The sequence below is a fragment of the Lonchura striata genome, chromosome 14, assembly GCF_046129695.1.
Source record: "Lonchura striata isolate bLonStr1 chromosome 14, bLonStr1.mat, whole genome shotgun sequence".
NCBI lineage: Eukaryota > Metazoa > Chordata > Aves > Passeriformes > Estrildidae > Lonchura > Lonchura striata.
In genome coordinates, this window is record NC_134616.1 from 11834200 (window position 1) to 12410915 (window position 576716).

General features: G+C 43.8%; 8 protein-coding genes and 1 long non-coding RNA gene across 19 annotated transcripts; 3 read left to right on the top strand and 6 right to left on the bottom strand.

The window, feature by feature from the left end:
- Positions 1 to 27610: 27610 nt before the first annotated feature.
- Positions 27611 to 66981, bottom strand: CHRDL1 (chordin like 1). Its single transcript, XM_021547854.2, has 13 exons — positions 66896 to 66981; positions 64018 to 64163; positions 62255 to 62367; positions 58239 to 58332; positions 43439 to 43584; positions 42606 to 42699; positions 40551 to 40618; positions 39734 to 39908; positions 36264 to 36458; positions 34394 to 34561; positions 33196 to 33285; positions 31852 to 31937; positions 27611 to 28754 (listed from the first exon to the last, which is right to left on the bottom strand). Exons 2-13 carry the CDS (start codon positions 64121 to 64123, stop codon positions 28686 to 28688), a joined length of 1404 nt encoding a protein of 467 aa, XP_021403529.1. The 5' UTR covers positions 64124 to 64163; positions 66896 to 66981; the 3' UTR covers positions 27611 to 28685.
- An 18203-nt stretch (positions 66982 to 85184) lies between these two features.
- PAK3 (p21 (RAC1) activated kinase 3) lies at positions 85185 to 211257 on the top strand. Of its 9 annotated transcripts, none has more exons than XM_021547853.3 (16): positions 85185 to 85418; positions 115176 to 115279; positions 174329 to 174525; positions 179679 to 179779; positions 184350 to 184503; positions 185524 to 185561; positions 186826 to 186957; positions 187542 to 187704; positions 192097 to 192160; positions 195826 to 195874; positions 196813 to 196925; positions 197624 to 197741; positions 198104 to 198203; positions 198635 to 198831; positions 201063 to 201200; positions 202739 to 211257. In XM_021547853.3, the coding sequence occupies exons 3-16, from the start codon at positions 174351 to 174353 to the stop codon at positions 202826 to 202828; spliced, it is 1632 nt and encodes a 543-aa protein (XP_021403528.1). In that variant the 5' UTR covers positions 85185 to 85418; positions 115176 to 115279; positions 174329 to 174350; the 3' UTR covers positions 202829 to 211257. The 9 variants fall into 9 exon arrangements, 8 of the variants coding, with proteins under 8 accessions (XP_021403528.1, XP_021403525.1, XP_021403524.1 ...); XM_021547850.3 differs by lacking the exon at positions 115176 to 115279 and adding an exon at positions 122927 to 123037; XR_013340794.1 differs by lacking the exons at positions 85185 to 85418; positions 115176 to 115279 and adding an exon at positions 140690 to 140820 and having other exon boundaries at positions 202739 to 203483; positions 203920 to 211257.
- Positions 211258 to 220286: 9029 nt separating this feature from the next.
- On the top strand, positions 220287 to 247935 carry RNF128 (ring finger protein 128). Of its 2 annotated transcripts, none has more exons than XM_031504801.2 (7): positions 220287 to 220888; positions 236538 to 236785; positions 240769 to 240840; positions 241427 to 241509; positions 244057 to 244153; positions 244970 to 245147; positions 246523 to 247935. In XM_031504801.2, the coding sequence occupies exons 1-7, from the start codon at positions 220483 to 220485 to the stop codon at positions 246657 to 246659; spliced, it is 1221 nt and encodes a 406-aa protein (XP_031360661.1). In that variant the 5' UTR covers positions 220287 to 220482; the 3' UTR covers positions 246660 to 247935. The 2 variants fall into 2 exon arrangements, with proteins under 2 accessions (XP_031360661.1, XP_031360660.1); XM_031504800.2 differs by lacking the exon at positions 220287 to 220888 and adding an exon at positions 224629 to 225061.
- Positions 247936 to 253226: 5291 nt separating this feature from the next.
- TBC1D8B (TBC1 domain family member 8B) lies at positions 253227 to 281606 on the top strand. 2 transcript variants are annotated; one of them, XM_021547743.3, is made up of 21 exons: positions 253227 to 253432; positions 258824 to 258934; positions 261031 to 261149; positions 261751 to 261976; positions 262889 to 263129; positions 264118 to 264325; positions 265945 to 266112; positions 266652 to 266801; positions 267928 to 268078; positions 268308 to 268522; positions 268975 to 269092; positions 269788 to 270073; positions 271331 to 271460; positions 272741 to 272839; positions 273952 to 274020; positions 274225 to 274465; positions 275140 to 275205; positions 275321 to 275404; positions 276211 to 276267; positions 276584 to 276681; positions 276983 to 281606. In XM_021547743.3, the coding sequence occupies exons 1-21, from the start codon at positions 253303 to 253305 to the stop codon at positions 277391 to 277393; spliced, it is 3378 nt and encodes a 1125-aa protein (XP_021403418.2). In that variant the 5' UTR covers positions 253227 to 253302; the 3' UTR covers positions 277394 to 281606. The 2 variants fall into 2 exon arrangements, with proteins under 2 accessions (XP_021403418.2, XP_077642680.1); XM_077786554.1 differs by having other exon boundaries at positions 253427 to 253432; positions 258824 to 258986.
- Positions 281607 to 285263: 3657 nt separating this feature from the next.
- Positions 285264 to 392207, bottom strand: PASD1 (PAS domain containing repressor 1). Its single transcript, XM_021547874.3, has 21 exons — positions 382672 to 392207; positions 310459 to 310550; positions 309051 to 309107; positions 307562 to 307716; positions 306748 to 306839; positions 304859 to 304948; positions 303664 to 303784; positions 302466 to 302579; positions 301706 to 301824; positions 300889 to 300971; positions 297288 to 297394; positions 295759 to 295906; positions 293723 to 293804; positions 292222 to 292342; positions 291380 to 291489; positions 289751 to 289909; positions 289051 to 289254; positions 288038 to 288243; positions 287361 to 287453; positions 286696 to 286903; positions 285264 to 285494 (listed from the first exon to the last, which is right to left on the bottom strand). The coding sequence occupies exons 3-21, from the start codon at positions 309080 to 309082 to the stop codon at positions 285324 to 285326; spliced, it is 2415 nt and encodes an 804-aa protein (XP_021403549.2). The 5' UTR covers positions 309083 to 309107; positions 310459 to 310550; positions 382672 to 392207; the 3' UTR covers positions 285264 to 285323.
- Positions 392208 to 392322: 115 nt separating this feature from the next.
- On the bottom strand, positions 392323 to 397502 carry VMA21 (vacuolar ATPase assembly factor VMA21). Its single transcript, XM_021547799.3, has 3 exons — positions 397418 to 397502; positions 395837 to 395946; positions 392323 to 394358 (listed from the first exon to the last, which is right to left on the bottom strand). Exons 1-3 carry the CDS (start codon positions 397471 to 397473, stop codon positions 394216 to 394218), a joined length of 309 nt encoding a protein of 102 aa, XP_021403474.1. The 5' UTR covers positions 397474 to 397502; the 3' UTR covers positions 392323 to 394215.
- Positions 397503 to 403928: 6426 nt separating this feature from the next.
- On the bottom strand, positions 403929 to 438813 carry LOC110480072 (uncharacterized). Its single transcript, XR_002467043.2, has 3 exons — positions 438776 to 438813; positions 409749 to 409910; positions 403929 to 403977 (listed from the first exon to the last, which is right to left on the bottom strand). It is a non-coding gene; the product is annotated as an uncharacterized LOC110480072 (long non-coding RNA).
- Positions 438814 to 499860: 61047 nt separating this feature from the next.
- Positions 499861 to 544897, bottom strand: GPR50 (G protein-coupled receptor 50). Its single transcript, XM_021547759.3, has 2 exons — positions 544708 to 544897; positions 499861 to 504210 (listed from the first exon to the last, which is right to left on the bottom strand). Exons 1-2 carry the CDS (start codon positions 544880 to 544882, stop codon positions 503342 to 503344), a joined length of 1044 nt encoding a protein of 347 aa, XP_021403434.1. The 5' UTR covers positions 544883 to 544897; the 3' UTR covers positions 499861 to 503341.
- Positions 544898 to 569706: 24809 nt separating this feature from the next.
- HMGB3 (high mobility group box 3) lies at positions 569707 to 574785 on the bottom strand. The gene is given in 6 exon segments (XM_021547802.3): positions 569707 to 569977; positions 570472 to 570646; positions 571137 to 571276; positions 571776 to 571932; positions 574638 to 574668; positions 574671 to 574785. Coding segments are annotated over 6 exon segments (762 nt in total). The 3' UTR covers positions 569707 to 569833.
- Positions 574786 to 576716: the final 1931 nt, after the last annotated feature.

The following is a 576716-nucleotide window of genomic DNA, read 5'->3' on the forward strand; positions in this document are numbered from 1 at the left end:
TTTTATCAGCTCATGCTCCTTTTCCCATGAGTGTCAAACATCTGTGGATACAGGTCTTCTTGAAGTTTTGTATGTCTCAATTTATAAAGTACTGTTAATAGAAAATTTTGTGTTCTTTAATATCTTGAATGAGGAAAGCACTGAAGCATGTGCCTGGAGATAAGTATACATTGCAGTAGGACTTCATTCAGGACTACTAGGACTATATTTAATCATTCTTTTGAATCAATGTAATTTTCATAAGATTTGCAGTACTAGAACTTTCTCATGTCCCCATATATATGCAAAATTTTGATTTCCAGAGATGAGATTTTGCAGCAGCTGCATAAGATCTAATTGTGTACGTTTTTCCATTCCTCTCCAAATAGCCTGCCACTTCCAACACCAGTTTATCTAATGTGTAAACTGCCCAGCAGGGCTTCATAAAATTATTCTTTCCTTCAACAGTTTTAGCCCTTGGTCTTTTGTCTGGAAAGATTTCTCATAACTTCAGTAGGAATTTTGCTTGAGGCCTGTAGAATCCTATTTAAGATTTAACTGTGCTATTTGACAATTATTGGTTATAACACACTGAAAATTTATCCAGTGCGAATCCCTAGTGGATGTAATTCTCAGCAAATTGGGCATGGGCAAGAAGCCGAGCATTTCAATAAGTGTAGTTATTTATATTAATCAAGAGAAATAATTTGATGATATTTCAAGAATACCATTTTAAGAATATCCCACTGGTTAGTTAAAAAAATACATTCAAAAGTAGCATTTAGATCAGTTCCACATAATCAGCCTCAAAGACTGTGGTAGAGGATTCCAGTCATATGGTAAATGGAAAAGACTATTTGTTTGGAAAAATAGAGTGGAGGCTTTAACCTTCTGATTTGTTCCATTTAACATATTTTCCACTACTGCAACATGCTTTTCAATAGTGTCATGTATAAACCCCTCCCAAGGTTTAAATTTATGGGGAAAAGGTTAATGGAAATACTTTGAATTTACTATGAAGTTCACAGCAGATGCAAATCAGCAGTTTACTCTAAAATAAAGTGTCAGTACAGAGCTGTCCTTGATACAGATACATTACCATGCCTCCACCCCTTATATGTTTATTTAATGTTGGATGTGTAATGATTAACCTTGCTGTCCTATTTGGGCAACACAAAAGCCTCCTCAAACACGCAGCTGAGATATTGTAGTACAAAGTGCTATCCTGCTAGTCATAACGCCTCCACTTCAGCTGTCCACGAAAGATGCTGAAAGAAAGAGAGGAAGAAGGACATGTAGGTCAGTTTGGCCATCTCAAGTCCCCCAGCCTGTGGGTGCTATAGCTGTGGCAGCTAATTCAGCTTGGGATAATGGCAGGGAGAGAAGCAGGGAGTCAAATACATCTTACTGATGTCTTCCTCTCAGTGTTTGCTCAGCTCAATATGACAGAAGTGATCTTTTGCTAAGTCCTTGGGGAGTATACTCTGTAAAATACAAATTTCTTTGCCTTTTGAATTATCTTTCTATTGACATCTGACATTTACTTTGGAATAACTTTCCAACTGTGCATCATTTCAAAGAACAGTTTGGTCTTGCAGGTAGCTGGAGAGCCTCCCTTAGCCCAGTGGCTGCCAGCTTACCTTTGTTGTTTTGTCAGCATTTCTGGTGCTTTCTCTCAGATACTCTTTTTTTTTTTTTTTTTTCTTTCAACAGAAAACTTGGGGTTATTTATTGTTGTAATCGTAGAAGCCATTTAATCAGAATGTTTAACTATGTTTCCAGTTCAGGACTGGTGCGAGTTTGGATTACTTTTAATTTGAACAAGATTTTATAAATGAAGCCCTTTTGCAGTGGCTTTCAACTCAATTAGAGACCTGAATCTTAACTTCAGTTTTGGTCAGGCACTTGAAAAGGTCTGTAAGCCTGTCTTTAGCTGTTACTGACTTCTGTTCAAGGTGGCTTAGAGGTGAGTGTGCTCTGCAATGCTTCCTAGCCTAGGGCCTGAATATCAACACAGGGCTTGGGAATTTTCATGTGTTTTATCAAGCCAAAGAAGAAATGTAACAATAACTATTTGTTTTATAACTTCCATTAAAAATAATAATTTGTTTTATTTCAATGACTATGTATTTTATTGGCATATTAATTTCCAGGTAGATTGAGTTAGCAGCAGACAGTGATAATAAATTTTGCAGGAAAAGGTGTAGGAGAGGCAAAATGGGTTGGGATGTGTCAGACCCTGTGAGTGTGGTCTAGTGTGCTGGGGGTTTATAGCTCCAGTCTTGAAGTGGAATATACCCTGTACAAGTTGTGCTAGAAAAAATGACAAGATACTGCCAGGTTTATGGAGTCCATCATCACTAGGCTGCTTTTCATGTAGTGTAGTTTGCACTGAGTAAGAAAAGGCTGGAGCCAGATTCCCTGATAATACATCAGGGATTAAGATGGTCTAATGGGGCAAAGATCAGCCAAATATATATATATATATATATATAAAGCAGTTGCTGTCTCCAAATATGTTTATCTTTAACCATTGCAATTAAGTAGCCAATTTTGCTGTTTCTATTAAACTGATGAGAAAAATTACCAAATAAGAGCTTTAAAATGCAGATTAAAGCACAGATGGGACAAATAGCAAACATTTTTTGAAAGGGAAAAATAACTTTTGTTCTGAGAAAACCCTTCATGAATGCTGTGCACTAGTTTTCATTGCTAGAGGGCAGCCTGGTATAAATAAAAAGTCTATGAGACCTTAAGGTCTGTGAGTGTGTAACCTCTCTGAGTGTAAATGGGGTACTTTTCAAGGATATAATTGGCTTCTTAGTTTTATGATCAGTATTTAATTTTAAAAATCCCCTATTTTTACTTTGATTTCTATCTCAGGGATGTTAGCATTCATGTGTCCACATTTCTCCAGTTTCTTTCTGGCTCTTCATAAATGTCATTCTTCCTGTTGCAACAGCTAACATAACTAAAGAAATTATGAGATTTCCTAATTTATTTTATTTACTACAAGATTTTCCACTCTCCCTGTAGATGGCATCTGCAAAATATTTATGTATTACCCCTTGAAACAGAAAACTGTATGGTATAAGATTTGTGACCAATCATTTATTTATTACTCATAGTGTTGCTTTGCATTCTGTCTCAGAAGGGTGTGCCTCTGCTTTATGTTGCTCCTCTTTGACTATTCCTTATTTTGCTAATGTAATGCTTGCTGTACATGCATTTTAAAATTGAATATAGAATCAGTTTTTTGCACAGTGCTTATAAACAACCAATCATTAGAACAATACGTGGAAGAAATTTTAATTTCAAATACTTTTACAACCAAATTTTCATTTATAAACTATTATGAAATGTAAATATTTGTAACTCCAGCAATTTCAGTAAGATTGTTCAGCTTCTTATGGCTAGATAGAGCTCTTTAAGGTAGAAGTCAGCATAAGAAAATCAGTGTTTTAGAATGTGGCAAATGGGGCTTCTATATGGTACATCTTTCTCAGGCATCTCAAACTAAGAACATCTCCAAATTGGGAGCTACTTCTGATTATTTGATTATAATTGCTCTGGATGCTGCTACTTTCAGTGTCCTGTGGAGATTTATTTTGGTTTGGTTGTTACTCATTTAACGTAATTCACAGAAATAGGCAAAAGCATCTACAGGGCTGCCCTAAATTTCCCTCAGCTAGGCTGGCTCTCAGGGACACTCCCTGTGTCTGGGAAGGGCTGAGCTTCACATTCCAGCCCTGACCCTGACTGTGCACTTTGCATTGAAAAACTGTCAGCTCTCCAGCCTGATGTGGACCTGGATGTGAGTGATTGCTTAAGCTCAGTTTACCTTGCCAGAAAAAACACATTTCATAGGAAAATTCTTAATGTCTTTTTAGGGAAAGTTTATGTACTTGTAAAATAATATAGATCTAAGCGAAGATACCAAAAGTCACGAAGTTTCTTCCATATTGTCCCAGATGCTGTCCCTGCATATTTAAGCTCTACTGATGCCTTTGAGATCTGTGATGATCTGAGAAAGGAGGTTGTAAACAGGTAGGGCTTGACCTCTTCTCCCTGGCAAAAAGTGACAGGAGAAGAGGACATGGCTTCTAGCTGCACCAGGATAGTTCAGGTTGGCCATCAGGAGGAATTTCTTCATACAAAGAGTTGGAAACATTGGAATGGCTGCCCATGGAGGTGTTAGAATCACTGTCCCTGGAACTGTTCAAGAAACAACTGGACATGGCACTTAGTGACAAAGCAATAATCAGTCTAAAGTTGAACTTCATTATCTTGGAGGTCTTTTTGAACCTGACTCTGTGACTCAGTGACTAGGATTGTCAGTCACTGCCGTGACTGAGAAACCTCCTGTGACCTGTGGCAGCTCCTTCTACAGCCAGCAGGTCCATTTCCTCCCATTTCCTACAGTGGGAGCTGGAACAGCTTCTTGGTACTTCCCAGATCTCTTGTGTTAGAATAAGCTTTCCCAGGGAAAATTCCCCCATAACTGTTATGTATCTTTGTCTTATTCTCCCCTGTACCTGCCATAAACTAATTTATGCTGGCATGAGCATTTTGGAATAGGTACTGCACTGTTCTAACCTACAACATCTTTCTGCAGGGAGGAGCAACAGTCTCTGCAGGCTGGCAATCTGCTTCCTTTCCTCAATACTACAAACAGTTCATTTTTTAAGTCTATGTCTTTATTTGCACGCTCTCGGTATGAAATTTCTTTTGGTTGTTTGTCTAGTTTTTAGTTTCACAACTAAAGAACAAAAAACACTTTTAGACCTTCTTTAAAACCTGGGGTTTTTTTTACTGTGAAGCAAAAAGCAGCCAAAAACACACAGTTCTGAGTAAGTCAAATTATACTGCATTCTTGTGTTTGAGTAAGACACAGAGCAACTAAAACAAACTAACATAAACGGGGAAGCCAAATTAAATACTTACATTTGTATAGTGCAAGAGGATCCTCAGCTCAGGAATGAAATTCAATCTTTATTTATTTTTTGAGTAGGCAGTGCATAAAATAGTTGAGGATCTTTGCAATGCAACTGTACAGTAGTGGAGTATTTTTGACTAAAGAATCAGCTCATACAGTATTGAAAAAATGAACTATTTGCTCAGCGTGCAAGAGAGCTTTCACAAATCTAGAGGATCACTGAATCAGTCATAACTCTTCATAATGCAAAAGCAAATTGTCAAATGGACACCTGACACCAAATGGGGAAGAGAGCATTTGGGTGTCTAATGGGCACATACACAATCTGCTTAACACTGGAAGTGTGAAGTTCTGCTTGAAGCAAAAATGACTGTGGTATGTAAGGAATGCAGATGTTTATCTACATATCATTGCCACTGGGCCTTCTCACAGCTCTCCTAATAACAGCAGAAAGAGCTTTTGGGCTTTTCCAAAACAAATCTGACCTTCACATCACTCCCCATTTCAATGTGCTTTGTACAAAAGAAGATACATTAAAAAGTAGCTGCAGCATAATATGGATGTTAGGAAATTACTGCAGCACTTTCTTTTATAGCTGAAGATTGGGATAGAATGATTTCATTTGGAGGCACTGCAATTCACTTGCAGATTATTGACTCTGTGCTGGTAACTCCTGTGCTGCTTCTGAGCTCTCCCAGCATTTCATCAGGTGCTGGCAATTGGTCCTGAAAGCACTGACAGAGAAGATGGCTATTTTCTGCAGCTAGGTTGAATTGAAGAAGCTGAAATATAATAAATACTTTACTAGTTACTTTTCTATGCACAGAAATGCTAGCAGCCACCACTGGGATGTTGGGGGAATTAAGGAAATGTGGTACATATCCGCAAATGAAATGGGAGCAAATCATAACCTTCATTAAGCAGTGGTGCAGTTAAGCACTGTGTGAGTGACCAGTACTTTCAGATTCATCTGCCCTTCTGAAGAGTTGTTAATCTCAGTAACAATATCATCAGGAATTCCAAATCCATGAAATCCACACTCACACTCCAGATTGCAGATGACAGCAAGCTGAGTGATATGGTTGACATGCCTATAGGATGGGATGGCATCCAGAGGGACCTGGACAAGCTTGAGAAGTGGCTTATGGAAATCTCATGACATTTAATAAGACCAAGTCCTGGTGCTGCCCCTGGGTCATGATAACTCCTGGTATCAATCCAGGCTGGGGATGAAGAGATGGAGAGCAGCCCTGCCCAGGAGGATGTGGGTGCTGCTGGTGAGAGGCTGGGCATGAGCCAGCCATGGGCACCCACAGTGCAGAGAGCCAGAGGTGTCCTGGGCTGCACCCAGAGCCCTGTGGGCAGCAGGGGATGGAAGGGATTCTGGAAGGATCCAGAGCCCTGTGGGCAGCAGGGGATGGAAGGGATTCTGCCCCTCTGCCCAGCTCTGGTGAGACCCCACCTGTTGGGCTGCATCAGCTCTGGGGACCCCGGCACACGAAGGACATGGACCTGTTGAATTGAATCCAGCAGAGTAGTCCACCAAAGATGATCAGAGGAATGGAACACCTGTCCTGTGAGGAAAGGCTGGGAGAACTGGGACTGTTCAGCCTGAAGAGACCTTGGAGTGACCAAATTGTGGCCTTCCAGTGCCCGAAGGGAGTCTGCAGGAGAGATGGAGAGGGACTATTTACAAGGGCCTGGAGTGACAAGACAAGGGGGAGTGGCTTCAAACTGAAAGGAATTAAGTTTAGATTAGATATTAGGTGAAAAATCCCTGTGAGGGTGGTGAGGCACGGGGACAGGTTGCCCTGAGAAGCTGTGGATGCCCCATCCCTGGAAATATTAAAGGACAGGTTGAACAGGGCCTGAATAACCCGGTCTAGTGAAAGATGTCCCTGCCCGTGGCAGGGGGGTTGAAATGAGATGGTCTTTAGGATCCTTCCCAATCCAAACCATTGTATGATTCCAAGGTTTCCTGTGTTAGAGTTGTGTATGGAAATGTTTGTGGAATTTAAAAATGTTGTAATCCTGAATCATTTCAGCCTATCAGTCAATCAAAGGAATAGCTGTCTTCTCCTGTTTCTCACTCCCAAGTGGCTGCAGCAAAGAATATCTGTCAGGTTTCTCTGGAACTTTTCCCCTTTATTATTGTATTCACAGTCTCCACGTAAAAGGTTACCAACCTTGGCTTTTGTTTATACAATTAATACTGGGTTTATGTTGTAATCCCATTTAATTTTGCTGATCAGCCTTACACTGTCCTCAGCTATTATGGTATGGAAACCAAAATATCAAGATGTTCTTGTTAAGAACAGTGGCCTGACTTCAGCTGTGCAAATGCATTTTTAGTCCCTCATCAGAGACTAGATTCTATATAGCAGTTTCCACAGAAACTGCAGGAGACTCACTGGTCCTGGAAATCAGGCCCCTCATTAGTGTGCTTACATATTGATACATGGGCACTTTATTACAGCTGAAAAATGAAAACAGTTAATATTGGAGTTATTACTAAGTATTTTCCCTCTTGCACCCCTGTGTCATATCATGGGTTGCCTTGGCACCTGTGTTACTCAGCCAGCTTCAGGGCCTGAGTGGCTTCCCCACTGAAGCAGGCCAGAAGTGAGCTGTCTTTTGGCAGTGAATCACTGATGAATTTTAAACAGAGTCCAAGACTCTGGACTGCTCTCATCTGTCAGCTGAAGGTCATGCTGTCAGTGTATGTGTACCAGGGCTACTCAAGGTCATGCTGTCAGTGTATGTGTACCAGGGTTACTCAAGTGATGGATTCCAATGTGGATTTAGAAATAAGGCAGTTTTGCCTAGACACTGTATAGCTCCCACACAAGATTTCCCTCCAGGATTTGTTTTTGTTTTTTTTAACGGATTGTGAGGACTTCTCCCAACATGGATCCTTCCCACAAGCTGCAGTTTTTCACAAACTGCACCTATGTGATCCTTCCCAAGGGATAAATTCCTTCAGGAGCAGACTACTCCTACATTGGTTTTCCATAGGGTCACAAGTCTTGCCAGCAAACCTGCTCCAGTGTGCATTCCTCTCTCCACACATCCACAGGTCCTGCCAGGAGCCTAATACAGAAGCTTCTGTTGCAATTCTTGACAGGATTGAGGATTGTCCCCTTCTCTGTCTATTTCTTGAGGGCCAGGGACTTCTCATCCACACAATCTACACTGGTGGAGTGGGAAAGTCAAAGGATGGTAAGCATCCATGGAGTGTAAGACTGTATATGGACCATCACTTAAGACAGAAAGAAAATGTTTTACTGTAGTATATGTTGAGATATAAAACTTCCTAGCTTAACCACCCTCTACCTTCAGATCCATTTAGAGCTGAGTGGAACTGACAGCATGAAGTGCATTGCACCCCTTAACACTGGATGTGCAGTGCATATGATGGGGCAAGCCATGAACACTCCTCTGTGGATATGGAGAAGTGCCAGACCTTGTCCTGTCTGGAGTTCTTGGGCATATCCTTATACACAGGCTGAACAAGCCTGTAGCCTTCAGACTTAATGGACTTCCTGGGCCTCAGTAGGTAACACAGTTTTTGTACTGGGTTTTGCTGTGAACAGTTTTGCTGCTGCCTGCAGGGAGAGGAGTGTGCAGCACCTGATGTGTCCAGCAGCACTGCTTCTTCTGCACTGACCCGCTTCCCAATAAGGAAACATCCACATTCAACCCAGTGGACCATGGTAAAAATTAACAGAGTGAATTTGATGTTCATGATTTCCTCCTCCTTCTTCTCCTCCTTGGCAGTATTCCTAGAAAATTTGGTACCTGAATTCCTAACAGGCTCAATTCTAGATAATTGCCAGTTTAGTTTGTGGGGGCTCACAGGATGTCCAGCATAACCAATGCTCGAGGGAAAGCCATGGGAACAGCTGGAGCCGTGCTCAGAGCAGAAGAGATCTATTCTGTGAAAGGTAATGGAAAACTTAATATTCTCTTTTGGTGCTGAGATACTCGATCTATTTCTATTCTTTTCTGTTTACATTTAAGTGCCCTTTTCTGATTTTTAGACATATGTGTACTTTTTCCTTCTCTCTCCTATGAGCTCCTCTCCTATGAGGATAGAATTCTGCAGAAACCCTTCCCCCTAAAACCACAGACAAATGCAGATTAAAGGTATGTGCTTTTGCAAGAGGTCTGTATTCACGCTGTCACTCTCTGGATTAAGATTGCTGTGGTTTATGTATGTGCAGCTGCTTTCTAATTAAAGCCCACATCTGCCCCAGCTTTAACACCAGTCAACTGTAGTGAAGCCATTAACCCTCCCTGTTACTCTTCCCCTTTGTCCTATGAGCACATGGAAGGATAAGTAGATTGAGAAATGAAAACTCAAAAGCACAGTTTTCTTTCTTGCTGGGGTTATGCTCAGTACATCAGAAGAAGGAAGGACGTGGAAGCTAGGTCTCTCTCTGTTCCCTCAGGCTTAATAAAATTCTGTCTTTTAGTCTGATTTAGCACACATTCAAGGCTGGGCTGCAGTCCTTTATTCTGCTGCCCAAAAACTTTTTACATTATTATGTCTGCTCCTAATCCATTTAGTTGCTTAAAACTCCTGACAAGCCCCTTCTGGGAAGCATGTGCATTTGTTGAGTAAAGTGAGGTACCCTGTCATCCATCCACCCAAAGGATCCCCTGTGTCAAGGGAAGGAATCCTTGGTAATTTCGTACTTGCTCTGTGTTTCTTCAGCTGTACAAAAGGAGAGCCCTGTGGTCTGGCCCTGGAGACTGTGGCCTTTTCTCACAGCCAGCTTGTAGAATCCAGGAGGCCATGTCATCCAGAAGGGATGTTTGTATGATTCTCCTAAATGACAAAAAAGATAAATGAGTACAGATGAAAGTTTTCTCTCATTTCCTTGGGTCTGAGCAATAACTTAGGGAACCTATAATATGAGTTAAAAAAAACCCCAAAAACAAACAATACCACCAAAACACTAGAAGAGCTATGGAAAATTTGGCCTCTCTGGCTCCTTGAGCACTGTTTAGACTTTCAAAAGTGAATCAGCCCAAGTTCATGGCTGCCCTTGATAACTTCTGACACTTCATCCAAATGAACTATTCAGATCCTGGGTGGAGTAACACTAATGGTGATGTAACAGACCTGAGGTCAATGCATCTCCTCCCAGTGTGTGGTCTGTGAATAATATGTGGGCCTGTGGGTCCCAGAAGCAGTGATCTCTTTGTGAAAGAATTTGACAAAAAGGGTAGCTGTATCACAGTTAATACTCCCATTTCCTCAAAGAATCCATTCATTGTAAAGGAGGAAGGAACATGATTTTTCAACATGTCTTTTCAAAAGCACTCAAAAGAGAAGGCACTCTGGCTGATTGGAGTTGTGTATACCTCAAGAAAGTCTTTATTTGAAATGAATGCCTGCAAAATATACTGAAGCCAATGTAAGATGCAGGTGACTCATGGTTTCTGAAGTCAGGTTTTTGTTTTGATGCCTTCAAATGGATTTCATTCTAGCATGTGAGCTGTGATTATCACAGACTATAAGAGGGTGTATTGAACAATCATCTCTAAACATACTGATGGATATTTGAATTACAGAGTCAAAAAAAGTTTTAATGAAGAATGCAAAAACACACCTGCTACCTCAGTGAGGGAACCCAGACTGGAAAGGGCTTACTTGTGTATAAATCCACAGATCTTAGGAGAATGGCCACTTGTGTCCCATGAACAGGGTATCCTGCTTGACCAGGTTTTATGAAATTTTGATTATAGGACCCTTTGAGAATTTTCTAATACCAGACTGCAAACATGGGGATGTCTTTGTCCCAGGTACAAACACTTAGAGGAATGTGAGTCAGTGATGAATAAGATGAATAAAGAGCATAGAAGCAAGTGGTTTTCTTTTCCTATTTTAGCTAACAACCAGATCAGCCCCCATTTGGGCCGGTGTTTACTTCAAGAAAGAGAAGTTCCTAGAATTATGTGGTGCTTTAACTAGATAAATTCATTGCAAGTGTTGCTAGTATTGGGGTTTTTTTTTTGTCTATTGAAAGTATTTTTGAATATGTTTTCCAAGTCATGTTTTCAACTTTCCAAGGCTTGTTGCTGTTCTTGATTCAAGTCTTGCCTCTTTATTCCTGATTTTCAAATTATATATCAAATATTCCATCCAGCATTTATTCAGAGACTGGCTTTGGACCAAAAATGACCCCTTTATTTGCTCACGACACACCTTACTTATGCAAGAATAGTGTATCGTTTTCCTAATGAACAGCTGCATTTTAATTGCATGTCCTGGGAATAACCATCAACTGGTGAAATACAGTCTGCTCAGCCTTCAGTGCATGTCTGCAATCACCACTCTGGTCACAAAAATCCAAATTTTCTTGCATCCCTTTTGTCTGGAATGGTTGCAGCAACATTCCTCAAAAGAACATTTGTGGAGGAACTAGGTCACTAAACTACCTAATCCAACAGAAATAGCTAATTGCTTTTTGATGATTCTCAGTATTTTTTTTTCCTAAAGCCTCAGCTCCTAGAATAATTTGATTCTGCAAGCATCTTGGTTTTAAAAAAAAAGTTCTCAAGCCCCTTGTGAGAAAAACAGAAACACAAACCTCAAATACTTCAAATCTGTTTTAAAAAGTCCAAGGTCAATGAAAAAGTGTATTTGGATTTTACTTGTTTTTTAAATGCTTGAGACTGAAAGTCCTTAGTATCTCTCACACTTTATTGCTGCTTAATTATGTCCTTTCTAAAATTCTAAAATTGTAAGAGACACTGAAACTAGCAGAACATAACCAGTTCCTACTAAAACCTGTTGGCTCCACAAAATATCTGTTCATATATTTCCATGAGTTGCTTAACTGAAGCAGGGCTGACTCACAGAGCTGAGACACTTTCTTGCAGCTGCTGAATGCAAAGGCAAATATCCCCGTAACACTGCTTGTGTTTTATGGGACTCTTCCAGTGCACTTACTGCCAAGAGCAAAGTAAAAACTCTTTCCTTTAGCCTTTAATTGAAATAAGTTCGCTTTGATTCAAGGGTTAGCAATGAGTGCAGAACTGGGCCAGACAAGTAGTCCCAGTGTAGATCAAAAGATTATTGTAGGTAGATATTAACAGCTAACATTATTGATATTAAAGAAGAGACAGACTGTGCTTACCATATGCAGATGTTGAAGTGGGTGGGTAAGATCTGGGTTTTAGGGAATTGGAAACATTCTGGGTTGGTGCTTTTTTTCCCACTTGGTTAATTATGAAAATATTTTAAAAACAGATAACAGTGACTAATTTGGCCAATTAATTGAATGGGATGAAAGACAAGTGCAGAAACAAAGCAAACAAAGACAAGAGAAAAAAATTGTAGAAGCTTTAGCTTATATTTAATGATGTGTAATTGCTGTATGTAGTAGAATTAAACATTTTCCCCTACCTATTAAGGTCATGTTACAATTTTAAATGCTCAAATTTCAATCAGCATTTGAACACATGATAAATATCATTGGAAAAGATTGTTGCTTCTGAATTGTACAAGGCGTAGAATACACATGTAACCTGCAGTAACCAATAAATCTGTGGTCCAAAGAAGAAAATATATGTATGGGTGTTGTTACCTGTCTAATGTATGACTAATTTTTAAATTTTTTTCTCTTCATAGGCTGTTGTATTTAAAGGTTTTTAATACACAAGCAAATCTTTATGTTGTCTTTTTTGGGGGGAGTTGCACAAAAATTGATAGTGTTTCTTTCTGCCTGCTGCTGTGAGAAAAACCTTCAGGGTATTTTTTTTATGTGCTAACTGTGGCAGAATAGCTTTCCTGACATTTTGTCTGCTTCAAAGAATGGAAGAGTCCCTAACCCAAGGAGAACGCCTGTGAACCTAGGCTGCTGCTAGAGCAACAGTCTGCTTCTAAAGGGAAGGCTGACTGCATTTTCATGGTGTTACAGATCATGTACCATCAAAAGTAGATTACAGCAGATTTGTTTAAACACATATAAAGAAGAATTGTGGCTAATTTGTGGCAGTTTCTGGCACACAGAGCCAATTTATTGTTGTAATTGTTTGTGAGAGATTTTTGTGAACTAAATCCACTTTGTCTTCTTTTGCTACAATTTCTTTTATATCATTAATCACTCATCTTTTCTGGACAGCTTCTTTTAATCTCCTTTGTCTTTTCTTAGGTATCTGCTCTTTTCCTCCTTCCTAGATCTCACTGTGACTGTGCCCCAGACCAGCAGCAGTGGGCTAGAACCCTTCCCTTCTTGATCTGCACAGCATAAAGATGTCACAAAAATGAAGTGACTTGCTTGAGACTGCAGAAAATCAGTGACAGCATTGAGCACTGACTCTGCTGAGTCAAATGAGTCCTTATGCTGCAAACCATGGTGCTGCTTCATAGGCCTTCCATCAGCTCATTACATAATGGTAGTTAGTAGCAATGACTGTTTTTATCTAGTCAGAGCCAATGAACCTTAGACTACTTTGAAGGAGGGATACATTACATGGGAGTTACAGGATGACAGAGCTGTCCAAGAACATTTTAAGTTGAATGTATTTGATATTATGCAGAAATAAAAAGACTGCAGGTGGCTGCTCTCTCTGCTTCACCTCTTGACTTTTGGACTGTGCTGCTGCAGATGATTTTCAAACACTCCTATGCTGGGATATCAGACAATGGAAAGCTTCCCAGATACAACTTGTGTCCTACTGGGAGGAGAAGAAATGTCCATCTTCATGTTCAGCTTCTCTGTGCATGACTATTTCATTCTGGCCAACAGAAATGGAAAAGAAATAAACAAAAGAACTACACTTTCAGTAAAAGCCCCTACTTAACTTGTTAGAACAAAGGGCTGTGAGCAATATTAGTAATAAGCAGTAAGCAACTGACTGTCAGAAAAAAAAAATACAATTGTGGAAATACATTACTGTGAATTAGGTGGGTTTTTAGCTGATCTTCCTAAAAACACATGGTTTATGCATTACGTTTTATTTTCTTTTAGTACTACTAGAGGAGAGGGACTGAGAAAAACTGGTATGCATTGTCTTATTAAGATGATTCTCATCAATTTAGTGTGCTTTTATCATGCTTAATTGTAGGGACAATTCTAAGTTTTTATGAAAACTTCTCATATTAGACTAATCCAGTCTAGACATTGATTTCAGTGGGCATTAGAACTTTCTTAAATAGTTTCCAGAAAGATTTCTTTCATCACTGGTAAACTTGGACAGCAGACAAATGAAATGGATGAAAAATATGTATTAAGAGCACGATATGTAAGAAAGGGATCTCAATGCAACAGCCTGTCACCAAGATATTTGCTTTTGAAGTAGTTATTTTTTTAGAAAATACTCATCTTGCTGTAAAATGTATTACTAGTGAAAAGCTTCAAAGCAAAACATTCTTCCCAGTTTTGGTTATTTGATAAAGACAGGATTCTTCACATAATGATATGGTTGAACTGATTTTGTGAAATTGTTTTTTAGCAATTAATATTTGAGTGAATGCCTTCTCTAGAATGAAATCATACTGGGTCTTTGTTGCACTATCAGATTTCCTAAAAAGACTGCTTAACTAAGCTTCTTCTGTGCAAACAAAACAATAGAAAACAAGTGTGAAATGCTTATCATTTTAGAACTTTGCTGCTGTGGAATATCAGTCTCTTTGCTAGTATTGGGGCAGATTTCTCTGTAATTCCAAATCTTTTATTTTGAAATAGTTTAACCAGTGCATTTTCACTGTGATCATAAGGTTTCATTATTATTTTTAGGAGTTAAAAGAGAGAGTGGTATTTTCACATGGATTTGCAACAAACTTTGATGAGTTCCAGAAAAGTGACTGTTATACAAATATATGAGGAATGAAAAGAACTTGTTATCTTTAACAAGAACTTGATTTGATATAATAAAAGTTCCTTGTTAATTTACTGAAGTTAGCAGTTATGCTGGTAATGAATTTATAATCAACAACATTTGATCTTCTGCAGAAGCTTTTGCCCCTTTCTCCCCCTCAAAATGTTTCTGGAGAGAGTCCAGATAATTTCCTTTAATAAGGATTAAAACTTTAAAGGAGTGTTGCTTTATAGTGACCCTTTTTGGCAGTTTATCAGAACACTTATGCAGCTGGTAAATGTAACTACAGAATTCTGAGCAGGGATGATTACTTTTCCTTAAAGAAATCCCTCCTCTCCCCTCCCTGCCATGGGCAGCACATTGTTTACAGCAACACTGACAAAAAAAAGAATCGCAAAATTGAGTTACGTGAACAGGAAGGCTTTGATTCTATGGGAATAGCTCCAAAAATGTCTTCTGTAATGCATATTAAATGAAGTCATTATCCTAGAACTTTGAAATAAGTCTATCCAAATAGATATGACCTGTTTTTTTAAAATAATTGTGTTCTATTTAGAGTTCTGAGAAATTGTCTGTGTTTTTAACATGAATTAGGACTGACATTCACGAGTCGTGCACAAAGGCTATTGAAGTGTTGTGCTGCATTTGTAGAGAAGTTTTCCTGTTGACTCATTTTGATTTTACAGTCCTTGTTACAAACTGGTATTGTTAGAATTGGTGTTTTACTGGGGAAGTGGCTGTATGTCTGTTGTTGTTTTGTTTTTTTTTTTTAAGTCTCTCAATCACCTCTGTATTTCTTTAAGTTCCAGCCCCTGCCAGGTACTATCCTTGTCAATGGGAGTGAACACCAATAGAGCCACAGATGGGCAAGGTAGACAGACAGCCCATATAATCCATCCTCTGCTGCTTTTATAAGTCTATAAAAATGCAATAAAGAAAAGAGTCTCATTAGGTAGAGGCAGGGGGCTGATCGATTTGCAGGCCACACTCAGTTTATAGCTGCCTTCTGTGTGAAAGTCCACCTTAGAGTGTGAGTTTACTCTGTTTGACATGGCTTGTTTAGTTAGACTTAATTTACTTCTGGTAATGTTGAGCATTATTGATGTTTTTGTGGTGATTTTCACTCCAATTTGGCACCTAAGAATGGACCCACTCTCATTTCACTCAGTAGAAATAAAACCCCTTAAGCCAGAGGTCAGGAGAAAATCTGAGTGAAAAACTCCTAACCAAGTGTGAGTTGTCTGGAAGGCAGGAGCTGTTTTGTTGAAAGGGAAACTTAATGTCAAAGTTCTCATTTCAACTTCTGTGTGTTTTTCTGCATTGCAACAAACACCACCTCCAAATACTGAAATAGGCTAAAAGAAAAAGATTTTGTTTTTGTACATAATCTCAAAGCAAGCCATTTTTTTTTTTGTTGTGGGAGTGTTCCCAGAAGAGAGTTTTTTACCATAAAAACCAAAAAAAGCATGTGATTTTTAAATTAGAGTTAATTTTAAATCTCTCTATGAGGCTGGGAGAGCTGGCTGAAGCAATACTGAAGTTTTTTTCAAACCAGGCCTGTTTTTCTCAGCATTGCCAAAGGCTGCTGCAGGTGGATTCAGAAAGAGAGGGAAATGTGATGCCCATTACCAGTGGGCTTTTTCTTGGGAATCCCAATAAATTATGACAAATTCATAAATGTGAACTGTTGATTCAGTCTTATGGAACTGTTGAGATTTTTTTATTTGTTGATAGTTTTATTCACTTATTTAACATTTCAGTAAATCAAATTAACCTTTTTTCAAGTATGCCCTGTTCCTTTAAGTTCTGGTGATTGTTGTTCTGCATTAAATGTTTTCCTTTTATAATTTTATAAATTGCTACCTCTAAGTTTTGCTATTGAGTCAAAGAATGGGTTGGATTGGAAGGGACCTTAATGTGTCTGTCATTTGGATAGCTGGAAGTTCTCACCATTTACATTCAGATTTTAATGTTTTTCTTTCTAATGACTATCTAATAGCTTGTCTTTAACCTTAAGAGATTCAAATAAGAAAATTAGCAGACATAAAAATAGGTAACTGTTCTTCCAATAATGATGTGCTAAATTGTATCATCATACCAAAACAGATCTGAGTCTTGAGTTGAGTCAGACAATTCCAGTTACCTTTATAAAACTTTCTACAATGTTTGAAGTTATTAAAATCCATTGGGAACTTCTATCTGGCTTTCTAGTTCGATCTCTATAATTATTATTGCTGTTGTTGTTATTACTGTTGCTATTGCTGTTGGTTTGGTTCCTTCCCCCCCCACTTCCTTTTCATTCAAACAAACATACAGGTGACTCCCATGTGAACCATACAACTCATCCCTGCTCTTTGATATTATGTATTACCCCCACAGAGCTCATTCTTCAAAGTCATTGCCTGGGTTTGAGGAGCCGGTTTCTGTTAATTTTAATGGGGATTAGACATCCTTTCCCTAAGGCAGCTTTGAAAAATATCCACCAGATTCTTTATGGCTCTTCTTAGAGGCAACAAAATGTTTACCTAGTTATACAGCCACATTTCTATTTCATTTCTACAGGGTCCTCTAAATGACACAGTTTCAAAGGGATTAGTGGATTATCATTTTTGCATGCAAGGAAAAATGATACCTTATTTTTTGAATTATGCCTTGTAACAATCAGTTTATACCCTGTTCTCTTCTGGAGAACACTGACAGCCTTCTTCAGAAAGCTGATTTCTTTCCATCCTTCTCTGGATGATGTATTTAGAACATGTGTCACCTTAAATATGCAGGCTTTCAAAATAAAATTGCTGAGTGAGTGGGAGGGAAGAGGAGAATTACCTTATCTAACAGAACCAAAAAGCAGCAAACCCAAACCCATTTTCCATTCATTGACACACATTCCCCAGCAGCAGTCTGGATTCCCTTTCTCAAGAAAAGACTCTGAGAAATAATAAGAGCAAACCTCAACTCTTATGTTAGGCAGATACTTAGAAGAGTCTGCTCTGCAAACATTTCCTTTGAAAAACATAAGAAGTTTGCCATGGATATAAATAGAAGTATTCTTTGTTATAGCAACATGAATGGCTGCTAACTTGCAATTAAATTGTCCTTGTTTAATTTATGTTATGTGCTGTCTGTCTTGTATATATCCCTTAGTTATGTTTTTCTCAGTTGTGTTTGTTTAAATGCATTATAAATTTGTATTTCCCTCATAAACTAGTCTCAAACAGGGCATCTGTACTGGAAACTGGTTTTAGTGACTTGACACTTTGGTTCTTTTATGTTGTGAAACAAGTTTTAATTTTCTTAACATAGGCCAGGCATGGTACATAAACCTCTACCCCCCTCAGGGAGGCTTTTATGTTTGACTCCTTTAGTGGCAAAGCTTTTGAATTTCTCCCCTTGATTGACTTGATTATGATCTTCCAAGTATATATCCTTCATGCTGATGAATTCCTGGTAGGGATCCTCAAAGGAGTTTACAAGCTGCAATACTAGATGAAACAGAAGAATTAAATTATCCTTGCAAAAGCTGCTACTAGTGAAATTAGGAAGTTGAATATTAGTGCTGCAGATTTATTTATTCTTTGGGTGTCTAATTTTAGATACCAGAGAAAGCTTAATTTTTAAAGAACAAGTGCTCTGAGATTTCTGCCAGGTGACTGAATCTGCACAACCAGAACCCAGTTTGAAAGTGTAAGACCAAACCCCTGCAGACATTGTTCTGGCTCACTCTGCTCTGGAGCTTTGTTAATGCTGGGATGGAGTGGATCTAAACATGCTTGATGGAGGTATTCTCCTCACTTAGGAGGAAATTGTTGGTAGAATCTCACAGCTAGATTGAGCAGCTACTCCAACAGTCTATAAGTGAATTGTGTAGCCACCTTACAACTCTGAAAAAAAAACATTTGGCCAGAAAGGCTCCTGCTTATATGCATGGCAGGCAATGGTTCTGTCTTGTGCTACTCAACATGCTCCATCAGAACAGGCTGGATTTTGCCCTGGGAGATATGTTCAAAACTTTGGTATATAGTTGGCTTCCAAATAATTGGTTCTTGCAGGTCATTGGTGCCTGGAGTCCATTTGTCTGTAAGCATTACACACGAGAAGGCAGCTCAGGTGTGGGTGTGTTTTGCCCCCCTTACTTCTTGCCTGGAGTTTTTATGGTGCCATTTGGTCTGGGATATTCCTTGGATCAGATGGGGTCAGCTGCCCCAGCCCTGTCTCCTCCCTGCTCCTTGTGTGCCCCCAGCCTCTTGCTGGTGTGGAACAGAAAAGGACTTGACTGTGTGTCAGCACTGCTCAGCAATAAGGAAAACATCCCTGAATTATCAACATTGTTTCCAGCAGAAATGCAAACCACAGCTTCATACCAGCTACCATGAAGAAAATTAACTCTACCCCAGCCAAAACCAGTGCAGTAAGAAAAGAGAACTAAGTGGAGAAAGACAGGATGAATATAATATTTGTCAAAAACTTTTTTTTCTTTTTTCTTGTCAGAAAACTCCAGCTGTGGCTTTTTCAGAAATTCTCATGGATGGATGAGGCATTAAGAGAGAACTGGAAGGGCAGGCAGGAAAGACAGAGGTATAACTTTCCTTAAAACAGGAATAAATTAAGGAATGGAGATCTACATGTATAAATTCTTTTATAAACTTGTAAAATAGAAATAACACAGAAATGTACATACAGGAAAGCATGAATCCCTCAGTGCAGAGCTCTCCCTTCCTCCTACACTTTAAGAGCTTTAAGGCTCTCAGCTGTCATTTGTCATTGGAGCTGGCTGAAAATCTTCCAAATTTTATGAAAACTATCATGACCTTTTTTCCTGACTTGACAAATAAAAGGATGTTATTTTCAGGGTGGGGAGAAGTGTTATTATCTGTAGTGAAAGCAAGTTTATTTTTTTTAAACTGTTTTAATGGTAGTTGTTTCTATTTTGGTAGATCTGTGTATGGAAACTGATGCCAGAATGCTAACACTGCATACTGCCAGAAATCAGTTCAGATTTTCTTCTTTCTTGCTGTCACATTATAAAAATGATTAGGGGTTTAAATACTGATTTTCTTATTCCCATAACTTTCTAACCTATTTTTAACACTCTGGATTCTTGTGTGTGGTCTCCTGCCACAGTGGTTTTGAAGACTGCTGGCAGATTTTCTTTTTTACCCTTTTTCACCAGTTTTGAATTTTCTGCTATTCTCTAGATCAAAGAAGGAGAAGCATGGTTTTGTTAAGATCTCACAGTGTATGTGTTCCTGGTGGTAACTCTTTGACTTGAACATAGTGAGATGCTTACATCACATCCATACCTGTTGTCCTGGGGATTCTCTTGCTGACTTTTGCTGTGTACTGAGGCAAATGCACACTGCAGAGAACTGGGATCATTCTTCCTCCCAAATAAAAGGTGATTAATTCTATAATTGATTCCAAATGAAAATCTAATAACATATCTAATACACAGCTGTATGTATCTAATATCTAAGAACATATCAAATGCATATCTGTATTTTCAGATGCCAGGATTAATAAATGATTGTGAATTACCTAAAAATAACTTCAGTGGGAAAACTCTTCTATTAGCCAATTTTTTTTTTGAAATTTGCAAGCCAGAGAAATGGACAACATGAGAAAATATTTCTTTGTGCACTTTCTGGTGAGGTTCTGATGTTTATAGATCTCCACAGATAATTTTGGATCCCCCAAATTAAATCCAGTGATCCAGATAGATTCTGGGATTTGCATTTTTGGAGTGAGACCACAATGAGTTTTGAGATGTCTTGTTTGTTTTTTTCAGCATGTGCTGGGTATCATCTGCTTGAGAACAGTGAAATGTGAGCTGTGAAAGCTGGGCCATGGCCCAATATAACTCTTATGGAAGGACTGGCAGATATCTGCCCTTCTCCCAAGGCATTATGCCATTGCTATGCCATATATATTGGAATTTATGAACACTTTAGGGAGTAGTTTTTTCTGTTGGGACGAGCTGTGTGTCTGTGAATATTTCATAGTCCACTCTAATGGCTGTGGTGAGGGAAGCATGTTTGGAAATCAGGTTCATGCTACAGAGGAACTGTGCCAGACATGGGAGTTAAGACCACAGCTTGCACAAAAGCAAGCAATGCAGTGCTGCACAGGAAACTGCTCAAGAATTTGCAAAGTAAATCAACCATACCTGTGCAGCAAGACACAAGACTGGTATGGTAGTCTCTTTACCTTTTCTTTTCCATTACAGAGCCTCCCCTCATGTTTGCCATCTGCACAGCTGTTAAAATTTTGCTTCCTTCCTTCTCACCATCTCCTATCAGGAGTGACTGTCTCAAAAGGGCAGATTTGAGGAAGATAGACTAACTGCTTACAAACAGCCAGCTCTCTAAAACCACAGGTGCATTGTAGGAGTTTCAGTCATTGTTTTGCCTCATTTTATTTCTCCTTTAATTTTGCAGGCTTTTTAACAGCAGCCCTTGCCAATCAGATGAGACAAAAAAAACCCCACACTGCTCTCCTATAGCCTTTGGCATTTCTGAGTTGGTGGCCAAAACTAATTGAATTTGTGGAAGGAGAAAATAATGAGGAAAAATGCAGATTAGGTAAGGGAAAACCTTCAGGGACTGGACTAGAATATAGATGAAGCGAGTAGGATCCTGGGAATGACAGCTCTGGAATGGCTTTGACTTTTTTAATGAGTGGGAATTGAAAAATACATATTTATTATTACCTTGTTTAATGACGTAACTTGTTAACAATATTGCTGTCACCTCGAGCCACTTTCCTGAACAGCAGGACAGGCCTATGGGACTGGTGCCTCCACACTGTACAATGTGACACCACACTTTCTCCCTTCAGCTATGCTCATTCTTTTTGGCACAAGTTTATTCAAAAAGACCATCCATCACCACTGCCTTTTCACTGAAATGATCAACTGCATAATTAAGATGTTTGAGAAGGAATGTTCCTTGCAGTCTCAGAGGCAGAGGAACTGAAAAGCAAGGAGAAATTATAAACCCAGGGAAAGTGAAAAGGCCTGTTAACAGGAGTGATGGGGCAGGGAATGAGAGTGAATGGTATGGGGCTGAGGCCAGTGGGCAGCACAACAGGCTGAGTGCAAAACAAGAACACAGATTCAAGAGTAATCTGTACTGAATAGGAGAAATATCAAATTGATCCACAGTGAATGTGATATTGAATTAGCTGTAGTGCTGACGTGGTATCCTGCCCTGGTTTACGGCAAATTTGGGAGGAAACTTCCAAAGTGGTCTCTCTAAAAAGCAGATTCAAGCAGCCCCTCCCCCAGCTGGTTCAGGAAAATATTTCCTTGGAGAAAAGTGGAAAAAAACCTCTTTATTTATCAAGCAAAGTATTCACAAGCATTTAAAAAATGAATAATATTAAACAATAAAACCTCTCACTGTTCTGAAGAGAAGGCAAATTCAGAAAGTCCTTGTCATGGGGTCTAGCTCAGCTCAGTCCCTATCAGTCCCTCCTGTGCTGGCAAATGCCACATCCCAGGCCCTGGTGGGCCACGGCTGTGAGCTCCCGGTGCTTTTCTGGGCTTTTGGTCCAGAACAGAGCTGATCAGTTCCAAGAACAAGAAAAGCCACAGTTCGGGGAACTTCTCTGCCTCAGCTAGCTAAAAAAAACTAACTATAGGGCAAAGGAGAGCTCTGTCCTGCTGTCTGTCCATGCTGCAGACAGCACAGCCCAGGAGCAGGAATGTGTGGGAGCAAGTGCAGTTTCTGCAGACAAACTGAGCTTCTTCTGCCCCCTTTGCTCTCAGAACTGGTCTGAGTGGTGCAGAACTTAATATCCAGCATGAACAGAACAGACACCTGGGGACACCAGCATCATAAAGTCACCCTAGGACACATGGGGATTCTATTGTGCTACAGCCTCTGCTAAGTTACATGGATGAAACATATACTCCACAGAGCTGCCTTCAAGTACAGTAGTCCCCCTATTCCCCCCGGTACATCTGCCTGTCATATAAGTTAACAGGTTTTTAGAATTTCTTGAAATCATTCTTGTTGGATTTATCACAAATGTTTTGGTATATTTTGATAAGAAGGTTCCTGTTTTATTGAGTAAATGAATGTTTGAATAAAAACTCAACATAGAAATTACATAAATGTCCACCATGGTACTGGATTACTTTTGTAGTTCTCTTCCCCCCATCCCTGATCTCGGTGAGCTGAATCTGTCAGGTGTGGCATGGACAGGTGCTCCTGTAGTGTGTCACCACTGTGAGAGCAGGTTCCATATGATGGGCAATGTGATGTAATGGTGAAGACTTACAGAGGAAAGCAGGATCAGAAAGTCCTTGGACTTCAGCTCTCACAGGGTACCACAGAGATCTTCTCCTGATGTAATTCATTGACTGTTGGTTTTCTTCCTGATTGTACATGGAAACCTTTTATGGTGGCAGAATGTTTAGCTTTTAAACCAAGACGTGTCATTACTATTATTGTGTCTTATTCTGTACAACTTTCTAGGATTCTTGGACTCTCTTTTTCTATATATGTGGGTAGGCTCAGAGTGTTTACTTGGCTACCATTTATCTGATTCCTGGGACCCACTAAAAGAGGATATATTTCAAAACAGTCACCTTTTGTTGGGCAAAGGAATAATTAATGGTAAATCCTTCAAAAAGAGAAAGCTTTAACCCTTTGGTCCTTTAAAACCCAGGTCCCGTTGGTGCTAACTTCCCTTTCATTGAAAGACAATGAACCTTCGCTTCTGTTCTGCATCCTCACCTTCAGCGTGGGTTCCTGCATAGCTCAGGTCAGGGTCAATTATCTGGGGGCTCAATTATCTAGCAGGAGAGGCCCCTGAGAGCAGAGTCTACTGCTTAATTGTTACTGTGGGATCCTTGGGCAATGTGCACTTCTGGGGCTCATTTACAATTCTAACACATCCAGCACGCCCTGCACCGGGAGCCCTGTGAACTGGACAAAAGTTAGAAAGTGGCAGTGCTGTTCCTGGCCAAAAGCTCATTAAGATAGACATCTCCTGCTAGTGAACATCACACAGATGACACAGACAGCTCACTCCAAATGAGAAACATTCTTTTGTTCTGTCTCACTAGGGCTTTCAGATAAAAAGAATTTGAGGCCAGCTGTGATATGAAGGGAACAGGTTTAAAATAGCTCTCAGGGGCAGTAAATGCTTAATGATCAGATCTTTCATTGCTCTTGGAACATTTGAGGAAACTCAGCCAGCTAAAATTCTTGTTGATTACTTTAACAGAGGCCCTTTGTTCATATTATCATGCAGAATAATTAGGCCAATGCAAGCAAATCCTTAGCTATATACATAATTAAAATGTTAGGCTGTGATTAAACAGACAGTATTGGCACAGACAGCACCTATTCACTTCATAAAAGAGTTCCATCACTACCTTAAGCTTGGTTTTACCCTATTTTATTAATTATTTTGAAAAAATAAGTTGTATTGGGATAGTGGAAGATGACATGTTTCCAGTGAGGAGTTAATGAGATTTTATAATGGAGAAAAAAGATCTAAGTATAGCCAAAGTATTTAGCTTATAGGGCAGAATTAAAGGTGAAAAAAAGAGCACTAAATCTGTTTTAACTTACTTAAAAGTTCATTTTGAAGGGGTTATGTCAAATTTTCTCATTTCCTCCCCAATTTTGCTATCTCTTATGCAGCAGTAAAATCTTCAAATTGAAGAGTTTATGAGGCACCTGAAAGTTTGTCAGAAAGAAAAACTCTTTGATCTATAAAATATTTTATTTGAATGTACTTTCAACTTATTGGACTACCTGTTTTAAGTCAAAAGCTTATTGTCAAACATTACATCATTCTGAGCTCTCCTAAGACTAACTGCCGACTTTATTTTGGGATTCTCTCTCAGATGGCAATTACTGACAATAACAGTTATGGTGTTGGCAGGGGCAGACTGACTTTTCACAAGCTTTTTTAGAAATGGGCCAGGATCCTTTGTGAGTTCCCGGGCAGCAGAGATGGAATTTTACAGAGTTTCTCCAAGGAAGGTCATCAAAAGTTCTTAGGAAGCAGATTTTGGCTCTTCTGCTTTTTTGGGTCACAAAACCTTGTTTTACCAGGACTTTTTCACAGTGGGAATAGGTTTCCCTAGTTCTGAGACTGGAGGGAAGCTGATAGAGAGGCGACACCTGATAGAAATCAGGTAATTTTGATGCTAGGGAGCATTCTATAGTTTTTGACTTTTTTTTTGTTAATATATATTAGGCAACATATTATAGAACAGTAGCAGTGGCTTTAAGGCTGATGGAGAGAGCCCCAGAAGAGATCCTGGGTTCACCTTGACTCCCTTTCAGGTACTAGACCAGAGCAATCTTTTCTTACAAGCAAGGTCTTTGGATGTGATTTCTGAGATGGAAATAAAAGTTAGTCTGCTGGGTTCAGCTCACTGCCCTGAAGCAAAACTCAAAGTGACAACTGCTCTACTCTCTTTACTAATCCTCTGGGCTAAGCAGTCCCCTGAGAACCTCTGCTTGGAAATCTATTAAGATTTCACAAGTTGTTCAGCAGGAGTAGCAATTAATGATTTGCACTATCTCTGAAAACTGCAATTTAAAATGAGAACAAGAAGATGAGAAAAGTCTTTCTCCTTTACACTTACAATAGCCAATGTCATATTTTCCCTAATTTTTTTGTGCCTTTCGTCCAGATTGAAGTGCTCCTTCCTTTGTTGGGTCAGATGTCCCTCTAATGTACAAATAGACATATTTGCACGGAATTTGATCGAATAATTTCCTTTGAAATACTACTTGATGTATCTTTTTCTACTTGAATTTCACAAAAGCCTTCAGAGACTATTATGCAGATTTATGGAGAAATATATTTTAAGGGAACAGTGGCAGGCTGTGAGTTTCTGCTATATTTGAGCTGTGTAATCTAAGAATTGGAAACCCCATTAGCCTGTTAGTGAATTCTTGGCTTTGAAAATCTTCCAGCAGCTAAATTTTGCTGGAGTTTTATTCTAGAGGCACTGCTCTAGCAGAAATTCCTTTTAATATTTTAATAACACCAAAAAAAAAAAAAAAAAGTATCTTAAGAAATGCAGCAAAAAAAAAAAGTCTTTTAAGAAATGCTCTACTTGGTGAAGAGGCCATGAAAAAGACCTGCAGTTTGCAATGTTCAGTATTTCAAACGCAGTTTTGCAGCTGTCAAGAGTTTCTCTGCTCCTCAGTTTTTCTAGGGTGCTTAACTTCTTGCTTGAAAAGTATATTTTCCTAGATACTCAATGCATTATCGTGAGTTGCAATCATCATGAGCACAGTGGTTATGATAGTTTTGTCTTAATAAGAGTGATCTCATCATGGATATCATTTAGATGGGGTAAATAATTCCCAACACAAGCAGACTATAAAGACATTGGGAGCTTGTTATAGGCTGATGTCATGGGAAGAGCCTAGTCTCTTCAGCAGGGACTCATCAGTTTATAAAGTTCTCTGAAAGACATCTGACTTTGAAGTAAGAAGAAAAATCAGGGTGGGAAAAGCTGGTGTAAGTTCTTAAGTCTCTGTGGGCTTTGACCATTATTATCAATAGAATCTTTCAGTTGCTTATGATTGCAAAATAAAAGAGACTGTAGGCCAAATAAAGAAGATAATCTGCTTTTTATTTTTAAGTTTTGTTTGTGAAAAACAGTCCATAATTTATAAACTTACTCTTTCAAGCAAAACAGCAGCTGGAGTTTTATTTCCAGAATCCTGGCACATTTGCTGAAGCTCAAAATCACTATTTTTTTTTTTCTTAATTTTTACTTTGTTATCATAATTTACATAGTGTAAAATGAGTGAAAAGGGCTACTGGGAGGATTTGGTTGCATAATTTTACACCTGGTTTGCATTAATATACATGAAGTTAAACTTAGTGAATAATCAGTTCTGATTGTAAACATCCTCTAATGCTTTTTGATGTTGTCATTGGACTATTTTTGAAAAGACGCCACTGCCTGGCTGGATCTAAACCCAAAGATTTTGTGAGACTTAGCTTATGTGGATTTATAACATGGCACTCAAAGCAAGGAAATATTTTCTAATAGCAGAGAATTGAAAACATGATCTCAGATATGAAAACTCAGCTTTCTGGAACATATCACTTGGAGTTGTATGCGTGCATACGTGTCTCTAATAGTTTTTTTTTTTTTTGTTAACTAAATAACCACATTTAGAATCTAATCTTCCTTTTTCTAGAAAGACCTTTGTGAAGATTGATTAGTTGGTGACTATTGTCTATTAGGTTATGGATAGCTATGCAGCCATAACTATAAATACTTCTACATAGTGTCTTTTTATTTCACTAAGGGAAAAGCTGGCCCAAGAGCTCACTTTTCTTGTTTGATGTTTCTATAACACTTCCCATTCCACCCTAAGTACACTAAGAAAAGTTTGTGTAGAACCTATTTCAGACTCTATTGAGCTGCAGCTACCACAAACTGCATTTAGCAGCATAAAAGCTGGCCACACTGCCCAACACTTAGTACAGGAAATGAAAATAAATGCCATGTTAATGTCAAGCTCGATGTGGTAACTGGGAAGTCTGGCTCTTCCCTTTTAGAGATGTGGAACAGAAATGTCCCAGTACATAAACCTTAAGCATCACTAGATTTCTATTTATACCTCTGTAATTAGAACTCAAATTCATTGTCCCATGTTAGCTGTTGGCAGAGGAGAAAACTGCCGAGAACCAGGCTAGAGCAGCAGCTTTGTCTAGGGAACATGAAGTGACTGGGAATCTGTGAAAAGTATAAAATGTACCTTTGGTACAGATGAATCTCTAGAGTATACTACAGTGGGTTTAATGCCAGCACAGAATGTATCAGTATGACCCCTTTTTAAAGACATTGGGATTATTGCTGTTTCCATCAGTGGGAATAGAATAGTTTTAATTTACTGTGGCCTTCACACACCTGATTTTTTGATGGTGTGATCCTGGAACAAACAAAGGTTGTTTGAGAGAAAGAGGAATGTAAATCTATAGGAGATAGATTTGATTATGGTGGAGAGATAACTAGCTGTGGGTGCTGTTTGTAGTAGTTAGCTACATGTTATGCTTCGTGTGATGTACTGTCTCTGTCTCTTGATCTGAGGTCACTTGAGGACAGACTGGGAGTTTTTACTTTAAGTGGTAGTGCAATCAGGCTCACTGCATTTACTGAATGAACTATCATCCAGTGTGCCTACATTAAAAACTGTTTTGCAGGGTTAAGATCAATTACTTGTTTTTGCTTTGGATGCTTTGCATTCTTGCTCACGGTTGGGCTGGTGTTATGTGAGAAGGGAGGGTTGTGGGTTCATACTCATATACTCATGTAGTTGCAGACATACTTTACCCAAAAAGTAAAACAGTCCAAAACCTCAGATCAAAAGATGAAGACATTTTTTAAACTTCTAACAAAAGCAATAAATGAAAATAAGGATTAACTTTGTCAATTTTCACCCCTCCCTCAATAAATCACTAAAATCTTGGCTTTTATCTTAGATGGATAACACAATAGGCACTAGAGCACACCAACATTACGCAAATACTTCATGTGCTATCAATTATTTTGGAAGGAGTCATCATCTGAATTGTGAAATGCTTTGACCTTTTTTTAAATGAATAGTGTAGGAAGAGGAGAGTGTTAGTTAGGCTGACACATTGTTTCTCTTGTACTTGTCTGGGTATATTTCAAAGTATTCAGAAAAACACAGCAGTGAACAGGGCTCCTGCCTCCATACCCAGCCCCTCCTGACCTATGAGTCATGTGGAGTCAGAGGTGATCCTGTTACGTGAGAAGGGGAGAGGAGTGAAGTGAGAAGTAAAATTTAGTGTGCTGCTAAAAAGCATTTGGATGTTATGAAATCAAGAGAATACATTCAATGGGGATGCAGCTGTGCAACCCTGACAGTTGATGACTTTCAGTCTTCAGCTGGTAGGAAGGTGAATGCCTCTGATGGAGTTAGGAGCAGAGCAGGCCCATGTGCCTGGAGTGTGTTCTCATGGAAAGGATTCTCCTAACAGACTTCTTCTAAAATGAAAAGATAGCCAAAGTGAATATGCAGGGTGTGATGAAATAACAGCAGTCAGTTTCATTAGAAATTTCCAGTGATATTCCGGATTTCAGATTTGATGTACCTACTGATTCAAAGTGATTTACTTCTCATTTTTGCCAAGGCTGATATTCTCCATATTAGTTAACACTGCCAGCCATGTGTGAGTTACAGTTTTTCCCCTTATGTTTCTGAAAAACATCTCATTTTTAGGCATTAGCACAGATTGATTCCATCAACATTCCCCCAATTATTTTGAGCTTCAGAATATGTTTTGCCCAGAATGCAGTAAATCCTATACTGTTCTCTTAGTTGGCAATGCTTGATTTCTTCTTAGGTTGGTTTCTATATATGGATGTCAATGCTTTCTTTGATTTTCAAAATTAATCTTGCTGGGTAGGTGAAAGCTGAATTAAATTGGGTATTTTCTAGTCTGACTCTTCCATATCTCAGTATCAATTTCACAGCAGGCAGTCATGCACTGCACCCAGCTGGGCACATGGCTTTCTCTGAGGTGCAAACAGGGAGCTGAAACCAAACATCTTGAACAAACAGCACCCTATACAAACCATCTTATTTTATTATCAATTTCAGAGTTTATTAATTTATCAAACCAGGTCAAAGTGATACAAGTATATAAATAAGTACTGCAACAGACATACATCTCATGAAGAGAATGCAAAACATGACACTGTGTATTTTGTTGTCTTTAGTGACCAAAACCGCAACACTGCATTTTACTAAATGATGTTTATGACTGCTTTTTGCTTTTCTTAAGAAGTGTTTATTATAAAATAAATACACAATCTGGATTCCACCAGTCCTGTCACAAATCCAAAAAAGCAGGTTGCCTTCCTCATAAAAAAAAAAATTACAAACCCTGTACACTTTCCACTTAGTCTTTTGCCACTATCTACTGCTACAAACAATGCCTGTTAGGTGAGAAATCAACTGCTGGTCTTCTCACCAGACAACACTACAATTCCTCAGAACCTCTTCCTAAAGATTTATAATAAAATTTTGCAGTTCTGCAGCACATTTTAACCCAGTAGTTTCCATGTGCAATCAGTGCTTCTCAAGCCAAACTGCTTCTTCTACAGTTACACCGCAGCTCTGGTGCAATGAGGTTTTAGGGCCTTTGTTTAGATATGCTACACCCCTTTCCAACACCACGACAGGACTTATGGAAGCTGCAGTCCCCTGGAAAGGTGGCAGGACAGTTCACTTTGTTCTTCTTTTCATGAAGAGTGATAGAGGATTTCTCTTAGCCAGGTGTTCCTGCATTTCAATGGCCTGTACAACCAAATCTTATCTGCTCTCTGGCCAGGCATAGGGACAGCAGGGTGGTCCTGACATCACCTGTATGTTTTCTTCTAATTCCCTTCAGTCTTTTCTTCACCTTCATGTCTGTTCTCCTCACTTGCTCCTCTTTGTTGAGAAGCCCTGCATCCCACTTCTCCTGAGGCTCAGGCAGCACGGCCAGGCCCTGGGTGCCATGGAGAAGCCTGCTCCTGACACCTGCACTGCTGATGGAGACTGCCAGGGTCTGCTGCCCAAGCCAAGGATCCCCTCGCGATGGTGAAGCTCTGCCTGAATGGGCTTTTGGCATTCAGTACCAGCCTCTCCCACAACTTCATCCCTTTAGGAATGTGGACACCCTTGAGTGCTGTCACTGGCAGAATGACAAATCTCAAAATCCTTGCTGTCACTGTTGATTTCACTCCCTGTGAAGCCCCAGCCCCAGCTCAGGCCATTTCCATAAAGCTTTGTTTACTAGCATGTGTTTAAACAGCATTATTCCTGTCTGCTTTTGGAGTAGAAAATGGGAGCAAAAGCAGGTAGAGTCACTTGCATCTTGGGATTTAATCCAATATTTAAGCCACGGGGCAGTGCAGGATTTTGGTGAAAACAGTTTTCAAATTGTTACAATTACTCTACAGATGAAAGTCACCTCTCTTAAACACACTGTAGACGTGCTATACTAAATTTAACAGAATGTCTCAGATTTGAGTTTTTTTCCTGAAGATAACAGTTGTCACAACAAGCAGCTGTTTGTTGTGCTCTACAAGCCTATAGGTGTTTGTTGTTTGTCACAGGAGAGAGCTGTTCTTGAAACATAAGAATTGAGAGGTCACCCTCAGAAAAATGAAGATTATGTTTTTAACAAATCAGAACAAATAAATTAAATTCTTCACAGCTTCTAAGGCATTATTAATCATGAGCTTTAATGCTTTAGGTGTTTTGAAAATACTGCAAGAACTTCACCACATCCTGCCACATCACTTTAGAAGGTGGTTTACCAGCCAAGAGCATGTGTAAATAGGACCCAGAAGAATGAAGTTATTAGGGTTATGATGGGGAGCTAACACTTTTAGAGAAGTGGGTGGAAGAAACAGTGAAAACGACTTGAAAGCCAACATTTGCTCCAATTGCTACAAAAATATATTGATTGTCACTAACACCTGCTGTTCAGTTTACGGACTTTGTTTGCTCAGCTACAAGAAATCATCCCAAAAGCAGGCTGCTAAGGAGTCTGTCAGCTTAGATCTGTTTTTTACGTCTCCAACTCATATTTTTCCTCCACTACTACAAGAAATCCATGAGTCATTTCAACAGCAGAAATGGTATAAACTCAGGACAGAATATAATGATCTCCATAGCTCCTGCACATTTATTAGGTGTCCTTCTTTTCATTAGTTTGAATAACTTGCCAAATAATAATAGTAGAAATGTTCTGATTTCTCTTTTTAACTTGTAAAGAAATGCAACTCTAGGAAAGCACAGTCTTTCTTTCTCCTTCCCCCACCAGTAACACAGAGCCTTTTAGTCTTTTGGAGGAGATATTTGAACAGTTGACACAGACCACTACACATAAAGCAGCAAATTTGCTGTGCATGATGTGAATAATTACTGCATTATACTTTTGGGGTTTAGGGCAACTGCTGACTTAAGCAAAATAAGCCTGCAGTCCAGCTGCAGATCCAAGTTTTCAGAAGTTTTCTTGTGTTTTTCCCTCCAGTGCTGTCTCCCTTAACAGTGACCCTTTTCAGACTTTTCAAGGTACAAAACCTTTACCAAATCCTCGAGCTCAGTCCTGCACACTCTGCTTTCACACATTTGGCTGATCTGAGCTTCTCCCTCGCTAAATATTTTCCATTGGCCTGAAAACAAAAACACAAAGGAGACAGATATTGACTTAGGAAAGGGCACAGGGACTTTGAAGACATTTACTAGCACTTTACAAAGCAACTGATTCACAATGGTCAAAGAGGGAATGTCCAATCCTCCCATGGAAAATATTCGAAGCATCTTACAACCATGTAACATATTCCATGCAAAATAACTCTATTAAAAAAATAAATATGGATCTGACTATTACTATTTTCTTTAATTAAGTAGTCCTGTAAGTTGGCTCTATTTATTCAACCATTTTATGACACTGGATACCCTGGTAAACCATAGTATTTAAAAGCTGGGAAGCAACACAGCTAAATGTTTCACATGCTGTGAACTCCTCCTATCTGTGCCTAATACGAAGTGTGATGGAAAATAATATTTCTACATATTTATTATAGTGGTAATAGAAATGCATACTGTCCTGGTAACTAGAATACTACTGGCTACTAGAATACATTGCAGATAACAATGACAAGCTTATGGAAGGCTGACAGCAAAAAACTAGGGAAGTTGTTACATGAAAACATATCTGTATCTCAATAGGTCTGTAACAATTAAGAATATGTTATTTCTGGGAAAAAGACTTTTTAACTAGGAAAAAGTTATAGAAAAAATTTTCAAGTTATGAAAAAACTAGGAAATTAAAATATCTATATCCTATTTCAGTTAGCAAATTAGCTGAATTAGTAATTATTAACTACTGTCACAAGCCCAAACTGGATGAAATACAAAAACCAAATTGAATCAAGAGTGATAAAAGTAGTACATGCCCTTTCATAAAGGACATTCATTTTAATAATGAAGATGTTGTTAAGAACATAGGAAAGTAATTTTTCAAACACAACATAAGTGTATGTAGAACCCCTTTAAAAAGATCTGAATTTTCTCCCTTCTAAATGACTTTCTAAAACATTGGGGTAACTTGACATGTTACATAAATAAATCCAAATTCTGCAGCTGTGCTGACATTAGTCATATTTCTGACTTATGCTAGCATGGGCAGAAAAGATCCTGTATTGTACTTTATCAAAACACAAGAGACTAAGCATGTACACAAACTACTGTTATATGTATCTATATTTTAAATTGCTGTATTTTGATTACTTAAATCATCAACTATTGTGATCATATGCTAGAGGAAAATTCAGTATATCCACTTGACAGGGATGAGTAACAGAGAGTGTTTTTCATGGCTATAATTATATGGAGAGTAAAAACCTCAATATGTCAGAATTTACTTACTAAGGGTTGTCCTTGTTATCAGCTTGAAGTAAGGAAGTCCTTCAAATTCTCTCTTGGACAATTTTTCAACATAGAAGTGATGCAGAATCCCTTCAGCAAAGAAATGAGAAGTGCATGTTACTGGAAATGTGCCTATTGTTCTAAACCTGGAGTGCTGTCCTGCCTTTTTGTAAAATTTTCAGTCTATGCGTTTTTTAATGCTGTTTCTCCATCCCTCTGTTTTTTGCTATTCCCCTGTAAAACTATTCTCCTATGAAACTGGAATTGCAGGGGTTTCTGAGGGGTGTGAGAATTAGCCAATTCTTTTCCAAAACACTGAATCCTTCCTAATTATTAGTAAATGTAAGATTATAACAGAAGCCAAAAGTCCCAGTGACTTGGAGAAAAACAGCATAATTATGCAGTCAGATACCATCTTGAGCCAGCAGGCAACATGACTGTCAAATCATTATTAGGCTTTGTGGCTTTTTAACACACAGGGTAGTTGTGAACCACCTAATGCTCTGTGATTTCTTTTCTGCTCCCACTTTGGCCTTGGCTTTTTTCTTCAAAGCATCTAGAGATGTATAATTTCCATGCAAAAGGGTGCAGTATATGAGGGTTTCCTATGAGGATCACATGCTTTTTGCTTAAAGTAGATAGAGATGATTTTTATGAGGCTGGAGATAATTTTTATTACACTGAAAGTTCATGATTTGCAGTAGTGCTTGGGCTTCTGAATGCTTCTCTATTTTGTTCTAATTTTACCAGTTAATCTAGTAAAATATATTGTTTCCATCCTTAACACATTTTTTGCCCATATCCTGTATGTTCTCTCATGGATGTATCATCACTATCGCAGAGAGGGCAGACTGATTTCAATGGAAAGCTTTTTGGTCCATCCTGAGTAAGAGCCTCCAGGCACTTGTTTCAAACACTACTACCCATTTAGCTGCAATAAATTACACAGAGTAATACTGAAAACCTGTTTGTCATTGTGCTTTTGTTCCCAATGAAGGGTAGGAGTGAGCAGAACTACAGCTTTGTGTGTTTCCAACGAGTTTTGTACAGAAAAATTTGAGTACGTTGGAAGTGACTGCAATAGTACTATCCTAAAGAGTCAAAAGAACAGCAGTCTAAAATGCTTGGATCTGTAAATTGTCCTGGGATTTTAATGGAAGATGATACATTGTTTAAAGAAAGAATTTGCTCAACTCACCTTTTCTAATTGTCCACACATGTATTTCTATTTGAGGTGGCTTTTCAATTTCTATTGCAATTTTCCTGATGGTTTCTCCTTCCTCTGTGAAAATGGATTCATAGACAGGAAATGTCTCTTTCCCACAGAAGTAATCTTTGTTGTCAAAGGTTTGACTTGGCACATCTTCTGTTTAAAAAACAAAAAGGACAGAACACATACTACAGCTATAATCAAGTCCTCCAGAATTTACTTGGCATTGATAGCCAAGAATGTTTAGTTTGAAAGTAGAATTTTCATTTGTATGGCCACACAAATCCATCTCCAGCTGTTAACACAGACACTTAACAGTGTTCTGCCATGTTCTGGTAGCCTGTCCTTGGTGGTAAGACACTATTTTTACTTGTAATCCAGTTTCCTAAGGGAATGAGCTGTGTACAGCAATGTGGTCTGGGACACTCCTCACAAGTTTGGAATCTGTTGTCTACTTTTCAAGCATATTTGAAATTATGTTAGAAATCTCGGGGTAGTAAAAGAACTAAATGAAAATTGGTGGTTGGTTAGAGTGAAGAGACCCAAATTAATGTTTTGCTGAGGAAAAGAATCTATGAGGTTTGCATTTTGCTTGGCAGCAGCCATGTGGCCAGTGCAAGCCTGAGCCAGCCACAGCACACATAATCTCTTGCTCACCTGATAAAGTTGTAGAGCATAAGTAGAAATTGTAATTATTCTGTTTGCAATTGAAAGTTTGACAGGAATATAAGAGAGATGATGCAACTTAGAGACTCAAACCCCTGTTTGTAGAAACACCTAACAATTAATAAATCTCCACATGTACAAGACAGACTGCAGGAAAAGGTTCATCTTTCTTAAAAATGGGCACATAGGATCTCCAAAAAACAAGGCAGTAACCTCCTTTTTGCCATTAATTTTTCTATTGAAGCCTGTTAGCCAGGCTTTGTTGGCTGTTGTTCCAATGAAATCTGTGGATCTCTGCTTCACAAGTGTCCAGAAGACCTACATACACACCTCCTGCCTGCCTACTGCCACGGCATCGTGGTTTTCCCCCAGTAAGCAAGACTAGCAGAAGATGGGAAGTGTGCATTCTACCAATGTTTCTACATGTGGCTGAGCAACTCATTTCCTCAGAGCATCCTTACCCAGTGCATCACCAAACAAACACATAAAGGGGTACTTAAAGGAACAGTTTAAAGGCACATAAGGGAACTGGATAGTCCTTTACCTTTTGTATTACATGAAACGTGGCTTTTCATTGGGCAAACCATCAGCAGAATCCTTTTAGGAGATTTTTCACCAGCGGCAAGCATTTGTTTCAGTAATGTCTACGTAAGTTTTATCATTAGTGCAGCATAGACACAATGCTAAATTTGTGATAATTTAGTATTTATTTTAAGGATTAAGTTATGTAACTGACACCAATCGGAGTTTTGAATCCTGGTACATTTTAAAAATCAGAAATGATGTTATCTCCACATGGATTTTACAAGCTAGAAAATTATTTGAAGGTTCTGTGGGCCCTGTGCTAGGGGAAGGATGTGGCCTTTTGGCAGTAATGAACTTTCTGTATACATTTCTGTATACATTTCTGTAATACTCTCTTTGGAAATGAGCATCAGGAAGTTGTGCTAACAGCAGAGAGAAAGGCAGTGACTGCTAAGGACATGTGCCAGCAGCATGTCCCCTGTGTGAGGAGCAGCAGCAAGAGGAGAGGTGGCCAGGCAGCTCTGCCTGTCTCACACTGAGTCTCTGCACACACACTGGAACATGGCACAGCTGCTGCTGTTCACATCAGAGCTTGTGATCAGGAGGCTTGAGCCAAGCCCTTTAACATGCACAGCAAAAAGGTGGTCTGTGATCAACTTTGTTTTACCTGGACAGACTTTACAGCATTTTCCTTCTACTTTCTGAGGGTATTTGCAGGGATATTGTTCTGGACAGTGAATTTTCTTACATTCTTGTTTGGTGATGTTGCAGGTGCACAACACACACTCTACGATTCCAAAGGCCCGGAGATTGGGATGCCAAGATTCACCATGTGAGTATGTTTTGCCATTTGAAACACAAACTACAGAAGAAAAGAAAAAGAAGAAAAGGTTCAAGTGGAGAAGGTATGTTCACTTGCTACCTGTCTATAATTATTCATTTGATTCATGCACATTGTTTAAAGTAGTGTCTCCATACATCATCTGTTACCATTTCGGGCCCATTTCTCTGTTTTTTAATTTTAACTTGTAGTTCCTTTACTTAAAATGAATCTGAGCCTGTGGTCACCCTTTTCTGAGAAGTTTTTCCTTGATGCCAACTCTGCTGACACTGGTGCCCATTAGGTTTTTGAGGACAACAGTGAAGGTCAAGTGTCTGACTAGCTTCCTACCCAGTTCATGCATTTCAGTTATACATTAACTAGCTTAGAAAACTCACTCCTTCCCCTGACATTCTCAGTCCACACACAGGACACAGCCTGCTACAGTGGTTTTGGCTGCATTTGAATCGAATTTGAAGATGAGGGGTTCATGTCATTTGCTACTGAGCCATTTGCTGAATGCAGCCTTTGCAGTGAGAGCAATGCTATCAGCTGGCTGGATTAGTGATACCTGGGCCTTTTATTTACTTTTTATTGCTTGTACATGAGAGTTCTGCTATGTAGCACACAGAACAAACCACAGAATACTTGCAAAATGGAGTTTAATTCCTTTGTGGAAATATATATGTCGATAGGTATATAAATTCATTTGGCTTTTGGAATCACAAGAAAACTTGAAAAGATTCATTAGGGACTGAAATTTCATTCCAAAAGCTTTTAAGAACTTCAGAATATTTATTCATCAGAGCCCCTGGGAGTCAGAGAAATACAGCTGACACAAAGAGAGTGGAAAAATCCATGCCTGGTAGAAGCCACTTTGGGTCACCCAGCAGTTGATGGGAATTAAATCACTTTACACCATGTTTCCATTTGTACTATAAATCCTACTTCTTTCTTTTTAAATATTTTATAAACACAAAGAAAAATGCAAACTAATCCTAACAAGGTGAAAGAAAGGGCACTGCTTGATTTCTAAAAGCAACAAAAGTGAAGCTGGGATATGTTGTAAATATTTCCAATTCTTCTAATATGTCATCATTTTTATACATGTTTTTATTTGTAAAATATGTTCCTATTTTGCCTGTATCTTTCAAAAGCAATTTAAATTTTATCTGTAACCTGAAATTTATATCTAACTGGTAACAGATGTAACCAACTGGTTTATATATTTTAGTGAGTTCCTGAGATTTATGGGGAGTGTTTTTTGCAATGTTTTTCATGAGCTTAGGCTATAATTTGGTTAATAATTTGCTACTTTTTAACTCTTTTTTTAAGACATGGGGCTTTTTTAGAGATAGGAAGCAGTTTTGTTTCTCAAATAAAAGTAAAGTTTTATCTGTATACTAAAAACATGGGAGAAAAACTGTAAATTAAAAAACTGCCAAGTACTCAGCTGCTTAGCAGGCTTCTTACATGCTTAAAGAACATAATATTGCCAATTTGTATGCTTCCATGGACTTCTTTGCCTCCAGCCAGGGTTCTCCAGATCCTTTATGGCCGTAAATATTTCCTGAGTTCTCCCTGACAGGTGAAGGGATAATACATAACACTGTATGGATACATACTCTCTGTCTTTAAAGGGTTTTTTGACACAGAACAATTAAATAAATACTCTGAGGCAGGAGACAAAGACTCTAGTACAAGCCAAATACTGGCAAATAACTTCTAGTTATCCTTTTTTTTAGTGCTCTTCATGCTCAGAATGATAAAACTGTATCCACACAACCACATAGTATTTGCATGTCAGAAGAGTTTTGAGTTTGTTCTTTAACTTGTTGAAATGTGTCTCAAGGGACATGTGCATTAATTACTAAAACACTTGTTAATTGCACAGGAACAAAAGAAAACACAGGGTCAGCATTCCTGTTTCCATCATGGGGATCTCTCAGACACTCTCCAGGCAGTGAATGTCTGAAGTTATACTGCATCCAGAAATATGCTGCTCGTCTGTATGTCCTTTATTTGCTGAAACAAGTCAGTTAGAAACTGCTTTGATGATGTCTTCATGTGCAAATTACATGTCAAAGACATTGCACTGTGTGGAGATTCCTGCTCCTAGATTCACCATAAAACACTGGCATGATCTGAATGCTTTTTCATGCTTGTTCAGGTGGATAATAAAGATCCTATAGCCAACATTCCTTCTGTTAGTTAATACCTTAAAAGATTAGTTGGCCCTAATACAAGGGATTTTAACTCTTTGTGGTAGTTTCTAAGTATGCTGACTGGTATTTATGGATAGATGCTCTTCTGAGCATGTGTTTTTACAGCTATTTCTTTTATAGCTTCCTAGGCCTGTTCGTGCAGACCTCTGTTCAAAGAGGTAGACCCACTATGGGAACTGAGCATTCCATCCTTTTTACTGTACAAAATCTGCTGTCCCACTAACTGGTGAACTGGTATTTTCCCATTATTTTTGTTCTTCCTGTATGCATGAGGAATATGACTTTGAATATTGTTTGCCACATGGGCTTAAAATTCTACTGTCCTCAAAACACAGCATGTTCTATACTCTATTAGCATAAAGCACCAAAAGATTCTTTACAGTGAGAATCATTACATTGTTTAAATTTGCCTCTCTACAGCCCAGGCATCCAGTACAGGCTAATTGCCTACTCTGGCTCTTGTGTTGGTGACAGGGGAGGGAGATCATCCCTTGTGTCCCACTGTCTCAGGAAACTTGTTTAAGGTGGGGAACACATGAGACTGTCTTTCATGAGAATCGTTTGCTAAGTCTCAGAGGCAGAAAACCTCCTGATACTGTGGCAAAGCTTTCTGGTCTGAGATTTTCAGGGCAGTTGAAATATAAGCTGTTTGCAGCTATAGAAGTTACAAAATAGGAGAGTGTAAAGAAAATAGCCACAAAGAATTTCCTCCAGGACAAGTCACAGTGTGAACAAGTTAGTGAATCTAAAGACATTGTGGTGCCCTTTGTGGCACAAAGCACTCACTCCCCTGGTAGGGCTGCCACATGAGCTCTCAGAATTACGGGGCACAACCCCACAAAGTAACTCAGAGAGCAACACTGCTTTTGCAGAGTGAAATGCAATATTGTATGTGCAGGCAGGGTTGATCTCAGTCAAAAAGGAATTTCATATCCTCAATAGCTTATTGCTTTTGCCTCCCTGATTTACATCAGAGTTCTCAATACCAGTGCGAATTTTCAAGATTCTGCTGTATATTTTGAGAGGTCTTTTTGAGCTTTAGGTGACTGATTCCTGACCCAGAGCAATACTGGAAGAAGTGCTTGTCTTTACCTCGTCCGTGCCTGTGCTTGTTGTTGATGACGATTTGTACGATTGTTCCTGAGGCCTGCTGGGGATCCGGGAGTGCTCCACGGTTACTCCTGGCACTGGGAAATCGTGGCACGCTGACTGCCTGCCTGGCAGAGCTGGGTGACAGCTCGTGATGGGAACGATGGTAGGAGTGTCTCTGTTTGCAGGCAGAAAGAGAGCAGCAGAGTAAACGTCTCATTCCAGTGAACAAGGGGTACGAGTAGGGAACGAGTGTAGTAGTTTTCTAAAAACACTGCTTCTTTTCAGAGAATCATTTTCCAAAATGCCCATGAACCTGAAGGTTTCATATTACAGCCCTTATTTTATAGATGTGATTCTTCCCACTCACCCAAAGCTCTGTTGGTTCATGTATTTAAGTGGTGCACCTACTGCCTAAAAGTGCTTCAGATTCTCTCCAAATGCTGCTACAAAAATAATCTCTTGTGCAGTAAGTTGCTAGTGGATACTTTTACCACCAAAGATAGTGAATCTCTATAGTAAATATATATGTGTGTATGTGAACTGGGAAGCAAGTACTTGCAATTATTATTTAAGAGCAATTTACTGTAAATTTTATTCTTATAGCGCATATACAGAAAAAAAAAACAAATCCAGATACTTCAGTAGCTCTTGCTCTAATTCAGCATTATTCATGAATTCAGGTTGAGTGAAAGAAACCTGTTTTGGGCTAGATTCACAGAACCCAGAATGAGGGAGTAAGTATTCAGACCCATTTCTCTTTTTTCCCAATGTGCTGCACAGCAAGAAAGTCTATCTTTAAACTGTAGGTCCCACTTACAGCTTCCCTGTTGGCTGGCTGCCGGAATATGTCTCCATCAGAATGTTCCCATGATAGTTCTCCATCTCCTGTACATGAAGCAGAACAGTATCCATTAGAGGAGTAACTCTGCAACCCTTTGGGGAAAAGTCCCACCTGGCTTTACAGCTGTATTAGTGTCTAGTCAGTAGCAGAGGAATGAATATGAAAATTAGCACATTTTGATACTAATATACTTGGCCATGCAGGGAGCAGAAGCTGACTCGCTCTTTCCTCCCCATGAGCTGTGCTAGATATTTGCAAATATTTTGTTTAGGTTTGCATTTCAAAGAAAACAGAGGTGAGATAAAACACCTTCCATATTGAAAAGGACAAGGTAGATTATGAGATAAATTTTTAAATAAGAGGAGAATGCATTAAAAAGCCCTGGATCACTGGACAGTGGGTTGCCTCTAGTGCATAATGGGATGTAATCTCACCTCTCATATGGATAATGAACCAGTTTCTCATTAGTGGCTGTGCCTGATGTGACTGATTCCTCCAGTGTAAGGCTAGTTTACTGCATAGCTATGTTTGATACGTTGTACTTTGAAAGTCTGATTTTTGTAATTGGGTTCCGATACAACTCAATTACCTGGTAACTGACATCAGACAATTAACAAGGATTTACTTTCATTAACTGTCAATGTATTACGTTTAAAACAGTATATCACTGTATTTCTTCCTGGGAACAGAACTATCACTTTGCTTGTTAGAGAGCAACTTTTTTGCCTAGCAAAAAGTTTTAAGATTTGTAAAGATACTGTGGAGTAACATGGAAAAGCAGCAAAGAATGAGGAACAATCTCCATGCAAAGAAGCACTGCAGAATGATCCTCACCCTTCTTCTGTCTGAGGTGATGCGTTCAAGCACAGAGCACTGCCCTCCCAGGAGATCAGCTCAGGTGCCACACATAAATGAATTACCACTGCATGGTCCCCAGAGTAAGCAGCTTTGTCACCCTGCTGCACTGACAGGACTACACAGCTCCTGTGCAGGACCTCATTCCTTCAAATTGCACAGGGCTCTCTCTGCATCCTGCTGCTTTATTAGCACTGATGCACTCTCAAGTACCTTCTGTGGCTCAGCCCTCCACTGCTCAGAGCTTCTGGTTCAGTTGGTGCACTCAACCAACTCCTCAGGTCAGGGGCTGTGGGACTATGCTGGTTTGTGTTTCACATCTCTTGCACCATAGGGAAAATTAATACAACCAACTAGATAATACTCCTTATTTTTACCGTGCAATAGTACTGAGTTCAAATAAGCAGAATATCAAAAGAATGCAGCAGCACAGATGTGCAAGCAGGGGAGATTTTCAAAGCATCCTGGCATCACCGATATTATGAGTGGCACTTCTGAAAAGTACAGGTACCTTTAGGTGCTTATCTGCATCTTTGAGAATAGGCCACAGATGCTTAGATACCCTGGAAGTGGTGGTTCAAGTGCCATAATACTAATGGTGAGATAAAATACATTTAGAAATTCTCGGACACTTTGGGCTTTTAGACAGGCAGTTAGGTTTAGACATTCAGAAAGGCTTGGAAGAACCCTAGAATCAAGTGTCCTGTGGGTGCAAGATCTAAAATGCAATTTCTAGTAAAATACTGAAGTCACCTGAATATTGTCTGACAACTAATTTAAATTGGAGTAATTGCCCTTGCCTCTGAATTGAAATTCTTGTGTCTTGCACAACTTGAGTAGGTCTGCTGACTTGTCAGGTAGAAGCTCATCTTTTATGACAAAGCTTCTCTACCCAGAGTAATGGCAGCTACTTCAATACATCATTTGAAGCCTTGATGCATTAGGGGAATGCAACTTTATCATCAGAGCTTCTCACCTTGCTTCAATTTCAGAAAACAAAGGTAGCAATGTTACCTTTCTGGCACTCACAGAGTAATTTCCCAACATGCAATGAATTGTAATTACATGGGGAACTTGCAGACAGTGTCCTCAGTGACAGTGTTGGTGCACAGACAAGGCTCTGAAAAGGGAAAGAAAATTCAGAGCCTGTCCTTCTGTGACTGGGCTTCAACATACCTCTGCAAACTGGACAGCAGGACTCCGGAACGGAAACTGGGAAAGAGCAAGTTAACTTGGGACAAGTCTTCAATCCACAGTACACATTTCCTTCCTGCCAGTAAAACACAAAAGGGAATTTAGGAGCTGTCAATTGTCTGGTACTGTATATTCTGTTTTTTTAATGGACATGCTTAAATCCATGTTTACATAAATGCCACTCTATGCAGAAGCAGAATATTAGATTAGAACAGTCTGTTCAGTACTTGGCTTATGAAATTATTAGTTAATGAAGAATATGACGATGATTTTATGAGAGGATGTAGAGAGCTGCCAGTAGTTGATACTGAAGAGCTGCTTGGATTGAGATGTTTTGGTTCAGACACTGGCTCTGGGCACTGGGTGACTGCTCAAATATACTGGATTTGAATTGTGACATCTCAGGAATGGCTCTGTGGCCCAGTGCCAGCTCAGAGCTGTCCACTCCCAGACTTGGGGCTCTTTACTTATCATCTCAGTCTAAATGAAATCAGTCAGTGCTATATTTTACAGTTAGGTTGAAGGGAAATATTCTATATATGCTAAGCAGCAATATTTTACCTGCTGCCTCTGCACTGTAAACCCAGTCACAGCATATGCAGGGTATGCATTATGCACTGTGTTTAAGAGGTCATCTGGCATTTATTTACCAGGTACTGCACACTCTCACCAGCTCTGAGCACTCTCATGAGTTTCAGCATTAATTCTCAATTCCCAGCCTTTGCTATACATTGCTTATATTTCAGTGTCACATCTTCTAGAAAGGAGAACTGGAGCATAGACAGAGCAGGGATCTGTCAAATCATGTTACTTACTGAGCAGCTGCACTGGGCACACTGGTTTGCTTGCCTGTTTTGGAAAAGCCCCTCAGCCACGAACATTTCTCCATGGTGGTAAGTAGTGCCATTGTATTCACAGGACTTCCCAGTGATTTTGCTGCTTACTGAGAAAAGGGAGTCTTCTGGAAGAAAGGGGAAAGGAACATTTCATACAAATATTCTTGAAAATTCATAATGTCATAAATACATAAATACAGGGGAGCAAAAACTTCCCTCCTCCCTCATTTCTCTATTATGGAAGGACAAGTTTTGTATTGCTGCAAAGTACAAGTGATATGTTACTATCTTGCTGAACTTTGGTAAATCACACTTTGAGGTGATTGTCCCAGATATTTCTAGTATGCCTATGACCAACTGCAATGCCAGCACTAATGGCCCTGTCTCAGGCTACAGTGTTTTCCCTTGTTTTGCAGCATTTGGTTTTAGAACAGAGGGGTGTGGTTATGTGCCTACCTGTTACATGTACATGGCTCTTTCAGTAGGTGCTGCATACACACAGAATCCCACCACTGTTCTAGCAGGGCTTCCCCCTTCGTAGCACTGGGTAGCCCAGAGAGAACTTAATTGCAGGTTAGCAAGTTGTGCTGCAGGGCATGGATGATTCCCTGCCAACCACAGGCACAAACCTTTTGGTAGAGGAGCAACAGTAAAGATGATGGGACTGCTAAGAGAGAGCTATGTACAAAGTGTTTGTTCCTAGTGGCTTTCACAATTCATTGCTGCTGCTGTTTTCAAAACAGGCAAAACTTGTCAAAGGCAGATGCTAAAAGCTAACCGAAAGTTGATTTTTCTCTGACAGGCATTTTAATGTCAGATGTGCAGATGAGGGAACTTTGCAGAATTTGGTGTGTATGACAAAGTGCACAATATGGCAGCCTCAATTCAACTCTGAAACCTCCTGCTTCAACTCAGGATCATATTGAGTTCTGCACCACATGTGTTAAATGTTTTTCTAAGAAGTAAAGCTGTCCATACCTTATGCTAAAACATCCCCTGGATTGTTTAGCTATTAGCAGTTGATAAACTGTGCAAAGAGAGTACACTTTACCCATGAAATGTAAGTTACTTGATACTGCTTGGGCAGTGAACCTGGCACTACATATTTATATTCACATGAATTTAGCATCTCAGCATGGGAAAAGATATTTCAAACAAGGGCTCTGTGGAAGTAACAATGGAGTGTTTGTTCTGTGGAGCCCAAATCACAGCAAATTTCAAGGAATGCAGCTGAAATTTCAATCAGCGTGTTTGGGCTTTCACGTAAAAGAAACCTGACCTGAATATTCAGGTTTTCCTATAGTCCCTTTCATTACCTATCAGCTAAACCTGGAGATATTTTTTTGTGGAACCATGACACCACAGAATGTACATTTTTCAGCTGTGAGCTCAAGTGAAAAGCAGTTTTCTGCTGGTACTTACTGCCATTAAACACGGTCACTTAATTTTCCATACAAGCATATACTAATTACATTGGTCCATCAAATATAATACTTTAAATGGTAAATGTCAAATCTGTCTGTGGAACATACATGTACTACAGTATTTGAAAGTATATGGGGTCAGCAAAGTCCATTTTGTAGGAGACTGGCAGAAGTCAGCTAGTCAGGGTTCCTTGCCTCATATTTCATTGCCTGACACACTTGGTATTTGCACTTTCACAGTTGAAGCATTGGATACATAAGTATTTCAATGTAATCAAAAGTGTCAAATGACACTTTTCTAAAATCTTATAAAGAGTACTGAGCCCTGACAACATCTGTGTTTGGCACAGAAATGCATTGCTTTTGGCACTTGCTGTATGGTTTGCTAGTAATGCAGAGTCTGGAATGGCAAGATGTATGCTCTAATTAAGACATCCTTTGAAAGTCATCAGCAAAAGATTCAATTGACAAATTCAGCTACTATTTAGGCACAAATATTGGAAAACACGGATAAAGAGGCACTTTTCAGGACTGTGATGCCTCCCAAAACTTAAAATCTCTTTATTGGGTTTTCTGAATCATCTCATGGAAAGCAGGAGGAAAGACTGACAAACCTTTAGTTTAGTTGCCCCTTGGGCAACTGGAAGAGCAGAAGACTGAAAAGAAATTAAAATGGAAGGAGAAATGAAAGGATAACACAGATGGTCCTTGACTGGAAACAAGGCCCTGTTCACACAGCCTCTGCTGGACATTGCTGTGCCCATGAGGGATGCCTGTCCAAAGCAGTGTGTGGCTTGTGGGCTGACATTTGCTAAAACCAACACCTGAATGACTCACCATGACTCTTCAGAGTGTTGGATGAAGAGAGTCAATTTTACTGCAGATTTATCTTGGTATATGCCATATCACTCAGTTCTGTAGGAAATCACCAAATGCCCTTAAACTGTGGCTTCTAAATAAGGAAGGGGAACGGTGCAATTTTTATTGCTTGGAAAATGTGGCAGAGAATGTTGCACTAGGTTGTTGTTTTCATCTATGTTTCTTTTAATCAATCACAGAGCTTGACCCGTGACAGCTAAATCGTAACATGCAGCCAAAACACATGTAATTCTGCCTGTCTGAATTTGGGATTAAATTCTATGGCTGTTCTAAACCAGAGAATCACAGGATCTTTAAGGCTGGAAGGACCATTAAATCATCAAGTCCAACTTTCAACTTAGTACCATCACCACCATGTTCACCACTAAACCATGTCCTCAAGTGCCATATCCACATGTTTTTTGAACACTTCCAGGGATGAGGATGCCACCACTTCCCTGGGTAGTCTGTTCCAATGCTTCATAATCCTGTCTGTCAAAACATTCTAAACATACCTAACATAAACCTGCCCTGGTGCAACTTGAGGCCATTTCCTCTCATCCTGTCACTTGTTACCTGGGTGATGAGACTGACACCCACCTCACTACAACCTCCTTTCAAGGAGTTGAAGTCTTATTTGATAAAATAATTGTAAGAAAAGTCAGTTTCAATTACAGGACATAAGGCCATGATTTAAATCCTATGCTGCACAGACCTGTCTATATCATCTTTCAGCACATTAAGTTACTGGACATATTTAATTATTGCACAGAGTAGGTCTGAAAGAAGATTTTAGATCAAGACCACATTACTTGTTATTGCAAAAAAACATATACAGTCATTTATTGGAGATGGCATATTGAAGAGCATGACTGATACTCTCAAAACACAGCATTTGCCTCGAGCTGCAAGGAAGATTTGTTTATTTTCTGTGTCCAAATATAATTTCTGTCTGGTGCAGTGTCTGTCTAACTTTGCTGGTGTGTGACTGATTTTCTTCAACTTGGACTTGGTTTCTTTTCTAATGCTTTTTAAATCAAGGCTAATTAGAGGAGTTCAGACTCCCCCATGATATCATATTCTCCTGTTGAATGTGAAATTAGAATCATTGTGGATTGTTTTAATAAGCGCCACATTTGAGCTTTGAAAAATTTTGTCATTAATACTGATATCAGCATACCTTATTCTGTGCCTTAGAAAAGACAGGTTAGAATCAGATTAATTAACTGCAAATATACTGCATTGCTCAAAGCTCTATTTGTAAACCTTGCTTCCTAATCAGGACTGTTCCCAAAGCTTTATCTGGCATTTTAATGGTGCTGACTAACATTGCTTTAATTAGCTGCCTCTGTGAAGTACCAGGCAAACCATCTGTGTGAATCCTTTTAATTAACTGAGTTCAATCTAAGGGTTTTCCCTGGCATTCTTAGCATGTCAGTGGAAGCAACATACAATGTATAGGGTAAAGATGTTATAGCATCCATTGTAAAGGAAATGTCTCTCTTTCTGTGGTTGGCATTTATTCTGTAAGGGCTTAGACTCCTGTACAGAAGTTGAGAGGCCATACTTATATTTGCCTACAATTTTAGCGTGATCAAGATAAGCCCATGAGTCTGCAATATGGATAGCAGTGATTTATCACCACCATTAGCATGAGGTAATGGCAGGAGCCAAGATCTACAACCTGGGCTTCACATGACCTGATATGAATTTCAATTTATCCTGTAAGTAACTTCAGAGGTTAAATCTGCTGAAGAAATCCTTCAGATTTTACAAACAGACAACAGAATACAACTGTATCAAAAACTGATTGGTTTCAAAACAATTATTTTTTAAGAAGTAACTAGAGACTACAGTGGCTATGCCTAAATCCTTAAACCCAAACATTCCTCTCATCCAAACATGGGATTCTGTCCAGCTTCTTTTGTCTACCTGGGCTGTTTTTCACTGATGTCCCATACTCACAAGGTAAATTCCACGCCTGATGAAGCCAATAGAAAGTATTTCCTTCAGGATTCAGCCAACATATGTGTTTGAATGCTGCTTTTTTGATATTGTAGTGTGAGGACTGTTGATCTGTACAAAGAATTTGTATCAACTAAGACCTGTAGTACAACTTGGTGTGAAAATCAACTATGAACTAGAAGTGCATACAGGTATAGTTCACAGATTTCATCAACTGTGGCACATTTGACAGAGCATGCAAAGCAACAGTATGGCAAAAGTTTTGCCATGAAGGGATGCTACCTCAGTGGGAACTGCAGCACCAGTGCTTTCCTGATAGCCTGACAAAACAGTGTTAGATATGAATTTCATAAACCACAGAAATCTTGCGGAACTTTTCTGATTCAGTGGAATCTGTTCCAATCACTTATTTTTTCATGGAAGCCTGTCTGGGTTCCCGATGGTCTACCCATACTTGAGGTGTGAAAAGGCCAAGGTTTGAGGGGAGAGTCAAAAATATACACATACCCAACTTTCCAGTTTTCTGGGAGAAACAGATTCTGTATCACATGGATCACAGTCAGTTTTGGAAACATCATCTTTCAGCTTTTTATGTTTACAATTCTATTCCTTCCTGGATTGTTATAAAAACTTGATCCTGAGATGCTTTACCCTTACTTGGATATAAAGCAGAAGAGCATCAGTTATTTGTTACTAATCCCTTGAATAGTTTAGACAAATTCCATGAGCAGTTCCTGATGTTTTAAACATCGGTAATTTCTGCAAAAGTATTTATGTGCAGAGTGAAAAGCAGCAACCAGCTATGAGCAATCTAACCTTTTGGGAAATAGGATATGACTTATTTGAGGAATGGCTTTAGGATCCAGGCCTTACTGCAATCAATTAAGTGCTGAACTTGGATCCTTCTGGATAAAGACAAGAGGTAGAGGTATAATTACTAATGAACAATTTAGGACACTACCTAACAAATTGGGAAAACCACCTTAGAATCAGTACAGTCATGGCATGATAATCAGTAAAGTGTTTATGATGTGACATCTGAAAGACCAAAGAATCAGCTGCTCTTGGGCACTCCTTGCCACTGGGGCAAGGAGACACCTTGGCTTTCTGACAGTCCCTGTGCTCAGCTGTCCTGGCCTGCAGTGACAGGTTGGGGTGAGTGTCCTCCTCGAGTGGACACTCATCGGCCCATGAAGGCACAAGCAAAGCTCAAAACCCTCAGCAGGGTCTGCTGGGACCTGCACAGCACCTCAGCAAGGGTCTGGGGGGGGTTATTGCATCTCTAGGAGGTGCTTTCTCCTACAACATTCTGTTCATTTGTGTTAGTACTTAACACTCTCGCTTTTGCTTATTTTAGTATCAGAACATCTGGCAAAGAACATTTTTTAAAATCCTACACACTCTTGGCTTGCTGATTTAGAAACTATTTTTAAACTGCAACATTCAGTATCACCTAGTGTCATTTAATTAAAAAGATATGCTTTTAGTGTCCAGCAGAAAGGCTGGGTGCCCAGCCTGCCTTGGCTTTTACAGTTTGTCTATTTTATTAACCACCCTTATGAAAACAGTCTAGTGCTAAACAATATGAAATTAATCACAAGGTCTAGTGCCTTAAGAAACTTACCATACTGGGAACTGTTTTGCAGATAGTCTGTTGTTTGGGTTTTTTTAAAGCAGACAGATGATAGATTATGAATCTGAATACAGAGAGGATTTTATGAAACATATTTTCTGAATCAACACAGAGTATAAGCATGTACAGACCAAGAGACTGAGGATTGTTTTGGAACCATAGTCAGTAGGGAAGCAATTGAATTCTGCTGTAATTCCAGGACAACTGTTTGCACTGACATCTCTTCTGCACATTTCCTAGTATTCCCAGTGAGTTCTGCTACTTAATGTACACAACTGGAAGTGTCAATTTAGTTTCACCAGGGACTCTAGAGCTCTGGGCTGTGTCCTGGTGCAGGAAACTGTCCTTGGATACCAGCTTGCTATTGATCTCACATGCTGCTTTCTGAACTCCTCAAGTTTTAACAGCATCATGCAAGGCTGCATCACTGTCCTTGTAACTTAAAATTTACTTAAGAATTATAGGCTACCCATTCAGAAGCCACACATAGAGAGCAATCATGAAAGAAAACACAATTCTTGGAAATGTGCAGATCACAAGCATTTCTAATGCCAGAGGGGAACAGGACTCGAGTATCAAAGTACCTCTTCCTATTTTGCATATTGAAAATTCTGTGAAACCTGAATCAGCTCAGGTACACACACTGCCCAACACAAGTGGGCAGTCTTTTCATTATCTGACAACTGCTCTTGGAAGACTCTTGGCTCAAGTAGGAGTTGCACATACCCCTAGGGTCTCTTTGTTAAAAAAATACAGTTAATTCTCCTCTTGCATATAGTCTGGATCTTTTCGCTAGAAACAAACTATTCTGTAGGGTAATGTACACACAGAAAGATATAGGGATGATTTTTGTGTACTAAGTCTCTTAGTGGTTTTCACAGCACTGTTAGAGGCTCACAGAATGGGCTTCATGCTCCACTGCAAAAGATTAATTCCAGGAGGCCCCAAAATACTGAAGTAGTCTGGAATAACAGTAATGAGGTAACTTATTCATGTGCAGAATGGCAAATGGATTCAAACTGAAATAAAGTTGGTTTAGATTAGATATTAGAAAGAAATTAATTACTGTGGGGGTGATAAAGACCTGGCACAGGTTGCCCAGAGAAGCTGTGGCTGCCCCATCCCTGGGACTGTTCCAGGTCAGGCTGGACAGATCTTTGTGCAATCTGGTCAAGTGGAAGGTGTCCCAGCCCATGGCAGGGGGTTGGAAGATCTTTAAGATTCCTTCTAACCCAAAGCATTCTATGATTCTATGAATTTACGTTTCTAGTTACTTTTGATTGCAGACAGTTAAAACATGTTTGGATCCTCTGTCACCCTGATGCACAAGAGGAAAACACAGAGTAAACCAAAGCACTTCATGAGGGAACCAGGGCTAAACTCCTCTCTCCAGCTTTTAAAATGCTGTGTGCCTCTTCTGGTTGCTGGAACAGCCACTTTGACAGCAAGATAAGCATGTAAAGATGTGAACAGTTATTGAGCTGCTCAGATTAACAATGTCTGAACTAGCCTTCTTTCACCTAAGGAATCAGAGCTCTGAAAAAATGGTAATGAGTCCTTTGAATTCTTCAGCCAAAGCTCTTCCCAGTCCTGGAGAAATCTAAGTGTTAGTAACATTCCAAGTAAAAGATAAAGAAGACTGCCTCCAGGCAAAAATACTCTATGTTATGCTGTTCCCTCTCCTATATAAAAGACAATAGAATATGGTTATTGTATATAAGGAACAGCTATTCAGTACTTGGAATGGAGGAATAAATATGTGTTTATAATCTGATCCTTACAAATTCAAAACAGAGCAGCCTAAGACTTAAAAGAGGTGAGGGAAGCATCCTGCAGAAATTATGCAGCTTGCCAGGATAGTGACAGTGAGATTTTCATCATAGTTATGTTGAATAAATCCCGAAGAACTCTGTTGATTGAACTAACCTTGATGCTATGTGTGCAAACCAAACTGTATTTTTGAAATAATCTTTAAAAAAAGATCCTTATGTGTATATGGAAAAAAGATCACATAAATCATATTCTTCTGTGTTTATGCAGTGCATTTCATGCAGAAATAGTAGTACTTTATATAACACAGAGCACTTGCCTATTTTCCTGCAGTTCCAGTGAAACTAAGCTACAGTAAAAACAGCAGGTTTGCTCTGTACTCAGAGATCAAATTAAAGCTTGCTGACCCATTTGTACCAGAAAGGGCAGTGCAAAGAAGCAGATAGCTGGGAGCACGGATTGCACAAAAATTCTGCCACTGTGGTTCACATCCCCAAAAAGACCTTCAGTGCAGGAAATATTCCATGACCATATTTTGGCCATTTAGGTATGAGGTGCTGCGCTGGGGCTACTTGGTGACAGGGGGCAAATGCAGAGGTGCTGAAGAAAAGACAGTAGATGGGGAATCTCTGTCTTACAGGCAATGAGGGACACTGTGGAGCATAAGTTTCATGGTGACCTGGGATAAAACATGCTCCATTTTTTCCAGAAATTTTCTTATCTACCAAACTTTCCTCAGGATCTGTAAAAGCTTCTTGCATACTTTGCCTCAGAAAGGCAGGAAACCTGTCAGCACCTTTAAGTCAGTTCTATGTATTCCAGACTTGCTCCTAGGGCAGCTTCAGGGCTTGGATATCTAAACTGAGCCCAGAGAGCCAGCAGCACATGGGGGAATAAACTGCTATTGCAAATTGACTGTTTCAAGGTCAAAACCACCAACTGCTGAAAGGAGACTTTTTTACAGTGGTAAAAACATTTTTATCGCTGTCAGATCAAGTAGGGCAAAACACAAATATTCTAGAGCTACTTCATCACCAGAACTACATCCTGATTGATCACCTCATGAAAATACAAGAATCTCAGACAGAGAAAACCTGTTTCAGTGCAGGGTTAGCTTCTAGGGGTCAGCTAGGATTATTTTAAACAATTTTTGTGGCTGGAGGTCCTTGGGGAATTGTAGCATAGGAGACCAAATGGATTTCTTTCCTATTAAAAATTCTTTTGCCTAATTTCTTCCCTCTGCTTTTGTTTCCACTCTACACGAATGTGTCACCTCAAGGTCTGATCTGAAGTCCATTGAACTAAATAGGTTTGGAACCTGGCCCAAACACCTACTTTGTGTGGCACAGGAAAAAGGCAGTTTCCTCTTTCATCTTCTGTCTCATATTTCTACCATATTCCTAAGAATTTCTAGAGAGAAGGGCTATATCATAGTCAGTAACTGCATCTGTTCTCATAGAGGACTGAGTCCAAAAATGATCAAAGTTAACAGAAATCTGTTGACTACAGTAGAAAGTGGATCAAGCTTCAGTCCATGTGCATTTGGCCTTTTCCCTCAGTCATGCATCACAATCCAAATGATTACAAATCTGTTTTGTAAATTTGTAATATTACAAATTAAAATGACATGTTAAGGTTCCTTTAAAGAACAACCAAAGCTGTGCAATGATGTTGTCTTTAAAGTAGTGGTGCAGGCTGATAATAAATGTGGATGGAAAAGTTGTTCACTATCCAAAAACTGCAAACACCAGCTCTAAATAAAATCCATATGTGCCTCTTGGAGGTGCAGGTGTCAACGATATTAAGCCACAAAATGCTTTACATTAAAATAACTTTAAGGACCAGGTTAAGCTCCAAAAACTCCAGGGTAATTTGGAGTTAATCACGACAGCTAGTCTTTAATATGGTCAGACTCTTATAGAAAGTGTATGAAATTCATTGCTTGAAGGAACTAGTAGCACCTTATCTAGACACTATGACCTTCCATCCAGATTCAAGGCAAAGACATAGTTTCAGTTTAAACATTCAAAAGGCTGTTGCTTGTGTTTTAGCTTTCTAGGGCTGAAGTCAAACTCTTCACATCATTTTAATATATTTTCTGCAGCTTAATTTCCTGTGTTTTCTTTTATAGTTGCATAAAAAATTGCCTATCAATTGCCCAGCAACTCTGAAGGGCTCATAAAACACTTTCTAGGTTGCTCTAGTTTAACTCCTGCTCTCAAGTTAAAATATTATATGAATCCACCAATCATTCTACCACCAGAAAAACAAATTAAATGAAGCTTTTGTGCATTCTGAATCCTCTCTGAGGTCTCTTTGAAGGTCTTGGACGTTACCTTGGAAAAATTCTGAGCAGCTTATCTGACCTTATCATGTCAGTCCAAAGAATTGAAGTTCTGTCATCCATGTGGGAAGATATGTATTTTTTCACATACATTTTGGATGCTGATATACAGATAAATTTTAAAAATTTTTTTATGATCAAAAAATCCGAATGGAAACAAGCAATAACCTCAATCTGGCTGTGATAGCAAACATTTCTTGTGAAGATAGTGACAAAGGCAAATCACAAACCAAATCAAATTATCTAAGCACATATCAATACAAAAAAATTAGACATCTCCCTGGAATGCCTATACCATTATATTTCTAAACCAAATTTACTTCTTAATAAATAATTAGTTTTAACTATATGACAGCTACCCATTGTTAGGACTCTCACTTGCTGACATGAGAAGGATAGGTGGTAGCAAGAAGGTTGCATAGAGAATGGAAGAGCTGGGCACAGTATCTCTTCCTCCATCCCAAAAATATTAATGAATGAAAGGGTGAGAAGACTAGAACTGAGAGCCTGGGAGTTCTGGTGTGTGAGCTGGGTAGAACCCAAAGCCTCTTCACCAAGTGGTTTAATGTATGTGCATTCTGCAAAGGAAAAATAACTCCACCAGAACATTCCAACAGGCAGGGTTGGAGATCTTGGTTGCAATATTCAATGCAAAATGTGCTGCATTACACACATGTTTGTTTTTACTTATAAAGTGTCTGTCACATGCTGTACATGCCCTGCACCTTGCAATGCTGAGTCTTTACCTACACTGCAAAGTGCAGGCTGTCACCTGGACTAGCTCAGTTACTGGCTGAAGGTAGCATTGAGCTCATGGCAGGCACATTTTTCCTGCTCCTTCAGCAAGTTTTGCAGTGCAATGAGTTCTGCACTGTCCCAGGATCTAAAATAGCCAGTTCAAAGATTCAGGTATTACTGGGCCATGCTGCAGTCTACCATGCAGACAGAGCCTCACTTGTTTTTAGGTGATGTTCTCAGCCCACTGTTGTGAGATGCCTCATCTGGTACATCTATAGACCAGCTATGTATATAGGTGACACCTGGCATTTCTGTATCTAAAGAGGAACAAAAATACATCAGAAAAGTGGTTTGAATTTGATAAAGAAAAACCATAGCACTAAAGGAGCTTAAACTTGAGCATGTTACTAATACTGAATGTTCTTGGAAGGCAGTGTGTTTAGTCAGGGCAGCAAGCTTAGAAAATACTGGAGCCAGATGGGCTGATTCATACATCAGCATGCAGCCTTATCTGCTGAGAAATCAAACCAGCAAGTGGAATGTGGAAACCCTTTCTAAATCCTCCAATTGTGAATTTTTTCTTCTGATGTAAGCTATTCTTAGGTTTACATATTTGATCTTTAACTAGACTCTAAATACTTTGATTTATAATCGTTGAATGTAGAAATTATACAATCTACAATAAATGTTCCAGCTTTAAAGGCACTGTCCATAGAAGTGCCGTAAAAGACAGCCACAGCTAAAAGCTCAAAGAACTTCTACATGAAGTTTATTTTCATGACAGGAGGCAGAAGCTCTGAAGTCCACTCTAAGTCAAGAGCTGATCCAGAGCTGAGAGTGATGTTGAATTCTCTCCCTTAACTACAAATCACCTCTCCTCTGATGATGTCTGGAGCATCCTGAGGTGGAAGGAAGGAGATCAAGCTCAGAAGCATGTGATGCCCTTTGAGTCTCACTAGTGTGTAAAAAGAGTCTCAATTCATGTGACCCTAGGCTTTTGGTTACATATGTGTGATGATAAGAAGAATACAGTCCAAATGGTAAAATACTTTTCAGAGCTGCAAAAGGAAGGCATATCTAGATCTGTGTAAGAAACAAGGTCTGGATTTTGCTAATGCTAGAAAGAATAGATTTTAAAAAAAGAAAGGTTAGCAGGGAAACTGGGGTAGAATCTGATGAACCACTGATGGAAGTAGAAGATGCTTCATAACATATGTCTGAAAACTACTTAAGACTCATGATGTCTGGTGCCAGGGAGACAGGATACAAACACTGCATCTCTTTGTGTCAGTGAGTCCAGTGTCACTATGGATGCAGAAGACATTAATTCCAGGGCGAAAGCAGTGCCAACTTTTCTCAAAGGAATCCTTTCAACAGCTCCTTCTCTTAGGTAGCTAAGAAGTTCAATGTCCAATGAAAGATGCTGCCTCCTGGCATTACCTCTGCTTCATTGAACAAGGAGACAGTGACTTGTGCAGTTACACTCTACAAGGCCTGCAGAGAGGCAAGAGAAGAGCCCCAGGTCGCTCTGACTAGCATTACTCATTTCTGTAAAGCAGCTTGAGAAATGGAGGGGAAACATATGTGACAGAATATAACGAGCATTTATGAGAGAAATTCACATGGATGGCCAATGGCCAGAGCTCTCACACGTTCCATTAAAAAATAACCAGGAAAACCAGAGAAGTGAATTTCCTGCATATCATGGGATGTTGCACAAAAGTCATTGTATGCTGGACACATAGGAATGGAAAGTTGGCACAAGATCTGCGAGAATGCTGGAGATACCTATTCAAATCAGGCATGAACAATTACCACTGAAGACAGAGCACCAAATATTATACACATAATTGCTGCAAAAAGCAGAATGTAAATAACCCCTGAAATCACAGGAGACTCTGAGTTCTCTTTTACCTAACATTGTTACAGATCCAATCAGGGGAAAACCAGACCTTCATGGGACACATTTTTAGTGAGATAGTGCACAGCTAGCAATGTAATGACCCATCATTTTTGGTAGATTGATTACAAATACACCTTAGGAGCAGCTAAGAGAAGATAAAAGATGACAATTCAAGAAAGACTCATTCTAATAATTTTCCATATTTATCAGTTTAAATATGGAGTACAAAATTCCAGCTGAAGACTGTGAATAGGAAGAGCTTAACTTGATAAAATGGATATGAGAGTTTATATTGGGTCTTACTCTTCCTTACTAGATCACTGTAGAATGTTTAAAAATATTCATAGGTATCATAACATTTACAAGCTCATGAACAGAAAAAAGCCAAAAGAGTTCATTGCCAAGGAACACTTGAAGCAAAACCAGTCAATCTAAAAAGCATTTATGTTTCTATATGATACAAAGATACTAAAAAAATAATAGAAAATGTTCCTAACTGCAAATGCCAATTATTGAGTAGGACTTCTGTGATTTAACTTAAACTGTCAAAAAGTAAGCATCCAGTTCTCCTGTGTTCCCTCAATAATCAGTGAAGAGTGATGGTGTATCCAGGGAAAAAAAGTCTTCTCATTCTGGGTGACAGGATGAATCACTCTCATGTTTCCAACAGCTGTAAAGGATATCTAGATTATTGTCTTCCGAACTGAAGCTTAGATTAGCTAGAAAAACAGAAAAGATTTTGGGCACACCAGCACACCAGTCCTTCTTTTGATCTGAAGACAAAAGAGGGGTTTGTATTCCCAGCACCTTACTATTTTACAAAGTTCTAGTTTGTCAAAGAAAGCATTTTGCCTTAGGAATTTTCTTTCTTACACAGTAGACCATTATAGAGAAAACTCCAATGGATGTTTCAAGAAAACAACTGGATGTTCCAACTCCATTCAACTTTAAATTTGGATTTAAAGTTGAATGGGCTCAGTGTCATCCTAAGAAACAAAAGCAGCATCACAGCATCAGATGAGTTATAAGCTCAAAATGGTTCTTCCTTGTCACTGGTTAAAAAAAGATTCTAGACACCTATATCAGATATTGATACACATATCTAATAGAGAGAGGATACAATTGTCAGAGAAGATGAATCCAACCCAAAACTGCTATGTGGATACCATTTATTATCCAGTGCAGTGAACACATCCATCCCACCTGAACAGCAACCTTCTTGTGCACTCATGTTCCTCTGCCATTGTGCACTTACTGCCTCCTGCTGACAAGCTGTGCTCAGGGAATAGCTGTTTTCCTCAGACAATTAAAGTCTCTGGAGAAAGCCAAATAAAACCCCTTTCTGTGATGCTGCATGAATACTCTTTTATAAATGGAAATGTGGGGTGCCACTAAGACAAGCATTTAGGGAAAAGCTCCAGTCAAATCTCCCAGCCATTAGGCCATGTCGGGAATGCTGGAACAGGCTCGTGAAAGATCCTGCTTAGTCTCTTTCATACAGTGGCTCTTAATAATGAGCATATAATAAATGTACAGTCTGGAGAATTTACTATACAGTATCCAATTGGATTTATATAGTCATAAACTTCTGCAGCACTGCTTCTATGATTTACAACAGTCTCTACTAATTATGAAGCTATGCCTGGAACTGAGATGTGAAAGGTAAATGTTACCAGACTGGTTGTACAGTGACACTATACAAATGCACATTTGCCAAAGCAATTTTGAATTGCTTTTTAACAGACAGCCATAGCAAATAACCACATATTTTGGTCTGCTCTGTTGAAAAACACCAAAACCAGAAGCCTAGGAAGTTTTTGGGATGGTTTATTGTGATAGGCTTTAGAGATAAGGAGTCTGGAATGGACAGTCGATGAAAGGACGCTACTTTCTGCCTGGATTGTAGGGGATTGGACTTGGTAGCTTACCTGATCCCTTGACAAATCTATACTTCTGATTTCCTAAACAGGAAACACCACGGGAAATACTGTAACTTAATGTAGGACAAGGCTCTCATGACCTAAATGGATACAGGAGGATGTTTGCTTCACAGAAGTTTTCCAGCACAAATATTCAATTTTGTTGCTACTCAGCATTTTAAACAACTATTCCAGAAAGGACTATTTGTCACTAATAGGAATTACCTGGGCATCGTGGGCAGCACAGCTGTGGTACATGCACAGGGGAAGCACAGTGTAGACTTGGGCATCTTATTCTGCTGCACAAAACATTTCCATTCTGCAGATGGAACATAGTACATAGTATTTTAATGAAATGTGCTGTCTTACAAATTTCTGTCTTCTCTATTCTACATCCAAACTCTTTTTTTTTAAAAAAAAAAGCCTTTTTACAATGTTCTGGTTTCACTCACACTGAGATATGCTCAGATACTACCACTGCCCTTGAATTTATGCTGGAGGTCAGAAATCCTTAAAAATCTTAAAATTGGAAGAAGTGTCTAACAATGGATAGCAACAATCTCCATTTCTCTTTTTCTTTCCATTTGTCTTTTTCTTTTGAGCAGATTATGCTTAGGAATTGCATTTCCAAAACTAAGACATGGATAAATGGTAGATCTCTGAGATATCCCCTACTGAGGGTTAGTTCAAGACCACAAGAGACAATAGCATCTGTAATTGTTCCTGAAAACTGTGGAGAGCCTTTTGTTTTCCTTTTATTGCTTTCCCAGTAGACAAAAAAACCCAGATGGTAAGTAGCCATTTTTCTAAGAAATATGAGTTAAGTCTTGGGAATAGGGTTCATTATTCATGTCATTAACATAATATTCTATTTGACCACAACTAAGTTTGATTTATAATTAAAACACAGGGAAATTTCATTCTCTGGTGTCTGTAACCAGAAAAGACTATCCATTTCAAATTCCCATTTCCCATCTATAATTCATCCTCTTAATTTACCTCTGAGTTGCTCATATTTATAACAAGAAAGATCTTTCAGCATCAACATTGATACTAAGTTATGACTGTAGTTTTAGGTGGTGTCAGGACTAAACCCACTTTATTTTCATATGCCTTCTGGAGCACTGAAATGTTTTCAGTGAACGTGCAGACTTCCCTAGACAGCAGATGTATAGGCTTTTCTATTCATCCCTTTCAAAATAATTCATTGACAAGTATCTGCAGACCACAGGCTGGAATCCTACTGTTAGATCATTGCTAGCCACAAACTACAGTTGTGCATCTGCTTTGGAAAGAGACACTAAAAATTATTATCACCATCTGTTTCCAATAAGAATTGAAAGGAAATACACTGATTTTGTAGAAAAGGAGCGAATTTTAGACTGAAGGATCTTCAGAGAATATGGACTATCCCTGGTCTGCACAGCTGCTTGCCCAGCAGACGTGGGAGCATGGGAAGTGCTGCTGTAGAAGAAAGGCTGGCACTCCCTGTTGACCTGTCTCCATGTTGCTGACTTGTCCTGTTCTGTGACCTCACTCTTTTTCATTTTAAGTCCTGTGGAATCTCCTGAGGTGAATGTTTACTTTCTGTGCATGGTCAGCTGTAAAAATAAAATTAATGATAAAAATAAATTATATAAATTATAAAATTCTGCAGGCAAACTTTGCTGCCAGCCAGACTCCACTGTCTGCTGCAGGACAGAGCTCTTGTAACTGATCTTGTGCTTAGTGAGACTGATCTTCCACCTGCATTCACAGTGAGAGCTGGGAGAACAGCCCCACTGACCAGAGCAGGACTCAAGTGCTGGTCAGACTCTCTAAGCCAGGACCAAGGTCACATTTCTGCATCAGGTACCAGAGTGTTGATGCATCTCTCTCCTGAAGCTGGGCTATCAGTGCTGAATGTGAAGAGCAGTCATTTAGCCTGAAGTCTGCAGATATGACTATGAACACAAGCAAAAGCAAAAAACTGCTGTATTTTAGGGAGTAAAATTATGATCTGACAAATTGTGAGTGCTCTATTTTACTTGACAGTAACAGTCAACAGGCTCCACTATGAACCTGGGGGGAGGAGGAGTTGTAAAAGGAAGGGGGAATAAGATGAGAACACTGAATTATGTTTAGTTTTATTCTGGTTTACGTATGAGATTATAACTTGTAAAAATACAATACTATATACACACACAAAACCAGGAAAGTTGTTTTTTTTTTTTTAATGCCAGGCTGTATAACTTGGCCTCTGTGTAGTTAATTTGCCTTACCTTTCTCTTAAACATCAGAAGTGTGTGTGCTGGGGGGATGGACAGACAGACTGTTTAAAGACAGAGCAGAGATCTGTCTGCTGCCTGGCTGATGTGACTTGTTTTGCACAGACATCATGTGGATCTCAATGTCTGTGGCCAGCAAAGACATTTTGATGCACTGGACATAAAGACCCCTGGGGATTTTTTTGCTTTTCTCTGCAGTATGAGGGAATCAGTTGCTGCATCAGACTCTCTAAAAATCCTCTGCCTACCTACCAGGGAATCATATGTGCTTTACACTTAGATCTCTCTGACTTGCTATCTGTGGCACACTTTACTTTCATCTTTTATGCTGTTGTATTTGGTTTATGGTCTGTGCTTGTGCTATGTCATGATGTGTTTTCTAATGCCTTTATTTTGTTAAAAAAATTATAAATTGTTGAGGGTTTCCTGAAGGAAACTTCATGAAAATTATGAAACTTCAGGAGCTTTCATGGTAGGTCAGTACTCTTAGGGCATGATTTTGGCCAGGAGAAAGGTCAAAGGAGTGTGTGGATGCTATAATTGTTATTTGCAGTCTTCCTTCTAGACAACAAGAGTCACATCCAAGAGATCAGCATCCTCACTATTGAAATTATCCCAGGTTACATTTGGTGTACCCTCATGGTATACCAAAGGTAAAACAGCAAACAAGAGAGTAAAGTGCAATCCAATTCTGAGCCTGCATATACTGGAAACTACCATAAGCAGTTTCCTTCTTTACTAAACCTGCTGCCCTGAACTATCACTTTGTCTTCTGCACCCAAGTTAAAAAATAAAACAGACTCTTTTTCGGAGACTCATAGTGTGTGGGTGTGTCTGGGTCCCAGCAATGCTGTCTAGAGGAGCTGACCAGGCACTTTTCCATCCCTCCAAACTGTCCAACATCTCTCTAAAAATCATTGAGCATTTATTCTCTAAGATTGCCAGTTATTTTTTTCCCCACCCAAGACACATTCTTCCAGTGATTTAATGAGTGTTTTACTCCACACAAACTCTGAGGGAGTTTTCAACTTGGCATATACATCAGCAAAAGTTGAGTGGAAACTCCTTTTTGCTCTAAACAAAGACTTTTCCTTCCTACTACATTGTTTTTTCTCTCACAGCTGCATTCTGCAGCTAAACTTGTGGGACTACTGTTTGTGCATCTCTGCACTGAATTGTAGTAGCAGATTCCCTTAGCGCAAATGCTGCACAGGGGCTCAATATTTTACACTTGCAGGGAGGGAAAATAGCGAGGAATACTTTATTCTGCATTAAATATAGCAGACAGAACTCAGCATCTGGAGTGTCTCATGTGTTAGTGATTAAGATCCCTCACTGTTTATTTTAAAGTACTCTAACGGACATAAACTGCCCTCATTTTTGTGCCTCCTCCCAGCTGTATATGACATACTATGGGGATCTCTGAGTGCTGTGTTTTTGCATCAGCCATCAACTGATGGGAGGCCTTTCATGTTCTATCCAATTCTCTCTGCTCCCCATAACCTTTTCTCATGTTTCATCATCTCATTCTTCTTTGACTGACTTTTACTAACAGTGATATCTAAGCCTGCTCCTTCAGCACTTTAGGGCAGCAGATTCTTTGGCTGGAAGATGCTGGCAGTGTACATAGATGAAAGTACCAAACTCAGCATAATCCTCCATATTGGTGGAACTGCAAGGATTATACTTAGGTAGTGGGGCCTTATCAGTCAAGATGTAATGCCCAGCATCCACAAAGCTTCTGGCTAATTAAGGAGCTGGTTTGTCTGTGCTATGCAAGTATTTTTTGCCAGTATTAGCCTTCTCTGTTAATATTTTCCTTTCACTAGTATCACCTGCCTCTATTTCCTGCAGCATGACCAGGACCCACTAGTGAAAATAGGTTTGGGCTTTGTCAAACTGTAGCTACATGAGAAAGGATTCTAGTCAGTGAAGCAAGCAGGAGTTGTAGGATCAATAACTCAGCAGTCCTACCTCTGAACAAAGACAATTAACGCAGTAAACAAGGCCATACGGTTCTAGATAAGGATGCCATCTTTCTCCTACATGGTATTTCTTATCTTGAAACACACAGTATGTATCTGAATCTGTAAAACAGTAAAGAATTGAAAGAGCTATGAATGAAAATTTCCATTCCACGTGTATGAAGTCTATTTAGATGTGCAGTTTTCTGTAAACTACTTTTTCTTTTCCTGGAGAAAAAGACACAGCAGAAAGACCCTTAATTCCACATGTTGTTTTTTCTAATATTCCAAACCAAAATAAATGACATGGCCTCCCATTTTTCAAAAATTGCAACTCCTGAAATGATGGTTAAATGGTTTTCATACAGGTGAGTTTATCCTTTCACCTGTTTAGGTAAGAAAATTTAAGTGCCTGATCACTCAGAGAGGCTTATGGAAAACAAAACCTCTCCACTGCAAAACCAAAGCAATTGGTCCAACTCAGGAAAATCCCAGGCTGTACCACAGAGAGATGTTGAAATAATTTATGCATCAGCTTTCAAAATATTTTAAGATATTTTGTTCACTAAGCACTTCTGATCTTGCAGTTACAGGCTTGCAGAAATCCACATACAGGTCAGACCTCAAATCTCTACAATAAAAGGGTGTTCCTCATGTGTTTCCATGTGGGAATTCCTTTCTGTTATCTTAATGATATCCAAGATCAGTTTAAGTCATTACCTACAGTATAGATGATACTTCAGGATATCTTAGCAAAATACCCATCTTACATGTGCTAATCCAAGCCAGGGACAGTCTCCACATTTACTGGGCTAGAAGAAAGTAGCCAGAGCTAGGGACTGTTAGTAGAAGCTGTGATCTGCTTTTCCTTCACACAGGAGCATGACAAATGAAACACAGGATGCAAAAAAGCAGACAGCTGGAGCTTGGCAATTTCTCACTGCTCTTTCTTTGAACAAGGCTCCTGCACATGCTTTTCCTGTGAGTGAGTTCAATGGGGCAGAGGGCTTTTCTGGAACTCACTCTCTTTTGTCTTCCCTCCATCTTCCTTGGAAGCACAACCTGCTGATACTGAGGCTAAAATTTTTTAAGGGCAAATTATCTATTTTGTAAGAAGGAGGCCAAAACCCAACCTGTGCAGGTAGGGGGAGCATTCCAGAGACCCAGTAACAAGGCTGAAGCAGTCAATAACTCCTAGACTTATTTGGGTAGCTATTCCTCCTTGCCATGATTTCTGAAATATGCTAACATCTCCCACGGATGACAGACTTTGCAGAAATGCTTCCTTTATTTTGTTTGTATTCTTTTCAATTCTTCTCATCAAGTTTTTGACAGATTTTTTAAGAGACTCTGAATTTTCTCAAAGGATGTTGAGAATCTAATCCAGTTCATGTGAGGTTGTTTTTACAACACAACAGAACAGTCTTGGACAAGCTTTATACTAGCTGAAAACTTCAGCACAATAGTCTTGCACATGGGACAGATCCAGATAATCTGTCAGATGTTTACAGAAGTTACCAAATAGAATTAAGCACACTCTTGACTCAGGATATTTGAAATAAAACAGATTCTCCAACTGATGTGTTACGTTCTTTACGATGCATTATAACCTGTACAGCTTTAGGAAAATGTACCCCAAATATGGGTGTGGCCTTATTCAACTAAATACAAGATTAGAAGGAGGAGAATGTTAGAAGGTTTTGGACATTTTTTTTCTGAACCACATCTGAAAATATTAAGTGACGGTGACAGCTATGTTTGAAGTCTACTTACGTTTTACTTGTTCTAGTTTACCTCCATCTATGAAAAGGAGACAGAGCACACCAAAAAAGATAAAATTAAAATCCTCCAATATCCACTTTCTTTCCATCTTTATCATCAACAGAAAAAGAAAGAGCCTCCAAGAAGAGAATGTTGAGCTGTTGGGAAAAAATATTAAATTAATTAAATTAAAATTTTGTAAGATACTTAATTATTTCATCCAGCACACAGAAATCCTAAACTGCCAGAACAACAACAACAACAACAACAAAAAATCTGTATCATGCATCTTCCTTTCATGGAAACAGCCTTGCCTTCAGATCATTTAATTTTTGGAAAAGGGGGCACATTCCTATTCCTGAAAGCTGAAAACTGGATATTTATTCTAAAAACGTCCTTGTTTTATTTCAAAGCAATCTGGCAAGTAAGCAATCTAAATTCTTAAAAGTTAGTTCTCTTTCCCAAGAAACTAGTTTGGGATATGTTCTTGTAGAGCATCACTTTTAGATGTATCTGTGGTGTCAGTTGCTACATGTTTGCTTCATCCTAAAGTTAACCCTGGGTGTCCCTGGAGTTCAGGTCCTGCACTGTGCAAATCCCTGCTCAGGGTGAGCCACAGGCCCTGCTGCAGCCAGTGGGAGTTTTCCTTACCACATCTAATAAGCTTCCAGCACTATTCAGCTCGCCCCTCTCCCCACCACTATTGTTCTGCTACTGTGTATAATTAATTTTTCTAGAGTTAACCCTTCTGCTGCCTTGATAGCTGAGAGCAGAGTAGGGGAATGACTTGTCATCTTCATTCCTTTAGATCTTTAATGTCAAAATCCTGCATGGTGGGGCAAAGTTTAATTTATTCTTTTCTGTTCTGTGTGGTTCAGAGCTGGTATTGTTCTTGTTTCATGTGTGATTCTGTTTTTCTTTTTCTGGGTTTTAATAAGTGAACTATTTTTATGGAAATAATTAACCAATTAACTAAGGTAGATTGTTTTTTAATACAGTCAACTTAAGATTCTACTATTTTGCTGCTCCAATGTTTATAAGCATTCATTGCTAAAGTGTTATCTTCCCAGAGTGCACTTGTCCATAACATACAATGTTGGAAAGATTTGGGTGTGATTTTAAAAGCCTTGATATGGATTCACTATTAGTTTTACATAAGCTTAAAAAACCCAAGAAGAGTCACTATTGGAAAAATGAGCGGTCTGTTTTGTAAACTAATTTGGCCGCGTCAGATTTCATGTAAATAATGGAACTGTATATAAATATGTCCAAACTTACGGATCATCAAGGCAAAAATAATAATTTCTATATGAATAAGTAAAGTGATGGATAACTTAAAGAAACTAAACAGTAAGTTAAGAAGCCCTTAAAATGTAGATCTTCCTATTAAGACTATTGAGACCTAGGATACTGTAACAAAGGGCGTGTGATCTGATGTTATCAGCAGCTTCATTGCCTTCACTGTTCAAGAATTCTCTGTATTTCCAAACCACAACCACAATGGACATCTTCCTTAACTAACTAAACCTGTGCCACTGCTCTGTACTCAGTAAGCTCATTCAAAACAATGCAAATTGCTTCTGAAAATGTTTAAAGAAATCCCTTCTTTAAAGCACTGTGCCTGTTCAGTAACTAAGCATAACTTTCCATTTATTTTGCAAGTTGAGAATAATGTTTCAATTTGAGAAGAAGGGTTTAAGTAATTTTTCCCTTTCCACATATTCAAATCACATAGGACATTTTTGAAGCCAAATATACTTTAAAAAACCTGTTAAACATTAAAAGCTCATAATTTAGTCCCAGGACATCATGCATGCATTCAGAACAACAGTAGCACATCACTGGGACTAGCAGAAATGTGAATGTTTAAATATTTCAGCCTTCTTAGGAATTGCTTAAGCAAACAATAATTATAAATGGCGTACAGTTATCCTTTGCGCAGCACCGTATCTGTTAGCTAGGTTGGTTAGTTGGAATAGAAAGGCTGGGAAATCCACCTATTTTAAATGTCAGGTCTTCAAAAGGAAGAACATTACAAAACTTTGACTGCTTGTTTTTAGAAATGCTGCACAGTAATGTTAGATGGAGGAGTTAATAACAGAAATGGGATGGAGACTTTTGATGTCTTTCTTAATTCTCTTTAATTTCTGTATTGTTGTTACTCCAAATATAAACACATACTTTTCACTATTAGGACACTCCCTTTATTTCCCCAAAGGGCAATGTCCTAAAAAAAATTCCTGGATTTAAATAATCACAGTTAGTATTAACCTGTTAATTATTGGTGTATTTTCTGCATTGTAGAAACAATTAAAGTCATCCACATCTTACATTAATTACTTCGTGAAATAAAGCAGAAGGGGCTCTGTTTAACGCCTCGCCCTCCAAAGAGCCCGGTTTGGTAACTACAAGAGGCAGTGTCCGGCCTCGCCACGTTTTACGATTAGAGAAAAAAACCCGCAAAATCCAAAAATGGCAGCGCCGCGGGCAGCTGGCAGAGGCTGCGGGGCTGCGGTGATGCAGCGGCGGGACAGCTCAGCCCCGACGGCCGCGCTGCCCCGCAGCAGCCGCACTGCGAACCCTCTCCCTCCGCTCCTCCCGAGCCTTCATCCCAGCGGCGCGTCCGCCGCTGCCGTCGGGAGTACCCGGAGGCGGGCGGCTCCGCTCTCGCTGCTCCGACAGAACGGCCCTGGAGCGCCCGGGAGGGGAGCTCGGCTCGGCTCGGGCCAGGTGCCGGCGCTGCCCCGAGGGGGCGGCGGGACGCGGACGGACGGAACGCCGGGAGGCGTCGAGTCCCGCGCTGGGCTGTCTGTGCCGCGGCCCCGGAGTAAGTCCGGCAGCGGGACCGCGCCTTCCCGGGGCCTCGTCCCGGACAGCAAAGCTCACAAACCTGGGGCACGGCTGGAGGCCGCTCCGCTCCGCTCGGACACCGCCGCGAGCTGCGCTCGGGTTGGGACAACCGCGCGGCTCCGCGCTCCGCTCCGCCGGCTACGGGGGGTCCGGCCAGGCGGCGCCGCTGCTCACTCACGTTGCCATAATCTTCTCCCGCGGCTTTTAAGTGTCCCCTTCGGTTGGATAGTAGAGGGGCGAGCAGGGGACGGACGGGGTCCTGCCACCGCCGCCGCCAGCCCTCGACCCCCGTGTGCTGGACGGGAGCGGAGAGAGAAGGATCCGCTACGGCCGAGCTGCGGGGTGTGCGCTCCGGAAGGTCCCGGGCTGGGGCACCTGCCACCGCCTCCCGCCCCGGCGAGGAGCGCAGCGAGGCCCGCAGGATGCTCGGCGGCGGGTCCTGCCCCGCAGCCCCGGCGGCGGGAGGCGGGGTGAGCGGGGCCGCCTCCGCCCCGGCCCCCTGCTCGCCCGCGCCCCGCGCCCGCCGCCCGGCTCCGCGGCGTGACTGACACGGCTGGGGTGGAGCCCTCCGCCGCGGGGGGCCGCGGAGAGGGGCGAGGAGCCCGCCCGCCCCTCGGGCTGCCCGCCCGCCCGCGGAGCCAGCCGCGCCCGCGGCACCCGCGCCCGGGCGGCGCGGCCAAGCTCCAGTGCCCTCAAACGAGCTGCTGGTTGGGTGACCGTGGCCACTTTTCCTCCGCGGGAACAGAGCCCCACGGGTGGCTTTCTTGGAGAGCGGACTCCACACCGAGACGGCTCCTTAATGGGCTTCTCCTAGGCGGGGAGCCCCCCGAAGCAGACCCGACGGAGTTAGCATCCACTGGGATCTGCCAGACACCTTCTGCTGATACCCCCTGGTCTGATTTATTGTGTTAGAAGGTTTCAAGGTCACATTGAGATTCTGGTGGAACTAAATTAAACCCATGACTCATTATATGCTTGGTCAAACATTCTTTTTCTATCTTCTTGTAGCCCCTGTAACTAATAAGAAGAGATCAGTGAACTCTTGACAAATGATCTGAGAAAAAGGGTGAGGTATGAAAAGACATCATGTGGAGAAACAAATTACAACCTATTTCCCCTAGTTTGGGACCAGGGTGTTTGGGAAGCACTGCTGGGAGGTCGTACACCTCTCAGGCTTAGTAGATATTTTCAGAAGGCTGAAAATTGAGCAGAACTTTCATTTCTTCCATTGTACTTTAGCTGTACAAAACACTGAAGGTGCAGTGTATGGTGAAACCTTATACTAGCATGAGGAAAGGATAGATGACTTACTAAGGCTTTTGTAGTGTGACTTTATAAGTTACCAAGGCTGTGTGTCAGACAAATGCAACTATAGAACTTCTAATATTAAAAAATGAAAAGAGAAAGAGCTAAGCATTTTGAAAACACTGCTCCATGTCTAATTGTGTGTCACTCTGCCACTCTGTCTTGCTGTGCACAGGCAGTAACTCATGTTCCTAAGAAAAAAACATTGTTTAAAGCTCTTAGCTCCCAATGTGATGCCTATGGCTGCAGACTGATAGTTTTGGAAGAGCCACTGTATGAAACAGGGATGGGCAAACAGGGGGGAAAATGGTAATTCTGAATCAGAAGTATGATTGTAACTTGCACATGAAAACAGAAAACCTGCTCTGTGCAAACTCCAGTCCCACACAAGTTTTTCCATGTTCATGGAGCAGAGTTAAGCACATGCATGTGCTTCTAAATTGTTGGGCTGTAGGAATGGTTTTCCTTTAGGTGTTGTGCTGGGTTAGACCATACAGGCTCAGCCTGTGAGATGAATTGCCTCTGAGTAACACAGACACTCAGTTGTGTGACTGAACTGATCCTATTGCAAATCTTAGTGAGTAGGAATCCACAGGTCTTTGCAGGTATTAAACTTTGTAGGTTCAATAGTTTGGGTTGATAGCAGCTGCGTGACTTTAGTAAATGCAGCTTTGGGCCTGGGCAGAGCTCAGTTTTACTGCAGAGACATCCTCCAGAAGAATCCACCCAACTGTGTCAGTGTTCTCTATGTACTTTTTTTCTCCATGTATTTTCTTCTCTCTGCTGATACAAATCTAGTGTGTGTAAAGACAACAGTAATTGTTGCAGTGCTCTTTATGCCTAGTCAGTGTAGTAGTAATGAGAAGTGAATTATTTTCTATAGACTGTGTGACCTGAATTCTTTCGCAGAGGGATTCTTTGAAAATAAATTCCTTATTTGGCCTGAAGAGTGCTTTGGGAAAGTTGCTATAGATGCCAGCACTTTCCACTGCATTCTGTAAGACTGTTTCAGAAGATGCTGCTGTCTGATGGTCTCTGGAGATACTAATTCAGGTGCAAGACCTTTGTTGAACATAGAGATATTTGAACTGGTGTTCTTTATCCACTCTGGCAGATTTAGATTGTAGAGAATTGGCTGAAAGAGCCTTTCTCTTAAGTGAGGTTTGGGGACTCACTGAACTGGCAACTTGGTGGAAACCCAGACTTCCAAGGGCAGGTGTTCTAGCCTGACTCCCAGTCCTGTTCCTGCTGTTTAGGCTGTTCATCAGTTGCTGGGACGTCCCTGAGGGCTTCTGACTGAAGATGCAGTCTGGTGTCTCTCTTGGTCACACACAGTGGCTGCACGGGTTCCTTGTCCTGCATCTTCCCATGGCATGGTGCTGCAGCAAGGGCTGTGCTTGCTAGGCCACAGGACAATGTGGCACATGCTGGACATTGTGCGTGAGCAGAATGTTCACAGGTGGCCTTTTGGTGAGTGACCCTCTGAGCTGGCAAAGGTGCCAGTGCACCTGGATCCTGGGAGTGCTACACCTATGCCTGAGCGCTTCCTTTTCTCCCAGCTCTGGCCAAGTCTCACCAAGAAGGACAAGGACAAGCCACTACTCTTTGTGTGTCACCACAGCCTGTTATGCTTTGCCTTGTCTCACACCTAACACAGCCCCATGGTAGGGGTGTCTATTCCCCCTTAGACCACAGCACTGACAGCTTAGCAAAGCCCTTGCTCTGTGCTCTGGCTCAGCAGTGGGCTGTTACTGCAGCTTGTGAAGCTCAGGGCTGCTGCACGCGTGTGACACAGAGAGCCCTGGAGAAGCATCAGACCCACAGTTACCTTTCATGCTGCCAAGCAAAGCTGACTGCTTGAATATGCTCTGCATTCTGGTGTCCAGACAGGAAGGAATTGCTCCCAATAGTGAGCATTAAAGATTGAAGAATGCCCTCAGTTTTTAAAAGCACAGAGATTTATCCATGCGATTCTCATTAAAGATAATGGAAATTAAGCAGATAAATAATGTGACACTGCCAGTAGAAGTCCACGTCCCTGTGCTGTGCCTCACAGTGACTGAGCAGCATGAAGGTATCCTGCTATTATTTCTCAGTTCTTGTGAGGGGAAAAAAAAACAGGCTAAAAGATTCATGCCAATGCTAACATGTTTACACACCATGTGGAGTTTTCTTAATTGGAACAGACATTGAGCTCTGAGAGATATTAGACACACGACACAATACCCCTGGTTATTTCTTTTTCTTCTGTTTATCTATGGTCAAATTTTCACTCTAAAAATGTACGAAAGGAAATTCTTAGCGTAATAATGAGCATCCTTTGATTTTTGCATTCCCATGAATTCAGTGAAGCCCTTTGGAAAATGTATCTTAAGATGCTAAAAATTATTCCCAGGGTTTTATAAAAATCTCTAAATTACTTTTTGTGGTTTGGATCAGCCCCCCCAGTTATCATACTGGGAATACAATCTGGATGTTCACCAAGCAGGCTTCACATATACTGCTCAACAAAAAGGGCTTCAGATGTGCATGATTTTGTGATTATGGCATAGGGTGGTCATGAGCATTCTCCACCCTCCTGTTTTTTTCTGTAGCATGGATTTCATTCACAGTGTGTTGTCAGTCCTCTAGCACTATAAATTAATTTATTTATTTGCCAGTGAGACAGATGGACATAGTGAGCCTGAGATTTCAAGTCAGTTTGCTAAATAACAGCAGCATTACATAAAATGTCAAATTGCAGCCCAATTCCTCACTACCTTGCTGTGGATATATTCAGATGGGACTGAAGAATAGCTGAAAGTCTTTTCATTGTTCTGTCAAAAAATGCAAATAAAATATATCTCTTTAAATTTAACTTCCAAATAAACAAGTGAGAAGAGACCCACAAAACCTGCCAACAGCAATGAAAATGCAGGAGAAGGCAACCACACAATGTTTCATTCCATCCTAGAGTAAATGACACTTTGCTAGATGGGGTATTGAGAATCCCAATGTGTAGAATAAATATATGCACTCAGAGGCGAGGCCCTCCTGAATTTTGCATGTGCTCATCATTTCCTCAAAGTGTTAATCTACAGATGTTTCTATCTAATCTAATCCAATCTAATCTAATCTAATATAATTTATCCTAGATATTTATAAGATACCTATTACCACCACAATGTGTGTGCAGCTGTAATTATGATCCTATAATTCTCTGAAATACCTGCCATGTCAAAAACTTGAAGACAATTTGTAGGAATGTAGATTTCTTTGGTATATTGATGAGATGCATGAATGGCAAATCCAAATCTTCAGTCCAAACTTTTATCTATAATTCCTGTATTATGGACACATAATTTGAAAAATGCAAATCCATATAATGTGCAATAGCATCTCAGTGACTATTTTCAGCAGTTGAAAAGCAACATCAGAGAATCTATATAAGTGATGATTTCTGAGTTTTGGGATCAGCTTCACCTTCATTGTTTTTTCACTACCACACATTATTGAAAACAGCAGAAGGTGGCACAGTTCACATAAAAACAACATACATTCTTTCTTGCCATTGCAATTGTTGACTAGAGTCACACATGAACAACAAAAATTTTCAGGAGTTTAAAGGAATCTCTGTTATTTGCTTTTAGTCCTGCTATGCAGAAGAATTGCTGGAACAAATCTTATGGATTAATCATACCATGATAAAGATCCACTTGCTGAGGCATTTCTTTGTAGCTGGCATCCACCAGATAAACGCAGTCAGTCCTGTCTCCCAATGCATGACAGAAGGCGTCAAGGCAGGCTTAATGAGGCTCAAATTGCAATTCAAATATACTTTTTTAAGCCTTACTTAGTGCTGCTAACCTCACCTTGGTAAACCAAAGACAATAACAACGTTACTGAACACCTCGGGTATTATGTCATTCTTTTGCTTAGAAATTTGCTGGTGTGAGAGTGCTTTTGAAACCCATCAGTAAAACTGAACATACCAAATAATTGATCTCTTCTCTAGGCAGAACAAAGGCAAATATGTGCCAGCATGGAGCCAGAGCCTGCCAGGGGCTGAGGACTTGTAAATCCCACTGCTACCAGTGAGAGCTGAGGACACAAAGTCCTTGGTGTAACTGAGCTCAGTTGTAAAACAAACTAATGGCTGTGGAGCTCTTTCCCTCTGATACCATTAGTGTGTACTTACTCATAACAGACCCTAACGTGTTGGCTTGCACTAAGCTGTGGTTCCAGCCTGCCTGATCCTGGCTGCAGGCTTGGGCAAATCCCAGCCGGGCTCTGCCTCAGTGTCTGACTGGCTGTGAGGACACTCACCAGCACTGAGTTATGCCAGAGAGGGACACCACTGCTTTCTCTTGTCTAGTTCATAAAGCCAGTCTTGAATTTTCCTGCACCAGAAGATGGTGATCCTTTCACATGAACAAAATTGCAGAGAGACAGAAAAAAAAGCTGAGCTGTGTCAAAAAGTCACAAGGACTGTTCAGCAGAGGATAGGAACAGTGGAAATGTCCAGGAGGATAATAGTGAAATTAGAAATGGCTCTTTGAGAATAACCAGCTACAAAATAAAGTTTAAAATGAGGAAGGGGGACTTCATTTCATCATTAAAAATATCAGCATAAAATACATGGAGAAAAACAGTGAAGACACTGTTGCTAGTAGGCTGGCTTTTAAAGTATTAATGGAACGTCACAGAACAAGAGTTTCTTTTATTCTTTTCTATCCCAGCTCCCTGCTTTCAAGGTTCTTGTGTGAACATGCTGCAGTTTGCAAGGCTGTGAAATTATCAGACCTGGACCAGTGCCAGTACAAACCAATTTATTGGAGTCCAGCAATTAACTAAAACCTAGAAAGCTTGATTAATTGTGGCACTGCTCAGCAGGGAGCATTGAGAAAAAAAATCATGACACTCCATGAGTTCTCTGTTCCATATAGCAATTTACATTATATGTAAAGAAAAGTTTTTTCTCTGTAAATACCCTTACTTTATTATTTTACATCATGTAGAAGGAATAATTACAATGCCATATGAAGAAATGCTTGTTGATGGCTCTCTAGATAATAATTTCATAGTAGTAGCTGTTATCCTGTTACATATTTTTGTGCTACTGAATTAATATCTCATTGTAACCCCAACAATAGGATATATTATTTTAAAATATTGTTTCATTAAGCTTCTCTCTGGATGGACATATTGAGAATCCAACACTGCTCTGTTCCCTTCTATTTCTTCAAATATGCCTGTGTGCAAGAAAGATGAGGGTTTGATGGTTGTTCAGAATTATTTAAGATAGAAAAGCAGCAAACAAATAGTTGGGCTGAGAAGCAATTTAGCAGGGCAGAGTATGTTGACTGAAATGAAATTCTGGAGTATGAGGAGGCAGACATTATGAGAAGCAACTACAAAATGTAATTTAGGTGTTAGCCGATTTTATTATGATAGTATTAGCAAATAGTGTCCACATTGTTTTATTGTAAGGCTTATCATAAAAGTCTATGCATAAGGCAGAATTAAAAAATCTCATTCCTAGATGCCTTAGTGACACATGAAACACCTTTAGTATAGATAGCTGAGAAGAAAAGAAATATTCCAGCTCAGTGTAATGTAGCATATTGTAATGGGTAGTACAAAACACTGGATCTGATTCTTCTTAGTTCTCCTTACATCAAAATAATTCAATGGTTAGTACTGGAGAAAACAACCTGTTTAAAGATAAAAACTAGTGGTAATAGAATTGTCACCCCTGCCCAGTGACAAGGAAAAGAAAGATACAATGAAAATATTTTTACCTTTTCAACATCATTTTGTATCCTAATCTGCATCCAACCGCGACACTGTCACATTCTCAGATTTAAAGAGTGCAATCCACAGACAGGGCTAAATCACATTAGGCAGCAGTGATAATAGAGCCTGGGCATGCAGAACATCCCAGCAAGCCTCTAGCTGGGGCTCTGGGGTGATTTGGGACATTCAATGAGGTAGGAAGGGCTGTCTCCTCCAATTTCACTGTATTTACTGGGGATTTAATGTATTTTTTTCAAGATATTTGCAGTGGAAATCAGTTTGTTGGAGGTCATCTAATTGAATCTACAGCCCTGGCAACCCTTCACAAAGGCTGCCAGGAATGACCGAGTTGCTAGTGCTTAACTGTGAATACCCAGCAGGGGTCCTCCACAGGCCTGAATACAGTCAATTATGTTATTTTTCTAAATATTAGTGACTCAGCTGTCTCTGCTTGTGGAGAGTTGCCAGGGTCAGAGATACAATCAGACAGATCCTCCCCCCCTTCACTTCTAAGAGATGGGGAGAATCTTTTAAATATCTCTCCGAATAATCCTGAAGTGGAGGGAGGGGTTCTCACAGGCTGTGCTGCTTCTCCAGGGGGGGTGCATAGGGTCTCCCTGGTTTGGGGGTGCCAGGGGCCAGGCAGGGCACTGTGCAAGTGCTTGGGGGAGCACTGCTGTGTGTGAGCAGCTTCCCAGCTCTGTGATGTAAATACAGATTTCACAGTTTAGCTCAACAGGCACTAGGCTGAGACATTTCAAAAGACAGAGGTACTAGCAGCTTGTCTAACCCCTTTAACACTTTTTTGTTCTTTCTGTCTTCTCCTCTCCCACCCACCTCTCATTGTGCTACAAATATCTCTATGAAAGGAAAGTTTCTATGCACTGTAACAATTCAGGTTTCCATCTTCCTTTGTAGACTAATCGGGGAGAGACACAAGAATGATGACTGAGGAGTGCATTCATGGTCTGGAGGGCTCTTCCCTGACACTTACAGATGCCTCAGCAGCCACAATCCTTTGCCCTCTATGCAGAGCTCTACAAATATTTTACGGTTTTGATTGTAACTTCCTTAGTTTTTGCCAAAAAGTCTCTTTTCCAAAGCCCAGCTTTCTTGAGAAACAGTATCCCTATCCCCATGGTCCATAGCCCAGCTCTTATCTGATCAACAGTTTTTGGCAGAAGGGAAAAATCCCTCTAGAGCATTTGGGTGTCTGTGCATTGTTTTGGCCCAAGTTTGAGGTAGTGCTTTGGAGTTGGCAAAGTTTCCTAATTTACTGCTGTTAAATTTTATCCAACTTTAGGAATATTATGGGGATGTGGCCAATTTCCAGCTATTCTGAATCCATTGCAAATACTTTGCCAGCATGTGTCCAAGTATAATCCAATTTTGATAGTTTTAATGACAATACAATTTACCTGTAAGTGCCTTCAGGCCTGGCATCTGAACTGCAGTGAGCAGGGGTTCAGCTGCTTGGAGCCCAAGTCCCAGGGGTGACACCTTTATTCCTTTGGGTCCCTTCTGTCCTAGAAGTGGAAAGCCCACACTGGGTCTCTAGTCACACTGACGTTGCATCTCTGACTTGTTGAACATACATTCTTTGCTGTGAGAGTGAGGATCTAGGCATTTCCTTGGAATGAGCAGAGAGTCTGGAGTGATAAGGTATCTTTTGCTATTTGACATCTGTACACTTCAAATTGGGGTACTGGTGTTCTAGCTGTGTTAACAATACAGTAGCTAGATAAAACTGCAGTGAAAGCAGAACTGAAGTTTCATATGTTTCAGTACTGCAGGGAACTTGACTTTGAAGAACTGGACATTATCAAAAGGGTGCCTTTGTAGCTTGTTCTTGCTATAAAAACAGGGAGGAAACCAAGCCACCTCTGTTATAGAGTTTCCCCTGGCTGGAGCTCCCCTGGGGAGAAAGAAAATAACCCAGCAAGGGAGAGGAGGTTCGCTGTGTTTAGACAGCCTGTCCTGATCTGCATGTGCCTCTCAGGAGGAGGAGTGCCCTAGGAAGGTTTTGATGTCTGGATAACTACCAAGGCCACTGTCCCCCTCCTGTAGGAGGATATGGTTTGGGCAGCAGCTGTGGCATTCTGACTGAAGAAGAGATGATTTCCTCAATGTTTTCACTTTTAATTCATCACCTTCTCCAGCAATTGTCATGATGGCAAATACATAGTGTTAAATTCTGTCCTCAGGCAGTAATGAGGACTCCATTGTGGAAATCTGGAATCTGGATGTCCTTAATGTTGCAAAGTTACGTGTGACATACTTTGGTTACCAAAATGATTGGGACAACAGCATCCTGTCTTGTGCTCCAGCTCATCCAAGTATTCATCATTGATGTAAATTGTGATGCCCATTGTTACAAGCTGCTGACAAGCATGCATCAAAAAGAGAAATGAAGATATTTCTAACTTCTGTTTCAGCAATGCACGTTTTCTTTCCTTCTACTGACACTGTCATCCATAATTGTTAACATGACGTCCTGGTATTCTGTTTAATAACATTCATTAACCTGAACTCATGGCAGAATTATATCAATAACAAAAGTGACATATCAGTCAGTGTGTTCAGGCTTTGTGAGGGCAAAATTCTTTCCTGATTCTATCCTCAAAGAGTTCCACCCTATTCCGTGCATTCAGAGAATTCATTATACCACTGATTGGTCATGGGACACCTGACACAGTTTGCCCAGAGCAACTGTGGATGTCCCATCCCTGGAAATGTTCAAGGCCAGGTTGGATGAGGCTCTGAGCAACCTGGTTTACTAAAAGGTGTCCCTGCTCATGGCAGAGGGGTGGAACAAAATGATCTTTAGGGTCCTTTCCAACTAAAACCATTCTATGATTCTACAAACATGACCATCTGACAGTACAGTGATGCAGTACAGAGCAGAACTGTTATTGTTGTAGCATCCTTAACAATCCTTTCACCTGAATCGAGGCACGAAGACAGAGAAGGGAACAGGACTTCCAGCAGCTCTTAGTTCTGTATTGCTCTGCCCAGATGTAGGTGCTTCATGGGAGGCTCTGCTGACAAGAGGGGCAACAGACCCTAGCTCATGCAGTGATTTCATGGCTGGCACTGGCTCTTATACTGCACTGCCTTATCTGAAGAAACTTTAAAAGTTGTGGACTTTTCAGGTTATCCTTTTTAGAAACAGAGAAACTGAGACACAGTGAGAGGAAATGCTTTGTGTGGAGGTACCTGTCAGCTCTGAGCAGAATTACAACAGACCTTGTCTCAAGTTTTGGCCTAGTGTGCTACCAACTGAGTGATATTTCTACTAAAAACCATGCTCTTTAATGAATTTACGTATTGCTTTGGGTATTTCAGATCTCAGGAGGACTCAAATCTCCTTCTTCCTTACTTAAGAAATGGGAGAACCACATATGAGGTGACAACCTTATTTATTCTTCTACCATGACTCTTTAAAAGATAAAGGAGAAGCAGCTAATAACTAAAAAAAAGTAACACTCCAACAGGCTTGGTTTGCAAAGCCCCCAAAAGCCGAGTAAAAGTTTTTTTAAAAGCCAATCTTCTGCTTACTTTTATTTTAACAGGCCATCTTCCAAACTTACACAAGGCTAACTACATTACAAGGCATGGATTAAAACAGAAAAGTTCTCTAAAGCAGACCTGTTGGAGTTGTCTTTAAAATTGAAAGCAGAGTGTTTGTTTTCTTTAATATGGGGGGCAGCACCAATAAAAACACCAGGGAAAGGCCAGTATTACTAGATCACAGCAGAGTTATAGTAGAATGATTTTTGCTTAGAGACTTAAAAGCTGGACTGCATCCTTTCATGCTGAAATCATATCTCCTGCAAGGATTATTGCAGGATATAATGTTTCCTTCAGCTTCTTATTTTCTCCACTCCTGAACTTGGACTCCTGACCTCAGCTTTTCTCTGGTTATGACCAAGCATTTGCCTTCAATTGAATAGCTGAGCTTTTTTACAATCAGATCAGCTTCTGCTCCTGTAATTTCAGACTCATTTTGTGACATTGATATTGTAGATCTTAACTAAAAGCCAAACATTTTATATCTTGGGTAATGACCATACAGGAACTGCCAGGTTTAGCTCCCATGTGTGTAACCATCCAAAACACTCAATATGTGTGACTGGAGTCGGAGGAGCTGTGCACACTTTGCATGGGGCCCCTGTTCCTCTTTGTGTCCCTTTTGCAGCACAGCTCTGCACCTGTGCCTTGCTCTGGGGGTCACAAAGAGTTGTCCATGAATGGCAGGTAATTCGAGGTTCATGGTAGCTGAGTCTGGACCCTCTCATTAGTTGAACAGCTAATCAGGCAGAAATCTGTGGGGCTCTCCAGTTAATTACAGGGCAGGGTTAGAGGGTAGGTACTAAAAATATCCATTTCTTGGCTGTGCCACTGTTGCCTGCTAGAGCCAGTGGAGGCTAATTGCACTGGATTATCTGCACAGATAAAGTTAGATGTACTATTCAGAAGAATACATAATCTGGGAAGCCTTCTGTTCATGGGACTCATGATTTCTTTTTAAAAACTTATTCTTTATCATATCACAGGATATGATGTGCCTTGTGTTTTCTCTCACTAAAGAGAGAATGAAGATTGAAGTTTAGTTGTACAGCTACAACTATCAGCTTCAATGTACAGCTCTTGATCTTGTAGCCAACAAATTTGAATGCCTTCAAATGTTTGAGACACCAAAAAACGTATTGGAATGTGGTCTTGAAATCATACAGCACTGGGCTTGTACAGTCATTTGTTATCACTGCAACAACTACTTCATGGACATTTCTTATTTGTGTGAGTGTGAAAATAAGGATAACCAAGTACCTCTGCTATACTGTCCTGTAAAAACTTGGCTTTGTGTAAATAAGTCACAGCCTTACTATATGTAAATTACTTTCTGGTGAGAGTGGGACTCTTTGAGTATTCTTCAGGAACACAGATTGAGAGAAGATAATTTAGAAGAGTCTTTCAAGCTGATTAAAGTGTTTTCCAGAACACAAAATATGCCTGGAGAAATGGGACTGCTAGTGAAGTGTTGCCCCTGAATATAGAAGATATTATCTTCACTCTGAGTGAAGTCAGTGGCAGAAATGTCTCTGGTGTAAAAGGAATAGGAAGCAGTACCTATCAAAGAGCATAATGTTGCAGATTTTCCAATATTTGCATTGGCAACACAGATAAGGACAGTTTAGGAGATTTTCACAGACACAAATTATGTATTTGGGGGGGAAAATGTGCAAAAGTGGATGTGTTTTGCAAAGTTGCTTATGCCTTTTGATTGACACCTTACTGTTAACCATTTATTTTAGACTAGCCATCCTGTTAGGCTTAGGAGCTCATAGGAGGAATTACCTTCACTAAATACATTTTGTTTTATTTTTCAATGTATCAGTTGTAGTGAAAGTACATTAAATGGGCCTGTAATTCACTGCATTGTGAAGAACTAACTTATTAAACAAACATAATAGAGAATGTAAAACACTTCAAGCACTAAACAGAGGCATTAACCATTGCTAATTAAAACTGAACTTGCAGATATGGCATTCTTTCTAGTAGAAATGTAGGGAATACTGTCCCTTAGTGGTGGTGAGGAAGTATTGCTTAGGAAATAGCTGCACAACTGCTTGTTCATCTTACTGTGTACATTGTAGTGAATGTCTGTTGCTGGCAATCCGTAGCAGCACAGGTCATGCAAAGCCTTGAGTTATCTCCAATGATTGTACATTAACTAATGGAGTCTGGAAAAAGAAGGACAGCACTACTCAGATGTTGTTTAGTTCCAGAACAGGCTGAAAAGTACAAAACTTGATCCCAACATAATTTGTACCGCAGTGAGTGCCTCACTTGTACACCAGTCGTCCTGAACTCACTGTATGACGTCCTTATGCTTTTAGAAAATAACACTTTCACTTCCTAGTGTAGATAAAACAAAGCTGGTGTGCATTTGGGCAGGTGTGTCACAGGCAGACAAAATTTTTCTTTTTGGCACCCAGGCTTCCTTACTGCCTTTGGGATAAAGCATCACTGGGCTTCAGGCACTGCTCTGGAGAAACTTGCTCCTTTTTCTCTGTGTAGCCATGGTCTGTGGGTAGTCTGAGGATTCAGTCTCCAGAGCTGTGTAGTTTGCCTGCAAGAAACTCATTATCACTTAAAAATAAGGACTGGTAATTTTCTATATTTATCTGTTCAGCTTAACAGCTATAATTGCCTTGTAAGGATAGTAAGACTATTTATAGTTATTTGCATGGTTTCTTTCAGATCTTTTAAAAATCATTCTGTGAAAACACTATTTTTACCAGCAGTATTTTTTGGTCTCAATCCTGGTACATGATAACTGATTGTCAACAATATGAATAAAAGGGCATTTGGTGGGAGTGCTGCTGCTAAAGTCTAGCAATGTAATGTGCCTTTTTAGTACCTTCTCCTGAGAGCCCCAAGGCCTGACACTGCTCCATTACTCCAGCACAGCATGCAGAGACAATGTAAGCCAGGGATCTGGGAGGCTTGCTGACGATTGCCTAGGCTATATCTGCTTAGACAGTGGGCTTTTGGGGGATTTGTCTCTTAAATCCTAGATATACAGGATTCTGTCTGTTGAGGATATATTTGGTGAGGCTGGGCTGGCTCCTAAGAATTTTTCTGGTATAGAGATAGGTCAACATGTGAGCAGGAAGAGGCTCAGAATGTGTAACTGTAGTAATCATGATTAATTTTTCTCTATGACTGTCTAAAGACAGGAAGGAATGAATCCTGTGAGCAGTGAACTATCTGCTACCTCACTATTGCTTTTAGCCTCATTTCCTGCACTCCCAGCTTTCTTCAGTCACACTGTCATATTCAGAATGAAACTTGCACGCAGCTTTTGATTGCCTTCAGCTGAAAACCTGCCCCAAATCCTCCACTGAGGCTCTTTAGGAGAAGAGCCCAACTTATCCAAACAATCACATGGATACTTTGTCTAGGTATTTCTGTTTTTTCCTCCTAAGTGCATTCTTAAAAAGCTTTAGAGAGAATTTTACTTAGGAAATATCTGTGGGGATCTTCTCTGGAAACTCCTGGATTACTAACCATTAACTTACTCTGCTGAATTAACAAGCAGATGTTTGGCTGCAACACTGGCCAAAGTAAAAAAAGGGGTAGTGAATATAAAAGCACCATTTTTCAATAAGAATATAGTAGCATAATATAAAATTGCCAAGTTTTGAGAAGAAACAGTCTTCAGCATTTTTCTCTTGTAATTACTCGAAATGCAGCAGAACGAATTTTTATCTCAAATTTGTGGGGTTTGAGACCATTAATTTCCTTTTATAATTCATCTGCATTTTATTAACGGCATATTGTTTCTTCATATTGTAGCATTTATCAGTTGGTATATGTACTTTTTTATAGACACTGGCAGTTCCCAAATTCTAGAAGAAAAACTCAAACAAAACCAGGAACATAGAAAAGGATGTTACAGAGGCAACCCAGATACAATCTCAAGAAGTGACCAGGTATGGCCAACTCTCTCTTTTGTTCTAACATTCATGGTGCCCATAGCCACAGGTATTCCATATGTAATGCTCTACACATACACCCTCACACCGAGGCAGAGCTGGCTCATGGGCTGTGGGACTGAATGTTGGGGTATTTTCACTTCTCTCCCAGGAAGACAGTAACCAAACACAGTGAGTAGCACAGCTGGTGACTTTTTAATGGCCAGTGTTGTTGGATGTGTGTTTTGGTAACCTCTTGATGTCTGTGGGTTATCTCTGTAATTTAATTGAGGACATTTTTCAGGGCTGAACTGTCATATCAAATCCCCAGTGCTGCCTGTTCCTCAGATTCCTGCTCTCAGACTGTACTCTAGGCATGGAGGCTACCCAGAGAAATATGACAACATAAATCACACTGAGATTGGGCGTGTGCATGTATTGAAGAGGAAAGGGAAGAGAGGAAGCTCAATCTGCCTGCACATTTATTGGAAAACACTTCTAAGGGTACTTCACTGGCCTTCTACAGCTCTCTGGTCAGTGCATTTCTTTTTCCACTTCCCAGTAAGCCTGCTTGGTTGGGAGGTCTCAGAGCACACACAACATGCTTGTGAGATGGTGGCTGATACACTGGGTGCTTATGTTCTCTTCCTGTATGTTTTGTAGGATTCTCTGATGTATGAAAACCTTTGACTGTATCCTGTATCTGTCACCTGGCTGTACCAGAAGTGTGCATTCTAAACCAACAAAAGCCTGTGTGAATTCACAGTATATTGAGTGCTGCTCTATAGCTGCTGTGTGGCTCTTCAGACACAGAACTGAATGGCATCATTCATTGGGATGTAGCAAAGCATTGCTGCTGTGCCCTGATTTGCCTGTAAAGCTGTCAGTGGATGGCTCAGGGCAGTCTTCAAGGGAACAACTTTCTCTAATTGCAAGCAGATGTGCTGTAAGTGCTATCTAGTTGGAAGAGCAAGGCATATGTGCAGATAGGACACTTTCATCTTTCCAGTCATTTTAATACTTCCTCTTGGATGATGAACACATCTCTGTGCTTACAGTGGAAAAAGAGTGAAGGTGGTTTAGGCCTTCATTTAAGCACCATCTGTGAGGTGCTTTGAGATCCCTGGGATGGAAGAAGAATAGTGATGGATGTGTGTGCAGACATATCATGGAAATCAGCAATGTGTCTTGGGGTGTGAGGAGCAATTTGCAATAGTCTGTGTTAGATTGTTAGTGGCAATTTGCTTTAATAGCACCACGGATTTGTTTGCATCAGTTTTATGCACAGCCTTGTTCCTTTCCATGTGGTTCAGGAATCTGACAGGAGATGGTTGATTTCCTACATTCATACACTTTGGAGAAGAATTTTAAAAACTTGAAAACATCAATAGTGCTTTAGTGGCTTCATGAAATTTTAAATCTTTTTAATTGGTATTATTTAACTACTAGATTACAACAGATGGGTTAATTTATCTCACTGTGTCTTTACATATATTTAGATGGTTCCCATCTCTGTAGGACTTGTGTGCCTCCCAAGTATTTTAAAACAGAAAAAAGCCTTTCCTTCACCTTTCTATCTAGCCACTAACAGGAATAGCTTGATTAGACTATAGGGATTGGATTTGTTGGGCTGCCTACCAGCCTCCTTTACATGATTGTGTGTGAAGAAATGAAGCTCAAGAGATAAATTTTACATTTGCCTCTTTTACTGCATTCAGATCTGGGTTATTTCTATCTCTGTGAGGCAAACAAAGTTCCACAGTGCATAAATACTGCATGGGAAATGTGAAACTCCCACAGTTTTTTTCTCACCCCTTGGTCAATGGTGGCAGTGCTCCAGTAGGAGCTGGCTATGGAAGATTATGAAAGGCATTGAATATCAGAAGAGAAGGCCTTAGTAAGAATCTAGGGTGAGCAAAGCACCACACTGCTCTCCTTTGCTATGCAGACGTGTGCTTTATTTTACACCTGCTGTGGTTTATTTTAAAGTACAGAGAATTGCAGTAATCAAGCTGCAAGACACAATTTATGCACCAGTGTGTCCAGGCGTGCACTCCTTAGGATGAGGTGCAGTTGTCTGGCCAGTCCCACCTGGAAGAGGGCATTTCTGCTGACATGGTTGGTCAGCCATCCACTGGCAATGTGGAGGACACAGACACCCTGAGGCTGTGAGACAGATGCAGCAGCTGACTAAGAAACTCTGCCACTGTTGGGATGTGAAGGAAATGTTTAACACAAAACTGAGCACACAGGTGAATCTGCACAGTCCAGAGTGGCAGGTGTTAAACAAGACACTGGACCAAAGAGATACCAACCAGCTTCATCGACCATTTCACTTTTACAGAGTTTAAGTTCCACCATGATGTTGAGAGCAGTTGACTTCTGGGGACAACAGAGATCTGAGTAAAGTGTCCCAGTCATTTCTTGTGAGCATGTGCATCATTTGATGTGAGTTACTGCTGTAGCAGAGTTTAGAAGAGCCTTTTACAACCCATCTACACCCACACAACCCTGTACCCCTATGCCACAGAACAATTATCAGGAGTTTCAGTTGCTGTGTGTTCAGGCCTGCCTAGACTAGCCTTAATCTTTCTGGTCTGGGCAATCTAAGCTTTGTAAATATGGTGGCCTGGATCTTACCAAGCTTGCCAGGGGCTGTGGAGACATTTGTAGGTTGATGCCACCACGTCCCCATTACAAGTAGCATCCTGTAAGCTGGAATGCATTCAGCTCTGCTGTGCCTAAGTGCCAGTTTCACGCTTTCCTTCTGCCTATGGACAGGTTGTGGCGTTTTGGTCCCTGAGTTCAGGTCTTTTTCACTATCTTTTCTCGCCTTTTCTGGCACAGACCATCAGAGCATCTTTTTCACTGTCTTTTCTCTTCTTGCCTTTTCTGGCACAGACCATCAGAGCATCCCATTGTGCTGTGTGACAGGGAAGGAGGACAGGAGAGTTCTCTAGAGTAGCGAAGGCTTAGGGAGGAGAGTTTTACCACCTCATCTTCATTGTGCCTCTTGGCTAAGGGAGATGTTCTGCAAGTCTGATTCAACATGATGGCACATGCTGAATTAAGAAATTAACATTTGCCTTAGTTAGATGGATGTTCATTCGGTGTCTCTCACTCTGCCCCTCAGCCTAGGCACGAGGCCAGCGGCAGAGCTCAGCTCGGAGCCCTCGTGGCTCTCCCGAGGTCTGTAGATGTGACACGTTTGGAAGGCACAGACCCCACAGTGCCGGGTTTGTGCAGCGGAGCAGTGCAGCAGCAGCAGAGCGCTGCTTTAACAGCAAGCCACCGATGGCTCCGGACGGAGCCCCGCAAAGCTGCGGGGGCCTGGGTAAGCCCCGGGCTCAGCCGGCCATCTGCAGTAGTGTCCCCACACCACGGGATGTCACTACGGAGCCAGCGGACACCTTTGTATTCCGGTGCTTTTTGTAGCCTCTCCTCTGGTGCTGTGCCCGCGCGTCACTGAGGGCACCGCTGCCCTCAGCGGGCTCTGGGGCCGCCGAGCGCGCCCCGGGCAGCCTGCCCATCACTGGGGTGGAGAAAATTACTGGCTCCTTTCTGCCTCTCGAGTAACCTCTGCCTCTCGGGGACGGCCCCGCGTCCCCATTCCGCCCGGGGAGCAAGGGGCCGGGACGCCGCTGCCGCCCGGGGGCTGCGGGAGCCGGGCCCCGGGAGCGGACCCCGGGCTGCTGGGGCCGCCCGCATCCCGCCCCGGAGCATCGCGGAAGGAGGAGGGGGGCGAAAGCGGGTTCACTTCCGCCTGGCTGCAGGAACCACAAGCCCCCAGAATATATTAGAATAATAATAATAGAAAGGTCTCCCCCCAGCCCCGTTTTTGTCCCCCTGGAAGGAGGGGTGGAGAGCAGAGCAGCGCGGCTGCCGGCGGGCGGATCGATGCGGAGCCGCTGAGGCACCGCGGCCGGCCCCAGCTCCCCGCCGGCACCGCGGCCGCGGCCGGCAGGACGAGCGCAGCCTCCCCGCGGAGAGGCCAGGGAGAAGGTCTGTGCTTTGCCTTTGTACCTAGCGTGCCCGGCAACAGGCTGTGCCCTGGGCGGGCTCCTGGCAGCCCGCGGCCCCCGCAGCCGGCCGGCATCGGAGCCCAGCCGCGGGTCCGTGCGGGGCTGCAGCGTGCGGGGCGCTGGGGAGAGCCCCGAGCTCTTTGTCAGCGCCCGGCTCTCTTCGGTGGTTCCCAAATCTGTGCCTTCGAACCGCCCCGAACCCTGTCCTCGGGCTGGGGGTCTGGTTATTTGAGGCTTCAGGGAGAACTGGCTCCATGGAAAAGGCTCTGACATGTGCCGGTTGGGCCTGGATGCGGCGGGACCGGGATGCGGCGGGACCGGGATGCGGCGGGACCGGGATGACTCGGGACCGGGATGCCTCGGGACAGGGATGCCTCGGGACAGGGATGCCTCGGGACAGGGATGCCTCGGGACCGGGATGCCTCGGGACCGGGATGCCTCGGGACAGGGATGCCTCGGGACAGGGATGCCTCGGGACCGGGATGCCTCGGGACCGGGATGCCTCGGGACAGGGATGCTTCGGGACCGGGATGCCTCGGGACAGGGATGCCTCGGGACAGGGATGCTTCGGGACCGGGATGCCTCGGGACCGGGATGCCGCGCTGCCGGCTGGCGCTGCGGGCAGGCACTGGAAGCCTCGGAGGGGGGCAGGAGGGGAGGGGAGGGGAGGCCAAGGGCTCTGCAGGCTCCTCGTGTGAGCCATCGGCGAGCCGGGCTGCTTGCCCGCTGGGCCAAACTGTGCCACAGGTGCACCTTCCCATGCCAGATGTACCTTCAGTGACTTGCCATTCAAATATCTTAAGATCGTTGCTTTTCACATATTAAACATTTCCCAACTTTTAACTTGTTATTTTTAATCTGGAGGCTCAGCGGCATGGTCTTGAGTGTCTGTACACGAGTCACTTCCAGAGTCACAGGAAGACAGTAATTGGAAGCCAGTCACAGCCTAAAACTTCTCATTTTGCCAATGATATAATCCATCTCCTGTCTAGCCATTCTTGGTTTGCATCTGATGCCGTAGTTGAAGGGATCACCATCAACTGGCTGAGCAGTTTAAGAGATTGGTAATGGTAAATACAATATTAGAAATAGAGATGGACACTGGGCACTTCTACTGGAACAAGACAGAAGGTTAAATTAGCCATCCTCCCCTTGGGTCAGGTGCTAATGTTACTGTTACTGTCCTGTTGCTGGCCACTTCAGTGCTGCATTCAGATTTTCTGTCTTGGCACACTCTGGGCATAGTCCATCTAACAGAGATAGTGAGATCCTGTAAAAAGTTTGCTACAGCAAAGTCTCTAACACTGGCAGAAGTCCCAGAAGGGATGGAACACTCACAGCTCTCAGCTGGAACACTCTTTTCCCATTATTTTTTACAAAGTAACCGCTCTAGTAAACTGTTGCACCCTTACATGTAAATAGTTTTCTTCACAAAGGTGAAACCCATGGTCTGTATGTCTTCAAGTCATTCTCACTGGAGTGAGAATTCTCAGGATCATGCAAAGATTTGGGATAGGATAAGTATATGTTTAATGAAAGAATAAATGCATTGGCTGCTGTGATCTCTGGTATACTTTTAAAAGGTGGAGAGGCTGACCATCTGAATGGGTAGGGCTGTTCCAATAGCTCTGATGCTGAAAGTAACCTCTTAACTAGGACTCATGCACTGATTATCTTAATTATTTTAAAATTTGTGCTTGATGTCTAAGAGAGCTGAACACCTTGAATTTCAGAATGGTTTGATGCCTCAAACCTGTACACTGGTAGCTGATCATTGTACTTTGGAAATCCTGCCAGAACCCTGCTCAATTTAATATTAATTTAATGTACAGCAATGTGTAAGGGAAGTGATTTGCTTAAGACTAGTGAAAGCCTGGGGAAGAAAAACCCTGCTCCCTCATTGCCCTGTGCCTGCATTTCCCCTTTTAATTACATTCCTCTTGCCCCTTTTTGTCCAGCTAGAAGTGTGACAGCTAGAATTGTTTAGGAGCTACTTGCCCTCCTTTCTGGACCTTTTACAGGAACTACGGTCACAAGAGAGAAGAGGGAAGAGAAAGTGTGAGTGTTCACTCTAAAGAGACATCCAGAAACGAAGGTACAGAACAAAAGGAATAAGATGCAGTAAGCTAAAGCAGTCTGAGAGCTGTTTCATGAAAAAAATAAAACACAGCTGGTCCATCTGTCATCTTGCTCATTTCCTTTCATGAAGTCTGAAGGTGCATTGAAAACAATTTAAAGATCATGTTCTGAAGTGGTCCTGCAGTCACAGCCTCCTGTAGCATCCAGCTGGGGTACAAGTGTCTTGTGGTGTGGTTAGTTGTGGAAGTTTTAATAATGGGCTGTAGAACAAAGTTATTCTTTTGCTTGTGAATCTGCAGAGGAAAGGAAATTATCTTCTTTGATTCTGCTTCCCTTTGAATAATTTATTCTACGTATTCTTCTGCATGTGATGTAACTTGAATTTGTGGTGGGGACAGGATGCAACTCTGGTTTCTTGGTCATCTGGAGAGGAAAGTGCTACCTGGTTAGGAGGTTCTGTAGCTCTGATGCTGTAGCATGATTGACAGCTGCAATAGCATGGTTAACTCTAGTTCAGCTGTGTATCTTCCCTGTAAACTGAGTCTTGTGAAGGTAGTCATCACTTCAGAGTTGGTTACACTCAACTGTGAACTTGGGATTCATACCACAGAAACATTTGCCTTAGCACAGAGACAAATTGGTAGGAGTAAAGGTAGTAGAATATTAGCTTTGGATGATACTATTCAATGCAAAGATGTCAAAATAAGTGAGAGGTGCTTTACCTGTGAATGAAGTACAGTTCTGAAAGGCACAAGTACAGTGTGGTGGTGCACAGTATGGTAGAGCCACCCCTCTGCCACAGGCAGCAGTGATACAGAGCATGAATATTTCTGCATCTGTTGTCTGATGTAGATGTTTAAATTGCTGAAATTTCATTTGGTCTGTAAAAACTAGGGTAACACATCAGCCAAAACCCTTACCAGCAGTTGTAATGTTGTTTGGATGCTGTTGTGTGGATTTCTCTTTAAAATCAGGTTTACTCTCCAGAAGCCAGGGAAATCTGAATATTTATCTGCATTAGCAGAATGGTATTAAATGCAAAAATCCTTAGCTGCCATGAATATTTATTCTTATCTTAGCTGGCTTCAAACTGCTTCTCTGGCTGATTGCCATTCCTGAAGGTTATTTTCTCAGAGGTTTTGGAGTGGACGCTCACACACTGATACACCTCCAGATTTCATGTTACTTGGTATTTCTAAACAGATTGTCAGTAGTTGGCAAACAACTACATAAAAACAAGAAAGTATGGGCCCAAAAATACCTTTGGGCATCAATAGATATCACTTTAAATCATCAGATCATAAATGTTTCTTTCAGTATGTGTAAATACTCCCAGTCTCTCACAGTGCTCTCTTAAGATTGCATGCCTTGAAATTATCCTCCTAGTTGAAACTTTAGCCCTTCAGATAGAATAAGATACATTTTGAGATCCTATACCATTTTTTTTAAAAACTCTCCAGTAATCTTTCTTTCAGTGCATCATATTCTGGAAGGTTTCACTATGGAACCAGGGGCCTGTAGTCACAGTTCTGTTGAACACAGCAGAGTATGAATAGAATCTCCCTGGACACATTGAGTCCATGATGGATGAAGTGTTCATTGAGTGCACTGGAGGAGGTTTCTGAGTGCAGAGCCCTCCAGTGTGGGTGCTGACTCTTGTGGGTATTGTGTGGGTAGTGCCATTATTCCTTTTAGCTGAGTACTGGCAGCTTGTCTCCATTCTTGATCAGTGCAGAGGGTCAGTTAAGTATTATACAAATATATTCATATTTACTAAGGACCTGCGGTCTGGTTCCAAATTTACCTAAGAAAAATCACACAATAATTTAGGATGAATGTGACTTGTGGGGTTGATATAGTCCAACCTGCTGCTGAAAGCAGGACCAATTTTTAGCAGGTTCCTCAGGGCTTGGTTCAGTTAAACTAGCAATCTCTCCAAATCCAGAGATCCTACAACCTCTCTGATGCAATTTCAGTGTTTGACCATCCTCATGAAAAAAAAATCTAATCAGAATTCCCAATGTTTCAGTTGGTATCTGTTACCTTTCACTGCACATCTCTTGGAAGAGTCAGGTTATGTCTTCTATACCTTCTTGGTAGGTAAAATTATATACATAAATAGGTTGATATAGAGAGAGAGTAAGGATAGAAGAGATGTGAAAAGGGCTTTTCATGGCTGCTTTTCATTACAGGCAGCTTTCCTAAGGCTAAGATCTTTCATGTGGTTTACTCTGATGTGAAGTTAAGATTGTCACAGCTGTAGCCTTGCAATGAACCTGTCTCCTAAATCCTGCCTTTGAATGCAGCATTAATGTGACAGACTGTGGACCGTGTGGACTGGATGAAGTGCTGAATTAATGTGTCCCCTTTTCTACCTGTGGGGTTTTCCAGGAGCTTCTTGCAGTTTCAGTAATGAAACCCATTTGTTGGCATGTTTTTTCCCCTAAGGGATTAATTTGATTTTGGAATGGATCCATCCTGTCATATTTGTATGGTGTAAGACATTTCCTTCCCTGACACAATGTGCCCCAAGCAAAGTCACTGACCAGTGTCAGCGGTTACCCAAATTTTAAACCTTGGGTACCATCAAGGGACAGCATTATCTGCAAGGCAGCTTGTGCCCATGAGCATCAAACACTGTGAAAGTTATAAATTTCTGTGGGAAAGGGAAAGAAAAAGGGAAAGGGAAGGTATGGATCATCTGCGCTGGCCTCACATGTCATTAGGTCTCATAAACAAGGGCTTTGGAACAGCATGAAGCTGTGTCAGGAGAGGTTTAGGGTGGATATTAGGAAGAGGTTCTTCACCAGGGGGTTGGGCACTGAAAGAGGCTCCTCAGGGAAGTGGTCACAGCACCAGCATGACGGAGCTCAGGAAGCATTTAGACAACATTCTCAGACACGTGGTGGGATTACTGGAGTTTTCCTGGGCAGAGCTAGTTGGACTTGATGATCCTTGTGGGTTCCTTTCAACTCAGGATATTCTGTGGTTCTGTGATTCTGTGATGTGAGTCAGCCAAAACAAAACAGAAATTAAATTGTGTTGGAGATAAAAACACCTTTGTAGATGAAATAAAGGATAATGCCCTCTTCTAAATATATCATTTATGAGTTCTGAAGTTGAGAAATTTGTATTTAAGTTTTGCCATCCCTCCCAAGTCCTGGACCACTGCTCCTTTCTGTTATCTTGTTGTTAGGTAGTATGGAGTTCAAGAATAAAATATTTTCCAATAGGCTCAAGCAGGTTAATGCATTTTGATGTACACATAGTGGTATATTAAAAAGTCAGTGAAACACTGAACTTTCAGTAACAATTTCTGTTCTAGTCCTTAATGGCTGATTTATGCAGAGGTTAGCAGAGAGCAATAATCAAACAATGTCTCTTACATAATAAGACAGAGGATCAGCTGGAAAAACTGACCTGCTGTCTGGCAGTGTGAAAGTTTCATTTTAGTGGTAGTATAAGGACTGCAATATTAGAGTAGGTCTGAAGGTCACCTGCTCTAGCTTGATGTGACTTGTCCTATGTGGCTCAGATGACAGTATGAAGACCATACAACAGGAACTTGCTGGTCAGTTCATTTCTCCACATTGTAGCTCATTTTCTTGCCTTCATAGATCCGCACATAGATTACTATGTTTTTCAGAAGTTTATCCTTATCAATTTAAGAATGCTTTCCAGCAGTAGTTTTAGCAAATTCTACAACAGGCTGCCGAGGGAGGATGCAGCATCTTCACTGCTGAAGATTCTGGAGAGTAAGAAAGCATTGCTAAGGACATATGCATTAAAGTGAGGGGTTCAAGTCTGCACCATCAGTTAAACATTGCTGAGAGCTTCTATTTCACACACAGGTGATCACTCCTGAATGTCTGCAGGACAAGCTCTCTTCCTTGCCCACGTCCCAGCCCTTGCCATCAAAAGCATCCCTTTCATCCCACCCATGGGTGAACGTACAGCACAGGGCTGATGGGCAGGGCAGAGCCTGTGACACTGCAGCTTTTCTGCCACGTTAACTAGTTCACAATTGTAGGGTGTGGAGCTAAGCAAAGTGTGGGAGAGGTTACCCTTTCCCCCTTTCAAGATGCTGGGGTAGTTACACAAATACATAAAAATATGGGATAGAGCAGGGGGAAAAGATATGTGTAGAAATACCAGTTCATAATTCTATTGAACTCAGGAGGAGTTTATGCCCTGGTCTTCAGTTTTGCTCTACAGATAACCTTTTAATGTATATAATCAATCTTCTCATTGCTCAAGGGCCTCATCAAAGTTTGATTAGCCACTTTAAGGAAAACAGTTTATTGCTGAGTAACAATGAATCACAGCCTTCAGATGAAATTAAAAGTCAGGGAGAGCCCAAAACCCAACAAGACAGTAAGATCACTGACCTCTGGGAGAAGCCCTGGGAAGGCTGTAACTGAAGGAGCCTTCTCCACTCATGCACACAAGGTCCTGCAGCAGGACTCCGAGACCAGTGGTACTCTTTGGAGGACACCGTGGCAGAACAAACTTTTCTGAGAAAGAGCCTGTAGGTACAGGAAGATCCCCATTTAGTGCTGAGGTCTCAGGACTGTTATCAGCTGATTTGGATTCTGTCCCAAATTTTCTTTCCCTGCTGTGAGAGACTGGATTTTTCACTTAACCTACCTGCACTTTGCGTCTTCCAGATAGAAAACTATTTTTATCTCTTTGAGATCTCTATAAAAAGGATGCTATGTATCATCCTCACTCTTTACAGTCAGCTAGAGGCAAATCATATAAAAGCTCTGTAAATGCAGCACATTTTGGCCTGACAGGTCTATAATGACCATTTCTCTGGGACTCCTTAATAGCTGCAAGAACTGAAATGGAATATCCTCCTCTTGCATATTCAGAAAGACACTTCAGACAGGTGCCTGCCCAGGCCATTGTCCATAACAGAATGCACTGGGAGAGCACCTAACCACATGAGGTTTCATCAGAGTGTGGGATTTCATTTCTGCCAAACCACCTGCAAATTGTGGCAGCCATGTGACAAATGGGGCAGGAGCCTTTTGGTTATTTTGTGGGGCTTTCCCATAGGATCAAAGAAACTGCCCATTTTCATTTTCAGGGCTTATATTATTAATTAATGAAGAGGGGAGATAAAGAGGTCTGTTGGCTTTGCCCCTCTTTAATATTTATCAGAGGGAACACTATACCTTGAAGACCTGTTTATTTTAAGATTTTTCCTCTGCTAACAGCTAACAATGTTTACCACTGATCTCCCCAGCGGTGGCTGGAGTGTCTTTGGCTCTGAGCCTGCACAGGAAGAATAAGGGAGTAATAAACTAAAGGGTTGTTTTAGGGGATTTTTGATAGTTGTTTGTTTTCTTCATTATGTGTTAGAGGCTTTTCTCCATGAGAAAACTCTAGGTAACCACAGAACTGAGGAAATTCTAGTATCTTGGGAACTGAGAAGTGGAAGATGAGAAATATGATGAAGAGCAGATTTACAGGCAAAAAACTGTTAATGTTTTTACAGAACATCCTGTACTTGCCCACAGTGCTTTGGCTACAGTGTGGGGTTTTTTTCTGTAGACCACCCCAATGGAATTTGAGAAGAATAAATTAGATATTAGAGAACATTCTAAAATAATACTTTTACAGTCACATCCCTACTCTGGCTATAAATATACATCATGAAAGCAGTGTAAAATACTCTGTAGTGTTTTACTGTAATTTTTATGTTTATCTTCCTTCTTTCACTCATTCTCACTCTGTGACAAGTGTAAGAAATCTTAGCACTGACAGGAGAAGATGACACTTCCCCTCCAGCATGAGTTACTATCACTCTTCTTCCACCTCTCTCCTTCTAGAACCACTCAGGAGACACCTGCAGCAGTGGAAAGTTCTTCCCCCAAAGCTAGAGTCAAGAAAGGCTGTTAGATTTACATCTTCTCTCTGTTAAACAACACTGAGTGTTAAGCAGAGGGTCTTTTCAAGGGGCCAAGTTCCAGTGACAAGATTGTAAATTCTCATTTGGTATGATTTTAAAAATTACATGCCCAGAAGTATCTGAAAGAAAGTTCAATGAAAATTGAAATTCTTGAAGCCAAAAAGCTCAGAAAATTAAGACCTAAGCAGCTCTGCTCAAGATTACATAAGGAACCAGCGTTTAGTCCTTCCCCTTGGTGTTTTTTCGTAGTTCATCTATCAACTGCAAAATCCTCAGGCACCTTCTGAACACCCCATCCAGGAAGGGACCCTCATAATTCAGTGGAGTCCGGTGATCATGTGACCCAAAATAGCCTCCAGTTTACTCAAAAGTTTTCCTTAATTCCATGCAGTTTCTAGATAATTCATCATTTTCAAGTACTTCATAGAGAAGGAAATGTGCTGATCAAGATATAGGAATAAGTATTTGCTGTTCAGATATGGCTTCTTGAATTTTCCAGTCAAGCTCCAGAATTACTGGTATTTATTCAAGTAAGATGATGAGATGACTTATTTTCAGTTGGCAATTAATACACTGGCTTTAGGGAATGAAAACTGTGTTACATGAGAAACAAGAACAGCAACATCAACAAAAGATTTTTGTCTGTTCCTTGTGCCAGTCTGTGTTGTGTGTAAATCTGTAATTCTCAGCTGCCTTACCATCAACCATGTCTGGAATCTGGGGTGTGCCTGTGGTGTGGAGTGACTTGCCTTTGCTAGCTCCTTGTTGGGCTCACTTCGGAGAACAGCTTGGGAAGCTGGAGGCTTGCTGAGCCTGCCAAGACCATTCTAGGGAATCCATGGCACTGTCAGCACTGGAGCTTTGCCCTTTTGACTTGGAATGAGGTTGACCATCTATTGAACATCCTGCAGATTTTTAATACCAACCTTTGCTTCAAAAGTTTCTGTCATGGGGATTTCAAGGGGGATCTAGGCAGGTGAAGCCATGATTGCAATTTTCTAGAATAAGGGCAGTGCTAAGGAGGAGGTCTGTGGGCACACAATATTTGTGTGGATTGTTTTAACTCATCTTTAACCCTTTAGGTTTGGAAGTAGAAGTAACACCCCCTTTTTTTCCTTCCCGTTTCTTGGATGGAAGGAAAAAAAAGAAATTATCTCTGTCCTTCTGTATTTTTTTTTGCAGAGAGCTTGTTCAGTGGTAGGGAATCTCTCAATTGATGTGCTTTCTGTTATTTCAAAAATAGGGCTCTTCCTCAAGGTTTTCCAGATCTGATTTGAGTGATGCATATGATGAGTATTCTTGAAGCATCCTCTTGATGGCTAATAAACTGCCAGGAAACAAACTGAGCTGAGGATCCCTGTCCAAGGAGCCCAAAATATGAGGAATACAAAGTCATATTTTCAGAAATCAGAAGTTAATTATTAATTTATTATTTCATAAATTTGAGTTAACTCAGCCAAGAAGACAGACCTGTAAACACAAAGGCTTTGTTCATTACTGGTGTTACGATATCAAACACACATTCTGTGAGACTGACTTTATTTAAAGTGGAACTTACCTGTGTTGTCTAGAAAGGACGAAATATATCATAAAAGTTTGCATGTGATATCCTGAGTCCCACTCTGAGCTTCTATCTGGAGAGTTTAGTCCTCAGCTGCTTTTTACTTAACTCCGAGGCTTAAATTAGGAATGGGGTGAAGTTTTGTCTCTTTTGAAATCAGGACAGTCTTAATTTTGAATCTAGGTAAGCATATGGATTTCATACTCTTTTTAAAGAATTTGAGGTACAGTTTCCAATTTTCTGTTTGGGATTTGCTCTGATTCTCAATGAGACCATCAAGTTGGAAATCAATGCATATGCCATTTTTGCTTACAAGAAATTACAGTTGTAATTGCACACAAAATTAGAAGGAATTTTAGGAAAAAAAACCTCTAATTTTAGGAGCTCTTAGGTAATTTGTGCAAAGTGTTTTATCACATATGAACAAGGATTGTTATTTCCTTTTGTTGCATGCACAAGGCTTGAATAAAGTGCTTATGGAGTGCAAGTAGTTACAAAGGAGATAGATTTATTTATTGCTTGCCTTGTTCATGAAATACATTTTATGTCATGAAGCACCGATTACCTAAATTAAAAATCCCAAACAATGGTGTTGTCTCATTCGGTAGGAAGCAGAGAGTGTGTGGACAACTGAAAGCTTGCTTAAAGGCAATCTGTGACCCACTCCATACTGTTCTTATGCTAATGTGAGAATGGGTATCCTGGTCACCATCTGCTGTCCCTGAGGTTCCGGCCTTGGGCACTCAAAATTGGTTTGCTTTATTAATGCTAGGCCATTCAGAACAGCAGCAGTGCATTTGTTCTAGTCTGTGAAATCAGAAGTTCCAATTGTAAGCATACAGAGATAACTGTCACTTTTAATAATTCACTCAAACATGATAGCCACCACTTTTTCCAACCTCTCAGGCAGAGATGCCATCTTTCAAGCTGGAGTTACCTTCAGCAAATCCAACAAAGGCCTCTCTGGCTTTTCAGGGTGATGGGGTTTTACTTCCTTGGAAGGCACTGGGTGGATTTATTGTTTGTCTCTGCATTTTAACTTTTTTAACTTTTGCAAATGCCCCCTAGAGAAACAAAAGAGTATCTTGATATAAATCAAAATTAATAAATAGGACATACAATTGATTATTTTTAGAGGGGCTAAAGGGCTGGGTTATCAAATATCCTCAACTAGTCTAATTAAACCAGTTGAGATTTAAAGGACACCATGCATCTGTTTTGCCTGAGCTTATTTTAGGACAAATGGCTACAATCTCAGTTGTGAGTACCTAATAAAGTCTCATCGAATGATGTTTCTGTTTGTGCTTATTAGCTGTATGGTTCTTCCTGTGGTGTGCATGGCTAATTAGAAGACAATTCTTTACACTGCTCCTGGTGAAGTTACCCAGGTACAAATCAGGATAGTTGAACTGGTGGCCAGCAAGCCACATGCTCCTGCCCTGCTGCATGGGCCCTCAGTCTGGAAAGAGGCAGAGCACACAAAGCTCAGAGCCTGCACATCTGCTTCACCCCTGTCAGGGTGCAGGGCAGTTCCTGAGTTGACACCAGTCCACAGCCTTCTCTAGGAAATAGAATCTTGACTTCTTTCCATTTTCCAGGTGAAGGAAGTGGGACATGGCTGATGCTGTGCTCTGTGTCCCCACGCCTGCACTAGCACTGGGAGCATTGGGGCTGTGCCAGATTCAGCCCCAAACTGCCCACACTGGGGGTGCAGGGGAAACTGAGGTGTTCAGGGTGTGGGGAGGCAGTGAGGCTGTGGTGAACAATGTGACAGGTTGTGGTCTCAGCTGATGTCAGGCTTTTGTGTGGTATCCCAGTAGAAGAGCATTTTATGGCAGAATGGGCATGGAACAGGTCTCCCAAGGCTGTCTGGTGATCCAGTGAGAGTGTAATTTTGGGGGCTGACTCTCCTGACTCCCAGTTGTTCTGTTTCAACTTGATCTGTATGCAGAATTTATTTATGATGACCTCTATGATGAAAAAAATAGCCAGTTACCTAATAAGCAATACAGCCAACAGGGAGAACAACTTTCAGCAGCTACTTTTGTCTCCTCCCTTGCCTCCAGAGCTTTCTGTTGTTTCTTTCAGTTATGGCTGAAGGAGACAAGCACTCCAGGGCCAGGGAAAATGAGAGTTAATTACACTGTGGAACAGGATTGTTGCACAGTGCTGGTTCTTTCCCATCCTTGTCTCAGGTGCTTGAGAGTACAGCAGAGCCAGCAGAGTTCCTCAGCACTATCCTGTGCTTATTTTGAAAGCACTGGAAATACAAAGCTGAACCTCTTTCCCTTAAAGTAAGAGAATGAGGAGCAGGCTTGTTTTTGGGGTCAGCAATTGTGTAAGTTGTGCCAAGATCAAGTGGAATTCACCTCAGCAGAGGTGAAGCTCATATTATGTGTATATTTTAGAAAGGAGAGTAACAGTGTGTGTTTGCACTCCATACAGTTTCTGTGTGAATCTGTGTTTCAATAGTTTTTGCTGTAAAATCTAGAAGGAAGTCCCTGAGACACACATAGAGGAAAAAATATTTGTATCTTGAGGATGAAGTACATTGTGATATGGAAGGTTGTTCTAGAAATCACTCTGGGTAATAGAATCACAGAATCCATCTTCCTTACTTTCTGAGTTCTTGTTTAGGACACTGTCTTAGTGACATGCTGGTGTAAAACAGAGGTGAAGAAAGGGGAGATGTGGCATTCTACAGAATAATGAGGGGAAAGCCAACAACAATGTCCCCTTTGGTTCTTATTTGAAGTGCTGGACTTGAGCAGAGATCTGGGCACATAAGACGTGCTTACAGGTAGCTGGCTACTCTTCAGTGTCTCAGTGATGGAGGATAATCAAATTCTTGTGAAGTAGAGCCCTTCCTGACCAGAGAAGCATTGCCTGGCTGTTACAGGGGCTGCTGCTCTGCCAGCTGCACACATGGAAGTTGTTCAGCACTAGGTGCATCTGCTTATGAATTTGGTCCTGTCGAGTCATACAGAGCTCGTGCAAGCATTGAACCAGGTATGACAGGTTCAGAGTCCCTCATCTATCAGGACAATTTCATCTTGCATCAGGGACAAGTGTTTGATTCTGTTGCATTTCAGCTTAGTACAATAATCTCTGGGTTTGCCTTCCTGATTGGAAATATTCCTATTTAAATGTGGATGATGATTCAGAATGATTTTGCTGCATTAAAATATCAAAATAGGTTTGTTTTCACTATAAAAGGCACTGCATTACTGAATCTTCATGAAGTGCCATGAAGCAAAATAGTTGTTTTCTTATCAAGTCTTGTATGTAATACCTTCAGGTTACACAAGCTGAGACTGAAGAGTATCTGCAGGGCATGTGGAAATGCACAGCAGAGAGGACTTAAAGAAATGTTTATCATCTGGGATGCCAATCTCTTTTAGTGGTTGGCAGAAAAATTCTGCTCTGCTTGTACCTTGCCTGTACACTCTGGTAATTACAGCAGTACATGGTGTGAAACAGTAAAACTTCCAAGTTCTGGTGTTCTTACTTGGTTTTTCTCTTGACAGATATTGATTGAACACCTTTGAAATATGTTTTTAGTTTCTTTAGAAATAACATGTGCCACTCCATTGGAAGATAAGTGACAACAACAACTCAGTTCTCATGAGTGAGGGAAATCAGAAATGACCAGAAGAACTATTGTTAGAAATTAAGAGCTGTTGTCTGCACATGTCAGTGCAGTGTTCCTTATGTTTTCATTGTTGACTGGGTGGGAAAAACAGTCCATTAGCAAGCTGGTGCTTACATGAGGTGTAGGGGTATCTGTCAAAATTTATTGAGGTGCTTTGAAAAGTTGTGAAGTAACATCTCTGCAAAGGACATATAAGCTCTTGAACAGACTGCAGCAGTGCTAGACAACCTTCCAAGACCATCACAGCCTAGAAGTCTCCATCTTCTAAAAGGCCCTGTTTATACTTGGACACAAACAGCAGCAAGTGAAAGTTTGTGTCCAGAGAAGTTAAAAATAAATTGTGAAGAGAGATATATTCAGAGGTGACAGGACTACACTGAACAAGCCTTCATTATTCTATGCAAGACTCTTTAGAGTGACAACTTTAGTTAGAGAGAGTGTAATTATTTGCTTTTGAATGCTTAATATTGTTTCCTTCAAGCTGAGTTAACTTACTGCCACAGTATATTCCATTTGTTCCCTGGTCAGCAGATACAGGTTGTCTCCTGTTCCCCTTGTTACAGGAAGGAGAGTTGGGGAGGCCAGAGGACAGGGATGGCTCTCAGAGACACCAAATGCTGACAGTGGCTCAGTTTTGCTTACAGTTGTTTTTGTATCTCTGACTCGATCTAAGCTGAAAAAGAAACTTGGTTCCTAGGTAGGTATTTTGATATATTGAGATATCAGTGTTATGCAAATACTTTGAAAAATGGTCCTTCTCTCCTATCAGAATGACATTTGTTGGTGCTTGGTGGAGTGTCCCAGCTGGGACTCAAAGCCTCATGGTTAACCGGGAACTGGCACTAGGAAGTTGTATCTTGTTCTTGCACCCTTTTTCAGACATCACATAGAGCTAGATACAGTGGGTGGGCTTTGGGAGCTGTTAATTATAACGGTAGTGGCAGTGCCTTCCTCCTACCTTGCAAAACCAGTGCATCCAATAAAGCACCTGAGCTGAGAGTGCCTGGCCATGTTGGGATGAGTTGATTGGAAAATGAGAGCTACACTGTGTGCTCCCAAATCACCAGCTTCTCTTTTCCCAGAATTCTTGTGAGTACTCACCTTATACCTGCAGATTAAAATGTATTTAAACCTTAAGAAACATCTTGTAACATGATTTGTATTCTTGCACTTGTGTACCATTGTGGTTCCTTTCTAACAAGAAAAGATCACAGCAGAATGCAGGCAAGGAGGAAGCTGAATAAAACAGTAACAGCAGAGGGGCTGGGAAGGGCAGGAGTGCTGTTCACCTCCTGCTGGTTCTGTTCATCTCCTGGTGCTGCTGGGACACCTTCTGCTGGCAGGTCTGTACTGCACCAGCTCAGCAAGAGCCCTTCCTCCTCTGGGTGTGTGTGAGGCTCTTGCTTTGCGAGGCCTCATTTAAACTGCTAGATCAAAACACTTGCTTCCTCAGGAGAAAGGAATGTTTTCTCATTCCTGTCCTACTTCATATTTCACAGCTACAGTTTGTCTTGTTTTCTCCCTGCCTAAGGCCCAGCAAGTGCTGCAATGCACAGGGGTTTAAAGGATTATTTATTTTAGGGCATTGATGCTTTGAAAAGCTGTGTTTAGTTTGTTAGGGAGCTCTTATTAGAGCAGCATGGAAATTTTGCAGGGAGGAAAGTGAGGTACTAAGTGTGCATATCTCTTCCCAAACCAGGTTATATAAAGGTAGGCCTCTCAAATTATCTCAAGCAGGATGGATTGTGATGATCTTTGCTCCTGAGTTTTTCTTTCAGAGTGGCTGTACATCCCATTTTCTCCACCTTTGTATAACTGCATCACTGATTGCACTGATAGCTGAATGTCCTTAAGTTATTCAACACAGGTGAAAATGATGGGGAAATTAACTTCCATTAACTCCAGTAGGAACATGATTAGTCCTTAGCTATACCACCTCCAGCCAAAACTGACTCTGGTTATAGTTTTGGAAGTGAAGCATCAAAAAAGAGCTGCCAAGTGCTGATGCCTGGCCTGTGGGCCTCTGCATCATCATGGTAATGGTATGTTGGCTGATCTACTTCTTGGAAAACTTCTTGGAAAAAAGGCTTGGAAACAGCCATGTTGGCTCTTGAAATTTTCAGGTTAGTTACCTGTAGAGTGCTCATTCCAGCACCAAATCTTGCCATTTGGCCACGCTGCTGCTAAGCAGTGTGGAGGTGTCACTTCTGAAGGATAATGGAGGAGATGGAAGTGTGACCTTCATTCCAGGTTGAGATCCTGAGAGTGAGGATGGATTCTTGCCTCATGCCAAGCCTATATTTGATTATTTATACCAATAGGTCACCTTGTCATCCCCCTTCTCCTAGAAAAGAATTCAGCAACGGAACTTAAAGAATGTGGCAAGTCTGAAATATATTAATGTATGTTAAAATCTCCCTCTCCCTCTACAATAGTTTGCAATTTTTAATTCCAGAGGGAGCTTGCAAGTCCATTCACGGTGTGCTCCTCATCAGCCTCTCTGAGGTCTGGAAAGCTTTTATCAGTTTAGGGCTGGTTTGTCCTGCTTTGTATGAGAGTATTGGAGGACAAAGTTGGTTCAGACTTGCTTATGGGTTGGGATACATACAGTTAATGTTCTACTCCCTCATCTCCCACCCTGAAAATGTGTAAGACACAAAGCTAAATCTTGCCTTAGACTTTCTCCAGAGCTTTGGAAATTTTTGGATCAAGGCCTTATGAACTGAGCCAGGCTTCAGAATCCTTGGTGGTCATTGCATCCCGAACTTGGGCAATGTGCATTTAGGAGAGCCTTGATATCTCTCTCATACAGCCAAAGGGCACAGATATCCTCTAATATCTCAGGCTGCATGAAGTGAGCGTGACAATTCTGATGATATAAGTTTTCTCTGAAATATATTTTGTGTAGGTCTGTAAGTCCAAATGCAAGTGCCAGTTTATTAAATGTAGGTGTCCCCTTTGTGATAACTGGGAGAGACTGGGTAACAGAATCCACAGGGAGAAGAAGACAATTCTGATACCTTTTTTACCTGGAAGGAACCTGTTCAAGAAAATGTGCTTCTAATGGGGATGTGCACTGCTAATCACTTCTGTGAACCATCAATCTGATGAGGTTGTGTATTTTTCCTGAGATCCTAGCTCCAGAAGTCAGGAGCTATGATTTATAGGAAGAATCTCTGTTGTCATTCATCATTTAAAAGACAATTTCTAATTCTCCTTGCTGAGAAAGAAAAAAGGGAAAAAAAAAAAAAAGCTAGAATATGCAAAAGGCAGAAACACCATAAGGCAAATAAAACCTTTAATATCTAAACCCATTTTTATTGTTAAGCCAATCTCATTATTTTTTAGGATATGAGTAATGATTTTTGAATGCTCAGGTTGGCTTTGGAGCCAAGAGACCTGCTTTTCTCAAGTGCTAAGTACTTTACTCCAGCTGTCACACCTATAAAAATCACCCATTAAAATCATGCCTGGGGTCCAGTAGTCAGACATCCACAGCTGGGGGTGGGGAGAAGAAATGCAGATACAGGGCACATGCAGAGCTGTACCATACCTGCCCTATAGTATGGTAAATGCACACTGTGCTAAGCAACCTTGTTGTCTCTTAGGCAGAAACAAGAAATAACAGTAGAGGCTTCTTCACAGTCTTTTTTAATGTAAAACATTAATGTAAAAATATTATGAACTGCTTATGAAATCAGCAGAGCTGAGATTTACATCTAAAGAACAAATTAGGTGAAAAGGAGGGGGAAGCAGAGGAAAACAACATGATAGCAAAGGGAAGTCAGGATCTTTGGGGAATATTCTAAAGTAAAGCTGAGGAAATAGGGAATTTTGTCTTTGTTTGGAAAAGGGGGTATGTGGATACTTATGCAAAGTCTTAATTTTGCATCTTGACATGTTATTTTATTACAAATGTTGCTGGTTTGGGTTTTTCCTTAAGGTCTCAACTCCTGGATTCAGGGGTATCTCTCAGCATCCATAAGGAAGTAATTTCCTGTGCTCCCCATCCATGGAAGAGTAAGTGGAAATTTGAACCAAAGAGGAGACACCTTTCTCTGTCCCCAGCTCCAAGATTGCTTTTTGTGTGTATTTATTTTTAGTCCTGATTCTTGATTTTTCAAGTGGCTGTGGTTAGAGATATTCTAGTTTTTATCCCAAGGTCACTGACTGAACTTTGCACTCTTCCCAGTATAAGGAGAGTAAAACAGAAATAAAAGAGGAAAAACTTCCCAACATAAATTTTTGGGAATCTGTATATTTTGTTTCTTTGTGTTTTTTTTTTTTTTTTACAGGTAAGCCTGTTGTGAAATGTGGATCCATGTTTGAGTTTTTGGCAACAAATTAGTAAGTTACATGCTTAGTCTTTGATCTGAGTTACTTTTTATGTTTAGAAGATGATGTAATAGAAACATTTTTCCAGCATTTTCACTGGGCTTTTTGGTTCTTTTGATGGGTAAAAAAGATGACTTGTTTTTTGAGTGAAGACAATAGAAATATGTGTGTGTAAATAGCAGTGAAGAGAGTCCTTGCTGTGGGTGCATGCTCTATGTTCTACCTGCTCATTTTTTTAATTAATATATTTACACCAAACCCAAAAGGCCCTTGAACAGTGCCAAGACAAAAGCTTACTAGTAGAGTGCTCTGAATAAGTGCCTTTCCTTCCACAATTGTACTCATGTTTTCCAGTGAAACAAGCTGATAGTTCCACCTATGTGTTCTCTTGGTGTAGGAGTCCTTTCTGTGTTTGCTGGGGATCTTCCCGAATGTGGAGGGCACACAAACCCCCTCTCCCTGCGAGTGAAAGAAGAGAGCTGTTCTCTACAATGTAGTGGTAGCTGGCAGATGAAACTGTGTGTCCACAGAAAGTGAAAAGTATTCATTTTTCTGCATAAAGGGGTTTAAAGTGGGTTAATTAACGCTGACCCCATTTAAAGGCTTATGTGCCCGCTTGAGGGAGAAGTTCATGTCTTGCATGTGCTGGTGGAAGTCTCTTTGAGTGTGCTGGGCTGGACAGGCAATGAAGCCTGAGAAATCAAGCAGCTGTTTGCCCCACAACAAGCCAGCTGGTTGGAAATCCAGGCTGTGTCCCTGAGCCACCTGCACATTCAAAACCAGGGCATATTTGCTCCTTTAATTAGTGTTACCCCTGGTCCTTGGAATATGGGTTTGTGACAGAGAGCTTGTTGACAGAAGATGAAGGAAGATTTCCTGCTTTCCCAACCCCTCCAAGGGGTGGGGAGGAAGCTGGGGACTGCTCCCTGCAAGGAAGGGTTTCCATGGGGCTCAGGTGAGGTTCAGCCGTGGTGGAGGGAAGGAGGGAAGCTGCTCCTGCTCACTGCAGGCAGGGTTTGTGTCTAGCCAGTGCTGTACATTTTGCTGAACTACAGCATTGTTTAAACTCGAGGGAGGATTCTGGGAGAGATGGAGCCTTAAGGACTTTAAACCTTTCTCTGGATTCATCTCATCAGGTGTGTGGAAGTGTCTGTTAAATACCTCTGCCTTGCTGGTCTGTAGTGTGGGGGTCCAGCTGTGTGATCCCAGCTGAGGTCCTACACAGGTGTGCTCTCCACCAGCTCCAGGAGTGAGAGGAAAACCTCCTGTGTGACTACTGTACTGCCACAAGCTGGGCTTCTGTTAAATTACTCACTCAGTTCTGATGATTCACTTGTCTTTTGCCCTAGCTGGTCCAGACTCTTTCCTGACGAGGTAGCACAGTCCTCATAGCCTGCTGATAAGCCCATGGCACTTAAGAGCACAATGAAGGAATTACCTGATGCTCCCAATCTCCACAGGGGATATTGCCTCTTGGTGTTCTTTATCAGTGACTTCTTTGGGTGATACAATCAGGGAGCTGCTTGTATTGAAGTATTATTAGTAACATTGAGAGATGTCAGATCACTTTGGGTGGATTTACTTTCTCTCCTCTCTCACTCTGTGTAGGAAAGGAAGGGCAAACCCTGCATTTCCAGGGAAACAAAAGGTATTGCACTTCCAATAAAGCTTCTTTTTAAATGAACAATGATAAATGAGCAAACTGCTGAGTGGAGTTGTTTGTGCTGTGGAAGCAAAGCATTGATCCCCCCAAGACTGACCTTTTTTTTGCTTTTTTGCTCATTTCAGCAATATAATTGCTAATGGATTAAGCTGTGACTTAGTTTAACCCTTTGTTTTTAGTAATGATATGAGAAATCCAAATGAGGATAAAATGGAAATTGGTATTTAGAGACTCAGAAAATTGTAGCAAATTAACTACAGTCTGTTAATTTTTCATATTTTCATTGCCTGCTTTTAAAGCTTGCAGAGAAATAGAAGGGGTCTGAAGAATCTCATTAGAAAACCTGATCAGTTCTTTCCTTCTCTATTTTATCTCAGGAAAGAAAGAGGGAATTCAAACTGAAAATTGTGCCATGAGTAACAATGGAAAGACCTTATTGCATACAAGGGGTTTGAACTACAAGAATTATCTGCCAAGAGGCATTTTCAAGGAAAACCACATAATGGAATTTGAGGACACAGTAAAATTTTACCAGTGCTAACAGCTTTGGCAGCTCTGAAGCAAAGACAATGTGGAGGGCAGTCAGTTGTGAGGCTTGTTGGCTGCTGCATCTGCTATTTGAGAAATCTCCTTTTGCACAGAATTGTTCTGCATGGTGATAAGGATTTAGTAGTGGGGGGCAGGACAGGGCTGTATCTCTGCCCAGAGACTTCAGAGTTTCTTAGAAGTGGCACTGAAGTAACCAAGAGTGTGGCAGATCATCTTCCTCTGTGCTGCATTAGCTGTTGAAAGAAATTGTACATGTTTAATTAATTAAGTTTCCAAGCTGTATAATAACATGTTTGCTGGAGAGAAACTTTAATGGCACCACAAGTGTCCTTGAGCAAATTAAAAATATACTCCTTTGAAAGGTAACTGCTCTGAGCCATACAGGGACTTTTGGAAATGCCTAGGATGTCTCAAGCAGAAAGACATGGCTTTGTTACCAGGAGGATTGTCCATGCTCCTGGGCATTCATAGGGAAAGACTGCCATTCCCAGGAGAATCTTATGAGGAGGCTTCTGGTGGGGAGGTCTGTCCCCAGCCCTGCAGCAGGGAACAGGGTAAAGTTCTGAGATCTGGCAGCAATACTGCCCACACCCTCAGGGAAACCCATCTATGAACCTGAACCCTGCAAAGGCAGTGAGAGGATTCCCACTGCTCTTGGTGGCTTTGGAGTGGGCCATAAATGCTTTGTTGCCATATTGAAGGGTTTTGGGGACAATAAACATTAGTCATGCATCCCAAGTCTCCCTTCTTCCCATTTTCTGTGTTTCATTGTCATTTGATTTTCATTTTCCTTTGTCCAGGTCCTTGTTTTCTGGCCACTTAACCTCCTGCAAACCCCCTCTGGTCAGTGGGGTGAAGGGAAGTTCTCAGACCAACTCCTCAGGGTTGTGGACTTATCACTCATGGCATCAGAAGAGCTGCCAAGACAGCCTGGGCCCAAACAGCTCCTGTCACACCTGGATGCCACACCAGCACGGGGTGTGGGGCCTGACTTTGGGTGTTCATTTGCATCTGAATTTGCCTATGTAGAAAGGCACTTGGATCAGCCCTTCAGCTCAAAACTCCCTGAGGATGAAGCTGCAGGCTGCTCCCAGAGCCCAGGGGGCTTTGGCTGAGGCAGTGAGTACTTTGGATCAGCCCAGGGGTGGAGTGTGAAGCTGCAGGAGATGCTGGCAGTGACTACTGGGGCAAACTAAAGGTCCTTTCTTTCTGCTTGGTCCTCTGCTGCCTTTCTGGAGGCTGTTGTGCTGTAGTAGAGGCAGGAAAAGCAGGAGTGTCTTCACTTTTTAATCCATCCTCTTCCAGGAAAGAGGGACCTTGTGAGAGGTGAGGTATATGACCAGGGGGAGCAGCGAGGGGGTGAGGGTTGCCTTGGTCTTGCCACACTGCAAGCAAATGCTTTTTGGAAACCTGGCTTTTGGTTTCCTTTTCCAGCTCTCCCTGTTGGTCGCTTCACTCGGCAAGGCTTTGGATTTTGCACCTTGCCCTCTGTGAGTGCTGGAGGGAGGTTTCCCACACCAGATTGTTTTGCTTGGAAGGTCTGGGATGTGACCCAAGTGTGGGGCCAGCCCTGCCCTGCCCCTCGCTGCTGGGGGCTGAGTGTGTGCCCAGGTTATGACATGAATCCCAGGATGTCTCCACACTGAGTTTTGTTCTGCTGCTGTGTTTTGTGCACTATGCCAGGTGAATTCCCATTCCTGGTTGTCCTTCAGCAGGCCTGGTTTTGCCTCCTTGCTGATGGAGAGGCCATTGCAGGACCTCCACCTCCTGGGGATACACATTTATTGCTGAAGTGTTGAGGGCTTTAGAAATTATTCTCTGATTCTGCAGCTGACAAACTCCCCTAAAACCGATACCTTTCCCCCTCCTTTTCTGGCTGCTGAGTTTTCTTTTGATGAAAGCAAGCAGCACGTGTGCTCAGAGTGCTGGTGAAAGGGAATTTCCTAAATCAAGGTGAATTGTTAGGGCATGTGTGGGCTCCTTTAGGAAAGTGAGTATGTTTGTAATAAAATTTTTCCTGTGTAGAACAGGATTTTTTGATCTAAAATTCAATCAGCTTTTTGGCTTCCATAATGGCTCCCTAGATTGTTTCAAAATAAAATCTTGACTTGGTTACAAAGTCTGATATAACCTGTGTGCACAGCAGCCCAGTGCAGAACTTGCAATATTTTTACTGTGTGTGGTGATCTCACTGATCAGTTCTGTATGGCTGAGAAGGACAGGGATATTTACAGTTTGTTAGTCTCATGATTTGCACAAGATACAGGAAAACCGGAGGCATTCTAAAGCCAGGAGTGCACTGGACAGACATTCAACATGTGACACAGTCGACAGCCTTGGCAATGGCACACTGGGCACCTTTCATGAGGCATGTCAAGCAGCTGTGCTTTGAAAAACCAGAATGAAAATTACTTTTTATTACACCCCAAAAGGTTTTGGCAGAAAATTATGCGTAATTGAAATAAAATGCTTACCTATTCTTTGATAGACAGGTGGAAAGCAATTAAAACTCCAGTCTTATTTGTAAAGAAAGCATTTCTTTTGTGTTTGACTTTTTTCCCCCTTACTTTAGGTTTTCTTGAATGCTCCTATCCACCACTCTCAGCAATTTTAACTCTTAGTACAATTGCATAAAGCTTAAATAATAAAGCTTAGAATAATTTTAGGCATATTTTCTTTTGCATTTTCCTTTCCCCACTCTTTGGGGGAAAAAATCCAAAATAAAAGAAACCCATTCTGTGTAAAATTTCCAAAGTGAAACTGAGAAGAAGGCGGCAGCTGTATAATTTTGTTACTCTGTAACTTTGCCAAAAATAGAGAGGCTTGGAAAGGTAGAAAATAAAAAGAGGGGGGACGGACAATAAAAACCAAGAAAATCATTCTCCTTACTCATATTTTTTTGCATCTAGGAACAGAAAAAAAAGGAGCTTTGCAACATTTTCATTATAGCAATGTTAACTTCCACTCCCCTCCCTCCTTCTGTCTCCCCATGTGCTTTTCATATGTTTTGTATTCCGGCTGCTTTCAGGGAGCAAGGCTGCAAGACAAGAGAAGGGTGTGAGTTTCAGAAAGCTCTAATGAGAAGCACCTTGGGTGTTTTTGTCTCCTGGGAAAGAAGTTTGCTGTGTGCTCCTGCCTTGGCTCCTCCAGCAGCTCCGAGGGGAAGCAGAGCATCCAGGCTGATGGTGCCACTGGGGAGGAGGCTGCTGGGATTTCATCTGGTGCTGGGCCCGACTGACAAATCGTGGTTAACTGGAGCTAAAGAGAGCATTGCAGGCGTAGTTGAGCTGAAGGAGAAACAATGTGAATCTAATTTGACTGGGCTGCTAATTACAAGGCTTATTTTTCAGAGTCTCTGTATCGTTACAGGGTGGAGGGTTGAAGAGTTTCTCGAGGAACAGAAGTCCCTGCTGCTTAGGGCTGTTTGTTCACTGTTGCAAGATGTGGAAAGGGTTCAAGATGCAACCGGATTGCTTGGTGCCAAAGAGATACTCATCTAAATGTTCAAACTTTGCAAGAGCTCAGTGCAAATGAATTTCTCTTTCTTAATGCTGGGCTGAGGCAACCACCATGGGGAGTCACAGCACTCCTCTTGCAAGTTCTTGCTGTATTTTATGATACAATCTCCACCACCTACACCCCAGACTGTTAAGCATTTCTTTATAATGCATAGGTTAGTGAGAAGATATTTGTCATCTCTTTTGGGACTCTCCTAGGCCTTTACAAATTGAAGCAGGAAAAGCACTAGCAAAAATGGGGGCTCCCTGCTGAGATTCCTGACCAGTGTTTTTAAATTTAGTATACTTATGATGTGGAAAGTTAATTTACTTTAAATAGGGAGAACAAGAGTGGTTGATACAGGTTATGTCCATTGCTTATCAACAAGATTTGCCTGTCACATACTAAGCTGTTACTGGAGCAAGTGAGTAAGCTGAACATGTCTTGGGGAACTTTTATTATTTATGAAATGAGTTCTCCATTCTCTTTTTTGTTTGTTTTTCCTGTTTCTGTAGAGTGATTTTCCTCTTTTTTTTTAAAGTGTGATGGAGCTAAACGTTGTGACAAATTCTTAAGGATTTGTAATGTGAACAGGATTGCATCCAACAAAACCCATTTTTTAAAACCAGGTTAAGTTTCATTATATGCTTGACTGTATTTATCCAGTTCTGTGTAATTTGGATAATAACAGTTACCATCATGTGTGGTTTTGATCCATGAGAGGCTATTTCTTGTCTGATCCTACTGATTTCGGGGAAAAGAACTCATGTTGCCAGCTTCTTATACTGAAAGCTGCAGAAACAAGTTCCAAATAGATTGGCTAGGCAGATTCCTCTGGCCTAACAACAGTTTGTTTCACCCTGTTAATTGGATGAAGATGGCTTCTGGAATTAGTTCTGCAGGGAAATGCTCATCTTTGCAGATGCATCACTTACTCTCTGATTGTCTTACAGTCTGGTTTCAGCAAACATTCCAGTTTTCTGGTTTCAGCAGGCTGGATTTTTTGGTGAGGAATATAATATGCCAGGAAACATGAGCAAGGGGAAGGTGAAAGAACCTGAGCACAGCCCAGGCAAGGTAGTGGTGTGGACATATGTGAGCCATGTTTGCTCTGGTGTGGGTACTGAAACCAGGCTCTGGATTCAGCATTGCTCTTGTGATACCAGTTCTGCATCTGCTTTGGTTGGGGTGATATGCTGTGTGGTGCATTTGTAAGCAGGATATGCCAAAATTAGAACCATTTATCTGCCTGTCTTTCTGTCTTTTCCTTCCCTCAAATGTACTACTTTTAGCCACAGGGCCTTGATCAAAACCAGTTCTAATTTTTGTCCTTTTCTGATAAGAAGGGCAGAAGAACAGGGTGAATATTTGTTGTTTTCAGTCCTTTATCTCTCTTTTTTTTTTTTTTCTCCCTGGGATGGCTTTGTACTGCAGATTGGAATTTGAAAGGCAGGGTTGACTTTTCTGTCCCAGGAACTGGCAGAAGAATCCCAGTGCAAGCTGACCTTGCAATGGCCATGGCTGCAGAAAGCTGTTCTATTGTGACAGAGCCGAGTTGTGTGCATGGCCAGTCCATGCAGGCTCAGGGGGTGTGGGTGATGAAGAAAAGAGGTGGACTTACTTTGTCCTTTTGAGCAAAATGCCAAAAGCAGAAGACAAAGCAGGGGCACTTTTGCCACAGAAAGGTGAAGTGTTGGGATGACTTGTCATCCTCTTTGGTTGAGCTGCACATGACCATGGAAATCAGCCTTGTCAAGGACTAAATGTGTGCCTCACTAGCTTACAGTATATTCAGGCTGACAGGGTTTTCCCTGTTTATTAGGCTCATTTGAAGAGGAAGCTGAATGCATTTTGCTGGCACAGCGTTTTGGACATCTCTGTGATCTTCAGCCACACTCATAAATCTGAAAGGAAATTCTCATTTAATATATGGCTTACTTTTCCTTTCCCTGAGCAAGTACAGTACAGTACCCAGCTATCTTGGACTCTGAGGCTGCCTTGTCATTTCCCACAGATATAAGAGGTGCACAGAGTGCCCTTCCCTCAAGCCCAAACAGCAGCTGCTCACTTCTCTTCATGTCCTGTGTCATAAGCAGCTTCCTGAGTGGACCTACGAGCCACCCACCCAGTTCCCCTGCAGACCTGTGAGCCACCAACCCAGCCAGTTCATCAGGAGAGAAGGTGCTGGAAACTGGGGATGAGATCTAACAGAGCCATGTGTTCAGATGAGTCCCACTGGAAGGCAGCTCTGTCCCAGCAGCTCCCAACAAGGGGCAGAGGTGATCACCTCCTCAGAAAAGGCTTTTTATGGCATGTAGAAGAACAGTATAGTGGGTCAGACTTGTGCTCTTGAGCACTCCTGGACAGATGGTGCAACGTTCTGGTTTGCTTCCTGCATGCAGGGGACAGTGAGGTAAATAGCTGCTGCTTTGGAAGGGTGTCATGGGCAGCAATGAAGTGGAGGAGAAGGCTCCTTTACCCATCTAAAGACTGCATGACAGCAGCAATAATTTGACCCTAAATTCTGGAGTAAAATTCCAAAAGACTCAAGGTGGGTTATTTTGGGCTGCCTACTTGTTCTGTTTGCAGAGGAGGTTATCTGAATAGATCTGTCCAGACATTTCTAGAGTTTCTCTTCCCCTGGCTATGCCATGCACAGTGCTCAGCTTGGCTGTTCACAGCTGACTAAATCCTTTTAAGAATGAGTCACTCCTAAATGAGAGGTGACAATGGATATGCAGACAGCGAGAAGTCGAGATTGAGATAATGAATATTAGAGAAAGGCTAAACTAAATGGGGAATGAGCAGTATAAACTTGCAGCTCTTATAAATAGCGCTGCACTGAAAGGATGGGTTTTATTTAGAAATGTAGTTCCCAGGGAGAATTTAGATTTCCTGACCCATAAGTTCATAAGTTTGCATCTGTGAACTTGTTCTTCCTTCCCAGCTGTTAAAAGATAGACAGGTTGGCACAGGTTAATATTCACCAGGGAGATTCCAGAGACAGCATCCCCCTTCCTTGAAGTCATCGTTTTAGTGTCTGATGAAATGATGCTCCTCCCTGTCAGCCAGCCTTGCTGGCCAGTGGAGCAGAGGAAAATAGATGGGATACAACTTCTTGTCCCAGGCTCCCAGTGCTCCAGCTCGTGTGGCCAAATCCCCATGGGCTCATGGCCCAGGGGAGCACACTGCTGTGTGTGCTGGCCACAGTGGCTGCTTTCATTCTGGACGTGACTGTACCTCAGCACAGACATGAGTTACAAGGACTTTGTTTTACACATTGATTTGGGGTGGACATTGGCACGGGGTCATTGCCTAAGGCAGAGATTTGTAAAGAGCTGAAGGGAGTTAATTGTCCAAATGCCATTAAAATGCAATATAATTATAAAAGCTCATTAAAATGCCATATAATTAAATAGCTTTATTTTATTTTAGTTATTTATATTTTTTGCAATGCACAGTGATTTTTTGTGCATGCATCTCTGTTAGAAACACTCAGCAAGATGAATGTCCCTCCTGGTGCTGAAAATTAACCGTTTACTTTTTCTAATTTAACAGTATAAAAAGGAATTGTTTGACTATTTAAGAAAGATAGTGTCTCAAGACTTCATTTATCTCTACTTATATTTAAAATCTCTACATTACTAAAAAGACACATTATTGCTTTTGTCTTAAAACAAACAAATCAGACTTTGAGGCAGCCAGGAATCCTGAAATAAAATGAGAAAAGGACCTTATAGATGAAATTGTGGCAGAGACGTGGAAGACTGTCTAGTGGAGTTGTCATATTGGCTTCCTGTGGCTTTCACTTATAATTGAATTAAATGTAATTTAGCTGTATATAGACGAGCAGAAGGGTGTCTGAGCATTGTCTAGTAGCTATGGGAAAAGCAGTGAAGAAATGGAGAGAATTTTGTCCGTTAATAAATAAAATGGCTTGTGGGGACTGGGTTTTTTAATTTCTTCTCTGTGGAAATCTGAAGCAAGAAGCAGAAGGATGTTGGCAGGGAAAGAGGTTACTGTGTGTGTGAAAGCCATTTGGACCTCAAATGATAATTTGGGCTAAGGTTATCATGGGACATTTCTTGGATCTTTGGTGAAAAGTTATTCTCAAATTGGTCCCAGACAGAACTTCATAACACTGTTCAGCTTTGCAGAACATCTTCCCTTTTGGAGTGATTCATTGTGGCAGCTGGGATTTTCTGTTTAAGGTCGGTTGGGTTTTTTTTTGGTAGTGGTATTTTTACCTCTATTTTTAAAAGTTTAGAAAAAATGTGCTGCTGGTAAGAAAGATGCAGGGAGGAAGTACTGAACTGATGAAGAGAGGGTGTTTGCCCCCTTTGGAGAAAACAGTGGTTTGCAGCATGAAGATTTATTAGTGTAGGAAAATACGTGGTATTAAAAGGAGATAGCAGAGCTCAGTCTCCTCACATGCTCTGATCTCACTGATCTCAAAGTAAATGGCTTTAATTTTCTGTGCTAATAATGGTGTTTTATCTCAGTGAAGATAGAGCTTTGGAGTTACCTGAATAATTGATATTGGCTTAGACTAAATTATGATCTGTGCTTGAATTATCTTCAGATTTTTTTTTTTTTTTTAGTTTGATGTTTGTTTCAAATGCATCTACAGTATATGAAGAGGCTGCTGCTGGTTTGGTTTGCTTCGGTTTGGTTTGTTGGGATTTTTTGTTAAGGGGAAGAACAAGTAAAGTTCTTCCAGCCAGGTCCCCACTACCTTCTCTCTCAGCTCCCTGTATCATCCTTCCCAGAAAGCAATGAAAGCTGTCAAATTTCATTTTACCTCACTTCCCTTTGTAGGGCAGATGCCACCTCTCCAGTCTGATGCCTGCATTTCCTCCTCTCTGAAGATCTCTCCACCTTCTCCCTTCTGTCAGACACCAACTGCTCATCTTCCTTCCCCTGATTCCTACCTGTGCACTCTCCTGAAGCTGCTTCCAGCCACCCTGCCCAACACCAGGCAGTAGCTCATCCACTCTGGAAGGCAGTGGCAGCTGGGAAGGAGTGAGGAGCCACTTCACTCCTTCACTCCCATTATCTCACCTGAACTAACCTTAAAGGCTGTTTAGTTTGTTGGGGGGTCTTTAACCACTGACCACTGGACTTCGGCTCTCATGGGGGAAGTTGTTCTTCCAAGATCCCTAGCAAGAATTTAATTTTCTTCCTTCTTATCCTTCCTCAAAACTCTGTCTTCCACAACAGCATTTATTAAAGAGTATTATTTAGCTTCTTTTGACAGTGGGCAGCACTGTTTCCATGTCTGACCCAAATCCTCCTGTTATTTCTAATGCATCCTTAGCTGTACACACAGGTCCCTTCATGCTCTCTGGGGAAGGCTGCTTGTCCTCCTTTGGCCCTCAGTCCTGGCCTTGAAGGTGGGTCTTGCAGGCCCTGCTGCAATACTCTTGATAAGGTTTATTTTAGAGTTGGCTGACAAAGGCAGAGAACTCTTCAGTTATTGAGTACATTTGACTAAATGCTGGCTCCTTTTGTGCAGCAGCATCTCATCTCTTTTGGAATAGGCACTTGCTGCTGTTGGATCACACTTAAATGTTCTGCACTGTTGATTTCACCCTGTTACAATCAATCTCTTTAATATCAAGAGACATTGGGTATAGAACCACATTCCAGATCGCCTCAGTAAAATTACTGAGTAAATGTGACCCACAAGGTAGGTCTTTAAATGATACAAATGGACAGAAGTGTCCTGCTTCCCTTTATAACTGTTTGACATTGGCACTGGAGGACAGCTCATGGGACATCTCACTAAGGCAAAAGTGACCTGAAAAATGGAGGCAGAGGGAAGGAACTTCTTACTGTGTGGAACATGCACCAGTAGTGCTGTTGTCCCTCACAGGTCTTGCTGAATCACGAAACAAGGAAATGTGGGGCAGGGGAGAAGAGATGGATCTCCACTAAGACAAAGCAGAGTTTTAATGAATTTTTGTATATATTAGTGCCAACTGCTTCTGCTGTGTATTTCAGTTCCTCCAGGAGAGGGGCAGCAGCACTGTGGAGAGGACAGAGAGACTTATGGAGGACCACACTAACTTTTTGACACTCGTTTTTCCCCGATTTTGTGCCTAAGGAGTCGGACAGCTAACACATGTGGTGGAGTTATGTGGGTCTGTGGTATCACTGTGCATAGAAGAGGAGTCTTTGTTTATTTTTACCTGATTGAAGCAGTCCCTCAAGCAAACAAAAAAGCCACCCAGTTTTCATTTGTTGTTGTAGAATACTCTTAACACAGCCACCAGTACCCGTTGTATGCAAGGTTGCAGTTCATGTGCTGCACAAGAGAAACACACTCCCAGTGTTGGCAGCATTCAATCCATCAACTCCGTGTGTCTTGAGCCAACTGCTGACTTAAGGTGCTTTCCACCCCTTTCATTGACCTTTGTAAAATGTTTTTGAACTTGTGCAAAAACTTGATAAAATAAATACCCTCTGCTCTGTTTCTGGAAGGTCCTTGGAGCTGGGCTGTTTTGACCAGGAGTGAGCCATGAGCATGTGGGTTGATGACCTGGAATGTGTTCACATCATATCTGAACTGGGCAGATACACAACAGGTAATCTGCATGTATGCTACAGACACTGGGCTATATGTAAAATTAGGGTAGTTCAGAGCCCGGACTCATACAAGAGACCTGGACACTAGAATGGAAAGCAGGAATATTCTCAGTCTGCCCAGCCTACAGACCTTTTCTTCATAATAACATTAAGCCAGCATGAAGAGTTAGTTGGCCACAGTGGCACTGACAATGCAGGGACATAAATGTCCACCATGTGAACCCTTACATTTTCTTATTATTTCTTTGTTGCTCATCTTCAAAACTTTATTTTTAGTATTAGGCAGCAACCTAGGATAGGTTGTTTAAATTATTTACTTATTTAGATTATTTAAATTATTTACATCTCTTGATCTAGATTTGCACATTTGTCTTCATGCCTACATGACTGGAAAATCAAATTTTCAGATATTTCTGCTTAGCAGCCAGTATTTTATCTAAGTCCTGTTTAATATCCCCTACATGCTGAAGAGCAAAAGGCCAGGGCTGTGCTGCCCAGTGGCATAGGAAAGGTCCTGTCCTGCTTGGAAGTGATTAGAGAGTCCTGCTGTTGTCAGCTTTTGAAGTGACGTTGTTGCCAGGTTACTTGACCAGTCAATAATGAATGCTCATTAATCTGTTTTCTGCTTCTTGATGACAGCTGTTTGATAGCTTGATCGATTCACGATTGTCATTTGTGTGATGGCCTCCTGCTGCTTTACCCTGTCCTTTTGTTTTAAGAAAGAGGAGAGCAAAAATCTGAGAGACTCTGTTTTCCTGAGCTTTGGGGATGAGATTTAAATGCCAGATTTTTTCTTTATAATTTGCATCAGTATTCAAGATCAAAATCTCTTGCAATGTTTTCTGTGACAACACTGAAGGTATAAATATAGAAATCACAGACAGTTCCCTGGAGACTGAAGACCTAATATGTGAATAATCTCACCTCCTACTTCATAACAATATCACAGGGAAAAAAAGGTGTATTATACATATCTGCAGCTCTGCTTCCACAGTGTCTAGTCTGGTGTGTGAAGTGTGTGTGTGTAAATATTTGAAGGGTAGATCTCAAGTCCCCAGTGTGGGAGCGAGACTACACAAATAAGGTGCTATAACAGTGCTAGCACTTGCTGAGGTTTTGAATCTGCCCTGTAGCCAGGAGCCAAAGCACGCTGGTTCTGGGCTTGCAGCTCATGCAGTTAATGCAAGGCATAAGTCTCACCAGAGTTCATCAATACTGAGGTGTTTTGTGTGCAGACAGTCATGCAGTATGCTTAAAAGGCACAAGTTACCTAATCAACTGTATTTGAAATGGTTCTGCTTTGTTCTCAGCAGCTTCTCTGGATTGTAAAATCATTCTGAAAGTGGCAAAATCCAGCTAGACTGCCAAATGGCTAATTAATTAGAGAATTGAAGTGACCTGTTCCAGACTACAGAGGCTGAAGCTTTGGGAGTAAGGGGAGGAACAACCAAACACTCTGGGTTTAGAAAAGTCTCTGACTAAAGCACTTGACCGTGAGCTCTTTCAGTTCCTACTGTTATGTCCAGAATCTCTCTATGTCTGTGTGTGTATATATACATGGATGTATGAACACAATGTACACATATTTGTATATATAAATGTGTATTTGTGTGTGTGCTTATATAAACTTTCCAACAGTCTGAGCACTGTTGAGTGGCAGTTGTATTTCTCCCAGTCTGGGCAGGGTGAGGAAGGGAACAGGGATGCTTTTGTGAGGGCAGCAGAGGGGGTGGTTGTGCCCTTGTCACGGCACAGGGTGTGCCATGAGCTCTGTGTCTATCTGGCATGGAGGGATGCATCCTGCTTGGCTGCAGGAGGCAGCTGTGCCCAGCCCTGGGAATAGCCCTGGGAATGCCCCAGCCTGCTCTCTGCTGGCTGGGGCATTCCCCTCTCTGGAGCATTCCCTCTGACATCTCTTGTCAGCCTTGCAGTGTAGACATGAGTAGTGTTGAACATCCTGTGCTCTTCTGAAGGTATTTTCTCCCATGATCCAGCTCTCAGGGGGACATGCTCTCATCTCATTTTTGTGCATGGAAGCATGGGAGAAATTGTGAAACAAGACAGGAGAGCGAACTCATGCAAAATTTGGGTTCCAGTTTGTGCAGGGAATCCCAACCAAACCAGCCCAGCCTAACCAAACAATTACCCCACGCTGTAAGCCTGCTTAGTTCTGCCTCCAAGACTTGATTCATGGCCCTGGCCCCTCTAGTATGGGATTTAGTGATGTAACTCCCGAAAGTTTTGCTTGATGGAAAGCCAGAAAGTGATTAGAAGATCTTGCAATGTGTTAACAAATCACTCACAGATGAATGTTGATTTATCTGCAATATAAATCACCCTAAATGAAATGGTCTGATTTATCCAGCTTACTTGTAGCAGGAGGGGCTGATTTAATGATGCTGAGCCCAGCCATTAATGTACCATGTTCATAAATCGCAGTGGGCATGTACTAAACTGGGATTTATAAACCCAGTCAGAGTTTCTGACTTCACCCTGTAGCTTTGATGTTGGGCACCTTGAAAGTTGTGTCAGCTGTGAGAAGTATTGCCAGGCAGAGGACACTATTGACATGACCTTCCCAGGGATTTCTTCTCTTGGAGCCTGAGCATGCTCTGCACTTTTGAATTTGGAGATCAGATAAATAATCTTTTGCTTTCTCTTTCTCACTCCCAAGTCAGCAGAAAGAAGAGACATGGGAGAGTCCTTTCTGATGGGCACATGGGGGGAGAAGGGAGAGCAGGGCTTTATGCATCTGTCTGTGGTAATTGCTGGTTCGTTTATTGCCTGCTGCTTTATGTTTCATGGAGTCCCAGGAGATCAGTGTGGGGAAGAGGGGGACAGGATTTAAAGCAAGAAGGAATTGCTGCTGTCCTTCAAGCTGACTTCCTGAATTATTCAAGATGTGGTGTTTCGCCTTGTAATTCTCACAGAGGGTTATAGCTTCGTAACTGAACCTGCCAACTGTGCAGAGAACCAAGTATCCCCCTCTAGCCTTAAGGCAAAAAAATTCTTTCAGGTCTGAGCTGCACACAGTAGGTTTTGTGAGATATGAAATACAGCTCTGGTTTTACTCTGCAAAACTGTGAGCTTTCCGTCTTTATAAATTTTTATTTTACAGTAGTACTGGGCTATAGGGAGCCATAACTGGCCAGCTCTGTGACAAAGATGTCTAATTCATGTTTTTTCCACCAGGACATCCAAGGTGCAGGAGTTTCTTGTATGTAGCTGTTGCTTTTAAATGAAATTACTTATTTCATAATTGCAGGTAGGCATTGCTATGCTTTTAAAAAGGAAGATGGCTTTGGCTGCTGGAACAAAAGGGAATTTTAATTACATTGGAAATTAAAGCAAACTATCCCCCACCACACTCTTCCCCAATGCTTGGTAATGCTAGATGAGGCTTGATTATAATTATAGTGTCATGAGTGTTAAAGCTTTCTAATGCACATAATGATTCTTTAAAAATGACCTGCACATGACAATTTATCAAGTTATTATCATTGCTGTATGTCTAGATTAATCAATCATAAACAGAGCTTCATGGGGGATGAGGAAACTCTGAATTGAATGTTCTCCTGAGACTCAGAACTGGACAGGTTGACTGAGTTTCTGTGACTTAGTGATCCAGTATCTGCGGTTTGATCCTGGGTGAGTGATGCTCAGCATGGGGGTGGCTGTACAGCCCCTCATTGGGAGTGTAGATGAACTTTCCATTCTCCCCAATAGGAGTGTTCTTCCCAAAAGGATCACAAACTGTCTGCCTGTTTCTTGGACTTGCTGCTTGCTCCTGCACCAGCCAGGCACAGCAGCTCTGCGTGGAGGAGGTTTGCTGGGCTCTCTGAAGCAACACATTTTGACAGACTGAGGCCCTTTCCCAGTCTTGGTTAGTGTTCACTGCTGCAGTGTGACCACCTGAACAGCTTCCAGATTGCAGAGGGCCAGTGCAGAAATTTTGGTAATTAAATGTTGTAGAGGTAAAAAATTGTGATCATGAGAAAGACTTCTGTGAACAATAAACTATGTCTGTCACTGAACACTATTGCAATTTCTAGCATTTACTGGGAACATCCAGTGCCACAGAAAAATATGAATTCTCCTTTTTTTCCCTCCAACTATCATCATCACTGCAAGGAGCACTGTTTACAGTTCTGCTTTCATCTTTAGAACTGATAGCTCTCTTGTTTAACAACTGTAGGGAAATCTGGGGCAGTCCCGTTTTTGCCTAGTGACACTCAGCACTAAATGATGCAATGAAATCCCAGTTCTCCTGAAATCAATAGCAACATTTTTGCTGACATCAGAAGAGGCAATGTGCGTCTGTGGATGCTTTCAGGTTTTTCCTGGAAAAGCCAAAATAAGGCTAATCTGATATCAACAGATGTAATTTAAACTGAAAAATTATTATACAGTGGTTCTGAGATCCCCGAGCAGATAAGATCATTTTGGAAAGAAAGGGATGCACAAGGCAGTGTCAGACTGCTCCACAGACATTATGATCCTGACCACAAGTCAGGAGATGCTTAATTGTGTTTAACTTCCGAGCTCACTAACAGCTTCTGTGAGTTCAGGAAGAGAATTTGCATACCTAATCTTCAGAAAGTGCTGAAATTCCCAAACCATGCCTAAATTAAGATCTAATACACAGACAGCCACTCTTGAATTTTATTTTTCTCTGCCTGGCAGCCCTGACCTTCTGCAAGCCTGTGGAGGGCTGATAATTTGTTTTTGTAGATAGTCCCAGCGAGTTCAGTTAATCTAGCAATGATGATGGCTTCAAAATTCAATATACAGAAGATCCTTAAACTGTATGGACTGTGCTTCCCTACTTCTGGGAATTTAAAGAGGAAGAATGCTGTTAAGAGGAGCACTATGTGTGACTGTAAAATGTAACTACAGCACAGTAAACCTTTATTACTTATTAACATATCAAGAAAACCAGAGCAGAATGGAGGATCTGGTAGACCCTTTCAAAAGTGTCTGGGGCACACTGGGGTGTGTGAGGCTGTTCTCTGCATTGCACCTTTCCAGCCCTCAGGAGTCACCTGTTCCTGCCTGGAGAGGCAGAGGCAAAGTGTGTGAAGATGGATGCTCTCTTCCAGAGAGAGCTTTTTTAATTATTTCTTTGGTTTTTCTTGGTTTTTTTGCTTCAATCAGTGTTGAGATCAAAGGCATTCTGATGGGACTGACAAACAAGGTTTTTTTCTGTGGGAAAGAAGAAAGAGAAATCCAGTAAGTTATTTTGCGCAACTTTCTACTGTACCAGCCACGTTAATTGAGTTTGCTCCTGTGATTAAACTAAAATGGATGTTGATCATATTTTTGAACACACCTTTGGCTTCTGCCCTGTGAAAGCTGCTTCCTTCAAGTGAGAGTTCAGTCTTTAGAGCTCTTCACCAGGCAGCATCTTCTAAGCAGTCTCGCCTATGACTGGATCAAGCTGTTTGCCATTATTTTTGCTCTGTCACTCCCTCAAACCCACTTGCTGATTCTCTGGTCATGTCACTGTGCCTCTGAAAAACTCACCAAATATGAGTTGGTGAGAAAACCACCAGTGAGTGCCTGGAAAGGAATATATTGATTAATTCCTTCTTGGAATGATAGTAGTAGGAATGAGCCACAGATGCCTTTAGAGGATCTGTTCCATTGCTGACCAGTGTGCTTTGAACAGTGGGGTCCTTTCAGCTGTGTCTCTCCCCACATATGTTTTATCCATTTTCTTGATTTCCTTCTCTCCTTTCATTTTCCTTTTATATGTCTACCTTACGAGGCAAGTAAGGAGATCATCACAAGCTCCATGCCTGCAAGGAGACAAGGATGAGTTCTAGTGTTTTGATCATGATAAACAGTCATTCAGTGGCACTGCCAGGCTTTCAGAGGAGGAGAGATCTACAGGCAGAGATTACCATTTCCTTAATGAGAATGTCTGCATAAACCATCATACAGTCCAGCATATAATCCTTCTCCTTTTCCTCTCTAACACTTTGTTTCACTGCAGGTAAGTGCTTTTGAGTAGTTACTCCAGCATTTACAGAGTTTCCTGATACCTCCCTGTAGACATGCTGCAGGAAAATTCCAACTGGCAATTCATGCTGGAGAGCAAGCATGGGGCAAGTGTCTATGATGGAGAGGCAAAAATTATCAGAGAGCCTGGATTCAGCAAGATGCCATTTTTCTCCTCTGGGCATTCCTCCATGCACAGCTTGCTGTTTTTGTGGCCTAGTTTTAATGAGAGATTTTTGACAATAGTTGTGAATGTTGACATTTTGCTCTATTTTTTTTTTTTCTTCTTTGGGTTTGAGCTGAGCACACACTGGAGTGAGGAAGCTCAAGGGTGTCAGATTCAGTTCTACTGACGACAGGTATCATGTCTGCTTTATAAATGCCCAAAGATGGTTAAGTGTTTCTTTCCCCTATTTTTTCTATTGAAAAGTAATTTCTGCCTCATCCTTCTGGTCATAGAAACATAATTCCCAGTACAAATTTGCTCATGCTCATGGCCTTTTTATTCTTCTTTGCTTATTTCTAGTCATTGATCTTAACTAGCTATTTTTCTTCCTTGGTGTTTGCTTTTTAGCTATTTCTGGATTGCAGTGATGACCCTTCTTACCCTTTGCTTGGTTAAGCTAAAAAAAGCTGGCTGCTCTGGTCTCTGAGAGGAATGTGCCTTATTCTGATTATCCTACCAGTCTTCGTCAGACTCTGCTTTTTTTTTACAATATACACATACAGAAGATCAGTATGTGTGTGCTGAAAGAGGCACCCACAACACCCTCTGTGTCCTGGCTGGTTCCCCCAGGTTCTGACTGTTTTAAATGGCTTTGCTCATCACAAGAGTCACATGTGATTTTCAGTAAATACATGTTTTTGTTTCTTAAACCGAAGCCCCCAACCACCATTCACTGAATGCAAAAGCAAATTCTTGCCTGTGCAGACTAAGGAATGGTGTGTAATTCTTTAGTGAGTTTGAGGATGGAATTTTTGCTGGGACAGTCCAGGTGCTGAATGTATTTAAACAGTTAGATTGCTTTGCTCTGTGGGAGCAGGACAGTTATTTCCATCAGTCCTTTACACTTGTCTGCTCTACTTGAAGTTTCAGTCTCTGCTTCTCTAGGCAGGATCCTGTTTTGTAGTAATGAATAGAGCATTTAAATACAGTAGTTATGTGGTTGTGTCTGAACTCTCTGCTTATTTGCAAATCACTGCAAAAGTTCCCAAACCCAATGCAATAAAGTCCATATCAGAGTAAGTTTTGCCAGGCAGCCCAGGTGCTGCACAGGGTGACCACTGTGAGCCTGATGCACTGAGGTCTCAGAAAATCAGTCCCTAGTCTGCAAAAATCAGTGGGTAGAGTTATTGTGCCATATGAAAGTATGGGATGTGGAGGTAGGAACTAAGAGCTTCAATGTAGTTGTAACCATAGGTCAAAATTTCAGTCAGGGTAACAGAGGAATTGATGGTACTGTGTGGCTTTCTGTCAGCTGTACATTGGGCCTAATATTTGTTTTCTCAAGTAAAAGGGTCCAGGCAATCAGGCAGCCTGCCTGGAGAACAAAGGAGCAAAACAGATTTTAATTGCCCAATGGGCATTCTTTCAGCACAGATCTGTGTTTATATGCCAGAATAATTTGGGTTTGTGTCTGACACAGGAGATCTGACTTGTGGAAGGACTTCAGTCTGGGCTGTTATTCTTGGAGGACTGGGGAAATGTGGGCATATCCTCCCTGCCTTTAGAGCATGCACCTGAAGACACCTTTCAGGTAGGAGTTGTTTTCTCTTGGTGGCCAGAATGGTAAATTATGTGCAAGCTCTCTTTAAAGTAATGTGAGAAAGGAGAGGGGAGAGAGAGAGAGAAGGGACATAAAGGTCCTGAAGGGCTTTCTTCAGCCTGGCTTAATTTGGAGGTGACACTTCATATGTCAATTTAAATTAAGCCATTTAAAAGAGCACCCACCCCAGAGCCTCTGATGCACTCTTAAGACAGCAACTGTGGGGCACATTGGGTGACTGATACAGTTGAGGACAGAAAGGGAGGAAGCAGCAGGAGGAGCTGAGATGAAGCATTTCATGGCACGGCTGCTTTGTCCCCTGCATGTGTGATTACAGGCTGTAGTTCACCCCTGTTTTCTTTATCACATGTTTGGGCCTTGTATTGTGCTGTGTTAAGTCCAGATATCTCATACCTATGTCATGGTTTTCTGTGGCCCTTCTGATCTGAGTAAGGTTTAAATAGGAGTCTTGTCTGGGTGTTGAACAGTTAATGTTCCAGAAAGCTAACACCTGCATCTGCAGCCTTGTCCCCTCCTATGCAGCTGAATAGCATTTCATGATGGCAGGGAAATAATTTTGTACAGCCAGGCCCTGCTCTGTGGGCAGTGAATAAGCTCAAGTGAAGTAGAGGTCATTCATGTTAATCTGAAGCAAATAGGATTGTGGGACTGAGGGAAGAGGGTGAACCCCCTTTTATGTACAAATTCTATAGCTCAGAGGCTTAGGAAACACATAATAGTAAACATTTGCAAAGAATCCATAACCTTTTCTGAGAGGAAAGACAAATGGTTTTCCTGCTTCATTTTGAGCAGGTCTTGCATTTTGGTATGTATGCAAATCATGCTGGTGGCAGTGTCTCATACAAATCAGCTTGAAATGCAGAGGCAGCCATGCAAGCAAAATGGCTTGTCTTTCCCTGCAGCTGCAGTGAGACTTCTAGCACAGGAGAACTAGGCAGGGAGAGCCTGATTTGTAAGGAAGCATCAGGAAGAGAGAAGAAAACCAGAAATCCTCCTAAAATGCTGTCCCACTAACAGAAAGCTTTGTGTCCGTGCTACAGTGCTGCCCTGTGTTTTTGATGATTTGAGGAGCATGCAACAGTGTTTTATTTTTCTTTAGATTTTGGGGTGTCCTTATCCTGACTTCTCAAGACAAGGAAATATATCATCAATTCATGGCTGTGCAGAACTGGGTAGGTAATACTTGGGAAGAAGAGATGAACTGCACTTTTTTGATCTCAGGACTGAAATGGGCATGGAAGATAACACAGATGTGAAATATAAGCAGGCACCTTTGCAGGAATTTTGACTTCTCATTGTAAAGACAGTGGGTGAGGGCTGGGCATTACATTGTGCTGCTGCTGTTTCCTGTCCCAGATCCTTTGTGGATCTGTGAATCATGGCTTTTTCACACTGTTGAACAGTAGCTACTGATACACCTGCAAAGAATCATCCTAATTCTAAATCTAATGTGTCTTCAACCCCTTTGCAATATTTCTTTTGTGAGTTGGGTAGACATCAGGCATTTACATGTCCAGGAATGAATCCCCTGTTTACTCCCTCTTATTCCCAGTGCTTTTCCATCAAGTGTACCAGGAGCAAGTATCCAGCAGGGTGGACTGAGGTTGACTTTCTGAGTCTGCAGTGTCTCTTGGCTAACATGGCAACAAGACCAAATGTTATTTGACTTTAATGATAGGTGACAGCAAAACAGAAGAGAAAAGGGAATGGAAGCTGATCAAAGTTCATAAAGACATGAACTTCCTTGGCTCTTTTTTTTTTTTTTTTTTCCCCAGCCAGACCTTTCTGGAGTTCTGTCTCTTTGACCCTGCTGTGCTGGAGTTGCCCAGCAGTGCTGCTGGGCTGGATTGTGGGGGCTCTGAGCAAGTGTGTGCAGAGCACTGCAGCAAGCAGGAAAAGGGTTGCTTGGCATTACTGGCTTCTTCTCTGTGTAAGTGCAGGCACTCTCTGTGTTCAGGGAGGTGAGCTGTGAGAGAGCAGTGATGTGCCTGCAGCTTCTCACTGTGCCTTGTTGGATCCTTTCCTGTTTGCTCTTTGATCTTATTTCACACTGAGTACCAGGCAGCATGACTGCAGTGTGATGCTCTGGCTGCAGACCGCATTATCTTGTTGAAAAATGAATTGCCTCAGAGCCTTCAGTCGATCTCCTGAGCTATTTCCTGTTACAATTAGGAAAGCTGAGATTTCCATGTGATTTTGAAGCTCAGAGTTCTGATGTACAGTGAAATCCTGTCTCTGTGTTCATTCATTATTGCTTCTGATCTCTTCTTTTCTCTTCCATTATCTCAAATGCTTTTGGAAACTTCATTTTCAATGTACTGTATCGTCTCACTTGAGTTCCCTTCCGTGGGCATCACAGTTCACTAGGAAATGCAATGCTGGTTTGAAATGTTTGCAGACAAGATAGGGAAAAATACATCTGTAAGTTATTAGGGGCAAGAGTAATGTCTTTTACCTTAGGAGCTTACAGATGTTTTTTGCCTTTTCATCTGCCAAATACTTACACTTTCCAGCACTGTCTGCATCTGGAGGTTGTGTCTGGGCAGGGAATTATGTTGGACATGTAGTCTGGGTGAAGCTGCCTTGGGCATTTCCTGAGTGCTCTGGCTCTGTGGCTCAGCCCTTCTGCAGATTTGTATTTGTTTTAGCATTTCACCTCTGGTCACTCTGAACTGATTCTGTAGTGGGAGATGTTGGTATTTTATTTTGTAACAGTTCATCCTGACATGAATTGCAGGTTTCCATAAGAACCTGGGCTGTCATCTTCCCTTGGTACCTGAACACCTCCTTCCCCTAGCATGACAGCCTGTGCTTGTGACACATCTGTCTTTGCACAATGGTGGCAACAATTGGGTTTTTCCAGTGAGTTTCTGATCAGACCTTGCTGGAGATTAAGCAAGTTAAATCCAATTTTTTCGTTGACCAGACCATTGCCCTCTATAAAGGATCTTTAAACAAAACACCCTTTTTTCATTGTGGTAGAGTTGTCCCATTTGTGAGGTGTTGTGTGTGGAGGTCAAATCTTTGGTTAACGCTTCATTTCTGTGGCCTTTTGTAAATTGTGCCCATTCCATTCCTACCACGTTCCTGGCAGAAAGGGAGGAGAGATGCCATAACACAAGTAATGCCCTCATTTTTCCAGCTTCCCTGTGATACATGATTGCCACTTGCTTTTGCAGTTTTTGGCAGAACTAGTCTTTCATTCCAACCCCTAAAAGCATTGCATTTGTGTTGGTTTTAATTGTAAGGTGAAGGAGCTGCTTTCTAGAGTTGCCAAACACCTGGGAATTTCATTTGAAATGGCAAGTGTTTGGTGCTTCTAAAACCAAGTTTACTGTGGAAGGAAGCACTAGGAGGAGGAGCCTTTTGTATTTTCATTTCTCTCCCTCTGCCTTGCAGGCACCTATGTCCAGTGGTGCTTTCCATGAGCACAGTTGGTGCCATACTGCAGTCACTGGGTTTCCAGCCCCATCATTGGGCTGTTCCACTCTCTCCATGGTTAGAAGGTGTTTCCTTCTTGCAGCTTAAACCTATGGACAACCTATACCTGCTGCCAACGTCATCAAGGAAGAAAGTCAAAATGCAAAGGCTGTATTTTAATTAGGCTACAATCAACTTACTAAGTCACTCATGGCAGAGCCACTCTTTCTGGCCCTCAGCACACTCTGTAAGATACCTGGCTTTCTGCATCTTGAGGTTCTCTTTGCAGCTGCAATCCTTAGACACTGGGGTTCCAGAGGGCCAGGCAGTCTTTTGAGGAAGAAGCCAGTACACTTATACATTGAGTGGATATTTTTTGTGTTGGTGTCTTGTTATCCAGATAGTGGAAGCATCACTAAGAATCTCTTGAGGTCTCAAGTGTTTCCTTAACTCTTGTGCTTAACCTTAACAGGGAAACATGTTCATTTTACTTAAATAATTAGTGTAAAAATGGATCTGTCTGATATATTTCCAGCAGCTGATGAGACCAGAAAGTTTGGGATATTGGGATATTCCTGCTGGGAAGGGGACAAGAGCCAACAGTACCTGTGTGCTCTGGATGTGGAGAGCTCCACAGTCCTCTAAGTGGCTTTAGAAAGGTTAACGGAGAAGGTGCCAGCAGATGGCACTCATGAATACACAACGTTGTCTCGGGGTTTGAAGGGCTCCAATCACTTCTGGCATGTGTAGCAGGACTGCATAATAGGGCAGCATTCACCTGCTGTAGGGCAGGTGGCCAGTGCTACAGTAAGCAGAGTCTGGGGCTGGTAGGACCCTGTTTCCATTCAGAGCAGCTCATCTTTCTAGGCCTGGTGGGTACAAGGGCACTGAAGAGATGTAGTGATGCAGCCCTGCTAGTTCAATGATGACACCAAAATTGGGTGTATTTTGACAACAGGATGGCCTACACATGGCACCAGGCATGTTGGCACCCAGGCATGTTCCTGCCCAGTGCCCCTCTCCTGAGACAGACAGTTCAGCTGCTGTCTGGTGCAAGAAGTGGCCAGAATTGGGGCTTCATGCTGCTGGCATTTGTTCCTGATGGGGTAAGCAGTGACATTGAGCTTTCATTAGAAGACAAAAAGGGCACACCAGGACATTTGAGTGCACATTTTCAGTCAGTGAAAGCAATGTATGGGCTCTGTTTCTGAGCCAGAAGAGCAGACTGTTCCTGGTCCATGGGACTTGTCAGTCCAGCAAAGATTAGTGAGGCAAAAGTAAAGGCTGTAAAGCTCCTCCTGCCCAGCACTGGTGAGAGAAGGTGATAAGGGATTCATTGTACAACCAGGAGATAATTGGCAGCAGTAGTATGAAGCAATGCCAGTCTTTTTGCCATAGCAATTGTCCAGACATTTTGTTCACAGCTGTGATTCACCTTGCTGTGCAATCTGTTCTGGACCATGCAGTATTTCAAAAAGAGCATGGCTGCCACACAAAATCATGTGGGATCGCCCAAGACTGTGTGCAGGACTGAGTGTGAAAATCCATTTTGCTGGTGCAGAGCTTGGGGAGGGCAGGTGGTAAAGGGACTGGACCTCCAAAGGGCGAGTCAGCCTCCTCCTCCCTCACTACAGACACTAAGGCTGTACAGTCACATCTCCGTGGAGCAGAAGGAGCTGGGTTTCATGTGCCTCAGCCTGACCTGACAGATCAGATCTCTTAGGGGACGTGGAGCCCATGTCTCATGTGATGACAAGCTTGAAGGAGCAAGGGTGGGTCTCTGTGGTGACCTCTGTGTGGAGAAGTGAACAGAGAGATTTTGGCTTTGCTGAAATGCATAATGTATGTCTTACGTTCTTCTGTGCCTCATACTGCAAGCCAGGCTTGGAGTGTCTGCCCTGTGCACAGGGAGGATGGGATGAGGCTGTCTGCTGGCAGCCCTGACTGTAGCTTGACCTGTAGGTGTCAGCTCCAAGGGGACACTGTGGTCAGTGTGACTGGGCTTGGCTAAGATGGACCCTTGGGAGCTTTAGTCCAAATCAACAGAAGCTGAAATATTGGTGATGGGTAAGCCCATCCTGTCCAGCAATATGTCTCTACTGGCCAGCTTTGAGTCTGTGGCCATGTGTCATTTTGCCCTGTAAATAGTGAGTGTGCCCTGGAGTTGCCCAACCCCACGTTACTCCTGGAGCTCTGTCCCAGGGAGCTGCTCTGTTCAGAAATCACTCCTTACCTGCACAGCCCTCTGAGATGTAAAAAAGCATGTGCCAGAAGGATGGTGTTTCTCTTCCTCTGGTGATGAGGAATTTATCTGGCATTTTCCTCCTTTGCCTTGTTGAGACTTTCTGAACTTCTGGGATTTCCTCCCCTCAGCACGGGACAGCAGCTGCTCCCACTGGGGCAAGCACCACTCTCCTCCTGGAGCAGTGGCTCTCCCCTGAGTTATGCAAGATAATTGGGCTGTTCCCCTAGTGTGGAACCAATGGCTGTGCAAGGCCACTAACAAAAAGGAGTCAGGGTAGCAACAGGATTAAAAATATGTATGAGCAAACATCTTGTTTAAACTGGAAGGATGCACTGAAGTGTGAGAGTCTGGGTCCTGCAGAAAGCCAGAGGCAGAGTGGATTGGCATTCAGACTGGCAGCTGCACAGTAAAACCACACTGGTAGCACAGGAAAGGGAGGGCAGGAGCCCAGTCTTACTTACACTGGGGTAAGCTGGAGTAATGTCATGGAATCACCTATTACATTTGGCTACATCTGGAGTTCAGTGTGGATACAGGGATCAGGAGAGCAGGTGGGTTACACCAAATCCAGCACTGGCCTCTGGCTCTGTTCCTCTCTGACATTGGCCTCCATATGGGATGGGACCTGTCATTGAAAAGATTGTATGGAATCATTACCTGCTCCATACAACACTGGGAGGTGAGTGCTCAGTGTGATGCCCCATCCTGGTGTGCTCCATGGGGCACTGGCAGAAGCTAAATGTCCCTGTCAGTGGAAGTGTCACAGTGACACAGAGGTAGAGTGGGTGCTCCAGTGGAACATGCTGCTTTTTCCTTCATTAAAAAAAATTAAGATATTTAATTTTAATTTCTGTTTTAAGGGTGATTGTTCTTGGCTGGATTGGGTCCCTATAAAACTTCACAAAGTCATTTCAGGTAGTTGAAAGTTGTCAATGCACCCCAGTCATTTTCCTCTCATTCAGTGAAGGATTTTTTTGGGAGGAAGGTTTATGACATATCTTTGCTTTGAAGAGCTTGGACTGGCAGGGAGACTTACCAGCTGACTGCAAAGGCACTTCCATGACAAAGAAGGTTGTCTTAGTACTTTGGCTGAAGAGATGAAGGCTTGATGTGAGATCTCTTACAAGAGGAAATTAACTTGCTCATGGAAAGAAGATGGTTTCTCTGTTTATATGCTGAGTTTACCAGGGATCATAGATCTCTGAGCTTTGAATTTTATGGATATCAAAAGAAGGAAATATCTCATGGAACATGGAGGTTAGCAGAATAGTTGGGCAACCATGCAGGGTTTGTAGCCTTTGTGATGCATGAGAGCAGCCAGACACTATCACTGGGACAGGGATTCTCTGAGCCCATGGGAGCTTATTGGATTCCCAGATATCAGCAGGTCTGGAGTGGGAGGGGAATCTGACCTGGCACTGCAGAGCAGAACAAGTCCAAAGCTTCAATCAGTCTCTGTCTCCAGTGGCATTGATGGTACCTGTGTATCTTAGTAATCAGACCTTCCAGCCCCATCTCATATATTAGCAATTGCAATAGAAATAATAATTGGAGTCAGTCCCTTGCATTTAACATTTTAATGTCAGCTGAGGATTTCTTCCTGATCCCAGCTCTTGATTAGGTGGCATCTTTGAGCACCAGATTAATGAGACTGACTGTATTCTCCACACACCTGGCTTTCACAGTCAGAGGTAAGGGTTGAAATATACTTTATACACTTTACTCAAGCTGGCCAAAATCTCATACTTACAATTCTTGAAATATTTTTTCTTACTATGTTTGATTTTGATCCATACTGGATGGAGAATAAAACTTTCACAGATTTTCCATGATTTGTGTTTTTCTACCCTGTGGATGTGTGCTGAAATTGGGACTTCCTTGAGCTTCTTAAAGAAGCTGAAAGTGTTTTGAAAAGATGTCCAACAGGTCTTGCCTTCTCCTATAGACTTTTATGCGGCCAGGGTCTCAGAAACATATCCTTCCTTAATCTTTGGGTTCAAAACTCTTCTACTGTTCAGGTAAGATTTGTCAAACCTGTGTTCTTTTGTACACTGAAATGCATAATTCAAGAATCATGAGAAGAAAAAACCACTTTTTGTCAGAAAACTCGTGCTGCACTGCTTTCTGGACTCTGAAATTATGATAAAGGGATTATTTCTGGGATAGTGGCCTTCTGTCTTCAAACTAATATTTGGTTCCATCTATGCTATATCAAAGCAGACTGTAGCTGGCCCAATGACATGGAATATAAATCTGTGGAATTAACTTCTCCTTGGTGTTTGTACCTGCACACATGCTTAGCCTTTACTATTGCTTTTGGAGTTCCCTTTGTGGCCAAACAAAACCAAGGCTTTGGAGACAAACAGAAATACTGCTTGAACAAATCTTGCACATTTTACTGGCCGTGTCCTGATGTAAAGTGAACTGCAAGTATGTGCAGGGGAGAAAGGGAAGAAAGGTGCTGGAGGGTTCACAGTGAGGAGAAGAAGGAACTATTCTTCTCTAAAGAAGTGCACTGAGGTGATGTGTACTTGTAAGTTTGCTTTTTGGCAAATTCTTCATTTATTGCCATGATGTGATCAGTATTGCTAAGTCAATAGTCCTTCCTCTGGGCCAGCTTTCTGAAATGCTGTTTGAAGTGTCTCAGTCATGTTTCAGAGGAATCTTTCTCTTCAGCTGTTGCAAATTGTTCATATCACAAAGACAGTCTCAGTTCTGCTGCTGTAGCTGGTATTGGGCACACTGAAGGAGAGAGGGGCACTTCAGCCACTGCAGTTGGTGCCTGTGTGCTGCAGCAGAGAGCCTAGAATCTTTAATCCAATATCAACCACTTTGCCTGGTCAGCAGCTGGAGAGTTTCTTGCATTTTAATTTTCCAGGTCACAACCCCAATAAGCTTGGGAAGGGTATTCTCTAAGTCAAGACAGGCATTCTGTATCATGCTTTTTCTAATTGTAAGGCTTCAATCTTTCAGGCTGGTGTGGAAGTGCACAGACAGCCCTTGTCTCTGGTCTTCTAGTGCTGGGAGAGCACTGCCCTGAGCCAGCCTGGTAGTAAACTCTAACTTGTCATGGGATGTTATCCAGGCAATGAAGCCTTCCTTTGTTGAAAGGGAACCACATAAAGACCTTTTTCTTCTTCAGGCCCTGTGGGCTGATGTTATCCTGATGCCTATGGTACCTTTGCATTGCAGCATGCTGGGAACCCACATTCTCCAGCCCTCACAAGCCACAGTGCAGAGCTCTGTGTTTGCACCTTTGTCATTATTCACCCATGACACCATGGAGCTGTGAAATCAGAGTTCATACTGATCTAGTGAGGTTAATGCTCAGATTCACAACATTTGTTGTGGGAACAGTGCATTTTCAAGGGAGAGCTGAATGAGCAGGAGGAGGCACATGGACATAAGGATCCACTTTCATGTGTGGAAGGAGAAGGAACCACTAGAGATGAAAGCAGCCTCAGGTGTCTCATCTTCTTTGAATGATTAACCCAGACCCTCCCCTGTGATACCATAGCTGAAAGTCTAGGGTCTGTGAAGTGTGCAGATCTTTATGAGTTTGTCTGTGCTACATGCCAGCCAGAGGTAACTCAGCCTAGGCTTGGAGTCTTTCTGACTGGATCATTATGGGATGATGAATTGAAAATAGAGTCTTTCCTCTTCAGCTTTTTGGTTTCTGGGTATGAGTCTATATCTCCACCCTGTTTTGTAGTGCCTTGCTGCTTCCTTCACAGGTTGGCTCCCTTCCTGTTCCCATGGAGCCTGTCTCAGGGCTCATAGGGAAATCATGGACTTCAGTGGCATCAGACTTTTCTGCTTTCACCAGAATACCCTGAAGGCAGCAGGAGATGAGGTATGCCAAAGTTTTCCTAGCAGCTGCTCAGCAGTGCTTCCCTTCCACAGCAAACAGCACTCCTAGTGTCTTCAGGCCAGAATCATCCCCATGTGAAATCTTCTGGTGATGGAGTGCAAAAAAGAGGTCTGAATCCCTTCCTAAGTCCTTTCTGCTCCTGAAGCATAACTGCATTCAGTTGAAAAGAGCTAGAGAGCAAGATTTTTTTTATTGCAAACATGTCTGGCCAAGAAACAGGCATTTAAAAAAGATTCAATAGTGGTCCAGTGTAAAAACTGTTAATTCCATTTCATTTTCTAACAGCCTTATTTGCTTGAATCAGTTAATTTTCATACCTTTCTTTTGGATGTTAACCTCATGTGGTTTTGGTCTGGGATGTTGAGATGCTCTGGACAGTCACAGGTTAAATACTGGCTTTCATATTCAGCATTTCTAAAACTCTAGAATGCCAGGTACCATCAATGGTTTACCCTTTTCAAGTCTGTACATCAAGGTGGGAGCTCAGCAGGTCTCCCACTGACAAAGGTGAGCTCAGCTATCAAGAGCTGAGGCCTGTGCAGGCAGGGCAGCTTCACACTTGCTCCACCTCAGTGCTTCATTAATTATCTTAATGATTACATTGAGGTGAATGTAAATTAAAACCCCGGATACAGACACTACCACAGTATGCTTAAGCCTGAACTGCCACTGTGTGGCAGCCTGTAAAATGGGGACATTTTACCTCTTGAGCCTCTCTATTTTGATATCTCTTGGCAGACACAAAAATTGGTATAATTCCTGCTCACAATTAGCTGGGGAGAAAATGGAGAATGACTTGTGTAAAAATCTAGTATGTTGGCAAGTGCTTTTCATATTAAAACAAAGATAAACAGCCTGGAGAATGGTTTTTCTATGTCTCATCCACCTCTAGACATTTTGCAAGCTGAAAAGAGAGGCACGGTGATGTGTGGCTGTTCCAATGAAGAATCATTGTTGAATGACTCTTTTTGGAGAAGATAAATTTGCTGCACTTGCCCATCTTGGTGTGGTGGTTTTACTTGCAGATTGTGTCTTTAAAGTGTACTGCACCATAGTCATGTGTAGATGTTCCTACAGGCGAAAGGATCTGTCACCTCTGCTGAGATTTTCTAGTGTAGGGGATTGAGCATGGTCATGTACTGGGAAACCTGGTGTTTATGCTGGGCTGTGATAGCTTGCCCACACTCCTCTGGGTGAAGAATCTCATTATCTGGTGCCAGGAAGGACTGGAAACCATTCTGTGCTGTTTGGATGGATAGGGTGGATCTTGGCTTTCTCAGTGCTGAGAGCAGACTGAATTCAGCATCTTGAGCAGATAAAATTCAGCAGGCAGGTGGGTCATCTTTGCTTGTGTTCAGTCAAACAGGATGTTCCCCATGAAGGAGCATGGTTGATGTTTAAGTGCAAGCCAGACAGGATTGGACTTGACAGGGATTCTCCTGAAAAATTCTGGATCCCACTGGTGTTCTGCAGGAAGCTGTGATGTGTTCTGTTTATAAGCTGTGTTAAGGTAGGGCTTGATGCATTCAAGCTGTTAGTCCTGCTACTCCTGTTGGAAGCTGATTTAAATTGCAATTCACAAAACAAAAAGGGGGCTGGGAGTGACACTGGGGATCCATGGGAGGCAAAGCTATTGTAAGCTGCCACTGAGCTGCTGCCCAGCCTGAGCTGCTCTTTGCCTCAGTTTCCCCTCTGCCAAAACTGGAGGAGCAATGCTGTGGGAAGAATCACTAAAGACAGCTCAGGTAGGACTGCAGAGCACAGATATGAGCAGTATCAGCTGCTATTGGTTCCCTCTGTCAAAACCCTCTTCCAGGTTGGGGATCTCCTTGCAGACATTCTTGTCCTTTCTGAGAGAGGCAGGATTTGTGAACCTGATGCTTACTTGTACTTATGTGTAATCAACTGTGTCTTTGTCTTAGCTTTGAATTTTATATCACACACCTCCCCAGAGTAGGAGAGCACTACATTCAGTTTTACTAGCTCCTGGAGGTGGATTATATCCCACTTGATTGTTTACAACAGTTGAAGATTCAACACAATTTTAATGAGGTATAGCAGTAGTATATTAAGAAATGTATCTATAAAATGCAGTCTTTAGTAGTTGATTGGTATTTAATTGACATATGTTAATAGTCCTATTAGATCTCAGTTAAATCTACAGTTGAAGCACCAATTTTTAATAGGGAAATCATAGTTTGAAATAAAAATACATACTATAAGTACAGCAGCTTTTAGTATAAAAACTTTATTACTAAATAAAGTGTTAAGTGTATTAATAAAGTCTTATACTGACTTTAGCAAGTGTTTACACTTAGCGGATATTTTTAAAACAGATTAAAATTGCATAAAAGACACATTCTGTCAATTACTGCTGGAAGATTCATAATGACTTATCTATGGAGGTAATTTCTGTCTCCTCTTAGGAAATATTCAGACTTCATCATTTTACAGGAAAGTTATTTTAAAAAGTATGTTATTCAACATGAAGGTGGGCATTCTCCAGGAACTTGGTCCCAGGGATCAGTAGTTTGCAACTGAGCTTCTCCAAGCTATGGTGTTATTGCCATCCACAAAGGTTTCAGACTGCAGCACCTCAATCCACTGTTACTGCAGCCACAGGAGGTACCTCGGAGGTCTGAGAACAGGGTGAATGGAATCCATGTTTCACAAGGACATGGTGAAGGACAAAGAGTTTCCTAGGTTGAGAAGATCCCAGGGGAAAACAGGGTGTTTGGTGCCTTGCATGATCCCACAGGTTCAGTTTTTAGGGGACATCTTGCACCTGAGCCAAGAAGGGATCCTCAGGACAGCAGAGTCATGCATGAAATCTCTTTGAATGAGCTGCATTTCTGTAAGTCTGTGCCCTGCCCTGAGCAAGATTGCAGGACAGGAGTGGGAAGTATTCTAACCATTCACAGAAGCTACCTGCAAATGGGGTTAGCTAAGGCACAGAGTCTCTCGGTGCCTTACCTCCAACAGGCAGCACGTGCGTGAGAGCGGCAGCGCTGTGGGAAGGCCTGTATGTGCCAGCCTCACTGTGACACTTGTCCTGTTCCCACGTGAGCCCTGGGCACTTCCACTGCTCAGCAACTTGAATCGTTCCCAGGCAGCACCTGTGTGTCCTCCTTGCTCCGTCCTTGCCTGGATCTCAGCGTTCCCCAGCGGAGCAGTTGGGACCCCTGGCTGCTGGCAGGCTGCCTGCCTGTTCCCATCGCTACGTGTCGGTAGGTGGTTCCTGTCTAATGAAGCTCCCTTCCAAGGGAGGCTGTTGACGTGCTCCAGCACTGCCAGATGGTCCCCTTACCTCTTCTTCTCTCACACTCCCTTGGAAACATTAATGATCCCTAAACCTCTCTGATGGAGGGGCTCCTTTTTGTGACAACCTCATTACGTGGTTATCAGAAGCTGCCACTATCCAGGTTGTCAGGACAACCAGCTTCATTCAGAGCCGCTGGGAAAGGTCTGAACCTCAGGCAAATAACCATCCCCAGCTCCCAGCAGATGCTCACCCACAGCCAATCACTGGGTGCTGGGGAGCCATGACATCATGGGCCAAGCAGGCCTCCAAATTTAATTGTTAGCTTTCAGTGTCCCTCCGTGTCCCCTCCCCCCAGTGCTCTCCACATCAGCCCCCAGCACAGTTAATCAAGTGCTGCTGTTGTGCCATTTCAGACGCCCCTGGAGCTGCCAGGTCTCAGCAGGGCTGGCAGAGGGGCTCCCACAGTCCCCCATGTAATGCAGCCTCGGGGACCCTGGGGCCAAGTGCTGATGCCTCAGCAACCTGACATGGGGGAAAACTGCAGGGACTGTAATACCCACAGCTCTTAGGGGACAGAATAGCTTGCTTCTTACTGGGGTTTTGTTGATAGGAATGGATTGATGATCAGTGTTAATTTTATCTGTCAGATGAGCTCTCTGGCAGCTACCACTGAGTGTGGGAGGTTATTGGATCCTTAACGGGATAACCTCTTCCCATGAAAACCTACTGACATCCCATCAGCAGTCACACTTACTGCTCAGGCTGCGTTGTGTTTGCCAGCAAGGTGTGATAGATGTGGCAGGACCAGTTCCGCTCTAGATGAAGGCTGTGTCCACCTTCCTGCCCTGCTGAAGCAGAGGGGTTTACTCTGTGCCCTTGTGCCTTCACCTAGGGCATGTCTGAGCTGCCTCTGGAACCATGTATCCCATTAAGGTTACATCCTACATAGCATTGAATAAGGCTTCCTGCAGATGTGTATCTGCAGAGCTTTCTCGAATTCCTGCCCTGCTTGAGTGCATTCCCTGTTGAAAGCAGGATCAGGCAGCTCTTTGAAAGGATTCCTCTTTTTGCTCAAGGACTTTTTTGACTCACTGGCCATCCCAGCTAAGTGTACCTTTCATTTCTGAAAATCTGGTGCTTGGTGTCCTTTGCTGAGACATTCAGCCTTGCACACCCCTCTGGCACAGGTAGGGCTGCTGGTCAGGCAGTGCAAGTCTGCAGCTCTGCAGTCAGTTTGGGAGGTTCTATCTGATTATATTTAAGAGGTGAGGTTACCTGGCACTGAGCTTTTGAAGCCCTCAGGCATGTTTTGTAGGCTACAAGAAGGCTATTTGTTGCTCAGAGCTAAAATTTGTTTCTCTTGCTTTGCTAGGTGTTGGCTACCTGGCCCTGAATTTCCATGGGGTTGCATCTCCAGGAAGGAGTTGCCCTTGGGCCACTCCTGTCTGGGAACAGTCCAAGGAAGGGCTGGAAAGCTTGTGCACAGCCCATCACAGAGACACTCCAGCACAGATGGTTGTGATACAAGCAATCCTGCCTATTTTAGTACACAAGAAAGGAGCTGTTGGGGTTGGTGATGCACATGGTCCAGCCAGATCCTTCCTCCTGTTTCTCAGATACCTAAAGCATTGGGCATTGGGGCTCAAATTAGGGCAGCTTCCAAAGTTATTTTTGTAGGATGAGATTCTTGCTCAGATACCAGATGGCTCCTGAAAAAACAGGGTTTGGGCAGGCCCTGTGGGTCTTGGAGGCTGGGCCTCATGGGTGGGCGTGTGGACTTAAAGCATTTCTGACTCCCTGGGACATGCATGTGACAGTCACACGGAACTGACATCTAGCAGGGAGTGGCCTGCTTTCCTATGCCCTGTGAGGACAAAGCCATCACCATGGCCATGTCTGGGCCAGATCAGGCCCTGCCACACTATGCAGGTTTGGTCCAGCCCAGCCCATCCCAGGTGGACCCATGGAGCAAGTCCAGCTTGCACTGCTGAGCCCACCACTCTGGACTGTGTAGGTGCCTTGACCATGCAGTCACTCATTTTTTCTTTTTTTCCCTTCTCCCAGCAATGTGCTTGAGCAGTGTGCCCATTGTCAGCACATGCAGCTGCTTATAGCGTGCAGCAGATCCCTCCAGTTCCAGCAGGGTCAGCCTCATTACAGCTGGCATGAGGAGCAAGGGAGCTCTGTGGTTTGGGCAGTTTCCCCTTTGTGGCCTTTGCTTTTGCTGCCACTCTTTTCTCCATTGCCAGGAAGGCATGGGAAATGCATGCAAAGTCAGTTTTCTATCAGGTGTGGGACAGCCGGTTTCCATTTAACAGCTTAAAGATAGCTGGAGAACCCTAGAAGGCTGAAATGCACAGGTTCAGAGGCTTTGTGGTCTCCCAAGGCCAACCTGAAAGACATGGACATTTAAAAACTGTAATTTTCAGGCAAAACTCCACTGTGCACAGTTAAGGCTGGCAAAGTTTCTTTGGCTCCCAGGAGAGTTGTAGCTTTGGACAGGGCTGAGCGTAAGAGATCTGATCTGCTTTTTTACTGCATGCAGTCACAGAGTCAAGTTTCTGTTCTTTCACAGGGAAAGGAAACTGAAACTCTTCCTTCATCTGCTGTTGCCCAGCCTTTGGCAAAGTCAGATGAGAGCCTGACCCGGGCTTGGTGCTTCAGAGAGGTTGCAGTTTCCTTATGGTGCTCCTTGAGCAGTTCTGCTAAAAGTTTATGCTTAAACTAGATTTTAGTTGGACTTTTTAAAAGGAATGGAAGTGATTCACTCACAGATTCAGTCCTAACAAGTGTAGTTGCCTGATTTCATGGTCTATCTGCAGCTTTTTCTTGAGCTGCCTCCCTCTTTTGGAAGCCTTTTGCACTTCCCATGGCTCGTGGTACTCCAGGGTGTGGGGCTGGTAAATGACCCACCAGTCTTTCCAAAGCCATCGGGACTGATTTTTACTCTGATGGTGGTTGGGCACTGCTGGTCCCCCATCTGCTCAGTCCTTCCCAGCTCTGGGCTCTTGTAAACAGCAGTTTGCAGCAGGCAGTGTGGTTTGCAGGGCTGGGTGAGCCTGCAGGGGCCCTGACAGCTCCTTCAGCTGCGTTCCCTTCCTCGCTGCAGTCACGGGACATTCCTCCAAAAGCTTTACATGGACTTTGACGGGAGAAGAGCCGAAGGCCAAAACCTGCACTCTCTGCTAACTAACCCGCTTTGGCTCAACAAGAAAGAGTGTGTCCTCTGCAGGAGGTACCCCATGGCTTGTCCCAGCCCTCTTGGATGCACACAGTGCTGCCACTGGACACTGACACTGTCACATAGACACTACCTGCAGCAGAAAATGGAAATCCTGTTCGTCCGTTGTTGAGAGACAGCAGATTTTTACAATTCCTGCTTACCTTAGAGGATCCTGAAAGTCATCTATCCACAGGAATAATTTTCTGTGGGAGTGCAAAGAACACTGACAATTTGCTCTGTGGCTTGACTGTAATCACTGCAGAACCAGCCAGCTAAGTGACAGATTTGACTCACACTGGGGAAGAAAACTTTGGTGAGAATTCGTCTTACAGCAGGAGGGGATGGTAATGATTCAGTCAGGGCTGTTTGTCACGTCAGCTTGGACTGGGTGACTCAGTGAATTTTTGCTTCTGGAGAACCGGTCCTTTGAGCAAGCTGTAAGGCAGCAGCCTGATCACTCGTGGTCAGAGAAGATCACATGTCGTGTGGTGGGGCTGCGATGATTTGTTATCTCCTCTTGGATACATGTGGCCTGCCTTACCTTTGGCAATAGCAGCCAGCAGAAGGTAACTCTTCATTGCTTACCCTTGGCTGCTCCATAATGTGTTATTACACATACTCTGCATCTCCATCAGGAAAAAATCCCCAAGAAATCAAACAAAAAAATGGTCAAAGGTACACTGCTTTGGTATGTAACAGCACAGCCCTTTCCCTTGGTGGCATTTGGAGCTGGTAGAGGTTCCTGCCAGCCCTGGGACCGGGCACAGCCCCAAGCTCAGAGCGTGGCTGGTGCTCCCAGCCCCAGCACTGCTCCGTGCCCAGGGACCTGTGGGCTCTGCTGCAGAGATTGTAAAATTGGTCATGTTTATCTGCACGTTTTTTTTCCTGGAAATACTGTAAACATGAGATCATCCTCATCAAAGCTGGGTCTGTTTCTACTTTTGATACCTTTCATGGAGGAGCTGAATTCGTGGTTCAGAAGGAGCAGAAACACCACACGTTGCCTAGGGAAGCATAATTCTAAAAGAATGAAGGAGAATGGAAAGCACAGACCGTGAATAAGATTTTTCTTCTGGTGCGTTGGGGGATGTTTTTAAGGAAGTGCCCTTTCTGCCGCAGGAGTGGCCGGAGCTGGTTGCTCCAGCCTCACTCGCGCGGGGCTTCTCCCTCATTTGGATGCGGACGGGAGAAGCGCACGGGCTGTCACACGCAGACGTCATCCGGGGGAGCCCCGAATTTCACGGTGCATTTCCAGTTCCAGGCGGACGAAGACCAGGGAGCGCGATGACGCCTTCCAGGACCCCTTTCACCCCGGGCCGGCGCCGGTCCCGCCTCCCAGGTTTCCGCACACCTCCGGGGGGGCACCCGGGGAAGCGGCTCGGAGGGCGCGCACCCCCCCGCGCCGCGCTCTCCGTGCGCGCTGCCTTGAAACACGAGATTTGCCCCCAGCCCCAGCCCCGGCCCGTGTGTCGTCACCGGCCGCCCGCCGCGCCCATTGGCTGCGCCAGCGCCGCTGCGGCGGCCCCGCGACGCGCGGGGCGGGCGGGCGCGCGCGCGGCGATTGGCGGCGCGGGGGGACGGGCCGCGCCCGGGGGGCGCGCGGCGGCGGCGGCGGGGGACGGGCGGGGCGGCGATGAGCGGCGGCGGCTCCAGGTAACCCCGCTCGGGCGGCGGCGAGCACCGCGGCTCCAGGTAACCCCGGCCGCGCAGCAATGAGCGACCGCAGATCCAGGTAACCGCGGCCGGGGCGGTTCCAGATAACCCCGGCCGGGCCCTGCGGCCGCCGGCGAAGCGCGGTGCCCGTGGCCGCGTCTGCGGCGCCCCGTCTCCTCCCGACGGTGGGAGGATGACGCCGCGGGCAGGGTCGGGGTGCGCCGGTGCCGGGGTTGTTTCTGCGTCTCCGGGGTGCCGCTGCCGTCAGTGACACGTGTGTTGCCGGGCAGGCGGCGGTGGCCGGAGCCCGGTGTCCAGCGGGAAGGGCTCCCGGAGCCGCAGCGCCGCAGCTGAAGTTGTGTCAGCGCCGGCACCGGCCATTAGCGCGGCCGCGGTGCGTGTGTTCCCTATCTCCCAACAATGCCGCCTCTGGGCTGCGCTTCTGCAGAGGAGTGAGAAATTCTGGGCTATAAATAACCCCGCCTTTTTTTTTCTTTTTTTTTTTTTCATTTTTTTTATAAACTCGTTATTGGTAGCGCACATCCGATTGACCTTGGCACCTGCCAAGTTTTCCCCGCGATCCGTTCAGGGAAGGGTGGTCTCTCTGTGCGTGCATGGTGGTGCCTGATGCCACACTGGAGCTGGTCCCTGTGCTGGGCTGTCCCTTTGTCCCAGACTTGCACACCAGCCAGCCGAGGAAGTGCTCCAGCGTGATGTCTGGCCGCTCCAAGCTTCCCTCCTCCGGCGGGGGGTGCGCTCGGCACGAGTGGCCCCTTTTGCTGGTCATTGAGGCAGTTTTCAGATCCACTTTTCACCGATGCCAGAAAACGAGCCATGTTTAAACACGGCGAGGTATTTAACGTGGAAGGCCGAGGGAATTCAGGCAAGAGAAGCCATGGCTTCAAAGGGAGCAGCATCTGAAAGAGATGGTGGGCCCAGGCTGCGAAGAGCGGGGATGTTCGGGGCCCTGCAGCCCGAGGGGTGTTGAGGGGCTGGATTTTGCCTCTCCGTGTGCGGGGTGGGCACAGCGTGTGCCGGGAGCGAGCAGCCGGGGTGCCTGTGCAGAGGCTTTGGCAAACCCCTTCAGAGCTCCGTGCCGCCGGTGCCCCACCTGCCCGGCTCCGACCCGGCGCCGGGGCTGCCCGAGAGGGGACGCTGCTTTCCCTCGTCTCGCTGGGCACGGCCGGGGATGCCTGCAGGCGAACCGGAGGCCGGAGATCAGCGTGGGCTTTGCCGAGCGACCCTCGGGCTGACACGCACCTCCTCGGGGAGGAGGACGGGCTGTCGGGAGGGCCGGAGCCGGGTGCTGCTGCCTGCCCGAGAGAGGGGTGATGAGTTCGGCTTCCCTGGCTCCTCTGCTGTGAATCCACCTTCTCTGTGGCTGTCAGGCGAGGAGGAGGGGCTCGGGCACAGCAGGAGGACGCTGTGCCGGGGAAGTGGAAGTGTGGCCGGCACATGGCTGCAGAGGAGCCTTGGCCTTCCAGTCACAGGTTACCCAACGATGTGAGCAGAATGCTGAGTAACTGCTGAGTGAATTAGGGGTCAGGGGTAATGGGTTGTAGGTCTGGGACGCGGACTGGTGGGTTGCTCGGGGCAGGTTATGTGCACAGAGGGGAAGGATTGCCCTGAGCCGGCTGTTCTCTGGTGCGCATAGGCTGGTGAGGGAGGGTGATGCTTGTGGCTGTATGGAGCAGCATGGGTGGGAGCTGGATTCCTTGAGTGTGGAACTAGTCAGAGGTGCAGGGGCTGGGGCTGGGGCTGGGGGCTGGCTGGCTTCAAAGGTGGAGGGCTGCAAGCAGCTGCCTCTGTGCTACAGAGGAGGTTGTACTCTGAACCAAGATGTGCATGGATGGCATTTCTTCACTGAGTGACTCTGGATAACTAAAAGTAAGTCTCAGGAGCTCCTGTTACAGGATTAAGTTTCAGACCTCATGGGCCACCATTTGCAGCAGCAACAGTTTGGGAGACAGCTGTGGCAGAATGCTGCAGGAGGCAATACCCAGGGTGAGCTGCTTTGGTTGTCACAGGCCCTGGGCTTGAACCTTATTCACCTCAGGGCTCTAACACAAGTGTCTGGCTTTTTGTAGGGACTGATGGGGGCTTTGTGCCCTCTACACTAACGGGCCAGTGAGCCTGTGTAGGAGGGTTTCCCAGAAGTTCAAGAGCATTTTATTGCTGATTACAGGGAAGAGAACTTTACTTTTCCACATAGACTGTCGACAGGACAACTCCTCTGTAAGGATTTGACCAAAACTCAGAAAACATGTGGAAGTTGGAGTCCAGATTGTCCTGTGTGTCTTGAGCTGACTCACAAAGTCTGGAAAAACAAAATTGGGCACAAGAGGTTATCTTCCTCCAATTCTCTTTATTTCTTTGCAGGTTTTGTACATACAATTACAGGGGTAGATCAGACACATTCAACTCTGCAACACATTGTTGGCCATAGCAAATCCAGCTCTTATGTTAGCCATCTCCTGGCCTGCCAGCATTTGCTCCTAGAGGAGATCTAGTTTGTGGGAATAGTCCCATTTTCAGTTCCTGTTCCCTTTGCCTGAAGCTTTCTTCTCTTTTTCTTTTAATACTTTAATTGTGACTGTGGATCCAAGTGTCCCTGGAGCTGCCTGTGATCTGGGATCAAAACCAGCTGGGAATCTGAAGGTCTTTCAGATCTGCCTACAGCTTCTCCTTCATTTTAGCCATGCCTGCACAGAACCAGTTGCAGGGGTGATGTTGCCAGATTTGGCTTCTGCTGCCTCTCTGGTTGGACTCCCTGTGACTTTGGGACATTAACAGTGCTGTCACTTTGTGCTTCTCTAGTTTGAGTACTGATTTCTGTTCTTGCTGTGCTACACAGTAGGCAGGCGGAAGCCTACTGTGATCTTCCTCTTTCATTACATTCCTTAGTTCATGTCAAAGGTGCTTGAAGCTTTTCTCCAAGAACTTAATGGGGAGGGCAGCAATAGAAAGGAGAGAGAAGAACATGAATTAACTTTCACCTGCAGAAATAATCTTTTTTATTCACTAATGCTGTTTTGTGTTTAGCAAGCAATTTCTCCCTGTAGCTCTATTTTGCCTTTCACCTTTCAGACACAAATAATTGAGCTTGTAGATCTTCCTTTTTTTGGCTTTGATTTTCCTGTTACTTGAAGAATAGCATTAGGCTGAGTGGTAATTAGAAGGTTTCACTGGGCTGGGGTCAGCACAGCTAGAGACACTGATGTGAATGTCTTATCTCAGACCTGCTGTCGCTGGTTGTCTTCTGCTCCTAGCAGTAATTTTATAATGGAAAAATATGACAAAAGTGTGTGGTTTGCTAGTGGATAGTGTCAGTGCTTGGAGTTCTAGAGATTGTTTCCAGGTGAACATAAGCAACTGTGGCTTGTATGCAGTGAACAGCAAGTGTGTAACTGTGCTTTGTTGGAGATAGCCAAAGGACTTCTGATTTTGGGTGTTCAATTGCACTGCTCCAATTTAGCTCTGACAGCACATTGTATAAGTTGGCTTCCTAGGTTTTCTGAGACAGGGAACTGGGCTGCAAGGTGGCACTCACTGCCTCAGGTGGTATGGGATGTGGCAGGTTGGGTGCACCTTGCTCTGGGCAACCACCATGGCATCTGCCCCGCTGATAGGCATCCAGGAAGCCTGTGATGTTGTTGCTGCAGTCTCATGTCCCCCTTTTCTGGAGCTCTTGATCCCAGGAAGCCCTGGGCAGGGGACAGACAGGCCTACAAGCGTCCAGGTTGTTGGCTTCTGGGTTAGGAGGATCTTTGTGTCAGCATATGGCACCAGCCCTACCTGCAAGTCTGGCTCCTGGAGCACTGGGCTAGGTGCACCTCCAGGTACTCTGATGTCCTGTCTTGTATCATTCCTTCCAGAGGCAGACTTGGAAATCATGTCCCTCTTAAAGAGGGGGGCATGTCCTGCTTGGTTAGGAACCTCTGCTACGAGTGTTGCTTTGTTTTGTTCTAAAGGCTTACTGTTATGGCTGTGTGCATCAAGTGTTCTAGGGTAAAATAGTGTTATATATTGTGTGCTCATTTCCCAACATTAGTTTTATTGTCAGTTGCTTATCTAGGAGTGTACCAACACATGTGACTGAGTCTTGAGTGATGCAGAGCAAAGCACATGTCTGCCCTGGAGTCTTTGCTGCCAGTTCCACAGTCAGAATAGTATTTAGTGCCTCCATGTGCTGGGTTTGGGGCTCAGTGTGGTGCTCTGATACAGCACAGTAAGGGTCAAAGTTGGGGAATGACAAAGGTAGGGTTGGATAGATAGATAAGGTTTGCTCTGTTCTGGTCATATGTACTGTCATTGCCATCAGAAGCAAAAGGCAGTTTGGATCCAAAACATACTCAAAGAATCTTTGGGCAATTTCATATTTGTTTATTGTCCCGGTAGCAAAAGTCTGCTTTCTCAGGGAATGGAAGCAAAGATTTGGATGTGGTCCTTTGACTTCTGAAAGTGACACCTGGCTTGTGGACCACTGAGCTTTGTGCTGTGGTCCAGCTTGCTCCTAATGCATGTGCTTCACTTTGCCACAACTCAGGGTACTGCAGTGTCATTTTTGTCCAGCCATAGATCCCCATAAGCCTGAAACAAACTGCCATTTCGATGTTGCAGTATGGTACAGACTCCAGAGCCAAACCATTCTCATTTCCTTTCTAATCCTCAAGTGTTGAAAATACTCTGGCACCTTAGCAGGCTCAGTGTTGCTCTGCAGGGTGTATGCACAGTTTGATGCATGTGACGAGGGCAGTACTAAAACATTTTCTTGCCATGTCACCTGGGTGGACTTAATTTTTCGGATAATATTGTTGAAGGGGCAGCAGCTGTGTTTCCCCCCCCCCAGCCTCTGTTCATTTGCTGGCATCAAAAAATCAGTTTCCCTGTTTAGAAAGGGCACTGGAAAGTACTTCTCTGTGTCTCTTGAGGGGGAGTGAAAGGCCTAATGTTTTCCATTTTCTGTCTGCTACTTCTCTATTCCCTATTGTGAAGGAGAAAATCCTCCAGATCAGAAATTTTCTAGGCGCTTCCCTGCAGAGAGTCTTGATTCAACCTGCAGTGCCCAGATGCCAGCTCATATTTATCAGGTGCATCCAGCCACTCCCCAGATGAACCACAGGGCTGCTGGTACATGGTAAACCTGAGAGGGAAAAACTGAAGGCACACAATTAAAATCCTGGGCATTTGCTAAAGCTGTTTTTAATGTCTCCTGCCCTCACAGGCAGAAGATTGTAGACTTGGATTTGGGTTGCTCTTGATGTGTCACTAGAAAAGCTGTCATATGTGTGTTTGCAGAAATGGAGACTTGGGAATTGCTTTTAATTGTGCCTTTGCTCTGCATAACACAGATTGTCGTGCTTTAACCTCAGGTTTGTTTGTATCAGGGACAGACATTGATACCACAGCTCCTATTGGCGCATGAATATTTTAACAACTGAAATGATGCCTTCTTCAGAAGAGAGCTGCTTACATCCACGTTTGATCTTTCTAGCAAGCCTCTGCAGCTCAGGGTGGCATTTCCTACAGATGTGGTGTATATCAGCTGTTCTGTGCTATGACTCTCCTCTCTTCATTCCAGAGAATGGGGAAAAGTGAGATTTCTAGCAAAAGACTAAAATAGACATAATTTGCTCCCTGATTTGTTTATTTTTGAGAAAGGTGCCTTGTACTTTGTAGGATGCATGGACCAGAAAGAGGTGGGGCAATTTTTGGAAGTATCTAGAGTGGCAGTCTGTGGGAATAGTCTTCACCTTTAATTTCTGCCCCATGGCCTGTGCCACACCTTCTCTCCATACTCTTGTCTCCGCTTATTCTTGCACTAGAGGAATGCAGATCCCCCTCTTTAGGGGCACTAATAAATAACAGTATTTCAGAAGGAATAAGCTGAGAGTGGAGTCTTACTATTTTCTGCAGTATATTAACAGTTCACACACAGAAGTTGGGTCCTGGACCATTTTTGAAATTAATTGTGATACTGAAGTGCTGGAACTTCTGCTATTTTTGTCCACAAAGCATCTCTAATTAAGGTGCACTTCTACAGCATAACTTGTAATGCGAACAGAGCTTTTGAACAACCTGATCTTTAGGGCATGCCCTGTCTTCTCCCATGGTCTGTGGAGCACTCTGGACACTCAAGGTGAATGCCAGTCTTCTTCATGTAGTAAGGAGAAGCAGTAAGAATCTGGTTACAAGGTAGTTTTCCAGTTCTAAGTCCTTGGTTTGGTAAGCTCTCTTTCCTCTTACTTAATGAACACAGCAGCACATGGATAAAGTTCCCAGGCCCACACATGACACAGGAGGTCTGTTACCTGATTCTTGAGTACTTTTTGAGCTGCATTTCATGTTGTGTGCATTGCTGATCTCAGCAGAATGGTAGAGTCTTCCTTCATGGGTATACCTGAACACATGTGACTCTCTGAGGATTGCATCTGTCCTGACTGTAATTGCTTGTGTACTGAAACAGGAATTACATATAGCTGTGTATGTACCCACAAGCAGTCTGGTAAACATAATCCCAAAATCAACCCATAATAGGACTGGCTTTCAGGCAAGGAGAAGAAGTTGTGCTCTTGCATAATCCAGCAGTATCTAAAGCACAAGTTTTCATCAGACTGATGGCTTTTGTTGGTGGGGCCATTAGGCAGAAGACACCTTGCACTGGTGTGCCCTGCAGTGCTGGTGAGGCGTTGCATTGTGAACCATGGAGCTGGCTGTGTCTGACTCCTGATCCCCCTTGCCATGGAAGAGGCAGCTCAGGCTCCCTTCTGTGCTCGCTGGAATTTTGAATGTTGGTGCCAGAAGGCAGTGAGCAGTGGGTGCATGCATCTAGCATAACTCTGTACTCTGAGGATCTCAAAGCATATTTTCTGTGAAAACTTGTTTTAAAGATCTACAATAAATGCCTAAAAGTCAGGCCTGGAAAAAAAGCAGAGATGTGTTAAGGCAGGGTCTGACTGCTCCAGGGAGGCTGGGTGCCAGGTTGACTCATGTCAAACACACTGGAAACAAAAGGATGAAGTCAGATGCCCAAGGTCATCAGTAGGGTGCTGTCAGAGCAGTGAAAGATAGCAGTTAGCAGTAAACATGATTAAGTTTTGTGTCCTGAACTCACTGTGGGGAAGAGTGGTGTTGGTGTGGCTGAGGACCTTGAAGACCTAGGCTAGTAGGTACCTAAATGGGTCCATGGCAACTAGTAAGAACAATTTCCATGCAGCAGTGCCTAGGAGAGAAGAGCCCTGGCACCCCTGAGGCCACAAGGCTCATTTGAGACACACAAAGTGGAGGAGGGACATGTTGGATGGATAATTGCTACTTGTGATATGTTAGATGTTAAATACATATGACACAGGAAACTTGTGAAAAGGTCTGGGTTCAGGATGTGCTTGTGCTTAGCAGAAATGTTCTGTTCTGTGACTGCTGTGAGGAGAAAGACAAGGCCCCTCAGCCCCTGCTCAGCTGTTGCAGGCTGGTGCCAAGCCAAGTGTTGTCAGGTAGCCATTGAACTCTACACAGGTGGCCTCAGAATGCTCTGAGATTTGGAGTGGAAGATGTAGGGATCCCTGGATACTGGAGATTTAAAGGTCCTTTAGACCCCTTGCATTGCCTTTTGCTCGTAAGTGTTTGGGAGAGGTGTTGTTGTATGCATATATATCGCATGCAAATGAATTTTGAGTTGTGTGTTTTGTCTGAATTTAGAAAAGGAGTGATTTGAAGAAAGAATCCTCCAGGAAATGCTGCTTTTGCAAGCGCAGGCTGCTTGACTGTGATTTGTGGGGGAGGAAGGAGTGGGAATGAGGGGGTGGTTCACTGAGGTTTTCTTCTTTTCTTGTTGCGTTTTGGGAAAACTCCAGCCAAGGCCCACATACAGTCGGATGAATCAGCCTCCCTTTTGCCATAAGTAATTGGCAGCTCTAGCTGCAATGCAGTTTTGATATATGCCTAATACACTTTTCCTTATTTAATTGAGAAGAAACTGCAGTAGATGCATGATGTTGAGTTGGCCTTTGTATGGAGTCTTTGAGCTAGTAGGGAGATACTGTAGGCTGCTCCTTGAGAGGTTGGAATTTGATGCAAATGATATTCCATACTCTAGTCTGAAGGCTGTCATTGCTGTTCATCTGCTATAGAAAATACATTTCCTGTCTCATACACGTGTAGAGAGCCCTGTAAGTTGGCACATGGCACTGTTACTCAGTGCAGGGTTTCCTTGGAAGAGTCTGATTTTTATAACAACTTCAACAGAATATTCATGCTCTTAGATGAGTGGCTGTTCCTGTGCTGACAAATAAAGCATTTTGGCCTTCTCATATTGCTGTAACAAAATGAAAAACACTTGTTTTCTAAAGCATCTGGTGCCAATTCAGACTCAGAGCTTTCTGTGTCTGCTCTAGGATTTCCACTGGGCTCAGAAAACTTACCAGACAAGCTCAGCATTCACCACTGGAAGAATCTGGAGTAACTGGAGGGCTTTCTTGTCCTGGAAACAGGACATGGAGCAGTTGCCCTTGGCAGGCTAAGACTTGCCAAATGCCTTGTATATCCTGTTGGAGGCCTATTTTTACATGGAAGGGCTATATTACTTTCACAACTGTTGTATCTGTTGGTAAATATCGGCTTTAAGAACATGCACTTCACTTTAGCAGAATATCAACAGTGCAGTGAAATAAGTGTGCTATACTGGGGCAGTAGCATCAGTGTTCTTTTACTGTTTTCTGTGGTAAATACTGTGCTTATTATTTTCAAAGCATTTGAAAATTCATTAGAAATAAGTCCCTTTGAGGAACCTGTAGTCACAAATGTGATTATCTCAGCCTTGGCATTTTAGTCGTGGCCAAAGCTTCACTAAATGTTGTCTAAAAAGAGAGAATAATGGCCTTGAATTATTGTCATGGCATTGCTTCATATGCAGGCAGCATATGGCCTTCCTCCTCCAGTTGTTCTGAGGTGGAAGAAAACAACTACAAATGTAAAGTCTTCACAAGGGGCAACTGAAATAGTTGACTCTGTAGTATTTTGCACATGAAGTGAAACATAAATGGCTCTTTTTGCCATGTGCCTTTGTAGGGTACAGAAAGGACTCTTGGATGCTTGGAGATACAAACAGATAAAAAGCAGTGTACTCCTTTCCATGCATACATAGCAGAGGAACACTCCTGCTTGTTTGATTCTCTGTGTTATGTGTGTCTGCAGAGGGGTTATCCCGAAACCACTTGGGCTGTGCTCTTTCTCTCTCCAGTTCACTGGACAAGTGTTTTATGTTTTCTTAAGCATAACTTTAAATGGACATTATTTTACCCCGTTTTGAAAAGGAACTGGTATTTTTACAGCTCAGGCTGATATATAACTAACCTTTTTCTTTCATGAACAAGGTCATTACATCATGATGCAGTAATCCTGTCTGTGGGATAAACCATCCTCTCTCTGTGTCTCTGTCTGCTGCTTTTATCTATGTTTGTGTGCACGGTGGGGAGGAAGCATGAGGGGAGAGAAAAAGTTTTGATTCTGTGTTTAGGGAGAATAATATGTGGGTTGTGAGATGCAAAGGGCTGTTGTCTCAAAGCTATTGCTTTGATACTTTATCCACAAAGAGAAACTCCACAGTCTCAAGTCAGAAGAGCCTGGGGATGAAATTACACCTTTGTCAGGCTATGACAGGTTAAACTTTATGGAGATGCAGGTAGCAAATTATCTACAGACTGAATTGCAAAGGAGGGCTTTAAAATGGGCTTTAAAAACCTGCTGGGGAGATTAAGTGGATAAAAATATTTAGTTCTTGTGTCCTTCTTTTTGTCATGGTGCTGAAAGCAATCTGTGAAGGAAGGAGGGACAGTGTTGTTATCTTGGTCTCAGCCCAGAGGAACCTGAGGGATGGAGTAATGGCACTATGGGCGGAACAGGGAAGAACAGGAGCCAGCAGCAGGACCCAGGCATCTTGCTGCCTGTCTCATTCCCTGGCCATTAGACTAAGCTCCCTCCCTGCTTATTGCACTTTCTAATTTGTCTTGGATGTGTCTGTGTACTTTTCCCAATTCATTTTACACCACAATATGTCATTTATGGCTAGCCTGGGGTGTGCCCAGTGAGGTATGGTTCATAACTATTTTTGATTCACTTACAAAAGGATTAGGTGACGTGGTTGCCTGGACAGCAGGGGCTGTACTTTGTGACCCAGTGGGTCTCTCCCAGTCCTGTGTAACCTGAGTTGATGCCATCTAAGCTGCAGCAAGATGCCAGTGATGTAATTTCAGACTGTCTGGCCTGAGCACCAGTGAAGGCAGGGAGGCTGCACATGTGTAAGACAGGCTAAAGCAGAAGATAGACAGGGTTTGATTCAAAATGAAACCAGGTAACTGAGCAAAGTAGTGCAGGTGTATTAGTAGTTGACTCCATCTTTCACCTGCTCTGAGAGGAAATAGCCCATGCTTATTTTACTGAACAGCTCTGAGACTGTTGCAGATTAAGACAAATAACTAAGTTGAGTCATCAAGTTGTAGTGTCTCAACAAACTACTTAAAAAGATGTCAGGTCCTCTCTGTGGGTGGATGCTAAAGTGGCAGAACTATTAGAGAAACATAAATCACATGAAGACTTCACTGCTAGCATCTTGCCAGGTTTATGGCAGTGATAGAGCACATGTCTTCCAGGCTGGAAGTGACAGACACCCGTAGCTGTCAGCAGGACAGAACCATGATGGACCCCTTGCAGGTCATGCAGGCGTGGGCACAGTGCTGCACTCGCATGCAACGTGCATCATCTTGCTTAGAGTGCAGGCAGAGAGCTCAGATCAGGCTGTGCCCATCCGTGGAGACTTACTATGGCTGACCAGTTCCTGCTCCAGTCAAAAGGGACCAGTAATAACCACTATATCCTCAAGATAATATTTCCATGCTTTCTACTTGTCCTTAATTTATTAAATCCCCAAATGCAAGAGTCTCCTTATAGAGATTGTATGGCTGACAGTATTTGCATTCATGTTTCATCTGTACTGACAGATAAAGGTAGGCTCTGTGTAATTTGGTCCAATGTCAATGTTTTAATAGAGAAGGGAAGATTTCTAAATTAGATTAATTTATTATCTTCTTTTTTCATTTTCTTTTATTAGAAAAATTCTAGAAAATAAGTGTATACTAATTTATTTGGATTATTGTTTGCATCTGTTGTATTCAGTGCAGGGTCTCAGTGTAATGCAGATGAGAATGTCTGGACTCAAATTCCAAGGGAATGACCATGTTTGAGAAAAACCATGGACAAAGCAGCACTTCCCATTTGACTGACTTTTCAGCAGCCATTCGTTATTGTAGTTGGACATTTTTCCCTTCCAGGCTAAATTTCAGAGCAGCATATTTTTATTTCTTCATATAACGTGTGATTTGCTGAGTTACAGGTGACAGCAGCTTTCCCCCATCCTTAAGGGGTCATTCTGTATATGTGTGTGTTTAAAAGCTGCAGAATCATATCTTAAAGCAAAGTCCTCTAAACATGCTTAGCTGAGTGTAACACCTTTTCTTTTTCACTTAGTTTCAAAGCAAAATATTATAAAAACAACTCTCAGTGCTCTGATGTGGGATCCTAATTTTCTCATTGATGCTATTAATATTGCATGCCCAGTTGCTCCATGGTGGGTGTCAGTGCTCTGTAACAGCAGCTCTCTGTGAGAAAGGAGATGCTTCCTGGCATGGAGTAAAATTTAGGCCAGTTGTGAATGCTGGAACCACATCTTAGAGACTCCTCCTCTGGGCTCTCCCTTCCCTGTGCTTTGCCTGAGCAGAATTTCTGGTACCCAGAATCCCACAGCCTATGGAGCTGTGTTTCTGTGTTAATATCTGAGCCTCACACTCTGAGGAGAGAAGGCAGGGCCTGAATTACTGCCACACTGTGCTGGTGCTGGTGGCATTCCAGAAGGCTGGTTCCACTCAACTCAAGGGCTCGCCCATGCTCTTGTTAAGTTTGAGCAGTACATGAGATGTCTCCCCCTGCACCCATTCAGCACAAGTGGTGTTTTATGGATCTAGTAAAACAAGTGAAAATGCAATTGCAACTCTGGCCTGATACTTCAGAGGAAGCCAGGTTTTCTGTGGTTTTTTTCTGTCATGTTGGGAAAAACATTATCTTTCTGCCCTTTAGCTTTAATTTCTAAGCATATAACCAGGTTAGAATTGAGAAAGCAGGGGAAAATAAACTCTAAGCAGCATCCCAGCTAATTCTTAAATATAAAAGATGTGTGTCTTGCCCTGTGCTGAATTGTTTTGCAGTTAAACTTCTGGGATCGGAATGGATTTCCAAGCCTGTGTCAGAGCTCTCACAGAGAGGACCTGACAGAGATTACCGTCAGCAAAAAAATAGTCTGTCAGTACTGTTTTCTTAGTCTGTGTTAACTATCTTGGGACATCATGACACACCTTCTAGCCTAGAGGACAGTTTTTAAGAAAAATAATGATCATTGGCCAAATTCTGCCTTCAATTATGTGGTCTGACCTCAATTTTTCATTTAATTTGCAGATTGGGGTTTATAAAATAGCTGTGTTTAGTTACGCATAAATTCTTATGTTGATGTAACATCCTAGGTGACATTTGCAGTCAGAACATGGTCTCAGGATTTCTACTATTTTCCAGCACACATTCTTCCTTTCTGTAGCTACCTTCTAAGTCCTTTCCCTCTCACAAGATTTCCTTTCTTAAGAGTTCTTGGGACAAGCATTTTTCAGATCACCACAGGTATGGGCCAGTTACTCAGAAAGGGGCTTCAGTCCTGGAGGTGGTTCCTTATAGACAGAGGAAAGAATACATGGTTCTGTTCTCTATGCAGCCTTTGGAAGAATGGAAACTTGATTTCTGAGGGCAAACAAACCTTCTGCAAAGACTTGGGAAGTGATCCATATTCATCTCCATTTACACAGTCTTCAGTATCAGCTTTGTTAGACTGGGATCATGGATTGCACTTTATGGTATAACATCCCTGAATGTAAATTAGATCAAGACATTCTTAAAGTTTGCAGCAGCCAAAGTTATATTAGTGCTGATGATAATTGCTGAAAGAGTATAATGATTACCCAGATAATCATGGCCGAGTTCCATCAGAAGCGCTGAACACTCACCTTCTGATAAAGGGTCCAGCTTTCAGCTGTTGTGAGACTTTGCTGAGCTGGGAATGTTAAAGCCCAGAAAACTGGCACAGATTCTGTCTTGGTGGCTTGTCAGATACTGGCCACATGGAAATGTTTTGTGGGATCAGGAGATAAATTAGAACAGCGTTTATGTATTTTTTGCCTCAGACTTCTATGCCACAGATGTCAGTGGAACTAGTCAGAGCGAAAGGGGCCCAGCAGCTTTCCTCTTCAGCTCACAAGTCATCAGAGATTTGTATTATCTGATGTGAATCATGTTTCAGACTAAAAGGAATGCAGTCCCAAATCCTTCAGCAGCTCCCAGTTTTTTCTTTGCAGATACCAGAACCACTGTTTAACCAACCATTGCTGTGGTGATTTTGGAGTCCAGGACCTGAATGGTCTGTGGAAGCACCAGGAGCTGTCTCAGTCATGTAGTGTCACAGAATCAGAGAATGGCTTGGGTTGGAAGGGACCTTAGTGATCATCTGGTTCCAACCCCTTGCCATGGGCGAGGACACCTTTCAGGAGAGCAGCTTGCTCAGAGTCCCAACCACGCAGGTCTTGAATACTTCCAGGATTGGGACATCCACTTTTCTGGGCAACTTGTTAAAAATATGGAATACTTCATGAATTTAGGTGGGTTCTTGGTAGTGAAGATGTTAATCTTGGCCAAGTCCTGAAGGTAATGTGCCAGGTATATGTCCTTAGTAAGTGTAAGTGACTTCTGCTTTGAAGATGAGTTGAAGTATTTGCTTCCCACATGGATGATGAGGCACATACAACCAGAGACAGATTCCCATGGGAGTGAGCACTGCCTTCCATGTGTACCTGAAATGGGCAGTAATTTCTCTGGTGCATTACTGAATCCCATCATATCCTTTAGAAATTTATGGGTAAGTTATTTAGCACAGGAATTTTGTCCCAGGGAGGTCCAGATATGGATTCATATGGAGGCCTTGCATGAAGAGCAAATGAGCTGTGCAGTGAGGTCTGGAAGTGTTTTCTGATCAGGCTGGTATGTCTTTCTGAAGGAAGAGTGAGAAGAGCTTTGTTTATACAAAGAGGACATGTAGGCTCTCTGTTTTGTTGGTAGATGCTATTTCTTGACTCCTTCGTAAAATCCTTGATGGAAGAAAGAACTTTTTATGGTGGAAAGTGCTCATGCCAAGTTAGACAAGAGGTGGTGCCTTGAAATAGAATTAAGTATTTCTTATTTTACCAAAGCTTTTGGGAAAGGTGCATTCTCAGAAACTGTAGACAACTGCACACCTAGAAGTAAAGGTGTTGCATACTGAACATCTTGCTGAGTCCTTTTAATGTCATGTTGTCCTACATCCACAGAGTTTGGTTAAAAGGAGATTAGTGAGAAAGATGAACGATAAACACTGATTTTTTTATTTGTGCACATACATACACATAAATTGAATTTTTGACAGATGTTACCAGCAAACCATCAAAGCAACGGGTCAACAGGTAAAGAGTAGAGGTGTGTAATTCCTGGAGCATCAGAACAGCTGCAGTGTTCTCTGCTGGGGCAGATGTTGATGCTGCAGCTGGACAGGAGTGCATCTCTCCTCCAGCTACTCCAAGGAAGTCAGTGTGGGCTGGCTGCTCAGTAGGGCACTTGTTGCTGGAGGTGTCTGTGTCTTGTGCTGATGTGCCAGCTGGAAAGGCAAACTCTGGAGCACCTTTCAGAACTGCAAGCACAGCTTTGGCAGCAGGGTAGATGTTTCTTTGGGCTTCTTACAAAAAATTGAAAGTGATCTGTGCTGTCAGTATGGGAGGATGAATAATTCGTTATAAAATCATAGAATGGTTTGGGTTAGAAGGGACCTTAAAGACCATCTAGTTCCAACCCCCCTGCTATGGGGCGCCTTCCCATGGACCGGGTTGCTCAGGGCCCCATTTAGCCTGATCTTGAACAGTCCCAGGGATGAGCCAGCCACAACTTCTCTGGGCAGCTAGTGCCAGGGCTTCACTGCCCTCACAGTAAAAAATGTCTTCCTAACATGTAAACCCACTTTCTATCAGTTTGAGGCCATTCTTTCTCCTCCTATGACTACATGTCCTTATAAAACATCTCTCTCCAGCTCTCTTGTAGCCCATTTAGGTGCTGGAAGGAAGTTCTGGGCTTGTCAGAAAAATGGGAGCAGCCTAACTGTTTCACTTATAAGTCTCCTGCTGTGAGTGGTGTAGACAGCCAGTGTAAACATGCTTGTGCAAATTCCAGCCTTTGCCTTGATCCATTTTGTGCTATTGGATTGTCAAATGAAGTAGTACTGGCTGCTGAAAGAGTTAGGATAGAGTTTAGATGTGTTTGCATTGCAGTTTAGATTATAGTAAGTAATTTTCTAGGGAGTGTCTGGCCCGTGTGTTCCATGTTGTCAGCTGAGTGAAAGAGCTGAAGGAAAGGCTGATGAGTTCCAGTAGATCAAAATCCTGGTGGTCCTCTTCTCCCCTCTGGTGGGAGTTGTTATCCTTAGAGCCAAGTTGCAAGAAAGTCTGCCTCAGCATTTGTTGCTGTGGAGTAGGAAAGTTATCCCAAATCCCTTTGGGTGGTGCCTTAAGTCAGCAGATGCTACACAGAAAGAGTTTAGTACAGAGACAATCTTCCTATCTCTGGGTGTCTGTGGATGAGCAGGAGCTTTTGGCAGAACAGCTGCTTCAAAGAGTCTCATGGGACACAGCGATGTCACACGGCTGCTTTTGTGTGTTAAGAGTGTGTGGCCCTATGCCCATCTCCAGAGCTCTTTTAAAAGCTAGGCCAAGATAATCATTCATTTATTGTAACTCACGTGCTTGGAGAAACTGATTTGTGTTGAGTTCAGCATCACAGGTTGCTACAAAGAATAGATCCAAGTTGCCTGTGGTATGTATGTCAGATAGCGATGATAATAATGGGAAATAGCAGCAGTTCCTCACCTTCTACCTTTCCTAAGTACTCACCAGTCATTAATGAATTAATAATCTGCATAGAATCCCTAGGAGGTGGCCAGCAGATTGGTTTTGTGTTGGAGGGAGTTGAGTGGAGATCTGACATCCTTGGACTCTTGACAACTCGTCTTGTGATACACGTCTGTGTATACACAGCATCACTTACAGCTAAGTGGAATCTGAGCTCTCCCTGTTGTGGGACCATGTAGGAAATAGCTTTGTCTTTGGTATCTCCCTGGAACCAGGATCTTTTAAAGCTTTTGAGAAAAGAAGAAATACTATTAAGATTTCACGGAGGGCTGGAAAAATTGTTCTGGGGAATTTGGATCTCCTGCCCTGCACGTACAGTGGTGGTGCCTGCACTGATCTCAGGTTTCCCAGCCCCAATTCTTGTGCTTTCTTCAGGTGCTCTCTAAGAGAACAAAAATGCTCTTCCTTCTCTGCTTTCTCCAGAGATACATCATTCTGATGAAGCCTTCCCAAACAGTGGCATATTTCCATGAAAAGATTCTCTTTCAAGCCACTGACATAACTTGCTGAAAAATAAATGACCAGTTCATGTCAGAGACCTTGCCTTTCCCATGAGCATGGCCTGTGCCTATCACATACCTTCAGAGAGGCAGAATCTGAAGCACAGGATCAGTCCTGGGTGACCAGGGATTTGTTAGACCATAATTGTAGCCACTGAGAAACGAGGGAATGGAGGCACATTGTAATTATGCAATTGGCCAGAGTCCCCATGGTAAGTCAGTTACAGAGCAGAAGAGAACATCTGATTCTTGGTATTTCCTCTTGTGCTCCCGCACAGGGAGGCAGGATGGGAAAAGTCCTGATTTTTGGATTTGAGTTGGGTACTGAAGGCTCTTTGAAAGGCCTTAGCTCCCATTAAGAAATTATGAGGATGTCAATGGGAGCAGTAATTTTTTGAAAGAAATCAAGAGATGTAGCTGAAGACTGGGGGACTGGGTGTCAGGGGCTGCAGACATGCAGAGGGGATGTGATCAATGTACATAGCAGAAGAGTGTTCAGTAAGGAATGTGACCAGGTGCACTTGCTCCTAGACCTGTAGGCAAGTATTTGAATGTCAGAATATGCAGGTGAACATGTGCAGCAATACACTGGGGCAAAAGATGAGTTTGCTGTCACTGGTTTCAACTGACAGTGATTGCTATTCCCTGGAGTACAGGGGGTGCTCTGTACAATTTAATTCAGAATATAAATTGGATGTTTTAGGTGCTGTGTGTACAGGGGGCATAAGCAGGGCACGTCAGTTGGATTTATAAGCTGGGGACCTTACAACTGCTGGTGGTAAATGCTGGGTTGCAAGAGGAGGAGTTTGGGCTCTGGAGGTGTATATCAGGGAGAGGTGATGACTTGTTTGTTAATTTGTATCATTTTTGCATCCATAGATTTATTAGGGCAATTTGTAATGGTAATTTGATCTTTGTGTATTGATTTCCTGATTTGTAAGCTCTTTGCAGAGTGGTGCCTGTGCTCTGGCTGGCTCAGGTCAGCTTCATTCAGCTTCTGATGCTGAGGGTGAGCTCTGTGTAGCACAGGCGGTGTGTAAAGTCTGCAGGGTCTGCCCATAGTACCTTTTCTCATTTAGGCTAAAAGGCTGAGACTTCCAGCAGTGGAAAGCCTGGGATTCTAGCCCTTGCTCTACAGACAAGTGTGTGATTTGTCTAATAAGACTTAGCTGATTACTCCAGAAGTCCTTTGAGATTAGTGGAATTACTTAATTGTAGCTGGTGAAGGACTTCATAAACCTGAAATAAATCACTCTTCAGATGCCCAAAATGTTAGCGTTCTGTAAGAATATTTTCTAGACAATGGAATTAAAATATTTTGAAACACGGAAAGTAATATCAGCACAAGATCTGTAAAATGTTGAATTTATGTAGGAGCTGTTGCAGGCTGAACAGGATCTGAAGATAGTGAAATAGTCATAAACCATGATGTGATGGCCCACATTTTCTAGCAGAGGCTCGTTCTGTGTGCACCATCCTGCATCAGCCCAGATTAGACTTGCATGTCCCAGGATGAGATGGAGAAGTGTACCCACTGGTACAGCAGGACTGCCATGTGCCTGGCATGCCCAGAAAATGATACAGGGCTGCCTTTTCTGAGCCACGGGCTTTGCCTTCACACTTTCTGTCCTCCCAGGGTTTGTGCATTTATGAGCTGGCAGCTTGGCTTTGGCTCCTGTGGCAGGCAGCCTGTTTTTTGGCGTGCAGAGCCTGAGAGATGCCCTTGACTTCGGTGGGAGCAGAGGGAATGCAGCCCTTCTCATGGCTGGGCCAAGTGTGTCTGAGTCACAGAAAGGGCAAGCAGCCAGGGCTTTTCCTCACAAAGGCAAGGAAGCTGAATTCATTTAGTTCTTAAAGGAGTGTTTAGCTCGCAGATTGGAAGAGTCTGTAGAAATCTGATACAACATTACTGGAGTCTATTCAGATACTTTGGTGGAAATTGAATAAGACTTGAAATGTCCTAAAGTCTTTGCACTTTTAGCTGTAATGACAGGGCTGATAAGCAGAATTGAATTAAAGATAATAAAGGAGAGAGCTGTCTTCCCTGTACTGTTACCTGGTTTCTCTTGAATCTCTAGAAATGTCTACATCTAGATTACTTCAGGTTTTGTTTTGTTTCCCTGTGGTATCATACTCTCTTTAGTAAATAATTTGTGGTTCTTTGTGACAATTTTTCTTTACTCTGAAGGAAGGAGATCCAGTTCCTTATCCCTTTTGGCTTTGAAGTGTGTAGTTGCAAACAGCTTCTACCATATCTCTTAATATTTCCTCCTGTTTACAGTTGTGCCTGTACCATGGGAAAAGTTTACTCAATGCAAAGTAAATATTTTCTCTCTTCTAGTACATTAAGATTATTTTGGTTTATTTTGTTTCTGATGACAAATAAAAACTGTTTGAGCTGCAAGAAGCTATTAATTTTGCAAAAAAACTTTTCATCTCTTAAAATTAAGTGGATACTTTCATTCAGGTATAAAGACTAAACAAATAGGATGGGTGGTCATTGCCTTCTTCTAGAGTCCGCTCTTAAGTTTCTTTCTGAAATGTATCACAAGTGATAAATAAAACTCAGAACATTTACAGTAGTAGATCCTTGGCAGGTTTTCCACTGTAGCTTTCTCCTGTCCTAGGTCTGTGTATCTCTGTGGTGGGGCGGATCTCTAATCTGTCAAGCAGTCCTAGCAAAGACTGCGGAGTAAGAGTAACTACTTCTTGCTGTAACTTGTTTCACTGGGGACAGGGACACTCTAATGGTGCATATTGTTGACAGAAGTTCCGAGGATGATGCTGGCTGGTATATCGTGACATGTACAAGATGGTATTGTATTACTGACTGTGACACTCTGAAATCACTTGGAGTCTCCCATTATAATTAGGTGATGATTTGGTGTGTGAATGCACTCTCCTCCACTGGGACATGCACATGTCATTCTGTAAAGTTGCCCTTCCTGCATGTCTTTGCTGCCATTAGTGACCACCAGGAAGTGCTGAAGGCTGATGCTCTTTGAAGAACAGGGCAATTATCCCTTGGAAGTACTTCATGGGGTTGTTTTCATGGTCCTTTCTCGTGGCTTGTGACCCAGACAGGGCTGGTGACTAGGTAAGGTGTGCATGAACATGTCACATTCCAGGGAGTGTAGCTCCTGGCTCCTTTTCTGTCTGAGGAAATGCTCTTTGTGAGCTGTAAGGCATCACCTGGTAAATGGAATGGGACGCTGGCTTTCCATACTTGCTGTTCTTAGGTTTGCTGCTGAGGCATCTGGGTGTTGCTGTGAGCTGCTGTGTAGGACTTTGGTACCTCAGGGCTGGGCAGGGAAAAGCAGGCATCTGCCCAAGGCTGTAAATTAGGGAGGAGCTGACACAATCAAGCCAGCAGCAGAGCAGCTTCTTGTATACCAGCCTCTTTGAGTGGCTGAGGGGACAATGGCTGATGTAGGTCCCCAGCCCAGGGAGAGGCCGTGGGGTTGTGCTGTGTCCCCAGCTCCTGGCTGTGGCTGCCTCCAGCCTTGCCCTGCTTAGGAGAGGCAGAGGGATGATGAGCAGCCCTTGGCTGGGGTGAGACCCATGTCTGGCAGGGTCCCTGCAGTGACCTTGACCCCACCCACTGCTGCAGAGAAACCCATGGGATGGAGGTGCTTGCCTCTGAGCACTGCAGTGTGTGCTGATGGCCTCAGATGTTCCCAGACTTCAGAGTCTGCAGAGCTGCTGCAGCTCAAGATGTTCATCACATCTTTGGCTCCAAGAATTTCTTTAAAGGCCTCAGAGGTAAATGCAGGCCAGGAAATTAACCTCACTGAGAATAAGTTCACTCAGTGATGATTCTTAGATAATGGTTGGTTTTTGTGGCCTGTAATTTAGTGTGGCTTTTAATTGTTTAGTGTATTCTGTGGTCTTTCTTTTCTGTTACTTTTTTTTTAATCAAAACCTCTTTTTTTAAGGCCTTTCAGGGACATAAGTTTCTACAAAAGTGATAATACTTCTTTATCAAATGTGTTTATCATTTCATGTTTGCATAGTCCTGCTACCAAGCAGTGGATGGTTCTGTCTGTCAGCTTCTGTCAAGCTAAAGTGATAATACTTCTGATTTTGTGAGGGGCTTTTTTATCAACAGCTTGTATTTGCCCACTGATCTCAGAACTTTTTTTTATTCTACATTTTCAGCATTCAGTGGCATTTCTCCCATCTAAGATTGCCTCTTATCACTGCAGCTGGCTCTACAATCCAGCTGGAATCAGATTAATCTTTGATTTAATGGTAGAGCAGCAAACATAGCTGTAGAATAGCTGGCAGCTTCTTCTGCAGAGCCTGGCTATTGAGAGTCTGCTGAGGTTTTATTGCACAGATCTTCTTTCTACAGGATCATCCTCAGGCACTGCCTTCACTCTTGTTATTCACGTTCTGCATTGTGAAGGCATTCTGTTTTCTGTGTGTGTTTACCCCATTTTTTGAGCTGAGCCTTGCTCTTGTTGCATATCTCTCTGTACTCTGCTCTTTCCAGACCACAGGCAGCCTCTTCATGTGCTCTGTGTTCCTTTAGTCACATTCTTACAGTGCATATCTGGGGCTGTCACCCATTTCACTGGGGGACCTCTGCTATCCCTTCAGTCACACACAGATATGGTGATGCACAGCTTTGTAACCAGAGCATTTAATCTTTGCTTCATGATTTTACCTAAACAATAGTGCCTTTAGACAGGTTCATTTTGTCTGAGATCAGACATGATATCAGTTGTTCTGGGTTGGGGTTTTTTTTTTAGATACTGACCCTGGCAACAACATCTTGCTCATTTTTCATCATTTTCTGCCACTTAGTAAAATTATTTTACCTCCAGTTTTCTTGTCTTTTCCTCCTCAAGGACAGATAAGTGTAAAGGCTCTGTTCTCATGTCTGTTAGCCTTTTATTCCTAGCAATCTAGCATTTCCAGAGGTTTGGTATCCCCCCAGTACTTCCTGTTTTCTTCCTGTTAGTTTTTTTGAAACTAACCTGGTTCTTTATTAGATTCTTTAAAGTCTTATAGGTGTAGCAAAATAGAAGCAACCTCTTATCTACATTAACAGCAAGGGAAAGAGCCAAGTTCCTCACAGAACCATAAAGAACACACAAAGACAGTGAGCAACTTGTCCGAGGTTGTGAAGTCTATGGCAGGTGTCCCATGCTTGTACCCTCAGCACATGGCTCTGCCTATCAGTATGTTCTTCAAGGAAACCAAACCAGAGGCAGATCCCTGCTCCTCTCCCCTGGTGAGGACCAGCTCCAGGCAATGGTCTGTCATGAGGCAGAGCTGAGGGTGCTGTGAGCCTGGAGGCTGGCAGTGTGTCCTATCTTCCCATTGCTTCTACTGTTACTTCTGGAGTGGGGTCTGGACAGGAATATGCCTGTGCTGGTCACTGTGGATGTGGGCATCTTGTAGCCAGACATCCATTTGAGGTGGCAGTTTTTGCTGAGGAGCAGCAGATTTGCTTCTGTTTGTGTGCTCATGGAAATGCTCTTTCCAGTTCCAAAAGTCAGCTGGAGTTTGTCCATACTGGGACACATTGGGACACAGGCCTGTTGAAGGTTCTAGCTGTGCTTCTGTATGAAGCAAGCCTGGAGACCTCTCATCCCGTGTGTGCTGGCCAAGCTGGAGGGTCACGAGCCATCTGTGTCACTGCAGCTGCATTGCTCCTTGCTGGCTCTGTCAGTGCCCTCACACAGGCTCAGCAGGCTGTGTGGCCCTCCTGGGATCTGTGCCTGGGACAGCAGTGCACCTCCAGACCCTTTGCCCTTGTTTGCATTGACTGAGGAATAAAGACAGGCAGAAGAGCTGTTAAGGTTTTCTTGGGCAACTTCTCTCCTTGGGTGCTGCTTCTCTGATATCCTCCCCATTTCTCAGCCTGTTTTTCCTCTTCTACAAATGTAACAATGCAGCTATCATTTTGTGCCTCATAAAAGCCTCAATTAATGTATTTCAGCTTTCTTTAAAGCCTGAAGTTGTAAACGGTAAGTAGAGGTGTCAGACAGTAGTAGACTTCAGCCAGCAGCAGAGTAAATGCTGATGGACTGTTTTAAGAACAAGTTTCTTTGCAAAGCTTTTATGCCATAAGTCTGATGTGTGTGTGGCACAGGAACTCTATTTTAGGTCCTATTGTTCTCTTTCCTCTATGCTCTATGCATTTTGATGGTTTCTTATTTTTGATGCTGCCTTTGACCTGCTACAAGATGGCATTAGTGTCAGCTGCTGCTCTGGGAGTTGGTACTTTTGTACAGATTTGCAGTATGATCTAAGGCTGCTTTAGAAGCATTTACTGGGCAGTGGAGGCAGTTCCCTTTTATAGGAACTGTTGCAGATGGCTCTACACATTTTGGACAGAGATCTTGAGATGAGAGTACCCTGATGTGTTGGGAATGGAAATGTCTTGGCTCTTGTCTGCTTATTTAAAAAACTTTGTATCCTTTTACACCAGTGACTTGGAAAAGTGCTTCCACATTCTGTAGGCAAGACATCTGTGGTTGTACAGAGGAGGTCAGTTGTTTGACCTAGCAAAAATTTGCAGGAAACCGGAATGAATTCCAGAAGTGTGAATACCCACCAGTTGCTCTAACTAGGATTTGTAGCATGTGTGATTTCCAAAACCAGAATAGTCCCTGCTGGCTCAAGTATTCTCCCATCCAGGGACTGAGGCTGAGGTGTCCTGGATGCCACCACCTTTGGGAACTTTTTGTCCCATTCCAAGTCCTTACCTTGTTGGTTGCAGACTCTCTGCAGGAGGCTAAGTGCAGAGGAATTGTGACTAGATCCCCAAACATCTTTATTTTTTAATTTAGGTCATAAGAGGACAGTGAACTGTTTTCCTGTTGCAATGTGAAGTCAGGCAGGAAGGAATCTCCACTGCTTCACTACTCTGAAGCAGAAGATGATTTTTTGAGCAATGAAGCGTTAAATGCTGATTCCCTGTTTAAGCAGTTTAAAAATACCATACCATTGTGGTAGCTGAGAAAACAACAGATTTTGTGTGTGGATCTTGTTTTGCTTCCTGCATATAGGTGTAATTTCTTCCCTGACCTATTTAAGAATAGCATTTTTATATTTGTTCTCCTAATCTTCCTATCCTGCTGCTCTGAAGCAAGGTCTTGCTGGCAACTAGAAATGAGTAAGTGCATGCAGCAACTGCTCCATTTCCCCCCTCTGCCTGCTCCAGATCCATAATACCCCCAAGGTAGATAGGCCATTATGCACAATAAGATCACTAACGTAGCAGGTGAATATTAGATATATGAAGTTAGTCAGCTGTAAATAAAAGGCCTGGCAAAGAATAAAAGGCAAAACATTGTCCCCGAGGAAGTAAATTGGGATACGATGCCTTCCTGCCCTAGTGCCCTAAAGAGTTGATGCAAGATCTGGACCATACTCACCTCCCACATGAAAGGCATGTCGCAGCCTGGGCTTTGCCTTTTCCTTCCTTGGAGGCAGAAGCTGTGTCCTTCCAAACATACCATAATGCCTTGAGAAGATTGGTACAGCAAATCTTCTTGTGTAGTGTTGGTCTCAGTCTCTGTCTCTGCTTGTGGGATTTGGAGGTTTCAGGTCGATCCTGTGCTTTCCGTATTAGTGGTCATTATCCAGCCCCAGTAGCTATATCCAGAGGAATCCCTGTTCCTTATTTTTGCTTCTTGCAGTGAGATTTTTCTCCCACCTCTGCCTAGCAGCCTTGAGTTCAGTCTTTCGCATCAGATTGATCTTCTGGGTTTAGTGTTGTTTACTACAGCAAGTTTCTCAGCTAATGATTGCAAAGGCAAAATGAGCTAAAAGGCGAGTAGAAGGTGCTAGGAATGGAAACTGTAAGTTTCACTTATTGCATTATATTGCTGCTTCCTTGTCTCTTCCAGAGTTCTGTGGTAATTGTTGGCTTGGCCTGCATGTGTCTGCTGAGCCAAGGGCCAGGGGTTTATCAGCATGTATTTGTAGTCAGGACAGGCTACCTTCTCTCTTGTTGCCTTCCTGGAGAGCTGCACACCTCTTGAGGTAAAACCAGCTCCTGCCCTGCCTGTGGGGACCACTGCAGGGAAAAGGGCCGTGGCTCTTTCTCTGGTGAGCACTGTAAGTGTGGGCTGGAGTGGTGCTAGGCTGGGGGTTCAGTAGGTTGTGTTTATCATGGCACACCTTCTGGAGGTGTGTCAAGCAGAGAATAAACTGTGGAAAAGCAGAGAAAGCAACAACACCTGCAGAGAAACCAGGGAAACTGGTCCTTTATTATTTTTTACCCTTCCTTCTTCTTCCAAACTTTGGATTTTTTTTAATGTAAACAAAATGAAGAACGTAATAGGCAAGATGACAAGTGGCTTATTAAAAACAGCCTTAGTGCACCAGCTGGAGTTCAGTAGGAGTTTAGGCTGCCCAAAAATATGAACTAAAGGACTTGTTTATATATCTATTTTTTATTATGGAAGTCCAAGCAAGAAGAGGCTTCCTTTGATACCATTTACAAGATAAGAGAGAGACTAGTGATAGGAGCAAGCTTACATCTGCCAAGCCCTCTGATTGCTTTGCCCTGATTGCTGTTTTTTAGCCTGGGTATAGCTGTGGATCAAAACTCTGCTTGAGAGTGGCCAAATTCAAGCTCCTGTGCTGGTGGTTTGTAGTGCTGTGAGCTTTTCCTGTGCTGCAGCAGGACAGGCTGTGTGAATAAAACATGAGGTGTCTGTCTTGGGATGCTCCGGGTCCATTTTAAGATGATTCTGTGAGGTTGGTGGGTGAATGTCACTCTGCTGAGAGCATAAACAGAGCCCAGTGTATGGTCTTGTGCATGGAACTTGGAGACAAACCAGCAGGGAGGCACAGGAAGTGGGGAAGAGCAGGTAGCAGGCAGGAGAACGTGGTGGAGAGACTTGTGAGCTGTCAAAGGCCAGCAGAAGAACCAGCAGTTCAACCTGCACATCCTGAAGCTGTGTTGACAGAAGAAAGCAGAGTATTCCTGACAGCATAAAGTGATGACATGGCCTTTATGTGGTTCCAGGTACATCAGTGTAACGGAGCTTTGTGTCTTCTGCAGAAAGGGACACCCAGGATGTGTAAAAGAAAATGTTTGCAATCTCACAGCATGATTTTCCCTGGGCGTTTTTCACATATAGGTGGAGCATGTGGGGTAGCCTGCTACCTTGCTAGGCTAATGTAGATTCACCTTAAACATGCCTTTACCAGAGAAGATGAGAGAAGGGATGAAATTTTTGTGCTGAGTGGCAACAATTGGGATCTTTGAATGTAATGAGAGTCTGCTTCCCACCATATTAATATGAATATTGTTCTAACCCTGGCAGATTAATAATTCAAGGTGCTATTGCACTCTTAAGTGTTTTCAGGAGCAAGTGCAAATTTGGGTTTCCTGGGCCACTCTTGGGCTTTGACTGATCAGCTAAGTGAGCCACAAGTGTTCAGCTTGAACCTGCCAAAGATCCAGCAATTTGTTACTGAGCCTTCCTGTGGTGAGGGATTGCTGCCCGTCAGGTGGGTTGGAATCAGACTGGTCCATTTTAATTGTCTGTGGCTTACAGTAAGGGCTGGCATCTCATACGTGATCTTGGACAGTGCTTCAAGGTTAGCTCCAAGTTGCTGATTCAAATTAGAACTCAAACCGTTTGTCTTGGTTGTTTTTAATCTGAATTCAGTTAATAAAATTTTTATTGAGGCACTTGTGATGTTGGTGTCTCTGTTAAGTGCTTTTATTTGTTTACGTTTGAGTCCTCCTGGAGAACAAAAGTGAACCTTAGGCCTAAGCTCTGAACTAGGAATAATATGGTCCATATGGAGAATTATTTCAGTCTATCTGCAATGGTTTAAATCCACATTTCATTTCACACAGTCTCTTTCATGTGTAGACAAGGGCAAGGGATGCATTCCTGTTGAATATGGGATATTTGAGAGGTACAGTTGATTTTAAGACATCTTTTCCGGCTTTGTGGAGCCCTTCAGCTGTGTAAATAAAAAGCAAAACAGGGAGTGTTTTTTTTTTCTCTTGCATATAAACGCCTTTTCTAGGTACTTTTTCATAGTTTCTTATCTATCCCAGAGAAATATTTCCTACTACATTAGGAAATTAAAAAAAAATAAAAATCTGTGGTGTCCTTCACTGTTTTTCCTTCAGCTGCTTCTGGAATGCCCATTGCTCTGTCAGTCTTGGCATGTCTCCAGATTCAGTAACACAGAGCACAACTTTTTTGTTTCAAATAATGATTCAAAAACACATGACAAAAATACCCATGTAGCTGTCTGGGTTTGGGTATGAGTGGATGGAGGTGCTGGTGGCTCTTCCCAAGGCATTCAGGAGAGTGGAAGTTTTCCCCTTGCTCTCTCTGGATGGCAGGAGCATCCATGTGATCCAGCTGGTTTTTCTGCATATGACAAAGAATATGGACATACCCATATTCTTTGTCATAAGAAGTCACTTTTTGTATCAAAATAGTCACTAGTTTACAGTGCTGCGAGGTGCTCACTTCATGTAACCTGTAGGAATGTCCTTCCTTTCCTTGCTGTGCTGTGATGATGTGTCATTACTGAATGCCTGGACAAGCTTTAATGGGGAAAGCTGTTTCCCTGCTGCTCACCCTCTGTACACACACTTCTTCCCCTCCCAGGTCATGTAACCATCCCAAAGCTCAGTTGGTTTAGTAAGTGGCCAGGTTTCCAGCAGGAGCACAATTTGAATGGATTGCTTTTGTTTTGATGTGATCAAAAAACACCCACAAAGAAAATATTTTGGGCTAGGGGTTTTCTCCAGCAGGTGGAGAGGAGCTCTCTCCAGTTTTTTATTCATAGTGTCCTGCAGCCATGCTGAAGCCTCAGCACCCTTGTTCATGCTATCTCACATTAGGCACTGGTTAAGCACAGCTCTTAAATATACAGCTAACTTTAAATATTGCTGGCTTTACTTTGCAAAAGTAATTCTGTTTTGCTTTTTTGAGGCCATGGCCTGAACAGCCACAGCTTTGTACAGAAGGGGAAAGTGAGAAAACCTGCGCAAGTCACAATACTAGTTGCACTTGGAAGAGTGAACCTGTGTAAGGAGCCTTTGTAGTGGGAGCAGGTCTGGGGTGCTGGGGGTCTGCAGAGCAGCAGCTTCACCATGTGGGGAGAGGTGCCTAAAGTGGGTGTGCTGAGGGCTGTTCAGACATGAAAGCCAGATGTATTTTGTAAAGTGTTGCCTGTGGATGCATTAGTAGTATGCAGAGAAAGAGTTGAAGAGTTGTGGAGAGAAACATTGGTAGATGATGTGTTTGAACAGGGGAGATGGATGCTTGAAGGTCATGAACTGAGAATGCTGTTGAATGCTAATTAAGCAAGAGGGAAAGTATATTTTCAGGTTATTTCCATCAGTTGTGACAAGCTCCACTGTTTCATTCCCAGCTCTAAACAATTAAGCTGGGTATTCAAGGTCCAGACAAAGAACAAAATAATTTAAATTCAAAGAAATGTTTAGTTAAAACCATTAAATTCACATCTACTGCATGAATATATTTTCTGTATTCATTGACATTCTGTATTCATTATTGCTACAAGTACACTGTCAAGAGGGAATTTTAAACCAATATTAATAAGTCACTATGTAAAACACTTAATGCTACAATTCCTAACAGAAGTTTGTTTATCCCATCTCAGAATGGATGTTTCCATTTCAAGTACTTTGGGACCAAGGTAGTTTTACTGGGATACAACCTGAATTCAAAATATGCCCTCCACACAGAGAGCTTCTTATGAACAGCTAGTTCAGAGGCCAAAAGTTGCTTGTAGCAAGTACAGAGGATAACTTCTGAATAAATGAATATATTGGAGGAAATCATAAGCTGCTTACAGGGTGTTTGCAAACAGGAACAGAGAGTATATTCATCAAAGAAATTACTCAGTTTGAATAATTTGTTCAGCTCAGAGCATGTTTACCTGGCTGTGAGGGGAATGGGGAAGTTTAATTGGCAAATGTTTGTATTGTGCTTTGAAACAGTTGTATGAAAGGGAAGCGTTCTTGTTGTTTCTAGGGTTATAATTCCTTCTGTAGTTTGTGTGAATGCTGCCTTTTCTTCAGGGCTGTGTAAAGAAGGGATGCAGTGGCTGTTTTGCACCATGTGCATGTGGAGGAGGTGATAGAAAGGATGTCTTCACTCCAGAGGGCACCATGGCTGTGTCTGCCCTGCCTGCAGAGCCTGCCCCTGCACAGTCTGCAGGCACCCGAGGGTGGAAGCAGCTGAGCACAGACTGCCTGGGAGTGTTACGGACCCTGAGTACCCAAACAGGGTTGTCTCTGCTTCAGCTGATGCTGAATATGGCCATTTTTTATCAAAAAAACCTCAATATTGCATTTTAACTTATCCAAGTTTTACAGAGAAGACAGCAAACATCTTCCACCAAAGCAGTGAAATTATGACTGTATCTGTTCTGTCCAACTCACTGTCGGCTCTTCAAAGGAGCTGTAAGAAAACTGCAAGTAAACTTGCAGATGTAGGAGAGCAGATACAGGTCTGAATTGGGCTGGGAAGTACTCTGTAAATATCTGAACAATATCTCAGTACTCAATATCTAGAGAGAATCCTTCTCAGTTACATCACCATTGATTTTTGGAAATGAATAAGTGTCACTGGGAGCAAAATTTGGCCCATACAACTAAGTAATAAATATATTTTTGCAGGAAGTGTATTTATAAACAAAGAGTGAGCCTTGGATCTTCAAGTTACATTTGCAAAGCTACTGCCTGAAAATTGGCATGGTTCCTTCCAGTCAAGTGATCTTGGAGACAGTTTTGCTGCATCACAAACTGCAGTAGTATCTCTGAGGCTTTGGAAATGAAACACCAGTTGTCTCTGCAAACAGGATACTATTTGAGAGTTTTAATTGGAACCAGTTGTGTTTGAAGATTCAGGGCTAACCCAAGAAAGCTATTCAAGATCTACCCACAGTGTTCCCCAGATACACAGGGGTGAAGAGCTTACTGAGATCAAGGCCCAGCATGAGATTCTGCTCTGAACTTGAACTAAATTGAAGAGATCTTTTTGTGTATATTATGTTTTGAAGACATTTGAGTGCTTCAGATATGTTCCTTCCTCTCCTCCCTGTCATATCAAGGACTAGATGCAGAAATATTACAAGACAAAAGGGGAATTGAGTCACAGAGAAGCTGAATGCCATGTATTTAAAGTCAGTGTTTGTCTTCTCACTTAACAAAAATGGTGATTGGAAGAGATAAGAAGGAAGGAAATGGATGTTGGGTCATCTTCTATAACCCTATAATGTTTCTGTAGAAGGAACGGACTTGGCTGAGAATTTAATTTTAGCTTTTGCCATTTGGCTGGGAAGCTCTAGCTAACACACTCAAATACACTCTTGCATTTTAGTACAACAGTCTGTCTCTTTAAATGCTTCCTTAAAGCCCATGGGCAGTGACAAGATTTTTCTCTGGAACTGGGTAGTTGTTGGTCACCTGTCTTCTATATTGCACAAGTGTGATTATCTTACAAATTTCTTTTTAAAGAGTTACCAGCACTGCCTTGGTTGCACTAATGGAGTCCTTGAGGACTGAGATGAGGAAAATCCTGTTGGTTGTGCACTCCTTTCTCTTGGTGAGCACCAGCTGGCCTCTCTACAAGCTGTGCCTGCTGACAGCCTGGGTGGCTCTCATGGCCCTGGTGGGTATGGGCAAGTGCTCCGGTAGCTGTGTTTTTTCAGCCTACAAACCAACCAAAACAAACCAGCACAAACCTACCAAAAAAATTCTACACCTCAAAACTCCCAAGCAAGGAAAAAAATTGAAATAGAAAAAAGAAAAGAGAGAAGTTAAGAAAGAGAAAGAGAAATAAAACCAGAATTTGATTGACTGAATATATGGATATGCCATAGTAATTTCCAATAGACGGAAAGTGTGTTTGATGGAGTTAGTCAGAAGTAGATTAGCAGGACCAGGGAATTGTTATGACAGGAAAACCTGGCCCCAGAATGGAGTATAACTTGAACTGACATTTCTCTGCAATGTAAACCTGAGAGTTTTCCCAGCTGAATATATCTTATTGCCCTGCATTAATTATAAGTTTTCTCCAAGTTTGGGATGGAGTAAATCAGTACAAAACTCTTAAAATATGACAGTCTTATGTGATAGTGAATGTTCTTTTGTCATGATGCAGTGGTACATGAAAAATCTGTAAATTAGAATGAATAGAAGAGCAGATAGATTCCTCTGATCAGGAAAACCATAAATTTTAAGTCTCTTGGTGTGTATTGCTTTGTGATTTGCTTTAGTCTTGATTTAGACCAGTTTTAGAAAGTTAATATCAACCGTTAAACCTTCCAGGCTATCTTCCCCCACATTTTTTTTTTCTGGTTTAGAAGTGAATAAAAGAGCTTTGTACAGTTCTTGAAACTGAGCCTGAAACAGCTCTGAACAAAATATAGTGTTCCTTTCAAAATCTTGGAAATAATTACATCATAGGCAAATTGGGCCAGGAACCGTTAATAGTATTCTTTGTGGGATGAAATCCCACGGGAGGACCTATTTCAGCAGACTGGCATTGTTTACAAATAGATGCAGTGACAGGTACAGTTGTCCCATTCTGAGGCACAACTGAAACTCTGGCCTATAATGGGCTCCTCAGCATAACTGCCTTGCTTTTGATAACAAGCTGAAAACATTGGTGCTCTGTAGTCATCTTCACACTGATCATCCTGGGAGGGAAGGCTGTATTTGGCACTGGAAAACTATTTGTAGGTGGCTTAAAGAGAAACTAAAAGCCTTGCTTGCCTAAGCTCCTGGTCTTTGAGAATTGCTGGAGGAACAGAGAGCTGTGTCCAGATGTCTCTGCTGGGCTTCATAAGCTAGGAAGTCTGCACAGAAACCTGGGCATCACAGACCTTCTCTTCACCAGGATAACAAACAGAGCATGCCTGGATCTCCCTGGTACTGTACAGTAGTTTTCATTATTTGCTCCTGCCCTCCCTGCTTCCTTATTAGAAAACCTTCTGCATTTCAGGATGGAAATCACAAAGATTAGTAATATTAACTGTTTGACCTCAATCTACAAAAGCATTTAGTTCTCTAGGTAAGTAGGCTAGTCTGTACTTGAAAATTACACTGGCACAAACTCTGGTGTGGGCACAATTACTGCTGTTTCTGGGTGATACAAAGCACTTTACTGCCTGTGTACATGCTTCTACAGGAGGGTGAGCTGTGTTCCTTCATCACCAGAGCATGTTTTTACCTGGACAGTGGGACTGTGGGAGCAGAGCCTTCTCTTGGGAGTCAGACACATGCTGGGGACCATGGTTTTTCTGAAGGATCACTTGTGCTTTCCCAGATGGTGGTGTCCAAATGACAGACACATCTTTCTCTCTGACAGCTGCCTCCAAGACATGACTCCATTAGTTACATGTGTGTGATCTTTTCCATGCTTTTAGGCCTGAAGGCAAAGCTCTAGAGAACACCACCTGGTCAGTGGCTGCCTGGGGTTCAGTGTTACCTGCAGTTTCAGGTGGAAGTGAGCAACCCCATGGTGTAGGGGAGGTCTGGCAATTGAACAGCCTATGATACACATCCTCTTAGGATGGTGAACACTACCAGGTCACTAATTTAACACAAACCAGTTGGAGGCAGCTGTGAAGGTGCTCATTCAAACTGCTCCCCTGATGGAGGTGAGCAGCTGGAGTTAGTAGCAGCTTCAGGTGTGTGTTTGTGAATTGGGATCTCCAGGATCACTGCTCCATGCTGTCTGTACTAGGGACAGGACTGGGACCCAGCTGTTGCTAGACTTTCAGCTGTGTGACCTTGGGATGGGTCTGTGGGATCCCATGGAGATCTACATATCCAGGGACAGATGCAAACTAGAGGTTTGATGGTATATTTCATTTGTTGTTATTTTCACTGGACTGGTGTTTTTAATCTCAAATCTGGCTTTTTGGGATTTAATTTAGATGAAATTAAAAAGGTAAGTCAAGTAATTTGAAAATGTGATTATTTTATGTGTGGTAATTTTAAAATAGTAACAAAGGCTAAAATAACCATGTCATGAAAAATAGTCTAAAGTGAACATATCTAAATGTTTCAGTTGGTTGTTTAGCTTTTACTTGTAAGGTAGCAGCAGTTAATGCAATGTGGATTTCATTATTTCCTATTAATGTACCACTCATAAATCTGAAAAAATTGCAGTTATATCAAAATAAATTTAGTTGCTGAAAATGTTACTCTCCATTCTAATAAAAAACCAAAAGCAACCCAAGACCAGCCATGCAACCCCAAAACCTCTCAACTGTGGCAGCTTTACTTGACCAAAGGAAGAGCAGCTGCTGTTTGAAACTTCAGGACCTCTCTCTGTGTGACAGTCACCATGTTTGGTTCATACTTCTGAAAAAAACCCTACATCTTCTATAGCTGAAAAGCAAGTTGCTTCCCTTTAAATTTAAGAGAGTAGCTAATGAGGGCAATAGCTTGTGTTACCTGTGAATCAGCATGAGGAGAGATCCAGGACTCATTCACAGTGATGTGCATGTGCCTTCTTCTAAAAGGAGCCACATTGACAAGATGCCTATAGTATCATAACGTTTAAAAAGTACAGCCCATATAATTTCTGATCTGTCTGAAATTATACTCTATTTTTGGGTCTTAAACCAGTTAATTTTATGAAGTGTTGCTTGCTACCTATATCCCCTCAACGAGGACCTTGTTTCTTACATAATAAAAAATAATTGACTACAATGCCAGGTAGTTTCAGTACATCATTTAACTTTTACTTTGGAAGTCTGTTTGAGAGGAAAATTTGGATTGCAAACAATTACAGGGAAATAATTATAAATAAAAACTGCAAAAATGTGTAACAGGGATACAGAAAAAACTGTATTTTAATGGTAATACCTTGCTTTATTTACAGTAAACAGCAGCAACCTTATTCAGATCAGACTTCTAACAGAGAGATTTTCTCATGCCACCAGAAAGCTTTTTGTGCCCTCTTTCCTGCCCAAGCCACCAGCCTTGGCATCCTCCCCTGACAGGCGTGTTTTGTGTTGTGCTTTGCAGGAGGCTGTGAGGGCTGCTGAAGATGTCCGATAGTCTGGATATTGAAGAGAAACCTCCAGCTCCACCGTTGAGAATGAACAGCAACAATCGCGATTCTTCAGCATTAAACCACAGCTCAAAACCGCTTCCCATGGCCCCCGAGGAGAAGAACAAGAAAGCCAGGCTGCGCTCCATCTTTCCAGGAGGAGGGGATAAAAGTAAAGTATCAGCAGTGCAGATGGGGGGCTCCTTCTCTGGGCTTTCTGGTGGTCATTGGTTTTCGTGTTTATTTTCTGCCACTTTTCTCTCTGTTTCGGTTGCAGGCCATGGTCCCAAATCCTTCTGTTCCAATTACTCTAGAAACACATTTCAAAAGAGAAGGAGGTGTTCAGTCAGTTACTTTCTTGTCTATGAAAAGACGCTAAAATGTGCACACATTGTGAAACTTGCCTTTTAAAAATAACTTTATGGTTATACTGGGGAATCCTTTCCTTTGGATTTTGCTTCGCATTAGCAGTAAATACAGAGATGAGGATGTGTCCTTGTGAAAATACATTCCCAGAAGTGACATGGCAATATGCCTGACACTTTGGGATTTTTTTAAATGCACTTACATTCCAAGAACAGGAACAAAGCTCTTCTTTCTTGTTCCTTTTGCAGCGAAAGTGGATTCAGAATGGTTTGGTTTATAACCAGCTAGGTGTGGAATGCAGCAAGAGAGTCTTAAACATGCAGCAAACAGCATTTCCTTTGCATTCTTTGAAATGCATTTGTGGAAAGGAGTGTGTTTTGAGTTAGCATATTTACAGGTTTAAGGGAAGGGATCTTCTTTATTTCTAGTGCCATGGGAACCGATGGGCTGCACTTGCAAGGCTGATGTCACTGCAAGGCCACTCTTGATTATCTTTGGAGGGTTGGGGTCACTGGAGGACATTCCTGATGATGGAAACAAAGCAAATGTCGATCTGGGGAAGTGCAGGCCAGATCGGGAAGGTCCTTGGGAAGGTGGTAGAGAAAATCCTCCTGGAAACCATTTCCATGCAAATGAAGGATAAGAACTTGGTCAGGAATAGTCAGCATGGATTTGTGGAGGGGAATTCATGCTGAACTGTACTGACAGCCTTTTACCTTGAAGTGACAGGCTTGGTGGTGAAGGGAGGGCAGTAGTTATTACTTCTGCTTTAGTGAGGTGTTCAGCAGAGCTTCTCACAGTATCCTCACAGTCAGACTGGTGAGGTACAGTATAGGTAAGTGTACAGTGAGGTAGACTGAAAACTGGCTGAAATGCTGGACTCAGAGGTTGTGGTCAGCAGCATGAAATCCAGCTGGATCTCAGGCGTGATTCTGTCTTCAGTGTCCCTCCAAGGAGAGCTCAGAATTATGCAACTGTGTCATTCCCTTGGAGCTCCAGCTTACCTGTGCTGCCTGATTCATGAGGCTTCATGAGGTTGTGTGGAGCAGCTGGAGATGGTCTGGCATTCAAAACTCCTCCCAGGCAGTAGAAGGCACAGTGTCAATCCCGTTCCTTCCCTCAGCCACGAGCAATCTTGATGACTTTTCTGATGTGAGGGCTGTAACTGGATGGGCCCATTTCTTAAGCAGACCTGGCCAGTTCACTCTGCAGATTGTTCCCCCAAATGTCCCCTTCTGGGAACAAAATTAATTTTCAAATGATTCTTCATAAAGGACAAAATGAAGGTTTCTCCCAGCTTGATTAATTCCTGGAAAAACTTGGATCACTTCTTACCCTAAGTGCTAGCAGGATGGTATTATCCTGTTCTGAGGAAACATTTCCTGATGAGGAGATGCTGTGTAAAATGCATGCAGAGAAGGGGAGACCCAGAAACAACCCCTCCTGGAAATGATCAGTGACATTAAAAATGAAATTAACTACCAGTCAGAGCAATCTTAGGGAACATGCAAGTGTCATGATTTTAAATGTGACCATGAGGAAAAGTCAGGTAAGATTTATAGCTTAATTTTGTGAGGTGAAATAATAAATGGAGGAAGTTTAACTTGACTGGCCAAGTCCCTTGAGGTAGTTTCACTGCAGGGTTGGTTTGTGGGTCAGGGTATCAGCTGGCCTGTGTGTGCTTCATAGACTCTGTGACACATTTTTGAGACTCCTGCTTATAAAACAGGTGATGGATATGTCTGCTCTCATCTAGTACAGTGCTTTGCAGCATCACAGTGTTAAATCCATAGTTCATTACTGCTGCAAGTCACTAGAATGTGAAGAAAACACCATGGCAGGGTATTTCTGCCTGAGCCTGCAGGAACTTTGTTGTCTTTCATTTGCTCACCAGACAGGAGGGATGTGAGGATGGATATGGTACAGTGTGTTCTCTCCAAGGCTGTGGTGTGTGTCAGGACTGCGGTGCCTGGGCACCAGGAATCTTTTGCAGTCCCTCCACTGCTGGAGTGCAGCATTTTCAGTTAGAATTTGAGCACTTGTGTTTAAAACCTTGTTTTGGCAAGCCACTGATGGCTCTGTGGAGCCCTTCTGTGGATCTACATTTATATCTGTGAAATAAACCATTTAAGCAGTAGTGTGCTGCCCCTTCCCATAACATCTGACCCCCTTATGTTCCTTGTATAGCTCCCCTCACTCCTGTCTCTGGGCTGTGGTACTGCCATTCCTGAGGACAGGAAACCAGGGCAGACAACTGAAATAAGTTTCCAGTGTCATGCAGGCAATCTGTGTGGAACAAGGAGCTGAACCTATTCTGCTGGAGCTGTAAAATTTGTCTTCCTGCCTCAGAGATCATTGTGATGATGGGAGCCACAGTGGAGTCACAGCAGTAGTGCTTCATTCAGCAGAGGTGTTACCTCAGCAGAAATGACTTGGTTCTTCCAGTTGTTTGATACAGGGTTGTTCTTTCATTAAACCCCCTGTGATTGCTGTGGAATAAATTCACTCTGTGTGCCCACTGGGGACTCCATGAAGCCACTGTACAGCATTCAGCCTCAAGAAGTCAGGAGGAGGTCACAGCTTAGATGCTCCTTTCAGATGTCTGTCTGTGTTGAGTTCCTGGGTGAATTATGCCACTTCTTTTGAAGCTCTAGACTTGGCAGAGGGGAGCAGAGTCTGGCCTTTAGGCATCTGGTCACCTCTTGTACAGAAAAACAAGAAAAGGGGGAGCGAGAAAAATCCAGCAGAGTAAAGAAAAATGGAGGAAGGAAAAAGGACAAGGCTACAGGAGGAGCAGATTAGGAAGGAGGATGGGAGGACAAATGGGAGAGGCAGTGGAAGGAAGAGGGATTGAGGAGGTGAGCAAACAGGAAGGTGTAAGCATGAGGTCAAACCTTCCTCTTTCTCTGAGAAATGCTGCTACTTAACTGAGTCACATTTTTCTCTGAAACAAATGCCCTTTTGACAGATTGGTGATGATGGTGGTGCAGACTGTGGAAAGCAGAAGCAATCTTTACTTGCTCTGTTTTAACCTGTCATAGGTGCTGAGGTGGTGTGGAGGCCCTCGTGGCTAACTCTGCAGCAGGAGTGTATTGTGAGGGGCATTGACAAGAAAATCAAATAGGAATGTTCAGTACAAATCCCTTGCATCCATTCAGTTAGGTGCTTCAAAGAAGTCATGTCTTTTCATATTATTTTGCCAGCTTGTGTGAAATAGAAATTATATGATTTGCAGAGCCCAGATAGAAGCATTAAAGTTTTTACCCTGGGAAGAGGTGAGATTATAGTAAAGAGATGTTTAATTCTGTAATTCATTTATAGTGTATCAGCATTTGGACCAAAGGTGTTGTATCACAGGTCCATGAAGCAAATGAGCCAGATTTTGAGAATGAGCTGGATCACTTGTTCTCCAGCAGGAGAATCCTAGAATGAATAAATGCTGGTTTTGGTGGAACATTTTTATATACTCCCTTATTTCACTTCTAGATTTGAACTGCTGCTTTGAACTGGATTTGATAGTCCTTACATGTAATTTTTGCTGTATTAGCTTGCAAATGAGGAGGTAGAAGATAGTTTTGTTATCTACACACAGATGACATCTTCTAACTGGCAGTGTCTGTCCTGAAAATTAAACAATATCATCTTAGTGATAAAAGAAGGAGAAAGCCTTTGCATTTGTATTTTATATATTGCTACCATCTTACTGAATGCTAAATAAAAATTTTATTTCATCAGTGAACAATGTATAATGTTGTGCAGCACTGACAAAAGGTGACAATTATTTAATGGGGAAAAATGCAACAACGCAGAAGCATTTCAAATATAAGTACAAAGAGCAGAGCATCTTTATCTTAAAGGAGACTGTAAGGTAGAGTAAGAACTATGCAAATAGAGGCCTTGTGGAGCTGCTGCCTGAGCAAAGACAAACTTGGACTGGAAGGGCTTCTGGTACACAAAGTCTAGCCTTGGATCAGACCCCTAGATGAACCTATGGAGCTGGCAAACATAATATTAAAACACTACAGGAAAGTGAAGGCAGTTTCCCTCAGCCTTTATTCCACTCATTCTTTGTCAGGATCAATAAAACTGGATTGAAGTGATATTTGTCAGTAGTCAGAAGTGCAGGAGATAGATGACCACAGGTGATGTTACTTTCAATATGTTGTAAAGAGGGAGGGAGATGAGAAGCAAATGCAGGTTGACTGACTTTCAAGTCTGCGTGCTTAACTAAGATACTCCATGCTCTGGGAATACTGGTGGAGTGATTTAAAAGGAAAAAAAATTCTGGAGACTAATAAAGCCTCCATTTTATTATCATATGTCTTAGTTAATTGAGAGCTTAGAGCTTTTCCAAAGACATTTATGGGATTCTGTTGCTGGGCAGATTATATCTTTCCTGAAAGAGAGTTGCTGTTTCAGCCTTTTAGTTGGAAGAGGAGTCACTGCATGAGTTGCTGGTCTTCACAGAACCTGTAGGAAAAAAAAAATGGTTACCTAAAAAAGCCTTTCCTCTGATTTGGCTGGTTTTGAAATGGACTCAAACCATGTTGGAGAACAGACACCCATACACATGGTGTGTCCTGTATGATTTATTTCTGCAGGAAGCCGCAAAGTCAAATAGGAGTTAGTTTCTAGATATGAAAACCCAGTGAAAAGAAGAACTGCAAATAGAAATTGTACTGGTTTAGAGATAGCCTAAGAAGACTACTTCATGAACAGCTTGCTTTGGCAGCAGTCACATTGGCTGAAAGAAAAACAAAATAAAATAGTACCTTGTAGACCTTCCTTAAGAGGGGTTGACAGGCTGGTATTGTGTTAACCCAGGTCTGTTTCTCGAGTTGGATGGATGGTAATTGATTTGTTTTCCACTTTTAATACACTGTTTTGAGCACACCTGATTGTTAAAAGTTTTAAATGAAAAGCTGTTCAGAAAATAAGTGCTTAACATTTTGCCTCCAGCCAACAAGAAGAAAGAGAAAGAACGTCCTGAGATCTCTCTTCCTTCAGACTTTGAACACACCATTCATGTGGGATTTGATGCCGTCACTGGAGAATTCACAGTAAGTAACTGCTGTATTTTGTGCTTACCAGAACTTCTAGTTTCTTGATGGTAAAATAACCTCCTATTGCCAGAAACATCAGATCACAACAGCCAGGCTGTGAAGAAAGAGACTTTTATTTGTTTGGCTTAGGATTTGGAGTGTTTAACTTGTGATTCAGGCTGCCTTTTTTTTTTTTTTCTCCAAGGATTGTCAGCAGACTGTCTGTGGGAAATGAAAACTAGGAAGAATGTAGGTGTATGCTTTTACCAGTCCCCCAAGCTGCTACAAGGGTTGGTTATTCAGTGTCATTGGGAAAATAAAAAAAGCCCCCCGCCACATAACTTAAGTAGACAACCAACCTCAAGTGCATTGTCCAGCTGCTCTGCAGGAGACACTCAGAAAGTTGCAGCACTGTGCAAGTCCATTCATTTTAGTTTAGTATCCTACAAAATATATTTATACACTAGGTGATCAGTGTTTCTAGCCTTTATGTATTTATAAAATAGCTGTCAGCTTTTGCTTTTCGAATCTCAACAAAGTGTTGGGGAAAATGAATCTGATGGAAGCTCTGAAGTGTACAGGGGGCTCCAGAGCATTTTTCTCTCTGATTACTAGTAGGGTGCTGAAACCATTGTTCCTTAAAGCCGAGATGGCAGTGAGCTTACCTTTCTTTAAGCTGGGGAGGTGAGAGGGAGCATTAACAACTCTGCTGTCACCCGTTGTGCCCATGAACTGAGTGATCAGACTGAGTAATCACTGTTGTGGGCTGTGCTAGTGCTGACTGGCTGCATACACCAATAGGATGGGACAACTCATTTGCCTGGACAAAGGATGGCTAATTTTCAGAATTTGAGCCCTAAATGTGATTTCTTCATAATTTTATACTTTGATTGCTACTTTTGTTTCACAAAAACGTTTCAGAAAGCTGGAAACTTTCTGTGTCCTACAGTAGAAATTGTAACAATAGGAATAACAGTAGGAGAAAAAAGACACATTTAATTACAGCATGTCTTCAAAGGAGTAGTGAAATTGAATTATCCTTAGTAATTAGGAAATACAGCTACATTTAAAATAAGTGGTCTAGTTAATTAGAATTTTTAAAATAGATGTCATAAAATCTTTCTTCGAAATTTATTCTGTGCCAAACCCTAGGGCTTGACTAAATGCATGTTTAAAAAGTCCAGATGTGGTCATTTTTGATCAAAAGCTTTGCATAAAGCTTTTAAAATTGTGTTTTCTCTGGTGTCTATCCTGGTTTTTCCTTTTTTTCCTCTCTTTCTTTCCCTGTTTCCAATTTATTGTTCAGGTTAATCTTCAGTGCCATTCTCCTTATCTTTATATCATAGTATGTTACTTTATGCTTTTGTTTCTCTCCTTTTTATGTTTGCATCACTTCTTCTTGTCTGTCTTCACTTCCCACTTTCCTTTCTTTTCCCACTGGACGTTCAGCTGTTCTTATTTTTTATATGTTCTTCTTTTCAGCCTTCTACCTTTATTTCTGTCCTGTGTTTGAGAATTTTTCCTTCTGACTCCAGGCAAACACAATGGGTCACACTCATGTTCTCTCATAATCTGACTGGTGGTCAAGGTCTTGGTTAGTTCATGTCCCTTCCAGCTGGAACAGAAAGGAGGAGCATCAGGCTTAACACACTTCAGTTCTAAGCACAAGCACTCAATATCTGTATTTTAGGGATCAAGGTTTGGATAATTTTGAATGTTGTTATTATCTACCAGTATTTCAAAACAGTCTCTAGCATCAGAGACCTTTTGGGCTTTTTGCTGTCAGATGTCACCAACACAAAGCAAATCAATTCTACATGGCTAAATAGGTCCAGCTTTGTTGCTGTAGCAGTTTCTTTTTAAATACCTTTTTCCCTTTCGAAACAGTTGGACGTGAGGTGTCTGCTGGTTTGCAATTATCCTTGTTCCTGAAGTGTGGAAGTGCAGTGCTGCAGTCTGAGAAAGCTGTAACCAATTCAAAACTAACCAAAAGGACAGGTGACTTCCCATGTGCAGCTTTCCAGCACAGGGCTTAATGCTGTAGTCCTCAGTGGAGCCCATCATCAATCAAAGGAAGGGATTTTTTTCACCATTAAGAACTAGATATTAGTCCCAACTAATCCCAGATGCAGGCACTACATTACACAGTACATTAGGCATGTTTGGTTTGTCCCAACCTGGATAGAACCTGTGTATCAGCTGGGTAGTCATGTGGTAAGTACGTCCTGCAAAGGGACTGCCACTTGCCCATACCATGTTCTGATATTCCCACTGTCCAGTGGTCACACTGTCTGCCTCTTTCAAAAGTTTGGAAGTGCCATGGGAGTGTCCAATCAATGTGCAAACATATGGGTTTTTTGTTCTGAATTACTGCAGCTGTCATGCCAGTAGTGCCTGCTCTCCTGATTATATGCAATGCATTGGGCCATTTTCTGACACCAAACCATCGCCCCCAGCTGCATCCCTGGATTGCTGTTAGATGCATCCTAATGCACAGTTGCATGGGCTCCTGAGTTCTGGCTTTCAGGCTTGAGCACCAACCTGTGTTGTCCATTGTGAAAAAATATTACATCTCCATTTCATTGTGCTTGGAGCAACCACATTTGCTAAGAAATAGGGCTTTTAAAGTGGAGAATAAAATTGGTTGGAACTGTTGGGTGGGAGCATGTTGCTAGAGCTTTATGTTCCTTTATTTGAAAAAGGAGTTGCACTTTCTGAATGAAGGACAGTGTGGTTAGCAGGCCTCTGGGGCGTGTTTTTTGTAAGGCATGCATGTTTGAAACCATTTCCTCATCCCCAACCTAGAAGAAAATGTGGTCACCCACCAAACTTTTAAAGCTTCTAGATTATGACATTAGTAAGTTAGAAAAGTTGTGGCTGTAGATCCCAAGAAGTTGCACGTTCCTAATCTAATCAAGCATTTCTTTACAATTGTCCTGATTTTCAGTCTGACACACGCAGATTGTTTGTGTTGTGGCAGTGCACAACCTCCCAGATTTCACAATCTGACTTTGACCATCTGCTGTCTTCACTGGTCAAATGGTGATCTCAGGGCTGGAGAGCACCCAAGCTTAGAAAAAACTTTATAGAGACATTCAGAAATGGTAATCTGGCTTCAAAACTAGTCAAACAGGAAAAGCCCAGATCCTCCCTTTTTTTTTTTTTTTTTTTTTTTTTTTTTTTTTAGTTTTAAATTGACAAGGGAAATCACATGTAATTTTTCTAGTCAATTACCATTAATTATCAGGAATGTATTTTATGAGGAGAAAAAAACTGTTTAAAAGAGAGAGGAAGGGGAATGATGCTTCCAAACTTTGGAACAGTTGTGATTTTTCTGTTCTCCTAAATCTGTCTTCCTGTAGCCTGTCTACCACCTGATCTATTTGGTATCCACCTCGTAACTCCCATTTTAGATGGGACTTGCCCATTCTGGCCCATTGGTTTCCTCCTCCTACCACCTTCTGAGTTTTCCCACATTCTGTTTTAACTTTCTTTTCTTTCTTTATTTACGTCCATTACAGCCAGATCTCTATGGCTCACAGATGTGCCCAGGGAAGCTCCCAGAGGTGCGTCACAGGCCCCAAATGCTTCTTTGAGATGTCATAGCACTGCAGCAGCAGGTGGATGTGTGTGCAGTAGATTTGTTGCTTGGCTTTTCCCACTTTTTTTCATCAATCCTAAACTTTGGAGGCCCATGTCACACATTGTTTTGTGGACAATTTCTGAGAAGAAGCTATGTGGAAGTAGATTGGGGTGGCCCATTTTTCCTTCAGTGAGCCCTATAATTCACTGCTCAATGTCAGCTGTGCAGTAAAGGGGGAAATGACATGCTGTTAAATCTAGGGAACTATCCTGGATAACTGAAGCAAGTTCTCATCAATAGAATTTCAGTGTAGAGCTGGAGCTTTTAGTGATTGGATCGATTTTCAAATTCCGCCTCACCCATACAATGTTCAAGAATTCATCCAAGGCTTTGGATGAACTCTCAGCCTGTTTTATGAATCCCTGGTTTCTGTATGTTAGCAGTAGAGAATCTAGAGACATCCTTTGCAGCTGTGGTATATCTCAGTGTTGAGAGCTGAAAGGCAGATTTTTTACCCCACAATGTTCCCTGGTATATTGAGAATTAGTTATATCAGGGTGGGGTTTACCTTTAAATCAGACAGCAGTGATCATTTCAGCAAAATGTGTTTGCATTCCTAAGCATGAAAAGTCCAGTGTAAATCTCCTAAAAAACACTGTGTTGTGCACCAGTAGAGAATAGTCTTGTTGTGTCTGCCCTGAAACACCAGGCAAACAAGCTTAAGCCTTAAGTCATTATTCCATGGAAGAGCAGAGTTGGTTTCAGGGAAGTTTCATGCCCTTTTTTTTTCCTCTCACAGTCATTACTTTATTTTTATAAAGTTGGGTCCTGGTTTTAGCTAGATTTTTGATAGAGAAGAAATGATTGCATCTAATTTTAATTGTAAGGTGTCAATCAAAATTTCTGCAAGTAATCTTACAGCGAGCATGGAATCTTGGTAAAGATCTGTGAAGCTGCAGGTTTTAAATACTCTAAACCCACTTTGTTTCCACTCGATGTCTACAGGGCATTCCAGAACAGTGGGCCAGGCTACTACAGACCTCCAACATAACAAAACTGGAGCAGAAGAAGAACCCACAGGCTGTTCTAGATGTTCTCAAATTTTATGATTCGAAAGAAACAGTTAACAACCAGAAATACATGAGCTTTACGTCAGGAGGTAAGTTGATGTCTCCCAACAGGGGAGGTCAGGCTCCAAAACAAGTCAGAGCAAAGTTCAACATTCAAGTTGTCAGGAGGCAACCTGAACCAATTCTACATTGTGTAATACTCCTGAAGTTAATTACATTTCTCCTTTTTTCCTCCCCAAACATCATTAAAATGGTGACTTTGGTTTGTTGCAGGTTTTTAGAACTTACCAAGATTTTGAAACAAAAATGCCATTAAGATAGCATTCGTTTGGCAGAATGCCTGTTGACAGCTTTAGCTAAAAAGAGGGTGTCAGTAGCCAACAGGGTGCAGACAGCATTTGGAGTGAACCTGCTGGGGTTCCATTTCCTCCAGAGGATGGTCTGTGGCAGTAGTCTGTCATTTCCCCAGTTTGAAGGTTCAACTGAGACAGCTTCCAAAATGCAGCTTGTCAGAAGTCTTTCTAAAAATTCTGAACTTATCTCCAGGATTGAGAGAAGGCATCTTTTTTTCCCCAAATTCCATAATTAAAGGATTTGATGTTTACTGTGTCCTAAAATAGCAATTCCCTTTGTGATGAAATGCAGACTTCATAACAGGACATGTGTGCTCCTGAAGCCAGGAGCTGCTCCTGTGCTTGTCAGAATAGAGCTGCCATGGCTAAGGGGGGGAAATGTTGTCAGCAAGCTAATGAGAAGAATGTATGCAATTTGTTGGGAAAACAAACAAACCAAAAAAAGCCTAAAAAAACCCCAAAAAAAAATCACAGGAAGAAAAGGATTGAAAGCTGCTTTAGCTCTTGGGTGGAACAAAAGCATTGACAGTTAAAGAACAATTTGCATTTTTGTGACTAAATTTCTATTTACTTTATTTATTGGCAAACAGGCCAAAAAAAAGACAGTCTGGAATTTTGTCCTGTTCTCTTCCTTGCTGTTGCTCCTGAAGGGATGGTGCAGATCTCTATTTGGGTTGACTTGTTCTGTGGGATTCCCCAAAACAAGCAGGGATTTTTTCTAACGGTATCTGGTTCATTCTCCTTTGCTCATTGCAGATAAAAGCGCCCATGGATACATAGAAGCCCATCCGTCGGTGAGTGGGAAAGTAGCCTTTGATGTTCCTGGTGTTTAAGAATTGTGGAGCAAGCCATGAGCTTTCCCTGGCTGATTTATGATTTTCCATTTGAGATCTTTTTAAAAAGATGAAAGTCTGGTTTAGCAGACAGAAGATTGTGGGCTCTTTTTAGCCATGGTGTATATCATTCACAACAATATGCAGCACCACCTAATGAGCCCATTTTAATTTAGTTTTCAAAATTTAGAATGCCATTTCTATCAATTTGTATGATTTCTCCTTAGTACAGCTAGATATATAACTGAATATAAATGAGGCTATAATTGATATGTAACTCAGTGGAACCATTGAAGGAAAGTTTTAAATAACCATCCATTCTAATTAATGCTGGATTGCAATAGCAGTCCCAGAGATGTAGGAGTGACATACACATTAATACTGACCAAATTTATTAGGGTTATTGTTAGTGAATTGAATAGCAAGTGACTGAATGGGGATTTGGCTTTTACTTTAAAGTGTTAAGCAGCTTCATGTGAGGTTTGTGGTTCCACAGCCAACTGTGTATAATGAAATAAAAATCATTTTTGAATATTCACACTTCAGATTTTCAACCAATGCCACTTCCCTTATCTTTAATAAAACACCCTTCTCAGAGGAAGTGTGGTGTTCACCAGAGCAGAGTAAGCCTTCCCAGTAGCTTTTCCAGTGGATATGGACACCTTGGCAGATGCTGTAGTATTTTTGTCTAGCAGACAGAGGCAGTAGTGAGACAAGTCAGCATGACAGCTTTCCAAAATTACTGACTCGGGTCTCCCTGTTTGCTATGGGCTTCCCGTACTGGTAGTTCTGCTGGATCAAAGGGATGGCATTTTAAAGAGAGTGACAGTCAGATGTGAATATGTTGAATGCCTTTGATTTGCATCAGTTCTCCAAGTGCCTGTTGTAGCCAGGCCATGTGGAGAAAGTGCAGTTTAAAGCAGTTGGTAAAAACTTCAGAAGGTGCATTTTCATTTTTTTGTTTCATTGTTCATAGTTTTATTTGTTTTTATTGGGATGACATTATCTAACCCCCTGCCTCTGAGTAGCAGCTGGCACTGGTGAAGTTCAATGCAGCTAAACCTTTTAAGTGTTGTGCTGAGTTTAATTTAGAACTTAGGCCCATAGGAGCGTGTGCATGTCTAGATTGGTTTCTGATGTCTAAGAAGACTAAGGGAGTAGGTAGCTGTCAAAGCTTCAAAGTGCCAGGATAGCAGCTGTCACTCACAGTACTGTCTGTCCACAGAGCACAAAAACAGCATCAGAACCTCCTCTGGCTCCCTCCGTGTCTGAAGAAGAGGATGAAGATGATGAAGAGGAGGAAGATGACAATGAACCTCCGCCTGTTATCGCCCCGCGGCCTGAACACACAAAATCAGTAAGTGCCAGCTTTGGTTAGGTCTGTGTTTGGTGCAGTGCAGGGCTGCAAGTTTGTTACCAGACAGCACTGAAGGGGCTTTGGTGGAAGTCCTGAGCTTCACTCCAGACACTGCCACTGGGAAAATCGGGTTTGAACTTTCACATTCACGTGTCACTTTCCTGGGATTCTGGTGAGGGCCATGGCTTTCTTCTTATATCAGGGAAGAGGTACCATCATGTCCTTTAATGCTGCAGGTGTGAAAATGAGCCACTTTGTCCAGCTGTGCAGGCTCCCTGTCAGCAGCGATAGCTGTCCAAAGATGCAGTTCATATCCTGGCAAGATACATAGGACACACTGTCCTCTGGAGGTACCTGCCCCTCTCCATGGACTATATCAGCAAATCCATGAAAATTGATGTGAAACTGGCCATGAACTTGTAACCTTTCATTTTTGCTTGTTCAGTTTGAGAAGTGGGCAGTAAAACCACTTCTAGAGTCCCGGATGTGGCTGATATGATCTTCCTAAGGGTTTATACTTGAAATATGATCTCAGGGGATCTCTGCCAGCCACCTTTCTGACACAAAATAATTTCTTGTCACAGATCTACACACGCTCTGTTATTGAACCTGCCGCTGCACCAGCACCAGCTAAAGAAGCCACCACTCCCCAGCCTGAAAACTCAAACACAAACACCCTGTACAGAAACACAGACCGGCAGCGAAAAAAGTCCAAGATGACAGATGAGGAGATCCTAGAGAAACTGAGTATGTATTGGGTATTTTGAGTCTGCTAGAGCAGTCTATTTCCTGCATGTGTCAGCATTAGCTGTACCAAATGTTTCTCACAGTTTAGTGTCTTAGAGTCATTTACAACTCCTTACAGAAACTGTTGTGCTTCACGGCAGTAAGGGAACACTTGGGGTGTTCCTGCTGCCTCTGAGGGCAGCTGGGACTGGGTTGGGTTTGCCTGAGCTTCCTTCTGTGCTTAAGGCAAAAGCAGAAATCATTCTGGTTGAGCAAAAAGCTGTGACCTAGTGAATGATGTAGGGAACTCCTGAGTACTAATGGCCAAATGAAACAGAAAGTTTAGGTTCCTAAATTCTCTCTAGATCCCTAACTTCTCATGATTCATTGGAGTCAAATACTTTGCAAAAATCTGTTGGGTTTTTGAATTTTTGTTTATGGGAGGTTTTTTTATTGGTGTGGGTTTTTTTACCAGTAGACAACTGCAGCACTAAACTGGTTCCTTCAACTTCAGTGAGCTCTCCTTGAGATAGTTACACGTTTTCCAGGTATTCTCTTGCTGTTCTTTTTGTAACTGTTACTGTTCCTCCTACTTCTACAGTTTGATTTTATAAGAATTTTGCAGTTTTGTTAGTGAGCTCTCCTTTGGAAGAGCTATATCTGCTATATATTCCTCAGAAAGTACAGCATTTTCTCATGGCTAATTCTCAGCCAGGTAATAATATTAGAATCCTAACCACTGGCACCAACCCCCGTGCACATCATACTCTACTGAAGCACATTGGGCCCTTCCTGATTCTCCAGTGCAACCAATTTAATTTGCTTCTTGCATGTGATAGCTGCCAGTGTAGTGTTCTCAGATTGAATGGTTTGGTTCAGAACAGGGCCCAGATTATTCTGTGTATACCATTAATTGTTAGTAAAAAAGGCAGATTGATCTACACCTCCTTCTGTCAGATCACACAGCTTAAAATGTGTCTTTAATGGAGGCAACTGCTTGTAATAGAGTGCTGTGTGGCTGTGGTGGTTGCCATTGCTCAACCTTCTTGTCATATTTGCCCTGCCACTGATGGCTGCTGTGAATGCACAGGCTGAAGCCTTCCTTAGCTGTCAGATTTTGGCTGCTTGCATAGAGCTTCCTGCATCCTTACCAGGTTGACATGAATCTCAGTGACATTAGGGAGTATCCAAGGGATAAATTCAATAGCTTTAGCTGAGGGTGCAGTGAAATAAGTTCCAGAGAAGGTGTTTACCTGCAGGTATGTCAGCTTATAGAGAGAGAAATTCTGCTACTTCAACTGATGTTAAATGTTTGAGGCACGATTCCCCCACTGAGATCTACAGGTACCCTGCATCCATGAGCTCAAGTATGAGCTGAAGTGTGATAAATGAGTATCAAGAATGATAAATGAGTATCATTTATTCAAGCTGCTGTATATGCCAGGTTGGGACTGAGCCTTGGAGTTTTTGGGGGTTGTATCTTTGAAATGTTACATGCTTTCATGCTTTTTCTTTCTTAACAATCTGTTACCAAGTGAGCAAGGTCTGAATGTCTGCCTTAGGCAAATTGTGATGTCGGCAGCAAAAATACTTTTGTGCTTTCATGAAGCTATCTGAAAACAGGCGTGATACTTTTTTATTACAGTCTTGAACTAATTATATTTAAGCAGTGTGGTGTTTGTTCTGTTTTAACTCACATGACTGCTCCACCTTGCCTACTTCCCTCACAACTCTTTCTATGCTACTTTTAGGAAGATGTCCCCTGCCCTCTTTTATCTAAAATTGCTTTCATAATTCTTTTCTGCTTGAAATACCTTGAGTTCTTTTAGAGCTTTTAGAGTTTCATTAGTGAGTAAAGACTGTAATATTGAGATAAGATCAAATAAAATTTTGTCTGTAATGAAATCATGACTATGTTCCACTGATAACTATAAAACAGAACTGGCCCAATTCAGCTTTCTTAGTCACTTAATTTAGGACTTGATAATGCAAAGTGCTTAAAGACATAAAAATAGCTGATAGGTTTATCCTTTGTCCAGAGCAGGGAGTGCTTGTCTGATTAGGAGCTGTGTACCTGTCACTTTGTTGATTTTAATGCTGTAATGTTTGATATATATTGGCTTAAGTACAGGGAACCAGCCACAAAAAACTGCCTTGGAAAAGCAGCTACTCAGCTCTTGAGGAAAAACTCTGCAAATCTGAACTTCAAAATTAGTTGGAAAAATTGGAAAATAATTTTCAAAAATCTCTTCTTCGATTCTTCTGTGTATTCTTTTCTGAAGTGAAGGAACTTCCATGAACTTCTGATATCTGTTCTAATAGATTCACTGTTCCATTAACTTGCTGAAAATAGCACCTAAGCAGGCACTGGCAGCACAGTGTTTTTCCTGTTGTCCAGCCCAGCACAGAATTAGAGCAGTGCTTGATTTACTGCTGCAGAGCCCATGGGGTTGTGAGCCACAGGGTGTGAGACAGTCCCATGTGGGACAGTCTGGCCCCATCACCCATTGTGGACTTCATGTCACTGAAAGCTGAAGTTAAACCTTGCCCTGCTTGACACCTTCTTGCCCATTTGGAGATACCGGGAATCTGATGGGAAGGAAAAAAGCAGTAATTAGGATAATTTGTCTGTTTCTAATGAAAGAGCCAAAATCTGGCAGACTCAAATAAATTGAAAGGTTTAATTAAATAAACAGTACTGGTTTTTCTGGTCTGGTAGTTTCCTTGATAAAATGCAAACAATGAAGCCTAAGGTGGCTTCAATGCAAATGTCTTCTAAGGACTTATCTTGGAATGTACATCACAGAAATAGTTTAAGAAGATGAGTTCAGAAGTAAGACTTCAGTGATCTGAGTATATTTCCTTTGTCTGATCTGGCTGTATCCCTGTATTCCAAATACAAACATATATTTGTTTACCTGTGCATCTGAAACAAAACTAGATGATGCACCATTCCCTCTTAGTAGTCACAAACGCCCCTTCCCCTGTCCAGGCCATTTGTATGGAGCAGAGAGGTCTTTAGCATCCAAATGGGCATCTGACTAAATGCCTAGCCAGGAATCCTGCCTGCCAGCACAGCAAGAAGACAGGGCATCAGCACCATCTGGTACACTCCCTGCTAAAGCAATTTTGCAGCCCTTGGCAGGAGTGTTAATGGGAGCTGCAGGAGAAGAGGTTTCCTTTGCCCCACACGCTCACTCCCCTCACCCGGTGCTCCAGGAACGCCAGCCAGGGCTGGTGGCAGGGTGAGCCTGCTGCTGCCTGGGATGCCCACACAGTCTCAAGTGCCCTGAAGTGGTCCTGTCCTGCTGTGCCAGCCTGCAAGAGTTGGATGGACTGGAGGGTTTGGAGCTCAAGCTGAGGATGTAGCACCTTCAGAACCTGGTTAACTTTTCATAGTTTCATCTCGCTGAAATGCATGGAATAAAATAAATCTCATTCTGCTTCTCTAGAGCAGGTCTACTACAAAATAACTCTTCAGTAGAGAAGAATATGACTAGAGGACTCTGGGACTCCCTTCTAGCTGACTAGAAGGAGGGATAGGAGATGAGAAGGTGTAAACCTCCTGCTCACACTGTGGAGCTTGACCATCCCACTGCTGCTGCATGGAGCTTCCGGGAGGCAGCAGTCCCTTGTTTGGTCTGTTTTATGCATCATGGTCAGCTGGGTTTCAGGATCAGTATCCCTTTGGGCAGCTGTGTGTGTCACACCAGTGCCCCAGGAGCACTGCTGGATTCAGGAGAACATCAACAGTGTGTGTGGGGTGGCAAGAGGGCGAGTCCAGTGTGAGTGACAGGTCTATGTCACACTGAAAACCACCAGTGTGGTTCTTGAAATAATGCAGGGCAGGAGTGTCTTCAGAACTTAACCTGGAAACCAGTGATGGGGGCCCAGGTTCTGAAACCCCATCATTCTTGATGGTAAAATGACACACTGTTCATTGCAAACATTAAGGCATTCTTTTGGCCTGAAAGGTTGAGATGATCTCCTCCTCTTCTGGAAGCACTTGCAATACTCTTCCGGTTCCAAAAATGGTCCCTGTTCATAAAAAAGTGAACACAAGGCATATTTAATTTTCAGAAGTAGTAAACTTTTTGTTGAATCACAGTGTGTTTATTCCTGAGGAAATACAGGCACTGTTGTTCCAGCTCTCCTTAATGTTTATAGAAAACAAACACTTGCATTGGTACCTCTTGTTTTGTGTTTAATTTCTTGTCAGGGTAACCCTAAAGGACTGTAGCAAATCAGTGTTTATGGAGGCCACCTGTGCCATGGAGCTGCCTCTGTTGTTGCTGTTGGTACCCAGCTGACCACAAATGGCTCAAAGCCCCAGACAGTGGGGCTGAATTTCAGATCTGCTGGAAGGTGGAATCTCTGTTTTGAAATGAGAATCTTGCATTTTGTTTCTTTCAGGGAGCATTGTGAGTGTGGGAGATCCTAAGAAGAAATACACTCGATTTGAAAAAATTGGCCAAGGGTAAGTCCAGTTACTTGTGCAAAACCATGGGCCAGGTGTTTTGCTGGTGGAGCATCAAGCATGAAGATAGGCAAGCTCCAAACATGTTCAGATATTATCGGGTTTAGATCCTCCTGTCTCTCAGCACTGATCAGAATTTACAACTGTGGTTGAAAGTAATCATGAAAGGCAACTTGATGCTGACAGTATCTCATCTGCAGCAAGGAGAAAGGCCTGAAGGTCTCTTGTCCCCCAGGTGTGTGGTTCTTGTTTGCTTATTTTCTTAGGAGAAATCATTTTTGTATGTCTCAAAATAATAACGACCATGCTGAAGAAAGGAAAAAAAACATTATTACCTAAAAGAGTAACTTACCACCTGATAGCCGTCATCTGACAGCTCTCAATAATGTTTATTTCAAATACTTGCTTTAAACAATATTCAGTGGTCAGGCTTATAACCACATAGTTTAGAAATTGAAATCAGAGATGAAATAATAAGCTCTTTTTTCTAGCAGGGATAAAACCAAAAACTTCAGTAACAGACACAGTGCTAATGCACTTCAGAGGAAAATACATCATCTGCCTCTTGGTAGATCCCTTGTGGATCTTGCAGGTTCTAGGCATTTATTGAAAATAATTACCTGAGCCATTCCCTTTTGAAACCCAGCTTTGCTAACTGTAAATTGGATCAATTTGAAATATTTCCTACGTGAGGAGGGAAGATTACTTCAAAATTAGGTATGTAACTTGCATTTTAAATATGTACTGCTTGCACCATTGGCATTTCCGTGGCAGTGTTGTTCCAGGAGGACTGGCACCATCTGTGTAACACCAGGACACTGCTGTCAGTGTAGGACAGAAGCTGTTTACTGGCATCAGGAGGTATTTTTCTGCCTTAACTGTTTGTGAGGTCTGAGCTCAGAGTAGCCTGTTGCTAATCTGGAATAGTTAATGTACTGCAGAAAGGCCAACACACAGGCTCTTTCTCTGGCAGGCTTTATATTAAATCTCTCTGGTTTGGTAGGGCCCTTGTGGGAAGGTGTTTATGCTCCATTCATTGTATAAAAACCCTTTCTCAAAATCCAACTTGCTTCCTATCCAAAGCTTTGGTTCTAACTGTCATTTGTAAAATGTCAGTGGAAACTTCAAGCTGTACCTGTCTCTTAGAAAAGAGGTGTCAGCTGAACAAGTGGGAACAGAATAAATATGGGTGTGAAGCAGATTATTGCTGTACTGTGAGAATGTGACCATCACCCTCACAGCCTTTTATTTTGATAGTCCTAGGAGTGAGCTTGTACAAAGGTGCCTTGACAACTGCTGGAAAGATAAGTGGGTGATATGTGGCCTAAGAGGGTATCTAAATGGATTTCTTCCAACTTTTAGTACAGCCTAAAGATTGCATAGCCTCCTTAGAGAGGAGTGTGCTGCTATAACTGACTCATGCCTCTAACACTGCAGGCCAACTTACTGTGATAGGAAGAGATCCTAAAGAGAAAGATCATCAGAAAGGTAATCAAACAGGATGATCAGGAGGACCCAAAGTGCTGCATGGCTAGGGTTTGGGTGTCTGCAGCAGTGCTGGGCTGTGGCACTGCCTCGGCAGGTGCTGATGTGCTCAGTTAATGCAGGTGCCAGTTCCTGAGCTGCCACCACTGCAATGAGTTGGGTACAGCTGTGCCAAAGGCACGTGTAGTGTTGGAAGTGAACAGGTTTTTAGTAGCTGCTAATGAGAGCACTGCAAGGCAGGGAGAGGTGTGGCTGCTCAGAGAACTGCAGGTAGAGAGCAGCTGCTTATGTAAGGAAAAGCAACTGGCCAGCACATTGCACTTCATGGCTTCATCCAGCTGGGAAGTTAATACATACTGTGATGGTTTTACAGCCACTTTGCAGTGAACAGTAGGCAGCAGGCCTGTGCTGCAGTACAGGTCAGTGCTGAGTCCCTGTTTTGTTGCTTGTCTCCAGCTGAGCACTGAAAATGTTGCTGACATCAGAGGAAACTTAGTTTTAACTAGCACTTGATGAAGAGGTTGTGTTTGCTCAGGCATTGTTAGCTCTTGTAGCAAGACAAATTAGTATGGAGCCATGAGCAGCCTGTTTAGTTAGTACTGCACTGCATCACAGTGACACAGGTCTAATGGTGAGTCCTGCACTCGCCTAACTGCAGTAAAGACAAGGTGCTGCAGAACTGATTAAAAGTTACTGCTCAGAAATTAGTTACTTAGAAGTTACAAAAGTTTGTAATGCAGAATCGCAAAGCCTTTGCAATTAATTCACAGCTTTACTTAAGTTCCCTTTATCTAAACTCTTCACAAGTAGGTGGCCTGGAGCATTCCAAAGGCATTTTAATTTCAGGAGCTGTTTTGAAATAAAGCCTAATATGACTTTGCTCAGGAGAATCATCACAGTGTTAGCAATTCTGAACAAATGTTGTTGACTTCTTATGAAAACAAATTGGATTAATCTTGTCAATTAGTCATAGGAAAATGCATTTGCCTTTATATTAAAAGAATGCATAGCATACCCAATGAGAATATTGCTCTCAATGCAGACATAAGGTCTCTGTTGAATTAAACTGCTTCTGAAATATTTCAGCCTGCAGGTAAGCAAACAAGCCAGGGGATCATGTGGAAAGGAGCAAACTCATTTTGGCACTTTCAGTCACTGGGACACTTGCAGGATGCACATTCCTGCTTGTGAGAATTCCCTCCCTGGCTCTCCATTGCTTCACTGCCCCTGCAGACATGGGCTTCTTAAATGATTGCAGTGTAAAGCTGTGATTTAGCTCAGAAGGAAGGGTTTTCAATCCCCTAGTTGCTTTGAAACCCACAGGAATTGCCTCTGACTGGGGCCTTTTCAGCCCTTCATGTCATTATTGGGAAGAGCATCTTTGAAGGAGAGGCAGATGGCAAACCAAACTCCACCGTGTCTAGTCTGCAGGTGAGCACACCAGTTGTTTCTGGTGGCTCTACAACACAACCTGTGTGTGCCACAGAAGCACATGGACACCATGAAAAGTCCTTCACATGCTCGGTGCACTCAACAGAAGCAGCTGCCTACAGTTCTTGACAAATGAAGAAGTTCTATAAGTATCCTCTGTTCTGATTCCTTCTCAATTTGTGTGTGAAATAATAGATGCCTTAACCTGCTCTAGCTGTGACCTTGCAGGATGGCTGGAAAATTGTTTGCTTGCATGCTGGAGAAAGCTGTATTTAGATCTTTTCCTCAAATGGCTGTCATATGTTCAGGATTCTCAGAGTGACTCTGTGACATTGCCTGAGTTTGGCAGATGGATTCAATTTAAAGGTGTGAGAAGGCCCAACTGGATTGTGTGTTACATTTCATGGAAAAAAACACACTCACAGACACACAAAGAAAAGGGGGAGAAAAAGTAAATTCAACACAGCAAAATGGAAAATAATTAAACATACTATTTTCCAGTTTTTGTAGACATCCCCCCGCTGAGAGTTTGAATTAAAATAACGTGGCATGTGAACTGGGGATTTGCACCAGCCCTTCTTCTTCAGGTTGGACCTCAGTTTTCTCTGCATGGCAGAGGGCTGCCATGTGTTGGCTGAGGAGTGGGTGAACCCTTATAAACACTCCAGGCAGCAGAGCTCTCCTGTCTGGGCTGGCTTTCACTTCCAGGGAAAAGTGTTTCTCAGTTTCTCCTGCTATTTTGTTTCTAGGGCTTCAGGAACTGTTTATACAGCGATTGACATCGCCACAGGACAAGAGGTAAGTGTCGAAAATCCCAGCAGATTCTGCAGATGTTGAGTGCTTTCCCCTCTGCTGTGAGCTGTGGCTGGAGCTTTGGGTGGCCAGTAGGGCTTTCCTGCAAAGGCTGTATCTCTGAAGCATAGACAAATGTCAGCTGGCAAAATCCATCATCTGCTGTCTTCAGCTTTTCAGTGACAGGACTTTAAGAGCAGTGTGGTTCTGTGTGCCTCAGTAACTGAACACTTACTGTGGCCATGTGCTTTTCAGCAGCACTGGATCTGAGGCTTTCATAAATGCCTGAAAAGGTGCCTGTGAATTCCTAGAATCAAGAGCTTTGGTCCTCTGTGCTTGGCTGGGTGCTTCACCCATAGCTTTTAAGGCCAACTTTAAGAGATGAATTTTTTTGCTTACTCTGTTTTCAGAACAGGTTGGTGCTCTCCACAGTATTGTTGATCCCACCCTGGTACCATGTTTCATTATCCCTGAATGTTTTTATTAATGGAGAGAAATCTGCTAAGAAATCCCAGCAAGCTTTTGTGCCAATCAAAAGTAGATAATTTTTATTGCCAATATAAATGTATTGGTGTAGAAATTTTTCTGTCTCTGTTCCCCACTGTGCATCAAGTTGTGCTTTTCAGAGAATGTTGGTTTAGATACACAATTTAACTCTATGCATTTATACCATAAAACCTATCTGTGGATGTGCCCACAGACTGGTTAGCAATGCAACTGGAAAATCGAAAGATCTGTTGTGATTAGAGGCCTTGGGAGGACACTGGAGGTGGCCACAGACTCTCCTGTTGCTGTGAGGGATAAATAACTTTGTTACATTGCTTGATTTCAGAAAGACTTTGTCCACAGAACTGCCAGAAAAAAGGAGGGCAGCAGTATCTGCATGTTCATTCTGATCTTGTGCAACAGACTACTCATGTTAATGGTTTTTAATGTTATTTTAGGTGGCTATAAAGCAAATGAATCTCCAACAGCAGCCCAAAAAGGAACTAATTATCAATGAAATTCTGGTCATGAGGGAAAATAAGAATCCCAATATTGTTAACTATTTAGACAGGTAAGTTGTTCTGGTATTATCACATGAATGTTCATTTACACACTGCAGGCCAAAGGTTAAAAAAAACCCCTTTGATTACTACAGAACGTGGAGCTCTTTATTATTTCTCTATTCACCTCCAGTGGATGGGAGGAGATTGCATTGGCTCTGCATTAGTCTTTTCGGGCACACATAGTTTGAAGTTGCTTTTCAAAAACCTGGACCAGCCATATCTTACTAGAACAGCAGTCTGTCAGCTCCATGTTCCAAGTATTTCCTTGTTGTTCTGTTGTTCTGGTGTTTGTTTTTTTCAAAGTTGATCAGATTTTCTGTGTCTTGTGCAAAGTACTGACAAGCCATCCTGGAAATTCTTTCCTTTGGGTGGTTTCCCCTATTTTCCATTCCTGGGGATGCCAGGAAGACTAAGTTCTTGTTTCCAGAAGGGCCTGATTTGACAGTTTTTTAATGGCCTTTGCTATTTCTGAATGTATATTTTGCAAGATTTTCCGAACATTTGACCAACTTCTGTCCCAGAGGTACACACTCGCCTCCCATGTAACTTGTGAAAGTTGTGTTACCTCATTCCTGGGCTTAATGGTGGAATTCATGAGTTAAGATGATGAGCTGGCTGGTGGCATGTGTCCTGGTTCCAGATTTATCTTTGCTTACTTACCTTACTAAAGTACATTCATCTCCACAGCATTATTTTCTCCTTTCAGCTACCTTGTTGGTGATGAACTGTGGGTGGTGATGGAGTACTTGGCTGGAGGCTCTTTAACCGATGTTGTCACTGAGACATGTATGGATGAAGGACAGATTGCTGCTGTCTGTCGGGAGGTGAGGGATCCCACTTGTGATCCTGCTTGTGTGGACATGGTGATGCTTCTGTTTCTGTGGTGCTGTCATTATATGGAGAAGAAAGAGCAGATCCACTGCAGCAGCTGTCATTCTGTCTGTGTTTGCAGGGGACATTCTGTAGCAACAATTGATGTTTCCCTTTCAAAAGCTAGTATGTGCCTTCCCCTAGAAAGACATGACTCTAACAGTGTAGGAGCAGCAAGCTCTTCTCTTGGCTGCACTGTGTTCTGCCATTCCTCACCGTTCCCCTAGAAAGGAAATCTCATAAAACCATTTCCTTTCTTGTGTGATGAAATTACACAATGAATTTCTATCCTTAAATTTCTTTTTTCTCTTATCAGTGCCTGCAAGCCCTGGATTTCCTTCATTCCAACCAGGTTATCCACAGAGACATCAAAAGTGACAATATTCTTCTTGGGATGGACGGATCTGTCAAATTGAGTAGGTATTCTTGGTCAAGTGCAGCATTCCTGGATGTGGGGTGTGGGATTCCTTTTGAGTGAAGTCCAGTTCTGCAAAAGTGGTGCTGGTGGGAGTGCCTGGACCCCTGCTGTGAGGGCAGAGCTGCAATGTGCAGAGGGGTCTAGAGAGAAAGAGGGTGTCAAGAGTGGCTTTGCTTTGTGTATGACTCTTCCAGAGTGGAGGGAGTTACAGTCTAAAGCTTCAAGTGATTAAGTAAAAGCTAGTTGATGAAACATGAGGGTTTCTTTAAGTAGCCAGTTCCATATTACCTTGGCTACAGCCCTGAGGAAACATAGCATGGCTGCTCTTCCAGCTGGTTTCCACAGTGCATTCTCAGATTTAAAGTGGGGGTTCTTTTGCTTGATTTTGTAATTCAAGCTGGCTTTAACAGTATTTGTTTTTCTCCTCAGCTGATTTTGGCTTCTGTGCTCAGATCACCCCTGAGCAGAGTAAACGGAGCACAATGGTGGGGACTCCTTACTGGATGGCACCAGAAGTTGTAACAAGAAAAGCATATGGCCCCAAGGTGGACATCTGGTCACTTGGGATCATGGCAATAGAAATGGTGGAAGGAGAACCTCCTTACCTTAATGAAAATCCTCTCAGGGTAGGGTGAAATATCAGATACTGCTGTCTTCATAATTTGTACCATATTTTGTCTTCCATGAAATAAAATCCCATTCACATCAGCTTGTACGAGTTCTACAAAGGCCCACTTCTAAAAATGTTCCTGCAGCACATCTGCATCTGCTGTAGCTTTGATTACATCACTGTGATAACCTCAAAGTGACATGTACCTGTGCAGAAACGTGCCACTATGACCTTCAGCGATGTTTGAAATTTCTCATTTTTGAGTTCCCTTTTTGAACTCTCTTCAAGCTGTATCTCTGAGTGACAAAAATTTTCAAGTGCCATGCTTCTCCAGTTGGGGAATTTTTATGATAACCATTGGAGCTGTACCTGCAGGCACAAAACTGTCTTCAGTCTCAGACCAGTGCTGATTGATTACCTGAACCTTCCAGGAAAGATCACTGTTCTAGTAATGCCATAATTATTTATTATCAAACACATTTCTAAAAGTATCTTTTAGCACAGATACTTGTAGTAAACTAGTATATTTTGAAGTTTTCAGTTTTATCCTAATGTCTTAAAATGAAATGGCCAGTTCTTACACCAAATGAGTATGTAGTAGTGGAGGAATGTATACCAGGATAAAACCTCATGACTAACAGCTGAAACAAAATGCTGCACAGTTAATTCCTGTGGGAATTTATGGGAAAATTAATTTTTACCTATATGTATACATACATATGTTTTGTTAAGGCTAGAATTAAAATGGAGCATGATCTTTAGCTTTTCCATGCTGTAAGGTTGTGCTTTCTCTGGTTTGTGGCATCCAGACTGTATATTGCAGACTGACTGTACAGAAGGGTCAGGACGTACCTCCCAGCTGCTTGAGAAAAGAATACACCAATTATACAAATTTCATTCTTTCAATTATACAAGTCTTTCACACTTTTTGGAAAAGGTTCCTGAGTTTTCTTGGAAGACTTCCTTTGGTTTGATAGGTTGCCTGGGGTTTTTGGTTCCAGGCACACATGTGGAGTGTTGCACACTGTGTCACCTTGTTAGGGTGGATAAGAAATAAACAGATTTGGGTTCAGAGGGGTGCTGAATAAGCAGAGTGCACTGTAGCTGGCAGGGTGGCATTAGGCCTCTGTCACTGTAGCCCTGTTGTACCAGCAGAGACCTTTGCTCATCACAGTTTTGCTTCTGTTGCCTGTGAACCGATATTTCACTTGCAAAAGAGGCAGTTGCCTTGTCTAAGGCAGTAAAAGCAGGTGAAAAGAATTAGCATTATTGATCTGGATGCTGAAAATTCCCTGCTTCCTTAATCTGAAATGTTGATTAGGACTCCTCAAGAAGCCTCAGGTCAGCTGTTAGAAAGATAGCTGGGTTTCCTGTTTCTGACCAAATTCACAGGCAGATGCACTTGAGATCTGTGTAAGAGGTCTCAGCTGCCTACAAACAGAAGAGCTTATAAAGCAAGACTGCTTTTTACAGCAGATTTTTTTTTAGCTGATAATGCACACTAGTTGTTGGATTTCTGATTTCTGGGATGGGGATGTTATTAATGCATTTACTTGAGTATTAAAATTAGTGGAGGGTTACCATAGGGATGGAATTAGTCCTTTTTCTGATGAGACTATTAAAAGTTTACCACATAAGTGAGGCTGATTTGGAATTTGAAGACTGCTGAAAGATAGTTGAAGGTGGGTCCTGTCTGCCCAATTATGCCTTTTCATCATATTTGTGCATGCAGCTTGACATGTCTGTTGAACATGAGACTCCAAATGTTTCTGGACTATAAGCTGGATTTATTTTTTTTTTTTATCCAGTAACCAATTTTATCAAGAACAGAGCAAAAAGACTTGATTAATTTTGTTTTATGGAAGCCATACTTTAGAGACCAGTGAGCACTGCACAGATGCATTTTGTGTAATAATCCTTTGATATAATATTTTTAGACCACACTGACTCTTTAAAATGGCCTGTAAAGCTGTGTCAATACTTGGAGAAGTAAAATATGCTGATATAGTTCCTACTAACCAAGTCAGCCAATTAAATCAGCTGTCAAGGCAAGATCACTTTGACGTTGGAATAGCTGTGACTGCATCAGGGTCTTCTGGGGGTTTTTTGTTGTTGTTCTTGATATATGAAAATCATCTCTAGCCCTCTGCCAGGGAAGAAACTGCCAGTGGAGATTGGAGCTTAAAAATAGGGTCTGTGTGAGTATTTCTGGGTATGAATGAAACATACCTGTTTCCTTGTCTCCAGGCACTGTATCTGATAGCTACAAACGGGACACCGGAGCTGCAGAACCCAGAGCGACTCTCGGCCGTGTTCCGAGACTTTCTTAACTGCTGCCTGGAGATGGACGTGGACAGGCGAGGGTCTGCCAAGGAACTTCTGCAGGTAAGATAGGAAGCAAGTGCAGGTGAAACAGATGTCCAAGGGATCAGTTTTCTCGTCAAATAAAGGCAGCAGGTGGTTCTCCCACATATTCATCTCCAGTCTTGGTGCTTTCAAATGAAAACTAAGTAGAATCCTATAATGGTTTGGGTTCAAAGAGACCTTAAAAATCATCTAGTTTGACTGAGCTCGGATCTTTTAAACTAGGTCATGTCACTCCATCTAGCCTGACCTTGAATGTTTCCAGAGATGGACTTCCACCTACAACATCCTGGGCAACCTGTACCAGTGTTCTGCCATTCTCCTTGTAAACAATTTCTTAATTAGATCAAATCTAAATTGATTGTCTTTGGGTCAAAAAACAGTCCCTCTTGATCTGTTGCAGCAGGCCCTGCTAAAAAACGCATCCCCAACTTTATTACAACTTTATTTCCCCTTGAAGTATTGAAGAGTTGCAAGTTGACATCTCCCCAGGGCCTGCCCTTCTCCAGACTGAACAAGCCCAGCCCTCTCAGTCTTTCCTCAGAGGAGATGCGTTCCATCTCCTGGTCATTTCTGTGGCCCTGTTTTGTACTTTTGGGAGTAAATTCAGGTTTAATTCTTGATAAAAAGAACTGAAGTAGAATGATACCAGGTATAGAGGCCTGAAATGGTGTTGTTGGGGGAGGAGCCCAGTAAAAGCAGTCCCAGCCAAGCTGTCAGAGATTTGGCTGTGGGAAGGAGGAGGCTGTGGGGAGATCACTGTGAGCCTCAGAGGGGGCCCCAGATTGTCTCTTCTGCTCCTCTCTTACAGGTTTCTGCCACTTAGCCCCATTTTTAGAGGTTTGTGCCACCCAAAACAGGGACAACTGAAGAGGACTTGTCCCAGCCCTGTTTGCTTCCTGGCAGAGTCAAGCTGCTTGAGGTTTGCTGGCAGGTTTTGTGGCAGAGAGGGAGCTACAGAATATGCCATTTGACTGTCCCTGCTGGGAAGGAAAGTGCCAGCCAGCACAGGAGAGGCAGGGGATGGAAAGGTAGACAGTGCTCTCCCTGCAAGCCAGAGCTGAGGCCATCAGCACTCTGCCACTTGTCTCCCTGCTCTTGACTTGCTGCTGAAAACCTGTACCTCAGTACAGGTCTTGAGAAAACACATGAGCCTTAATCCTACTGGGTTAAACATTTCTTAGAGGTATTGGAGTTTCCTATGGAATGACTTTCACATGTCTTTTTTGACAATTAGCACAGTTTCTATCTTTAGAAAGGGGGACTCTAAGTGAGTCTTTGGAGTTTCCTGAAAGGTACAAAGCTCTGGAGCAGCAAGCAGCATTCCCAGAGGAATGGCAGGGCAAAAATCCCAGCAAGCTGAAGGCACCTGGAAAAATGGATTGATAGGTGTGGGGGCCATGTAATAGCAGTGTCCTGGACATGAAGGTGGAAGTGCAGATGATCCCCTCAGTCCTATTTCTGAGTATTTCTGGTAACAAGTGTAATCCTAGTTGAGCCTATGAGGAACTGAGTTTGGAAAGTAATGGTACCTTTGTTGTTTCTTTTCCTTTGGGCAGCATCCATTTTTAAAATTAGCCAAGCCGCTCTCGAGCCTGACTCCTCTGATCATTGCAGCGAAGGAAGCAATTAAGAACAGCAGCCGCTAGCACTGCAGGTCGGCTTTCTGCCCTGCCAGCTCAGAGCAGGACTGAGAACACAAACTCTGTAAAACCTCAACTCTCATGCTGCGGGACAGATGGATGGATGAGCAAACCAACGGTCACAGTCATGGGGGTAGGACCACCCCAGTTCCTCAAGGAGTAAAAAAATTATCATTTGTCTTCTTCCTGCTTTCTGGCTCCTTAATTTATTTTTAAGATGAATCGGGGCTAAGGACAGAGAGGTAATGACAGAAAATGCTTTGCTGCCTCAATCATTTCCAAGGTAAAGCAAATTCAGTTGGAAGATTCCCTTCCTTCTCACCCTGTGAATAAGCTGTACATTCACTTTTAGATTGTCAGTTCTTTCTTAACGATGTAAAGTCGTGTTTATGGGGTTTTTGGTATGGTTTGGAATTTGAGAAGGGCAATTCTTCATTCACCAACTCCAGACTGCCTTTTGAATACAGCCCACTTGCCAGTTTCTGCCCAGTTGTGGTACTTCTACATGAGGAAGAAAGTGCAATGGCATTTCCAACAAAAAAGGAATGAAGAGTGTGACAGACAGAACATCTTGTGGAGACAAGGCATTCAGCTGGGACTGTGTAGTGGTTTGTTTCTTGCCAGCTGGATTTGTACCCCTAACTGCAATCTCTTTGCCCGGGTGAGAGTCTTACTCAGCTGAAACAGCAGAACAATTAGTTGGTTCAAACCTGAACCTCAGAACAGGTTTGTCTGATGCAAAGCTGTCAAAGCAATGTGAGGGGAGAGTGGGCCCAACCATTCCTGGGGCTGAGCCCCAGCAGAGCCCTGGCAGAGCCCAGAGCAACCTGAGCATTGGCAGGCTGGAAGGAGGTGCTGGTAGCAGCAAGTGGCAGCAGCCTGACCATGGGTGCCTCTTCCTGGACAGGACTAATCCTCCTGTCTCAGAGCCAAACTGGCTGGGGGCTGTTTTCCAGGGAAATCGTGGCCACGCTGAGAAATGCACAGCCTGGTGGGATTGGCCATCCTGAGTCTCTGCAGGAGTAGAGAAGAGCAAACACAGCAGAGTGGTGGTGTTGCTTCTGAGGGTGCCTGTTCTTCTCCCATCTATCTTGTAGCTCCTGGGAAAGATTCCTAGTGTCTGCAGAATTCTCAGCAGAGGGGGAGGGGACCAGACTGCTCTGCAGGCTTCTGCACAGGTGAGCATCCTTTAAACACAGGAGTTCTGCCTTGGGAACCAAGACTAATGCAGGGAACAACCTGCACAGTTCAGATCTGCAGGAGCCAGTGCAGCAGCCAGCTCTGGAAGAAAGCACCTTAAAACCTGGAGCTCTGCACTGAGCAAGAACAAAGGTGTGAAATGCAAAGTGGAATTAATTGCAGAATTACTTGGAGGCACCAGACCAGCCTGCTTTCTGCTGTCCTATGTATGACAAGCACTGTGCAGTGAAGCTCTTGAGTTCCTGCAAGAGATGGAATTGGGGATGTGCCTGTTTGACTAGTCAGCAGATTTGGAAGGGAGCAGAATACTTTCAGTATGCAATTTGTGTTTTATTTATTTGTTTCTGAAAGACACAGTGTGGCTTCACTCAGTAAAAGCATTTGCATGGCGCATTTGTTGCTGTATCTTAGGAGTACAACTCATGCAAGACCTTCAAAACAGCAACTGAAGCAGCATGCACCCAGTGAGCAAAAAAGACCCTCACAGTAAAACAGCTTTCTGCTATAGATCTTCACGTTGGCCTGATCCTGCAAAGGGTTAAATAGCCTTTAAGGCTCTCACCACCTTCATGTCTGGCCAGCAGGAATGAAGGATGCTTGGGCTGTTCTTGAATCAGGCCAGGAGCATATCTAGCTTTGGCATTCTCTTGAGTTGCAGTCTTTGTGTGGCAAGTGTCCTTACTGCTGCTGCTCTCGCTCATGCTGGCCACTAGTGTCCTTGGCAGAGGGAACCCTCCTTGAGTTACCACAGCTAAGTAGAAATTAACTTTTCTTCATTTCCTGGAGAACACAACAGGTCCAGTTTTTCAGATGGCCAAATAACACACCGAGGCGAGCAGCTCTGGTTTCCTGGGCTGGGGGAACGTCGGGAGGAGCTGAGGGAGCTGCCAGGAGCCCACAGCTGGAGCGGCAGTGGTTAACAGGAGCTGGAGCAATGGCTGCCAAGCTTTACCCTCATAAAAGAAGCTCCTGGGCAGTGAGAGTGGCCAGGACAGGCTAACAGGCCGTAGCACAGCAGATGGTACAGAAGGGTGTGCAGGAAGGTGCACACATTGCCAGCTTGACCAGGGAGCAACGGTGTCCACCCAGCAGAAGGCCATGGCTTCTCCAAGTTCTGCACCCACCACAACCCATGCAGCAGCAGACAGAGCTCTGGTGGGATCGGGCTGCCAGCCAGGTGTCAGCTGCAGGCTGTGCCCTGCTCTTAGGCCAGTCCTGGTGGCAGCAGCAGCATGAGTACAGTTGTGGGACATGCCTGGGGAGAGGAACTCCTCCACTTTGGGCCAGAGCTATACCAGAAAGCAAATGGGGCAGGAATTTCCAAGCTTGCTGAGCCCCTTTCTATCATTTACCAGCAGTCCTGGCTAAGTGGGAGATCCCATGGTGATTGAACTATGGCAGATGTGACATTGATCTACATGAAGACCTGGAAGGAGAATCTTGGAAACTACAGGTCTGTCACCCTGACCTCAGTGCTGGGAAAAGTCATGGGGCAGATCATCTGGAGTGCCATCACATAAAGAACAACCACAGGATCAGGTCCAGCTTGTGTGGGTTTGTGCTAACTGGTGCTGCCTGACCAGCCTGATCTTTCACAAGAGGTGACCTGCCTAGGGCATGAGGGGAAAGGCTATGGATGTGTCTCCCTGGAATTTAGTAAAGCCTGTGTCAGTGTTTCCCACACCTTTTTCCTGGAGAAACTGGCTGCTCATGGCTTGGGAAAAAATACTGTTCTCTGGGAAAAAAAAAAACCTGGATGGATGGCTGGGCCCAGAGAGTTTTGGGGAATGGAGTTATATCCAGCTGGGGCTGTCAGTAGTGGTGCACCAGGGCTGGGTAATGGAACCAGTTGTGTTCAATATCTGTATCAGTGATCTGGATGAGGGGATCAAGGGCACCCTCAGGTAACACCAAGCTGGCAGTGTTGATGTGCTGGAGGACAGGAGGGATCTGGACAGTCTGGATTGCTGGTCCAAGGCCAGCTGGATGAGGTTCAACAAGGCAAAGTGTCAGATCCTACACTTGGGTCACAACATCCCCCTGCAGCTCCAGGCTTGGGAAAGATTGGCTGGAAAATGCCTGGTGGGAAAAGACCTGGGAGTGCTCGTTGAAAGCAGCTGAGCACGAGCCAGCAGCTTTACAACTACCTGAGAAGAGGTTGGAGCAATGGGGAAATCAGTCTCTTTGCCCAAATAGCAAGCAATGGGACAAGAGGAAGTGGCTGCAAGGATGGTCAAGCACTGGAACAGGCTGTGCAGGGTTGAGTCACCATCTCTGGAGGGATTTAAAAGATTTGTAGGTAGGGCACTTGGAGACAGGTTTATTGGTGGGCTTGGCAGTACTGGGTTGATGGCTGGACTCCATGAGCTCAGAAGTCATTTCCAACATGAATGATTCTGTTCTGCTTAGAAGACTTTGTTTCTCTTGTGAGGTCCCATTTTTGTCTGTCAGCTCAAGATCTGTGTCTGTAGGAGAAGCTTCCTTGCAAAAGAGTAATTTGGGCTGTAGATGGGCTGCCCTCAATGTGTGAAGCATTCAGCAGAATGAAATATGTTTGTATTCCTGTAAGAAGTGAAGAAATGAGTGACAGTTTCTGTTTCCAGTATGTATTTTATTTTTCCTATCCACAAAAGAACAGACAGCCATCCTTTAAAAGGAAAGCACTTTGTTATGGCACATGTTTGCTGGACATACAGTCTAAATACTTCTGTTGACAAACTACTCTATTTGATTGGGGAAGGGGGGAATTTCCTATTTATTTCCTTTACCTAGAAGTATTTCAGCATCTCTACTTCAAAAAAAAAAAACCCACCACCATAACTTTCCAGAAGTTAGCAGGTATGAAAAATAAGGAAATCAAATGGTAGCTTTTTATTCTAATCAGTGTATGCCTCAGCATACAGAATATTGTTGACACTGACTTTTTAAAGACAGCTGCTGTCCTAAGAGGCCTTACTTTTAATTTTATTAAATATATTCCTTTTTCTTTGCATCAGAAAATTTAGAGATTTTAATTTTAAAACCAATTCCTGGGAGGCAGACAACATTCAGCAGAAATAATCTCTGCCTGTGGCTGTTTTCAGCACAGACTGTACCTGCCCAGCTGAGACTGTATGACATGCAGGGAACGTACCTCCAGTATCCCTGTGGCTCTGTGCTTGGACAGCCTGGTGTTGATTCACACTCACTGATACTGAAAGATGGCAGCAATGTTTGTATCCTCCCAGCCTGGATATTAAATGTAGAAAAGACACAAGTATTTTTAAAAAACCCAACAACACAAACCCACACAAATCCAGTCCTGTGGAGGTCAAGTCTTGTGCATTATTTAAAGGCTCACAGAGTATATTAGGACTGACAATAGCATTGGCCTTGCAGAAAAGAAAGAAACAAATCCTGTAAAAGCTCTGGAGCCACCTCGGGTTTTCTGGCTGCTATCCTCAGATCAGGCAATTAGTTATATATATATTAGAAGTATTAGAAATAGTCTGTTTCTGTTACAAAATGAAAACTAAAGGTTTCAGACACTTTTATTCCAAGATTTTAAAAGATTGGTTAATTGTCTTCATTTTTAAATTAAACAGTGAAATACCCTAACCAAGAACTTGACTATGATTCCCATCCCTGCAATGAAGACATGTGAAAATGAGCTCATAGCTCACTGTGGTTTACATGTGTTTTGGGACAAAAGCATGGTAGCAGTAAAGTCAGGGAAGTTTGAGAAGCACAGAAAAGTTTATTTATTTAAGAAAAAAGAAAAAAAAAAAGGATAACCATACCTATGTAAAATTCCATACAGCTCCTGCATGCACTCCTGGGAACCTGCACGGGGGTGGATCTTACAGTGCTCTCAGGGTTGGATCCCAAACTTGGGCCAGGGTTACATTCTCACTTCTTGTGTCCAGTGCTTTTGTAAATATATTTATTCTTCATCTTTGGCTAATGGTTGGCCACTCCACTACACACAAAAGAACTCAAGGGTTTGTGCTGAGTTTCTTTGAGGCCTGTGGCTGCACTTTGGCAGGTCTTTGAGTCAGTTCTTCCCTGTGTTCTGCCACCAAAAATTAAGCACATTCCAGTCACCATTAGAAGGGAAGTACCTGTCTCCTGTCCTCTAGTTGTAGGAAATGTCACTGTCCTCTATTGTCCATGCAGCAGTTATTTCCAGTATATAATCCGTGGTGTGGCTACTGACTATTCCTCACACTGAGCATGTAAATATTTGTATTTCTTAGTCCAGTCCTGAGCAAATCCAGTGAGAAAAGAGCCAGAGAGAGAGAAGAGAGCCTTGTGACATCTACCATTAAAGGAAGGAGTCAGTGTTTGACACCCAGGACATGCATTCAGGTGCCAGCTTTGCCTTGCTAAGTGCTGCCAAGTCAGTGGTCCATCCACCTTCCCGGTGTTCCTGCTTCCTCTTGGACCATTCATTCATGCCCAGATGTGCAGCAACTTAATGATGGGTTGATGAAGACCTATAAATGTTCATCTCCTTTTTTTTTTCCTCTCTACTCCCCATGCCAGGTAAGTATCTCCAGATTTATCCCGATTTTTCAGGAAGCAGACGGAGGATAAACTTTGTTGTTCAAGAGAAATCATCCAAGCTTGTTTTGAGTGTGATTTGCAATTCAGGGATCTTTAAAACTTCTCTTTACTTGTGTCTGTCCTTGAGCTGACAGGGTAATTTTATTTTTCTCACTGAAACTTGCAGAATCTCATTTACCTGTCTCTCTTTGGATGCAGTTTAGAGGTGATTGCCATAATACTGGATATGCATCATGCCTGCAAACCATCACTGGCCTGAGCCTACCAACAGTTGTGTGTACCTTTGCTTACAAGAATTATCTCAAAAGGAGAAATGGTCTTACAGCAAAGAGGAGGAGGGATGCCCATGTGCTCTGTATGGGTGCCCTTGAGGCTGCCACGTGGGCACAAGCCTGCAAACCTTATTCTTGCTGTGTTGCAATTCCCCCCGGCAAGCACTTGAGTTCTGTGAGAATCTGACCCTGACTGAGGAATCTAGGGCAATATCATTAGTTACAGTTGATAATACTGAAAACTGATTTAATTATTGATTGGGCAATTAATTGATTTAATTGCCTGTGATCACAGTGACTTTGCCCTGCACAGTTTTCAGACAGACTACACATCAGCTTCAGCACCTGTGTGTTTTCTGCTGTGTTTGGTGGCACCATGTTTGCAGCTGCACCTGCCTCACCCAACTTGGGGACAGAGCCAAAAGGAGCAGGGTTGGGCACCATGGCCTGGGTTGGCAGCCATGAATGCAGGTCAAGAGAGCTGTCAGACACATGTGCACACACCTTTGAATCACAGCTCCCTGGTGTTACAGGTTCATGGATACCAGCCACTAGAACAGGTTCTGACCCGGGTATCCAGAGGTCTTTTCCAACATGAAGTATTCTACAGTTCTGTGATTCTATCTGCTGGATTCAGCTAGGTCCATGTTAGCAACTTCAGTTTGATCAAAAAGTATCTTCTTGGTCAGCTCTTGTGGCCTAAAGGCTTCAGCTCCTTTAGCTGCTCCTAGTGCTGAGCTGCTCATGCTAAACGAGACAACTCTGAGAGAAGACTACATTTCATCCAATTACTTCTAGAACACTGATTGGGTGAGTGTGTGAAAACATGAGTGTAACCTCTTCTCTGCCCTTCATGCCTCTCAGGGGTTTGAAGCAGGAAAGAACTTTCCAAAAGGGTGGATTGATGCAGCATGCTACTTCTCCCAGACCTTGCTATTTCCAGTCTCTGCACTTGACTAGTTTTGTCCCTCTTTCTGTGCCCTTTGCTCCCCCTGTGCTCAGTGGCTGCTAATCCAGACTATAATTGGCATGGATAAAATGGCTGAGACCCTCATTTCTCTGTCCTTTGAGCTGCCTGGTCACATCTGGACACTCTATATGGAAAGGGAGGCCCCACCTCCGTTCCTTGCAAACCTCCAGGAGCCCAGGGCTGCCATCTGAAGTCAGTGCACTGAGGGCTCCCAGATGCCTCAGGCTGGTGTGACACCCCTGCAAATGGGAGGGAATAGTGGCAGGAGGTTGTTTTGAAAGGTTCATTTGCTGCTGCATGCTGTGTGTGTCCAGCCCTGCCCCAGGCTTAGGGATCAAATTCAAGCACTGCTGCCTCTCCCTCTGGAGTCGGTGAGAATTCGGTTGTTGCTTTCAATGACGGCTGAAGTGGCTGCTGAAGCAGGAGGTGCTGACAGTGCCCTGGGCTGCCTGGGTGGGCAGGAGCTGCCTCTTTTTCTCACTCTGCCTCACACAAAGCTGTGCCAGTCACAAATGGACCAGCACAGCAAACAGGCAGCCTGTGAGTCTCCTCCACCTTGTCTCTTGAGAGTTTTGACCTTTGAGCTTAAGCTGTACAAAGGCAGCTGCTTTTGGTCCCTCTGTGTATCCCCACATTAATCGATGCTGCTAAATCTGTCTGTGGCACAGCAAGGGGAAAGGCCTGAGCCCTGCAGGAGCTGCCTGAGCCACCCAGCCAGCAGGAAGGGAGCTGCTCCTCACGGGAGCCAGGAGCAAAGGGCCACAGCACCTGGTGCTGGGGCAGAGCCCAGATCCTGGGGGAACGTTAGCAGAGCTGTCCTTGTGCACTGCAGCTGCTGTGCCTGCAAACACATGGTCCGAGATCTGCAAAAGAATTCTGCAACTCTTGACTGGATCAGGATGTCACCAGTGCTAAACTCTAGTTTAGTCCAAAGCAACCAGTTTACACCTATGCTGGTGTGTGCTAGATTTTTTTCTTCAGGGTATCCAGACAAAAGTAAACAGAGGAGGAGCCTACATTTTCATTGTTTATCAGAAATGTATCTCATTTTGCTGTACATTCCTTTTTTAGGACGTGTTATCTGTTTAAAAAAAAAAAAAGAAAAAAGAAAAGAAAAAACAGAAAAAATATGAAAGAGAAAAACAAAAAACAAATGTGTAGTGAAAAAATCTTCTGTAACTTTGGATTAAGAGGTAACTGATCTTTTTAAAAAGAGAACTAAGTTATTTACTTTGTAAATGTGCTGATGGCATGGATCCATCTTATTGACCTCAGCATCCTTTTTTTAAAGATTTTGGGTTTTGTTTCCAATATTAAGTTATTTTAAATTGTGGTTGAAGCAATAGGAAATTGAAATATGGATTGTGCATGACTGTGTCTTGAGTGTAAAAATATTGCAGTTTGAAACTTGGACCTAAAGTATTGCAAATAAAAGTTATAAATTCCAATGGATTGTGTGACAGCAGCTCTTCCTATAGGATGTGCAGCATCAGAAAGTCTTCATCAGTGGGGTTGTGCATGCTTTTAGTTTTGTCCTGTGCCACTCTACGTTGTCATGACACAGGACTTGACCTGCCACCAGCCCAGGTCACCCTCTGCCACTGCAGCTCCTTGGATCTTCTGTCCCCCAAAGCAGACACAAAGTGTTTCTGCTGCTCCCCCTTTGCACAGATCCACAGAGTGCTAGGATTTTTCCAAGTCTCCTGTCTCCATTGGGCCATATTCCTAAAGAACCAGCAGCCCATCCTGATGACTACAGCGAGTTATGAGCATGGTTGTCAGCTCTACTTCTGCCTAGAAATCCTGAAACTGCTTCTAAATGCTGCTCCTTCAGCTCCTGGACACCTTCTCACACAGAGCTGGGAAAAAAATCCCGTGGCTGCCTGCTTACAAGGTGAGTTACGCCAAAGTTAGAGCTCTGGGGGAAATCTATCCATCCCTGTCCTTATAATATATTTATACATGGGGGTGTGCGTGGATGTGTCTTGTATAGACAGGAAGGAGTGTGCAAGCAGCATGACTGACACTTTTACTCTCTGTTCCATACCCATGGGTACAACAACATTATGGAAACCCTTGTACAGACAGACCCTTCTACCCATGGATTCAGAGACATTAAAGAGCCCTTGCACAGACAGGCCCTTCTGTCTGTGCATACAGAGAATCCAAGGGCCTCTGGCATGCACAGACCCTTCTGTCCCTGTAGAACCGAGCACGGCGAGCGGGCAGTGAGTCCCAACAACAGGCCCAGCTCAACGCCTGCCAGGCCTTACTCAGCCTTAATGCTGGCTCCTCTGCAACAGGAAGGACCTTCAGCCTTGTCCCTGCCCAGAGGGGCAGTGCTGACCTGGCAGCACAGGTTGCTTTCCCCACAGGCTGCAGGAGATGAGAACACAACGTTTGCCAACACTGACTGCAAGCCACAGCTCTGGGTGCTCCCCGTGAACCTCAGCTCTGGGACCACTGTCTGCCCCAAGCTCTGGGGCTGCAGTGGGAGCCCGGCTGGGCTCTGCCCTGGGGCCATCCTGCAGGGACAGCTGCAAACAGGGAGCACTCAGTTGGCACAGCCACGCCATGGGTGGAGGGGAGCTGGTCCAGGTCTGGACTGTGCTCTGGGGCTGGGGCTCCCCGCACAGGAGATTGCACTGGTGTGCCAGAGGAGACAGAGAGGCTTCAGCTTAAGCTTAACTGAGGTGGGTGGGTGGGCTGGGAAGAGTGGGGAGGGTGAAGGGGTTTCACAGAGCTCATCCTGCTGAAAGGATGAGGAAAGGGAGTGGAAACTCAGCAGTGAGGAGAGCTGTCCTGGCATAGTTAGTGCGGAAACACTACCTCAGTTTGTACAACTAAGGAGTCAGTATCCATCTTAGGAAGGTGGTTTCCTGAAAGATTGAATTTGGCATGTGGCTTCCACTTCTCAGAGGTGGCCTTCTGAAATTCTGGCAGCACACATCTTTTGGACAAGGTAAGCAGCTACATGGAATCTTGGTGTGCAGCTGATCTAGTGCACTGGGTAGGTAACACCCAGCAACAGCACTTCTGTATGGGATCAGTCCCTGGATGTTTTGTAATTTAGAGGAGGGGATGTCAGTTCTTTTGAGATGGGCTTGTAGTTCCTCTCTTTGACAAGGAAAGCAAGTTTGGAGCCAAACATTGGGTGCTCTTAGTGAGTTTAGAGGCTTTTCCCAGTAGGCAGTTCACTGGGTTAGACTGTTCAGGTGCCAGGGGATGCAAACACCAGGCACTTGAGCTTTGTGTCCTAGGACCTTTAGTGTGTGAGCAGTCCTCGTTGCCATTCTCTTTGGATCCAGACTGGAGACTGAAGGCTTCAGATGGTACCTAGACCTGAGAAGGAAAGTGCTGACAGCAGGGTGTGTGCTGGTAAATTGAAGTTGTCGGCAGCAAGAGCTTTCTCAGCTGGCAGCTTTCTCCGTGAGTTCTGTTTTGCCAGATGTTTTCAAGTTTGGTGGCCGGACTCTGGGCGAGTGCAAAGCTTTATTAAGGCAAAGGAGTTCATGTTGCTCTTTGAGTGTGGTGCAAAGAAGGCTTTGCAGTTGGAAGGGGGAGATTGGGGAAATCTTTTTGTCGTGGCACAGTTGTTTAGGGAGCAGGGACGTTTCTGACTTGGCTGTGTCCTCGGGTACTTTCGAGCTGGGCTCGGTGTGTGTCCTTCTTTCGCAAGTCGACACCACCATCGTGTGGTTGTTTTGATGAGCGCTGACAGTGCCCAGGACAAAGCCCAGCGCTTCCCTGGCTTGGCCCATTCCCGTGGGAGCGGTGTGGGGCAAGAGCTCGGCTGCGGGTCCTGGCTCTGGGACTGACACAAGGTTATCCTGCATCCGGCGGCGAAGGAAGAGGAATCGTTTCATTGTTGGCTTTGCAGTTTGTAGTCTGCAAAAGAAAAGGCAATTCTAGCATGGCCTGTTTCTTTAGAACCTTTTCTGTGTGATCAGTGTCTTAACACACCCACTGAACTGCATCCAGCTCCCTGGAGATATGCACGTTCCTTCTCAACTAGATATAGAGCATCCTCACATTCTCTCAAGGTGGCAGGGTCCATTCTACGGTGAAGCACTTCCAAGTTCAGTTCAAGACTGAGAGATGTGCCAGGACAGAAACGTGCCACTGCCATTCCATCTTCCCTGTAAAACCTGATTCCCAGTGCAATCACTTTCACACAGCTTCAGCATAGGTCTGAGAGCTTTACTCTGATACTGTATTGCTTAGCTTTTATTTCTGCGTGTTCCTCTATGCCAACCTGTCCACTGAGTACTTTAGTACGAAGTTCATGTCTACTTTGCTAGTTCCTTGAACTGTATTTTGGTGGAGCTGCATTTGAAATCCTGTGGCTCAAGGCTTGTTTTCCTGATAGGTATTACACAACACAGTAAAAAATGAGCTGTAGAGTACTGGCAATGCTATGGCTTGTTGTACTACAATGGCCTGGACCCTCTTGATGCCACTGCAGAGCCAGTGCTTGCAAATGGTGCATAAATGTGTTACTGGAAATGTGTAGCAAAGGAACCAAAGCTTTTGTTCTATCTCTAGAGAAAGTGATTTTGATGACAAAAGCTGACATGTCACAATTCAGATGAACTTGCTTTTTTAATTTGGTTTTGGAGTTTACTAACACTGGATGAATAAAGAAATAATTTTACTGGGTTTAGGTAGCTGCAAAAGTGATGCCAGCTGCATTAATTGTAATCAGTGGTGGCCCCAGCTGGCCCAAGGGGAAGGCAGCAGGGCAGCCAGTTCTTCTGGAAGTCAGCTGAGGAGAAGGGAATTGGGACCTGGGGATGGAATGCTTGGTGACTATGATGTCACCAACTCAGCCATTAGACTAAACTCCAGAGAGAGGATAACTATATGAGCTCTGACAACAGACCCCAACTTTTCACTTTTTTTTTTTTTTCCAGAACTAAAAGGATATTTTAAATCTTGAAAGCAACAGATGTATCACCTGAAAGTGAGTGTACTTCATGATACATGAAATCCCATCTTTCTTATTTCATTTATTTTTCTCAAAGACAATTTGTGATTTTTGTAAAACTATTTCCCATAGTTGTGTTGTAGGACCTTACTGGGTAGTATGATTTATTTGGTGGCAAGGAGGGTTTATACATCAGTCGCCTGTGTTATACACAGTGAGGACAAAATACTTCAGTGAGATGAGTTTTTCATCTAATCAGCCTAGAGGAGCATCTTGTCTTTATTTCCTCAGGGCAGTGTCCTTTCGGCAAAACTGGGAAAGCCTGGAAGAGAGGTGATCATTGTAGCACAGTGTTAAAGAGTACCTGGGGATGCAGAAACAGCAGAGCTGTTCACGGGGCTGAGGAAGGAAGACTCCTGCTTGGCTGCAATCTGCTATGGTGGCATCTCCCAGAGAGGTCTGAGGAGACTTGGTGGTTAATCCTCTCTGCCACTTGTGTAGATCTTTGCATATGTGATGCCCTGTTGGCAGAGCAGTAAGAGAAAAGTCTGTGCTGCTGCTGACAGCAGTCTGAGGGCTCCTGAGGAAAGCAGGAACAGCAATCTCCAGGGTTACCAGAGGACACTTGGCTGGGGCCAGACCTGACATCTTGGGCCATTATCTGTATTCTCTGCTACTTTGTGGGCTACAGGGACTGTAGCACTTTGGCTGTGTGTTAGGCCTTCAGGCCTTGATCACAGTTCCCCTCCATGCTCCTCCCTCCCTGCTGACTTTACCATAAAATCAACGGAACTTTCCAGCCCACCTCATTTTCTGATACAACAGGACAACGCTATGTATGTTTTCACATCATATCACACCCACTTAGCCTTACAACAATGAAGTAGTTTGTTCTGGGCAAGGTCCAGATATGCAGGAAATCAGGTAATTTAAAGTTGCTGAGGAGGAACAAAGAGAAAAAACTCCCCTAATGATGACTTCTTCCTCATCCTTTATCGCAAGTCCTTTTACCTGCTATCAGTTTTACCTGTAACTGGTTTGTTGTTACACACACACACCCCTAAGATAAAAGAGATCTATTAATAGCTTTTACTATGGAAAACTTTAGAGGTCAAGATATTAGTAACAACTTTCCCATTCCTCTCTGATTAGAGAAATCACTGGTGGAAACATGCCATCATCATCATCATTGAATTGTCATAGAATGGTTTGGGTTGGAAGAGACCCTAGAGATCATCTTGATCCAACCCTCCTGCCATGGCCAGGGGCACCTTCCACTTGTCCAGATTACTCAGAGCCCCATCCAACCTGGCCTGGAACACTTCCAGGGATAGGGCAGACACAGCTTCTCCAGGTGACCTGTTCCAGTGGCTCACCACCCTCACAGGGAAAAGTTCTTTTTAATATCTACTCTACCCCTGTCCTCTGTCAGCATGAAGCCACCCCTTTTATCCTATCACTGCTGTCATCAGAAGATTTTTCTGCAGGTGTTTCGTGTCTTATTTGCATGGACTTAGAGTGACCCAATGGTGCAGAGGCTGAGTTCATGTGAGGAGAAGAACATCTCTTTTCATTCTATTTTCTCTGAGAAGGAAACTGAGAATGTACCTGTAGTAAGCTTTTCCTGGCCCCGCTCCTGGCAGCTGCAGTGGAGCCGCGGGACGGAGCGGATTTGGGAGTGGAGTGGGTTTGGGAGAAGAGAGGGTTTGGAAGAGGGTTTGGGAGCGGAGTGGGTTTAGGATCCGATTTGGGATCGGATTTGGGAGCGGGTTCGGGATCGGATTTGGGAGCGGGTTTGGGAGCGGGTTCGGGAGCAGAGCGGGTTTGGGAGTGGAGCGGGTTCGGGATCCGATTTGGGATCGGATTTGGGAGTGGGTTCGGGATCGGATTTGGGAGCTGGTTTGGGAGCGGGTTTGGGATTGGATTTGGGAGCGGGTTCAGGAGCGGATTTGGGAGCGGAGCGGGTTTGGGAGCAGAGCGGGTTTGGGAGCAGATTTGGGAGCGGGTTCGGGAGCGGGTTCGGGAGCGGGTTCGGGATCGGATTTGGGATCGGGTTCGGGAGCGGGTTTGGGATCGGATTTGGGATCGGATTTGGGATCGGGTTCGGGATCGGATTTGGGATCGGATTTGGGATCGGGTTCAGTATCGGGTTCGGGATCGGATTTGGGAGCGGATTTGGGATCGGATTTGGGAGCGGGTTCGGGAGCGGGTTCGGGATCGGATTTGGGAGCGGATTTGGGATCGGATTTGGGAGCGGGTTCGGGAGCGGGTTCGGGACTGGGTTCGGGAGCGGGTTCGGGAGCGGGTTCGGGACTGGGTTCAGTATCGGGTTCGGGATCGGATTTGGGATCGGATTTGGGATCGGGTTCGGGAGCGGGTTCGGGAGCGCGTTCGGGATCGGGTTCGGGAGCGGAGCCGCAGGAGCCGCGCGGCCCGCCAGGGGGCGCTGCGCGCTCCCGCGCGGCGCGGGAACGGGAAGCCGCGCGAATTAATTGGAATTAACCCAATTAATCGCTATCCCCGCTGCCCTTCGGGCGCCAGCCCAAACAGCGGCTTAGCCAAATGCCGCGTGCGCTCTGTAGGATTTTCTCCCAGGGATTTGCTCCGGCACGGGGGAAGGAACGCTCTCCCGGTTACAGCCGCCGCGGCTCGGGGAGAGCAGCGCCCGGCAGGTCTCAAGCTGATTCCTCCGTTTGCCTGTACCACGGGAATCATCGGCAAGCCCAACAACACCTGAAAGAAATGGTTGTGGATCTGCATTTCCTTCCAACTTGTTTCCAGGACAGTCTTTATTCTTCAAGTCTAACTTTTGTTATCTCAGAAGCATTTTGAGGTAGGACCTTATTAACTGTTCATGCAATATTTATTTTAAAATTGTGGGCTGAATGCCTGACAAGGGAGCTTATCTTTTGTTTTGAAAGCTGGTATTAAATTTTAGTCAGACTCCCTATCTTACCTCTCTGAAATACTGTTTAGGCGACCTTCAGAGTAACTTACGTTTTAAAGGACGTTTTGCATCAACTCCTCTATTTCCTATAGAAAGAGCTGGACTCCTTGTTCAAGCTCTGAACACAGTCTGTGGGATCTGCATGTGAAAACATATTAACTCCAAGAACATCCATGTAAAAGAGGTGCCATGAATTTCCCTTTTTCTTTATTTCTTGTGAAGTCAGTGACCTGGCTAACAGTCATCCAGATGCCTCCATTAATTCAATGTTCTCGTAGTGTAATTTAAACTCTTCCATTTATTGCCCAAGAGAATTACCCACTTGTCTTCAAATCTTTGATGCAGGGAAAGGTGTGGTTGCAGGGAGGACAAGAGCTGGAAGGGCAGAACACACAGCCCTGCACCAGCAGGAGCGTCACTGCCAGGAGAGCTTGGGAGCACTGGGGGACAGGGACCAGCTGGAAAGGGCTTGAGTTGTTATCCACGAATACAAATCCCCCAGGGGGCCAGGGAGGGTAAATATGCTGGAAGCAGACTTCTTTCAGTGGTGCCTAGTGAAATCAACACAGGGCACAGAAAAAATAACTTTTTTCACTCCTTTGAAAATCCCTGAGCTTCATCTGTGCTGGTGTGCAAAATGCCTTTTGTGCTCGTGGCATGGCAGGAAAGCAGAAACCAGGTGCACAGTAGAAGCAGGACAACAGGTACCTAAAGAAAATAAGTTGATTTGTGAGTAGGTCCTTTCCCTGGGCAGATGTCATACAAATGCAGCAAAGGCTGTTACCTCATTGCACTGCTTAGTACATTTAAAATATCTAGCACTGAACATTTCATCCTACATGTTATCGTAACTCTGAAAGGAATATCAGAATGGTGCGCAATATAGACAATCTGCTAAAGATATTAAAGGATTTAATTTTATTTTGCTCAAGTGTTACTTGAAATATTAATGGTGAAAGCTGGGAAGAAAAGATAACTATTCTTGTAGTATGTAGATGGACAATATCCAATGCTTGTAGTAAACTTGGAATTTTACTACTCTAATCAATCTGTGGAGGCACCACACCCTAAGTTACACTGGACTTGATATGATGACTTCAGTTTGTGAAGTGCTGCAGTGTTACCTTGTGGTCCCACCACTCTGCCTGTGCATTCTCCCTGCCAATCCAGCACTTTCAGCCTGGAGCAAAAGCCCTCTCTGCTGGCTTCTTTATTTCTCCTGCTGTTCAATGACACTGGTAAAAAAGCCAACTAGTTGGGATACTGAGTCTGTCAGAACAGGTGAACTTTGCCATGTTAAGCCAAGACACAGAGTCTTAACCCCTGCACAATGTCCTAGGAATCACCTTTGCTGCTGCTGTGGATTGTCCCGCTGAGGGGGAAATACTGGGGGACCACATGCCCTGTCTCTAGAACCCACAGCCAACCAAAGCACTGTGCTCTAAAATCTTGCATTTGCAGGTTTCTGGTGTCTCCAGCATTGCTTTCAAAGATAACAGGGAGAAGGCAAATTGTGTGTAGCTAACGATCCTGTAGGGCGTAGAAAACTTGCTAGGTCCTAGGTCTTCAAGGTAATAATTTGGAATTACTGTGATGTACGACTAATGCAACACAGTGAAGGGGAGCATATAAGGAAGGGAATGAATAGTAGATGGGAACATAATGTTCCAATTGTTTCTTTCCATTTTAATTTCACATCTGAAAAGCTGTTTGGCTTCTCCAAGAATTTTCTCCACAGTGGTGTTTGGTCTTTTCAAGACCCTTTTCTGGAGAACTAGCTCAAGTTCCTGTCACAAGATGTGCCACCAACTGCAGCTTCTCTTGCCTTTCCACACTGCGTGTGCACACTCTTGCAGCAAACCAGGATAAAGGTTTTGAGAACTTGACAGCTTGTCCTTTCTTTTCCAGCTGGACTAGAGAGTTGTGTCATGGGTAAGGTTTCCATTGTTACTGTTCTATGCTAAGAAAACATTAAGGGATACCAGGAATTGTTAGGGAATACAAGCCTGATTGAATCCGGAGAATGAATTTCTAGAGCCTGCAGCCAGAAGTGGAGAGTTGTGTGATAATAATTCCAACCTCTCAGTGGACATCTGAGTGATCTGGAATGTGAAAATGGTCTGACAGAAGCAGTTTGTTTCTGAGTTCAGTGTAGATGATTCCACATATCATGCATTGGTGCATCAATCAAGAGCACATGCAGTTCATGAAAAGCACCAGAACAAGCTGGACCTCTCCGAGTAGATGACTGAAAGGAGAAATGCAGGAAATTACTTGGTTAACCTTGCCTGGACGAAGGGTGATTTTTCTAATAATTACGGATACATTCCCTTTGCTTTTGACCTTCTTAACAAGGCCATTTGCATCACAGATTCACCATGAAGTGAGAACCGCGGGCTTATGTAACTGCATGAAAGATGACCTGTTCCTCTGCGGTGACACTCAGGTGGAAACAGGAGCGGGGCGCCCGGGCGCTCTCTGGGGAAGCATCAAGGAGGTGGAATTTGTGCTGTGCCGGGAGAGGAGGAGGAGGAGGAGGAGGAGGAGGAGGAGGAGGAGGAGGACGGGCGTTGTGTGGCAGCAGCAGCAGGAAGTTTGGGCCGCAGGACATTCCTCCCGCGCCGCTGCCCTACGCCCGGCGGGCGTGTCCCGGGGCTCGGCCGAGCTCGGCACCGCGGGGCTCACCTGGCTGGTGTCAGGTTCCCGCTGGGACCCGGCAGCGCTCCCAGCTCGGACTGTGCTCACCAGCAGCGGAAAATACCCCTGGACATCTCCGTTTCCTGCTGCTGGGAAGAAGCGATGAAGGGAGTCGAGAAGTTCTGGTTTCTCTTTCTCCTGGTGGATTTTTTAATTTCAGTCCACACCACGGAGGCAATGTCTGTGATGGCCTCTCTCACTTTATTCTATTTCAACAGCACCAGCAACACGACTGCGTTTGAGCACTGTGAATGTGGCCTGTATGGCTTTAATTCTCCTTACCTTGGTGCTCAGGGGGTGGTGGGCATTCCAGTATCTGCTGATCGTTATGCCTGCGACAAAAATACCAACTTCACTGTCATGAAAGCACCGTGGATAGCCCTGATTGAAAGAGGCAATTGCAGTTTTGCTGAAAAAATTCAGGTGGCAACCAGAAAGGGTGCAACAGCGGCCGTGATCTATAATTCACGGGGCAAAGGCAACAAAACCCTCCTGATGGCGCATCAAGGTGAGTGAAAGGGTGCAGGCACTCTGTCTTTTCTTCCTCTGAAGCTGGGTTCAGGGCACCACAGCCAGGCTCTGAGGAATCAGGGGTGTTTTTGGGTGATTGTTGTTCTGATCAAGAGATTCAATTAGAAAAATAACATGTTATGCAATTTAAGTCTTGACTTCCGTGCTTAGTCAGCAAGACCCTGCTGATACGTTCTGATAGCTGCAGTGCAGGCAAAGGGCTGAGTGTCTGAAGTTAGTCCTGGTTCTTACCTGTACAAGTTGCAAATTAATTTAGACAGTGATGAGGAGCAACACTTAGTGGTTGTTTTGAAGGCACCAGGGTATTTTTCAAGGTGAGAGGACACAAATGAACCTACAGGTGTCTGCAGCATAGGTATGTGCTTTGCAGATTGCAACATAGATCTTCTCTTTTTCCCCTGAATTTTCCTAATTCTGAGAGTCAGGAAGTTCTCAGTGTGAGATATGTGGCTTCAAATAGGTACAACTATCACGTGTGGATTTTAAAATGTATCAGCTGTGCTGGGGATTCCCAGCCACCTGACCCACTCCTCACTGGCCCAGAGGATGCACAGGGACGGCTGCTCCCTTGCAACTGTCTTCCCTGCCAAACCAAGCAAGGCTGGTTGAGCTTCTCCTCAATCACCACCCTTCCTTCCATCACCCATCCTTCTCAGGGCTGCTCTCAAAGCATTCTTCGCATTTCTTCATTTGTGCTTTTTAATCATATGATATACTGTAATGCATGCATGTGTAAGAGACTGTGGCTAAGCCTAATGCTCAAAATCCCCAGATCTGTATGACATTTTGTATTCTGAGAAGGTTCCAACATTTGGCTTTGGTTCAGTTTTGTTTGCGTGAAAATGCTAGAGCTAAACATCCTTAAAGTTTTGTAGGCATTTTAGTCTGAGCAGATTGGCTGCTCTTGAGTGCATAAAGCTTGGTTGTATTTTCAGAGGTGTGTTAAGTTTTTCTCTGCCCCTACATGTAACAGGTTTCAAAACAAAAGCACTCTCTGATTGCTTATGGATTTACTTCTCATTATAGCTGGAGTTACTACTGTTGAAATAAGTTGTCTACTTAGATGTGGAATGGGAAAATGAAGGTTTAGGTTAGGACAAAAGTGTTCACTTAGTAAGCAATATTGATCTTGAGCAAACTGCTTCATCTGCTCTTCGTTACTTTGTTCTTCACGCTGATATTGCAGGAGCAAAACCAAACCAACCTCCCTGTGATACTGAACTGCCAAAACCTGTAGCTGCTGTGCTGGCAGGGTGGATGCTGTTGGAGGGGTTGGTTTTGAAGCACCTTTTGAAGGCTGGCTGGGGAGTGGGCTGGTTCCAAAGCCCCTGTCCCCAGGAGGGATTCAAAGCAGAGCTGGGTTTAGCCGTGTAATGCTCAGTGTGCTGCTCTTAGCACAGGGAAGGGAAAGGCAATGGGCACCACAGACAGATGACACATTCTGGTTATCAGGCACACAGGCCCAGAATCAGCCCAAAGTCTGGGGCAAAAACTGAGTGGTGCTGACTCGTATGAGAAAGGGTTGAACTCTATGTTTACACTAGTTTTGTTGGTGCTTGCATAGGCAGCAGCTGATCTTAGGTCATGTAATCACTGCCCAGGAATATTGCTTTCTCAGTGATGGGCTCTCACCCAGAGCTCCAGCCTGTACGTAATGATGTGGGTGTTTGGGATGTGTTTGAAAGGCTCCCAGGGCTGGGGGTGATTCCCGCAGAGCAGCTGATAGGAGGCAAGGCCTCTCAGTCAAAAGAGTGTCTCTCTGGAGAAGAGCTAAAAATGTTCTTTCTCATGTTATTTTCCTTTGTTAATTCCCTGGCAGGGCTCTACAGCTTTTCATACTCGTGGTTGCAATGACTCTGCCAGCACTCTGCACTGTGTGATGCAGGACAACTTGGCAAAAGTGTGTAAGTGCTGGAGCAAGGGACTGGTGCATACAAACTGGCTGCCCCAAAAATAACTGCAGGGCCTTGGAGAAACAGGACTTTTTATTGTGAGTTCCATATATCAAATAATAATTAATGATGTAAACACAAGTAATATAGAAGTACAAAAAGGGGTTGCAGTTTGAAGTGGAAGGTTTGTAGCATCTGTCAAATGATCGGGACAGCAATGGCCAGTCCAGAGAGGGAACAGTGCCAAACCAGAATTTCGTAAGACAAGATCAGTCAGGACTGACACTATGCTGCTGAGTATTCAGCAAACATGAATTCAGCTGCTGGAAGCAGGCTGGCTCACGGCTGAGCACCTTGTGCTGGTGCCGCTGTGTCTCCGGGCTGCTGTGGAGTGTCAGGAGATCGGCATCTTCCAGGAGTCCCGCTGCCCACCCCCGCTGCTCCGTCCACCGCGGGCATGGGGCGGGCTGGGGGAGGAAGCCGCTGTGCCGGGACGAGATGGAGGAGGTGACCGCCCTCCCTGGGTGGCATGCGGGGCATCACCCATCACCCCGAGAGGTGATGTCAGGAGGAGCCATCAGGTTTGAGAGGTGGCCCCGGCGGGTGACCCTCCGCATCCCCTCGGGAGAAAGATGGGTTGGTGGCGCACTGGGCAGAACACAGCGAGGGGGACGCCCGGGTGCGGAACTTCCCGGGCAGCGGTGGGGATCCGTCCCGGCGGGGTTCCGCGGCGGCGGGCGGTGCCGTGCGGTGATGTGCGGTGCCGTGCGGTGCGATGGCGCCGTGCTGTGGTGCGGTACCGTGCAGTGCGGTGGTGCGGTGCCGTGTGGCGCGGTTCGGTGGTGCCGTGCGGTGCCGTGCCGTGCGGTTCGGTGGTTCTCTGGTGCCGTGCGGTGGTTCTCTGGTGCGGTGCGGTGCCGTGCGATGCCGTGTGGTGGTTCTCTGGTGCCGTGCGGTGGTTCGGTGGTGCGGTGCGGTGCCGTGCGGTGCGGTTCGGTGGTTGTCTGGTGCCGTGCGGTGGTTCTCTGGTGCGGTGCGGTGCCGTGCCGTGCGGTGGTTCGGTGGTGCCGTGCGGTGCGGTTCGGTGGTTGTCTGGTGCGGTTCGGTGGTTCTCTGGTGCGGTTCGGTGCCGTGCGGTGGTTCGGTGGTGCGGTGCGGTGCCGTGCGGTGGTTCGGTGGTGCGGTGCGGTGCCGTGCGGTGCCGTGTGGTGGTTCTCTGGTGCGGTGCGGTGCCGTGCCGTGCGGTGGTTCGGTGGTGCCGTGCGGTGCGGTTCGGTGGTTCTCTGGTGCGGTTCGGTGGTTCTCTGGTGCGGTTCGGTGGTTCTCTGGTGCGGTTCGGTGGTTCTCTGGTGCCGTGCGGTGCGGTTCGGTGGTTCTCTGGTGCGGTTCGGTGGTTCTCTGGTGCGGTTCGGTGGTTCTCTGGTGCGGTGCCGTGCCGTGCGGTGGTTCGGTGGTGCCGTGCGGTGCGGTTCGGTGGTTTTCTGGTGCCGTGCAGTGCGGTTCGGTGGTTCTCTGGTGCCGTGCGGTGCCGTGCGGTGCCGTGTGGTGCCGTGTGGTGGTTCTCTGGTGCGGTTCGGTGGTTCTCTGGTGCGGTTCGGTGGTTCTCTGGTGCGGTGCGGTGCGGTTCGGTGGTTCTCTGGTGCGGTTCGGTGGTTCTCTGGTGCGGTTCGGTGGTTCTCTGGTGCGGTGCGGTGCCGTGCGCTGTTTCGGTGTTGCGCGGCCCCGCGCCGTGCTGGGGGCGGGCCGTGGCGGGGGCGGCCCCGCTCCGCCCCCGGCAGCCGCGGCGGCGGCTTTAGGCGGCCGGGCCGGGCCGGGCCGTGCTGGGATGCCGTCGGGGGCCGCGCTGCTGGCGCTGGCCGCGTTGCTTTGCGCCGTCCCGCCGCCCGGTCCCCGCGGGGCGGCGGCGGCAGCGGCGTGGACCGCCTGGCTGAACGTGTCGTGGGAGAACGGCGTGGACCGCAACCGGAGCGGCTGGGAGGCGGGCGAGAGCGGCCTGTACGGGCTGGACTCGCCGCTGCAGCCGGCCGAGGGGCTGCTGGTGCTGCCCGACAGCCCCGACGCCTTCAATGCCTGCAGCGCGCTCACCAACTTCAGCGGGGCCCCCGCGGGCGCCCCGGGCTGGCTCGCCCTCATCGAGCGCGGCGGCGGCTGCTCCTTCGCCGACAAGATCCGCCTGGCCGCCCGGCGCGGCGCCGCCGCCGCCGTCATCTACAACTACCGCGGCACCGGCAACGAGGTGCTGCCCATGTCCCACCACGGTGAGCGCCGGGGGCGGCGGGGGCTCGCACGGAGAGCGGTCCGCGCTGGGACCGGCCCTCCCCTCCCTCCCTCCCGTGTCGGGGCTGCGGAGCGGGGCGCATCCCGGCGCGGCTCCTCGGCAGCAGCGGCAATGTCGCTGCTTCTCCGCACCACGGGAGTTTCTGCCCGGACTGGCCAGCGCTGTTTCGGGCGCTGATGATGTTGTTTTTTCTCTGATTAATGAGTAACCGTGTCCGAAATCTGCGGTTGCTGCTGGGGCTGAGGACGACTGGGCTCCGGCCGGACTGGGCCGGGCCCTGGGTTTCTGGCCTGAGCCTGTAGTCGCCAGAGGTGATGGATGCTGAGGTTTTTAATGCCTGTTAAAACTGTGAAGTTCATTATGGGCTGTAAAGTAGACTGGGTTTCCATGCTCAGGTGCTGTTTCTCCCTATGCCCTGCACACTAACCAGCTCAGACAGAAGCGAAGTATGACACTTTTCTGTAGGTAACTTTTCAGCAGCAAAATGCCTCTTCTAATGCAAATAGCTGAAGGTCTTTATTTTCCAGTTTTCACCGGCTGATAACAGAGCTCCTCTTCTCTTGCTATAGAAAGTTCCCTACTTAGTGGAAGGTTTTTCCTGACCTGCACATCTTTCAAATGAAGAATGAGATTTGGCTGTGTTTTAGGCTAATGTTACCTGAGAAACAGACCTAGGCTAAAAGCTGTGTAAATGCCTTCTGGTGACAGCACAAGAAGGTGTCCTGTGTGTGACAGGGTGAGTGGCTTTGGTGACTGTCCAGCTGTTGGACAGATACGCACGCTCATGGGTGTGTTGGAGTTCTGTCAAGTGATACTGCTTTGGGAAACCCCATCTTCTGGAGAGAAATTGAACAATGAAAATGAATACTGTGTCTTAAAGCTCTGAGTGATTTGAAATATAATTATATCCGTGCAGCAATCCTCTTAGAAGGTTTGGAGAGCATTTCTGTTAGCAGTGGTGTTTTGGTGAGACAAGAAAACAGTAGCTGCCTCTGGAGGTTTGCTGTCTTAATGAGCTGTAGGGCTGTTGCTAACTCTGCTTTAAGAATTCAAAACATACAGTCTGGATAGGCTCTGGCCTTTCTGAGGCAAGGCTTTCTTATGTAATCAAATCATCAGCTGACAAATGCTATTGAGATCTGACTATTGCTGGGCGAGTTCCTCCTGCTGAACTGACAGAGCGTCCCTGCCCTGAGCCCTGTTCACTCTGTGCCTGCCTAATCCTGCAGCTCTTGGAGGAGCCGGGGTAGGTCACTGCTGAACCTGTTCTTGAGGGGAAGGACCATGTGCTCCTGCCCCTCCTCCATCCTGGCTGCTGGGAGACTTACAGCATCTTAACCTTGCTGGGAGCTGCCTCTCAAAATGAGCCACAGGCTCTTGGCAGGGTTTGCTCCAAGAGGAGCTTTCTCCTTTCCTATGATGTCCTTAAGCTTTCTGCTGAGGCATTTATGTCAGAGTGGCTCTAACTGTCCAGATTATTCTGCATGATGGGATGGATACTCGAGGGTATGTTGAAACTTCCCAGCTGAACTGCACAGCTCAGACAAATAGGACAGGGATTCCTTGGAGAAGACAGCTTCTGTCAAACCATTTCTTTCATCTGCCTGAGTCTTCCTTGCCATGTCATAACACAGTTAAGCTAAGCTAGGTTTGGGCTAAGCTTGTTGCTGCTGTTGCTTTTATTGCTTGTCCTTGTTCTAGTCCCTCACTTTCTTTCCTGTTCCACCCTTCCTTTTCTTATTCTCTGGACTTGAGTTCTTTTTCTATCCTTGTGTCTGTCTGCAAGATCCTGTTCTTGGCCCTTCCCATAGCAATGCTCTTCCTTCTGCTTAGGGGGCTTTGGTGGCCCACTGTGCTTGGGCCACCCCTGCCTCTGCCCCTGCTGGGGGCCAGTGCTCTCTGGTCCAATTGGACAAACATTGCAGGCTTTGAACACGGCACGGCCAAGATGGAGCAAGCTACAATCATCAGCCTCATTTGGTTTGGCAGGTGCAGGCTCTCCCTGTGTCATGCTGAGGAGCTCAGCCTACAGCACTACCCCTCAGACTTGGGAGGCAAGAGCTGGTCATGCTGCCCTTTGCTGAGCTGTGCTTTGGGATGGCTCCCCTCTCCTGGCCTCCTTGGTGGCACTGGGTGCTCTGACTCTCCTGGGGCCGGGGGAAGGTGGCCGTGCCCATTGAATGGACTTTGTGCAGCTACAACTCCCACCATGTCTGTACTGGCTGTAGCTGTGCCAGTGGTGACTTTGCAATCTGGGTTTCCTACTTGGCTTCATTTCTGCTCTGACTGGGGCCATATGCCATCAAACACTTCCTCCAAGCTGAGGCAGTGGGAAGTAGCAAGAGATGGCTTTGCTGGGGTGAGGGGAATTAGACCAGCAGTACTGAGTACTCCCCTTGCACCCGTGGAGCATGAAGCTGTCACCTGCGTGGCTTTTGAAGAAGCTTTTTTGTTTTGAGACTGTATTTGCAGCAGTTTGTCCTAGTCATCCTGTTTCCAGAGACTTTTTTTCTTATAATCATCATGTTTAGTCTGATGAATTCTTCATTGCATCAGTGCTCCATATAACCTTTTGGTGTTCCAACTTAAAAAAAAAAAAGAAACAACAAAAACTACCCGACAAAAGCAAATCACTCTGGCAATTAAAACAACAGAATTCAGTGACTAGCCAAATCAGATATGATCAAATCCTGCCTAATCATCTCTAACACATAGAATGTGAAGAATTTAATGGGGTCCAAAGTAAAATTTACTTTGTGGTTTATAAGCACAAACCTATATCAATTAGCAAACTTGAGTTTTAGCTGTGCACATTTTAAGATGGTACCGCTCTGTGTCAGGCTGAGCAGGGTTTCAAAGTACAGTTCTGTGTGCTCATAATTGCACCTCTCTCTAATCTCTATTGACCTTCTGAAAAAGACATTTGATTGGAGAAAACCAGCAGCATGTGGGGAAAAAAGTGCAGGGCAAGAGTTGGTTTGTGTTAAAGGTGGATCTTGCCTTAAGGTAGAACCAAGCTGTGAGGTGGCTTTGGCTTGAGGGCATGGTGGTGCCCGTGGGAAGCATTCTTTGGTGTTCAGTATTTCCTTGCAGCTGGTGAAGGATTCTTTGCAGATCAGAAAGCAACTGTGATAATTTTCTTTGGTTTCTCTCTTATGGTGTAACTCTAGACTTGAGAAGCTCATCACCTGATCTGCAGAGGGCTTATTCTGGGGGAACACAACTAAGTGATTCTGCCTCAAGCAGGAACAGTGTGAGTCGGGCGAGCAAGATCTGGTTTGAGTGTAAACATGCATCAGTGGGCAAAAGGGGAAGGAAAGGTTAAATATGTAGCACTGCTACTTAATTCTGCAGGAATTTCACTGAGGTGAAGCCTTACCTCTGTATGCTTGGAGAGAACAGTGTATAGCAGAAGTGTCTAGTTGTGCTCCACTGCTTTTTGTGAGGAGGTATGATGTTCAGAAACAAGCTAAAACTTTGCCAAGGAATTAAAAGGCTGTTGCGAGCTGTAACACTGTTAAAGATTGAGTCAGAATTGTAATCCCGAGGCAGGCTGTGCTGAGACTTTGGAAGCCTTGTGTAAACAAATAGTGCACCTCTCTGCAGTGAATGAAGACTTGTGCTGAGAACATCTGAGGAGAGGAATGAGGATGGAGGATCTAATTAGAGACACTTCCTCTCTTATGTTCCTTGGCCACGGTCAGATGAGCCTCTTACAGATCATTAAGCCTTTCCTACAGTTCCTTTTTTGAGAAGGACCTTGCATGCATCTGCTGTGCCTGGATGGTATTTGCAGACTGTGGTGTCTGGAGATTGTAGTTCTTTGCATCTGAGAGAGCTTTTTGATGTGTATGTCCTGAACTTTGTCTTTATGTGCTGAAACTCCTGGCTTGGTTCTCCTGGCTGCCTGGTTTAGAATAAATTAATGCCACAGCTGTAGTGGCATTCAGATAAGCAGCTGTAGCATGTGGGTCTGGCTGGGGACCCTGATCTCCCACCCTGAGGGGATGGTGGGGTGTGACAGTGACTGGGGCTGCCCCCAGCACGACAGTCTGTGAGCAAACAGGAGGGGCATTGAGGAACTGGATGAGACTAGCTGGTGCTCTTGACAGCTTCTGGTCCCCTGCTCTTGCTCTTTACAATGTAATTTAGGTACCTTTATGCTATGAAAAACTGCAGGGTAGGCATCATCCCTTAGGTTGCTTGGAATAGTGAAGTGCCCTTGCACTTCAGGTTTACTGGGCTGCTGAAATGTGAAGGGATGAATTAAAATCCTAAGTGACAGCTGTGGTAGCAAGGCTTCATTGTGAGGGACATTGTGTCACTGGAACAATGACAGTGCTTCTTTGCCTCCAGCCTTGAATGTGCTGGTGAGCACACAGCAGCCAGCTCAGCACAGTTCCCCACTGTGTCCAGTGTGACCTGTCATCTTTTCACAGACAGATGCTTTCTGGCTGCAACTGTGCCTATTTACATAATTTTACCATTAGCTTCCTCAAACTCACTTCTTCCCAGTGAACACTTAGCATGTGGGGAGTGAGGGGTATTAGTGGTGAGCTCATTCTCATTCAGAGAGGGTGAGAAATGTATTTACTAAATCAAAACTGCTGAAAACTGTTGAGTAAACTCACCAAAGAATTTTCATTATGAATTTTGCTTGCTGTTTCTCCAGGAGGTTTAGATGTTGTTTGCTAGATTGAATGGTGGTACTTTAGTCTTGCAGGCACTGCTGACTAAACAGCATGTGAAGAGAGCTGTTCTACAAGATCTCATTCATTTCTGTGCCCTTGAAAAATGTTACTGTCCTGGCTGCTGTTTTAGAGGATGATTTCATGTTGCAAATGTTCTAAGATCTGGGGGATGGGAGCATCTATGTAAGACTCTAAGGCTCAAAAGAGAGTGGGGGTGAGAAAAAAAGGGTTGGTAAATGTTGGATTCACTTGACAAATAACACTATTTAAACCGAGTGCAGGATGGTTTCTACGTCTTGTATTCCACTGTGCTGCCATTCAGGGAGGCCTGGACAGGCTGGAGAGCTGGGCAGAGAAAAGCCTAATGAAGTTTAGCAAGGGTGTGCACCTGGGGAGGAATACCCCCATACAGGCTGGGGCTGATCTGCTGGAAAGCGCTCTGTGAAGAAGACCCCACATATCCTGGTGGGCTCCTGTCCACGGCCAGCAGTGTGTTCCTGTGGCCAGGAAAGCCAGTGGGATTCTGGGGTGCATTAGAAGAGGTAAGGGAGGTGGTCCTGCCCCTCTAATTTGCCCTGGTGAGGCCTCATCTGGAGTTCTGTGTGCAGATCTGGGCTCCTTGGTTCAAGACAGACATGGAATACTGCAAGTCCAGAGAAGGCCTGTGAAGATGATGAGGGACTGGAGCATCTGTCATACAATCAAAGGTTGAGTGAGCTGGGGCTATTTAGGCTGGAGGTGAGAAGACTGAGAGGGGATCTCATCAGGGCACTCAAATGTGTTAAGGGTGGGTGCCAGGAGGATGGCACCAGACTCTTCAGTGGTGTCCAGAACAGGACAAGGGACAGTGGGCACAAACTGAAACAGAGAAAGTTCCATCTGAATAGGAAGAGAAACATCTTTAGTGTGAGGGTGGCTGAACACTGGAACAGATTGCCCAGGGAGGTTGTGGAGTTTCCCTCACTGGAGATATTCAAAACCTGTATAGATGTGATCCTGTGCAACCTGCTCTGGGTGACCCTGCTTTAGCAGGGTGTTGAACTAGATGATCTCCAGAGGTACCTTCCCACCCCAGCCATTCCATGATTTTGTGTGAGTGCATGCCCCTGTATGTGGAGAGGCTTGTGTGTTTAGGAGGAAGGGATCAGACATAGTGTCATATGTCAAGTAAAGCCAGCTGAAAGTACAATTAATTAAGCTTAGTAATAGTAAGTGTAATAGTGTGATGGAAAAGGCAGTTCAGTCAAACAGTTTAGATCATAAGAGGCTGTAGCTTTAAATAACTGCAAAATAACCTGAATGTAAGATATTTTTTTATCTTGGTGCCAAGTAATGCTTGTGCAGAATATGCAAAGCAGGGGAAGAAGGAACAAGCCTACAATGTCAGCTTATCCAGGCCTATATTGCTCCTGAACTATGAGTTCAATTACCCTCCCCTCTTGCAAAGGGGAGAGCTTATCACAGGGCAATAAAGGTGTTTCCTCTGACAGTGTCTGGGATGGAGGATGACTGTGGGCATGAGCATATTCCTGATGAGATTTTGCCTTGTTCGTGGGGATGACAGCAATCAGCACTTTATTTTTTTATCACTGTACCACGGATGAGAGCAGAGCTGGCCTGCAGGGTCTGGTTTCAGTGTCTGAGGCCAGGGAGAGCCCTCGTGTCCCTGAGTGGGGTGTGCTGCTGAGACTTGCTGGCTTTAATGTGCAGTGCTGGCCTGTCATCCGAGGTGAATTACGTAAGGTGGGTAACAGCAGCTCAGTCTGTGTGCGCTGTTAGTTTATTTTTCCTCCTACTGTAACAGATAACAGCAAGCTTGTACCAGCCTGTTTGATAGCCACCAGAAATCCCGTTCCTTACTATTTGAGTACAGTGAGATAAGCAATCTTCAAGACATTGTGTTTTTGCTTTTTCCAAACATGAGAGATAGGCTATCAGCTACTCCTCTTACATGCCTGAGGAGCCAGGTGTGCTAAACTGGTACGAAATGGTTGGAGTGTAAACTGACAGTGTCCTTCGTGTTAAAGAACAGGAGATAGCTTGATTTCCTAATGCCTTTTTTGCTGATGGTGGGGTTGGAGGGGTGCCAGGGGAATACCTCTAGCTCCTTTGGCATAAGAAACAACTGTTACTGCTCTGTGCTGCAAGCACCGTATCTTGTAGATAAAAACAATGATCCAGACACCAAGGCTGGAGTTTTATTTCATCTCCTGAAAGAACCTTCAGATAGCATTTCTGCTCTGGTGCTGTGGTTAAGGAGAACCTGTTCATTCTTTGAGAATTCAAACTCCAAAGTCTGCACTTTCCTTCTCTTTTTATTTTTTATAAATATATGAAACTTCAAAATTAAAAGTAATTTCTTCCATTCTGCCTTTTCTGAGCAGGTGGCTTATGTGGTTGCCAGCTGGGGCTGGAAATGGACTGGTGATCCCACCAGCAGCAAGAATGAGGTGGGGGTATTCCCAAGTGGAGTGCTGGGAACACTGGGGTGAGCTGTGCTGGTCCTGGGGAGAAGCAGTGTGGCTGTGCCATAGCAGAGGCACTGTTTGCACAAGGTGCTCTCTGGACAGGGTGCAGCAATACGGGTAAAACTGGGGCACTTAATTTCACTGATTAAAGATGAGGCAAAAAAGGGGCACTGATTAAAGATGAGGCAAAACTTCTGACTTTGAGAAAGCTGGGGGGGAAAAAAATGATGGTAATCCAGAATGCTGGAGGCTGTGTGTGGCATGCTAGTTTCTTCCTTGTTCTGAAACAACTTGCCTACTTAGCATGTTTTATACCTTGTTTCTTAAAAATGCCCTCAAAACTATTGCCTTCCTCTCATATTTTCACTAAATTGTGTTGTAGCTCTGTTGTCTGTTTCCAAAGAGAAAAAGAGTCCATCAGTTTTACATCCTGTTCTTGGTAAATGGTGATAGAATTAGAGAGGTTTGGCTCTTGCTGTCCAAGAGGAAAGATCTATGGAATTTTCCCAAAGTTACACTGAGGCTTTTAAACCAAAATGAAGGAGTCTTTCATAACTTAATTGAAGCTGAATTTGTTTGTTTTAAACAATACAAAATGGTTGCAATGCCTGAATGAGCTGAGAAATTGGTTTTGAGTGAGGGTAGAGGAAATTACTTGGTATTCTTGAGTTGGCTTTGGTCAGTGGATTTGTTTGGCCTTGAGGTCTGTACCTTGCCTTGATGTGTTTTAATGCATTAATAGATTGTGATTGTATTGCTAAAAGTGGGCATTTTTAAGGTGCAGATTAGGTACCATTGATTCTAAATATTATGGGGCAAGTGTTCTCCAGGCCCTAAAGCTTGCTTGGTTCAGGATAGCACTAGCACACAAAACTGTAGCACTGGATTACAATAATCACCTTAAATGAATGTGAAAAGGCAGGTGTGTACTGGGCAAAAGTTAATGCCCCCCTTGCACATCTGGTTTCTCTACTGAATTGTCGAAGCTGTAGCTTCATGTTTAGGAGCAGAAGTGTACTGGCAGAACAAGTGAAATCTTTGCAGGGCAGAGTTTTGTGCAGGTATTTTAATACCACTATAAATAGCTGCATCTGCACTCTACATCTAAGCCAAACTGTTCCAGGAAGGTGAAACTTTGATCCCAGTCATGCCTGCTCCTTGTGGGCCCAGCGTGCTGTGCCCCAGCACTTCCCTGCCCCAAACCATTGGGGTTTGTGTGCTGCATCAACCCATTGCCCTCAGACCAGCTGCTGCCTTACAGTTTGGGAGGTGCCCAAAGAGGCAGGTTGTGTTTTCCTAAAGAGTTGAGTAACTTTCCCTCTCCAGTTTCACAGGAAATGGGGAAGGAAAGAGGCTGGGCAATGTTTAACTGAACAGGTCTCGCTTCTGTTCTGTTTAGCAATGAGCCCATCTCGGCTAAACAGGCAGCAGATTAATTTCACCTTCTAGTGTCCCTTAAAAACTGTTCCAGAAGCTTCAGCTGAACCACAGAAGCTGACACCTGGGCAAAGAACTTGGGCTTCTGTGAGGTTTTCCCTGTGCACGGCTGGCTTCCCTCTGCTTTGCTGGAGTCTGGGTGTGGAAAAGCTTGAGAGCAGCTGCTGTGCTTGAGGGACCTCTGCAGATGTCCCCTTGTGCTGGTTTGACAGCAAACCAGTGAGAGATCCCAAGTCAGAACTACAATTTAATAGGAACATTAAAATGAAATGCAGTAGTACAAAGGCACTGACAGAATCAGGATACAACCTGGCACTCTGTGGGTCAGGGTGGTGGCAGCAGTCCCACTAAATGGTGGCTGCAGCCCTCCTGCAGTGACAGCTGTGGTTCTGTTGGAGCAGCGATCCTATAAAGGGTGGAGTTTTCCTCTGAAGGCCCAGTGGTGGTGCAGATGGGTCTGGCCTTCCTCTGGGAATCCAGTGGGCACAGGCTGGCTGTGGTGCTCCAAGTCTCAGATTCTATCCAGGTAGGAGTGCTTGGCTCCTCCCCCAGCTGGAACATCTCACCCTGGGATGCTGAAACTTTCTCAGTCATGCAGTGAGACACAATGGCCCATTAGTAGAAAATATCTCCTGGAGGAAGGATGGGTGGTGGAGGAGATGAAGAGCACTGCCCCACCTGGTTTTAACAGCTGGTAATAGAATACATACTTTTGATTACATCTCTCATTGCAACCTAAGACACCCCTCAAATACCTTGTTTCCTGCATGATGGCCAAGCCCTGTCAGGAGCCTCTGTCGAGGCTGGTGGTCTCAAGGCCACCATAACATGTTTCAGCAGCTGTCATAATGGGACCCAGGTAGCAGCTCAGGAAGTGTTGGGTGGGGGTGTTCCTCTTGCTTTGTTGTAGAAGCACAGAAGTTGTCACAAACATGTGCTGATGGAAATGGCCACTCACTTCTGCCCTTGTGCCAGTGTCAGAGCCACCAGCTGGCCACTCACATGTGTTAATCTAAAGCAGAGCTGAAATTGCAACAGGAATCTCTAGGGTTGAGAAGTGTCAGTGAGGATTAAAGCTGTGATCTGATGACATCTTGTGAACTATGCACTCTGAAACGTAAATGGAATATGTTTCTTTCTTTAAGGGTAAAACTTTTTCATAAAGTATGGCTTAGTTGCTGGACTGGTTTTGCAGCCTGTTGGTGACATTTCATTAATAGGAATTGCTATTCTGTATCTTGTGTTGTGCATGTGTGGTTACAAGATAGATTTACTGTGTGACATACAGAAATATAGGGGAATAGGGCTTTTTTTCTTTTTTTAGCAGGCTTTTTATTTTCTCATTGTTGCAGCCTGTTCTTCCACACTTTCTTCCATGCTTATGAAAGCAAGTCTCAGCTTCTGACTTCTTTGCTTGCTGCTAACACCTGACTCCAGTTCATTTTATATGTGATGTATAAGCCCTAGTTCATCCTTAAGAGTAGTTGCAGTCTGGGAGACTTATTTTTTCTCTTCTCTGTGTGATTTTGTTTCCTTTACGAGGAGCTTTCTGAATAAAATACGAGTTTTGTCCCACTGAGGAAAGTTGCTTGCTGTGTTGGATCACAAGCACTATGTGAACAAGCTGGAAAACTAATAAACACTTTCTCTAATGACAGCCTTGGTGGTTTAACACCAATCCTAGGGTTTTTTGGTAGCTGAAAATTGAATAACTTTCAGCAGAGGGAAATAACTTGAGTAACTCAGCAAAGGGAAAAACAATTGGTCTTCCCATTAAAGAGTGTTTGGCCGGGGGTTAGCTAAAAATAGCACTTTGTAACAGTCTTTGTTCTGCCCCTATGCAATGTCTGTTGTGAATGTTCTGCAGGTGATGGTTTAATGCAGTGAGACTCCTGATTAGCTGGTCTCAAATCTGCTTTTCTTCTATTTAGTTTAGAGAGAGCAGTGATAATTTACTCATCACCCGTTCTCCCTTTTTTTCCTCTCTTAAGAGCTTCTCTGTTATATTGGGACTTTCTAATGTTTCTGTGAACGGTATCAAGTGTCCTCAAGCCCTTGCATGTCACTGAAAGGAAACCAGTTTGTTTGACTGGAGTTGCTTGAAATTTCTTCCTACCTTAAACACCTTGGTTCCTCTAACTTGTTGTAGTGTTCAATTAAGCCAATAAACCCTGTTGTTAAAATCAGGATGGCATTTGGCATCTTGCTCCCAACTGTTTAAAAGCAGAGCACATCTCCCTTCATATTTGCTTCCCTCCGAATCTGCAGTAGAAACTCATAAAAACAGACTTCACAATGCAATTTCCCTCAATAATTTCTCTATTGCCTCTGAAAATACAGAAGTGAAGGGTGATCTATGTCTTTGATTGCTCAGTGTCTGAGGAAGTACTTGAAAGTACTGTCAAATTTAGAAAGGAGGTGCTAAGAAGCAGCAGTGGAGCAGGGGGGGAGTTGGATCCATTACGGGAGCAATCCCTATACAGATATCACAATCCCCAGTGACTTTACTCTGTAGATGATTTATTTTTAGCTTCATGTAGTTCAAAGGCATGCTAAAATGTAAATCACCAAAGTGTTGTGTCTAAAATAGGACAGTCTGTGTCCTATATAGGAGTGAGGAATGCTGTGGAGGCGAGTGAATCCTAAACGTGGTTCGCTTACGCCGCTCATAGGTAATGGGGCACACTTCCAGCTGGACAAACACACAGTGATGACACTTGTTCCATCAGCTCATATTAAATCTATAAATACTATTTAGAAACTTCCCACAGCCATTTCTTTAGCACTTGAAGCAGGACATCAAAGACAACGCCTCTGATACAGTGCCTGGGAACTGAGCATGGATTCCTCTGTTTTGCAGGTGCTGAAAAGATTGTTGCAATTATGATTGGCAACCTGAAAGGCATGGAGATCCTGCACCGGATTCAGAGCGGCTTGAAAGTCACCATGGTCATCGAAGTGGGCAAAAAGCGCAGTCTTTCCATGAATATCTTCACCATCCTCTTCATCTCTGTGTCATTTTTTGTTGTGGCAGCAGCAACTGTGGGCTGCTATGTCTCTTACTCTGCTCGAAGACTCATTATGGCAAGGGCCCAGTCCAGGGAGCAGGTGAGTTTGTGCCATTGCTTTTTTTATACCCCTATCCCTCCATGGTGTGGATCTTGAGATTTGTAAGTTTGGGCTAAATACCAGAATTACTGAATTTATTTGATCTTTAAAATGCTAAGAGATACATCTTTGCACAGCTTAAAACTTTCCTAAAGGATAGCCAAGAGTAAAATGCTTAGAGGAAAGTTGATTGTGCTCAGCTGTGTTTCCTGCAAATATTCCCTGAACTGCAGTGTAGCCCTAATGCTGATGTAGTGGCAGCCGTGAGAGACCTAAACTGCTTTTAGCTGACCCTCATCCTTCCCACATAGCACTGCCTATGTGCTTGCCATAACAGGAGATGTGACTGGAAGTGTGTCTGCAAAATGGGGCATGACTTTAGCTACAGGTTGGGAGGCTGCTGCTTGTTGAAAGCTGCTTTCTGACTGAAAGCTTTCTGAGAATTACAGTGACAGACTCAAGGCTGGAAATATTGGAAGTTGTCATCTGCCTGTGAGATGTAGCATTGCCACTCCTGGATGAAATGTGGAGTTGTCTCTAACCTGATGCTGTTCTCTTGCTGACATTTGTGGATAGAGATAAATCCCCTCTTTCAATACTCTGCCATCTACCTTAGTCTCACAGCTCTATTTAATAATGCTAAATAAATCTAAGCAGGAAAATCTGGGTGCCCTATGCACTGTTCATTAAATCAAATTTAAGCATTTCCTGCTTTGAAAGTACTTAAGAGTGCAAGTGTGAGCTATAAGGCTTTCAAGAAACTGCAGATGTTATTAATGCCTCAGTGATAGCTGGTACTGGGAAAATCCCTCTGCTTAGCTAGAAGTCGTGGGTTCCATGTGCACAAGGAGCTTATTGCAGATTAAAAAAATAACACTGATAAATGACATGCTAGTTCCACACGATTTCAGCAGAACTGAAATCAAGGCACCCCAGGAAGTGCTTTGTAGAGTACAAGAATATAAGAAAACGTCTCTGCTGTCAGGGCATAAAAATATACTATTCTGTGAAGATGAAACTCAAAGATAATCCAGAATTGTTTTCAATAGTTTTTATACCCTGGCATCTCAGACTGACCTCACAGTGATTAGGTAAGTAAAGGATAACAAGAAAATGCTTGTTAGTTCAGGTGAACTAGTAAAAGGTGATGTTACCATGTGCCCTGTTAGCTGCTGATTGGATTTTAGCGTAGATCCAGAGTTTGAGAGTTTTAAGTGTTTTGGCTCCAGAAGATACTGAATATTAGTCAAACAACTTCCTGGCTTGTATGGTACATCCTGGTGGCTTTCCTGTTGCCATTCAGCCCTTTGAAAACCCAGATTGCTTGGACTTGAGTGAATACTGAAAAAAGCCAGTCATGGCAGCTTCTGATCCAAGTGAAAAGAGAAGTTTAGTAGTGCATCTGTCTTAATCTAACAGTTAAACCAGAGTAGTTCTTTCCTCTTGAGCAAGCTACACTGTGCAACCTGCTAGTTCCTTCTTGAATGCATCTCTTCTTCTGGGCTTGAAATTCAAGTCTCCACCTCTGCAGTCTCTTCCTGCATTGGGAGGTCAGTGAGCAGGGAGGTGGAAAATTGAGGCAAGTGTGGTAGGTGGCTTTCTACCTTTCTAGTCATTGGAGTACTGACAAATTCCGTTCTCAATATAGTAACCTTTCTTAATAGAGAAAAATGACCCATGATGTTATCTATGGCCTGGTTTCTAATTTCAGCTCAAGTCTTTGCTTCCTTTGATTTCATGAAGATTATATGTTGCAGCTGAGAAATTACCTAATTAATGGCTTTGGTAGAGGCAAATTGCTCAACTTACAACAATTCAAAACTGCTTTGATGGCAATAGTTACCTGTGGCTCCCTGTGGGGAAGAACTTCCTTAGCTTACAGGAGAAAAGGAGTTCCCAACCTCCTCAGAGCTGTCTGGGCTGCACTGCCATGACTGTGCTCACAGGGTGCCAGGAAGGTACCCTTATGCAGAAAGGGCTGGAGGTAAAATTGGCAGCTTGAACAAGGAAGACTTAGGACTGAGTGACTACAAACCTAATTTTCCCATTTAAGTACCTTACTACATCAAGGTAAGGATGCCAGAGCCTGGATAGGAGCTAGGACCTGACCTGTTTTGTAATATCTTTATTCTATTTTCTCAACTTTGCTATTTATTCTAGCTTTTTCTGTGCTGGGGCTTTACAGTTCTAACATAATTAATGTTTCACATTCTCTTGAAAAACCTGGCTTCACAAAATGCTTTGACATTCCAAGCTCGAGTATCCTGGTGGACTATTCAACATAAAGCTTCTTCTGCAACCTTTCTCCATCCCCTGGAGGGGTGTTCTGCTATACTTGCCAAAATCAATGTTAAAGGTGACTTTGTCATTGATGCATTTAACGAGGAGCAATTAAACTGGTGCCCATGCAAAACTTAAAATATTGTTTCAAGTAAATTATTAACAGTGCAGCCAGTTGGGTCCTGTCTAATGTGCTTGGCCTGACTAGATGTGTAGATGAGATACTGTCTGTGGGAGTACATTCCTAGAAAGTTTAGTTTTCAGTTAATAACAAGTAGTGGTGACAGTTCTGGCCATGTATGAGAAGTACTTGTATTGCTGCATTCCTGCTCAGTTGATGTTACCACATTTGCTGCTCAGACTTTTGGGGGCCTCGGTAAGCAGCAGTATGTGGCTGCTGCTCTGTGGCTTCAGTCTCAAACCTTGACAAGGGCAACATCATTTCAAAGTTAACCATAAGTGACATACAGAAACACATGTTGATGTCTTCAGCAGAACTTGACAAACTTGCAAGGAAACCTCAGTAGTTCTTGTTTCTAAACAAATGTGCATGTCTTCACCCTTCACTTGTGGATTGTGTGTCTCTTCCTTGATAGTTGCTAGTAGCTGCCAGCTATTAAACTCTTAAAGCATGCACATGGATACTCTTATCTTAGGGCACAAACCCAATACTAGTACGAAAATGGCTCATTTTGTGCTAGGACTATTTGGCAGGGTCCCAGGGGGAATGTATAAATCAACTTGTTTGCTATTAACTGCTTTAGCACAAGGAATCTTACGCAGACTTGAATGGCCAGTCCTTGCAAGATTGTTAGGTGTCAGCAACAGCCCTGGTCCCACTTGTCCTTCTGTACATGTGCACTTGGAAAAGTTTCATGAAGCTGAGCTAAAATGCCTAAGGAGATGGAATGCTAGAAAGCCAACAGCATGGGGCTCCTGCATGGAGCAGTGGAATTGGAAAGAGGGTTTTTGGTTAAACTTGAGTCTGGTCTGTCTCTGAGGTAAGCATTGTGGTGGGGATGATGCTGCCAGAGCTGCCTGAAGTGCAGCGGGCAGGGAGAGGACAGTCCTGTTCTTTGAGTCGGTGAGACAGCAACAACCTGTGACCTTTACACACAGCTTGGCTCCTGGGCAATTCCAGGTACTGCAGTGACAGCTGGACAGCAACAGTTGCCAGGCAAGCTGTAAAGCAGTGGATGCAGAGGAATAGTTCAGGGTGTATTGGTGCTAAGTGGGCTGATTGGTAAAGAATCTTTCGCTTCTCATTAGAATGTTTGTGGTAGGAAGGTGTCCTAAAGCGAGTATAACAAAACAATTGATTGTTGAACTCCGTGTTCAGTCTTCTGTACCAAATCAGTTTGAAAGCTTCTGTTTGTTTTGGCTGGGTCTAATGTGATCAAGGTATTATCTTGCATCTTCTCAAACTAGAAAACCCTTATAATTCCTGTGCTTTGTGAAAAGGTTAGCTACAACCAGAGCAGATGTAAGTGCCATCTTGGTGTGTCATCCAGTCAGGAACTGCATCAGAATGTCCCAAAACTCAGTTTCATGTTGTCTCCAAATAGTATGGTCATGTTTACTTGGCTTATTTTAATAACATCTGGGTTTTAAAACTGTTGCTTGCTTGCAGTAGGCACCTGGGTAGGTATTAGTAAATTAATAGAAAAATGGCTGTGTCTGACCAGGACTGCTTTGTGTCACAGCGGCGGCTGAGGGCCAGGGCTAAGAAGGCCATTGAACAGATGCAGCTGCGCACCCTGAAGGAAGGAGACAAGGTAGGACTGACCCTGTCATCTCCCCTGCACTACTGCACAGCCTTTGCATGAAACCTGGGGAGTTCCCTAGCACTGCAGCAGGATGCAGAAGTTTCTCTGAGCCTGTAACTCTTGGTGGCAGAGACAGTTCCTCTTTCAGACCAGGTCCTTTTCCAGGCCTCAAGACTTATATTCATATAAATCACATTGTTTTGTTATTTTGTTAGCTGCTTGCTTGTAGTCTTGCTGATGTGAGAGGACCTAATTGCTGACATAAATGCTTAAACATAAACTAGTATCTAATCAGCTTCCCTAGCTGCTCTTGTAACTAAAACTGGAGGCAGCAGTTTCTAAACCTCTACACTAGTGCCTCCAGTAATCCAATAATGGTTTCAGATGGAATTCTAAACCATGGGTTTAAACTTTCAATGCTTCTTTTGAAGTGTCAGCTTGACTGTGACTAATCCACGGGGTGTATTTATATAAGGTTATATTTGGGAGCATCATGGATGACACTAGCTAGACCCCTACATAAAGTAAATCTGACTGGAGTTCAGAGGAAGCTTTCAAAGTGTGTTAAAGCTGTAACTTCATTTCACTGCTTTAGGAAACTGGTCCAGATGGAGATTCCTGTGTTGTGTGCTTTGAGCAGTACAAGCCGAATGATGTAATGCGTGTTCTGACTTGCAAGTAAGTTGTCTTCCAAACTGGCCCTTTATCCAAAACTCTGCCATGTTTGTTAACAAACTTTCATCAAGTTGTTGTGAGGTGAGATATATTGAATATCTATAAAAAAAAATGTTTTAAACCACAAAAAATGTGTGAATACACAACAGTAGTGTGCCCCAATGGCCTGTGTTCATCACTTCCCCTGTGAGAGGATTGGCACACATAATTTGGCAGACCACAGTGTCTCTCAGTGGGATGCCAGGACTTTTTAAGGATTTCTTCCTTTGCTGGTGTATAAGAATTTTGCCACTAACTTGAGGGTAATTGGCAAAATGTTGCCTGTTTCTTGTCCCTTAAATTACTGTTTACTAAGAGGGTTGTGTTTTCTGCTAAATTTATTAAAACATGCTGGCTTTTGTAGTTTAGAAGAAAGCATTTCTATTCTTGTATGCATCCTCTGAGAGACCAAAATAGAGCTATAGCAGTTTATTTTTCTACAGTTCTCTCCTGTGTTATCTCACTGCTGTGTTGCTGTGGAAGCCCAGTAGCGAAGCACTAAGGATTTAATGTGATTGCTCCGAAGGTGAGCAATGAAGCTGCCTCAGGGCTTAAAGAAACTTGTTCTGTGGGATTTCCCCCTTTGCCTGCTGACTGGGACTGCTCTTGCCAAGCTTCTAAAATCAGAGGGTTGCCACATGAACTGCCTGAACTGTGCAAAGGAAGAGGTGTCATGACCCTCAGGGAGGGTTACAAAAAGTACTTGGAAACATTTTGATGTAGGAAAATGAAATTCTGAAGAATGGAAAAACAGGTAGCTGTTGTGTGCTGAGCAGTGCTGGCAAACACTGGCAAATCTCAGCTGGTGTTACCTGTGCACCAGGTTACAGTTTTGCAAAGGCTTTCTCTGCTCCCAGGCAGTAGGACCTCTAAGCTGTTTTGTTAATACAAAATTGGTCTGCTAAAGTGTTATCAACCAACTCCCTTGATCTAATACTTAATATTTAAAAAAAAAAACCAAACTGAATAACCTTTCAGGCATGTATGTTAATGATTACCCAGTTGTCTTGTCATGTTTATGCTTGTGGGTAGTTTTGTTCAGTAATGGACTAAGTGCCATGAGTACAGAAATTTGTAGACAGGCTCCAAACACTTTGCCTGATAGGAGACCTGACTTCTCATTCATTTCCTATAAACCCTGCTAATCTTGGTATGAACCTGCAAACAAAGCATGACTAATTTGGGTAAGAGTGGAGTAACATCTTTGATTGTGTTCTTTATACACAAATTTACTGCATTTGCTCTGAGACTGCTTTTACATACATTTGTGATGTTTCCTTCCTCTGTGGCCCAAATGTAGCTCTCAGAGGCACGCTAGCTTAAAATGACTCATGGACTTGATAATCTTCACAAATGGTGATATCTGCCAGTATCAACCATATTAAATTCTCCCTCATGTGAGTTATAAGCTAATATTTACTGCAAGAACATGCTTGATTTTGGTGGTTGACCTCAGTACTGAGACCCTACTTGCTGAAAGCATTTAACTGTATCTATGAAAGAACCAATCAAAGGAATGTTCCTATGAATCACATTGATGGTATCTGAGTCCCTGGGGTGTGGGTATTTGCCAAGGGCATTCTTGCCCAGAGAGTCAAACTGAAGCCATTTATGGTTGCAGAGGTTCACAAGTCCAGTATTAAGTTCAAGGACTTAAAATAGTCAGGTATCTAGAAAGTTTCAGGTTTTATACTAAACATGACATTGGTACAGCTGGAAGGAAGTGCCGATTATGTGAGCTGAATTGGAGAATCCTTGGATCCTGCTGGAGTGTTGGCTGCTGAGCACTGGATGTGGTGATCTTTGTACTTACCTCATAATAAGGTTGATTAATACTGAGAAGTGCTTGTTTGTTTTGCTGTTTCAATTCAAGATGAGGGAACAGGCAGATCACAGGATTTCAAGTCATCCTTCTAAATCTGTGGCCTAATTTAAACCCATTGTGGAACTGAATGTCTTAATAGAAGCACACATTTGCATCTGTGATGGCTGAGCTATTTTTACCTTCTTGAGTGTACAGCCTGCCAAATATCTGTTTGGAATACACAGTGATTGCACAGACACAGTAGATGGGTGGGAGTACAGTTTATCTTGAGGACATAATTCTGTGAGATGATTTGCCTGTGTAATTACAACAGAAACAAATGCTGTTTAGTTGTCTACATCTGCATGATAGAAGTTAACCTTAAAGCTGAGGCTGAGATGTCAATAGTTGTATAATTTAAATTATCAGCTGGGGATGTATTGTGCACAGTTTTGGAAAAACCGCTTTAGACTGTTTAGGTGTAGCAAAAATGTTAATGCTGAATTCTAGCAAGTTGTATCAGGATACTAATAGGCACAAACCAGCTACAGGTTGAAAGATCCATAACTTTCAGCTGAAACTTGTGGCGAAATAAGGTCATCTATTCTAGAAGGAATAAACTCTTGGTGTTACAAAAGGGTCCTTCATAGCTGGCACATGAGCAATCTCCCTAGTATGAAACCTAACCTGTTGGCTTCTTCCCCCAGCCATGTCTTCCACAAGACCTGTATTGACCCCTGGCTTCTGGAGCATGGGACATGTCCTCTGTGCAAATGTGACATCCTCAAAGTGTTGGGTGTTGAGGTAAGCCAGCAGCCTGCTGTGGTGGCAGCTGCCAATCGCAGTGTTACACTGGTGTCGTGGCCACACCTTGAGCTTTTTCATTTTGCCTCTAGAGTGCAGGTGATAAGCACAGGTGTGCCATGTCTGTGGCCAGATGCTATAGGAATAATTGTGGTTTCCCTTTTAGGGAAGCCTGCAGCTGACCTGGTGTGAGTTGGTATCACCTAAAGGCTTGGGCAGAATGTCAGCCAGAGCTGACTCATGCCTGACTGAAGAATCACTCTTAACTCTTGTGCATACAGCTAAGAGTGTTTCTCAAATCTTCTGGCAGACTTTGATAACTCATACTGTCCTTGAAACCAGCTTCTCTTACTTGCTCAGTACCTGGAGCCCTTGAAAAGTGACTGTGCTAGCATGTACAACATTTCTGGAACTGCATGATTTTCTAAGCTACATCAGTTTTTGATGTGTTCTGTAATTGCTCATTGTTGCAAGTGCCAGAGGAAGATGCTGTTGCTAGTGCCTGATGCTGCCTGGACCAGCTAAAATGTAAGCCAGAGTTTGTCTGGGGGAGGCAGATCTGCACTGAGTAGAAGGAAAACTCTTTTCCTGATACTGGGCAAAAATGCAGAAGCTGTGTCTGAACTTCCCACTCAACTAGGCAGTAACTGTTTTTCACCTCTGCACCTTTGATAACAACAGAGCATTTATTCTATTTCATGTTTTTCCTTCTGTGTAAAAGTGCTCTGGACTCAGTCCTTGCTGGCATTGTTCTTCCAGAAAGATGCACCCTCCTGCCAAGCTGTAATTTAACCATTTTCTCTTTTTTTCACAAAGATGGATGTAGAACCACAGTCTGAGCCTGTGCAAGCCCCAGGATCCAGTGGCCAAAGACCTCTATCCACTGTCACTATAGTTAATGAAGAGGACAATCTTAGTGAAACAGCATCATCTGGATATGATTCTGTACAGGGACCAGATGAATCTGCTCAGGAGGCACAGGCACCATCAGAAAGTATGTCTACTGTTTCATCTGCCTTGCTAGATCATTTGCACTTGGCTGCTAGGCTGTGAATTAGGGGGAGTTGCCTTCATAGCATCTCATGGGGCTAGAATACTTTATTTTTCAGGGTTATCTTAATCTTTTTGTTTTAGCCCTTAGCTCTGACACTTGGTCTTTGTTTCCAAGTGAAACACAACCTTAATGTGAATTAAAAGCCAAAGTCTGTGAAAGAATAGTTCAAAGTCAGAGGCTTAATACTTCAAGAGCAAAGAGATTTTTCCAAAGATGTCCCTTATCCCTTTGTCTCTTTGGAGATTTCATTTGGATGAGTGTTGCTTTGCTACTAGATCTGTCTGCTTTAAGTAGTAATTTAGAAAAAACTTGCGGGGAGTCAGTCTTGCTCTAGCTTAGATGGTGCAAGATAGAGAAGACAGATACTTCAATTGAATTTCAGATTTGCCCAGGCTGAGTCATCCTTGAATGCTTTAGAGAGTGTTAATTTGTAAAGAATATCAGATTTTCCAACTACTTTATCTTTTTGAACAAGAGCAAACAAATTGAAAATGTCTTTTTAGTGCTCAGCTTTTCCAACACATACTCAGTGTTGCTGTTGGCTTTAAAAATTAAAAGGTTGCAGGTAAACAAAAGAAAGTAACTATCACCTGAATTGTGGCATGGTCTTAGGAAGGGGATGCTCTATTTCCCATGGGAAGCCTAGCTGATGGGAAAATTTGGAATTTGCTGCTGCCTCCTGCAGGACAGTTTGCAGCAAGTGGTGTGTGTTTGGGAGTGCCCTGTTGAAGCACCCCAGTAGAGAAGAGGACACTTCCTATGAGCTAAGCATCAGAAATTGAAATTGCATCCCTCTAAGCAACTCAAGGCATGCTGGGTCATTCCATTACATGGGTCATTCTCATGTATTCTCACTTGAAGTGGGAAGGACACACAGGGACATCAGCCAGACAAGGTTAGTCTGTAGGGAGAGGGCCTTCTCCAAATCAGCACAGGCCCCCCTCAGTTTACCCTGAGCCTGGACTCTAGGAGTTGCTCTTGATGCCTGCCTTCAGCAGCCTTAAGATACAAGACCTGCTAATATCCTCCTAGTTGGATTCTGTAGCTTTCTGTGGCTTATGCACACAACTTCATCTTGCTCAGCACTGCTGACCCGAGCAGCATCTCCACAAAGGACAGGCAATGGCAAGAATGGGCTCCCAAACTAACAAGGGGCAGCAGGAGAGAGGCAGTTGGAACATGGCCTTGGATTTCCATCTCTGCAGGAAAATGCAGTTGAACTTGTGCAAGTCAAGTTTGTGTGGTTTGGTTTGGGACGGTAATGCTTGGCTGTGGCACTTTCTAACTTGTCTTGACTTGCTTTTCTTCTGGACAGATGACAACACGCATCCTGTGAGTGAAGAGTCCCAGCCCTCCACTGTGACTGTCCTTTCACATGGTGACAACCCAGGTTTTGAGGGAGATGAAACACAAGTTTGTGAAAGCAGAATTGTTTGTGAAGTCACGTTCTAAGAACATGCCCAGCCACGTGGTGCAAGCCTTCTGCAAGGAGCTGCCTACTGCCATTCCATATAAACCAAAAGTTGCAAGACTGTTGCAGAAAATACTGCATTGGCAATGTTTAGATAAATAGACTTGTCCAAATCGTAATTGTATTGTTTGCCTTTCTTAAAACTGTTTCCCACAGGAGTCTTAACACTCTCCAGATAAAGCTGTCTTAAATGTAAAGAAAACCAGCAGATTTTAACTAAAACAAAAATTCCATCTTCAGCAAAGCTTCTCTACCATGTTTGAGTTGTTTAAGTGAGATTTTCTACGTCATAATTGTCTCCATGGGGAATTGTTTTGAATTGGGTTTTTTGTTGTTTGTTATTTTCATTCAAGTGGATTTTCATTGTAAACAAATTAATTTTGATCTGTTCTAATACATATTTATGAGACAGTTTTGTTTAAAGCAACATGACATTTAATGTTTCATGCACTATTTGATAGGAGAAAGTGCAAACTAATGCTTGTCAAACTGGATTTTGTCCACAGTGTCTTTGGTTCTCTAGTAACCGACTGATTCTCTACCTCTCAACTCCAGCCTGCCAACCACACATTCCTAAAGGGGAAGAAAAAAGAGCTGCAAGCTGACAGGCCAAATCTGACTTGTTGCAAAGGGAACAACTGCAGGAACTTTTCAAACCTTGTTAATGTTAGTTTGTTAGTCTGAAAGATCCTCAAGTGATTCGAGGAGCTATAACCATCTCTAGCACCAGCAATATGCCATAGTCCTGGCTTTGTGCAAGTCTGGGATGACTTCAGGAAAGACTCAGCTGAAGAAAAGATAGGTTCTTATGAAAGGATCTGCTGTGTTTTGTTCAGAAATGATCCAGTCTCTGAAAAATACTGGACTGTTGCTGTACATTGTCTTGCTCAAGTGCACAAGCTGCAGGGAGAACCGATGTCCTGTGAGTGTCACAGGGGTTGGAGAAACTGTCCTCTGTGTGGAGTTGAGATGGGATCAAGTAGGAACACTGTGTGCCTCAATAGTGACTTGGCCTTGTCCAGTAAAGGTAACCAAGGACATCTTATAAATGCACTTTATTTTTTTACCTCTGCATCTTTGACTAGTTTCTATTGTTTAGTAGGAGTTTGTCTTAGAGCCTCCAATAAATAACTTAAGAATCTGGGGGGAAAAGCAATGCATTTTCTTAGCTATAGTACAAATGAAATGGTTGTAAATATTTCATAATTTGTATTGAATTTGAATATGTAAATGTAAATAAAACACTATTTTTGATGATCCTGACTGACATAAAATATTACCAGCTCTCATGGAAGCAGATGCTGAATTTGCCCTGTCCCACAACCTCAAAACGTGCTTCTTTTGGGAGGCCAAAAAGAAGCAGTGTTTGCTCAAAATAACTGGAATAAGGAGTGCTAGTTATGTGCAAGATGCTACGGTTACTGAACATGTGCATGTTGCTGAAATTGAGATGCTAAAACCTAGTAGCTGTGCAGAAAATCCAGCCACCTTAGGATGTGCTCAGTGAGCTGCTGAATTGTGCTTGTAGGCATGTTCAGCACAAGGCAGTCTGCCATGTGAACTTCAGACCAGACTGGCTGCATCTCACTTTTCCTTTGTCAGGTTGCTCAGCATCCCTTCGTTACTCCAAAGTCTATGTTTGCTTTGACAAAAAAAAAAAAAAAAAAAAAATTATTACTTGTCCTTTCTACTATGATATACAGTAAAAACTTGTTACTCTTCTGGCTGGTTTGGGAGCAGTTAGGTCTTGTATTTCTTTTTAGCTCAGTTCAAGTCTTGTCTAGAAAATACCAGTTGGTTCTGAGCTCCAATCTCAGCAAAGCTGACTATAATCAGACTTCACTCTGAAGCTGTGATTTGCTGTGATTGCCTTTTTATTCTACCTCTGAAATGCAGAGCAGTGAAAGGAACAGCCAAGCAGTAAATTTGAAGCCCTGATCACTTCATTGCATTCCATTTCACAAGGATGGTATAAACTTATTGTGGTGTGTAAGCTGCAATGTAGTAGAATCTTATGAGGATACAGTCTCATTAAATCATCTGCCAGTTTTGTGTTCAATAGGAGCAAGATTTCAAGGAAAAGGGAAGGGATTCAGATCAATTCAATACATTGAAAGGCACTTTTTTGAGTTGCTTTGTTTGTGGAATTCATGCTTCACATTTACTGCCTTTTAAGAGCAAAAAACTGCCTTTCCCCCAGTACTTGTATTTTTAAGGGCAATGTGAATGCACAGCCCTTTCTCAAGGAATGCACTAGTGGAGAACTGGGGGGAGTGCAGAAGCTCCCATTGCTGGACCTGTCATCTGTAGGATCAGAGGATGTCCTTGTGATCTCTCTAGCGGGTGTGCTTGCTCGAGGCACTTATGCTATTTTTCAGAGAGAGATTTATTTCAGAAGGAAATTTTCAGAGGGATTCTCATATCGAATGTGATCACTGCTAAAGGAACACATGCAGGGTCAGTACCTGAGCAATAAGTGCATTACGGCTAGGCAGAACTTAAATATTCTCCAGGTTTGTAGCTTGACTTGCAAGTCTGCCATGTTCTTATCTGTGCAGATTTGTTTGTAATTAGTAGCTATGCAAGGGATTTGGTTTAAAGATGAAAGTGTAAATTTCATGAACACTATCTTGATACTAAATTTGGGTCTGTTGCTGTCAGACTGCCTTAAAGAAATTTCAAAGATCCACTCTCACACTTTTTTGTATTTCCAAGTTTCCATGGATAGCAGCTGTCTTTACCAACCCTACTTAGGGGACTGTGCAGCAAAATGTTCACTTGTTTTTGGTGATGCCATGAGCTAGAATGTCTCTGGGTCATGTGTATATATGTTTATGTGTGTGTATGTGCTGTGGCATGACACACTCTTTCCTCTAAGCAAGAAGCCAACAGGAATGTGCCTGGGGCTAGGGTTGTTCCTGAAAATTAATAAAAACCTGCTGTTATTGTGCAATAGTTTTGGGGTTTTCTCTAGATATGCTATAGCTCGTGTGTAAGATAATGGAAATAATGAACCCACAAGTGGTGCAGTTGCTAAAATGTCTGCCTGTTGTCTGTGTTAATATTCCCACTGAGTCACACAGACATGTCAATTCTTCTGTCCCCAAAGAGCAAACTGAACAGGCTCTGGCATCACTCCAAGTGTTTACTCACTCCTTTAGGGAAAGGGAGGGAGTTACCTCTCCCTCAGGAATGCTCTGATCTAGACACTTCAGTCAAACACTTGTGTGCTCTCAAAGGGGGACTGGGAAAGTTTTTTTATCCTGCAGGAGAGGAAGCCTTGTTGCCTGGTGCTGGATTATTGTGCTTTCTTGTAAATCAGACTTTACAACAGCAGGGCTTCATTCTAAATTTCAAGTCAAAATAATACAATTTACTCATCTTGAGGAAAATTTTCAGGTATCCCTATAGAAAAATAGTTTCAGATGAGAATTTTGTTTAAAGGGAAAAGCAGGACTTGTGATGAGGGCTGCAAACATATAAAAGTAGTTTTGAGTCATAAGGGCAGTTGGACTCTTGACATAAAATGGAGACATATAGTCCATCTCAGTCTTCAGAGGGAAAATTCTGCACTTCTCAAGTGACCTAACAGTTGGACATAATAAATAAAGACATCTACCTTGCCCGTGTGATATAGTGTAATTTCTTTCCATGTTTAACACACCAGCACAGAAGGTAGCCCTGCCTTTTCACTCAAGTTAGACTGATGCCTTTCCTGTGCAGATGTGAATTGGGCTCCTCTCCTGCAGGGGTGAAATGCCTGCAGTTTGGAAGAGATCAAAGAAAATCTACTGGCTTCAGCAATTAATTTTGGTTTCAAGAGAAAACTGAAATCGAATTGCAGCATTCATGCAGTGTGAACTAAAAATTATGTAATACTCCTAGAGGAACTCTGCAGTGGTTGTTCAGCTGTTGGTTATACAGAGTGAAGGCAACATTTATTTATTTAGCTATTTATTTATATAATCTTGATATGGTTATTTGAGGGAAGTAACTTACAATTTCTAGGATAAGTCTTGAGTAAGTAAAAGAAAAATTCTGTAGCACAAAATAGATCTGTGTTGCTGTAGAAGGCATTGATTACACTGCAGCATGATTGTGCACTGATTAAGAAGGTTTTCAAGTGGCTATAAATAAATTCCTCCATGCCCATAGAGGAGCACTCTGCATCTGAACAGTATTTGATTAAGAATCCAGTGCCTGAGGGAACTGGAAAAGAGAAAGACATTCAAGACTTTGAAACATGGAGAGAAATACAAAACAGACATTTTCCAAGCAGTAGCATTTTACTGTTAAATATTAACCAATTAACAAAGTTTGAATGTTATATAAGCAAGTAACACATGTCCTAATGTGTCCAGAGGCAAGCTCTGGGTAGGAAACGCCAAGGGCATCTCTCCTTAATATTAGCATCAGAATTAGAAGATCTGTGTTAGGTCCTTAATTTCCTGTATCCAGGGGTTTATCTAATTGGGGAAAATTAAATGGTAAACACTCTCTCTGGGAATGCTCTTAGAGGAGCAGGATCCATGCAGGAATTACTCAGTCAGTTCAGCTGGTAAATCTCCAGCAATGTCTCTTACTCATGGCTTCAGGTGGGGGATTGAAGACACTGCCTCATGAATTGCTGTGTGCCACAGTATCAGGGACTCTCCTTAATGTTTGATCTGTGTTAGTTACCATCTGCTGGCTAATGCCTTTTATTTTATTTTTCCTTTCTAGTAAAGGTAGACCACCAGAAATTTGTTACTTCCTTTTCTGTTATAAAAACAAGTAAAATAATTGTAATAGTTAAATCTAGATTCAGTCCCCAAAGTACAGCTCTTCAATTCTACATCTTCTATTGCTGTGGTACAAAGAGTGACTGAAAGAAAAGGAGAAAAAGTCTCATGCCAGTGTAATTCACCCAGTTTTGAAGCTTCCTGTGAGTTAAATGTGATTGCACACTTGGGTCTGCTTGCACACTAGTCCTCTCATGGGTGCTTGCTTGTGCAGCTGGAAGTAGATGGGCATTGCCAAATAATTTCTGTGACTGCTTGGCAAAACCTGTGCTCACAAATAGCCCAGTGCTAGCAGCAGCGTTTTTGGTAATGAAGTACTATTGAAAAGCATGAAGGAAGGCAGTCTAAAGCAAAAGTGCCAGGGTTGCAATGTACAATTAGTGCATAACGGGCATAATTTTTTTTTAGAAAAAGCTCAAAGCAGAGGCTGAATTTAAACAACTGTCTGCTGATTTTTTTTGTATGACACACAATCAATAAAGCATTATCCTTGAAAATTGTAGGAAGGTCAATTATGCTGGAAATAAGAGTGCTAAGGAAAGTGCACAGAAGTTCTTGGTAAACAGGAAGACCCAGTCACTCCTTTTGTACCGAGTGACAGATTGTGTTAGGAGCAGGAGTGAATCTTACATGGAGGTGGGAAAAGATGGCAATTCTGGGAAGTTCTCAGCACCAGACACTGGAGCAGAGCAGGCAGTGGGGCGTCCAGCCCTCTGAAGGTTTTTTGGTGCTTTTTGCCAGCCTGTCTCGGCACCCCAAACCCCGCCTGCAGTGGAGAACGCACCTGGGCGCCAAACCCCGTCTCTAGTGACGTTTGTCTGCCCTGTGGACTGAAGATGGAGTCAGGTGCGGCCCGAACGGCAAACGGGACGTGAGCCACGGGCAGAGCGGCCACAGCCGCGCCTGGGGCACGGAGCAGAGGCGCTGTGTGCGGGGCGGCCGGAGAGCCCTGCCGGGCACAGAGCCGGACTCGGAACCGCGGCCCTGCTCCGGGACAGCGCACAGCCCGGGACAGCGCACAGCCCGGGACAGCGCACAGCCCGGGACAGCCGGCCCTGCTCCGGGACAGCGCACAGCCCGGGACAGCGCACAGCCCGGGACAGCGCACAGCCCGGGACAGCCGGCCCTGCTCCGGGACAGCGCACAGCCCGGGACAGCCGGCCCTGCTCCGGGACAGCGCACAGCCCGGGACAGCGCACAGCCCGGGACACCGCACAGCCCGGGACAGCGCACAGCCCGGGACACCGCACAGCCCGGGACACCCGGCCCTGCTCCGGGACACCGCACAGCCCGGGACACCTGGTCCTCACTCCGGGACACCGCACAGCCCGGGATCCCCAGCCCTCACTCCGGGACGCCGCACAGCCCGGGATCCCCAGCCCTGCTCCGGGACAGCGCACAGCCCGGGATCCCCAGCCCTGCTCCGGGACAGCGCACAGCCCGGGACACCCGGCCCTCACTCCGGGACACCGCACAGCCCGGGATCCCCAGCCCTGCTCCGGGACACCGCACAGCCCGGGATCCCCAGCCCTACTCCGGGACACCGCACAGCCCGGGACACCCGGCCCTCTTGCGGAAGCGGCCGCCCGGGCTAAGGGGGCAGCCCCGCCCCGCCACGCGGCACGGGGCGCGCAGGGCCCGACGGGAGCTGTAGTCCCGAGGCAGGGGAGCGCACAGCCGACGGGAGTTGTAGTCCTATTACAGCAGCGCAGCGCGGCCCCCTGGCGGCAAGGACTCCAGCTCCCAGCATGCCCCGGGAGCCCGCCCTCCCCTGGCTGGCGCCGCGGCTGCCAGCGCGGAGCGGGCACGGCGCTGGGAGCGCAGTGCCGTGAGGGGCCGCGCGATGTGGCTGAAGCCCGAGGAGGTGCTGCTGAAAAATGCCCTCAAGCTGTGGGTGCAGGAGCGCTCCAACCAGTACTTCGTGCTGCAGAGGCGGCGGGGCTATGGCGAGGAGGGCGGAGGCGGGCTGGCAGGTACTGCCCCGTGGGGCCGGGGCGGGGCAGCAGCGGGAGGACGGGGGTCCGCCGGCGCCGGGACTCCCCGCCGGAGGGGCAGGAAGGGGACCCGCTCCGGTGCTGGAGCCCCGGGCTTGCCGGGTTTCTCCCGGGGCTGTTCTCGCCTTCTTGCCCCGGGCAGCGCGGCCCCAGGGCCGGCAGGGCACGGGGGGCACGGGGGGCACGGGCGGGTTGGGCTGCGGGCGCTCCGGTGCCCGGCTCGCCGCGGAGCAGCGGGCAGCGCAGCCCGGCCCCGGCACGGCTGCGGAGCCTCTGCTCAGCGGGGTCCGGGCGGCTCCTGGGCAGCCCGGGGCAAGCGGACGCGTCTGAAGAACGGCTGATCTGCCTTGCTTTGTGGGCAAGATGCTCATTTCAAATCCCTTTTTCTGCATCTGGGGCTGCTTGGGGTGAGCTCCCGCTCAGGCATTTCGGATTGCTTGTTTTCAAAGCAAGCATGTGATTTGATGGGGCTTGTGGTGGGTCAGGAAAGCGGCAGAGGGATGGGACAGGAAATAGACCATCGTATAATAAACTTTATTCCATGAGAACTTCACGGTATGGAGCTGAGTTTCTATTTATAATTCTTGCCTGCTTGTATCATCAGGCACTGCAGTGGCCCCAGCTACTGCTGAGACCTCTGTGACAGTGGCAGCTATTCTGACTAGAACTGACTCCTTTATGGACTGGTGTCATTGACCCTGTCAAGGAGAAATGCTACAGGAAATCACCATAAAGTCATTCCTCAGTGGGATGTGGTTCTCAAGTGTTTTGCATTCCTGTAGCTTTTCTAGGCTCTCTCTAATTTGTGTCATCCTAAAGCATGCTATGTTAAACATAAAACATAATTGTCATGTGGGAACATTTATTAATTTTACTGAACAAAACCACAAGGTTCAAACTTCGGGTTGGTGAATTTCAGATATAGAAATGGTCCTTGCAGCTGGAGGTGGATCATTCTTCATTGGCATCTGAACCACTGGCAGGGCACATGAAAAGTGTGAAAGAAATAATCCCAAAATCCCAGTTTACTATGCATATCATGGTATTATAAGCAGATAGGTAATGCCAGGCCTTGGCTTATAACCAAGGGTGCTGTATTGCAAGCTTGAAAGTCTTGTGGGGATCAGGCTTGATGGCTTGTTTTCTACCTTGATATACTTGGAAGCCAAGGAAACCACGTTGCTATGAAGGTTGACTTTCTGCATGATAAAATTCATTTAAGGACTGTGATTAAAGTGGAACAATGAGAACTGGAGTAAATTGTTCTTTTGAAAACCTCCTCATAGGCTTATAGCTGGATAGACAGCTGGGCCCTCCAAGTGCCCTTTGGGTTTTGGTGAGGGTGAGGCTTCTGTAACTGCTCTCCTGTTCTTGAAGGTTGTTGACAGTGTGGGAAAAACACTTGGATGGGATAAGTGCTGTAGTATGCTTTTTTGGATGTGGCATTGCACATATTATTTCTGTAACTTTTCTTGTAAATTCTTACATATTCTTCTGTGCAAGTTATGTTTTTCCCTGGACAGAAACAAAAGGATTGAGGTATTCTTGAATTAAAATTGTGATTAAGAAAGATTAACAAGACAGTTCTGAAAAATGCACTTAAATTTTGTTTGCAGGTTTGGAAATATTCAAACCTCCTAGGTATAAGCCAGCATTAATTTGATATTGCTGCATGTCACTTCAGAAAATTAGCATTTCTTTAGGAAAAAGGAAAGCACAGCTGCTGTGTTATGAAATCATCCCAAATGTACAATCCTGTTCTCGTGAAGAGTGTTTTACAGCTGGTGAGACAAGGCCCGAGGTGACTGGCAGCACTGATGGACGGAGGCAGGAGTGAAAGAGGGAGGCAGCAGTGCAAGATGAGTCATGGGAAGAGAGGGACAATGCCTCTGGGCAGGAGTGAAAACAAAAATGGGTGGTGCTGCAGGGTTTGAATAGCACTAATGGGGACGTGACAAAGGATTCCCAAAAATACAGGAGTACAGTTGGCAAGACAGGCTTTAAGGAGGGAAACTTTGAGGAAGCAGCCAGTACCTGGAGAAAGGTACAGACAAAGGAGCAAAAGGTAGATGTCAACAGAGGTGCTTACCTGGAGGAAGGCTGGGAATTCTGGTGCTGTCCTAGGAATAGCATGAAGGCTGCAGTTGGATTTGTTTGTAGGACCCCTCTGGGCTGACCGGGGCAGGACCAGTTTGTAGATGACACAGGGAGCTGTTCTGCCTTGTGTGCACACACACGACACTTCAGAGTTTGGTTGTGTGGACGTCTTGTGAACGGGTCCAGAAACACCTTGTGCTGGCTGTGTCCACCCTGCCTCCCTCCCTGCAGATATGTACTGCCCAGCTTTACACTTCTTTCTCTGTTTTAGAGCTCCTGAAGGGTACAGGTGCTGTAACCTGTCTGAGTGGTGCTCCACTGGGTGATTGGTCGTACAGTGGGCTGTCCCAAAGTGTCTTGGCTGACAATGCAACCGTGTCACCATGTCCTCTGGTTGTTCTGTCTCCTGTAGAGCCACTCTGGGAGAGCTGATCAGGCTTTCCAGAGTGGATGGGTAAGAATATAGTTGTGAATACATGTGCTGTAACTAAGGTCTAGTGAGATTAAGCATGCTGATCAAAGAGGTCTAGCTTTGGTTCTAGTTTAGGAAGGACCTTGATTAGGAGATGGCTACACTGGGAGTAGTGATGCAAATGAGTATTTGGTGTCATAAAATTCCAAGCTTTCATAAATTTCCAGCTGAAATTTTAACAAACCAATAGCTTATTTCCTGCTTCTGCTGTTTCAATTTGCCTCTTTCTGCTTGAGAAAGATAAGTAAAATGCAACTGTGAGAGGAGAAAAACTTATCAGTGAAATAAATATATTGTTGGAACTAGCCTTCCCTGTGCCATGCTCAGAAAGGTGGGGAAAACCTGTGACTCTCCATGTCCTGGATCTCCTGTGGCAATTGGTGCCATCCCAAATCTGTGAAAGGCCCCTCCTGCTGGTGTTTCCACTGTTTAAAAGCTGTGGCTTGTTGAGTGGGCCATTGCTGGCTGGCTTGCATGCACAGGGGCTTGGGACAAGGGCAGACAGAGCTGGGCAGGGATGGGGCCTGTGGGGAAATTTTCCTTCTCTGACATCTGACAGAAGGAACAATGTTCAAGTATTAGTTGTGTCTGTAAATTGTCCCATTGGGAAGTGGCAATCCAAGAGAGTGCTTGGGGAGAGACACACAAGAACTTGAGGGTATAGCACCCCTGACCAATAATGCAGTATCACAAACATTGGCAGTGGAGGACTTTCAGGACTAGGATGGAAAGATGAGTGAGCCTCTGCTTGTTCCTCACAGTTATGGCAGTGGCCATAGCCATGGAATTAGTTTGTACTGTACTGTTTATTGCCTTAAGCTCAAACCTGTGATCTGGATCCATTCATGACTTGTGGCAATGCTGAGGTGATGGATACTCATTTGGTACAGTTCATTGTGTCTAAAATCTGATGACCTTCCAAGGAGACAGGAGCTGTGATGGCATTTTCAGGAGTGCTGCTTTCTAGTGCACTGTGGTAACCATAAGGCTAGCTGAGCTAGCCTTATAAATGGTGAATAATATCCTTGTACTGTATATTATAACAGAAAATGTTATTAAGAGATTTTTGAATTAAATAATGAAATGTTTGCTGAAGCAAAGCCATCTTTGAGATCAGCTCAGTGTCATGACTCATTCAGTAAGCAAAAGCTGCTTAAACAGACATAAATGTTGTTACTTATTCAATGTCTGTCTTCAGTCAGGAACTACAAAATAATTTACTTTCCAACAGCAATTTACAATCTGTTAATTGCAGACAAGACTAGAGATGTAATATACTGCACTGGTTGTGAGGTTTGTTTTTGTTTTGTTTTTCTTGCTTTTTTTTTTTTTTTTTTTTGGTGCTTTGTTGTAATTATTTACTTCCATGTTTTTGAGGAGAAGCAAAAACATTTGAAACTTGAATAGCCACAGTGAGGTAGTCCCACAGGCTCTATGCTGAAAGTGTATCCTCAGGAGAAACATGCTCTGAGGATGAGTGTCTAGACTTATAAGTTCTGCTTTATTTTGTTTCCTTTTATTCTTTCACAATTTCTATTTTTCAGAATTTGGGAGATAGTTAATGGAAAGAAACTGAAACCCAAAGTACCAAAGCAGCCGACCTAAAAATTCCAAAATAACTTTTGAGGGATGCATTTGGAGTTGTCTAAATCTAGTGCTTCTACAGAATATTAAAAACCGAAATAAAAAAAATAATTTTCTGTTAAACAGGGAATGTTAAACATATTTAAAGATATAAAGGTTCTATAAGGGCTGTGTTAGTTTTGTATTCCAGCTCTCTACTGACATTTATTGGGAATGCTTTGCCTCCATGATCTCAACAGGTTTCTGAAATAGACTTTACAGCAGCTCTTTGAGTAATTGTGTAATTGTGTTATGATTTTTTTGGGTAATCTCATCTCTTATTTTTCTGTTCTTCTGTAGGAGACTAAGAGTCCAGTGTGATTGCTTTGGTAACTTTGCTTCAATTGAATTTTCTATTTCTGTGGCAATGTTATAAGGGTGCAAACATAAAAAATGCAGGAAAGAAGCATAAGATCCTGTTGATAGTATTTTCGTTTCTGTTGTAACAAGAAAAGATTTTATGGTGCATCAGGAACCAAAAGTTTCAATTGTTTCTTCAGTACTGATTTTTCTTCTTTTATAATTTCCTGATTTTTAGATTTTAAAGTATCAGTTAAGTATCTGAGCTAATTTCTTTATTACTGCACAGTGAGAGAGAATGATTTTGAGTCATTATGAAATGCACCCTCATTTTCCCAGACAATGTTTTTGTCCTTGTTCTGGAAAGATGAAGTTTGTCTTTTTAGTGAAATGAGTATATTTTCATCTGAACTCTATTTAATGGGAGCTAATTCAGTACTTAGTGTCAGGGAGGTGACAGCCAATTATGGTGTGCAAGGGCTCTTTCCTGTGCCTGGAAAACAGAACAACAATAAATGACTAATTAAGAGGTAGTGCAGTTACTGGTTGTGCTCACTGAAGGCTGGGACTGCCTTGTTCCATTTCTGGTTTGCTCTGGTTTCACATTCTGCATGGCTGTCACTTCCACAGGGGCCATCTCAAGAAACTTCTTCACTCTCATTTGTGCCTCGTGGCTTTTACTGGATCAAAATATCACATCCCAAAGAAGTTCCTCTGGGAATACTTTGTGCTCTTCTCAATTGTGCTTCTTATTTTCTCAGAGTTCATTAGTCCTTACTTGGGCAGCATTCCTGTTCCCCAAGAAGTGAATCAGAGGGGAGTGTGCATTTCAAAACTGGACTTTCACTGTGCTGTGTACATTTTCTTGGACACAACAGGTCTCCTTGTGGGAACGCTGGATGCAGTGTTGGACTCCACGTCGAAAGTCGCCCCGTTCCGCATCCTGCACCAGACCCCCGACTCCCAGGTCTACTGGTCCATCGCCTGTGGTACGTTCTGTGCTCTGCCAGCCAGCCCACTCAGTGGAAAGGAGGGTGCAAAGTATGGCATCCATTTTTGGCTTAATCCTCTCACATCATTACTCATTCTCATGACTTCTAAATGGTTAAGAAGCGTTTGGAAGCCTGAGCTTGACAGCAGAGTGTGGTTCCAGTTTTTCAGAATAGATCTATGGACTCTTTCTATCACACCTTCTGATTGCCTTTCTGCAGGAGCCCTTCAGGTACCAAAGCCTTTGGGCACTGTTACAGTGACAGAGGCACAATCTTTTCTTTTGTAAGGTGCAAGGATAACTTGACACAGTTCAGGATGGACTCCCAAAATCATCTTATTCCAAAGTGTTCTGTAGGTAGGACTAACAGTAGATGCTTATCCTAATATTTTTGTTTACTTTTTTTTGTCTCTAAATGTTAAAACATGCAAGTTCACAGTCATGGTCACTAAATTCTTCCTTGTGTCTGTTGCTCTTTTAGTATAAGTTCTATTTCTTTCTCATGTTGTGTTATTAATCAGTATGGAATGGAAAAGTAAATACAGATTTGTTCTTGTAATTTTAATTTAATATAATTGCATGTCACTTTAAAAGGGCAGCCTTAAAGAATTTGAACAGTTTGTGAATTGACAATAAATAACATTTCAGGGCCACTTCTGAAGAAGTCAGACCTGGTGACAGGCTATCAAAAAAGTACTTTAATATGTATGTTGGAAGTGTACTCCAGGGAATTCTACTGCAATCAGGTCAGGCCTTGGGAAAATACAAAGTGTAATCTTTGTTTTAGAACTGAATTTATATAGATTCTGTGCTGCATATATATGCTTTACAACAGAAAGCTACATAATATAATTGTCCTAATCGTGTTAGATTGTTTCTTCTGTGAAGAAATTGAAGGGATGACACTTTGTTCCTGTTGTTACATACATATTAAGGGTCTGAAACAGTGCTCCTAAACCATTTAAACAATACAAAAAAAGTTTCATTATTTCTGGGTGACCTCTTTGCCTCTGATTCACACTGCAACTCAAATAATTGTCCTACATGTGTAGTCTGAGAAAAACAATTACTTTTGCAATGTAAATGTTAATTACTCTTCATATAATTTAAGTCTTGCCACAAATCCACCCAGCAAATACAGCCTGATTATTTAACTATATTTAGAGCAATTTCTACTCATTCACAAGGCCACTTTAATTCCGTGGAGTCCAATGCACGTTGGTTAATTACCCTTTAGAAAGTAAGCTGAGAATAAAGCAATTGTTTAAAGTATGTTCTTGCTTGAGGGTATCAACAGTGTGCTCGCACTGCCTGCTCTGATAGGTAAGTATTCTTGTGGATGATGAAGCTGCCAGTTAATTTATATTCTAGAATGCCTTTCTTCAAACCTATGTAAGTTCTTTCACTCTCCCTGTCCCCCAGCATCTGATGGGGAATCACAGTCTTTAAAGCACTGACTCTGTTTTGAATTTGCTGAAACCCTGTGTTTTCACTCATGGCATCTCAGTCCTTGCTGCCTCCCTGGTTCCAGTGAAGTTTGCTTTACGTCCTCACATGTGTAAGGGATTTTGCACAGCAGGCCTTAGTCTTGAAGTTCTGCTCTGGAAACTGTTGTGGGCCAGTGATCAAAGCTGAGGATATCAAAGGCAGAGATTTAATTTCCTGCTGAGCCTCATGGGTTTGGTCTCACATTTCCCACATTCTGGGCTGTTAAACTGGGAGTGTTGCAGTGGTGCTGTGCTGCCTGTGTTGGGGAGGTGCTGCTGACAGGACGGAACTGTCAGTCCGACTCAGGCTTCAGCACTGAGCCACATAACGTTGACAAAGCTGAGATGCTTTTGGAATTAATGGCCAGAAATAGAGCTGCATAAAGGACTTGAAAGATAAAAACACAGCAGTGCATATGTTTCATGTACACTGAATACGTTTTCAGTGTTCACAAGAGGTAACAAGAAATTTAAGACTTGTGATTTTGACTTGTGTATCTAAATTGCTCTGTGACTCGGGAATTTACTAAGTATTCTCTTGATGAATAGTTTTGGTGAAATGATTGAAGTCTGTCCTAATTTAAAGTAATACTTTCTTTTTCAATAGGATCCAGCAGAGAAGAAATAACAGAACATTGGGAGTGGTTAGAACACAATGTTATGAAGACTTTATCAGTGTTTGATTCAAATGAAGACATTACGAGCTTTGTCCAGGGAAAGATAAGAGTAAGTAACAGGCATAATTGGGAAAGGCTAAGTATTCCTTTTCCTTCTACTGTACACAAATAATACATTCTCTGTAGAATATTCCAGGACAGCATTGTAATGCTGCCTATTCTGATTGAGGAGTATGACTGTTCACTTTAACATGTGCCATTGTTCCTGTGTCTCTGCCCCACAACTAAGATTGTTGGACGTAAACTTCACCTAATAAATGATACATCAAATGCCTTTAGATAGTGGTCTAAGACTGTTGATAAATTATTTCACATTAAGTTTGACAGTGCCTGGGAAGTATATGTTCTATTTTTTTTCCCCCTTTATTTGCTCTCAGGAACTCTTGGGATTAAGTGAATAAAATATGTTTGTTTCAGAAGAGGAGACACAGGAATGTGTGTCTTGCCTAAGCTGTGTCAGAGACTTGGTGGATGAGTCTGAAACAGCACATTTTATTTGTGACCTATGATTTGATCCTCAGACTCTAGTTCCCCTTCTAAAACTTACTCTGCTGTTGGGAGAACAGGAGCTGTGTTCTGTGCATGCAGGTGCATCTATGACAGCCACCCACATGGGCACATACATAAAGTAATGTGATTTTTTATTGTAGGGTTTGATTGCTGAAGAGGGAAAAGATTCTTTTGTAAGAGAAGATGATCCTGAGAAGTTTCGTGAAGGTCTTATGAAGTTTGAGAAGTGTTTTGGATTACCAGAGCAGGAGAAGTTGATTACCTACTACTCGTGCAGTTACTGGAAGGGCAGAGTGCCCTGTCAGGGATGGCTGTATCTTAGTACCAACTTCCTTAGCTTCTACTCGTTTTTGCTTGGAGCAGAAAGTAAGTAAGCCTTGATGCTGAGCTGTGTCCCTTCATTCTTCATTGCTCATCTTTCAGATTAGGAGGAATTCTTCCTGTGTGCTAAGAGAGCTATTATGCCATGTGAGCAGATGTCCACAGACATGAGCAGAAATGCATACATTTGTGTAACATGCTACTCAATATCCATTATTATGCTTCCTTAATTCAAGCTTTAGAGAGAAGGCAGACTTCCAGAAGCTGACTGTAGCTAAAAGTTGTCCATCATCTTAGTTCATGTTGCAATATTAACTCTATGAGGATTACAGTTATTTCTTCACACACAGGCTTAATATTTCACATGGGTGCACTACACACTGGTGATAACTGCACATAACTCTTTTTTTCCCTGTGTAACATTAGTTTGAAATGCCCAAACAAATGTCTCTAATAGTGTGTGCTATATTTACATGAAAAATGTATTTACATGAAAAATGGAAAACATACAGAAAATAGGATCCTTTCAAAGCTGATTTTGATCTGTATTAAGAAATGCCTTGGCTACAGGTCACAGTTCCTCTACATGCCAATACATGATGGATTTAATTTAAAAAGCCCTATTGGTGACCTGTTGAAGGGGGTTGGTTTGTATGATAGTGTTTGGTGTTTGCAGTTTCACATAAGAGCACGGAAGAGGTGACATCAGCTTGTGTTGTCATACATGGTCTGTGTTTTAATGTTTTTCTATGAAATTCTTTCCAATGGAATTAATTTTTAGGAAATATGAAGAGAATACATTTTGTGCTTATTAGTGTGTAGTCCTTTCCAAGTGTGTTATCAGTTCACTATGTTGTTTAAATACACTTTATTAGAGCTGCTGCATTTCTTTTTTAATACTTTAATACAGGCAGATATTGAGAACTGACTCACATGTCCTTACCCTTTTATTTTCAGTAAAACTTATTATCTCCTGGGATGAAATATCAAAGCTTGAGAAAACTTCCAATGTGATTCTGACAGAGAGCATTCATGTGTGCTCCCATGGGGAAGATCATTATTTTTCCATGTTTTTGCACATTAGTGAAACATTCCTTCTCATGGAGCAGCTGGCAAACTATGCAGTTAGAAGGCTTTTTGACAAGGAGACATTTGAGAATGATCCAGTACTTCACGACCCTCTGCAGATCACCAAGAGGTAATGCATTGCTTATAGTTTATCTGTTCTGGGTCCAGTATTTGTTTAGGCAAAAGAGGAAGAGAATCCTTGTCTCAAGGAGACTGTAAATATTAGCAAAGCTGGTATTTTCTTAACCAAGTGTATCATTAAAATGTTGGACCAAAGCCATGTGAGACATTGTAATTTGTTGTTACTTGTAAGGATCCAAAGTCTGTGTGAAGGCAAGAGGTGATCAAATCTTCAGTGCTGATTTTCCAACTAAAAGGTTTATATTAGTGTGAATTTTGAAAAGGTGTTCTTGCAGCATTTAGGATTAGAAAATTCAGATTAGAGCTACAGTGTCTTCAGAGATAGCTGATGAGGAATGGTAAGGTAGGGAAGAAACCATTTAATAGACATGGCTTTCCTGAGGTACAGCATTATTTTGGGTGGTGGGAAAGACATGAACACCAGTAACTTAATGGTTAAGGTCCTTCCTTTTCCTTTCATTCCTCAGTTTGGTAGCAATGCTGGAAAGGGATGCTGCTCTACGACTAAAATACTGTATCTGGCTGTAGTTATCTGTGAAAAATTAGCCCCTGGCAGATGTTTACAACATGTGCTATATTTTTAGCTAATTAACCTTCTGTCAAGGCAAAACTTGTTCTAGTTTTAAATGGATTATTCTGGTGTGTGGGGAGACAGAGCACATAATGCTATTAGTATCTTTTCTGCACTACCTGTAGGCCCTGTTGTGCTCTACTGTGTAAGAACATTATTGAATCTGGTCTTGTTTAGTGATGTATTAAATATTTTGTTAAGTGGATGTACAGGTAAGTGTGGCCCTGCCCTTTGTTGCCTCTTCAAGAAAAACATTGAACCCTCCAAATTGACACCATAGATTATGGGAGAGGAGAGTATGATATTTTACTGTCTTTTCCCAAGGTATTTTTGACTTTTGTATTTGCAAAGACATTTAACATTTAATTTTTCTCTTTCTTACCAGTGTGTTATGTTTTTATTCCAGAGGCCTGGAGAGCCATGCCCACAGTAAGCATTTTAGTGCATTCTTCAGGCTACCTAAAGAAGAGTCCTTGAAGGAAGTTCATGAGTGCTTCTTATGGGTTCCTTTCAGTCATTATAACACCCATGGGAAAATGTGCATTTCAGAAAACTACATTTGCTTTGCTAGCCAGGATGGCAGCCTGTGCAGTGTAATCATTCCATTGAGAGAGGTAATGCAAACTACAAATCAGACTCACTTATACCAGCAGTTTTGCCCTTGTGTAATTTAATGCCAGTTTAGCAGATTTTCATTAGAATATCCTTATTTTATGTGATGTCAGGTATTTCCCCCTACCCTGGATACTACATGTAGGAATTCTGTTTGTAGATTTCTGGAACTGATTTCATGTTTCAGACTTGTTTCTTCTGTCTTCTTTCCATTTTTTATTTACTCTTATTTCTGTAGCTTGGCACAGAATCCAAATTTTTAATACTTTTTTTTATTAAAGGAAAAAGCTTTTTCTTAGTACTTTTTCTTACTACTTTGTAGTTGAGTTAATGAGACATTCTCAAGGTAAGAAGTAAAGAATTGTAGTGGGTAGAGGACTTTGAAGATCAGTAATCATGCTTCTGTATTTCTTTCCTCAGTAGTGCAGTTTTTTGCAGGAGTTGAGCAGTGCTCTCTGCTCAAAAGTCTAGGAAAATCCAGTTGTTGAGCAAGTAGCAATGTCATTACAGCTGATAATCTCAACAGACTATAAGGACAGAATAAAGACCATATAGCAAAGGGCACAGCTTTGGAATTTCAATAGAGTACTGTAGTATACTGCAGAATAACTTCTGGGAAAAAAAAAACAACCAACCCTCTTCATTTCTGTCTTGACTTCATGGTGATCTGTGACATTGCCACATTTCAGTTGTCCAGTGGTAAAAGCTTTTCATCAGCACCAGACACATTTTACAATAGCCTACAAATAAGCCAGGTTCTGTAATTGCTTTACATGCTCTGTGTACACACTAACGTAAGACACCTGACATAGGGGGTGAGCTGTTCTAATCTCAGCAGTACACTTGGTGTTCCCCACCTACATAAACCAATTTATTTGATTGCCTCTAAATAGTGCTGCAAACAATAGAGACTTCCATAACATAAGAGGCTGTGTTAAAGGAGCTGGCTCTAAATTTATTGTTGTGGACTGTCAGACCCTCACTAATTGTTCTGCAGGACTGCAGTTACCTCATTTCAGTGGTCTTTCCTTCTTTACCTATAACAATGTGCTCAGTGGTTTTCCATTCTTTAACAACATGAATACATCAGCAATACCAGCCAATCTAGATTCTCATGATTGTCACATTTGAACTTGCATGATTAAACTGTTTTAACTGCTCTAGTCTGTAACTGTTCCATCATGGCAATTAAAGTCAGCTCTATCTGTCATGTGTTATGACAGCTGTTTTGACAGGGTATTCTCAGTGGAAATTCAGTCTTGCAAAACTTGTTTCATTTGATTACTTACAAAAGTCATGTTTTCTCTGCTTTTGGATGGTAAGAACAAAAACAACTGCTTCAGTGGATAGGAGACACGGTTTTCAAATAAGCTGAGCACTCATAGCTGAGAAAAGCCTTTTTAAGATTTCTGGTACTCTGTTAAAAATCTGTTGCATAATACTTAGTGCCTTTTGCTAAAATAGCTACAGGCAGTTGAGCTTTCACCTTGTGACTTGTGTTACCTTGTCTGCTTGTGTGCTTCGTACCCTGGTTCATTTACATATGTATTCTTAACAGGTTTTCTTTTTTATAAGTAAGCAGGTAAAATTCCTTGCTTAATTTATGTCCTTGGTTCCATAGGTCACAGGGGTGGATACAGCAGATCCAGCCAACAGAGGAGTCAGCATTAGTACCAAAGGGAAAACAGCTTTTCGTTTCACAGAGGTGAGAGATTTTGGACAGCTTGTGGCAAAGCTCAGAATGAAATGCAATGCAACTGCAAGTCCACAGCACATCAGAAGTACTGAGGTAACTGCTCTGGCAATTCTAATTTCTTATATAAGATAAGTCATGAACCTCTGGTTTTAAGATTTAGAAAAATGAATAACTCAGCCCATGTGAAAGAGAATGAGTTGGACAATAGTGCTACTGTGAATGCATTCCTGTTTGGGTTTCTTTACCTTGTTTTTCATCAGGTTTTGAAAAACAACTCCAGCTGTAATGCTGGTTTTTAAGTGCTCTCAGGTTTTCTATACAGTTCACTGTATGAATGGGTTTTTTTTGGTGGTGATGGATAGTCAGACCTCCTTATCCTCCTGTTCTCAATTCTCATTATGAATACTTGTCCTTTCATAATTTATTTTTTTAGCTTGAGAAGTGGCTTTTCAACCCCAAGTGTAACCTCCTGAAAGCCCTGTGCAGAGCAGGGACTGGTGTTTATAATTTATTTTAGAAGACTGTATCTGGCACCTGTAACTTAATAAAATGAGCAATAATGGTCTGGTATCAGTGCTGCTGCTTGGAGGATTGTTTGTTATTTACAAGTACTACTGTTAAATTTTTTCAAGGTTGCAGCTGGTTCTGCTGCTGACAGTCCAAAGGATTTTGGTGCAGGACAGTCAAAGATGGGCCAGAGAGATGACAGCAAAACTGTCAGTACAGAAGCACTTATGACTGTCTACCATCCTCAGGATGCTGAGAACCTTGACTCTAAAATGGTAAGGGATAAAATGGCCAATGGTTTTTGGAACTGAATTGGAAAGGAGTAAAGTATATCAAAATGAATTCCAGCCAGGCTGCTGATTTCCTTGGGGCTTTGCTGATCTTCTTTCATCTGCATTCTCTGTGTTTGGAGTCCACAGGGTGCTTCTTCATAGCTCCATTCAATTTTCTGCTCATCTTGTTTAATGATGGTATGTCTTATCTTCATGGAGTTAGTTTTTCCTGCTTTTCTACCCCTCAGGGAAGAGTTGGCTGTTTGTTTTATGATAGTGAACATGTTGTATTTCTGTCTGAATTTTCAAGATACAAAGTCACTACAAAGTCTCTGGGAGCAGGGAGAATGTTCTAAGAAATTGATTTAACTTCCTCCTTGTTTCCTTCTTCTGCAGCACTGTCTAACAAAGGCTCTGAAGAATATTTATATAGTTGTTTTTGCAGCAGATCATCCAATTTTTGCTTTTCTATAGTATGTGAAAGAAGACAGGTTTTATTTCAAAATAAATCGTTCAGCAGAACTGAGTAAATTAAGATATGAAATGTTTTATATTAGAAATATCAGAAAACAAATACCCTTTGGGCAGGACAAAAGGGAATCCAGATTTTTAAATCCTGCTTTTTATAGTATGTTGTACAGAAGTGATTTTCTTTTCAGTACTTTTAATTGCTTTAGCAATGTTAAATCTTAGTGCTGTATGCACAGAAATTGTAGCAGTGACATTCACCCTGTCTCAGCCCTGGAGCCTCACATGAGCTGGAGCACTCCATCAACAATTGCTTTGCTTCAGAGAAATGTCTGTTTGACCTTCCTGTGCTGTGGCAGTTTTTGGTTTCTGTCATATGGGATACTGGATTAGATCTACCTTCTGTCTCATCTTGTATAAACATACTTTAAAGAACAGTAGGTCATGTATGAGATGGCATTTAATGCTAAATTTGTGCTCTGCATAGGCTGGATTTTGCTCTGATTTGCTTCAGCATTCATTTCACACATCAATATGGATGCCAACGCTGCAGTTTGCAGTTTATATGAATACAACTCGGAGCAAAATTTATTTTTGTTCTCTGAAACCTGAGGAGAATCTACCAGTAAGCTTAATGCTTGTTATCTTCTGCTTTTGGTAGTTGAAAGAAAAAATGAAGGAGCAGTTGTGGAACATCCTGTTTGCGGAACGGGGCCATGGGGTCAGTATGTTTCGAACAAAGAAGACTCGAGACCTAGTTGTAAGGGGCATCCCAGAGGCATTAAGAGGAGAACTCTGGCTGCTCTTCTCAGGTATTGCATAACAAGCACAATTGGTTCATTTTGACAGTCGTCACTGGCAATTTTCATTGCCGAGTGTTTCCATGAACTTCATTAAAATGACCCTGACACGTTACTTCAGTAATATCTGGAAATTCATGAGATACCTCAGTAGTCACCACAATTTTTATACAATTTACAAACAATCAAATTACTGCTTCACTGTTGTCCTCTAATACCGTGCAATACAATGTATTGGCAGGTGCTGTAAATGATATGGCATCCAACCCTGGTTATTACACTGAGTTGGTGGAAAAGTCCTTAGGAACGTGCACTTTGGCTACTGATGAAATTGAGCGAGATTTACGTCGCTCCTTACCTGAGCATCCTGCTTTTCAAAGTGACACAGGAATTTCTGCCCTCAGGAGAGTTCTTACAGCTTATGCATTCAGGAATCCACAAATTGGATATTGTCAGGTATACCAGTTTTGAGAGTCTTAGTGTCAGTTGTTGAAATATTAGCTCATGATGGTAGTATAGTAGCACTTCATAAATTCTGTCACAGAAATGTGGAATAGTTTCTTGCTTAGTGGTTCACTTACTTTGCTTATTTCATGCCAATGTGTAAAATGAGTTTTTATGTTTTACTTGGATTAGTTTATAAATGCTGTCATGTCCACTTCATACATGAATTTGCATTCTAACAAGACATATGGCACTTGAAAATATTTTTATGTACTTTAGATGCTCTGTTCTGTATTTAATAACGTAGAAGTAAAACTCTTGTCCTGGATATGGCTGTAGTTTTCCCAGTGCTTTAAAAATGTGCTGTAAAGTGCTTTCAGAAATACAAATTCTAAGAAATAATACCAGTTGTGTTTTCATCATCTTTTCTCTTAAATGTTTCCTTTCCTGTTTGAATGTTGCAGGCAATGAATATTCTGACATCAGTGCTTCTGCTGTATGCTAAAGAGGAGGAAGCATTCTGGCTTTTGGTTGCTGTGTGTGAAAGAATGCTCCCTGATTATTTCAATCGCCGAATCATTGGTAACATCCATCTGCTTTTTTTATCTATCTTGAATTCAATGTCTACCTATATTGAATGTCAATGGTTATTCATTAAGAATAAATATAAGGAACGAGCTGAAGATTGACCAGTGGAGAAAAACCATTGCATTTATTTTGGTATTGTGGGATAGAAAATGGAGACCATCCCATGACGCTCCTTAAAATAGGCATGGATGTGATTTCCAGATATTGCCAGTATTCTAGGCATAACTGTTCAGGGAATAGTCAGACTATTATACTGTTCCTTTGGAATGATAACTGCAGTTGCTACTATTTATTTGAAACTTAGCCAGTTTAGATAAAGGAAAAGGAGTTACTGCAGGTCCAGACTTGGGCTTTGGTCTCATATGCAGTTCTTACAGGTGTATATTTTAGAAGAAAATGGGGTGTGAAGTTTCTCTCTTGTTGCAGAGGGAGGGTACTGGCTGTCAGGAGAGTCACTGGAAGCAGCCATGGACTCACCAAAGTGCCAGCACTCTTCAAGCATGCCCAGGCATGGAGAGCACTGCTTCCAGCATGGGGGAAGGAGCCAATGGTTCCATGCAGCTGGGCCTGTGTGTGCTTGTACAGCAAAGCTGCACTAGGACAGGAACTTTGTTTCTGGCTAGTGCTCTCAGAAGTGTATTTCTCTGTGTTAAGATTTGGGTGGTGGTTTTGTTATCCTTTCCCCGCAGGTGCCTTGGTAGATCAGGCAGTGTTTGAGGAGCTCATCAGGGTTCACCTGCCTCAGTTGACAGACCACATGATGGACATGACTTTTTTCTCCTCGGTCTCTCTCTCCTGGTTCCTTACCCTTTTTATCAGTGTGCTGCCAATTGAAAGTGCAGTCAATGTGGTGGACTGTTTCTTCTATGATGGAATAAAGGCAATCTTGCAGCTGGGCCTTGCAGTGCTGGAATACAACATGGACAAGTTGCTCACTTGTAAGGATGATGCAGAAGCAGTCACTGTTCTCAACAGGTATTAGTGTAACTGTTACTCTTTCAGGCTACATAGCAGCTGGTATTATTGCATGTACATGAGTCATTCTGAGGTAGCTGAGAAGACATAAGCCAAGACTTCCAAAGGCTTCATAGGAATTAGTGCTCATATCAGGCTGAAATTCTGGAAAGTGGGTCTGGATACTCTGAACATCCCATCCTGTATTCAAGTTCTACTAAAACCATAACTATTTTGTGAATTTTAAGGAAAAAGCAATGTGCTTTTAACCTTGAATTTGTATCATGTATAGAAGGCAGATTGCCGTGATGAGAATATCTAAAGCACATTATGACTGTTCCAGACATCAGGTCAGGCATCAACTTACAGCAGCAAGTTCTTCAGCTTAGTTCTTGTAGTTTAGGCTGCTGAATCCTCTGCTGTTAATGGTTTAAAACAGAAATGAGACCAAAAAAACGTGATGAGCTCATCAGTCATGATGAGATACTAGCTATGTTAGCAATGTGAAGTGTGCTTTAAAGTGACATACTGCAAACAAAACTTGTACAGTTTTTTCTTCACTAACTAAATTATCTTGTTGATGCTGTGGTTGTATATCATGGAGTATTAGAACAGCAAAATTACTGTGCTATAGCAGTTAACCAGTTATGAATGTTAAGAGCTGATAATAAGAATTTCTGTTTAGTGAGGCTTTTACATGTTGCATGTTTGAAAGGGGTAGGAGAATTATTGAAGAAAATGTATTTTTTGTTATGAGACCATGCAGTCTGGTGTTTATTGTAAAATCTGGCTTCCCCACTGAATCTATTGAGGCTGGTTATGTGGGTGAGATAAGCAGGTACAGATCAGGCATGCCTTTGTCTTATACATCTGGAGGAATTAAGATTGTCTTGTTCACAGTTCAGAACGAGCCTTTTTCTCTGTCCCAGTTAGTACAACCTTGCTATATCAATTAGAAAACCAAAGGAATGCTAACTGGAAGGAACCTTGGAAGGAGTCTAGTTTAACTTCCCACTCAAAAGGGGATTGCTGCTAGCACTAGATCACATAAACTCATTTCTAAAAACTCCCAAGGCTGGAAGTTCTACAATCTTCTCTGGGTGGGCAGTTCCAATGTTTGTGTATCTTTGTTACTATTATAGTACATTTGTGCTACTGACTCTGATAGTATTTGTTTTTTCCTATTCTCTGCACACTTTTTCTTCAATAGATGCCAATGTTACTGTTTTATTGTGATAAACTGGTCCTGCTGATTTCTCATGTGTTTGCTTTGTGCAGATTTTTTGACAGTGTCACTAACAAAGACAGTCCTTTACCTCCAGCTGTGCAGCAGGGCTCCAACCTCAGTGATACAAAGAGTGACCATCCAAAAGTGGACATCACTGATCTGATCCGAGAGTCAAATGAAGTAAGTGTTCCTGTGGGCATGTTTTTGCATCCCATGCAGTGTTCATGTTTCATGGGCTACTTTGAAACAGTGCAGTTGCATTGTACAAACCAGGGTAGAAAATCTGTCTGGATTGGTAGAAATTTGTTTCTGTACTTTGGATCTTGTTGAGCCTCACTGAAAAGCTTATAGGTTATGGGATATGTTTGCTTTTCTGTTGTTTTGGGTTTTTAACTGCTGGGGAGGTGCTTTCTAGTCTGTCCTGAGTGGAGTTCACAAGATTCATCACAGGTCATGTATTGCCATCCCTCATTAATATTATTAGTATGTTAACTAAATGACAAAATACAGCAGAACCAGCCTTTGTGTTATACTAATTTGAGACTGATTACTGCACATTGCAGATACTGGTAACTTTTGACATAACAATGCATATGGGAAGCTGGGTACTTGAGTAGGGAGGAAATGCTTGTGGAAGTCCTGCCTAATTTGGTTGTTTATCACTCATTTGTTCTCAAAGCTTATTATTAGAAGCAGTTTTGCCCATGGTGCATGGTGATCATGGTTAGGCCATGTCTTCCTGATTGCCTGTGCTGCTGAAAGGTGCCAAAAAACTTACAGAAGAGAAATTGAATTTACTGAATTTCCTCATAAAAAGAAATTTAGTCAATTTGACATGGTCTTGATAAAGAATGTTGTCCTGTTTTGATCACCTAGTTTCTGTTTAGATTTTAATTGTTTAATAATTTGTTCCATGATTTTTCTGGTAATTTGTTTCTAGTTCTTGCCTCCTATCCCACTTTTCCTTTAAGATAAATGCATTTATTCATTCCAGAGCTCAGACACCTTTCATGTCCTTCAGAAATTACAGAGGTAGCCAGAAATGATTCAGAAATTACTTAGCAGATTCCTTGATTTCACTAGAGTGAACTTCAATCCCTGAAAACGTGCACATCTTAGACTTTGCTGCCTTGCAGTAGTAGTCACCATGTGATAACAGAGTTGGGTACAGAGCCAACACACAATAAAATCCCTTCCTTTTTCTTCCCACACAGGGAACTACTCCAGTTTCTTCTTTCTCCATTGCTCTCTGGAACACTTTTAAACACCCTTTTAAAAGTTACACTGGTTAAGGAGAATGTTAGTGCTCTAATAAATTATTTTTTCCTCAGAGTTTCTGTGATCTTCCTTTGTGTGCATTTGTGTCCCTATTGTGCTTAGATGCAAGAGAGACTTGCTTAGATGTGTTTAGATGTGTCTCCCAACAGTTTGATGGCATGGAGTGGTGCTTTTCTCCTTAGAGATACGGTGATATTCGCTACGAGGATGTTGAGAGCTTGCGCTGCAGGAACAGGCTGTATGTGATCCAGACCTTGGAAACTACGACCAAGCAGAATGTGGTGAGTGACTTGGAAGAGTTTCAGCCTTCTCCCTGATAAAATTCATTCCCTTTTGGAAGGTTCTGAGAAGAGCTGCAGTTTCCAGGCCAAATATATGATTTTATACTGAACCCTCTCATGTCTGCAGGGTGTCTGTTAACTGAGGCTGTAAATCACAGCATGACCTTCTGGTCTTGTTACAAGTAGCACCATTGCCAGCCACTTCAAAAGGCTGGCACATCTCCCACACTTTGTGTGGATTGGAACAGGCTGACCTATATTTCTATCTGCTGATGTTAATACTGTTCTCTTAGAGACATAGAGCACCATACAGCAAAAAAACTATTACACACCTGCATTTTTACTCTGGGAAGCAGCACTGAAGAGGTTATTGTAGTGCATTCAACAGGGGCTGCTTCTTGTCTGTGTTGTGTGTGAGTGTCTGGTAATGTGGCAGCTCTCCATCTACCTATCTCATCCTTTCAATTCAGACTGCTCAATGAAGATGGAGGTTGTGAGGAGCTTCCTTTGTTTGCCTGTTTTCTTCAGTGGCTCATTTCCAATACCTGATGATAATACTAGTCTTGTCCACCACCTAGTGCTTCTCTCTGTAGTAAATGTGGCTTGTAGCAACAGAAACTAAATGCTGGTGGCTATGCCAAGACGGTATTGTTGTATTTAATTTTACAAAACTTATATATTGTTATATTGTGAAGTTGGAAGCTGGTCTTACAGCAAACTTTGTTTTTTAAAAGCTGTGAACAATTTTTTTAATTTAAAAAAATGAGGATTCAGCTTCACTGTTGTGAGCTGAACATATATTTGCCCATTGAAAGGATGCTGTATGTTATGTTGTTATCAATAATTGAGTTTTATCTCCTGGGTTTCATAGTGTAGGCTCCATGTATGTTATTAATGTGACTAGCCTTCAGCTTTTTTTTTTTTTTGAGAAATTATGATTTTAATCTATAATCTTCTGATTGCTTTTTAAAATAAAGTGCTGTTCTTACTTCTAATTGTAACATGCCAAAACCTGGAATATTCAAACAGTATCTCTTAATGTAATGTTAAGTCTCCCATAATGTTATTCCAAAGAGGTAAGACACATTAATTTTTTCTTGACTTTGTTTCAGCTACGTGTTGTGTCTCAAGAAGTAAAATTCAGTCCTAGTGATCTTGAAGAGCTTTATGAATTATTCAAGGTAATGTGCCATTTTCCTCACTTACCAAACAGCTGTCTTAACAGTAGCCTTTGAAATGGTTTTAGTAAATAGAGATAAAGGTTGGACTCAATATATGTTTTACATGCCATCTGTACTACTGATTATATAGTTAATTCCTCACATCCTTCCCCCCAGAGAGACTTCTTGTTTCCTGAAACCTAATGTTTTATCTTTGCTTTGCAGAAGGAGCATTTTCTTTCCTGTTACTGGAGTGTAAATAGTCCTGTCCTGCAACATCACGATGCCAGCCTGCCCTACCTTGAGCAGTACCGGATTGATTGCCAGCAGTTCAGGGTTCTCTGCCATCTCCTGAGCCCCTGGTCACACTGTGCAAACAGAGACTCTCTGGCTCTGTGGACATTCCGACTGATGGATGAGAGTTCCAACTGCCTTATAAATTTCAAACAATTTGCCTGTGTTCTTGGTATGGCAACAAAACATACATGAGCACATTCACGAGGCTCCTGGGAGTAGTCCTGGGGTGCATCACCTTCCATACTCTATACAAAAAGCTAAGGAGATTTACCCTGTCTTAACACAGGGTCAAATAGTGTGATTTTTATTAGAGACAGAATAATTTCCTCTTGGAGATTAAATTTAAATATGGCTTGGTCATCAAAATATCCACAAATTAATGGTCTGATCTCATTGGCCAGCCTGTTTAGTTTATGATAAATCTTCATCCTAGGTCATCTTTTACACAGATTGTGCAGGATGACCAATGCCTTATTCCTCTGGGAAACTAAAAGTTTTCTTGGCTCACTGCTCTGTTCCTTTCACCTTGTTTTGAAAGTGGTATATTCAGGAAACAAAAATGTAAGGGAAATACTGAGACAATACTGCTATATTTCTTTTGGTGCTGTGGTTTTATTTTAGTAAGTCACAGACATTAGTAGTGTTCTTTCATCAGTGTAGGCTAACCCCAGGCTCAGCCACAGGTGAAAGTGCTTTCTTTAAGCTTCATATCTAACTATACTCCCTGTAAGGTCAGGCATGTGTCTAGTTCCAACCTCTCTGGGTTGTATTTGTTTAAGTTAAGAGGGTGTTCTAAAGTTTGGCCCAGTTGAATAGACTGTCCTTTGTCCTTTCCCCTAACAGATACAATGTATAATGGAAGCTTCACTGACAAGCTCAAGTTTCTTTTTAAGTTGCACATCCCTCCAGGTAAGTGAGAAACAGTGGCATTTGGGGAGAGCTGTCTTTGGTTTTTGTCATCATTATCACTGCTTTGGTAATGCTTGGGCACCATGAACCCACTTTATTTAATAATTTATTGCAGCTTTTACTGAAGTAGAATCTCTAAGCCCTTCCAAAGGGGATGATCTTTCAAAAGAAGAACTGATCCACTTCAGCCAACTCAGTGGTAAGCTCCAGGGTGTGAGGGTTTGCCTGCAGAATACTAGAAGGAATTATTAATTATCCTGTGAAAAATGAGGACCTTTCTTCTGAAAACTAGTAAATCCAGTTAATCATATCCCTGTTAACAGAATCCCTTGTGAAGATCTTCTGTAGATAGTTACAATTTAATAAACTTGTGCAGAATTTGTGGATAGCTCAAAAGATGGTTGAATTCAAAGGCCTGTGGGTGTTTACATGGAAATACAGGAGTGTGTTTTGTTGGCATTATGGGCAGCCTGTTACAGTGATGTTGAATTGATGGCTGTTTCATTTCTGCATCCTGGGCATAAAGGAATGGTATTTTCTGAATTAAATTACCAAATCCATACTTTGAGGTGCATAAGTGTTTCAAAATTCTTTGCTTTCATTTTAGACCAAGTGAGCTGAAAAAGGTTTAGTAAATTTATGGAGTTGATAAAATAATCTGTTTCAAATACTCTTGAAACCTGTAGGATTTATATAGGAAAGATAGATCCCTTTTTGGTTTTGAAAATCTGCCTGAAGTAGGCAATATATTGGTACTGTTCCTGCTGCTCTTCAAGTTGTGAACTGTGAATATTATAAAGATTATTTAACTGATAGCAGTTTCATTGGTCATCTGCCTCACAATGGCTTATACTTTTATAGAAAGCATGCAGATTTCTTCTTGATCTAATCTATGATGAGAACATAGAGAGTCTTGTGCCTTAAGGAAGGAATTTTTGATACGGGAAATGAAACATTGGTCCTCTTTTCTGAAATAAGTAATTTTTTTTTCCCCTTAAATTGTAGTTTCATCTGTTGGGGATAATCTTGAAAGTGATTCTTTGAAGAGCAGCCCTGAAAAAGGTAAAAGAATCCTGGTGGCACATTTGGTAGCTGTGTCTTTTGGGGGAGTAGAGCTGGGAAAGTGTGTGGTGACAGAGTATATTAAGTAACATCAACCTTAGTGTGCTGTTAACATTCTGTCCTCTTATGTAAGTGTAGTCATGGCAGCAAAAGGGTAAAGTAAACTCTTGTCCTGTGTGAGTCCTTGGCCCCACCACTCTTGAGAAGGAATAGCATTGAAGATGCCAGTTCTTTTGATTATCATCCCTCATGGGAAGGTCTCAGTTCTTGTTTGCTCACTTTTTTTTTTTTTCCCCACTTCTTCCCCTTCAAAAAGGGAAGGGGAAGGTTGATATTCAGGCATATCTGAAGCAATGGCAAGATGAACTTTTTAAAAAAGAAGAAAATGTCAAGGATTTGCCAAGAATGAATCAGGTAAACTGTCTGAGTCTTATTTAAGTCTATTTTGTCATGAAAGTTTACCCTTTAAGTCTATTACAATATTTCTGAAGGATTTGTAGAATCCCTTTAACTTCAAATCTTCACATCAATCATGAGACTGTGGCTTTTTAAAACTGCTGTAATGTTTCAAGAGAGGGGCCTTTGAGACACACATAGGTTTCTCAGGGCAGCTGCACCAGGCTGCAGCAGGCACTGAACTCAGAATATAGCAGGTGCTGAAACAGAACAGTTGTGTTGCTCTTCTCTGAGCAGTCTCCTCCATATCTCTCCATAGTCTCAGTTCATCCAGTTCTCAAAAACTCTCTACAATCTGTTCCATGGGGACCCTGAGGAGGAGCTCTTGTATCGTGCCATTGCGGTGGTGACCAGCCTCCTGCTGAAGATGGAAGAAGTTGGCAGAAGGCTGCAGAGTCCTATGTCACCTGTCACAAGTCCAGTTGCTGTTACAGAAGTGGCTGCTGAAGTGCCCAGAGAGAGGCAGGAGGAAAGCAGCTCTGAACAGACTGAAGGCAGTCGAGCACAGAGTTTACAAGGGAACCATGAATGGTCTTTTGCCTTTGAGCAGATTCTGGCATCCTTATTAAATGAACCAGCTTTTGTGAGATTTTTTGAAAAACCTCATGACATAAAAGCTAAAATAGAGAGTGCTAAAAATTTACAACTTAAAGCAAGAACCAGAGTGTAATTTTCTTTGCATTCGACTCTGAATTAATCACATAAAGTGCTTACAAATGAAGGCTGTAACTATGGAAATCAAGTCTGGTGTTGATATAGGAAATGAAGTTTGAAGAATTAGCTTCAAGTATCAGATTACTGGTATGTAATGTAAATAAAACTAGTTTTAAGCACAGTCACTTTCTTGCATTGTTCATAAATTTCAATCCAAATTAGGGACTGAATAATGAACTGCCTTTACCATGTTATTAAAACATGCAGCATTGCTTGGAGATACTGGTTGTGTACCTGTTGCAAACCTGTCTGAATCACTGTTAGAGTAGGTGTTCTCCAGGTTCTTTTCTATTACTGTGATAAAAGGAATGACTTTTTCCCATTTTCACTTTAAAGGAGTGTCAACAGCTTGGTGGTTGTCTTCCACATCAATTAGTTATTTCCAAATTGCTTGTGGACTAGGGCCAAAGCAGGGTGAAGACTAAGAACAGAGGCTGTGGTAGCACAGGACCATGAGATTAGAGAAGGAAGTTGCCCTGCTCACAATTCCTCTGCTTTGATGTTACCCATGGGTGTGGACTGGGTAGATTCCAGCCTCCCATTTTTGTACCAATCCTCCTACAAAGAAAAGGTGAAAAGGTTGGAAGATTATTTAGTCATCCAGGCTGCACAAGGCTGCAGAAACGAATACTGATTGTTTAAAATCAAAGGAAAGCAGTGGCTAAATCTGGCTGACCACAGGGTGGTTGTAGTTTATCTGGCAAAAGGAGACATTGTTGGCTTCTTAGGAGCATGTTGATGAAATGTGGAGTTTTGCTGGTGTTTGGAAAACCCAAGCACAGTCCATCTGCAGCTGAGTGTTGACTATTGAACTGCTTAGGGACAGATTGCAGTTGCTTCTTTGCCTACCCTGAGTCCATATCTCAGCCCAGTAATTACTGTTGCTTTTCTATAGCTGCTGTAATATTTTCCGTCTGTCAGGTTTCAAGGCAACAAGAAAATCCCCTTGAATCTGACTTGAAATTTTTAATATATAAAATATGATATACTAGAGATCCTGTGGAGGAAAGCTCTGCCCGTGTAAAAGCTGAGAAATGTTGACCTTGAATTTTTGGTAGCTAGTGCTAGAAGGAATTTAGAGGAGAGTAAGAGCTTGTATTTTAACAACAACAGCAAAGTAAGTGAGGAGTCTTGCTAAACTAGTTTAAAACATCTGTTTCCAAAGCCTGTATGACAATCTTTCTCTGCAGAGCAGCATTATTTTTATACTGTGCATGTTTTTTTTAAAGAAGCAGAATGGGTGAATGGGTTTGGTATCTTTCGGAGGCTTTTTGTGCAATACTGGTGTGAATGAAGAATAAAACAAATTTCTGATGTCTTACAGGCACTTTGTGAAATGCCATCATTGCAGTTGGTGTTAAATTTATGAATTATGTCTTACACTCTCCTTAATACTCTCAGGTATTAATGTAAAATAAAATTTTACTAAGGAAGTCCAAAAGCTATATGATAAATGTGGAGAATGAGGAAGCTTTTTTCAGAAGCCTTCACAAAGTAATTGCAGTTGATACCACATACTGCTGATTTGTATTTTTATGTATAAAATATAAAAACTAATTTATCCATTTATGTGGATATGGATAGGGCCACACTGTATTACCTTTTAAAAATATTTTCACAAAGTTGTTTAGAAATACAAAGCAGATTATAATGTTTTTCTAGTCCAGGATGTACCCAGATAAGGCTTGATCAGTGAGTAATTCTGCTAATAGCCACGATGAAATTAATGGAGCCTCATGAGAACAGATAAAGCTGCCCATACCAAAAGCTTTTGTAGGTTTATGAGAGATACTGTTCATGTCAACAAGTAATCAAAGCTGTGAAGTATTTGCTAATCAAAGTAACAAAGTAAAAAAGTCTTAAAACTCAAGGACTTTTTTGATTGAGATCCCAGATGTGAAGATCTAAGTGCAGAAGGTGAAGGAACTTGCAAAGTACAACAACCTTCTGTTGTTACCTGGTTATAAAAAGGTGCTCAGTCTGTACAATACCCTTTTCTGTTAGTGCCCACCCAAGAGACTGCAGAGCCTTTGTTTGGGGAGAGGTAGATGTATTAAATGCCAAGGAGTATAACCCAGAGGTATGTTTGCTGAGCTAGTACCTCAGTGTACCATAAATTGAGCTCTGCTTGTGACAGAGGAACTCTGGAATTAGTGTATATCTTCTTTCCTTCCCTTTCCTATTCCAGATCCTTCCATCCCTATTCCAGACAGGTTGGCTAACAAATAGATGCAGGTTTAGCTGGGACTGGCAGAGCTAGAGCAACAGCAGCTCGTTCCCTTCCTTCGTTACTGGAGAGTGATGCCTTGACCTCAAAGCCCTGCACAGTCAGGGACAGAGATCTCTGTGCTGTGCTGCTTCTTGGCCAGGTGAAGTTGGTGATACAGAGATGGCTCCAGACTCCCAGCACATCACCTGAGGGTGCTGGGTGTGCACATGAAGAGGAAGCAGCTTGGTTAAGTGAATTCTATTGTGTCATTTAACTCACCTGGTGTTAGTTTTTTTCTGTGTGTTTCCATGAAGTTTTCTGCCTTTATTTTCAGGTTCAGTCATAGGAAATAAATGAAGGTGCACTGTTCAGTACAAAGTAGACAGCTGTAGATTGCTACAACTACTGATGCTGTTTGTGGCTGCTGCCGTGTGACTTGGCAGCTGTGTCACGGTTACCCTGCAACACTGGCAGTGCCCGTGGGGAACTGCACAGTCCCTCCTTGTGATTGTTGCTGTGTGCTAAGCTGCCTTTTGTCAGAGGTAATCAGTAGCCTGGGGACAGCCAGCAGAGCTGTGATGTTCCTGGTCTTGCCATATGGAATGTGCTGTGCTGGAGCCTGCTGCTGCTCCCTGTGCTCTGGGTGACAGCAACAGCCCTGACCCCCACAAGGAACTGGCTGCTTGGCCTCTGTGTGCCCAGCTCAGGGCTTGGGCATGTGAGGGGAGGGAATAGCTCAAATAATAAAAATACCAGCTCTTTCCACCATGGGAGATAACTGATGGTAATTAAACCAGTAGCATTTTCCAAGACATGGAAGTGACTGCTGCCATATGATACAGAAAAATCACTTTCTGTTTCCATCCATTTCTAAACCAAGCCACTTGTTCATAATTCTAATGGCTAAATAATAATGTAATTTTAGAAGAGGTTGCTACCATAGTGACTAAGAAATAGCTGTGTGTTGATTTTATCAGAAGTTTCTCATCAAATTGTACTATACAAGGTTCTTGATTTTCATTGCTGTTGTTATCTGGACTAAAACAGAAGGAAACACTGATTTGTTTCCAGAAAAATAGGCTATTTTGTCTTTTTTGCTATAGCTTTGTCACTTTACCAAGACGGCAGCACATGTTTGTGTTGACAGATTGGCTTTTATACAATGTGTTGTATGCAGAGGTATTGTAAGACAAATGGGGAGTTAAATAAAATGTTTTTTCCCTTAAGAAAAAAACCCTGTGTTTGAGGCACTATTATTTCCTGTGATGGCCTGCTGCAGAGGTTCCTTCAAGAGTGTTGGTCGTGTTAAAGCCACATTTAGTCAGTGCTTTGCAAAAACAAGGAGCAAGCCAAAGCCCCAGCTGGGACAGCAGCCTCCCAGAAGAGGAGGAAAAATGGAGACCTGGATTTTGAACCCTCAGCTGACTTCAGTGCTGAACTGCTGAGTACTGGCACATGCTTTGTCCATCCAAATTCACCGTGTGCAGACCCTGATGCCTGGTTCTTTCCAATTTATGTGTTGCTCCTGTTGCCTTTGGCACTGGCCATGGAAATCCCAGTCCTTGTCCTGAGCCCCATCCCTTCAGCCGTCCATGCACATGGACACAATGGCTGTTCTCTTGTCTCTCCTGCAGAGTAGAGATCAGATCCTGATCCCTAACAGACCCACACCACCCAGGGAATAACAAGAGAACAGAGTGTGTAAGAGGTCCTACAAGTATCATTTTATTTCTTCTTAATTTTTTTTAAATACTATGTACAATCTGTTTAAAGCTTGTCAAAATGCATGAGCTCCCATTCAATGGAGCTGTGCAGGGACATAGATTCAAAACAAGAATAAAATCTTTACTGTTCATAAGACACTTACTTTTTCCCATTACAAAATACTTTTAAGAATAGTAACATTTATAAATGTATTTATATTCAACATCATATAAAATAAACCAAGATTTATACTCAATTCTAGAGTTTTTCTTATTTTCTTTTTTTTTTTTTCTTGCATGGACTATATACAATATATACAGTAACTTCTCATTGTGTTTGTCAAATCAGCCTGATTATACCCACCAGGCTTTAGCTTATATGTACAAATATGCTAAAAGTGCAAGACTTTGTTATTTAAAGCTGCCTGTGTTTTCAGAGGTCTGGAATTGTGTGGCCTATATATATTTATATATAGATATACATCTGCATACATATAAATGTGTATTAAAAATACGTATATCTATATATAGCTATGGTATATAGGTACTTGTGTACTGGAAAACCTCAGAACATTTATGACTGATAGGTCAACACCGACACTGGAGGCCAACCCTGCTGCCATCAGTCACGTCCCTGCCCTCTGCTTGTCACCAACAAGTCACACTTATGTTTTCTTGTAGGAGGCTGGGGGGGCGTGAGCCAAACCCACCAGCAACCCTCGATTCCAAATGAGTCATAAAAGCACAGGTCATAGCTAACACCGAGGTAAACAAATACAAATCAACCTGAATAAAGAGATTGTTTTATCCATCTATTTTTTTGAGAGTGACGATATAAGGCAAAACCCCCCTGGCTCTGACTGAGCAAAGACCAAGCAAGCCCCAGAAAGGGTCAGTGGGATTTTGTCTTTTGGAGCATGTTGAGAAAACAAGGCTCTGCCTGTGAGGCAGTGCCTGGGAATGTGCAGCCCCTGCCCACCAGCAGCAAGGCCAGTGGCTGGGGGTGCTCTGAGAACAAGGGGGCACATGATAAAGTGCGTTTTTAGGTCTCTACTTTTAGCAAGGCTGGTCTAACATGTAAACATCCTCACCAAGCTCCTGTGCTCCTTGCTGGGAGCCATGAGCAGGGGCTGTGCCCCAGCCCTCTGTCCCTGCAGCCCAGGGCTGCCAGCAGCAGGGCTGTGCCCAGGGCACGACCCTATCTGGTGCACCCACTGCCCCCCACCTCCCCCAGAACCCCTTCCCAACCCGATTTTTTGTTTTTTTGGACTCACTGTCAAAGCCACAGCAATGCCAGAAAACTGCTCTGCCTCAGCTATCTCCCTCCCAAGCCCTGTTAAAAAATACACCCCTCAAGCCCCTGACTCCAGCCACCAGCACTTCTGAGATCCATTTGATTGCCAGCAGCCATGGCTGGGCTGTGTGGTGGTGGCACACTGCAGACCAGCCATGGATGTGTTGGGGTGATGCAGGTTTAATGGGGAAGCCAGGGAAATCACAGTGTTTCCCTCCAGCCAGCCACCCTGAGCCACAAGCTGTGCGATGCTGGAGCCCCAACACAGATATATGTTTGCTTCCCCTCTAATATTATGTACCAAGGCTATGGTGGAAAAAAATCCCACAAGCAGCTCCCAAAAATACAACCCCCTCCTACCGCTTCCTCATGAGCAACCTGGCCGCCTTAGAATGGAGACAGGGAGACCCTAACACTAACAGTGCTTTAAAACCAAAAGTTTCCTATCCTGAAGGCTCTGTGCTGGCCCTTCCTGCAGAACAAACCTGCAGAGCAGGACAGCCCCAGGTGTTATTTCAGCTCCAAATTGCCCCACAAAGGCAGGTGTTCCAAATCCCTCTACCAGCAGCAAGGTGGCCCTGGCCCAGGGCTCTGCTGCAGCCATGACTTCTTGTCCTGGTTTGAAATGGAGGGTCTGGCTCAAACTGTGTCCCAGAGCAGCCAGGGACTGTGCTGACAGGGCACGAGCCCCGACAGTGGACCCCAGGCTGTTGGGCACCTCATTGCCTCCATTCCGTGGCCAGCTACATTCCCCGGAGTGCTGCACGTGGCCAGCTCTGCAACCCTTGATCCATCTGTCCATCGTGTCTGGCTGCCCTGGGAGCTGAGCATTCCATGTCCAGTCAAAGCTGACCCATGCAGCTGCCTTTGCCCAAGGGAGGGGACCATGAATAGCCAGGGGTTGGCACAGCTTTTGTTCACAAATCCACCTCTGCCCTGGCCAAAACACCAAAGCACCCTAGGGCCTTGCACCAATCCCTGAAAGCTCCTGGCTGACTCCAGCTCCAGCAGCCTGTCCTCCCACTGCCACTCCCCCAGGCAATGTGGCACAGCAAAACTCCATCCCCTTCCCCAGGAGGAGCTGCTGGGAACAGCCCCTGGTGCCCCAGGGCTGGAGGAGCCCTGCTGTGCCCTTTTCTTGAAACGCAGGGCTACTGGCAGCTACTCGTGCCAAAAGCTGCCCCACCAGTAACATCAGGAACACCAGCTGCTGCAGTGCTGCAAGTGGCCCAGAAAGAGGCTTGCAGAAGGAAAAGAAGAAAACAAACAAACAAACAAAAAAACCCCAAAACACCATATTAAAAATTAAAAAAAAAAAAAAAAAAGGCAAAACCAAGCATTCTTTACTTGGTTTCAATAGATATTAGGAACTAAACATTAGGAACTAACGCCTCTCTAAACCTTGCTCTGTCTGCCAGCTAGAACTTTACTGCTAGATGGATCTGGTCCTAACTAACCACTGCCTTCACTGCCTTGCAAAGTTTATAGTAATGGCCAAACCTATCTACATTTGGGCTCTAACAATGCCCAAAGATAGTACTCAGCTACTAAAATGCTCCAAAAATGTACTTTTAAATTTTTCCTTTGGAAAGACACAAACAGTAGGGACACTTAACTATACACCCACTGAGCAATAAACTGTTTTTTCAATTCATAAATATAAACTTACAGTTAAAAAGTGACAATTTACAAAAATACAATTTATTGCTGACCCTATGGGCTTGTAACATCGTGTATTGTGATTATACATTTTGGGTTCGCCAAATTGAAACATGACCTAGCAAAACCATAAAGTTTGCTGTCATATGCTGTTCTATGCATGTTTGTTTGTTTTTATGAATAGAAACATTTACAACTACATCACTTGAAACAAAAAAAAAAAAAAAAAAAAAGGAGTAAAGATTCTTTGTCTGTAACCTGAAAAATATTTGGCTACAGGGAGTAAAAACCATACAAATTTATCTTCACTTGTTAACCAAAAATAAAACATGACAAATATTGAACTAGCTGCGATGTGAGCTGGTATAACAACAGTAAGAAATTCAGGCAAAAGTGGTGTTATGTAAATTAGCAGCATTATCCAAACTCCTGGAAAAAAAACCTGCGGGACTGAGGTATAGAAAAAGGAAAAAGAATTCACAATGGACCTACTACAGCAAAACGAGTTATGTACACGGTAATCCACTGGTGTCCTGTGGATTGGTACAGTCTATGTGCTCCAAATGCTGGGCTTAAATTCACAGTGACTTTCATTGAAGTCCTGAATGGAAAAGGGTTTTTTTCCATTACAAACCGAGCTTCATGACGGCCTGATACCTGCCCTCCCTGCAGCAAGAAAGCCACCACTCCCAGTGGCACCACGGTGCTGGGCCAGGGCACACCCTGCTGCCAGAACAGCATCACGGGCTGGCTGCATGGGAATCCCAACAAACGAGGCCCGTGCAGCCATGCATCCCTGTCAGGGAGCATCCCGAGCTCTCCCGTGCCGTGTCTGATGCGCCGTGTCCGGTGCGCCGTGTCCGATGCGCCGTGTCCGGCGCGCCGTGTCCGGTGCGCCGTGTCCGGTGCACCGTGTCCGGTGCGCCGTGTCCGGTGCGCGGTGTCCGGTGCGCCGTGCTCTCCCGCGCGCGCCCGGGCGCAGCGGCTGCAGCCGCGCCATCCTTGTCTGCCAGCAGCAGCTTCAGGGCAGCTGCATCTCGGGCAGGTCAGGCAGGTTGCAGGGCTGGCCCTGCGTGTGGTGGCTCTGCTGCTGCGGGTGCAGGAAGTAGCTCAAGGGGTTCTGCTGCGGGGTGTGGGGCGGCTGGAAAATGCGCTGCGTTGGAGCCCCCGGCACCAGCTCAGGACCTGGCATCTGTGGGGAGACACAAATCTGAGCAGTCAGACCTGCCCCGTCACCCAGCTGTCCCTCTCCTGCTGCAGGGCTGATGATGATGCCCCAGATGTGTGCACCAAGTCCTAAACTTGAGGGTATGAGCTGTGCCCCTCAGGATGCTGCTGCTGTCAGCAAAACCAACAAAGCCTGGAGAGCACAGAGGGGAAGCAGGACCCATTTGTCCCAACAGGCTCCTGGGGAGCCAGCAGGAATGGAGACTCCAAAAGCTACTTGGAGGTACAATCTGCAGGATGTGTAACTTTAATCTTTCACTGGAAAGATCTTCAGACAACCAAGGAAGAGGTCCTAGAGTAACCATATACCCACCCATTGCTGGTACCTCAAAGACCTGGACTTGCTGTTTCACCCCCTGTTAAAGGCACTGTGTCATCAAACTCTGGTTTACTGTGGCCCTGGAGCTATTCATCTGTTCCAGCATCATTATTCTGCTGTCCACACTGCTGGACCTCAGGACAGCAATGCAGCTCATGAGGACACATACCCCAAGCAGGGACAGCTCCTGCTCACATTTGCTGACAACAGCAATTCATTTCTCACTTTAAATCCAGTCCTGCTGTGTAGCTGTTTTCAACTGAACCTACTCCTCTTGCTTTCTTTTCTACTGTCTTTGCCTGGAGGACTGTAACAACCTCTGCCATCCAGGGAAGGCTTGGAGAGCGTGTTACTGATGAATTATTACTTTCAACAACCCCTTTCTTTGGTGGTGTCACTAGTTCAGCATGTACTGATGTAAATTGTGTGTTGAAAAACCAAAATTACCTTGTCCAGAGATGTGTGTTGTGAAATACCCCTTTATTAAAAGAAAGCTGTGATGGCAGCTGATAAAAACTTTGCTCTGGTGAAATGTAACAGCAGGAGGCATGTTTTCCAAAGACTTTCTTATCATTTTTCATGACTACAGCAAGCTTCCCACCAGAGCTCCTCTGGATGAAAAGCTGTGTTTGAAAAACTGGGTATTTGAAAATATGGTCTTGAGCAGGTGCAGAGTCAGCCTGGAAAGGCTGAGCACCTGGCTACGTGGAGATACAATGGGAATGGAGAATGTGCAAAGGCTGTGACCAGGTTTGATCAGTCAGACAAGCCCCATTTGTTCAAAAACCCCCAACCCATCCCAAAGCCATCCCTGTGCCTCCTCAGAGCCCTGCTTCTGCTCCAGTACCTGAAGGTAGAGGCGGTGCTGCTGAACCTGCTGCTGTGGCCACTGGTGCAGGTGAAGCTGAGTGCTGGCCTGGTGGGGAGCAAAGCTGGAGTGAGGGATCATCAGCGATGGGGAGAAGATGGGCGGCGGGGCTGGAGGGCGGGCGGCGCTGCAGGTGACCGGCTGCCCCTGTGCTGGGGGAGGCAGGGACTGCTGCTCTGCAACAAACCTGCCACAAGGAGGAAAACCAGGCATGAGAACACACGCCCAGAGCCACCCTCAGAATGGGCACTGGGGAGCCCAGCTGCTGCAGGAACCAGCCTGGAGCAGGGCTGGTCAAACCATGCAGACCTTGCTGACAGGAGACCCCCGATTCCCCTCTGCCCACAAAGCATGGACTGGAACTACTGAAAATTAAGGGTTTAAAGGTTGTACATTTTCTCTGTGTCTTGGTCAAGCATTTTATGCTTGGCAAAAGCCAGAAAATGTTTGATTTTTTAAAATGCACTTCATTTATCATAAAGTACTTTGTAATTAAAAAATATTCTCATTTTTCTCCTAACTGACTAGACTTTACTTCAGACTGAGATGATTTGTGTTTGCAAGACCAGGTACAAATTTTTTCATGTCTTTTTCAGTGCCATAAAGTGCCCTGCTAAGACACTGCAGGAAAATAAGAGACTCACTTTCCTTGCTGCCTGCTGGCACTGCTCTGCACGGGCTGGCAACTGCTGTTGGCTGCGGGCATCATGGCTTGGATGGACTGATCCAACAGCATCCTGTGGTGGAAGGAAAACAGGATGGTCAGGGAAGGGAGAGGTCTGAGGTCCAAGTCCTGTCAATCTCTAGAAACAGCTCCTTGAAAATCCTCCATGAAAGCAAACCACTACCTTGACAACAAGCTAATGAAATAGGATGCTTCCTATCACCTCACATCTCTCCTGTGAATACATGCTGAAAAGATTGGGATTGTGGAGACTGGAGAAGAGAAAGCTCCAGGGACATCTTACAGCACCTTCTAGTATCTAAAGGAGCTAAAAGAGAGCAGGAGAGGGACTTTTGACAAGGGCATGGAGCGACAGGACAAGGGGGACTGACTTTACACTGACAGAGGGTAGGGTTAGATTCATTTATGGAAATACATTAAGAAGAGGATTTAAGGCCCCTGATGACACAGCAGGGTGTGCAGAGCACCCTGCCTGCCTGCCTGCACACTGGGCTCACCCTGCAGAGGGAACATCCCCACGCTGGCTGTAGCATCCCCAGCCCATTGCCTGAGCCCAGCCACACCTGCCCTCCTTGCTGCCCAAGTACTGCTGTTTCCTTCAGTGCCCCAGGACGGTCCCAGCAGGGCTGTGGGTACCTGAGGCTCCTGTCCTGGCTGTAGTCAGCTGGAGGCTGCCTCTCACTGCTGTCAGTCGGCCCCTGTGCAGCCACGGCGACGGGGTGTGCTTGGGGGAACACCATGGGGTTGTTGTAGAAGGGCACGGAGATGCTGGCCTGCCCTGGCACACACGTTTGCTGGCCTTGGCTTCCTCTCACTGGGTGCTGCTGCTTCTGCTGCTGTACCTGGAATAAAAACACAGGTACCCACGTAAGTTTTAAAGCTCCCTAATGGAAGGATAAAACAACCATTACAGTGGGCAGATGGGAAAAGGATAAGGAACAAAAGGGTATTGTCCCTGAACACAGCAGTAGGAACAGTGAATCTATTGAAAACCACCAACCCATTAGCATTTATTGGCCCTGCAGGGCAGGTATTGGCATCCCCAGACAGTCTTTTGAGAAATTAGAGTACAAGGGTAAGGACACAAAAGGCTTGAGGAGGAAGAGAATAGCTTAACAGGGGAAGTGCAAATCTGAAGTCTCCAAGGAAAGCATCTCATTGGTCCTTTAAACCAGCAGTTTTGGCTTTTTTGTCTTTGAATAATTCAAGTCTTTCCCATCCTAATAGTGGATTTATGTCTAGTGAAGACAAAATTGTTTTTTTCAAAGCTGCCTTCCAAGATTTCTCAGGCAGAGCAAAAGTAATCTTTTAAAATTATACCTACTTCTGTGTTATGAAACCGCAACTCTCACTGGCCATGAACAACAAGCACTGTGTTGATGAGAGCCCAGACCTCCCATTCACATCCTCCCCAGTCACCAGGAGGGCTCCAGCAGTCTCTGGGGTGTAAATGCTTTTTGGCTACCTGTTTATTTTTACAGTTGGGTGACATTGTTCACAACTGACTCCTGACACAAATTCCTCAATGCCAGCGATGCAGTAAAACCAACACAGAGGGGATGCAGGGCACCACGGGGAGGAGTGACAGGTCAGACAAGTGTTTAGAAGCTGGAAAAGGGGATGATGAAGACAATGAAGCAGCCAGTGACCTGGGGGGCTGTGCCACAGGGGTCCCTGAGGAATGGGTGCGGTGACAGCAGGTGGGTGCTGCAGTAGTGCTTTGTCCCCGTCAGGGCTGGCTGCTGTGACTTCTTGGCCGTGCTCTGCCTGGGCGTCCCCTGCGGCGGCGGCCTCCGGGGGCTGGGCTGCTGCACGGAGTTAAAGATGACGGGGATCGGCTGCTGCATCAGCATCTTGAGGTGAGAGAGGCACAGGAGTTGTGGCTGTACTGCCCGGCAGAAATAACACCGCAGCAGCAGCAGCATCTCGAAATCCAGGGGCAAAATGAACCATGAGCAACAGAAAATCAAATGTTAGCTTGTGTCAAATATTTATTCAGAGCCAGGAACGTTCCAGCTCCATTGTGCCTGCTGAGTTTAGCAGGAGTGGCAGGAGGGATCCAGCAGCACTAACCAGACATGGAACCACCAAGCTTTTTGTGCATGAGAGACTTTGGATTAATTTGGGATTGCTTTTTTTAATCATGGAAATTACTGATTCAATACTCAGCCAGATATTGACATCACTCATCTCTCGGGAAACACCACTCCCACATCTGAAACCAAGTCACCAATTTGTCAAAAGTTCATTCCCGAATGATTTCGCCACAGACAATTTTGTTACTGCTCTGTGTGCTCAAAGGAAAAGCAAATGGCTGGTGAGTTTGGGAGCACCAGGGGCAGCAGGTACCTGCAGGTTGGAGTCCTGCACGAGCTGGAGCTGCTCCTTGATGACATGGAGCTCCTCTTGCTGTGTTTTGATGTCAGCTTGCAGGATGCGAGTCCTCTCCTCCAGCTGCTCTTTCAGCTGGTGCATCATCCCCAGCTGGGTGGGGAAATGGTACAAGGGCTGCAGAGAATAGAGAAAAAGGACCAGTCCTGCCACTCGCATCCATAGCAATGCTGCATTCAGAAAAATGACTGCTTTTCAGCTTTTGCCATAAAAAATATGATGCTGACAAAATCACAATTGCATATTTAGCAAAAGTGCCACTGTAGTTCCAGAGCAGCAGCACATCTGGCTTACACGCAGTGCCTCCCTCCAGGTGTTGGTCTCTATAAATTCTGCATAGATGAAGTGTCTATACACAGGACTCTCCTGTCCCCTCAGGATAACACCCTGCTGTTTGGGCCCACTTGTGTTTTGTGGCAGACTGTATCCAAACCCATGCCACACCTCCTGGCTGGGCTTTCAGTTGTGCTGCTAATGATATCTGGCAGATGCCAGGCCCAAGTTAGGCTGCAATCCCACCTGGGGATCCTTCCTTCACACCTACACTGGCCATTTTCAATCTCTGTTTTATAGTCTGAACATTTACTGCACTGACATTAAAGCCCTGTAAGGACAGACAGACAGACCTTGTCATTATGGTTTACAACTCATTTTTCTTGGGGTTTTTGTTTTCTTATCTTTTCCTGGCCTAACTCAAGCCTTGCATGACATCCCCTTCCTCTGCTAAACTCTTCAGCATTGTATTGGCCTGTAGGTAGCTGCTAGAGATTCAGGGAGAAGCCTTCAGCAGCCCATGACACTTTTTACAAGTGTAAACCTTCTCCTGTGTTATTTCTTTGAGTGCTCCACCTGCTCTCTCTGCTTGCTGAAATAAGTGGTTGCAGTAAGGCTGTTGCAGGTAAATCTCAGCAACAGAAAGGGCAGAGAAGCCTTGTCCCCATTCTGGGATGAGCCAGCAAGATGTGAGGGCAGTGAACCAAAGTCACCAAGGCTGCTCTGCTGACAGGACACACCAGTGCACTTAACAAAAATAAACCACATACCACCACAGGGTGCTGGGAGGGCACTGCCAGCTGAGCCATGGGGTGCTGAGAGGGGTGCTCACCATGGGCTTGAGGAGTGGCTATAGCCTAGAAATGAAAACTCTGCCTTACTGTAGGTCCATAGCACCTCTAGTGCAGAGCTGGTGGTTTAACAGCTCATACCAGGGATGAACAAGTGCAGGGAACTGGACAACTGGGATTGGAAAACTGAGGATGAGTCTGAAGGGAGAATTTAGGTTTCTGCATGCCCCTGAGAATTTCAAGTCCGTGGTGTCAGCATCCATTTTGGATAAAGGCCATCTCACGTGTACAAACCCCAAGAAAAGACGGTTGGTGGTGTGAAAAGGCATCTAGCCTGGAGGAGCAAACTGAATTCTGAAAGAAGGCAGCAGAGAAGCCTCTAGTGTCTCTCCTCTGGCTCTGCCAGCCAGTGGCACTCCCAGCACCCCCAGAGTGTGGGATCCAGCGTCTCTGAGGGTGAGGTCAGTGCTTGTCTAGCTCATTTCACTACAGGCTGAAAAGGCTCCTGCTGCGGAGCACTGACCTGCGCGCTGCCGGCCGCTGCCAGCCGCAGGGCGGCCTTGTCCCCCGGCGCCGCCGGCACCGCCGGCCGGGTGGGAGTGCTGGTGTCTGTGCGCCGCAGGGACGACGTGGCTGCGAAAGAGACATTCTCTGTCACACAGCAAACCCCTGCCGGGGCACCCTGGCTGAGCCTGAAATCCACGTGTGCAGCCAGGCAGTGACCCACACATGCCAAAGTGGGTCTTCAACCTGCCCCTCTACGGGCAGTTTGGCTCTCTGCCCCTCTATGATCCCCCTGGCTCCCACCTCACTTGCTGGGCTCCCTCCTGATGCTAACCCCCATATTCAGCCGGCCCTCCATGGCTGTATCCAGATGAGATCGTTCTCCCCACGGCAAGTATCTCAAGAAAAGTCCCCTGAGTTTCCTACTCATGGTCACACAGGGCACTTCAATCATCTTGCTGCCTCCTGCAGGGGAAGGAGGGCACTGATGGGAACTGGGATGAAGCTGCCAGCCAAGGCAGGCATCCTTCTGTGCTCCTTCTGCAGGGATTTCACATGAGAGACCCCATAATAAAATTATATTATCCCAACATAAAACTTTCATCAGCGAGCTTGGTTCAATCGAGCTAGCGAGCCACATCTTGTCCCCAGAACCACAGCGAACAGCCATGACCCTCAGCTGGTGACAAGCCGCGAAATCGGCTCTCACAAGAGAGGAGGCGGCAGGTGGCCGCGGTCTGCTGCTGCTCTGTCACTTGTCACGACACGGCGTGTCGCTGCCAGCGCCGAGCACTGCCCTCCCACCCCGGTGACCGCCGGCCGGAGCCCGGCGCCGCGGAGCCGCTCCGCCGCAGCACGTACAGGTGGAGTCGGACAGCGTGGTGTGCGAGGAGCGCCGGGAGCTGTGCGAGGACAGCGACACTCCCTCCCGGCTGGCGTCCCGGCCGCCGCACGGCCCCACCTCCAGGTAGCTGCTGTGGCTCTGCGGGAGCAAGCACAGGCGGTGAGACCGACAGCGCAGGGAACGGCCCGGGAAGGGCTCCCCGAGCCCGTCTGCACACAAACCCAGCGGGCTGGGCTCGGACCGCGCCGCCCGGCCGGCCCCCGGCACCCCCGGGCACTGCGAGCACAGCGGAGGGTCGCTCCGGCCCGGGGATGCTGCCCGTGCACTCTGCTGGGCCGGCCCCCTTCTCCCCTGCCCGCGGGGGCACCAGGAGACCGGCTGCTGCCAGCCTCTTCCTGCCCGACCTCCGCCGGGGTGCCGCTGCTGCGGTGCCCGGGGGGCGGTGACAGGGGAATGAATGAAGGTGGCCGGGGGCGCTACCTGGGGAATCCTTTTATCCATCGAAGAGATGGAGAGAGATGGCTGGGAAGGGACAGGGAGCAGTGGCATGGGCACATCAGCTGGAGCCCCAAGAGGACCTACAGCAAACGTCTCCTGACGGGGACAGGGACTGGGCAGTGCTGGGAGCTGCAGCCCCACTCGCTGCTCCTGGGCAGCAGCGGCTCCAGCAGCCTGCTCTGGGCAGGACTGGGCAGCCTGAGCTCCCATAAAATAATGTCTGAACAGCAATGAGGCTGACGGAATAACAACTACACTCCAACCCACTTGGAATTACTTTGATTGATGGTCTTATCTGTAAACTACCAAGAGGAGAAACTCAAAAGTAGTGAAAATGACCCTGTTACTTGGGCTGGTGTGTGGTGATGCCAGACTGACTCAAGCCATGGAAATTATTGTTTGTGGAAGTTATAGGTCACAATCCTACACTTGGTGTGATCCAGCAACTAAGCTGAAATTTTGGTGTTTTCCCTTGCCTTCCCATCTTCATCTGAGTATCAGTGATGAGCTGGCACAAGAAAAACAGATACCCTGTGGTACTGCCCTACTCTTGGATCCTCTGTGCCTTACTAAGGGTGACAAGCACAGCAATCTGGTTTCCAGCTCTACTTCTCTGCCTCTGAGCTGAGGTGGTTTAACCTGTCATTTGTATCATGGTCTCAGATAGATTACAGGGACCAGAACAGAGCAATGCAACTCCTGAATTCACAGCTATTGTGGAATCAGAGAATGTTTGGTTTACAGATCATCTAGCTTCAATCCCCCTGTCATGGAGAGGGACATCTTCCACTAGATCAGGCAGTTCAAAGCTCATCCAGCCTGTCCTAAACCAACAAGGACAATTTGGAGCCATGCACCAGAAAGCTTCTTAGGGTCTGCCTGAGTCATAACCCAGCTCAAGGCTTGGAATGAAATGGGAGCAAAGAAAAGGGAGAAGAACAGATATTTTCTTTAGATTGGTAAGCTATTACTCAGGCTGGTTTAAACATCTCCTCATTCAAATATGAAGGAACAAGGTACCTTTAGAGAAGAGGATGCCAGTTCAATTGATGACTCTTCGAGGCCAAGATCTCGCCTTCTCTCAGCCCGAACTTCTGCATAACTAAAAAAAACCCCAAAACCAAAACAAAACAACAAAACAAAACAAAAAAAAAAACCCACCAAAACAAAACAAAAATCAACAAAAAATTATTTTACAGCTTCTGTGCAGGTAAGCTGCCACAACAAGTGTACATTCATTTTATAACCTGGTGATGATGAACAAGCATCCCATTTTTGCATGGTAGTTCAGATCCCTATGACAATTCCTTGGGCAGGATGAGGTCAGGTCCCTCCTTCTGAGGGTGCACAGAGCTGTGCATGCATCAGAGCTAACATCCTGCACTTCAGTGGAGGCTCCAAATGCAAACAGGCAGCTACACAGGTACAATGTAGGAACTGCAAAAACCCCTACAAGTTGCTTCTGGAATTGTGTATTTTCTTCCCTTACTTTTTCCCTCTGAAATAATGAAATATTTACAGTAACAAATGCCACATGATTCACTACTGGGATAAATTAGAGAGGATGTTTCAAAGACTCTCTGAGTGCTCATGCATTGTAGGCACTGAGAAGTGTCAGACTTTAGGGTGATGAAATATTAATGAGCTGCAACCTTAGTGGGAAGCAAGAGAAGTTGCTGAACCGACCTCACTTATGTCATTGTGGCAATGAATTTTCCTGAAAGAACATTTTAACTTTTGTGCTTCAGTAACATATTTTAAGTCTTAACTATCTGAGACAGAACTGAACTTCAAATCTCTTTAGGACTACACTGTTAGGTTTAAGAGGCACTGGAAGCAGAAAGAAGAAACAAGGGCATGTACAATAAATTCAGCCCTTAAAATGAAGCTGAATTCCCTGAAGGATGGCAGAAGTAAGACAACTGAGAAGTAATCTCTCTGTGTAATATTTGCTTATGTTAACACTTCATATGTAGTTTATACCACAGATCATAGAATCAATAGAATTTGTGTTGAAAGGGACCTTAAAAATTATCTGTTTCCAAGCCCTCTACTGTGGGCAGAACACCTTCCACTAGACCAGGTTGCTCAGGGCCCCAGCCAACCTGGCCTTGAATATTTCCAGGGATGGGGCAGCCACAGCTTCTCTGGGCTTGCAGTACCTCACCATTCTCACAAGGAAGGATTTCTACCTAAGATCTAATCTAAACCTATCTCTGACAGTTTGTAGCCATTCCCCCTTGTTCTACAACTCCATAACTCCTTCTCTAGCTCTCCTGGAGCTCCCTTAGGCACTGGAAGAAGCTTTAAGGTCTCTCTGGAACCTTTTCTTCTCCAGGCTGAACAACTCCAGCTCTTCCTGTCTTCACAGGAGAGGTGCTCCAGCCCTCTGAGCACCTTCATGGCCCTCCTCTGGCTCACTCCAACAGACCCATATATTTCATATTTACTAGTGTTTGCTCTTCCAGATGTTTGACAGAAAAAAATTGATTCTTGACAGTACAAAAATACAGTGAACAATATGTATACTCAAGTTAATAGAGCAAACCAGTGTGTCACTATTTTTCCAAGCCCTTCAGAAAATATATTCTTGCTCTTCACATTGTCTTTTTTGAGACAGCTGTGCTAATCCAGTAGATTCCCCTCTGCATTCACAGAGCATCCTACACATGCACTAACCTCCAGCACGGGCTGAAACTCAGCACAAGCAGCTTCCCACTAGGGGGGGATCCAGGGCTGGATTTGGGTGAGGAATAAAGCCAGCAAGCCAGCAGCTAACTTCAAGTCATAAATATTTAAAGCTCTGATCAAAAGGTTTTGTAGGAGTTATGTGATCTCATTCATGCCCAGAAAGATGTCTGATTCCCAACAGCTTTAATTCTTTCTGTGGCCATGTCATCACTAGGGACAAAAGGGGAATGCAACACACTGATGGATTTGGGCAAAGCTGGCTTCCAGACTTTTGCTTATTTGGTTAACACGAAACAGAACTAGAAAAAGCAATGGCTGTACACTGAGACGTGACACCCTGTGGAGAGTTTGGTGCTTGCTCCTACCTAACTACCAGGTGAGTGCAAACGATGAACTCAGGCTTGGAGTTCCACTGGTGGTAGGTGATGTAGTAGTGTGTCTGCAGCCATATCCACTGCTGCCCTTTGGTCAGGAACCGATAGTAACAGGATTTGCCTTTTCCAAACTGCATCACTGTTGAACAAAACGAGAAAGCAATTTATAGCAAACAGGCATTTTATGGTGCAAAGGTGATCTAATCACCATTCAGTCCCACACCCCTCTCCCAGACTGGGGCAGTGCTAAAATGGTTCTTGAGCTTTAGAAACAAGACAGATGATACATAACCATGTACTCAGCTTTTGTTTGGGGTCATTCCTGCTGACTTTCAGGAGTGCCCTTTGCTAGTTTGAGATTTCTCTTATAACTGATATAACTAGCTACATTCTTATAACTTATAGGCTCCCTGAAATAAGCATAAACAACACTAATTAAATAAATTATTTGCCTTTCATAAGTACATGAAAATGCATTTCAAAGACTGAAGATGTGAAGTAAGAATCCTAAAAATGGCATAAAGCAACAAGATAGTGGAGTTTTAATTGAGGGGTTTCTTTTAAGACCTGGCCTACTCCAACCTGGTATGTATTATCAGGCTATGTCCAGAAAAATTCCAGGTGCTGGAAAATAGTGGGGGGAACTATGTTAAATAACCACACTAATTGTTCCAGACTGCTGGGAGTACAAAATGAAACATGCTCACCTAAAGTACCTGCAATTAATGCAAAGTAAAATACAAAATTTTTTACAAAGTAAAATGACAAAAAAGGAAGTCAGTCCTGATATTTTAACAAAATAGAGGTGTGCAGGTGAGTAAAAAACCACTTGGGTTAGTGTGGCTTGCTGGGTTTCTGTTTGTCATGTTGACTCTTTGGGCAGACATCTTGCCTACTGTCCAGTGAAATGGGTTTGTTTAAACCATGTTCACACATTAGCCTGAACTTGACTCTTCTGCTTTGTTGTTTTCCTTTCAGGTTGACCAAGCATGAACCATCTTCATCCACAAGGAAACTGTGTTCAGTACTTTTGTATGTAAAGTAATTCTGAATCTCCAGAAGCATTTTAGTAATGAGTAAGTGAGGTTCACAACACCTAATTGTACAGGCAGATGATCCAAATGATGCTCTCAAAAGATGTTTTGGTGAGCTGAGCCTCCTGGCTAACTCCAGAGCCCAGGGGAATGGCAAGACCCCATGAACTGTGACAAATCAACAAAACTCACAGGGTAGAGGGGGGATAATTCTGACTCCCAATCTTTTAATCTCATTTCACTCTGAAACAACCTGTGCTCAAACAAGGTATCTGCCAATTTAGGAAACTTGCACAAAGAGTTCCTGATCTGAGGGAATTCTCAAGATTCCAACCTCCCAGGTAAGTGTCAGCTCTGACAGTCTGCCATGGAAAGGGAGAGTTCCCTCATGTTCCCGATGAAATCTTTTGTAATGACAGCAAAAGGTTTTGCACAAGTGACAAAAGAGATCAGAGACAGACACATTGCAGAGGCAGTGCAACTTACAGTGTTCATGGCACCTAGCAAGAAGCTCCAGGTCATCTGCGTGGTAGTAATCATACCCTGATGTTCCCAGAACCTCAAAGGGTAAATACCCTATAATAGGTGGAGCCCTAGAAAGGAAGCAAAGGGGAGGGAGTGAGCACAAAACCTGACACTTTGACATCCTGGCAGATAAGCTGTGATACCAGCAACAAACACCCTCGTTCACTTGGCAGGGAAATCTGGGGTGGATTTTCTTATATGCAGTGATGCATTCTCATACACAAACAAAAAACCGACAGCAAGGGAGAGGTAAAAATTGAGAAAATGAAAAGGTGTGTGTTTACTGTTTCACAGCCTATTCATTATGTGGGTGTAGAGAAAGGCATGTACATATGTGAGTGACTCAATTCATTAAGGATGCTTGTGAGACACAGCTTGAGAAATGCTATGGCTGATCCTGCACATAACAACTTGGAGCCAGAGTACAATTATCCAGGAGGCTGGATGTAAGTGTCATCTGGGTAGTAACTGTAGAAGAGAGAGTAAGTGGGAAGCTGCAGTGTGTGTCAGGACCAGCTTGGGAAAAAGTAATTGCTCCCCTGGAAAATCTTGGGAAACTGTAGCAACAAAACTTTCCGTGCTAGTAGTACAGACAGCAATAGGCATGGGGCTGATTTAAGGCTGATTTTGCTTTGGTTGGTAGAGAAGGAATTGAAGTGTTTAGATAGGCATGTTGCAATGACTTACCTCACTGTTCTGCTATCAAGTCTAGATTATCCTTTTTCTAGGCAAAACATGAAATATTTTTAAAGCAGGTATCCTAACACAGCCTTCACCGGAGCCTGATAGCTTATGATTATGAAACAACACTGAAACGTGGGGAGAAAACCACTGGTTTTGTCTCTGCTCCTGTATCAGCACGTCACTCTCCATCCCCCAGTGCTCAGGTACACTCCTGCCCCAAGCACTCAGCGAGGCAGGACCTGTGCTAATGTGGCTGCAGGATGTGCTGATCGTGTACACCTGAAGTTCAGTGTGCTCCTCAGGAATAGGGCAAAATTTAAATAACTCAAAACAGGGCAGGCTGAAGGCAATGGTGCCCATCAAACCTGCCTCTCCTGCTCAGTTGAGTGCTCTTAAGGAAGAAGGCCATAAAGTGGCCAAGACTATGAGGAAAAAGTTCTTTCAGTGGTTTGGATGTATCAATCATGAGTTTCTTGGTTATTACTGTGTGAAATTCTCTCTTGGCTGAGCCACCCAGCTCCACATTTTTCCTTTTGAGAGACACAGTGGCCATAGGTTATTCAGCCACAGAGAGCCCAGGCAGGTCTATAACCTCCCTCCTCCCCACAGCTGTGGGCAGTCGGGCACCAAGAAATGGGGGAGAAGGACAATCTGCTAAACAGCAGTCCCAGGAGGGGCAAGGTGTGAGCAGGAGCTCCTGAGTCCCAGCACAAGGGGTCAGCTGGGAGAGTCAGGCCTCCACTTGACAGCAAATCCCTTGGAACAGAATGTGCTGAGCACACAGGGGTCTCTGTCACAATACAGCTTCATTTATTTAAGTAACTTTTCATAGCACTCTGTTCCTTTTCCTCATGTGACCCAGATTTCTGTTAGTGATGATAATATGTGTATTTATTAAAGTGTCCTTGCTGTGTCTTTGGCAGAATGCATCACTGTTTCTCCTATTTTTAATGCCATACTCATATTCAAGACAATAGTGTCTTTCAGATGCACATCAGATAAACATTTAAGCTGATCAGGAAAGTATTATGCTTTCCTGAATATCACCAGAGTTCTTCATAAGAGAAAGCAACCACAAAATGCTCCTCATCTGTCATTTAACAGGAGATGCCTTGTGGAGCAATTTAAGTGTCTTGTTAGCTTAAGTTCTAGCCTTGAGATCTGCAACTTGCTGTGCAAATGGGAATGCACAGTCTTTAGAGAGCCTTTTGGGTGCAGTCTTTTAATTAATGAAGGGAAAATAAGAACAGTACCACAGTGAAGAAGAGAAACAGATAATTTTCTAAGCCAATGGGTTTCTCTTCCTCTACACATATGTACATATATACCCAGAATTCAGATTTTTCCTATTTTTCTCATGTTTATCCAGATCTATGGAATGTTTTTATTGCATCTGTCTTTACTTTGATTTGAATTGTGATAATGACAGCAAAGGTCCTGATTCCAGTTTCTGCTGGGTACCCTCTGTCCCTCAGTGTCAGGCAGCCTGCGGTGATGCAAATCAGCAAGAAAGAGCAACATTTCCCAGTGCCCTGCAGATTGTACTGGAGAGAGCTGTGATTAAATGAGACAACTCCCACGATCTCCTGCTCTTTCTTGGGTCTGAGCTCACTGCTTGCATCTGGAGCTGTCACAAACTCTGCCTCAGCATTATCTTTATTTTCTCTCAGTAGCAATGCCTTCCTCTCTGGGATATCAGTGGGACTGGAGTGTCTGCAAGCACCCAGCACAGAGATTCCCCTCTGAGTCATCACCCAGCTTCATCAAAAGACTCTTTGACACGTTTCAAAGTAGCTCCTCCTCACCTTTTTCACAGGAGCTGCTGGGACACAGCCCTGTGGAAAAGCAGCTCACTTCATCAGTGACGTGAGGGGCTTAGGGCTCTTTTACAAATCTTAACATTAATCAGCTGATTCTAAAAAGGTGCATTATCAGGCAGGCCAATTAAAGTCTAACAAAGCCACTCCAGCAAGATCTCATCTCAATTAATAATTATCTGACTGTCCTAAACTACAAATAATCAACTGTAGGGCTGTCACAGGGCCAGTTCCTCCTTGCTTCAAGGCATGATGTGAGGCACACATCTTGTGTTCTATATAAATGAAAGTTATTACTCATTTGTATTTGCTCTCTCTTTTTCTTGCTCTAAATGTGGAGATGGTTTTTATATTTTTTTTCCTTGTCAATATATTTTTTCCTTAGAGCCTTATCTACTAGTCTTCTGTTTCAGTAAAGACTACCTTTGCACAGCTCACAAGGGGAGGGATAATGAAGAAGGCAGGATTTTGCTTATGCACATATGCCAAATACAGAGAAGTAAGAGAGTGAATAAAACCCTCCAGCTTCTTTTGAAGAAAATTAATCCTGAATTAAGCAGCTTAATAAACTGGTTCCAGTCTGTTTCATTCACCAAGCCCACCACATAGAATTTCTAAAAACAAAATAAAAACCAGTGGATTTTATTATTAAATTGTAGATTAGTTTTTGACAATACAATCATTTCTCAAGGTGAAAAGTCAAAAGTTTGTTGACACAGCAAAAGATTTAGGATTCCTGGAAGCTGCAGTTGAAGAACAAAGGAGCTAAACCAATATGGGAAACTTATTAGGACCCACACTGCTCACTTTCAATGACTTATTATCTTGGCTAAGAGATAAATATTCTTCTAGACATTTTCCATGTTTCTTACTTGCCTAAAATATGGAAAATAGTGAAGCGTTTAAGGATGCCTAAGAGCTAAGTTCAGAGTATTGCTACTTACTAAATTGCATGTAATTAGAACTATTCCATTTGGGATCTCAGGCAATAGGTACACAAAGCTTTCTATTTTTAAACTACAGTTTATTTATTCTTCAGGGACTAAACCCAAATATCTTACCTGTGGTCCAAGAATAAAAACTTCCATTCTAAACTATGCCTTGATGTAAATTCTTCACATGGCTCTTCAACGTTGCAAAGCTCCTGCAAAATAGCGGATACATTCAGACATTTAATTCTATGAAATGACAAAAGTGCCTGCTATCAAAACCTAGCATGCATCTTTTTGCTATAATAAACCACAGCAAAACACAGTGCTTTTAAAGCACTTAACTTATTTTTCTCTAAGGAATGTGTAAGACTTGATTTACAGATGCATGAACTGATGAAAAATGGCTGAATAGTTTACCTTGAGCTGAATTTCAGAGCTAAGATAAATAGTCAGAGAGTCTCGTCTTGCACTCTCCAGGCAAAATTCCCCAGTTTTTTGCAAATACTGGTATTTGAATATGGATGACAGCTCCAAGTCCAGCCTCTACCTGAGCTGGCTAATGCCCCCTTGAGCAAGCAGCACCAAGGGCTGCTATCCCTGCACCAGTGCCATGGGACATTTACAGCCCAGCAGGAAGAGGCCAGGACACAAATTTTCAGTGTTTGAAGATGCAGATGACTTCCTTACACAAAGGAGTGGTGGATGCACATCTCTGAAGGCTGCAAATTCCCAGGTGGTGTAAGCTGGTCACCTTGTCCTGGAGCTTCCTAGGCTGCCCCCTCTAAGACACCCCATCACAAAACCACCTCTTCTCAAAAGCAGCTCCAGCTTTGTACCTTATCTTTCCAAAATACAGACTTATGCCATCTGCCACTGCCAGCCACAGCCACGTGCTCTCTCCTCTCCCCTCCCTGGGCTGCTGTCCCTGCTGCCAGCCCGGGCTCACCTTTAGGAACTGTGGTGTGACCAGCCGAACAGTCGCCACCAGGCAGATCTGCTCCTCCGTGGCCGCCCTGAAAGCCCGTGCAATAGCTGACTCAAAGCCATTACAGGAGGGTGTAGGCACTGCAAACAACCAGACAATTGATTTAAGAAGAGGAAGGAGAGGTTTCTTCTCCTGTTAAGGCAGGTACAGTGACTGAAGAAACCCAAGCAACAAACTCCTCCTGCCCACAGGGTGCTGCCACACTGATGTTATTGAAAGCACGACCCTTTAGGCTCCAAGCTGCTGTAACCACCTACCCATGGCTTGCAGGGGAGCTTTGCAAGACAGCTTGGAGCAGCTCACAGTGTGCAGCTGCAGCCTCCTTGTCAGCCTTTCTCCAGGCCAACATTTGCAAGATTCAGGATTTTACAGGCACCTCAAAGTACTTAATCTCTGTAAAGTGTCACTTCACTGCCACAAGTGAAACAGAATACCGTGTATTTCCGGCTATTTGAATAAGTAGGCTGCTTTACAATTGGCAGTGGGTCAAACAGAGGCATTTTCAGTCTAGCATCAGCTTTAGGCACAACGTGCAGAAGATTGATCAACAGATTCCCCACCACTTTTGTATGAAAAATATATCGAATGTATGTACAGCTCATTCCATCCCTGACAATTATGGGGCATTTTCAGCAGAAACAGGGCCTTTAAGATACTACAGATCAAGGCAATTTAAAGGAGAGAGGTGGAGAGACAAAGGTAGGCTGGAACAGTAACTTACCATGAGTAAAATATTTAAAATCCACTACAAATTTCACATATTCATACATCAGGGGTTCATTTGGATCTAAGCTGCCTCTTGCTAAATGGCAACAAAACTCTATTTGTTTTTCTGCTGAAATGAGAGAAAGAGAGGGAGACACAGACAATGTTATTAGAAGTCTGCACTTTAGCTCTCTCACATATTTAATTTATCTACCAAGTGGTACCTGAGCACACCCTGCTGGGAAGCATCTGATACCCAGAAGTAAATATATAACTACTAGGAGCAATTATCATGTTTCTTCTTGAGGAAACGTATTCTCACCCTTTTTTCCTGCGTTTGCAGTCACTCCAGTAAGCTGAGTGTGAAGCCCTGGCTGTACTGGGTCAGCAGGATTTCCCCTGCTGGATGCAGGATTTCATACAGAGCAGTTACATGGTATTGCAGAACTCTGCTCTGGCACTGCTCAGTCAGACCAAAGGGCACTGAACTCACCCTGAGCCCTTCCATTAACAGTGGAGGGCACTGTGCCAAGCTCTAATCCAGTTTTCTGCCCCAAGTCTGAACTCTATGGATTAGACCACAACCTGAGGGAAACCACCCCCAGGCAGAGCATCACCAGGCTGCTCAGGGCATCACCAGGCTGCTCAGCTCCCAGAATTGCTCAGTGGCCTTGCCAAACCACTGGGAAAAGGGTGCAGGCTCAGCACAGGCTTCATGAAACACAGGTGTTGGGAAGATGCTGCTGCCTGCTCTGGTCCTGAGGACAATTTCTGTGGGGAAGGGACATGGGACAGTAGCCAGCAGTACAGATCCAGATGGATTGTTCAGATAGGAAGGCTGTTCCTTAAGTTACATTAGGGCTTTTCTTGTGTCCTGAGACATGCAAGCTTCCTAAGGAATAATGGTTCTGCTAAAACTGTTTGGGATTTCTCCAAATTTTTTTCCCTTGAGCCCTCACTCCTTTCTCAGGGTTAAGTCTAGTATCCCATCTGGGAAAAAGCATCTACTATCTAAGGGGCAAAGCAAATGGTAAAACAAAGACTGTCCTAGCCAAAGAGCAAGTACTGAGAGCACGTAGGAACATTAGAGATGTGATGCACTAAAACCCACAAATGCAGCAAAACAGAAGTGGCAGGCAAGAGCCAGCTGGAGATCTCTGAGCAGACTTACCTCTGGCAAACTTCTCTGACCGACAGACAAGAGAAGAGCTTACCATTTAGAAAATCAGCTGCAACAGGATCTGTCATGAGCACGTGTGGAGAAAGGAGCTTGTACACCTCGCTCTGCTCCCCCTCAGGCAGAAAGTTCAATATATTTTGGTCCACCAAATCTGACTGATACAAAAGAATGCTTTGTCATGTTCAGCAGTACAGCCTGACACAACCACATGCCTTTTCCCCCTCAGCAGAGCACAGACACTGCCAGTCTTGTGTGGATGCCTAAGACAAGGAAGCCCAGTCAGTCTGCAGATGGATCTGGGGCAGAACGTAACCCTTAGACTGTTTTACCCCAGGATTACTATCTATTTGCAAAAAGTTGATTGAGTCACAGATGTTGTCCTTCAGTTCAGACAGATACAGGCTGGAGAAGAAACCCTGGTACCCCAGCAATATAACATGATGAGAAGTGAAACATTTTTCTTTGAAAGCATGACACAGAAGAAGGGGAGCTCCTCCCTACATCCTCCATTTATCTTCGAGGCTGAACATTGGCAAAATCAGCTTGACCTTCAGGTGATTCAGTGCTCATCAACCCACACATCCTGACTAAAGGGGTTCTGCCAAAATGTCAGCACAGATTTGTTCTTTGCACACATGACATTCAGGTAACTGCATGCCTGAGTTTTCCCTCATATAGGGCATCCTTGGTGCTTCATGCTTGGCACCAGATACAGAGAAAAATGTTTTTGAGGGGCCAAGCTGAAATTTCTGCATCTGACAACTAACTAGTTTCTGGAAGTTCTCCTAGAAAACTCTGAGGCCACACATTTGTCACTAAATACTATGGTCCCAAAGTAGAAAACCCCAATGTCATTCAAAGAGCATAGATACAGTTCTGAAATAATATTTACATTATCTAAGAAGAGCTCCAGCATTTATTTCACAATCATAAGATTTTCCATTAACCTGGTGGGTCAGACACCTCCAGACCTTTAGATGGACAGCCAAGTGATGAGCTATGAGCACAGTGATTTTGCATAGCTGGGTTTTTTTAAGCTAACTCACAGACCCTGGGAGAGAATCTGTTATTCACAGGAACTTGAGAAACGCCACAAGAGTTTCTTAATTGACCTTCCACCCACAGTCAGTTCCCTCTTTGGTTGGACAAAACCAATCCCCAGCCCTGCACTGACTGATTGACACTAAGAGGGGAATGAGCCTTCAGTGTAGTGCATGGGCAGAACGTACCGGTAAGTGTCCCAGCAGAGATGAAACACTGTCAGATACATAAATTATAATCCCATCAGTGGTAAGAGCAATGAGAAAGCCATCTAGTGCCTAATGATAATAGGCAGAAGAAAAACAAAAAAAAAAGAAAAAACAAATCAAAGCAGTATTATGCAATGGAAAAACTTAAAATATTTTCGACTCATTGATTCTTTAGTGATGCTTCTAACAGCTTAAACCTAGCAGAAATTAGTCAAAGAAATTACATTCAGTGTGGAAAAATAAAAATTACACATGCTGTCTAATTCAACATTCTTTTTATATTCTTATTTTCTCATTCTCATTATTATTAAATTGACTTGTATTTTTCACACAGTGAGCATTTATTTAACATGAAGTGAGACAATGATGCTTAGAATTTCAACACCCACACAATCCTGCTGACTTCAGTCACTTCATTATGTGTTCTGAATTACACAATAGTTAACAAACTCGGTGCGTAAGATGTCAGATATCATCGTGGCAAATACAGCTTTGTGGATGGATAGATGGATGGATAAGCAGAGACAGAAAAATTATACAATGATGTATTTTTAGCAGTTTATGGACAACATGAAAAAGATCTAAAGCCTTATTTATTTTGCTTAAAGCACTGATTTGCAAGGCTAGTGACAAAACAATTTTAAGGCTTGTTTTGTTTCCCCTTTCTCATTTGCAGTGGTTTCTGTCCCAGAGTTAAACCTCTCTGTCCCTTTTAAGTCACTGTCTGTGCCTTTCCCCTTGGATGTTGTGTTCTCCCTATTCTTTACAATATCTCCTTGTACCATTTATACAGTATCTGTCCTTATTTTTCTCTAACATCGAGATCTGGGAGGTTTAATAGCTGGTGAGCACTGTGCACAAAGCCAGCTCTTCTGAAGACACAGCTCTGCAGCTTAGCTACAGGGAGTCAAAGATGCAGCATTCACCATCTCCCCCACCTCACTGCCAGACTCTGCCCTTGCTCAAACTGAGTCCTCTCTGGAAAAAACCCACTGATTTTAAGTAAACTGTTCAATGGTCTACCAGAGTCTGGCAAGCCAGCAGTTATTAGAGGGTTTGCTCTCCCCCACCACTTCCAACCTGAGGGGGGAATTTGTTTTGATTCAGCTGGAACAAGCTAGCTCGTTTGGCAAGAGAGATTCCCAGAAAGAACGAACAGACTTTTCCACAGAGGTGAGTCATGACATCCTGATGAAAAGGAGTAACTAAGACACAGCAGCACCTCCCAGCTCAGCCCAGCATACTCCCTTCTTTTGGTGGGGCAAAGAGCAGCAGCTGCCCACGCAGGGCAGGAGATGTCCCTGCCAGAGGAGCATGCAGCACAGACCCAGAGCCACATCCTTCTGAGGGGAGAAATGTGGGTTTGGGGGATGTTTCTAGATCAGCAAAGCATTTTAGAGGTGGGAGTATAAGAGCTGTTTTCCTGAATGCACTTCAAGGCAATTCAAGCAGAAGAAGACAGCAGCACACAGGCAGCAGCTGCAGAGGCAGCACAGGCAGTGCTGCCTGCCTAATGAGATGTGGGAGGATCAGAGCTGCTCTGCTTTTTCCAGGTCCTTTCAAGTTTTTCCTAAAACTGCCAGCTCTAGTGACTCTTCTGAGAAAAGAAAATTCTCTTTTTCCTCTTTCACCAGGCCAAATCAACCTTGATTCCCTAACGAAAAGCCATTTATTTTTAAGGGGAAGCAATCTTATTTTTAATTCTCTGTTTGAAAAGCATTTAGTACAACATTGGTCTCTGTCAGGTGTATGTGCCAGCAGAGTAGAAATCATTAACATTGGGACCTACAGGTGAAAAAGAACTGTATATCCCTGAACTACTCCACTGAACTGATTATTTCTCAGTAATCTATTTAATTTCTTCTTACCTCTAACATCAACTGGGTGAACTCCTCGTTGCTAAGAAATGAAGGCTTCCAGTCTTGTCTAATCTGACAGGCTTCTGTCTGTGCTGTGATTTCTTAAAGAGAAAATATCAAAAAAGCAACATGACTCATGCTACTTGAATTTTTTTTTCACTTTCAAGTAACACTAGATTTCTTTAAAGAGGCTGTGAGAGAAATCATCTTTTTATCGTGCTTCACATAAAGCTTTCTTGCACGCAACAGTCATTTTCCATGCCATCATGATACAAATGTGTTAGAAATCAAGAAAGGGAAATGGAGACATTTTAGGTAGCCTGAAGATAACCTTAAAAAATTAAGATCAATGGGTTAATTTTAGAGTAGTAGAGCATCCTTGTGAGCAAAGGGTGTCTGCAATTCTGGAGCTGTTTCACAGCTGCTCTTGTGAGTGCCCAGGCAATAGGACAGGCTTATCTCCTAATCCAAGAGACCTGGGAAGATGGCATAGAATACTCTCTCCCTGAGTTTTGTAGCAGGTGCTGTTCCTCAGCTTTTCTTTTTGGGAGTGCACAAAGCAGGCCAGGGGATACGGAGGCCAGTGAGGGGAATGATGCATCCACAGCAGAAAGCACAGAGCACTGCATCTTTTGCAATCTGTCTGTGTTTAACTGGGCAGCAATGTACTCAGCCCCAGCCCTTCTCCTGCCCCTCGCTCAGGCTCGTGTCCTCTCTGGGTGCTGAGATGCTTGGAAAAAACAGTTTGTATTTTCTGAATGGAAACTGGCTGCTGGGCAGATGCAGGGCCAGCACCCTCCTTTCTGAACCACCACCCCAGTACCTTTCTGCTTCTGTAGGAAGTCAATGGTCCTCTGCAGTATTGTGGACTTGTCCATCTTGAGAGGGTGGCCGTGGCCCTGCAGCATCGTGCAAAGCTCCTTAATGAGGACATTGAACTGGTCCCTCCTCTTCTTCTCAGATTTGTTGCGTGATGCCCTGGGTGACAAAAACATAAATGTCACTAAGCAGAATAAAGGACCTACAGCACAAACCAGGGTGAGGTGATCTACCTTGCCCCACCAAAACACTTGAAATACAAGAATGTAAACTCTTCTGAGAATGTTTATTTGTTTAAAATTGGGTTTGCACACAAAGATTTTGGTGGTACTTAGAGCCTTGTAGCAAAACTAAACTCACCAGCAGCAAGGAACTCCTGGAGGTAACACATATTTGGGTTCATTTGGGAAAGATCACATCCTTACATACATTTCAGCAACAATTCCCACTGTTTCAAAAGCAGTGATAGTGAAGGTGTTATAGAAGAAATTCTCCCAGTAAGAGAAAAGTATGTTCATGCATATTCATGTTTTGCTCACTTAAGTTTTATGGATTTTTGTTTTACAGTTAGTACACACAGATATAAATGTCAAAATGTGAAGGATTTCTCTGATTTGCACTTGCAAAAGGAGCTTATCAGGAGACAGCACTGTGCAGAGGCAACTAAACTGCAGAATAACATCTTGTTTGTGGTCTTGAAAATCTACTGCTGTGATATATGAAACTGGGAATGTTACAGGTCTGGCTGCAGAACTACAACTAGTTTTCAGTTCACAAATCAAGAATATTTATTAGGCTTTTCCCCTCCATTAAAAACAATAAAGGAGAGAGTAAATCCATTTAGTTTCTTCCAAAGTGTTCTTTCCCATGCTCATATCTGAGATAACACTTTTCATACAACCTCTTCCAGTAGTAATTAATTTGCTTTACAAGTATATTCATGATGATACATGCTTCCTGTGATCTAGACTGAGGGTGGTATGCAGAAAGCATTTCCATTCATATTCAGGTTGGCATTTGGATGTTTCCAGATCCAGCACTCAAGTTCACAGCCATCTCTGTTTTGGCACTAGTGCACAATGACTAAACAGAACTGAGCCAAGTGCTTCTCTGGCAGGAGATTAAGTCAGGCCTGTGCTAAAGCTAAGGGAACTCTACCCCAGGTGGGCAGAACTGCTTGATGCCAATAAAATCACAGGTCAGGAATCCTACTTCAGGACAATAAATAGCAATGGGACAATGGGATAGCACAAGATCCTGAGGGCACAGCAGTGTAATTTAAGGACCACTCAGCCAGATAACCCATTGTAGGGGTGGCCAAACTCTGTGAGAAGCCTGAAGGGTGACTTAAATTATGCTGCTTGTGGTCAGCTACACACAGCCTGTAAACTGTGTGGGAGCTTTGCCTCTGACATCAGTGGGGTCAAGTTCATTGTCAAGCACTGGATAACACAACATTTACAGTTCTCCTCCAGGACTGCATCCTGTTATACCTCTTTGCCCTGTCCTTCTCATCTTCATCCATCAGTTCGTTTACACAACACAGGGCTCTGCAAGGAAAACACAGAAATACTTACTGAGACATATTCCCTGATCTTGCTAAGAATGTCCAAACATGGAGTGTAGTGGTTTATACCCAAAGACTAGGATGTTTCAATCTTCCCATTCCCAGATTCCCCTTTTGGTATGTCTTTCCTTGCTTGTTCAGTCAGCTACCAAGGCATGAGAAGTGAGACTGCTGCCACGTGCCCAAACATCCATCTACAAGGACTTTAAAAGGAAAGTCTAAAATCTAGCAGCCCCTCAGCCTACCTTTGTCCTGCCCTCTGAGCAAGGATGGGGAATCCTGCTGAAGCACCCATCTCTGCACAGGAATCAGTATCTTCCTGGCAAATGCAAGAGCAAAAGAGAGAGAAATCTGACCTGGTGTCTGCTGGTCCTGTTCTGGGAAACCACACAGGCTGATTTCAATCACTGCCTGCCTTGATTGAAACATATCTGAGATTTCTTTTCCAGTGGAAAGACACAGGAGAAAGAAACTGTGCTAATCCCCTAAAGGATTTGCATTAGGCAGCAGCAGCCTGCTAGCAGGATATCTAAGAGATGAGATGATGGACAGGTTCATCCAGAGCATCCTGCAGCCAATTGCATCCAGCTGCTTGTGCTGCTGGGCTTCTCCCACATCACCTGAGCTGCGTCCTGGGATTCATACCCAAGGCTTCAGTTTAAAATATCCTCACCTGCCACTAACCAGGGAAGGAGAAGAGTTGGCAACAACTCCCAGTAAGGACACAGGACTCTCAAACCCGATTGAATGATGGAAAATTCAACACAAGGGCAACTTTTTTGCTGGTGACTGCTTTCTGTGACTCAGGGCTGAGTCTGAGGGACAGAGAGCCAGGGAGGTGCAGCTGAGGCAGCTGCTGTCACTCCACACCACATTGCCCAGGTCAACTCTGCTGGATTGCACCCCTTCAGACACCTCCAAAGAGGAAATCACACCCATCCCCACCACCAGAACCAATCTGCTCCCCACCTCCACTGAGCACTTTTCCTGCAAAACGCCCCATGCTGCCCAGAACTCAAGGGGCATTTTTCAATAGGTACATCCAAAAATTTTTCTCTGTTTAGACACTACTCCAAGTTCAAACAACTCGGCAGCTATAAAAATAACACAAAACAGAACCACCCACAACTGTCAGGAAGTCAGGAATCCTGCTCATAGCAACAGCTACAAAATTTTATCCTTCCTTCCCTGCTCCAGGGCAAGGATCTCCCTCCCTGCAGATGACCTGGGCAGAAGATACTGTATGATTTCTCTTGTTATGAATGCATTCCATAGAGAGGGAGTGGTTCTCACTGCCTGAGTCACTAAAAGCTACAAGCCAAATTAGAAATTACCTGTTCTATTCCTCAGATTCATCAGTCCAGACTGACAGAGTGGGATTAGCGCTTCTTATCACCATGTAAATAGAGATGGAGAAAAATTAATCCTGGAAGGAAAAGCAAGTCCAGTTAGAACACAGTTGCAGGTAAGACTTAGCCTAGACAGCTGCAATCACCTCAAGCTGAGAAAAGTCTGCTATCACAAGTTAGAACCATGCTCAGGTATGACTGATGAAAGCTCAGCAAAGAGATGGGAGTTGGACCAAGTTCTTGGGCTTCTGGCTCTGTGGCACAACCTACTGCCACAGAAGCAGCCTGGGAAGGCCAGTGTGACCTCCCATGTCCAAAAAGCTGTGTGACCCAGCAGGGTGGCAGAGTGGCCCTACTGGCTTGGAGCCACTGAGGATCAACTGGAGTTCTTCCAAAGTATGACAATTTACCTGGTGTGCTGTGAAAACCAGAAGTATGACCTGTGCCTCATCTATCAAATGTTGCAACCAAAGCCTCCTTCAAGACAAGCATGATCAGCAAAGTCAGCACAAGCCACAACCACCCACCTGTGAATGGATTCAAGTCTTCCCCTTAATACTTGCTACTGATGGGACACGCAAAATCTTGGGAAAATATCATATAACTCCTGACACTCTCAGTGAAGCTACAACTGGAAACAGCTCCTGCATAGCAAACTTCAGCTCAGGGGATCTGCTGTGTCTGTTCTCACAGTGGTGCTACCCCAGACATGCTTTACTCAGTTCAAAAGGAGTGTGTGACCTTATGTGTTACCCTGCAGAGCTGAGGCTCCTGTCCCTGCTGCTCATCCCTCACTGCTGTTCTGTCCAAATCACTCAGTTGTTTCTTCTCTAGAAGAATGTCTCCTACAGAGGATTTGGTGACTGAGCATAAGTTCAAAAATACACAGATATAAAGAAAAGTCTTTTTAAAGCAATGGGTTAAATTATGAAAAAATGCTTGTGGATACACAGAAAGATCAATCAAAAATTATCAGGGAACGTTCTTTGTGTGCAGACTTGACCATGCAAAAATTCAGCTAAAGAAAAGGGTTTTTCCCAAGTCTGGAGTGAAAAGCATTATTTTATAGAAACTGTATTTTATGGAAACTTTGCCCACAGGTTGTCTAACAACTGAAAGCTCCCAGGAAGCCTGGTGGGTTTCCTGCCTCATTAGAATGGTTGGCCTCCCACCCAGCTGGAATAGCAGCAAGTGGAGGGAAGCTGTTTGGTCACCAAGAGTCAACAATACAGCTAATGCTCTCTGAGCCTCAACTGGGAAATGAAGCCTGGATTCTCCAGTCTCCAGGAGGAGCTATCATGTCAGGGACAGAGGAATGAGGCTTCCTAATGAATGTGAGCAAAGCCCTCAGCCAACACCAGACTTGGAAGAGCTCACAGAATAAAAGTCGTAAAAGAATTCACAGGCCCAACCACATAGAGCAGCTTTTTCATGATGCAGCAGGACGGTGAGCAAGAAAAAGTTTTAGCAGAAGACACCTAAGGACAAAATAATCTTAACTGGATTAGGCACTTCAGGGCTGCATTTAGCTAAGTGCTTTTTGTCTTGTAAGACAGAGCTAAATATAGTAACCAGAATACTTAAGAATAGTTTCATAAGGATTGTATACATTCCTCAGCCAGCTAAGACACTTAGCACTACTGACAGCAGTATGTCTGCAGGTTAAGAGTATTTTAAATAGATCCAGATAGAATCTCTTTGACCTTAACTGCATTAACCAGAGGGATCAAAATTTATTTATTGCCTCCTGAAAATCCCCTTCTGTAACACTTTGAGAGAGCAATTCCAGAACTCTGCGGGCAGGTAAAGAGGAAACTTGTCAGTGCTCCTGGCATTGTTTCTCACCCCCTACAACAGGTGAGGATCAGGTTTCTCACAAAGCAATGCACATCCATCACTGCTTAATGCCCTCTTTCAGGGGAAATTATTTTTTCCTTCCTTTGTACAGGGAGTCTCAAAAACCACTCATAGCATTCTAAGGGTACATTATACATCAGACTTTTCAAATATCACAGCTTTTGAAGTTGTTTCCAGGGTTACAGAAAGTGTAATGTAGCCAAATGACAGCCTTCACAAGACAAATGGACTTTGCAGTCAGCAACTAATAGTTAAAGCATTATTCCGTGCTATCTGCTATATTCTGGCACATTTTTTACTGAAGAGAGAATGGCAGAGGGAGAGAAAACAGCAGAACTCTCTGACTTCAGGAGCTATCTAAAACTGCAAACCTGTGAGTAAAGAAAATGTTTATTTATTGACTTGCTACAAGCCATCAAAATATTAACATTACCTTAGGATAATTCTTAATGGAACAGTCAGATTTGTGTCCTGAAACCAGCAGTTCCTATGAATGTTTCATTATAGGTTAAATTTTAGTTATTTGGTTATGACACGCGTGGCAAGGCAGAGATACTTCTGTGAGAGATGCTGCCCATTTCTTTGTCATCAGCAATGAATAAAGCTTTCACCTAAAAGTGTCCCTGAATCCAGATGATTTGATTGCTTTTTCCAGCTATAACAACTGGTCTAATGAAAAACATTCTCTATGCATAGAAACTTTGTTCTGCTTTTATTTGAGTTTCCATAGAATTTCTCATTAAAGAATTTTGCATTAACTCATACAGCAGTTAGGGAGTCTTCAAATCTATACCATAGGAAACACTTTAATTATGGAAATGTGCTGTGCTAATAATTTTCACAGACTTTGCATGCAATAAATTCACCAGAGAGCCCTTAATTACAAGATACAGCACTTCGTGGCACAATGCAGTCACAAATAAGAGAGATAACACATTCTCCAGCAATATGTTTTACACGTCAGTACACCAATGTTTCATTATTCTTGAGGCAACAGGAGGGCACAACTGTGGTTGGCAGCAAAACAGCTGATTTCATTTTTAAAAGGCAGAATTTAACCTCTTCACTAAAGTGCTGGTTCAACTCTAAGATGCTTATGTAGATGGCATTTGAAAACCCAAGCAGTGTGGCTGGGTCCCTGTGGCTGTTCAGCATAGGAAGGATCAGCATCTCTGCTGATGCCCAGCAGCCCTGAAGGCACAGCCTGGCTGTGCCACTCACCCCATGCTGCCAGCCACCCTCCTGTCACACAGACAGATGTTTGCCCCAGTGTCACAGAAGTGGGCAAGAGCAGCAGCAGCAGCTCAGCACTGCTCTGGCATCCCCATCTGCCACAGCACCCACAGGGCACGGCCTCACCACTGCTGTGAGAAACACAGAAACACAGAGACCTAAACCAGGTGTGGCAAAGGAGTTGCATATCTGTGTTATTTGATCTGCTTGCTAAATTTTTTCTGCCTCTATTTCATCCTCTCCTTTCCTTGCCATGCCTTGCCTTCTGTTCTTCACTCTTTTCTGCCCTTCCCTCACTTATTGGATCACCATTCAGAGAATTGGATCTCTTTTGAATATGGTTTCTCTCCATCTTGTTCCTTATATGACCTGCCTTGATCTTTCCATTGCTATTTCTTCTCTATGTTCTTCACTTTCTTCTTCTGGAAAGAGAAGGAATGTACAGTGATCTCAGTTTTGACAAGCACCCAGGCATCTCATGTTGGGAACTTGGCTTGCCCAGGTCTGAGGCAGGCAAGACTGACAGCTTCCCTCTATGGACACACCACCTGAGGAATCAAGCTGTGTCCAGCCCCAGGAGCACTGGGTCCTGCCCTGCCTGGCAGCTCCCAGTCCCAGTTTCAGACCCTCTTTGGAGGAACTGGGATCTCCCTCAGGTCAGTGGCAGAGCTGTGCAGCTCCAAGCTTTACACAAGCATCCATGGGAAGGGGTCCAGCAGAGCACACCACCCACAGCAGCCACACACTCTGCATCTCTTTGGGGCTACCATGATTCTACTTGGACTTTCACACATCTTTGTTTGCTAGAACGTGGCTGATGGTGGTCGCTGGGGGAGGGAACCAAATGTTCTGGGTTTCCCCTTTGTTAACTTGCCATAAGTGGACTTTTTGTGCTACTATTGTACCTGTTGCATCCCAAAACACTTATCTACAGCATACTCTCCCCTGGTTTATTGAGCTCTAAATTTAGCTTGTTACCTGTGACAGATTTATGACTATATTTATTATAGCAACTCCAGACAGAAGCTAAAAAGTGTCCAAAGAAAATGGATTTTACAGAACAATTATACCATAGAAAAGGCTGTAATGGAACACTGTGATTCAGCACAAAAGTGAAATGAAACATGCAGGCAGGAACAATGGTGGTGTGTTGGATTTTTTGTGTTTTGTTTTTGTTTTGGTTTTTGTTTTGTTTTTAACCAATTTATGGTGCTTCTGCAAAACGAAAGGCAGAAAAGGATTAAAAACTAACAGATACTTGAAAAGAAAAGATAACTGGAACATTTTGTTCTCTAGGATTTTTGTCAGATCCTGGAGAAAATAGCTGTCCAAGTTTGCTCTGTTCTAGCAAATTGCTGAACCTTGCAGGGTAAAGATGCAACATTGTAGAATATTATTCAAAATGTCTCTGGGGTTTCTGTAACAAGAAGAACATGCATCTAATTAATTCTACCAATTTGTCTAATGGCCCCTTAAAATTCCCAAAACATGGCAAAAAGCAGAATGCTGATTCACAACCCTAAGAAATACAAAACTGTACTTTTAGCACAAGCAAAATAATATTTCTTCTGCAGTCTTGGATGTATACCTGTGTTCATTTGTTGCTATTCAGTTACTACAGGAAAGGTAAATAAATGTGTCTTGTGATATGAAATGCTGATATCCAACCTATACACAATTCTTTACCACACCTGACTCAGACAAAGACACAAATAATCCTCAAATAATAACAGGACTCTCCCTCACACGGGATGAGAACAAAGGTAGTTGCTCACAGTCAATCCTTCAGCAGCAGTTGAGATTATGTATTTTCAGGGAACTACTTCCAGGAAAGGTACACAGAGCTAAAGAGAAAGGAGGTATATTTAAAGTGAATGGTCAAAAGTCTTTTGAACAGAATATTCTCCAAAACTTCCAGCTCTTAAATCTCTGTTTCTAGCTGATCCAAATGATGCAAATGCATGTGTGTGGGGGTGAGTGCATAAACACATATTTTACTTCAGTGCAATTTGCAAAAAAAATAACGAGTGCAATTTCTACCCAGGGAAGCAGTGGTGGCAGTCAGGATGAGTCCTGCAGTGCTCTTGGGAGTCAAGTAACCATTGCTGCTGGGAGCATGGGAGGGGAGGTGAGCAGAGAGCCCTTACTCCTGCCTCAGGTCACTCCCATCATATTCACTTCTCTGGCAAATCACAGAGGAGTGGGGGGTGTGGGAAGGTTAACCCAATAAAATTCAGCAATGAAAACAGTGACTTAACAAGCTAAAAAAATTCCTCCCAAAGCTATTGATTCTCCAGCTTAAAAAAATTACACCATCTGATCAGCAACCCGGTGTCGAAATTCTGGCTCGTTTCAGGGTTTCATTCAGAGGAGTATTAACACTATCAGAGCCAACTAGCAAAGGTCAGCTGTGAAAGAAGCCAGCACTCTGCTCTGTGTGCTCTGAGTGTTATCTCCTGCAGAGCTGCCTGCAGAGCTGTGCTGGGCACCCTGACCCCTCCTGCTCCATTTCCAGGGAGCAGGGATCAGCTCCTGCCAGGTGCTGTGCATTACTCCCACCAAGAGGACACAGCTCAGCAACTGCACTGGTGGCATTAACTGAGGTCCTTGGGTCCTTCTGCAGTTTTGGATTTTGTTTTGGCAACAAGGTAGGTAGGAGGACAAACATGTCAAAGCTGCCTGTTTGGATGCATCACCCTGAAATCCCTCTTGTAATTCCTCTTCTATTTACTACGGGTCAAACTCATCCTAAGCAGAGAGCTACATGAAATCTGTGTGTCATTAAACAGCCTACCTTTATGCCTTTGAGCTCTCCCTGTCCACAGAATAAATGCAATCATTAGATAGTAAAGAAAATCAGTGATCTAATTAAACTAAATACCTTCTCCTCTACTTTTCTGAGTAAGAGAACACTCCCAGCAGCTACCAGTTCATTGAAAGAGGCAATAATAGCATTCATGTCCTTAGCTGTTCTCTTTTTCTCTTCAAAAAATACATTTTTTGTGTTGTTTCTTCTTTGCCTTTCTCTATCTTGTATATAAAATACATTTCAGATGCTCAAGGATGGTACAGATAAGGAGCACTTGTGCTTTGTGTTTGCTTGTGCTGGAGGTTGACTCATATTGCAAAAAGGCCTGAGGGGCTGCTTGCTCTGCACAGTAAAAGCAGAGGCCTTCAATTGGGTCAGAAGTGAGTCCTAGGTGGTTTCAGGACCACACTGCAGAAGTGCTGTGCTGCAGTGGGGCAACACCACTGAGTATGACTTGGCTTCATGATGCATCTACTCCCAGCCTGCAAGACCAGCAACTGGTAGGAGCTATTTGTGGGCTGGAGGATTTTCTTTCAAAAGTGTCTTCTGTCTACAAGCATTACCCCATGGCCATGGCTCTACAAGTGTGCTTCAGCTCATTTCAAAGCCTGACAGCAGCCACAGTCTACAGGAGTCAGGATGCAGCCATGAAGTGATGCACTCACCATCTCTGAAAGCAGGAAGAGCCTAGCAGCTCCCAGCCCTGTTCAGGAGAGGAGCTTGATGCTACCAGGGCTCTTCCACTCTCTGAGCAGATGTTTAGCAGAACTGCTCCACACCTGCACAAAAGAGCTGCCCCTCTCTGGCATGCTCAGACTGACTGTGTGTGACACAAACCAGACTGTGAGAAGCACACAGCTTGCCACACCTGCATCACCCTGACTGCCATCAGCCCTAAGTCTCTGGGTCCCCCTTGCAAGGAAGGGCAATTCAGGTGCTCCTCTGCTGCTGCTGGAACGGGAGGGAAGGCAGCTGGATGGGCTGGTGCTGCACAGTCAGCCTGCAGACAGCCAGCAGCCTTTGGCCCCCTCAGTTCTGCACTTCTGCAAAGTCTGGGGAGCCCTTCAGCTGGTGAAGTCTTGGAAGTTTGGTTCTTGTTCAACATCCTTTGATTTCTACTGAACAATGTCTACTTTTCTGACTCTTTGCAAGCAGCTGCTGCCATCCTTTCTCCTGTCTAATGCTTTTACCTCAGGAAATCTCAGCACACTCTACAAACAAAGTTATCCATCCTTGTTGTACAAATGAGAAACAGCAGCACACATTTTACTTCTGTCTCCTTTTTACAAGTGTCCCAGTTTTGGGAATCTGAATTTGAAACAGTGAATGAAACAGTCTAATTTTCAGTAATGCTGAAATCCAGCATAAGCACCTACAAATACTGAACATTTTGGAAAATCTTGACCTAAATCATTGACCCAAGGTCATGCAGCAGAGTTAAGAAGTGAATCCAGATGTCCTGATGATTAACTCTGTCTACTGGCATTCAGTCAAGTCCTGCCTCCTAAAATAAGCTTCCTGAAGCATCTAAGACTACAGTCTTAGAACTCCCCTAAACACCCAGCACTGGTAAGACCTGATTTTCAAATGAAGAAGGGGGGAAAAACCCCAGGTCATTATTTTTTTCTCAAGTGATCACTGAATGACCAATGAAAGGGCAGCTCAGAGTCATTTGATCTCAAACTTCTTCCTATAAATAAAAAAGGGAAGATTCTTCTCCCTTTTCAAACAACATGAAGAAAAAATGTTCTGCCTCAGTAATTCTAGACCTGAGTAATTAAATCTGCTCTCTGTTGCAATCTGTTTCCCATGTGTATCACCAACCTGGAATTTCTGGAACTCAATACATAAGGAAGCGATTCAATAAAAGGAAATACTACAACAAAAGGATTAGAGATAGGTCTGAACCAGACTGAAAGAGTCCCTATATCAGAGAAGAATCCAGTTCCTTATCCAGAGATCAACTTTTCAATTTTGGCCAGTATCTCAAACCAAACACTGCAAAAACAATGGATCTCCCAGAATCAGACCACTTCTCACCTCTGGTTCAGGGGCAGAAGAAAGGAGGGAACAAGTTGAGGAGACTTATGTGGTATTGCAGCAGAAGTGGAACAGCACTACCTGTCTGTACAGTTTAGCTGCTCGGCAGAATAGAATAAACCAGAATATTTCAGTTGGAAGGGACCTACAATGACCAGCTAGTCCACCTGCCCAACCAGGGTTGACCAAAAGTTAGAGTGTGGTATTATGGGCATTGTCCAAACTCCTCCTAAATGCTGTCAGGCTTGGAAAATCGACAATTCCTCTCCAGGAAGCCTATTTCAGTTTTTGACCACCCTCTCCTTAAAGAAAGGCTTCCCAATGTCCAGTTTATGTAAAAGACCTGTGAGAAAATGATAAAGAGCTTTACTAGTTAAAATTCAAAGTCTTCCCTGCAAGCTCAGTTATATCTACTTATCCATTAAATGAATATCAAAGGATTCACTGCAGCTGAGCTAACTGACCTCATTTTCCATCTTTGGCCTCATGCATTCAAGTTCAAGCACAAGAAACTTCCTTACCCTCTTGGTGTGTTTAATTCTGGAGTATTCCAGGTATAATCTGCACCTAAGTCAAAAGGCATTTAAACAAAGCTCTTAGGATTTCAAATTTTGTCTTATCCTCATTTGGCTTCAAGAATTTCAGCTGCTTTCCTTAAATGATCTGCTCACATCTGCGCTCCAGCTGAGCTATGTTCATGCCCCACTGACCTGACCACTGCCATCTCTGCAATCTTGTGGCTGAGAATAACCAGCAGTGCACTCAGTCCCTGTAAGCATCAAGAGCCTTTCAAGAAGGAGGAGGCAGAGAAGTGCCAGCCTTTATATAACAGGGAAAAGTAGGATTTCAGAGAAAAAACATTGTTCATCTAAGGTGAGTAATGGGAGCTGCACGCCTGAAGCGCCCTGGTCCAGTTCCCCTGGGCAATGCGGACTGGAGGTGTCAGCATCTTGCAGGATTATTCTCTGCAATGGCAGCTGGCAGGTATTTTTCTAATACAGAGCACAGCAACACCATTCACACTCATTTGATTCTATTTGCTGCTGCTCCTGTTCAAACTCGGCTAATCCCATCAAGTTATTTCTTGGCCTGTGCCTTAGAGCTGAGTAAGTAAACACCTTTCATAAGGCCTGAGCCCACTTGTTTCAAGTGCATGATTAAGGACTAGACTTGAGCATTATTGTGAGAAAAGCTACTACGTTACTCACAGTTCCCAAAATCACTCACAGGTGTCTTGAAGTGGCACTTTCCATCCAGTGTTTCACTCCCTGCATTACAAATATATAGCATGGTCACAAAGGGGCACAAACACCAAATATCCATCTGTGTTTCAGCTGCCCTAGAGAACGGCTCTCTGAGCTGAGAATAGCTCATAATGGCACCACTTAGAGACTATGATGCAAAATATTTTCTGTGGCTACCAGACCTTCTCCACAGATGTCTCTTCTTGTTTACTATAAAGAAGACAGATGATAAATATAGTCAGCAAAAGTATTTTGGACGAAGTTGTACTCATTTGTAGTATTTGCATTAAGTAACACTAGAAGACTTATGCAACAGAAAGTATGTTGGCCCAACTGTAATTCCTTCTCTGGTATACCAAGGATAAACTATTGAACTTTACAAGTTTTTTTCAAGAAGAATTGTTGCTGCTTATTCTGGTATTGCTAATAATATAACTGATCTTGATAATAATATAACTGGGATATTTTCTCCTTTTTTTAAAACACCCACACACACTTCTCTTTCTCTTCTCTGAGGCACTTTTAACTTCACATTCAATATTCTCTTTTGCATTATCTTGCCCACATCACTTCTCAACTAGCTTCTTAAAAGATGGATATTTGTTTTGAAAGCTTCGGGATTAAAGGAATATTTAAACAATTAACTGCAATCATATTCATCATCCAGCATGGTACCATGGACATGCACTAGAAATATAATGAGTAAAGTAAAACTTTCCTTCAGGAAGAAGAAAAGAGAAGATAAACATCCACAGATCTCTCTCTCATTACTTTCTTTTCTTTTTTAGACTGCAAATATGTCAGTCACTGGAACACTTTCATACTAGGTCATTATTGTTACACATATTATGCACAAAGACCCAAGGCCTCATTCTGTCATAGATAAGCTATTCACACACATCCTTTTTTTTCTCCTTACAGTTTATTTGCATGGCTGGCTGGATAATCAGTCATAATAACAAAATATGACTCAGCATGGCTGAATGTCCAATTCACTTTGGGGATTTTCTTGGAGTTTTTTTTTTTTTTTAACTATTAATAACCAGAGAAGATGTGTCCCTCCCAGATAATGTTAATTTAAAAAAGATTTGATTAAAGACAAAGGTCAGGGGAAGGGGAATGGATCAAACAGCAACATTTCTACTGCCATGCCCTCAAGAGGCTCTGGCCTCTTCAGCAGCTCTGACCATGGTGCAGGGTGCAGGGTCCCTTGTCCCCCCTGCAGCATGGACAGGGGGATTTCTCACAAAATCCCCTCCTCAGGGCAGAGGGAGGATGCAGGACAGAGAACTGGTCATGCTCCTCAAGGATGGGCATCCTTCATTTTAAGGACATATGTGTTTTTCTGGACATCTAAATCCCATCTCTGGGTTATTACAATTGTGCGAGCACAAATAATATTTAAAAATATTATTTCACATCTAGTCCAGTACTAAGAATCTTCCTAGTATTAGTCAAAATCAACACTCCAGCATGACCACCAAATGAAATATGTGGGTCCCTCTCTCTCAAAGGATAACTCTCCTCTACTTCAGTAAGTTAATGGCAGTAGCAGTGGACGCTGCCGTCCTGCTGAGCAAACCTGGCTGTATGAATGTGACTGGCAAAGATGGTGAATCTGACTGTTCAACACCTCTGGCCCTGGTTTTCAAGTAGAGACTAGCCCAGCTGAAAAGGGCACTGTGAGAACATATTTCACCTGGGACAGAGTGAAAATAGCATTTAGAGCTTGGCCCTCCATTCAGCCAGGTCTGCTGGCACATGTCTCTATTTTTAACCGTCTATGTAAATCTTGGGTGAAAGAAGCAGGATATATTTGTGTTTTCCAGAATTAGGGTAAACATGAGTATTTTACCTAGGGCTTTCCTGACCAAAGCACCTTAAATTGTGTAACCGTATACTAATAATGTTTGTTACTGTATTTAACAGAACAAAATTAGGCTGGCTGAGAAAATCCACATTAAAATCAGCTGATGAAAGGAATCACACTGTAATGTACATGCATAAAAAGCACGTGGAGATTATTTCTGTGATAATCTGACTACAGAAGACCACCAAGATCAGCAAGATTCCTGACCAATATCTATACAGGAGCATGAAGCCAGCAGCAGAAGTTAAATATGCCCATGACCTTTAGCTGGCAGTCCCAGTTTCCTCAGAATTCCACACCACGTTTGAGAGGTAAACATCATCTGTACTCCCAGCCTCCTTCCTCAGTGCACTGCTTACGTGCACATCTGCTAAAATCAAAAGCAAACTACACAGTAGTTTAACTGAAACTCAAACAGGGAAAACATTCAATTAGGCAGAGAGAAAAGCTAACTTCCTTCTTCCTTTCCTTCCTCTCAGCAGCCTTGCTGCAAAAAATCAGTAGTGAAACTCTTATCTACTTTGAAACTGTTATTACACCTACCCTGATTTAATGTCAAAGTTTCTTCCAATTTAATTTGGTTTTAACAAGTGAGAAGTGCAAAACAAACCAGAAATTAAACTGTGTCCTTAATTATTGCCCATGTAGAACAAGTGCTCCAAAGAGCCAGCAGAGATAAAAGGCAGCCACTGCCCAAAGGGGCTCAGAGCACCTAATCCTGCCACAGCCACCACACAAGGGCTGTGCTCACCACCACAGCTTGCCACCAACTGGGCAGTGCAAAGCTGAGGCTCAGGCTGTCATCCTCCTCTCAAAGCCAGAAGTTACTCTGGTGCCATGAACATCTCCCAGTGGCAGAATCTCCAGCTTTGTGCTCATCCTGAGGACAAGCACTCCACCCTGTAAACTGGGACTGAGCTGACCATGCCTGTCAGGGTTAGGGATGTTAAGGACTGTGCTTCTCCCCCTCTACTGTGCCCTCCTCAGAGTCCACCTGGAGTTCTGCATCCAGCTCTGGGTTCTTCAGCACAAAAAAGATGTGGACGTGCTGCAGGAAGTCCAGAGGAGGGGCCACGAAAATGATGAGAGGGCTGGGACACCTCTGCTATGGAGACAGGCTGAGACAGCTGGGGTTCTTCAGCCTGGAGAAGAGATGCCTCTGGGGAGACCTCACTGTGGGATTCAAAGAATAAAGGGAGCTAATAAAAAGAGGAGAGATACTTTTTGCATAGGCAGATATTTATAGGACAAGGGGAAATGGTTTTAAACCAAATGAGATTAGATTTCTTTTAGATATTAGGAGGGAATTCTTCATGGTGAGGGTGGTGAAGCCCTGGCACAGTTTGCCCAGAGAAGCTGTGGATACCCAGATACCCATCCCTGGAAGTGTTCAAGGCCAGGTTGGGTGTGGCCCTGAGGAACCAGATCTGGTGGAAGGTGTCCCTGCCCATGGCAGAGGGGGTGGAATCAGATGATCTTTAAGGTCCTTTCCAACCCAAACCTTTCAATGATTCTCTCTGGCTGCCTTCAAAGTGAGCCCCTGGTTATGATCAGTGCTGTCACAAAATGTAATCCAAAGTACCTAAACTTATTTCTTCTACACTGAAGTTAAAATGAATAAGAAATCAAGTACAGTGCCACAAAATGCTTCTCTTCAGCTTCAGAAGCTTGTTTACCATTGCTGTAGTAGCTGAACTGCTGAATGAAATATTTACAACTATTCATGCAATCAAACTCATTTTCTTTAGGAAATAACTGATTAGGTGTCTCACATCTGTTCCTGACAATGATTTAAGCCTCTGCTGATCCCTATCTAGACCTGACATGAATTTTAATGTTTTAGAAGCCATCATCCTCAATAGAAGGGTGATAAAAGACTCTCTGGGTCTGGTGGTGGAAGCTCTGCTGCATCTGCAGTTGAAGGATGACACAATCAGCCCAGGGTTTTCTCTAACCCTGCGACCCAGGGCTTAGGAAGCCTGGCAAAACACAGAAGCTGAAGTAGAGCTTGATGCAGAATTACCTTGAGAATTATCTTCCTATCCCTGTCAGAAATTTTTAATACTTTCCAGATGCTTGCTTCCTTTATGCAGAGTAGCAATCCTGCTCCTCCACTCTCCAGTATTGCTTGTCATCCTTTCACCAGTGTTTGCTCATCAGGGCCCTTTGAGGGAAGCTGCTGCAAGGTTGTGAGAAAAATCAGCTGCTAATAAAGCTGACTGACATTATACCCTCACAAAGCATGATGTTCATGCCAGGAAAGACAAAAAGTAATTCCAAATTTTTTCTAAAATAAAAGCTGTTTCATGGGTAAAGAGTCAATGCCACCATACCATTAGACAGAGAAATCTAAAGTTTAATTAATCTAATTCATCCAGCAATCCTCTTTTCCACAGGAAATTTATCAAAAGAAGTTACTAAAAACAGTAGGAAAAAGAAGTATTTATCTCAGGATGTTCCTTATTTCTGCAAGAGCAAGGGAGAAATCTTCATCCCTCTCAGGTCAGCTGCAAAGCTCAGCCACATTGTGCCAAAGACTCCAATGACAGAAGAGCTGGCCTCCATAGCTCCTTCTGGTAAGGGTGGTAACTGGGCTTCCTAAACTCTGACAAGAGCAACCAGGCCAGAAGAAAACTTTTGGCAACACTTATCAAGCATTACCTCGAGGTCAAGGGACTAACACCAAATGAAATAAATGAACATTAGCCTGCCAGTGACCTTGTAGAGCTGTAATTCAAATAGAAATGAAGTCTATGTAAGTGTCTGAAGAGTAATCTCTAAAGCAGTCAGAAATGCTGCAAAAGTAGATTTCAAACACAATCCAAAGAAGATTAAACTGGCAATTCATCTCTCTTAGGACTTCTATACATCATAAATAGGCATTATGCCTTCTATGTAAAGCAGCCCATTATCTGATTTATTCACCAATATATCTTCTTATTCAAACAATTCAAACCAAACTATATTAGAAAATCCCAGAAAAATTTCCTCAGCACTGCAATTTTTGAAATAAGTTGATGATTTATATTTATACAATTTTACTTACTGTACAACTAAATTCATGTTTGTTAATATAATACACTATCTCTAAGGACAATTTTAAAGAAAGATGCTATCCCAGCTGGATCATTTATTAATATTCACATGCTTTCCTTCAAAAAAAAAAAAATCACAACACAGAAGTTGTTCTTTTTGGCATTAGTCTTTTATTTCATCCCCCAAGTGAAAACAGAAATTCTGCTCTAGTCACAACAGTGTACTACCAACAAACTCATCATTCTAACACTTCAAGCTCCATTTGCCCTTTTAACTATGAATATATCCAATATAAGGAATTCAGCTCCAGATTTAAAACATGTGCCCTGGATAAGACAATATTCTGACTCAGCCCCATTTCAGGTTTACAAATGGCTTAGTGGCAATATTAGTCAATTTTTTGCAATAATTCTTCTCCCATTTTAGGCAGTGGATTTTTGCCCTTTCCAGACAATACACCAGGACTATTGCAGAATCATATACACTTTCCTTCTAACAACCTTCTTATGGGAGCATCTCCTTCCATCCTCTGAATTATTTCCAGAAAGTTGAAAAATAGAATTGCAGACAATTTTCCCATGCAAAATAATTTTCAGTAAGGCTTCCTGAGTTGTACAACCTTCCTCAAATAATGGACTTCAGCTCCAGTCCCAGGGAGACACAGACACAGGAGGTCTTGCTGTTGAAAGGCCAAGTGCCATGAGATGTGAAGATGGCTCAGGTAAGAAAGTGCTTTCTCAGAAGTCCATGCTGCAGCAGAACGAGCAACAAGAATTGTCTGTCCCAGGACTGGCACTCAAGGGCCAGCATAAGCTCCCTGTGCAATTACACAGCTCCACATCACTGCTGTGGGTGGGAGGTTAACCCCAGAGTTATGACGGAAAGAAAATACATTAACTCACTTTTCCTATGTTGACACATTGTCTCCACTAATGAGAAGGCTCAGCCCTCTGCATTAGCAAAATTAAACAGAAAATGTAGGTCTTAAGATTAGCACAAAGAGTTTGTTTTATTAATACTTCCTGCTGTGCCTCAAAAGGAAGCTATTAGAATTATTCAAGAAGTAAAGGCAAACTATGAAAACTCATCTTTAATATATACATCAGTAGTGGAGTCAACCCAAGTCCCACCTTTTTGTCTCATGTGAGTCATTTAACACACACACTTAATACAACACTTAATAAAATTTGATTTGAAGCAGTTTGATCAGAGCAAATGTTTTTAAGTTACTGTAAATTGAGACAGTGTACATTGCACTCAGAGACAGGACAAACAGGTTTATGGTCAAACTTCCTCAGCAAGGGGTGTAACCCTCCCCAGCTACTAGAGCCTCCCTAATTGCTGCTTTTACTGTGGCAAGCCAACAGTGGACCAAACACACATCATCCTCCTGTGTACATAAACACCTATTTGCAGTTTGTGCAGCAGAGCTTTGAACAGCCGAAAAGCAAGGGCTGACTCCTGTTTATCTCTTCAGCTGATACTCCCAAAGTGTCCCCCACAAAGAAGCTGGTGGAAGTTCAGCCTTTGTCTTCATCAGGGCCAGGGTTCATCTCATCCCTTTCAGATAAAGCTTCTGCATTGGCTTGGAAATCTTCTATAATGCTGCCATATCTATGCAAAATACCTATCAGCAATGGGAGCTCTTATCAGCTCATCTATTGCTCATTAATTACTCCAGAAAATGCTTTACTTAGTATGTTGTTTATGATCAAAACTTTATTGTCCGAAAGCAATGCATCACACTGTGCTCTGCATTAAACCAAGATTAAGTAGGCTGAGCCCAGAAAAGAACCAAAAAACCTTATTAATTTCTTTTAAGCATGTGTGTATGCATGTGTTTGTGGGCTGAACAGATGAAGCAAGAGAGGAGATTAGCATTTTTATAGATATGATTCCTGCCATTGCTACACACTTGAAAATCTCGCCTAAGCTTGGGCACTTTGTAAACAAAATAAACACACCTACAAATATCTTTGCATTTATCTATTAGTCAATCAGTCAATCTGCCTATAACTGACACTCAACAAAGCACCTCACATTTACTTATAGGTGAGAGGGAACGCCTCGATGATCCTTCCAACTCAGAATATTCCACAGTCACGGGGAGACAGAGTCCCACTGCAGGTCTGTGCTGAGCTGTGATGCTGCTGCTGGATAAAGAGGGGTGAAGCCTCTGCCCGGAGCCAGGGCACAGAGAACAGTGCAGGTTCAAGTGCTGGTAGCACACAGCACCAGCCAAAACCTGGGAACTCAGTGTAAAACTGAAAACACATTTCTGTTTCACACAACAGGCCCCTGCAGAGCAGCCCTGAAGAACTGAGGTCCCAGAAGCAGATGGAAGGTGATGTGCAGGGTGGCAAAGCCCTGCGTGCCATGGGGGAGTGGCGCAGCAAAGACCAAATCCTTTGCTGTCCCTGCCTGCTGTCACACCAGGGATCCAGCAGGAGGGTGGCACAGTGGCCCCAGGCTGTCAGCTCTGCAAAGATCAGGTAGCAAAGGTGTTGAAGGCAGCTGCTGGCCAGGGCCCCCTCTCTGATGATCCCCAGAACACCGTGCAGCCCACAAACCGCCCGACGCCACCTTCCACCACCTGCAGCAGGAGCCCAGTTCCACTGCACAGGTGGGGTGTTAGTGTGTGTGTGTTTGTGTGTGTGCATCAGTCCCCAAAGCCAGAGCTCTGGGGTCTGGCCCTGCCTCCCTCCTTCTCCCCAAACAAAGATGTTTTGCAGCGCTCTCCTCAGCAGTGTTTAGCGAGCCTCTCGGTTACCATAGCGTTGTGCACTAAAGGAATGTCGAGAAATTAATCAATTGTATAATTGTGTTTGCCTAAGAATACAAGTCAGTCAGATGATTCAATGCATTTCAACAGCTCCATGGAGTTTGGTTAACACACTTCCTCTTCTACCATCTCAATGTTACCCTCATCAGCACTGACGTTTTTCAATATTTCAATTTTCCTTTACAGGCAGATTGGCAGGTAGGCGATCTCTGCTGCAGGCTAAGCTGAGCTGTTCTCCTTCTTCCTTGCCTGCTTCATTTCTGTCTTATCTACTTCCTTCTCTCTTTCTTGTAATAAGACGGACATCATGCATTCAACTTTAACCACACTGTGTTTTTAAAATTACTAATTCATCACTAATAGTCAGCAGTCACTTCTTTCTTCTAGATTTTATCCTGCATGATTTAGAGAATTTTGCTCTGATCAGCACCAGAGCAGAGCTGATACTAAGTCTAGGTTCCCAACTTACTTCAGGAATGTCAGGTTAAAAGGGAACCCCAACCCAGCACTACAGTCTTGGAAAACAATGCTGGAAAACAACATCTCTTCAACCTGCCAAGACGCACCAGAAACCCGAGAACACATCCTCACATCATACAATAAACTTATGATTCACATAAGAAGCATGTAAGATTAAACTGTTCAGTGACACAGCAAAGGGCAGCTGAAGATCACTGCCAGTATTGCAAGCCCGTGGAGCCACACAGAGTTCATTTACACCAGCAACAGATCCCAGAAAATACACCATGAAGTAAAATACAGTTATTGGCAACACAGTCTGATGGAAAAATATCTCTGGCCCAAAATCCGATGAACAGGTTGAACCAGCGAGCATGCCAGAAAAATCTGAACGTCATTGTCCCTGTCTAATGCTACAAGGAATCTGTATTGTACATTTTCAATGTCTAGTGTTGAGAGGAACGCAGATGTGAGAGAAAAAAGATTCAAATCTGCAACAACAGAGAATAATATTTCTTGCCTCATCTCCCAAGAAAACAGCACAAGACTTGATATATGGGGTTAAAAGTGTAAACAAACAAGATCCATTCTCCTTTCAAGCATACATTAAAAATATGACTACACTGCAGAGCAAAGAACTAACTCTGCAAATGTAATTTCCTATTTCCAGGAACTCTCTAATTTAATTGTATAACCTCTTTCATAAGATTATCAAGATCTATCTCAAAACTACCCTAATTGAAAGACTCTTATGCAACTTCAGTCCTTGGGTAGATACAAGCTTTCTTCTGATTCCCCACCCAAATTTATTCATGACCAATTTAGAAAATTTGACCTAGTGCAGATGCTATCTTTTAGCTTATTTTTTCCTGCCCTTTTGCTGTACAGTGCCAATTGTGTGAAAAATACCCCAATGTAGCCTGTCCCTTCAGTGGTTCACCTGGCCAGAGCTAAAGAGATGATGCCCTTTAACCTCACCTTGTACAACAGATGGTCTGTTTGTGTAACCACATCTCTAGCCCTCCTACCGCTGTAATTTCATGTTTTCTTGGCAAGGATGTCTAGAACTATTCAAAACATCAGTAAACCACTCCAAAAACATCGTGGAGCCCTTGTATTTGATATCCTGTATGATGATCTGTACAATGATCGTTATCACATTTCCCTGAATTTCTCGCGGTATTTTCCTTTGGCATCCAAGGATGTCAGTGGTCCCCTTCCAGCTGCATCTCAGTGCTTGCTCCCAGGTATCTTTTGAGCAGGCAGTGCAGCCACATCTCCCCCTTCTGTCATGGACAACTGGTGGGCTCCTATTTCACACTGGAAATTCTTGTTACTGGTCTCCATGCCTATGACTTTACTTTGCACTCAGCACTATTAAATGCCATTTTATGTCTATCACTTCCAATCAACAAAGTCATCTAAATGCCTGTCATGTGATAATCAGATCCTCCTCTGTACTGACAATTCCTTCCAAGTTTTTGTCATCCCACACAGCTCCTGGGCACACACCCACACCCTGCACACAGGTCAGAGTGGATCCATTCAACAGGCCCAAGCCTGGTCCCAAGGGAGCAGCACCACCAACCTCCCTCCATCCCAATGACTTTCTCTGAACACCTCTTTCCATTCAGAGAACTTTATTTGCATGCAATGGTTGTATCTTCTCTTTGGCCAGGTTCTTTTCTACCTTTCAATTCTTGTCTTGAACCACCATCTTCATTTTAAGCCATAACATCCCGTGGGGCATGGTATCACATACCTGGCTTTAGATAAATTACATTCCTACCCTACCCCATCTAAATAATCTGTTATACGAGAAGGATGTTAGATTAGTCTAGCACAATCCATCTTTGATAAAATCTTGTTGTAATTTAGCCTGCTTCCTCATTATTTCCATGCCTAATTATATTATTCTTTCCTACAAAATACGTCATGAGATGCTGGGTACTGTTGTTTTCAAACCAGCTGGCCTAACATTTCCTGCATTGCTTTTTTATTTTCTGACTCTCTAGGGACTCCCCATAAAGGACACAAATGTTTGCCCTCTTCTGCATCTGAAGAGCCATGGGAGAGCCTTACTGCAAACTATGCAAGCCTCGTGCCACTGCTTTCAGTATTCCAGGACTGGGATTATTGGCACCTCTTCATTTATCTCACCAAGATATTTAAGTTTTGCCTGTTTTCCCTGGGTTTTTTTGAAATCTTTGCTATGAATAGCTTTCACTTGCCTGCAGATTTGTCAGTAATTACACTCTGTTCCAGATTCTACAGAAGGTTCTGCTTTCATGAGAAAGTTGTGTCATTATTTAGAGACATCAGTTCCCCTTCCAGTTTAGGCATGTCTAATTTCGGTTCTGTGCAAATTGACTAAGTGCAGGTTTTGGTTGAACCCAAATAAGCTCATTTGAACCAAAATAAGAATGTCCTTATACAAGGTCACACCAGGTTAATCAAATCACTTTAAAAACAGACTTCAACTAAATTGGTGTAATTTCCCCATGTAGGTAAGGCCAAAGACAATAAAGGAATACAAAATAGGTCAAAGTCTCTCATTAATTGCACACACCTTTGTGGTTTGACTGAATCTGGTGACTCTGAGGCTGGGCAGATGTGCAGTCAGCAAGCCCAGCTGTGCACAGAGCTTTTGTTTGGGCCTGCCACCACCTCAGCCTCCCTTAAATCTGGGCTTAAGTGAGACTGGGGGAACAGTAATTAGAGCCGTGCAGGACTTTTCTACAGGGACATTGCTCCTTCAGCTTATGGGCCACAGGGCATATAGGCCATATATAATTTTGGCCACACCACAGCAGCAGGGAAGAAGGCAAAAAACCAGAATGGCCCCAGCCTGAGCTGAGGATGGGACAGAGCTGGTGGAGTTACGATCACCAGGGCCAGAGTGGTGGCACGGAGCTGCTACTGCAGCAGAGCACGGCCTCAGCTGAGCCAGGAGTCACTCAGGAGAAGGGTATCATCCAGGTCCTAACAAATAAATTCAGCTGCTGTACCTGCCTGACTTCCCTGACAGAGATTTGTAAATGAAGTGATGGAGAGGTCTAACATTTCAATAATACCAGAAAGCACTGGTTCATACTATTTTGGTTTTTGTAAGTTTTACTGTTCTGTTTAAATCATATTATTTCACTAGGATCTGTAACTATTCCAGTACAAGCCCAAATTAAATTATTCTGATATAGGCACATAGCTTATTTCTCCAGTCTTGAAAGAATGATCTATGCTGGCATTAAAAACCTTGTACCATTACATGTGAATCTTGGGAAGTTGAGTAATTTAGGACAAAATAAAGCAACTTCTGTGCATAGATAAGCCCTGGCTTCAAACTGTAAAGACATCCTACCAATATTTTGATACCTACTAATGAAGTTGGATTTGACATCAGTATCTCTGCAATGTAATGTCACTTCCTCTATCATGAGACTTTAATTATGAACTACTCATTTGCTAATTTTAATCTTTAACTCTGAGCTATTTTTGTGTACTTGATGTATGTGTTAAACTAGAAAAATAATTTAATACAGATATAGTCTCAGTAGCTAAAACCCAGGAACTATCACATATCTTACTGAAGCTTGCAGTTTATAAACACATTTCAAACCAATTTTACTTTTTCCTCTAAATCAAGTAACTGTAACCCACAGCTTGGAACAATCAGGGTAAGTGAGCAGCATGCAACCACTCCTAAAGCCATTTTCATTTTCCCTATTACCTCTTCCAGAAAAATTCTAAGGATTTGCTACTACACATGTTTAGCCCAAGAGATACAAATGCCTCCATTCCACACAAATTTCAACTTTTGGCTTTCTCTGGAGCTTTCTGTCCTCATTAGTGCTGGCTGCATTTGTCAGGGCTCCATCAGCCCCAGAGTCCCGAGTGCTGCTGTTCTGGTCCTCCCTGGTGCACCACTGACATGCTGCCTTACTCTGATTAGCACGTTACAGGAGAGTGATCTGCTTTTCTTTTTTTAAATACAATTTCTAAAAACCCCAAATCCAAATTGTATTTTTCTGACTGACTAACTATGGTGAGGGATTGCAGTCTAAGAAGTTTATAAAAATTACACAAATTCCCAACCAAAACACCACATTGTCTACATTCAGTACCAGGGCTGCACACTGCGTACTCCTGAAAGTGTCTGCTGCTTCAAACAACATCCGTTAGATCTGTGAGGACTGTGAAGCCTACATATCAAACCCATGAAGAGCTAGCTGTCTCTTTAAGCCAAATTCACATTTCCAGAGCTAGGGATTAGCCAGCAGTGATCCAGCAAAATAAGGATAGGGGAGCACTGGCATTCTGCTCAAAAATGAAGGAAGTGACTCCTAAGATTTTCTCGTGTATACACAAGAACGTCTAATCCCTGTAGTGAAATCAGCACCACAGCTCTCACTACAGACAGCAAAATAAACTTCAGCTAATAAATAACCCTAGTCTCCCCAGGCAGGTAAGGCATGGAGTATTATAACAGCTTTGATTTCAGGGGCATTATTTCCAGAGTCACTCCCCTGCTGAAGGGGACAACTTCATCCATGGATCAGGGGTACTTGGTACTTGGGTGCCAGTTCTGTCCCCAAAAAGGGACCGATGTGCTGGACTTCTCCAAAATCCACTGAGAAGGGACCTGTCTCCTGCCTTCGGGGACTGTGGCACTTCACAAAGGACTCCAGCTCTTCAAACCGCGTGCGACACCTCGCTGATGAATCACACAGGGCTGAGCTGCGACCTGTGCTTCCAGTGCAATCACTTCACAATTTCTACCCAGAGCAATCACTTCACAATTTCTGCCACTAAGGACCGAGGCGTGGAGTTATCATTCACAAATCCATGACTGAAGCATGTGAGAGACTTCCAAAGCCTTCTTAATTCCGTACTTATAATGTAAACATTCTGTAAAATCAAATGACACAACAACCCTGGTGGGAAGAATGACTTTTTCAAACCTGGATTTTAGATGCTATCTCTGGGTAAAAGACTCATTTCAGAGGTTTTTCTCCACACTATTTCAGTCAAATACATTCCATGAACGACGAACTTCAAGACAGAACAAGAAGCTTGCGATCAGACCCATTTCAGTCTCCTGAAAATGGGTTTCCCTCAATCCCAAACCACCGCAGCTGTCAGCTGCGCTCAGCCCGTGGCTACTCCCGAGCGGCTCCGTGCGCGGAGGTCCGTGGGCGCTGCGGGACGGGGATGCCGGTGTCCGGCTCGGGATGCGCCGCGCTCCTGCATCCCGGTCCCGCCGTCCCCTTCCCGCCTGCCCTCTACAGCCACAGCCCCCCGGACACCCTCGCTGCGTCCTGTGCCCGTCTGGACGGTACACGGATTTTTTAAGGAAAAAATCAGAGGATTTGGCGGCTGTCAGCTTTCCTTTCCAGAACTTACCTGGGAGCGTCCTGGAGTGTCCGACGAAGGTAGGGCGGAGCGGCGAGCGGCGCGTACCGGCCCTGCAGCGGGGGCTTTTCCCGGGCTGCCCCCGCTCCCCACGGGCTGCAAGTGCGGGGACCGTCCCTGCCTCCCTCCCGCACGCCTCACCCCGGCAGGGTTCGCGCCCCCGCGGCCGCACGTACCGTCTAGGAAGATGCGCGTCCCGGAGCCGCTCTCAGTGCCATGCCCAGCCCCGGCGCCGTGCCCCCCCGGCGACAGGGGTTACGGCTGGCCGCGGGGTCCCGCTGCCCGGCGGTGACATGGCATGAGCGCGGCAGGGCGGGGGGCAGTGCCGGCGGTGCGCGGCGCGGGGGTGGGCGCACGGGGGGCGCGGGCTGCGGGCGGCCGCGGCGGGACTTGTGAAACTCGGTGTGGCGGCGGCCGGTTGTGTAACGCGGGCTGGGCCCGGCCCCCGGCACTGCACAGGCGCGCTGCTTCCCCGCCCCGCCGCCACCGGCACCCGCCGCCGGCACCGCGGGCAGAGCGCGGGGCGGAGCGGAGCGGAGCGCACGGGAGCAGCGCTCTGCGGGAGCAGCGCTCTGCGGGAGCAGCGCACCTCCGCGGGCGCGGGGCCCGGCCCGGGCCGGGCAGGTGGCGCGGGCACCGGCGGTGTCGTGCGCCGGGAGGAACCGGCGGAAAGTAGGTCACCGCCGCCGATCCGCGGGCACCGGCCGCGGGGTGGCCCCGGCCGCCGGGACCGGCCCGTCCTCCCTCCGTGCGCGGCTCTCGCCGGGCGCAGCGGAGCGAGCCCCGGCCCCGGCTGCCCCGACCGACCCCGCAGCCGCCCTGCGCTCTCCGCCGGGCGCGCAGCACCGGTTCCCTGCGCACACGGGCTGTGCCCTGACGGGATTAGTCATCCCGTTCCGTGAGTCACCCATTGAACATTTGCCGCTTCCTTCCTCATAGGTTTTTTGGGTTTTTTTAATTCCCCTTCTCCCATGTAACTGTTTACCCCCCTCTCCGAGGACAGCGGGCAGCTCCTTTCCCCTGCCCGTGCCTGCAGCGGGCGCAGCTGCGGGCGCGGAGCCGCGGCCGGCGGCAGGAGCAGCGGGGTCCCGCCCGCGCTGCCACGGCCTCGCCGGGCGCTCGGGCTGGGTTTGCTGCTCAGCCGTGCCTTGTGGTCCTGCCCATCGCCAGAGTTTGGCTTATGCTCCTCTTGGTTCTCGAAGCAATAGGTACCAAAGCATTAAAACTGTTCTGAAGTCTCTTCCTCTCTCTTCTCAAGGCACTGCCGGGTGCGGACCAGCGCTGCGGTGGGAAACCGCTGTTTGACGCCACAGCTGGGGCGACTTGGGAGAACATCGCTGGTCCCTGAGTCCGGCCCCAGGCTACTCCAAGCAGTTCCAAAAACTGATTGCACTCCCTTACCAACAAGTTAATTTTTTGGGGTCCTTTTTTCCCCCTCTCCACTTCAGCTCCTCTTAGGAAGCTGCTCCTTCACCTATGCAATGCTGAGGGATCTGCTCCCTCTGGGAGTATGTTACTGCCTAGTAGCCCTTTCCCACAGCTGGCATCCTCACCGCTGGCTTTCTTTGCTCAGCCAAAATTCCTGTTCCTCTCCCAGCCCTCGTTCTGCAGGAGGAAAGGGGCAGGCACACAGGCAGCCTGCACGGCCCCATCCCCGCACGTGCCAGTGCCCCAAAGCACAGCATGGGGGACAAAAGCAGAACCACAAACGGGACAGTGGGCAAAACACTTTCCTATGAGGCTATGAGGTTTTTCATATGAGCCTGATTCCAGTGAGGAAAGGGAAGTGATGTTACAGCAATAACCCTGAGGAACATCAGCTGTTATTGATGAGGACAAGTAAAAGGGCACCTTTGCACGCAGTTAATATTTCTTATTTACCTTCCTATCGGAGCCAAAGAAAATAGCTTGGTTGTGCTGCCTGCCACAAGTGGCAAATCTCTTTTTCTCACTTAGAGTGGGTTTTTGAGGCACGTGGTCTCATCATGCGAAACACAGCAACCCTTCCCTCATTCATGTGGTAAAAATCCTTCCTGCTCACTTTCAGCCGAGATACAAATGGGTATTAAATGCAGCATTTCTCTCCACTTTTACTTGGGTTAAGGTGTGCCTCTGCAGCCTGCAGTGCAGCCCTGCACAGCAGTGACCAGCACCGACAGGATGGATGTCATTGCCTCTACATGGGCATGCAGATACACATTTGGGAGAGAGATGAGGAACGATGAGAACATCGAACTCTGTGACTGAGGCACTTTAAGATCAAGCACCCACAGACGGATGGGTGGAAGGCACAGGCAGGCAGGATGTGGCCTCAAAGAGGCTGTGATAGGTTTCCCTCAAGGTACAAGTGCTGCAGCCATTGCCCTGAGTTGTGCTAGCAGCTGGCCAGGGGTGCTGGCGCTGCTGGGACACTTCCTTGGCCACCCCCTGTCCCACAAGCCTGACAGGCACAGGGAACAGCATCAACACTGCCTTCTAATAAAGCAAATTGTTCAGAAATACCACTTAACCTCATAAAAAACCCATTATTTGCTGACCAGAAATAATGTTTTATTTGAACTGTTCCAATCAACTCCCCTGCAGCCCCTGGCAGGCAGAGCTAGCAGGCTGGGCAAATACTGGGCCCCTCCTCCTGCAGCAGTGGTGAAGGAGTTTTCATATTGATTACTTTAATAATCTCATTTAGAATAACACACTTTCCACCCAGATCTTTCCAAAAGTTAAGAAAGAATAGGGAAACAATATTCTTGCCACTGCAAAATTCACACATTGTTCAGCAAGTTGTGGCGTTGGGCAGCTTTGGCTGCACTTAGCGATGGTTGGCATAGCCTCAAATTTGTTTATATTGTTAGTTCTTGACAGTGCTGCATTGCAAAGTCATGCCAGCAGCAATAAAACCAAGAGAGAGCTGGTTTTGGCCAGAAAATAAGAATATCAAAGAAAGAAAATTATCTTTGTTGTTCTTATAAATAATTCTTGCATGTGTTTTTGTATATGTACTTATGTATGACTAGAAGTGTATATATATATATACACACATATATGTGTGTGTGTGTATAGTATCTATGGATGTATAAAAATACATACATATATACTCATATTATATATATATATGTGTGTGTGTGTGTAAAACCCAACCTGCCCCTGCTGTACTTGCCCAGTGGACTAGGAGGTGCCTGACGGGCACAACTAAGGAACGACATAATTAAATGAAGAACTAGAAGGCTACCTTGAGCTGTATTTTGGAAGATCACACTCCCCTTCACCATCTATCATGCCGAGCAAAGGGCTGTCCAAACTAGCTTGTAAATTACACACTGCAAAAATTCCTAGCCAGGAAATGCTTGCATTCCTCAGTGCTAAGTCAACAGCCAGCGCCGGTTCAGGATCAGGCACCTCAGCCTTGTCTCCCTCCAGAGCGCGCCCAGAAATTCAACCTGACGTTTCCCCCTTTTCACACAGCAGTAACCGCGCGGCTTGGGATCCCGCAGGAGGAAAGGAAAGAGAGGAAGAGAGGCGAGAAAGAGGAAGGAGCAGCCTTGCCTGGGTCCGGAGGGCTGTTGCTGGCAGGCTCCGCGGGCGCTGGGACGCGGCGGGCGCGGAGCGGGGAGCGGCAGAGCCCACCCAGCGCTCGCCATGGGCGGCTGCGGGCCCGGCCGCCGGGAGCCCCGTTCCGGCTCTGCCCAAAGCAGCGACACCGCGTTAATTGTGTCAGTGCTGTTGCACAACACTGTTGCCTTGACACTGTGTCATGTAAAGATTTTAAACTGCCTCTTTATTAGTCATCCTCTATTCATTTTAATTGTGCCTGATAAGCAGGGCCATTTCACCTTTGTGTTTTCTGCGCAGCTTATCGTGCGTATTTATGTCGCCCAAGAGACTTTCAATCTCTTCCTGTAGCGTTGGTAGATGCAGAGGAATGAGGAGGCATTGCCATCGCAGCCTGCTGGGTTCTCGCCCGTTTGCTTGCTGCCTTTGCAGAGCCCAGCTCTCCCAGTGTGAGCATCTCCACAGCTCCTTGATCCTGACACCAAAAACGCTCTGACAGAGGCTGAGGTTAATGCATGCGAACCAGTAAGAAGGGACAGGCTGATTGAAACATGCACCTCATTTCTTTTCAGTATCAAGTGCTGTAGGTGTGTGCCTAACACCACGGGACTCACTTTGATCTTCTCCCAGGACAGAATTTTCTATGGATTAAATTGTTGCCTCTGAATTAGGGTATTGATTATTTAACAAAATCAAAGCTGGGAGATGAATAGCTAATTATTGGATTTAATGCAAAGAATACAGTGAAAGTATTTAGTCTCACTTACTTGCAACATAAAAATATACTGCCCAAGACCTGTGTGAACTCTGTCCCTGAAATGCCTTATCTAGCCTTATCTTTGTCAAGTCTGAAGTTTCACTGGAAGTTCCTGGAGATAGTGCATTTTCCCTTCTGTGGCATTATGACCTTCTCACTTCAAACATCCCTGTGTTTGCAGGGAGAGGAGGAAGGGCCCTTTGGCCAGGGACAACGCTGCCCACCCGTAGGAGCAGTGCAGGTGACACAGCTGCTTCCCCAGTGCCTGGAGCACTGCTGGCACTGCAGGCACTGTTTGCTTAGAGCACATGTCTGCTTCAGGGAGGCTACCAGAGTCCTTCTACCACCTGGAGATGGATGTATTCACTTGGTTTATTTAGTTTCACCTTAATTCTCCCCGTTTAAAAAGTCTAAAAGCTAATTCAGGTTTGATCCAGAATCATCTGAGGAGATGGGTAAAATCCCATTCTCAAGTTCAGAAAAAGGAACAGAAATGCCATTAAAGGCAGAACAAAAACCACATTTACTCCAGTGTGAACACGATTTCCCCCTAGCAAAAGATCTTGCATTCCTGTGGGCTGAAACGAGCTACTCACTGTCCTACACAGCATCCTCGAGGGCCACTTGGAATATTTATGCAGATGGTTAAAAGGATTATGAAGGTACATGAATGAGTTAATCACCATTTAGAACAAAATTCCACCTAAGTTTTCGAAAACCATCTGGAATATTTTCATTTCCATCATCCAGGTCCTTATTTTGTAGAAAATAGTTTAAGATGGTTCTTATAGAGGCACAGTAGTACCCAAATTTTGTGTGTATTTTAAGGCCCTGTGTTGCCTTGTGCTGGAGTAATATCTTGGTCAGATAAATGAATATATTTCTCTGAAAAGCTGGGAAGTGCCCAAGTCATACTTTTGGCCCAGAAAAAGATTAAAGAATACTTTTCATGTGGCTGATCCTACTTCCAAAAATAATTATTATTCTTGTAAAGGAAAAAAGTGTTCTGTCTTAACTGCAGTAAAATATTCTCTGATAAGTATTCTTGTGATCTGTTATTCTGCCTAACTCAAAGAAGGGAGGGGGGAAACTTGTACAAACAAGAGCATGTCTGCCTTCTCCAGCCCATATCCTTACATGAGAGCATACCAGCTAAAGCTAAAGCTCTTTGACCACATTTTAGCTTGATCCCACAGGATAATGTACCTATGAATTAATGTTCTTTGATGCTTGGTTCGTATCTTCTGGAGACTGTGCTGAAGACAAATTCAGACTGCTGCATTTAAATATGGGTTAAGTCACCTCTGATTAATATAATCGGCTACCAAGGAGGCTCTTGAACAGGGACATAAAATAGAAACTTAATAATAATTATGTTAAAGGCACAAATCCCACTGAATTCAGCAGGCAGAGGACAAATGAGCAGAGGGAGCACCAGGCAACAGCAGCAGTTGCAGTGTTGCCCTTGGATGAAGCACAGAGGAAGAACAGACAAGTCAGTGCAGAATTACTGTCCATCATCTGCAAGTACATCCTTCCTAATAAATCATAGTGGTTACTACTTAGCACTTTAAATCCACATTGATAAACATTGATATTTCCTATTAATCCTTATGCTGAAATTTACTCGTATGAGATGGTAATGCTTTAAAGCTTCTCTCTGGTACTTGTCCATTCTTAGCTACTTGATCCCATACACAGCAATTGGGAATTGTGTTGGTCAACTGTTCCTTACACTGAAGGTTCCCACTTTCCCTCTTGGGCCTTTATTTAGGGCACATGCAAAGGTAACATTATAATCTTACAGTTTTCAACATATTGGATTAGAGCAGCAACTACTGACTCCAAGATAAAACCCAGTGGGCTCCTGGCCAGACATGCCAGATGGGAAGTTCCCCATGTCACCTGGAGTTCCTGCTACAGCCCAGGGTCTGACCAGACACCCAGGCTGCACCTGTGGGTGACAAAGGACACCCTTGTTGGGAGGGCTCTGCTGGTACGGGAGCTACCTCTGTCCATACTCACCATCCTCACAGCTGCTGTCATTCTCCTCCTCTGTTGTGTCTGGACTGGGCTATGGCCAGAGGCTCCCAGCTAAATCCTAATCTCCTCCCAAAACTGGGTAAGTGGGTCAGAAAGTGGCATTAGGGTGGCTGTGCCTTGCAGGCAGGTCCAGAGGCCCTGCTTGCCCTCTGTGCAGCCTTGCTGCTGGGAAACCTTCCCTCTGCAGAGTCACCTGCCATGGGGTGCTGAGGGAAGCTACTGCTGACTTCCCTTTGTAAGGAAAGCAAAATCTTCCTTTTCATGACCAAGTGACCCATGTGGCCCTTTCCCAGCCATTTTTCTGTACATTAAAATCAAGATTATTTATGATGGATAAGGATGCAGCAGAAAGCAGACAAAGCGTTTGTGTGGAGAACACAGTGGTGTTGACACTTCTACCACACCCTGATTGGAAACTGAAAAAACAATCCAAATATATCTGTGTTTATCTGTGAGTGTACCTGATACCATGCAAACTCACTCACCTCAAACAACCATTATGGAAAGGCCAGGCATAGTTTAACAGATTATAAATGTCAAGCAGTGGCTTTTTAGGCATAAGCTGTGCCAGTGGTTCTTTAGAAGAACTGAGCAGCCTGATGGTATCGAGGGACTACTGACAACACAACCCAGACACTGGAAAGGACAGAAGCCTGAAGCACAAGCCCCAGGGCAGAGCTCCCCAAACACCTTCCTTAGTGGTCTTTTAGAATACACAGAAAAGAAAATATGTGTCCTTCATCTCTGCACCAAAGTCATCAGGATTCTTGGGTAATTTCCACTGTTTTCCTTCTGCCTTTTTAAACAAACACTAAATTTATTAATTTCTATATAATTTCCTGAATACATAAAACAGGTGGACTGATATTCAACAGAGATCTGCCCAGGGTGCAGGATGGCCTGAATGCCTCATGTGTTGCTGAGGCTATGCCACTCTGCTCATACCTAAACAAAAGCAAGTTATATTGCAAGTCTATGAGATTTTATCACTGTTTTACCACAAAATTATACTGAAATGTGCCAAAAAATATTCAGAACTGTGTAGGATGTTACTGCACTCTCTACTCACAGAAAAGCACATGGTTTTTCTGGGCACAGGGGAGGTGAATTGATTTTGGTACTGGAAACTAGCATTATGTGACAGATTTTGTCTACAAGCAGTGTTGCAAAAAGTCATCCCTAATAAGAGGAAATGAGCCTCTGGCTCTGATTTTCTCTGGGGAAAACAAGTTCATTACGCAGCTCTAAGAAATGGCATTTTTGTGTGTCTATAGAAAATTACGATCCAAGACAGTTGGAATTTCCTCATCTAAATGGGACTATCAAGATCAGTTTTGGGCAGGGCTTGTGACTGGAGAGGGGAGCTATCTAGTGAGCATGTTTCCATGCAACTCAGGAAGTGTTTTGCAGAAGTAAGACCTGTGAAAAGCAGATTGCATTTTTGGTCTTTGGACTTGGCTCTTTGCTTGGCCCAGATATGGAGGTGATCATGAGGGCAGTTCTGTACTGCCACACTTCTCAGCCTGACCCCTCACATTCTCTGCACCCCTGACTGTCTTAAAAACAGTTTCTGTTTCTCTCCTTATTACGAAACCCACTCTAACTTCTTATTCCAGGAGAGCACCCATCTTGTCTGGCAAGCCAAGCAGCACCTTCCCAGCACATTTGCAGGCAGCACATTTGCAGATCCTGATGAGGTTTGTGGTGTGGATAGTTTTTTTCAGATTTTTGGTTTGGGATTTTTTTTTTTTTTTTGTAATTTATTTATTTTGGTTTTGGGGTTTTTGTTGTTGTTGTTGTTTTTTGGTTGGTTGGTTTTTGGTGTTTTTCTGGAGGGTTTAGTTTTTTTACATTTCAGCACAGTATGCAAACAATATAGTTCTGCAGAATAGAAGCTGAGGGTTCTCAGAGCACTGGAAACCACTTTTAGGAAAATGCTAGCTTACAACAAACTTTGTTTCAATAAAGCAAAAGGCTGACCTTCTTTGGACCATCACTGCTGTCATAGTGACATCTAGTTTCCCTGAGTTTTCATCCTTCCCAAGTCCATTTAACACACATGCCTGCCCTTATCCCTGGTGGTGGTGCTAGTTTGCAGAATAGGTCATTTCAGCTGAGGAAAAACACGAGCAAGAGACTCCAAAAATAAATTTTTAAAAGTGAATTGTTTCTTCTGGAGCTATAGCCGTTCCAGCGGCAGCGCTTCAGGTGACCTGCATTAGACAGCACTCTCACAGAGCACTACAAAAGCAGCACTCACTGTGGCTTTGCTGCCCTGTCATCATCTCCTTCAGTGAATTCAGACAGCACGCAGTACCACATACCCGGCACACATAGTGTCACTAGCACAGCAACTGGTGGCTGAATCATAATGAAACTATGAAGAGGAAACCTGTCACAAGCCGAAGGAAACACTTGATTTCAGTGGAGTGTTTCATCTCCATACAAGGGCTGATGTTAAGGATGTTGGTGAGAGAATTAAGTTGTGCCCTGGTCACTAAATGTAGCTTTTTATGCAGTTATTTACTGCATAAAAAATTGATGGTTCTGTTGCCATGGGAAATAGGAATACTTGCCATGACAACTGCAGCAGAATGTGGCACATAATCCACTTCACACAGAGCATCTTCCAAAGCAACTACTCCCATTCATACGTCCTACAAAACTCTGTGTCCTTGAGAGTAATTCAGTGTGTTTTTCAGGCACAGTGGTAAATCTGCACTTTCCTGTGGCATATTTCCTTGTGTCTAATATTATTCATTACTTGGTTCTTTAGTAAGACATCTGAAAGCAATTTGCAAAGATAATCTCTACAAAAACTTCTCTGTTTATTTTACAGATTAGCAATTCAGGCAAAAAAAAAATATCACCCCCAGAAAACAGCAGGACTGGGACTGGTGTTTGTACCCACATCACCTTGGCCAGTAGCAGGAGCATGGCTCTCATTGCAAAAAGGTGGGATCAATTCTGCAGCCAAAATCTGCACCAGCAAGGCACAACAGCTGCTGAGGAAAACTTTGGTGAGCCCAGAGCACCTGTGCCTCTGATCAGACAGAGCTACAGGCCACAGGAATCTCCCTGAGCCCTGCTTCGGGGGGCACCTGGGTGGCTGCATGACTGCTGGACACTGTAGGCAGTTTGGGCATGGAGGGCACTCCCTGCGCCAGCCAGACACTGCAGAGGAAGGACTGTGCTCCCTGTAGCATTTTGTTCCGGAAAACGCTTCTGAAAACATCCTTCCCCATCCACGCAGTGGGGCTGTGCGTGCTGCTGATCAGAGCTGTGCACACTACAATGAAGCACACAGTGTCTTTGCTGTGCTCACCCTGGTCAGCCTGCAGCTCCAAGCACCCTGCAGACCTGCAGTGTCCTTTGGCAGATGGGCTTCTCACGCCAGACCTGGTGCTGCTCCCCAGCAGGCACAGCCGGTGACACAGGGCGAGCCAACGCCGCCACTTCGGGTGGCCAGGCTGCACTTACTTCATCCTAAGAGCTCACTGAAGCCCTGCCATGACTGGTCCACTAGTGGAGCATGGAATTTTCTAAAATTATTTGCCTTAAAGTAATTTCTGAAGGGAAAAAAAAAAAAGGAAAACAACAAATTGTGATCAAGAGTTGTGAGTAACCTGGAACACCAAGAATGTGCTTGGAGTAAATATGTGACTAACAAAATTATTACCAACCCAGACGATAATTATTCTGCTATTTACCTCTTAACCTTGCCAGACACGTTCAAAAGTGCATAATAAGTGGCATCTCTCCTTTATCACAAGATTTAGCCTAGAGAGAAACTCTCTCTTTGAGTTACCGACGTTAACGATGTTGCTTTTGGCTTTGGATCCATTTCTCTGCTTTAAAAAACAGCACTGACAACTTTTTTCCACCGTTTAATTTGCGTAGTCACAGTAATTAAATATGAATCTTCAAATATTGCTTGACATGTTGCAGATTTATCATCAGTGAAACAGTCTTCTGCCCATTTTCATAATTATTGCTGTTCAGATCAAAATGGTTACGTGCTAAAAGACTGACAATTTTCTCCTCTTAGTTAAGTTCTCAGTTGTTTGCCCTTTTGGCAGTGCTACTTAGAAATTATGTTTCATAATTAAATGGATTTCCATTCGCATATGGAGGCAATAGTTTCCTTTCCAAATTTTTTTTTTTTTTTTGTATTTTACTTTAAATTGTTTCTTAAGATATGGACTCCAATATGTACTGCAAGGAGCCAACATATCCTTCAATGGCATCTTAGGCAACACTGCTCATGTACAGCTCTGAATGAGTAACATAAATCACTTAGATATTTCAGCTGGTTTTGGTGGCCTTGATGTCCAAGAAAGCTTTGCCTGATTCGTCTTTAACCCTCCCTGCTCACGTGGGAGGTGAATTTTGCAAAGAATTAACAGTGACTTCAGGCCTTTGCTCAGACTGAAGGGTTGGGTTTTTTCCATCTCCATGTGGAGCACTTTTACTTAATGGCTCCCACCAGCTCTGTGTATTTTCTTCAACTTGTATTCCCTGGACAGACCAGCTTTGCACTAAAGAGGAAAGATGACAAGAAAAGTACTTTTGGGCACCTGTAAACCCTGGCAGGAGCAGCCTGTGTGATTTCCATGCCTCAGAAAGTGCTGGGTGAAGTGTTCTCCATCCCAATTCACCAAGCAGGTGGCTGACTAAATGTTACCTGTCCATCAGTCATGCTGTTACACAAGCTGTTCTGAGTCTCTGCCTAACTGCTCATGCATTTGTATCTGCTCAGAAACCCTTCTGGCTGTCTTCTCCTCAGTAAATAAATATGTAGCTTGTGAACAAAGTCTTTATCAGATTGAAGAAGCCTCTTAAGAATCGTTGAGGTGTGAGACCTAGTACAAAAAAAAGCTGCAGACAAGTTGAAATACTTAAGTGGTAAGAAGCCCCAGTGATTTTTTTCACTAAAAGTCAGTATTTCATTCTAGGGGCCAGATATCACTTTTATCTATCAAGGTGAGAAAGGACCAGGTTGTTCCTGTTGCATGTGCCTTTCATAAACCCTCAGCAAACACCCTGACTGTGTCTCACCACCCTGCTGATTCTGGGTGCTGCCAGGGGGTGCTGCATGGGCACTGCAGCAGCAGCTCAATGCCTCTGGTGACAGTGCTGAGAGCTCAGCAGCCTCAGTGATGGACCAAAGGAGAAGAGAGATTAAAGACAAGGAACAAGGAGTTTTTCACAGCCACGATTAAACCCAAGCATTTTAGTTCCTGCCTGTGTATGCCTGGGACTCGCTGCTGGTGCCTGAATGGGAGCAAAAGCTCTCTGGATTCATCCAGCCCTGCAGCTCCTGCCCTCCTGGTGGCAAGGTGCAGCACATGGTCTCATGCAGCTCCTGAACTTCTCAGCACATGTCTCAGGGTTTCATCACAGCCCCTAAGAGCTAGGAGAGCATTTCTTCATTTCACATTTCAGTCTTTTTTTGAAAATCAGCCTTCATCACAGATTAGTGACTGTGAGGCTACAGCTTTGGATGTTTTTTTTTTTAATCTTCATACTCAGAACAGGTTAGAGTTACAGCTGCTGGTGAAGATGGGCAAATCTCAACTTTTCAACAGGTTTCCTCTATAAGAAGGACTTACATTTTGAGGTGCTGAACCAACTGACTTTGTAGTTTCCCCCTAGTCACAGGCAAAACCCATTGTTCACATGAACATCAGGTGCTTTGCTATCACTGATCAAAACACTCAGGGGCCAGGGAGCAGTGAAATGATCTCTGAGGAACCTCTCCTCCTCCTCCTCCCTCCATGAAGGCCTGGAGATGTTCCTGTGCATGGCCAACATTCAGCTGCATGTTTCTATTTCAGGTCTCGGCTGCTGGAGCTGGCTGGAGCACTTGATCAGCTTACCTACTGTCTTGCCAGGATCAGGGCTTCAATGAGGGCAAGCTGGCTGTGACCCAGCCCAGATAAGTCTAAGGTTGTGCTGGCAGGCTGAGGAAGAGAGGAGCTGAGAGAACTTCTGCTCTCTGTAACAATAGCTTGCTTTTCATTGTTCAGATTTCCACACCCAGAGACCTTAGTGTCCTGGCTTCTGCCCATCAATTATCTATAAGAAGAATGAAAGATGGTCTGTTTGCTTTTTGTTGGGCTGCTTTTGTGGACCAGAAGGTGGAGCCCATTCTTTTGAACATGGGTCTTTCCAAGTCATCTAGAGAGTGGATTTCAAAAGCTGCCCCTTTACCAGGATCAGTGCCAGCTTTCCTCTGCCCAGGCCAAAGCAGGGTTTGATGTGCAGCTTCCCCTGCCCACAGTGGCTGCAGCATTGACACCCTGCACAGGAAACAGAAAGAAGATGCAAAAACATTTCCATCCTGTGTAGTGGGTGCTGGAAGTGTGGGTATCCACAGGACAGATTCTTCATCCTGAGGCTGCTTGGCAGAGCCAAGGCATCTCAGATAGTGCTTATTTGTCATCCTAGGAAGAATAATTTCCTCCTTTTTGTAGCTTTTCTGCTGTTCACAGCTACACAGGGATGGCCATTTCAGCAGGGTCTGTTGAGATGGAACAAGGTGTAAGGGCTTTAAATGAAAAATGATTTAGACTACAATTTTTTTACCAAAAGGGTGATGAGGCACTGACAGGTTTCCCAGAGAGGTGGTGGATGTCCTGCCCCAGGAACACTGGAGTCAGGTTGGACAGAGCTCTGAGCAAACTGATCTAGTTGGAGATGTCCCTGCTCAGTACAGGGGAGTTGGACCAGATGACCTTTAAAAGTCTTCTCCAACCCAAACTATTCCATGATTCAATGATCCTATGACTTAATGTCTCTATATCATGACCTTTCCTCATTCAGACGAGTGTAAGAAAATGAGCATTTTGCTTGACCTAACAAACGAGTCCAGATGAAAATGCTAGAAACAAATGTGGAATTTTCACAGAACAAACTGCCTGGGTGGGACTCAGCCTCATGAGCCTTCATGGTGGCTCCTTTCAACACGACCTCTAAAGCTGAAAAGAGTTGCCTTTCAGAGTGTTTGGAGTAAAATGCACTGTGACCCAGTAAAGATGAACTTTGCATAGGTATGACACTTGTAAAAATAAGGCTGAACAACCAGGCAGTATTTTTATGACAAAAATTGTATTGCTTACACTCCCCAGAGCGTGAAGTGTCTCTTCTTTCATGAAGTGTGGTGGGGAGAGAACTTAATCACATTTTCTTAAAATCCTCTCAGTATGGTAATAGGAGGGACCTTTGCTTCTGTGTCCGTATAAAACATATAATGGACAAAATTTTAAAGGGAAATAAGCATTTGTGAATATCAATTCTCTTCTGGGAAAGATAACTGCGTGCTGAGAAGTACAGTTTTTCTCTTAGGCTCCCCTGCATGTTGGAGCACTGGATTTTATTTTTTGGGACTGCAAGGCCTGAGCTGTATTTTAAGATTAACTTGGAAGGTATAACCAAGGTTTTCATCCAGGTAGGTGTATGACTGCATTTTATGTGCAAATTTAAATGGGAGTAAGTAGAGCTATATCCTTTACTGAACAAAAAGATAAGAGAAATCTTCAGGCAGAATTCTCTTCTTACATCTACCTATGCTACACAAGTGATGGCAAAGAGCAGCATCTTCTGTGCTGCTTGCAGGGAGAATGCAGCTTGAAAACAGGTGCCCAAAGCACATCTCTTAGATGAATATATTTAGCCTAGAAGTGTTTCAGACTGAGAAGTGATCATGCAAAATACATTTTCCTTGCCAGTATTATTTTAGTAAATAAGGAAGAAAATTTTATCCTACTTACTATCATAGATAATCTGGTTAAAGTGGGGATGAAGGTGTAGCTTTGAGTTTGCATTCATAGGAAATGCTGTGACATGTAGTGTACTCTAACATTTAGATCTTAATTTCTAGTTTGATGATTAATAAATCGAACAGAGCTTTCATTGCTAACCCTTTCTGGGGAAAAGGAACAGCTGAACTCTAGGAGTCTGAAACATCTTCAGGTAGTTAATCAGGTAGAATTTTCAGTGAAAATTATCAGATGCTAATTTTCAGTGAAAGGTGATACATAGAACTTCAGAGGGTTGATTGTTTTGTTTGAAGGAAGTAGGCAAGTGTGTGAAAAATTGTAAAAGAGAGAGATCTCTGGAGATTTTAGAAGACCCATCCTGAGGAAAGGGAGAGGCCCCCAGGACTCCTACCAGCAGACACACTCATGCAGAGCGCTGCCATCAGTGCTGCCAGGACACTGGTGTGTGCCCATCAGCTCCTTACGTCGCTTCCCGTGTACCACACTGCTGCTGCCTGCTGCTACCACCCTGCCAAAAGGAGGGTTTTTCTTAAGAACACACTTCCAGGTGCTGCTACTGCACCACAAGGTTGCAAAGTACGTAGATCAATGCTAATGCAGGAACATATTTCAGGCACCATCAAAATTAATCAACCCTTCAATATGGGACACAACTGGCCTAGTTTGAGAAGTCTAATGTAAACATCCTTGAGCAGCCTGTCCCTATCCTTCTCCAAAAGGACAAGCTGAGTCCTAAATTCATCTGATGAAAATGACAAAGTGCAGAGGATACTAGAGCAGAGTAAATCACAGAACCATGGAATGGCTGGGGAGGAAGGGACCTTCGGAGATCACAGAGTCCAACTCCTCTGCTAAAGCAGGTTCACCCAGAGCAGTTTGCACAGGGGGGTTTTGAATATCACCAGAAAGGAGACTCCACAACCTCTCTGGGCAGCATAGCACATATTCAGAACAGAACATATATTTTCTTGTTACTTGTTAACTCCATTACAGAATAAAATTAATAGACCCAATACAAAAATGCCATGTAGCAGGCAGAGCTATGGCAAATCAGAACTGTAGGATCTGGCAGAGAATAAGCATCACTGATCATTTGAAAAATAAGCAGGCAAACAACTTTTCCTCTGGTAATGGAGAATAGGGTGAGGTTTGGCCTGATAAGATGGGCTGGCTTGGTTTGGCTAGCTCTTTACCTATATATATCATTATTATGCCTAAGTGAGCTGGCAATTGTATTTTCATCACTCATTTCATGTGTTGCTCAGAATTTGCTCCCTTCAGTCACTGGGTACCATCCCAGGGGATACTCCACCAGCCCCGGCTCAGGAACTTCTGCTGCTAAACATCCCTTCTCCAAAGCCAGGAGCCCACCTGCAAAACCAGACCACTTTCATGCCAGGAGGGCTGGAGCTGCATTTCCTTTCCCCCTTCCAGGGCTCGGGGGGTCTCCATCTCCTTGTGCTTGAGGAGTCAAACTTGCTCCCCAGTTCCACTGAGAGAAATGGTTGTGCTGCATGGGGAAATCCTGTCTCCCTGGGTATCCCTGCTCAGGTGTCCCTGCCCAGGGGTAGCACTTCCCTTGCCCCATACCCTGAGCTGGTCCCCAGACCTGGCTCGCTGCAGCTGCCACCTGAAGCCTGTGGCACAGCATCTGCTGAATGCAGAGTGCAAGGGGGAAAGGGTTTGCTTCATGCCAGAAAGTTACTTGTTTTTGCAGGCATTTAAGGCATGATGTGCAGGTGGGGCTTGCAGTGCTTCACCTGTGCCACAAGGCAGTAGAGGAGTTTGTGTTTGGGCAGATCTATATCTGCATAGCAGACGTCATGATGAAACAAGCAGGGTGAGGGACTGTGGACAAACCACCACATGAAGCCATGAGCCATAAGCAAGTGGCTGCCAGCTTTACATATTACAATATATCACTCACTGACAGGCAAAAATTCCCTCCCAGGGCCACGCATTTATTCTCTAGGATAAAATCCTGTCTTCCAAGAGGATTCTGTAAACACTTCCTGGGTGGGGAAGCAGACATCAGGAAGACAACAATGACACAATACAATGAAAACAATTTAGGGTTTGCTTAGCACAGATTGAAGGACACAAAAACTCAACAAGTTTGAAACACTGCTGTAATAAAAAAGAACATGTCAGAGGAGCCTTTTCCTTGTGGTATCACTGCAAAAAGCTTCCAGTCCCTCAGATGGCTCTGTTAAAGTCAGTTTTGCACTGGGAATAGCCACTGGCAGGATGACAGCCTACACTGTGCTCCTTAATTTTATTGGCACATTTAGTTGGCCAGGGTTTGATTAATACTAGATCTATTTATAGCTGCAATCATGAAGGATGTAAAAGTTCTAAGAACAACTTGCAAACTCTAGATCCATGAGATTTCCTCGCATATTTTGCTGTCCAAAATTTCTTCTGGAGCCTTCAAATATCTCTGACCTCTCTGGGCTGAAATTTGGAGGTAGGATGGCTTAATAAATGCATTGGGAAATCATACTTAGTAATGGACAAACCTGAATCAATGTGTCCTCTCAGCTCCTCTGGGAGGTGGGTGAGCCAGCAGAGCCAGCAGTTGTGCAATCCTGGGTGGCCTGGCTGCAGCACTGCCCAAGCCCAGCGTGCAGGGAGGTGGCTCTGTGCCTGTGTGAAGGGGGGAAGTGTCCCCTCTGAATCAAATTTAAAAACCCTTTCTCAGCACTCCTGGGACACACAGGGTGATGACTGTGCCTGATGGCTTCAGCTTGGGAAGCGGCTGGGACAAGCCCAGGAAGGAGCTGCCCCACCAGAGGCCTCGCAGCACGTGTGGTGCAAGATCATCCCTCTCTTCTCACCCATCCCCTGACTGCAGCTGTGCATGCTGGTGTCTGACTGCAGCTGTGCATGCTGGTGTCTGACTGCAGCTGTTTCTTGAATAATAAAGTGCATACAAATAGCCTGCTGAAGGTGGATGGGACCAATGGGGGTCTAAGTACACTAGCCCTATACCCAGAAAAAACCTGAAGCTGGTTCTACCAAGCAGCAGGGGCTACAGTCTGAATAATTCATGCAACTACATTGCAACTCCACCTTGACATGGATTTCAAGCCAAAAGTAAGTAATGTTTTGAAGGGCTTTAATGACAGGGGAGCTTGGGTTCTCTCTGTAAATCACAAGGGGCTGGATCCTTCAGAGGGCAGGGTTGTACATGCTTCTGAAGAAAGAAAATTGTTGTTTTTTGGAAATGTCATGCATTACTTTCGCTTTTTCAAGCACACTGAGATACAGCCAGAGAAAGTACCAGCTAGAAGGAAAATTATGACTCTGTTGAATAACTGTCTGGCCAATAGGATCTCCATAAACAGTTATTCAGATATGCCCTGTTCACAACTATCACCAACTAATTGCAACATGATTATAAGATCACCAGGACTGTATTGACATGTGAGGAAGTGATTATGAACACAGAGCTTCCTCAGAAGCAAGGACTGTCCCACTTTTGACAATGATGTTGGAGAACAGAAATCTCTGCGGAGCTCTAATGGGCTACAGGGGTGAGCTGACAATAAGCACTCTTTAATTAAGCTCTTTGAGAAAGTCAGGCTCCCACTGGGCTTGTTGTGAGAGCAGCAAAGCTCCTGATTTATAGCAATTCAATGCCCAAGCTTCCTAATACTGATGTAGGACACCAAATCACCAAGACTTCTTCAGTGTAATTAAAGGCAGGATGTGCTCCTGGCTGGCATATCCCAGCTCTGAATGGGAATGCAGTCAGGGGTATTCCTGGGGTTTGTCCTGTAGCTTACATAGTCTATGCTATACAATAAGTTGCACTGGTGATGATAAACTCATTCAATTAGAAACAGGGGAAAAAGTAATGATGGGGTGATAATTTAGGACCTTCCAAGTTCTGACCACAGACTTGCTGCAAAGTTTTGAGAAGTCCACAGTTTCTCTTTTCCTCTTTAAATCAAGTGGAAAAAAATCATTAAGTCCAAATGACATGCAGGGTTTAATTAATTATGGCTTGATTTTCAGAGATGCTAAGGAAATTTCAACTCATTCTTGGCACTCTTTATCTTTGAAAAGTAAGGCCAAAGAGTGTTATATTTCTTTATAAAGAGACTATTGCCCCTACAAGCTAAATCTACCTCGGCCATCTCATCAGGGCTCTGGCACTGGTGCAGCACATGCAGTGTCTGCAGGAACTCCTCCCTGAGCACCCCCAGAGCTCGAGATGTGCTGGTGTGGCCGTGGCTGCTGGCCACCCTGTGCTGTCCCTACGTGCAGGGCCCCCAGGAGGTGCTGCCAGTGCCTCTGCCTGGAGCACAGTTGGGCTGGCCACCAGCACATTAAAAAGTCTGTCTGCACTTGAAACTGCCCTGCACAGGAGGAGGATCCAATCTCTGATGAGCCACAATGGTCTGTGCAAATTGCATTGATTTGAGAACTCCAGCTTCCGGATGCTGACTCTCCTAATGCCTTTATGTGCTAAAGAGGAGGACTCCCTACTCAGAAATGTTCCTTGTAGGGAGTATTAGCACTTTCTGCAGTCAAATCAGCCCTCAGCCTTTTCTTTGGCAAGTGCAGCTGGTGGACGTTGTGGACACTTTACCAATTTATGCATTTCCAATCCCTCTGTCGCTCTTGCTTCTCTGCAGACTTTCATCATCCTTCTTGAATTAAAGGCTTGTATGAACAGAAGTAATATCACTTAATATCCCCGACTGTAGTCCTTCCAACTAATGCACCATGACCATTTAACTGTGACTCTTAAAGTCTCGTCCAGAGTAATTTCTTTCAATCCTGTGAGCTTGCCTTCCCATCTGTGTCTTTTGATGCATGATTCTCCATCAGCCTGCACCCACGTGCTTGCCATAGGCAGCTATTCCCTATGTATTACCTTACAGGGCTAAATAAAAACAGGAAAAAAAATAACTGCACAATTTGAATCACCATTACACTTGCTTTCCCATCAGAAAAAAAAAGTCAACATTAAAAAAAAAAAATCTGCTTTGGTGCAAAAATACCATAGGAAAGAATATACCAACAAGAAAATTGAGGTACAATTACAGCCCTCAAGGTCACAACAGTACTGTGGCCAGTGGGACTCTTGTGAGTGAAGTTACTCCCTGTGCAGAGGCCAGACTAAGGCCTTTGTCACAAAAATTCTTCAAAAATAGGTTCTCGCCAGCAGTTATGTTGCTCTTTTACTCAGGATTGAATTTCAGTCTGTGTGCATATCAGATGAGTAAGATTTGGTTCAATGAAAGAGTCTGAAGGGAAATTTTTTTTCAAGCTATGTGATGTGCAAAAACACTCAACCCATCAAGAAGAAAGACATGAAAAAAACAATAGATACCAGAAGCATAAAGAAGGAATAAAGACATCCTTTGGGATGAGGCAATGGAACACGTGTGGGTGGAAAAGCACACAGGAGAAATATGGAAAGTATTCAAAGAGAAATTACTGTATACCAAATGGTTATGTGTGCCATTGAGCTATAAATACTTCAGGACTGGAGACAAGGGTAAAATTTATACAAGCAAGGGGAAAAAATCATCTGATGTAAGGTAAAGCTCTCTAAAAGCATAGGGAAATTGAAAAATTTGAGGTGGAAAACAGAAAGAAAGACCAGTTAATGATGTGAAGAGAGCAGGACCAAAACCACGTTTGGTTGTTACATATATGGGTGTGTGTTTACTAAAACCTCACTGTTTGCAACCCTGCTGTCACTGTGAAAGAGTATTTCAGAAGCAGCTGCATCACAAAAGCACAGCCACCCTTCAGAGCCACCCTGACAACACCTCCTGGTCGTGCTGCTCACCTCCCATCGCCTGCTGGACCAGCACTGCCCCAGCAGCATCCTGCACTGGACCCTGCTGCCTGCTGCTCTCCTGTTTGCTCACCCAAAGGGTCCAGTGTGCCCGGGGCCAGGCAGGGCTGCACATCACACCCAGGGCCAAGGCTGGGTCTCAGAATCCTCACTGCTGACTGCAACATTTCTGTTTGCCCAGCAGCAAATTCTTGTCTATTGACCCTTATAAACAGGAATTTCATGTCCCCAGGTGATGGATGTGAGTATACAAATAAAATGTTGCAAGTCCTGTAACTGACACACCACGCTGAGAACCACAACCAAGACCTATGCCCAGAGGTGTGAATAACTTCCAACAAGGGTAACCGTGCATTACCTCAAGGAATTCAGGCTCCCCAGGGCAGGATTCATCTCAACAAAACTGAATTATTAAAGATCTCAATGCTTACTCCCAGTTAGTTGTGCTGACTTGTTTCTGGAAACGGTGGAGGGAGAAAGGCTCCTTCAAAGGCTTTGACTCAGAGGCATGAACCTTGCATACAACTTCTCTTGCCATAGCTGTTTGTTGGGCAAGGTATGGGAGGCTGCCAGCTGACTTCAACCTCATTGCAGGAAATTCTGTTTTCTGGAAATGGTTGTGCTGTTGTAATATTTTGAGGAGGTGTGTCAAGAGCTGAGAAGGAATATTTTACAGAAAGGGTTGAAACGTACCTTCAAAACCTTGAACCTACCACAAGCAGCTGTACACTGAGGCCCTGTGAAAGTTCATCCCAAAAAGAGACACTTTCCCACCGCTGTCCCTTCACCTTGGGCAAGTGCATCCACTCTCTGTTCAGCCAGGCAGGCTCTGGGTGAGCTCAGCCCCTTTTGCAGAAGGAGCACAGCCACACGTGCAGCCCTGCCTCGCCCTGAGCAGCTGAGCTTGGTGTGGCTCTCCCTGTCCTACTTGCTTTGCTGGGATTACATAAGCAGCATTTGCCTGGCTCCTACTTTCTCATTTCCTTTGCTTGTTTTCTGATTTTTAGGACACTCTTTTGCTCGAGTTACATTGATCTCTTTTGTGAGAGAGGGTACAATATTTTCTGACTAAAGCCTCTTATCTTTAATTACCCGGCACATTTACTGTCCAAGTCAATAGTTAAACTTGGGAATTCTTTTAATTAGGAAAGCAACCACTCTAATCAATAGTGGAATCTGAAAGCCCCATGTAACAGAAAAGGAGCTGTGCAGAAATATGGACCATCCATAAGCAAGACAGACACCCACAAATATCACATTCATTTTCTCCTTTTCATTCAGCAGTGGAAAATATGTGAACATATTGCAGGGCACCCAAATTACCCTAAGCACAGTCATCTGTGAGAAGTTCTGCTTTAGTTATAGTGAAATTAAAAAATGACAACATCATTAAAAAAGCTGGGTACCAGTTAATAACTTCCACAATTCTCCCTCCACTCTGGCCACTGTGGTTAAACCATGCAGCTGTGGGAGACCAGCACCACCAGCACCAGTGGCTTATCTGCCTTGGCTAGGAGCTTATCAAACACAAGCTGAGGGTTTCTTTCTCAGATGTGTGGCACAGGTGGCAGCTGATGCAATGGCATGGATAGCCAAACTCCCAGCCCAACCAGCTGGCATGGAGATGGATTTTCTCTTTAAATCATGGCATGCCCAGGTTAATTCAAAAGCTATTTTATCCAGGATATAAAAAAATTTGCAATGTGGAGGGCAGGGTAATGTGAACAAGGAGGCAGAAGACACATAGTGAGGGGCCACAGGAGAGAAATGGGTTAAACTAGAAGATAACAAAATGCACAAGGTACAGCTTGGTCCAGGGGTCCCCTCCTCACCCTGCCCAGGGATGCAGCATGTGAGGGCACATGGGTTGCCCTCTGTGTGTACCCTAGGTATATGTTAGAATACCAGAGGATTGCTGTAAAATCTGCTTGCTGTAGGGTCCTATGGAAAAAAATCTGTTCCCCCAACTTTAAGCTAAGCAGCTGCCAGGCTCCTGACTGGCAAGGTGAGCACCAGCCCTGGGACTTTGCTTGCAAGCCCTTGCAGAGGGTGACACTGGTAGGCGAGTGCTGAGACCAGTGCTGCACCTAGCCCAGCACGATGGTGCTTCTCTGCTCAAACGAAATGGAAGATTAATCAGATGTTAAAAATTACTATTCAAAAGATATTCTGTGACATAAATACCCAGACTGACAGCAGAGCATTCAGCAACATGTCCGAATTATTTTCCTCTTCAAGAGAGGAACAGAAACTGCTTCTCAAACAAATGAGAGAAAGACTTTTGTTTTGCTTTGTTGCAAAGAATCAACTGATGATAACAGACATTTAAAAAACAACCCCATGCTTAATTATAATCTTTCTGGAGCAACCAGGATGGCTTCAGATTATTTTACATAACTGTGTTAAATCCCCCCTGAGAATTATTTGCCTCCTACACTCCAGGGTGCCTGAGCTTAAAAGATGGCCAGTTATTTAACAGGCTTGTCAGTAGCTTAAAAAATGTACCAGCACTTGCTGCAAAACAACAATTGCAAGTGGGTTTATTTCATTATTTTCACAGACCCTCCACAATGGGCAGGAAATTGTTCTTTGATGGTGCATTTTATTTTGAAATGTGTATTGCACTTGTGTGTTTAAATGGTAATGAACATTAAAAAAAAAAAAATATATATATATATATATATATACATATATATATATGTATGGCCAAAGTTGGGAGCACTCTTTTTGAGAAGTAGCAGCCTTGCAAAATTTACTAGTCAGCTTGCATAAAGGCAGCATGTTTTTCTTCTGTAATTTGGAAAAGGAAGAAACATCTTATTTTCCTGCATTGCCTTCCTAGAAAAAGAGAAGCCATCTGACTAATGAATAGCCTTGTATTTTGTTGGTGACTTAAAAATGCAACCGGGAAAGGGAAAGGGGACATGATTCAGCCCCAGCTGAATGCTGTGATCTTTCCTTCTTGGGTTACATTTATTTGATTTTTGGTGTTTAAGATATGTTCTTAACCACAATTCTCTATGTTCACATAACATAAATTATGAAGTGAGGAAAATAGAACATAAATAACAAAGTGAGGAAAGAACTGAATTCCTGTTCATGAACTTTTAAGCCCAGTGATTTCAAAGGAGTTTGCATGCAGACCTTTGTATCTCTCGAAAGTACAAAGAGAAGACAAGACTGTTGCTGGGCTTAGTAGGCAGAAGGACAATTTGTGTCCCCCTTCTGGGCTGTCTTTTCAGAGTGGAGACAGGTCTTCAGGCAGGTAGGTAAAAGAATTAAGCAGTCTGTGGGCTTCAGCATAGCCCAGATATTCACTGTCAGAGACAAGAAATGAGTACAGTGGTAACATCTTAATTTTTATTTCCCTCTAATGGTCTGGCAGCAAAGTATGTCTTCCATTAATCAAATTCTCAGTGAGTTACACAGGGACAGAACTGAATATTAGCTGCAACCACGAAGATGACAAAAGAAGTGTCAAGTGAGATTCAGCAGATTCTTCTCAGCTGCTGATAGTAACAACCAACCCAAATGTCCCATAGATTTGTAAATGGGAGCAGAAGCCATTCCTGAGCACCCCTGTGCCACCCCCAGCACCCTTGGGACTCCACCTATGAAGGTCTAGAAGCCTTTTCTATGGTTATGTTTGATGGTTAATCCATCTGAGGGCTGGATGAGTGGCATCATGCTGACAGCAGGCAGCCAGCCCCGAGAGCCTTTGGAGAGACCCAAACTCTGCCAGCATTGACTCCAAGGTCAGGAGCCTTTTCATTATGACCATAACTCTGACTTTGTCTGGCAATGGGAGAGCTGTAAGGACTGGAGTTATATCACTGCTGGACTCAGGGTTAAATCTCATGCCAGGAAATTCAGAGGAATGTCCCTCTGTGCCCCACAGATCCAGTCCCTTCTTTGCCAGGCACTTGCACCCAGTAAATCCTGTCCTGCCCTTGCACAGAGTAGCTGGGACAGGTCAGGGAATAGGAGGAGAATGCACTTTGTGAATTCAGTGTTCTCACCTTCTCTATGCCCTGGCAACACAATTTCTGTGTTTGTGACAGGGCAGAAGAGAAAATACAGCCCTGAGCCTAATGACTGTACTTCTTATAACCAGGGACCAATGTGAAATATTCAGCACTGAAACCAAAAACAAACAGTAAGCTGGTCACTAAGCAAAAACCAACCTCCTGCAAACTGCCAGAAGGGAGTGGAGATCTCAGTGACCAGTTACAAACCAACTGAGAAGGACAGAAGTTCACCATGTCCCAGGTAAGCCTGAACTACACACAGTCAGCATCCCCCAGCAGGAGATGGACTCCAGTGCTCAGCAAAAGGGGTTTTGAACAGTTGGTGCCATCCCAGCTGTATGGGAACCTGCAGGGTCACATCTGCTGCCACCAGTCCCTCAGCACTGCAGCACTGCAGAGCAGCACCATGCCTTCCTTCATGCTTGGTCGAAGCTGTTCAAGGGGATGTGCCAAAACATGGATCTCTAAGCTCAGGAGGGAAAGGGTACAAGCAGAGTTCAAGCTGAAAGAGACTATGCCACAACAGCTGATATGAGCACCAGGATGAATGGAAGCTGGGATGGAGCCAGAGCAGCCCTGCAGTGGCTAAAACACAGCTGGTTCCTCATGAAACCTCTCTGCAGAGCTGGAGATGGCAGCAGTGGCCAGGACACTGCGCTGGCTTGGATGGATGGCTGAGCAGCACAGAGGGACTGGTCCAGCCAGCACTGGGACTTCCACTGCGACCTTGGGCCATGCCAGTGTCCAGTCCCTGTATCTGCATCCTGGCCCATCCCATGCACTGTGAGCTGTGTCCCACTCCGGGCCCCTGCTCGCTCAGTCTTTTGGGGTTCTGAGGTAGGAAAGAGGAACTCTCCTTCTCTCTCTCTCTTTTTCTGTATTTGTAAAATATTTCTTCTGAAATCATGTAAATAACCTCATCTAGAAACAAGAAACTCAAGTTTTCCGAGAACAATTAGGAGGGAGTGATTTTGTGTTTCTGAGGGTGTAAATTTGGGCTTTGTGACTTCAGCAGAACTATTTTGAATTTTCTCCATATAATGAAGCTGGCCATTTTGAATACAAATAGAAAATACAACAATTGATGTTAAATGCCTTCAATCCCATTTTAATGAGCTCTGTATTTCAGAGCTGGGATAAGTGCTCTCACTCTCTGCAGTTAGTATAAAAACGACATGACTACACACTATTATTATATGTCAAAACTGACATAAAAGTACAGAACTTCATCATAATTGGTGTAAAGAAAGTTACAAGTACATAGTTGATGAACTTATCTTATTCAACCTCTGGGTTTGTCACATTCTATTCAGGGGAATAAACATACACCATTTACACTTACAAGTGTAAATTACATTATGTACACTATGTCCTTCCTTCCCCATAAGTCAGTCCCAGTAGGGAGCACTGCAATTGAGCTGCCAAAAAGAAAACTTTGGAAAAACTGAAACCAGGCGATTTCAAAACTTGAGCATATTAAAATTTGACATTGTCAGTGTGACAGATTTGTGTTTTATAAATCAGGCCTCTAACCAGGTTTTTAAAATACAATGGAACAGTCCCAATTGCCAGTGGCAGCTCAGTGGGCAGGGACTGGGGCTGGGGGTACCACACCAGAGCCCTGCAAAGAGCAGCCCTGAGCAGCTGCCCCCTGCAAGAACAACATCCCTGCCACAACACCTGCCTCACCACCACAGGGAGAGACCTGCAACCAGGCAAGTGATAAAGTGCCTGAGGAAATCTAAACTCTGTTCTCCAAGTTCTCACAAGAGGTTCAGCAGCATTCCCAAAACTGGGTCTGTCTCTGAAACTGCCCCGGCTGGTGAGCAGCATGTGGCCAAGCCACGCCTTGGGTTTGAAATGGAGGGGACAATCCATCCCTCAGTGGGAAAGTATTGGTGGCGGAGTTGTCTCCTCTGTTGTCTGCAGTCACCTGGCAGGGATGACCCAGGGAAGCCTGCAAAGGGATCCTCCCTGGGGCACTGGCCAGATCCAGAGTGCAGTGAGGCTTTGGGCATCTGCTGTGCCAAGCCCGAGAGGATCATCAGCCCAGGGCTGCATCCTCTTACTTTCCTGCTCAGTAACAAAGACTTGAAATCCACTCAAAGCACATACTCTATATGCTAATTTAGGTGTTCACCTATAGATCATGGGTACCCAAAGTGTCTCCATTGACCAGACATTAAAAGACTGAAACACAAATCTGTAGCAGGCACTGAAGTTCATCTCTGGTGGCATAAAGGCTGTTTAATAAGTGCCAAGGAGAAAGGACTTTCAAAGGATCTCTTAAAATTATCCTCAGGGGTACCAATTGAGATGAACCAAGCAGCCTGAGGTGATTTCCATACAGAGAAGGAGCACCATCCCTTCCCCAGCACAACCAACTGCTACACCTCAAAATAAAGGTGAAATGTTCTTGAGCACTAGGCAAGTAGTTAGGGTCAGGCTAGGGAGGGTTAGGCTAAGCAGGGTGCACTTTCCATTGAAATAATATACTTAATATATATGAAACTTTGCTCATATTCAATGGACTGTAGAAATTAAAGAGTAGAAAAACCCCAAAACAAAACCTGCATCAAGCCATCTACGCCTCCTCTGTTCAGCACAGGGTAGAGTCTTAGCAAAGAGAGATGAACATGTGGAAATGGAAAAACCATGTACAGAAGAATGCAAATAAGCAGTGGGACTGCCGAGCCAGAGCAGGGACTGAGCTGTGACCCTGAGACAAATGGATAGGGCAGCTTTTTCTTGGTCTGTCAGTAATCAATCTGGGTGTCAACTAAACTTTTCCAACTGTCAGTAAAGAAATAAGAAAGGCCAGAGAGGGAGGGAACCTCACAGACATCTCAGGGTTGGGTTATGGCAAGTGCTAGGATGCATGCAGAGCACCTTCCAGTAGGGATACAAGAGAGCTGAAAAGGAACTTTTGAAAAGGGCATGGAGTGACCGGGCAAGGGGGAATGGCTTTAAACTGAAAAAGAGCAGGGTTAGATTGGATATTGGAAGAATTTATTCCCTGTGAGGGTGGTGAGGCACTGGAACGAGTTGCCCAGAAAAGCTGTGGCTGCTCCATCCCTCGAGGTGTTCAAGGCCAGGCTGGATGAGACCCTGAGCAGCCTGGTCTAGTGGAATGTGGCCCTGTCCATGGCTGCAGGGGTGGAACAAGGTGATCTTTAAGGTGTCTTAGAACCCGAACCACTCTGTGATTCTATGAAAGTGTCAGAATGAAAATCTTCCCTGCTCGGGGCCTGAACCTCATGGAAAGGCAGAAAGGACAAATGACCCACAGGCACCATGGGGCCACAGATGCTCACAACAGCCCCTCACCAGTGTGGAGCAGAGGGGTCCATGTGAATCACACCCCCTGCAGAGCTGGTTCTCCCTGCATCATCCATGCATTTCTCCTCTTATTAACCATCCAAGGCAAGCCTCTTTATCTACCCTTGAAGAACCTCTCCTTATTCATTGGGCAAATAACAAAAGAACATTTTACTTGAAACTTCAGGTTGAACTCTATGAAATTCTATGAGTTTGCATTTCTCGCTGAAAAGTATTAAGTCCATTTGCAAATGGCACTGCTGCTCAGTTTAATTTGTCCCCTTTCCCAGGGGAGTTCTGACCTCAAAAATCCCTGAGGCTTTTGGAATCGATCAGGATCTGTATTTTCCAGGAGAATGCCTTATTTAAAAAGCATCTGAAAAGCTGACTCTCAGCTAATCCCTTCACAGTAAAAAGGCATCTTCTTTCCACCTTTTTGTCTCTTGCTATTTTTTCTATCTCCCTGCCACTTCCTACACTTTAAGGTATATCCAAATTTTCCTCTCTGTGTCCTTCTCTGTGGTCAGCTCTTAGTTAAAGGATAAATAAAAGACACATATTTTTATACTCCTTGGGAAAGAGCAGATCACAGGAAAGAAAGAACTGGGTGAGTGAGCCATGTATCCTCTCTCCATCACCAAGCATTTGAACAGGATGGCACCTCTGATCTCAGAGTACAGAAATACCCGTCTGGAAAAAGTGAATTTTCCTAAATGCCTGGGCAAACCAAAGGTTTGGAGCTGTTATTAATAGACTGGGATAGCTGGAAGAAAGCTCCCTGTATACACTAATGAAAATGTGTCTAAGTACTGCGGGGCTGTGAATTTCTATTTTGAGAGGATGTGGGTAGTTAAGTAACCCCTGCCTGCTTGTAACAGAGCACAAGTAGTAAGTGCCCTGCCTGCAAAAAGCCCCAAGCCACAGAGGAATGAATTAAAGTCCTAAAAGACTGAAGCAGAGCCTTTCATTTGAGGGAGACCCAAAGGGCAATGAAAAATCCGGATGGATGGACAGCCACACATCCCTGGGTAAGCCCAGCCAAGCCTGGGGCAAAAGGCAGCAGGGAAGTAGCAGAAGTGCAGAACACACTGACCTAGAGCAGGAGGTGCAGGAGAGCCCACCAAAATCACAGGGGGCTCTACAGGTGGGTATTGTGCAGTTATTCCCATTGGGATTCAAACATGAAGCTGGAATTAGTGCCCCTCCTCAGCCATCAATCCCACAAGCAGACAGAGCCCTGAGCTGCTGCACACCAGCTCAGCTGCGGCTCCAAAAGCACCCCCAGAGCTGGGCAGCCCCCTGCAGTGCCAGCCCCATTTCAAACCTTGTGATCAGGTAACACAAAGTTGAAAGGCATGAGAACAAGGAGTAGAAATGAAAATCATTTATGTAATTTCAGGTGGGCTGCCACACAGCCCATGGAAGAAGCTGTTCAGGGCTCACTGTGTTAGTTTGTCCACTACTTCTTCACTGTGGTCTTTGGCAAATCTTGGGGCAAGGTGACTAAGTGCTGCAACCATGCTCAAACTCTCCCTGAAAATGGCTGATTTCCCCAGTTTCCAGTCAACCTACCTAATGTGGTGCTTCATGGGGGACAATTAAAGAGCCAAAAGCAACAGGCATGCATATGGCCTGCTGTGGGCTCTTAAGACTTTTCTGTGAGTCTAGTATTTACAAGGTTAATTACTCCCTGTGGTGGCCAAAAAAAAAAAAAAAATGCAAAAAAAAAGCCTACTCTAGTATTAATTTGCCTTGATCAGTTCCTATTCATAACAAAAAACAAAACCACAAACCCACCATATTTTGCTGCAATTAAGAAAATGTGACTAATGCTCAAGCTTGATTTTGTCCACTTAATTCACCTGGAGTAGCACCACTGAGCATCTGGAAAGCTGCTGAGAAGTGAGCATGTCAAGAGCTGATCTGAGGATTTGAGTATCACAACCTTCTTTGACCTTCAGAAGAGCTGAACGTTTTATTAAGGGTGTTCAAGAGGATGCTTGTGATCCTGCTGTGTACAGTACATGTGCTTATCTTAATGGCATCTCTGTCCATCATCAGCTCAGACTGTTCAATACAAAAAGGGAAAAACACAAGAACCGTCTAAAAAGAGTATGGATCCATCTGTATGGATGGGTGAATAGCAAACCCACAAAGGAAGAAAATCCAAATCTCTAGTTCATTCAAGTGGACATTCTCCTTTTCCTCTCTTTTGGCAAGTTCCAAAATCCGAAACAAAAATATTAAGTGAGGAATTCTCCCTGCAGATATATTAATTTTCTTGATGTAAATTCTGCAAACCATCTCCCATGTCACAGACAGGTATTCCAGGTGTTAGCTGGAATTTGCATTTCAAACACCAGAGAGGGAATGGACATAGTGGGACTACTGACAGCTCTGGGCTCTGAGTGAGGAGGTCCCTCAGCACCATTCCTGTCCCCAGGAGCGTTGCTCAGCATTGCCCCAGGGTCTGCGATTAACCTTGCCGTGGTGATGGAGGCAGCAGAATTGGGGACTGCCTGGGATATTTGGGTCGGGCTCAACTTAGCTTCTTTAAAGAGTTTAGCTACACCAAATGCAGAGTCCTGGGGAACAGACAGAGAGGTGGAACAGGACCAGTGAGTAGGTGCATTGCAGAGCTAAGGAAGGCACTGGGCATAGAAGCAGCATAGATTTGGTGTGGTCACCACTGAGCTTGGTAAGCAAGACTGGATCCAATCTTGATTTCTGCAAAAGTTTCCAAGTGAGTCCATGATTCTTTCTGGGAGTCTAATGTAGGGCAGGGCTTCTTCACGTGAGAACAGCTCACAGAGCTCCAGCAATCACCATGCTCTGCACATGAGCTAATCTTTCCACCTGGATCTGGGAGCTCAGGCAGGTGCACCAGGTCAGAACTTACATAAAGAGATGACCTGAAAGAATTTGTTACAAACTGCCTTCTATAAGCTTAGGGAGATTGTACTGCCAGCCTTCTCTGGGTATAACAGGGGTCCTCCTTACTACAACAGAAAGAAAACACTTGCCTATTTTTGGAACATCACAATGTATTAAAAATTGATGGGAATGGGAGAAATCCCCAGTTCTTCTGCTTGGTTTTCATGAAACTAAAGGTTCTGGTCCAAAATTTTAGATCCTGGGATGACTAAAAGGGAACACCTAAATAATTGTGGAGCTCTCTGGACTGCTGCAGGGATTGCTGTGGCATGATTTCAGCTGCTGTGAAGCGCAGCAGCAGACCAACAGCAATGCACATCAGGCAGTACCCAGCTCACCGAGTCTGCATTTCCTTCCCACAGATAAAGGCTGTGCTGATGGATACCCTTCTGGTTGTCCAAGAAGGGTAAACTCTGAGGAAAGAATTCAAAGCTCTCAGAGATGCTGAGAAAAGGAGAGTGGGAGATTCCTACCCCTGCTGCTTTGGCATGCCATTTGAAAAGTGCTCCTTAGGACCTATACTTGGGAGTAGGTGCACTTTTCAGATCAGAGGAAAGAGGAGCAATGTCCTGTCACTGCAATATTTCCCATTGGAAGGAATCTTCCAGAACTCAGATCTCCACCAAGAAAGACACAGCCCAAGAGAAGCTTGGAAGTGGCAGTCATTGCTAAAATATTCCAGGCAATTGGGGTTCAGTTGTGTCCTCGCCTCTGCTTTCTATTTGCCTCCAAAAGTGGTGATGTTTCACAAGAGCCTGAAGGTAGGGGGGAACCTTCCTCTGGAGCTGGTGGGGACCGTGGCAGAGGCTGCTGTGGTCTGGGGAGGTCAGTGCCAGGCTCTGAGTCCTGCAGGGAGGAGCAGCCATGAATCCTCCTTGGTGCTCCCAGTGGGGTGAAGGAAGGTGGCAGAGGAACCAGCCACTTTCACTTGGCACACATGGGCACCACGATGGGGCTGCCCAGCCCCTGAGAAGCCCAGCTCCCATCATTTAGAGGGGGCTGCTCAAACCCCAGCTGGAAGTCACAGATCTGGGATTAGCTCAAGGAGAATTTGAATTCTGTGCTTGGCCAGCCATTGCAATAATGGCCTTTCCTGCTATAAAACTCTCTTAAACACAAACACCTGTGAATGAACATTAACACGGCCTTTTCTTGAGGACAGAAAAAGAAAATACCTCCTTTCCCACAACACTTGTTAAAATGAATGGTAACTATGGAATCTTTCACATTTGTCGGTTTTCAGATAGAAAAAAAAAAATCTTAGCAGGTATAAATAAATGGGAAAGATATAAATATATAATATAAAGTCTGGCCATAAATTAATGGAATATAAGCATGTCTGTGTCTGAATGAAAATGAAGCAATAAATAAAGGTTTCCATCTTTCTTTTCCATTTTTCAAATAGTCTTGAAAATAAATATTTGGGTTATTTTTCATATAGACACAGAGAGAGGAAACACATGAATCTTACCTTATGAGCTATTATTTTTATATGTCTAAATAGCTGCTGCATTAAGATGTCAAGAAAAAGCAACTGTGTATTTAGTCCCAAAACAAACTCAGTATGAGTAGAGCCAGAGCTGGCTGCTTTCCCAAGGGTCTTGGTCTAACATACTTCAGCTTTGGTTTGCAAAACCGTCTTTAGGGAGGGAAAACACCACATCCCCATGTCTGCCTGGCTGCTTGCCTGCCTACAAACAGCTGGGCATGGTGCTAAAGAAGGCAGGGATGGGATTGAAAAAAACACTTTCTTCCCTTCAAAAGACAAAAAGAAAAGAGAGAAAAAAACCCAGCAATCTAAAACCTGAAGAGTTTATACACTGACTGCTGAGCTGAGGCTCCTTTTGCACAGGTCACTGGGCAGATATCAGATGGTAAGACCTTTTAATTGCTAATGGCCTGGTCTGGATTTCAACACATGATAAATGACTCTGTATCCTATTATCAGTCTCCTGAGCAACTGTTACATCTTATTAAGTGTAACTATATATTTACAGATCAGAATCCTGTACATGGAGAGTATCATGGTACCATAGAACAGTTTGGGTTGGAAGGAACCTTAAAGAACATCTGGTTCCATCAGATCTTTGACTGGAAGCAGAGGCATTCCTTGCTGCAATAATGGCTTGTGGGTTCCAAAGCAGAAACCCAATATCAGGCTTTATTTTTGCTTTAATGTTTCGGCTGTTGAAGTGACAAAGCTGGCCTGGAAAGCTATTTGTGCAGCAGGGAATGAAGAGCAGACACAGATTTCTGGTCTTTTGTGTCACTTTACACTAAAAAAAAAATTAAAAAAGATAGGTAAAAGCATTCTGATAGTGCTGTCATCGTTGTTTTTCAGAGTGAGAAATCAAGGCCAGGCACAGCTATAGGCTTTGATCTGATTATCACACCCCAAAGCAGTGCAAGGACAGAAGCAGAAGGGAGCACATGTGATGTGGCAGCTCTCTCTAAGCAAGAGACCATCGCTTCCTTTGCTAACCCCACAGCAGGGAGGGAAGGGCAGGATGGGGCTGAGCAGTGCCTGCCAGCCCACCAAGGATGGCACACCTGAGAAAGATGTGGATTTTCACAGAGGTCAACATCCAGGACAATTTAATATCAATACAATCCCCTAAGAAACAAGGCCAGCAAGAGCTTAATTTGAGTTTTAAATGCATGCCTTTCATTAAACCTGTAGCTTCTAAACAGACACCTGGCCATATTCTGCCCCAGCACACATCAGCACAACTCTGCTGAGGGCAACAAAGCCATGTCTACATATATAGCTAAGAATCTGATCCCACCTTCTTCCTGCCTCTTGTAATGCTGCTTCCCACACCAAACATTGGCACCTCGCAGGACTGGGGGCTTTGGGGTGAGGCTGAACATGTATTCTCTGGCAGAGGCTGTGCTGGCTGCCAGCAGAGAGGGAACTGTAAGCCAGCAGTGATAACCAGGGCCCTGCTGAGCCGTCACCAGTGGGGAACCTTTGCAGCTCTGAGAGGTTGATAGTCTCATAAATAACAGGTCTTCTGTGAGATGCTGCAGTCTGACTGCATTTCATTAAAAAGTAAGGAGATGAGCAGATCCTTGCTTTAAAACGTGGAGTTTGTGTGTTTATTAGCTGCATTACCGACCTCGCGCGTCCTTGAGCAACAGCTTTCCTCCAGCTGCAGGTATTTTCAAGTTGTGGACAGGGAGCACACAGAGGTATGTGCAAACCAGAGTGCTGAGGGTGGCTTTTGCAGGCTGCACAGACCATTTTCTGGGAGTGCTGCTGTGCATAGTGATTAGATGCCATTTTACCTCAGCAATGAGCATTAATCGATGCTGTTCTTTCTCTGTCCTGCTACATCTGGTCTGGCAGCAGAAAGCTTTCTCTGATTTAAGACAGAACTTTGTGAGGTGAAATCTCTCTTTGAATCCTCAATTTTTAAAAAAACTTTAATTTCTTCTAGATGAGTTTTCAGAAGCACTGAAAGCTTGACAAATCACTTGACTAAATGGCCCACATAGCTTCCTCTTAAGTCAGCTTTGGCAGCGAGTCACTGAGCACATCTTGAGGCTTTGCTTTGAGTATTTTCATTGGTGAGATTATTCAAATATTTGAAGCCAGGCCACCCATTTCTTGTGTATCCCACTCTTTGCACTTAACCAGAGGGAGGAGAGCTGCAGTATCATGCTCTAGAAATGTGAGCACAAAGGCACTGAGCAAGAGGAAAACTTGCCTCCAACCCAAAGGAATTTCTCTTTGGATAGAACATTGTATGTCCAGCTGCAAGGCTGGGGCAGTGCAGCTGTGTGCAGCTGTGTGCAGCTGGTGTTAATGGCAGCTGGAAGTGACCAGGAGCAGAAAGGGCTCATGCCAGCCCTGCAAATGAAGGAACCACTGCTGCTGCCTTCATGCTCCACTCATGGAGTGATGGAGCTCGTGGCAGCAGTGGGATGAGTGACCTGCCCCAGGCTGCCATCACCCAGCACAGGAGGGGCTGGGGGGTCCAGCACTTGGGACAGGTACACACCCATGTGCAGCCTGAGTCAGCTTCCCCTTGGCAGTCACAGAAATGCAAAATCATAGCAGTGCTCAGGATGCTGCTCCAGACCTTTAGACCTCTGAGATCACCAAGTCCAACCATTGTCCTCCTGGCCCCTGTGCTCTGTCTGGGAAGGAGGCTGAATTCTCTGTCAGGTTTCCCACCCTCAGCCTGGCACTCCACTCCCTTGCAGGGACTCCTAGCAGCAGCTGCCCTCTGTCCCCATGCCCTACAGCAGGTCTTGAGCTCTGGCTTTGTGGAGGCTTAAAAGGACAGAACATGGAGGGGGGGTGGAGGTAGGGAGGGGTGAGGCAAGGAAGGGAGTAACCAGATTTGGACAAAGCAGCGCAAACAGCCAGGGGTATTTCAAACCGATCACAACTGGAATCAAAACTCAGTTATCCCAAGATTCACTTTTGTGAGCCAGATTCAAATTTTTCAGATGTCCCAAGGGATCTTCTCTAACACAATCCTGGATCTGGAAGTAAATTCCCCAAGCACTGAATTTATGAGCCCACAACTCTTCACTCTTCAATGAGTTTTGAAAGTTTTTTGGCTTTAAGCTAATAATTTAAAATGGCTGTCTTTTTTTCCTAGCCACTGGATTCCAATTAGCTTTACTTTTATCTTCAAAAAGGGAGCCCCCATACAGCAAGCATCCTGCAGACTGATAATCAGATGCAGGTACAGACGTATGAGTTCAAGCAAGCCCATCTCGCTGCTCTGGAGCACTGCTCCTGTTCATTTTAGACTCATTTCAGCGTGGCAGGTCACAGCAGTATAAACATCACAAGGAAAAAAAGGGCCGAGCTGGCAAACAGTCAGAACTTGCTGTTCCTGACCCAGTAACCTACTTTTTGAGCACCACGTAACACGAAAGCCATCCCTGGCTCAGACTGCGACGTCACCTCTTACTTAACTTCTTAGAGGCAAACAGTGGGTCCGGTTGGAAAGAGTGAGACGAGACGTGGCCAGCGTTTACTTCATGCTGACCACAAAGATCTGCTTAGTTTAGACAGGAAGACACAGAGTGAGTGGTTTCTAACCTCAAGTGATTCACAGGCACCACCTGAACACACATGTTCCATGCAGCAGTTTGCACCTTGGACTCGATCATGCTGACACAGGGAGCAACCTTAAATTTTGTCTCCAGCCCTAGTGCCACCATCAGCTTCACAGTCACAGGCAAAGAAACTCTGCAGGGGAACCCTTCATGAAGGACCCCTGTTTTACCCCTGCAGTGCTGCTTTAGCTGTTTTCATTCCAACTCCCTCAGTCTGGCTGATGAGAGCACAGTCAGCACACAGCTTAGCTTTTAAAGGCAGAAAAGACTTAAGGACCCCTGTGAACAGCCAAAACTGCTCTCTGTACCTGTTCTCCCTTCAATAGGGCAACAACAGCAGCATCAACACCCACTACCTCTGGGATGGTATCTGTCTACCCCTTCCCAGATTTCTCCCCCATCACAGTCTTTCCTTCAATCAGCAAAGCTGACCCCATGCTTTTTTACCTCTGATGAGGTTCCTAAAGGATTTTGGAGAATGCTAAATATGGCAGGAAAAGATATGTTCTCAAGGATCTCAGAATCCCTTTTTTCCTAGGACATCTCATGGGCTACTAGAGATTTTCTCTTGCAATTTATACATAGTTTATCTTCTTTCTTTTTTAGTGACAGGAGTGGCATCACTGATTGAAGTGCACCTGGACAGAGTGCTGCCAGCCCGCAGAGAAGAAACCTGCGGCACTTGTCAGCCTCAGACAGTCCCTGCTTAAGAAATAGTTAAGCTTAAGAGTTAAGCTTAACAGTTGCTTAAGTTCAGCAAAACATCTACATCTTGAAAGCATTTTGTTTGCCTAATGCCATCAGGAGTTTTCCCATCAAAACACAAATAGACATGAACTAAGAATGAAGTTTTCAGACAATTTTCTACTAAAAAAAAACCCTGAAATCATACTCATCCAGTGTTCGTTGAAACTCCATCTGCCACTGTGAACATCCTTAGAAATCAGTGTTTAACACTTGCCATTAAGAAGTAAAACATAAATTAAGACTAAACTCAAGCTGAACATTTGGAAGGATTAATACTTTACAGCACATCATGGAAAAGAAATAGGAGTGGTAAGACAGAGTGAGAGACATTACAAAGGGAGCTCTTTAGGGAAATGATGGGAAATTATTCTTTTCCAAAATATGTCCATTTTTGCAGGCAATTGCCTCCACTGCATCTCTCAGCTGAAACACACACACACAAAATAGGAAGAGGGAGAAATGAAATTACTTTTGGCTGAATATTCCAGCTGCATGCAAAAAGAAGTGGTTGAAATAATCAGATCAAAGTGTCTTGAAGTTATTCCACCTTCCAGCTGGCTCAAAATGACTATGATTTTATTTCTATGGACACTTGGACTGTCCCAGAGGGGACAGGGCTCTATAGTATCTTAAAAATTCTAGCTACATTTTCTTGCATCATCACAATCCATTTTCCCACCATCTCTTCTACCAGCAGTTTTAACTTAATCTAAGATTAAAAACATGAAACGATTTAACTCTGGCTGGTATAAGCACAACACAAACCTAAACGTTCTAATAGACATTAAGAAGTAATTTTTCTTTACTACAATGTCTAATTTAGATCTCTGAAATTGTAAAATTAAAATCTATTCTAACCCATACTTATACAAAAAAAGGCATTTCCAGCAAATTATAGTATCTAACTGCTTATTACACAAAAATCTCAGAATGACTGTATTGAAAAAAAAAATTGCTTAATTATGAAATCCTGATGATAAAGACACCATTGTCATGAAAACATCTGGACTGCCAGCTCCCCAGAATACATGAAATTTCAATAGGCAGAGCAAAATCAGGAGGCAGATGAAAGAAGAGTTTTAAAGAGGTCCTGAGAAAAAACTATCACCCACTGCAATTTCTCTATCAAAGTGCAGGGGGTGTCTACATACAAACCAACCAGCAACAACCTAGTCACAGTGGCAGAGCAATAAAGATGTTTGGTGAGATGAGGGACAATAGGAAACACTGTGCCTCTTCCTGCACAACCTTGGAAAAAATATACTTCTACTCTTCTACAATGTCAACCTGGAGAAACAGTCAGGGTGTTAGAAACCTGTTTATCAATCTGATGCCTTAGAATAACAGAGTGGACAAATTTGAACAGAAGAGCAATCAATAGCATTTCTATAGAATTTAACTTGCATCAAACATAATTTAAATTATATTTGAAGAACAAAACAGGAAAAGGAATAGGAATGAAGCAGGGGGAAAGGTCAGTTACACATTAATAGAAGTATCAAGAAAAGTAAGAGAAGTTTGACTGTTGTGTTCAGTTCAGCCAAACAGGGTTGACTGTGAACAAGAAGTCTGTTCCTTGTCAATGTTGTAAATGCTATGTTGATAGTGAAGTTAGTGCCCATGCACATTTTAGCTGCTTATGAAATGACGGAAGTTGTCTTGGAAAAAAATCAAAGACATTATTATTCCAGATGTGAGATGTTACATCAAAAGGATCAGAAGAAGCATGAGAACATTTCCTGTAGACTAGGGGATGCCATCTCGTAAGAAGAGACCTTGTCTGTGAGCCCAGGATATGATCATGTTGGAGAGAATTCCCCCAGGACAGGACTTTTCTCCTTTCCAGCTGAGCCCAAGTCCTGAAGACATGCACACCTATACCTGGCCCTGAGTATACAGGCAGTTCCAGGGAATCTAAGGAGGATTCCTTGGTCAGATAGCTAAAAGTTCACAGAGCAGCATTCACAGGGCTGACAGCTGCAGTGAGGTGTGATTTCTTACCTCTAACTAGAGCTCCCATTGCTGGCAGTGACTTTTCACCACTCATCAGCCTGTACCTTGGAATCCCCAGTGGAAACCTCACATGCAAATAATCTGCAAGGCCCCAGGACCAGGCAGTGGATGAGACACCAGAGAATGATGTGTCACATATAGGATAGGATACATTGGTTACAGGGGTGATTACAGGGCAGACAGCATCAAAAGCACAGTAACCTTCTCACATGGTTGCTATCTGTGGTTCTCTGCTAAAGGTTATATCAGGACTCTATTGGAAAATGTTGCTGGCTGGGATTTATAATTCAGTGGACAGCCAAGTTCTCAGCCAAGAAGTCCTTCCAAATGAAAACAGCTTAGCTGTGTGGATTCTGCTCATGGTGGATATTTTCGATCACTAACATGATAAAATCCTCAAAGTAGCATCAGGCTGTGCATCTGATATGTTTTCCATAAACAGTTCTGCACAACAGCCAAACAAACGGAGCTGATGATTTCCTTCAGTGTCAGGTCTCACTGCTTGCTTGCATGGTGTTCAGATAGTGGGATAAAACTCATTCCCTGTGCAAAGGCTCACTGTGAGACCTGTACAGCACTTTAGTCTCCCCTAAGCCTGACATTCAAGGGATTTTAAAAGTGTGTGCACTGAGGAATGGCCTGCATGGCACCAGTGAGCAGAGTTGCACACCCTAGGAAAAGCTTTCATAACATTCTCTAAAGAAGCATTACTCTTCTGCCAAGTGAATGTGCCTGTTATTTACTTTCCAGCACATATTGCAAAGCTCATGTTAATTAAACCTCTAAAACACACAACAGAATAAATCTTTATTGACGCAATGGCAACAAATTGTATACGAACTCTCCCCCGCTGTTTACTTAGTAAATATTTGCTTGGAAAGAATAATTTGCACTATCACAGACAAAGGACAAGCCAGTTAAGGCACTGGAGCCAAGAGCATCCTTCCTGTTCTCCTGGACTCCAGAGCTGAAACTCCAGGATCCTCGGAGTCAGCTTACACAGAGTTCAAACATCAGGCAAGCACACCAGGAAGGACACAGCTGGGATAAAACCCACAAGTCTGGTGCCAGGCTCTGTGGCAGCAGAGAACTTTGGTACAATATCAAACACCTCCTGCTTTTCCCTGGATGATTGTAACATAGAGGTATGTCAGTGGTTGAAAGGGTGGTCCAAACACAGAACCATCTCCAAAGCTGAATGTACATCACAGCAAAAAATTCTCTTTTCTTTGTAGTCACCAGCCCTTTAAAAGACTGCAGCTCTCAAAATCCAGGCACTGGAAACCTAGGAATATCAAGTCTGTTACTCATTTATCTTTAGGTGAATTTCTACATATGGATAGATTTCTAAAATCTAGTTTCCAAACCCTAATAACTCACAAAATAATGGACAAGGAACCCCCAATCAAATGTTGTATGACACTTACAGAACAACTTTAGATAACTCTAGTCTATAAAGGCAATTGCACTGTTAGACTACACAGTGACCAGACACACTTGTTAATGGCAAAGCTGCCTCTGACTTCAGCAGACAGAGGTTCATTCCTAAAATCCCATGAAATATCAATCTGTTAGCATCCCTCTCATTATTAATATACATATATTTATCTGTAAAGCAGATGGACTGATTGCACAAGGCTGAAAGTTGTCCAAAAGAGAAGTGTCTTCTATTGGGGAACAGCTTATGAAGCACAAACACTCCCAAATTACATTACTCATTCTGGCAGGCTGTCACAGCACTTTTCTGAATTTGAACCAACACAATCTGAGATCCTTTTCTCATTGGCCAGTCAGATACATTTCAAGAAAATTGCAATTATACTAACAAAGCCTCTTAACCTTCACATCATCTCCCTCCTGAAGCACATGTAGAATGTACCAGTAAAAAAAAAAAAGGAAGATCATCTTAAACTGACAGGTTATTCACACTCTCATACTTCTCTTTCAAATACAGACTTAGTAGCATTACCATCCTGGATTAGAGGATCTGGGACTTTGTTAAAGTTTCCAAGTAACGGTCATGGGGAATTGCTTTTAGTTGGTTTCTTTTCTTCCGTGATCCACAGGGATAATGAACATGTAATGCTATTTATCTATACTCCATACCTATATTGCTTCCTCTATAAGTTTATAAGAAAGTATATTCACATAAGTTTTGATTACTCATGCAACACATAAAGAAGACTTAATGCACATTTTTCTTCTCCTACACACTGTTGTGTGCTCAGTGCTTTGTCTGAAGCTATTTCACAGAAGAATATCTTAATAGCATATTTTTTCTTTCCATACAAGAGCTGTTTCCAAACACCAATGGTAGCTTCTGTTCCAACAGCACTGCCACCCAGTGCATTGTTACTGCAAAGCAGATCCATCACAACCACCAAATTTCAGCTTTGGTGAATGCAAAGTGAATTTTTCCTCTTGGCATTGCAGTGCAATGGGCTTGTGCATTTGAGAAATATAGCCTTGAATTTCCTACATAACTGAAGGCACCAGCTATTACTTGATTTTATTAACTTAGACCCTTATTCAGCAAGTGCTGTAGTGAAACTGAACTCATACTTAGGTTCATCCCTGTTCAACAAAGTGCTGCTGCACAACTGAAAAATTCAATCACAGGTTTTGTGTTTCAGTAGTTATCCCTCAGCAGAAGCAAGATTGCAAACGGTACCAGTGTTAAACATGGCTCAGTTTCCTTGGTTTGCACCTTTAGGAAAAAGCTTTAACTCCAGTGTCCAGCTCAAAAAGATCAAACCCATCCCAGATCTCCTCCCCAAAACCAACAAAACAAAACCACCCCAAATGAAATTAACAGCTTTAGCCTGACATGGAGGATTGTCAGATTGTCAGAACTGCAGAAATACCCTCTGGTAGAGCCCAGTGAGAAGTCACAGATAAGTGAGCAGGACGATGCCAGGCTGCAGAACTGTCCCCATGATGTGCCAGAGGGAGCAATGCCCACCTTTCCACCTTCCAGGAAAAAGTCCTGACTTGTGTAAAACAGCCATGCCTGTGAGAGCCAGCAATAACACACATGCACAGTAAGATACCTTCTAACAATGATAAAGATCTAGACAGAGGAAATGTTATTTAAAGTAAATTCCTCAAAAAACCCCCAACATCCATGACCAGATGAACTTGAGATAAATACTATTAAACTTCTGAGAAATGGCTCAGGACATCCAAACTGAAATGCCTGAAAAGGATCCAGTTTCCAAGATATCACTTGTTTGGGGTACTCTCCAGCACTTTTCATGGATTCCCCAACAATGCCTTCAAGGTGGAGCTCCTGTCTGGTAGCTGGGATAATTTGGGGGGTGTTTTTTCAGGCATAAATGCCTCATTGGATCTTTCCAGTGGCAGTGCAGCATTCTCACCCTCAGAGGCCTCATACCAAATCATCATCTAAAGAGTGTTCAAAACCTTACACTTTCCATCACCTCATAAGTAATTGTTAAAACCATCCCAAACCCCTCCTGTAATTCCATGGTGGTGAAGACTGCAGAGAACACCCAAACCAAATGTATAACACTGCCAGAAAACATTTTTCTATCCTCAAAAAAAAAAAAAAATTACATGTACTCATAGACACCAGTCCAGTTAGAAACATCTTCATCTTGGGGAACTAAAGCTTAATTTCAACAAATATTTCCTCCTGAATGTAAAATTAAATAAAAGTACTGTGATGGTAACTGAGCTGTGCTTTTCAACAGCCTCTGTATTACATCTGATTAAGGCTACAGTGACGTGCTCTTCAGTAAGGCACAACAAACTTTTTGACATTCAGTGGAATGATAGTGCAGCTCCAGCTTTGCTATGTTTAGCAGTTGGCAACCAAAACACATCCCCAGGTGAGCACCAGAGGAGGCAGGCATGCACTCTCCCAGGGCTCTGCTCTGTGACCCCATTTCCCTGATGCTATCACTCTCTCCTCATTATAACACTTCAAGAGGAACATAAATATCTTGTACATCAAAATGCTCTTGACTTTTACAAGCAACCTGATTCAGCAGCCCTCAGGGTGCAGTTTCAGGACCAGCTCAAGCAAAACTCACCCTTGAAAAGGCACTTCTGCTACTCCCAGCCTCCTCTGCATGAAAAATCAGGCTTGCATGGTTGAAAGCTAATGCTTGGAGAGACGTTTTATAAAGATCAGCTTTCAACTACTTTGTCACTACTGTGCCAACGCAGGAGAGATTGCAGGGAGCAGAAGACAAAACTGCCTTCTTTAGTCCTAAACCAGCTACTCATCAATTTGTCTCGGTTTGAGAGAAGTTAGGAGGAAATGTCCTGAAAAGGGTGTCTCCTCTAAAATGGCAGGTTTTGGCACACCCCTTCCCCCCACCAAACAAAGGAATTTTGTGGAGGAAAGCATAAAAACCTATTTATTTAACACACAGAGTGCACACAGGCATGGGAAAATGAATGAATAATGTTAGATATTAAAACCTTCTCGCTGTGGAGAAAGCTGGTGGACATCAGAGTCCTGCTTGGCTTCTCCCAAGGCCCGGGATGCGGTGCCCTGCAGCCTCCCCTGCCAGGACCCTGGTGAGGGTCTGGTGTTTCGGGCCAGAGCTAAGCTGAACAGTTCCAGAAGAAGCCACAGAAGTTACTGGAGCAGCTGTATGCAGTCCCAGGAAAGCCCTTGCCTCAGCTAACAAACAAGAGGCGTTACAGGAGCCATGTCTGGGCATGAAACAGATGATAGGGATCCAATATCACACAGTCACCCCAAGACAACTGTTATCCTTGGTGGCACCACCTATTGCCTGTGATGGCCATCAATGAGTCCAACATGCTCCCTGGTTCCTGCAGGAAATGGAGGGACCTCAGCTCTGTACCTTGGAGGCTTGTGATTGTTGTTAGCATTGGTGGGCTGACAGCCAGAAATTTTACACTGAACCTAGAGCCCTGCCACTGAATGGTTTAATAAGCCATTTAGCTTATCTCCCATCTCCTTTTTCTGATAGCATTTAAACCTACTTTCCTGCCTTGTTTTCCTAAGATGTAATTTCTTAAACTGCATTGTGGATCCCTTTGTGGGGAGTCACAAATTTGGGGATCTCCTGAAGCTCATTGCAAGCATATTTCGTACAGCCTCATCATTGCAAAATTCATATTGTAATTGACAGCCTTCAAATCCTATGCATGATCTACTGTCCCAGATTAATACAGTATTCCAATCTCATGTAGAACTTCTCATGCGACCACAGGAAAGACAATAAGACCAGCAAACACCTTCTGCCAGTGGAGCATTGCATAGGTGACAGGTCAATTTTTGGGGAACAAAAATATTCTTAAGAACTACTACATGCCATGGAGGAACAGTTGTTAAAAGAGGATATAAAGGCCTGTGAAGAGGAAGCATTTCCCAGTGTTTAGCATTGAGCTTTATTGCCCCATAAAATTCAGCCCTGTGCCCCATATGCTGCAGTGTTATCTGAAGAAACTGCATCTACAATTTAATGTTTACACGTATAAATACTTTTGTAGCACAAAGGTTGCCAAAGATCAAGGACCTGATTCAGCAACAGACTTAGTTTAATATTAAGCAGCACCTCCATCAACGTGATTATTTATCTACTCAAATTCAAGGAACTGCTATGCACTTTGGCCAAATGAGGCCAAAATGGGGGATTGTTTCTGAGAAACGCGTGAAGTCTTACTTGTAAAAAGAGAGAGAAACCTAGGAGAAATACACTGCTTTCCTACAGAGAAGCATGAAGAGACAGTCACATCTAATGCAGCTACAGGGAGGAAAACCTTGGGCTGAACATCAGCGGGGAGTGGTGCAGGAAGGTGTTAGCAGAAGTGGGTGCTTGCACCTCCTTCCTGCCTCTCCAAACCCATCACAGAGTCCATGGACTGCACTCACACTGCTGCAGATAAGCTCCCAGTGGGGTGTCTAGGTTAGGAATTGGCATCTGACTGCACTGGAAACACAAAGAGATAAGCAAGAGCCTCTTTGCTATTTCCACAGCTCCCATCCAAGAAAGCTTTGCTGAGTCCAGTACTGTTGACCAAGTCTCATTCCCCTTTTCTATTGAAGAAAATCCTTAGGTTTGCTTCCAAATTTGCGCTGTATTTTTAAGCCATGTGCAAGGACATGTTTTCTGACAAATTCCATGTCACTTCTGTTCCTCAGAAGTCCTATTTTATCATTGCTCAGGAATGAGAGTCTAGAAGACCTGGAGGAGACACACAGATGGAGTTTATTCAACTAAATTGATGCCTGTTTAGGTTTTTAGCTTTGTCTGTGGTTCTGAGACAACAGTTTCCAAGGGATAACTGTGTTCTTGAGAAAAGCAGACTCCAAATTTCACTTTGGGTAGAGCCCTAAGGTGGATTAGCCTGTCTTTCTGCCCACCTTCACTGCATGCTGTAAGCAGATTACTTGCAATATGACAGATTTAGCAAAAGTGACAGTTGCTCGCTGTCCAATATCATTAGCCTGCCTGCCACAAGAGCTCAGACATGTTGCTCCATTCTCTAACAAAATCAGCTTATTAATAACCATACAGCCTGGCACAGAATTTTCCATACAGCTGGGGCAAGGTTTTGAGCAAGGGAGTTCCCAATTCCCAACCTATGAAGATTCAAAATTGAATTCTGACTAAGATGAGGTCCAAACAGCAAGCAGGTTAAATGGACTGGCATGTCAGAGGGACTAGGATAGATAAGCATCTGTGCTTGCTTTTATTACTCATCCTTCATTACCTTTATTACTCTGGTCCCTGAGTCTGTGAAGGGAATGATAATCTAATAAAAAGGTTACCCGAGTGAATGAAAACAATGCAATTCATTGGTGTGCCTTGGGCTCAGCTCCCCAAGGAATCAGTATCTCCTTTTCCCTGACAGGGCTCAGCACCTTCCCCAGAGCACTCTGTGGCAGCAGGTATAGGCCAGACTTCTCTTCCACATAGACAGAAAAGAATGCAAAGGAAGAGAAAGACCTCTGCTTCCTATGTACAGGTGTTTGTTTTACAATGTTGAGCTTGGAAGTAATTCTCTGTTGATTCCTGCAACAATATAATTCAGCTAGATAAAAAGCTGGCATAGTCCATGAGGTTGTTGCAAACCATACTATTTGTATTAAGGCTTCCATTTTTTATGTTAAAAAGTTAAAGAACAGAACCAATTTCACTGCTGAAAAAGAACCCCTACAATTTCCCATTTAAAGCCAAGTAGGCAAGATCATGTTCTGAACCTCTGCCTCCCCTGCTACACAAACCATGGACCTGCACCATGGCAGCACTTCCCACGTAACACAGCCCAGGTGAATGATTTCCCAAAGCTCCTCACGGTAATCCCAAGACCAGGTAATTATGTAATAATTCCAAGTGAAATGTTTTTGTTTTAACATACACCTGTGGGAAAAGACCATCCCACTAATTTACAATGAGCTCTTTAAAGACATCCTGGGAAATTTTCCAAGAACTACACCAAAATGGAAGAACATTTAGTTATTTACTTTAGGGGTTTATTAGAATGTTTGAAATAATTCTTGTCCTCTCCTCCCCACAGAATAAAAGCCTTTTTTTCCTTTGTCAGTTTGAGAAACAGAGCTCTGTTCCTGCTGAGGTTTGCATGTGGAGACTGTCACTGGCTGCAGCTTGGAGCTAAACTCTCAGGGCTCAGCCTGCACCAAATGCAGCAGGGGGACAGGACTGGGAGAGGGCAGGGATCCATCACCCCATCCCAAGGAACTTAAACTGCAAGCAGTGACTGGAGTAGCAGTCAAACCCAGCTCTGGGCCAGCTCCAAGCTAAAGCAAGAAGCACAATAGGGTTTAAGGCCATTTTAATACCCCGAAAGGTTTATATGCACCAGAAAGTCATTTTACTGCAAAGTGCATTGAATGGCTTTACATTGGTAAGGTGGGATCAGCACCCTTTCTCAGAGTAGGTACCAGCATCAGGGAGTCAGTGCAGTCCTTGTCTACATCAAAGTAACTCTCCTTCAAGAAGGAAGTTACTCCTTGGACAAAGCATGCCTAGCACTGCTCTGAGACATCCGGTTGGTAGGGGCTTTAACCAGAATTTCCACTGTAGGAAAGACTTAGAAGAGGTGCTGACATCAACATATCCTGACAAGTCAGTGCCAAACACAACAAACCACATCAGCCTGCTTAGAGAGCAGCTCACAGAGGGCAACAACTGTCCAGTGTTCAGACAAACTTGGAGTGGTTTTGCCAAAAGGAGGCTTGCTGTTAGACTGCAAATCCCAGCCCCATTCCACGTTGTAATGACATTTTACATGTTTTATTATCATTTCATAATGGTAATTAAACGCAGGCGTGTGCACAGAGAAATCTGTTGATATATAGGGCAAGGCTTACCATCTGTAGGCAGCAAGTGGGATCTTGCAGGCTCAGCTATGGAGCTGCAAAAGCTGCAAAGCCACCAGCACCTCTGTGATCATGTAAGAAAAACTATGCAGCAATGTGATATTTCTTTACCTGTGACCACATATGAAAATTTACCTGTCTTCACTTCAGTGCTTGGGAGCTCGCAGCATTGGATGGCCAAACCCCATTGCTGTCTTTGCCATGCTGGGTGAGCCACTGTCCCAAGTGACAGGGTGTTTCTGCAGCACAGAGAAGCCACCTCTCCTGCTGCAAAGATGGTTATATGCAACACCTGCCACCAAGATGAGATTTCTTCAGCTCATTTTCCCTCCTAGGGTCCAAGTCCTGGACACTGTACACGCCTCCCAGGTGCCTGGGTGGGGGTACAAAACATCAGGGAGCTGCTCCCTGCAAAACTCTAGCAACACAAAAGAAGGCCTAGAAATGGGGAGGTGTAAAAGTGGCCACCACACATCTGACTACCCATGACCCCAGGGGTCCAGCCTGGCAACCAGTCCTTGTGCAGCTCCCTTGAGTCTGGAGTGAGAGACTGCCCTCAGGTTAAGCCCCAGTGTTTACACCCATCTCCTCACACAAAGGCCACAGCACCAGTCAGGGACCAGCCAGATCTGTGGGACCACTGGACTCAAGCACAGCAAGAGAAAGAGAAAAAAGATGAAATAGGATACAGGATGTGGGCCCTGGCAGGCTGCTATTCCACCTGAGTATCACAAGGAACAAATGCAAAAGCCAAAGTGACATGAATAGTGACATCAAGTGCCTTTTGGATGGTAACAAAAAGAGTCTAAAAATTGAGTACAAGAGATTCTCAGTCCCAGGGGAATACGAGCCTGTATCTCATACCAACTGATTTTTCTGCTGCACAGTTCATTTTAGGACAGCGCTCACCCTCACAATACCAGTTCCATGGCCGGAGGCTGCTCTGGATTCAGACACCTGACTGCTCAGGAACAAGCATTTATGTTTGTGAATAATTCAGATCCCTTGCTTATTTAGGTTCATTTGGGCTCCGTTTCTTGCTCTTGGAATCTTTTGAATTCACAGCTGCCTGTGCTGTGGATGCACAGCCCCCCCTCACAGCCCTTCTGTCTCTGTAGGAGAACCAGTTCCCCCAGTAGCTCTCAGGTACCTGAAGCACATACAGTACTTACAGTGCAAACACAGCTTCCACAATGTAACCCTGAAAAGCTCAGGCACTTCTTTTGTTCATCTTGCTGCAAACCAAGATTACTTTCTGCTCTGAGACACACATTTGACAGCAGCTCCATGAGAGTGCTACGCATATGAGTAACTCTTCCATGACAGTGGCAAGCACATCCAGACCCACAGTCCCAGTCCCAAACAGACATGGACGTCCAGCAGTCATGGACACAATTATCCAGCACACACTCATCAGTCAACATAAACATTTGCACTTGGACAAGCAAACACAGCAACTGTGCTGCAAACAGACACAAGTCTGCAAGTGCAAGAAACAATAGCAAGTGCAAAGAACAACAGCAAAGCCCCAGCAAGTCACATTCTGAATAGTAACAGCAGCCTGAATCATTTGATATAAAGCATTTCACTGCCTGAGCACAGCCTTCTCTCACAAAATATTATTACCACTGTTAAACGAAAGCCATTATGGTTTAAGCACAGCTTATTTTTAATTGTGTTTGAGACATGTTAGACAAAAAGAGACAAACAGCACAGACAAATTACAGAGCTGTTTCACGAAGTAGCAATACCCTAAAATGATCTATTTCAGGTAAGGTGCTGAGTGGCCGTGTTTGCTTGAGGAACCATTGCCTGCACTGACATCTGTCACTAATGCTGCAGCCCCTGTTCAGCACCGACATCTGCACGTGCATCCCAACACAGCCCCCCCCTGAGGAACACATCCCTGACTTACCCTTCAGCCAGCCAGCAGCCCCAAACCCTCTGAAAGCTCCTGCAGAAGAGTTGACAGAGTTTCACCTCGTTACCCAGCAAGGGCGTTATATAACCAGCACCATTTCTGCAGGCAGTGAGGATGCACCCCACACACATCCCTCTCCTTCCCATCCCACATGGACACATCCCCCAACAACAGCTGTGCCACAGCCAGCTGGGGGGGCAAGGTGGGCTACAGGGGACTTGTGGAAAGCAAAACTAACGGTTTCAAAGAAAGTTCAAAAGGTGCCTGATGTTTATTAAGAGGCATTGCTACTATGAAAGGAAGTGGTGCAATGGTATAATGTTCCTTAGCCCACTGAAAGCAGCTTGGCCTAGATTTTCCTGTACTGTTTGATGTGACCATTCATGCAAACAGGAGTAAAACTTTCTCTTTGCTTTTAATTAAGCAACAACAACACAACAACAAAAAAGAATGAAACAGTGACATATACAAAACACCTTTTTTGCTGTCATCTGGGTCTTCTGGGCTACTGTCAGACAGAGAATATGCAGGAATCAGCCCCATTGATTAAACTATTATTAGCAGCAAACAAACAGATGTGTTCAGTCAAAGACAGGACAAACCCCATGCTCTGTATTTCAGGACTACAAACAGAAAAACCCCCATTATTTTGCCAAAGGTTTATTTGGTTTTTTAGCAAAGAATTCTCCAGCACAATGTGTAGAAGCAAAGTATACAGCAGTTTCACATGCAGGAATTAATATAAAGAAATATAACATTATTGCCTCTGCTCTCTTCCCACAGAACAAACCTCATCAGTTTTTAAAAGACTGGGACCAGGTCCTGTATCTGTAATAATCCTAAACAAAATGTGGCTCGTAGTCATTCAGAACGTTCTGGTGTCCATGAATCACTGGCAGACACCCTACGCAGTGGACAAATGCATGGGGGGGCTGTAGCTTTAGGACAGACATAAAACTCTTATGTAAGCCATAATCCTCTCACAGACTCCTTATTCAGTGATTTTAAGAACAGCGCCGTAGAAGCCTGCTGGCATTCCAGTGGCTTTTAAGCAATTTGAAAATGGGGAGACTCCCATCCCACCCCCTCCCTGACACTGTGCTGCTGTTGGTACCCAGACTTACCTTGCAGGGTTTGGGGGCACAGAGCATTGCTGTTCACCAATATTTTGGTCCTCCGCAGAGCTGCTGCTGTTGCTCTCTGTGCTGAGTGAATCACCAGGATTAATCTCCTGCAGAGTTCACTGAGGCTAATGATAATCAAGTTAAATTTACACTATATGATCAGAGTTTAATTAGGTACTGTTATACAAGTCCTATTAATTACAGCGGTAATACCCTTATGAAATGCAGATGAGAGGGTGGGGCTGTGGTCAGAGGGGGCTTGGCTTCAGATGAATTCAGGAAAAAGTCCCATTAAAATGCTTTGTGTGTCCCTTCAGTTACCTGCTTGCCTCTATCAAATCTCAGGATGAAACAGAAAGCTTTAAAAAAATTATAATCCTACAAAATGTAGTAAGTCTAGAAGATAAATGACCTCCTACATGCTACACTATCTCACTTCCTATTTACACTGTGAAGCAAGAATTCAATTTTAAACCCCAATGAGACTCAGTCGTTATTAGCTTGCTCTGCTCAAAATCCTACACAGAGAAGTCCCAGGTGATAGAAGTCATCTATTTTGCATGGAGATAAAGGTAGTCAGGTATTCCTAATATTAGAACAATTAAGTTCCTCTTTTCCTTCCTAAAAAGAGGAACTTAGTTTCCTCCTCTGGATGACCTGTTGAGTAAGAGAAGATGCCAGCTTGTGCTTGGCATTTGCTTTGTACAATCACAACCTCCCCCGGGACACAGACCCATGTGCCCAGGTGCCTCCTCTCCGTGCCCCTGCAGCACTTGCAGGGCATCAGAAGGGTGTGGGCAGAGGCAGCTGATCTGAACCACTCTGAACTCCATCCCCTGGAAACTGGGATGTCTCTGCCAACAAGGTGGAGCCAGGATCTCAGGTGCAGGAGCAGACTCCAGGTTTCAGCAGGCAGTAGTAGCTCCATTGGGAGACATTGCACAGCGTGACATTCCAAGCCCCAGAGCAGGTCTCTACTTCTGCTAAATCTTCTCTGAAGCATTCCATAGAAAGAGCAAAGCTTGTGCCATGTGGCTTCCATTAGCATTTGCTACATATGCTGCTGGATGGCTTTAGTGAAACCTGCCAGGGACCATGTGATGTTACTGCCACTAATGTGGAAACACCAAATCCTTGTACCCATATGGTCACAGACACAGATGAAGGTCTCTTCTTCATTAAGTAAATCATCAACACAGATTGAGGCTTGTTAGCCAGAACTGTCAAACCAAGACAAGATGCTGTTCTTGAACACAGACACCTGTATGAGCCTCCTGAGCCCAGGTTCCCTCTCTGCAAAGTGCTTGTTCAGTCACAGGAGAAGCCTTGGCACCTTGCCATTTCTGCCACTGCAGTTAATTTAATTAAAATCCCAAAAGATGGTAGGCACATTTCCTTCTTCCTGTAGGATTTGTCACCCTCTCCCTGTCAGACAGCAGCAAACGAGCACACCTCAGCACTCCCACTTTGCACAAAACTCATGTAAAGCAGCAGTATGTTACAGTAGGCTGTACTAGACATTAATTACCAAGCCCTGCCAGCTATAATTATCTCGTTAAGTTTTGGCTATAGACACTATATTGGCCCTTTACAATATAACCACACAGGATCCAGGAGGAGTCCTTTCCTGGAGTGTACTCTAGGTCCCACCCCACCACTGCAGACAGCCAAACTGTACATGGAGTTATTTGGATGAAATGGCAATTTCAAAGCAGCCTGCATGGCCCTGTGTGCATATTCAAATCTTCCTCCCTGTCTCTTGATGGACAGCTCTTCTGGGCATACACAGGAACCGAGGCAGGAGAGGGAGATGATGGTTTCTTGACAATTCCTTGCTCTGAAGGCAGACCGAGACAGGCTTCTGGCCCAAACATCTCCCTCACAGTCCAGATGTGTATCCTTTAGAAGACCCTGAATCTCTCCCACATGTAGGAGTTTGGCCAAGACTATGAAAGGACCTCTGAAAGGACAGGGCTGGCAGAACACCTCAGATTCCTTGCTGGGATTTTTGCTTGATTTAGGCACAAAGGATTGCTACTCCCCCTCAATCCTGGCTACAAAGTATAGCTGGGACCAGGACATCCCCCAAAAGCCATACCTTGAGGACCTCCACCTCCTCATTTCAGCATAGCAGTGCTCTGAGGAGACAGGCACCAGGCTTTGGCCAAGCCTTCAGCCTGTTTTCTACAGTTGTGACACTTTTTGGTCCCTCACTGCTGAGAATGGCATTTGTGACACACTAATGGCAGCACAGCAGAGCTCTGCAGCAAGGCTTTGACTTAGGAAGCAGAGCTGCTCAGCCCACTCTGCTCTTGCTGATGTGGTGACCTGGTTTTGTCAAGACTGTTTTTCTCCTTTTGTCTTTGATGTCATTTTGGAAGGCAAGTCATGAGAATTTCATGGAAGCATTGACTCAAAAGTTGGACTAAAACAAAGCCAATCACAATACCATTATAAATGAATGGGGTGCAATTTCCTCTTAGAGGATTATTACACTATTTTGGGTTCTAACACTTATTTCCACAGTTTAGTAATCACTTTCATGCTTCTCATAGAAATATAATCCATTTATATTTTAATGTAACAAGTTACAAGGATTATCAGTTCATAATAAATATACTCATCCCCTAAAGCATTTAAACAGCCCCTACACTTTCTGAAGAAGATCCTACTTAACAAGCAGACACCTACAAATGAACAAGGAAATTAATACTGTGATGTATGGAAACCCTCAAACTGCAAAATACATGCTGCTTAAATTACTTTTCTGTTAAATTAAATATTTTTCAGCACTATGATTTTTACTTTGAAATTACTCTTACAGTGAGAAGGCTTTGGAAGTCTTTGAGACTGCTTTTGCATTGGGAATTTGTTTACCTTGCAGTCTTAAATTTGGAATATTACATTCAACTCATGCATAGGACTATGTCAAATCAACACATCACTCCTGAAAATCCAATTAAGGAAAGCTGTCAATAACAACCAAGAAAAATCCACCGAAAAAAAAATCTGCCTGACTTGCACACTCAGGTCACTCCTAGTGCTGAAGTGCCCATGAAACCACGTCCATCGAAGCCAACTGAAACCCAGTCTGTTAGAGAAATGTGAAAATCTCTCTTGGCCTAGTGGCCTGCAGTGAGTCACAGTATTTTTCTCTTGCAGTTGCCTGGAGATGGGATGGGAGAAAGTAAATATTACCTGTCAAACTAAAGATGTTCCTGCCAATTCATAGAGCTGCCCAACATATTTCTGGCACAATTCTCCTGTAAGCTTCTGGTGCTCACTGCACTTGAAACAATAATTCTGAGAGAGTTGTAAGGCAGAAGTATGAATTACCCTCTGGAGACTTCAATCTCTGAGCTTCAACACATAGTTCAACTTTCCAGTCCTGCCAGTGATGGTGTTTTTCTTCTTCCTTCCACATGCTGTATCTGCTGAAAGTGTTTTTCTCCATAAGAAAATGTAAAATTAATGGTCTAGGTTGCTTTCATATTTCAATTTTGCAGATGTATGTTTCCTTAACCCTTTGCTGTACAGATCAGAGTCACTTGCACTTCAGCAGGTTCACCTATCAAGAACTCCATTCACAGAAGCACAGTTGCTTTGGAGAGTTCCAGGAAAACAGAAGTGCTGCATGTCTATTGTGCAGCTTCTGCAAATACAGGCCATCCCTAGGGAAAGGTAAAGGGAGGAGATAATTATGAGTGAAGTCTTTATTGTTCCTAGAAAATCAATCTCATGAGTCTTTTCTTAGTTGAGTACCAGTTATCCTAACATCCACAAGGCACTGTTTTGTCAGCAGTATCCAAACAGGAACAAGTTGATGAACAGGATATAAATTTATTTCTGGAAAGATTCTTTTGCAATCCTTTCCAGATTTCACCAAAAATAAGTACTTGTGTACCAAGAAGACTTTGCTCAGTTAAAAAAGCCCAATGCAAAATCCACAGCTTTGCAGAGAAATTCTCCATTTTTTATGCAGCGACCTGTACTGATCAGGGTCTGTTTCCTCCCAGCTAAAGCCCTGTGGTCCATCCACACGCTGGAGTTGCAAGCCCATACCTCATTTTAGCTTTAAACAAGCTTCTCTGCATTAATGTGGGGTCAGCTCCAGCTAAGGACCCATCCTTCACACTCCCTTCCTAGTTAGACCAGCACAAACATTTGCAGAACTGTTTCAGAGTGAAAATAGAGTGTTTTTATCCTAGATCAGTGTAGAATCTTGTACATCCTGATACTCTCCATCTGCAGGATTAACAGGCCCAAGACAAAGCATTACAGGTCTCTGCCTTCTGTAGTCTCTTCATGTATCAGAACCTTCTGGCATCCTGGTGAAGTGCACACCAGACTAGGATCACTGTTAAGTGTTAACCATGAATTAAATCCAATGCTGTTTTCTTCACTTAAGGAGCAAACTTGCAAAGCTCCTTAATGCCTAATGAAGCAATTTTACTGTGGCAGGGAATTTTCCTCTTGTGAACTCCATGTTCAAACAAGCTCCCTGGTGAGGTACACACAGGCTGTCTTTTAATACAAACACAAAACTCACATTTAACTTATTAGCTGGGGGAGGAATACAGATGAGGCTTGGATGAATCTCATGAGTCACTGTTTCTGTAGGATAAAAAGCAAGCTTGTCTCAAACAAAATAAAGTCGTTTCTATTGTGCATTGCAGATAGAAGTGCTTAAATAATAGAAAGATTAATAGAAATACTTCAACCAATTGTTCTAGAAAAATAGCTTTTGCATTATGAAATAATATTCTTTAAATAAAGAGAAATAAAACATTTCAAATGAAACAGTGTTTTGGGAGAGGAAGACAAATGCAGATTAGTCATGCTTGCATGTACTTTCCCAAACAATACATTGCTTAGAGCTAAGACTAAGACATGCACATACCCCAAGGCACACATGATAAAATAGGGACTCTATATTAGTTTAATTCCTTTATCATTTGCTCACTGCTGTATTTTTCTCATCTCATGCTAAACCTTACCCTGCATAGCACCATATGCATATTCTGCATCCTGACCCCTGAACTCATTCCCTGCTGAACCTTGTGGAAAAATTAAGGGACATGCTCTTGAAGTGTGAAGTAGGACAAAAGCCCAGCACCAACACCATTGAAAAGAAAATGGAATGGCACCATTTAAGAGCAGCACCATCCCCCAGCACTGTGCAAATTTCAACAAGCCTTTATTACTTTAAGTTTTTAGATGTGGAAGGAAATCACGAGACAGAGAAAAGGTATACCTGAAAGAAACTCAGAAAAGTCTAAGGCCAGCTGAACAGTGGCAAAAAATACTGAAATGGGGATTTAATGGACTATTCAGAAGAACTGACAAGGAAGGAAATCATGGGCTACCATGTCTGCAGACCTTGAAGAGAACATCAAGCTAGGCAAAATTAGGTAAAAGTCCAGGTCCAGTTTTCACTAAGTAAAACTGGGAGATGGGTTGAAGCCCCTAAGCATTAAGGCTAGCAGAGGAATCTCTATTAAACACAGGATTTGGTGTCTACCCAAGCCTCAGAGATACTGGGCAAACCCTGCAGATGAGCTACAGCCACTCCACATTTAAACAGGTAGCTGCACTTAACACAAACAGCCATCAAAATAGTTCCAACACCCAAATCATTAGAATCACCTGTGGTTTAAATTTTTTGGCGAGTGCCTACTTGACTATGAAGAAAAAAGCATTACATTGCAGATATAACAAAAGTTTGTAAAGAAAACTCTATGCTCTATCATAATGCTTCATATTAACTTGCTAATTCTGTAGGAATTATTCTAGGAATGGGCTCCAAGTGTGATGTGGTTTGAGAGCAAAGTGGGTTTTTCTTCTTCTGTCAGACACAAAACCACCTACACATGAAAGACTCAGTCCCCTGAAATGAGCAGCATTCCAGCTGTGAAGCCAAACTTCCACTGATCTCTAACATTAGCAGAGCCACATTAATGACTTAAGCATAGTAAAAAAACCTGCATCTTGAGGATGAAGAACTGCAAAGGTATTAAACATATCCTCCATGGTGCCTGCAGCATGGGCCCACACCCACAGAAGTGTTTGCTCTTAATCTCTGACTGCTATTACTCTCACTCATAAATCCTTCTTCAATTACAAACAGTTTTAATTAATAACATACCCCCTGTGCCTATGCCCTGGGCCATTTCCACTAAAACTATTAAACCACAGTGTCTCATGTGGCAACTAAAAGCAGGAACAACCTTTTTTGCAGGCCTGTGAGCAGTTTGTAGTGTGTTAAAAGCACAGCTGCAGGTATGCACCTGATCACCCCTCAAAACAGTGGGCCAACAGGGGAATCATCTGAGCAAGAACTATCCAAAACTAGTACAAAAAAAGGGTTGTGAAGCATGACAGCAAACCTGCCCTAGAAAAAAAATCTCCATCCCAGGCATTCAGCCAGCCAGTCACCAAATTATCTACTTTTATCAGCTTTCCTAGCTCTTTACCCTGGGCATCCTTCCCCACAAAACTTCCCAGTCCATATCCCTGCCTTTTGAAAAAGGACCTTGATTGGCTCTGTCTCGTGGTTTAGTAACCAGCACCTAAAAAAGCTGCTTTCTGTAGGAATCCACATACATTTTCTCCATCCCTTTTCTTACTGCCTTAGGTTCAAACAGAGCTCAAGTCCCAGGAGCTTACCTCCATTTCCTCTTTTACAACTACAGCTCAGCATTGTTACACAACACTGTGCTTCTCCTAACAAAGAGACTCAAGCTCTATGCCAACAGCTCAGAAATTCAGACACTGGTGTATCTTCAGAGAAGAGAATGACTGTGGGGGCTCTGAATCACACAGCAATTTCTTCTTGCAAGACCCATTCAAGCAGCTGAGGGCTTCCTCTTACAGGGACACAAGAAGCTCTGCTTTCTGTCACCTTCAAACAAGCAGCTTCTGTATTACTCTTAAACTGACAGTTGATTGGAGCAAATGAAACATTAGAGTGGCAGCTGCTCTTTGGTATTTTTAAAGTAATATTTACACTCCAAGGGCTTGACCATGCTCTACAAGATGACTCAGAGCCAGAAACAATGCTGGTTTGTACAAGACAAAGTAAATAAATGTGTCCCAGATCTCACACAGCAAAGCTGTCAATCTATGAACAACTTTAGTTGGAAGTTTAAAATAGAATTATCTTACTATTTTGTATTATTTACATTCAATACTTGAGACCAATGGTTCTACACAATCCCTTGGAAAACAGTGGAATAAACACTTCCAAACAAAACACATGGTGCCTCTGCCATCATATATCAAGCCATGCTAGCACATTCTAGCCCTCACCCCATTTCCTCCAAGTCACTCCTTTGCTTCACAGGACCCTTCTTCTCTTGCCCCATGGGCTGCACCTTACCTACATCTGTCACATCCAAAATATGGTATTTTGGAATACTACAATGTATGGCTCAGTTGGTTATTTAAGGGCCCTTTGCTTCCTCATCTCTTACTCACCCAAACTAGTACCAACTGCACCCCTGCAGGATGCTCTCAGTACACCCTGTCCAGCTGCAAGGGCTGTCAGAAGCCTAAGCACATTTTATTTATCTACAGCAGTCACAGCAGGCTGAAACCCACCAAACTTGCAGTAACATCAAATATTCTATTGTTCACCAATGCACTAGGTGAGAACAGAATTTCTCAGCGAGCACCACACCCTCCCCTGGCCCATCAGTGATCAGGTAGCACAGCCTGCCCTCTGCCTGAGGGTGAAAACAGCACAGGAGCTTGTCCTTTCTGAAGGGTAGGGTTGTTGTTTTTGTGTTTGGCTGTTTTCTTGGGGTTTTGTTTTTTTAATGTTGAGTGTTATTACTAGGCTCTTTCTTACAATGCAAGAAACAGGTAGGCAGTATTTTATTTTGTTTCAAATGTACTATTAAGACTGTTTCAAGTTCATGTACCTTGATCAATGATAATTCCTGTTAATGACATGACCACCATCATCACCATTTGCTCTGGAGACTTCTTACTCAGTGCTGGCAGTTAATAGAGAGTTTAGTCAGGCATCCCTAAGCACAAACCAAAGCTGCTCACTCACCTGCACACTGTCACAAGCTGGGTACCTACCACCACAGTATCCTCTAGGCAATTGAAAAAACAGAGATATTAAGTACAGAAGACAAAACCAAATGACAAGTCACTTATTTCCCACTTCCCAATTCCCCCACTGTCTGCTCACTTTTGGAAAATGTTCTGGAAAATTTCTGCTACAATCTGTCTCAAGGTATTTGCTCACTGTGAGATAAAATTGCTTGCATTAGCTGAACTAATTGTCAACCTATGCAAACACATGAAAGAACATTAAGTGAGAGGCATACATGAAGTACTGAAGGACTTATGCAGTTTTCCCAGTTGTCTTTTTAAGAGTTGTCTCAAATCCATTCCTTGTAATAAAATGAACAAGCTTACACCACTTTAGAATACCACACTGTTTAAAAGTTTACATCACCATTCTATAGAAAATAAAAAAATCAAGCAAACAAGAATTCTGATCTCTCCACAACTTTTGTCAGTTTAAATGTGGTGGGCTTGACCTGAGCTGGACACTATATGCCCATCAAAATCATGGTAACACTCCCCTTTCTAGCTGGATGGGGAAAGAAAAGGTAACAAAAGGCTCCTGGGTTGAGAAAAAGCACAAGGAAGTAATTTACTAATTACAATCATGGGAAAAACAGACCCAGTGTGAGGAAATTAATTTATTACCCATCAAATCAGAGTAGGGTGATGCAAAATAAAACACCTGCCCCCCAGCACTCCTTTCTTCCCAGGTTCAACTTTACTCCCAAGTTCTCTACCTCCCCCAGGAGGGATAGGGAGTGGGTGCTGTGGTCAGCTCTTCACACATTGCTCCTGCCCTCCTTCCTCCTCAGTCCCTCACAAACTGCTCTAGTGTGGGTTCCTTGCACAGGGTGCAGTCCTCCAGGAACAGACTGCTCCAGTGTGGCTCCCCACTGCTGGCAAGGAGGGAGGGAAGAGAATGGTCCCCGTGGACCTCCCTGGGCTGCAAGGGGACAACCCTCCACGAGCTGCTTTCACTGCATCCTTTACCTGAGGGATTGTTTGCTCTCAGAAGCACAGGCAGCATCAAACCAGCACCTGGCTCTGGCTCTGCAGACTGGGCTGGTGCTTCTTTTCTCACCAGGAATGTTGTGGTGAAACAAAGCATTACCTTCAAAGATCTTCCAAAGGATAAATTCATGCTCAGCTCACTACCCCCAAATGCTGAGACATAACAGCACCTGCACATACAGCAGAGGCCAAACCTGCCAGATTTTTCTAACTCAACAGTTATAATAAGGAATTATTTCCCTGTCATTAACTTTGTGTCTAGGGATTCTGCTACATGAAACATAAAACAGACATAGCATAGGACCCAGCTAATAGAGCATAGCAGGTGTATTCCTCTTGAAGTCAACATCTTAGACTTCCGTAATATTCATTTTTTCTGCCACCGTCTTCTAGTACCAAATAAACTTCAAATTCTTTATTTCATAAGTGTAACTCTTTTTTCTCCAATGTGAATAAAATTTAAAAGTAAGAAAAAAAGTTAAGCTATTGAATGGTGCTATATATTTGCTTTAAGCTGTACTCTACATGTGGAATATTAAAGACATTATTCAAAAAGTGTTCAGCACATATTGTTTACTGGATCTTGTATTGCAGGGCAGATCTTTATTAAAAGGCAGTATTTGTTCCACAACATACACTTCATACACTGGAGAACAGGAAGCCAATGTGCCCATGTACAAACTAACTTTGCACTTCAAGTGCTCTGAGAAGATTCTCCAGTTTGCCAGCAGCAACCTGACAAGGGGGCTCTGGATGAGAAAAGGTAACATGGCAGAAACAAAGTGTAAAAACTGATTTGCATTAGTGTGCCACGGTGCATATGTTTGTGCACACCTGGAACTGGAGTGGACAAGACAAGAATGAGGCTTGGGGACACAATAATCAAGCCACTGGGCACAGATAACCAATTTTTGCCTCAATTATGCCTAAGTTTTATCAAAGACACATGCAACACCAAAACCATGCCAAGCCCCATATTAAGCAAAAAACTTCCAAGAAAGGCTAAACTAATACAATAAACTGTAAAATATAAATTAACAGAATGACCTCAAGCACAACTGCTTAACAACCATTACCAGGGTTAAGAAAGTTTGCCTTGCTGGAACTTTAGGAAAAATGTTTTAGCCAGATTAAAAAGCTTGCTAACAACAGCACAACAGTGGAATGAAAGTCATGTTATCTTACAGCACAAAAATCTCACTAAGGTGTGACTACAGGAAGTTCTACGCACAACCAAGGAAAAAGAAAACAATCATCATATTGTATCATTTCACAGTGCACAAGTAAGTAGTTATGAAGAAAAGTCAATTTTCCATGTGGTCATTTTTGTGTCCTCTGCTTCAGAAAGGACACCATTTGCAGACAACAGCTTGTTTTCTCTTGCTCCTTCCCCTACCAGCCATTACAGCAGTTTATGACTGTTACGGACACTGCTCTACCATAGGAAATCCAACTGCACATTTCAGCAAATATCAAGGAGGTACATACCTGTCTAAAGACATGCAAAAAATAAGCTATGCCCTTTCCTTTGCATTATCAGGATAAACTGCAGAAGAGGAGAAAGATGAGCAATGCACGATATCACTCCTCCCAAAAGGAAATTAGATTGAATTTTACACTGCAATAAAAAATATATTTGAAAAAAAATTGTACTTCACATTAGAAAGACATCACCTGAGTTTCTAAACAATTGTTTTTTAAATTACTTCTAAACACAGAAATAGATTAATTACACCTATCCCATTGTGTTGGTTTGGGCTGGGATAGAGGTAGTTTTCTTCATAATAGCTACCATGGGGCTATGGTTTGAATTTGTACTCAAAACCAACACACTTACATGTGCAGCTTTTGTTTTATCTATTAAACTGTCTTAATCTTGACCCATGAGTTTTCTCACTTTGCTTTCCTGATTCCCCCACTCATCCCACGAAGGGGTCACAGTGAGTGAGCAGCTGCATGGTGCTCAATTCCTGGCTGCAGTTAAACCACAACACATAAATCAGGAAACTATTCACAGCAAAATGAAATTCCATCTTTTATACTGTAGCTGCATAGTAAGTAATGTAGCTTTTCTAAACAGCAATTTAATTCCTTAAAAATGTAATGTTTGCTTCATGCCAATATTATTTTCAGAGCAAGCCAGGAAAATACTAGGCATGGCAAAAGTAGCTACAGGAGTTTTCAAAAAATATATAATTATTCTACTTTAATTGCAAGTTAAGGCCTCCTCAGCTCAACATAGTAGAAGCTAGCTAAAGAACAACTTCCATCACCATTGCAGAGAACACCAGTACATAGTCAAGATGAGCACAAGTCTTATTTTAACCACAACTGAGGCACCAGCCTCCCCTTTGTGCATGCGTATTACACATTTGGAAGAATGCTTTTCCTTCAAGCTCACAAAAAATCTGATTTACAGTCTGTGGACATCAGACACCGACGATTCTCACTTTAGTCCTGTTTGCCTTCGCGCCACTGCCGTGAACCCTCGTTCCAGGCCACATAAACAAAGAGAGCAAGCACCACATGGACAGTGACTACAGCAACTATGGCAGCATAAAAATAGCTGTCTCTATCAGACATTCCCAAGGAACCTGAGAAAACAAAAAAGTAAAGAATATTAGTTATGAGCTAGGAACTCTGACATGTCAGGTCACAATTCTCCCCAAAAACCAAAGTTACATTTAGTCCTGTATCAAAAGTCTGAGCTCAAAATGATTCACAGGAGAAAATTCACTGTGACAGTTCAAGGCCTTGAAACTATTTCTGGAGCAAATCAACAGTACAGTATTCAATATTTAACATAGAATAACCTAGATTTGACATCAATAGCTTAGAGTTCTACAACATTCACTTTTTCTGATAGTACCTTCTAGCACCAAACTAACCTCAACATCCTTTTTTCCTAAATGCAACTTGTTGTGGGGGAATAAAAGGGGGAAGGGAGGTGGGACGAAGAAGGGGAAGAATTCTGTAATAATTTGACACTACAACAGGAGAAAACAGTAGAAGAACAATTAAATTTAGAAGACTATTACCTTCTGTATTTAGACTATAAAACAATAATGCCCCACCAGTTACTATACATGAATGCATCTTATATAAAACAAGCTTTCAAATATTTAAATAACCAAACACTGAAATATTGTTTCCCTTAACTGATTTTAAAAACCCAACAAAGTCTCCCCAAAAGCAAACAAAACCTACACATTACAGCACTCCAAAATCATCACCCTGCAAAGACAATCCTTTCAGTGCCAACAGATCTTGTCATTAACTGACACAGTGAAGTTAAAGCTCAGCTTGCTACACTGCAAATAAAAAAAAAAAAAAGCTAAAAAGGATCTTGAAAGTTACTTAACAACTTTTGAGCCTTGATGTACTACATACAGCAGTACACACCAAAGGAGAATAATCTCAGAACAACTCGGTTACACACTCATGAACTGCTCATAAAGCAGCTGCTTTCTCCCTTCCTCCTCCCCACTTCCAAAGGAGATAACTTCCTAGAACTGCAGGAGGTAAGTATTAAAGCCTTGCAGGATCAGGACTACAACATGGCTCCTTGTTCAAACAGCCATAATCTCTCTTCCTTTTTATTTTTTTAATTAAAAGAAAGCTCCACAAGCAACTACATTCAATATTTCAAATTGCATATAACTTGTTTAAATGTGCCTATGTTTCAAAAAGCAAAATATAAACCTCAGAAACAACATTACTCTGTCTCAAACACATGACTAGTTTGCAATACCTGCAGGAAACATATCTCTGATGATTCTAACAGAAGTCTTCTCCAGGGTAGTGTTAAAAACCCTTTAGGTATAGGAACAGTGCACCTCTATACAGTATAAACGATTGTATAATAAACAGCAGATTTTGGATTGCAGACCACAATGCAGAGAAAGATACATTGACCATTTATATAATTTTCTGTTATAACTAGACATTACAGGACTTTTTGTCTACATATGGAAACAAATATTCAAAACAGGAAGAACAAAGATGCTATTAGAGCATTGTGCTTCTCCTCTATTTTAGTAATAATAATGCTAATTGGCAGAAACAAAATTACCTTCAAATACATAAGCCTTTGATGAAAAATATAGCCCAACGGGTAATGTAATCATTAGAGCTGTGAAGAACAGAAGCGTTCTTAAAGTTGATGTTAATGAACCCTCATTTCTGAAATAAATAAGAGAAGTTACACACAAGGTCACAATATATATGCCTGAAACAGGACAAGAACTTGTTCCCAACAGAAGCTGATTAGTTCTCAAGAACTGAGTAAGTGTATTGTTTGGAAGCAATAAAGACTTGAAGTATGCATTTGTTGTCTGCAATAAAAATGAGAGCATCCAAAACAATGTAATGAATCTGCCAGTCTAAGCTCACAAACAAAATTAAAAACAAACTTTATACTTTACTTTTCCCTGTTACTGCTTTATAAGCATTGTAACATATGGGGGTTATGTTAATAGGTTTATCAGTGCATTACTGCATATTGTTAAGTATCTAATATTAGTTACACATGTACATGTCATATGACAGTATCCTGCACTAAAACTTGCCAAGTTCCCTTTTTTTTTTTTAAAGTAACTACAAGTCCAGGAAAATGACAAATCCTACAGGCTGGGATAGAAAGGGAAGTACACCAAATGAATGTAACAGTTTACTACTCCAAGTTCCTTTTTATTAGGTCTTCTTCCTCTATTTAAAAATAATCAGTTTTTAACTAAGAGAGCTGGAATAAGTGTAGTAACAGTCACAGCATAGAGCCACTACACCAAAACTTTGCCTTCACAGACCTAAACCTGGAAGACCTTTTACAAGAGAAGGCTTATGAAGGTTTATGTTCTTGGCAGGTCTCCTTGAACCTGACCTGCTAGAACAGGTGTTGTGTTTACAAAACACCACATACAGCCTGGTTCTGTGTGCTTCCACCAGTTCTCACTCACTCTGCCCGGCTAACTGTATTACTTTATGCTGAGGTAAACATGTAAGGCAGGCAATAACCTTCTGACTTTCAAAGATTGCATCATTCAAAGACATGAATCCTTAGGGCGTTGAAAGACGAATATATGTGTTTTTCTTTGAAAAAAAAAAAGTGGAAATGGAGAAAAAAACTATTTCATCCTCTGACAGTTATGTGCAGCTATGCACAGCTTCTACACAGCACTGCTGGCTGCTCATGTACTGCCATACATTTAGGCAGCATATTAAGTAGTTTTATAAAAGAAAAACATCCGAATTCTTCTCCTTTACTGGCGTTTGCCTGAAGGACTGTCAGGGCGGAGGACAAAACTGCATAAAAAATTTCCCTAGGGAAATCAGAAACCATTCTATCAACACTTACCCACAGAAGAGTAAGATGTATCAAAGTTAAAAACTCCACTGCTGACAAATGCTTTTCTTACACTGACATACTCTCATCGCTTCCCTACGCGGCAAAAACAAGCACTGGTGTACAAGCACGGCCGAGCCCGGCGGGACTCGGGGGGCCCAGGGTCACGCAGCGTGACCGAGGCAAACCGGGGCCTCCCTCCGCCCGCTCCCTCCCGCCCCGGGGCTCTTCCGCGGCTGCCCCGGCGGGCTGATGGTGCCGGGCCCTCCTCCCGCCCCACCGCCGGTCCTCCCCCGCCGCCCCGGGACTCACGGCCTGAACTCGGCCACGGGCACGGCGCTCACGGGCCCCGGCCCGCCCCGCTCCATCGCCGCTCGGGCCCGCCGGAAGCGCCGCGGCGCCGCGCAGGCGCGGGGAGCGCCGCCGCCGTCGCCATGGCAACCCTGCGGCTGGCGCGGCCTGGCGGCGGGAGGGAGTACTGCAGCGGGCTGGGGGCGGCCGGGGACGGAGGGACGGAGGGACGGAGGGACGGAGGGACGGAGGGACGGAGAGACTGAGGGAGGGAGGGACGGAGGAACGGAGGGAGGGATGGATAGACTGAGGGATAGAGGGACTGAGGGAGGGAGGGAGGGATGGAGAGACTGAGGGATGGAGGGACGGAGGGACGGAGGGACTGAGGGACGGAGGGATGAAGGGATGGAGGGATGGAGAGACTGAGGGATGGAGGGACGGAGGGACGGAGGGAGGGAGAGACTGAGGGAGGGACGGAGGGATGGAGGGACGGAGGGATTGAGGGATGGAGAGACTGAGGGAGGGAGGGACGGAGGGACTGAAGGAGGGAGGGATGGAGGGACTGAGGGAGGGAGGGACGGAGGGACAGAGGGACAGAGAGACTGTGAGACGGAGGGAGGGAGGGATGGAGGGACAGAGGGATAGAGGGACGGAGAGACTGAGGGATGGAGGGATGGAGAGACTGAGGGAGGGAGAGATGGAGGGACAGAGGGATGGAGGGAGGAAGGGACAAGATGGATGGAGGAATAGAGGGACAGAGGGATGGAGGGACAGAGGGACAAGATGGATGGAGGAATAGAGGGACAGAGGGATGGAGGGAAGAAGGGACAAGAAGGATGGAGGGTTGGAGGGAAGGAGAGGTGGAGAGCCTGAGGGATGGAGGAAATGAGGAATGGAAGGATGCAGGAATGAAGGGACAGAGAGATGGAGTGATGAGGGGCCAGAGAGATGTGGCAATGGGGGACAACCTGGCACCTGGACCACAGCAGCAGCTTCAGCTGGGCTTGAACAAAATCATCATCACTACAGGGAAAACACCCTGAGCAGGTTCACTGCCAGCTTGGAACTGTGGTGCCATCTGTGCTGCTTACAGGTGAGGGATATGGAGAGTGTTTGTGTATGGCAAAACTGCTGTCAGATGTCTTGGGTGAAGGCTGAGGCTTTCCAGGAAATGGCCATGGTTTTGGAGCCAATAAAACCTATGGTATTGAGATGTTTTGATGAACTTATCAGTACAAAACATTTCAAATGAAATAACACAGGGCCAAGACATTCTCTGAAAAGGAGACTGCAAATTGTCTCTATGTCATCCCGTTAGGAGGGAGGTTTGTTCACTTAAAGGTTTTCTGCTCTCCTGCCACTAAATTGAAATTCCTTTTCCAGCCAAAGAAAAAATCTAAAATAAACCATCCCCATCATAACTAACAGGAGCTGCATATGAGAGTCCAAGGACTCCTGCAGCATTCTCTCTCCTGCAGCCTGATGAGCACTAAGCATTTCCAAGGTTACACTCTGTTCAGGCTATTCATTCACATTCCTGCTGAAGCTACTCCACTTAAATACTCACCAAAGGATGGACTTGAACCCAGCTCTTCAACAGAAGCCTAGAATGTTACAGTCTCTGCTGTGCAATCAGTCTCATTTGCAGGGGAACTAATTGTTGCTACTCAATGAACAGCTTTTACAGGAAATAAAGCCTTGCAAGCTTCCAAACAAAAGCTCTGGAAGCTGTTTAATTTATGTTGCCATTTAATTGAATCTCATATACCACAGTAATAACATATTTGGCCCTTTTATGGTAAAATCATGTTGTTATCTTGCCACTCAGCCATGCCAAACCTTAATTGTGTGAGTCACTAACTCCACATGACTCCTTCCTCATCTTTTCCTGCAGCATGCAGCCATCCAGCATTCCTGCAGCCTCTGCCCTGCTCCTTGCTGCAGTGCCATACAGCACAAGGCATGGCAGAGCAGCCTCTTCTTCCCCTCCTGAGCCACCAGGTCATCCTGATACCTTGGAAGAGGAGAAACACAAGATGGTTGCTTTCCTTGCAATCAGTAAGATGAGGAAAGAAGCACTTTGGTTTTGGTTGTTCCTGCTGTGATCTTGCCTCTCAGAGTTTACTCAGAGTGAGTTTCCTTCACCTGGGTTGGAGGACACTAAATGGGCACCAGCAGCTGTAGTGGAAGGCAAGGAGCAGCACTGTCTGCAGCATTGATTTTCTATATTCTGATTACAAATACTGAGGCATTTTATTTTGTTTTCTCCAACATGCATGAAAGAAAGTGAATTTTGTTAAAAGCACTTTTTTTTTTTTTTTTCCCCAGCAATGAACATAGCTCAGTTGGCAGCTCCCTTGTGTTTCCTATGATGCAGCACAGTTCAAACTGTTCAGCACTTACGGGGTCAGGTCTGGCTCTTGGGGTCATGCTTTCACTATAACCCAACCAATTTTATGTTCTTTTAAAACAGAAGAGCCCTCCTCATCTTTGAACTCACTGCTACCTGAGCCAGCAAAGTGACAGCTTGCATGAGGGGGCAGGAGGGGGCTGGCATGGACAGGGCCCCTTTGTAGCCACTACTCAGGTGGGGATGCAGGGTGTGTAACTCAAGCTTAAAACTTCCAAATAGTTCTTCAAAACACCTAATAAAATTTCAGCTAGCCAATCTCAACATTCAACCGAAATGTGGGAGCAGGTTTTGTTTACTTATAAACAAGTAAAGTAATTACAAATCATTTTAGAAAATCATGAAGTTAGAGTTAAGATAGTAATTACACCACTGAAAAATTATGAATGTGGGTACAGAGAACATCTAATCACTAGAAGATGTTCTTTCCACTTTCAGCTTGACTTTCTTGATTGTTTTCCCAGTAAGGAAAGCAATGATATAAGAAAGTTTAATAACAGAACAACAAAACAAGGAAATAAAAAAGTGGAGTAAGTCTCACATCATATAAACTTACCATAAAGATGCATATCAAGGATTAGGAAGTAGCAAATAATTTAAGGCTCAATCGCCCAAGTCATTAACTTTTAATATGAAGTTACTTCATATCTCACCACATTGATGTTTTCATCTCCTAGAATAATAACAATTTTGCTGAATGACTTCCTGCATATCAGCTGCTTTTCTTTTGTGAGCACACAAAGGAAATACAAAAGTGTTAGAAAAATATTGCAGTTGTGAAAGAAAAAAAAAGCATTTTATTTGCATTTTTCTATTAGCTAAAAGACCTAGAGTATACAAAGTTTTGTCTGTTTGTTTCAAATTTTATACATCAGGTATTCTGAAACTTCAGGCAGACTACAGACCTGTCTTACCTTCTGGATTATAGAGCAAATATAAAACTTGCCCTTAAGCAGAAACTGTGCTGCAAGCACAAGAAGCTGCCAGCTGTGGGGACTAAATATCTGCTATTGTAAGGCTTTGTCCTCAACATTTGTCAGGAGATGCTTGAAGAATATTAAAAACACAGGCAGCCCCTGCTTTTGTGTGTCTCAAGGGCGCAGAAGAGGCAGGAAGGTGCTTGTTAAAGCAATACCATCTAGTGGCAGATGCAGAAAGAGAATCCAATCCCCCAACAGGAGCAGAGCTGGAAAGGTGAAAACTGAAAAGACATTATTTAAAAACAAACCCACCTGCTTGAGAGTATTTTTTAATTATTTGTTTCCATGGTAATATATCAAAAAGAATGACATACAAATAAATATCTATCTGTTCTGTGAACCTCTACACCCAGAAAAGATGTTTCATGAAAGATGAAATGATGGATTGGCTAACTCTGGAATGCTCCATGATAGTCCAGGCTGAAAACCCAACAGAGCATGTTACACAGTTGGCCACCCATCTTCTGTGGGAACAGAACCACAGTGACATTAATGCTTGGGTTGGCAAAGAAAGCATTTATCTGGGCTTTATAAAGCTATATTCCCTGTTACTGCACATCCCAAGGTAAGTTAGAGCAAAGAGCTCAGACACCCCCATTAGCTAATGGAACTTGGAAGTCTCACAGTGTAATTTTCACCTCTCTCTAGTATTGCTGTCATTTTGCAAAGAAAACATAGGGCTGCTGATGGAAGTGGCTGCCTTCCACATGTATTGTGTAATTCATGTGGTACCTGCATAAACAGAGTGGGAAAGATTTAATTCCTGCAGCTGATATAGGTCAAACAATACTTACCAGTTTCAGGTGAAACTCTAGATACTGAAGGAAACAGACACTTTTTCTGTAGAGGCAAATGTAAACAAAGTCTTACAAATTATATGCAGTTTAATCAGTATGTGACTTTCTATACCCCTGCCCAGACAAAAGGTGCTGACTACAAAATGGATAGTGTCAAATTTTTTTGCAGGTTGGAGGGGGTACTTTTCCAAAAACTAGTGTGTGTTAGCACAAATGCAGGGAAAACATATCCCCTTCCCATTGCTATTTTGGCTTTATTTAGCTGTGGAAAATGCAGAAGGTTTTTGTGAAGATGGAGAGTTATAGGGGTGGTGTTTCTGATAGCCTCATCCTCAACCAGCGATGGGTTCATCTTGTTGCCAGGTGACATTGACTTTTCTGACAAAGGGGAAGCTTCTGGTATCTTCTTAACCTCCACCAAAACCTTGCCACAAAACCCAATACAGTACAGAATTATTTAAACTCTAATACAGTGGCCATTAAACAATTTAAAAACAGCCATGACAATTAACTTTGATATTAACAGGAATATCCAATACATGAAAGGAAACTCACAGTCTAAAAGAGACCACAACAAAGCTCTTGAAACAGAAGAAATCTTAGTATTGGTAAGGCATTACAGGAGTTTCAGTGGGGTCTTTAACTGGTGGACTCTTTACACTGCATGGCCACAGTTTCTGGTTTTGAGCTCCCCAGACACGACCTCATTCCACCAGTTCATGGGCTGTTTTCATTGCACCCTCTCCCTGAGGGATTGTTCCCATTCCAAAGTGCAGAGACATCAAACCAGCACCTGGCTCTGGCTGTGCAGACTCAGACTCTTTTCTCACCAGGAATGTTGTTATGGATCAAAGCATTATCTTCAGAGGTCTTCCAATGGATGGACTAAGGCTCAGCTCATTACCTCCAGCTGCTGAGACAATATAATGGTTATATTTATCCTTTTGCCATAAGTGTAACTCTCTTTGTGGGACAGAAAAAGGAGGTGGGTGGACTGTGGATAATTCTCTAACTTATTTGCCACTGCAGGAGGATAAAAGAGTACAATGACAAATTATATAGAGAAATTCTACCCGTTCATTTGCTGAAAGTCTGTTCCTTGATTGCAAGTTGATTACATGGGCAAAAAAGTCACATCTGACTAATTTCACACTAGATGATTAGATAAAATACCACATTATTGTTCTATTGAGGCAGACCACAAACACTTTCCACCTTAACCAAAAGGGTCACAAAGGGGAGATTACTTTCTAGTTTACAACAGAAATTTTTTAAGGAAAAAGATATTCAACAAAGAACCATTGGGCTGCTCTAAGAGCCCAGGAAAACCATGACTGACTGGGGATGCTTCTACTTTTACATGCAAACACAGAAGCACTAAACTGTTATCTAGGATTATGTGGCATCTTCTGCATTTATTCTGTGTTTGGTGTTTATCTTCCTTACCTGACTCTCTGAGGAATCTCTCTGAACCTACACTAGAAAACTAATTAGGGTTGAGGCTCAGGTATGAGCTCTACCTGCCACCAGCCCCATTTCCCCTCTTTGACTTGCTCCTGGAGTGGATTTGTCCTGCAGCAGCCAGAGCTCTGCAGTCTCTGAGTGGGGACAGCTGGGCAGCACCAGGTCCCAGCAGGTGACAGAGAAAAAAACCCTGTTCTCTTTTCGAGTTCCCAGGCACCACTGGAAGCAAGAACAGCTAGAGCAAATGCAACTAGGCAATAACTTTTATCAGCAGACCAGGCTTTGGGGTTGGTACATCAACCTCTAGACCAGGGCTCAGAGCACTGGGAGTAGTAGGAGAAGAGTGATCCCTCAGTCACAATAGTAGGAGATTGTGCAACAAACATTGAATGCATTCCTCATCTCCACCCATACAAATAAACTGGAAAAGCAGTTGTTCCCTGGACAGATCTAAAGACACATTTTACAGAGTACAAAAACATCCATGGCTTTTATGTTGCATACAGTCTGCTCATAAAAGGATGTTGTTTAATGCAATGGGAACTGTAATACTTTACGCCTACTAGCTCTGGGCTATCAGCCCTTTTCCTAGAAAGGATGCCCTCAGCAGCAGAATCGCCCTCAGCTGTTCCTTGCTTGCAGGGGAGGAGAAGCAGGAAGAAATTGGGTCTCCAGTAAGTTCTTCAGTAAGGGCTGGTGTGAAGCATTCTCCTGTTCTTTAGAAGGGCCTGGTGTGAAGCATTCCCCTTTGGCTTTCAGATCAATATTGGTGGAGATTAAGAGGGAAAGGATCCTTTGGAGAGGCAGGATCGTAGCCATGCCCATTTGCTTTACTTTTGTTGTAGAAGAAAATTCCTGGCAGTCAGGTTGACCAAGAGGTTACATTACCACCTTCCTCAGCACTTGGGGTCAGATGAAAACAGGGTGATGCTGTTTGCAGACAGAAGGCAGAAAGTTTTGGTTTAGAAAGATTGATAGATTTGAACACATACATACACATGTACTTTAAACCTGCAATAAGAAAGACAGTGCTTGGGAGTAAATAATACTATAGTACAACAATTAGTTATACTACTATATGACTGCATTGTGTGGGAGGATTTAAAAAACCTGTCAGTCCTAAAAGTGAAGAATTCCTGATGAGCTTCACATCATCATTTACATGAAAATTGCTTTGCCTTCTCACTGCTCCTGAAAATCTCTATTTTATTTTCATTGCAGCTGACACAAAAAATAGTCCTTGATCATTCTGTGTCCTGGAGAGCATTGCAGAGATCCAGCACACTGGACCATCCACACAACAAAATGTATGCTTTTATAAAATTATCAGCTTTTCCACCATGCTGTTACATACTAACCCATCCATCAGTATCGCAGTGATGTTATTTGCATTCTCCAGTAAAATGAATGGTAATACACTTATAGCCACACAGGATACCAGCAGCTTAGGATGTAAACAAGACTTAATTAATAGAGTAGCTAAATTTTAACTGATGCTGTGGCTTCAGTTCTGTTCTTTGCTTTTGGCAGCTTCACTAACTAATACAATTCTCCAAGGTCAGCTACAGTGACAGGAGTTATTTGTTTGGATCCAGTACTCACCCCCCCAGAAAAATCTGAATCCAGCCAGAGCCTTAGTTTGGCTTTCAGGTGAATGAACACTGCTCAAAGGACACCATGAATATATAGATTTAATTTACTGAGTAGCATGCTTCATATTTTCTCCACCAAGAAGGATGGAGAGCTGCAAGTCAGGCTTTTCTCTTTGCCCAGCTTTCCTGCTATGCACAAGGAGCAGATGCTGCAGAGTGAATCAACAGGCAGCCTCGCTCAGGAAAGGCTCTCAGGGAAGTGCTTTGCTTTATCCAAAGCACCCATGACAGCTTTGCTCTGGGAAAATGGGGAGTGCAGCATGTGTCACTGAGCAGCAGTCCCTGTACAACGTTGTAATCAAATATCTATGAGGAAGGTTCATTTCTACACCTTAAAATTGCAAATAGAGATCTGTTTTGTCTTTAACCACAGGGAGGATATGGAATATGAAAATCTGGAGCTTTGGAGATTTTCATATCTGAAGATATCAAAAAGACAGGAGAAAGTCACTCGTTCTTCTGCTACCAGAACTGGCGATCCTCTTCTTAGGCATGTGGAAACCCCACCTGAAGCTCTTCTGAGATCTCACCAGGAACACAAGTTACAGCCTTTAAAACTCACATGGGAAAACAGCTGAAGCTTTTGAAGGTTTTCAGGACTTAGGCTTGATTTTTTTTCCTGATTTTTTACATAAACTAGTAGTGAAGAGACAAAAAACTCAAGCCTGCTACTGAAGACCCCTTGGTGAACATAGGGGCAGATAGGGATGCTTGGAGTGGCTCTCTAGCAGGCAGTGCTAGAGAGGTCTGCTCTAGACCTGCTCTAGACCTAGCAGGTCTGCTTCACAGACCCTGGCAGCATGGGGTGCAGTCACAGGGAGACAAGAAGGAGGCAAAGCACCCTGTGAGCTGCCGAGACCGGTGTTTCTCAGCCTTTCCTTTTTACAGGATGGCCCCTCCTTTCAGACTTCCTATTACCTCTGGTCTTTTCAGCACACAGGCAAACACATCAGTGATCCTCTAATTGGTCTGCATGTGGGCACTTGTGTGTTGTGAGAAGCTGCTGAAGAACAGAGAGCCTTGGAGGACCTGAAGGTGCAGAAGTCTGGGCAGGGTTCTATTTCCACTGTCATAACTTTCCATTACCTCAGGTCTCTGCCCCATGACTGCCCTCCTCCCACATGCACATATTCCTGTTCTCTGTGTCAAAATGAGAAAACACCACTTTCCCTCCATCAGGCTTTTCACCAAAGGATTGCATCCCCTTCTTCTCCCTCATCCAGAGCTGAACTAGCTGCTTCAGTAATAGTGGTAGGCCCACAGTAATTATCCATTTGGTGCTGCATGAAAGGTCTCTGCTCTACCATCCCCTCATGGCAGAATTGATAGACAATTACTAAAGCTGCTAATTAAGCATATTAGAAAATATAAAACACTAAAAGCTCTGCTTCAAGACTGCAGCAAATGTCATACACTGATCACATGGAGGACAGGACATGAGCATGGGAGCATTAGCTCCAGGCCAGGTGACAGATGTTCCTGTTTTACTGGCATCCACCAATTACATGGCAATCACTCTTTAAATAAATAATGTTCACATTTCATTGAATCTCGCTGCATCTTTCTTGCCAGAAGATGTTTCATTTGCTGGTCTTTCCTTTGCTTTTTACTGTTTCTGCTGAAGTTAGTAGGAATTTAGTCTTCAGTGAAATGCCATGTTAAGACATGTTGACTGTTGCATACAGAGGAAAGGTCTGTTCTTGTGGCCAATTCTTCTTCAGCTTAGAATGACCCCTCAGAATTATTCTGATATATTGGAAAATGGCTGAGTATAATGTAACTGTGGTTACCTGTAAACTCAGTTAATGATTAGGGTCTCCTTTTCACTGCTATGGCAAAACTGTGATCTTTCCCCTGGGATCATTAACTAGTAAATACTTATGAGATGACTTTTTGTGCTGACTCTCTGCTGATGATGTGCTTCAGAATATGCATCAAACAGAGCCAGCAGGTTCCTGTCAGCTGGCCTGGAGCAGATTTTCCTCTTATTTGAAGGCAATTAGTGTTTGATCATATATTACCACTCATCAGCTCCCCAGCAAGCCTGGAGCAGGGCACCTTCACTCACAGTTTGAGTTCCCCAGCCCTTTCTCTATGCTAGGCATTCAGAAACTGCATGCTTTTACGTTTATCTCTTCTATAAAGGATAATGCATAATGCCACAGGGTCAGCCTTTTTTTACCCCCTTTCATGCCACATGTGAAAGCTGCAATGCCCCACTCCTTCCCAGAGCACAACATTGTTCATGTGTTTTCCTCCCACCTGAGAAGCTTCACGGGACATGAGCAATGCAAAGCCTCCTGAGGAGCTGGAAAACAAGGTCCTCCTCAGAGAACGTCACTAAAGTCCTTTCTACGTAGTTCAACACAGAAAACCATACCAGAAACTTGCCCTGTCAGCACCCCAAGCCTTACCCTGATTAACTGTAGGTCACTACTGCCTGCAAAGAGGCCCAGAAGAGAGCAGAGCTCTTGGCCTGAGCTCAGAGGGGCACGGTGGTGCCTGGCTGCTGCTCTTCCCTTCCTCCCTGTGAGCAATGCCTCCACGGAGGAGAACAGCAAGTGCCCTGAGCCTGCTTCCCAGACCTGGGTTTCACAGCTCCTTTCACCACAGGGATGAGGCTCAGTGAACCAGAGTGAATCACACCAAATGAGGCTTAACTCGAGGTAAGCCTGAGTTAATTTAGAATTGCAGAATCATTAAGGTTGACAAAACCCTCTAAGACCAGCAAGTCCAACCATTAACTCAACACTGCCAGGTCCTTGAGTAAACCATGTCCCCAAGCACCACATCTGCACATTTTTTTAACACTTCCAGGTGATGCTTCTACCCTCTCTCAGCCTCAAATTATTAGGCTAGCCCAGAGATACGAGGCCTTGAGAGGAAGAACATCAGGAGATGGGTAAAGATTCAAAAGAGTCTCTCACCCCGATGTGGTTGTCCAGCTTCTTTATTCCATGAGGTCCGAGGGGAAAGAGAGGGGGAAAGAGGGAGAACAGGAAGGGTTGGGGCTTATCTAGGCTCTGGACAGGGAGGGCTTCTCTGGCTCTCCACCAACCCCATCAGGGCAGGAAGGAGGGGACCAGGCTTATCTGATCAGTCACAGGGGTCCCTGGAATTGGGGAAAAGCATAGCCTGAGCGCAATGTAACATCCAGGCATGGTAATTCCACTACTTTCCTGGGCAGGCTCTTCGAGTGTCCTTTCACTGAAGAAATTTAATCAGGTTAAACTCGAGAAGATATCTGATGAAAAGTGGGTGCTTCTAAGAGCCTCGTGTCCAGTGCCATCGCAAAGAGGAGTCACCTCTGCCTGCCTAAAGCATCAAATCCTTTCGGCACTCCCCAGGCTCAGTCCCTGCTGGTGCAGCACCGCCGCACACCCGATGACAAAATCCTTCCCGAGCAGGGCTGGGGGCAGCTCCGGAGACGGCCCCGGGAGCGGCCGATTTCCCGGAATCCTGCCCGAATCCTGCCCGAATCCCGCCCGGCCCCGCCGCTCCGAGCCCCTAGATGGAGCTGCGCAGCCGGGAATGAGAGCGGCACCGTCCCGCCCGGCTCGGCATCGCCCGGCTCGGCATCGCCCGGCTCGGGCCGCCGGGAGAGCTCAGCCCATCCGACAGCCCTGGAAGGATGGCTGGGTCTGGAGGTTTATTTATCTTTCATTAAATCCCATGTTTTAAGCCTTTTCTAGAAGCTGGCTGCACTTTTCTGAAATTTTTTCGGTATAGAAGAACCCTCATCAAAGAAGTTTATTTCTGGCTGTTAAAGGGAGCTGTTAGTTTACTTGCATAATATTTTATAACCCACCATCTATTTCTCATTTCCAGCCTGCAGCTTTTAAGTCCTTACTTGCTCTGCTCATCAGTGAGCTGCGAGAGACCTGAACAGAGGCTCAAACCACACCAGCACCTGTGAGGACCCAGCAGCAGCAGAGTCCCCAGCACACGGCTGTCCTTGCACTGAGACCGCTGGTGCACATCACAGCCCTTTCTGCAGCAGACCTGGGGCAGGCTCAGGGGGGCAATGAAAGGCTGGACCTGAGTTCAGAAAGAGCAGGAGCTGGTGATGCTCACACCAATCCAGACTTCACTATAGGTAATAACCCTGAAATTCTATCTAAATGATGACTTTTATTGTGTGTTTTGCTGGGATACAAATACTTTTTTTTTTATGAAGTTAATGCTGTATAGCAGAAATCACAGACTGAGCTCTGAAGAATCTACATTAACACTTCATCAGGCCAGAGTCTGACCTAAAGGGTATGAAAACAGAGGAAACTGCTGTTGCCTTGGGTGAACACTGGCAGGTTGCTACAACTACACTGCGGGGGAAAATTGTGCTGTGCATTAGCTGTGTGAGAGCAGCCAGCCTGAAGGTGACAATTTCCCAAGACAAAATATCTCATCTACCCAGAGACTAGGTCAGGTGTAAACACCCTTCTCCTTTGATACAGAAAAGCATAATTACAGTTCCTGAAGCTGCTCTGGGAAGAACACTAATAACTTTTCCCTGCAAAGAAAATGAAACTCACAGCAATGCCTTTTTCTTCTCCCTTTCATCCATAAAATGATGGCCAGGAACTCCCTCAGATATGTATTTTTTCACTCAGCACATGCCACTTCTGATCAGTTGGGCTAGATCCATCCACAAAAGATGCTGAACAGTTGGTGTTTAGCCCACACAAAATCCCATCCACATCCACAAAACAAGGTTTTCCTTTACTTTTCTCACCTACAGGACTTGATTCAGCTGATATTTTCGGAGCATACAGAAGCCAGAGAAGCAACTATTGTCCTCAGCTCATTTGCCCAGATTCAGTGGTTGTGTGGTCATCCCAGATTGAGGAGAAATGGGCTTTTGGGATACACCTCTTATTGGGACTGCCCCCAGCTATCTAGCAACAAACGAGTCTGGGATGGCTTTCTTATTCTGTTGATTTTACATAATGAATAGTCCTTCTTGCTTTCAAACTTCTAGCATTTCACACAACCCCCAAACCAATCTCCAACACACTCAAAGATTTTTTTGAGAAATAAGATTCATCTTACAAGTGTGAATGTCTAAACATCACTCAGAATGCAGTAACATCTTCTCAGCCCTGCTTGGTGTCACAGGCACCCCAGCCCAGTGTAGTGAGATCCAGGACCAGAGCAGAGCAGGGAGGTGTAGGGATGGTTGCACATCTGAATGGAACACAGTAGAAACCACTCCTGAAAATACAAAAAAGAAGGATGTGTTATCTGCTAGTGAGGGAAAGGAAGCCTTACTTTTTCCCCACACTATATGGTGGTTGTGAAATTTTTCATAATCACAAGTAAACAAGGTGTTTTCATGCCTCACTCAACACACCATGCCCCAAAATACCTCGGCTTGCTCCTCTCACAACAGGCAAAAAAAACATAGTATTCTGCAACTTGGGTTTTAATTTTGCAGCCCTGTATCCCTGTACAAGTCTGGGCTGGTTTTATGAATTCTGATGATGTGTTGCAGCCTAATGTGGCAGCCTGATCGATGCAGACTGAAGGAAGGGAAGGGGGGATTTAATAACCCTGGCCTGGGCACTGAGCTGGTAATGAAGAAGGGTTGTTATTAGTCATTTGCATAACATAAAAGGAGATCCAGATCTAGGCTTAATAAATTCTTCCTCGTATAGAATAACACAGTTATAGCCATTTCTATAAAAATGTCAAAGCCTTTATGTGAAGTAAGTATTCCTTCAGAGCATAAAATACAGGCCTACAACTCAATAAAATCACTTGTATCACTACACTGATTTCTTTGAAGTGTCACAAAAAAGGGCAGGGTTATGAACTGAAGCATCATTCTTCTCACCTGGGATGTGAGACAGCACAATGATAAGAAGGGCTCAGGTTAGGGTGCAAGAACTAAACTGGGGACACTGAGGAGCAAGTATAGAGAAGGAAAACCCTGAGTGTGCATCTACTCTTAAATCACGCTGTCTTTTCTGTTTAGGTGATGCTTTGGCCCTGAGAAACTCATCACCCCAGATTAGGAGGTAACAATTGGCTCAGAGGTGGTCAAACCCCCAGGCAATGGAGGTGGTTGCATTGGGCAGCCGGGCAGCAAACAACAACCCATCACTGTGCAGCTTGTTTTGGTACCAGGCACAACTTGCAGAAGGCAGATTCAGGTTCTAAAAGACAACTGGTGATGCTCTGTGTGGAAAAAATTACTGCAGCAGTGGGGAAGGTGCAGCTGTGAGCAGCCTGTGGGAGATGGAGATGATGTTCCAGGAGTCTCAGCCACTTGCTCCGTGTATTTTCCTGACTGGAATTGTCCCCTTGGAGAGCTGCACATGCCCCGTGCCTGGGGCAGTGTCTGAGTTGGTACACAATGCTCTGGTCCCTCCAAGCACTGCAATCTGGAACATCGTTTATGGATGTGCAGAGACATGCAGTAAAATATATATTTACTTCTCTACGTAGTCCTGAGAACAACTTTTCATCCTTATGATGTAGGCACCTCCCAAAGCATTGATCCTGCCACAGAGCAGTGCCTCAGGGCTGTTTGCTTGAGAGCCCTAAACTTGGACTGGTCTAAGAGAGACAGGAGTACTGAGAAGCAGTGGGCTAGTCAAGTCCTTTCACAAACTGTGTATGTTAAATTCATGTTCCAGGCAGCTTTAAAAGCATCTGTGCACCTTTATTTAAAAAATTTAAATTGTGACAGCTCACACCAAGCAAAGGAGCTTTTCAGGGCTCACACTGACCATGCTGCACATCTACAGCCTGGAAGCACTCTGAACTCAACATGTCTGGAGAGAAGTTTGAGGTATCAACTTTGCACCCTTGGCTCTTCCAATCAGCATTTTCCCCTGAGGGCATCTTCTAAAACCCATGGAGCTTCTGGGCAATAAGCATACATATTCATTAAAACAATCTTTTATTAAATTTGTTAGAAAAAACTTTTACCAAGGGGAAAAATACACCACCTGTAATTTTAGAAGTAATTTTCTCTAGTCCCATCAGTTATTCTCAGAGATAATATTACTTCAATAGCAACAGGATTCTCCTGCACTACTATAGAGCCTTTCCTCCCCAAGTGATTTGAAACCTGCTTCACCCTTCCCTGTCCCCCAGAATTGCAGCAGAGTTTCAGGCCACACAAGGGGAACATGGTTATCTCATCCAGCTCACAAGCCAAGGCCCATGGCTGGGATGTGACCACCTGGAGAGAAAGACATGTTTTTGTTTGGAAAGGGGCAAACTGAGCCCAGCTGTCTGCCATGCACAGAGGCCTGTTCCTACATTCACAAATATTCAGACATCATGAGGGATTTGGGTTGTAGTTCTGCAAGGTGTGAGAAATTTGTTTTTAGGCTCAGAGCACTTGATGAAGAACATCACAGTCACACAACACAGCCCAGCAGTCAGCTACCAGCCTGACCAACCAACTCAGATCTGCTCCAGACTTTCCAAGGAGTGACTTGAGGGCAGAAATTTCCACCCCAGGTGGAACACCAGATGTGCTCCTGTAGCCAGCACAAAGCACACAGACTAGCACACTGCAGCGTGGCTATGCCTTTGTGCAGACATTTGACCCTGGAAAATGTTCAGGCAGATGGAATCACATGAATCCAATACTTAATCAACTGAAATTGTCCAACGTTCTCAGTTCTGCTCCCAGGTACCACACAGAGTATCATGCATTACAATCTGCTCATTTGGTTGAGTTTAGGCAACCTGAAGAGTAACAGTCCTCAGGGTATTTGACACAAATTACCCATTCTACAAAATGGCATGAGTCAATGTGGAGATTTTCAGGCTATCTCAAAGCTTGGAAAAACTTCATAAGCAAATTGCATGGTCCCACTGAGATCCACACTCCTGATTTCACTGAAGGATGCTGAACTAGTAATCTTCTCTCTTGCTTTTTGAGAAAGAATATATTTAAAACCACACAAACACATGTATGTAACATACAGCTGTGATTAGCACCACAGTGATTAGCAGATATTCTTTGCAAGACAAGGGAGGAATACAGCCAGTTATATACACACCAACTTCCACATGCATATAAGACATTCTCCTTGCAGGGGAAATTATGGTACATGGGGTGAATAAATCATCCCAGGCATATTTGGGGATGTCCCACACTCCCTCACCACTCCCTCAGGAAACAGAACGTGGAGAAGCTAAAATAAATTGGAGAGATGAGCAGTAATTTATTTTCCCGTCCAGAAAAGATAATTTAACTACTCAATTAAACATTGCCTAAAGCCATACTATTAGAGTTGCATATCCCATCTGTAACGCAGATGGATTTTGCTCTCTTATTACTGGTCTTCATGCTGTCTGCTACTTAAAAATTCTGGTTTAATTAGATGACACCTTCCACAAATGCTGAGCTATTGGCACATAATTCAAGCAGTATCTAGGAATTTTTGCCATCCAAGAAACCTTCTGTAGGAATCTTATGTTCTCATATCTCTGGTACAAAAGATCAGGTTGCAAGCAATACTGAATGAACTGATGATATATTATTTCTTACTTTGTATTATTTTGAAGCACAGGGCTTCAGTCTGGGCTCTTTTCTTTCATTTTTTCAGTAGTTGTCACCCAAGATCATCCACAAATCAGATAGTTTTACAATCTATTTTTCATTGATTTTTCTCAAATGCTGATTCAATATTGAAACAGATAATTTTAATACTGAATTAAGAAGTGAGTAACCTCATTATGAGGAGATTTCATTCACTGCTTCCTCTGGGCACTGCTACAAGTGAAGCATTTCAGGAGCCTGGAAATTCCTCCAATCTCCTTGTCACCCCCTTGCCCTGTCTGCACCCACAGGCAATTTCCCTGCAGCAAATGCAAAACCTGCAAGTTTAAGGGGCACAAACACACAGTGGTGCTCAGGGGTTCCAGCTGAGAGGTGGAAAAAACAAGGATCCACAGACTTGTGCATGGGAAACTGAGGGACATAGTTTATTGGCAAGCAAGGAAGTGCTGGGTTATCAGCTGAACTTGATCATCTTAGAGCTCTTTTCCAGCTTAAATGACTCTGTGATTCTATGACTTCTGCCTTAAAAGTCTGGGGGAACTTACATGTGGTTGAGAATTTTGCACCACAGGTTCAACTGAATGAGCTGGAATGTTTTGCTTTCTCATGAGAGCTCTCTCTCTCTCTCTCTCTCTCTCTGTCCAGAAGCACTTTGTGTCTCAGACTCCTATGGCATCCCTCTAGCTCAGTGGGGAACTAAGCAGATACCACTTTATTACCCCATATATGGTATTTTCCATAATCCTTTTTGTCTAACAACTGTTTTCAGGATGGGAGATTCCCTCATGCTGGGTGCTGTATGAACACAACATACAATCAGTGTTTCATAAACTCCTTGATGAAGACATTAACTTTGATTAACTTTAACATTAACTTGATTAACATTAACATTAACTTTGGGGAAAACAGAAGGATTTTCATATATGATGAACAGATCTCCTACAGTCACTGCTCCTGAGTGTCTGGGATTATCTAGTCAGCTGCATTATCAGTGACATCTTTAAGCATGAGAAGTAGTATTCTTTGTTCCATTTCATCCAAACTGCTATGAATAAAGATTTTGTTGTCCATCTTATTTTTGTAACTCTATTAAATTTTTTACCTTAACAATGTCACCTTTGAAAACACAGTACATTCTGATTTCTTTATATTCTACTACTTTCACAAGTCATAGGAATCAGCTGAGGCAAAAAGGATGATGGAAGGTGCAAAAGCATCTGTTTAGGTTGTTTGAATGATTTTGGTTTCAGTCTGCTTCACTCCTTTGCTGCTTACTTGGTAGCAGTGGTTAATGGAAGAGTTTGGGACAACTCACTCAGCCTTCAGACATCCCTGGGGATGGCAGGAGGATTGGTAACTCTTAGACAAACAACTGTGAGTACCTTCTATGTTCACTGGACCCTGCAGGTTCCATAAAATCCCACGAAGACAAAGCCAGGAGGCTGATTTCCTTCAAAGAGCCTTAGAGGTAGTTTTAAAAAATGAATTTAAGAAAATCCAAAAGATAATTTCTTCACTGTTAGATTTGTAGCAGAAGCTCATCACATATATCAGATCCCTGGGTACATATGCAGATGTTTCAGCCATATGCAACAGCATATGGCATGTTTCTCTCAATAACTAGTCTTTTTTTCCTGTGTAAGGCTATGAAAACAAACATGAAGTGTCTCAGCCAGCTTAGGACAGAGGGGGTGCCTCTGATGGTTTCATAACCCCCTGTCAGGCCAACTTCCCTCCAGCCAAACACTGGTTCAACTTCCTCTTGCTCTCCAGTCCACTTTCCAGTCATCCTGGTACAAGTCAAGCTCTGCAGGTCACCCCCAACCTGTACTAATGGTATTCCTCCCCAGGTGCAGGACCTGCATTTCTCTTTGCTGAACTTTTTCAGTTCTCTGCCCATCTCTCCAGCCTGTTGAGGTCCCTCTGAAGGCCTGCACAGCCCTCTGGGCTACCAGCAACTCCTCCCAGCTTTGTGTTGTCAGCAAAGCTGCTGAGGAGGCATCTACCCTTCACCCAGTGTTTATCCACTGATGCACAACTTAAACAGCACCAGGCACAGTACTGAACCCTGGGGGACACCACCAGTGACAGGCCCCCAACCTGTCTTACAACCCTCTGGGATCTGCCACTCAGCCTGCTCTCATTCCATCTCACTGTCCACTCACCCTGAAAACCAAGGGATTCTCCTTTGCCTTCCTCCCATGTGGTGTGGGGTGGGTTTCCCCACCACAACAAGCTCAGCCATGCTGTTAGCAAAGGAAATAAGAAGTAGGTACCTTTTATCTTGGTCCAGCAGCCTGGATGGAGCAGCTGTATGGATCAGTTGGTGGAAAATCAATAGCAGCAAATTAAGTGCTGCTTAAGCTCTCCTGATCAATCACCTCTGTGCCCCAGATGTTCCAGCAGCAGCAGAGGCTGGTTGCAAATACCATCTCACCTCCTTCCCCATGCCCTTTAACAGAAGTGCACATGTTGAGAGCCACCAGCTTAACGAGTCTCACCAAATGCCAGACATTTCTCCCGACTGATTAGCAATGAGTTTTTGCATTTGTGAAAGTTATTTGTAGGGTGAAGAGTTTTTTTCTGGGTGCTGGAGGAAAAATTGCTAACTCAAATGGAATTCAGTGCAAGCACTTGAGATTGAAAAGGTCATGGCTGTTAAAGTGAGCAAAATTTATTTCTTCTTGGTTATAAAAGCCACAAACAGGGAAGGAGAAGCTTGGCAGTTCCAGCCTGACTTGCAATGAAATAAAAACACCCACCTGCAGGATATATTAAGCTAATAAGCAAAAAACCAGATCAGTGTGCTTGATGATATAGGATTACAGAGAGATTCTTCAAATAGTTACAAAATCCCCAAAACACAGAAATTCAGAGCAGATGCTGGGATAGGGAAGGGCTTCATTCAACATAACCTAAGTAGTGCACACATCCCATGTATCAGAGAGGATGGAGGACCTTCCAGCCAAAAGCCTCTGTCAGGAAGGTTGCTCCTTACTACAACAAAAACCCTGTGGTTCCAGGGTCTGGAACACAGCAATGAGGAGGAGCAGCTAAGGGAGATGGAGGCTCAGAGGAACCTTATTTCTCTAGACAACAACCTGAAAGGAGGCTGTAGCCAGGTGATGGTTGGCCTCTTCTCCCAAGTGACAAGCAATAGGACAAGAGGAAATGACCTGTTCTTGTGCCATTGGAGGTTTAGATTGGATATTAGGAAAAATTTCTTCACCAAAAGGGCTGTAGAGAAGGTTGTTGAACAGGCTGCCCAGGGCAGTGGTAGAGTCACCATCCCTGGGGGGATTTAAAAGATGTGTAGATGTGGCAGTTGGGGATGAGTTAGTGGTGGGCTTGGCAGTGCTGGATCAGTGGTTGGACTCAACAATTTAAAAAGTCTTTTTTGACCTAAAAGATTCTATGATTCTGAGCATGTGACTTCAGTCAGGTAATAGTGGGTGGTTTTGATGGATGTGCCAATCAAAAAGTGGATTCCTTTGAAACTAGAACCTTTCTGGATGTTTTGCTTCCCAAAACAGGTAAGTAATTTTACGTTTTTCCCACCCCACAACACATATCAAAACTCTGCCAATTATCCTGTGGTTTAGAGCTTCATTTCCTACTTTCCCTATGCAATTTGCAACATCAAAATTTATCTTGCTACAAACAGTCTGCTAACCCCTTAAACACAGAATTGATATTTACAGTATAAATATAAATGCAGCATAAGTACAGCAGTAAAACCACATGAATCTTTGAGAGTCTTCATCTTTGAAGTACTGTTTTTTTCACTGTGAGAAGAAGGGGTGCTTTACTCAGACAATTTTGCATCCTAAATGCCCGTCTGAAGCAGGAATTATTCAAATAATGTGACTTTCTGGAGAGACATGGCTATTTCAGACTTTGCTGGAAGTTTATTGAAGAAAATATTGGTGTTTACATGTAAAAGAGAATGTTTGTTTGTGAGGGAAAAGAAAATATTCAGATATGAAAGGACCTGTATATTTTCAGGTTCTACTTCTGAGTTCCTTGTCTGAATAGAAGCTCTGCAGTTCTAAAGGAATATGATTTTGAAGTCCTGAACCTCTGCCTGCTTTCTCTTTCTGACCCCGGTGGGAGAAGGAACTGTGGAGGTCATGGAACTGTCAACAGTGCTCTGCTCACTTGAGAGCTAAGGAAGAACACACTTGGAAACTGGATATCTCCAGCTGGTTCCCAACCCACCTGCCCCATCTACTGCCAGGATTCAGCCTGGAAGGAGCACATCCTGCTGAGCCTGCCAGCTCCAGCCCTGTGTTCCACGACCCTTTTCAAGGGCCAGTTCCTGCTTGGAGCGCTTGCTGGAGTAGTGCAGCTCTGGGAGCTCCAGGGCACACGCTGAGCTCTCAGGAGAAGCAGGGCTGCAATGCCAACTCTGTGCCTGGTCTAAAAGGATCATTTCATTATTTCAACTATTTATTTTGTTTATGAACTAGAAGCTTAGCAATTTACTGTGCTAAATGAATAATGCTGCCTTCTACTAGAAAACAGAAAAAAAACTAGACCCCAAACCCATATATTTCATTTTTCTCCCGAGTTCCTCTTGGCAGCTCTACAGCCGCTGCCTTACTGAACATATGTACTAAGGAAAAATCAAGTTTATCTCATTTTTTTCTCCTCAGAAAAAAACCCCCTTGATTCTAGGACCAAGGTCTGGCTACCTTGTGGGTGCCTAAATTGAGGCAGGCCACCAAACCACTACCACCCTTCAGCCTGGGAGCCAGCATGCCATGGGAAAGAGGGCAATGTGAAGGGCAAAAGAGGCTGACTGGCATCCAGGGAAAACATCCAGTCCTCCAGAAGAGGATGATGGCAAACAGAGCAACAGCTGGCAAGAACAGACCAATAAAAATGTGGTGTTGGGGGATGTGACACAAAAAGATGGATATAACAGTCTGTGTTTTCACAAGTTTGGCAGCTGAACCACATATTTTGGAAAAGATAAGAATACATCCAGGCTTAAAATGTCTCTCTGGGGATCTTATACCTGATGGAATGACAGCAAAGAACTCTCCATCATGGATTCTTCTGAGCACAGTGACAGGAAAAAATTGAAATACAGGCAAAAAGTAAAGGTTTTTGTTTAGTTTTTTACTGTGAGGGTAGTCAAATGCAAGAATGAGGTTGCCCAGAGAAGTTGTGGACTCTGTTCTTGGAGATACTCAAAACACAAGCAGGGCTGGCACTGGACAGCCTGTTCTGGTTGGTTGTGCTGCCAGCAGGGCCAGATCTCCAGAGGTGCCTGCTACCCCTGCTGTCCCACGATGATAAATTAGACAAGAACAACCTAGCCTAAGAACAACCTCTTGCCTGGTGTGTATGTGCTGTACCACCTTTTGTCAGAGCATGGAGGGCACCCTTCACCTCAAAGAATAAAACATAGTATAAACTTAGTGAAGGACATTATTTGCATACTAAAAAAAGAAACCTTTCACATCTTATGGGCATACTTTGTTCTTCTCAGTGAGGAAGGCTTCAGAATAACCAGTGCAATCAGGGACCTAATTTCCTCAAACAAAACAGCTCAAATGAGTCATCCCATATTCCTGGCACAAACTGCTGCTAGCTCTTGGGTGTTAAGTGAAACGGGCAGGATATACCAGGCAGTACCCTGACTGTACATGAATTGAGAGCTGGGTTTGATAATGCCAATTACTTTCAGAGATTAGCCTTTGCAAACACAATTTCTACACTAATCAATCCCTAGCTCTGTTCAGGCACCCTTGTTCCCTCACCTTCTCTGTCACCTACCACCCTGCAGCAAAGCAACAAGCAATGAGCCCCTTCACATGCTGAGCTATTCCAGCTATTCTCTCACCTGCATTTTGGTTTCCACCTGTGTCTCTTTGCAAAACCAGTGCACAGCTGTGCAGAGCTCCTATTTGCTTTTTCATGCTGCTTTCTGTATTTCAATAAACCGAACCCAGAGCACACAAGGGTGAAATCTTCATTCCAGGCAGGACAGAGAAATGACACATTTCTGTACTTACCATCAACCTTGGCACACTGTTGGTGCAATAATTTGTCATTCTTGTACAAGAATAAAACAAATCAATGACCCCTGTTTGACTCCAAATTGTTTTCTACATTGTCAAAATGCACTGATTTAGAAAGATAATTACCCCAATACCTCTGGGTGACAATCTCAAATTAAACTACAAGAACTCTGTGGTCCATCTATCTCTTTGCAGCTGAATTCACTCCAGATGAACATAAAGCAGAAAGGAAGATAACAAGAAAGCTCTGCAGGCCTTGTGCCTCATCCTCTCACTGCAGAGAGAAAGAGCCAAGCAGTGCCCCTCCTCTGACAGGCAGGGGGGGTGTGAAAGCCCCAGAGCCTTGGAGCAGATCCAGCCTAGCACAGCAGTCACCCACAGAAACCAACCTGGCTGCCCCATGACAGAGCAGGGAGAGCAAAGCTAAAAAGCAACCACCTGCTAAGGCCAGATCCATCTGAGTGGAGCTAATTTAACAAGGAGCAATGGGGAACTGGTTGGTGCCAATTAGGCTGATTTGGGCAGTGGTGTGAGGCATGGAGGTGGTGAGAAAGAGGCTGGCAGGCTGGAGTCACTTGGGGACCTATCAACCTGATGTTGCAATTGAGCATTTACTTGAAAACCTGTGTGTCTCACCAGCTCTCTGTCTCTCCCACAGGGACTTGGGCTGCCCAAAAGCCCAGCCCTTCCTCTAAGAACACAGCCCACCTCTTACCATGCCTCTGGCAACACTTGCCTCCTTGATCTTGCAGCATCTTTCTGTCGAGTAATGCCTCTTCAGCGTGGTTTCCACAATGGGTTTTCACCAATAACTGCTCATTCAACCTCCTTTTATCAGTGAGACAACTTCACATTCCCTTGCCCTGTCAAGTGTGGAACCCGACCTGCACACAATCTGTCACAGGGCGGGTGCAGGTCACTGCAAGCCATGGATCCAGCTCAGCATGCACAAAACCATGCCCAGATTCCCACCTTCCTGCTTCCTACACAGCCACCCACCTCACCTGCTGTCAGAGCTCCAGCCTGACGTGGTCTCCACTGAAGAGTGCTGAAATTATAGATGATAGTCCTCCTGTGAACAACTATCAGTCCCAAAATCTGCACTTCTAGCCTGTCACCTGCTCATGTTGCCTGACCTGGAGTTCACAGATGTTCGGTGTCATGGTTCACATTTAGTATAGCTCTATAGTTATCTTCATTTTTTTCTATCACAATTACAGAATAACTAGAAAATAATTCAAATATGTTTTATTACAGGTAAAAGCCAACAGTTATTAATATGAGCAGGTACGATATGCCTTTCAAGGCAAAGCTGATCTTAATTCCGTTTTTTTCAAAGTCCAAAAATGTATTTCATTTTTTCTGGATCCATGTGGAAATCAGTGTGATGTAGTCCTTTATATTCCTTGGTTTAGCTTACACTATTATAATATTAATGTAGGTTGCTACTTAGCCAGGGCCAAGATTTAGGATGTTATTGTGCTCTCCTCAGGATGCTAATTCTTCTGAGTGCTCTTGCTGAGTACTGCACAAATCAGGTGGTTAATCACACCTCAGTTAACGGGTCTCAGAGCTCCTTAGGATGTAGCCACTTTTTTGTTGTTGTTGTTGTCACTCCTGTGCCTTTTTTTATGGTGTAATGTAACCTAGCAGAGTTGGAATGTGGGTTACTGCAGAGATAAACTAGGCAATTCACTGTTGGACATGCAGCTAGAGGGAGAACTATTGAAAACCAACATAATTAACCAGTGGTAATCTCTGGCATAAGATCTGAGACCGAAAGACAATTCAGGATTTCAGAGGAGGAAGAAATGTTTCTCTGACTAATGGGCACAGGATTGGTCCAGGCTCTGAAAACATCTGAAGCCCTGTAAGCTTTGTATTCCAAAAGAAGTATCTGCTTCCAAATTCTGGAGCTGAGGAGGCCAGAAGATGAGTCTGTCCCTCTGGTGAGCTCTGCTGGCAGGGGCAGGCCATGGGGCAGAGGGGTGACTCCTGGCACCACTGGTGGCCAGCAGCTCACTGACCCTTCACATTCTGCACCATGTTTTGTAGTCAGAACATCAGTGACATCAGAATTTCCCTGCTGCCCTTAGATAGATAAATAAAACAGTACCTTGCACTATTTTCCCTTGGGTTTTTTTGCATCTCTTAGCTCAATTTTTTTCTTGTTCCTGTATAGTGAAATTTTCCTCTCACAGTTGCCTTAAAATTTAATTACTTAAATCAAGGAAATGTTTTTACTTCTCTGTTAAATAATTAACTTTCTTTGAACCATGAGGCAATGCAGGAATGCCCTGTGGGGAACAGCAAGAGAGGATAGATCAGATGAATGCAACAGGGTTTAGCTTTGGGATTTTTTTTTCCTGGGATTTGCCCACCGTCCTTATCTAGGAGATAAGGACAGTGGAGAGACCATAGCTCCAGTGTCACATAGAGTTGAGGGACCTTAATGTCACTCCCCTGGAAGTGTTCAAAAACATTTGGATCTGGCACTTTAGGACATGGTTTAGTGGTGAACAGGGTGGTGGTGCTGGGTTTATGGTTGGACTTGATGAATTTAAAGATCTTTTCCAATTTGAATGTTTTTATGATTCTGTGATTAGAAATGAGATCCACTTGCTCCTCTAGTAGTACCTACTGTGAATGCCTTTGTTTTATTATGGACTCTGGTTATCTGCTTTGGTTTTACCAGTTGTGTTGGTGATGAGTGAAACAAATGTGTGATCATCAAATAAGCTGTCAGCAATTTAGCCCTGATTTAAAAATGCCTGCATTGCAAAACCAGGCTATCACTGAACCAGTATCTCCTTCAGCTCTTAGAAACACAACCAGAAAGTGTCCAAACACAATTGCCTACAGAAGCACCTTACCAGTCCAGTAAGGCTGAGCATCACCCCCTTGCCCTAGAGCCAGACATTTAAGCAGTTACTGAACTGCAAATAAAATCCATAATGGCTTTTAAAATGATGCTCCAATTAGTGCTCAATTATCTGCCCTCCTCTGGGAGGTCAGATGTTGTGTGTGTTTAACTCCTTCCTTTTGCAAGTCTTGGAATGGGCTGGCAGTCTGAGGTTAGGGGGAATTTTGATTTGAGAAAGGGAGGGAGCTGGAAGTTCAAGCAGCACCATGGGTCCCTGGGAGGGGATGTCTCTGTAGGGCCACCAACCTCCTGGAGGGACTTGGTCTCCTCCCTCGGGGAAGCCCTGGCCAGGTCTGTCAGGTAAGTGGTCCAGCCTTGGCTGCCACATCCAGGCACCACAGGAAGGGCTGGGCAGAGGGAAAACTTCCTCTTGCCTTTGCATCCATGAGCTGCCTTTTCTGAGAGCTCTGCAGGGGAGCCTCTCCTTCAGGTGCTGGTCGTGTCCCCTTCCCGAGGGCGTGGGAAGAGGGTGCTCCTGGTCTTCACTTTCCCAATTGCTACTCTCACACCCCCGTGATCATCAGCCAGACTCTTCCCCTCCTGGCACCTCTGGGGCTGCTGTGATTCACAGCAAAAGGCATCAGCTTGTCTCTTGGGGTGTCAGCAGAGCAGCCCATGCCTGGGGGATGTTCTTTGAAGAATGTTCTTGAGTTCACAACAGAAGTGAAGGAGCTGCAATGCTGTATTAAACCTCTCACATCTACCATCAATTCACATTAGAAGTAGTCAAGCTATTGACTTAAAACCTCAATTTCCCTCTTAGGAAAGAATGAAGCTGGAATTGGAGGAGGAAAAGAAGTTTGCATTTTCATAAATCAGTGCCTGTGCTTTTTCGGTGTGCAGATGAAAATGGAGAGAAATGCAGTGCAATAAGCCAGGAGGGGAAACAGCCCAGTCATGAAGTTGTCATCAGGAAAACCTCAGGCAAAAGCTGTACAGCCTCTACAAATCTGCCTCTCCAGTGAGAGGCAATGAAAAACAACCCGTGAAAAGACATCAACATGATGACACGGAATTAAAAATAATCCTGAAAGACTGAGCTTGCTGAGGAAAGAGAGCTCAGTTGTTGCTGCTGTCAGTGTGTGCCCTGCTCCTAGCAGGGAGCCTGCTCTGGGTCTGCTGGGATGCTCAGAGCTCTGAGAGGATGAAGTTTCCATGGATGCCAGGAATCCTTATTCCTCTTTTCTCCAGAATGTGGGTGGGAAGTCTTAGAAGTTGTGGCAGCATCTGAGGAATTAATCTTTGGGAAATTATCACCCTGTAGTATTTGCAAAGTCCATCAGAGATACCCATTCACTTCCATAGATTACTCCTTAAAAAAACCCTTTAACCTGTATTCCTGTTTTATGTTACACCTCTGTTGATGTAGCTAAAGTGTCTGCAGAATAACTGCTATCATTATTCCACATACTGGTTATAAAACTTTATATTTGTTTAATATAAAACTAAAAAAGGTTCCAAGAACACTTAGGTGGAGATATGTCTCCTAGCAAACTGAAGTGTGACCATGATTTATTTAAATTGTATAAAGAAATGAAGTCAAGAAAGTATTCAAAAGCATATTTAGTGGACTCTCAGATGATTAACCAACATATTCACAGAGCCAAACCTCTGTATCTTTTTACTGGTTCATTAATTTCTCTTGGCATGAACTAATTTAAAAACATCTAGCTGACCTTGACATTTGAGAAAAGTGGATTCTGACAATTCCTTTATTTATATCAGGAAAAACTTATTTTTCAGGAAGTAGTTTGAAACAGGGATTCAAATATTGTTGCTTTCTTGCCCCCCCCCCCCCCCGAACTAGAATTACAGAATAAAAGCATTACTGTTCTCTTACAGCACATGTTGTGCCAAAAAAAAAAAAAAAAAAAAAAAAAAAAGCTGTGAATTAAAAGAACATTTAATGCAAGGGATTAATTTTATTTACTTGCAATGACTTGTTCATTCAGAATTACTTCAATATGAAACTTCACAGACAGGCACAGCACTGACTAAGGAACTCTGAAAGTGCATGAGTAACTACTGTACACTTACAAGCAGGCTCAGAACTTCCCACCTGTATTAATAAAAATGTTGATTGTACCCTGTGCTTGTAACTTACTGAAGTGCTATAATACTCGTTCTTTTCCTTGGCTGAATGACACTTGCTGCTCTTACAACTTGATCCACAAATTGAGCTCTCTTTTCACCCACAGTAGCATAAAAACTCTCCAGAAATTATGAACTTGAATTAAACCAATTTAATCCAGCCTTGCTCCCCCCATACATAATCTGCAAACACTCAGCAGATGAAGCTTCATGAGAATGAACCCAAGCATAAATTGTGCTTGAATCCATCCCACATTCAGTTTTGCCCTAGATCAAATCCTACTTCACAGAAAACAGAATATTGTGTAGCCTTGAGCAAAGCTTAGTAACATTTTTCAAATTTAGGACTTAATGCAGGATAACCTCCCTGTTAACTCCCTACCAACAAAAGCAAGTTTTAAAGTGTTTTGCAAAATTAGGACCTAAATTCTTCAGCTCTTCAGTTTCTGCTCACATCAGTTCACAGACCTATCTGATCATCATTCCTCAAATCATCTTGGATTAGTTATATTACTTTGATAGTATAAAATTATCTTCTATTAGTTTCTCATAAATATAAATTGCATTAACAAGCTAACCCCTTCATTTCACTTAAGGCTCCCCTGCGATAGCATTACGCTTCCCAATCCCATAATTTACAAAAAATTGAGACACTTACAAGCAAGAAAATTAATAATTAAAGACATAATAAATCATATGTGCCAACTTAATAAACACATTACAAACTAGAAAGCACATTTCATCTCAGTGTAACAACCCGGTTAATATTTCAAGGGTGGTTTATGGTTGGAGGTGGCATTATTTCTGCTTCAGTGTCTGAGTTAGCCATGGCTGGGCAGCTGCATGGCAAGTCTTGGAGCAGATCTGAGGATCTGAGCACAGAGCACAGGCAAGGATGGAGCAGGGCAGGCTGGTTTAGGGCACAGGGCTCATAAGCAGTGTGAGGTAAAAGGCTGCCAAAGGGTCTGGGGCATTGTGAAGAGGAGAAATGTCTCAGTTTTGAGACAAATTAGGAGGAAACTTCCAGTAAGGGTGTCTCCTCTAAAGAAAGGTAGGTTTCAGCAGCCTCTTCCCCACAGTTTAGAAAATAATTTCCTAGAGGAAAGTAAAAACACCTGGATTGTTTAACAACCAGAGTGTACACAGGCAAAGAAAAAAAAAAGAAAAGAAAAAAAAGAATAATATTACATAATAAACCTTCTCATTGTGGAGAAAACTGGTGGATTTTTGGAGTCCTGCTCTGCTTCTCCCGAGGTCCAGAGCTGGGATGAGGTGTCCTGCAGCCTCCCACACTGTGCCATGGCGTGGGGTTCCTGCTGATGGCCTGGTGCTCCAGAGCAGAGCAAAGCTGAGCAGCTCCAGAAGAAGAAGCCACAGCCCCGGGAAAAACTTCTTGCCTCAATTAAGGAACAAGAAGCAAACCAAAAGCAAAGATGTACTCCCTCTGTCCGTGCTAGACAGCACAGCTCAGAGAGAACCAGGGGAGTCTGTGTGAAGTGAACACAAATTTGGTGCTGAGGATTCCCCCTGGCTCCTTCCTCTTTGAGGTCAAAGTTGCAGGACCCATGTCTGGGCATAAAGCAGATGATGGGGGACTGTCGTGGTTTGACATGGAAAAATAATTTTTCCCGGAAGGAAGAGGTCAATTTAGATATTGACCAATTGAAAGTAAACACGCTTCTGAGAACACAGAGGGGTTGAAAGCAGAATTTCCAGGGGAACTCGCTCTCTTTGGTTCCGGTCAGCGTGCAGTGCAGACCTTCCCCCTCCCAGCCACGAGCTGGGTGGGGGAGGGGAAGTCTCCATGGCCTGATGGAGGTAACTCCGAAGAGTAGAGGGACTGGAACCGGGCTGGCCTCTGCAGATGGAAGGGTAGAAAAAATCTGGGATGTCTCCCTTTCCCCCCCCAGAGTTCCTTTCTCGAGAAAGAGAGAGAAAGCTGCAAGGAAGGAAGAGCGGGGGGAGCTGCTGTAAGGTGCTCAGTGCGTGGGAGTTGCTGGATGTCCGGGCATCGAGCCATTCTGGGAGTTCGGATTTTTAACCCTTCTTTGAGAAATAAAAGCTTTGTGAATTTTCTTTTCTCCTCTTCGGTTTGAAAGAGAGGAAGAGAGACACCTTGGACCCTAGGATGGGATGTTGGAAGGAGGAATTCTGGATGGGAGGGGGACAAGGAGTGGCTTTTGGCTGGACTTTTCCGTGTTAGCCACAACCTGAACCAAATCTTCTCCTTCAAGAGGGACTGTGTTTTGGGAGAATGCCAGTGAGTCAAGAGACCTGCTTCAGCTGGGAAAAAGACAAAAGTGGAGTGAACAGAGAAAAGGTTGGGGGGTTTGTGGTGGCGCCCCCTTTCCCTGGAAAGGAAAGAGAAGAGAAGAAGATCTCTGTTCTTGAGCCCTCGGCCCCAGGGGAAAATGGGGGGGACTGTGGTCCCAAACAATGAAAAACTGAACTGTTATTTTCTCCCCTCTTGCCAGGGCATCCTTGAAAAGAAAAATCCTAAAAGCAGTGACCATCCATGCATTGGTGGTGAGAGCACTGTGCATAGAAAGGAAAAGAGTCACCATGACAAACTTTTTCTCCGGGCGGTGCCATGTGTGACATAGAAACACAGGATGTGGAGCTGTGTTTCTTGGGGGGGTCTGTGGCACAGGAGAGACTCTGTTCCCTCGATGGACTGAGTATCGATTGCTTGGAGGGTGGAAACCTGATTGGGGTCCAGATTGTGTCTCACTGTGGTTTGTTGGAGTTGGGTGGTGGGGGGAGGAATGTTTTGCAAGGTTTTCATTTAGATCTTTGTGTGATTTTTTCCCCTTCTTTAGTTTTCTCTTTTCTTTTGTAGTGGTAGTTTAATAAAGTTTTTTTCCTGTTATCAAGCTTAGGCCTGCTTTGCTCTATTCTAAATTCCACTTCACAACATTCAAGGTAGAAATCACATTTTCATGGGGGCACTGGCATTGTGCCAGTGTCAAACCATGACATTTGGTTCCCTGACCGGGAATCGAATCGATAAGATAAGATCAGATAAAATAAAATAAGATGGTAATAAGGTGAATGCTGTGAAATGAAATCAAGAAGAATAAGAGCAAAGCATGTGTTGAGTTTTGAGATAAATTGGAGTGGAAATTTAGTGTAAATTGCTGTTTTATGTAGAATGTGTTGAATATAATTTTGATAATGATTTTTTTCTTTTGTAGTCTGTATTCTCAGAGGCAAAGAGTAGAATGTCGTGGTTTGACACGGAAAAATAATTTTTCCCGGAAGGAAGAGGTCAATTTAGATATTGACCAATTGAAAGTAAACACGCCTCTGAGAACACAGAGGGGTTGAAAGCAGAATTCCCAGGGGAACTCGCTCTCTTTGGTTCCGGTCAGCGTGCAGTGCAGACCTTCCCCCCCCCAGCCACGAGCTGGGTGGGGGAGGGGAAGCCCCCATGGCCTGATGGAGGTAACTCCGAAGAGTAGAGGGACTGGAACCGGGCTGGCCCCTGCAGATGGAAGGGTAGAAAAAATCTGGGATGTCTCCCTTTCCCCCCCCCCAGAGTTCCTCTCCCGAGAAAGAGAGAGAAAGCCGCAAGGAAGGAAGAGCGGGGGGAGCTGCTGCAAGGTGCCCAGTGCGTGGGAGTTGCTGGATGTCCGGGCATCGAGCCATCCTGGGAGTTCGGACTTTTAACCCTTCCTTGAGAAATAAAAGCTTTGTGAATTTTCCTTTCCCCTCCTCGGTTTGAAAGAGAGGAAGAGAGACACCTTGGACCCTAGGATGGGATGTTGGAAGGAGGAATTCTGGATGGGAGGGGGACAAGGAGTGGCTTTTGGCTGGACTTTTCCGTGTTAGCCACAACCTGAACCAAATCTTCTCCTTCAAGAGGGACTGTGTTTTGGGAGAATGCCAGTGAGTCAAAAAACCTGCTTCAGCTGGGAAAAAGACAAAAGTGAAGTGAACAAAAAAAAAGTTGGGGGGTTTGTGGTGGCGCCCCCTTTCCCTGGAAAAAAAAGAGAAAAGAAAAAAATCTCTGTTCTTGAACCCTCGGCCCCAGGGGAAAATGGGGGGGACTGTGGTCCCAAACAATGAAAAACTGAACTGTTATTTTCTCCCCTCTTGCCAGGGCATCCTTGAAAAAAAAAATCCTAAAAGCAATAACCATCCATGCATTAATAGTGAAAGCACTGTGCATAGAAAAGAAAAAAGTCACCATGACAAACTTTTTCTCCGGGCGGTGCCATGTGTGACATAGAAACACAGGATGTAAAGCTGTGTTTCTTGGGAAAGTCTGTGGCACAGGAGAGACTCTGTTCCCTCGATAAACTGAGTATCAATTGCTTAAAAAGTGAAAACCTGATTGGAGTCCAGATTGTGTCTCACTATAGTTTGTTAGAGTTGGGTGGTGGGGGGAGGAATGTTTTGCAAAGTTTTCATTTAAATCTTTGTGTGATTTTTTCCCCTTCTTTAGTTTTCTCTTTTCTTTTATAGTGGTAATTTAATAAAGTTTTTTTCCTGTTATCAAGCTTAAGCCTGCTTTGCTCTATTCTAAATTCCACTTCACAACATTCAAAGTAGAAATCACATTTTCATGGGGGCACTGGCATTGTGCCAGTGTCAAACCATGACAGGGACACAGTATGATAAAGTCACCCCAAGACAAGATGGAATATTGCATTTAAAATGCTACCAGAAACTGTTTTGAATGTACTGCAGTCCCCCGTAAAGCTCATTGCTATTTTTGGACAAAAAATATGTTTCAGACCCTTAGAAGCAAAAATAGTGGCTAAAGAACCTCCATTTTTTATTTGAGCTATTCCTAGAACTGCAAAATATAAAAACATACCTGGAAAAAGATTTATGAAATATCACTGACTAACACCCTTTAGGTTTAGCTGAGTTTAATTAAGTCAGATGACTGGTCATTCTCTGAGAGCAGTGAAGCAGGAATTCCTGTTTTGAACACACTGTGTGAGTTACAGGATTGCAACAACGCACTCACCCCGCAGGCAAAGGAAAACACCACTGCACACTGTGACACCAACTCTGCTGTGACAAAGTGCATGGTGCCTCTCACTTTTCTGGGAGAGATTTGACTTTAACCAGGTGCTGGGGGCAGAAAGAGGCTCTTGGGCCAGTTTTGAATCCCTGACTGGGATTCATCCTTACTGGTGAGCACTCATGGACACTCAGAGGCAGCTGCCATAAATATGGGTAAAATAAGCTGGCTTTTTTTTTTTATTTTTTTTTTCTCTGAGCCAAAAACATAGCTCCTGTTGGTGCCTGTGGGATCTGGATCTGTGGGACACAGCCAATATCTCTGTACCAGTCTAATGTCCTGCAAGAGGGAAGAGAACAAAGGTTTAGGAAATCTCTACAGGCTCCAAAAGTCAGATGCATTCAATAGACTTCTTTGTCACTGCCATAATAACTTACAGACTACATTCTTCTTGCACTGATGAAGAGGATTTCTTTTTAATTTATTACTTTTGGAAGGTATTTTGCCATAACAAATCACTCCAAGGCAGGCATGGTAAGGACAATCTGCTGGGCAATTTCTGCTTTTCACAGGACTGTTTGGGAAAGGTTTGCACAAGAGTTTCCAGTTTAGCATGATCAAGCATTCCAATCAAATTTAAAGATGAAATGTTTTGATATCACATTTAAGCCTTTTGAAGAAAGCTTGCTATAAAAAGATTGACTGATGTGATCACACCTAGACAACACCACTGTGTTCCCACTTAGCAGTACAGGTACAGTTCCAGTAGACACAAGAAGGGATAAAAAATTAAATTTATGGGATAAACCCTGCTTTGCTACCTCAGTTCTCACCATGACAACTTTCCTTTGGAAAGGAACCTGGGACATATATGTGTGCCAGGGTCTACTCCCTGTTTCAGAAACATTATTTTGGAAACCCAACCAAAAAAGCCCAAAGAAAGCCAGATGGAAACCCCACCTGACTGCACAGGTCAGCCATCCTCAACAGAATCTCCTCTTGCACATTCATCTCCCATAAGCCCTTCTCATAAGCAGATGGAAAATGAGAAAGACAGCCAAGTGTGGCTTTGACAGTGCAAAAGCTTATTAGAAATGATGAGGAGGTTACAAAGAAAAGCACCTTATAAAAAGAAAGGACACATCCTTTTGGGAGCCTGGCACCGCTCCTAATTCATCAGCACAATTCCTCTTCCTAAAGCAAAGCTACCCCAGCACTTCTCAGTGAGACACAGTGAGCAGCAATGGCAAAAATCTGCTGGATTCATTGCCTGAAGATCGTCCTGAGGCTGGCACTGCATGGCCATTAGGTGAATGAATCTCTGAGCAAGCTGCAGCCTGACCTGGGAAACTCCTGCTCCAGGGACCAGGACAGCAGCAAAGAGGTGACAGGAGGATGGGAAGGTCACTGTGCCCTGTCCCCACTCAGTGTGGCTGGAGAAGCACTGAGTCCAACGCTGGGGCAGCGCTGCAGCCCCAGCACAGAGATGGGAGCATCAATAGCATCATGGCAGCTGGAGGAAAAGTGCATCAGCTGATTGATCCTTCCCACAGACAGGCTGTGACCAGCTTGGATTGCTAAGGTGATCTCCAGAACATTTTTAAGCTGAGTCAAAGTAACCTGACATCTGAGCAGGGTGAGAAAGAGGAAGGCCAAGGCCAAGCCTGTCCATGCCTGGCTGATGTTCCCTACCTCCTACTATCCCTCCATGCCTGGGATGCCTACATTGCTGATGGCAATCCTCAGACTTTCCAAAATGGGACCCAGCCAGGCACATTTCCACTGCCTGGCCACCAGTGAGGGCTCACTATTCAGCCTTCACGGTGCCAAAATCCAACAATCCTGCCAAGCAATTTCACTTCCCAGAAATTTCAAAGCACTTTAATTAAATTCTGCAAAAAAAAATTGCCTTGGAAATCCCTTGTGGTACCCTTGAACAGGATCAGTTTTAAAAGGCTGCTATTTTATCTCCTCATTTGCCTGCCTTTTTGCTAGCCCAAGCTGGGCACCTTCATTCCATATCTGCTTCCAGCCAGATATGGAATGAAGCAGCAGCCAAAAGATTTAGTAGGGCTCTTGATTATTGCTGCTGGCGCTGTAACACCTCAACCATTTCATCAGCTGCTTTTCAATAATTGCTTTTCAATAACTTTTATCTTTTCCTCCTGAGTTTACACTGGGTTTTATTATTTCTTTCTAGTCTCACAAGCTGCCACAGGCTAAATAACTTCCACTCAGAATCAGGCTGTAGATCACACAGCAGAGTTACCAGCAGTTATCAGATGATGCACTTGATCAGCTGAACACTGTTCTAACATATGCTCTCTGACAGATTAGCCACTATAATTTTAATTGCTCAGAATTACAATTGTGTGAAGTTGGCCTTGAGCTGTGGCTGTGCCCTGGGATGTCTTAAAGCACTGTTTGAATGGTGTACTTGTTTCAGGAGAGCCTTTTGGAAACACAGAATTACAGACTTTATCTAAATTCAATGATGCAATTTCCCAGGTAAGAAGGGGAGAGCAGGGAGAGGATTTGCCATATAAAATGCAGATTAAGCATGTAATGCAAGCAAGCTCAGCACAAAGTCCTGTGGTGCCAACCAGTCCTGTGTTACACACCAGCAAAGGGACTGAGAGTTTTGTCCCATCCAGCCACAAGATTCAAGCCTGTTCCAAAACTAATTTACAGCTTTTAATCAAATGAAGAAGCTCAATTTCATTCAGTCCTTGCCTCAACCGTTGCAGTAATTTAACACATTGGTTTTTTTAAAAACAAATTATACATTCCAATTAAAGGGTTCTTGGGATTGTTCCAGGGGCTTCTTTTGGGTGTTGCTTAGGTGAGGAATCTCTGTCAACACCAGAACAACATTGATCCTTGAAGCCCCAGAGCAACAGTTTGGTCCCTGCCCAGGTACCAGGACCTGACCTTTCCATAGGAGCACTGCCAACAGGATCCTGAATAGATCCATAGGTGTAGGCTGTGCAAATATTTCCAGCCCCTGTGCAGCTGCCAGAAGCAGCATTACTCACCCTCTGGTTAAATTACAATATTGTTTTACCTCACAGTACTGTTTGAGAGCTCACAGGAACCTTTGGCAGATGGCCACTTTGCATTTCTTCAGTGTCCTAAAAATGAAATCCATCTGTTTGCTCTTGCTTCAGGCATAATCTCAGCAGTTTTAATCTCTGTTCCTCTCTCTGGCATTTACATAAACACACTTTCAAAAAACATCAGAGTTTAGTCTCAGGACATTATATTCAGAGCTTCCAACTCAGTAGAAAGAACTATAACTTCAAGACTATAGAGATCAGTAAACCTCTAAGGAACCTATATCACATTATTAACTGCTACATAAACCTTACATTGCTCTCAGGTTACCTGAAAGCATCTTAAAACCTGGTGTCCTTTATGAAGTGTGCTCTGTCTTTTACTAACTGTACCACAGCCAAGTGGATTATTGGGCCTTTCCCAGCCCCCTGCCAGGGGAAACTTCTGGCAAGGGCAAGCAAAGCAATGGGATGTTTGGTACCCAGCAGGAGATGTCCAGGAGCAGTGCTGGGATAAGCAGGTTTCCATCACTCATCCTGGGACATCTTGAACTCAGCCCCTCAGATCAAGAGGTTGATCGTTCAGACATCCTTTGAGCCGCAGAGAGGCAAGTTTCCAGACTTGAGAGTGGCTGCAGGTGAGTCATCAGTCAAGTCCATAAAATGTCAAAATGCCCCAAATCTTCTTCAACGACAAAGTGCAAAAGTAAGCCCATTTCTGCAGAACAGTTGTGTGTGATTTTTATCTCACTTCTCTCCACGTGTACTTAGTCCAAGGGAAAATGTGGCAATCCTACCACAGCATCTCTTGGTTTAGGGTGTGTAACAGATTACTAGTGTAGATAGGGCTTAGAGAAGATTCAAGGAGACACAAGAAAAACATGCTCAAAGGCAGGGAAGGGCAGAAAGAGGAGCAGACCACCATGGGAAACTGTGCTCATGTCCTGGGATATCTGGATGAGAGGGCTCACCAGGAAGGGCTCTGGCCTGGTGCTGTGATGGTGCCCATGGTTGTGCCTATGCAGGCACTGACAGGGCTCCAGCTGTGTCAGGGAGATCCTGGACCAAATACAGTGGCCCCCCTAAAGTTTATAAAACCCTTAAAACCTTATGAATAATAAAGAATAAGAAATAAACCATATAAACAATATATTAGATAATATTATATAATTCTATAATTGCATTATTGTTATATAAGTATATAATACTATATTTAGTATAATTATTATATATAATATATATAATAGTATAGTATATATATTTATTATATATATACTTACATAATAAAAATATAAGTAATAATAAAACCTTATAAAGTTTATAAACCCTGAAATTTATACCAGTTTATGTGACCTCTTGCTGGGGTGGAAGCTCAGTTTCAGAGAGTATGTTGGGGGTTTGTTGAAGTATTCCCTACAACACAGTAGAGATGTTATCTCTTCTGCTGGCCCCCTGCAGATGCTGTATAGCCTGGTGAGCAGTGGCTGCTTGCAAACACACTGTGCCAGTCACAGACCTGCAGACCCCCCTGCCTTGCTGGCAGGAGGCTGCTGTGGCAGAGGAGTGACAGGTTGCTTGCTTTTTGCAGGATTTCAGTCCAGTTCTGGTAGCAGGCACCAAACCAAGGTGGCTCCAGCCCTGCAGCCATGCTGGGACTGAGTGCCAGCTGCACAGGTGGATTTGCAGTAAATACAAAAATGAGGCCCCATATAGATGAAATGCTAATTTCCATGTTTAACTTTTATTAGGAAAACAGGATGAGGAAAAACAAGGGCTTGCCAGATGTAAACCTGTCTGTGGCTTTCTTCATCCTGGCCTGTTCTTTTGATTCCTGCTATGGCCCTGCCTCAGTTCCTGATGTGGTTCCTTCTCAGCCTCTCCCTTTCCCCACAGCTCACCCACACTCTGCCCTACACTCACCTGGAATCAGCCTCCATTCCAAGGCTTAAATCACTAATAAAGTCAAATTCTTCTGAGTCTGCCTGCAAGTGATGAGCAGAGAGGCCCTAGGGAGGGCAGTGCTTTCAGGAGATGCTTGTATTTGTTTGAAGCAGATCCAAACCAAAGGAAGACTTAAATTCAGACCTTCTGTGCCCCAGAGGCACCACACAGTCACCAGCCAGCATGGGACAGTGCCACTGTGTCTCCTGCTCTTTTCTTCAGCCCTCCACTATCTGGATTGGAGGAAAAAGCATTTTCTAAGAGAAAGAATATGGAGATGTTGTGTTTAGCAGTGCTCTGGCAGGGAGCCTGTGTCTTCACTCCCTTCCTGGGCAGTGTGACCAGGGCTGAGAGACAAAGAGTTTTCCAATCATATTGCAATTGAGACTTGGAAAATGTTCTATATATTCCAGCACCAAAGACAATCAAAAACTTCTGTGAACTGAAATGTCAAGAATCCTCTTGCAGCTTGGGACTGATTCATTCAAACCGGAGCCCTAAAATTTACTGAACATTTTGACTTTGACCTTGAAAGTATTCCTTTTTTACTTCAAAAGTCAAAATATTGTTTCCATTACTTCAGAACAACTATTTTTAATTAAAAAAAATTTCCCTACCCTGTGTCCCAACATCTGAATGATAAAGAAAATTAGGAAATGCCAATAATCCAAATAGCTCACAACCTTTATTTTTAGTTCACAGAGATTACACATCCTTCACATTAATGATTGTTCTATGTTTTACTTCAGTTCATGTATTTTCCTCTCTTAGTGAATCACAGACCTCTCAGAAATCAACACATCTTGTTAGGAAAAAGACAAAATGCCTATTAAATTATCAAGTGCATTTCTCATCAGAGTGCAGCCATCATTCTCTGCAAAGAAGCACTATAGCTAAATTGACTTTCTAGAAAAAGCAGTGTTTAGGCAGATGGCACTGAGAATCATCTGAGTGTCATTCTTTGAATTGCCTTGGTTAGGCAGTGGGGACATTGGGAAGCAGGAGAAGCAGGAGTGGGCACTGCAGCTCGGGGCACACATCCCCCTCTGCATTCCCCTGGCAAAGCCCTGCAAGCTGCTGCTTTGGGCAGTGAGTGCCACAGGGGCTTTGTGCCCGGGCTCAAGGGCCCACAGTGTGGCACAGAGCTGGGCACAGAGCAGGGACTGGCAGGTGTGGTGCAGGGGCAGCCAGGTCTTTGATTAAAAATGGCTAGTGAGCCTTTCCAGGAAAAGAGAAACAAACCTGAAAATAAATATGCTTCCATTCAGCTATGAAATAATAATAAAAAAAGAATCTATGAAAATACATTCCCATGGATCCAAGGTGGTATAGAGCTGGCAAGCTGTAACTGAGCCAGATGAGCACCCCTGAGCACCTGCCTGTCCAGCTTGGAGCAGGGCACTCAGAACTTTGGATGTTAGTGCAGGGGCAAAATGTCCCCTTGAGAGTCTTGGGTGTCCCTCTGTTACCATGCAGAAATATTAGAAGCATTTCCCAGCAAAGGACAACCTGTTTACTGCTTGTTCATCTCAAAACTGAAGATGCTGCAGGGGTAAATTAAGTTTCAAGGCAGTACAGTTAAAACAGAAATCCTATTACTGAACTTTCGAAGGCCCATCCCCCTGTAGAAACAAAGCCCACTTGCTTAAATTCTTCTGAATTTCATTCACATTATTTTGGTTCTGCATTCAAATTACATATTAAGTAGAAATAAAACATAAAAATTCCTCAACAGTTTTAGGCTTGTGACCTTTGGAGAAATGTTGATATTGGTGATCATCTCCAGAACTTTTTTACTATCACTGAAATAATGGAAAAGGTTCCTTCAAGTTACAAATCTATTAAGAAGCTTTTCAGAGCAGGAAAGATCCCTACCTATAAGTTATTTAGACTTAGTCTTGCTGGGAAATTGAGCGGTAGAATCAATGGCAAGCACAGAGAAGCAAGAATATTTTAGGACCATGGGCCATCCTGCCCTTTCCCTGCCATGTTTCACTGCTGAAGCTGTCAGGAGAGCCTGTCAAAAAGCTAAGCACATTGCTTAGGACTGACTCCCTGCAAAGCAGAGAGGAAATCTTGTAAATGGGATTTTAAGAGCAGTTGGAGTCAGACTGCAGCTGCTGAAACATTTTTCTGGCAATGTGATAGCTTCAGTGAGCGTCAGGAGATGCACCCAGCCAGCACAGGAGCTCAAGCTGGGAGCTGGTACTGGAGGCCTGGCTACTGGGACAAGACAACTGGCTGTTTGTCTGGCTGCCAAACCACCCAAGAGCTTTTATGATGTGCCAAACAAAGCTTTTAGAGCTGCTCAGGGAGCAAAACGGAGAGGAACCTGGAAATTACTTCACAAATCTTCCTTCCCAATGCAATCCACAGCAGCTCTGGCCACTCTAAAACAAGTCAGCTCAGATGAAAGCCACACGTGCCTTTGCAGTACCAAAGCTCAGCCCACCTGGTTTGCAAGTTAAGACCCAGGACAGATTTTTTCAGGATAGATGTGCCCTAGGAGTTAATATCTGGGAAAACCAGGGCATTGCAGCCAAGTCCTGTGGGGGGATGCCAAGGAGGAATAGCAGGGGCAATGCAAGGCTGCCCTGGCTGCAGCAGCAGCCAGCTGGGTCCCCCTGGGCTCTGCTGGGATGGGCTGAACAGGACAGGTGCCACACACCACTGGTGTCACCCCTGCCCCGCAGGTGCAGAGTGCAGCAGGACAGGGAAGCAGTGCCAAAGCTTCCACCTCTGAAAAAGCCTCCCTCTGTAAATCTGCCTGGGCTGTGGTGGGAGACCAGAGGTGTTGGAAGCACAGAAGGCTCATGACACTTTCCTCTTAAGCTAGCTTTGCCCAGACTGTTGGGGATGCTTGCAGTGATCATGTCAGCGATCATGGGCTCTTGGATGGAGATTGCAAGGACCCAACATCCAGGCTGCTTTCCTCATCCCAGCCCCCAGCAGGTGACACTTGCCAAACAGGGCTTTCCTCAAACAGGAGCTCTCCCCATCTGTGACAGCAGTAAAAAAACACAGGAGAAACACCATCTGTTCATCTAATGGGTACCAGGGGTATCAATCCTCACCACAGCACTTACAGACTTCAATAAATACATAGAAATAATTTTTTCTAAATATGGGGAACTGGCCTAACCACAGAATTGCTATTCCAGCAGGGTTTATTGTTGTTTATATTGCACCAACAGCTTGTCTTTGTAACAAACATCCCAGGCTGGTACAAGAATGTTGACTCCTGTAACAAATCCTTGGTGTTCCTCACTCTGTGCCCAGTGAAAGAGGGAGTGTGAGACGTGGTAGAGGTGGCTCCTGCCCCAAGCATCCCCAGCAGCAGCCTGGAGAGGAGACAGCTCTCTCCAGAACCTTTCCCCTATGGCTTTACAGGCACAGGCTGGGGCTCACGTGTACCTCCTGTATCCTTGGCCCTGCAGGTACAGCCTTCTCCAGCACCACCTTCATTCCTTGACCCAAGCACTCCCATCAAAGAGAATGTGGATTGTCTTCTAGTTTCACAATTTTTACAAGTGCCCTAAGGACTGTAGCTATTTTGAAGTAGAGAAAAATACAGTCCCATCCTAAGCTCTCAGCATCCAGTCTCACTGGCCAGCCAGGAAGCAGAACAAGGTCTGTCCTGTGGCTTTATTGCTCTCTGGAGTTTCTGCTCACTGATTTTTGACTCCCTAGAGTTGGCTGTAAGACAAGCACTGTTTGAATGGAACTTTTCCTGGCAACAACAATTTTTTTTTAAGCAGGGATGTGGGATTAATAACCTTGCCTTGCTTCCTGAAAGGAAGAAAAACCACACACCAGGGTAGGCTTGGGTGGCATGAAGAACATCAGGCAGGTTGAGAACACCACCTCTGAGCATTCCATAGTTTGGAGCAAGTGTGGGACATCACTGAAAGGAAATTTGGGTCCCAGCACCCAAAGGCAGGAGCCATGGGACCAGCTGTGCCTTCAGATACTTCTCTTTTCCTTGCTTTGCTAACAGATAGTACCTTAGGCTCTTAAATAACATTTTGTTGCATAAGCTATGAATACTGGCATGAGCTTTCAGGTAAAAAGAAAATACCCATGTATAGGGCTGTGTTACAAGGATGCCTTTAAAGATGTTGGAATTACCAGGGAAAGGAAGGGCTCTAAGTGTTACCATTCCATTGACAGTAGCAGGGATTGCTGAGTTGGGCTCTCTCACCTGGCAAATGCTCATCTGAGCAGGGCTCCAGGAGCTCATGGGGCTGTAGCACCCAGCCTGCTCACTAATGACACACCCAACCAGATCAGTGTGTGGGCACTGCCTCATTGCTGTTTCAGTCACTAAACCCTGCTGGGTGGAATTACCAGCATGTTTATTACAAATAATATTTGACAGGATGAAATTAGCACATAGATGCTCTTATGTTGGTTAATGAGGTCTGAAATCTAATCCTATAAATCATCAACAACTGCCAGCTGGTGACAGATGAAAAGTAGAGAGGGTGGTTATAACATATCCACATCACTGCAGTGACAGGGGTTTAAAATAGCAGCATACCTCTATGCAGGACAGCACTGAATGGAGACAAGTGGGTGTTATCCTGGTTGCAGGGGTTCCTTTCATGCTGGGGAGCAGTTCAGGGCTGCTGAAGGGATCAAACCTTCCACTGCATCCAGGTGCTGCTTGCTGGGTCCTTCAGTCAGCTGTTGGGTGGGAAAGACCTGGCCACGTTGTCCCTCCAACAAAGAAGAAGTTGCACCTGCAGTGACAGAACAGGCTACATCTGACTTTACAGATCTAATGAAAAGAGAAGTGTCCATGTGCTTTCCAATGCTGGCTGGTACCAGTTAAAATGAAGGCAAATCATTGCCAGTCTGAAGCTGTTGAACATTTATAAGAAATGCATGGTCTAATTTGCAGTATTGAGCATCCAACAAAATCCCATTCTCAAGATTTAGAAAGCAGTCCTACTTTCTAAATGTATATCTTTCTTATTCAAGGTCTAGCAAACAGAACAAGAGTGAGTAAATTACTTTATTACTGCAATTCACATTTACTGTCCAGCATTTTTTATTTAGGAAGTAAATCCACTTGAAAGGCCACCACAAGTAGGAGAACAGGAAGCAAGAGTGTGTGTGAGGCATCAAACCACTCCCACCTCCCGTGCACAGCTGAGTCACAGCTGCAAGCACATCTCTGCACACAGTTCTCCTCAGAGCTGGGCTTGTTTATGGGCACACCTCTCCTGCTTTAGTACCCAATTCACAACATATTCAGTATTGGGAACAAATTCCAGGACTCTACTTATTTATTTTCAACCTCCAGCCATCCCCTGGGCTTGTAACTAACTGGTCTACACAGCCCCTTCCCACCTGCCCCTCCTGGCAAGCATTACAATCTTTACACAAAGGGTAAATAAGCACATCTAACCTGTTCTATGACTTAGACAAGCACTTTCCAGAAAAGCAGAATGTTGTTTCCTGTAGGCTTAATATTGATAGTGTACTGTAAACATTTAATATATGACTAAATACTGTGCAAAAATTATAGCCCTAAATATTTACTCACTGCTGCTTGCCCTGTGCTTTAAAATATCCTGTGATGGAGTTATAAAATATCCATACATGTTTAAGCTTTCTCCTGCTTTGTAACCCACTACAATCTGCTGCATCACTGGTGGTTTAATTTCAATTCTAACAGTGCTCTTTTGGTTTTCCCACCCATGCAAATGTGCTGCTAACACTTCACCTCACCCCTGTCATTTCAGTGTTTAATAGCATCCTACAGCAGTGTAAGATTTGCTGTGGAGAGGGAGCTGGAGTTGTTTATCCTGGAGAAAAAGAGGCCTGGGGGGACCTTTCTGCTCTCCACAACTACCCAAAAGGATGGTGTAACAAGGTGGGGTCAGGCTCTTCTTGCAATTAGCAATCAAGAGGGCAAGAGGAAATAGCCTCAAGCTGTGTCAGGGAAGGTTTGGATTGAATATTAGGAAGAAATTTTTCACAGAAAGGGTTATCAAGCACTGGAACAGTCTGCTCAGGGCTGGGGTGGGCTCACCATCCCTGGAGGGGTTTAAAGCACATGTGGATGTTGTGCTTGGGGATGTGGTTTAGTGGTGGCCTTGGCAGTGCTGGGTTGATGCTTGGACTTGATGATTATTTCCAGTCTAAATGAGCCTATGAGTTTTGACAGCAACAACTGCAATATTTACATATTTCTTATATTTTCCTCAGTTCTTTGGTATTTCAAGTCATGTCAGCCTCCCATTGGGGGATCAGACCCTCCAGGCTGGATGCTGCAAGTATTTCCCTTAGAATCAAACAGGAAATGTAGCAGAATATGTGTGAATTACTCATATTCACCAAGGAAATAACTGTGTTCTGAAAATTTGGGATGAAGAAATACCTCATCTAATAAACAATGTTCATTTCTGCAACAACAACAACAAAAAAAACCAAACTCACTGATGTATTGCATTATTTTAGCATAAGGTTACATATGCTATCTCCATTTTATGAGAAAGAAACATAATTTCAGAACTCCAAGAACCAGCACATTACAGTGACATCTGTGAATATTCCTCCTACTTTGTGAACTGGGAATTAGCTCAGATAGAAACCAAACTTCACCACATGTGTAAGAGACTTTGCCTGTACTCTGGGTATTTTTTGGAACATGTTTTCTTGCACGCTGCTCACTGGAAAGATTTGTGGATGAGTATTATACTGCCCAGGGAAAAATGAGGTTCCTGGAAAGCCAGTATGAGAAGCTGGAAATAGTCAATGGCAACATGAGAGGCAAAGCAGGCAAAGTAATTACCTTACTTGTCATTAATAGGAATAAAGAAACTTAATTAGTACCAGCAGTTACAGTGAGGCTTTGACCCTGGAGCTGATCTTAACTGCACAACTGCTTATCACACACCAGCAAGCAGGGAAAAGCTGATCAGGCTTCTCACATGAACTTCCACAAGGAACAAGAAAATCAAGAAAAAACAAAGCTCTGTGACACATGTAAGGCCACTGCTGGAGTGCAGAGGCTGCAGGGGGCTGGCTGCAGGGTCAGCCTCAGCTGGTGCCACCCTGCTTGGTAAGCCCTGGGCAAGAACTGGTGTGGGAGAGGTTTGACAGGGAAATTGTGTGTTCTGACAAGTTCCCTTTGAGGAAACATGGCTCTCAGGGATTTGGGACATAGGCGGGATCTAACTTAGGATGCCAGGAAATGCCTGGACTCCTCATGGTAAATGAACTGTCAGCAGTAATAGGAAACAACTTTGAAAAAGCTGGGCACTAATTCCAAGTATGAGGCACAGAGCAAAGAATGATCTGGTTGCACATCTTTTTATGTTTTGATATCAAACTGCCTCTCAACCCACAAACAACAATAGATTTTGCTCAGTGGCTTGCCCTGCTGATATAACCTTATCACTCCCAGCACATAAAGTGCAGTGATGGCTTTGCTGCTCAGTCACTCTCCTTTACAGACATCCTCACATGCTGTCCCATATAGGTAAGACCTTACACACATGTAAACATGGTTAGAGAGAAAAGTTTTGATGAACATCTACACTAGCCATTGCCAACCAATGAAATGAGTTACAAGGAGTTGCTGAGCAATTGGAATTAAACATGGTGCCTTCTGATTGCCATATAAACATATCCTGTGTGTAATAAAGATTTGGCTTTTGCCGCTTGAAGTGTTGTGTCTGTCTTTGTCTGTCCCCACAGTGACAATATGCTATAAGATTAATCTGCAAACATTTATTGTGAGTCTCTTTATGCAAATAGCCCACTTTTTGTAGTCAGTCCATGAAAAAGATTACATTTGCAGAAGGATACAGGGCTTTAAAACATTGTTACATCTTGCAGTCTATGAATACAAAGCATTTCTAAGTCTGCCTTGTCATTAACACACCATTAAAAAAAAAAAAAAAACCAGCAGCCTGCCTCTCTTAGTTTTAGAGGTAACAAAAAAAAAAAAAAAAAAAAAAAACCCAAAATAATAAAAAACAAAAATAGGAGAACCTTCCTTGAATGTAAGACTGGAGAGGACAATTCTGTTCTAATGACTGTTACTGTGCACACAGTAATGCTAATGAATGCATTCTAATAAAGGTGTACCCTGACTCACTAAACAGAGCCCTGCAGTGATCCCCTGGCTGACACAGAGAGGATCCTTGCTGGCCTGTGGAATGTGGGAGAGGATTCACCTCCCACCCTGCAAACAGAGTCCTTGGGATCTGGAGGCACAGCCTCACCACCAGTGCAGCAGCTGCTGTGGCTGCCAGTGATCCTCTCTGTCCTCCAGCCTTGGGAGGGGTTCTGGCATCCCTGGTCCCTACACAAATCTGGGATTCAATTCCTCCTTCTGGCCTTCACAGGGCTTTCTCTGGGTTCCATCCCCCAGAATTGACCACTGCTGTTTTGCAAAAGCCATGCCTTTAAGTATTTCATCACCCAACCTTAAATAAAGCCTCAAGACTCCAGCAATGCTCAAAGCTGCAATAACTGCCTCTGCTAGCAGTGAAAAAGTAATTACTCAAACCAACTGATGAAAGAATATTCAAGCTGAATATTTAAGGAGTTTCAGAAGCTTATCAGGGATCTCAATTTTGTGACTTGATTTCAAATTTCCTCCGTAAGTCATGTGTCAGAAAAAGAATGCAAATAAACAATGAAAAAGATATTGAAAATATTATTTCAGTCAGCAGTAAAATTAAACAATGCAATGGAAGATTATTTTCCCTTTCACACGTGCTGAGTGATGACACAAATAATAATTTCAAAAGATTCAAAAGGCATTGTGCCCCAAAAGATGGAGCATGATTACAAGCTTAATGGGTTGTTCAACTTGATAAAGTGCCAGTTTCTAAATAAAAACTGTGCTTTAAATATTTAATCAAATTTTGAACAGTCTTCCATTTTTTTTTCCATTGGCTGAAAAAAGGCACCAAAAATCACATTTTTTCTTGAAGCATCCAAAAATATTTACAGGGAAATTAAGCAGAAGAAGGAAGGTTTAGGTAAATTTGAAACTATTTAGGTTCCTTCTAATCAAAGCAGTGAAGCTTCAGTGCAGTGACCCCTTGTCAAACACATCACCAACAGAGATTTGCCTGTGCCTTTTGACTTCCCAGTGGTTTACACACCCACAAGTGGACACAAGGAGGGGATTTTTCCCTTGCATCCCCATGGCTCCAGTGCCTCACACCGAGCAGTGAGGTACCACCAGCACAGCCCGGAGTCCTCTCCCCACACATGCCCAGAGAACTGAGAGCCCTGGCAAGTGAACATGCCAAACACACTGTGCATTAACCTCATCAAACCTTTTGCATTGCTGCCCTCTCCCACCTGCTTTAGTCTCCATCAATCTTTTCATCACTTCCAACCAGCAGCCCCTGAGCAGTTCAGGACATTCCCTGGTTGTCTTCCCTTCTGCCACATGGACTTGAAAAACCTATATATTTCCATCAAAAGATACAGCAAACATTTAAAACAACTAGAAAGGGGATGTCAAACAGTCCTGTTGGAATCCAGGCCACGGCCACTTTCTGCTATTTTGCCATGTTGAGTATGACAAGGCAAAAGAAGGATGAAAATAGGCTCTGAGGGCCCCTCTGAGCCAGAGAAATCCCCAACCTGCCCCTGAAGGATCCCACCACTGTGGGAGCAGTGAGCTGGTGGCACAGGAATCCTGGTGGCTTTAGCCTTGAGCCCACAGGGGCTGGATCACCCCCACTGAGCTGCCACACTCACAATGTCACTGCTGTCCCCTGGCAGGCTCTGGCTGAGGACCAGAGCACATCACAGCAGTCCAGCTCCAAAACCCCAAGAGGCTTTTTGCTTTCCAAACACTCCCATGTGCCCTCTCCAGTTGTCACCTGCCATGAGAGAGAAAGGTTGCTGTCCCTTTTTTGTCAAGGCCACAGCACTGGACTTTGAAAGAAGGAAATGCTGTTGTGGCCAGAGGTTTGTGTCCCACTGACACTGCTCCTGAGTAAGCAAGCCAGTGTCACCTGGCTCCAGCCCCAGCCCAGTGGAGCAGGGATGGGAACAGCCCCTTTGGCAGGCACAGGGCTCAGCTCCTTGCAGAAATGGGCCTTAGGCAGCTGGGAACAAATTAACATTCAAGTGAGTCTGTTTGGATAACAGAAAAAGCAAAAACTCTGCATGGCAAGTGATCCCTTTTAGAGCAGCATTACAAGCCTGGCAGTTGTCCAACTGGCACAGTAGCTCTGAATCAGTGAGCACACACCATTTAGCTGGTGATGTGTAAAGGGCACCCCTTAACCATTGCTGCCTTGAAAACTGTCTTGTGGAATTTTTGAACTTGGGTTGTATTCCTACATCACCCAAATCAGCTGTGTATCATCCAGCACAGCTATTACTTCCGGGCTCTAAATAAACCTGGCATCGGTGCCACTCACCAGAAGTAACAACTTTTTTCAATTTTCCTGTTTTCCCTTATTTTTGGCACAGATGCCTGGGTGATGAAGTCATGGATACTTCCTAAAGTGACTGTTTTTACACCCTTCATTGTTTTAGCTATCAGAATCTCACTGTGTTTGGAACTATAAAACCCACTGCATCTCCAGCTATAGTTTAAACTTCCTTAAAAGCTCCCTTTTCCAATCCCTTTTTCACTTATGACCTCAGTGGACCAAACTTCACAATCAGCTGTCCAAGGTGTGCTGCTCCTTTGTTTTATCACAAAATATTTTAGCCAAGCCACAGGTACCTCACAGCCCAGCCTGTTTTTTATAGAAGGGATCTGTTGGGATCATGTCTCTCCTCCACTGAGCATCATGGCCACAAAGGGGCAAATCTAGGTGGAAGAATCCTCAAAGCAGCTGCCTGGAAGCTCATTCTGCTTTCTCAGGTGCCAGGGCCATGCCCCTTGTGAAGAGGGCAAACATTCATGCTGATGCAGCCCCACAGGAGCACCCTGCCATTTAGAGAGGAATGAGAAAGAACTGATATGCACAGGCAGGGGTATTAGTCACCCACACAGGCATGAGTACAACACAGTCACAGGGAGTAGCTCTGGAAACTTCCAACCCCTGATACACTGACAGAGGGAACCACCATATTCAGAAAGGCTTCTGGAAGCCAAGGAACTCCAAACAATGAAACTAGAAGCATGTTCTTCTGTAGGTCAGCTTATACCCACCATGCTCACTCCATTGATACCAGTGAGGTTTCCTGCAGGATAAATTCCTGATCAGCAGGGAGACAAAAAAAAAAAAAAAAAATCTGCCCTTCATGGGGTTTTTGCCACTGTTTGTCTTTTTTTACTTCTGATCTCATTATTTCTATTCTGGAACTCATTACTTTCACTTGGTCTGAAGCTATCCTGACAACAGCCAATTTACAAGATTAAAAATTTAATGTTAAAAAAAAATGCCTGAAAACTAAAAACTAGCAATCTGAATAAAAAAGTACCTATATACAAACAAGCAGATTGCATAGGTAGCTGACGTGGAGAGAGAATATTAAGAAAAGAAGCAGTAACAGGAGAAGCTGCTTTGGTAACTTAGGTAGGAAAATTGAAAACTTTTTGCCTGATATGTATTTAGAGGCCAATTGGACAGGACAGGTTTTGGAACATGAGGATTTTGCCTCTGGCATGAGTGAGGCCCATAAGAAAACCCCACTTCAAGATCTGACTTTGTGAACACAATTTCTGCAGCAAATCCTCGATGTTCCTTGCCTAGTCGAAGTCAGCAAGAGCCAGGTGCTGGGAGGGCTGAGCTGCTCCAGCATTGCATGGAAGGGGCTCCAGTCAGCCTGGACACCCCCTCCCTCCAGCCCTGCACACATCGGCGTGCTTTCAATGCCTCCTCCTGCCCAAAGTGTTTTTGAAGTGATGTTTCCCAAAGCCACTTCCAGGGACTGACTGAGCACAGCTCAGCTCAAGACTGACTTATAGATGGTTTTCCCTTGTGACTGGATTGATCTTTGAATTTCACTAAAAACATGCAGTTCTGCAGAGCCCTTTGTGAGATCAGTGCCTTAAGCCATTCTGGACATCTTTGAGATGGTTGAGCCCGCCAGGGTTGTGGCTTTTCATGTCATATCATTGCTGCATGCCACGTTCACCCCAAAAAGCAGCTGGATTTGCAGAGTTCAGTCCCCCACAGGACACAGGCTCAGCTAATGCTACAGCTTCTTCTGCAGAACACTTCCCCCAGACAGACAGACGGACAGACAGACAGACAGCAGCTGCTCAGCTCCGTGCAGAGGGACCCTGCTAAAATTTTACTCTTTCATTCTGCAACGTTATTGCAGCAGCCTAGGTTTCCTTTCCAGATCCAAATGAACTGAGCACATGCCAGTCTATCAGCAGGTGAATGTATCACCTGCAGGACTCCATTTTATTCAGAGGATGAAATATCAAAACTCCTCATTGTGCTGCCTGACCAAGGCTCCTGAGAGCACGTCAAGAGCAGCCAGGGTCACTTGTGTTTGTAGCCATTCAAGATGAGGGGGAAAGTCCATTACAAAAGCTATTTAGGAGTCCATTCAGAGCACAGAGGAGAGGTGAAACCCAGGGTGGTGGCAGCAAGGGGACACACAGATCTGCTGGTACACACAACCAATGCAGAAGCCACTCTGTTGTCCTGGGGAAGACTGGGCTCCCCAGGAGGACTGCCTGCACAGCCTGATTCCATGCTGCACCGCCTCCCAGAGTTGGATCTTCTCCTGGGAGCATATTTCAGCTTATTTAGCATCAAAAGTAAAAAATAATAGACAAAAACATCAAGAAATACAAGACAAAATTAGCTAGGATAAAACCTGTGTGAGGGGTGGCATTATAAATGCCTAGGAATAATCACAGCCCACCCAAGATTATTTTCAAAGGAAAGTAGCTCAGCTTTGATGCCTTTAAAGTCCAAGGACTTTGGCTTTTTGCTTAAACTCCTTGCATTGTGTTTCATGTTTTCTCAGGGGAAAACACAGGCATCAGAAAAACACCCTTAAGTAGGCTGCAGCTGAAGGAATGGCTTCATCTCTTGTGAAGAGATAAGAAGTGCTTTGCTTTTCAAGAGGTTGAAGTAAACAAAAATCAGCAATCAAGGGAATCAAAGTGCCCAAAGAGTCTTTGCTCACTGCTTGTCAGTGCTGAACAAAACCAAAAAACCAAACCAAGCCACAACCCCAGAATCACAACAGATGTTCAGGCACTCATGATTCCCTCCCTGTCTGGCTACAAGAGGAAGAAGTGACATAGCAAGAGGAGATGCTGAAGTGTACTTTTCTCTGGGAAAACAAAAATGAAAGCTCTGTGAGAGACACATTCAAGACCTGCACCCGTTGAAGCAGGGGCATTGCTTGTGCTCACCACCCCCTCCCTGCTCCCCACAGTCCCCGTGTGATGATGCACCAGGAGCCCCAGGGCTTTGCTTCCTGCAGTGAGGGCTGATGTTTGCCTCCATCCCCGTGCAGCCCTGCTCCATCTGCCTCTTGCAGCACCCCTGTCACCTGTGCCCATTGCTCAGCCCTTCTGCCTTCCTCCCCAGGTGGTGCTGGAGTCCTGCTCCCATCCTTCCAGGGTCATTGAGTTCTCCCTGACCCTCTGATCATCCCCACAGCCCAGCCAGGGGCATGGCAGTGCCAGCAGGGCCACAGGTGTCACCCTGCCCATAGAAGGCCCCGAGGAGCACTTGGGCAATTCCCTGCAGCCCTGCCATGAACTACTGGAATTAGGGTGGAGGCCATGCACGTCAGGGGACAGGGCGATGGCACTCAAGGGCTGATTGGCAGCACTCCAACACTCGGGCAAGGGGCAGACGGTGTCTCAGAAAGCACCTCATGTACCTGGCCAGGAGCCAGAAACACACTGGCCACCACACCAGCTTATCAGCAGCAGACAACTCAGCAAACTGCCTGCAGGCAAGTCCTGCATAAATCCAAGAGCCTCAGACAGGGTGAGGAACCCCATCCACAAAGCTCAGGGCAGTGAAATGCTGTTTCCTAGGCAAGGCGGGGATGTGCCAGCAGCAGGAGTGGGTGCAGCACAGCCCCAGGAGCAGCACGGCACTGGGAGGAGGCATCTCAGAGCCCTGCTTGTACCCTCTGCTCCTGGCAGATATGGACTCTGGTTGCTGCACCAGCATTCATGTTTTAGCTTTATATTTTCCTTAGGCTGGCCTTTTTCTTATTTCCCATTGTGCCCAGCTGGTCCTGAAAGCAGCAAATGGGTGCAAACCCTCTGCTGGAGCAGAAAGGCTACACAAAGGACGAGCCCTACTGCATTGCCCACCACAGGAGCTTCCTCCCCATCTTCAGGCAGTGTGGATTTCAGGTTTCTGCAACAGTCAGATGGACTTTGATGCTTTTTATGATCAAATGCCTGTGTCAATCAGGGCCCTTCTAGATAAAGTGGTTTCAATGAAAAGGCTGGTTTTAGTCCTGTAAATGATGGCATTTTTTGAAATAGGAGAGTTGTTAGCAAACCGTTGCCAATCAGCATTTAATGAACCAGAATACAAGAAAACTACCACCATAATTATCTGCCGTAGTAATTCAGCATTTTGTTTTATTAAGTGAATGAAATATAAAGTGACCACAATTATCTGAGATTCTAAGTGTAGTCTCCCAGCCCTCCCACAGTTACTTGACTATGTGACACTACAGTGATTCCTCCAACTGCACAGATGTCAGGGGAAGCCACCCTGGGGTGCAGCACCATCTGCATTGTACAGACAAACACAAAGGAGAGGCAGTTTTACCTACCACAGGATGTGGATACAGCTGTTTTGTAGGCAAGGAACAGATCACATCTGCACCAACATCAATGAGCTCCAGTGAAGTGCCATCAGGCCAAACCTGGTGTCAGCCAGAAGAAAAAGAACAGGTTCATTAGTTACAAGTGCTCCATGCCAGTCCCCTGGGTGGCACTGGGTGGCTCAGAAACACTGGAAAGCCCCAAAATACCCAGAGGAACAAGGACATCCCCTTCCAGCATGATGCCACTCTGCTAAGCTGGGAAGGGATCAGCAAAGGCAATCTCCTGTTGGGTTGTGGTACCTGTGAAATGACACAAATTAAAGGTGACTGCACTGCTGCCTCCCAGGAGTGTCACCATGGCTATCAAGGTTGTGCTGCTGCAGCCAGGAGGGCACTGAAACACTTCAGCCTTCTGCTCAGCAGTGAAGTCTGTAAACCCAGTGACCTGACACTGCTTGACAGACAGAAGACATCCAGCATATTGAAGCTGTTAGCAAGAGCCAGGGAACAACAAACAGTGTCATGCTACGAAATTAAATTGAAATGCAATAAAAGTCTCACATGGGAAAATATGCAGATCAACCTGAACTTTGTCACTTTGCTGAATTCCAGCACGTTTGGTGACAAGGATTGCTTTTCAACTGGAAAGTAACAGATTTTTCTCTCTGATGTTGCTGAAATCTGGACATAAAAAGCCGTTTTCTTAGGAGGTGACAGTAGAAATACAATAGAACTTCTAGAGGATGTTGCTTCCTTTCATTCAAAGGGATATCAGTTTTAAGGAGAATTGAAGTTTTAATCAAAGATCTTTCTTATGTTTGTCAAAAGCAGGGAAAAATGACAACTGCTTGTTGGCTGTTGGCTCGTGCTGAGCCAACCCTTTGAATATTATTCCAGTTGATTAAATTTGCATTGCTAATAGGGGAGAAGCCATATGCCTTGCACACCTGTAGAATACAGCTCTGGGTTTTGAAAGGTTATTAATGCACCATTGTGTTGTGGCAAGGAAGGATTTTATCAGAGCAGGATGAGGAGCTGCTGGGGGTGCAGAATCCCCTGTCACTGCTCCCCCTCCATGCTGTGCATGTGCTCCCTACACAGCTCCCCCCAGAGCTGGCTGCTCAAGTGTAGCACCAGGGAAGGGGAGAAACCTGCCTCTTCCTAGGCAAAAACCCTTCAGCTTCAGCAGGGAAGTGTCTATCAGGGCAGCATGAAGTCTCACTTAGAAAAAGAAAAAAAAAAAAAAGAGCATGCAAGATATTTAAATTTTACAGAATGGCTTATAAAGATAATGGAATTGGTGCTCTCTGTATGCCTTCAGCTGAATTTTAAATGTCTTGGGTAAAACAGAGGGGTTTCTTTTTCCTGTTGTCCATTTAAGAAATTTGTCATCACTAGAGATTGCTGAAATTATTGCTTTCTCCTTCAGGTCATATTAAAAAAATTAAACAGACTACTCCTACTCCCCTTAAGATTTTGTAGAGGGATTTTATCCTGATTAAAGCATTAAAAATTAATGCCGCTCAGAACAAGTCCCTTGGATTCTACAGACTGCAGCTAGTGCCTGTCTCCTCCAGGTATTTCAGTTGACATTATCTGTAATTAACATTACGTGTCTTAGCCAGTGGCTTTCTGACAGAGAATTTCCAGCAGTGTAAATGGGAGCCAGCTCTGCCTACTGTGAAAACCTGCCTCAAATGCCAGGCAGATCCAGTCTTGTCCTCTTCCTGGCATGCAGCTTTACTAGCAGTGAAACAAGCACTATATTGAGACCAGTTAGTGTGCATTTAACTTTCATGCAAGGATCCTTGGCCTGGAATCATTTCTCAGCCTCACTCCCACCCCTGCCACATTCAGGCTCAGACACCATTTGCTTTTTCCACTTAAAAACTATTGTGTGGGAGAGGACAGTGCATTGCAGGCAGCTCATCTGAGCTCAGGTGGGATTTGATACTGGTGGGAAAGTGCTTGGACTCAGGATGAAAAATGACTGCCAGGAGCTCCCATCCACCCCCAAAAGAGCCCTGTGCAAGCATTACTTTCACCAGTTACCAACCCCATTAACCCAGCCTCAGTATTTGGGAATTAAAAGCCTCATTCTCCCCTGGATTTCCAAAACTTTATTGGACTAATTGAGAACCCTTGAAGGACAGTCAGACAGAAGCAGAGAGTGTGCTAAAGGGACAGAAACATGGGCTGGTATTTTGTCATAGACACGTGTGCATTCTCCTTCCTCCGTGGGTATCTCCAGACAGACAGAAGGACAGAGAAGCCTGGGTGCCCTTTTTCCTAAAGCACACTGATAATCCTGAACCAACCAAGAGGGACCAGCCAGACAAACACTGCTTTTTGTGCAAAAACACACAGGAAATACCTGTTGTTACAAGCTCAGGGATGTGTCCAGGCAGCAGAATCCAGAGCACAGCCAAGCAATGCTGGAGAATGGAGGCAGGGTTCCCTGCACAGTGACTGGAAGGAGCCCAAGGCAAAGGGACATGGGGAGGCAGTTCCAGTGACTGCAGGGGACACCTCTGGAACAGCATTTGTGAAAATCAAATTTCCTGCAAATAACAAGGAAAAACTTGGTACTTGGGACTTTTAAAGACAAGAGGAGAGCTGCCCTGTTTGTTTGCTATATTAATGTGTATGTTAAACTTGCACTGCTTTGGTCCCCCTGCAGTGGTTGGAGAGAGGCAGCATTGGCTGCATCTTCTTCTGATGCACAATACCTGTCCCTTTCTACCTGCATCCCTTTCTTGGTTTTAAAAATACACCTGCATCAAGATGCTGTTTCCTATCATGATACCTGAAATCACAGGTTGTCTTAAATAAAGGATTGTTTTCATAGCTAGCAAGAACATTACTGCAATCAGTTTGTCAGAAACTTTTGTTTGGGTTCATTAGCAATTTGCCTTTTTAAATTGCAAAATCATTTAGATTTCATAAAACTTGTCAGTTTCCCAGAAATGTCTGAGGTTAAATTGCCATTTAAAAATATTCTTCAGAGAAACTTCCATTTAAACTTACTTGTCAAATTATGAGGTGTTTTTAAAACCAACAACTCCTTTTTTTATGTTTCCAAACAAAAAATATCTGGGATAACAGACAGGATGAAGGAGGCAGTGGTGGCATGAAATGACTTCAAAATTTCATGTTCTTGACCTTACACTAGGCAGAAATGTCAAATCCTCAAAACTGAGTTTGACAAGAAATCAAACCACCCAAAGGAAGATATTTGGATGCCTTAATGCCCATGCAGGGCTCACTGCAGCATCAGCCATTATCCAGATGTTGTTGGAAATCTGCTTTACCTGAAGTTCCAATGACTGCCACTCCAGCACAAGCAAGGTGCCCTCTCCTGTGACAGCCCAGCCCAGCAGCCAGCAGAGCTCTCAAGTCTGGCAGGGATGCACAAACTGTTCCTGGTGCCTTTCCCAGAGCTGTAGAAGTGCCTGTGTGGTTGGAAAAGGCTGGTTCCAGCAAGGGGCAGCTCTGCTCATGAGGAGGGCACAGAGCAGATTCCTATGGCAGGCTTTTTCTTTTTTTCTAAGCTTCCAGTGTTTACTCCTTCCCAGACAAGAGAACAACAACTAAGGAAAGCAACAATTGCCACATAATTGCAATTTTCTGAAAATAATCCACTTCCTTTGATAAGGGAGCATGTTACTAACAAATGTACAGGGGGAAGATTGAAATTAAGCTGCAAGGTAATGAAAACTATGCGAGGACTCAATTCCCAGCAGAACAGCACAGCCTCTCCCAGGCTCAGCAGTGACATCCCACATCTGGGACAGCTCACAAAGAACACCCACGGTACAGAGCAGAGCCTGAGCTGGGGACAGGAGCAGAAGCTCAGTGGAAGAGAAGAGGTCAAAGCCCTCTCCAAGGTGAGCCAAGGCAGCTTAGGTGGTGTGAGCTGGAGCCTTAAGAGACAGCCAACAAGGCACAGACACATCCTTTTTAGAACAAAGACAGCTCCTCCCCAGCCACACTGTGCACTAAGCTCAAGGAGGTGGTGTGTCAGCACAGAGCTCCACTCTAGTCTCTAACTTGGAAAGGGCCCCGAATGCTGTTTAAATTTAATTTATAGGCAAGAAACCCAAAGTTTCTTAAAAGAGCACATCAATAAATTAGTATCACATTTTGCTGCCTTGTCAAGGATTAGCAGTTTTAATCCATTTCAAGTATGAATTGGGAATTAGAAAATAGTGCTGAGATATTAATAACAAGTAGTTCGGTGTGTGCCCTTAATTCACACTAAATTTAAAAGGGCTGGTAGGAATTTTAATGCAGTGGAGATAGAGCTGAGTAGATAAAATAAAGATGTCTTAATGGCACAACATACCTAGAGTTTGGGGCTAAAACTCTGTTTTTCTATTGCTTTCTACAGCAGATATTTTGTGGCTGTCTGAAGTCTTTTGCTATTTCCAGCCATTTACCTCCTCATTCCACCAGCAGCTGAGAAGGCAACTGAAGATGTGCTTGAACGAGCAGAAGTTGCCTATTAGAGCCTGCAGCTGGGAGTGTCAGAGCCATGCTCACACCCTCACATCCTCTCTGGACACAGCACCTGCACACACTGGGGCCTCCAGCCAAAGTGCTGCACTTCTAAAAGCAGAACAGATGCGGATAAAGAAGGTAAGATACACCAAAGGGCTTTTTAACTGGTTGTCAGTACCTCAGGGATAAAATTTACATACTCCAAGGTGTTTGGAAAATTCCCACAAAGCCTCCTCTCCAGCACAGCCCCATAAATCATTGATTTAACGGGTGTTAATGGGCTGGTGCCTTCAAAGGTTTTCAGTCAGTGCAGATGTTTCTTCTTTGACAAACCACTTTGCTCATTTATGCTACTAGTAATTTTTAATTCAGAAAATATGATATTAATTGTTTGAAATGTGCTGCACAACAGGCCATGGTATTGCTGATTGCCTTCCCTAAACTCCTGTAAAACAAGTATCAAAAATTTGATCCAGGCACATCAGAAGGAGATGCAATTAATATAAATTGAGCTGTAAGCTAAGGTTCTGTTTCTCCTCCCAGATAACAGTAGATGCCATTAGGATAAGTTGTGCAAAGAAGTTGAGACAAGACTGTGATATTATGGTCATAAATCACAGTGTCTTGGCATAACCTCATTTACAAAATGCACCTCATTCACACGGCCCTTGCCATTACACAGGAAAACAGAGGTGCTCCAAAACCCAGGAGAGATTGCACAACTGAAGTGAAGAGAGCAGAGACCATGCTCATCAATAGTTACATTCCAGTAGCAGAAAACAGTCCTCAGGCAGAATGACAACAGTAGAAATCTCATGTCACACAGTATATTACATCTCTAATCTTGTCTGTCCACGGTTTTTCAACAGCTCAGTGCATTTTCCCTTTCAAAAGAACTGCTGTATCTGGAGCATAACAAGTAGGGTGACAAAAAACCACCAAAGCTAAACCCAACAGCTGCAGATCAACCAAAACCACTGGCACTGGCTGCCACATCAGCTCCCTGCAGAGGGGGACAGGTGACCTGCTCAGGTGCTCCATCAGTAGCACTGAATGCTGGTCAGGAGATGAGGTCCCACCATGGGATGTGCAGGACTGCTGACTGGTTCCAAATGTTTGCACAGACTAAACTGTTCCTAAGTAAAATTTTCCTGATAACTTGAGAATTTTTTTTTTTCTGATAAAACTTACGCTACTTAGTGGTATTTCCTATAAACCACTCCATACCTTTGCTAGGATCTCCTAGGCTAAGATGAAGGAAATCACAAAAACATTAAGAAACACAGAAACAAAATGGCTAAGATGGTATTTTTCTGCAGTTTGACCTTATTTTGAGACAGGTCATAGCAAAATGAAAAAAAATCTTTCAAAATAGAGGTAGAGGTTTCAATTGTTCCTACTTAAAAAATAGCTGTAAAGAATCTATTTAAATTAAACCGCTTGAATAAATGAGGGGAGAAGGTGCATCCCGCCTCCTCTCTTCATTTGAAACAGACCAAATCAGCTTACTGCACTTCCAAGTTGTTGACATTATTCCAGAAGTAATCATGTTGCTGTCTAGCCTGGGAAGATTGATGCCTATCCGTGCTGACAGACATGCTGATGCCTCTTCTCCTCAGGTTTCCACGATTATGGTTCAACAGTCAATTAAAAAGTTCTCTCTTCCCTGACAAACTGCTGGGCTCCACTGACTTCCTCCTGCCCCTTCCCTACTGAAAAAAACACCTTCACATTGTCCCCTTGACCACAGGGATTTTAGGAGCTCCCTCTTTCAGCAGCCTGTTTGGGGATGATGTTCTTCAAGCTCTTCTGTACCACGGAGGAGCACCACAGCAGCCACAGCTGGGCATTGCTCACGTCTCCTGCCAAGGTGACAGAGGGACACAAGTGTCACAGCTGCTCTCACACAGGAGGCTCAGCATACACCACAAAACTGCTGCTTCCCTGTTGCCACTGCCAGCCCTGCAGAGCAGGATGGAAGGGGTCTGTCCCCAGAGTGCTGCCCTTGCCTTTCCCTGCACAGGAGAGCTGATCTCCACCGTAGCAGGATCCAGAAGAGCAGACCTGGACAGCGTGGGAGATGCCAAAGTTGCACATTCCCAGCTTCATTCTTCTACCTGTAGATGGCATGGATATACCTCGCTATCTCAAGCAGCTCTCCACTCCTGCTCACGTGCTCAGTAGGCAGTGTTCTAGAGATCAGCACTTTTAAACATGAAGTATTATCTAGTGGGCGAAATTACCTCCCACCAGACCTTCAGGACACCTCTATAAAGTGTCTGTGTGGAACACCAATGATTTTAAGGGCATTGAAAGTATTACTCGAGTGAGAAACAGCTGCAGGGACTATTGCACTTGGCTTTGCAGTAACATCTTTATGCAGTGATTTCCCATGGCACATGGAGCTGTCTGCAGAGTGAAAAACAAAACCTGAAACACTTCCAAAAAACCAAACAACCAGGAGAAAGCCATCTGAGCAGAATCCAAGTTACACAAAGTGTAGGACAGTGTGCCTGTGAACTTCACCCACGGAGACATCCCTCAGCAAATACTACTGCTGAGACAAGCTGTAGGAGGCTGCTCTCAGAAGAAGCTGCCTATCTGGCTAAATTTGTTACTGTGCCTGTGTAGCTTTGGGCTGTGTATGCAAAAAGTATTTCAGTTGCTCAAGGGTCACAGCAGTGCTTAGTAAGAATGACAGGAAAAAGTCAAAAATCCTAGCAAGTGAGAAGGAAGTAGCCTTGCATTTCTGTAGCTCTCACCCTCCCTCCCTGCCTCCCTCCCTAATTTAGCCAGTTAAGCACCTCTGTAAATCAAACCCACAGCATCTTCCCTTAGCCACTCCTGAAAAGTTTATTCTTAACTAAAAAACCCTCATTTATTTTTTCCCCCAAAACATTTTGACATTTTTGGCATTTGATTAAAACAAGGGATTTGCTCTGTGCAGAAAGCAAAGCTCATACAGAACTTAATACCTTCAGCTGAGAACACCCACAAAAGTGATTCAGTGTCTGCAGGGAGCTGGAGGTTATCTGTACAAACCTGCTTGCTGCAATGCCTGTCCTCCACAGAAAAATAACAATAATATGAATTTGTGGCGTTTTGTTTAGCTGCAGTGCTCAGAAGCCATTCCTGCAAAGGCTTCTCACATGGTGCCATTAGCACCTACTTGCAATGCACCACATTAAGTGTGTAGGCAGGACTGTGGAGAAGTGAAGTCAGAGTAATTTGTATGTGCAGCTACCTAGGACACTGCTTAAAAGACACAACAGAAATCCTGCACATAACTTAGTAGTTCTCACAGCCATTTCATTAAGACTCCAAAATTTCCTCCTATACTAAGAGCACCAAGCAGCTTCAGGTCTTCCCAGCTCCTGATTTGGATAGCACCAAGTGATGTCACCTTAGAGCAACAGCTACCTCCCGAGAGTGTATCCTTATTTTACCTCCCCCCATACCTGAGCCTAGCTCTGCTAGTCATTGTTGAACATATAAATCACACATCCTTTTGGAAATGAAAAAGCATTTGAAATCTGGACTGACTTCACACTCTGGACATGCCAAAAGTTAGAAGAATTAAGTTGGCATAAGAAACTATAAGCATTAAATCATGCATGCACTACGGACAAGGGTTCACTCTGAAATAACGAGTGCTCTGTTATTTTATTTTCTCATCCTTTTAAGAGTTGAAGAAGAGGGAGGATGTCAGCTTTTTAAAAAATTACATCAAGGACAATATTTTAATTGCAGCTTTTAAATTTTGAGCTTTGAAAACACGCCCATATTCTTCAATGGGTTTGAGAAATGCTAACCTTCATTCTTAAGTGACTAAGATATCTTGTTCACATTCATAAAAATTCTGATTCACTCTGTAGCATGAACCACAATGGACTGTGTTCATCCTTTAGAATGATCAAATGGAGCAACCAGCAATACAATTAACTTCCTTTTAATGTATAAGAAAATACAGAGGCAATTTCCCTGAGTGTGCAGTGATACCACATGTCTTTAGTACCCTGCACCGAAATTAGAACGTGTTTAAAATAAAAAGCCACATGGAAAAATGGGAGTGGAGCAAAACACCCTGTTACAGACCTGTGAAATATTAAGGGCTGTTTTTCAGCCAACATGTTTCAGTTCAAATCATAACACTAAAGGACAGTGCCAGAAGCAAAGTTTCATCTTTTGTACTTAGACTTCATATCGATTTAATCAAGATAAATTGGCATTGCCTTATAATTTACTATATCTGTGGGTTCCTTAAATACCTCTAGCTTGTGTTGTGCTATGCAAGTTATTAAATGAATATAGAAATGAAGACAAACCTCTCCAAGATGTTCTAAGTACCGAAAAGAATAATTGAATTTGATCTTAGCTCTGTATTTTGGTGTTTGATTTCTCACCTTTTAATATCAAAATAATCCTCCCCTCCATATTTATAAATCACACTCATTCTCCAATTCTGCCCCTCCCAGAGATAAGTAATTGCACAATCTGTCCTTTGCATTAATTTAGCTGAGAACATATTCACAGGCTCTGAAGGAACTGGCAGAGGGAGTGACTAAGACACTATCCCTCATATTTGAGAAGTTGTGGCACTCCACTAAAGCTCCCACTCATTATAAAAGGGGAAACACAACCCCAGTTTTTAAAAAGGTAAAAAAAAAAAAAAAAAAAAAAAAAAAAAGCCACAGGGAACTACAGAACAGTCATCGTCACCTTGGTGAGCCTCAAGATCATGGAGCAGATGCTCCTTTCTGTGCTAAGGCACATGGAATAGAAGGAGGTGGATGGTGACAGCCAACACAGCATCACTAATGGCAAATCATGCCTGACAAATTTTGTGGCCTTCTAGGATGGGGTTACAGCACTGGTGGATAAAGGAAGAGCAGCTGGCATCTACCTAGACTTGTGCAAAGTGTTTGACACTGTCCTGCACAACATCCTTGTTTCTAAATTGGAGAAACATGGATTTGATGGGTGTGATTGGTCTGGTGGAAGGTGTCCCTGCCCATGGCAAGGAGTGTAGAACTATATGATTTTTAAGATGCCTTCAAACACAAGCCATTCTGTGATTTTATGATTACTTATGCCAAGTGTTCATTTGGATCTACTGCAACCAGAAACAACTTGCCTTCTATCCTCTAGCCCCATCCCAAAGCCCACATTTAAATATATTTGGTCAAGTTGTGATATCATTCCCCTAACAGAACTGCAAAAATACAGGGTTTTTTGATAAATGAGCTATTTTAAGTAAGGTACAGAGAGTCCTTTGGGTTCAGCCATTCTCCATTGCTGCACATTCTCTACCCTCAATGCAGTTATATTAAAACAACACAAGTTGTTGTGCCAAGGCCACAGAAGGTCTTGACTACTTGGGGTGAGCCAAGCAATAACTCATTTGCCTCTTAGTCAAATTAAGTCAGTTATTTTGTTGTTTACAGCTGCACACACAGGGCCAGCCTGGGTCTCCTGAAGAGTTTGACCAGCATGGCCAAGGCAGCGATTTCTTCTACCAGGGGCCTGCACAAGGGGAGGCAGTTCACTCCTGACCTCCTAACACCTACTTACAGTCAAAGGTATGCCAGTATCTCAGCCTAAATAAATCTGTGGGCAAACAAATGACAGTAATTGTCCCCTCAACTACCACACATGAGTCAAATTCTTCCCTAAAAGTAATGATCTAAAAAATCTCCTACACTCGGCTACATGCTGCTGTGAAGAAGTAACATTCATCCATGGAAAATAAGTGTCAAACTTGGAACACAAACACCCTTATAAAGTTGATAAGCTAGAGTTTCCAGAAAAATAAAAGCTTAAAAAAAACTGCCTTGAGAAAGTTGACGTTGGCATTGATCACTAATGCCCCAAATCAAGAGAGAACTGTGAAGTCCATGAGCCTCTGAAGATCTCTCTTTGCACAAGGGTCTGTAAAATAAGACTTTGCAAACAGCACTTTTTACTGCACCTGATCATTTCTGGATCTCACAGCAGAATAATGTGGCTGGAGATAGAAACCACCAGGCATTTTCAGTTTTATTCCATTTTCCCTGACACCCACTAGCATTATTCAGTATTGACTTCTGACAAATGGAATGCTATGGGTGTTCCAGAGGACTGGAAGAAAATAGATAGCCAGAATAAGCAAATGGACATGAAACAATGCATGAACCCAAGCAAAATCACAGATAGGCTAATATGCCACGCAAACACAAAAGAATTAAAATTATAACATAACTGAATATCCCATCAAGATAACTCTGCTGTGAAACTCTCAGCTCTGGCTGATAGAGATGACCCTGTTGGTTCAACATGCTTCTGTATGGTATTTTATTCAAGTGAGTGACTTTATGACTGCTGGTGTTACAGGACAGTATAGTCTAAAGTCAGCACTATGGGTACACCAATGTAGATCAAAGTTAATTGAAAAACCATTAACTGATATACCACAAGAAGCAGTTGTAACATTATAAACCCATTCACAATGCAAGGTGATTTCAGGCAAGTCACTTTGATTTCCCAGCAATAAGGAGATTCACAGAGAGACACCAGCAGCTGGCAGGTAGCTGTAGCTTCATTAGGTCTGCAAACTCTAGACCAAAGAATCACATTAGATCTGAAATTAAGGCAACATATTTACAAGACTGATACTTTTTCCAATCCTTCTGCAGAAAAAGGACATTCATCTGTTGCCAGTGGAGGAACTTCTGTAGAGTGTTACCTGGCTGGCTTCTCTTCCTAGAGATGTGTTGGACAAAGGGCTGAATGGATTCAGCCAAGCCCTTGCCAAGCCCATTTGTTTACCTTTTTTCCTTTTACCTGAAGATACAAGGGCCCACTGGGACCAGTCACCCTTCTAATTGGCCATGACATGGCACCTTATGCACCTCCTGTGTTCTCATAGTCAAACTGTGCCAGAATCCTGCAAACTCTTTCAGGATAACCTCAGTGCACAGACTCTTCTCTACCTTCACCTGACCAGCACTGTCATTGGGGTGGTTGTTCCATGTCTGGATCACTAACACTGACTTCCTTCCAGCTTGCAAAATAGGATCTTGCCCTACATGCTTCTACAGCATATGATCTGACAAGGGTTGTTAGCTTCCACACACATTCCTACTACAGTCTCATTCTCAGATTTATAAACTAGGGGGAAAAAAGGTAAAAAAATTCCCAAATGTCTGAACTGTAACTTTCAGAGTAGTTTCTTGATCCACTAGGATTGTATTTTCTATTCATGTGAATGTTAACGCAGCAGGAATAATAAGCTTGTCCTAATCAACACTGCTCCTTCTCATTTGCAGAAGGGCTGATGGACAGAACTGAACATGCCTGCAGACCCCCAGAGCTGCATGACACACCATCCTTTCAGCTTTCAGAAAAAAAACACATTAGTGATTTATTAATCCAGCTGAGGTTGTGACAAATCAGCACTGTCCAATCCTGGGGCATCAACACCATGTATTCTGCTGACTCTCATGTTCCAGCTAAGTGCATCCTTCCTGAAGTGATGGGCATTCCTCTCCCTGGTACTCCAGGGGGTAGGTACAGGTGCAAATTGCTGAGCAAAAATGCATGACTTGATGGTTCTAAAAGCCTGTAACCTACTAGAAGACTCCTCTGCTACTGGGAATATCTGGGGAAAATATCTGGGGGAAAATATCTGGGGTCAGTAAAGACTCTGCTGATCTCTCACTGCTGTTCTCCTTCACTCACATAAGCCTGGACTGCATTAAAATCCCACTGGAAGCTGAGACCAAATTCAAAGTAGCCCTCAAGGAAGAACCAGTTTTATCAAAAGGAAAAAAAAAAAGAAAAAGAAAAAAAAAAAAAGAAAAGAAAAAAAAAATAAAAAGAAGGTGGCCAGTTAAATCTACTTAACACTTTTAAAAGTAGCAATTCAATTATTGGCCTGGAGCAATTTTATGCCTAGCCTGGAGGCTCCTGTCCTTAATCACAGCAGGACAGATCAATGGTAGCTTTTTAGAAAACACAGGGAAACAGGTAATCCTGCCTCAGCAAGAAACAAAGAAGATGAGCCAATCTCTTGGACACCAACTGATGCTCCATGCACATCTGTCCCTACACAGCCTGGCACCTCCTTTATGGCAGCATTCCTCTGTCCCCACCTTCCTCAAGAAAATGACCTTTTCCAAGAAGTCCTGATGAATTTGCAGCTGCAGACTTGCACTACACCTTCAAATCTGGTAGATGATATTTCCTTTATGCATAGCCTTGGCAGCAACCAAACACATTTTGTTTACCCACAGCAACCCAAGAGGCAGGATTCAGACTTAGGCTATGGAAGAAAGTAAATTCAGCACACAATTTCAATCATTTGGGTTAGACAACTGATTTCCATTACTGCTAATGGGATTTATGCATCCATTCAACTGAGCATGGTACTGAAAATCTGCTCCTCATTCTGACCCTAGACATTTCTCTTCCCCATATAGCTTGAAAATAATAGAATAAAATGCAAATAAAATGAATGCTGTGTTTACCACTGCCTTAGCTTTGGGCCATTAGCAACGCCTCTGCCTCTCTGGAGTGGCTCATTTTATTTTCAATAGACATCTCTCCTCACTCCAGTGATGCAGCCGTTGTCCCAGGTAGTCTGTCTGCCCTGGGTTTATGTGCTGCCTGTTCTGGCAAGTTCTGTTTTCATTCCTCTTCCTAGAGGTAAGAAAGCTCAACTGCTTTGAGATCCTTGGCTTTGTCAGACATCTTCCAGAACCTAATCTTTCATTCCTGTAGAATTAACACTGCATCTCTTCCCTCATCTGTTTCCTACATGAAGGCACAGGTCTGGAGGAAGAGTCACCCCCAGGAAAATCTGCTTAGTAACACTGTGCTGTCACTAATGCTCAAAAAGCACACAGTCATATTTTTTCAGTGGTAAGAAGCAGTTAAAACTTGAATTGCAGCAATGAAAATGAAAATGTCAACACCTCTTTGTCTCTTGGATGATTTCCAGACTAGCTCTGTTTATTTAATAAGGAACCATGACATGGCCACCTGTTTAACGAAGCCTCTGCAAGCCTCTTGCTAACCTTTGCATTTCATTTTTCTTAAACTGTTTATAGACACGGGAGGGCTCTGTCCCAACTCAAGAGTCTTGAGGCTTCCTGGTAGTTTTAATGAAAAGGTCAACATAAGAAAATTGTGTGCTGAAGAAGGAGGTAAAGCTTGCAGGAGCTGCATCCTGCATGAGATGAAGCACAGAGGGAATTCTAGAGATTTTATTATTTTTGCTCAGTTTGATTGTGCATTCACACCAAGGAGTCTGTGAATCAGGTACTCTGGTAGTGGAGCATAAGGGGATGTTAGGATTTATGCATTGGACATAATGGTTACAGTGAAATTGCATGGAAGAACAGATCTTTAAAAGGTTTCCCATGGGGCTGGACTCCCACATCCCTGCTGCTGACAGGAAAATGAAAAAACATCAGCTTACCTTTCTACTTTGACTTGTCCTTCTCAGATACAGCCTTTCTCCCCTTTCCAGGCAGTTTGGTCACCCCAAGAACATTTTGATACCCTCAATCCCTTACAAGCAGTAAACTTTTTTCATTTAAACGTCACCTAAGTGTCATCTGGATTAAATTACAATTTGCAAGACACAATGTCACTTCACTGTTGATGGAAGCTGCCCCCAGTGACACACATGTTATGGAGATTGTCCTCCTGGCCCCACTGAGCTGGGACATCTCTTCAGTCTTGACCATCCTCTCATCTCCTCATGGGATCTGCCAGAGGACATAGAGACACTTTCCCAGTTTCTTTCAAGTAATAAACTAGTGTAACCCAGCCTTAGTGCAACAATCACAGCAGGCCAATACTTAATACATCACTTTAAGGTAGCTGAAAGTCACATCCCAGACTGAATGAACCTGAAATAGCTATAGGAAAAGTTTTAACAGCTTAAATACCAGTTTAACAAGTGTGGAGAAATAAAATATTTCTTGCACAAGCTTGTAGTTCAGTTGAAATTATATTTCCAGGGCAGCCAGAAAAACAGAAACCATGTATTTGGACATGACATTAAGAGGAGAGGTTCCTTGCCAATATCCCAAATGTTAATGGGGTCTGTGCTTCTTGGAGAACCAACTCAGCAGCAAACACTGCAGGGCCCACAGTTCCCTTCACATCCAGGCTGAGCAGCTGAGCTCCCTCTGTGAAATACAGGGAATTATTTAAGCCCGAAGCTGGACAAGGAGTCACCATAGGTGGCTAAAGCAGAGGCTAAGGAGGTTTTGCCTCAAATCCTGATCCCCTTTGCATACTTCCAGCCTAACAGTTTTGCTGTTGCAGTGCAGATACCTCCACACAAGAGCAGGACAGCTGATGGGAGCCTTGCTTTGCTCAGTTACCTTCCATTCATCCTTCAGAAACAGTCTGTGGCTCTTGGCAGCTTTGTGACCAAGCAATGAAACAAAATAAATAAATAATAATTGTAATTAAAAAAAAAAAAATCTGGAAGGCTAAAAGGCTGAAGGACATGACTGAAACCAGGCTGGGGAACCTGCCTAATGTAGAGTTTGGCTTGGGATTGGCAGAGACAACCGTGAGAGCAAGGTATAACAGGCAGAGATCAAAAGAGAATAGACAAGCACAGCAAGTACAGGCATCAGATCATATTATAAGATTAGTTTCAGGGATGTAAAGGACTATTGTTATTAGTTTCATGCAGGTGTTAGAGATACCTTCTGCACTCCAAAACAGATTCTGTACCAAGGGCTTTGAAAGTTCTTAGTCCTCCTCACACTCATGTTCTTTAGGTCACAGAAATCACTTTCAAGTCAGCAAGGAAAAAACACCCCGCTGTCTTCCAACAACTAAATGGGGCATACCCTAGGGCTGTCAGCAAGATTGAATGTAGCCTCTGTGCTCTGAGAGACCATAAATCCCTTTATTGGCACAGATTACCAACCTGATTGCTTGCATACAGATTAATGCAGCAGCATGAGTCCTCTGGGTGACTGCTGAGCAGGGAAAGAGGAGGGGGGAATTTATTTGCTCGGAAGCTTGTGATATGTATCTATCAATCACCAAAGGAAAAAACACTTCATGAACTTAATTCCAAAAATATCTTTGTATACAGAGAACAGAGAGCTGAGAAATTTACCCAGATTAAGAGAGGGAAGGAAACAGCTCTGTAGTTGCATACATGAAAACCCAAATTTGTGCCAGCTGCCCAGGGTGAACATGCTGTGACACCACACCTGTGACCACACCTCAGGTCTCCCTCCAGCTGTGGGATTTCCTAACCTACTTCACTCCAGCAGTATCAATAAAAGGGAGAGCATGGCTGAAAGAGGAAAGCTAAGACATAAAACAATCATTCATCTTCCTGAGAGCCTCAGCAAATTCTTTCCATTTCCACTTTTAATTCACCACTAAACACAGTGAATTGAAGAGAGGTTATGAAACCTTTCTCATGGCAGGGAAGATGAAGGGGCAGCCCCTTCACAATTTGAATTAAGGATGATGATTAATTGATAGTTTATCACCTCTATTTCATGCTCCTTACCCAGTCCCTGCCTTGCTGATGTGACCAGCCATAGGTGGCACAGTGTAAGCCCCTCAGCCCAGGGAGGGGCCCATCCCCAGCCCCCCAAGCCCAGAGGTGCTGCTGCCTCTGCTGACAGAGCACTTGGGCACAGCTGTGTCACTGCTGGGGGAGCCAGGTCCAGCCTGTCACACCCTGCACCTCTAACAAAGGGCCACCACCACAAAGGGTCCAGCTGCTTCCAGGGACCCCACAGAGAGCCAAGCCAGGAGCCAGGCTTTTTCTTTTTCTCCAAGAGGCTTCCAGGAACTAGGGACCTACTGCTCAATCAACCCATCCAATTTAAAGACCTGTCTGATAAGTGAAATATTGCTCCAATGCTCAAGAGCAGGGATGTGCTTGCTGGCACCCAAGTCAATTTGGGGTCTCAGACCTGACCTGCATAATGCCAGCATGGTTTTGGCAGCTGGATGTACCAGCTTGGCACTCCTGGGAAACAGTCCCTACATTTGAAAACTGGCCTCAGACATTGAAAATGTGTTTTAAAAATATAGACACACAAACTGTGTTAAATTAAGACAGCAGCACTTATTTTTAATTTTTTTTACTTTCCTGAGCTTGGCTCTCCCTGAAATTTCTTACTAATGAAATTTCTTGAGCAAATTTCTCAGGAGACAATAAACATTACAGACTTATTTAGCAAAAGGGAATCCTTCTAAGTTCAATTGACTCTCATATATTAAAATTGAGATCTGCTGCTAAATGCTTTGTCTCCCCCCAAAGAGCAGACTATAAAGTCAATAATTAACATGATAATATATTTACCAAAGAACTAGAGGGAAAAAAATTGAAATTATCAGTTCCTAAATAAACTTCAGTGTCAGGAAAACAGTCTGGCTCCATTTCTGAAGTAAATACTGCCACTTGCATCACCTGTGTTTTACCCAGTTCAGTGTGGATCACAGAATCAGAATGGTTTGGGTTGGAACAGAACTTTGAAGCTCCCAGTCCAACCCCCCTGCAATGAGCAGGGACATCTTCAATTAGTACACCTCAGAGCCTGATCCAACCTGACCTTGAATATTTCCAGTATAACTCATTGATGTAGCTTTCTAAATACAACAGGAGCAATAACCAAAAAAAAAAAAAAATTAGAAAAATCTCAGTCATCAGCAAAAAAATATTCCAGCCATCACTTGATTGCTTTTTGTTAATTATACTTTGGACTACAGACAATATTTGTTTCCTGACTTGGTACAGTTACTCTGTCTGAGCCATAAAAAAGTAACTTTACTTGGGAGAAAAGAAAATACTATCTATGGGAACTGTTATTGCCAAAAAGAATTCTTTCAAGTAACTTCAAAATTTTTGTGTTCAGGCAACAGGCCATCGTTCTTAGGTAATTTGATTTAAAGAGGAAAAAATGACAACATCATAACAGCACTATCTGGGTACAATCTGGTAAAGTGGACTTAATTCAGGACTTGGATACAAAGTTGGGTGGAAAATTTGAAAGGAAAAGTAAGTATTGAGTTGCAGTATTTGCAATTATTCTACTTTTTAAGTTTTTAGAAGTTCCATGCTGAGGATTGGTTAGCAGCACAACCTAATGGGGTTGCACCTGTCCCCAGCTCTGATTTGCAACATCGTGAGAGCATCCAGGCCTCCACACTGATCCACACAAGGAAAACATATCAATCAGGAGGTTGATACAGAATGAAAATAAGAGGAAAGAAAGTAGAAGAAACAGGACTATCGCTGAGCAATTGGGCAAAATTAATGGCCCTCCTGGTCCCTGTTTTCCCTCCTCTCCCAGGAGGGCAGGGAGCAGTCACAGGTCAGAGTGGCATCACAGCTCCTCTGGCCCTGCTCAGCCGGAGGAAATGACGAGGCAGCTGCTGAGGGCAAGGCTAAGAAGGCAAAGCAGAGTTCATCTGGAAAGCAAATGCAGCCTGAGCAGCCAGCCAGGCTTTGTTCCCTGCCTGCACAGCCTCAGGATGCCCTTTCCCAGGAGCTCCCACTTGGCTCTGGGGTGGCAGGGAGAGCCAGAGCTCTGCTAAGGACGGCCAGGGAGGGGAGAAGGGAGGAGGATGGTGACAGCCACAGATGCACAGCAAGCCTCTTCCAACCCAGGGACAGAACTACAGCCAGCTTGAGTCTGAGAGAAGAGAATTAAAAGGCAATTGAAGTATTTTAAAGGAAGAGTAGAGTATAAAGCTGCCTGTGCCCTGAAGTCCATGCTGAATGCAGCAATGATGCGTGAGTGGACTGGGACAATGCTACCAGGAGGTTGCATGGAGCCACAGCACACAAGACCAGGATGACAAAAGGAAAGGATCTGTTTGTAAGGACGTTCGTGGACCTGCCACACTCCTGAGCACTGACCCTGCACACAGTCAGGTCCTGTGCTTTTGGAAGCAGAACAGCTCTTTGATTTCCCAGAAAGTAACTAGTTGCTCCACACTAAGAGCAAACACAGCCTAACACAGCATTTGTGCAGCACAGCAAAGCCTGCAGAGGGTGGGAAGAGTCCTCTCACAGAAGGATGATGACCTTTGCTTTTATGATCTACACTCTGAGCACACTCCCCAAACCATGCATGGAAAACCCAAGTAAACAGAAGCCAGGATGTGCTAAAAGCAAAGCAGGTTCCCTGGCAGTTTTATAAAATTCAAGGGATTTAACCTTTTATTTCTCTTGCTACTAAATTGTTCTGAAAATAAAATCATGACTCCTAGAAATTTTTGTACCCATTTTAATATGCAAGGGTATCTCAAAAAGCTGTGTTCATTTTTGATGTAATTAGAGAGATTCATTTCCTCTTCTTTTTTGTGTTTTCAGTCATAAACATCAAGTATGACCACAGCTCCACAGCTCTCCCTGGTCCTGCCAGCCCTCAAGTTCTCCAGCCTGAGGACTTCACGTGCTGCTGGGCGCCCATGTCACGAGTGGGGCACTTGGAGACTTCCCACACAGCAAGTGAATCTATTAATGCTGGATCAAAGGTGACATTTCCAGCCCAAGCACACGCTGCAGCACTAGCAGCACACCTACAAAGGCTGCCATAGGCCTCTCTAATCCTCCCAAAGATGATATTTCTTGCACATTTCCTTGGTCCCTGTCCTGTGCTGGCAGCTCCCATCACAGCCACAAGCATTTGCCTACACTGTAGTTCCAGGAGAGCTGACAGAAAGCAGCACTTAAAGGAAAGAGCTGGTTCCTCTCTATTCCTGTCCTTCCCTCCTGCACTCTGAGAAAAGCAGTGCTGAAGGGTTGCTTTAGCTCACAGCTGTTTTTACTGCAGGCTGGTTTTCACTGGACTCTCAGTCCTGCCCTGCACAGCCTCCCAGCATCTCTGCCAGTGCCAGGAGAGCCCGGGGGTCACAAGGCAGGAATGAGCAGCATGGGCAATGAAGAACAGACTTGGCAGCTTCCCACTTTGAGCTTTGACATTGGTTTCACCTGACCTTGGCTGCCCTCACTGCAGGAACAGGAACCTCAGTGACTTACCCCACATCCCCATCCATGTTTCCATCATTGTCTTCGTGCCAACTCCACACTGCATGAAAAATAAACTTATGAATAAAATGCTTTTCTCTCCTTTACCTTTTGTCTAACCAAGACACAGGTGTTACCCTCAACTAAAGTGGTAACTAAAACACAGCACCAAGCTTAAAATTCAAACACATCATTTCAGCTGCAAGTTTGGAGGCTCAAAGCCCTCCCAGGACACAGGTCCAACACCAGGTTTGCCTTCTGGCACTAAACCTGAGTGAGCAAAATACACTTTTAGGGTGGAGCATCCCTCAGCCCCCAGTGTTCACAGCTTACTAGGTTCTCCCATTTGAGCTGCTTTGCTTCATCTGAAAATAAACACATTAATGAATCCTTGGTTTCATTTGCTCTGCAAACCAGGAGAAGGCTCAGACCTTGGGTGTGAAGCAAGCCACATCTTGGGGAAGGGGTCAGTGAAAGCAGAGCAAGTGTTGTTCTTACCTGAGCTCACAGCTCAGAACCTTTCAGCATCCAAAGGGTCTTATTGGAGGTCTCAGAGAAGAAAAAGAAATGTGCTAGCCTTTGCCAGCAACTTTGCTGAAGAACATTGATAAAATCTTACAAAAGGAGCCTTCTAATCCATGCTAGCTTGATGGACACCACAATGTTACCAGCAGGGCATGCTGCCAGCAGATGGACTTGGTACAGGGAAGGGCTGAGGCTGCACACGCTGCACCCCAAAGGGCTGGGGACACCATCCCACTCTTGACAGGCATGGGAGCCCAGAGACCTTGTAACAGCAAACAAAGAGCAGCCTGGAGAGAACCTCTTCGAAAAAGCACCAAGACTGATGTGGTTAGACAGCAACAGGGTAAGCAAATTGATTAGGAAAACCAAAATAAATACCACCAAAGCTGCAGTCAGCTCACACACCACAGCTAAGACCACCAGGGATAGGAGAATGGGGAGAAGCAGTTGTTTGGCTTTGTTCCCTACATCAGGTACTTCACTAAGTAGTTCAAAACACCCTCCCTCCAGTGGTTGCATAGCAAAAATGATGTGGAAGGAGCTGATGTGTGCAGATACCTGTGTAATTGTCTGTTCTGGCTCACAGACTTCACGTGATCACAGAACACTCCTGCATGGGAAAGTGAGCTCAGCTATGCAAGTGGAGATAGAGGAGCTGTGCCCAGCCCTGGCCTGGGAGGAAAAGTCACAGGGAAGGGATGGAAGTGCAGTAGAATTAATGGAGAATAAAGTAACACTTTAATGTACAGTTTCATTTTTTCCTATTGGCAAGAAAGTTTTGTGCATTTTTTGGTGTTGTTTGCGAGTAGATAATTTCTGCATTGATAAATGCTCCTATAAATTGTTTTTTAGGATCTGCCTAAACTCAGAAATATTTCTAGCTTATTTTACAGCCAGTTCTGCCTAAATGATTTCTAAATTGGTTAAAGTCATCACATGGATTTCCGATACTATAAAGCAAGCAGCCAATATTTTTCCTGCACTAAGTTCAAGGTAACTTTGAAAAGTCCATTAAAGCTGATGCAATAAAAGTGTTCAGATCGCCTGTAGTCTTGTTGTGCTGGATTTGGCTGTGGTAGAGTTTGTTATATTCATAGTAGAAGCTGGTATAGGACTGTGGTTTGGATTTGTGCTGAGAACAGTGTTGGTAATACAGAAATGTTTTTGTTGTTCCTGAGCAGTCCTCACCCAGGGCCTTTCCTGCTCCTCACCCACCAGCAAGAGGCTCCACAAGGGGCTGGGAGGGGACACAGCCAGGACAGCTGACCCCAGCTGACCCAGGGGATATCCCAGAATATGGCACCATGCTCAGCATGTAAATGTGGGGAGAAGGAGGAAGGGGGATGTTTGGAGTGATGGTGTTTGTCTTCCCAAGTCACTGTTACAGGTGCTGGAGCCCTGCTGCCCTGGGGATTGCTGAGCACTGCCTGCCATGGGAAGTGGGGAATGAGTCCCTTGGTTTGCTTCACCTGTTAAACTGCCTTTATCCCAACCCACAATTTTTCTCACTTTTACCCTTCCAGTTCTCTCCCCCATCTCGATCTAGGGGATGTGAGCAAGCAGCTGCAATGAAATCATTGTGAATAAAACACTTGAGAAAAGTTTTGGATTGCCAAAACCAATATGCAAGCAGGTACTGAGTTAACTGGTAAGGAATCACCTTATTCCTTTCTTCCAACTCAACTACAGAAGGTAACAGCTACTGCCAAGAAAGGTGGGGCCAGCTGGAATCTAACTATTGCTGGAAGGAGGAGCTGGGAACAGCCTATCAAAAAAAGTCTCTCACTGTTGCACTTTCATCTGCACTTGTGATTTACCTTACCACATTGTGATCTCAGGTCTTGTGGCCCCAGCCTACACATGCTGACTCTTTTCCTGCTCTAACTCTCCATTCCCTCCCTTTAAACTCCATCAGTCAGGAGGAGCTGGGAGCAGCACTGGGTTGTATTTACTAGCTCAGCAGCCAGCTCCTGTGCCTGCTCCTTGTGGGATGACTTGAGGCTATATTTGGAGCATGAAATCCCTCTTCCCTCTATAAATTCTTTCAGTGACTCATCACAGGGAAATTAGCAGCCCTACACAACCATGAAAACAGAGAAAAGGATACTTTTGGGAGAATTGCCAACACCCTTTATGTCCAATGAGACTTTTAATTGGCACCAGAATTTGTGTTCATTTTGATCCACACTTCCATACTCAACACCGATATTTAAGCATGAGAAGGCGTAGAAATGGTACAGGTGAGGCATGTGACCATGAAAGCAATATGGGAAAGTGCTGGTCCCCTCTCTCTAGTATCAACCTGCACTTATTCCAGTGTCTCTGCTGCAACTCAAGGTTTACACAAATGCAGCAAAGATGGTATTTGCAGCCAGTCAGGAGCACACAGACAGATGCTGCACCTCAGCTGATGGGCAGTAACACCTGCTGGGCTTCCATGCCATCATTTAAAATATGGCCGGACCAACTTATGTTCAAAATGCCATGTCCAAGGTGGCAGGCAGGTGTCTACTCAAGTTCTGCTGTCAACAGGAGGCAAGAGAACAAAAGGTCTGGTCCTCACCCCCTTGCTAGGCATGAACGGATCACCACAGCCTCTGTGCCTGTCAACCTCAAAGAGAAGCCACTTGCTGGAAAATGCAAACCTTTGCTCTGCTCTGAACTAAGCAGAAGTAGGAGCAAGAGAAGCTTTAGCATTCTTGAGCATATGAGCTCAAGAATATATATTGAGCTCCAGAGATATCAGAGTTCAGCGCACACTTTGCTCTTTCATCACTTCCAGCTATTTTACCCTGCACTGACAACGATAACAACCCATAACAGGAGAGCCACTCCTGTGGGCTATGAGCCATGCCAGAAGACTGGCTGAGACTATGGAAAGCAGTAGCTCAGGAGACAATTCAGCCCCCCCAGAATTACTTCACCAGCATCACTGATAATAATAAGCAGATGCAGACGATTAGTGACTGGGGAAAAGCTCTGTGGCTTCATTCAGCCCTCATGAAGTAAGAACCCTACAGTGAGAAAGTCTCTCAAAAACAGCTGAATTTGTGTTTGGGTCTTGTTTCCCAGTGTGCAGAAATTAGGTATGAAATACTGCTGTAAATCAGGCTGTTAGAAGAGCTCCCCCAGCCCTTTAATCACATCAATCATCTGATTGCCTCCAGTGAGTGTTTCCATGAGTGAGGACTTTTGGCAGAAGTAAAGTTGGAAAGATGAAGCACTTGCACATAATGACAGATTCATGGAATAATATGAATATTTATACACACTGGCATGGGAGCACTAAGCTTCCCTTACAATTATTTATGCTCTGTGTTCAGACATGCCATTTATCTCGGCTGCTCTCAATCGAGCAGGTTGTGGCAGAGGCAGCCAACACACACTCAGCCACACTTTGCTCTGGTTTGTACCAGCTCTGATTCCATCCACAGCTCCTGCTGAGCAATGCCAAGGCAGTGAGGGCAGATTTCAGCCCAGCACTATCACAAGAGCCTCTGCAAGCTCTACTGGCTGGCCTCTCCTCCCCACAGCTCTGCTTTCTCCTGGTTTTTGCATGAAGCCAGAGGGATTCTCCTCCACCGCCTGGCATCTCTAAATGACTCATTGAGGGTGAGGCCCAGGGACAGAACCTGAGAGCTCTGGACTCTCTCTACAGGTTTTCCCATGTGGCAAACACACCATTGCTTGGTGCCAAAGCTGTATTTTCAAGAGCATGGTGTCAGCTACAAAGGGGTGAGCAGTAAAGCTCAGCCATTGCAGAGCTGGGGTGCCAGCTTGCTACAGTATGCTGCAGGAAAAGTAAATACTTTGCTATTGTTACTTCTCGTACTGGCAGTAGGAATGAACCTACCAAATATATTCTAAAACATCAAGATACAATTGTTGCAGAAAAGCTACCAGGTGTCTCCCTGGGATATGAGCAGGCACAGCGTGGACACGGTGCAGATCTGCCCAAGAAAACCAGCCTGGGAGAAGCCTTCACCATAGTGAGGTAAGAAATCTTACATAGTTACTGTATTGACTAGGATATTTTCCTACCTGCAGAATTTTCCTCTGTAGAACAGAAATCAGCAGAGTAATACTCCTAAGCCCATGGCGTGGGTGGCTGCCAGAGCTGAACTGTGAACTCGTAAGCCCAGAGTGCCAGGAAAATGTGTTCCCAGGGAAGATTGCTTTCTAGCAGCATTTTCCTCCTTATTTTTTAATATACAAATGCAAACAGCACTGCACTCACAGACTGCCACCAGCAATAGCTTAAGGCAGCCACAGCCTACCCCTCTCATGTAACACCTTCCCAATTACTGCTGCCATCCTGCACAATCAAAACTAATTACAGCCACACTGTCACTTCTCTAGCAAGGAGTAAAATGATGATGATAACGATGATGGGGTAATAGAAACATCCTGTGCACATCAGTAATCTGAACTTGCTCATGTGTTCCAAAGGCATTAGGGTGGATGTGCTCTGAATCCAGAGGGGTTCAGATCAGACTGGGAAATAGCTGTGTGAATATTCTGACCATAACACCTCAAAGTTAATTAAAACATCAAGTGCTTCCAAACCATGGCCTATAAATAAACATTTTTCGTAGGTACTCTCATTCATGAAAACATAAACACAGATTACATCAGTAGCAAGGAGATATCTGCCATTCTTTCAGGTGAAAAAAGTCCAAGCACTCCTCCAGTGCCAGTTGCTGAAAAGTGGTTTGGAAGAACAAGATCCAGCAGCAGCAGCAGCTCTGTTGAGGGACTCACCATGAGAAGTGCCTTGTGTGTAGCCCACACTCAGCATCATCCAAGGAGTTAACTGTAATGAGCAGAGCAGGTTTTCCTACCAGAGCATGATCTGAACACGGCCACCATGGGCAGGCCATGTCCAGGGGTGTCCCAAGAGCAAAAGTTTCTCCCTGAATCTCACAGGACATTCAGGCCATAATATATAGGAGAACACCCTGAGCCCTGAAAATCTCATACACATACAAAGCTGTTTCCAAACCATGCATGCCTAAAACCCAAACACAAGCTTTGAGTGCCAGGCTCCCCTGTGTGAAGCTCATTTAAGCCACACAGTTCAGACAAAAAGGGATTTTCACCTTTTTTCACCAGTGCTTCACTACACATACCAGACTCGGATGCTGGACCAGGAGAAATTAGCAGCAGCATCCTCTGCTGACAGACAAAATGTCCCAGCACCAATGTAACTATGGGCACTGCACCTTTTGGTGAAACACGGGAGGAAAGTCAGTCTGTGTGCCCAGCTAGGTCTGGCTCTCAGAACATTTAACCAAGAAAGGTAAATAGAAAAAGACTGAAAACAGGTTAAAAATCTATCAAAAAAAGTTGTGCTGCATGGTAGAGTTTGGAACAGAGCCTGAGTGTCTCCCAAATCCATTGCTTTCTGATCCATACCTAAATTCAATCTATTGCCTTCCCTTCCTACCAGGGAGAAGATTTATGCAAGACTCAAGCAGGCCTATGTCAAATTGAAAGGTATTAAACATACAGAATGCTGCTTTACTTATCACAATGCAAATTATATTGGCCATAAGCCATAAAAGAGATAATTTCAAACAACATTAATTTAACAGAGTTATTCCAAGGAGAACTAGTGGCTATATTTGTTTTCTTTCTGATATTGCAGTAGCAAACAATGCATGAAGTTTATTAAGCCATGCTAATGTCTTTCTGTTCTAGCACATTTTAGCCATATGGAGAATCTGGCTGGTGCTCAAAATACAAAATTGCTATTTGGGGAAAAATATCCTGAAAAGCTTCAACCGCTCCAATTGTTAATTTCTTCGACAATGTGAATAATACATAATTAAAATGTCAGAATGCATGTGGTACAACATGTTGGAATCTATCAAAGGAAGGTAATTTGCAGACCCCAAGGAGAGACAGGCAGGAAAACATCTGAGTTCACATGAAACATTTGCCACAACCTGAAGGGCTTGTGCTCCCCGGGAGAGCACAAGCTGGAGGCAGAGCCCATCCAGACCCACGTGCTGTGTCATGGAGAAATCCCTCCCAGGGCAGCCACATCTCCAGACTGCAGGCTGGAGATAATAAATGTGTGGGGAGAAATCGGGGTCAGGTTCAAATCCCAAAGTCTAGTTTTCACCTTGGGAGAAGCCCAGAAAGCACCACAGCTCATCCAGGGACACAAGCCCTGCCCAGGACAGTGGGCACGGAAGAAGGGTGATGCTGGAGTTACTGACACCATTTCCATTAATCAAAAAGTTCAAAGAGTTTACATGCAGAAACAAAAGCCTGGAAGAAGCCTGAGAAGGCTTCATTTAAGTGATTTTTCAGGTGAAAAATCTCTTTAAGGTGGTAAATTCTGAATCAAATACAATTCACAAGGGAAATCTCAGCAAAGGTTGAGACTTTGAAGTTCATCACCATAAACTATCTTTGTTAAAGTTTCCAGACCCTTTCAACCATATAACAAATCGGTATCAATACACAAGATTTGGATTTCATAATCATATTAATGCCTTGCTTAATTATTTTTATATTAGATAGATGATTTTTATTTTATTGAAAGATGACAGAATGTTAATAAATTAATTCCAAGAAACATTTTACATGCCATCATTCTTTTGCTATCCTCAGGACATACTTTTTTTTTGCCGCTGCTATAATTCATGCCACCATTTGAAACAGTGACTTTCAGTAAGGTTAGCCATAAAACAAATAAGGGCTGATAGTCTTATGATACAATCCAGTTATTTTTGAAAAAAGAGATTTTATTTTATTACTCCCTTCTGACCTAAACAATAAAATATAAAGACTTGAGACTGCTGAGAAGGAAGGCATGAGCACCAAATCATGACATATGAGATACAGTTAATATGAATGATATGGTGGAGTTTTATTTTTAAATATTTTAAGTAATACTGACCGTGGATCAACAGAATTTATGGTGCATGATTGTCAGCTTTTTCATTACCTGGCTCTGAACCCCCAAATCAGCAGAATAATTAATGTATTACGTTTTTCTTTATTACTGATGCGTAACAAAAAGTGTATATTAAGAACAAGATAAAAATGTACAAAACACCTGAAAGCAAATTGTCATCTAGGTGAGCTTGAGGAAAACCCATCTGTACACCCACTGCCATTACTCAGTGTTTTAACTTACTATGAGAAAGAGAATAGAATATGTCAGAAGTGCAGGGTAGCCTTCATCCACACTGCTCAAGAGGATGCTTTTGCATGAGCACAACAGCTGTGCCTGCAAGCAGGGCCATCCTCCACAAGACCTCATCAGAGCCTGGAGGAAGGGTGGAGGCTTTCCTACAAATACATCCTGCAACCTGGAAAGGATGGGCAGGCAAGGCTGGTCCCCCACATGCTTGCACAGAGAGCTTGTGCCAGCTCCTCCTTGAGAACATCCCACTCTGCAGCCTCTGCCTCACATCCCCGTGGCTGGAACCCCCTGCCCTGAAACATGGGGCTGGAAGGCCTTGAAAACTGGCTTCTGCAGCTTCATCTGTGTGAGCTAAAGCAAACCAGGCCTGCTTTAAAACAAATCTACCACAAGATCTACCTTAATTTGCAATAAACTACTAAATACAAATTACAGTTTGGTATTACACAGTACTCTAGCAACAAAAGTTGTGGATATGGTTTTTTTGTTTGTTTGTTTATGCAAGCAGTCAGTTTAGAAAATGGCACTTGGGGACATGATTTAGTGGGGAACACAGCAGAGCAGGGTTAATGATTACTTAGTGACATTAGAGGCCATTTTCAACTTTACCTATTCTATGACTCTACAAAAAAAAGAAACCAAGATCAAATCTTTGGTTGTTTCTCATTTTTACACACATTGCTGTATGATAGAATAAGGATTTTCACTAACTTCAACACAACAACTCATGCATTGCTACTGGACTAAGCACAGTTGGTCCTGAGTATAACCAGGTGTGATGGGTTGGCACTGGCCAATTGCCAGTGCACCTATGAAAATAATTTATTCATTATCTTCTGCTATAGTTAAGCAGGGGAGGGGAAGAAAACTCATGGGGTGAGATAAGGATTAGGAGAAAACATATTAAAGGGCAAAACAGGCTCAAACCTTTAAAAGGAATAGAGATAAAAAAAATATTAACATAATTAAAAGAGGATAATGAGAATTAAAATAAATCTTTAGAACACCTTTCCCCCACTCCAGCCCTTCTTTCCTTCCCATTAACAGTGCAGGCAGACAAAATATGGAATTTTTAGTCAGTTTGCCACTTCTTAAGATCTTTCTTCAGTTTGCTCAGGGAGAAGAGTCTCTTTTGCTATGCCATGGGGTCTTTCCCTATGGGAAACAGTTCTCTGCGAACTTTTCCAAGGTGGTTTTAATTTTCATGAGTAAAGTCCACCTGAAACTTGCTGCAACATGAAAATCCCTCCCACCATTTGCACTCTTCCTACAACTGCTTTTTGTGAGCCATTTAGCTTATGGGGTGCAGTTTTAAGGGTGAGCTGTTCTAGTATAAAAGTACTCCTTCCTCTATCTCTGAAAGCAAGAGCTCTCTCTCTGCTCAAGCCTCTCACCATCCACATGCTCCAGCATGGGGGGCCTTTTTCTCATGGGCTGCTGGTGAATGCTCTGAAGTGAATTCACTTTATGAATGACAGGGAAACAGTTTGCTGTATTACAGTCCTCACCACAGCTTGCAGAAGAATCCCAGATCCAATGCTTGGAGCACCTCCTCCTTCCCTTCTGTCTTTTGCCCCAGCCTGAACGTTGCCCTGCTGCTCTCCCCATGGGCAGCTTGGCCTGGTGGCTGTGCTGGGACAGGCTCCAGCAGCCCCTGCTGGGAGGGGACCTGGTGGGTCACCTCATCCCTCTCTAGAGAGCAGGGAGCAAAAAACCTTCCCATGGTTATTTCATTCTTAAATATGTTATCATTGAGGTTTTTCCAGCTTTTCTAGTTGACTTAGCAGTCTGCCTGTCTTAGAGCTAGCGAGCAATTGGTTTTGCTGGGCATGGAGGAAGCCTGTAGCAGGTCTTCACAGAGAATCCCTTCCGTGGCTGATTCTTTCCCTCCTCACCAAAATTCAATGAATGCAAAACCAGCACACCAGGCTCCAAAGAAGCTCATAAATCCATGTTTCTCCTGCCTGATGGAACTTCCTTCCAAACAGAAACTGCTGAAGCCCATTGTTTTGTGGATCTCAAATGATTCTTAGAAAAACAACCCAGGATGACATGAAGCAGCTCCCAGGAAAAGACAGTATTTTTTGTATAGTGAAAAATGTTAGAGGGCAAACAAGCCCACTGCCCCCACCTCCACGCTTGGCACATGCACCAAAATAAACCCTTCATTTTGCTTGCTGAAAACCAGCAGGAGATAAAAGGTTTAAACAAAACAATAACCAGATGTCATCACGCAGGCTCTCCTACTTGAACTACATGGGATCTGTGTGACTCACTGCTTCAGTCACGGAGCAGAGGAATGAGTGAGCTGCACTGAGGAAGAGTAACTTCCATGACAACTTTTGTTTCCAATATAGAATTTAATTTTCAGCATTAAAAGGAGATTATTCTTTCCACAGTACTTATACACATGCAGGCATCTGCTACCAGATGGAGCCAAGCTCCACGTTGTTTTAACACCTTTATAGAGGCATGGAAGTGGTTTACTCATCCCAGTCCTTGACAAGGGCTTGCTTAACAAAGGGAATGAAGAGCCTCTTATGGTTCTCATTCCCATCTGGCAGTTTTGGAAAGCCAGACACAAAGACCAAGTTTTGCAAGGCCTCAGGAAGAACTGGCTTCAGAGGTGACCGTACTGGCATCTCCAGGATTTACTGCTCCTTCCACTGAGCTAACTCATAGCAACACAGAATCACAGATTGGTTTGGATTGAAAGGGATCTTTAAAGGTCATTTGGGTCAATCTCACTGCCATAAGCAGGGACATCTTCAACCAGATCAGTTTGCTCAGAGCCTTGTCCACCCAGCCTTGAATGTTTACAAGGATGGGGCATCAACCACCTCTCTGGGCAACCTGAGCACCCCAGCACCTACAAGGGGAAGGGACCTGCAGCCCAAGCCACCAAACATGCTGTCTGGGAAGCCTCCTGCTATCTTGCCTATTTTCAGTTTTGCTGCTTTTCCTAACTTTGGCCATTCCCTGGGCTCACCTGCACCCTGCAGATGTTGTTGTACCACACTCCACCTTACCAACCTTGGGATGCTTCTCTCCCCTTTCTGCACTTCCATTTATTCCACAAACTGTGTCCAAGAGAGAGGGGTTTACAGCCCTGGAGTTTTGCAAATGGGAAAGATAAACTCTAATGAGGCAGAAATAGGAATATTTTGCATCAAACAATAATTACTGGGAATACTTCCTTAAAAGGGGTTTTTGAAAAAGTAATGAACACACCTGAGTCTCTCCATTCAAGTGAGTCCTAAAACTCAAAGAATCTGAATTAGCTTCATTTCAGAAGGGAAGAATTCTTTATGAATGTCATTTATACATTCTGGAGACTTAACCTGGAGATCCACATGAAGGTTTGGGGGAAAAATATGAATTTAAGTGAAACGTCCTTTCAGTACCTCATTTCTGGTGGTTTGACTTTGGAAATACAGAAAGTAAGCAGGAGCAGAGAAAAAAGAAAGGCAAGAAAATCTTCATACGTCCACCTCCACTAGTGACACACATCAACATTTCCTCACCTGTACAACCTTCATTGCTATTTGCATTTAATTTCTTTTGTGTGGTCTATTACACAGTCAGCAAGGCACAGAACTTGGCAGCATCCTGATAATCAGAGATGATCTAGGTTAATTCTAGGTTTATCTGAGATTATATGTAATAAGAAAAACTATAGGAATAATAATAAAATAATTAAAAATATCACCTAATAGCCCTACAAGAAAACTTATCTGATGCAGAATCAAGTGCAAAAGAAAGTGCAAACTCCCCCTTACAAGTGGAGGGACACCCTGTGCTGCACGTGTGCATTGGTGCCACACAACTTAGAATAAAAAGCTCCAGGGACACCTTAGAGCAACTTCCAGTACCAAAAGGAGCTACAAGGGAGCTGGAAAAGCACTTTGGAGAAGAGTAAGGAGTGACAGTACAGGAGAAAATTACTTCAGACTGACAGAGGGCAGACTCAGATTAGATATTTGGACGAAAATCTTCCCTGTGAGGGTGTTGAGGCACTGGTACAGACTGTCCAGACAAGTTGTGGATGCCCCATTCCTGAAAGTGTTCCAGGTCGAATTGGAGGAGGCTTTGAGCAATGTGGTCCAGGGCAAGGTGTCCCTGCCCATGGTAGTGAGGGGCTGAAACAAGATGATCTTTGAGGTCTTTTTCAACCCAAGCCTTTTTGTGACTCTATGACTTCATGCAAGATGAGCTGTGGAAATGGTATGAGCTCCTATCATGAAAAAAAATGTTAAAAAAAAAAAAAAGAAAAATAAATAAAAGCTCTTCAGTCACTGTGTTGGGGAGAATTCCTCACAGAGTCATGCCAGGATGATATAGAAAAGCTGTACAAAAGCTACAAACTAATCCCAGATCTCCTTCCTCCCACTCTGATACTTAGCTGTAAGGCCATCTGGTAAGAGGGATATAAAGCAAATTTTAACTTGCACTCATAACACAAGCATAGTTGAAAACTAGATTAACTATAGCCCATTTGAGCTAACTGGAAATGTGCCAATCAGTAAATTAGATTGATCACCACTAATCTCCATCTCCATCACTGCTGGTCCCTGGTTGAGCCCAGGGATAGAACCAGTAGAGCCAAATGGAAGGAAATTGAATCAAGGGTTTGATTGTATGTCTTTGATAATTTTTAAGGAACAGACTGGCAGACCAGGCCACTCTAAGCTTCCAATTCCTTGTGGTGAAGAAGCTACAGAGAATTAATTTGCAGAAAGTTTGTCTAGAATTTTGAACCGCAACTAAATGATGATTTTAGCCTCATTATCCCAGTCAAGTGATTCCAAGTCTGACCCTTAACTGCAAACATGCAGTGGATGTATGACAAGGCATTCACATCATAAGCTCTGCACCTTTTTTTGTTTTAGAAGAGTTTAGTCTAAACAAACCCTCTCTGAGGCACAGCTCATGTGTACTCTGCGGAGAGAGATCCTGCAAATTCCAGGTAGTGAAGAAAGGTTCTGGATGTGTGACATTCAAAGGCAGAGCTGGCTGAAATGACAATTTTGTCCCCTGCAAAAGAAATGTCCGTCTTTGCTCTGAATTTCCATAAGAAAAACCAAGCCACTTCCTGATGTTAGAAGAGCCAAGGGAAAAAAATAAAACAATAGAACAACAAAATATGTTATTGTTGATTTACATTAACCTCATTTTTGAATCACTAGGGCATGATCCTCCTCTGCTGAGCCCAACTTGAGCATGAGGCAGCCTTTAAGCAACCCCTTCTAAGTCATGGATCCCTGACCTCTCTGTGCAGCACATCAGCAAACGCAGTGTCCTGATTTACTGAGTGATCCAGGGGTTAAGTATCATGGGTCAATGTAGTCTTCATTTAGACACGGCTTTCTAACATTAATAGTAATCTCAAAAATATTATCTTGATTAGTTCTACATCTCACTGACCCCGAGCCATATCATATTTTTCAGCAGCCTTCCCCCTTGCTACTGCTCTATTTCCTTCCCAAGTTTTCGACTAAATCCAAGTCATTGACGTAATTCAGGCATTTTGAGGGCAAAACAACACCCACCCTTGATCCTAAGCCAGAAGTCTTTAAAAAACATACTGAGGTCAAGTCATTAGGATTTCTCAGCTGACCAGAGAACTTCATGGAAGGAGCTCCCAGGTGCTGAACAGCTCCAAGGTACTGTTTCTTAGGCAACCACAGCTTCTGCTGCAGTTCACTGAGGGCCTCAGCAGCTGCCAACACTGATTGCTAAAGAAGCTTTCCTAGTTTAGCAGATGGAAGTTGGATTTCACGTGAAGCACTTGTACACATGAGCAAAAATAAGATATTAAGTGCCTCTCACTTCAAAAAATAATGTATGACTCAGTATTAAAGATTTAAGCTCTCAATTTCCAGACAAACCAGTCCCTTTCTTCATCTTGAGTAAAGGCAAAACTACCCTCAAGGATTCCCCATTTGACAATGCTGAGAGATTATCAGCAATAAGGCCATAATCTAAACTGATGCCAGAGTTTACATTTAAATGTTGCTGGTTTCTCCTTGTGTCTTGTAGTTTTGAATTTTCAATATCTGCTTTAAGAAAGCTATATCCCTGGTATCATTATTAACAGAATTCTACTTGAACTTTCTTGTGTTGTTAAGGAAAGAAAGCAGGAGATTTTTGCCAGGTAAAACACCAGAGTGCAAGAAAAGCAGCAAGCAATGTTAAGAGAGAATCAGAAAATTTGTAATTGAACAGTAGTTAGAAAATAACAGCATCCAACCCACAGTGTAACTACACACCCCCCACCTCTAAGAAGACATCACTATATGAAATTTTTAGTATCTTGGCTGTTAGTAGGGCTACATGTGCAAAGCTTGTTATGAAACAATTATTTAAAAAAGCAACATTTCATTAGTGTCCTATCTCCAGCATTACTTGCAAATTATCTAAACCTGCAACATTTTCTGTTTTAATAATCTTCAACAGTCTTTGCTTCACTACCTCTGGTAATCAAATACAACAACAGCAGAAATATTAACCTTGAAAAATTGCATGAAGTGCAAAGCTGGGTGTATATTTTGGCAATTTAAGTGTACTTTACCCAGTGCAGTTAAATAAGCTATGTGATTTCCACCTGCTTTGTTTGACTGGCGTGCTGGACAGATGTTGGAACAGACCTTTTCTGCATCTGGTAAATGGATTCTCTGGTTCACCCAGTCACAAACCAAGATCTTCACCAAGTTGCCAGTACTACTTTAGCAAAAATGGAGGGCTGACAATAGGTGGGCTGAGCTACTCAAAAATGATCGTGAGATCAGCAATGACAACATTTCAGAATTTCATATTTTAGGAAACTGAGCCAAAGAATAATGTACTTATCTGCAATTCCATGGGAAAATGGCAGTTTCTCCTATGTATGTCTTAGAAACATTTTCCAGTTGCTTTTGCTGAGGCTTAAACTAGCCAGCTCACACACACGGACCATGCTGCTAGCTGGCCAAGTTACAACACATGGGCTGCTTGCCAGGACTCATTCAGGATAAAGCACTCAGTAAGTGCAGTTCAGACATATCTATCTGCATCCCAGTGAAACTTGTCAGCTGGATTGCAGTACCACAATGGGCTAAAGAGACTGGAAAAAAGTCTTGGGATAAAACAGGTCCAGCACCTGAGGAGATAAAGGCACCTGGGCCATGGTAGCCTATGCTCTGCCATGAAGCTCTCTTTGCTCTAGACCTCCCCTCTCCCTGCCCAGTTATTGTCCAGAAAATGCCACAGCCCTGGGGAGAGCTGAGGGCTCATGGCCATTGCTGTGATAACATCCAGACTTCCCCTTACATGTTTGTAGTGCAAAGGCACTCAGCTCCCCATAGACCATGCTGGGATGGAGGCAGTGGGAAGGGATGTGTGGGGAAAGCAGGCAGAGCCCAGCCTGCCCTGCCTATGACAGAGCAGCCTCTCCCTCCATCAATCCTGTGACTCTCCTTGCCAACAGCTCCGCTCAGCACTCGCTCGCTCAGCCGGAAAGTGCAGACCTGTGTCACGTGTGGGCATCCAGCCCCAACCCAGATGATGCTGAAAGGACAAAGTTTTTGTCACAATAACTTTCACCAGAAATTTCACTCTTACTTTAAACAGGTTTCTTGCCTGTTTTTTTTTAATGTAATACTAATTGTTAGAGTAATACAGGGTCACATCACACTGATAACTGTGACATTCACATTCTCTGGACACAGAGACATAATTCTGTCTCTCAGGATTGCACAGAGAGAAGAAAACTATATCTTTGCTCCTTTGTTTTCCCCATGTGGAACGTGGTATGGGGATTGTTTACCTGAAGTGATTGCTGGGTTGGATTCTGGTGAAGGTTGTTTGGGGTCAGTGACCAATGGGATCCAGCTGTGGCTTGGATTCTCAGCAGAGAATCAAGAGTTTGTTAGATAGGTAAGAATAAGTATGAAAAAAATGATAGTATCTCTTTAAATAGTATATTAATGTAATATAGTATAGTTTTAATAAAGCTGTCCTTCAGCCTTCTGGTCTGGAGCCAGACATCATCATTTCCTCCCTGGATCCAGGGTTTGCCACATTTTTACTATAGATAACTGCTATCAAACAATGAAAAGCTTTTACTTCCCATTGCTGAAACTGGGAAGATATGGATGGGAAGTTGGAAGTGCCCAGACAACTCCCACATCTCTGTGCTCACCTATTTCAAAAACAAAGAATCATAGCTGCACTGTCACCTTATTGCAGTAAATAGGGATCGGGTCTTTACCATTTATTACAGCTGATGTCACCAACCCTTTGGTGATCAGCAGCATGAAGTCTGGTACAGTGATTCCCTGGAGATGAGTCTAAGTCATGTGGGGCTTCACTTAGGAACAAGTCAGCTCCCTAAGGATCACAAAGACTACATTTGCTGTAGATGTTTTTTTTTTTTTTTTTCTCCTTAGCTGTGTATTCAGTATTCCATTTTCCTGCTGCTGCTGGAGCAGTTTGTCTGTTATGAACACAAGCCATTGGGAAGGTCCTTACAGACCCATCAATCTCCTCATGTATATTCCAGTTCTCAGAACCATTTGCTCTTCCTCCTGCTCCCCAGTGCCTCCTACCACCATATCTTACCCCATGATGCTCAGTTGCAGCATCACTGCCATGCTCTAAAGGAGGTGTTATTAAACACCTACCTACCTCTTCCTGAATTTCACTGCTGCATTTCAAGAGGAAAGATGTGGATTCATGCTGGCTGACATCAGGTACTGCACATCTGCTTTTTCACATCCCTGACAATGTCTCAATCAGGTAGCTTAGGTGGTGGGAAGATCTGAGCTGGGTGGCAGCAGTAGTGCCTGCTGCATAGCCAGACAGGCCTCATGTCCCAGGCAGAGAGCTTCTCCTGCAACTCCAGAATGGGTGGTTGCCTTCCACAGAGAGAGGAAGGCAGATCAGTGCCCCCAATACCTCCGGTGGTCTCACTCTGATCAGGTTACTGATCATCACTTTGCCTTTCTGAGACATGCCTCACTGCAGCTCGTTTCATGTTCCAGACCAAAACTCTAGAAACTGCAACTGGCACCAGCCCAGCCCTGCATCTGGTTTTCATTTCTCATCTGAAAAACACAGATACTCCATTCACCCCACAAAATCCCAGACATCAAAAAAAAGTGAGCCATTATTTGCCTTCAGCAGATTGCCTCCTTATTGCTCTCTGAGTGTTGTCCATGGAAATGGATTACTCTAGTCTGGTACCCTGGAGAGTCATGGAGCCTCTCTCAAGTGTTTTGTTGGCCAAAGCCCATCTGCCAGCAGATAGCACCAAGCCAGCTCTCAGCAAGAGAAGCTCTGGAAACCTTGTTTACAGGAGTTTTAGTCTAAAAGTTTGACAAGAAGTACAAGTTCTAGTTAAAAAGATACTCAGATATTTGTCTGAAATTCATTCTCAAGCTACAGAAAGCCAACCCATTTCAGCCAGCACAATAAGCTACAATGGTTCAGAAGGAAAAAAGGGGTGGTGGGTTTTTTTTAAACCATAAAAGCCAAACATGAAAAATGAGTATTTCTTGGGTAATACTCCATCATTCCAGTGAAAAAAGAGGATTTTATTTGGAGGAAGTAAAAGGCAATGGCTTTCTTTCCTAGTAGCCTTTACCTCCCCAAGCAAACAGGGATGGGAGTAGAATAAGAAAAAAACACATTGACCTCAGGACAGTGCCAGCACTCAGCAGCTTGCAGAGCACTGAAGCTGCACTGACAGACTGATGGGTCACAGAGTAAAAAGAGTAAGGCCATCAGAAAGAACACAGGCTTTTGAAGAGCAGTAGAAGGATCTTCACAAGACACGGGGGTGGAAAAGCATATAAATAGCAGCTATCATTATCAGATGCATACAGACTGAAGAAGAATGCAAGGCATGGATCACCATACCATGAATGTTATTTTAAGACATGATGAGAATATATCTAACATATCTCCATTTTTATAAAAAATTATGCATACTATGGTTACACTGTACTCTAGTGGATGTCTATCCACATAGGAAATATTTTTGTTGTTAGCATCAAGAAAATGCACTCACCAAATAAGTGTGGGTATTTAGTTCTTATTGGGCTATTCAGCAGCAGAACACCATCAGCACATCACCAGGATGCACTGGAAATGATGCAGTGCTCTGTGTTGGAAGAAAACCAGATCTAAACCAAAAAACTCCTGAAGTTTTCATGATAATTAGGTGCCTGTAACATCTTCTGCCTCCCAGGGAGGGAGGGAAAGAAGTAATTATCAGCCACCCAAACTCCTGCTACACAAAGAGGGCTCCCACGCTCCTGTCATCTGTGACAAGAGCCAGTTCTCTGTGGGCAGCACCTGTCCTATCCCCCTGCCAAGCAGCAGCTGAACGAGGCTGCTTTCACCACTCTGGCATGGGCCACCCTCCTGCACAACACAAACTGCCGGGCTCAAACTAAGGAGCTCGTTCCCAGCAATCTCTAGAGCACCTTGGAGAGACAGGGCTGATGACTCCCAGTCTCAGTGCTCACATCTGCAATCTGTAGAGATCACATCTGGGATCACATCTGGCCAAAGCCCATCTGCCAGCAGAGAGCACCAAGGCAGCTGTCAGCAAGTGCAGCACAGCAGCTTTGAGAGAAGCTGGGATCACTGTCCTGCCCCACGGGCAACAGCTCTGCTCTCGCAACTCATGCATGGCTGATCCTGCCTCAGGAAACAGCAAAAGCAAAATATTCATTCTATGCTCACAGATTTCAGTAATCATGTATCAGCCAACTTCAACAAGGGCAGAATAGATTTTTCTTAGTCAGTTTTTTCTTCTGCTTAAAAATAGGTGACATCAATCTGACTTGTCAGTTTTAATTAATATTTGCATTATGTTCTGCTCTAAAGAAGTTGTTCTGTTTTGACAAACAAGGGAGAAAAAATCTGATCCATAAATCAAACCTAGAATTTAGGATGTCAACATGAAAGGCAAAACTAATTAAGATGCTTCACAGGAGATCCCAACGCTTTCCACAAACACCAGTAACATGATGTTTTAGACAGGCATTCCTTATATTTGTATATATACAGACACATCCAAACAGTCAGGGATTCACAAAAAGAAAATTGACATCAATTAGTGCTAGCAATAGAACACAGAATGAGACTTGTAGCTAAGTTCAAGCCTAATGATACTGGATATTGCTGCAAAAATACATCAAGAATCAATCCCTATTGCAAATAATAGTGTAGTAACTCAAGACAAGGATGTGAAGAAAGTGTTGTTAGCAGCAGCAGCTAATGAATAGAAAATTGACAAAACAAGTGCAGATTCTCTAGACTGCACTGCTGTAGTCAGTCAGTATTGCATACAGATATAACCCCAGGGACACCAGCAGAAATAAGGATAATTTTTAAAAAGTTATTTGACTTATTAGACATTTCAGTTGACTCTGAAGTAGACTGACAGAACAAATCTTTTCCTTTTTTTGAAGCATCTGACCTAACCAAACTTCCAGGTGAAGTGTGCAGTCAGGGCAAACTCGTTTGCACATTCCAAAGATTCTGTTTAATTAGTGCCATTTCTGACACTGCAGAGTGTTAGAAGCATGAATGATGTGCAGTATTGAGGAGTATCACTGAGAAGTCAGTCAAAGCACACTGGGAGGTTCTTCTCCAACCCTTTGAGGAGCCTTCAGCTCTTACAGTAGGAAGAGGCCTAAAAAGACAGGAACCATTATAAGTCCTAGAGCAATATTCAAGTTTGAATTATTTTTCCACTTGCCATAAATTGTTTATATGCCACTGATGCTTTTAAAACCAAGTTAAATGTGCACAGGACAGATCTACACAACAGAAACAGCAGAAACATTTCCAGTTGTGTGAATTCTCTTTGTTTCCCCATCTGTTCCCAAAGGCAGGAAAAGACACTGCTCCGAGCAAGGCTTCCCACAGCACAGGGAGGCAGAGTACAAAAGCTTCACTTCTCCTGTTTTGTACTTCTGGTCTTACCTGACCTGGAAGCAGAACCTGCCACCATTAACCAAGGCATGAGCAAGGACAGACACAGTAACTTTCATGGAATTCAGCAGCAAGACAACCTCACTGAAGAAGGGGAAAAGCTAGATAAGATGAAGAACAGTGCTAAACTCCCAAACACTGACATGCAGGCAAGTTTCACTGAGAACTAAGAGAGTCACTAGAACAGCCTTCTAGGACCTAGAAAGGGTCAGAGTTGCTTTTCTGGGATAAGATAGGGTTTTGTTCTGCCCGTGATAGTCTGTGTGACATAGCTGTGAGCGGTGGGGACGCAGGCAGCACCCATGACCAGGGTGACCTCTTGTACATTCCTTGTGCTTGAATTTGAGCAAGAGTATTGGGGAAGCCTTGGTGATAGGAAGGGGTGGGGTGAACAGGGAGGAGAAGGGAGGAGAAGGCATGAATACTTTTAAGACAATACCTCAGTTCTGCAGGACAACAGCTATGTACTTGTTGTACAGGTTATGTTATGAAACTCTTGGGAATCAAGCTTTGTCCTGAAGTAGCAACTGGCCTCTGATTACAGCAGTGTGAACTCTGCTGCTCTAATAAAATATCAAAGTCAAAGCTGACCCATGCCACAAAGGGAAGATTTCAAAAAGAGGGTTTGTTTTGTTTTTTGTTTTTTGAATGGCTGTGACCTGATCATAATCAGATTGGCCAAAAAGCAGTTGGTGGGTTTTTTCCTTAATATAACGGAGAGAAGAGTGCAGACAAGAAAGGTAACTCAAAAAAGGGATATATTTGCATTAAGAGAAATGCTGGAGTGTTTAAATGGAAGAGACCAAGTGCTTTGGTTCATTCCCCTCTTGTGTCGCAAGCTCTCCCCTCAACACGTCACTGTGGCAGGACCAAGGCTTGCCAGAGGGAAGATATGCTCATTGCAGGGATAAAACACCAAAACAAATCCTGCAGTGAAAGCTCTCTGACTACCTCCTTGAACCTTGCCCCTGTAGAAATTACCAGCTTTTATTCCCCCTGGGTTTTCAGAAATGCTCTTTCCATTTATCTAAACTTGATTATGGTGCTCACCTGCAGATGAATTCAGGCTACTCCAGGTATTTAAATCTCTCCTCGCAGGAGGTGCTCAAATTTAAGTTCAGAGTTATAAATTTAAACACAGGAGACCCAAGATGGGTCTGAGCATCTTTGTACATGGGCAGTGCAACAAACTCCATCTCATTTGTCAGATGGGAACAAAGGTGACCATCTGAGACTCTCCAAGGTTAGAGCCCAAAGAGAACAAGGCAAGTCTGAGTAAGATTGCTGGGCTCTGTGACTTCTGCTTCAGTGAAGCTTCCCTCTGGGCACCTACATAATTTATAGCTGTGTGCACAAAATCCTCAAAACTGAGGTGCTGAGATGACATCACCCAGGATGGGACCTGCTCCAGCATCCCAACAAGTTAACAGCAAGACTTCCCATCATCTCTCAAGAACTCCCATGCCATAGCTACAAGAGAGATCTGCAGCAGGCTGAGGATCAAGCACAGCATGGCCACATCATCTTTTGTTAAAGCTCCAGCTGAGCAGAACAACTTCACATGAATTAAGCCCATGCATCAGTCTACTGGTCTGTTTCCAGAGTTAAAGTCTTTCTGTAAATACAACACAAAGCAGACTTAAAAATCTCACCAGGCTCACATAAATGCCTCTTCTTAACCATGAAATATTGATGTTAATATAGGACATGAATAATTGAGCTTCTGATTTCTCTGAAAATCTAACCTTACTAAATGTTACAGGACATATAATTTATACTTGGGTATTAGAGGAAATAACAAATGGTTTCACCTCTTAAACAAATCTCATAGGCAGCCTTAAGTATACCAAATTACAGTAATTGCTACAATGGCAGCTTGCCCACATTAAAGCCTAATAATGTTATAATAAAAAGAGTTTTTATGGCTCTTCTTTTTAGGATTGATTCACCTTAAAAAGTAATCAATGAATGCATTTTTTCACTTCATCACTGCAAACAGCTGCTTGGTACTTTTTAGCTTTTCCTGCATTCAGCTTTGCTGGAGTCCTACAACAGTGACCTACCTGGTCACAGATGCTCTAGGTATCCCCTGAATCTGCAAGTGACCTGGGACAGATGGAGAAACAAGGAAAGACAAGAGCAGTAATCCTGTTGTTTCAGTCTTTCTGTTGGACTCCTTAGCCCCATTTCCTATCACTAGATTCCCAATAACATTTTATTCCAACAGTACCTAAAAATAAACATCAGGTGGGGGCAGACCAGGGCTTAGCTGGCTACCAAAGCGTCTTCCACAGACTTTCCCAAGAGCTGCTGGGCACTGCAGAGGACCCGGTGGCAGAATTGCATCCCACAGGCCAAGCCAGTGGTGATGGTTCTACTGGCACAGGAGACTGCAGAGCTCTGTCTGACTGAGCACATGAATCCTGTGACCAGGGACTCAGAGCAATCACTGTGTACCATCCTCTTTGCAGACTTTACTGGCGTTACCTTTCCCTCTTGATCATACCTTCCACATTGTTAACAGAACAGGGGCCTAAAACACCTTCATTTCACCTGATTTAACCATCTAATTAGGAATAAGTCAAATGAAGAAGTGATTGCATTTCCCTTTACAAAAAAAAAATATCACCACAGTAATTATTAATAATAATATTCTGATATCTCACCCAGAGCCAAAGGCAGTGCAGTGGGAGCCAGGCAGGTGCTCAAAGATCCCCATGCCCAGCCTAGTCCAGTGCTGAGGTGCTCTTAATTCAGGCTTCTGTCTCTCAGAATTCCTGCCTAACTCCATATATAATTTTGGGCCTGTAGTTGAGCACTGAAGTCACCCAGGCTCCAGGGACAGAGCAGGAAACAGGTACCTAAGGCACTGGCAAAGAGTCAAGATGTCACTGCACAAAAGCTGCTCACCTGAAGCAGGACCAGGGATGAGGATTTAGGTGGAATTTCACACAGCCAGCAACAATCCTAAAATCAGTTAAATTATTTAGAAAAGGATGGTTACAAAAGCTCCAGCTATCTTTCTGAATAATGAAATCCAGCAGATAATATAATTGAATATCTAATTTCACAGCAGCTGTGAAATTGTCTGCAAAACATTTACTCCTCATGCATTTCATCCCATCTGCATAAAATGCAACCCAAATGACTTAGAAGCAGTAGAAATTCAGTCTAGCTGACAAACCAAAGCAGTGGATGCAATTTTACAGCTAATTGTGACAAACTCTGTTTGGGCCAGTCCTGTTTATTATCTTTATCAGTTACCTGGATGAGGGGACCAAGAGCACACTCAGTTTGCATATGACACCAAGTTCTGGCCCCTCAGGACAGGAAGGGGCTGGAGCTTGTCCAGCGAAGGGAATGGAGCTGGGGAAGGGTCTGGAGCACCAGGCTGATGAGGAGCAGCTGAGGTTGGTTGGCCTGGAGGAAAAGAAGTTCAAGGGGGACCTTATCACTCTACAACTACCTGAAAGGAAGCTGTAGCCAGGTGGGTGCCAGCCTCTTTTCCCAGGTAACACACAACAAGAGGAAATGGCTTCAAGATGCTCCGGGGGATGTTTAGATTGGATATAGGAGAAATTCCTTCACTGGAAGGGCTGTCAAGCACTGGAACAGGGAAGTGGTAGAGTCATCATTATAGAAAGCATAGTAGAAGTAAGATTGTTTTCAGAAATCTGTAAAAGTAGGCCTCAGAAACAGAAAGAACAGAGAACTTGGAGCTGCAAAGTCTGAAAGTAGAAAGGTTACAATAATACTATTGTGTCATTGTAGCAAGCAAGGACATGAAACAATAGTTTTAGGTTTAGCAAAGATAGACCTTAAGACTAGAAAAATATGCCTAACAAGATAGTAGATTTTAAACTTAATAATAGAGTATATTGTATTGTTAGTAGAAAACATACAAGCAAGCATTGTTTGAAGCAAGTGTACATGTGCTTTTAGTGATTAGCTAGAACAATCATTTGTAAGCTTTAACAATACACTATTGGCTAGAAAGTTTTTTAAATACTCCATAAGAAAGAAATCTTTAGCAAGACGTGAGCTATTGCCATCTTTCAATTGTCTTAACCATGCAATGAGACTGATACCACAATAAAACTCAAAGGATGAATCCCAGCACTCCTGTCCCATTTGTGAAAACCTGCAGCACAGCCATTCCTGCAGGGATTTAAAAGACACAGATGTGGCACCTGGGGACGTGGATTGGTGCTGGACTTGGCAGAGCTTGGTTGAACTTAAAGGTCTTTTCCAAGCTAAAGGGTTTTAATCTAAGTGATATTCTTGTTGAGAACACAAGCTATTATGCCTCAGTTTTGACAGGCCTTCACTGTAGCTTAAAATACACATTTTCTACATGAGTTTCTCTCTCACTAGTGCACACAGCCACTGCTATTTTTCCTCAAATTTAGAGACTCTAGCAGTAACAATACTACCTGTGTGAGTTTCTTTGTGTGTATGTATATATTAATGTAGTATCTCTGATTTCTCTCTCCAAATACAGTCTTTCATTGCCTTTAAGAATATTCAATACACACATTATGTAGTTTTGTAGAATATAGAAGTAATTTTAATGCCTTTTTATATATATACACCATTATATACATATCTACCATTTATATAATTTTTTATACGTATAATTTTTATAGAAAATTTTTAATGGCATAGTGAGACAGAGTGACCCACAGCCTCACATTGCTTTTTAAAAGGGCTTTTGCCTGCCAACTCCCACTAAATCCCTAGTCCCATGTCAGCTGAACATGGTACATTTTCCCCCTTTGCAAACATTATGGATATTGTTAATTTTGCCTACATTTTAACTGCTGGAGCAATCTCCAATTTTTTTAAACAATCTATTTATACTTCTAGCATTAAATCACTTATCACTTTCATTTTTTATTGCCACTTTTACCTCCAACAGTCCTAATTTCTAACTGATAAAACCAAATCATTCTGGATTGGGCACACTTCTCCTCCTACACTAATGTTACATTAGCATAACTACAGCTTTCAGTGAAATTAGTCTTGTTCACTTTGCTGGGAAACAAAGCAAAATAATCAGTCCTACTGTTTCCTGCCTAACACACTGACAGGAGGAGTTTAGTCCACAAATAATATGCATGACCCAATGCTGGAGGGAGAATTACTCAGTATGGACAAAGTATTGCAGTAAATCTGATGTTTCATTGTCACTAATTATTTTCACCAAGAAAACTGGCTCATTTCAGTTATCACAACACCTGCAGACACTAGAATTAGACAGTAGACATTAGTATGAACACCAAATAAACCAAAATAAATTCAGTCCTACGTCTGCATTGAAACAACTCCACAAATACCACAAGGGAAATTATAAATGAGCTTGACTGGACTCTAATGTGTTACAGATAATTGCACATCTAAGCAAATCAAGCATGGACTGCAGATTTCATCTTTCCCCCACTGCTTTTGATTGTTCTCACAACGGTTGTTCTGTTACAGAAAAAAAAAAAAAATTAAAAAAAAAATCAGGGGACTGCAGCAGTGTGAGAACCTGTTACACACAACCCAGGCCCTGGGTTTTGCCCCAGGCCAATATAAAACCATGGGCTCTGCAAAGCTTTGTCACTGCTGACTTATTAAATCCTTTACACTTCTAAAACCAATACTCACCTTTGATTTTCACTTCAAAGGTCCTGCTTCAGCAGGCTTAATGAGAAAAAAAGAAATCACAAAGCAAATTAAGAATTAATCATTGTGCAATTCCCTTAGATAACTTAATTGTCTCATCCTCAGTGTTTTGCAGTGTAATTAACTACATCTCAGAACCAGAGGTAAAACACGCTTCAGCTCAAGGTCACAAAACAAGCAGAAAGAGGCAAGAACAGAGGCGAGATGTCCTGACTTGGCACCTCCACTCAGACCCCTGCTTCAGCCACTAGGTAGCATCCACTCTTCAAGTTGACACAAAACCCAAAGTCAGTGCTAGCTGCTACCTAAAAATATGAGAACAGAGGCTGGGAAAAGGAGCCTTTTCACATTGATCATATAAAGGAACTGCAGCTTAAGGCAGTGTTTTTGTGCAGTATGTCTGACAAATAGACTTGTGTACAAAGTTATCTAGCTCTTTTTACACATCCTTGTAAAAACTTACAGCAACTATGGACTTAGAAAATTCAAGCACCATTTCTGTAATTTACACTTCCTTGCTGAGCTCTTTATCATCCTAATGGCCCTGCCAAAACTAGAATAAATTCCTCCAGACATATCATTAAGGTATTTAGTAGTCACTACAAGACAGTGACATAATTCACTGAACAGAAAATACCCCAAAATGCTGTTTCTGTCCCTTTGCAGTTACTGAAGTGCCTTAATGAAATTCTATTTGTCTGCAAAGTGAAGATATGGATGGATTTACACATAACATAGAAATGGCCCATTTAATTAGCAGCTGGGATGTTTAATGGCTAGTATTAATTTCTGTTAAACACTGAGACATAACTCTCAGCTGAAAGCTCTGAATTCAGACAGTTGTTCAGGATTCATTTTACTTCAACAGCTCAAAGGTGAATTTCAGATGCAACTGCACAACTAAGAAATCTGAGTTATGAGCAAATCAAGAGACCAACACTCAGAACTGAGAAGACCTAGAAAAATTGCTCCAAAGTGGCCATCCCACCTTTATCTCAGGCTGTAATAAGTACTCTCTGCTGCAGCCCCAGGGGACAGTGAAGTTAGAGAGGTGCAATTTGTTCCTTATCCAAAAGCCTGATCACCATACTCCACAAAGCATGAAGATGGAGAGATGGTGCAATTGCCATCCCAGCTATTATCACCAGCTGTGCTGCTCCAGCCCAGCTCCGTGCCCCTTCGAAGTGGTCACTTATATGTAAGAGCAATTCCTCAAACAACAATCCCCAAAACTCACTCTAAGGCAAGAAACCAGCTCCAAGCATTCGCAAGATGCTGCCAGTCTGGCATCTGAAATTACACATTCTGTCAGCCCAGGGACCCACAATTTAAAAACAAAGTCTTTATTTCCTTTTTGGAGTAAAGCCTGGCCAAATCTCTCCAGCCCTCAGCTGGATCAGCAGGGGAGAAGCATCCCCACTTTTGAGCTCTTACAAAGGCACCGAGCAGAGCCGGTCCCGCTGCAGGGCAGGACTCACACAGACAGCGAGCACGACTGGCCTTGCTTTTCATCTACCAACTTCACTTTTTAAACATGCTGAGCACAGGAAACCCTTCAGTATCTGTATTACCAACCTCCTAATTCCTTTTCTGCACAGTCCTAAGAACATGGTGAAAATAAACTGAGCCTTCTATTGCCTGTGAAAAAGCAAAGGAAAAGCTTGTGCATGGCAACTAATGCAAAGCTCATTTTACACTTTTCAGTCACTGATACACAAAGTGCAAACCCCTGCATTCCCTGACGGAAATACAGGGTCTCCAGGGAGACCTTATAGCACTTTCCAGTACCTAAAGGAGCCAGAAGTGAGCTGGAGAGGGATTTTTACAAGGGCATAGAATGACAGGACAAGAAATAATAGATAGAGGACAGGCTTATATTAGATATAAGGAAGAAATTCTTCCCTTTGAGGGTGGTGAGGCCCTGGCTCACCTTACAGGTTATCCAGAGAGGTTGTGGTTGCCCCATCCCTGGAAGTGTTCAAGGACAAGCTGGATGGGGTTTTGAGTAACCTGGTCCAGTGGAAGGCGTCCCTGCCCATGGCAGGGGAGTTGGGATTAAATGAGCTTTATAGTGCCTTCCAACCCAAATAATTCCATGGCATTTCCTCAGTAAAAATAAAAATACCAGCCATCTTCCACATGCACAAAACCCCACATTTTTCTTTGTTGCTTGTAGGTTACTGATTTTCAGTTGTTCAAGTCTATGTGAATCTGTAAGACTTCAACTCTAACCACCCTGCATGTGCTTTTATGTTACAGAGCAGTTTCAGGCAGCAAAATGTCAAAATAAACAAGATAAACAGGTAACTGTGACAAGCTTTCCCAAGGGTAGAAAAACATTAGCAGCACCTGCTGCGTTTTCCATCTGTTCTTAAGTACCCAGGAGGAAAAAGCATAAAACTTTTGTGTAACAAATAATTTTAAATGTATGACTGGTCTTGATTCCTCTAGGAAAACACAGGCTGTGTCAATAAATAAATAATCACAGCTATACACATTTCTATACAATGAGGAAAGCAGTATAAGGTCTACTCTATAATCCAAAGGGCTTCAAGCCAAAGTGCAGTTCTTTTTCCTACACCTGTCTGTTCCTCTGTTTCAGTGGTGGCCTGCAGGGAAGGGATGAGCCTGGGAAGGAGGGGAATTTCTGGTCTAGGAGACATCAGAAGTCTCAGTGGAATCAATTGCCCTCAAGGTTTGCAGACAAAGGCTGGGCTACCACTTTGATGCATGGCTTGGTTATGACTAACCCAAGCAGGGTTTAACCTGTGTCATTGCCCAAGTATTTAACGCTTCTCACACCCCCAGGTAGGGTTTGGTGCCACCAGCTCAGCCAGGAGCACAGCAGCTCTGTGAAGACAGGTGGGCTGGGAGAGACACAGCCAGGGCAGGGCAGCAAGGACAGGTCCTGTGTGTGAAAAACACCCCTTGTCACCACTTTAATTCCTCCATCACCACCAGCAGGGCAGAGAAAGCCACAGGCTACGAGGACAGAGCAGCTTTTGACTTTGCCATGAAGAGCATTGTGCCAAGGCAGCAATCCCACCACCCTCAGCACCCCTGGGGCAGAACTGCCTCCTCCTACCACCAGCGAGGTGTCTCTCCTGGTTTAGTCTCACCAGTCCACACTGCAGATGGATGTGGTCCCCGTTTTGCAGCACCTTGGGGTGCTGGAGCCCTGTGGTGCCCCAGGGGTGGCACAGCAGCCCCAGCACAGAGCCAGGGGTAGCTCATTAGCCCCATCCTATCCCTGCCTGGCCCAGCTGTGCCCAGGTTGCCGTTCCTACAGCTTGGGGCTCTCTAGAGCCAGACACAAACCAAAGGAAAATTGTCTTTTGGGAGCACTTGACAGTAACCACTTCATTTTATTTACAACTACGTCATAGCTAGGGAGGGAAAGAGAAAAAAGATCAAAAGCAAAATGCTAGATAAACTACCAATACATGTGTTCATTTAATAGTTTCCAAAGTGTGCTCTGGTTTTCTCTAGGTTTCTTTAGTTTTCCTTAATGTATTGCCCGTTTCTCTGTAGCCAGACACCCATTCCCTGCCACCTGTGTGTCCCTGTGCCATAAAAATCCTTGGGTCATTTTTTATATTAAGGGGTTTCGTAACTTCATTGTCCTGGCCAGATCCCAGTTTAGTACAATCCCTTCAAATATTTCTCTCTTATTTCAACCAAAAATGTCTATTACAATTACTTCTTCCAAATTATTTTGGAACTTTTTCCATGACCTTTTTTTTTAAATTTCAAAATACCTGTCACTTTTCGCCCAGAAGATGGTTGTATTTTGATGCCACATTAAACCTCTATCCTACACACTTACCAAAACCAGTGGAAACCTACCTTGAGGCAAAGCAACCTGCTTACGGTTCAGAAAACAAATTTGCAACCTATTTCCAGGGAAATTCAGAAATTTTGCTTGCAGAAAAAGCACAAGGAAGGACCTAACAGTTTATTTAATGTGCTATGTATAAAATATTCTACATACAAAATAAATTTTGTGCTTCAACTGGACAGACATAAAATGGTTTGATGGCTGAAGTCTATTTAAAAGGTAATCTAAGCAAGCCATGACTGTACAGACATTGCACCTAATCTAAAAGACATTAAAGTCTCCCTGATCTCTCAGAAGCAATCATTTGAATTAAAAACCTTATCAGGAGACCATGCTTGAAAGAAAACATAGAAATACATTTCAGTTAATAGTTCAGACCCACCTTGTTTGCTCTGGAAACCAACCCTATACTGTAAATTCTATCTCTGCTGTACATTACTTATAGCCCATGAATAATGGATATTATAAACAGCAGTAGAAAATGAAAATTCAGTTAACAATATTATGGAGCTTCCATTCACAAGTGTAGTTCATGAGTGATATGAATTTTATGGTTCTTATCACCAATGAAAAAAATTTACATATCCCATCACAGAGTTCTTATAAGAACGTATTCTGCATTTCTTATCTCAGGGTTTTTGTGGTAAGAAATATCACATTAGGTCCAGTGATTTACATTTTTTCAATAAAATTTTAAATACATATGCATTAGCTCTTTACTGACTGGTTTCATGTTATAAATTATAAGCTTGGAGGTAAATACATTAGGACAAATATTGGTTTCTAAATAGCCACTATGAGAGAGATTTTATCCTGGTATTAAATTACCACACCTCTTGCATTTTATATCTGTCTTATCTCCCAGTTACTATACTTTGTGACAAGTAAGTAAATAAATAACACTGCCTTACTTCTTACAGTTCAATTCATTCTGTTCCACATGGCAGAAACAGCAGGTACAAGTCCATGAAAGGGTTTTCTGGCAGCTCTGCAGAGACACATTTTGAGATTTGCCACTATCATAAACACTGCTTTCAGTGTGTCACATCACCAAGCTTTGCAGGCTTCACTGTAGAAGCAGCAGGTGAAGTCCAGTGCCTGTTGGAAAAGATTAGGGGAAAAAGTAACAATACTGCTTGGGGATGTAATTGAATTAATAGTCCTTGTTCATTCAACATGTCTGCTCCATGGCTTTTCAGCAATTCTTTGGTTTAACACATGTTCTTTGTTCTACTGGATAATCTCAACCTCTAGTATCTTAACACCATGGCTATATGTGACATCTGGTTAGGAAACAGCTCAAGTTGCAGTTACAATTGGACTCTCCATACTCATATATTCACTGCTCCAGAACCAGCACAGACTCCCCCAGAACAGCTCCAGTCAAGTCAGCACAGGAATATAATCAGTGCAACCTGTGGCTAGAACCTATTGGCTGAAGAACTGAATGAGTACAGCAAAACTTGCCCCAAAACAGAGGTGGGGAAAAGAACACAAGTAGAACATCTTGGATACAACATCCTCACAAAGCTGCGTGATGGACACCGGGTGTGTGTCAGCCCCCACTGTGCCCCCAGCCCAGGGTGACCCTCTCTGACCCATCCCTTCCCTACAACTCAGCCACCTTGTACCTTGACTTGCAACCACCCTGGCTCCCACAGCCTCTGCTCCCAGCTCAGCTGTGCTGTCCTTCCAGGAAAAAGCAAGGAAATGGATGTGACAAATCTGCTTCCATAGCACCCCCCGGACACACACGGATAGGCACGGACAGGGACAAGAAAGACAAAGGACATTGAAGGAGCACACAGTGAGAAGACCAATGGCTCTATGGAGAAAGTCTTTTCCCTGATGAGGAAAGCCAGAGTGCATCAGGCAGCTGGATCACAGGCAAGTGGAACAAAACATGTGGATCCAAGGAGACATCTCAGACGCCCTAGGTCATTCACCTCCAGGTCCAAGCTGGGCTGCTGAGATATGTGTGAACTCAAGCAGATTTGTCAATTCAATCTGCTTTCTGGGAGTCAACAAAACTCAAGCTGATGTTCCAAATATTTATTAAAAATTAACTGCTAGTGGAGGAAAAAAAAATCAGTAAGTAGTCCAATGGCAGATTTATTACATTTTTAACAGGTAAAGGGAATTAATCTATTTTATGAACAAAAATGGCAATAGGAAAGTATACTGAAGGATTCTCAATCAAACATTAAAATGGAAACAGCATATGCAATATACATTTATATATAAATATATTGGTTACATTCTTCTTAAATTGATGAAACAACATTCATTAGTAACACCCAAAAATATTTCTTTGTGGCAAGATATTACTCTTTCTTCATAGCTATACTGCCTCTCCCTAAGTTTCCAAAACAACTATTTTAGAGCTTGGGACTAGAATAGGTATTTGACACACCATATCAAACCCAGAGCAAGTGATTTGAAACTAGTTTATATGAGATCTCAATGAGACTTAAGGCCAGATATGCAACAGGTGGAATTGGCAGAATATGATTAAAATTGTGGGATCTCACTGGAATCTCAAATTTGTACTAAAGCTAGATTCTCATAGGGAAACTGTGACACTGTGCTCAGCATTCCCAGCTAAAACACACTTCCCTTTTTCTGTAAACAAATGCTAACAAAAATAAACTCTCTGTACCCTGTTAACCATTTCCTAACATAAAAATAAGGAGCTGCTCGGGTAGTTTAATAAATCAATATAAAACTCCATCCTATCCTAAGCGCTGCCTCTCTCAAAGTGCTAACAAATGGCACAGCGTTTCCTGTTTGAGGCTACATTCCCTGCTTCCCATGGTTCATATTACAAACCTCAGCTCCAGCAGGACTGAGCTGAAGCCTCCAGCCGTGGTGGCTGAATCAGCCCAGCCCTGGGCACCTCGCTGGGACACCCAGAGCCCTTCTGAACAGGCTGTGCCAGGGCTGTGCTCCCTGTGCTGCCAGAGCCATCCCCAGCCTGCGGGGTCTGCACTGCAGGGAGCTGCTCAGACCCACTCCAGCACAGCAGGTACTTTGCCTATCCCCTGCAGAGATCTGGGCAGGAGCTGCTCAGAGCCTGTGGCAGAAGATGAGCAGATCATTTTGCATAGTTTGGTTGAGTGGAGACTCTGTGAGTCCTGCAGAGATGCCCTATCATGCTCCTGCTGCTCCCACTCCTGCCAGCTGTAGAAGGGACTCTCACAGCTTGCCTGTTCAGCACCTCTTTGGACTCGGTTTGGTTCAAATACTTGCTGGCTGTTAACTTTGAAGCCTGAATAAGAAATAGTGCAAATACAAGCTTAAAGAATAAAATTTAAAAAAACCCATACCACATTACCTTCACTGAACATTCAGTTAAAAAGACAAGAATCCGTAAAATGAAACCCCAACTTTGGGGTATTTGAGATATTTGGCAAACTTGTACAAGATTCTTCACAATTGTCTTAAAGCAGTATATTTCACTTAGCACTAGATGCTTCTAATTATTTGCTAATGTGGTTCTAACTAACACTTTGTGGCTAATTGCAAATTACTTTGAAGACTAGTCATGGAACACGGGACATCTCCCAGGCGTGATGGGACAAACACTGCCTGCAGTTATGCGCCCTCAGTGCTTTTCTTATCCAAGTTTAACTCAAAATTATTTTGCTTGCATGGAATGGTGTGAATTCATCCAGGGTGGTTTTTCTGGAAGGCGACAGTTATTTCTGAGGGTCAAAATACCTTTATTTGGCCATGCTGAGGCAGATTAAGAGGCCAAAACAGAACTCAGTTTGATTCCTATTATGGGAGGCTGGCTGCAGTGCATTTTAAAACAACATTCATCTGAAGTGGCTTAGATGTTCAAGTTTGAAACTTCCTAAGTGCCAGGGCACCCTATAAATGCAGGGCCCTCCTGCTACTGCAGTGACCTTCACCACACAGCAGCAGCAACAGAGACACTCGGTCCTCATGGAGGCAATGCAGCATACAAAGTTCCTTGGCCCACTTCAGAAAGAATCTTAATTTCTCTCAATTCCTCTTCCCCAAAAAAATCAGCAGAAGGGACATTCAGCAGCAAGTTGGTTTCAGAAAGCAGTGCACAAATGGCTTACTATTTTCACTATGGATTAGGCACACTGCCTGCTCAGGCTTTGGGGAAATCCTACATACCTCCATCTCCAGGTGCCTACAAAGTCTGGTCTTGGTCTTTCAGGGCTCAGTGCTGGGAATTAGTCCTGCCTTGACTAGAACCAAAGAGAGAAAACTGCAGGCCTTGACCAGGGGCAGGGCTACCTGCTGTCCTCGTTAGAGCCCCAGGGCTCAGACCTGCCCCTCTCTGCTGCGCCCCTCTGCACACCTGCATCAAGGCAGGGGTGCTAACCTGAAGGTAGAGTTGCACCAGGGGAGTCTTACCTGTTGATTTTATGTGATTGTTTCAAAGCAGGATCCACATTTAAAGCCATAAAGAGATGAATTCACAATGAAGCTAAGGAAACAAAGAAGTCATATCTACAGACAACTGCCATCACACACACACACACACACACACACCCCTTTCATACTCCATTAAACAGCCTTATCTTTGCCCATGTGCTTATGTCTAATGTGATACTGGCCTCCCCAGAACTTCATGACATTGTTTCCAATGATACAGACAGCACAGTCCAGGCTTAAACAGAACTGATGCATAATTATGCTTAAGTAGCTTTTGTCTCCCCACTCCGTGAGTTAATTACAGTTCTGTACATTAATAAAATGGGAAAAAATTTCCACTTTTTCTCCCATCAGCAAATTAATGTTCTGTGATGGGAAAAAGGAGGGATTTTTGTAAAAACACTGCCTTCCCCTTCTGCCTTTGTCTGCAAGTGCAAATGTTACTGGAACTTAAAAGTCGCAATCTGCGTTGCACAGATGGGACTCTGCTATGTTCATCTTTTTTATTGTGATGTTTGTAGCAGTGACTTTAGAAAGATGTTTGGAATGACTCCTGGCCATGACAGGATACTGCCTAAATTAGAATCAGGCTCAAAGTATCTTACTGCAATTAGATTATGTCATATGTCATATACTTACTCATGGCCTGGGAAGGAGAGTGCAAGGGTACTTAATGTCTGTAGATACTCAATTAAAATGAGTGCATCAGACACACACTGGTCTGGCTTCTGCCTGCCTCACATCTAGCCCAGGATAGCTCCTAAACCTCAAGAGAAAAAAAAAAAGGAAAACACACACCATGCCCATACATACACCTGCTGGCTAATATGGTTACTTATCTAAAAGGTAAAAAGCCATGCAGGTTACACTTTGTTTGATACAGTTCAGGTTAAGTTAATGCTAGAAAAATAGAATTCAGAAGGAGGGGAGAAAGGATTGTGTGTAATAAATGGCAATTTTGCTGTCTCTTGAAGGTTGCATTTCAAGCATAACTGCATTTCTCCATGCACTCTGAACACTTCCCTTTTCGGGTATTGGCATGCTTGTGGCAAAAGCAACCAAACCGAATAATTAGGCACACAGTGAAAGATGACATATATAAAAAAAAAAGATCAGTCATTTCTGTTCTGAAAATCCTTATTGAAAGCCTTGATGTCACAGCAATAAGCTAAGCATGAAAGGTTGCAGACTCCTTCCTTGCATAAGGGCAACACCAGCTGTGCAATGAACACAGCTAGAAAGGCTCTTATATATTATATATACAACTGTAATCCAGAATAAATAGTACTGTCCTGACTCATAGGTGTATTTCAGCATGGTTGTTGTTGGTTGTTATGGCTGGAGAATGCTTGCTTTTCATCCCTTCTGTCCCGCCCTTGGACACATCAATGAACAGCAGCCTGGGAGTCCACAGTGTCAGCAATATCCTTTTGTATTCCTTCCGAAAATTCTGGTTAAGAAGCCCATAGATCACAGCATTGAGGCAGCTGTTAAAATAGGCCATAAAATAGCTCAGGACAAAAAGCCATTCTGGAATGTGTGGCTGCACTTTTGAAGGATTAATTGAAACAGCAAGGCCAATAAAGTTTAATGGTCCCCAGCACACAGCAAAAAGGACAAAAACCACAAACATAGTCAAGAAGTTTCGGATGTCAGCTGCCCTGAGTTTCTGCTTGCAGTCTTGTCTCACCCGGTGTTTGACTTGAATCACCAAAATCCAGATCCGTAGGTAGCAAAACATCACGACGGAGAGCGGGACAATGAAGTGAACCACCACCACCGTGATGGTGTACGATGTGCTCACTGTCTGGGCAAAGGTGCAGGAGTAAATCCGGGGGTCGTACTGCAAGGAGCCAACAAAAAAGTTTGGCACAATTGCCACCACTGTGAGCACCCAGGTCAGGCAGAGATAGCAGCAGGTGTTCTTCAGGTTGAAGAGCTTATCATAGCGAAGGCTGTGGCAGATGTAGCAGTAGCGGTTGATTGCGATCGCCGTGATGTTGAAAATGGAGCCGATGACACTTAAGCCCATCAGGAACCCACTTATCTGGCAGTGGACATTTCCCATGGTCCATCCATTGTGGAAGATGGCACTTAAGATCAGAGGGTATGGATAAACTGCAACCACAAGGTCTGCAACGGACAAGCTGACAACAAAGATGTTGCCTACAAAAAAGAAGAAATCACGAGAGGTTAGTGTAGGTCCAGATGGACAACTTGCAACTCAAAACTCCTCTTCAGGCCTAGGTCTTCTGATGGGCTTCACTCTACTCTCCACTTGGAATTTGAAACCCTAGAAAATAAGACTTTGCTCTACTAGTGGCAGCAAGGGAGAGTGCATGACTGACCTGCATGTTCCTTCTCAGGAACAATCTACACTAGAAATGTTACCCTGAACTTGGTTACAGCTGGGAGTCAACTGGGAGTACAGCTGTGGTCCTTTAAGTTGTGTAGGAGAAATGGATTTTGTTCTCCTTGTTAACCAGCCAGCTTGACTCTCTCTGACCATCATGGGCAAAGCAGTATGGTAGGCAGGTTATGTTTTCAGTGTTTTATTCATTTCACTGACAGCAGTTGCACAGGAGAAGTCTCTTTTATTCTTTTGCATCTAAGCAGGTATTCATTCACCAGAATATCTGCACTGTTCATGCTAACGATTGTGTGCTCTTCAAGGAACCATAGTGCAGGCAGCTTTGATGTACTTATCTTATTTGGTATATTTTCCTGTCTTTTTAATGTTAAAGTTATCCAGTTCAATATGGAAGGTCTGTCACTTCTTCACTATCTGATCCTGGGCAGAGAATGTGATTAATAAGCTGCAGTCAGTCATCTATGCAGAATATGTGCTCCAGGTTGTTCATTTAGGCTCTACAACAGAGATTTGAGAGTCTCTGCAAGTATAAAATAATTTAAGCCTTATTGGATTGAAAATGTTGCATTGTGTGGGACAACACCTGCCAGCTCCACCATGAGGAGAAGCCTCCAATGACCCAGGTGACCAGTGACCTCCTAACAGCACTTGCTGCTCATTTCATTAGTCTGATGTATTTTTAGGGAGGCAAAAAGCCTTTCTGTTCAGTTTGCCATCAGAGTAGAGGACTGCATTAAGAAAAGGACCCCGAGACCCCGAGGTCTTGTGGGAACTGGTGTAACTACAGGACTGGCTATAATGTTGAAAAGGACATCTGTCAATACTCAGCATTTTGGTGACCACACAGAATGTCATTTCAGCAGGACCTCAACATTTCAATTAGAGGACAGCATACTAGAAAAAGTAGTTGGTTTTCTTAACTATGCAAGTTTCAGGTGTATCTGCAGCAGTGGGAAAGAAAATACTACTAGACAGCAGATATATATACATATAGAGAATGTATATATAGAGAATAGAGTTATATGTAACATATTTAAGGTGTGAAGACCTGTGTCCCTATGTGACACAGGCAACATCCCATCCCACTGATCACACGTGCACCCCTCTTCAAAATCTCATATCCTGCTGTCTAGTGAAGTAGATACATATTTTAAAAATCACTAATAAGAGGTATTTTTGTGTAGTATCCCTAAAAGGACTCCCTTACATCTTGATTCAACCAGGTCACAGGCTTTAGCACTTGGAAAAGACACCCAAAGGCTGTTGGAAAGCATGGCTGCATTGCCACTGCAGTTGGGTCATGGCTATGTTTGTGCCAACAAAAACTATTAGGACAAGTCAACAGCTCATATCAGGCCACTTCATGCTGCCCGGAAAGCAGTCCAGACTGGAGAATAGCCCCCAGCACTGTGCAGCTGAGGCTGCTGACACAGACTGTCCCTTAAAAATAAGTATTAGCAGAGGTCATGTGAAGTGCTAAAATCTTTTTAGAGAGAAATTTTACACACACAGGTTTACCACAGCATACAGCTTCTGCATCTGCTGGGCCTCAGTGCTGCTTTCTTGCTGATTTAATAACTTACTGAGAGCCTTTTAAAATGCAGTTACTGAGCCTGGACCCCATATAATTAATTCCATTTATGCCCATTGTCAAGGGCAGAACCAACTGTGACCAGGCTTAGTGAGGCTGCAGACACCCCAGAGAGGGCATGCTCTTCTGCAGCAAAACTTTTATTCCCTCAATCGAAAACATGCATGTCAACAAAAAAGAAAATGTGCCCCCAGCACCAGAATTTCCCTTTGGAAACCTTTTCTAAAACAAATTTCAAGAGAGCAAAACCGAGACAGAGAGGTATCAACAATTCAGTTTAGGAGACTTGCAGAGGATACTGGAGACAGACTCCACTATCTGGACCACAACTCTCTCCATCAGACCTGTCCTACTTGGATACACGTTTATACACAAGCAGCTAGAAGGCAAGTCTCTGCCTTTGCTGGGCATGAAAGAGACACATTCAATGTCCAGTTCTGAACCAGGCAGAGCAGAACAAAGCTAAATATTCCCTACTTAAAACACCACATCCATGGATTTAATTCAAAGCTTAGAAAAATCATAGGGAAAATTACTAGTCTTACTTCACTGCCAGCTGCTGGAAGAAATAAGCCATTTCTGCTGGTCTTTCTTAATCAACTTGAATATTTGAAAGGAAGTAAAAATATAAGGAAAAATAATCTAGAGAAATAATATTCACAGGATGAACTTCACAGTTTGGATTCAATCCAAGAGCACAGTATTGTGTGTATTATTTTGACACAACTTCATTGCAGGGAGAAAATGAGATGGTTTTATCAAGAAAAGAATAATCTCCTTCACTCAGGGAGCAAACCTGCCCTTCCTTGCTCTGTACCTTCAAAGGTGCAGGCTCACCTCTCCTACCCAGCAGCAGACCCAAGGTCCAGGAAGGGTGCTGGGTGCCTGGAAATGCAGGCAGAAGGGTTCACCCAGTAGAAACAAGCCTATCTCCCAGTTTATGTGGGAATGTGCTCAACTTCATCCTTTTCTTCTGGTGAGATGAAGGGGCAAGTCAGACCCATAAAACAGCCACTTGCAGGTCAGTCCTGGAAATCAGTGCATTTTTAATGGCTGAGTACTGAAAAAAGGAGGCACACTGCATGCCACCAAAGAAGAACATGCCCTTCAGAGTGTGGGAACTGGCAATTGACTAATTATTAAAGTAGAAGTAATCTGAGTTAAACATTGCTTTAGCCTTGCAGTCCCTGGTTTGCTATGAGACCACTGTGTGCTGAGCCCTGCTCCAAGAGCTTGTGTCCTTCCCTCTGCAGGATGAGGTTGGACCCTGCTTCCCAAAGACACTACAGAATGGGAAGCCATCTAATACAAGGCTTTCAGAAAAGTAAAGAGCATTCTCCTGACAATGATCTTCATTATTGCTTTTTTTACGTTTTCCCACTATAAAGCAAAGGAATCTGGCCCATAAATAATACTACTAGCTTTTTATCTCCAATTTAAATTTATCTGCTTCTGCAACAATATTTTCAGATGTATCTTTTTCTCTTTGTTGGCATGTGACTATATTTCCTTATTAATGTTTACATTTTCCATCCCTTTTTTAATTTCTACTTAAACACAGTGGCTCATGTGCCACTGTGCTCAATCCCCCAGTTACAGTCATACATGAAGAGGCAGGAATGGTGGAGAAAGGCAAGTGTTAACACTGGTAAAACAGACTTGTCCACATTCTCAGAGAAATTATAAATTCTTTTACATTACAAAAGTCCAGCACAAAGCTACAGATTATAGAGGTACAACACACTGTGCACAGTGTAACCCACAATTGCTTAGGGGAAAAAAAAACTCCAAGCAACCTGAAGCTCAGCTACAGAGCAGATAATAAGCATGTGCAAATGATGCAAAAGGGAATTTATTCCAGAACATCTTGTGCCCTAGCACTTCTTTGAGTTCCCCCTCTGCTCCCATAAACCTATTTCTGCCCACTCCAGCCTGCTCCTGTACTTCAGCAGTTCCCTGGCTCTACCTCTCATTCTGCCTGGATTGTCCAACAACAAAGGTTATCTGAGGACTTATTGTCATGCCCTGGTTCTAGGAAATCTGGAAATACCTCAATGAATTCTGCAAATCAATAAACCACATACGTAAAAGTCTTCACTGGCAGGCTGCCCCAGCAGCACCTGACTTTCATCCAAACAAGTATCGTTCTACAGAGATTAACTGAGCACCACTATACAAACACCAGGGTCACTGGCACTGCCTGCCTCAAGAGGCTCTTGGAAATCCCCTGGTGTCCAAGCTCCAGTTGCACAGATCCAGCCTCTCCCTATTTTTCCCACACAGCAGCTCTGGGCTGTCCTTTACAGGCTGTGGTTTACATATCCTGAACCTAGAACCAGAGTTAAAAGGTAAGGGGGGAGAAGGAGATAAAACATTTTTCTGAAAGTTGTCACTTTTTGTACATCTCAAAATGTCCAAACACCCAAACCTCTTGTTTCTTTGTTATTCATATGAAGTCCTTTTACATTCCTTGCTGAAGTATTACAGAAGTACAAAACTGTGTCCTTCAGGTGAACAATACAGAGATGCTCAATGTAACCTGAAGTTAGCACTGTTACCTGTACACCCAATGCTGAAATTGAATTGTCCTGAGTGACAGGATTTGCACAAAGCAGAAACACAGTTGTATGGATCAACTTCTGCTTACCTGGAACAGTCTAACTCCAAGTGATCCTGATGTCCAGGCTGCTTCTTCCTCCCCTCCTCTGCTCAGGGATTCGAGTTGTTCCCAAATAGATAGTGCCCAGCACAGCATTTTGAGGCAAACAAAACCACACACAACAGCTTCAAAGGCAGCAAGTGAGAAGCTGACCCATGAGCACAGTGGATGAGTGCCATGGGGTCATTGCATGACTAATCACCTTCCTCTTCCAACCTCTTTCCAGCACTGAGATCAGACCCTGATGTCTGTCCAGCTTCTGCCAGATTAACTGACAGCTGTAGAAAAGCAGGTCTAAAAACCTGTATTGGTAAAATTGTGCTAAGATACACAATAAGAGAATTATAGAATCACAGAATCACAGAATGAATTAGGTTGGAAAAGACCTTTAAGATCATCTAGTCTAACCTATGACCTAACACCTCCTGGTGTTAGGAGGCACTGACTGCCATGTCTAGTCTTTTTTAAAACACCTCAAGGGACGGTGATTCCACCACATCCCTGGGCAGACGATTCCAACACAAAATCACTCTTTCAGTGAAGAATTTCCTTCTAACATCTAACCAAAACTTACCCTGGCACAGCTTAAGGCTGTGTCTTCTCATTCTGTCAGTTGCTGCCTGGAGAAAGAGATCGGCCCCCACCTGACTACAGCCACCTTTCAGAAGTTGTACAGCATGATAAGGTCACCTCTGAGTCTCTTTTTCTCCAGGCTGAGCACCCCCAGCTCCCTCAGCCGTTCCTCACAGGGTTTGTGTTCCCAGCCCCGCACCAACCTCGTTGCCTATTCTGGATGCACTCAAGTGTCTCAAGGTCCTTCCCAAACTGAGGGGCCAGACCTGGGCACAGCACTCGAGGTGTGGCCTCACAGTGCCGAGTACAGAGGAAGGGTGACCTCCCTGCTCCCACTGGTGACACTATTCCTGGTACAGGACATTGGCCCTCTTGGCCACCAGGGCACACTGCTGGCTCAGGCTCACTCAGCTGTCAATCAGTACCTCTGGGTCCCTTTCTGCTGGCACTGTCCAGCCACTCTGTCCCAGCCTGTAGCACTGCAGGGCTGGTTGTGGCCAAAGTGCAGGACTCGGCACTTGGACTTGTTTAACTTCATGCTGTTGGACTTGGCCCATCCACCCAGCCTGCCCAGATCCCTTTGCAGAGCCCTCCCACCCTCCAGCAGATCGACACCTGCTCTCAGTTCATGTCATCTGCAAATTTACTGATGGTGGACTCAATCCCTCACCCAGATCATCAATGAAGATATTAAACAAAATGCTGAAAGTTTATGGATGCAACTGGTATGTTTGCAGTGACTTCTTACTACTATAATTATACTATAAACCACAGCTTATAATAAAGTGAATCTTAAATTTTATGTTTGTTTATTCACCGTTTATGAAAAAATCAACAGACTCAGGTCTTCCAGATAAATGGGACACACATCAGCCTCAGAGATATATATATAATGAGGTTCAGTAAACAATTTAACAGGCCATGACTGTAAAGCAAGCCTCTGATGACCACTTACCATAATCTAATACTCTCTGTTTAACCTTCCAAAGCTTATGCTCACTGCAAAACAGAAACAAAATGTACTATTTGCTTCAAGCAAAAGAATAAAGTCATAAAAAGCTTTATTCAGCATGCAACAAGACTCTTTATTAGCTGTGATAGCCTCTTTTTCCTGTTTGTTTTTACCTGCCACTTGCTGTGTGATTGCTTGTATGTCACTAACCTCCGGCCTGCAGATGTAAAGTGTGTGCTCAGTTCTGCAAACTAAGTGGCAGTTCATAGAAAACGCTTTCAGATCAATTTTCTTCTTTTTATGACATAAAGATACCACTGAGCATGTGCAATCATACTGATCATGTACTCCTGTAATTAAGTGGATGGCTATGCTGTGGGGTTGGGGGATGCTGAGCCTGCAGCCCTCACTCTGACAAGCATTTCTGATGTCACAAACTCTGAAGGGTCATTCCTGGGTAGACAATATTTACCCCATAAAAATGCAGTAAGACTAATCCTTCTGAGGGGAGTGTGACCCATTGCACTGATCCTTACAAGCTCCTGGCTTGGGGGCAGTGTGAACACCACACACAATGACACAGGAGGAATCCCAGACTGTTGTTATCACTTTCCATCATTCTGATAAGCACTGATACAGTGATGTACCCACAAGACAGCCCAGTGCATACTTACCAATTTTGACAACTGAAATGTTTGACAGGGTAGCACAAGTGAAAATCAGCCAAATTCTCACTGAGATTCAGGAAAAAAAAAAAAAAAAAAAAAAAAAAAAGGAAAGATTTGTTGTTCAATTCATTAATCCATAAATTTTAATTGAGGATTTTATTTGTGTACTTAGGGAGTATGTTCAACGAGAGGAATAAAAGAAAGGAAAAGAGAAAAAGGCATTCAATTAATTATCTGTTATCATTACTCCATTAGCATTCAGACAGGGATAAAGTGTGGTTTCCTGCAGTTAAACAGACAGTGCAGTTGGGCTGTCAGCTGCTCTCAAATCCTGACTGTGCTGCATAAAATGATACACAGGGTAATAACAAAAAGGGCAGGAGGTATTGCCAACCCACAGCATTCTTAGGATATAAGATTACACAATGTGGAAATATCGAATTTAAGGATACTATGAAAGTCCTAAAAAATGCATGAAACTCCAGAATCATTTAACTCCTGAAAACAGTCCTTCGAGATTTCTCAGGACAACAACGAAGCCAGAAAACAGCAGTATGCTAGGGGCTACCAACTATTATCTGGTTTGCTGGCATCATTCCCAATGGGAAAACTGTGGGCACTTAGAGCTGCTCCCTGCCTTGTGCCAGCCCTGCAGATGCACAGAGCAAGGCCAAGGCAGTCCACAAAGCAAACTCTCCTCCTCCTCCTCCTTGCTGTGACCAGGCACTTTGGCACAGGTTTGGCATCACTGACTCCGTGAGCCTTCCCATCAGTACAGCACTAGAAAAGCTGCCCTTTTCTTGGACCTCTGGGAAAGGAGAAAAACCTCAGAGTATTTACTGGAGAAGAAAGGACCAGCCCTGTAGGGCTTCAATTACATTTGTTATGCATTATATAGTACCTTGGCTGCTGGCTAAAGAATTGCTTACATTTCCAGGTGAAGGACTGGATTTACTGGATTTTAAACTTTTAAGTAATGTCATGACTTTCTAATTGCCTTGCTGCCAAAACCATACTTGCGCCATACCTTCAGCCACTCTAACTGAATACAGAAAAGGGCAATAGTTGGCAATGTTCACACCCCAGAGATTCATAACTTTCATTTGGCTAAGATCATCCAGATTCACAGCCTTAGCTGAGCTCAGAAGTCTGTGGAAATGAGCTAGAAATCAGAGAATGGCCCCATTAGCATGGTTTTGTATTTTTCCTTATATCACTTACCATTACACTGAAAGCAATGTAAAGGGGAGGATTTTTCTCTTGCTAGCTAGACATTCATTCTCAAATGAATAAAAATTATTTCATTATATCTTCTTCTGAATACTTAAAAATTGGTCATGCCTCTTTTGGTACTAATGCAGAGCAACTTCCTCATCTTCAAAATTTCAAATACTTTATAAAGAAAAAGAAGTTTTTACACCATCCTAGGGAAACAGTATTTGGCAAGTTTCCAAATGTTATTACCCATTAATCCTAACACATCCTTCTCACTTTACGCACTCCTTCCTGAAAAGGTGATCTGAATATAGTATAAAGAAAGGAAAAATTATATAAAGTTGACATTTTACCTACCTTCAATGTTTTTCAAGTTTCTAAAATACCATTTAATGTTCATTTAAGTGCTTTTTAATGATTTCTTCCTGTGTTTTCCTGGAAGTTCTGACCCTTTGCATGAGGGAAAACAACAGTGCTGTAATTCTTATGGATTTATAAACTTAGCTCTTGCTGAGAGATTTTTCCTGGATGCAATTATGGCAACTGATCTGCTAGTAATGGAGGATTAGTAAGTGGTGGTCTTGATCCAGCTCCTAATAAATACACAAGAAGCACTAAAAAGTGCCCTTTCTGCTTATGAGTCCCAGATTTCTGTCATTTCACTGTTATACCCACCAAACTTATCTCCTGCAGTAACACTGTGAGACAGTGAGCCAATCCACACAAAATCTTGATTCCTTCTCATATAAATTCCAAATTCTTGGACTAAAGATGGGCCTGGAAACGCTGCCTGCCTTCACAGCACAACTCAGCAAGGCTGATGGAGAGCAAGTGTCAGAGTCAAGAGGGCCTTGGAGCCACGCCTAACTTGCACAGAGTGAAAGGAAGCCTCAGCAGATCTGCCAGTGCCAGGTGATCTGCAGAGCCCTTGCTGCAGTGTCTGACCCTGCAAGGACAGCATGGCTGGTGGCTATCCACTCCCTAAGGGAGCTTCTTGTGGGACACAGATGTCTTTGGGAAGAGTCTACATGAAGCTCCACACAGCCAGAGGTCAGTCCAGGTACCCAAAGTAGTACCTGACACCCTGGATACCAGTGTCACCCCCTGAATTCCAGCTGTGTACCCTCCTTTTCTGCCTGAAATCCCTGCTGAGTGGCACTATGTTAGGTAAAGCAGCTGCCTCATCCACATCCAGGCTGTGTAGGAAGCACAGGCCAATGCCCTTATGTTTACCCTCCCACACTGGCCACATGGGCACAGGGATGAGCTCTACCAGCCCATGTTAACGCCAGACCCATTATTTATCACCTGGTTTGTAAAGTGCTCTCAAAGAGGAAAGACCCTGTATAAACATAAATATGAATTATTGCCAGCATCCACTGAAATGACAAACCAACATCCATTCTCTCCCAGTCCTAGCAGCTGTACCACCACCATTTGCCATCTGTTACTATTCTGGAAAAAAAATCTATCAACTCAGGCTTAATAGACTTAATAACAGTCCTTTGCTATTGGTGTTGGTCAAAGTGTGTTCCCAGAAAGGAGCTGTGTGCAAGCAACCAATTCCTAGGCAGCTGTCAGGCAGAGCATACAGTCAGATACGAACACACACTCATTTTAGTGTTAAAAATCTTGTCTGACTGCCCTGGAGAGCCCTGCTGAACCACCACAGCTGAGCCTGGGAGCTCTCCTGCTCCTCCTTGTGCCTCACCAGCACAATTTGTTGACTAAACCTTAGTGCCAGCACCAGTCACTTCAACCACAGACATCCACTGCAAAGGAGCAGATGCTACCCTGACACAATTAATAACTTGTCTTGACCTCCCAGCCTTGACATACCATGGGTAAGTCTCTCTCCAGTCCCAGCTCTTCCTGCTTAGCAGGTGAGAATGGGAGGTGTTTCTTTTCCCCTACAATTCTTTTGAATTGCATATGGAAATGATGAAGCTACTAAAGAAACCTCACACAAAAATGTTTCGATTGATGAAGGCCATTTAGTGCTTAACTCATTCAGAACAAATTCTAAATTCTAACCTAAATGAAGGCTTGGGTGTTAGGGCAGTAGCAGGGTAATAATTACCTGTGCTTCTGCACAGTATTTGCCACTAGACTTAGGGAAAAGAAACATAATTTGGATCCATAAATTATCTCCAAGGTGATAGCCTAGTTGTAGGCTACAGCACAGTCCTGGTATGCCTTACAGGGAGTGCTGTGTCCCAATTGACTGGCTTTTCTTCAGGAGACCTTAACATATTTTTTCAAACAAAACATCTCCATGGGCTAGATTTAGATCATAGAATTCCCTAGAGCCTTCTCCTGTGGCCTCACACTGAACCTGGCATGCAGCAGGTACACCACAGTGCCCACAAGCAGTGGAGATGAGGCTGGAAGAGAAATGATGCCATGAGGGACAGGAAAGCAGCATGACCTAGGGCAATGAAAAAAGCTGAGATACCTGAAGTACTGTTCATCCAGGTTGCACAATCTGTTAGGAGAAGGAGTAATATTTCTCACAAAAAAGGACAGGCAAAGAAAGAGTCCCAAGATGTCATGGCTTCATCAGGACTGAGAGACATAGTGCATGCAAGTAGGAGAAAAGAAAGTAGAAGAAAATCTGTTCTGGACCTCCTGGTTAATTCATAACTATTTACCAATCCCACTGGAAATTGAGAGTTACTTTCACCTGAAAACACTTTAGGGACTCTGTTACAATTACATAGGCAAAAGTCCAATGCAAACAGTTAAAGTTGATTCAGTAAGAATATAATGATACTGGAAAATAAAAAAACTCTCATGTCCTCATTTTCCCAGAAAGGAGTCCAAAAACATTGTTTCCCAGAACATCAGCAAATGTTTCACTCCAGATATTCCACAGGGTTTACAGAACTCATGTCAAGCCTGGGTACAGGATGAACAAGAAATGATCAATGATATGAGAAACTTGGACTAGGGAGTCCCAAATGTATTGCTGGATGGCATCTGCTACTGTTCTCTTCTCTTTGTAAGTCACTTCCTAATGACTTACAAAACACTGAGGTGCAATGTGTGGGCCTATAAAAGGAGAAAAGATGTTTTTGCAGTAAAGTCCAGAGTAAATGTGTTCCAGTATGAGCCTGTGAGACAAATGGTTCAAATGGGTGTGCTCTAACACTGATCTCAGGGGGAGTCTAGTGGTGGATAGTATCCAAGTGGCTTGAAGGCAAATAAGACTCCATGAGATAGTGACACCTAAATTGCTGAAGGAAGTAAATAGTCAGACTTACAAGCAGCAATACACACATTCACAGGCAGATCTTGCACTTGTGGATAATACTTGAAGAGGCTGGCAGACACTTTCCTATCAACAGCTTCCAGTAGAAGAGCATTGCTGGATTCTGCTCTTACAAACTATGCTTTGCCCTCAGCAAAAAAGGAAAAAAAAAAAAAAAAAAGCTCCAGAAAGAATAAAAGATGCTGAAAAAAAGGCCATCCACATAAGCCAAAGAAACTCTGACGTATTTAGCTAAATTGCCTAATCCTGGAATACCCCTGAGTCCTACTTTCTAACCTGTAGTGATAAGGGCAGGCCTACTTTTAGAGTTGTATAACCACCATCAATTGATGGTGCTTTCAGTGTCCCCTTAAATCTATTCCCCTCCTTTCCCTTTTTCTCCCTAATGAAATTTCTCAGCAAGAAATAAATCACAGACATTTCTTCTCTCTGAAGCTACTTAACATCCACATCCACAGCTCCATACTTTAAAGTGGAAATGTGTTACCTTGAGCCTCATAATTCCCATCAGGAGCCCAGGAGGTGAGGGCTGCATGCAGCTCTTTAATGCTAACTCTGAGTGGACCTTTCCAGCCCACTGGTGGTTGGTAAAGGAGACTCTGCTCCCCACCTCCATGTCTGTATAGCCAAGGGTGTGACTATAAAACCCACCAGGAACAACAGAGCTGGAGGGACCCTGGGATGTTCACCCCTCAGTCACACCTCTTAAAAACTGCTGACAAAGAAGGAGCCTTTCTTCACTTTGAACAGGCTGCCTAAGTAAATGGTGGAATCACCATCCCTTCAAGTGCTCCAAAATTGAGAGGATGTGGACTGGAGGGATATGGCTTAGTGGAGAATAGGGCAGTGCTGGGCTAATAGTTGGACTTAGATGACCTCAGAGTTCTTTTCCAACCTTAATGAATCTGTGATTCTGTGATTTCTATAACTACATTGATCTTACTCAAATGCAAGATACCTTCCACCCTACTTGCTACCATTAAAAAAAAAAAAAAAAAAAAAAAAAAAAGCCAAACCTTCAGGCATGTGCAGGTTGAGTAAACTCAGAAACAAAGGAATAACTCAGCACCTTCAGTCAGTGTGGGGTCTCTCCTCCAGCAGGGACAAAATAGAGGAAAAATCTATAGCTTTTCACACTGCCTTTCGCTCCTGAAGTATTGGAATTTCTATCAGTTTTAGAGGTCATGCTTTCATTTGCCACCCTCTCCAAAGATAAGAGAAATGGTCAAGTTTGCTAAATTTCTAAAAGAAAAACCTTTCTCATTCTGTGCAATTTCTGTAAAGCCCTCTTCTCCACTCCTATACTGCTTGATCTAACAGCATTTTTTGAAGAGCTGTCATTCATTAAGCATTAGATATTAATTCCTGACTTCAAGTCTCTTCAGAGCCATTTATGACCCTCCATTTCCTCTCCTTAGGATTCCCTGCTACTTTTCATTTAATTGCTGAAACCCCATGTTGTTATCTGTCCCCAGTAAAGTAATTTTGTTTATGAACTAACTCAAAACTAAGAGAAGTTTTAAGGATTAAATGAAGCATGGGCTTAATGCAGAGTCTTCTAGGGAGAAGTATTTGTAACAAATGCCAGTGCCATACATTCACCATGAAATCTTCAGAGTAGTGGAAATATCACATATCATTAAAGATATTTTTCTAAGAGGGCTTGATTTGGCAGAGTTAGAAAGGATGAGGGTTTCTAGTCATCAGCAGCAGTGTAACAGACATATCCAAGTAGGGAATGAAAACTCACAGCATGTTTCCCACCTCCTCCTTCAAAGGGAACCCCAAAAGCACAGAAGCAGAGAGGACAGGGAGACATAAGGCAAGGTTAGTGTGCATTATAAAGAGCTTTGCAGAAATTCCATCAAAAAATTTGCTTGGCACATTGATGGCAATGGATGAGAGCTTTGCACATTAATGAGTGGAGTCCAGCAAATAGCCTCTGCTTCCCAAGCAGAGCTGGCAGCACGCAAAGATATGGTGTGTATTTCCCTGTCAGGCATAGGAGCACACCAGTGTTGGTTGCACATTCATTCAGGCAGCTCAAAAAAACATCTTGTGGATAATACTTGAAGAGGCTGGCAGACACTTTCCTATCAACAGCTTCCAGTAGAAGAGCATTGCTGGATTCTGCTCTTCTGGTGACATGGGAGTCACCATTAACCCAGCAGAACCATCATTGTACAACAGCCACATGAAATGTATAACACTGAAATAGCTCAGCTGAGTTCTGTATGTACTTTAAGAAATCAGGGGGTTATTTGTAATGTCAGTTAGGAACCAAGATTTACCGGTTCAGTAACAGATTTACACAAAATAACAGAGCCCAGCTCTTGCAGCAAACTCTCCAGTCTGGACTACCCAAAAGCCCCCCCAGGGGTCACACTGTGCCCAGGCCATCACGTCACCCAGCTCTGGCTGCCACATTTCCCTGCTCTGGGGGGGACAAGATGAACCCCAAGGAGCATGGGCCATGTCTGCTGACTCAGCAGGTCTCACAGCCCCCATCTGGGAGCACAGTGCAGAAACACACACTGTTTACTGCACTGGAATGAAAAACAAACCTCGAGTGGTTGCCAGAAGTCAGTGTCTTGGCACTGGGAGCACAGGGCGTGGGGTTTAACTGCTAATTAGGACAGGACAGCAGCAAGGGGGAGAACAGGGGAAGAGGCTGGCTTTGGCTCCCTCAGGAGTTGAAAGGCTTTCCCAAATTCAGCCACATAACACATCCTTTAAAAGGAGCGCAATGGCTTCTTCTCTGTTAGCAACAAAGCAGGAACTCTATTGCCAGCACTGCCTTCTGATACTAGCTGTCCTTTTATCATCTATTCAGGAATAAAACTCTCACAAGGCAGAGTTGTATCAAATGACAAATAACAGCTGTAGGGAAAAGAAAAAAGTGTTGCACTTCATTAGAACTCTGTATGACTCTGACAACCAGAAACACACTGCCAAAGTGGCAAACACAGCCAAAAAGACAAGAGAGATCTCAGAGCAGCTGTTAAACCAAATGGGAACTTGTTAAAATTAAGGGCCATTTCCCCTCTTTCATATTTAGTCTCAAAACATCATGTAAAGAAATTCAACCTCTTACAAAGACAGACTGAGTCATTAGTGCAGAAGAGATGCAACACCCTTGCAAAGTTTTCAGTTTAAAAGGAAGCAGTTAATACCCAAGCACTTCCTAAAACCCTATGAATATGTTAATCTGGTATCAGCTTAAACCCTCCAATATTAAAGTAATAAGTCTTACCAGACTGAATTTTACTGCTGTTCACTTGAAGGTACAATATTCCATTATAATATGCAAGTATTCAGCATGGAGGATGCTGATGGGTCTGTAGCTGCAATGCCATCCTGGAACAGACTACACATTTCCTTCTTCCTAGAGAGGTCAAGGCCATACCTGTCACCACCTTTCAGCACTCCCAAATTCTCTATGCCACCAGGCACTGGTGACATGTGACCAGTGAAAGCAGCTGAGATTGCTGGGAGGACAGGATTGTATCAGGTGTACCCAAGTCACACCTGGAGTTGATTTTGTAGAGGTACCACGGAAACCACAGGGAAATACTTGGTGCTAAGAAGTATCCTGCAAGCAAAGCTGTACATTTTGCTGGAAGTACACTGATTTCCAGAGGGGACAGGATAATTTTGGTTCAATCAGACTCCTAATAAATACTGACAAACCAAACAAATTAAATACATAACCAGCAGCCAGTTCCAGATTATCCCACAGCAGGAGAGTGCAGTGCTGACAGGTTTTCTCCCATATTTCTTTAGAGGACAGAAGGTGATTGCACTGTGTAATTTTGCATTTAATTAACAAGAACGAGTCTTATATGGGAGAACTAAATGTAAGGACAAATGAGAGACACATTCATGTTTCAAGCAAGGACTTTTCCAGTTAATTGCCATGCAGCATGAGCAAACCACTGCCTTGGCATGTTTCAGCTTCCTGCTCTGCCAGCAAAAGATCTGCCTCAGTGGATTCACTGATGTCTACAAGTACGAGGATGTCACTGGCTGGAAGGCAGAATAGAAATTGAAACATTTCCAGCATGCTCACCTTCTGGCTCTCAGGCAGTCCTCCCACACTGAACACTTTGCTCCGTACAGCTCTGTGCAGAGCAGGCTCAGGGGCCTGTGACACCAAGAACAACCAAAAGAAGTGGGATAACTGACAGAAGCACATCCCTGTTTGTTGGGGAAGATGAAACAGGAAAGCCTTATAAATATGACTGCCTGGCAAAAGATTTTGAGAATATAGAAACTATAAGCAAGACTGAAATGAAAGCAAGCTTTGAGATACCAAGCCTTTGTTACTGAACAACTGGAAAACAATGGTATGGCTGGCTGAAGGTAATCCCCTTTTGATAAAACAATACCCTCTGCTTGCAGACAGCTCCAAGGGTCAAAGCAGACCCTTACTAGCTTGGCAGAAGGAGTCCAAGGGGTATTTTTTAGGGTTTAAAATGTAACACATGGTAATGTCATGATTCTTATAGGCTGTATGTAAACACTACTGGATTTATACCTAGTACTAGATTGGTTAGTGAAAATTAGAATATTCAGCACAGAAGAAGAAGATTTATTGTATTGTAGCAGGAACTTCCTCTCTTGCTCTTACTCTTGCCCTCTGTTACTCTTGCTCTCTTGCCTCTCTCTCTCTTGCTCTTTCAGGCCTGCTCTGAGCTGTGGCTGGCAGCTCTAAGCAGGGCCCCTGCACCCACACCCTTTGTAATAAACCACATGTTCCAAGACCTGGTTTCAGAGATCTCTCGTCTACCAACCTATGCTCCTACAACTGTTTACCAGTCCTGGAGTTCCCCACAATCCCCACACCAGGAGCAGTTTTGACGAGAAATGCTGAATGTAGCACAAGCAACTTTAAATTCCATAGGCAACACTCTTCCCACCAACTCCATGGAGTCATTCCCCCACTATGGTACCAGAGGAACATTCCCTGTTGAGAGGCTGCTGCTGACTTTAAGTGAAACTAACTCATTTTCAATGTCTCAGGTTAGAAGATGAAAACTCATTGTGGGCAAGAAGTTATTAGCAGAAGTCTCCTCTAAACCAGTACTTTTCCCTAAATCCCCAATTGCTTCAGCAACACCAGCAAAGGCAGGGATGATAGATGTTTCTTGGAAGAATTTGAAAAATATAACACTGGGAATTAGCAAAGAATCCTCAAAAGATGGACATGTTAGGAAAGGTGAAAAAAAGTGAAAAAAGTCTCCATCAGTGGTTAGACTTCAACTGACACCAGAACCTCTCTCTATGAGGAATCTCCAATTCTCTGTCATAGGAAACTAAAATGAGGAAAGCAAAAGCTGCCAAGACAACCCCAAGCACACACACCATGGAGCCTGGAACAGGTGTTCCAGTGAACAGGGGTTTCAGTTTCCTGAAAGGAAACTCAGAGCTGGCACTGAATAATGATGGACACGTAAAAATGCACAATTAATAGAGGCAACTTCTTCTACAAGCATGTTCTGCAGAACCTACAACAATGATTAGGATTGCATAGTCTCAGAAATCAATCTTTAAAGAAATGGTACATTCACAGAAGAAGCAAAAGTTGCCATGAAAAAAAAAAAAGCTAAATGAAATCTACTTAAAAAAAATTAAGAGGCCAGTAAACCTAGTTTTATGCAGAGCAAGCACCATGTAATGCTGCAATACAGCAGTGAAATTGCGAGTTACCTAAATTGTCACCTAAGGGAAAAAAAAAAGAAAGACAAAGAGGCTGAAATGGTGTTAGCCAGCACAGATAAATCGGTTGACTAATGGATTCGATGCTGACTTAATCTTCTTTTTGGCAACGCCCTAAAAAGCCTGCTTTTGGCCTTTCCTTACCTAAATAAAATTAACCTATTCCAGAAAATTAAGAACAATTTATCAAGCCACTGAAGACAGACTGCTTCTTGGACCTGGATCTGTATTATTCCATCCAAAACACGAGATAAACTTCACAATTCAAAAAACCTGAAAATTGAAGGATTGGTAAAGTGTGACATCTGGAGTGTCACTGCTCTTTCCTCACACACTTTACACAGGTTGTGCAAATAACCTTTTGTTTGGAACAAGAGTGTTTGGCTCCTGCTACAACACAATTTGTTCTTCATTACTTCAGAAAATGTAATTTCCAGTGCATCAAACAAGAAGAAATTTGGGAGCAGAATATTTCACTGTGACTTCAAGCTCTTTTACTATCATTATAAAACTAAAGTGTTGGGTTGGGGGTTTTTTTCAAGAAAGTTTTCCATGAAAACCTTAATTTCTGAGGATGTCAAAACCACTGTTTTGTTCTTCCTCACAACACACAAAAAAAATTGTTTTCTGCAAAAAAGTATCTAGGAAATTGATTACATAATTTTTCACCAACAAAGGTTTCTTCTGTAAAACATTATCACCTTGAACTCATTGAAGACCTGCAGTGCTGCCATTGCTCACTCCCTGGAAGAAAACACAGAAACACTTCTGCATCTCAACATTTCAGAAACATCATTGGTTTGAAAGCCAACAGGGAAAAAAACCTAAGAGTGAGAATTAAAGGCCATATTTTCTTCTAGTGTTAACTGGTCACATTCTAAAATGAAGGTTGACAAAGAAAATTTGGCTAAAGAATTAGCTGGAGCCAGAATGTTCCATCACAAAGGAAATCCTCTCAGGGAAACCCCAGTTTGGCACATTCTTCCTCTCAACTTTTCAGCTCTGCCTGCAGGATACAACAAAAATATGCAATTATCTGCAAAACCTTTAATGGTGATTTTTAACTTGAGACATAAAGTAGGGTAGGAGGAAACATGCTCAAGAAAAACAAAAAGGGTTCACTTAAAAGGGTTTTAAGTGAGAAAAAGGCTGAGGAAAACACATAGGTTGCACTATCTGCCTACATCAATACAACTGAGGGGAATTCCCACCCTCCTGCAAAACTCACAGATGTGACTGCAAGGCCTGGCATCACCAATAAAGCAATGGGAGCTGATGAGTAAAGTGTCCCCTCCTTCTGCACTGCCTGCTTGCTGCAGTCAGCAGGACAGGTCCCTCTCTAACGTGAGGCTGCATTCAATGAGTAGAGAAAAATCAGGAGTAAGAGTAGAGCATGCAGGACAATGCTTAAAACTGCTGCTAGTTCACTTTAAACTCATAAGTCACCCTCAGACTCATTCTGGGATGCATGTGACAGCAGAAGCAAAATGACAGCCCATCCCAATTCCCTCTGTTGTTTTCATACGGGATTGGGCTGAAGGAAGACAAAACCCAGGAGACAGGTTGTGAGGGAGGAAGGGGACCAGGATGGATGGAATGCTGGGGAAGTCAGGGGATGGGGGCACCGCACACCTCTCTAGAGACCCAAAAAGTACAGTTGTCTTCAACTTTTGACACTTTGGGAACCATGCAAGACCCCTGTCAGCAGAAGCACAAGGCTCAGCCCTGCCCCTGCAGACAGCAGGGCAGAGCATAATGACACATCTGCATTTCACATTATCAATTTAAGCCAGGATTCACTTTTTTTTTTTCCCTCAGACTGCTGTGTCATGGGAAGCCAAATCCAGTTCTCACTGAACTAGTGTGACCTCTGCAAGGAGAAGCAGTAGGTCTCACAATGTTCCTTCATTTCCCTACAGGCAGAGCTAGAAATTGAAATGCTCTGTCCAGTACATGCAGCCTGAGCCAGGGTAAGCATGCTGGAGACTGCATGGGAACAAGCCCTCTGGAAACAAACTCAACTTTGCTATTTCCTGGATGTGTCGAGTCCAGCCTCTTTAGGCACATGATGAGAAAGATGCTTTGTGCCTTACCTCACCACACTGCATCCTACAACATGTTTTGGGGTGATGTGTCCACAGCACACACCCACTAGCTACACGCTGTGACAGTACCTTCTCTAAATATTTACCCTCCCTTACTTATGCATTCTCCTGCAATGTGCAAATGGTGTATAAAGATGGTATCAGGATTAATTTGGATTGTTACCCATGTACAGGGGTTTGTAAAGCAAGGCAAAGTTGTCTCCTTTCTGTATTAGGAAGAAAAGGGAAAACACTTTGGGAAGGGTAGTATGCTTCTGACACCATTTAAAGTTGAGAAAAAGAAAACCCTACTTTAGTAGTCTTCTGATCACTTACAGATTTCTTTCCATGGATGTGGTCATATGTTTACAATATTTGCAGCCACTGCAACAGTTACATAAACATTGATAGTACAAAAATTCAAAAGTTCAAATAATGACATTCCTTTAATTATGATTAATATTCATTACTAATCATCCCAGAACCAATACTCTGGAGATGTATTTTGCAAACTTGAATGACATAATATGAATTACCCACATAATATCAAACACAAAACTAGATATTTCATAAAGCCCAGGTTGGAAGCCACTAATTTCTTCAACTCTGTAGCACTTAGGTTATGCAGTTGTTTAGATAATTACACAGATTTTGACTCTGGCACAGAGTATCATGTGAATGATTATCCACATTTCCCAGAGACACAATCACAGAGGCCTTAATGGAGAACACCACACAACTACATATGAAAAAAATAACAAGAATCAAACACACTATCATAGAATTTTAGAAAACCAGGATCATCTGGTCCAACCTTTCTTGGGAAAAAGAAATTTCCCCAAGACATTGTTGAGGCACTGAAAAGACCACTCATTCTGAGAGCATAAATCATCATGCTCTTAAAAGATAACAGAGTTGGATGATTATTTTTCACTAGGAAAAGCAAAAAAGCATTTTATGAGACTCATAAATCCACATCCTACAGACAAGGGAATCCTTACCATTCCTCTCTTTCTCATTTCTACCCCACTCCCTTGGTGTTTTCTTTATTTTTCAGTGAAAAATAGGAAAACTGATGTGGTAGGAAAACTAACCCGCTTGGTACCTCCCTTCCCACTACTGACAAGTCTCAAGGGTAAATTCCCTCCTTCCCCATTTATGGGAAGAGACATTCCCAAGAGGGCTGATCCTGGTATACTGAAGGAAGCCTGAACCCTCACACTGCTTCTGTGGCAACATCATCACCATCCCTTTCAAGATGTTTTTGATGGGTGGATTTAGCAGGGTATTATAGGTAACCTTATAAGAAATTGTTTCTGGTGCTTTTCTATTCTTCAAACTCCATCTCATCCCATCCCACAGCATTAACTGTCCTGTTTTCAAGTTTTAGGAGGATAAAGAGCATAAAGCACCATAAAAAATAAAAACTGCAGAAAGTACCCACTCATAAAGTAACTTTAAATTCTTCCTCTTGATTTGGAATATACTTGTATACATATGAAGTATATGAATCCACATAGTTATGTCTGATATAATAAAGAAAAGGCTTCCCCAGAAATCATACAGAGCATTAATGCAAGGGGTTGCAATACATGGAGCTGTAGAAAGCTTACATTTTGATTGTTTTCCTTTTAGTTCAGTACCCTGCATTTTCAGGTCTCTCTATAAAAAATGGCTTGGACTTTCTGGGTGCCACTAGAAGCAAAAAACTTTCAGAAAGCCAGGTAAATAAGGTCAGCATTTGCTACATTGAATTACTCCACAGAGGTCTGTTAAGGTAGTGTTTTCTTATACCCCATGGAGACCAAAGGGTTGCTGAATGCCCTGAGCCTGAGAACAGCCACATCAAAGCAGACCTGAGGGTCATCTGGTCCCGTGCCCCATACCACCCCTGCCAGAAGGAGCTGCCTCATGGAAAAGTTCCATTTTACCTTATATGCACATTTACATTTTTCAGCACTAATAGAGTGTTTTGACAAGCTGCAATCGACCTCCAGTCTGCAGTGAATTTTGACTTTTTGTTCCAATTTTAAACATCAAAACCCAAATCTGGACATGACAATTCCCCATAGTACAGAAATTTAGAGTCAAAGACATTCACTTCCTAAAACAATATACAAGGCCAAATTCATAATATTTCTCTGCCTTTCCCCATTTGGCAGAGGGGAATAATTCCATACAGCGGCACATGTCTGATATTATTGTCATGGGGAAATTAGAGTCTTATATCTAGAGAAGGAGAAGTCCTACATTAATAAGGTTTCCTCCGCCACCAAGGGAAAGAAACATTGCCTCCTTGTGAGTAAGATTGTAATTATTATTATAAATTCTGAAACACTGAATTACGGGGTACATTTTCTTTAAATGGGCACCATCGTTAGTGCAAGCTGATTTGAACCAATGATTTATTCATGGTTTAATAACCCTGTTTGCTTCACATTCTCAGCACATTTTGCTCAGTATATTGTATTACTGGCTGGTTGCTATAAACAGTCCATTTAAATTTAGACAGAAGCTTTTGGAAAACTTCTATTTCTAACAGATATGTGAATTAGAACACTAACTGCATTGATCAGGAACTAATGGTTTCTTCTGAATGTTTTAACATTTAGCGGTGTGCCTCAGGTTCTCAAAAATGTTCACAGGTTCTAGCTGAAGTTCCCATTCAAACAAAGCTTTCTATTCAGGCCAATCCTAATATTCAGTCAATTAAAGATCAAGAGGAAGTCTGCCAGACAGCACTGCCAAATTGTGAAATTTCTGCAAATAAATCAGAATCAGACTTCCCCATCATGGTGTTAATAAAATACATTAAGCCTCACCAATAAATCTGCAGGACCTTTCTCCATGTTCTGAAGTATAAAAGCTTTGGCTTTACTGGTGTTGTTGCAAAGCAGGTCTTAATCAAAACTAGACATGGAAGAAGAGAAAAAAAGCCTTTAAAATTTGGCCAGATACACTTTTGTCAAGAAATTATATCTTTTTAACCACTGTGAAATTAAATGTACTTTTTTTACTGAAATTCTTCCGAAGTTCTGTCTTGAAAGTGTTGGAGCAAAACCAGACTACAGCACTGATGATGTACAGAGCTCTACAGCCAACTCCTCTTGGGATACTTCATATTTTAATTTTTAAATATATTGCCAGGAACCAAATACAGTTTTTTGCTCTTCATAGTGCTTACAGCACTTTATAAGGGTCATATGCTGTTCCCTCTCCTGAAATTTCCATGTTGCAGTTTCTTAATTGGTCATCATTTTCAGGATGACAGTTTTTACTTGGCGCTTTGGAGAAGGAAACATTTCTAAAAGAAGCATCAGAGTCAAGTATGTATAAAGCTGGGAGAAGCAACACCTGCTCCCTATTATACTCCCTTCTGCTCAGAGCAGGAGATGAAGTTACATGTATGTTAAGAGGCATTGCTTATTTAAAAACTTTTTTTGAATGTTGTAAAAAAACAGAATCTAAATCAAACATGAATTAGATAAAGCCATAAGCTAGAATGATGGGCAGTCATTGTCCCAGTGCTGGGCACTGGTCAGGGCACACCTTGAATGCTGAGTTCAGTTTTGGGCCCCTCACAAGAAGGACGTTGAGGGGCTGCAGTGTGTCCAGAGAAGGACAATGGAGCTGGAGAAGGGTCTGGAGCACAAGTCTGATGAGGAGCAGCTGAGGGAGCTGGGGATGTTTATTCTGGAGAAAAGGAGACTAATGGGGAATATTCTCACTCTGAACAACTGGCTGAAAAGAGGTTGTACCCAGGTGGGAGTCAGGCTCTTCTCCCAGGTAAGAAGCAATGGACAAGAGGAAGAGGCCTCAAGTTGCTCCAGGTTAGTTTTAGATTGAATATTATGAAAAATTTCTTTACCAAAAGGGTGGCCAACCTTTGGAACACACTGCTGAGGGACAGAGTAAAGTCATTATCCTGTCAGGGATTTTAAAAGATGTGAAGATATAGTATTTAGGACATGGTTTAGTGATGAACTTGGCAGTGCTGGGTTAATGGTTGAATCTTGGAGGTCTTTTCCAACCTAAACAATTCTGTGATTCTCTGATGTATTGATATCCTAGTGATGTGATCATTATTTTTGTTAACCAGCACATTTCAAGAAAACATCAGGCTATCAATTAGTATGCAAAAAGTCCATTGTTTAGCTCAATACTTGGCTGGCTGTATCTCCATTGTCTCAGAACAACACAGAAACATCGAAACACGCATCCTTGTTTGGTTCCTTTAGCCTTTAAAGCATCTGTTCATACAAACCCCTGCCTGAACTGGCAGAATCACTGATAAAACAATTTACTTTTTTTTAGAAGTTGCAACTTTTGGTAAGATGACAAGACACATGATACACTCATGTTTGTGTATGAGTGCCTGGGCCAACAGGATTAGTTTTGTGTGTTTTTTACACACTTGATTTTGAACAATTGAAAATAAAAATCTGGTTTTCAACATAGATAAAAGACAATAAAAGTTATATGAATAAATAAACATGAAGTAAGCAATTAATAGGTATCACATTCTCAGGTTCCAATGCAGCTGTAATTACAGATGAGATTGTGCATGGAGATATTCAGAGATTAAGGAAGAAGACTGGTAGAAGAGAGCAAATATTTTCCATGCTGTGAAACCCAGCTCATTGGCTTTACATTGCTTCGAGTGAAACTGTCTTGGCCTACTTCCATGGGAGTGTCACAAGAGAGGGAAACTGAGATGAAGACTCATGACAGGCAAACCTAAACACCAGACTTGATCTCACCCTTTCCTTTTAAACCCCATATAAATCCATTCACATGGACCATGCCTCATGTTTCTGAACATTGATTCAGAACACAGACCTTAAGTCAGAAGGCAACAAGCTGCTTCACAAATTAATTTTGGACTCTTGCTCTATTTCTGTCTTCTTGCTGCTTAAAACTAGCTGTGTTTTGTTGCTTTGCTAAACTGTTTTAATGCAGGTGATTTACTATCCAGACAGAAGGGAAAGGGCAAAGCAGAGGTGCTTGATCTCTTTAATGCACAATCGTGCATCACTTTCAAAATCTGTATGAAAATTGCCTTGTCCTGCTTTGAATTTTACCTGGCTTCTTACTTCTCAAGATACTCACAACACAACTACCGGCAGACACTGTTAGTCCCTGAGAAAAAATAATACAGCAGGACTGTGAGGAAGGCAGGATAGTACAAGAGGCATAAGGAACAGATCTGATGCATTAGCAGATATCCACCTTTTGGATTAATAGACTTAATATATTTAAACAACCCATAAACATTTGCAAACTTAGGTGTTACTGGGCTGATGAGTTATAATACACTTTTTAATAAAAAATGCAGATGAATTGTGCTCTTGGTGGTAGAGATTGAGAGTTTCTGAATGTCAGTAGCTCTCCACAGTTTGGAAATGCACTTAAAAGCTAAAATAATTTTAGATGAAGGAAGAAAGAATGAAACAAAGAAACTAATAAGATTTTAGCTCCACAGGCAGGTGATCTGTAGGTCTCACATCCTACCACCAGCACTTCTCACAAGGAAGAAGTATTGTGTCTGATGCAGCTCTTAAAATGCAAACTGGGCACTTCTGACAGAAATAAAGTAAACCAGATGATGGGATAGTGTCATACTTTACCTCAGCAAGCAACTGAACACCACATAGCTGCTCACTAATCTCCTCCCAGTGGAATGGGAGAGTGAATGGTGGGGGGAGGTAAAATTTATGTGTTAAGAAAAAGTTTAATAGCACAGAAATTGAAGGGAAGTAATAACAATAATAGAATTAGAGTATGTAAAACAAGTGATGCACAATGCAATTGCTCACCACCTGACAACTGATGCCCAGCCAGTCCCTGAGCAGCAGCCCCTGGCCAGCTTTCCCCATAATTTATAGGCTGAGCATGACCCCGTACAGTCAGGAATATCCCTTTGGTCAGCTGGGGTCAAATGTCCTGGCTGTGTCCCTTCTAGCTTCTTATGCCCCCCTTGCTGGCAGGGCAGCGTGAGAAGCTGAAAAGTCCTTGAGGTAGTGTAAACACTAACTCAGGCTTAGTTAGGCTTAGTTAGTTAGTGTAAACACTAACTCAGGCTTAGTTAGGCTTAGTTAGTTAGTGCAAACACTAACTCAGGCAGAGTTAGTGTAAACAGAGGCTTAGCAACAATTAAAACACCAATGTGTTATCAACACTATTCTCATCCTAAATCCAAAGCCCAGCACTGGGCTCCAATTAACTCTATGCCAGCTGAAACCAGCATAGGTGGACACAAACACAGGTACCACAGCTCTAAAAATCTCCTCATCTAGGACAGAGAAAGCAGCAGAGTCTGTCTGAAGTGTATTTGTCTGGCAGCAGTCCCCTGGAAAACTTTTTACAGTCCACAGCTCATCATCATCCCAAAGAAATCACATCTTCTGTCTTCCTTTGACAGGGTGAAAGATAAACATTAACAGGCCCAGTTTTGTGGAAGGGACATCACTGGGGTTTGCTCACAGCTGCCCAAAAAGCCAGCACAAGAGCTTTCTAACCACTCACACCCCCCACAAAAGGAAACAAAACCATTTTTGACAAGCCCACAGCCACAGAGATCACAGGCAGAGGCATATGAAAGGGGCTGTATACAAGCCAAAGCTACTTTCATCTCTTTTGCCACTGAAGGACACTTCAGCTTCAGACTGTCCTTTTACAACACTGCAGGGAACTTCCACAACAGCTTCCCATGTTCTATTCCTGTGCCACTTCAAGGCCACTTCAGCAGAGTCCTCACCTTAAAGTCAGCACCAGCCAGGACAAAAGGTCCAGAATCAGAAGACTTTTATACAGTCTCATTTTAGCATGATTGCAAAATATCTATCTTCCTATTAGAGCAGAGCTGTTCAAGTATTTGTTCAAGTAATGTTCAAGTGATTTGTGCCCAAAGAAGGACAAGGAGGGTGGTGGAAACGTTAAAAAAATGTGTAGATGTGACACTTAGGGACAATTAATGATGGACCTGGCAGTGTTAGGTTAATGGTAGGACTCAATGATCTTGGAGATTTTCCAATTCTACTTTGAGCTCTAGGATGACTGGAGTCATTCTCTCTCCTGATTCCACTCTGTTTTCCCCCACTCTCCTGCCCCCAAGGACCACTCAGCACAGTGGGAGAACAGGATAGACACTCAACACCCTACAGAGACACAACACAAACTGCATCCAATGCCTTTGCTCCCAACAGGGAGCTCCCAAGCCCTGCAGTCCCTGTTGGTATGGCAGCTCAGAGCTATGGCATTGCAGCCAGGATGCCACTACAAATACAGCTGTACCACCAGCTACTTACAGTATTTAGAAGGCTCCCAATTCAAATCCAACCAAGTTACTTTAAAAAGGATTCAGCACACACTGGGAAACCTGCTTTCAAAAAAGTCCAAGAGTTACAACAGATCTCTCAGAACAAAAAGTGCCACTGGTTTCTGAAGAAGTGCAAGCCACTGCCACGTGCTCATCTGTGCTGGCGTTCTCATCCACCTGCAGTCAGCAACCAAGTGCATTTAGATGCCCCACACACAGCACCTTTCCCCAGCCTTCTTCATTTCCTGGTGAAAGATCAGTCTCAGCAGAATTAGAGAAGCAAGGGTGAGTAAAAGGACAAATACAAAATGAATGCTTAGAAGGAACTGGTTTCTCTGTCTATTCTTTAAGAAAAGAAATATTTTTCTAGAACAACACAGTGCAGAATAATCGTTCAGCTTTCTATTTTAGAATGAATTTATCTTACATGTCCATGGCAGAAAGTTAAACTCAACAAAGGACTGCTCAGCACTTCCTCTTCATTGACATGCTGTATCCTCCCTTCCCAGTTTGGGGACAATTTTAGCCCAGCTAAGGAAGGCTTGTGGCCAAGGGCTTGACACAACTCCCCAGGCAGGGACATCTTCCACTAGACCAGGTTGCTCCAAACCAAGTCCAAACTGGCCTTGAACAGTTCCAGGGATGGGGCATCCACAGCTTCTCTGGGTAACCTGTGCCAGTGTCCCACCATCCTCATACTGAAGAATTTTGTCTTAATATCTCATCTAAACAAGCCTTCTGTCAGCATGAAGCCCTTCTGCCTTCTCCTGTCCCTACAGCCCCTGTAAAAAGTCCCTCTCAAGTCTTCTTGCAGGCCAGGCCATAGACAGTTTTGTTGATTACCAGGAACTGAAACTCATTTAAAAACAGGGAAGAGAAAAATAGAAGAGTTGATTACAAACCAGGATCATATTCCAGAAAAAAGGTGTCAGAGTTTGATCATTTGTCTTCATTCCACATGGGAGGAAAAACTGGTATCTTTACACAATTGTTACAAATTATTAAAATAATCACTTTTAAAGGTAAGAAGAAACTGTAAAAGACTGGTCTGCCAAAGCAATGGGAATAGCCCAGCAGCAGCAACTGATTTTCTAATGCTAACAATCAATCAGAAGAAATCCAGCCACTCCTGGGAAAAATTTGTCTCAAAAAGGAAATAACAAATGAGAGAACTGGAGTCAAAATACCAATAAGGAAGAACAGATGCTGCCACAGCAAGACTGAAACAGTCTAGCTCCTTTTAAGCCCTGTTTGTTGCTTCTTCACTCCTCTGTTTCCTTATCTGTATAATTTATTCTAAAGCAAATTTATTATTTTAAACACTCCATGGAGAAGGCTTAGTGTGTGCTAAGGGACACAGTGCTAACTACTTCTTCCTGTTCCCTATTATAAAAGGCTTTGCCTAGTCTAGGATTTAGCAAGACTTTTAATTAATGGCTTCCAATGGTACATCCACACTGGAATGACTTCTCTCATTAGTTAATTTGTCTATTGTCTTAATTAGGCAAGTCAGTTTTACTTCCTCGTTGCCTTGCATGGGAAACCCTGGTTTTCCCACCTAGGTTTTCCCTCAAGTCAGTTCCCAGTTTCTGTGTCCTCACTTGCTTTTTTGGAAGGACTTAGAGCAAGGTGCTGGCAGACAGCATAGCCTCACCTTTCCATGCGAGTCTAGACCAGGCAGGGAATGCCTTGTTCACTGCAGCTGTTCTGAAAACAAGGCCCTCTTGAGTCCCCAGTAAGGTCTTGGTTCATTAGGAACTGGCTCATCAACATCTGTCAGGAACAATAGTGCATTGTCTTACAAATTCTCTGTTTCCTATGAGGAAAGCACCAGTGCCAGTGGGGTTGGAATGAGATTATCTTTAAAATCCCTTCCGAAACAAAGCATTCTCAAATTCTATCCCTGAAGGACCAGAAGACCAGTACATGTGCTGAGATATTCAATCCTCCTAACCGAGGTGAGAAGTGACCTGAAGTTGGGCACCTTCCAGCCGGCTGTGTTTGTTGAACTGCTCTGGGCCCAAATGTATCTCAGCAATGAATGCAGGTGGATCATCTGCAGGAGCTGCAAACTTGAGCCTTGTCAGACAGCAGAGCTGTGACTCCTGCTGCTCCTCCTTGTTCTGACTGCTGGCCATGGTATTAACTCTCAGCAGACAGGACTGCCTCTCCCAAGACAGGGATTTGCTCAACAGCCTCTCACCACAAGTAGTCATCCTGTTCCCATCACACATGCCCCTCCTTCTCCCATCATACCTGTGTTTTTCTGCAAGTCCTCACACTACACTTCTCTCTTCCCTATAGAAACTCCCACGGATGAGCACAGCAGAGGCAGAGCTTGCAATCCACAATGTAATGTCTGACCATTTTGGTGCCAATCAGCTACACCTACTCTTGTTTTGTCAGCAAGCTTTCCACTTAGTTCAATTAATTTTGACTAATCACTTTTGGTTAGTAGAAAGACTGTTTAAGATACAAGCCATAATGGCAGACCTAACCACTAACTTAATGCTCGTATCTTAGGTACAGTAGATTTTTTTTTTTCATTTCTAGTCTTCCCTTGAAAAAGCCAATATATCTCTGCCTTGACAACACGTACTTCTACATAAAGGCATACTTCATTCTAGCTTAATTTCTCCCTGCAAAGCAGAGCACTGAAAACTCCAGAGATTATGCCAATATTTTTGGAAAGGCCAGAAAGAAAACAGGCAGAACTAGCAATGGAAAGCAGTGGATAGCTAACTCTTCAACTCATCTTCATTTTGGAACACCTCTCCTATGGAGGTAAGGCTGAGAGAGCTGAGAGTGTGGGATTGTTCAGTCTGGAGAAGGTTCCAGGGAGCTTTTACAGCATCTCCTAGTACCTAAAGAGGTCTGTAAGAAAGATGGGGACAGACATTTTACCAAGGGTTGTTGCACTAGGACCAAGAAGTAATGGGTTTAAATTAAAAGAGGGTAGATTTAGATTAAATACTAGGAAAAAGTTTTTTATAATGAGGATGGTGAGCCACTGGCATGGGTTGCCCAGAGGGTGGCGGGTGCCCTATTGCTGCAACATTCAGGGCCAGGTTGGACAGAGGTCTGAGAGACCTGATGTAGTTGAAGATGTCCTTGCTCTATGACAGAGGGTTGGACCAGATGACCTTTAAATGTCCCTTTCAATCTAAACCATTCTGTGAATTCTATGGTTTGCTACTGCTGTTTATTGAGGTGTTGAGATCATACTGACCATTTGTAAATAAGCTAAAGGTGCCAAACTCAGAAGAGACAGATATTTTCAGTCAGATATTAACAGCTATTGCCAGTGTGAGCACAATCTGCCTTCCATCAGGAGTCAGATTGAGGTGCGAGAGGAGCTTAAAAGCAGGTATACCAGCTTTGGCAACTCCAGACTACTCCAAATGCTACTGGAAACCTCTTCCATAAGAGTTTCCATAGACTATTCCATAGAGGAATATTCTATGTTGTCATGACTTGCTTTCAATCTCTGTACCAGGAATTGGAAAGGGTGTTTACTACACCTGAAGTAAAGCTAATGCACCTTATGCCCACATTTTCATGGCACCACTGGCCAAACTCTTTCTGAGTTTCAGCTCTGACCTCCTCCCTTAACACACAGGGAAGCCACAGGACTGTCCTGGGGGTGCTGTAAGGGTGGGCTACTTCACTTGGCTGGGCAATCAGTTACAGGACCTGGGGTTTGCTGTTATTAGGGCTGGCTCACGTCAGCTCTGCAAAGAAGTCATCAGGCTAGTGGTGAGAGATCTCCACCACCTTCCCAGCATTCCACAGTTGAGACACTTCAGAAAATTTCAGAGCATCTCAAAGATGAGGAGGAAACACCTTGACATGCAGAGACTGAAGAACTGTCTCTAGAGGTACTGAGGCTGAAGAACAAACTCAGCTGGCAAAGGTGTAGTAGCAGGGGGAGACTGCCCGGCCATTTAGCCCTGGCTCTGCTCCCTGAGGCACCTCTGGCAGTGCCAACACAGAGATATGACCCAGACAACTTCAGGGAAAAGCTGCTGGTAGGGGATGACAGAACACACAGCCCTTGTCCTCAGACAGCATGGGGCCAGGCTAATGACACAGGCTATTGTCCTCCCGTTCTGTTTAAAAAAGCAATGACTTGCATGGATATCAGCTTTGGACTACGTGCTTGGCAATGCCAGCAGATAAACAGAAAGGATTTCCATGGAATACCATTTCTGAAAGAAATACATTTATGTTATTTTTGAAATATTATTAAATCCAGTAGTGAATATTTTGAATGTGGTATAATCCATTTTCCTAGAAACCAGCCAAGAAAAACTGACAGCAGCACAAGGGAAGTGCCACCATGCTGCCATCCCTGTCTTAGTGTTCCCTCAGGGACATGAGCAGGAGCCTCACATGCCTCACTCCTCCATCACTGTGCCTTAAAAACACAGTTCCTATCAGCTCTTCCTTCACCAGGCAAGCCTGGATCCTTCCTGCTGATCCTGACCCTGCTCCCCTATGAGCCAGGGACCCTCCATCGGCCCATGGAAGCCCCAAAGCCGAGTGCTGACAAATGCATTGAGAGGGCCAATGCAAGCCACTAAAAAGATTGGGCAGGGGTATTTCAGCAACCTGCAGGTGGGACTGAAGGCCAAAGAACTGACACAGTGAGATCTGGATGGCTCTTGCCATAGAAACTGGCCAGCAGATGGAAGCAGGAGACAGGTACAGAAGAACCACCCCTGAGCACAGATCATAATCTCCCAGTCTCCTGTAGTTCTACCCTAAAAGCAGAGCCCAAGTCCATATCCAGGCACCAGGATTCCAGTCTTCCACTCCCTCTTACCTTCTATGTGCTGTTCACGCCACAAACCCCCGTTTGTATGCAAGGTCAGGAATAGCTTAAGCTGCAGTGATCACCTGAAGGAATAGAGTCTCTTCACCTTAGGGACATAGGAAAGAAAGTTAGTTACTCTGCACAAATCCCTGGAAAATCCTGTACCACCTGGAGAACATCTCCCTTTCCTAAATCGCTCCTTCTGAATCTCCTCACAAGTAGGACAGCTGAAGCCACCAGAGGAGCCTTGTGCCCCCATCCTGGCTCATGCTGTGGGCACAGTGGGAGGCTGCTCCCTCCCACCTGGCTGTCAGGCAGCATTGCCTGGGGCAGCATAGGCCAGGGCTCCATTTCTTAATGCATCCAAATGCAACTTTGCTGTGGATTTCACCCATCCCATCAAGATTCAATTTGATCTATTTTCTGCTGCAGTATCTGCAGAAATAAAACTCACAGCTGAGATCTGAAGGCCAGACAACAGGCGAAGAGTAAGATGAAACATGTTAAACTTCCTTTAAGTTACAGCTCATAGAGCCCACGGGAACTGCAGGTTGTGTGCCTGCTCGGCACCACAAGGCTGGGGTTTGCTCCTAGAAAACACCAGGATCTCCTGAGCCCACCTATCCTTACTGCAAAACATGAATGTCCCAACAGGCAGAGCTGCCAGCTCTCCTCACCTTTCTTCCCCCAATGGGGAAGAGATGCAGCTCAGTCAGTCTGAGTATTCCACTGCCCACCCTGGGCGCAGCTTTTGTCGTGCTTGGTACATCCCATCACAACTCCTGCTGCTGCCAGATTCGCACCAGTCCATCAGCATTCCCACTCACACCCCCCCTCCCTCATCCTCTGCGCGTCCTCCTGCCCCAGGCCCAAAGCATTGCATTCATGTCAAAGGACAAGCAGGGCTTCAGGGCAGGTGGGACTCTGGGCTGCTGGACCTCAGCCCCCTACAGACACCGCAGCATTTGTCAACACCACATCTGAAGGTGATGCTGGGGATTGTTCAGCAAAGCAAGATCTGAGGTCTCTCAATACAAGGCATCAAGGGGATAGTCTCAGAAGAGACTCACTGCTCCCCATCCCAGTTTTCAGAAATAAGGAGAGTTAAACATGAGAAAGCTACACCACAGGTTTCCTTTAACATCTTCCAGAAAAAGCAGTCCCATCAGACTGGGGCTGCTGCAGACATGACTGTCCCAGGATTGTGGCACAGTGTTCTCCTAAGGACTGTCCTGTCCTCCTCCACCCCTGCTCTCTGCTGTGGGACAGACTTGGAAGGAATTAAATATCCTGCACACAGAGACAAAAGCAACCAAAATACAAACAACAAAATGAAAAAAAGAGAAAAGTATACAAAACCCATCTCTGAATTAATTTCCATTTTATTTATAGGCCCTGACATGACAGTTGTCCTTCTTAGCCTTTTAATTAATCACAGTGAACAGTTTGAGCACATATACCCACCTTCCCTCTTCCTGAAACATGTTCCAGCTCCTATTGAAGGACTGTCTACAAGGTAATTAATTATTTACCATTATCTATGCCAGTACTTGGCTCTCCAGATTTTTTAGAAACATCAAGTCCTTGGGTAGCAATCCTCTTTGGGGCTGAAAAAATAAGAGCCTTTGCTAGAGACAGGGAAGGGCACAGGGCTAGGGGGGATTGAGAAAGGGAGCTCAGCACTGTGCAGAACATGGCTTGCTCTCTTGTCCATAGAGTGGCCATCTGGGGAGGCACGGTGTTATTTTATATGATACAAGACACAAATCTGCCTAATAACAGGATTTTTGTTTCAACTAATTTGTGGGTAACTGTATAGAGACCTACATGTGTAACAGAACTTTTGTCAAACACTGCAAAGACAAATAATCTTCAGTTCAGAAATGCCAGATTTACTGTTTCTAGTGGAAACTTGATTCATTGGTGTATTGGTTTTGCATAGCCTGGTTTTTGTTAGTGGGGGAGCCACAAAGATGACTCTTGTGAGAAGCTCCTGGAAGCTTCCAGTCATGTCCAGCAGAGCCAGTCTCTGAAGATGGACAGGCTGCTGGCCAAAACTGGGCCAATGAGAGAGGCTGGTAATGCCTCAGTAATTACATATTTAAGAAGGAAATCAAAACGAAGTCACAGGTTTTGCTTCTAGTCAGAGGAGGACGTGAGGGAAAACAACATGGAGACACCAAGGTCAGTGGAGGAGGGGAAGAAAGTGCTTCAGGTGCCAGAGCTGAGATTCCTCTGCAGGCTGTGGTAAAGAACACGATGAAGACCATGGTGAAGCAGCTCATAGGAATCCAGAGATCCACCCACAGCCCCTGGGGGGATCCATGGGGGATGCCGAGATCCACCCACAGCCCCTGGGGATCCACAAGGAATGCAGAGATCCACCCACAGCCCCTGGGGATCCACGGGGGATGCAGAGATCCACCCACAGCCCATGGGGGGATCCATGGGGGATCCACCCGCAGCCCATGGGGGAGGTGCCCATGCCAGAGCAGGTGGATGCCTGGAGGAGGCTGTGATCCAGGGGGAGACCCGGTGGAGAAATGAGTGGAAGAGTGACCCATGGCACAGCAGTTTTGGAGGGGCTGTCAGCCCACAGGGGGAGTTCACATTGCAGCAGGTGTGAAGGGCTGCTGCTCTTGAGAGTGGACCCAAGTGGCCAGAGAAGGTCATGGAGAATTGTGTCCCATGGAGAGGCCCCATGGTCTGAAAGGGGAAGGACTCCTCTCCCAGAGAAGCCAAAGAAAATCTCGGTGATGAGCTGACCAAACCCCCATGCCCTGTCTCCCTGCACTGTCGGCTGGAAGGAGTGAGGGGCTGGGGGAAAGCAGTGTTTTAAGGATTATTTTACTTATCATTATCTCCTCTGGTCCTATTAGTAATAAATTCACTTTCCAACCATAAGCTGAGCCTGTTTTGTTTTTCCTTGTCCTTATCTCACTCACTCACTCAGGAAGAGTTTATCAATTTTTTTTTCCCTCTCCTCTGCCCAGCTGCAGCAGGGGAGGGTGAGCAAAAGACTCTCGTGGGTACCTGGCATTGGGCCAGCATCAAACCATGACAATTCCTCTCAAATCATATATTTATCACTTGACCACATACCATCTGGATCCCAAACCACTGGTACACCTGAAATGCATGCTGAGCACTGCTGACTTGCTGAGTGACTAACAGTGCTTCAACTCCATTCCCCAGCCACACATCCATGACTTAGAGTGTTGTGTTCAAGTCCTGCTCCAACCCGGAGTTTGGGAGTGGGAGTGGAAGGAGCAAAAATTTCTGCTCGGAGTTACACAGTTTCACAAAGGAGCTCTGACATCCAGCATCCCTAAAAATACTCGCATCTACATAAAGACTTTCTTCCTTGAAAAAAAAAATAGAAAACAAAAAAACCCAAACCCAAATATTGGAAGCTTTGACCTCACAGAGTTGATGGGACGGAATCCCCTTGGGAATCCCAATGGAGCTGCATGGAGGACCAATTTAGAAATATTTCTGAAGCTACTGTGCTACAAAGCAACTTAGTAGCTGCTCATGCCTGAGTGAGCTGCCACTTCCTCCAGAGCTCTGGGAGCACAGCATGAGACCACAAATGCCACTTGGAGCAAGACAGGACTGTGGTTGAGTCTCCTCTTTGGCACTCTGGACACAGCGCAGGAGGAGCCCAGAGCAGCACTGCTGGTAGGATGGATGTGTCAGGGCCTGGATGGGAATCCAGCCTGAACCCTCACCAATGCAGGAGCAGGTGAATGTGAAGGTGATGCCATCAGAGACCTCTCTAAGTCAGTTTGGCCATGGGGCTGTGCCTGTGGCTCCAACACAGCCCGAACAAATGCCCTGTCTCTGTGTCTCACTGTGCAAGACATCTTATAAGAAAATACAGGTCTCCACTTTATGCTCCTACTACACTTAAAGTTCACAATTCACCTTAATCCAAACTGATCTTCGCACAGGGTTATCCCACAATCACTCCCACTTCTCCCACCTCCCGCAGCCAGCAGTCCCACTGCAGCACCCACCTGCAGCACCAGGGGAGCAGGGGGCTGCATCCATCCCCACCTGCACTCCTGCTCCACTGCTCCCAGAGCCCACCACACCCCCACGAGAGACCATTTCAACACCTTCTCTGCACCAGCCCTACAGCCCATGCCCTAGCTGTGCTGAGCCCCAGCCCCAGCCCGGCTCCTCTGGAGCAGCCCTAATGCCACAGGTACCATGGGTGTACCCGGGGCACCGTGGAGCACTGGCACTCAGATGGGTACTGCAAACTCCTCACCCAGCAGCTGGTGCGTCAGTAACAAAGCTAAAAGCACCCACTGGCATGGACTGTCCCCCTCAAGAGCAGAGACATTTGTCAGCAACTCACTCCTCTGATGTCACAGGTGCCATCCCTGCTGAAGGGCATGGGCTGCTGGGTGCCACCCTTCCACATCAGAGGGCCCAGCAGGTGGGAAAGGGGAGACCCTGGAGTGCCAGCAGCCTTCTTACTGTTCAACCAACACCCAGCCTGCTCCCCTCAGCAGAGCCCCCCCAGAAAGCCCAGCCACCTGTGGCAGGGCCCCCCTCATTTCAGGGGGCCATGGGCCGGCTCCATCAGCAGCACTGGTAGGAGTTTGCTGTAGACAAGTGAATCAGTGCAACAGATGAGCAGCTCCTGAAGCATCTACCCACAACATACAGCAAGAAGAGATGTAATTTCAGGCTTATGGCAGATGCTGGAGGGTTTGTGGTGCTAAAAAAAAAATTAAAAAAAAATAAATCTCAACACCTACATATAATAGATAGCTTTCTAGGACAAGGAAATCCTGCAGTAGCTGGAAGAAAACCAATCACACTTCCCAACTACATTTGAGGTAAGGAAACAGAACATGGTCCAAAACAACATCTCCTAAAGGTCAGTTTCACAAAACTAGAAAGAACCAGACACAAAAATAACTGAGAGAAAACATCTAAATATAAGTAAGTGTGACAATGCTTATTGGAGGATGTTTAAAGATGCCTTAGCAGAGTCCTCTTTCCCACCAAGAAAAGCAACAATATATTTTTAAAATATTATTTGGTTTAAAATAGAATTTTTTTTAAGGCAAGAGCCAAATTTTTTTTAAAAAGTAAAAAAATATTTAAATCTACTATTAAATTAGAGCAAATTTTAAAGAATTCAACACATTTTATAAAGAAAGAAAATATATTTTTAAAATCTAGAGACAATAGGATTATCAGAAAAAAAGCAACAATCTATCAATACATTAGGCTTATTGCTAAAAAATGTACAGTGAAAGTATCCTAATATAGACAATGCACTTACTTTTATCTTTACAAATAAGGATGACTTAAATATCAGCTATAGCAAAATTCTCTGAGAAGCAAGTTGGGAAGATCCCCAACACCATCTGCTAACCATCCTTCACATCTGTAACAAGAAAACCTGGACTCGGAGCCTATGAAGGAGCTCACCCAAATTCCTAACATTGACTTGAAAAAAAACCAAAACAAACCAGAAGCCTGTCCCAGGCCAGCCAGGAAGTTCCAGAGGTCTTGGGATAATAAATAAAAAACCCTGCTCATGCAAACAAAAACTTAGCACAGGGCCAGTATTTCCAGAGGGCAAACGGCTGACCTGGGAAGTGCAGGCTGCTCACCCTGCCCGTGCTCTCAACAGGGCAGGGAGCGGCCAGCGCTCAGGAATGGAAACACAACTCCTGTTAGTCAACACAGTTTTCTGGCTGGAGGGCTTGTCAAACAGATCTAGGATTTCTTCTTAAGAGTTTGCATTTGGCTGACAAAGGTAACTGTTGACATAATATGTACAGACTTCTGTGTGACGCCCGACTTTGGCTGGGGTGACAGTTCAAGAACAAAATCCTCCTCGCTGTGCAAACAGCCTTGTGTAGTGTAGATCCAGAGGATTAAAAGCCAGTTGAGCCCAGTGACCTCATTAGAGTTGTACCTGCACTGCCTGCCCCTAGAGAGGTTGTGGATCCCCAGAGATGGCATTCCCAAGAGCGAAAAGGGCCTATGAGGCAGAAGAAATTGCTCTCTGCAAACAAAGCTCCAGGCAGCACTGCTGGGAGACATGGTTTTCCAGGGAATGCATGTTTGGGCTGGGTGCTGAGTTTGCAGTGAGCCCAGCAGAACTAGAGAAGGGTATTGCCAGAGCCTCTGCCTAGGGAGCAGGCTAACTCATTGAAAAATATTGGGTGGTCTTAGAGCTGATTTTCACACTTGTAAAACTGGCCAGAGGCAGAATGGAACTCAGAACTCAGCCATGGCAGTAGCCTTCAGCTGGTCCTGATCCCACACATGCCCCATTATACACAGCTCACTATCATTGCTTCCTACTTGGGTCCTAATCTGAGCACCTTCCAGTAAAAACACGGAACACATCAACTTATGTTATTTATACCTTTCCAGGTGGAAAGAGAAGTGTGATTTCTCTTGAAAGAGTAAGTTCTTCCCAATTCCCCCAGTGCCCAGCACAACAGAATGATGGTCAGGTTTGTCAAAGTTTTCAGCTGCCAAAATATTTCACCCCTCCCAAAAAGACATAGACATACTTCCTGTGAGAGGAGCAGGGCTATTCCTCACACCCTTCACCCTCAATCATGTCACTGCCCTGCCCTGTCTGTATGTTTGGACATACAGACCAAACCCTGGAGCTTTTTTTGAACCTCTCTGACCACACAAATAATCTCCAAATGTCCGGGTAACACTGGATGCAGGAAAGCCTGACACCAGACATTCTCCAGCATGACTGGCTGAACAGCCAGCTCTGGATGTGAACTGCCTACCACAAACGGCACCTGGGGCTTTCAGTGAATCCCAGTTTCCTCTCCCCACAGGCACCACTTACCTCCTTTTCCTTGTTCAGTTCCAGGCAAATGCTGATGTGACATGCTGCCCAACAGTCACACTCTTGTAGCTATGTGCCATTGCAGCTGTGGGCAGTGCTGATGTGACAAGTGACAAGTTCTTCAAAAATGTCCAGGGTAACAGACCAAAAACCCCACCCTCACAAGAGTGATCACCCACCACAGCTACTGAAGCAGTGCCAGTTACACATCCTAGCCTGAATCCAGCTTATCCTGACAATACAGTTTTAGCTCCAGCTGATGACCTTGCATGAGCTTGCTCCAGAAATGGATGACTTGGTCCTTCCAGGATTTGGCAAGAGCTGACACAGCCATCACAGGTGCCCTTTTCATTTATTGAACTGGCTTAGGGTATATTTGCACATGAGCAGATAAACTCTTTGTCCAAAGGACTTCAATCTGGCTGCTGGGTTCCACTGAGCCCCTCATTGACGTTGCTGTTCACATGTCAGGAGGAGTACAAACTGAGCTGAGATCCCTGACTTTTTGTCCTGTATCAGGAAGGCTGACTGCTTACTTGCCAACACAGAGAGATGAAGTATTGTCTGAATTCCCTAAGCACATAAGATCTTTTTAGCAACACAAGATGACAACACTTAGATGCAGATTAGACATTTTACTGAATCAGACCACCACCACTGGCCTGACAACCTCCTACAGCTGAACCCCTTCGTGATTTAACACAGGCATTCCTAGTTTAGGCTGTGACTGAAGGAGGAACAGTGCTCAGGTGAACAAAACAGGATAGGTCTTGGGACTTACCATTGCTTCAAAGTCTGTCACACTGAATTCTCCACTAGTCACACTCAAGTTCTGTGTGCAACAAGAGCCACGTCCCCTCAAATCAGGAAGGTTAGCACTGTTTGCACTTGTTGACTTTATTCATACACACGGACAGCTTGTACAGAGAGCAGACAACAGGCTACTGACAAGGACTAAGATCTGGGAAATAGCTATGTGATCAATGCAAGCTGCTCTTTTTCACTTTCACAGGAGCTTTAACTCAACTCATAGTGGAGGCAGTCTTAAAACATGACATGCATTCAAGTGATCAACGATTTGAAAGGTAATAAAAGCCATTAATAGCTTCAAATCTGCTTGCAGCCAGATAACATAAACAGCTAGTTATCTTGGGAGAGGGTAGGGTGCTTTTCTTCCCCAGAACCACTGATGCAGTGGTTCAGATTACATGTTTGCAGCACCCACATTTTAAAGCAAAGCTGAAGAGAAGAGCAAATACCTTTTCCAGCTATACTGCAGTTTCCCATAAACCCAGTACAGCCTGTCTGTGTACTGCGGGTGCTATGGGGCAGCGTTTTATGCACCAGTTAAAAAGCAACTCACTGTTTGAGGTCACTGCATCCAGCGCCTGCCCAAGCCAATGGCCATTTCTGTGCTCTCTATCATTAATAAATCAATCAAATGTTAGAGGCACTGGAGTGAAATTGTCCTGGCAGCCTTATCCATCCAGTACTTTTACTGGACCATGTTGAGTTACTGCCTATTTACAGAAGACTGAGAGAGACACTGAGACATCAGCATCCCAAAATACTTGCAACATGCACATCATAAACACTACAGATATTTCATTAAAGCCATTTTAGAAGCTATAGAACTGAAGGTGATTTTATGTCTCTCTCTATAAAAGCAGACAGTGATATAGTCCTCAGTAAAACATACTCTATGGTGCAATTTAAGCAGCACTACACAGACTACTTGAAACTCCTTGCTTATATCCAGGATATAAGTTCTCTGTTAATACTGATATCCAGTATTTCTTTGCTGAAATAACAAGACTTTGAGGGAAAGAAATGTACATCCTCAAGTAACACAGCCTTCTTAAAAATACCAAATAATATCGGTTTAACAATTTTCCTAGATGAATTCATCAGGGAGGTTAATATATAAGGCTACAAAGCAGACATCCAAAATTACCCGTGGAAAAAACATAAAAATTCTTCACACTGCTTTCAGCATAGCAGATTTATGATAAAAATATTAAAACACTGAAAAGCCGGAACACAAAAGCAAGTGCACAAGGTTGTAATGGACTTGTCTTAAAAACCCGAGCACTCTTGCTCAGGACCTGACGCGGCACTCGGAGTCGTCCTCACCTGCACCTCTGCCCCGCTCCTCCCAGCGCGGGTCGGCTGAAGGGACGTGGGTTTTACCTGAGCTGGCTCCTCCGTCTGCAGCTGCCTCTGGGGGACAAAAGTTTCGAAAAGTCGGAGGACAGCAGCAGCAGCGGGACGGCACAGGCAGAGAGTTAGCCGGGAACCCGGCGGCAGCCCGGTCACCGGAGAGAAGCGACGGGCGGGCACTACTGCGGCTCACCGGCAGCTCGGAGCCCTTGGCCGGGGCAGACGGGACCCGGGGCTTGCCCTCACGGCCCCGGTGCGGGCTGCCGTTCTGCTCTGGCCGCCCCCCGCGGCTCCTGCCGCGGCACAGCGGGGCCGGGCGGCGGAGCCCGGGGCGCGGAGCGGAGCGGTGCGGTGCGGTGCGGGGCCGCTCCGCTCCGCCCGCCCCTCGCGCCCGCCCCGCGCCCGCCTCGCGCTCACCGGCGTTGCGGAGCTTCTTGTTCCGCAGCACGGAGAGGATGACCAGCGCGTTGCCCAGCACGTCCACCACGATGGTGAAGATAAGCACGGCCGCCAGGCCGGTGGCGGCTCCCGCCGCCGAGCCCCCCTCCAGCCGGCAGCCTGGGCAGCTCCCGTTGCTCCCCGGCCGCTCCATGCGCGCCTCTGCCCGCCGCCGCCGGGGCCCCTCCTCCTCCTCCCGCCCCGACGGCAGCTCTCACCCCCGGGCCCGGCCCGGCCCGTCCTGGGGCGAGCCCGCCGCCCCCTCCCCGGCGGTGCCGCCGCCCTGCCCGGGGCGGAGCGGGGGGGCCGGGCGGGGGTGCCCGGTGCGCGGCGGGGGCACGGAGGCGCTCTCCGGGCCGATGGCGCCACCGCGCGGCGGCGCCGGGAGGGCGGGCGGGGGTCCGCGCTCGGAGCCGCCGGTCCTGCAGCCCCGACAGTCCCTCAGCCCCGACAGTCCCGCAGCCCCGCCGGCCCCACAGCCCCGCCGGCCCCACAGCCCCGCCGGCCCCACAGCACCGCCGGCCCCACAGCCCCGCCGGCCCCACAGCCCCGCCGGCCCCACAGCACCGCCGGCCCCACAGCACCGCCGGCCCCACAGCCCTGCCCGTCCCCACAGCCCTGACAGTCCCGCAGCCCCGCCGGCCCCACAGCCCCGCCGGCCCCACAGCCCCGCCGGCCCCACAGCACCGCCGGCCCCACAGCCCTGCCCGTCCCCACAGCCCCGACAGTCCCGCAGCCCCGACAGTCCCGCAGCCCTGCCTGTCCCCACAGCCCTGCCCGTCCCCACAGCCCCGACAGTCCCGCAGCCCTGCCTGTCCCCACAGCCCTGACAGTCCCGCAGCCCTGACAGTCCCCACAGCCCTGTCCGCGCCCTCTCGGGCAGAGGTGCGGCAGGGAGAGATTACGAGGCGAAGTTTCGCTCCTCGAGTCGCTGAAGCCTTTCCCGGTGCCTTTGCTTCCCGCCGCCCTGCGGCTCCGCTCCCAGCCAGCCACCCCTCAGGCAAGCCCATCCCCACAGGGACTTATTCAACCAATTACGCCAGAATAAGACCATTCACTTTAGGTTTTATACTTTTTACCGATCGTAACGTGTGCACTGCAGAGTCCACAGCAGTAATGTAAGATCCGTAGCCCCCTCACTCAGCGGCTTCTCAGCCGCAGGAAAACAGTGCTCCATCGGGATACTCAGCTCCCTCGGTCGGGATACCCGGCTCCTGTAGCCGGGATGCCCAGCTCCCTCAGTCGGGATACCCAGCTTATGTTACCGGGATACCCAGCTCCCTCAGCCGCAATACCCAACTCCCACAGCCCAGCCCCGTGGCTGGAGCTTCCAGGCACCTTCTGTGTTCAACACCAGCATGAGCAAGAAGACACCAAACCACTGTGGTCAAACTGTGGCTACAATACCACAACCACATGAGCTCTCAGCTTTGTTTAGAAAACGAAATCAGAAAAGAGGAAATAGGGATACTATAGAGCCATGGAATGGTTTGAGTTGGAAAGGACCTTAAAGACCATTCCATTCCCATTCCCCATGCCATGGGCAGGGACACCTTCAGGAATACCAGGGTGCTGAGAGCCCCATCCAGCCTGGCCTGGAACATTTCAAGTGATGGGGCATCCACAGCTGCTCTGAGCAGTCTGTGCCTCATCATCCTTAACAGTCAAAAATTTCTTCCTTATATCAATCTAAAGCAGTCTGCGTCTCATCATCCTCAACAGTCAAAAATTTATTCCTTATATCAATCTAAACCCACCCTCTGTCAGTTTAAAGCCATTCCCTCTTGTTCTATCACTTCTCCAGCTCTCTTGTAGCCTCTTTAGGGACTGGAAGATGCTATAAGGTGTCCCTGAAACTTTTTCTTCTCCAGGTTGAACAACTCCAGCTCTCTCAGCCTGTGTTCATAGCAGAGGTGCTCAGTATCAGCCATGGGCAGGACAGAGGGTAGGTCCATGTTAGGCTGTCCAGCACCACCTCCTCTGGCTCCTGCCCAAAGCCACCCCTCTGTGTGCAGGTCAAAGTGTCCAAGCAAACATTAAGGCTGTGTCACAACCCACCATGGGGGTTTTACAACTGCCTGGTCGAGTGAGTCAATAACAAAGCAAAAAGCAAAGCCTTTGATGGCTCATTCCCTGCCAGCAGAGTACAAGGCACGACAGAGGCCAGCAGCAAACAGGGTCTGCCTTGGCTTGGTGGCCCAGGGTCAGAGCCAGCCCCACATCTGAGTTCTTAACCTTGCTGAGCCAACCTGCCCAAAATGTCTTCTTACCTTTTCCCCATGAATGAAGAGCACTCAATTTTAGGAAGAAAAAAAAGGGGTTTAAAACAAAATTATCAAAATCCTGCATTCTTGAATTGTTAAAGACAGCATTTTGGCTTTGATATGATCTTTTGGCTTCCTTTTGACACTCTGCACTGAATTCTGCATAGTTTTGAAAATATTTTCTTTGTGTAAACTAAGTAATTTTGTTCATGGACTTTCAGCTTCTCTGTTCAGGACATACCTGCAGACAGGAGTAAGGTCAACTCTCATAGGCATATCCTTTCAGCACATTTCACCTTCACTCTGCTCTTCTCTGTCAGTTTTGCACCACTTATAAGATGCTCTCAGAAGTATTTCAGCTGTGGAGAACTAGGATGTGACTTCAAAGGACCTGAACTTTACATAAAAATATCTTGACAAGAGCACCAAAGCTACCCAAAAAGATTTTGGCCTCACACTTAACAAAACCTTGCTCACAGAGCAGCACAAGGTAAAAGGGGTGTAACATTTCATGAAACGAATACTACTGGAAAAACATAAAAAGGGCTTTTTATCTGGCCACTTCTTTTGGTGTGTAATTTATACCTGCAAAAAGCAGTCTTTATCCACAGTCTGGAGTGACTGCCCTCGACAGGAAGGTCTGCAGAGCTCTACCAGGCATGTGTGCATCTGCATAGCTGCAGCAACTTATATTCTGTAAGAAACTTAGAAATTATGATAGATGTAGTGAGCAACTGTTTTCATCACTGGAATGATTTAGATGAATGATCTTCAGGCTGTTTCCTCCCACCTTCCTGCTAAATGGACTCTTCACTGGTTCAATTAAGACAAGGCAAGCATTCTAGAAAGTAGTGGCAAGGGAAAAAAATTAAGGAAGAGGTATCAATGAGACTTTTTAAATTACACTTTACCAGAACTGCTGACATAAATCACACTGAAATAAGAGTATCCCCACTGTGTTAGAAGAATTTAGGCTCATTTGATTATGCAGGGATCATGAATGTGATCACAGGAGAAGGCACCTAAATTAGGGTCAGAACCCTTCAGTACCTAACTACACCAGGGAGAATAAGCTACGTGCTTGCAAACAGGAAGACCAAGTAGAATGAGTAGAATGTAATCAGTGCAAAATATTCAAGCACCATAAATGCACACTCCTTGTGCAAAATTGTCACAGCTTTGCTAACAGGGAGGCTGAGAGGGGCAGTGCCTGGCACCCTCCTGCCATGCTCATCACAGCAGCCCGGTGCAGAGCATGTCTCATCCCTTGCTGACCATGCCCAGTGGCACAAAACAGCCCCATTTCCCAACCCTACCTAGCAGGGCGCACAGCTTAGTAAGAGTTAATCTAGGTATACTGTAATAAATGGAAGCTTACATAATTGAAAAATAGCTGAGGCATTAATCTTCCTTCTCGCTACCTTGAGTCCTCTTTAAAAAGATTATGTTGTCTTCAGAGACAGCTTTAATGCTACTTAATGAATCGCTTATAAATGAAGACTTTTTTCCCCTCCTATACAGGCTGACTACTACCCTGATTGTCACAGAGACAATTAACTTTTGTCAAATATACAAAGATAATAGCTGTTCTCTACAAATACTACTATACTGAATTTGGCATATTTAAGGCAATTTTTTCTTGCTGTTTTGACTAAGCATGCTTAGTGACAGTGACATACCCATTCCCTTTAGCCAGACCTGGGGAACATCTCATGCTTACCAAAATAATTAATGGCTCCCTGGGCACGTGCTGGAACACGTAGGTTACACTGGATCAGGATTACCAGGTTGGAAATTTCAGAATTCCAACATGAGCTCAGTCAAAGGTGTCTTGGCATCCCACTTCAAAGCAGGGAGGAGACATGAAAAGAAATGAGACATACAAAATCAGAGCCTCAACTTCCATGCTGCCTGTCTCAATTGCAGACAGGGTGCAGGCAAGCCCTCTTTGATCTGTAACTCCCTCCTTGCAAAAGCAGGCACCAGGACCACAGGGACCACCAGGACCACAGGGACCACCAGGACCACAGGGACCACAGGGCAGGTTAGGGGTTTCCTCACTAAAAATAACTCCCAGTGAGCTGCAAGGGCAATTTTATAGTCACTCCTGACACTGAGGTCCTCCAGCAGTAGCACTCAGTTGTCTCCCTTGCCCATGTCCCACCAAACACCTGCTCTGTTCCCTAGATAACACATACACAGGGTAAAAATGCTGAATGAAGCTGAACCCCTCTTGTCCCACTACACCAGCCTAGCCAAGTACTTGTATTTATTTCTAACAAAACAGCAGGCAATGAAAGTTGTAGTTTCTCAACACATGGGCATTTTGACTCAAGCAATGGCCTTTGGGAGACACGCTAAGCAGGAGCAGAAATGAGGCTGATAAATCCTTTGCCACAAGGACTACTTCCACACTCTTTATTCCCTGTATGGCTGCTCCTGGTGATGGGCAGAGCAGGTTTCCTCCACCCCTGAACAGACTGGGTAAGAGTGTAGAGGTCTCTGCTGCCTCCCATATTGGTACCAGCAGCCTACAGGTGTTGAATGCCACAAGGATGCAGTGCTCAGCCAGTGGAAAGCTTCAGCACGTGCTTTTCCAGTCCAGTGTGGTTTATTTGTTTAAGAGTCTGATCTAGAGCCCAGACAATGGAGGCTCATTCCCTGGTGCAGTCTAAGACTCACTGAGCCACAAACACAGCTAAAATAAGTCATTTAGTCCTGCCATGCATCGTGACTATTAGCATAAAAATAAGGGTAAACACCTTCTCCTCCCCAACCCTTATCTCAATTCTGCTCTTAAATCCAGCATGTGGCCAGGAGCCAGAGTTATTTCCAAACCATTACCTATTGCCTATAGAATAGGCAATATTCTATTGCCTATAGAATAAACCATTACCTACAGGGGAATCACTATCGCCCACCTGCAGCTCCCTAGCTAAACATATACAGCTCTCGTTCCTCTCTCCCAAACTTTTCTCTCGTCCAGTTGGACTGTGCAGCTATGTGCAGAGGCAACACAGCTGTATTGTACACAGTGTAAGAGAATCCCAGTCCTGGGAAAAACAGCACTGGCTGCTTCAGCAATAAATAGATGAATGCAGCAGCTTGCCCTGAGCTGCCATCGCAGAGGAGATCAACAAACAAGCAGCTCTATTTACGCTGTCATGCTTGCCTAGAAACTCCAGACAAACGAACAACCTCGTGTTCAGCCGCTTCCCCTCTTTGTCCCCGAGCAGCAGCCTCAGCAGCGCGCACAGCCGCTGGCCCAGAACAGGCCTTTTTGTTAATCGCTGCCAGAGCCAACACAGGCCTGTTCATTCAGCCCAACTGCTTAACAACTGCTGCAATCTAAATAAAAAGGGAAAGAAGGAAAACTCTGTATTCCTTTTGCAACCCTCAGTAATAAATGACACCATCAATGTTGCCTTGGGATGCAACATCAAACCACTTCTTTTGCTCCAAGATGAGATTTAAGAAGAATGATTTTTAGGCTGACTTGCCTTTTCCAATACCCCATTATTTTCCCCCATCTCAAACTCAAAGATGCAACATGAATGAAATCAGAATTAGCCTCATTACAAACAAGCAAGGGGGTGGGGGGGGCTGACCTAGATTCACTCTGCCTCTCGGAAGTGATGGCAAAAGTTTAAAACCTGTCATACGGGGCTGCAGCACATTTAGGTCAAAGTTTGTTGCAATCAAATCATGCTTTCTGAAAAGGCTTTTACTGGTGGGATGATTTATATGGCAGCATCTGAATTATGCATGGGATTTGTACAGTCTCTGCTGGCAAATAAATATGTGTGAAGAAACTCAGGCTTCTTCCTGCAGCATCATCAGTGCCTCAAATGCAGCTCTGCATCCCTGGGGACACTTGTACTGGGTTTTGTGGTAGCTCCCACCACCAGCTACATCGGGCAGCACCCCATGGCTGGAACCAGTCTTGCCAGTCTCAAGGTGCTAGGACAGAACATGGGATTTTTCAGTGACTTTACTTAATCCTGCCCAAAAAAAAGCCAAATTAGAGGGCTTGCTCCCAGCAAAGACAGCCTGGTTGCAGTGTAGGCTGCTCAGCGAGGATATTCAGATGACAATTGAGAGGTAGCATGGGACTCTCCCAGGTAACAATCATGGCTGGAGGAAAGATGGAAGTGGTCCAACTGGTGTGGTTTGTTGGGGGGAAAAACCCTCAGGAAATTATTTGATTGATATATTTAATAGCTAACAAAACCTAAAGAATTAAGTGTTTTAGTATCCAAGTAAGAAACTTCTGCAAATCAATATAAGGCAAAGAGAGGAAAGTGTGTTCATGACAGACCAGTCCCCCCACCCCATTGTGTTCAAGATCTGCCTTTGACTCAAACAGAAGAAGGACTACTCATTCTCCTCACACCATCCCCCAAATGTGTGTGCTCAAGTGAGGCTGGGGGAGACTTTTCCCTTCCACAGAAACCTCTTGGGATGGTTGTAGAAAGAGATGGAGAAAAAAAGGAGCCCTTCATACTTTTTTCATTGAGATTCCTCATCCAGTCTGTTTTCCTACCATTAGAAACCAAAGCCAAACCCATTCCTGCTCCTTACAGGTCTCCTTTCACCATTCCCTTTCCTTTTGCCCCAACATGCTGTGCACACAAAAATCTCGCTGTTCTCACAGTTTCTCACATCAGCACCTACAGGGATGCTGGCTGAGTTGCTCTCAGTTTTCCTAATGCAGCTCTGACAGCCTCTCTCACTTCACTTTCTCTCCCTTTACTTCCCCCTCATTCAGCCTGGGGGTCTTCTCAGTTAGAGATCAGCTGGAAGTATCAGGCCAAACTTTTGGAAACATCAGGGTACCACCCAGTTCACCACCACCTGTATGTGGAGAAGGGACCTAAGTTTATCCTCTGACTGTTCAGGGGCAACAGTGTGAGATGGAAACTGCTGAGATGCTCTGGGGACTCTCCCCTTCACATTCCCTGCCTCCCCAGCCTCCATGTGCATTTTTATGCACACCCACCTGCAAACATTCTGCCCACACCACGTCCAAGCTGCTTTTCCAGCTGGGGATGGCACAAACCATTGCCATTAGCAGTTGCTTTCCAATGCTAAGGCTGAAATTTCCATCGTTGTTCTCTGCAATGAGAGAAACAACAGTCTTAAGAAAGGAGACAAGGAGCTTTCCCTCTCGTGGAGCAGCCCCTCCTGCAGCCTGGATTGTGACTTGAGCAAACTTCAGGAGCACTTGGCACTAAGCATCTTGCTATGAGGCAGCAGTGTAGGAAGGACAGTGCGACATTTTTGAGCTCTTAATTATGTCCCAAGCAGCACCTCTGCGCCTGCAGTAATGAGGGCTCAGCTACATCCATGGCAGTTAGTAAGATCCTGTTTTACTTCATCCTCATTATGGGAAATAGCCTGCTCAGATCCAGCAGCCGTGGAGATGTTTCCTCTCATGAAGCAGATTGCCTTCCCCTGTCAATTAGGAGCAGAGAGCTCGACAGCCCTGTGCAAATTGCTGGGTGAGAGCATAAATAGGAGGACATGAGAACCGATTACAGCCTTGGTGGCAGGCCTGCTTAAAAACACCTGATGGGAACAGGAAGGTCAAGAGTAATAAAAAGCAGAGAGGTGATGGTGGCTGGCACAGCTGTGCTGTGGAGCCAAGGGGGATGTGTGGTACCTACCTGCCCCTGCAGAAGTGCAGCTGTCTGCAGTGGCAGTGTGTTGAGAGCTAACAGAGGGGCTGCAGTCAGGTGATTCCACAACCAAAGCTTTTTCCACAATGAAGATTCCCTTGCCTGGGCTATCACTTTGGTATGTATCAGCAACGTGCAGCCCATAGATGGGAAACTCCATGTCCTTCGGGGAAATGGAAATTTTCTCTTCTCTTGCTGTACTCCCACTAAAAGCTCTGATTTCACTGGACAATCCAGCACACCTGCAAGGCTCTGCAGCATTTCCAAGAGGCAAGCAATCAGGTCTCTGGGCTGAGGTTGCACACAAACTTTTACACAGTGCACAGAACTGGTGCTCACACAGCCCTCAGCAGCTGCTCTTACCTGAGGAAGCCCAGTGTTTACTTCCATCATAAACAAACTCTAGTCCTGCTGGGTGTCCATTCCAGAGAACTCTCTGTGTGTGTGTATTTTAACCAATGGTCTTGAAGATGGTTTGTTCAGCCCTACAGACATTGCTGACTCCTCCTGAGCCTGCTTCCCAGCCCTGTTGCCCTGCTGGACCCCTGGACCCTGCCTTTACTCCTTCATTTGGGCAAGGAGGTGGCAATGACTCATCTGCCTACAGGGTCAGGGACAATTAAGTAAAGGAACAACTTTCCTGCAGCAAAAAGCTGAGTGCCCATCTCACAGAAATCACTTTCCTCTGCCCTATAATAAGTCACTGCTCATGAACTTCCACTGATCTTCAACCCACCCCCGACTGCCTGGTCTGATCTTCAGCTGCCCCCTTATCTTCAACCTGCCACACTAAGGTCCACACCAACACCCAATGCACATGTGAAGTACCACTCATGTTTGCTCTGTCCCACCCATCCCTTCAATAACTGCATCCAGAAACCTCTGGGCATCAGCTCTGCACACTCACACCTGTCAGTGTTTTTGTAGGCTCTGCAGAAGGGATTGATTCCTGCTCATAGAGCAGTTCTGTCTGAAGGAAAGCTATTGCATTTGCCTGGGTAAGCTTTGAAAGTGGACCTCTCTGTGCCCTGCAGATCCATTCTTCACCTTTCCACTCCTGCCATCCCCACAGACCCACTGGGGTTGCTCACCCTCCTCACCCCAACCCCTTTGCTTTCCTTCTAGACCCTGCAGGCAAAGCGGCCTGTGATTTATTTCCTTGTATTTAATTCTGCTAAGTCATAGGCACCAGAAATCTGCAGCTGGCAACTCCAGGCTGCTTTCCAGCTTCTCCATCCAGAGCTGCCAGCAGACGTTTTCAGTTTTGGTTCTCAGATCTCCATTACAGTCTGGTCTCAAAACAGTGGATCCACCAACCCTCCAACTGTGCACGTTCAACTCCACAGCCTTAAAGCTGCTACAAATGATCTGCAAGTTGTTCCTGCTCCTCGAGAGAAGAGGGTATCACTCCAGTGTATCTTTGGCAGAGAGTGGTATCCTTCAGATCTCCTTAGCACAGTTTGGTGCCTGGTTTTCTCCTCCTCCCCAGTTATAGGCTCATAAGCAAAGACAGCTCTCTTCAGATCTCGTGATGTTAAAGCTCTTCTTTATCAGTAACTCCACTTACCTCTGCAACAAGGTGAAAACAGTGCTTGAATTTCTGCTGCTTTCCTAGAGAATTTAAGCAACACTGGGCTGTAGGAGCATGCATCCTCCTGCAGCCTTTCCCTCAGCTCCTCACTCCCGGTTGTGCTCTGCCCTCCCTACAGGTATTTCTTAATAAAACTGGGGCTGAGGTTTTATTCAGTCATAGGGAAGAAATGAGAGCTTTGGTTCATACCTCATAGGAAATTCATTGAAAGTTGAATGAATAACTTCAGAGAAGAGAAATTGAAAGCAAAAGGAAGGATTTGCATGTCTCAAGTTCACCCCACTTTCCTAAAATCTGATTGAAGAAAGCAAATTTGGAGATGTTAAGTCAGTTATAAGGTTTAACAAGGTTGTATACAGTCAAAATGAAACCCCCAGTACATGGGATTAGCTCCCCCAGTCAGAGTTTGTCCCTGTTCCCAGGCAGTGTGCACTCCAGCCTGGCATGCAGCGTGCACAAAAGAGCCTGAAGGAAAAGGCAAGGCTGCTGAAGGAAAGCTGGATGCAAATTAGATCTGTAATACAGAGAGCTTGAAATTAAATATAAATTCAACTATACAAAAGGTTGCCAGAAATATTTAGGATTTGTATGTGTACATTACATATATATACAAATACACACACTCATATATATTTATAAAGACCAACAAATCCTATCTGTGTTCAATGTGGGCAAGATGTTGCTATAGTAATCTTAATTTTACATTCCTTACATTAAAAAGAAGATTGCAAGTTGTTTGGCACTCAGACTGTCTTTTTGTTATAACATGTGCTGCATTTAACTCAGTGGGACTCTGCTCTCTACCTCTTGGAACTATGGAAATAGAAATAACTACTAACAATAATGTCATCATTACATGGCAGCTTTGGATTCAGTTTCCTTTAAAAAAGGGGGAAAAGAAAAAGAAAGGGGGCAGACAGATAAAGAAACAGCCTGTGCAGGTTAGCATGGAATTTAGGCTTGGACATGAAAATGTCCTTGAGGACAGGCAGAGACCCAGGGAGATGCTGGGAGCTGCAGGGGAAACAGGGGAGTCCTGGGTGGCAGCAGGGTAGGAGAGCACCTGGTTCAGATTTCATGTGACACCAGCTGTAGATCAGAAGTGACTCCACCAAAGCCAGGAAAGGCACCAAAGGGAGGTAAAAAAAAAAAACCAAGTGAGGTACCTGTGCTGCAAACACACTGCCTGTGATGAGACGGGGAGCTTCTCCAAAAGCTGGCGTGGGACAAGGGGTTCTCTGCCCACACTGGGGGTCTCTGCCTGTAAGTGGGGAACTAAAAATAAAACTTTAACACCCCTCCCAAGCCAGCCTCCCTCTCTGGTAGGAGCCCTGCAGGTTGGAGGGTGGCAAAGGGCACCTGGCAGGGATGGGGCTGTGTGTGCCCCAGCAGCTGCACACAGCCCCAAGGCCACCCCAACACCTCTGCCCCACAGCAGCTGACTCCTACCTTGGTCCCCTTCTGCGAGGGGCTGGGGCTGCATGAGGCACTACAGCCTCCAAAATCTGGGGACCCAAGCCCTCCCAGGGAGGAGGACAGACAGCATTTTGTCTCCCTGGATTTGCTGGAGCTTCAGGTGGTGCCAGACCTGGGAGATGTGAGGTGGGATCCATGCAGCCCATGTGCCCATCCTGTGCTCCGCTGAGACAAGCGCTGACTCCAAACATCCCCACCTGACATCAGCTCCCAGGAGTGTTTGTTTTCTCCAGATTGATCGTGTCTACAACTCCAGGCATCTTCTCAGTCATTGGTGATCTCTGGCCGTGAGTGGGTCTCTTTGGGACATTGAATGACAAGTGTTGCTACAGTGCCAAGGAGATGGGACTCCCAACTGCCTGTGGCTGGCAGATCGCTGTGAAATCATGATTTATCTGGAGTTAGATTAAGTTATGTGTCTCTTTCCTGCCTGCCCTGGCAGTGGCTGCATGCAGGTATGCTGTATTTCTTCCTCTTACCAGGAGAGCACAGGGCCATTTACCAGCAGCTAGAGGTCAGAGGGCGCCCAAATGTAAACTCCAGGACAAAGCTTGTCTGAGCGCATTTGAGGGACGGAGCTGACAAGTGACAAACAGCCAGAGCTGAGTTTGCTCTATTTTGGCATTACTTGGGGAAATACATGAAGGGAAAACAGGTGAATTATTGTCACCTTCAGACTTAAACAAATGGAGGCTTCAAACAAAATTGCATTGCTTAGATGTTCAGAGCGGGAAATATTTACCTCGCGTGCAGAAATAAATGCTAAAGTTTATGAGTCACATAAAGCCTTTTTATGCTGAAAATCCCTTCTGGATGAGAATGGGGATATTTCTCATTGCAAACTTGATCCATCCAATTTATTTGTGGATCAAAAGGATCAGTGAGGGCCTTATTCTGCAGAAGACCTGGCAGTGGGAAAAGTTCTTTCAGTGAGGGCTGGATGCCCACCTGTTTCTTCCCATCCTGACTCACACAAGTACCTTTCCTTATCCAGAGAGGTCCCGTTGCCCCTGTCAGGGAAAGCTCCAGTTGTCTCTTTGCACTGAGGGTTTTGGCTGCAACAACAGGTCTGTTCTGTCATGTGGTTGCTTCCCAGGGCCAGGGGACAGCATGGGGCTCCTCCAAAACCCCCTGTTCACAGGCAAAATCAGGCTTTGGAGGAACACAAGGAGCAGAGCAATTGGAACACAGGACTGTCAGGTTAGGCAGGAGGAGGGTGCTCTCTCTCTCTCACTTCTTGCAGCCCTGAGCACCCACCTTGCTAGGACACAAGATGCCAAACACTGGCATTCACTCCTCTTCCCTTAGCATGTGAGAGGGAGGTATATCAATGCATGGAATAATGGAGGAGACAAAGAGGGGCAACCCAAGCCCATGGGTGCACTATTCCCGAGCTGCTGGCACCACATTCCAGGGAGACAGACAGCAGCAGATCCTGGGAGAGGCAAAGGCAGGAAAAACTCATTCATATGCAAAGGGTTTAGATCTTGGGGAGCCTGGCAGTGAGCTCCTGCAACACAGAATGAGCCTGCCCAGAATTCTCTGCCTTTTGGAAAAAGACACTGCTACTGCAGGAGCCTTAGGCCTTGTGGAAAAACCACTATTTCCTTCATTGGTGATGATTTATTTGGGAAGAAGCCTCATTTTTCACTGATCGTATTAGAAGCACAGAATGGATTACAGCATGGAGTAACCCTGATAGCTGAGAAATTCAGTGTATGCAAATGTGAGCCTTAAACGGCTCTTTCTGTGAAAGATTGCCTGTAGCTGGGACCTGTTGGAGATGTGGCACCAATGAATAGGCTGGTATTTAAAAGCAGAGGCTCTGCCACAAGGTACAACACAAGGTCTGCTGACATTTACAAATGCAGCTGCTCCCTGTGAGCACAACTTGCATCTCTGCTCTGTAAACCTGCTCCTTTTGCTGCAGAACCCTGCACCCAGTACCCCCACACACATGCACCAAAAGACAGTCAAAAACAAACACTACGTTATCTGCAGCATCCATGAGCTCCCAAGGTCTCCCAATCTGTTCCCTTGTACCTAAACTGCAGCCCAGGAGTGGCCAAGAGGCAGCAGCAAGGGCCTAGGGCTGTTTCATCCTCTCCCACTTCCTCCAGCCCCTCAGAGCTCAGGCATTAGAGGGGAACACATTCACGTGGGAAGAGGGATGAGGTGAAACTTGTGTTTTGCCTGGACTGATGCTGCCCTTTGCCTGGGTCACCTGGTGCATCTTCCCTTGGGCACCCCTTGTGGACCCACGCTGGACCCACCACCTCCAAGAGCACAGGGATGGACAAGGATGCAGAGGGATGCTGTGCAGTGTGTGGCAGCTGCCTGAAGATGGCAAGCCAGCACTGCAGTTTATAATACATGCAAATAACCCTGCTGGAGGAAGAAGGGGGCTCCCTACAAATAAGAGGGCTATATTTTCTTGGCAGCCCATGTAATGCCAGAACAGAATTTAAATTGCGGTGTTTATCAAATGAGCCTGAGCCTTTTTTCCCTTTCCTCTTCTTTGTTAAATGCTGCCCATCTTGCAGAATTTTGAGCAGTACTCCTGGTACTGCATCAGTCCTCAAGCCCAAATGCAAAGTCTGAGGAAGAAATTGCAATGCATCCTTTGGCACCAGGGAGCCATAGAGCTGGTGTGTGCATGCAATAATTTATCCTAAGCCTTCTAGTGGCATTTTATGTCTTTTTGCTGTAGTGCTATTACAGCTTTGATTACTCCATTTTTATGTTTGTCAGCACAGCATATGGGCAAGATAATTTGTATTCAAAGTATTAAACTGGTAATGTAAATTATTAAAGACCCAATTCATAAACGCATTACACACCATATGCAGATTTCTTCCCCTTAACTCCCCCTTTCTCCTCCTCCCCATTTTGCAGACCTGGCTTCACACAGCTGGAGCAGGAACAGGACCACTACCAGCTCTCACCCCATGGGCATCAGGTTCATCAGGTGCAGTGAGTGTCAGGTAAAGACCCTTCTTTTTCCTGCTGCCCCCTGCACAACTCATTCATTCCCAGGTGCCTGTTGCTCACCTCATTTTAGCACCTCCAAAGACAAGAGACGCTCTTTTCCATTTTCCCTCCAACCAGAGTACCCTCCAAAGGATGTACATCTCCCAGTGCAGCCATTGCAAGGAGGGATTGGCATTGCAAGGAGGAGGAGCAGACAATCGCTGTGGCAGTCCCATCTCATGCCCATCTCCAGTTCCACACGTGCAGGATGATGGTAACTTAGCTCTGGCTTTGTGGCAGGGGCTGCTGCACCTGTGGTGAGCATCAGCCTCGTGGGCAACAGGTCATCTCTGCCCCTGCTCGGCCCCAGCAGGATTCCAGCAGCCGCTCTGAAGGTCTGGGGGCAGTGAAACCCTCCAATCCTGCATGGAAATTGGGCTGTTCAGCTGTAACCCCTTCCATAGCAGGCATCTCCTTTCAATAGCTGTTTACCAGACCATACACAGCGCCATTGTGTTGAGCAGATGCCGTCTTCTGTTTTTCTCATTATCAAGATTTACTGTCTTATAAGCTTATTATTGACCCAGGCTTTAGGCTTCCTTCAGGGCTGAGGCCGAGGGGATGCAAACTCCCAGCACTCCTGTTTGCAGGAGCATTCCCCACTGAACCCAGGGAACTGACAAAGGGCTCAGGGCTACTCCAAACCTGGATTCCTCTATCTCACAGCAAAGGCTCTGATAGCCAGAAGAGTATCAGGGAGCTGCAGGGTGCCCTGGGGGATCCCAAAGCCCCTGGACAGCCCCTCAGGCTCTCCCCCTTGGTATAGAGCAGTTCCAATGTTTTGTGCTGCCAGCACTTCTAAAGTTTCATTACAGTGAAGGAAGAATTGGGACTGTGATGCTTAACTGCATTTAGTATATGTAAAATCAGGCAGGTCTCCTAACCTAGAGTCCCCCCCAGCATACAAAAAACCTTTCTGGCCCTGCTTCCCAGGTAAAATACATGCCTCCTCCCACCCTGGGACAAAAAGTATTTTGAATCCACTTTTCCAGAGGTTTGGCTTCCTGGGTGCCCACAGGTGACCACAGCAGTGTTGCTGTACTCTTCCAGACCTGCATTTCCCCAGCCTAAAGGTGCTGTTGGTACAGACCAAGAGGCAGGATCCCTGGTACACTGGCCCTAGCACAGGAGCTGTTTTACCTGTGTGCCCACACTCCACCCAGTGCCAAGAAATCACCCTTGGCAGAAGCTCCCTAAGCTTCTACCCAGAAAAAAATGTACAACTACATTTCAACCCAGGAGGACACAGAAGTACACAAAAAGCAAAAATGCTGCCAGTGCCTACTGGGACTCAGCTCTGTTCCCCCAAGCAAAATACAACAGTTTTGCAGAAACAGATGAGAAAACAAGGCAGCACAGGAGGAGCCACCAGCCACTGGTGCTGTAGCCAGAGCCTCAGGGGTCATATTAGTGTGCGTGTGTAGCTGACAGGTAAAACAAGAACATCTCCCACAAATTATGAATTTTGCAGGACTTTCACACAACCTGGCCACATATTGCTGAGTCAGAACTTTCAATGACACTGCCACACAGCTGCATTCAGCTCCCTCCTCCTGCTCTAATTCCCTGGGAGATCATGTCCAGCAGCGATGGCATTGCCAGAAACAGAGCAGGGTGGGAATTCCACTGCTCCCTGAACAAGAAACCTCTCCGAGCTGCTGGCTCAGTGTGATGCTTCCCACCTGTGGCAGGCACAGTGCTGCTCCAGCAGCAGTGGATGTGTGCTGGGAGCACTGCGAGACTCCAGCTGTGTACAGACACATTGGGGCACGTCACAGCTGCGGCCAAAATTGAAGCTGCCAATGCAGGGTATGCAGGAAAAGGATGGAAACATGAGCAAGGAGCTGGAGGTGGAGGAGCAGAAAGGGAGCACATGCAGAGAGACTGGGAAAGAACTTTTTGGGAAAAAACAAACCAAACCACTATTCAGTTATTTCTGTTCACAACATATTTGTAATTCCTTCTCCGATACTGTTTTCAAAAAAAATCAGAATGATTTTTCAACTCCTATTTCATCAACAAATTAAGAAGACCCTGATCCATCTGCACTCTGATGGCCAAGCCATGAACCTTGGGCCTGCAGGGATGAGGGGCTGGGAATGAAAGAGAGATGGAGCAAGTGGAGCTGGCCCCAGGCAGAGCTCCAGAGCAGAGGCAGCTGCTGGCAGAGGCACTGTAACAATGGGCTCAACTTTGGGAGAGCTGGACTCTGCACATGGGAAGGGTTCAGAAGCCCCAAGCTGGGTTTCCTCCTCCTCCCCTATGCATCTGCTTTTCTGGTGGGCTCTGCAGAGCTGCCCCTGCCTAAAATCACAGGGGAACTATGCAAGCAAGGGCCTGAGCATCTGCTGTGTATCACCAGCTACGGGCATGCATGAAGTTTCCCCCCAAAACCTCGGAGCAGCAGGCAGAGGTGAGGCATGCAAACAGTGCCATCAGACCAGAGCATGTCACAGCATCACAGAGGGAGCCTGAATGCATGGAGCTCTGCTGGGGAGGGTGGGGTCCTCTGCAAGTAACCACAGTGATTGTTATTTTGGAGTATATCCGCAGAGAGCCACCGTGATCCCAGCGTGCTGTTCACTTTCGGTGCCTATAACCCACATTATGAAGACACAACCCACCCCAGCAGACGAGCTCAACAGCAGGCTTCCAGATGTCCACCCCCTCGCCCATCTCAGACTCCTAATCCCCTACTTTGTCTGAGCTCTAGCTCATTTCTGATGCATTCAGATTATCCAGTGAGTATAACTGCTAGTGAACATCTGAGTACTTCCCCCTCCATCTCACATTTCACCTTGGAGAAGCACTCCACAGAGCCCAGGCCCTTCTTTATCAAGCCAATTAGTGCAACACAAAAGCAGTGAATAGGACCAGGCAAAGCTCAATGGCCTGTAAAATCCTCAATATTTCGAGATGGGCTTAGGCAAAATATGACTGTTTTTTTAAAAAAAGGGAAAGCCTATGGTAAGTAAACCAGAGTGCTGACCTTTCCAACCCATTAAAAAGAAAACCCAGCAAATCAGCACAACGTACAAGGCAGTGCATGGATCATAACAAAAAGTTTACAAACAGAGTGGCTATAATTCCTTCTATAACATTGGAGGACCCAAGTTTGCAAGGAAAAAAAGGAAATGATTAACAGGGGAAATATGCTTGGTACAAAAAGACTTTTTAGTCCAAAAAAGGATGTCCATATTTAGAAACACTTGATTCCTGTTGTCAGGGCCCTGCTTTTCCTGAATGTGTTTCTCTCCTGTGAAAGAAAGTCACAAAGGGAGTTTGTGCACAGCCATGTTACATGCACACAGGGCACTGCTGATTTTCTCCAGGATTACGGGAAAAATGCAAAGGATTCCAGTGCTAGCAAATAAAAAATTAAAAATAATCATGTCCATATTTAGGAGAAGGCTTCTTAGCAAACCAGCAGCTCCTCTGGCAGGATCCCCTTTCCCACCATGGGCACCCTGAGTCCTTGTCAGGGTGGGCTGCCCCCACAGAACCTTCCCTGGGGGGCTACTCAAGCACCCATGGCAAGAAAGTGGTTCTCACTCCCCTGGGCTCTGGGGCCAGAGGTAATCCTGCTCCAGATCACAGGGATCTGCAGCTCTGCTCTGGGAGAAGCTGTTGATACAGGGTTCTGCCACCTGCTCTGGCACAGCCCCACCAACCAAGCATGGCCTGGAAGGGGGAAAAGAGACTCTAGCAGAGCACCTCTGATGGGCAGGAACCTTGTGTTTGGCAGGATGAGAATATATATGAAAGTGCTTCCCACCTACACATTCACTAACCCCTTATCTCCCCCACGGCAGCCTGTTCGTGTCCCTGCCACGAGGAGGTGTGCCCAGCACAGCCTAACATTGGCAATAACCACCTCCAAGGAGAGACCTGAGCACAAACAGCAGCAAACATTTCTGAGAGCAGCCCTTCCCTTTCATCCACAGCCACTGCTGAAGCTGGTGGCTCAGGCCGGCTCTGAAACACAGCAGCAGATGGCACAGGCAGAGACCCTGTGGGCTGGATGCCGTCTGCTCCAGACCTGGGGATCCACATCCCTCAGCTGCCTCCTGCTCCTGTTTCCCACCTCCATCACAACTGTTCTCCCCACGTGGGCTGGCTGGGAGAGCACGTCCCAGTCAGCAGCAGCTCCTGCATCCCCATCCTGGTGCTGCACAGGAATCTCAGGGGAATGGCCACAGTGGGTGTCTGAGCTAGCACAGAGCAACAGCCCATGGCAGTGGAAGGTCCCTCCTAAAGCAGCTGACTACTGGGAAAACACAGCCCAGGCTGCTCCCAAAACTTAAATGCAAATCACACCATGTCAAGTAAGCCTTTGGGTCAGATGTGCTGACCACAGCTGCTGTGCTGGACTGAGAGCTAGGCAGAAAACAGGAGGAGAGGGTGGACCACCCACAGCTTCTCATCAGCAACCTGTGCCAGTGCCTCACCACTTCTTCCTAACTTCTAATCTAAACCTGCTCTCCTTAGTTTAAAGTAATTTCCTCCTTGTCCTATCACTATCTGCTGGTGTAAAATGCCACTCTCCCTTTTTCATAAGCCCCTTTAAGCATCGGTATTGGAAAAGCCAAAGGGCTGAGCTTCACATTCTCCCCAAGCAGAGCACTAAAAGGAGACAGGCCCATTTGTTCCCTCTTAGCAGAGATGCATAGGGAAGAGTAGAAAACAAACAAGGCTAAATCCTTCGATGTTCAAAAACACTGAAAGCATTTTGAGAGTCACCCTCAGGGTTCAAAATATATGGTCTAGTGGATTTTTTTGTTAGACAGCTCTGGTGGGAATCACCAACAAATGGAACACCAGTGACAGTGAGTAATTAGACAGTGTAATGCTAACCTTGTCTAGGGGAAGGTGCCCCTATGGCAGGAGGGTTTGAACAAGATGAGCTTTAAGGTCCCTTCCTACCCAAACAATTCAAAGATTCTATGATTCTATTTGGTCAGGTTCTATTCCACTTTCACACACATCCTTTGAAGAAAGGGGTCTCTTAAAGAATTTTACTGACATCTTGATCTTTGAGCTTGGTTTGAAAAACCTCCCAGCAGCTTGCAAAAATTAAGTTACTATATGAAGCAACAAATAAAGCAACAGAAGACCCAACATGTTTCCCTCTGCTCTCCCTGCTACTGGGCAGAAATCCTAGCTAGGACCTACAGGTAGTAATGCCTTAAACAACTGCAGAAGCCAAGCCCAAGGAAGATCCCCAGTCGAACATCTAAAGAGAACAAAACTCAACCAACATATTTGGTAAGAAACTGGGAAAATTGACTCTGCTTATACCTTTCTCAAGCTTCTTTTTAGGACCATTTATTACTGCTGGCACAGCCAGGTAACAGTAAAAGAGCAATCACACACTCATTAGCAGCAGAAAAGAGGCATTTGTCTCAAGCAATCCCTCAAATCACTTCATCCTACTATGGGTATTAATTTTCTAAACTAAATAGAGCAAATTTTAAGCTTCACAAAGCAGTTAAAAACACTTACAAGCTGTAAGTTCTTACAACAACAAAGCCAGACCATGTTTGATTAATATTTCTAAAAAGAGCATTTTCTGACTTGAAATACCTGAGGGGAGAGCGTTACAAGTGGAAGGGCTGGGAAGAAAAAGCAACTCTATCACTCACAGCATCCTACCTGTCCCCCTTCTCACACAGGTTTGGTTTCAGAGGTGTGTGACACTAGTGCAGAAGGGCTACTTCAGCTCCCCAGGTGTCCCACAGGGAGCACTGAGCCAGAGGAGGTGGCAGAGCAGCACCACTCTGCACTCACAGGCTCAAAAATCAACCACAACCACTATCAAAACACCCAGCCCCACATCAAGGCTGGGCTCAGCTGTGGTTTGCCTGGCTGCTGAATTCAGCCAGAGACATGAATTCAGCTGTGTCAGGGGACACAGTTACAGGACAGGCATCCCTTCACCACAGTACATGCATTTTCATCTCAACAGATGTCTGCTTTTGCACATCCCAGCCTCCAAGAGTCTGAGCCCCACCACAGCACCAGTCTGCTCCTCCACACAACATCCAGGCTCCCCACTCCTGGGGAAGTCACCTGCCACCCCAGCTCCAGCTGACCATAAAGCCCTGGCTCAGCCACTTGACAGGGTTTCTGTGAGGCCGTGCCACATCCAGGAACAAGAGGAGGAGTTACCACCCAGGATACAGAGCTGTCAGCTCCAGCATGGCTGTGCTGCTGCCTCCTGCCTAATTTAGGGATCCAGGTGCAGGAGGGCACTCAGGAAAGAGCTCTTAGCAGCAGACAACTCCAATCAAGAGCATTAGCACATGGAAGGAGACAATCCCCCATCCACATATTGCTTTAGCACATAGAGATCAGATCTACTGGAGGGATGTTTGCAGAGTGCTTTGAACATAGGTTATCAAATGCTGCCCAAGCAGGGGCAGGCACACACCACAGCCCAGCCTGCAAAAGGGGATGAAGACACTGCATAGGGCACAAAACCCCCTGTCAGACATGCTGGTTATTCAGTCCCTTCCCCACTGCAAGCTGACACATTTAGAGAGCAACTGCTTAGTAACAGGGTCCCCAGCACGCTTTGTTTGCAGCACTGCTGTGATTTGCAATTCAGTTTATTGCATTAAAATGTGGTGCAGCCGTAGCCCTAGAAAGAAATAAACATGCCACTTGTCACAGTTCCTCCCGTTATCTTTTAGAGGAAAGTGAGCTTGGGTGAACATTCACAGAGGGGAGTCTGGGGCTTGTCAGAAAGCACTGCCAGAAATGCAGCATCCTGCCCTCACCCCACTGGGAACATCCTATCTCCTCATCCGAGCTCCCCAAAATCTGCAGCAGAAGACAGCTTACCTGGGAGATGTTCCTCTGCTTCTGGAAAAAGAGCCTGAGCAATCAGAGGGAAAACAAACTCAAGGTGGCTGCCAGGATCCTGCTGGAGGCCGGAAGTAAAAAGCCATTCAGCAGCTAATCCAGGACCAAGACAAGCCCTTGCACCTTGCTGCTGCTCCTGCAGGGTTTATTAGGAGTAAAGCTACCTAAAAAAGAGCTGTTCAAAGGGAGAAGGTATGAGAGATGCTTTGACTGAGTTTGTATCCTCAGTCCCATCTGCAGAGAAGACTCTCCCTGTCCTAGGGAGATAGCCATTTGTAGTAGGATTTTTAATTAATTTTATAATAGAAAATTAATACACTCCTTCCCCACAGATGTGTTAGTGTCCTGACTCAACAGTAGGAAGCTGCTACATCCTGCCAATGCAGTTTTCCTTGTGCCTGCCTGTGAGGAGTGACTGCCACACCCATGGTGGGACTCCCCTGATGCAACCCCTTCCTCCCAGCCTAAGTGCTCAGATTTAGCTCACAACAAATACTTACCATATCTCAACTGAATTTTGGAATATATAGGCTACAGAGCAGTGGGTCTGTAGCCTCTGGCTCTCTGGGTCATACTAAGACTCCCAGGCTCATTTTCAGGAGCAGATTCTGCCCTGCACAGAGCAGCTCAACAGCCCCACTGCCCCCCAGATGGTGATGCCAGAGCCATGTGATGCACTTTGGTAGCAACTGTGTTCTCAAGAGTCTGGACAATCCTGAGTGCAAACCAAACTGCATCAACCACAGGAAATGACCTGCATGACATGGGTCAGTGCTGTCTCTGCCCCACACCACCATCAGATACTCTCTCTTGAGCAAAGGTTCTCAGACCTCCAACACCTGTTTTGGCATCCAGACAGACCATGCCACACAGTCAAGCCTTCCTCGGCCTCCCCCCAGCAGTAAGTGGGTTTTAACTACTGCAGAACCAGCACCATCCCTCTTTTGCTTAGCTGAGCCCTGATCCCACACCCCAACTTCAGCAGGGAGAGGGGCATCAATACATCACATTTTGGAAACATAAGCAGTCTCCCAGTCAGTTCTGTCAAATTCATGCAAGGAAAGTATCTTCATCCATCCCCTCCCTCTGCCCAATCTGTTTTATCCTTACCCTTCTCTACATATCATGGAGTTATTAAGGCTTGGGACTAAAGTTGTACTAGAAGTTTGAGTTGTGCAGCCGCACAAAGCAGAAATGTCTTCTCTGAAACACCACAAACATTTCAAAGCAGAGGAAAAAGAGCATTTAGAGGGTGTTCTATGAAAATAATGGAGCTGGGTGAAATTAAGCAGTTCCCAGTACTTGAGATGACGTGTCAGAACACAAAACAGTGGGGGGGAAATTGTGCTATTTATATGTATTCACACTATGGCATTTATCAACACCAGGGTATTCACGGAAGAAACATCACCACTAGATCTGCAATATCCAAATGTGAGTCCCTGGAATCCTGCACTAGTGCTGTATTGAACAGCATTCCCAAGGAATGCCATATTTTAGGTGTGTGCAGAGCAGCAAGAGTTAGTGCACTGTAAGGTACCTTGATCAAGCTCTGCAACTTAAATGGATTTCCAATACAATGAAGACAAAGAGGTGTCAGCTCTAGTCCTCATTTGCTGATACTATCAATAGGGGCTCAGCTCACTAGCAGTTAATTCAAAGCCAAGCTCGATTTGCACAACAGTGATCTACACCAAGTCCCTTATGTGGCTACGGGGAGATTTTGCCAATGAGACAATAGAAACAGCATTAGAGCTCCCAAATTGATGCCATCACTTTTTTTCTTCTGCTCCACTACTTTCCCATCAAATTTCCACAGGCTGGGATCTCCAGATGCCTAATCCCTTGCATCAGAAAACATGCAGAAAGGGTAGCAAATACAGAAGTACCCATTTCTTTTCCAGATGCAGCTTTATTGAGGCTTTTAAAATGCAACTGCCCATAAAATAGGGGGAAATACCACTTTTTTGTGCATTAAAAATACTAAAAATGACCAGACCATAATTAAGCAAATATAAAAGTATTTCTGAGTTATTCAAGGGTCACTTAGCCTTAAAAACAAAAGTTGCTACATGTTGCTATGTTTCATGAAATTTTAGCTTGCTCCATTCTGAAATTTTACTTTTAGGTTTTAGTCCATCTCAACACTAGACCAGACTGTTTTGCCAAGCTGCTGTTGGTGAGAAGTTGTCATGTTGTTGAAAAGACAGAGGAAACCAGAAGTGCTACCCAATTAGGCAACTAAGTAGTTTTAACCACTTTCTAATGTTACTGCCTGTAAGCCTGGACCACATCAATCTCAAACTTGGCTCAAAAGCAGAGGTGGTGGCAGCAGCCCATGCCCAGTGTTTGCACCTCTGAGTTACTGCATCTTCTGAAACCAGCTGGCCACAACAGCCCACAGCTCTGAGGCACTGTTAACACAAGCACCTTCACATCCCCATCTCCACCAAGCAAGCACCAACCACTACAGCCAGCAGAGTGAAGGAATTCAGGGGTAGTGTGGGGTGCTACAGTTTTCCCAAGTCATGCTGTTCCCATACTAAGGAAAAACAAGGTGATAGTCACCAGTTAGAGACCAGGAATTACCTTTCAAGTGCTGCAAAAACATCCCCAGCTTGGATTTGGAAAGAAGGCAAGACTTTAACAAAACCAGCTGGTGAACAGAGGGGAAAGAGACCTGTTGCTCCCCCACCCCACCTCACAGCCCCCAGTTCCTACTGAGAGTTGTGTCATTAGAGAAATGACACAGACCAAGTACCTGCGCCACGCTCCTACTTCAGCAGGGAGTCAGACGTAGGCACCTGGCTCCTGCCACGAAACAAGAGGCTAGAAAAAACCACAAGTCTGAAACAGTTTAACACAGGACAAAAAAGGCACATTTTAATATGTACAGCAATGCATTTGGGCTATAAATTTACCCAACACAACTGAAAAAAATCCAAACTATGCTTTTATACTTATTCCATGGTGTCAGCCTCATTCCTAGCCACCTACCTTTCTCTGCATCTCTGAATGCTGCTATATACACACACAAACAAACAATTACGTCATGAATGTTCATTTAGGCTCCCAAGTTCAAGTAATAAAGTTCAAACTTGCATAGCATCTTATGCCACTCAGCCATAAACAGTTACGATTGCATATTAGCTGGAGCAGCCATCTCTTTCAATTCAGCCAGTTTTGGCTGGCCACCATTTTTTTAAATTTTTTTTTTTTTTAATCCTTGAGTCAGAATGTTTCCTAAGTCACCAGCCCTGAGGGATGCCACAGACTTCAAAATGAACCTCTTGCTGTTGTTAAGATCCTCTTAAAGCAGAAATTTAGAGTGTTGTCAAGAACAGTTTTAAAAATGTAATACTGTTTATTTTGCTTCAAAAACATTTCAGCATTCTAAACATACAAAAAAAACAGAACGTTGCAAATTTGTTTAAGTACAGAGTGTTTTTGAACTTCAGTTGCTGCACTGGCTCTTCACTTAGTTGACGATGAAGAGATGTCTACAGTTTCAGTTTAAAAACTACCGCACTTAACTAAAAAAACCCATACACTTCTCATGCCAGCTGAACCCCCTTCCACAACTAAGAATGGCAGCAGAATGCTATTTCACTATATACAGAAAGACAACTTTAAGCTAAATGGACGCCCACTGTAGTGTAAATAGATCTACCCTCACAGTGCATGCTTTGGGCCATGGCACCCCGGGGAACGTACAGCCTTTCCAAGTAATCACTGCTCCTCTAAGGCATCATCACTCTAAGCATGTACCACAAGAATCTGTCTAGTTTTTACAAACTATAGATATGTACAGTTTATAACCCAGGATTTTCTAGCCAATAACCATATAGTAACACCACCTTACAAATTAAAAAAAATGCTTGAAACATTTTTAAATGCTTTGTTACACCAACAGCAAAGTGCACAGAGTTAGGAGAACACTAGAGCGCCTTTTCATTTTAAAAATGTTTGGAAATATGTACAACTTTGATACAGTTTCAGGGTGCTCACTACACCCATGGCCACTTCATGTAAACCAGTTACAATTTCTAGAGCACTTTTAGAAACTACAACGCGATCGGAATCCAATTTTTTTTTAATTAAGCCTAATAAGGGCAAGAGACACCATCTCAAATAAGAGGTGCTTCATTTATGGTGTTTCCCCTACTCTATGGTATTCACATGGAGACAAGTATTGTACAGTTTTATTCATCATCATCATCTTCATCCTCCTCTTCTTCATCCTCCTCCTCCTCTTCGTCTTCTTCCTCTACCTTTTTCCGAGCAGCTTTGGTTGCTGCTCCCTTTGCGCCATCAAACTTTCCTTTAGACTTGTAGTCTGCAACATCCTGCAAAGTCAAGGGGATGTCTTAATTTGCTCTAAGCAGCAAACACACACAGCATTTGTACAGCAGCGGGCGTTAAGGTAAAGGGACTGGCCTTCCCCGGCTGCACCCCAAGGGGACAAAGCCAGCAGGGGAGCACAGAGCTGTGCAGACACCTCAGCATGCTCGTGAATCATGGAGGTCTGGAACCCTGCATTCATGGCTATTTCTTTGAGGAGGAGAAGAGAACCCAGCCTCTCAAAGTTTCCTGATAATGGGACAGAGCTCCAGTAACAGCACAGCAGACCCTTTCTGAAGCAACACGAGCAGCCCCTGCTGCACATCACCAGGCAAAGCTTTCCCTCCTTGCTGAAATCTGCCTGTGGATCTCTCCTGTTCTACCCCTCTGCAAAGCTCGGCTGTAACTATGCTGGGGCCAACTGAGCTGGGCCTATGTTACAAAAGCACATCAACAAAAGAGCTGGTACAGAGGAGGCACGAGTGACAACTCTCCTTACCTTCTCGTACTTCTCCTTCAGTTTAGCTGCCTTATTGTTGTAAGGCTGCTTTTCACCATCACTGAGGTTGTTCCACATTTCGCCCAGTTTCTTCGCTACATCCCCAATAGATATGCCAGGGTTTGTGGACTTGATCTTGGGGCGAAACTCTGAACAGAAGAGGAAGAAGCCAGACCTCGGGAAGAAATACCAGAGGACAAGTCAGCATTTGCAGCAGCACCCCTTCCTCACAACACTGACACATGCATGAGCACAAAGAGAGAATTTTTTTTTTTTAACTTACAAAAAACAAATGCAAGCTTAAATGTGTTTTAATTTTACTGAGGCCCAGACCTGCAGCCTCCTTCACTCAACGCTCTTTTTTAATTAAGCGTTCTGTATCCCCTCACCCAATTCCATCTTAGATATACAAGTCTCACTGTGACTCAGCCACTTGTGTTTTCCATCACTATGAGTTTAAGGGTACGAAGTATCGACAACTTGTGTCAGCGTCCTACATGATCTCAAGACCACAAGCTGCCTAGAACTTTTATGAGACAGTATCACTAACAGTCTTGCTATACCAACACTGTCCCCATCTACCGCCTTCCTGGCAACCCATGTTACATACAGGGTGTGAAAATGAACCAAAACACTTATGCATTTAATGTCTCAAAGTTACTTACGGTGGTCGTTTTGGGGCATTGGGGTCCTTCTTCTTCTTGCCACCCTTAGCTGGTCCATAGTCCTTCATTTCTCTGTCATATCGTACCTTATCAGCCTTTGCCATTTCATCAAATTTAGCCTTTTCCTTGCTTGACATGGTCTAAAAAACCAAAACATGAGACGCCAAACTTGTGATTACTCAACTGTTCAATAGCTGCCAAACTTTATGTAAACAAGCCAACACATATCAACTCAATACGGGAGTTTCAGAATTTGCTTTCTAACTGGACTGTCCTGTATGGGAAATTACAGCCACCACATACACATTCAGCAACAGGGAAGCAACAGAAATGAGACGAGCACAGTCAGAGTCCTCCTTTGGACACACACTTGGAAAGAAGTGGCTGATGAAGGGTATTGTTTGGGAATCATAAAAATGCCAGACTCTAGCAGAAGCATCTAAATGTGCAGATACACAAGGCTAAGACGTTCAGTATTGCTACTGGCTTCAGCAGCACCTGACCAATGGCCAGGTCAGCTTGCCAAGAACAACACATAGACCAAAACAGCACTGACTCCCTTCATGTTCAGACACAGACACATCACCCTAGCAGATACTATAAGAGGTTATCCCTTCAGGAAGTCACAAATTAAGGTACCTTCCACCTCTCTGAACACTTCTTGGAAAACTCTGCAAAGTTGACTGGAACCTCTGGGTTCTTTTTCTTATGTTCCTCACGGCACGTCTGCACAAAGAAGGCATAGGCAGACATCTTGCCCTTGGGCTTCTTCGGATCACCTTTAGCCATCTTGACTCTGTAGGGACAGAGGGAAAAATAACAAATGAATGACATATAGATGAATGTACGTACCAATGTATACATACACATATGGTGTGTCTATATTTATACACACACACACACCCCCATCATCTTCTGATGTGATGTCCCATCAGAAACACACCCCTTTCTTTCCCCTGACACCTCTTACCATCCCCAATATAGAGTTAAATTATTCTCCCTTGATACTTGAGTTGCAGACAAGCCAAGAGAAACCAGTCACTGGATTTAAGTGTTACATTAATATATATTTACATCATGTCCAAAGACTGGAGGCAGACTATTAAAGATACATACTTCTGCCTATTAAGCTTTATATGAACTAATATAAAGTATCTGTTTTAGTTGGCTGCCACACTGGGGCTGGAGTGGCATGCACAGTGCCAGGCAATGACTTATCCCTTCAGGAGCTGGAGTGTATGTCTTAGCAGCTGCTGCCCAGGTAAGCAGGCAGGACAAATTAGTTGCCCCGAAAAAGTGCAATAACCTTTTATATATAAAAAGGGCACAAATACAGGCTGACTGTAACCACAATAGGACCCGTGGAGCTCTGCGAGGGGAGTTGTGCTTGCTCTTGCTCCACCAAGTGACACATGTTCGTGGCACAGTGGTCAGTGCAAAGATGCAATCGGCAAGTTACCGAAACGATGGTGCTAACTTTTGGGCTCCATTTCTTTTCCTACTTCCGTATTAAATTTTCCCCGCTTAATAAAACAAAATCGTAAGCCCACAACGGTATTTCCTATTTACGGCTTCTAAGTCCCTTAAAAATTTAATTTTTATTAGCACAGCGTTAATATTTAATTGCGCCCATTAACCCGCCAGGTGCAGCACAAGTGGCCGTGAGCCGCCCTGCCCGGTCCGGCCGCTGCCGGGACACCGAAGCCCCGCGGGGGCGGAGAACGCGCGGTACCGGGGCCGGGGCGCGGAGCCGGCCCCGCTCCGGAGTTGGGGCGAGCGGCCGGCGGCGGCCGGTGCCGCCCGGCCCGGCCCGGCCCCGCGCCCCTCCCGCACCCGCGCCCCCCCAAGGTCACCGCGGCGGCCGCGCTCCGCGGCGCGGGCACCTGCGGCGGGGCCGGGGCCGGCGGGGGCAGCGGCGGCTCCGCCAGACGCCAATAATTCATCTTCCATTTTGTGAAACGCCTCCTGATGAAAGAAAGTGCCCCTGAAATGCGGTGGGGCGGCGGGCGGGGGGCGCCGGGGGGCCGGGCGGCGGCCGGGGGCGCGGGGCGCCGGGCCGGCCCCGGGCGGCCGGGGCAAGCGGCAGCGGGAGCGGCGGCGGCCGCGCTCCGCGCCCAGGGCCGGCCCCGCTCGCTAAGATGGCTTCTCCCGGCGCCGCCGCCGCCGCGCCGCCGAACAAAGCCGCGTTCCCCCTCCGCCGCGCTCGGCCCCCGCGCCCGCCGCCCCCGGCAGCCAGCCCCGCCAAAACGCCGCCCCCGCCGCCAAGGGGCTCCCCGCTGGCCCCCCGGCGGGCGGCGGGGGCGGCGGGGCCGGGGCGCGGGCGGGAGCCCCCCCCCCCGGCCCCTGCCTAGCGCAGCGCTCTCTAACAAAGGCTCCCGTGCAGCCATTACCGCCGCCGCTACGCTCCTCCGCGCTGCCAGAAAAAGAGTGCGGGGAGCCCCGGGGCGGCCCCCCTGCGCCCGTCCGAGGACACGGGAAGGTGGGGGGAGAGGAGCCGGGGCGAAAGCGAAAGGTTTGAGCCCCCGGCGGGGCACAGGGAAGGAGATTTTCCTCGCCGCGATCCCCCTCCCCATCCCTGTGCCGCTCACACGTCTTTCTTCCCTTCGCCGGGGCTCTCCAGCGCCAGCCATATTAATGCCCACAGCACGGGCGGCGCGGCGCGGGGAAAAGGCGATGCGGGGCCCCGCCGCGGGCGCAGCCCCACCAAAGACACCTTCTCGGGCAGGGGAAGAGCTGCGGAGGCAGAAGCGAAGGGATCGGGGGAGTTTGGAGGTGGCGGCGGCGAGAAAAAAACTGCTTGGCCGGGACCGCCGGGCGCAGCGCGCAGGGTTTATCCCTGTCAGATGCTAAAGCGACAGCCATATTAATGCAGAATAAACAGCGGGCACGGCACTGCGCACGGCCGACAACTTTCCCACCGCCACCAGCCCCACCGAGCCCACCCTGCGAAAGGGGCACATAAAAGCCGAGGGCGCCGCGCGTTTTGCCGTGCGACATTAGGAGGCGGCAGAGAAAAATCCCTGCCCATGCGGGGGAGAAGAGGAGTTAGTCCCGGTGTAGTTGCTGCACCAGCCATATTACTCTCGGCGGCACGGGAGCCCAGCGCGGAGCTACGGGGCTGCACCGGGGGCAGGTGGCCCCTCGGCGGCGGGGGAGCTCCCGGCGGGGCAGGGCAGGACGGCGGGGGACAAACGCTGCGCCTCGCCCGCTGCCCACCGCCCCGCCAGCTGCGCGTAGCATCTGCCCCGGCACCGCCGATCCCCGCGAGAGGGGCGAAACAAAGTTTTGGGTGAATTTCCTGATTTTTTTTTTTCTAATTAAAAAAAAAAAAACAAAAACTCAGAGGAAGGAAGAAGCGGAACGCAACATTAAAAAAAAAAAAAAAAAATAATAAAAAAAAAAAAGCATGCAGGGGCAGGCAGGACAGAGGGACGAAGGCGCGGGGGCAGGGCGGGGAGGGAGCAGCCGCCCCCCGAAAAGTTGCGGCGGGGCTGCACGTACCTGTATTGTTCGCGGTAGTGTGGACAGGAGCGGAGCGCAGGGCACGACGCGGGGCTCGGCGCGGCTCAGCCTCGCGTTGGCTGCCTACGAGAGCGGCCTGATTGGCTGCGGGGCTCTGCCGTTTAAAACAACCTCCTCGCCCGCTCATTGGCGCGGCGCCTCATGAATATTAAGCTGTGCCGCGCGGCGGTTGGCCGGCGCGGGTGAGGTCATTCATTCAAAAAGAGCGCCCGCCGGGGGCACCGGCAGCGCGGCGGGCGCGCCCGCGGAGCCCCGCCACGTGCGGCGGAGCGGGGCCGGCACCGGCACCGGGACCGAGCGCCAGGCCCCGCCGCCCTGCCGGCCCCGCTGCCGCCGCCACGGCACGAGGGGAGCCCCGGCAGCAGCGGGACCCCCGGCCGACAATAGCCCGTTATTGCTGCTTGCTGCCCTAAAGCCGTAAGGGGCGGTTCAACTCGCAGTGCACTGTTTGAGAAGCCGGCTACTACTGCGCGTAGTGGAACCGAGCCCAAAATAAACTCTGCTGACAGTCCCAACACACATCGGGTGGAGAAGGAGCTACAGAGCAAGAAACTGCGTGTTTGTGTGGGGAGGAGCAGAGTTTTACCCGTTCGTTCATCAAATAAAGAATCTATTTGAATTACTAGTTCTCACGCGCTTCTACAGTTTGTTTGCTATTAACTTTCCAGGATTTGCTTGTTATTAAAGAGGCTGATGGCACACAAGGAAATCTGTTAAGTGTGTCCTGCTGACTGAAACCAGCCCGGTGTGACTCTAGGGCTCCTTTGGCTCTCTGGAAAGAGCTGTTTCCTACAGGGACGCTGCCAAATGGTTAAACTGGTATTCGTGGCTGACCACAATTGTTGGTTGGCTCGGAAAAAAGAGCTGTTATTTTTGAGGACGGAGCGGTAAGACTCAGAAACCACCCCGTACTGTTACGGGCTGTTCGTAACTGCCAGCCTGTTGTGATAGGCAGAAGAAACAGTTGTCCTCTTTAACGAGCAGATAGTGAAAAGCAGCCTCCACCCTGGGCTGAGGCGCTGTCAGGCAGCAGGGTTTACCAGATACCGCCCTGTGGAAGCGCTTGTGGCTATAACAACATATGGTCACAGGTTGCCTTTGCCGGAAGAGATCAAAACAACACGACTGATGAGACACAGAAGAGTGCCAGCCTCCTGCTGACAGATCCACTGGGAAGCATGCAGAATTTCACCCAGGATTTTAGCCAAAGTCCTGCCTGGATTTCTCCCTTGGGGTACATCTCTAGCAAACACCAATTCTAATTGTTGGCCCGTGTACATTATATGCTTATAGATACCTTGCAACCACATCCTTGGGCTTTTTGAAGCACGTATGATAAAATCAGCCTTATTAGCCTCCTGCCCTATTTCTACTTTCTCAAACCAAATGTATAAAACAAGGGGTTCGTTCATAAACATTAATGAGGTTACCTGAGGGACTGTATTCTGTAGCATCATCATAAAATAAGACAAGCAATACTACTGCAGGATAATCTCTTTGTAGCTGACAAACATCCCTTTCACCTATTTTTAGGGATACTTTCAAGTGTTCCAAACTAGTCAAATAATTAAGGCTTTTTTCTTGGCTCTTGATTTGCACAATTTTTTATTCTGGATCACTTTCTTCCTCAAACCACAATCTCACCCTCCAGAGCACACCAAGCAGAGCGCATTACTAAGGGGATGGACAGGCTGTTCAGGGGATGGAGCTGGCTTAGGAGAGACACCTGGCATTGAACATGCTGTCCCATAGTCATCTCCAGAGCATCCCTTCGAGTTCTCATCAGCCAAAGGAAACATCCCCTAAGATGCTTGTTCTAGGAAGGCCACAAAAGTTTTGACAGCTGGCCAAGGGGCAAAGGAGATATTTTGGTAGCTGAGAGACAGCTGGGTTGGAGGTTTTATCCTAGCACTTGCAGCATGCTTTTGAAAGCAGAGGAGGGCTGAGTAGCAAATGGGTGAACATAACCCCCAGAGGGAAAGCTTCTACTCACCCCCAGAACCACCACTGCTGCAATTCTCCTGTGGTGCCCTCAGCTCCACACATTGCACCTGGCCC

Coding starts and splice junctions, on each gene's coding strand:
- TBC1D8B (XM_021547743.3), top strand. CDS start 253,303: ATGTGGCTGAAGCCCGAGGAGGTGCTGCTGAAAAATGCCCTCAAGCTG. Junction 271,461..272,740: donor TGATCCGAGAGTCAAATGAA/GTAAGTGTTCCT, acceptor TTTTCTCCTTAG/AGATACGGTGATATTCGCTA. Junction 272,840..273,951: donor CTACGACCAAGCAGAATGTG/GTGAGTGACTTG, acceptor ACTTTGTTTCAG/CTACGTGTTGTGTCTCAAGA.
- CHRDL1 (XM_021547854.2), bottom strand. CDS start 64,123: ATGATAAAGATGGAAAGAAAGTGGATATTGGAGGATTTTAATTTTATC. Junction 42,700..43,438: donor GTGCCCAGTGCAGCTGCTCA/GTAAGTAACATG, acceptor TTTTACTGGCAG/GAAGGAAATGTGTACTGTGG. Junction 31,938..33,195: donor GATAACAAGGACAACCCTTA/GTAAGTAAATTC, acceptor TTTTGTTTTCAG/GCCAATGGAAAATATTTAGC.
- PASD1 (XM_021547874.3), bottom strand. CDS start 309,082: ATGGATGAAGATGAGAAGGACAGGGCAAAGAG. Junction 304,949..306,747: donor TCACCCAGTTGATGTTAGAG/GTAAGAAGAAAT, acceptor TATTATCATTAG/GCACTAGATGGCTTTCTCAT. Junction 293,805..295,758: donor TGCACTCACCTGGTAGTTAG/GTAGGAGCAAGC, acceptor GGTTTTTTTTAG/TTATGCAGAAGTTCGGGCTG.
- GPR50 (XM_021547759.3), bottom strand. CDS start 544,882: ATGGAGCGGCCGGGGAGCAACGGGAGCTGCCCAGGCTGCCGGCTGGAG. Junction 504,211..544,707: donor CAAGAAGCTCCGCAACGCCG/GTGAGCGCGAGG, acceptor TCTTTTTTGTAG/GCAACATCTTTGTTGTCAGC.
- RNF128 (XM_031504800.2), top strand. CDS start 224,629: ATGCCGTCGGGGGCCGCGCTGCTGGCGCTGGCCGCGTTGCTTTGCGCC. Junction 225,062..236,537: donor GCTGCCCATGTCCCACCACG/GTGAGCGCCGGG, acceptor TCTGTTTTGCAG/GTGCTGAAAAGATTGTTGCA. Junction 241,510..244,056: donor ATGCGTGTTCTGACTTGCAA/GTAAGTTGTCTT, acceptor TTCTTCCCCCAG/CCATGTCTTCCACAAGACCT.
- PAK3 (XM_077786556.1), top strand. CDS start 174,351: ATGTCCGATAGTCTGGATATTGAAGAGAAACCTCCAGCTCCACCGTTG. Junction 198,204..198,634: donor GGACGGATCTGTCAAATTGA/GTAGGTATTCTT, acceptor TTTTCTCCTCAG/CTGATTTTGGCTTCTGTGCT. Junction 198,832..201,062: donor TTAATGAAAATCCTCTCAGG/GTAGGGTGAAAT, acceptor CCTTGTCTCCAG/GCACTGTATCTGATAGCTAC.
- VMA21 (XM_021547799.3), bottom strand. CDS start 397,473: ATGGAGCGGGGCGGGCCGGGGCCCGTGAGCGCCGTGCCCGTGGCCGAG. Junction 395,947..397,417: donor CCCGTGGCCGAGTTCAGGCC/GTGAGTCCCGGG, acceptor TATTTATTTCAG/AAATGAGGGTTCATTAACAT. Junction 394,359..395,836: donor AAAGGCTTATGTATTTGAAG/GTAATTTTGTTT, acceptor TTGTTTTCTCAG/GTTCCTTGGGAATGTCTGAT.